This window comes from Syngnathoides biaculeatus, chromosome 3 (assembly GCF_019802595.1).
Source record: "Syngnathoides biaculeatus isolate LvHL_M chromosome 3, ASM1980259v1, whole genome shotgun sequence".
NCBI classification, from domain to species: domain Eukaryota; kingdom Metazoa; phylum Chordata; class Actinopteri; order Syngnathiformes; family Syngnathidae; genus Syngnathoides; species Syngnathoides biaculeatus.
Genome location: NC_084642.1, coordinates 16,600,281 through 17,176,996, shown reverse-complemented (window position 1 = coordinate 17,176,996; position 576,716 = coordinate 16,600,281). Strand labels below are relative to the sequence as shown.

Here is a 576,716-nt window from a genome sequence, read left to right as displayed (position 1 = left end):
ACACCCTGATGAACTGGTTGCTGTTGGGAGGCAAGAGGATGGGGGGAGGGGTCCATGGTTGGATGCTGCTAGGTTAATTAGTGGTAAGGGGTGTTTTGGAAAAAAAATGGGCCTAGAACTGGAGGATGTATCATGCTGATTGTATTTAAAAAGTACAGCTTTGCTGAAAACGACCCTAATTTTAGCATAGTTTTCACTGGCTTCTAAAACATCAATCTATAGATCATATCAATACATTAAACGTGATGAGCATTTAACATTCAATACATCGATCATTTGAAAAATATTATTTTCATTGAGAAAACTAGGGATGGGTGAGTACCAATACCAGCCACCATGCCTTATTTCAAGCCGATACCACCCACCGATAAAATCAGACTTCAATTAAGTCCACTAAGCCAGTCCCGGTTGTTGCTGACACACTGTGGTTTGACAAACTGGCAAATCATCATATGATATATTAGTCCTGAAGCGTGTATACTTGTACTGGTATTGGTCTAAAAAAGCGGTGTAGAAAATACCAAATGTGAACCCATGTAAATATATAGTTGCCCAATGTTATTATATATACCACAACAAATGGATAGTTTTGAAATCAGACGCCAGCAAAGAAAATTGATCAACTGTTATCCAATTTATTTTAAAAAGTGGATTGCTGACAAAGAAATGCTTACAATATCTGAACCTTGTGAAAAGAGAAGACAAACTGCAATTTTGATACTGTATATTAGCAAAAAATATTGACGCTGACACAAGTAATTTACTTTTGTGGGCCACAATAAATAATGCAGCAGAGTAGATCTGACCTCCGTGCAATGCCTTTGACATGAAACTAGCCTGTCTACACCAGCTTTCTGGTGAGTGGTCTTCGTGGATGTAACTTAATTTTCCCATATTTGATGTATTGTTGCCTTTATTCATCAAACTATTTGAGTGTGAACAGACAGCTACTAATAAGTAATCAATCACAAATTCCAGACAATAGAAAAATGAATCAATATGCCTATCCCTAGTTTGTTATATTGGTAGGCCAGCCAGGACATCAATCATGTTGTGAGCGCTTAGCTAAGTTTTGAAAAGAACAATTCAGAATTATGTAGAAACAATGTTATTAACATAAATGAGTTCTGATACCATGTACTCTTCTGTATCTTCTATACTGGGTATATCATACTCATCTTTGTCACCGGACACATTTTTGGTACAGTTTCCCTCAGAGGGCTGTCACGACCATGAAACCACACACATTTTTCATTGCCTGAGCATCGGATTACACAACAAAATGACGGATAACTCATTTTCAAATCAGAAGGCGAAAATCATAGTTTGCTCAACTATTATAAGTTACTGTAAAAAAAGAGGTTTGGTCACAAAAAATACTTGCAATAGCTCAACATTGTTATTTAATAAATATTTACAATGTGTAATATTGATACAGCATTTAGCAAGAATGATGGAAGTTGACATGAATAATTTATTTATACCGACCACAAAAAATGATGTGACTAGCCAGGCGCAGCAAGTTGGACATGTTTCCTATTTGGTTTAATCGCATCCACTTGATACTTGTTTCATCTTAGAGGTGTTGCTTGAGGATAAAAAATATTCAGCTAACGAAACTAGCTAGCTTCAAACAAAAAAGGTGGCGGGTGTACGCTGCAGCCATCTCATTTTCTGTGACACACTGAGCATTATCACATTGTCAGATTTACTTCAAAGTTCACATAAAACAAGAATAATAAGAGTGAATCAGGTCCATATACGGTTAGCTTTCCACTCCTTCCCAAAATATCCTTTAAAATAATGATTTTCAATGCCAAAAATCACTTTTTTTGCAGTTGAATTTGCTATGTAATAACAGCGAGATATATTTATCAAAACCTTGAATAATCACTAACGCAATGTAGATAACCTCAATGAAAACTAAGCCCATAAGAATCTGAAAAGCATTTGTGTCGACATCATCGCCTCTGAACCAAGGAGAGGTCGTTCCGCATTCTTTTCATCTTTGTCTCTTTCATTTTTGAAGTCAAATTTACGCTGGCACAACCACGAGTTCATCGGCAATGGGTCTCTTCATTCAATCAACAACACAGCTGAGAAAATTTGCAGAAACAGTTAGCGGTACTTAAACTGCATGAATGAGCCTTTCATAAGTAGCCGGGTGGTTCCTTCGAAACCGGGACCTGTGTAACGGGAACAAGCTCGGCTTTGCTGGCGTATGTTAAGAACTCTCACACTCCAATCCTGAAGGTGTACTGGACAGCGTGATGGGACGGTGGGGTGTATGTGTATTTTGGGGGGGGTTGGAAGCATGCAAAAAAGTGTCATGAGATTACATTTTCACATCCACACCCACCAATCACTGAATAGTTCATACAAATGATGCACGGGCCAGTGTGTGTATGTGTGCGCACATGTGTTATTGAAGAAATGTAGAAATTTAGAAATGTACCATGTCATTCGCCAGTGTCTGATCAATAGTCTTTTCCATATCCTAAATTGAACTTTCCTCGAAACGATTGTTTACAAATGTCTAATTACTACTTCAGCATGGGTTGTTAAAAATGTAATTACCACTAATAAGAGTATTTATAACACATTATTCCTTATTGTTATTCTAAGTTTTGATCTTTCACCCTCTCTCCAAACTTTACTGTTACCGAGCCCGGAGACATTCTCTGATAGGGTCATGTGATTAAGGGATCCTCCCCCGCTCAGTGGCTTGAAAGACTACCTTCAAAATGTTAATTGCATCCTGATTAGGATAGACAGTGGAAATTAAAAAAAAAAAAAAAAGGCAACCCCTAATAGCCAGAAAGTAACAAAAGGCATGAGGTGATTTCAAAACACAGCTGGGGGTTTTAAAACTGTTTTCCCCACCTCCTTCACTGTTTTATTTTAAACTCACCGAAACATTTGCTCTGATTGGTCGCCCTGTCCACAAAGACTTTCGCTGAGATGACGTTGCCAAACGGGAGGAACATTTGCATGAGCTCGGCATCACCGAATTCCTGGGGCAGGTGATAGATAAACAGGTTGCAGCCCTCTGGCCCTGGCAAGGGGGGGAGACACAGCAAATATGTCAGACATCGACATGACAGTTTCATAACTATATCCATCCATTTTCTATAGTGCTTATCCTCATTTGGGTCACACGTTAGCCAGAGCCTTTCCAAAGCTGACGTTGGAAGAGAGGCAAGCGATAGCTTGGACTGTGTCATGATCCTGGATTCCAGCCAGGGCTGGGCGTGGCCGTCTAATCGGAAGGGTCACACCTGCGCCTCATGACCTCCGATTAGACCCAGTACATATAGGACCCGGGGGACGACAGAGACTCTGCTAGATCGTTGCCTCTCATGCCTCGTTCCCGCACTACCGTACTCCTGACGTCTACCTCCCGTGTACCGACCAACGCCTGTCTCCCGACCTACCCCGTAAGCCTGCCGTTACTGATCTCGCTGCTTGTTTGGACTGACTCCCTGGTAACCGACATTGGAACGAATAAAGGCTTATTCCGCACTGCTTACCTCTCACCTGAGTCGTGCATTTGGGTCCACCCCCGAGTCTCGTCCGTGACAGACTGTTCGTCAGCCAATCACAGGGCACATACAGGCAAGCTCACATTCACGCTAGTGACAAATCATAAATGAACCAAATATGAATGAACGAATGATTGTTTGATATTGTCACCTGCAATTGGCTGGCAAACAGTTCAGTTTGCTTGTGAGGATGAGCGGTGTAGAAAATTGATGGATAGCTCTGCCTTGAGGATTTTTGCCATAGTGGATGTACTGTATCTAAATTCCCCATAGCTGATGTCATCTACTTTACCGTTCTTTGGACACCAAACTTTAGTCTACGACCAGACTTAGTCAACTGGTTCCAGCTGCAGCTCCGATTAAATTCTGGACAGGGACCTTCACGTGGACTCCCGCTGTGATAAACAAACTTTCTTTGACTTTGGAAGCACTTTTCATTTCACACCCCCTATATAGAATATTCATGCCCTTCTAAGCTGTCTCCTACATACAATCATGCAGATGAATAATTGAGATGGAGGAATTATGTCAAAAAGAGTAATGTAACATCAGTGTACATCCTTTGCTTTATTACATTTGATGCCAACGCTCGTGTGCGGGTGTGTACACGCGTTTGATTGCGTGTGCGTATGAACACTTCTAGTAATGGCGCTAAATGATTATGCATGCAGATAATTAATCTGATGAATATTTATAACCACTTAAATATATTGTAATAGACTGATTAAGCAGTCCGAGTGTGAATTAGTGCACTTTTTGAATAATGACGGAATAACTTTCGTCTCGCCACTAATGTTCTTTAAATGCGGGGACTTTTTGTCACTTTATTTTTTTCTCCTTCCTCCAAGATGGCTATGTATTTTCTTACCATCACTCCACCCCCTTCCTCTTTTCTGTTCCCATCGCTAATTCAAAGCAGCACAGCAACATTAGAATGGAACACAGCAATTATCACCTTTTATCTTGGGTGGGTGCGTTCGCCCTATCTTACCTTCCCGCTGTTGCTGGGGAATGATGGTGGGTTGCTGTGGGAATGCTTGGCTGATTGGCGCATAGGCGGCAGGGTAGGCTGCTGTTGCAAAAGGGGGGAGAAAGCAAGAAGAGTGGAAATAATCGTGTCTCCGGTTTCATTTTTGATGCAACAAATATGATGGATGGTACCTACAAGTTAAACACCCCAAAAGTTGTACACAATTCAGATGAAAAATGGGCCTCACACCTCCAACATTTATTGGATCACAACAAAATGCAAAACCTCATCTGGACCTCACAAGACCAACTGGAATTACAGCCAATATCAACAAATTAACTGACTTTTATTTTGTGTTGCTTTTTGTGCCACTTTTATTCTGAAATGGCTATTGACGTGAGAAAAGAAGAATATTTACCAGAGGTTACTTGAAGTTAGCAAAAAGTAAAGTGGTATTTGCGTTTTTCTAAAAGCTCACCTTTTCACATTTTTAATGAAGATGCCCCAAGACTCGAGATAATGGGAAAGTACTTCAATACAGAAAGTATTGTAGAAGTGATACAGTAATGCTATAAAATAATTTTGAAATTACTTTCACAGTTTCTCATTTAATTATGGCTTAAATTATCAGAAAAGGCAATCATAAACATTCGAGTGGCGGCAATTGCATTTTTTTTGCTGTTTGTCGTGGTTAACTTGTGCTCATGCAAACTCACGTGACTTAAAATTTTACTTAAAACATTGTCAGTACAGTTTTTGTGATGTGAAAATTGGGACTCTGAAACAAATTATTCAAAATACAATTGCTCACTTTGGGAAATTTTGAAAGTAGATCAAATCAAAGTTTGACCAACGTCACTGAATGGATTGCGGTCCCACTTGGAGGCACCACTGTTGTCCAAAGCGTCACACAATGAGTCAATAAGCGGCGGCTCACCCGAGCATGAAGTCTTAAATCTTGTTAATGAGAGTCGATGTCAGGCCGCAATTCAGAAGCTAATGTCATCTTTCGTGTAGACTATGACAAGTTCAGATCCTCAGCTCTTTTGTGTATTTTTGGAATTAAGACATTTTTTGTGTGTGGGCGTACTATCAAGTCAACTCAAAATCCTTTTGCAATCCTAATGTAAAGCAGCCTAATCCTGGTGGAAATTAGCCGGTTGTGCTTGCTATCTTCACTTGTCAGTGCCTACAAGTGTGACAAACAGACAGAGAGGGAAAGAGAAAGCGAGAGAGAGAAAGAGAGAGAGATAGAGAGAGAGGAAGGGTGGAGGTGCAGATGGAACGATTGAGCGACTTTAGCGGGAGGATGCAAAACAGACGGATCACCTGCGTAGTGTTGGACGCCGGCGTAAGCCTGCTGGAGAGGGTCGGTCACCGTCGGACTCTGTGCTGCAAGAGAGGTAGTGGGAAGGAAAAGGGGGGGAGGCAGAAAACAAAGAGAGGGTGGAGAGTGGTCAAGAGAGACCATGAGACACAAACAAAGATGTGACACAAGCGTCTCTTTCCAATCACCAGTACGGTATAGTGTGGTGTGGTATGCAATTGTATCCCCTTTACCAATTGTACTATAATGGTACCAAAATGGTTCAACAAGAAACTAATGATATATAATCCATTACTCACTGAAATATTGTTGAGTATGTAGAATTGGTGGTTGTGATTAATCTCATCAGAAGTGAAAATCAAGATTCAATGCCCTTTGGGATTCTTATTCAAGAATAATGAGCCAAACTGTACGAGTACTTTTTGCCTAAACAGTAAAAAGGTTTTAGTTCAAAATCCTGATTCTGGAGGGGTCTCCATGTGCTGTCTTTGGTTTTTCTGTCTCTCACAGACCAAAAACATGTATGATTAATATGTATTACAGTACTTTTTCAGTACACTGCTGTACTCTGTGTATGGCTAGTCTTATGACGGGTAGTTTGATTTTGCGGTACAAAGGGAGCTGTGATTGGCTGGCAACCAATTCGGTCTTTAGCCCGCATCTCACCCGAAGTTAGCTGGGATACCCGCACCAGCACACTCGCGACCTGATGAGGATAAGTGGAATGGAAAATGGATGGATGGTACAGAGGCGTACCAGGTATACAATCCAATGGTATACACGCATGGAGACAATGTGGAAACACCACACAGAAATGCTAAAAAATCAGGTGCCATAAGAATGGTCCAGTAGGCAACCATGCTGCGGATGAGTATGTCACAATAAAAACACTGGTAGAACACAGTGAAGATGCATTCTTTTCAATATAAGTCTAATTTAAATCTGGACTACATATTGTATAAGCCTACGACAAATTTTGAAAAGATCATTTCTGTAAGACCATGGACCAGTGTGTAGAATTAACAGTCATTGCATCATCTGCTAGCCTAGAATACGTCATACTTTATATTGCAGTTCTAAAAGGTCAGGTCATTGCATATCACTTGGGTAATTTCATCTGTATGTGAAACGTTTTGTTATTACAGAACAACCAGTATGGAAGGGATAATGTTTTAAACGTTTTACACGTTTGGCGTGGTTAACACAACCTAAACCACTCGAAAGACTGTGGAGAGAATTGTTGATGGTCAGGAGGCATCCTTCTCCACAGCTGTCCCTGACGCTGTCCAACTGTCTTGTGTCAACCATCGAGACCTTCAAGTTCTTGGGAATTACAGTCTCAGAGGACCTGAAGAGGGGGACGAACATAAACTCCACCCTCAAAAAGCCCAGCAAAGGATGTACTTCTTGTGGCTTCTGAGGAAGCACGGCCTGTCACAAGAGCTGCTGAGACAGTTCTACACAGTGGTTATCCAATCAGTACTGTGTTCCTCCATCACAGTCTGGTTTGGGGCTGCCACAAACAAGGACAAACTCAGACTGCAACAGACGATCAAAACTGCTGAACGGATTGTCAGCACCACGCTACCCACTATCGAGGATTTGTACGCAATGCGAACTAGGTCCAGAGCAGGCAGGATCCTTTCGGACCCTCCACATCCTGCCCAACAGCTCTTCCAGCTCCTTCTGTTGGGAAAGCGCTACAGATCAATGAGAATCAAAAGTAGCAGACATTTGAACAGTTCTTTTTCTGTGGCAGTTAAGTCATTAAATTCTTGATCAGCAAAATTACTATTTTTCTGCCTTGCTATCTTGCTATGTTACGACACTCACTCACATCCTGTTGGTCCAGTCAGTAATATATAAATATATATATATATATATATATATATATATATATTATATATATATATATATATATATATATATATCCATCAATCCATCCATTTTCTGTTGCCGCCTATCCTCACAAAGGTCGCGGGGAGTGCCGGAGTCTATCCCAGATGTCAACGGGGAGGAGGCAGGGTACATCCTGAACTGGTTGCCAGCCAATCGCAGGTAACATAGAGACAACCAGCCACACTCACAATCACACCTAGGGACTATTTAGAGTGTGCAATTAATGTTGCATGTTTTTGTAATGTGGGAGGAGACCGGAGTGCCCAGAGAAAACCCACGCAGGCACGGGGGAGAACACGCAAACTCCGCACAGGCGGATCTGAGATTGAACCCAGTACCTCAGAACTGTGAGACCAATGCTTTCCAGCTGCTCCACCGTGCCGCCCTTATTTATTTATTTATATTTTGGACACAGCACAATTTGTCATTTTAAACTGCTCCCTTTGCACAATTGACATTGTTAACACATTTGTCTATATAGATCTTACATCTTGCACGTCTTATAAGGAATAGCTCCTATAAACAGAAATGTCTCTTGTTCTTTGTTCTTGTTGCTATGTTGTTCCTTGTTCTTTGATCTGAATGTCGTACCAGGGCAGCACCGACTGGTGGAGAAAAAATCCTTGTGTTTTTACACACTTGGCCATTAAAGCTGATTCTGATTTTGTCACCCTTTAGTGGAATGTTTAGTAGTAGTTACACTGTTTCATCATATTCCGATGATGTCACTCTATTTAACTGTATATGTAGCTGAGGCGGTTATTGCCATACCCCCTACAAACCTTCATTTGAAAAGAGGTTAACTGTAGCGCTTTGAGTCACAGGCTGGCAAAACCTGACTGTGGCGAGCCATCAGGGTGCAAGATCGCACAGAGAGATGGCAGATATTTGGGTTGTCAACCCCCTCAGTTCTCCAGAATTGCCTGTTCGACCCAGATGTTTGCATTAAATATTAATAACCTGCCAAACAAACCACTTTGTAGTTCATTACAACTGCCTCTTCCTTTGCGTAATACACAAGCAAGGGTGCACGAGTCCTGTCACTTCTCCAGGAATCATTCCCAGACAGCATATCAAGGAGTTCAAGACAGGCTGACGCACGTCAAATTAACCAGATTGGATTGAAGGGTGAAATGATTGATTCATCATTATGTGGAGGTCGGCCGCTCAGAAATCTGCCAAAGACGTAGGCAACTGGCCCCGGAGCTTAAAAGGCGTCAAATCAGAAACACTACGTGTCATGGTAAATTTGAAAAAAAAAATTTTTTTTTTCCAATTGTAACATGCGACACTGATCATTGTGTCATGTGAAATGTTTTTCATCAGGTGAGGCTTTTCAACAACAAATGCTTACCACAAATCACTTCATCAACTCACCTGGGTATGGGTGAATGCCGTTGGTGTAAATGGGCTCCGACGTGGGCTGCCCGTTGGTTTGCGGCGCGAGGGCACTAAATCCATTGACCCCGATGGGGGTGGCGATGCTGGGGACGGCAGTTGCAGTGATGCCTGGGGGTGTGCTGGTGCCTGCAAATAGAAGTAGGCTTCCTAAATAAATGGAAAATGTGCTCATTTGTAGGCTGCAAGAAAAAAAAGAATTGTAATTTTCATTAAAAAAAAAAGAAGAAGGAAAGCACTTAAAATAGTGGACTCACAATTCAATTCAAAATAAAAGTTCCTGTTCTACCAGGGCACTTCAAGAAAAGTATCAGCCTCTGTATAGCATAGGACCCACTTAAAATGGTATGTCGTCACAATGAAAATGGTATATTTTTCCATAATTTAAAAGAAAACAGCTTTTGCCAAATCCATTTAACTGTAAGGTAATAATAACGTAAGTATTGGCTAGTGGTTATTTTTTGTTGTTGGTTTATCGAAAACGCAAAATAGCAGGAATGATTTTGGTTGTCTTGTTAGAGCAACGGTACCTAGTGCTGAAAGTAACAAGTACAGTGCAGACAAGCCTCAGTACAAGCACAAACATTCAATGCGGCCTGTGTTTAGGTCATATCAAATATTTTTAGAATACACCAGCGTATATCGACCCGCAAGACTCAATCGCATTGTGGCAGCAAAAATGTACTTGTATTTTCAATCATCTGCTCAAAACATTATCTATTATTGTCAGACCACACAAAAGTAGCAATGATCGCTTCTTGTCTTGACCATTGAGTCTCTGCCATCTATTAAAAAAAATCCCCGTGTCACACACCCAATCCATATTTTTTTTCAGTTTTTTTTTGTTTGTTTTTTTTTTTTTTGTGAAGTAATAATGCGGTATGAGGGCCAGCCATATATGCGGAGCCAGATAGCAAGAAGTCATGACCGGAGTATGAAGTTCCACGGCAGAAACAAAGCCTTTTACATTGTCCCAGACTCTGGCGCTGACATTGACATCCATCTAATTATCTGAATTAGTGAAGCCATAACAGTAATTATGGACATGGCAATACCATGGTTTGCCGAATTGGATCTGAAAGGCATGCGCAAATTAATGCTTGATGGTGGGAACTGTGATCTGTGAAGGAACTACTTGTTTTGAAGGGCAGTTATGTAATCAAATGGAAACACGCCACCATGTAACATATACGAGAGATATGTATATTGTAAATACACAGAGAATAAAAAGAAATAACTAAATGGACTAATCATCTCTCAACAACAATGTTATTTCTCTACTAATTGCAAAGCATAACTTTCTCTTAATCATATTTTACAGGCTTTTGACTGATTTTACATGCTAATTTACAATTAGCCAATGTATCACTTCGCTTTTGAATCTGCTTTAACTTCATAATTTTTCTCCAAAGTAATCTCATCAGAAAAATATAATACAGACAACTAGGATAATCATAGATTCCAATTCAAACAAATTGTAAATGGAAGCATGTTGGAACACATTAGATAAGCATTCAGTGATCCAAATATGAGTCTCACAAAGGAGATTTGTAGAACATATTTTGGATATAGACGTGCTGTCTTGTGTGACCTTGCTAGTGCCCTATTGTGCTGATGGATTTTTATTATTTTTCTAATCCAAGGCAAAGGACATTTGAAACATCTCGGATTACGTTTGAAAGGCATTACCTGGCATGTGTAGGGCTTGTGGATTACAAATGCTCTGTACAGCATCACGACACTTTATTTAATGTATTTGCAATGACCCTGCCTTTCAGGCCTCCTGCCTACTTAGTGTCGAGCCGTCAAAAAAATCAGTCATCACAACGGCCGAGAAAGTAGTTTAGATCGGGGTCCGGGATTATCGAGTGCGAATTGTCGCTCTTATATTTGCTAAACCAAGGACTCAGAATCCAAAGTCATCAGGATTGGCGGTGCTCCCAGGAAAAAAAACCTAACAACAACAACACACACCGTTACGGGGAGGAAGTGACACCAAGGCAGTGAGAGTTAATGAGAGCGCGAGGAAGAGTGTAATGTGTCTGCCATTGAATGTAGAGAGAATGTTGTAATGTCCTCCTGTCTTGACTTCCCTTCAATGCAGGCTTCTTTCAGCTCAGAAAGTGGCGTCTTTAAAAAATGTAACAAGGTCAAATGTAGAAAGACCTTGGATGAATTTATTTCAGATGCTTCTCATAATCCTGCAAGTAAAAAATCAATTTTTCTACAGCCCCTTGGAATTCATGAAAATGCTTGGATTTTTTAAAATAGCCCTTTCAAGGCTTGAAAAGTCTGATTAAAACATTTGCGAGTGGTTGGGAATCCAAAATTCATACTGAGTATAATATACTATAGATTTTTTAATATATTCTGATATAAGTCTTTGATTAGCCAGGCAGGAGAAATCTTTCTCAAAGTGAAGGCCAGCATTGTAAAACTTAAAGTTTTGCTCCTTGCCCGACAAAGGCTCAACAGTTTGATGTGCTGACAAGGTGATTATTGAGACAAATCAGTAACATGTGTGCATGTTATTGAAAAGGGCAGCGATAAACTGGGCATTACGTTTTACTACAGTTAGCTTTTGAGGTCAAGAGAAAAGTAAGGTCAACTGCATTGGAGAAAACAGTGAAGCACAGTTCTGCTAGCCATTTCTTAAACCTTACCTACTATACTATTATTTGGTGCCAATGATGTAAAGTTACGTTGTTGTTTCTTTTTAAATTGGTGGTAAAGGGCCTCGCGAAGCTCCTCAGTATGACAAACAGACATTAGGTAACAGGAGTGGCTTTAATCAGATCTTTTGCCGCACGTCGAGTATGCCCACTTCCCATTTCCATGTCCAAAAATGGATAAATACCGGCAGCTAACTGTACAACAGGGCATTTTTAAATTAAAAAAGATGCCAAAGTCCCATCGTCATCCTTGTCTGAAAAGAAAGGATGAGGCTACTTGAACACCTGAAGGCAAGGGCACAGTGACCGCCTGCGTGTAGACAATTCCCTGGAAACATCGACAGCCGATTTTGACTCAGACTTGGAGATAAGTGAGCTTGAACCGGATTCTTCAAGCCACTATTGTCCATCCGGATCATCTGAGAGTAGCATACCGTCATCCCCTGAGCTCCCAGAAAGTCGCGAAAAAGGTAAGAACTCGACTACCTCAAAGCTAACGACCATTGTCGGGAGTTATTATTGTTGCCATTTTAATCCTACAACGTGCAAAAATAAAAATGACTGTTTGTTCTTTAATAATATATACACATTTACAGATCATGCATCCGTGATGTGTGTCATGCATGTGTATATTTACCTTTCTTAATCCCAATTTAGTATTATAAATATTCAGTGGTTATTGAACATAATTCTACAAATTACAGGTGGTGCATGCAGCAACATTCCTAGACATGATAGCAGGAAAGGTGAAAAAAATGTTTTTCTCCACTTCTCACTACAGCGATGCTTCTTTTTATGAATTTATTATTTTTTTATCATTTACAGAAGGAGCATCAAGTAGCTGTATTAAGTGCGTTCACATTTACCTCACAAAAAAGGATGGTCAATGTGAACACACACACACACAAACTTAAAATTTTATGCAAAGCTCGTGAATAAGTGCATTGTTATTGTTGCAAAACTGTTGTTTTGCAATTCAAGTATGCTTTTTTGTGTTTTTTGTTGTTACAGTATATAGTGGAAAAGCATTGTATAGATATTTGAGGTATCAAAAGCAAAAAAAGCAAAGCGTTCTGGAAACAAGTATTTTCAAAAAACCTACCAATGTTCAACTGCTGCTTACTAATGTACTTTTCTTTTTCTGATGAAAGAAGAGGGGTTACATCTTTTTTCTGGTAGGTTCCATGTTTATATAGCTACAGAACTCAATTTTCTGTGGGCCTTCAAAATTCAGTCAAAAGTGGTCCAAAATGCCTGACACCCGGCTCTCCCAATTTGAGAAACACGGTTGGCATGAAATTAATTAAAAACAAGGTTATTTACCTCAATGGCTTTAACAATACATACAGTTGCAATTATGGATTCTCATCTGTCAAAATCATCATAACGTAGATTGACGAAGTTATAATCAGACAACAACTCATTAGTTCATTTGGAAAAACTATATAGAAGTTTTTCCAAGGGCTCCCGTGAGAAGTTTTGGAACAAGAAATCCGCCGTGTATACCTGAAGATGGTGTCATCGGGGTCGCCACCAGGCCGTTGACATTGAACGCTGCCATTTGCTGCATTTGCGCGGCAGCGATGGCCGCCATTGGGTTCAGGTAGGACCCTTGTGTCGCCGCCATCAGGGCTGCTTGCTGTTGCATCATCTGCTGTAGGATTAGAGACCAGCGGGCGGGGGAAGGAGGGGAAGGACGAAGAGGAGGGTGAAATAGCTGCGGGAGCAGAACGTGTTTACTCTCACATCTCTGTTTACTTGGCCCGTGCCTTGTTCTTGAACCGCATCGCCCCTCACCATCGCTTTCCAGCTACTACCAGTCCATAACACTCTTATGGCCTCATTGTACTGCCTCATGATCAGGACTATGTGCTGATGATTCAATATACAGCACATCTATAGGCACCGTGCACGCGCCGTTTGCGAGGGAGGGGTGGGGGTTTGTGGAATGCGTGAGTGGGCGATTCTCACCTGTCAGGATGAGTTGTTAGCTACTGTGTGAGTACAAAATCTCACAGACTTCTAACTCAGGCTGTGACTTTCATGTGTGAATATGAAACAGTGGTGATGGGGATGGTGGTGCCAGGGGGGAGGGCAGGAGGCTGGCAGGAATAGCGGGTGAGCTGATATTGGTGCTCGGTAATGACATGCACTTGAGTCTCGAGTGCAAGGTAAAATGTGCTGGTGGATAAATGAACAGAAGTAGTCTAAAATATGTTTCCCGTAAGTAGGAAGTAGATGCAATGCATGCACATGATAATAACGCTGAAGAAATTATTTGTTTTAAAAATACACAATATCAAGAAGTGGCCTACCATCCTCAAAAAGGTTGTATTACTGTATTGTGAGCCAAAACCTTAGGTACACACACATAATCTAATTACAGGGGGTCCTCATCTTATGAAGAAGTTCCAATCCTATGGTGTTGGCGTAGCCTACATTTGATTGTTTATTTTGAACTTACTAAATCAAAAAGTGGGAAATTTATGACAAACATTTCTTGTCCATGAATATAACACAATCAAAGGGAAACCAGTAAGTATGGCAGTAACTGAGCGCGACAATGTGTTCTTACACTGCTGCACAAACTACTTCATTGCTTCACGTCATAGTTAGAATAAATATTCACTGGGAAAAATACTTCTTTTGTCAGCAATATGAAACAATCAAACGACAACCAGCAAACGGTGCAGCTAACCGTCAGAATTTATTCTATGCTGCTGTACAAAATAATGCATCATGTGGCGTTCTTAACCTCAGAATAGACCGAGGACCCCCTGTATATGCAATACAAGAGCTGTACCAAATGGGCATAACCAAATAACTGATAAAGAATCCTCTGAATTATGTAGAATTGATTATTGATTAGTCATGTCTTGTAGTAACTAAAGCCAAATGGTATACATTGAAGGGGCACTGTTGATTCAGTCTCTCAAATGTTTTAGTGAGGATTTGCATAAAGGTGCAGATGCAATAATTTATGTTTTGAGTCACTGTGTTATCCGTGAAATTCCCGCACTCCAAGAATTTGCTCATCATTTGCTGGAAATCAGGAAGTAACCTGCTTCTTTCACTTTTGTCAATGATTTGCTCCATTTATACATTTTTTTTTTTTAAATCAAGGGTAGGCAAAGTATGGCAGCCCACGTATGCAACCCACCAAGCATTTAAATGATCAAGAATCCTGTTGTATATGTTACATTATTTTTAACCTCATTTTACTCTAATTGCTTAATTAAAATGCATTCTTTCATTATTTATTTATCTAATCAAATAATTGGTTAACTGATTTATTCTAAATGATAACATACTGTAAATATTAGCAAAATACATTTTAAATTAAGCTGTTGGTTACTTACAAGACAAATATTTCCAAACGATAAAATAAAAAACAATGAACTTTTCTATTTAAATAAATTACTCGACATATTCTACGCAGAGATCTCAAGTGTTTATGTTGTTATTATTTTGTTTTCTACTACATTGGAGAATGAAGAACCCCATCTGTTCATTTTAAAGATCTTATTAAACATATTACGACATATATATATATTTTTTTACAACCAGGTATTTAAAGTTGATGATGGCAGTGTTTGTTTATGCACATTATCCCATTCAGGGGCAGGTTGCCTTATTGAGATAAAAGTCTCGTAACAGGCCACAATCAAGGATATAATGTGTGAAAATCATGATGTCCCAAAAATGGGACGCTGCCCACGAATGGGTTATTAACCTACAAAGAGAGGGTGAAAATAGAAAAGAAATGTTTGTATGGTCACTACAGGAAACGTATGTGAAACATTTGGTAATGTATCTTGTATTCCATTAGACGTGTACCCAACGTTGTGGCCAGTATTACTCAAAGAAGTGTCTATTATTATATTCCTAGTGGGAAAGAGAAGTGAGGTCAAACCTTCAATGACAAGCGTTTTGTTTTCTGTTTTCAAGCTCACCGTCTCCTCCCCCGCCGGGCTGAGACTTACAGCGTGAGAGTAGGCGCCATAGGCCCCAAACTGGATGGTCATGGGACTGAAGATGCCGAGCTGACCCGCCATCTGGTGCATCCGGCGCAGGGTCCGCTCCTTGTCCGTGTCTGCAAATTTGACCACCAGGCTGGACGAGGCGCCCTATAGGTAAGTACACACGTTCGAATATGTTATGTGAGGTTTCACGTGGAGCAGAATGAATTACCTGCAGGAACCCGCCGATTTCCTCAGGCTTGTATTTTCAAGGTTTAAAACGTTGAAATTGTTTCTTCTTTCACAAGAAACGTAATTTTAATCCAAATACATTTAATGATTTCTTGTTAGTTAAATCTTTGGGTTTTTTTTTGTATTTCCATGCTTGTCATTTCCACATAATCTCCGCTGTTCGCTTGTGGTTTCTTTGGATTGGTACATGGATGTTTGGCTCGATTATGCGAGGTTGTACTAACCACTGATAACTAATGCGCTGAGAACATTTATTAAAAGATACACAGATGTGTGGGCGGCACGGTGGAGCAGCTGGAAAGCGTTGGCCTTACAGTTCTGAGGTCCTGGGTTCGATCCCGGACCCACCTGTGTGGAGTTTGCATGTTCTCCCCCTGCCTGCGTGGCTTTTCTCCGGGCACTCCGGTTTCCTCCCACATCCCAAAACATGCAACATTAATTGGACACTCTAAATTGCCCCAAGGTGTGATTGTGAGTGTGGCTGATTGTCTCTATGTGCCCTGTGATTGGGTGGCAACCAGTTGAGGGTGTAACCTGCCTCCTGCCCGTTGAAAGTTGGGATAGGCTCCAGCACTGCCCGCGACCCTCGTGAGGATCAAGCGGCGAAGAAAATGGATGGACAGATACATGTGTGTCCTCTGACTTTGTCTTTTTCAAATGTGCTTGAACTGAGAAATATGTAGTACTTTGGCACGGATTGGTGCAAATGAATCAGATTTTGTGTGTCAAGCTCATCCAGAAAAAATCCCAAAATTATCTAGCGTGAGTGTGCCCTTTGTCTCTTAATAGATTTTACTTCTCTTTGATCCCATCGGACCGACGTGAGCGAACATACTTGCTGTCCGTCAATACAAAGTGAAGAATTTGCTATGCCTTTTTTTCCATCGAATGTCTGGCCATCCATCGAGGAAATCAGTGGAACTGAATATGCATCCATTGTAAGTGCAGTCATTTATCTGTCATGAATGAAAGACAATGGTGATTGATGCATGCTTTTGCAATCTTTCAAACTCCAACAAAATTGTGATCCTAACCAGATCCCGCAGGAGTTCCAGTCTGGCGGTGCAGCTCTGCTGCATACAGTAGCGTGTAATTAGATCAGACCAGAGCCTTCTGCATATGACGGGCAAAAGTATTGACTAATGGATTTACCTTATGGCATACAGTATATACAGTAGTTCTGTATTGATGTCCACACTCTAGTGTTTGTATCCAATTAAATATTTTTAGAGACGGACACCAGAGTCAGTTCCTCTGTAACATCCAGGGCAGAGAATGTCCGCTGTGGCCGGGCTGCTGTTTAATTAAAAGAGTTTTATGCTTGGCAAGAGCACCAGGACGGTAGGACGCAGAACCCCAGGGGATCAGCTGAGATATGATTATAAAGATCATTAAAGCAAAGACATGACAAAATGAGATCAAAAACTTTGGATTCTGTCAGAAAATGTCTCAGGCTGACAGGGTCTGTACAAATTAGGGCTTTGGTCCAGATTTGTATTGTCTCCTGGAGTGTGGACGTTAAAAGTGAGAGCAAAGATACCAGTGCTGCCAGACACCTGTTTCTAACGCATGAATGAGTTGAAATTGAGAAAGCTACACCCAGATGCTCCCCATGTCAGATTGCATGAGCATGACTACCAGTTTTATCCCCGCGGAAAGGCACAGAAGCAATGATCCCTTTGCCCCCAACAACCAAACAATGCAACAGAGCAGTGACAGTCTGTTGCCTAATGACACAACCACAATCTTAAAGTACAGCAGTCATACTCTATCGTGACTGATTTGATTGTATCACACTGGGGGAACCCACAGGATACGCTGGATTCACAGTTGCCTGTCTACCACAGTTGGGATTACTGTTTGCAGTTCAGTTCAGTTCATTTAGATCACATTCTAAGTTGCTGTTAATAACAATACTTTCTCTCAACATGGCTTAAATAAAAGTCTATCTCTGAAATTTTAAAGAAAGTCACGGCATTTTCAGGTCGTTCATGGAACTTGACTGTTTTGTCAAAGACCTTTTTGAATGATCCCTGATGTACAGTGGCCTGTAAGTGGAAAGTGATATAGCAAACTGTGAATCACTTATATTTCCTAAAAAAAAATGACAAAAGCTGAAACACTTGAAAAAAGATGAAACAAATTAAAATTGAGAGAACCTGGTAAGAGAAGGTCCCATTTCACAGACATCCCGCCCTCTTTCTCTGCAAGACCCATCCCGCTTCAACGTGATTGGCTCCTGCATTGTGGGCAGGGTATGCAACGCAGATGTAACAAGATCTCCATCCCAAATAATATAAACCCTCCCACCGCCGAAGTTTGTTATGGTCAGGTTTTGGACTAGGGTTGGGGTTAAGGTTGTTTAGGGTGAGTTAAGGTTAGCATCGTAGTGGCTAAGGTTGGCGCAAACAGATGGGTAGAACTAACAGAATCGTTATATTTTCCATTTCTATTTTTGATTCCGCTGCACTTCCTGACCTTAGTCCATTTCTTTCTCAACTTTGGTGCCCATTTTAAGGCACCAGGAAATTTGGTTTAATGAGACTGATGAAGACCAAACATTGGCCTGCATTAATGCCAGGGAAGTATGCCCACCGTGGCACCGCCGCCGAGCATTTACCTCACACTCCCCCTGCATTTTCATATTCATTTAATACCTCGCAAAGGATGAGTTGTGACAATTGGAACAGTCAAACACTGAGGCGGCCTGTGCCGTCGTCTCAAAAATTGGGCCCCGGCTCCTTCAAGTCTAAATTTCACCTTCAATTGTGAAGAATCTGACGCATTCCGACGAGATGCGGGATTCATCTCATGGATCGACAGTTTCCATTAACAAAAAAGGGCCAGCGAAATACCGTAAGTCCGGGTAATGAAGGAACAGGTGGCGGCTGGCGGTGAGGAAAAAAAAATATATATATCCCAGACTGGATGCAGAAAATCCCAAGATGACAAACAAACAGAATAATAACCTCCTGCAGTACGAGTCTTCATACCTGGAGAGAAAATTAATTCACTGAATTTGATAAGGGCCAACGGGGAGCCATCACTTTTGACAGGTACAACGAAGGAATTTGCCATGGGTTCAAAAACTAATCTAATTTCTTAAACAACACACTTGACTTGTGAAAATCTCCCCATATTGGATTTTATATAGGCCGGGAAACAGGGCAATGGAACAATACGCAGTGGTAATTGAGGGATTAGAATTCGACTACGCCCGTGGAATGGCATTAGGCTTTATCGCTGCAGTCCTCGCGACTCAATTGTGTGTAAAATATGTGCAAACAAGTAAACAGCCTCATTTTCTACTATCTTGAGTAACATTATGTAATATTACAGCAAGTTGTTTCTCAGGAGGGATAATAAGCACAGGAATTATCAATAATAACAAAGTTTTTCCTCCCTGCGGTGCAAAATACTTTTGAAGGAAAAGCGAAAGTTTGATGACACGTTCAAATTCTCACGGCATTAATTGAGAGTGTGTAATGAATTATTTGAATATATGATAGCAAGTTCTTTGGTAAATGAGTGAACTCCCACTGGGCCGAATGTTGCAAGGCTGGTTAAACCACTTGGGAAGGTTGTCGCTCATTAGCAGTGCATGTTGCTGTCTAGGTTTGGCCTTTCTGTTCTATCCCCCAAAGACTGCAGCAGCTGCCGAGTAAAGCCGCATATGAAGCCCAGAAACACAAAAGAGTAGAAATACTGTTATTTAGACCTTTACACAAAACTACAAGATCTGTCATTTACCTGTGATTTCCTTGACAATATGCAAAGGTTGGCACAGCATATGAACACTTTCGATACAGGAATCATCCATCCTTCCATTTTCTTAGCCGCTTATCCTCACAAGGGTCGCAGGCCGTGCACCCTGGACTGGTTGCCAGCCAAATGCAGGGCGCATTGAGAGAAACAACACCACTCACAAGCACACCTAGGATCAGTTTAGAGCGTCCAATTAATGTTGCATGTTTTTGGGATGTGGGAGGAATCCGGATTGCCAGGAGAAAATCCACGCAGGCACAGGGAGAACATGCACACTCCACACAGGCGGGTCTGGGGTTGAATTCGGGACCTCAGAACTATGAGGTCAACGCTTTCCAGCTGATCCACCGTACCGCCATACAGGAATCATTGGAGGAATATATCTAGTAATCCTGAGAACCATGGTCTCTACAAATGCACTATTGGCTCAGTTGGAACTAGTTTTCTGTCTAAGGATGTCAACATGGTCCTGGCTGTGGGAAGTTGAGTGACAATTTCTAAAGTCAGAATTGGACTCAATACAACACAGGGCTGCAAGACCCTGACTATACTCCATCTCTAACAAAAACAATTACTCGTGAGTTATTTTCTTGTTTTAGTAACCATGGTCTATAGCAATTAATTTACTGTCCCACTCACTGCAAACGATACATCCTAGATCTGGTATGCTGCTCCAGTATCATTACAAGTAAATTCAATTTGATTCACTTGCCGTTTCAGACCACATGGTAATCCTGTAACTTTTACTAAAAATGAAACCTTTTCCAAAATCAACCTCCCCCATGCCATCTCTTTTCACCAAATCAAGAACATTAATCTTATCAGTAGCCCCCCCAACACACTCACTCGACATCCCCAATGAACTACTTACTCACTACAACAATAATCTCCATCTCCTCCACACACTTGCACTATTAAAAAACAGATTTGTATCTTTCCCCACCTCTGCACCCTGGTTCACGCCTGCACTGCAAAGGTCGTCAACCTCTAGAAAAAAAAAAGGAATTTACTACACAAAAGGACATTTAGAGTCATCATCTTCATCACCATGACAAAGACTGCTTAATTCAAGACAAATCTACAGACAACACACCCCTAATCTATCGATAGGAAGGTAACTCCAAAGCCCAATTGTCCCTGCTTGACATGTCACCGGACTCCATTTGCTCCCATCTGTATTCATCAGTTTTCTGTAATTCCCATACGTCATTTTTTTATGCAAAACTCAAAACAGACCCACCAGTAACTTCCTCCTTTCTTAGTCTTTCTTTTCCAATAATTTGCCGCATATGTTTGGAACTCACTTCCACCTAACCTTATTAACCCTCTTCAAATCCATACTTACGACACACCTATTCTAGACTGGCTATTCACTTTAACAATTCCCATATCATTTTTATTTAATTGACGTTTTATGTTCCCTTATTTTTATTGGGCTTCTTCATTATGTCTAACTATGTGTACCTATGACGTCGACGGTCACCTAATTATGTGAAAGTATCAAGCCTCAACTCTACTACTATGCCTCTGATGGCCAAAGGAGTTGGTGTAAAGTTGAGCTTCAATCTCACAGATGTCTGCAATCGTGATGCCTCTGGGCAGCATAAATAAACCAATATGACAATGGCCTGGAAACAGTTTTTCAGAACATTCAGAGAGTGGTTACACTGGGGAACAAAATTTGTGTTGAGTTAGGTCTGACAGCTGTTTTTAGCACATTTTTTGGCTGCAGAATCCAAACTGATGTCAGTTCTTCTCTCACGTCAAGTATTTGAACAAAGCGTGAGAGTAGCAAAACAAAGGAAATACCTAATTATGTGACTAAAACCCTAGGATGGAATAGTTACAAGCTTTGCAATTTTAATAAAACCTGCAAAAAAACAAAATAGAACTTACAATGGTATGTACATGGTTACAAGGTTAAGAGAAAAGCCAGCACAAATCCTTTTAATTCCTGCTGTGCTAGCTTTCTGTTTGCAGGTATTGATAATTGTGACCTATTGGGAGCTGCTCACACCTCTCAATTGTGACTGCACAAACAAGTTGCCAAATAGCTGGAGATGAGTCCAATCGTAATCAGATGGCAAGTCTTACTGCAGGCAATCATTGGGATTTTGCTAATCTGGAGCGTAAACTGTGGAGACAAAAACTGACGGACTTGAAAAAAACCTATCCAATTTTGAAATCAGGATGGCAATTTTAGTTTTAATCGACATAAAAATCCAACTCAGAAATTTTGTTTGGAATCATTCTCCAGTGAATCTTACCCATCTATTTTTCCAATTTGCTTGTCTTTAATAGGGTCTGTGGGTGAGTTGGGGCCTATTATAGCTAGTTTTGCGTGCGTAATCAGGTGTGACGAACATTACACAATTTCAATAAACTGGTCCATAAAAAAAAAAAAAATTACAAATAATGCATCTTTGTTCATCTATACATATACCAGTCACATATAGTGATTGGCAGAAAAATTGCATGCTTTTCTGGTGAAAGGTACAATTAACCTGTTAATCAATCATGGTTTTAAATACAGCACGTTTTGTGACATTTTTATGGCCGTTTGTCATGAAATGTTCTCATGTGAAATATATATACCTAGGCTCCATAAAGTTTGAGAAACACAAGAACCAGGCATGCTGACCATATTATCACGGTACTTTCTTTCTCCAACGCCCCCAATAAATAATGAATTTAACCCTTGGTGGAGTTTCCCCTCCCGATCACCGGATGAAATTTGTCCAAAGTACACAAGACAACACAGCTGCCAAGAAAATGGCCCATGAAACAATGTCTGGGATTGACTCCAATCACAATGTTGCTTCCGTGTAAAAGTGCGTGTTCGTGTTTCTCCATTTGGACTAAGGACATCCAAAACCTTATGCAGCATGTCACAGCTTGAGATTCCACAACACCTTGCCGCGGTGTTTGATCCACTACACGATACCATAACAATGTTCTCTGGCTCGGTCTTATCTCTCATTAATCCACAAGTAAACTATCACGCACACCTGTAAACTCTTGTCGCTGCCAACGCCGCTGAGTCTCCACGGGGCCTGTCAGCCGTGCAGTGACAGTCGACATGACAATGGTGACAATTTACTCGCTGCCTGTCTTACCCTTAGCACATTCTATTTTGAAGTTCCGCCACACGTGTCTCTTTAGCGCAACTCTACTGAGATTGTCTGTCTTTGGAGTTCAGGAAGCACGTGCAGTATGCAGAATATGGCAATGAAAACCTGAACATAATTTTGGCAGCGGTAGAACGTAACTAAGTACAAATACTCCATTATTAGAGTGATGTAGATTTTTTAAGTTATCAGTTCTTCACTTGAGTATTTATTGTTTTGGTGGCATTTTACCTTTACTACCTACATTTGAAGACAGACCCATGTTCTCCTCCCTACTTTGTCAGAATGGGCTTGTTACTTTTTTAAAACCTCCAGGGATGATGAGAACTTGTAAAAAAAGATCTTGGGGTCTTTAAAGGCGGGAAAAAAAGGAACATGAACCAGGGAGCATTAACTAGCACATTTGGAGAAGCAAGAGCTTCTGTATCCGAGGCCTACAACATACAAGAATGATAAGTGGCAAATGTTCAGAAAACACAATTTCTGGATTTGAAAAATTCTCAGAAAATAACAAATACTTTTTATATAGTGGTATTTGTTTTTTGTTAACATTAGCTAATTTAGCTAATTTTGTTTTGCTCATGTAGGACATAGCAATTCAGTCCTGATTGTGAGTCACTCTGAATTGAACTCGCAGCAAGGCTGTGTCCAGTGATTTGATTTTTCTTCTGAGTACAACCACGACGTACAGTACTAAAATAAGCAAATTAAACTATTTTGTGTGCAGGAAAGGTTTTTTTTTTCTTTTTGTACTAAAAATTAAAACAGGCAGTTTATATATTTGAAAATATGACTACAGGGAGTCCTCGGGTCAAAACGGTTTCGACCTAAGACATTTCAACTTTATAACGCCCGTCCCCCATCCGCCTTTTTATCTGGCTAATGCTTGTACATGTTTGATCACCAGGTGTATCTTCACATTTTTCGCCCTCCTTTTTAGACTTTATCGCCCAAAGGAGAAAGCTGTGTCTTTTAGCAATGCTTCTGCTGCCAAAAGAAAATCCATTACCATGGAAACGAAGCTCAAGATCATAAAAAGATTGGAGAAAGGAGAGACACCAACACCACCAAGGCTTCAGTCGGTCGATCGTGGTGACAATTATTAAAGACAAAGTCAATTTTTTAGCGCACGTGAAGGGTTCTGTTCCCATGTCGGATACAATGATCACAAAACGAGGTTCTTTGATACTTGTTGAGATGGAGAGGATTGAGGACCAGGTTCCTTCGCAAAAGCTAACCACATCCTCCCCATCTTGTTCTCCATCCACCTCTCAGCAGTAATGCTAAGTAAATCTTGTTTATTTCAATGTACAGTATTTGCTTTTTATAAAAAGTACTTTGATGTAAATTCTGGATTTAATGGTCGAATACAACTTCAGTCGAAATTCGAGTTAAGTCGCGACTGTAGGAACGGATCTCTGTCGTAGACCGAGGACTCCCTGTATTTACTTTTTTTTAACAACATTTTAGAGTTTGGATGTTTTAATTTACTTAAGGAATTGAAAGAGTACTTTTACAGGAGTATTTTCCATAGTATCTTTACATCTGTTTACAGTACCGGTACTTTCACATTGTGGGTACTTTTCTACCTACATCAACATCTTTCAGGCTGTATTGTTTTGGTGTGAGCATATTAAGAGATTTGTTCAGTTTTCATGCAAACCTCCCAGCTGGCAGCAAGACACCGAATCCTGCCTCCCCCTAGAAAGTTGTTGACGACATGTGGCAGCCATATCATCCAAATTAACGGCAGCACCCTTCAATAGTGTCGGGTGCTAATAGCCACCTTGCCCATTAATCCAGGAGGAGGTTGGATTTGGGGCAGGATAACAGGCGTAGGGATAGAGGCGAAAGTTTAGTACATTAAGAGTATTCGTCAACTTTTTGGATGGTTACTGGTGATCAGCCCAAGGTCTCTTTGGGCATTCATTTGTTGCTGTGGACAGTTCATCTGCAGCAGAGCTCAAAGCGGCTCAATTGCTCAAGATAATGTAACTGTTGCTAAGGCTGCAGATGAACGACGGAACGGTCACAAAGCCTGTAAGAAATAGGCCGTCCACTGATTTTGATCCTTCTGTTGGTAGTGGATGGCCAAGTAAGTTATACTAAATTCATGAAAAGTATCAACAAATGTGATGAGATGAGATGAGAAAAAAAATTGTCATGAGGAGCAACTATGTTAAATGTATCATTTAAGATTTTTCAGAAATATTAAAAAAAGTATTTGCTAAAACAGGACCACTAATGTTGCTACGTTTCATTTTTAGTACCAGAAAGCAATCTTTTCACACCCATCTGTGCGTATTATGCATGTAACATTAATCTTTTAAACTGTGTTTACAAGAATGTCTAAATGTGCTAATAACTGCCTCTGATGGATGCATTTTTTTCTCTCAAATTGAAGAAGAAAGATATATCAAAGTAAATAGACGATGTTAACACATTGTTGAAGATGTCAAAGGGTTGCAATGATACAGTATTTCCCATTAAAAACAACGCAATTGATAGGTTTACGGTTTACTTAGCCACTTGAGTTTGAGCAGCATGCACCAGTCCAACTCGGTTTAGGGCAAATATACCTCTATCATTCTCAAAATCGATTGGCTGGCAACCAGTTCGGGGTGCACCCCGGCTCCTGCCTGTTGATAGCTGGGATAGGCTCCAGCACTCCCTGTGACCCTTGTGAGCATAAGCGGTCAAGAAAATGGATGGATGGACATTGTCAAAAATCTAGGCCCAGGGGCCAGATGTGACCCGCCACATAATTTTACAACATAAGCATCTATGTCATGTGTTTTGCGAAAATTCAGTAATTCATTTTCCATACTTCTGTACCTCCAACGAAGATACTTTTTGACTGGCAAGCACGTGTGGCTCATATTGGTGAGGAGACGGGTTTAAATCCAGCCTTTGAATTTCTCCCCCTGGCTGCATGGGTTTTCCCCAGATACCCCCATCTCAAAAACATGCAAGGTAGGTTCATTGAAAAGTAAATTGCTCATAGGTGTGATTGGTTCTTTGTTTTTTTCAGTTCAGGGTGTACCCCGCCTCTCATACAGAGAGAATGGGGTCCACCCCATCCATGACCTCAGTAAAGATTAGCAGTTTGGAAGATGATTGAATGAATGAATGGTTACTTTCAACAGAATACACAATGAACCAAATTCAGTGGCAACAGAAGATTTTCATCAGACATCGGCAATATTGATCATCAGCAAATCAAAGCAATTGAAATCAGTATGATCATTATTTGATGCTTTTGTCGTCGGTTTTTAGATTTCCTCCACGTGGTTTACCTCAATATAAACGCCTCTGCAGGGAAATTGTGTAAAAAGTTCGACTTATTTCTCTCCTTCACTCCTTCGATGTAATGCAAAAATGGGGCTGCATCAAAAAGAAGTGTAAATCACATCGAGTTTCACGGCTGCCAGGAAGCATCCGTAAATATTTATCGCAGCACATCAGTGAAGTGTGTGAAGTGTGAGTGTTTCCCAGAGATTTTGTGGGTGTGGGTGTGTGTGTGTGTCCTGCCGTGCATCATTTCTTATACTGACACAGTGTTGTTTGAGCAAGTCGGAAGCATATCGGATTCATAATTAACTGCCGTTAGACGCCATCTTCCGGTTCTGGTGGCCCCATTTTCCAGTTCCCAAATAAACAGCAACCAGTGCAGCGCAGTGTATTTTGTTAAAGTTAACAAAATACAATATCAAACTTCACACTTCCTACTACAATGTATTTGCTGTTAAAACCTCAAAAAAAAAAAAAAAACACACCAAAAGGATATCTATTGTACTGGAATGCCCACTTCTACTGTTGTCTCTTTGCTTTATAATAACAGTGTAATATAGCTGCCAAAGATGGTGGCACACTGACAAACGGCACATCTGACACTATTATGAAGGCCTAATAGATTCATAACAGCCAGGCTAAAATATTGGAAAAATTGTTTAGTTAGGCTGCCTTCATAATCTGATGTTGTTTTGCAGATCCATCTTAACTCCGCAGAGTACTTGTCAGTGTTATTGACATACTTGTTAACTCTGCCGTCTAGTTGCTGCCTTGAAACCTCCCTTGATAAGAGTTTTAAATATTTCATGTACGCTGCCTTAAATTGGCTAAACTGAACCCATAATTCAGCTGTGATGGTCCTGTTGCGAGCCATTTCTCCATTCATGCTGCATCCTGTGTGAAGACTATTACCTTTCCGCATACTATATCTAAATGGATGGTGGGTTCTATTTATTGTTTATGGGTTTCTATAATGGGGTGTAGTTTGAGGTGTGATCTCGTGCTCTTGCAAGGTTACCTCAACTCAAGTGCAGATGCTGCATGGCTGAGGAATTATTGGAGGGGTTATACATCAGTGTAGTTTAGTATGTAATATGTATTATATCAGTCAGAACATACTTCAAAAGCAAGTTTTTTTTTCACCAGCTCATTCTGTATTTATAAAGGGTGTAATGATAATGATTATGATCCAGTTATGTACAGATCGTTGATTCCTCTTTCGGAGCGATGACATTCACCATGTGAGACTATTAAAGATGCTTTTAAAGGGGATGAAAGAAGCAGCTTTGATTGGACAGGATTGAAATTGGTTGTGGTGATGCCCAGACTATCACAGATATACAAGTCGGTCCACCAAGTTACCAAAATCAGGTTTAGCCTGCCTCCTCTCAGACTGGGACCATGTCTAAGTCAAGTGTTGGTAAATTTGTTCAAGCAGACAGATAGACGCTCTCTGCGAACATGTGGTGTGGAACAGGTGTATTTCATTCAGAAATAAATAAATCTGTGAAGAGCTGAAATCAAACCCACTGAACCATTGTAAAAATGTATTCATTGATTACATTATTATTACTATGCTCATTATTAAGCCATTTTTATTTTTCAAATCATCCTACTGGGCAGCAGGCAGCTTTATGGAAGTTTGGAGAACATGGACAGTTCTTGGGTTCCAATCACATGACGCCACCATTTCTACAGATATGCTCGGCATTGCAGATGACATCACCATGGCAACGTCCAAAGACCCATGTGTAAGCAGCGAGCGGCGGCTGTTTTCTGCCTACTTTAATTCACTCAATGATGTCGGCAAAGCTAGATATGTACAGAAGATCAAACTGTGAAGATATCGATCCTTATACTCTCCACAACGACATACTTTCAAAGGATCTGAAAGACTTCCCTGAAGTAGAATATCCGAAAACTAGAAATACACATGCTTATTGCTTAGAAAATGATCAGAACAGACTTTCAAATAACCATTTGCCTTGTGGATTCGAGCTTCATTCATATCTGCACATCATATATTTGCAAGCCACTTTTGTTGCCGTTTTTTCGATAACTCCATTGTATCTTCTCCTTCATGCAATCTAATCTTTGGAACACGGAAAATCGCTTCTCAATGTCTCTGTTTCCGCGATTTCCACATCCGTAGACGCAACAAAAATCTGGCATAATGACAATGTACAGCTGAGTGCTTGTCTGCAACAATAGCGGTCAAGTACCCGGATGAACAAGCGCGACGACACGTGTAAACTAGCCATTGATTGGGCATACAAGATTCATGAGGTCCGCGGACATATTTAAGTCACCTGCAGTCACCAGCTCATAATGTATTTAATCACGTTGTCTTTTGCCACACCGGCCAAGTAACAATGCCCGAGTCAGCACAGAGTGTTTCTCTTATAATTATACAATCTTGTTTGAGTGAGTTGCAAGCATATCGGATTCATAATTAACTGCCGTGAGATGGCAGCTTCTGGTTCTTAAAGGGAATGAATGAAAGAAGCCGCTTTGGTGGGTGGCAAATAATGTCGGCTGTGTTCATGCCCACGAGGCCCTGACAGTTACGTTTTTTTTATTACGGCGCCTGCATTCTTCTACGAAATTGCAAGCACCCTTGTCTAAACCGACTCCCCGTAGAATTACGCCAAGCTCAGCGCTGGGTTTGACCTAGTCATGAAAATAGAACCCACAGGTGTCATGGTTCTTCGCAACACACGCAAAGTAGTCTCTGAGTAACTCAGGGCACTGTGTCACTAACGTGTATTAAAATGATAAATAGTTTATAACCGTGTCATAAATTCACATTGAGAAAAGTCTCCTTGTGATAAGAGACAACTCAACATACCTGCATGTTCAATATTTTCTTGTGCCTCCCACACACACGACATTATCCCACTTTACACTTCGTAGATGAACAAGCCCTCGTGACAATTAAAGGGGAAATTCTACTAAAGGTTAAGCCGCATATTCAGTTCGGGGGCGGACTGACATGAACATCACTTGGCACTCAAGATTCCATAAACACAGCAGCCCTAAAAATGTGATATATTCCTATAATTTGAAGCAGTTAAGACTGAGGGTCATTTATGCATATTTTTTTTTAGATTGTTTGATTGTATTGCCTTTTGTGCAAGTTTTTGTGAGAGCGACCACAATATACATCCATACATTTCTCCCAATACGTCTCCTTCAACTTCCCTCCGATCAAAGTCTCTTCCTTGTCATTTGCATGAATTATGTAAGAACCATTTCACATTAGCCTCTGGGTCGTTCTTTGACCGCTGAATGAACCGTTACTCGTAAATAACATCCCGTATAAGACATTTGCAGCACAATGTCTCCCAGGGACACATTTAAGGATGCATGTGGTGTGTGCATAGTCATCATATCTTCTGTTAGACCCGAATAGAAAGCCCGATGTGTTTGCTGAGAAGCTAGATTGTATAGATGCAGAAAGAACAGATCGAGTATAAAAAAAAAAAAGAAAGGCGCAGTGCACTGTTAGAAGGGTAATGCTGACTTTCGGGATTTTTTGTCTGTGTGGTAACAGTTCAAAATGTCTGTGGATTGTATATTTTAGGTCCCTACACTAAAAGTATACAGCAGTCTCTGTCAACAATATTAACTTTAAACATAGGGAATCATTTCCTTATAGGTCTTTATCCTTCTGAGATTGCATTACCCTATTTTCAACAATCCAATTTTGATTGGATGGTGCTCATCACAGAAGAGATTAGCGTAGGTGTTTTAGTTTTGTCGGGACTGAACCACACTAACCTCAACAAGATACTTGTCCAGTTCACGAGGTGGTCAACCTTGTGAAGTTGCTATAATCTGTAAGACAATTGTGCCATGACCATGTAATTTATTTTAAGTTATTGTAAAATGAATTTTCTAGAGAAACAGACACATTTAAGTGCTAATTTTTTTTAATTTCTTTTTCATCTTTAACTACATCCCTCTGTTTTCACAAATCCAGAATTTCAGGCCTCTCAACGAAGAGATCGGTGTGATTATTTGAATGCCGCTATGGTTGCAATATTATCCAAACTGGAAAACGTTTTTTTTTTACAGAAATACCAAAGAACACTTCATCATTAGACCAAAATACTATTACTAAAATCAAACAATGTAGATTACACAACACGCCATCATTGTCTGATCAGGTTCCCACTCCGCTTTGCAATCAGTTTCGGGTAGTGCTTCACAAAAAAAATAAAAAAAATGTTTAGTATGTTTTAATGTAATGACGAAAGACGGCCTGGAATTATCCCAAAACTCTTGATTTATACTACTAGATTTTTCATTCACGTCCTCTCTGCTGGGCTGGGTCACTTTATGTCTGATGGATGCGACCACTACTTGCCAAGAGCAATTTTGTACGGCAAGCCACCAGGAGTGGCCCGCCGCCAAGGGGACTGACCCACCTCTAGTTCTCGATTTGTCTCCCTTCACAATCAAAGTGAACACACATACCACAATATTCCCTCAGGACTCATACCATAGCCGTCTGGAGGAAAGCTGAGCTGTGCTCACGATATAAACCACCCTAATAGCAGGTGAGAGTTTAATTCGGGCTACATTAAAGTTTTATATGTTTGGAACAGTCCTAGAGAGCGCCACATTGGCTCAAAAATGCTGTACTTTTTTGTTTGTTTTTCTCATTTTGATGATATTTTTTCCATCATAGATCAAATGTCATTTAAAAGACAGTAAGCTGATCTTGGTTTTGGGACCTGATTGTTCTGTTGAACAACGATTATGGTTGTGAAACTTATACAATTAACTTGTAAATTATTTGTATTGTGGCCAAATTTATTGATCCTTTGGCCAGAAAGGAAACAAGTCGTAAGACTATAATAATTTTCTTTTTCTTTTGTGATATCAATGAGTATTTGCCATTTCCATGTTTTTTTTGTTTTTTTTTTCAACAATTGATATCTTCAACTCATCTTTGGCTTTAATAATCTATAAATCAGAATTTTAGGAAACATTCTTATAAAGAATGATGCTAATTTCACAAAGTCACATTTTTTTTTTTATTTTGGTAAATTGTCTATTTTTGCCCACAGTGAGAGCTGCCAAGCAGACATGGGTATACTTATTGCTCTCTGGCTTGGCGCCTGTATATTGGAGCTCACCTTGGTGAACGAGGGAGTAGCCTCGGCACTGACTCTTGTTTGTGCCAATGCTCCAAAGAGTAGTTCAGAGTACCCACCCTTTTTGGAGTCTTTGTATGGTGTGCTGAAGAGTCCTCATGCGGAGGTCTTCATCATCTGCTGTAAGACTTCCATGCTCACGTGGGCAATGGCAGTCAGACCTGGAAGCGTATGATTTGGAAAAACGCTACCGCCATGATCAGAACTGGAATTCTGTAGTCATCATGACTTGTCCATAATGAACACCATGCTCAAGCATAAGGGTGGCCACACGTGCACCATGACAGCCTAGGCTACATTTCAATGAATGACTTAGTGGTCATGTCATCGGACTTGCGACCACATGTCTTGGGCACTTGGCTGAAAAGAAAGGCAGAGCTCTCAACTGAGTTTGAAGTCCCCGTCCCGCAGAACTATACACACGTCTTGGGGAAGGTGGGAGAAAATAAGTCTGAGTTGGGTTCCATGCCTCCATTGGGAGGAGGCTGAGATGTGGCTGTTGTGGTGGCAAGCAACGGAACAGGTGGTGGACATAGCGATAAGGACCCGCTCAAGCTGAAGAAGGAATCATATCTGGTCTTTTTGCCTTGTAGGATTCCTGAGGCAGCTGATGGGTCTCGGCTGGCCAAGCTGAGCACAGCTTTGGTGGTAGCTGAAGCAAAAACTCGGGCATGGGAGGGGTTCGGTGAGGCCATGGAGAAAGACTTGTGGACGGCTTCGAGGACATTCTGGTCTACTGTTCGGTGTCTCAGGAGGGGTAAGCAGTGTACCATCAACACTGTATCGTGGGGATGGGACACTGGTGACCTTGACTCTCGATGTTGTGAGACGATGGGAAGAATAGTAGGAAGACATGCTCAATTCCACCAACACATTTCCCTTGAGGAAGCAGAGTCTGTGATTTCCCAGACGGGCACTTCTATATCTGGGATTGAGGTAACCGAGTTGGCTAAACAGCTGTAAAATACCTGTACATGTAAACAAGAACCTTTCATTCAATTATTCATTTCCCATACCACTTATCCTCTCTTGGGTTGCAGATGTGCTGGAGCCTATTCCAGCTGACTCTGGGAGAGAGGCAATGTACACCCTGAACTGGTCACCAGCCAATTGCTGGTCACATATAAACAAACAATCATTCACACTCAAATTCTTACCCAAGGGTTTAGAGTCCTCAATTAACCTACCACGCATGTTTTTGGGATGTGGGAAGATACCGGAGTACTGATAGAAAACCAACACAGGCACGGGGAAAACAAACAAATTCCACATCGGCGAGGCTGCATTTGAACCTGGGAGCTGAGAACTGTGAGGCAGATGTGCTAACCAGTTGTTCATCATGCCGCCTAAATATGAACCTGATAGAGCAGGTCCAATTTGACGTTTAGATTCAGGACATCAGAAATGTCCCAATGCTAAAAAAAAAAGAAGTGTGGTTGACTAGTGTAATCTAATCAAATATACAACAGAATGACAATGATTTATAACATAGGATGTGTCTAAATTGAAAGAAAATGAATATTGCTGGATTTCCATCTATCTATTAACTGGGGGGTCTATCCTCACAAGGGTCGCTGGAATGCTGGAGCCTATACTGGCTACTGTTGGGCAGGAGGCGGGGTATACCCTGGAATGGTTGTCAGTCAATCGGGCACATGGGGACAAATAACCAGTCGTACTCACAGTCACACCCATGGGTGATTTAGAGCCTCCAATTAATTCATGTTTTTAGGATATGGGAGGAAATTGGAGTGTCCGGAGAAAACCCACACAGGCATGTGGACATTTTTTTAAATAAATGATAATTTTGTTATTTCTAACCAAAATTAGATTAAATTTTTTTTCCCCTCTGGAGGTGACCGAACCAACTTCATAAACGTGTTACTGTTTGTTGAAGTATTCAACCAGAATTGCAATATAGTCATATTAGTATGGGTCTGTAAAGAGACCCATGTTGTCGAGAATGGAGAAAAACAGGACATTCCTTGTCATCGAACCATTAAGGAATAAGCACCTATATTAATGCTAATGCTGTTGGGAGAGTGCATTACTTACAGGCATGGTCTGTCCACCGTGCAAGCTGTTGATGGCAGCCTGTGCTTCTGTGTGGCTGGAGAATTTGACAAAGGCACAGCCTGCAAACACACACACAAAGAAAGCCAAAACAACATCAGGCAGATGGCCTTGGATTTGTCAAGTAAAAAAATAAATAAAAATCACCAGTTATTGTCTTCATGTTATCTGATCTATAAATATATTCTGGTCACTTGTGTGTTGTGATTGTCACTAAAGGCATTAGCAGCGTGGAACATCCCGTCCCTCGCCCCAGCAGTGCTAATTCCACAGACTTGTTTGTGAATATTAATCTGTTTAATATTTACACATTGTGATTTGTGTGCAGTCACTCATAAAGGAGATTAGCACGACAATAGTGCGGTCTTATAATCGGCCTATCCGACGGAATCTGCGCTCGCTTCAAATTTAAGACGTTGGCGGTGGTGTAGGAGACAATCTGGGGAGGGATGTTTTTTTTTTTTTTTCGCCTCCAAGGACGGTGAAATCATCTTAAATCTGTTATGTGGTTAAGGCTCAGGAAGGAAGAGTCAACATGAGAAGTTGGCCAGAACACAAGAGAAGTAAACGTCAGCAGCAGCGTCGTGGAGATTTGCTGGATTAACGTTTCAAACGACATTAAAAGTGATTCAAGTGGATAATATTAATGCACGTCAGAAGTTTAGATTTGCTATCCACAAGATCAAGTGTTGCCAAAAGTTTTGTCGACTTTTAATCCTGCAATATTCCCATTGAGATCAATTGTATTTGGAATAGTTTGTCTGAGAGTCCAAACTGCCTCCAGTATAAAACTTTTATTAACCGTCCAGGCAATGTTCACGGAAGATGTACTAGGCACTCTTCATAATGGAAAACAGTTTTCAGTACTTTGTGTCTATCAAAAGTACCTGAAGGATCAGGATTTATTGCACAATTTACTTCTCACGTGACTGTACAGTAAACTGGATGCCGATCTTTGTACTACTGACCATGGTGATCTGTGATGGTGCAAAAAAAAAAAAAAAATCATGTAGGGAGATGATGTCAATATAAACATCCATCCATCCATTTTCTTAGCCGCTTATCCTCATAAGGGTCACGGGAGTACTGGAGCCTAACCCAGCTGTCAACAGTCAGGAGGCGGGGTACACCCTGAAGTGGTTGCCAGCCAATAGTAGGGCACATAGAGACAAACAGCCGCACTCCTAATCACACCTGCGGCAATTTAGAGTGTCCAATTAATGTTGCATGTTTTTGGAATGTGGGAGGAAACCAGAGAGGCCGGAGAAAATCTATGCAGGCACTGGGAGAACATGCAAACTCTGCACAGGCAGGGCCAGAATTTGAACGCCAGTCCTAAGAACTGTGAGGCCAATGCTTTACAGCTGCGCCACCGTGCCGCCCAATAAAAACATTTGTATTTTCATTTTACTTCTGGTCGTAGCATGTGATACACTACACTCTGTGTATGCCGTACATGGATACATCCCCAAATACTAATACCCACCCAGCCATCGGTCCGACAAATTAACGGAGCCTTGACGAATTCTCATCAAAAGCTAACGTTGTTAGAACACTCTAATCTGTGCGTTCAACAAAAATTAGTGCAGCTCCGCTTACCTTTTGGTTTTAACATTACAGACGGGACATTGCACCTATTTGGACGTTTCAGACACTTTACTACTTGAAAGTGTTCATTTGAAGAAGAAGATTTAGTTCCAGTTTTACGCCCATGACTTGGAAGGCAGATTTGTTGAAGCGTCACTGTTTTCAAGTGACAGTCAAGCCACGAAGTAAAAAACAAACCCCGAAAACTAAACCGGCCTGCACTTCATTTGGATGTATGGATTAGCGTTGCATGACACCAATATCAGCGTTAAGTGTGTCTTGTAAGAATTTTATCAAATCAACTCGAGTAAGAATGCAAATGAGAATGAGAACAGCGAGGTGCAACCTATCAAAATAAAAGCAGTAACAATACTTAAGCATCACTAAGTGAGGCATCACTTCTGCTCCTTCACCCACTCTCTCGCATTCTGTCCTGAACCACAGAAAGACACAACACTACACTACTAAAACATGGGGTGTGATAAAAAGGAAGTGAATGGTAGTTCATTTGGAAACTATATTGAATTAATCAGCTTTTACCATCATTGACTACTCTGTTCTATCCTATTTTTATCCTTGGCCTCAGGTCGCTCATGTTTTAACTTTAGAAGGCTATATAATTAACAACCTTACGGATTTATTCAGCTTCTTTTCATTAATTGAGCAACAGCAGTGTTAACGGAATTGGGCACACGCTTCTTGAGCCGAGCACCCTGGAGATGTCGGGATTCGGATTTGAAATCGTTTCGCCCTTAATCTGCTGGTAATTTTAAGCAGGTTTTGGCAGGGGCCCTTTGACTTTGACTGTATTTCGGGGGTATTTGCATTAATTGATTATCAGATCGACCTTGAGAGCATGCTTTATATTTGTGTACACACACACACAGAAAGCAAAAATCCTGTGCTGTTAATAACTAAATAGCTTGATAAATAGTCAATAATGGATGAGCGGTGTGCAAGTGGTTAGCACATCGGCCTCACAACTCTGAGGTTGGGATTTGGAATCTGGACTCCTTCCTGTTTGGAGTTCACATTGTTCAGGTCCTCCCACATTAAAAAAAAAAAAAAAAACATGCGCGGTAGGGTTGTTGAAGATTCCAAATTGTCCATAGGTGGGAATGTGTGAATGGGCGTGTGAATGGCTGGTTATCTATATGTAATGTATATATGTGTGTGGCTGCGTTTACAGTAGCTGTAATAGTGTATTCCCCCCTCTCGCCCAAAATCAACTTGGAGAGACTCCAGCTAACCTACAACCCAAATGAAGGTAAGTAGTGTAGAAAATGGATACAGAAATGACCAATAATGAAAATGGCTAGCTGTGACTATCAAAAAAGCCAAAATTAAAAAAAAAAGCGAAATCCAGTCACACTGCCTTGTACTGTATGTAACGTCAACACGACAGAAGCAAATGTTGCGAGATGTCAGCTCAGTGAGCATCTAAAGGGTTTACTGAGTCTTTTTCCTCTTTTTTATGCCCCCACAGAAGCAGAACAAAGATGAACAAAGGCAATGATAACCGTAAACCCTCAAATGCAATTTATGCCAATGTTGTCATCTCTGTCATAGCTGCTCAGAACAATATGCCTAAAGCGACAATGAACCCAAAAAAGAAGGAAAAAATACACGATATACACGAGCACACTTGCTTCACAGCGTAGAGATCCGGGTTTGAATCTTTGACAGAACATCCATGTGTGGCGTTTCGATGGTCTCCCCATGCCTAACTAACCAATATTTGGATTTGTGTTAACTGCGGGTGCTCAGTTTTCCTCCCGCGTTCCAAAAAAACATCTATGTAGGGTTAATCACAGACTTCAAATTATCCATTGGTGTGAATATGAGTATGAATAGTTGTTTGTATATGTCCTGTGACTGGTTGGTGGCCAGTCCAGAGTTTATCCCGCCTCTTCTCCAAAGTTGGCTGGGTTGGGCTGCAGGTCACCTGTGACCCTAATGAGAGTAAGGGCTCAAGAAAATGGATGAACAGATGAATAGATGGGTGGACAGATACAATTAAATATGAAGTAGGCCAACATCCCCAGAATATACTGCGATCAACTTTGGAGTCGGTTATTTTTCTGACTTTGTAGGTAACTTTTCAAATCAGAACACGAGGACTCTTGCACTCTTCCCAATCAATAGAAGACAAAATCCACTTTCACCTGAGGGTTTCCATCCACTACAAAAGCAGCGTAAACTGTTTGTGTGGAGACATTGAAGTGAGCTGTAAAAGGCCACATGTGTTTTGTTGTTGTGTCAAATGTCCTGAAAGCTGAATAGATCTACAGAGGGGAACTGCAAACGTCAAAGAACACTTTGATTGTGTCCCTCTTGCTTTTTACTTCACTTGAACAACCCTTGGGGGATTCGAGGCAGGAAGGGTCTTCATTTGTCTGACTGAAAAACGTCGGGGACTTGAAGTCTGCCTTTGAAAGAACAAATAAATTTGACCTTTTGAAGGAAAAAATTATGAAGTTCAATCTTTCTTTCGAGGAACCTTTGGTTTTGTAGAGCAAGGTAAAGTTTGGTTGTTTAGCCAAAAAGAGATCCACAATCCCAGTCAGGATCTGGAGCACACGGCCCAACTATTCTTTTTATTATTATTATTATTATTATTATTATTAGATTTGTCCAATAACACAATCCATGTTTGATCCCATTTTTTTGCCTTTTGACATAAAAAAGTGCTTAGTTGCGACTACTACAAATACATGAGCTTCTAACATTAGTTGCTCGCTCCTAAACTGCTGTATCCTGGTCACTTGTGATCAAAGGCTATTTTTATATATGTTTATCGTATTATGCTTAAGTGTTTTATGATTTATTAGCAGTTGATTACATTTTACATGTTTGACATTCAACCATCCTTTTTATTTGCTTCTACTCATCCGGTTCGTGGTCGAGGTGGAGCTTATCCCAGCTGACTTTGCGTTCGAGTCGGGAAACACCTTAGTCTGGTCGCAACCCAATTGTAGGGAACATAAAGACAAACAATCGTTCACATCTACAGTATATTCACACTTCTATATATGGATAGTCTAAAATGTAGGATGCAACAGGAGACTATGCAAACATCATCAGGGAGGGCTTAAAATGTGATTTTGGTCTGGACCCCTTTGAAGGCGGTGCAGATGTGCTGCCCTTCCTAAATCATATTTCTTCGTAAATCTAATTTGGCCCTCGTTGTACCAAAAAAGGTTCCCAACTCATGTTCTGAGGCTTCATTGTCATGTCAAACATCCACTCACTTTGACTTTTTTCGCAATGTGCAGCCCAGAAAGAAAGGCTAACGTGGTGCCAAAACATCTGCAATTAAATAGAAGTGCCGCAACCTTATGAATTATAGCACGTGTCTTGAGTTTTTTTTTTTTTTTTTTGCTTTGACATCTCCGAATGAGTCGGGGCGAAAGCGGCGAGGAGAGAGATTGTATTGCTTTCAAGTAAGGGGATCTCGCCGCATTGCCTTTTGAATTCCCCGGGTAGTAATATGTATGCATGAATTCCATCCGGCTGGATGGGTGACATTTATAACACAACTTAATTATAGAGCTAAAAGCCATCGCTCTATTATTCCTGACAACTCGGGGCTCTATTCAATTCTGGCAGCAAGCGCTGAAAGTAGTTTGGAGAAGCGATGTGGTGGGGAGGGTGTGAAACTTCTTGGCCTTTCTATTGGGTGGCGAGGGCGGCGCTGAAAGGCTTTCGAGTAGCACACATTTACATCAACATGGCAGTTGGGCCTGCATCGCGGAGTAGATAGCGCAGTCAATTTCAGGGTCAGCCTCATTTGAATTCCACAAGACTCATCTGGAGCCTGTTGCTGGGTAAAATAAATTGTGTTTATAATAACTGCATGGGACTGTTGTGCGGTAAGTAACACGATGGGACACAAGTTGATGTTTTGTCTTCAGCCTCAAAAGCTGCACACAGTATTTTCTGAAATGAGAATTCCTGTCAGAAATATGGATATTTGCAAATGCTATGTCTCCAAGTCACAATGCTTTTAAGGCAGTGTCACAAAATCAGGGGACACGCAAAGCCGAGAAACATAACTTCTGAATCTAAAGACGATATCCAGGACAGACCAAAGCTACTAAGAGGAAACACTGAGCTACGTCAAGAATTTCAGATTAGCTCCCTTAGCAGGAAGAAAAAGCTAATTTTCTTTTTGCTTATAAAAAGACTGATGTATGGTTCACAGTATTTTCTCAAGCCCTTGAAACTAATGTTGTATCCATTTGTACTTAGTTTTCACAGTGTTGAATAACTAGACATGGTGTCCGGTGATACCCATCAGAAAAAAAATCAAGCAGCCATCTGAAAATGTCTCGCCTGCTTAATGAGCTGAGAGACAGTGACAATATTAAAGTTGCGACTTTGCAGTGTAATTCAGTTTTTCCTTTATTAATGGTGTCGCTTTCTTGCCACTTTAGCCAGATTTTACTTTCCTAACTACTTTTGCACTTATCCAATGTGCCATCAGCTGTACTTTGCTATCATGCCATCAATAAGAAGCTGAAGAAAAAGCAAAATATACTTATCAAATTAGTGTATTGAGACTGTATTGACTGCACATTCCATTTTTCACAAATAAATACATTTTACAGAGTGGACAGGACAGAAACGATGCATGTAGCACCTTATTTTATCTTATCTTTCTGCCTTGTGCCATTTTAGGACACTCACTGACATCCTGTTGGTCCAGTCAGTATTAGTAAGATATATAAATATTTATATATATATATATATATATATATATATATATATATATATATATATATATATATATATATATATATATATATCCATCCATTTTTTTAACCGCTTATCCTCACAAGGGTCGCTGGAGTGCTGGAGCCTATACCCACTGTCAACGGGCAGGAGGTGGGGGTACACCCTGAACTGGTTGCCAGCCAATCGCAGGGCACATAGAGACAAACAGCCGCACTCACAATCACACCTAGGGGCAATTTAGAGTGTCCAATTAATGTTGCATATTTTTGGGATGTGGGAGGAAACCGGACTGCCCGGGGTAAAGCCACACAGGCACGGGGAGAACATGCAAACTCCACACAGGGAGGGCTGAGATTGGATCCTCAGAACTATGAGGCCAACGCTTTCCAGTTGCACACCCAACCCCCACCAACCCCCTCTACTTGTCATACTTTATTCTCTTAGCTATCACCGGTACCCTTGCGTGATGGCATCCCAAACTGAATTTTATTTTTTTTTAAATATTATCAAGCCATAATTTACTGAGCAGCCATCACATGTTGAACACTTTTGTTTGCATGCTACAGCTAAATTACAAAAAAGGACTTTGGAGGGATGTTTTCCCCAAAAATGCTCTTGTATGGCTTTGGGGAATTCGACATTTAGAGGATCCACTGTACGGCTGATATTCCTTTTTGTCGCAGTGAAGTGCGATGGAAGAAAAAAAGAAAGCCCAAGACGGAGGTGACGAGTGAGAAACGAATGTCACTAGAGGAAACATATGGCGCACATAGCGAGAGAGGAGGAGCGAAAGGAATGACGGTATAGCTCCTGTCGAACACGGCGGCGCCGGCCCGATTTCATTTTATGTGCTGTCAATCACCCCCGAGGCATCTGAGCAGACAGGAAGTAAGAAAGGGAGGGCGGGGGGGGGTAAAAAAAAGTGGAGGAGAGCGGTTTGGGAGGGGCTGGGAGTGGACGAATGTAGGGGCAACACAAGGGAGAAAAAAAATGTGGGATTAACAGTGAGAATATGTGATGTAGACGCTAAAACGATTGTGGTTCAATACGAGAGAGCCTTTCTCATTGATTTAACTAGAGGACGCATGCATTATCTCCCGCTGGTTTTCTGACACACATGTCCTCTTCAAGATGGACACCTCCCAATCAAACCCCTTCCACTGGTAGTTCAGTTATCTTTGGTGTGACAAGTTTTAAAGGGTTCCAAATACTTCATCTTTTGAGTTTTACCTAATTGACTATGGGGAAATTTAAGAATTGATTGTGAGTACAATTTCAGCTTGTAAATTTAGTTTTAATGGGGTGGGGTAACCATTCTGTCTGTTGAAAATGAAAATTAGCATTGAAATTCAAAAAACGTTCTCCATAACTCAACCAAACTCGGTTGCTGAATATATACGATCATAATATTGCAAAGGTTTTTCAATAGCTATTTCAAAATTGGTACTTTGAAGAGGTAGAAAATGCGTAGTCCGCATTAGGGTACCTGGCATATACTCTGGTCGGCATATTTAGGTAGCTCCAGGGCCACTGACCCCCTCATAAATCCTGAAAAAAATGTCATGTCACCAATATAGAAACAAGGGACGTAGGCTATGTTTTATTTATTTCATTTTCATTTAATTAATTTATCATATTCATTATACAGTGATTCCTCAAGGGGAAGTTCAATTTACATAATGCTGTGTGCATAATTAGTGTTGCACAGCACACAGAACCAAATCACAGTGTTAGTCTGTTTAGTTAAAAAAGGTAAATATTTTAAAACATTCAACACCCCTGATATTAAGACATGACGGTGTTTCCTGGTTTATTGAGCATCAGTGTGACTAAACTCCATCCCTAGCTATTTTTTGTGTTTTTTTTTAATATATAATCTGGACTGGAATTTTTGATAGACTCTGGTGAGGATAAGATGGCCATGCTGGGAACAAACACCCCTTGTTTGAGATAGCAGGTGTGAGAGGAGGGAGTTGAACTGGTACAGAAGAAGGAAGACATGACTATGAACAGAGTAGTGTGGAAAAAGATGGAAGTCTCGGGGCACCAAAACAACGAGGGTGCAAGGGGGGACTTGTGCTGCCTCAAGGACGGTCGAGCTGAAGCGGCTGAAATGAGGCTGGACACACAAAAGGAGTGACAAGAGACTGAGGGACTCTGCCTGTGTGTGTGTGTGTGTGTGTGTGTGTGTGTGTGTGTGCGTGTGTGCGTGTGTGTGCGCGTGTTTGTGTCCTGACCCTTACTGGCCCCATCAGGACCCCGCAGGACGGTGCACTCCTCGATCTGGCCGAAGGTCTCGAAGAGCCGCCGGACGTCATCCTCGCTCTGCTGCTTGCCGAGCATCCCCACAAACAGCTTCCTGTCTTCTGGATCGGAAGAGAGGGGGAAAAAAAAAAACAACAGCTGATGGTAGCATTCTGCTGAGCCAAGAGGGGCTAGTGCAACTCCACCCCTCTGCCTCCCCACTTCAGCTTTTTAGCGGAAATCAGCCATGCAAAGCCAACAGTGGTGCCATACTGGCAAACCTCTAAGCTAGTCGAGGCTATCACAGTCAAGTCCGATGTGCTGTGCAGGCAAAGCAAAGAAAGACACGGCGTCTGTTTCATATATCTGTTTGCAAACCAAACATTCCCTTACTCGCTGCGTTTACTTGTGTATTTATTTTTCACTAGTCCCCTAACTAGTCAGGACTGGTGGTAGCCAGAGATGGGCGAAATAAACTTATTTATTTAAATATTTGCCCACAATGAACAATCGTTGTTGTCTTTGGTTGCTATAGACAATGAGATAAAGTGGAACTACAAGCAGAGCCGCTAAGTAGTTTACTAACTAAAAGGCTGTCACAGAAATTGAAACAGGATGTCAAGAAAGAGAGGACAGGTTGTTCCAGGTCAATTCGGAGGCAAACAAAAACGTTTATTGGAAAATATTTTAATATTATCTCCAGGCGCTAAACTAGTCAGGACAGCTAGTGAGTGGCTAGAAATATGTATTATTCAGTAATTAATCAGTATTTGTCAAAAACTCTTTTAAATGTTTTATACACAAGGAATGTGGTAATGATGCATGAACTGACGTGAAGTTCACTACACAGCAGATACCAGCAGTCGGCCAAATTGGTTTGCCACCTAAACGAGCCGTCACTGAAATTAAGACAAGCTGTGTACTTTTACTTCACCAGTTGATAGTAGTAAGCAGCAATGGTTATAATGTATAGATTCATCAATATTTATTAGCGAGTTTCTGAAGAATGTTGTAGTTCATGTAGAATTTGATCACTACACAAGCAATTTATTGGCCTTGGTACCTATACGGGCTCTCATGGAAATTGAACCAGGAAGTCAAAATAGACATATTTTTTTGTAATTATCGAACTATCTTTAGTCTCATACGGCCATGAATTTGTCGGCAGTGGTAGTTTATAGTCCATCCATTTTGTTAGCCGCTTATCCTCACGAGGGTCACGGGAGTGCTGGAGCCTATCCCAACTGCTGGTTGCCAGCCAATCGAAGGGCGGTAGTTTATAGTGCTTGGGATGATTAAACGATTCATTAATATGTGTTCAGAATTATCTTTAAAATGTTATTAAAAGAGAAATACGTCTGATCGGGTTATCAGTACGTAAAGACATGAACTGGTGCTCGGAGAACGGTGGCCACTAGCGGACGACCCAATTTGTGGGCTCTCTCGGTGGGCTGATGCAGAAACAATGCAGGAAATCAAGAGAAAATTGAAGAAAGCTTGTTCCAAGGTATTTTTGAACCAAGGAATAAATATGCTTGTTGTTAAAATGTTGAAAAACCATCTATAGCTTTAATAATAATAGAAAAATGAATCGAATGAAGTTTCACAGGCTGGTAAAGTCAACACGTTTGCGTACATTCATTCAGTACAGTGGTCTATTTTTATCATATTTGGCAACTGTTGGGTTCAGCTCTGAGCTTCCTTTAACTCCTGCTTTTCATTTTTTTTCAAAATTTCTTGAAAAGGGCATTCATTGTAAATTTGGGAGAATCTGTTCAATGTTGTTATTTTGTAGAAGAGGTGCAGTCATCTAAAGCTAGTGTATGATAATCAACAATGACTCAATATTTGGCCTTCACTTTTCTACTGAATTGATTCATCTAATTCATTCTGAGTTGGTGTTCTGTTAGATCAATTGGAACGCTGACCATTTTCTTACTTTTTCTCGTCTCGCCAATAACCAAAGAGACATTATCTGTGAGGCATTCGCTGCGGAAGTCACTTTTTAAAGGTCTTTGCCTATCATCAGCGTGATAACGTCGAGATAAATCCCACGTTAAGATGTGGACTACTACTACTGTATATTTACACATTCAAAATGCTCATCTCTCTGATTGCAAAACTTTTTGGCAACGTGAAATAAGACGAGTCAAGTGGAGCACAAGAAATGATATAACACTGAGAATATTGGAATTTGTAGGGGGCTAAGCGGCGATAATGACTAAAGTTCTTGCATATTTTGGATAATTATGAGCAGCACCAAGTCTATCAAACTGCTTTGGAAACACATTTGTCACGAGCCACCCTGCAATACCATGGTTGGAACCTGAGTGTCGCCTTGTGCTATTTTGCCCTCTCTCTTTCTCTCTCTTTCCTACACCTTCCTCGGCGCCGTACCTGTCACCAATCAGCCCTCGTTACCACCGGCAGAAAAGCCTGCCAGATCCTGGAAACTCTCGCCAGAGTATTCCAGCAGTTCTACCATTCTCCACGTAAGATGCACTTTTCCTCATCTCCTTTCTGACCTCCGTGTCTGTCTTTGACCTCCGTGTTTCCTCCATGTTGATCGCCACGTGAATTCCTACTAACCCGCAAGCACACCTCAAGGATAATCGACGAACATACCCTTTTCAATAAACTGTTCTTCACAACCTTTCAGGCGCCGACTGCTCTTGGGTCCTGTCCCCATTCTGACGTGATGGCTTTCTCGGTCAATTTGCTTTTTGTAGGAATTTGAATCTTCGCAGGCACATTGATGCAGAATCTTTATCCTGTTCTCAGAAAGCAAACACTTTTTAAACTCCAATCCTTCTGGTTAATAATTGTGTTCTTTTCAAGTGCAAAAAAAAAAAAACAAACCCAAAACAAAACTCCACAATCATTTTCAAAAGTTGGAAACTTAATCTTCCCAATCTCTGCTCCTGCTATAGACAGAGAATTAATTTTCTTTTACATCTTTTAAATTATTCATCCCTAATTCACCCATTTGTTGTGATGTAAAATGGTTACAAGCAAGAGCCCGTCGCCGGCACTGATAGAAAGTGGCAGCGAGAGGAAGAGGACTTTATTGGCAATGACACTGTTGATCTTCCACATGAGTCATTTGACTGGTATGGAGCACCGAGGTGTGGTGGAGGTAGTGGAGAGGTGAGGATTGTGAGAGCATCACCCGGGCCTCGACAGATGTGACGCCTCCTGTACCTGCCGGGCCCCATTAGATGCATCTGGTCAAAAAATAAAGCACTTCGGGTCCTCTCCTTTTGCGCAGTGAAAATCGGATCCTGTTCCATCTCTGTAAAGTTCAAATGAGACACGTGCTACCTGCTTAGCTACACAAATGAGTATCGGCATAATCAATAAGCCTTGGATCTGCTGCTGCGGTAATCCTAGTGTCTCGCTGTTTTTTTTTTTTTTAAATATGGAATATGGTTCCATTGTTTGTTTTTCCGTGTGGGTATACCTATCTCAAAAACTATTAAATACCATATACTGTTTTTTTTTTTCCAAACATTGATTTTCATTTTCAAAAGCAGTAACGATGAAATAATATCTGTCCATCCATGTTCTACTTCTTATTCTGTTCACGGTCAGGAGAGAGTAGGAGCAGAACCCAGCTGACATCAATCCCCACACATTCATTTTTAATGTTTGATTCATATTTGATTCATTTTAAATATGTAATTTTTCAAATGTAGTCATTTTAATTAGTTTTATTTGCTCTAAATTTAAGAAATTACACACAAAGTTATTTATAGTTAATTGACAAATTACTGTATAATATTAATGTTTCAAGGCAGACATATTAACAAAATTATTTAATGTTTTAAAATTATATATATATATACCGTATATTGATAAATTACACACATTTATTTTAACTGTTAATGGCCAAAATGATTAGTTTCCCCATTGTCCTGTCAAAATATTTCAAAAAGGTATGAGTATTATTTTCAAAAACGTGTTTTTACATTAATAATTGTCCCATACAAAATGGTTTCTCTAACATATATATATATATATATATATATATATATATATATATATATATATACTGTATATTACAGTGAAGAAAATAAGTATTTGAACACCCTGCTATATTGCAAGTTCTCCTACTTAGAAATCATGGAGGGGCGTGAAATTTTCATCGTAAATGCATGTCCACTGTGAGAGAGATAATCTAAAAAGAAAAATCCAGAAAACACAATGTATGATTTTTTTTTTTTTCATTTATTTGTGTGATACAGCTGCAAATAGGTATTTGAACACCTGAGAAAACCAATGTCATTATTTGGTACAGTAGCCTTTGTTTGCAATTACAGAGGTTAAACGTTTCCTGTAATTGTTCACCAGGTTTGCACACACTGCAGGAGGGATTTTGGCCCACTCCTCCACACAGATCTTTTCTAGATCAGACAGGTTTCAGGGCTATCGCTGAGAAACACAGAGTTTCAGCTCCCTCCAAAGATTTTCTATTGAGTTTAGGTCTGGAGACTGGCCAGGCCATGCCAAAACCTTGATATGCTTCTTACAGAGCCACTCCTTGGTTTTCCTGGCTGTGTGTTTCAGGTCATTGTCATGTTGAAAGACACAGCCACGACCCATCTTAAATGCTCTGACTGAGGGAAAGAGGTTGTTCCCCAAAATCTCACAATACATGGCTGCAGTCATCCTCTCCTTAATACAGTGCAGTCGTCCTGTCCCATGTGAAGAAAAGCACCCCCAAAGCATAATGCTACCACCCCCATGCTTTACAGTAGGGATGGTGTTCTTGGGATGGAACTCATCATTTATCTTCTTAGAAACACAGGTGGTGGAATTATGACCAAAAAGTTCAATTTTGGTCTCATCTGACCGCAAAACTTTCTCCCATGACTCCTCTGTATCCAAATGGTCATTGGCAAACTTAAGACAAGCCTGACATGTGCTGGTTCAAGCAGGGGAACCTTCCGTGCCATGCATGATTTCAAACAATGACGTCTTAGTGTATTACCAACAGTCATCTACCAAAGGTCATTGACCAAGCCCTGTCACGTAGTCCTGGGCTGATTCCTCACCTTTCTAAGGATCACTGAGACCCCACGAGGTGATATCTTGCAAGGGGGCTTCACTCCAATTGAGATTTACCGTCATGTTTATTTTCTTCCATTTTCTAATGATTGCTCCAACAGTGCACCTTTTTTCACCAAGATGCTTGGCAATTTCTCTGTAGCCCTTTCCAGTGGTGCGGAGTTGTACAATTTTGTCACTGGTGTCTTTGGGCAGCTCTTTGGTCTCGGCCATGTTACAAGTTTGAGTCTTACTGACTGTATGGGGTGGACAGGTGTCTTTATGCAGCTAACGACCTCACACAGGTGGATCTGACTCAGGATAATACATGTAGTGAAGGTGGAGTTTTAAAGGCTGCCTCACTGGTCTTTGAGGGTCAGAATTCTCGCTGATAAACAGGTGTTCAAATATTTATTTGCATTTGTATCACACAAATAAATAATTAAAAAAATCAGACAGTGATTTTTGGATGTTTCTTTTTAGATTATCTCTCTCACAGTGGACATGCACCTACGATGAAAAATTAGAACCCGCCATGATTTCTAAGTAGGATAACTTGCAATATTGCTGGGTGTTCAAAAACTTATTTTCTTCACTGTAGCTAATTGTGCTCAAATTGTGTCATTGCTGGAAAAATTCTGTGTGGGGCACTTATAATGAAAATGACCCCCCCACCCCCCCCCACCCCTCCTGTTTTGTTACAATGCTGCGAATGTGCAGCACAGCTCAGAAATTTCTGAAAAAAGGCATCTTAAAAAATAATTAACTCGGTTGATTAATTTCACACACGAGGTTTGGGAAGGCACTCCAGAGAACTCTGTGTAATCTGTACAAGAAATTATAAATTAATTTGTTCATAATATGTTCCATTTAAATAGTGCTTGATCAAGGAAATGTAGTCAAATTCCTATCCCTGGACATCAGCTTCAACATATGTTGAGGTAAATGAGGCTGACCTCTGTTCAAGGAAGCAAAGAGGAAATATGAAGGAAGGCTACTAGCTGTCCGAAGCACATGTGACCTAATTTATCACGAAAGACCCTCTATCGTTCAGATTTCCACTGAGGGGTCCTCTGTTAAATGGGCAGAGTACAGTTTTACAGGCCCCCCTACTGTGTGGTAATGTTGTGGGACCAAAAAAAAAAAGAAGTCTCATCTTAGTCCTAGCCCGAGGAGATCTAATGGTGGCTTTACAAGGCTAATTAACAAGCCATGAGCGAGGTAATGAACTTTCCAAATGTGCTGGCAAACGCAAAAATAAATGACACCCCAGCGAAGGCATTAAAGGAAGTGTGAGTGTACTTCAGAGCCGTCCTCCGGGAGAGAAGAATGAATTTGGCTCTTGCTATCTTTTCATTGCCTGACCTGAGAGAGTCTCCGCCGGCCAGCCGCCTGCCCTGGCCCTCAGTATTGATTGCTATTAATTAGTGCTCTTTGCACCTGTCTCCGAAGCTGCTCGCACTGGAGTTTTACAAGTTCACCCCTCCGCACACATCTCCCATGGCCACTTGCGCGCTTTAAATTGGCGTTTTATGAATATGAATATCGTGTAATGCACCCTCTGCGTAAGGGGATGACACCGCGACTTTAAAGTGTACCGTAATCTATTAAAAGTGAAGAGGCAAGAAAAAAGAGAGAGCCCTTATGTGCAGTCGTATATTTGCATTAAGAGGCTTGAGGGCTTTCAAGTAACATATAGAATGATTTAAAAAAAAAAAAAAACTACAAGATAGCCCAACACTTTTCTGCCAATGCGCACAAGACCTTTGGAAACTACTTTTAAACTTTAACCCTTGTGAATGCAAACGATCACCTCTTTCTATAGACAAAATACATTGTACAGCAAAAAAAAACTTGGATGCCAAAACATATATCAGAAACAATTTCAAACTCAACTCATAACTTTACCTTAAAACACAAAAGTGCAAAAATTTTAGTGTCTGCATCGTTTCTGCAACCTAAATAATAACCAGACGGCTAACATTTGTTAGCTTTTGAAGTGTATTATCGATGTGTATCTCTTTTATTATTGATGTGTATCTCTTTATTGATGCGTATCTTTTGCTCACACATGCAAAATCATCAGTTAACCTTACCGGAGAGACCAGGGCATAGGAATGTGCCAGTTATTACCAGCTTAGTCATGATGATGAAGATAGTTTGTGACGCTCTTATTTTATGATGCGGTTCTCTTGTGATCCTCTTTGTGATGCTCCTTATTTGTGATGCTCTTTATTTTTCTTTCATACGTTTGTGATGCGGACCCTGCTGATAGTAGGGGAATGCTGTAAGTCCTATATATCTTTGCACTTCTGCTCTGCTACAGCCATTGTCTGTCACTCATTTGTGCCCAGAATATTCTGTAAGTAAAAGCTTCGAAGAAACTGTTCATCATCTCCAGCCTGTATTTGGACAACCAACATTCTCACTACCTGAAATTAAACGAACACGTGGGGAGGAAAAAAGCATCCTCCAACACTTTTCAATAGAAAAAGAAAAACAGACATACCCTGAAGACTCTACCTTCTTCTAACAGCCCACTTTTGAAACTCAAGATGTTAAACAGTCACAATATACCGCCTTAACGTGCTTCCATGTTAAAGAAAAAGTGTGTCATTGCCAACCTTTTATTGCTCCATGACTGTTCTTGCAATGTCTTCTGATGAATTCCTTGTGTGTTTTTCACATACTTAGCGACAAAGATGTTTCTGCTTTTGATTGTGTTGACACCAATTTCAACTTTTCTGTTATAGTATTCCATGCATGGAATACTCAAATAAGTTGGGTTTTCAGTGATTGGCTGAAGATAGATTATTAAATTACTCAATAGTAATCTGTGAATACGAACGACAAAGTTCACTTTATCAACAAACTGTTTTGGATTTTATTTCTCAACCACGGAGCACCTTATACAAATAAAAGTGGAGGAGAATGAAGAACAACTGTGATCTGAGAAGCGAGGGAGGGCAGGAAGAAAATGGAGGCAGAAAAATGGATAGTGTGGGGAATTGCAGTATCTAAATGTAGGGCACAGCAACAGATGTTTATTTTTGTCTAGCTGGGTACCTTCAAATGTTGCAATTGCGATGGTGAATCCGTGAGACCGATGAATGACAATCGGTCGTTCTTCATGAGGAGCCAACCATAAGACACCAACTGAACACAACAATCACAAATTTGGCAATGGAGGCAAGGACGAACTCCGTCTAAGGAAGAGACCTTGATTGGAATCCTGGCTCTGTGGGGTAAGTGCATCAAGGGGTAACAGTTAACATTAGAATGTCTTCTTTATTTTAATAATTTAGTTATTTGTGCTTGAGGTGTGTCCAAGCACCACATACACACAAATGCCAGATTGAGATGCTTTTGACGCGCAAAAGAAGCATAGTGGATGTGCTGCATTGGTAGAAGTATTTTGGAAATGGAGCTGCCGGGTAAGAGGCAAAGAGGAAGACCAAAGAGATTCGTGAATTGGATGCGTGAAGAATTCAAGAACTTTAATTCTCACACCAGCACGCATTTAAACATGATATGGCACGAAATCTGATACCCGATGTCCATGGTTAGCCCAAAAAGTTTCAAAACCTGTGAACTATAAATGTGATAATAAGACAAGATAAAACAAGGTAAAAAAAAAAAAAAAAAACTTGAATGTGTGGAAAGGTGCAAATACAGCAAGGATATGAATGCAATGAAAAGGAATTGCACATAATATTTACATGCCATTACTAGGCTCCTTTGTACTTGAAAAGAATATTGTTCATCAAGCAGGGATAATAAGGCATGGGGTTGTGAGCGGTCTGATGCCGGTTTCTGATAGGTTGGTGCTAAGAAGGCTCTCCAATGCACATCTGTAAGAGCTCCTCAAGACACTCCTCCCTAGTCCTGCACGTGGCAGCTTTCAGAGGAAGTAGAGAGCTTGGTGTGCATCCTTGAGGAGACAAAGTGTTTCGGCTCCAGGTGAGGTTCGTGGAAAGGTGGACAAGGAGGTACTTGTAGCTGGAGACCACTTCTACTTCTGCTCCTCAAATGTGGAGTAGGTTAGGGGCTGTCCGTGCCGCCAAAAAACCACCAGCATCTCCTTGGTCTTCTTCACAATGTTGCAAAGATTATCTTTGCACCAGTCTACTAGATATTCTACTCTATCTCTGCACTCGGAATCATCGTAGTTGGCGATGTGTCTCATTTCTGCTCTGTCATCTGCAAAATTAAGAGCCCTAGATTGTTCAGGTTTTTCCACCACGGTCTTTTGGATGATTGTCTTCAAGGTGGAAGAGCAATTCAGAGAGTTCGTGGTCACCAGGTTGGGGAGGGCTCTGTGGCCCACTGATGAGACCATCAGTGGAGCAGCTCCTCCTGTGGCTGTATTGCTGTCATTGATGGAGTTTTTGGTCAGTGCCACAATCAATTTCCCAAATCACTTCATGACTGGCTGACAGGCTTGTAGACAGCAGGTGTTCCACCAAAAGTTTGAGTGTACAGGAAGAGATGGATGAGGATGATTTATGATGGCAACCACAAAATAGGGCTAAGCCATAAAGGCAAGAGAAAAATACTGTACAGTTTGTACAATTATGGTTTAAGTCTTAATCATGGGGTATTTTGTTGAAAAAAATGTTATGAAACACCAGGAAACTACACTTTAAACCGATCTGTATTGGCCGGTAATTAGCATTTTATACCGATTGGCTGATCGGCTTTTATGTCATTATGTACCGATCTAATCAATGACATCATTGATCGGCTCCACAAAAGGCCTTTCCTCCGCTTCGCCATCATACACAGTACGCTGTTGAATCCCAAAGCCAGTTTATTATTGGCCTTGTCGTGCGACTTTTGACATCATTGACATCAAAGTCCCTGGGCTTTGTCAAATCAAATGTGACTGCATACACTTGTTACCACAGCCAAGACAACAACAATGGACCACGCATGTATTGTGCTGGTCAAAAAAGAAGAAAAATGTGTCACATAGTGGTCACCGGTTCTTGGGAGAAGACTTTTGTTCAAAGCTTGCTTGAGGTATGTTGACATACTTCTTACACGATACAGCACACAAGGAGCCAACAAAACGTTATGTAGCTCAGCACGCTAGTGCTAGCACTAACAATTATACCTAAACATGCTGACATTATGTTGAATCATGCTCTAAAATTTAAGTGTGTGTGAAGTAATTTAATCACAGTAAAGTGTTTTAATTACAGTAAGTTAGCACCCATTGTCTCTGTCGTGTAACGTTGGGTTGACCTGACTGATGAGAATACATGACCTGACGAGAGAATATTTTTATATAATTATGAGTAAACAATACAGAATTATATACAGTCAATGAACAAGTAATTTAAATAGACAATTTGCTTCATCTTGAGGTCGGAGCGATGATCAGTTCTTGTTTTCTTTACACTCACTCATCTGTGATTGCCCCCAAAAATCCCCATCATGTAAAGCCTCCTGGAAAATTATTAGAAACTGTGACAAAACATGCACATGGCGTCTCCCTCAAGCTACGGTACATACAAATTGAGATCAGAAAAGTTATCAGAACGCAACAGTCATCTGACAGTTGCTTGTCACCAAGCTCCCTTCCATTCCATCCCCGTGGTGTATTATAAAATAATAGATTTGTCACAGAAGCTATGCGCTGTCAAGATTGATGTTTCTCCCCAATAAAACATTCTACTTGCATAGTACCCTTCTCTTTATCCTTTATTGCAATCTTTCACTTTGTTCTCTCTCTCTAGACAAATAATTAGTTGCTACAAAACCCATTTTCAATGTTTTTCTACTTTGGTAATCATGTTTTTTTTTTTTTTATCAATTACTCCTTTGCCTTGGAAAATATCTTTTGTTTTCACCATTCTCTCCATCATGCCTGCTGGCTACTGTCGAGGAGGCTTGGTAGTAGCAAGTGTTCACAAAGCATGGACAGCTGCACCCGATAATAAAAGATGCCTACCAGGCCGCCGGGTGCATTTCAGATGCGGCGTAATGTTCCAGGCAGCACAACAGAGAAGTTGCACTTCTGATGGACTCATTTGCAGTGCACGATTTTAATTTATTTATTTATTTTCAGGGTGTGCCTGCGAGGCTCGCCACCAGAAGCACTCGCCCATGAAGGTGCTCAGAATGATTGTATAAAATGTTAAAAAGTCTTTTCAATATTGAGTTAGACTTTATTTCACATCATCTATTTGTTGTCCCAAGTGCGAGACAGCCACGGGAATAAGTGTGGAATTAAATGGCACTTCCTTTTTAGTCGAGCCTGTTTTATGGGGGATAATGAGCATTCCGTGCGCTTCTGCCTCACCAAGAAGACCGCTCTTGAATTTTTTTTTTCATGGATTCTTTTTCTTTTAATAAAACATCAAAATGTACCAAAATACCACTCTTACAACAAAGACCCCCATGAAGGCCATACAGTCCATATCTGAATTGTCAGCAAATTGGTCACATTCATACAATCAAACAACAACTCTTTCCATATAAGTTCTTTCCATTGTAATACATATAATAATACAGACACTAGTGCTCCTAATGGTCTACTTTTTTGTTTATTTAGATAAGACCTGGTTGAGTACAGTAAAGCCCCACCAGTGAAAAACTTACCTACAGTATTTGTGCTTAATTGCTCTTTCTGTAACACCCCAAGAGTCTACAAGATAGTGCCAAACAAAACCCAGGCTAATAGGTGGGTAGGCAGTGGTGTCCAGGAAGTATATAAGATGCGTTGGAAATTCTCAAATTTTTTTCTTGCGGGGTATCATAAGTTGTTGTTAATGTTTAAATTATTTTAAGGCAATTGTATTCAGGTATAGTTTTAGGGGGCATCAATTAAAGGAGGTTTTTTCGATACGCGTCATGGCTTCTTCCCTATTACAGATATGTTACAAAGCAATAGTGGTTACTGCATTGCATAAGATCCTTGTCCAATTTATATATATATATATTTTTTTTAATAGGAGGGAAAGGCCTGATAATCCTTCTAAGACGTTCCTCACAAAATATTCTGGGTCAAACAACCGTCATACATGATGCATAGCTCAAGACTTGAGCAAATCTCGTGGGACTTCAGCACTCAACACTAAAATTAAAACAAATTTGATGATGAAGATGGTGATATTGTTGTAGCATCCAATCTACTGAAAGATGACAAAAAAAAAGTCAGGATGAAGAGAACTTATTAACACTTGATGGTGTTTGGAAACTCTTTTTGAACGTAGTTTCTTTGCCAACTTGCATCGAGTTGAATGCACAGAAGACATTATGGTGTCTGTTTCAAGTGCAGTATTGAAATGAATTGCTTAATAATAGCATCCTGGACAATGCACTGGTATTTCACGCAGCTGGCATATGGGAATAATCGGACGAAAACAAACGTTTCAATTGTTAGTGTTCCAATACAACTATAGGCTTTGTACGTGCAAATGCATTAATACTTCTATACCGAAGGGAGCTTGAAACCATCTAGAGCATGCAAAAGAATCGGGAAACCTGTGCGGAATTGCCTGGTGCATTTTTAGTCCAAAAGCCCTCTCCCAAAGCCCAATAAATTATTGTTTAGCAAAACTTTAATCGATGTCCTGCAATCCTTGCTTTGTTCTCCCCATACGCAAAACTATCCACCACAGTTGAGTTTTACTGGGTGGTAGTTTCCGGGCACAGAGGGATATTTTGGCTTCATTTGCATGTAAAGTGGAACAGAGTCCTCTGACAACGTGAGGTGCCTCCAGACAGCCGCTCCCGTGTGGCCTGCCAGACTGCGCCAGCCAGCGGGCCCTCACTTATCCCATGCCTGCTGGGCTGGGCTATGACAGCACACTGCGCGACATCTTAAGGTCCTGTCAATCTCCAGACTGCCCCGACTGGGGTCACTCTTCTGAAGAACGGCTTGGCAAGGACAAACGTGAGCCGTGCGCAGAGACTCCCCTTAAGCTAGACAGACAAAAGACGTGGGCATATTAAAAAAGGCTCACACCCCCGGACCACTAGGAATAGGATTCAGGCGATGCTCTCGGCACTGTATAAGCATCCAATAAAGACAAAATATGGGGGTGCTAATAAACAAGGAGGACATCCATCCATCCATTTTCTATACCTGGGATTACGGGAGGGCCTGAAGGCTTTTCAAGTAATTTAAGGTGAATTCAAAGCAGTTCCATAGGAAACTAAGAAAAATATGCCCCATAAATGCATCGGGTGGAACAAAGGAGAATGAGAGAACAAAAATCCGATGTATACAGAATACTGTAAATACAGGGTGGAAACATTTTATCCAAGAGATTGTGGAGTATAAAATAAATAAGATTAGCTTCCAGCTATAAAATTGCAACAGGGTAAGCCAAAAGTTTAATGTTGGGTCAACCTACTCAACGAATGAATGCCTTGCGGTCGTTTGCCTCACCCATACCGTATCGACTTGGCACATTTGGAACCCCACTTGAGTGGGACTACAAATAATACGTCATCGTATCTGGTGGACAAGCACCCCGTTTCAACAGTGTAAATGTGCTACTAAGGGAAAGCCTTGTTGAGTTGATGACACGTTGGACTGATCCCCAGTCAATCATAAGACAATTGTGATTGACTCACTCACTGAGCTACTGAGTATGTGAACCACTTCAATACAATTCAATTTAAGTGCCACAATACCATACAAATGTGGCACACCGAGAAAAAAATTCCAAATTGATGGATATTTTTGAACCTCCACCAGACTCAACAAAGGTAGTAACTTTTGCCAGCTAACCCACCGTCAGTCTCATCATAGCCATCTCCAAACTGAAAATAGTGGTGATCGAAATGGGACCCCAGCTCAGAGATTGTGTTTAGATAATAGCTATCTCAAATCATAGATAATCTTGCTCCCATCTTTTTTCCCCTCAGACAAGGTCAGGGGGAGAAGATTCCTGGGCGAGGCAATGACAAGATAGGGAATGGGAGCGGCTCTCAGATGATTTACTACTGAGATTCACTCAGCTGCCTCTATCACTCTGTTAACTTTTTCATCCTGTTGCCATTGCCCCTTTTGCTCATCCCACCTTCTATCTCTTGAATTCCTTCACGCACCCGGCACACCTCGCTATCACTTGCTTCATCTTTCTCCTCACATCAGCGTACCAATAAGACAGCACAAGAAGAAAGCCAATATATAGATATATAGCCAATATATATATAGAAAGGGAGAGAGAGCGTAAAGAGGACTTGACATTTTCTCATTCTAGCCCATTTTGGAATAAAGCAAATCGCGGTGGGTTTTGAATGGAGATGCATAGCTTGGCCATCCATGGCCTGCCAATAGGGCAAGTGAGTTGAGGTTCCGTGATTCACTTGTCTGTATCAGACGGATAGATTAGGGCAGATAGAAAGAAAATTGGAAAAAAGAAGATATGGTGCTCGGCTTCCATGCTCCGTTCCATCTCAATAATCCATGGATGAAACTGAGAATTGAGTCATTAGTTTTGGCGAAGTTCAGTGGCGGGATATTTTGAAAGACCCAGTTATATTGTTTAAGGAAACAACATCTTCAAAAATTGTCAGCGCTTCCTAATACTTTCTACATTTGTTTTACAGTTGTAGAAGCATTTGTGCACTGGATTTGAATAAAAAATATTTTTTTTGTCTGCATCTACAAGGGGTTTATCCTGGTATTAAAGTAAAGGAGAGACTTTGTTGGTTACTACTGATGTGAAAAAAGTACTGTATATAAGCAGTATGTAATTGAACAATTGGCTTTTTTGGGGGTATAGCGATGACAACTTTTTCAGCCCGACTTATATAATACAAAATGGCCTATGAGAGACCATCAAGGAAAGTTGCAAGACATTAAGCAAATATTGGGAAAAGAAATCAGCATTTGAAGGAAACTTCCAACTGCAGGATGCAGTTTATGTGGTCTACGGATGCAAAAGTCAAGGCAAGCCTTGTTAAATTGGGTAGTCTGGTAGACTTGAGATGATCTCCTGGTCAACTCTTACTCATAGTCATGGTGCGCAGGGGCTACATTTAACCAGCTTTACTTATATTTTAACCTAAATCTTACAAAATTTAAAGCAAATGTTTGGGACAAAGTTGTGGTGTTATGGCTTTGATTTGGAGCTTCAAGAGGATATAATCTCTGGATAGTGACACAAATATCAGGTGGAATGGCTGGCAGGTTTTCATTTTCTGCACTCTGGCATTATTCACCTTGCGACATATCCCAAGGCATCTGACGTCTCCAAGGGAGAGCTTCCACAAAAGCAGTTTTCTGCACCCACCAAATGGTCGAACATCTTCTAATGCAAAATGCTTGAGGAACCCAAGACCTCTAAACAGCTTTCATTGTTGATGTCTTGCTCGCTATAATTGTGACTTCATACTGAAGGTGCAATAGTCTCAATTGACATGTGACAATTGATCTATTGGGTTCTATTGGGAATTATACGTGACTGGTCATTCCACAAAGGACTCCTATGCATCCTCCTCTCTCTCCATCAGCCCAGGTTGTCTATTTCCCCTTAACCGCACAGCTTCATAGTAAATCTCATTTCATTGTCAGCCGTGACTGTGGTTTACTTCCCTAGCCAGCGGCCGACTTCCTGTTGCCGTTAAGGCTCAATATCTCTGCTGGGGCCCGTCTGCTTGGTCTTATTTCAATCCGTGCTGTTACTGAGCCTGTCCTTCCATATAGAAACTTCATCGAACAGACGAGCAGCGGCTGTGCCAGTCTAAGAACTGTCTGTAATTCATTCACACTGCCTGTTCGTCTCCTTTCCCTTTCAGAGAAAGAGTGGTAGTAATTGATATTGGGATTCATCCATCCTCCCCTCTTAAGCCTAGAGATCTAATTTATCTTGGTGAGAATGCCAATTGGCTCCCACACAAGCCTTGTCGGTCAGACTTTGCCCGTTTTTAGATGTCCATTTATTAAAGTGCCAACATGACAAAAATAAGACCTACTTTGGGCATGTGTGCGCCAATGAAAATCAGCCATCCGATTCAGACCTGGAGCAGATAAATCACAAATGTAGCCCAATCTGATCCTATCCAAATCTCCTCGCAGATATTCAAGCAGATGCTAAGCGGTTCACTTATAGCCAATTCTACCCAGTGTGCACATGTTTAACTGACTTCATCTCCATTAACCTCCTGTGATGGAAATGATGCAGTCAGTCATGGTGTCTTGTCTTGAGAATCAGTGACAGACATTCTGCTTCATTTTAGAGGGAAGTTTATATATTTGCCTGGGGTGATTATTTAAAGGTTGAAGTGCACTCACAAGTGTAAAGGTAAGCAGCATCTGCAAATATTTGAGAGGGAGTTCTGAGTTTATGACAGTCCCAACATACAATGGTTTGAGGTTATGAAAGGTGCCCACGGGACTAGTTTGTGCAATGGCGTAAGAATATGTCTGTCATTGCACGGCACAAGAACACATGATCAGTTACTGCTCTATTGTTTTCCATTTAATTTATTTTTATGGACTAGAAATGCTTTACAGACAGATATGTACAGTATTTATGACTCGGGCAGCTGTAGCCCAATGGTTAATATCATTGCTTGCCACCATGGGGGACCTGGCTTCAAGACCCTGACTGGATCATACCCGGGACTCACGGCTGTGGTGTCCTTGAGCAAAACACTGATACTCCGAACCGCTCCCCGGGCACTTCAGCTGCCTCCTGCTCCAGTGTGTGTGCGTTGCATGGGTTTTCTCCAGGCACTCAGGTTTCATCCCACATCTCAAAAACATGCTTAAGCACCTCGGAGCACCAATGCACACTTGGAGATGTATTTAGACTAGTCTTCTGAAATCAATGACACTTTTTCTTTCAAAGCATGTGTATCCTTCTGAAAATTTACCATTGGAACCATACACAAGACACCACTCAAAACTGTCGGCAGGCCATTTGGAGATAGGTAGCCTCGCACAAAAGTTTGACCTATCAACACTTTTTTTTTTTTTTTCGGTGAACATATCCATCATAAAAAGGCCCACGGGGAAGTATCAAGGACTCATACATGAAATTAAAAGTAAATTTGCTTTTTTGTTTTGAAGCAGCGATTTTGTGTGAATATCGACACTGGTACAATCAGAAGCAGCTCTATGCAATAATCGCAACCTTTTATTTGCCTATAACAAGTTCAAGCTATTGCCATATACAGGAGTTGGGAGAGCCCGTTTATCGCTCCTTCCAGCTTTAAGTTTATTTGACCCTGGTGAACTGCAATGATAAAAATAAGCTTCAAAATTGCAATGTGAATATGATTTTTTTTTTGGAGCTAAAGTAAAGAAATGGTCTGCTCCTGTACACAATGGAACCTATTTTATTAAAAGGCTGTCCTCTTTTTTTTTTTTCTATTCAGTGATACAACTCATGGTCGTGCCTTCATATTGTCTCGCTCAGGGCTTCTTTCTTCAGGTTTTTTTTTGGGCTTCGCAGTGTGTGAATGCTTTTTCCCTGAAGTCTGACGGAGAAGGTTCATGGTATCTACTTATTGCTTGCCATCCTTTCGTCTTTCCGCCATGTTTCTACTGCTTGTCTTTGACCCGCTTGCAATGACTGTGAACCGCGACAGCCCCCTTTTGCTGGCACAGATGGGAAGTCAATAGAAGCAAGTGACCTATATTATGGGCCACACTACTAACTCCCAGTGTGTCTGAAGTGAGAGGAGAATATTAAGGATTGTGCTTGTACCAGTTGTGTATCGGTGTGTTTTTTTAAGGTTATTTACCTCCCCGTCCTTCGCTGTCTGCTGGCTTCACCTGGATGGGCCGATTCATCTGGAGAGAAAAATGAAGAAATGGTTAGCGAGAAACAATAGGGCTGACTTAATTCATCAAGAGGCTAAAGAAGATGTGAATGGTGCCTCCTGGTGTGTTATGAGTGCTTTGTTAGCTAAACACATAAATCCCAACAGGGGGTTTAATTATTCCAGGGCGTTGCCTCTCGAGATGCCCGAAACCCCTGCACAGTTCAGCAGAATTTGCACTTTTCAATGACGAAGCCACACTGAGTGTCAGATGTTTCCCAGAGATTAATGCCATTACATCAGCCACTCTGGCACCTTTCTGGCCTGGCCCTCATTCTTCCTGTCCCCTCCTGGCTCCAGACTCCCAGTCACCAGTTCATCCCTGACCCTCAGCAATCCCTTCTTTTCCCTGCCATCATCACTTCCTTCTTCCTGCCCTGAATCACTGCCAATATGCCACAACTCTGCTCAGCCCAGCCCCCATGGATACCTCAGAAAAGGTTAACTGTAAGTAATCAATAAACAACATTTGAAGATTAATTTTGTGGGGAAAATGTGGCCATGCAAAGACGAAAAACCCTTTTAACAACCCTCTCATTTGTTCTTGTGCTCATATCTGCTGTTTCATCTTGAGTCACTCCCAAGAGTTTGTATGTGGAAACAAACAAGCACTTAAGGTCTCCACTTTCCTCTCTGAGCTGGAGTTTTTCTTGCATCCTCCTTGTTTATCGAGGCTACATGCATCATATTTGTAGTTTTGTCACTTGTGGGCACGTCTAGCCAACTACATGTGAATGGCACAGGGCGCTGCCCGTTCAGATCACTCAGTTTAGGCAGCACCGTGGGTGTCGGGCCCCGGGGGCAGTGCACCACTTGACAGCGGTTGACATGAGCTGGGACCATAGAGCTAAATATAGAGCTCAGTCTGGTGGGCATTTATTGACAAGCACGGTGACACCCTGGGGATGCAATGTACTCGCCCAGCAATATACTGCGACACTTGAACAAAAGTGGATGGACATGGCTCATCAATGAAGGCGTAGAGGCTCTTGATAAACACCCATACATTTTTTCTCTGAGAAAACTTAATTCAAAGTTGATAAACAGCTTAGCCACTTGCTATGGACACATTTCCGTTTGGAAAAATAGCTACTTCAGGCTGGGTGCTAAAAGCTAATTCTAGAAATGAGTCCCAACTAGATGGCTGACCAAAACAATTCCTGCCACCTGATTGGTGAAACAGATTTGAAAATGAACCAGACCTGCAAGACATTATCTTATCCTGTTACTCTGCCATGGATGTGGATGCTGCAATATTCTTTTCCACAGTCTACAATTTGCTTCAGTGTTTACTTTTCTTCCTTCTCTCATCCTCCTCTGAAATAAAATATCTCACCGAGCAAGTACAGTAAATACATTGTTCTCCATTTTTGTTGTCTGTCAGTATGTCTCGAGTTCAATGATGTGATCAATACAGTGTGCTTCCCTACTTCAGATGTAGTAATATATGGAACTGGAGACTCCTAAAAATCTTTTAGTCAAAGTAGGAGCATAAAAATTTCCTTCAGTTGAGTAGCAACTCAACAACTTTCTTCCCATTGTGGTTTTGGATTCCAACTTCCTAAAAGTAGCAGTAATATAACATGGTAAGTCTAATATTAAATTCTAAAAAGTGTACACCTATATTTCACTTGCCAAACACATGTGCAGGCATGTTGGTGCATCAACTCTTACTCTCTCTCAATGTGTCCTGTGACTGAATGATGACCAGTTCAGTGTATTTTTGTTCTTTGTTAGTGTGTCTCGATCTGAGCATTTTTGCAGTCTTTGTAGAAAGGCTGGGCTAAGTATTATTTTTTCCTTATTTAAAACACCTGCATTCAAGGAGGGAGTATAGTTGAGCTTTTGCAGTCGTATTTAGTAAAAGGGCCATAACTAAGTATAGTTAGGAGGATCACAATCATCTTAATTTGAGCGGTATTCTATTCTTGGGGAGCAACGTCCCCCTTCAAGTAACAATATCATAACCATGATGAGATAAGTAACCATCCATATAGTCCTTGATAAAGTATATATACAGGCTAGAGTACGTGGAGGACATATCCAATACAGAAAACACACAATTAATACCTGGCTCATTCATAGTGTTGGTTTTAAACAGTATTCAATTGCAATAAAAGGTAGAAAGGTGAGCTTAACTGTGAATCCAAACAAGTTCAGCAGTAAGCACACAGAGGCTATTATTTATGCCTAAATGTTAGCTAGCGATATATCTGTCTTAGATAAAGGTCGTTGCTGTATCTAACAGCTATGCATCAGAACCTATATAGGTCAGTTGTAGCACTTTAAGTGTTAAGTGTACTTGTTTTAAAAATGCAAGTGTCATAGTTTGTCTCGCATAAGAGGTTAAGGAGAGCCTCAAGGCCCAAAGATCTCTCCGGCCGGTGATCAGTCAGGTTTGAGGATTTTTAAACAGCAGCAATTGGACAGGAGGCTCCATTAGTGGCCTTGAGTCCCACCGCCCAGCAAAAAGAGTCAAGAGACTTACCAAAACTACATTTGGCGTTGCTAGGCAATAGAGATGAGGCGCCCAGCAAGCCGACGATGCGAGCTGGCCCTCGGTCTGCCGGGAGTTTGCCGACCAATTGGCACTTCTTTCTTTTTTCCTTTTTTTTTCTTGGCTAGGTCCAAGGAGGTCACAGCGAGAGTGAGCAAGAAAGATTCTCTCAACTCCCTCACCTTTCAGCATGTCCTACTTTCCTTTTTACTGTCTCTGACCAGGACTTTTCAGAGCGAGTCTGCCGCTGCAACTTCTGGGACAACTATTGAGTTATTGCTTGGATGCACTTGCCCATGGCAGCAGCTAAATCCCCTAATATTGTTCTCTTGCGGAAAATGTTACTTGCAAACAACTTTCCACGGGAAAAGAAAACCCTCCTCCTACCACCCCATCCTCACTCACAGTAGCACAAAAAGTCTCGGGGCTCAATAACAGCAGGTGGCTTAGGTGACATTTTAATCCCTTATTACGGAGTGCAGGATTAGCCAACAGATCAAGGCAGAGTTAATTATATGAATTCATCAGAGGCTGGGCAAGAGGCAGCATACCTTCCCCTTGGGCCAAGGAACCACCAACCACCATCCCTTGCTCACACAAAACTGAAGACGAATCACATTTGCTCTATCCGGTGAAGCTGGGTAATAAGCATTTTGGTGTCGCAATCAGCCTGAGGCTGGAATTATACTACATGGTTCAAGTGACCCAATTCCGATTTTTGTGCCCCAATTCAGATATGGGTCATGGTAGTTGAAAAAGGGGGCTAAAGCATCCTATCCGATATGCTAAAAATCGGATGGTTGCCAACTACAGTGTAAACAGACAATGGGTGTCTACCTCGTCGATTTGAGCTTGACATTGAACGATTGATGAAGTAAGCGGAAACTACAACGATAGCACAGTCCAGTCTTTCGAAGCTTTTTTAGCGACACACACATTCAATATCCTGACAGAGTTTGTGCACACCCACTATCCCGTACAAAACCTTAAAAATATCCTAAAATACAGTCACAACGGCGTAATTTTTATAACATAGCTCGATGACACATAGCCCCTGGGATCACCATCACCCTTCACCCTGTTGTTTCGGAATCCCTGGCATATAACTAAAAATTTGCATTGTTTATTCCGTTTCTGGTAGCCAAGCACAAATTCACACCACTATTATCGTGTCACACATTCACATATTTTGGTGCATGGTCATAAAAGTATCTGGGATGGTCACTGGGATGGGCTTTCAATACAAAAGGCCCGCAGGCGATGAGTCTCAGGTCTTCAACTTCTGATACATTGTTGGAACCTAGCAAATTTGCGGGTTAGCTTAACCCCCCACTAGTATGTTTCACACAACTGTGAAAGGTCTTAAAAAACAACAGCAAAAAAAAAACAACAAGGTCAATCTTTGAGAAAGATGCATAGGTGGCCATTGTGAAAGTGAATAAAACACAGTACAGGGTTTGGTCCAAATTTGTACCCCTGGTTCCTACTTCGCAGTATTACCTTTCGCACAGCCTCCATTCTGTTTTCAAAGCTAGAAACTTTGAATATGGCTTTTGTCCACACACTCCATGTGTTTCTCCTTCACGGAATCCGGTAACACAGGAAAACTATCGAAAAGTGATTTAAAAAAAAAAAAATCTGACATCGGCACTAAATCAGATTTGTGCACTTCGCAGTGTACACCCAGCTCCAGTGGAACGATTTGTAGCATTTTCCCATCAGACTTTTGCAAAACAGCCTGACTCAACATCGCACCAAAGGAGTGCTGTTTATTCATCCAGCAGATGTCTGGCTGTAGGGGATTGAAGTCACCCCCATCCAACTCACTCCTGTGCATGTCGTGCTTTATATTTGCCTCTCTGTGCCCTTTTGGCCTCTAAAACCAATATACTTCCCTCCACATCCCCTTAATGGCTTGATCAATGCTGACAAATAGGCAGCTCATGCTGTCCTGCCTGGGAACTCACAGCTCTGCGTCTACGCTGACGCACTTAGAGAGCCCATCTCTCTTTTTCCTCATCCCTGCCATTTTGCCCACCTTTTTTTGATATATCCAACCCTCCTCGCCTCCCTCTACATTTCCCCTCCTTCATGCTCTATTTGCTTTATGTCTATACCTTGACTTTTTGTCTTTTTACCACTCTGTCGCAGTGAATCTATATTTTTCCATTATTTTGTGATGAATAAAAGTGTGCTTAAGACACTGAGGGTTGGAAAAGCAATAGTGTGGAAGAGGGGAGCTTGCTTCCATAGTTCCACGGAAGAACATTTACTGTGTGTGTGCGTGTGCGTGTGTGTGTGTGTGTGTGTGTGTGTGTGTGTGTGCACGCACACGCCATCTTAGTGTGTCTGATTGATAACAGTGCCACAGAGAGGGAGCGAGACAAGGTCAGTGCTGGCCTTTGACCACGCTTGACCATGCTTTGTCTAAAGGCATAGTCAAAGTAAACAAAGATGGATGATTTCTTTTTTTCATTTTTCCGGGCAGCCTGAAAACGTGAAACCTGTTAACTTAATGCCCAAGCTTTGTTGTTCTCAAACTTTTTATGTCCAAAAAGATACGTATTTCTCCAAGTAACTTCACAATGACAAAACACTAAAATGCTGTAGTATTGTAGGCCATAGTGTGTTTGTGTTTATCAAAAACCAAGCAGGGGTTTTTATTTAATTAAAGCTGTAAAAATACTGTAAATGACTAACATGATCATTGGTTTCACAATTAACACTGTTTTTAAAGGTAGGAAACTATCAGGGGAAAAAACAGTATGGGTACTTAAATAATGATTTGAAATATAATGTATGGACATAAAAGTTAAATTAAAAAAATTGTTCATATTTGAAAAGAAACAGTAAATATTGTACTTAAGTGTTCAATTACCACTGAACTGTTCAACCAGATTAGAAAATCTCTAATTGTGTTTTGCACTGTACCTTGTTCCACTGTTCATATTTTACTGCATATGGTCCCCTTGCAATTGATATCAAGTAACTAGTTTAGATTTTTCATTTTGTTTATTGTTTGGCCAAGTAAAAATAGAATCTGTGGATATTGGCACATCTGCTATTCTTAAAGAATAACGAACTGTCTGTTTTGGAGGGAATTGTTATATTAATCTTAAGGAGCTGTGATGAATCTTCTCAGCCAGTCACATTACTCATCTTAAGTTTGAAACAGCTGCGCCAATCACAGTGCCGCATGACAAATATATGGGATGGATAGTGAAGAAAAAGTACATCTTTAGATGGTGCCAATGGCAGGTAATGAGCCTCACTGCAATGTATTCATCAATCGAGGTGCTTAAAGTTATCAATAATACAAAGCCAGACTTATCTAATGATTAACAAAATGCAAATGTACAGTATTACTCTGAACAGTATAATTAGACAAAAAAAAAGTATCAGTTGCACTTTCCTGCAGCAGCTTGAAAAACAAAATAGGATGAAGAAATTGATTAAGACAAGGCAATTAGCTATTTTATTAATTGCCTTTAAAATTAAGTCCTAGCCCACTATTTAATGAAATGAACAACCCCCACCCCACCCATATTTTAACACAGTACTAAAAGCACGTCTGTCAAAATATCCCAAAGTTCAAGAATTATAGATGACTCTCCACACCCTATTTTTTGTCTTGCTGAACTGAAAGAGTTTTAAGGGAGCAATACATGGAGACGAGTCACTGGTCATTCCTTTTACAGATTTTTACATCAGGATGACCAAATGCCAACTCGGACTGGCTGCATGTTGAGCGACACGCCTTAAAAAAACTGTGAAGCACACCCAAGCCACCATAAAGACATCAAATATTGTATTTCCCCCAAGCGAAATGCACGTGACAATATGTGAAGTGGGTCACTGCATGTGACTCATGCAGCGGCCACAACACCCAAATAACACAAATAACCGCCTTCCCACCACCACCACCACCTGAGTGGCCACCGTGGAAACAACTTTACCAAGCAATCAGGAATGTGCCAGTTATCAGAAGCTAAAGCTGTTAATTAACACTAACCTGTGTATCCAACAAAATTCAGTACAGCTGCGCTCACGTTTTGGCTTTGACATAAAATTTTCTGAGTCAGGACATTTGGCAAATCATGGCCGTAGAAATGCAAAATGGTGTTTCACAGGCACGTTGCAAATAGGTGGCAAACAAAAGATTTACTTGGTGATCCTGTCCTGTTGGGCTTGATTGACAGCGACTGGGAAAACAAATACTGCTCCAACGCACTACCGCTGAGTATTGAAATGTCCAATAAAACTCTCTTTTGTGTCAATGTCCATGGAAAATTGAAAACCAGGGTGGTTGTATCTGTGCAATCCAACGGCCAGACAGGCAAACAAGCTATAGTGGGACAAAAAGCTACTTGATGAAGGAAACAAACAGACTTTTCATTTTATCACACATTTTTTTGAGCTATTCCCACTTATCCCTTTGATCCCTCTTATTTTAATTCCTGCTTCTCGGATGTGTTTTCGTTGAAGGTGCTGGTGCCATTTACAGCCTTCAACACTCATTAAAGCTCTTTAATGCTGAATGACTTTTCATAAAGAGCCAATGGCACTTGATGAGAAGGTGAATCCTCCTTACTACATGAAACAATTGCCCCATATTTTTGTTTGATTGATGGTAGGTTATGGTGATGGTTTTGAGAAATATTAATATCATCTGGCCAAATTCAGATAAAGGAAATAAGTATTTTATTATCCTAATAGCATAGCTACTGAAGTCATATTTGAATGTTTTTTTTTCAAGCACATAGGTATTTTTATTGATTTGGCACTGAATTAAACATGGCTTGGGTAATATGCTAACACTTGGTCGTATGGATATTGATGATGGCACAATAAAATGGCATAGGACAGATATTTTTAAAGAGTATTTCAAGGCACCCGTTTATATTTGGAAATATATTCGTATAATTTTAAATTTTTAAGTGAGGCAAGTTTATGAACGTTTTCAAAAATTGCGGTGAATCCAAAACAGGAATTGCTGAGCTCAGGCTAGAATACACACATTTTCTTAAAAATGGCTTTTTGAGTCAGTAAAATGTTTAGTGCTACTTTTGTACTGTATATGCTGTCCATTTTATAAAATAGTGGTACAAGTGGGTCTTGTAGGTGAAAGTGGGTCTTAAGTGGGTGAGTGTGACTTTCGCTCCAAAAGTAAATAGCGAATGTAGTGATTATATCTACAGTTGTCATTTTCAGCTAAAAGATACCCAGTCACCAAATCAAAATACTACATTTAACTTAAAATATAGCAAGGCCATTACCACTTCATGGCTTAACTTTAAGTGTTAATCTTTAAGTGAATCTTTAATCTTTAAGTATTGGTTTAAAATTCTTACTTCTAAAAGGTTACAGCAGATTTTTTTTTTTTTTTTTTTAAAGTGTGGTTTGTGAGCAGATCCAGGTTAAGTCCCTGGGGTTCTCGATGACAATGAATGAAAACTACTCTGAATTAGCATGAAAAAATAATGGGTAAATATATGCTACCCCCCCCACCACCAGCACCACACACACACACACACACACACACACACCACACACACACACACACAAATGCTCTAAGGATCTATTCTGATGTCATAGTTGTTCAAAATCCACCCTGGTTTAAAATACAATTATCTCCCTCAGGGACCATCTGCCTGACAGGTAAATTCCTAGACCGAGCAGAAGCCTGGCTGTACCAGCCCAAATTGCACCTTCTATCACCCATCACTCACACATCAGGACACCCTGCCCCTCATTCCGGCGTGAAAGAAGAAACAGGTCCAGCGCAGCGGTAACGTCGCTCTCTCTCAAATTGGAGCGTGTGTTCACCGCCGCATCCCCGCCAGGCCAGGAAGTCAGCAGAGTTTCAGTCGGCCGAGTTTCTTGGAGCAGACGGGGTTAGAATCCAAGTGATAGGAAACACACGAACGGGGCTCAGTTTGGAGTTGTGGGGAGAGGGAATGCGGTCTGACAGCTTCGCATAATGGTGGACAGCGGAGAAATATGGTCTATTCTTAGCTCTGAACCACTTCTTCTATGTAATGCTGTCTGTGATGGGTTCTATTTGTTAAAGCATCAGCACTTTAAAGTGACAGACGGGAATAATTTGACAGTTCGTCAGTCATCCTCGGTTTTCAGTGTGTAGTCTGCCCTGGACTGGTCACCAGTCAATGGCAGGGCGATGTTGAAGACCACATCAAGTGGGAATCCATTTCACACTGGCTGTGTGAAAGTCAGCTACAGCTACAACAGCAACACCGATGGTTACTTGGAGAGTGTACTTCCAGAGATGATTAAAAACACATTGTGGTTAATTTGAAATTTTTAAAGACATGATCAGAAGTTAGTGAATGTGCATGTTACGACATTATGTCTGAAATCAACTTTGTCTCATCACTTCAGTGCCACTGCCACCACCTTGACTGGTATATTAGCCCTACCATGTCCTGTCCTGTGCTATCCTATCCCAAACCATCTACCTGTAGCTCCGTTTAGATACATAACTGCGGATGGCCCGAATTCTGTCAATTGTGGCACTCCCCCCCACTCCCCTCACCGGTACGACTGGTTGGTTTACTGCTCGTTTCTTGTCCTATCCTGTATTAAAAAATTTGTAGGGATGGGCAGATTTTGCGTGGAATTGTTGAGCCATCATGTCTGGAAGCAATTGAAATTTTTACTCAATCTATTAAAAAGGGCAGCATGGTAGTTCAGCTGGTAAAGCGTTGGCCTCACAGTTCTGAGGTCCCGGACCCGCCTGTTCTCCCTGTGCCTGCGTGGGTTTCCTCCAGGCCCTCCGGTTCCCGTCGACATCCCAAAAACATGCAACAATAATTGGAGACTCTAAATTGCCACAAGGTGTGATTGTGAGTGCGGCTGTTTGTCACCATGTGCCCTGCGATTGGCTGGCAACCAGTTCAGGGTGTCCCCAGCCTCCTGCCCAGTGACAGCTGGGATAATAGGCTCCAGCACGCCCCGTGACCCTCATGAGGATAAGCAGCAAAGAAAATGGATGGATGGATATCTTAAAAAGATAAATACATTCATTCATATTTTTCACATTTTCTTTCTCCATAATTCCAGCAATACAATTGAATCATCCGTTTACTTTTCTTGGGGGTTAGGTTGTGACCAGTCTAGGGAGTGAGTGGGTTATCTTCACACCTAAGGACAATTTCACCTAACATGTATTGTAATGTCTGAGATTTGAAAGAGGAACGCCAGAACTGCAAACCTGATGAGCTAACCTCCAGGCCAACGTCCTTCCTAAAATCATCTACGGTAACACTTTTAAAAAAGAAAGTGAGTGATTTGTCGCTTACAAGGCAATACCAGCGATACCTCTCTCATCAAAGCCAGTGAGCGAGAGTGAAATTTTGACTGGAAGGTCAATTTTTTTTCTTTTTTGGGAGGCATGAGGGTTATCTCCGTATTCTCTTTCTCATTCCCTGTAATTGCCCACCAGGGAGGAGCGTTGACATTTATCTCTTTATATCGGTGTTGGTCCTCTGAGAAGCTCCGCCCGCTTTGGCACTGTCATCCTATCCAATTGGGTTTCCGGGACTGCAGTGCTAGCCTGCGCTCATAAAGCTCCTATCTTAGCTTAAATTTGGCTGGACTGGAGGCTGGGCACCCTGAGACAGAAAGCGAATGAGAAATTGAGCCGTCATGTTATCCTCTGCTCCATAAAGCCTCTTTTCTTTCTTGGACTGGAGATAGATTGCCGTGGATGTCCATGCAGCCAATGGCCAGGCTGCTGTATTACCTTTACTGCCCCATTTTTGCCTTACTATCTCCTCCCTCACTAGTGGAGGGGTGACGATTGGACACGGAGCGATAAGACTAACAAATTAGTCAAAGTGACAGAGAGTTTTATGAGGTCTGCTCTTGTGAGGCGACTGCTCTCCCTTCCCTGTCTCTTGCTCGTTCTCGTGGGGGACGCCAAACCAGGCCGCGTGCAGGAAGTATTCAGGGAAGGATGTAAAAAGCCACAACACTAAACACAAGGAAGTCAGATGAAAGATGGAAGATTAGAGAAAGAAATCACGGTTATGCGAAGCTTGGGGATCAGGGAACAATGGAAAAGTTTAACGTGTAAGTTCTCGTTTCGGTTTAGTGTTAGCATTTTGAAGTCAGATGAGGAGTAAATGAGTTTGCATAATAGTGGTGGGACCAAGTGCAAGGATATTATTTCTTGCGATGTATTCTGATAATGTTGCAAGGCAGTCAGTTGTTGAGAAAAATGGTATAAAATACACGAGACACTCTATGAGCACGGCATTTCATAAGCATGGGATGGGATTAGCTTGGACTTTGTCATAGCTTCAGTTTCATCAAATGGATAACCAAACATGTACTGTATGGGATTTTAGGGATTAGTTTACAAGAATACTGACATACATCACTGCATATGTACAGTATACTTTTCCATATTGTTATTCACTTGATTGTTTGATGTTTGTGGTCGAGACAAATTTGACATGCAAATATTGACTGTGATTACGACTTCACTGCCGGGTGAGTGATATATTGGGTACGGGCTACATCACCCTCAATGGAACATTTTGCAAACTTTTTTTTTCATAAATGTCTTCAAAATAGAGACACTGAGACTTGCTGTCATTTAATATGTAAGTTTGCAAAGTCACAAGAGCTGTGTGAACGTTTACAGACATTGCAAAATCCAGATTTGATGAGCTCAGTCCAAAAGACACTAGACACTCTAGTCCACTGTTACACATCCGATGTGAAAATGTGGCAAAAGGCAGTATGAATGGGAATGATGTTTGCCCAGTCATCTATTTGAGTTACTTGCTTTACACTGAGTCCTTTCAATTGTGCTCTTTTCAACATTTAATATGTTAACAAATCAGATCTTTGGGCCAAGAAATCAGATACAACATAATTTTGATTTCCAATAAAATCCCTCTGATTGTCCACATTAAATACTGCATTGCTGCTTTTAATGATTTTGACTTTATCAATTTGAGATTCCTCACCTGTTGAAAGCAAGCAGCCAAACAACTAATGAAATCGAGTTTTATAACCACATTAGTCCTTCAAAACATTCACTTTAGCCATTCACTGTCTAACTTTAGTCATTTTGACCATGGCAAAAGAACATCACAGTAGCTTTTGTGCACTTTTAAGAATAAATATGCTGCATATCCTCTATGGCTACAATTTTAAATTAATTTCCAAGTAATTACAAAATAATTTTTGAAATAGTATTCCAAATAATCCGTGTATCATAAAGATTTTCCTACTCCGGATTCATTACCGAGTAAAAGTCAAGTGTGGTTGCTGCTCCTACAGTACGAACTTTATATGAGATCTACATGCATACTAATAAAAGAGAAGATGAAATCAATAAACATCAATTTGAGTGAATACTTGCAGATTGCAGAAGGCTAGGTTAACAGACACAAACCGTGCACATAAACGCAAAGCCATAACAATAAGCAGCCACCTCTCCGGGTGCATCTATCACTCCACAAGGCCACAAGCGCACATATTTCTGAGGCGAGCTTTGCCGAACGATCGCAGCAGTTTAAAGAGAATGGAGAGAATAATAAATGTGAGGCAATGATGTATCATCCACCTGTCAGATGTACACGTAAGATTATACGTCCTGCTCTGTCCCCCTCAAATAGCTCAAAACTGAGTGATCATATCAGCCATATATGCGTCCGTGTTGATGTCGTAGAGACTCGTACGCCTCTTTTGGGAATTTAATTAGAAAAACAGATGTACTGTACTTCAATTCACATTAATACATCAAATATTTTATAGTCCAACAAGAGCGCTGACAATAACATTTAACATCCCTGTCAAACAGAACGCTTAACACTTGTGACCCATTTTCGAAAGGGGGGTTTACGGCAGGGCTGTTGCGTAGTACGGCATCTACTGTGTCTTAGCCCTTGTACATTCACTTAGAATGCTAAGTAGTTTGGGTGTTGCCAACAGTGCAAAAATTGGATCTGTCGGATTGGGGCAGTCATATAATATCTTAACAAATTAAGGAACAAAAACAAAGAAAATGTTGACTGGAAGAAAATGTACATGTGCATGAAAATGACCTGAGATGGCCCAAGCCAGATGGTATATGCTAATTCAAGCTGTACAAAGTCAACAGGTAACTCTTCAACATTGTTAACATCCATCTATCCAATTTCCAAGCCCCTTATCCTCACAAGGGCCATGGGAGTGCTGCAGTCTATCCCAGCTATCTTAAGAGGACAGCTAAATAAAAAATAGTAATAAAGACATTTAACATACATTGGATGAATTTTGCCTTCACACTCCAGCAGTTTTGAAAATGTCTTGCAGTTCTTCTTCAAGTCAGAGGTGTCGCTCCGGCTGTTATTGACTAGGACGACACAGGGTGGAGTTTCCACTGCAGATTTTGGTCATTTCTAGTAACCGTTTTCACTACGCAAAGGTGCTCTGTGGGGGAATGCTTCGATCATGTGATGTGAGGCTGGCGTTGTTGACCGCGGGAGTATAAAGTGGTCTTAAGAAGACGTGTTTACACACACAACATGAATGAGAAAGCGAGGCTATTTTATTTGAACCCCTATGGCTGGCCAGTTTCACTTTGCAGAATGAAGTTTGGTGCATCTATACTGAGTGAACACGTCAAAAATACACAGGAACATTTTAGGAAATTGGTTATTTTGGATTCAAGTGGTCATTTTAGGATAATTTTGCCAATTTCCAGGTGTCCTTCAAAAGCAAACTTGTCTGAAAGGTTTCGTCTGACTGAATTGAAACCATGTGCTGGGAAGATACGTTGCAATAAATAAAAAAAATGTAAACCTTTCATCATTGTACAAGGGGCGGAGCATGTCAGCTCAAATTTTTTGACTCCGTTCTAACAAGTTTACAGTTCAACCAAACTTCTTGTGTGTGTTGATCCCAGAAGAGGTTCATGGGTGCTTCCATCTGGCAGAAATGCACACATATACATTTGCTACCATTGTGCCGATTTCCTTCACACTGGTGTTCTCATATCAGTCTCTCCGACTGACGCAAATGCCAGTTTACCGTTTTTGGCAACGTTAAATAAATTTCAAGTGATTGAACTTTACTTCCATCCTCGGCCCACATACAATGAATGATAAAATGTATGTTCATGTCGTTCATTTATCTAACATATGTAGTTTAAATTTGGTGGCAATCAGACATCATATCTTGGACAAGTTCCTTTTTGAAGGACCTTAAATCCTCAAATGACTGCTAAAAAACAACATGGCAGACTTCCTGTATGTTTTTAGGCATTGATTTGTTCGACTCCTCAAAGACATTGATGTTCCTCAGTGAAAGTGGCTTCAAGGGAGGAATTTTCTTAAGATTGCAGAAGGAAGACTGGGCCAAATGTTTGGAATCAGGCTGTGACCACAACCAAACAGGAACATTTTTACCAAGTTGCAAATGCCTGCAAAATTTGTTTTGGGGTATGCTGAGACCCTTCCTTATAGAAAAAACACCCTTGCCATTCACACACTGTAGCTAATATCATGAAAATCATAAATACACACAAACACCAGCAAAGCCAGGCAAATGTGTCTCAAGACCAGACTCGGTGCAGACGGCTATTTTAGAAAATGATCACATCAATCGAAATGATAGATTAAGCAGCGGGGGCAATTGATAAAGTGCCACAATTATTTGGAAGATAAATGGCTGAATTTGCTTTTGAAATTGGACTGGATCTTGAGCGCAATGGAACAGAACTCATCATCATCAATGAGGCTGCTGTTAGATTGCTTTCTGTCACAGGCCAATACGGCCGATTGGATCCATCTGCCAAAGAGGATCAAATGGACCCATTCGCGCAACATCAGGGGCTGATGTATAGTGACCGCGTGTAGAACATATCACGCTGCAAATGAACCATACATCACTATGCGCGCTCTAGTGTGTGTGTGTGTTTAACAGTCGACTGTGTCTAACTATGTTCAGTAGGAATGATGAAGAGTATACAAACAGAACATGCAGACCAATGATGCAATGTTGTGTATAAAATGATTGTAACAACGGCTTATAGTTCAAATTAGCTGGACTACATTCGCTTATGTAATCACTCAAGGCCATTTTGTTTTCATGCACTGTGATGTCACTGCAGTTTTACTTTCTGGATTACTTCTTGTTGTTCTGTTTATTTCGAATGTGCAAGATGTGTTTTTCTTGAATAGCTGCAAGAGGGAGGACCACATTATTCTTAGCCATGTAAATTGTAAATTTGCATGTGCTATGAAATTTTTTTGACTCTGTATTTTTCTTAGCCGCCCAGCAGGTATTATTTGCCATGAAAAACTCACAAAAGTAGCAATTACATTAATACTTTGGATGGAAATTGTGCGTGCAGATATTCCTATGTGCCTTGGACATTTCAAATATTTTATTTTGAGTATTATTTCTAATTGCTGTACAGGGTGTACAGTATCTATATTCCACAAAGTGGTGTTTTTTTTATGACTAATAGGCAAGAAACGCAATCACATTAATTATATGACACATAGTGTGGAGTTTTTGACTCTGGGGATTATTTATAGACATTCTCAGGGATTCCATTAAGCATGTTGCCAGTTAATCAAAGTAAATGGCAAGAGGAAGAATTGCATTAATTACGGTATATGACACAGACGTAAATTGTGGGCCTGCACGTGTACACGAGTGCCTTGGACTTTGTTTTAGTTTGTGTGTTATTGCTAGCTGCTCTCTCTTTATTGTGTTGGGTGGCAGTTATCATAAATAACGAGCAAAAAAAAGTCATCAGATTAATTATATGACAAAGAAATAATGCATGTGCCTGTTCCTCCCATGGATATTTTTTGACTGTGTATTATTTTTCAATCATTCTTTTTATTCCAATTGTCCAAGGTGCCCATTATCATGAAAAACTGGTTTTATGGCATGTAGAATGACCACATTGTGGACCTTTGTGACTTTGTGGAATATTTCAAATTGTTTAACCTTGCCAGATGCCAGTTATGATTAGTACCTTGCAAAGAAAGCTTGCCGTGACATGTCTACATTTATTTATTGGAATATGCCCTGGGTCAATGCAAAAATTATCAACGGTCGCTCATGGCCCTCGGGCTCAACTTTGGACATCACTAATTCAAATGAACATTTGAAAATATTCAACTCTTAAAAACCTTGGCACATTGCATCACATTGCATAATTTATTTAGTTTATAAATCTGCTTGAGCCTTTTTAGACTGCATATTGATGAAGTGGCGAACACAGCCTGAATAGTCTGTGCACTTAAAAATGGCCCTCGACTGAACCAAAAGTGCATATCTGGCTGCATTGTTAACAGTAAAGGACCATTATTATGCCCATCTCTAAAATTATATTGTCTATGGTAAAACACACATGCACACTGTCATTGCTGTGGTGCAGAATGTCAAGGGGAAGCTCGGCGGGTCCCACACTGTCAGAGATACAAGACCACACGGTCCACCTGCTGTGACAGCTAATTAGGTCCGGGTCAAGATTGCAGGCTTGTCTTGGGCGTTGGCATAGCACGCGGTGGCAAGGCATCGCGGCTTAGCTAGCTTGTTGTCTATTGGCACGCTTAACCCCGGGACTACCCAGATGCCGTGGCGGCTCGCTCTGGTTTTCTTCAATAGAAGACCCCTTCTGTCATTAATTACGCTGGGGCGACTTCTATTAACACTTCATTCAGGCTAATCAACAAGCTGGGACATAAGCACTTGGAACAAGAGGCAGCAGTTTGTGTAGATTAACACTTTTTTTGAACATACCATAAATCCTCATACACTGCTCCTGAAATGTTAGGGATATTTAGCTTTTGATGATGAGTATCAAATGGATCATAACCTTTACAGGTGAACCTAATTGGACATTTTCAGAACTTTTGAATGCTTGTCCAACTGTTCCATGTTTCATTACTTTTTGCACGACATGAAATGACCAGTGATTTCCTGACTCAATAAGAATGGGTATTCACAGTATTCTCCATCATGACATTCACATTAACGTCACGAGATCCAGATGACGTCTTAAGGAAGCAAATGATCAACAGTAACTCCAAACAAGTTGTAGTGTCACCAAAAGGTTGCAAAAGAGATACAGAGACTTAAAGAGCAATACAAATGCACAGGAGTGGACGTTCTTGGAAATGTAATAGTTGACTGGAGTACTAAGAAACATTTTGAGCACAACATCATTAGTATTGCACAATTAAATTCGACTGAAATGCTGTTTATCTGGCTCCATATATACTGCTGTTTTGATTAGCAATTGGGTTCGTGCAGCCTGAGATTGGAGATTGGGTTTCTGTGTCTTTGAAATAAAATGTTGTATTTAACTTGTGGATTCCCCAAAAGACATTGTGACCTACTGTGCTTAAAAAAATGGTGCCTTAACTATAGCTCAGTTAATTCCCAGCGGACATGGACAACATAAATAGAAAACGTGCACTGAAGGGGGTGTGATATATTTTGGGCGAGGTGATGTGGAATGTGGATAAAACAGCATTCAGCTCTATCGCCTTGGTCGTGTTTCTTTGAACGTTTGTGACTCATAGTCACCGAAAGCAGTTTTTTAAACTGGGGGTTGATGAGAGGGAGCACTGCCCCTTGGTGGAACCCACAGTAGGCAGCTGAAAAAAAATATGCAATGCCCCGAGTGTCTTTAAGGTTCATCTCTGATTTAGCCTTGCAGGTGTGAGCACCCCGTGAGGTACACATCCCAGATTAGCTTCCGTTAATGTATACATAGCACTGTACATGCTCTGTCTGTACATTTATGCTAATATATGTAAGATAATTTTCCCTGTTAAACCTGTTCAATGCAGTACAACAACACCCCCCCGCCCCCCATAAGATTAAAAAGAAAAGGAACAGGAGTGGCGGCACGGTGGATCGGCTGTAAAGTGTAGTTCTGGAGGACCGGAGTTTAAATAACGGGCCCTGCTGTGTGGAGTTTGCATGTTCTCCCCGTGCCTGCGTGGGTTTACTCCGGTCTCCTCCCACATCCCGAAAACATCCATTCATTGGAGACTCTAAATTGTCCCAAGGTGTGACTGGAATAAGTATCCTACATGTAGTTTAGACTTTACACGTACCAAAAATTACACTATCAATTAATACTTATTCTCTAACATTACCCTTAAAAGTATATAACATATAGATGATTTGCTTTTGAAAAAATGCATTTAGTGTAACTTGCTTTAAGATTCTATCCTAAACCTATAGGTCCTCCTCATGTACATGTAGATGTATCACTTCAAGATACTTCTTTGGCACAGCTACTTTCCGACTTAGAGGGTTTTGGCGGCATCTTGTAGCATCATACAGGGTTTCAGAAAGAGAACAAACAATACTAACGGGTGAGTTAAGGACAGGTTCCCCAGAAAAGGTGAATTTGCGAATAATGAACCATCAAGATGTGGGGACTACGCCACATTTGAGAGTTAGTTGCAACCTTCGGTCTGAATGGCATTTAAATATTGGCATTTCATAACCCACAATGAAATTTTGCAGTAGACCAACATTATCATTGTTAAGAATGCCTACATTTTAGCCTTTATTCGGGTAACAATGTTTTTTCATTGAATGAATTGTCAGATGTTGGTAGAGGTCTGCACTAATTAAATTTATTCACGAGCTTTTTTGTACGTATATTATAAATATTTAAAAGATGACAGAACTTAGAGGTGCCTATTGATAAAAAAGTGTATTGAAATGAGTATCTCTATCCTGAATGTAATTACTAATAAGTAACTGTATTAATTAAATAAGTACAACTGGACTTCAGTGGCTTCATGAGTGATAATGACCTGGGGAATTCAGAATTTTCCCTGTATGAACAGTTTTGAAACTAAACATAATGTGCGAGAAAATATGGTCAACAAAGCGGCATTTCATTAGGCGCACGTGCACCATTTCGACTTGACTGCGAATGCACAATCCCGGCCAATTACAACATGCCAAAACTTGTGCTCAGGGCAGCCGGAGGCGCTCTCTGTTCTTTACTTATTAATCCCCATGCAGCCCCACACTGTATCGTGTCATGTTTGACTGTCCATGGTGAAAAATTCATGTCATCTTATCCGCTGTATTCCCTGATCTGACTGGCTTACCTTCCCTGTGTAACTGTTGCTGACCGGTACGCTGGATTTTCTCGTTGAGAGAAAATGTAATTTAGACAGCCATGCATGCACTGCTGCTCCCGGTGTGAAACAAGACTTGAGAGTTCTTGGGATAATGAAGCCGAGACGGTTCGTGTTTTATGGTGTCTGTGCGGATCTCCGATCATGTGGGCGCCTCTGAAATTTTGAGGGGGGCAATACAAGTCACCGGCCATCTAATGAGATCCAAGGAAAGTGTTGTGACAAGAAGTGCTGGCACTGTCAAAGATGAAAATGCAACGCCAATTTTTTTCAATTTAAGACCAAAGTTTTTATTGGAAATAGCATTTCCTTTTTATGTAGTTAAATAAAATGACCAAAATATAGAAGTGTAAAAAGAAGCTAACCAATGCTGTCAAAACCTCAAAAGAATAACGTGTATGGAAATGCTAGAGTTGTATAAAGTATGACCTCTTTCACGCACACAACTGTAATATAAAAGCATTTTCTTTTTACACTAAACCTAGCAAAGGTGCGACATTGTCGCAAATGTACATGTTTTTACAAAGCTACACAGAACCCCATAATCTGATTTTTGCATGACGTCGTCTGCAAATTCTGGTTTGATAGTACAACTACTCCTTCAGCACAAGAGAATGGCAGATATGAGTGGCAGGGGTTGAACTTTGCACTGTTGGAATAATGTTCCACACAGACTTTGTTCAGCTTCCGGCACTGTTCCCATACGACAATCGAAGGCAGAAAATTGCAGGGTCCACTTCCTCCCTTTAAATGTGTGTCGGTGCAAGATGTATAGAAAAGCGATGCTGAAAAGCTTGGGTAAAAAGCCTTCTCTTCTGTGTAAGGAGCTTTTTTTCTATGCCAACATTCTTTTTCCCCCCTCACACTCTATGTGAAGGGCACTTCTTCTTTGTGGCATAAGTGGCGCAAATAGTCAAAAAATTGAAAGAAGCATAAATTACACATACAATTCATTCGCATTGAATTGATGTGTCATTTCACGCATGACAGCGGTATGAAATCTAAAAGCTCATAAAACTTTTGAGCTGCCCCCCCCCAAAAAAAAACAAACATTTTGGTGGGATTCCATCATGAGACTTCCGAGCTTCCAGATTGGAAGGCAAGGGTGCCTAGTGACCTAGTGGTTAGCGCATTTGCCGTACAGTCAAAAAGTCCCATGTTCGAAGTCCCAGGTTTTGTCTGGATATCATGGTTACCCAAAGACATCTGGGATAGGTCCCAAGACACCCTCGACCCTCATGACAACATGTGCCATGGATGAAGGTTCCACAGTATTATACAGTATTTTGACTGTGTCAATCAAAACTGGATTGGATCTTATTAGGTTGTGTTAGTACACTAACATACTAACCTATGTTTGTTTTGTTTTATTTTGTTGGCTCATTTGTAAGCCGGAATACAAACAAACAAACAAGCAAACGCGTTCAATATCATGTAATTCATGTCAAGAGTGCTTGGGTATGAAAAGGGTTAACTGACTACTTCCTAGCTCTTATCGATGCTTGTAATTGGATAAGGAGAGCAAAAGTGAGCAATTGAGGAAAAGGGAACAAGGGGGAGAAAATGCATTTGCGTGTAGGGAGGGAGGGGGGTCCAAGTGGGCCTGCTAAACGAGTGGCTGCTCATGCAAATGAATGCTAATTTATGCATACATGGCAGCGGCGGCGCCCGAGGCGGCTTTGATTGGCAGTTGCGGGTCTGCGTGTGTGTGCTGCGGAGGGACGCTCGGCTGTGGAGTTTGGCACGGTTGCGCTCCCTTCAGCACTTTCAGACACCCATTCCTCAACACCATCCATGTCGTGCAAGCTGTGGATCCAGCAGAAGTAGCAGACATCTTGCCCGTCCAGCCGACTGCTTCTAGAAAGCAAGCAGTGGCGCGGCCCTTTTCCAAAAAAACACACACACACACAAAAAAAATCCACACATCCACTCAAAAGCTCCGCCGCTTCCAATTCCTCCTAGGCTGAAAGCAGCCGGGGGCATCGACATAAAATCAATCCTGCTCTTGCCTTGGTTCTACGCATGTACAGTGTGTGTGTGTGTGTGTGTGTTCGTATCATCCTGGGATTGTTTGTGTTGATTCATGGTGGGTGTTTGAGTGTCGGTACAAAGCAAACATCCATGCAATCCTACCACTTTTGCCACTATCGGTAAAGGTCACGACCTCCCATTACTAGAGGAAATGGGGAGAACAGGCCAAATGAACAGAACTTGCGCTATGGTACCATTTTAGTGTTTATGAAGTCCTCAGAGGTCCATTCTGAATGCATGAAAAAATATGATCCCGCGATGTTTATTATTGTATGAGTATGAACATTTCTGGGTTATTGTGTTTCCTCAAATAGAAGCTGTGACCCAATTACTTGCTGGGTATTGCACTTCGAGTGGTCATCTACTTACGATGACTAAACACCTCGCTCATAAAGACTCTTCATTCTTTCCATTTCATTTTACATTTTCTGAGTCACTTATCCTCATGAGGGTCGCAGGAGAACTCGGGCTCTGTTGAAAATAAATTAAGGCGTCCCTCCCTCAATCAATTTTTTCAACTTGTTTCAGAAACTTCAGTTTGCACAGATGGACGTTGCAGAAGAATGAATGATTGGTCCCATTTGAATTTGAATTCTTCAACGAAAACAGATACACCAATCAAAGATTTGGCATTGGCTTCTTTGTGGGATCCAACATTGCATACATTTGATATATTCAGATTATGGCCCATCCTCTCATCGACTCACTATGTCTTAATCTCCAAGTGTGTCGGCCATGCAAGGCAAATGAATACTTCCCTCAAATACATGCACCCCCCCCCCCACTCTCACCCCCTTCAGGAAATAAAACACGAACTTTAACCATCTCTATTCTCAGTTTAAAACTACTGAAGCCGTTCCAGCCAATTCGGATGTCCTTACTAACCAAAACAGCAGCACTCACCTAAGCATGTAAAAAGTTGGTCAGGTGAATGAAAGTATGGAATCTTTCCACATGACATAAGCCTTCACTTTGCAGTATTAAAGATGTTCTTGGGTTATCCGGCCACGACATCTTAAACACTGTTCCAGGTGACTCTTACACAAGGTCACGCCACAATATTATGACTTTTCAATGACCACAATTTGCAGAAATACAGTTTACTGTGTGTAAAAAAAAAAAAAAAAAAAGACAACATGGACAGCTTCCACATATTAGAATTGAAACATCTGAGCGCAAACGACTCGGCATCCAACTCCTTGGTGATGAGAAAAATTGCCCTGGGTTGCCGATGGATCACCAGGAGCTATGCTAGCTTTTTCCCGTGCCGCCTTCCCCCACTTTTAGTACTTTGTCCAAACATTGACATAATCTGCATAGTGAATTGCATTTCAAATGTTCTGAATATTTTGCAATAATGTAATAAAAGATGTACAGTATTATTCATCACGTCAGCCATGACAGATGGGTTTGAATGTGGCGTGTGGGGTGGATATTCATATTTCAAAACGTGCCAAGGGGAAGCGTCACCTCTCCGGCTACTTCGGCAAATGATTCCCAACCAGTGTGCCACAACACATTACGTTGGAAGAGATCATCGGGTGGAATGTGTCCAATTTTCAATTAACCGGTCTCAAAATTATTATTTATTTACGACAAATGAATTTTTGTTCATTTATTTATGCCGTTGAAAGTGACGTGCAGAAATATTCAATGCTCTTCCTCTACTATCACATATCATAATGATTTTTGTATTTATGCATGTGGTGGCATTTTTTGTTTGGTAGTATGAGGTTTTTCTCATGTAAAACGTTCGCCTTGGCTTGGTAAAGGCTGGAAAACGCAAGCTTGGAGGAGTGAAGACAAAACAGAAGGACACCAAGGGGGACTCGTTGTCATATTTTTGGCGTTTTTTTTTTTTTTTTTAAATAAAGAAAGCAGAATGGTGTTAATAAGCATACAGTTTCCATCTTCTGTACAACGAGAATCCATTTGTGCTCCCCAGGTGTGACAAACAAAAGGTTGAGCTCCAAACAGGCTTAAATGGTTTTGCTTTATTTCACATTGAGATTGGAAGGGCTGGGGAATGGAGGGGAGGGGCGGGGGTACCTGTGAAAACGCGATGCGCAGTCGATGCCAAGTGAATAATTTTGCTGCAGAGTGTATAATTGCAGACATGTTCTGCTTTGGCATGAGTGGAAAAAAAAAAGAAAAAAAAAAGAAGCTTTGGTGTTGTTAGTGAAGGGGGGGGGGTCATTTGAGTACAGGGACAAGACAAGCATGGCTGCACATTGGAGTGTAATGTTTATAGTGCACGTGCATGAGTGGAGTTGCACACTCATGTCGAGGAATAAAATAAATGCCGTCGCCAAAACCTCCCCACAACAGAATCCATCCAAAATGAACCATATTGGTAGCCAGCGTATTTTACTATTTCCATTTTCTTTTGCCTCCATCGGCCTGGAGGCCCGCGTGAATGAGTAATAGACAGAGTAATGGCTTCGTCCTCGCACAGATAAATTTGTTTTTCTTTCCCTATGCTTTGCAAATATGTAATAAATGTACAAGGAAGATGTAGAGCAGCTACCCTATTATGCCGGCATCCATGAATTTATGTTTACATTATCAACACGTCCCATTGTTCCACACACACAAATGGCCTTTCCTTGAGGTGAAATTTAAAGTTTTCAGGCACGCGAGACAGAAGACAGGACGTGACATTCTTGAGTTGGAAGAAGCAGAATTATTCATCCATACATTCTTGTCAATTGTAGGCGCGTATGCATCTCTTAAGAGTGGCAACCTCATCACATACAAAATTCTTATTGAGCTGAATTATTAGAATTTAGAATCATTAAACTTCACCGCAATGTCCCACTCATACTCTCCAACAAAAACTGAATTTCTTTGCAGTGTAGTGTCATTGATTCAGTTCGAATTTGGTAGCAATCACATGAAATTTTTCAGGCTCTTCGAGATATACAAAATAAGCTTGCGACCAGTTCAGGGTGTAGCCCGACTTTCACCCAAAGTTAGCTGGGATAGGCTCCAGCACTCCTGCTACCCTTGTGAGGGTAAATTGATTGGAAAATGGATTGGAAAATGGACCTGGACATCGACCTTAAAATTACCACCCCAAAAAAATGACCAACCGCCTGTGTGTTTTTACTTTTTTGTGGGTGTAATAAAACTAGACATGACAACAAAATGTATGTTTCAAATTGAAACGGGCTTTGATGGCTGGCTTTTCATAATTTTCCATGGCGTTCCACTGAGACAATTTTGAGGGGTTAACTGCCAACCAAACTTACATTTTTTGGTAAAATTTAAATGCCTGAAATTTTTGTTGATTAAGCAACATTTACTGCTGAATTCTCCCCACACTAAATGACCAAAAAGGTTTTTTTTTTTAATTGCTTTGCATTTAAATTTCAACTGCAATCCTACAAAATCTTTTCTTGACCTCTGAGATTGTCCAAAATAACCTTAAAATGGGGTCTTCAAACCAAAATGGCTGATTTCCCATTTCTATTAAGCCAGGTGATCTTCAGCCTTTTTCTTGTTTGTCTGTCATGATGGACATGCCTACAAACTTTCACTTAGCTCATTGAAACTAACTGATTTTGAAAAACATTCAAATGCAGTAAAAATAAGACTTTGTAATTCCACTGAGAATTTCTAGCAATTTCAAGTAACACTGAAATACGGTAAAATGAACTAATAGTAGCAGATATTTTGCATCTTTTCAGGACTGGTTCTTGTGACTTTTGTGGGTCTACCCAGGTTGGACTACCTGATTGGCATTCAAGGTATTGATTTCGATTTCCGCAGGTGTTATCGACCAGATACGAAATACATATCCTGAGATGTGAAAATGAAAATAGTTGATTCTTAAACATTTTCTCATTTTCTTTCATAACTACACTGTCCGAGTTTTTCTATTCTTTCCCCGCCCGCACTAGTGCAAACTTGTGACATTGTCAAAACCAACCATAATCATCAAGTGCCTTGTTTCACGGCTCTGACCGAGATCTGTTTTGAAAATGCCATATCCCGATGCATTGCGTTGAAAGCTGATGGTGTATCAAAGGGAGAGATTGAAGTGTTCTCTGGCGGGGGAATGTGCGGCGTTTGTCACGGTCCCACCTCGTCCACTCAGAGATGGAAGCCCGCCGAAGGCCTGCGGAAAGCCCTCCAGCCTCCATCATTTAATTTGACAAGGAGGCGTGAGGTGAGCTGGAAAGAGGAAGTGCATCGAGCTGCTCCAGCCATACGCCACGCAAGAGCTCGTTCGCCGCTCGAGGCTATTGACCACATCGTGTCAGCCTCCACGCTGCAAACGCCTCCCCGCACGGCACTTGAATTGCATCCGGGCTTCGGCTGGGGGGCGAGCAAATGGCCGGCGAGAAATCAATAAAAAGATACAAGGCTCGGCGGATGCAGGCAAGGATTCGCTTTTATTCAGGCTATTGACGAATACGGCAGGTACAAGGCGGAAAGTTCTTTAGCTCGCTGGGTTGTTTGTTGTTGACTGGACATGTACACAATGTCACAACGGGCCGCAGCACTTGAATGAAAGGTTACATCATTTCCAATGGTTAGCTCTGTAAATACCTTTTTTAGACATTTTTATTCTATTCATTTGAGATGGTAGAATAAAGTGAGGAAAGAGCTTTTTCCAATCATTTTTCCAATAGTATGATTGAATTCTCTTCATTATATTATTTTCTCCCATAAAATGATTTTTATGTGGCAATATTGCAATTTTCTTATCACATTTTTTAATTACTTTTTTCTCATATTAAAACATTTTTACTTTTCAAATCATTTTTTTGTAATTTTCCGTTGGTTCGTGACAATTTTTTTTCTTCCTAAAATGACCACTTAAGTCTTATGACATCAAATTTTATCCTCCTGAAATGATGGTTTATTTTAATAAGAAGAATTATATTTCCCCTCTTGTGATAGTACAACTTTATTTTCTTACGATTACATTTAACACCTAGTCAAAGTACAACTTGATGTCATAATATTTTGCAACCTGTACAAATGAGGTTTGAGAGGAGCAGTCAACATTTTGTGAGGAATTGGCCATGAAATATCATTTAGATTTAACTAAAGTAAGGAGAAATTGCAAGCATTTAATAAATGCGTTCATGGGTGATATTCAGTCGAAAGGGCAGTTTTTCGGAAGAGAGCATCTTTTTCTCGAAAGGAAGAACACAAAGCAGGCAAGGATGTATTTTCATGCCTCCCCTTCATTGCCGTGAAGTCATTGAATCACCTTCCAAGTTTGAGTGTCTTTTTTTAAGATGGCGCGAATGTTGCTGGATGGATGTATAAACGTAACATCCCATCACGCTTCACTGATCTGCTACTAAACGGATACGCACTAAGGAAAACATTGAACTTAGCTCAGTGGGATTTATTTTCATTTCCTTTATCAACGTCCTTATTCATCATTTCTTCCTCTAAAATGCACAGAATTAATACAAATCAGTGCTAATGGCAGCCAAGTATGTGAGTGGCCGACCCAGTGAAGTAACCGCAGGAGTGCAAGACACACGAAGTATACATTCCTACGGAACAAAACATGAGAGTACTTCATCCATTACAGTGAGTGACAAATGATGATGCTTTGTTACAAAAGAGGAAGACATTGATGGATTGGGGTATCGTCACCTCTGCCCTATGGAGGTTGGCAGTGATGTCATTGACGTTTGTTTTTGGGTGCTTCTTCACGACCCTCACAAAGTTTTAGCTGTCAACTGTTGTTCATACTCTCGCTTGACCTGTTCGACGTCTCTTGCTGAGTACACCAGTAGTTAGATTTTTTTCAGGACATTCCAAATTGCTGTATCGGCTATGCTCAGTGTTTGTGCAATAGCTCTGATCGATTTTCTATCTTCTCTCAGCTTCAAAACGGTTTGCTTTTCTCCCATGGACGGCTCTCTGGTCTTCATTTTTGATTAACAGCAAATCCAGTTTCCACAGGTGAAACCCAAAGCCAAAAACAAGCTCCATCTATTGTTTAGGCAATCAGTCTAAAAGGCAACTCCTGTGCAACTAGAAACACGCATGTTGCCATCATTTCTTTCCACTCAAAATGTGGATGGCTTTTAAAAAACAAAAAAAAGATCTGTCCTGAGTTGTTTGACACAATATGTAGATGTACTTACTACAAAATAAACGATGGAATTCCGAAATTTTGTCTCATATGTTTCATATTTTCGATCCCAAACCCAAATGTTTTCGGTATACTACAAAAACAAATTATCTTTGCCATTTCAATAGTTTGGGAGGGGACTATTTACTGAGGTAATCACTTTTTTTTTTTTTGTGGATTCGGATTTTTCCATCTTTGTCTATAAAAGACAAGTGCCGAAAAGGAAATGACAAACGAGGCAGCCGAGATGGGAATTCACAACGACAAAAGAGAACAAGAAACATGCCAAAGCGTGAGAGAAGTGACAAAAAGCAACAAGGAGAAAATGAGGTGACAGAGAAAAAAGGAGGAAGGGGAAGTGGGAGGGGGGCATCTGCCATCACAACGGAGAATGTCAAACTTCAAAACAAATACTGTGTGACAATTTCAGTACGATTGTTGTCTTGTCACATTCAGTCAGTTACAAGCATTAGATATATACTATAAACCCTGAAACCCTGAAGTCAAATTTCCTTGAAGAATTATATGGAAAAATATTCCTCAAAGTAACACAACTTTACCATCACAAGACCTTGCATTTTGGGGATTGAAAAAATTCAGACTTTGCATACAGTGAAAAAAATAAGTATTTGAACACCCTGCTATATTTTAAGTTCTCCTACTTAGAAATCATGGAGGGGTCTGAAATGTCCATCGTAGGTGCATGTCCACTGTAAGAGAGATAATCCGTGGTCATCCTCTCTTTAATACAGTGCAGTCGTCCTGTCCCATGTGCAGAAAAACACCCCCAAAGCATGATGGTACCACCCCCATGCTTCACAGTAGGGATGGTGTTCTTGAGATGGAACTCATCATTCGTCTTTCTCCAAACACGGTGAGAGGAATTCTGACCAAAAAGTTCAATTTTGGTGTCATCTGACCACAAAATTTTCTCCCATGACTCCTCTGTATCATCCAAAGGGTCATTGGCAAACTTAAGACGGGCCTTCAAATATGCTGGTTTAAGCAGAGGAACCTTCCGTGCCATGCATGATTTCAAACCATGATGTCTTAGTTTATTACCAACAGTCACCTTGGAAACTGTGGTTTCTTATGGCAGACTATGAGATCCATTATGCATACCACTTGTTGTCATTGGGGTCCAATCCTATCTGACTTTTAAACCAGAGACGGGGGTATACATGACTTGAACTGGTTACCACCCAATGCCAGGGCACATGTTGAGCATTCAAACTTACGTAAACCATTTGTACAATTTAGTCAGTACAGTTACGAGACAAAATCCTCCAATCACGGGTGAGGACCCCACACAAACATGCAAACTCCATTCAGAAAGTCCTGACCTGAGATCCGTACAAAAACCTCCAACTGAGGGAAACGTGCTAACCGTATTTCACCGTGGGCATCTTTTAGAAAATCACACACTATATTAATTACATATCATGCTTATTTGTGGTACATACACTTTTAATTCAAGTGTTACATTGACTGTTGTGAAGAAAAAAAAAATCGCAAACGCCACATTTCTTGCCTCACTGAGATAAAGGCTGTGACTTATTTATTCCTGCCTGTCACTTTGACTGCAACTTTTACCACAACAGGAACGCATGGGATGAAACACACACAAACTGCACAGCCTTTCCTTTCCTTTCTTTTTTTTGTTTTTTTTTTTAGCCAGACAATAACCCTGAGTCTATTGAAGAAAAGCGTTCCACTCTGCTAGATTACGGTCAGGGGTGATTAAGATCTTTTGCCTCACTAAAGCAGAGAAAGAGGAAGGGAGGGGAAAAAGAGGGACATGCTCTGGATAACGTGGAGGGGGGGAGAAAAAAAAACAGAAGACAGAGGAGATAAAGCAGATTGAAATCCTTCCATCAGTGCGACTCGTCGGGCGCGCATGAGCTCCGTCACGTGCTGCCTTTGAACGTCTCTTTCTGCATCTGGGCTTTTGTTACATGCTCCCAACTGAGTCTCCGTGTTTCTTTTTTGTCCAAGCTCACTGATCAGCAGAAAGAGAAATATCTCTTATGTGTCACGGGCTTGTCAGACACTTTCATGTTTTTTTTTTTTCTGCACAATATTCGTTTAAAGCTTAGTGTGTTGCTCAGCTCAACCTCATGTTTAACACAGTTTGCATGCTACTTTTGGTGTCTTGATGCTGCTGTTTTGGTGAGCAACAGAGTTCAAATAGGATTACCAAATAGATTGTCAAGTCAGTCTGTAAATAATGTGTCTGTGTTTTAGGGTAATTCACTTGTTCTTTGGCTTCCCCCCCCCCCCCCCCCCCCTTGTTGTAGCCACTGATGCAAATAGAGAAAACTGTGTTATGATAACATTTATGTCCTGGCTGCTAAGTCCAATATGGCGAAGGTGATAAATATTAAAGTACAAGAATGGAATATATATAACAATGAGAGCTGTGTTTAGTCATGTGAAGCGACTCTCCTCCCAAGAAGTCCCGCTGTTATCAAAGTTATGGCGGATAATTTTTCATTTCCTGAGGAGCTAAAGCATTCACTCTCCAATAATAATTACCGTTTTGCGCTTTTTTGATGTCACCGCTGATGAAAAAGAAAAAACACCATCATGATAACCATAAAACAGGAAATTAAACTTGCGCTTTAGTGCATCAATATCTTAATGAGTTACATATTCTATCAATACGACCCTTACATTGAAAAGTGCAGAATGTAAAAAAAAAAGAAATCAGACCTTTTCATTACCACAAATAAGACTCATAAGAACAAGTTGAGGAGAAAAAAAAAACCTGATTCCAAAATGGCAGTGACTTTTTTTCAAAGCAGTCGAGATTTTTTTCTCCACAGTTTACCTGCCAGATGACCAAAATTACACAAATTAGCTGTAATAAAACTTGCCAGCTGATTATGATTGGACTCATCTACAGCTACATGGCAAATTGGTTGTGCACGATTGAGGTGTGCACAGCTCTCAATAGGTCAGTAGTCTCAATGTCTGCAACCAAAAAGCTAGCATAGTGGGAATTAACCTTCTAATCATAGGCACACCTTTGTAAGTCATTGTTTCCTCAAGGTGTGAACATCCTTGTCCTTACTCAGAGCCCTTGACAAATAACACCAGACTCGGTGGCTCTCAACCTGCTTTTCAGCATTTTCTACACCTCCCGTCCTGTCTTGCCATATGATATCCTGCTTCAAGTCCTCCACCGTCGTTCCTGTCCCCAAGAAGCCACGGATTAAGGGATTTAATGAATACAGACCTGTGGTGCCGACGTCTGCAGTCATAAAAACTTTTGAGTGCCTGGTCCTGCTCCGTCTCAAATTAATCAACCCCCCCCCCCCCCGCTCCTACTTGCAATTCATCTACAGCGCCAAGAGGTCCGTCAATGATTCAGTCAACCTGGCATACCGCTCCATTGTGCAGCATCTGGACTCCCTGGGTACCTTTGCCAATGTCTTGTCAGTGGAATTCAGCTCTGGCATCAACTCCATCCTCCCAGCTCTACTCCACCATAAGCGCTCCCAGTTCATGCCAGACTCCCTCTGCTGGTGGATGACAGACTTCATGCAGCATGTGCAGACCATCAGCACCGGCTCCTATCAGCATTGTATACTTTCCCTTGGCTCTTCTCCCTTTTATACCAACTGCTGCACTTTCAGTCATCAAGCTGTGAAACTGATCAAGTTTGCAAACGACAATACCCTCGTCAGGCTTATATCGGATGGTGATGAGTTTGCCTCCAGGAGGGAGATGAACTGGCGGTGTCCTTGTGCAACCAACAATAATCTGGATCTTAACACACAGACAGAGAAAAGAGATATAGTTGTGAATGTACCTTTCACTGATGATGGTAGCAAACAGATTGTGATTCTGATTTATTACAGTATTCCTGCCACCCATGGAAAAATAGTGTATGGTCCTACTACTGCTGGGATCATCTTGAGCCATACACCCCTACGCCAGATAAATGGCAAATTTTGTAGCACAAGTGTATTGTTTCTGTTACTGAAAGGGTAAAAACTATGGAAACATTGCAGCACAGCTTGAAGTTCACATTTTTTTTTTCATTGTAACAGACTTCAATAGAATCAACAAAGCTAGTGGGACCTGCTCTCTTTTCTGTCTCTGTTGCAACCTGAACGACCATATGGCAAAGCTTTCACTTCATCCCTCACACTCTGCATCCTACCATTTTATTTCAACACTCTTCCAATGACAGCAGAGCGCACCATAGTATGGAGTTATAGGCTTAGCACTGAATGGTGGTCAGTGGGACACAAACTACCAGTAATAAGGATTCTTGACTGGGTTCATATAGAAATTGTCAGTTGCGATTAAACATCCTTGCTGTGTCAACAGGGCAGGGTCAGAGTTAGGTGTTCAGGAGGAGTGGCAGCTGCAAGGCCCATGAAGAATCTGCCCTTAGTGCCTGCACTGCGAGAGTCTGCGAGCTGCGCAATACTTTGTTACCTCCGCCAAGCACAAAAGCATTAATGCAAGACAATTTTCTATAACTACCCAAAACAAGTGACTAACATAAAATAATGTAGATGAATGGCACATCTATTAACAATATTACACGGCTGTGTTGAATATCTAGGTCACTGATCTTGTAGTGGTACACATGCCTGACTATGGTGCAGGCAGCGTGGAATCGATTGCCGCTCAGTGATGGTGTCGATATGTGCCCTGTGAATGAATGGCGACCAGTTCAGGGTGTAGTCCACATTTTGTCTGAAGTCAGCTGGGATAGGATCCAGCACTCCTGCAAAACCTATGACAATAAGTGGCTTGGAAAATGGATGGATGGGTGTTTAATGTGTAGGTTACAGTTTGAATACAGGTTTTCTAATATAGAAAGTGCTAACTTTAGACCATCTATACCAGTTTCAAAAACAGTTTCTTGCACTTGTTTCTTCCATCAGCTTGAATTGCCATCATCAAGTTCATACCCCAGCTACAAGAGCGTCTAAAACATTTGTACACCAGTTTCTTGCACTAGCTTCTGCCATCAATTACAAGTACCAGCTTCAACATCACGTCTTGCAGAAACTTTTACACCAGATAGAAATATAGTTTCTAAACCAACTTCTATCCATCCATCCATCCAGCCAGACTTTGGCTTACACTGCTTATCCTATTCAGGTTCACTGGGTGCTGTACTATCAAAGCTGATATGGGCAAAGGCAGACTACACCCTGAACTGGTCACCAGTCAGTCACAGAGCACATACAGAGACAGAAAACAACACATTCACATTCATCCAGTGATTGAGTGGAAACTGATCCCATGCTGTCTGGCCCGAAGTCAGACAAATCTACCAGTACACCATTAAAGCAAATCAAAGCACATTTATTTGTATGCCACATTTCATATACAAGGTAAGTCAATGCTCATTGCTCAAATGGTAAAAGGCAGTTTTAGTTTTGTTTAGTTTGATATGACTGTTGAAAGTCAGGTTGGAATCTATCAGAAAAAGGTTTCAGATTTGGTCTTTGCTTTTTAAATATAGCGAGTCCAGGTATTTATGAACAGCAATCCTATTTTCTTTATTGCCCAAAACAAGTCTCAGTTTTGTTGTGGTTTATCTATACATCCATCAATTTTCTTAGCTACTTATTCTCACAAAGTTCGTGGGAGTGCTGGGGCCTATTCTAGCTGTCATCGAGCAGGACGCAGGGTACACCCTGAACTGGTTGCCAGCCAATCGCAGGGCATATAAAGACAAACAGCCACACTCACAATTACACTTAGGGGCAACTTAAAGTGTCCAATTAAAGCTGCATGTTTTTTGGGATGTGGGAGGAGAGTGCCCGGAGAAAACCCCTGTAGGCACAGGGAGAACATGCAAACTCCAGACAGGGAGGGTTGGGATTGAAACCAGGTCCTCAGAATTGAGAGGCCAATGCTTTCCAGCTGTGCCACCATGCTGCCGGTTGTGGCTTAGTTGAAGGAAATTTTGACTCATCCAGTTATTTATCTTGCTATTAGTGACTAAACTTGCCTTTAGTACCAGCCTATTCGTCAGCTCATGCAACCACCTTTTATCCCATATTCTTTATCAACTACTAAAACAATTTTCACACCACCTTCTACAGCAGATGCTAGTCGTTGTGTCTAGCAACAATTCCTCGCAGCAACTTTTAGACTATGTACAAAATTAGTTTCCACACCAGTTTCTTACACCAATTTATAAATCAACCCATAGTACATGGTCCTACATTACTAACCCAACAAATAATAAACCAGTTTCCACACAAGCCTCGAGTAACAACTCCTACACCAGCTTTGGCACCAATTTCTAGAATCAGTTTCTTTCTCTTGCTTCTACACCAGCTTCTTGTACCGGCTATTTGCAGCAGTTGATTCAACAGCTTCTAGCATAAATTACTAGTACCAGTTAGCGCTCCACCAAATTTTAAAATGCTTCTACACATTCTTCTTAGACCACTTTCTAGCATCAGGCTCTATACCAAATTATACCATCGTCTTACAACATGAGCTTCTAACACCCTTAAGTACCAATTTCCAGTGCCAACTTTTAAACTATTTTCTCCACCAGCCTATAGCATCAGCTTCTATGTACTATAGAAGTTACTAATGGTTTCAAGCACCTATTTGTAGTACCTGTCTCTAGATCAGCTTTTACACCACTTTTTTTAAGAAAGATACTTTATACCAACTCCGACTGTATAACAGCTTCTATCATCAGTAATACTAGCATCGAGCACAATTTCTACACCAGCATGAATAAGTCAGTTCATTTCTGTCAATTGTAGTTGTTAACAGTTTAACAGAAGGTTCGGCTTTATTGAATGCCATTTTAACTTTATGCTTTTAAATAACTCAAGCTGACCCGACTTGCACATTAGTGCACATTTTTTCTTCATACAAAAAGATTACACAACTCTGCTCTTGGCAATAAATAGGAGAACACCTCTTTACTCTGTCAGTGAAATTAATTTCAACATTTGAATACCGTCGCTGATGCTTGGCCGAAACCTAGTGACTGTGCGATGATTTCCAATAAGAGTGACTGAGTGGTTTTCATCGAAATAAACATTTGCTTTGCATTGGCCTTACAGATGGACTACTTCAAGTTCTTTAGAAAGTCAATATAACAAGACAAGGCTTTTCACAGAACGTCGGTAGAACTGCTCCAGTACATAAATGCGGCGTCATACAGCAAACCCTTTTTTCTGTCCTCAGATTACGAGTTGATTCTGCTCCATTCAGAAGAGAAATAGTTTTTCCACACAAACAAAGAGAGAAAGCTGCACAGATGAAGGCAGCTGCTGTGAGATTTGTTATTAATGTTGGCGCCACGTCCAGCCATCACGGGCAGATGGCAGCTGTACAGAGTGCCCCTTTCGGGCAAAGCGCACCAAAATTGGGTGGACACAGTCTGGGCAACATTTGACTTTTATCTGCACACTAATGTTACTGGTATCCATACCACCCTCTTTGGTGAGCCTCATCAAGGCTCCCCCGCGTATACCCCAGAAACAGAATGCTGAAATGAAATGAAGGATGAAGAGGACACAGAAGGCGCATTAGCCCGGGTCAGATTAACCATTATTTGCCGCACGAACCTCCGCCATGTGAGGCCAAGGTCAGACAAGTGTACAGACACAGTTGGATGCAGGAGTCCAAGGCCTCCCAGCGGCAAATGGCCAGCCTTTGATCAGGCGTGTCGTATCTGTCACAAAGGTGACCCATAACATCAACGAGCCAGCGTCAACGGATGAATGTTTGCCACGAAGGATGGTCGACATTCAACACCAGCAAATGACAGCACATTCAAAGCTTTTGCTGCAAGGCTCAAATATGAAGCGTCACAAAATCTCCTGTTTTGATACCATTGTGACATTTCAGTGCAATTACCCAAGCTTACGACTCGGAGCCAGGCCTGTCTGGCAGGAAAAAATTCCAACCCCAATGTCAGCAATTACAGAACTAATCATCTTGCACTTATCAACTTAATGACGCTTTTCCACTGGACACGCCTTCGCTTTTCACTTTAACATACACCGGTACCTTGACTTAAGCATGTCCAAAGTCACAATTTATTCAAGTTAGTCATTGCTTGGTCCATTTATGTATTTTCTTTTCCACTTTGGATTGAGGGACAAATTTTGAGTCAGACTTTAGTTATGCCGCGGCTTGAAGTGGAAAATAACAATAATAATAATGCAGCTATTAAGGTAATGTAATGCTCTCGCATGTGGGATAGGAAAGCCACAGTTGACAATTTACTTTCAGTCATTTATTGAAATAGACAAACAAACAGAAATACAATATGACAACACTTTAATAAGCACTCGGGCCCTGATGCTCACAATTAGACTAACCTGCTCCCTCTCAGGTGTACTAATGAAGCCACACCCCTAAAACAAATGGGCCAATACTACAGGAAATACAATAATTACAGTTTACTTCAACCATTTTAATTCTGAACCCTTGAGGACCATCCAGGAAAACACTGAAGGAGAGATTGCCAGAAGTGGTTTGACATTTATCGCCCCCCCAAATATTTTTTGGATCATAGAGTTAATACCTTGTTGGTTTCTTTTGTCACCAATTGACATGATCTGTTCCTGGCATTGGTTTGATTTTAGATCACAATGCCCAGTTCTAGCTCTCTGTACATTTTCTTATGGCCAAAATGCTCAGCCCAGTTAAATGAGCTAGTTAAAGCTGTACTTGTTCCCTGCTGATTTAAAACGGGCATGCGCTTACTAACCAACAATAGAAGCTTCGCGAGACTTTCCTCAGAGTGTCTCTTTGGCTTTTTTTAGATATGGAAAGTCATGGTGACGCACTTAATTACAATTTTAATCCATCGGGAGATCATGAGATGCATAACACTATGCAATCATGCCCGGGGTACGGAGGTCACTTTATGAAGTGATAAAAGTGCTTGAAATCATGCTCCACTTTGCATTTTGGAATGAGTTTGTTTCCAAACACGAAAATAGATAATCCTATCCCATGTTTGATGTTGTAAACATGAGGGAACAAATTACCCACAACAGCGTGGGAGTGACAATCCTTGACTGACTACAGAAAAATGAAAGCACTACTTACTATTTGGGGATGGAAAATCCTTTGGCAAAAAAAAAAAAAAGTGTGACTCATATACATTTCTCCTCACATTGTTTCAGATCAGATTCAGTGACCCTGGGTTCAATGTATGGATGATAACTCCCGGAGTAGTTGGAATGAACACTTAACAAAGCTTACCGCAGGCTCAAAATCAGATTGAGAAGCAGTGGCCGATCCTGTATTAGAGTTCACCTGAGTGGCACTTTGTACAGGACAAAATAAGTGGGACAACTCCCAGCAGCCAAGGAAAGTACCAGCCAATAAATGATAAAAGGCAACTGGTCCCCACGCTGCCTTATTGAAGTTTACCTTGGACGTTACCTTTGTCCTCATTTGGCTTCTACATCGTGGGAACATTCCAACACTTCCTGACCCATCCTACTTGACACCCTGGATCTCAATGTTCTGAAACTAAACTGCAGGATATATATTAATTTATTCATAACTTGTGTTTATTGTTTAAAAAAAGGTGGCTACTCACAATTTTATCCCAGTCGTTCAAGATCATCCATATTAGGGCTCTTATCAGTAGTAATAATTATTATTATTTTCCAACCAAAAACATATCCATGTATTAAGGGGCCCAACAACAACAATAATCAATTTGAGCAGTCGACCTTCCTGAAGCTATTTGGCAGAGGTTGCGAAAACTATCTGGGTGGGTTCAAGTTACTATTCCAAAACTTTTTAGGGCTTATTTGTCGATAACTGATCCGAGACAGCTGAAGTAGTAGTGGGAGTACTAGTAATGGGCAAACTCATGGACTGGGTGGCAGATTGGGCCCGCCACATCATTTTATGTGCCTCACGAAAGTAAAATAATTCCGTCGACTTCATGTCTGTTGGTAAAACACCATAATTGCAGAAGGTCTTTGCTTTTAAATAACATTAAGATATTGCATGTGTTTTTTTTTTATTCCCTTTTGAAAATAAAATTAATAATAGCTGAACAAACATTTTCTTTACTGGATTCTGATTTGAAAATTAGGTATCTATCAATTTATTGTTTATGGTATATATAATAATTATAGGTGACGATATATGTATATGGGTTCAAAGTAGGGATGTTTGATAACTTTTTGTAGGCTGATATCAGTATGAGGATTCACTCTTGAGTATTCCATGATCCTGAGTAAATAGTACGATCACAAGTTGTTTTGTGACAGAATTTATTCAAGACAGGGACACATTATTCTGAATAGAGAACTTTGATGAATTGCCAATGTGTCAAACCGCAGTATAGCTTTCTCCATGTCAAATGATTTTGCCATAAATTATTCAGGACTGGCATTGTCACCCTTCGCATGTATTCGATAGCTTGAAAGAAGGCTGGTATCGATACCTGGTATTGGTACTCGCTCGTGCCTAGTTCATAAAGGCCCTCTGAGGGAAACCATAACAGAGTACCAAACAACATAACAGATACAGTACATCCCACAACAAAAGTAAGTTTGACACCCCTGAAAATGTCCAATCACACTCAAATTCCACTAAAAACAAGTATACACAAACGTGTTCGTTACATACGTGATGCAAGCGTGAATTTTTTTTCATTTCACCTGCCTAGTTCAATACCTTGCCATTTAATACACCGCCAAGTTAATCAAGGTTGCTTGAAACGGGAGAAATCACAGGCTCTTTAGCTGCCGATGTGCCTGGCGCGCCTCAAAGGCGCTCGCTTGATGGATCTCCTGTGTTCATTACGCAAAGACAGAGAGAGTTCTCTTTAATCACCCGGCGAGTCACTTATCATAGCGACAAAGCTTTCGCCGTTCACACGTGCAGGCAATTACACACCCCCGCATGCTGTAATAAATATTGAAACCAACTTTCTTTGGGACGCATGCATCGATGGCTCAAAGTACGCATGCGTTAAGTGTAGGTCATGGAGACAAGTTGCACCACACACAAAAGGGATACCAATGGTATTTTCATAGCGTACAAAATTTGGGAATTATGGCAAATATGGTTATTTAAATGATCTATTCCGAGCAATTGTGGGTTAAATATTGTTGAGTCTTTTATGGCAACTCATCCAATTCTTTAACTTTTATTGGGATTACAAATGCTCGTACTCTGTATGGCTCACAAGCCCCAGCCTACAGTCTGGGGCATGTGTCGCAACAGGGTTAGGGTTCGAGCTAGTTAAAATCAGGTATTAGGATTAGTCTAACCAGGTGTTTTTAACTATCCATCCACTTAGCCATCCATCCATGGTCACCAGCCACTTGCAGGTCACATATAAACCAACAATATTTCACACTCATATTCACACCTAGGGAGAATTTACTCTTCAATTAACTGCATTACGTGGGTCAAAATGTGTTGCATTCCAGCAAGCAATTAGCAAGACAATCTCAGCTGTCATTGGGCAGGAGGCAGGGTACACCCTGAACTGCCTATGTACCATATTTTCCGCACTATAAGGCGCGCCGCATTATAAAACGCACCTTCAATGAATGACCTATTTTCAAACTTTTTTCATATATAAGGCGCACTGCATTATAAGGCGTATAGAATAGACTCTACAGTAGAGGTTGGGGTTACGTTATGCATCCATTAGATGGAGCTGCACTAAAGCCTCAACATTGATCAATATATAAGGTGCACCGGATTATAAGGGGCACCGTCGGCTTTTGAGAAAATTAAAGGCTGTTTAGGTGTGGCTTGTAGTGCGGAAAATATGGTACTCACAAAGCACAGAGAGACAGACAGTTGTACTCACAATCACATCAAGGGGCAAATTAGAGTCTCCTATATATATATATATATATATATATATATATATATGTGTGTGTGTGTGTGTGTGTAAAGAAAGAGTGAGAGGATAGAGAGTCAGGTGAGAGTCTCCACCCATGCCCCCCCCCCTGACCACACATCTCTGAATAGAATACAGGGACTGTATGTGCTAATTAGAGTTGTTGTTTGTATATGCAATGGAATTTGCATTTTGCCAACATCCTCCGGGTACTGTGTTGCGGTGCATGCTTGTGTGGTTTCTGTATGGTGTCTTTATTTCATTTGTGTGTGTGTGTGTGTGTGTGTACTCCATCGTGTATGTGTAGCCCTAGCCACAGGTCACTAATGGACAACAGACTGGTAATATCCATGGCAGTTCAGGTTGTTCTGTAATCTCATCACGGTTAACTCGATAAGGTAAAGGTCGGCTTGGCCCCACGGTCGAGCGGTCCTGTCCCGGCTATCACCACCTGGGAGGCAGAGGGCTCCATGTAATGCAACCTCTCAGGGGTCTCAGATTGGAGGTCCACATTTCAGACAATTTCAGTGGAAAAAACACATCTGGGTGTGTCGCTATTTATTCAGCATGCTTTTTATAAAGCTGCTTCAAGTTAAAGCCGTGCACTTCCAAAGGCAAATCTGAGGTTGGGAACAAAATACTTCTCATTTGAAATAGAAATGATCTATTATAGGGCCTAACTGTTGCCTTCATAAAAAACAAAATAACATACATTCTTAACTTTAAATTATTTCAATGATGGACAACAGCGGCATATTGCAGCCTGTTGTGTCACAGAGATGCATCTTATACATTTCAATTTTTTTACATCATCACGAGTGTAAAAAGAAGTGAACCATTTTTTATACGAAAACATAAGCAACAAAACCATCATAACTTTGATGACAAAGGTGGTAATGTGAAGCTGAATCACTTCTTGGCTGTTATACAAGTGTAAAAAGAAGCCACATCCCATTGAGAGTAAAGCTCATGTGGTAAAGCTGTTTCATCTCTTAAAAGTCTAAAGATCGGACCATTATGGGAGACTGAAAAAAGCACTTCATGAGACCCAGTTTGATGAGCATAAAAAGATAAACACTGTTTTTTTGTTAACATGCACATTTGTGAGTGAGGGAGGGGCATGTCAAAGAGGTGAAAGGTGAAGGGAGCAGTCAAGTGAGATGACTTTAAAATCTTGCTAGCAGTTTGAAAACTGCTGACTTTACCTTAAAGTTTCATCCAAATGTAAAAAGAGAGAGTGATGAGGCATATGTTCATACGGTGGATCTGCTGGCTTTTCTTCCCTGTTCTTGTTTTTATATTCTTGTTCTAGTATGTATTGGGGGGAAAATACGTAAACCATTTACCCATCCAATATTTGAGTCGCTTATCCTCACAAGGGCCACGGGAGTGCTGAAGCCTTTCCCAGCTATCTACAAGTACGGGGCAGGGTACACCCCTGAACTGGTTTCTAGGCAATCTCGGGGCAAATGGAGACAGACAACAGACGCACTCACAATCACACCTAGGGGCAATTTAGAGTCTCCAATTAATGCAAGTTTTGGGGATGTGGGAGGAAATCGGATTACCAGGAGAAGACCCACATAAGCACGGGGAGACCATGCAAAATCCACACAGGCAGGGGCCAGAATTTTAACCCTAGTCCTCAGAACTGTAAGACAAATGCTCTAATCAGCACCACGCTGCTAAATTCTTTACATTTTATTCAATTTTCTCATTAAATTATATTTTATAATGTACAATAATCATGCTACGATGGTGCTAAAACATGACAAACATTTTGTCTTATTTTTAGTGATTTGTGTTTTGGGTTACAAGTGTGCTTAGGAAACAAGTTAAATTCATATTTCATACGCGGTACAATTGTCTTTGCACTTAATACTTATTAAACATCAATTACATGGACAAATGCACTTTTTTTGTCAAGGATGTTAGTACGAGTCTCACTAAAAGCATGAAAATGATCAAAGACGTCATTGTTGCTCTGCCAATCAACTTTCCTGTTTCGACAGTTACCGTCTCTTTGTACTCAGGAATGTTCAACTTTTAACCGAAAAATTACCTTTTCAGATTCTGCGTGGATTTAATGAATTCATTTGACACAATTTCTTACGGAATGGATTGTGATCCACTTTAGAGGCTCCACTGTCTCTCTTTACCAAGTATGAAGAGCAACTGGAGGACAATAGTCGCTGTAAAAATCTGTGTCTTTCTCCATATGGAGTAAGTCCAAGTATTAAGTGTTTTATATATACTGGAACAGGCTTGCTGTAAAAAAAAAAAGGGGGGAAAGGAGCTTGAAGGTTGACCCGGCACTCTCTGAGGAAAACGTCTTTAATCAGCCCCCGGGGGATAGGATCCTCTCTAGGCTCCGGCTGGGCTGGGAGCTGGCGGGCAGGAGGTGCACAGTGAAATCTGACAAACTCTCTTCCCAGGGATCAATAACCAGCTTCTTTTATTATTTTTTTTTTTTTAAAGGGTGACATGTTGAGAGGCAGACAAGGAATTCTACTCCTGAATTCCCTCAGAGAAGTGCTTTTTCCCCCTCTCCCCTGCTCTCCCCACTCCCTCTCGTTGTCTCTGAGGGGATTTTAGAATAGATGGGTGTGTGCTGTGTTGCTTTGGATTACATCAGCCTGCAGAGGGAGGGCCCCCTGAGTTCCAATATGTGTTCACATAATGTGTCATTGGTACTACTGCAATCAAGCCAGCATTCCCATTTAAAACCAAAGGACCTGATTACGCTGAGTGCACATTTGTGTTTTCTATTTGAAAAGTAAACCTTATTTCCTCAAACTGTGGCCTCCACGCTACTAGACGTCGAGTCTCAATTATTACCAGGTTTGTTGCCCATCTTTTCCACTGTAATTAACCGAGCAAACCGCTGGCTCCTTCAGAACATGCTCCTAACCAACAGTACTTCTTTGTCGACAACTAAAACAGCAGCACCTACACATCATGCATGTAAACATCTTATTAGATGAACTAAAGTGAATCTTTGTGGCTGTAAATAAATTAAATTCAAAGTACTGTATTTTCCATACTTGGAGGCACACCTAAAAGCCTTTAATTTTCAAAAGCCGATGGTGCGTTTTATAATCCGGTGCGCCTTATATATGTCTTTATATATGCGGAAAATATGGGAGTTCCAATAATATTAAATAGAAACACCCATTATACATGCCACATGTTTTATCTCAATGAGTTAATACTTGTCAGTAACAAAATACATAACATGCATATATTAAATTATTTATTTGTGAACCATGTACAGTATATCTTTGTTGTAGGCTTTTCACAAAGTTTTTTATTTGTATATATTCTTTAGTAAAGCGTCTTTGGGTTCTTTCAATGTGGCATTTGATGATGGTAACTTTACGGTGAAAGGTTTGTTTGCTGGTCTTCTTTACAATTTCGTCAGTATGATTTTCCAAATCCATAATGCAGAGCTGATTTTCACACATCTTTGTGGATACGTTTAGGCATTAATAAAATGCTGAAGTGATGTTAGAATAACTGGCCTTGGTACACGTTTTCTTCATTAATTTTCATCCGCACGTTTAATTGCTAACAGGCTGTGTAAAGCTTTCAATCTGCATTTGCTCTCACCAATTGTGCTGTGAATATGTAAACTGCAGCAAATTTAAAGGTCGGCTGTTTTTACATAACTTATTTTAATCAAACATGGGAAAAGGACCACACTGAAAACGTTGAATCCATTGCTGTAAAAGACCGGCCAAGGGAGAATTCGATATGGGCTGATTTATCAGCCACATCATTTCCTGCTTTCCCCAGTAGGCAAAGTGTAAAAAAAAAAAAAAAATCCTCACCAGTACCACTTGATCCGGGCCTCGCCTGTTCCTTTGCATAACTATCACCGCTATCCATCCTGTCTGACATCTGGCACCGGCTGACTGGGCACAGCTCAGGCCGGCTCGCCTGCGTTGCTGTAGGGGAGGTCAGCGACTGAGGGCTGAGTTTGGCGGCCGTCTGGGGAAAGTTGTTCTGCATACTGAGCAGCCTGATTAGGCTGATGTGCACAGAGGTGCTCCGGCCCCTGAGGGTCAGCGAGGAGACAGCCGTGACGGCACTCGGGCCTCCTTGCTCAGGTAATCAATGGCAACTCGCAGTCATTTTCTCTCTGTCTCCTCTAACATTAGCTCCAAATTAAGCAAAAAAAAAAAAAAAAAATTTAAAAATCTGACATTTTGAGTTATGGACTTCTGATGCCCCGACCAAGAAAGGTCCAATGACAATCTGAGTTCTTGCCTACAAAACGAGAGAATGCCACTCCCCCCAATTTTGATGAGATGCAGAAGTCGCCACACACAACGATGCTGGCATCCACAAATAAAAAAAAAAAAGATTTAAACGACATTATTTTTGCAAAACTGGCCGCCTTCCTGTCTGTAAATGATAGAAACAGCTATTGGGCGGGACAGGCCTTTATTTGTACATTTATAAAATACCAGACAATGTTACACATACTGTATTTCAATTCATTGAGTTTAAAATAACATAAAAAGATTGTTTTTGAGAAATGCCATAAAACAGTATGAAACTGAGGTAGCTTGGGCAGAATTAGTCTTGTATCACCCCAGACAAAATTGTCTACTCTATTTGAGGGGTGACAGGCACATCATATATCAACGGGAAGACAAATATTTGAGGAAATATTCTCAGTACATTAATGTACTTAATGTATGTTATCCTGGATATTCCCAATTAGCAGGCGTGAAGTGGGAATCTCACAATCGGATTGAAAAGCCCTCCCTCAAGCAAAGTTACAGTATTTAGTTACATAAGACAGCAGCACATTGACCAATTGGTCATGTAACAATAATTCCATTTCACTAATCAAGTACATTAGCAGCGTTTTTTTTTTTATATGTCCGACTGTAGGCCAGACCGCATGAGATCCAAAGTACAATGAAATGTCTTTTCCAGCGTTCCAAAATGCAGCATTAGACAACAATACTGCATACTATATGTGGAAAAAACGCATAACTTAAGACGAGAGTGTAAATGCACCTATTTGCACACTAATGAAAAGTGCAGTCTATCACAGACAGCAGCAGCCTAAGGAAAAACAGTCGACTCACCGCTGTCCTGCGTCTTATGAGGGAAAATGATAAAGATAACAAGCTCATGACAGCGCTTGCTCACATCAAGCTCTGCACAGCTGACTGCCTAAAGCAATCCATCCGACCGCTCCGCCTCCATGGGCCACGGCCGCCAATGCAACGGATAATTTGCGTAATGCCGCCGTTCCACCTTGCGCTCCCTCTCCATGTTACTGTCAACATCATTATCAACATCTGCGCAGCAAATGATTTGTATTCTTTTCCCCCAATTTTTCAAAATTGTAAATGAAGACCCTAAATTGTCCGTAGGTATGAATGTGAGTGCGAACTGTTTGTTTATATGTGACCCCCAACTGGCTGGGGACCACTTCAGGGTATAGGCCACCTCGTAGCTGCAGTTTATGTGGGATAGACTCCGGCACGCCTGAAACCCTCATGAGGATAAGTGGAACAGAAAATGGATGGATGGATGGATGGATGGATTTCAGGCAAATACAATAGATGGGCATCTGAAAAAAAAAAAACCACGAGGGTGATGCTCAACTAAATGTGAGCTATATTTTGTTTGAAAGGGGATGCTATTTGATACAACGCCATTATTGTATTTTATTGTAGCGGAAGGTGTACTCAGTGACATGAGAACCGGCCAATGTTATCGTTGTTACCATGCAGATATGATTATTTTTGCTGGAAAAATGAGTCAGAAAAAGACGCGATCAAGAGGCAGAGGGGTCGGTCGTCTACTGAAATGATAATGAAAGAATAATAATAAAAGTGTGGGATGGAATTACCCCAGTTATACCCACAATAGCTTTTCTCATTAGCCACTGGTGCTAATGTTGGCGTTTATGCTTGTGTTCTACACCAGCTCCCCCTAATTAGGCACAGGCCTTCTAAAAGTAAATGCTAAACTAAACATGGGTGCGAATGTTCAAGCGTGTCTGTTTATGTGCGGGAATAATGGCGGCGGGGGAAAGGAGGGTGCGGATTGAATAATTCAGTCCACTTGTGTTGACTTCACAGAGGTAGTAATGCCGAACGTGCAGTGTGTACTACGAAACTTGCTTGCCATTTGTTTTGTATGCCTAGCATTTAGGTGATAAATATGGCAACATGTTGATAGTATATATACAGTGTACAGACTAATTATTGTGTGAGGAACACAGGGGAGTTTTCCACCGGTGCAACAATGTGGAAATTCCACTGAAGTTGTTTTTGGGGGTATTTGAACAGCCATGAAGAATCCAGTTTCCTCAATATATAAAACATCAAGTAATGTTGTTGTAAAATTCACAAGAAAGGTCCTCCAGCACTTAAAAGGCAGTTGAGTATTGCAATTTCAGTGTAAAGGAGACAGATATCCATGGGATGGATTAATACGTGCCCAATGATTGGTGGGTAATCAATCCAGCGTAGTTTTCCTTTAACACCATTGTCAGCTCAGATTGAATCAAAATTTTACAGTCCTGAACAGGGGTGGTCAGTAGAAAATGGAGGAATGGACTCAGAAAGACCTGAGACCACAGTCTGAGACCTTGTCAAAAACTGATTGCCTGGCTGTAATATTCAGCCCAGGATTAAAATTTAATAGTGAATGTTTTTGTCTGTAATGAGATTGCTGATCAAGATTTTTTTATGACCCATTGTCTCTTTTAGGTCAAATTGAGAATTGTCTATTAGCAGGAATGTAAGTGTGAATATTTGTTTGTCTATATGTGCCCTGAGATAGACAGGTAACAAGTTCTGGGTGCACCCAAAGTAACAAGACAATGTAACATTCAATTCTATTGTTGAGTGTGGTCGAATATTGTTGACACACCACTTGGCAATCCTGGGACTGATGGCCAAGTGTTTTAGTCAAATGAACTGTGTTCAGACAGCGCTAACTATGCCACAGTGCTCTCCCAAATGAATTCTGGAGACTATTTTCCAGAAACAAATAATTTGAACCCTTACAAAAGTACTGTATTTTGAATTATGTAGCTCTCAAATCTAATCCAACATGAATGAAAATGGGGTTGAATGTTGACAGTTTTATGATATGAAGGTGATGGGGTTGAATATACAGTGGCTTAAAGCAATTTTCACAGCAAAGTGGCTGTTTAAGATGGTGGGGGTGGGGGATGGGGGGGGGCAACGGAAAGCATTGCTCATCTTGATAATTCCTTTCTGAGCCTTGTCACTCCAGTTTTGTGTTTTAAAGCAGCTCTCTAATCTCTTGACATTGACATTATTTTCTTATCCCGGCTTCATTTTTAATCTTGTCTCTTCACTTTGCATTGTACCAGGGGCTGCATTCATAAACATGACTCACATAGACTACGTTGTTTCTGCTTTGGGCATTTGTAACAAGTTGTGTCAACAACCTAATGCTATTGCTTCCTTTTGGTGTCAACAACATAATACTATTGCTTCCATTTGAGATTAAAATGATTCATTTTGGGACATGTTTCTAGAAGTGGGCAGTTAAAGTCTCAACCTTTCTTTCTTTATAAAAGTAAATAGTAGCTCCTACTCTCAATTGCTGTCCCCATTAACTCTGCCAGTGGAGCCAAAACATTATTTGACTTGATACCTCCAACAACTGAAAAGCCTGCGGAAACATCATAGCTGACTATCTTTGCTGGAGGGACTTCAAGGAAAGAGTACCAAATTTGACCCTACTTATTTCCTCTTATCCCCTTCTAAACTTGGCAGGGCTAAGTATTTTTTTTTTTTATTCCCAAAGGTCTACCATTTGCAGCTTTTGAACTTAAAGGGGTTATTTGTCAAAGCAAAAATGCATGTTTTTAAAAGACTAATAGTAAGTCTATCCATCCATTATATGGGCCACTTATCCTCACATGGGTCGTGGGAGTTCTTGAGCCTATCAAAGCTACCTTCGGGCAGGAGGGCGGGTTACGCCCTGAACGTCTTACTAGCCAATCGGAGGACACACATAAACAGCCATTCTCATGCACATCCACACCTACGGGCAATTTGGAGTCTTCAATTATTCTACCATGCGTGTTTTTGTGGGCGGAAACAAGTGTGTCTGGAGAAAACCCACAGAGGCACTGGGAGAAGATGCCAATTCCACACAGGCAGGGCTGGCATTTGAACCCTGGTGTGCGGAACTGTGAGGTAGACGTCGTCCACTGTCCCGCCAACTAAGTCCACCCATCCAAATATTTTTGTATAGGCTCGTAACAAGTCAATCACCGTGTTAGGGCTTGTTAATGTCATACTCAGTATTGCCAAACATGTATTAGTATATATGTATTAGTATATAAGTCCTGGTTGCTTAATTCACTGCTAGCTTTCCCAGTTAACATGGATATTTGACTTCTGAAGCCGTCAACGGGTGTGAATGTGTTAATGGGCTGCAATACCAGAACATTAACCAGCGACCAATGCGATGACATGAACAATTAGCTTCTCAAGGACACCCAAATGAGACATCAAGGAGACCCAAATGAGACAGGTCTGTCAGTCTGGCCATCCATCTGTCCATCACTTTCTTTTTTTTTTTTTTTTGTTGTGCTTATTCTGTTCTGGTCACAGATGAGCTGGAATAATTTCCCACTGACATCAGACTGGACCAAGGATTGCCAGTCAAAACCAAGGCGTACAGAGAAAGCTAATCATTTATACTTACAGGAACAAGACAGATGCCAGGATAGACCATGATGGAATAAGTCCTGTAACTTCACTGTTTGCTGTACCAGATATATACTGTACATCCGAGGAGAAAGGTCTTAAGAATGCTGGTCTTTGTGGTCTTGCTTTAAAGCCATGAGGCCAGGACATTAATCAGTGACTTTGGACTGGACGCCTTCAGTAGAAATGACTTGGAAACCAATGGGAAGACGGTGTGAAACAAGTGGCTTCATGGGGAGACCCAAATTGGACATGTAGTATTCCTACTAAGGCACTAGAACTATATAGGGCACTTTTGGGAAAATGATGCAACTCTCTGCCCCAGCACCCGATTAGCTCCAACTTCAGGAATCGCCTCTACGTGACATTGGAGATATTGAAGAAATCCTGGCAACAATGAGAGAACGTGGGTTCATTCCCACAAATACCAATTGAACTAGCCGCTATTCCTCTCGCTGCTCAACAACAACAACAGCACAACCTGATGAGCTGTCACATAGCGGAGGTCGCCCACAGAACTCCTGGATAAGACAGATGCTGTCGGGGGATGGCAGAGAGGGTGGATCCTGGAGTAAGTCAATTGAGCAAAGTGCTCCTTTGACACATGATTCTCAAATTAACGTGACGTAATCAGCTCTCTGGAAGATAACTAGTGGAATCCCTTTGCTACCCATGACCCTATCGCTAAAGTAAAATTTCAAATATTTCTTTCAATGTGCAAGGCAAAATCCTGAGGATTTTGAAAGATTCAAAACTTAAGATGCCAAAATACCCAAAGTCAAAGGAAACAAGTTACAATGTTCTAAACTTCAGTAACTATAGTTTTATGTCAAAGGATGATTTCCAATCAATACAAAATTGTACACTAATAAAGGCTTATCAAATTTCAGGTCAGTCTATTTTTTTCCCCAATTTCTTGTGGATGCTGAAGTATTTTCCTTAACTTTGTTTTAAATAGTTTAACGTGACAAAAATATATTTAAAAAAATAATAACGTGATGATTATTTTGTCAGCTTTTAGGTGTTTTGAAGGGACGACAAGACCATAAATACTGTTCCAATGATGTGGCAAATGCATGACTTTCTCGTCTTCCTAGCGAGCATGGGCTAACTAGAATTACACGTTGAAGATGAGACTTAGGAAGCACTTTTCTGCAAAAAAAAAAAAAAAAAAATGCTCTAATTTGCCGCTTCCCACCAATGTCTCCAGCATATCATAAAGCTGTCAACATCCCCTCCAATTTCCATTCTTATTAAATGCTGTTTTAGAGCTATTGGGATGGTATTTGTTGTCTGAGCAATGTCACCGGAGGACGACAAATCTTTGTTATGGTAATTACTGCTCAGTGAAATTATGCAAATGAAACAATTGAACGGGCCAAAGTTTCCACGAGCAATCCGCATGGGATGAAAAAAAAAAAAACGGAATAAAAAATGCACGCTGTATTTCATGGTCCGCAATCTGAGTTGAGAGAACCGGATAGGAATTCAAATTGAGGCAAACCCTCCCAAGGAAACAACATAACTGGATAGATAGACGATTGAGATGCTAACATTCTGATGTGTTGTGAAGTGTTTGTGAAACTGCTCAAAACAAACAGCCTTAATCTCCAGTCAAACTTTAGTTCGAACAATTTTACAAACCCTTCAGTTAATCACAACTCAGATAAACCATGCTTTTGTAGTGTATTACTCATCAGTCCGTGGAAAAAGTAGACGCAAATAATTTTCTGCATTCACTGCTGCTTTGGCCTTGCTTTCAGCCCAGCTTGCTTCATTTGTGCAGCTCAGAGTCACAGACCTCCAGACCTGAGGCAGTCAGCAAAAACATTCCTGGCAGGGAGTTTGCGGGTGTTCTCGCACAAAGAAAAGCCGGCTTTAGAAACAGCCTGGATCTTTCTGTGGAGATGTATGTCGGGCGTGGGCAGCGCTGAGGCCGTGCTGTTTCATTTGGCTCAAACTGGATATCCAATCAATATTCTGTCCCTACTGGCTAGCTACTTCAGCCTAGGCAGCTTTTAAAAGATGTCCTCAACACTCTGGTCGTTATTTATCCTGCTCTATTGCTGTCCTTTGGAGTGGCACAAAATTTGTTTTGTAAATTACTTCACAACTCAAGGCTGTTAGTGCTTGCCCTCCAACCAGGGAACTTTCATTGCAAATGAATGTGTGCTTAATGCAATCTTCTATGCTTCGTTTTTGGTTAGCCTGAAACTACATTATGGCTGCTGGGAAACTGAAAGTATTTAGTGCCCTCTTTACTTCTGCCCTCCAAATGTTTCGATAAAAATTAAACAAAATATAAACATCTGACAAACTTGATGGGCTTTTATTTTGTAGATTGTTTGACTCTTAGCATCACTGACAACACGCCTTGGTATTTTCTGTAGTACATTTTACAGTCGCCACCACCCAAATGAGCATAAACAGTACAGAAAATGCATGGATGGATTTACAGTGGGTGAAATAAGTATTTAATGCAGCAACGTTTTACTCACTAAATATATTTCCAAAGGTGCTATTGACCCACAACGTTCACCAGATGTTGTAAACAACCCAAGTAATCCATACATGCAAATACATTCGAACAAATAAACTCAGAACATGAGTAATGCATAAAAATATAAAATGACACAGGTAAAAAGTATTGAACACATGACAAAAGGGAGGTTTAAAGTTTGCTGAAATACATTTGCACATGCCACTAAAATACTGTTAGAATAGTCTGGCCGGAAGAGAGCAAAACTGAATCTTTTGCATGGGATAATGCACACCACATTTAAAGGAGAAAAGGCACCGTACCCATTCTGAATAACACCATACAAACTGTAAAGTTCAGAGGTGGGAACATGATGGTGTGGGGATGCTTTTCAGAAAATGGAACTGGTAAACTTCACATTATTGATGGAAAGATGAATGAGACAAATGTACCCAGACATTCTGGACAAAAATCTGCTGCCGTCTACGAGGATGCTGAAAATGAAATGAGGGTGGACATTTCATCAGGATAATGATCCAAAATCAAAGCAAATAGTAACTCCAATGTACAAAGGGACTCTGATATTATTTTTCATAGTCATTGGGGGAAAGTTTCAAACTTCCCAGTGTTTTAAAATGTGTGCTTTAAAAAAAAAAAACACTCGGACGAACTAGGAAAATGTGTTCTCTAAAAAAAATAGTCCACAACCACTTTCTATGTAGGACTGGGCTGGTCAAAAAGAATTTATGTCACACACAGAAACCACCTAAACATGAGTACCCAAACTTGGCCCACAGACATACTGAATTGTGAATGTTGTAGAATTGTGCACCTTCTGACAAAAAAAAAAAAAAGGTTGGGAATTGCAGCTCTAAAGGAACCCGGGGCCCTTTCACAACCCTGTCAGTGCTTGACGGCCCTTAATGATCAAGGTGACATATAGGGGAGCATCTGGCATATGACGAGGCGGTCAGGATCTCATTCCCTGACAGATTACAGTGTTGGACAAGCTGCCACTCGCAGCGGCATGGCCGTGATGGCTCTGATAATTGAAGTGCTCGAAGGTGGATGAGTTGGACGGATGAAGCCTGGCCAGCAGTCAGATCAATAGTGTAATCGTGAGCGCCATGTGGCAAAGCTTAAATGGGTCAGGGGGACTGGACCCAATGCGCATCGGTCCATAAAAGGTCAAAGGATTTATTGTGTCCGTATTGTCTTTTTTATATTAAATCTATTTTTCTCACTGGGAGTTGTTGCCGTAAACTCCTTGCCGGACAACTTGGTGAACAATAAAATAAATGGATTTAATGACAGCACTTTCAGCATTTCAGAAATGAGTGGTTAAACATTTTAGGTTTTTTTTTTTTTTACCCCCAAATCCTATGTCGACATAACCACACGTTTGCCTATCTCCTGTAAACTATTTAACATTCACTGTGTGGCGGAAAACCATTTTCATAATCATTAGTCGCACCCCCTCCTCAAGTCAATGGAGATGACTTTATCAGCAGTAGAACATACAGAAGGTTTGTTCATGGACTTAATTAAATAGGGATAGCTGTACTCTGGCATCATGCAAGGAAAGTCATTTCCCTACTGTTCAAATGTCATCAACAGACGCGATGACAAGCTCATCTTGGCCCCCTGTCAAACCTCCCTATGATGGCTTCTGTGCTGACCGGAGACAACAAACTCCAGTTGAGCATTTAAAAAGCTGGGTGTGATCTTTGTAATAAAGAGGAACCTAGCAACAAGAATTATCTTCTATTGGTAATTATGAGAGTTTAAACTTGGATTTTGTTTAATAGAGGCTGGTCAGACATTGTGATTAGCGCCGGGACTGAGAAGATTAGCTATGGTATTTGCAATATAGAGTTGTGCTCTCAAAGCTCCACAAGGGACCAAAAGACAGCTCATCATCGAAGCCAGGGCTCAGAACTGGAATGTGATCTTACCATCTTAGTATTACCTCCATCTCCATTAGGGATATGTTTAATGGTGTATGGGACGATTTATGTCTCGATGTGCTTGTGAAGGCAATGTTTAAGTGGAAGGAATAAATAATTTGCCTAAATCTTCGAGATCAACCCAACATGACAAACAGCTAGCAAACAGAGGATTCGGTCTTACATTTGTAACATAGCGTTCTGCTATGTAGCCATTAAGGGTTTTTACACTCTATTGCAGCAAAGTGATTTATAATTCTTTGTACAGGGAGTGGGTGCATTGAAGTGTGTGTGTGTGCGTATAGTTTTTCAATGTACCCTGAAAGGGCCCATATTGTTAAATAATTGTTTGTACTATATGCAAAATATTTGAGACTTCTGTCATCATGGTAACGAAAGCCACCCTAAGATGTCCCTGCAGTAGAAAGAGATTCGGGGTCGACAGTGGTTCAATGGCATGAGACAGAACAACCTGGCAAAAAATGTGTGGGTGTAGAGTATAATATAATTCTAGGAGCTATTTTTATAAAGGGATATCACAGAGATTATATAAAAACACCCAGGATCTGTTTTAAACTGAAATCAGTGCATTATATGACTCCTTGAACTAACACGAACCCATCTCTTCTTTAGACTTTGAGATACAGAGTTCACAAAAGTTCTGACGCTTTGAAGTTAAGAATAAGTCTTCACACGCCACAAGAAGGCATGCTCAGTTACCACAGTACTTATTGTATTTCATTGAATAGTTTTATATTCATTGCTAACAACTCTGTCATAAACCAAAGACCCCTAGTTTTTATGAAGAGGATGTTTCAGTGGAATGGTAGAGGGTTTAACTGAAGCTCATACTGATCAAAACAAACCCGTATGACAAGCGGCTAATAATAAAAGCATGGTGCGTTCAAGGGTTTCAACAGTGTAGCATGGAGCTAAGCGTGATGATAGGGAGTGACAAGGTCAGATGAAGATAAATGTCAGACTGAGATTGTGGTTGGACTATTCACACACATACGCATGCACACTCGCATGCACGCGCACTCACAATGAAGTATAGGTCTTGAGTGCCTGCGTAAGTCAGCAAGAAGAACTTATAGAGGGGAGCAATTTAAAAGTGGCCACAATAGACGGGGGACAACTTCTAAAGTCAGGAATGGTGCAATGGAGAGGGTGCAGAGTTAAAAGCAGCACGGGGTGTAAATAAATAAATAAATAAATAAATAAAGTGTGAAAAGAGAAATAGCCAATTAGCAGGAAGCCAGCAGGTGTGCTTTCCCTCTGGATGCCCCCGCCCCTCCTGTAGCGTAGCGTAGTGGAGTGTGTGTGTGTGTGTGTGTGTGTGTGTGTGTGAGAGAGAGAGAGAGAGAGAGAGAGAGAGAGAGAGAGAGAGAGCATACCCTTAAAGTGCAGGAAGTTGCCATAGCAACCGCCTGGCATGCTCTGTCTCCAGGGAAACGGAAATGTCACATCTTAAGAGGTCTCGTGGAAAGCAAGTGAGGGAAGGAGAGAAAAGACAGGTAAGTGCAGAGAAAAGCAAGTGCTTTCCCCGTCTTTGTCGCCATTGACTTTTTGTACTATCAATTCATCATCATCATCACTCCCCACATCCATCTATCCACTCACTCGCCCTTAACTTATTTACAGCCTGAAGAAATGACAGTGTAGACAGGAGGTAATAAAAAAAACCTGCTACCTTTAGTATGAAAGTGAAGCCTGAGCAAATCTTTTTATTTAATCAAATATTTACCGTCATAGGATGCTGCAGCGCCAGAGGGTGTGGCTGGGAAAAAAAACAAATAAATGAAAAAAAAAATGAGCCAGGGCCGCGTCGGCAGAGTGTGCGGCGACGCTTTAATGCCAGGCTACGGGTTTACCCCGCAAATCACACATTAGCCCGAGCCGATTCGCTGAAAGCCCATTAACCTGAATGGCCGCTGATTGCTTTGCTATTAACACAGCCTGACTCTTCTCCTTCAGGGCTGCAACCCGCTTGCATAGGTGCTTAAGTGGCCTTCAAGGGCTCGGCTTAATCAGCGTAAACAACTGTCGTCACTTTGCTTGACGCATGCCACCCTTTGCAGACGCACCTAAATGCCCTCCACCCATGACTATTTAAACGCAGTCACCTAATCGTGTCCATCTGGTGTGATTAATTGGTTGTGTGTTGCCTGTTGTGCTTCACGAAAGAAAGGTTAGAATTGCCTTAGAAAGTCATAAACAAAGAGGAAAGGTTAGTGTTAAGCCGGGGATACGTATGCCAACAATTCGATGAGGCCAGATTTGATCTTTTTCCGTCCCTTGTGATTAAAGCAAGCAAAGGCCCGATCGCCAGAAGTGGAGTAATTAATATCCTGAGCATTTATCCTATGGTGTGGTACTTTTATTGAAATTCGCGATCCCTGGGTTACTTGGACCAAAGCACGTCACATCCAGTGCATATTAGTAAGACACCTGGGAACTGATTTACATTGGGAAAATATGCATAATACATGTACCAAAAAAAGCATGGAGACATGCTTTGAATTAATACAAAGTCCCTAAGAGGAGTAAAATGTTGTCACTGACTGTGACTATCATGCACAGTGGATCCCATGCACAATTGTAGAGTGTAGAGTAACGAGTACCTTGTGTGAGGGGACATTGCCAGCATTTAGGATAACGTTTTTCACTACATTGGTGCCTTTCTTTTTTTTCTTTGAACTCAGTTCACAATATGTCAAATCCATTTTCTTCATTGAAATGAATTGAAATTCCTTTAATCTGTTCCAGGCTTTCCAAAAAACACCACCAGTTTTTTGTTACATTATTAATAAGAAAACATATTCAACTGCAGTGAATTAATAGCTACAGCTACAGCTAATACAAAAGAATGTAAGGGAAAAAAAAGTGTTTTTATAAAATGTGAGTAAGCCCAATGACCCCCCCCCCCCAAACACACACACAGACGCACACACACATTGTGCCTTTAAATGGTGGAGCCTAGTGAGTAACATCAGAGCTGGATTTAGTTGGGTTCGCCATTTAGCATGCTTTAAGTTGATGAATATCTTCTTCATGCTCTTACGAGTGTTTTCATGTTGTATTTGCTTGTTTGCTTATACGGCCCATCCAGTAAACATGCATTGGAGGCTGGCTCCCCTTTTCTCACTTTATACTTTCACAAAAGTACGTTACACATGTACCAACAATTGAACCAGATTTTGGAACTCTCCCCTTTGGAATCATCATCATTATCATCAAGAAAGTCCCAAATCCCAGTTGTCTCTAAAAGGTTTGCTTGAGCAATCCTGTGGTGTGGGTTAGATAAATATAATATTTCTTCCTATATATGCTCGGAACACAGACTTGGGGCAACAATCAAATGTTAAAGATGTTCTATATTTACGATTGCAAATGTGCGGGGTCGACATCGACTTAGGCTGATGTTTTTATTTGAAACGAGTAGCCAATCAGGAACTGATTTGAAGCTTGCATTGGTACTGGAGACATATAGTGGAGGAAATGAAAGGCTTAAGTGTTTGAATAACACATACCACAAGTCATGGAGAGTCCCGGGCTGCATTATGAAAGTATTACGTTAATGATTCTTCTTCTCGAAGATCAATCTTGAGAGTAATTTTTGGAGGAGACTCAAAATTGTCTATAGCAACTGGTATTTATACGTGGAGATCCATTGATCTCTCCGGTGTGCTCTATTGGTCATTTCAAGTACACTGTACACTAAGACTAACAATAACAGGTGATGATATTTTTACAGAATTATTGGTGGTCTCTATTTTATTTTTAAAAAATTAAATAACCATATGTGTACTCATCTTAAGTTGTCTGTGTGTACTGTATTTACGCTTGGACGGTCGGTTTTCTCGCAAAGGAGATGACCAGTTAAATGGAGCATTTCTCCAGTCGGCCGCCGCCAGCTTGACAGCGTCGGCTGGCCATGCTTAATTTATTTCCTCTTTTGTCGTTGTTGTCTCCGTCCCTCGCTTGATTAAACCAACCTCACGCCGCCATGCTCAACAAATAGCCTAATTGAGTACGACCTTGGCAAAATGATATAGCAGACCGATCCCCCGAAAACACCACCTGCGCCAGACGGCTGTCGCCTCAGCCCATCGCGCGGCGGGGTCCACCACGACACAAACAAGGGGATTCGCCTCCTCGGCCAAAGTCATTTGTTGCTCGACCTTTCCCACAAATCACCTCGATGACACGGCCTGGATGGATCACCGGAATGGGACGCATTTGTATCACTTAGACCTTTCATCAGACGTGAGTGGATACTCATCTATTATTCCCTCTTCCATTTGCAACTTTTGCGGTTTACAGAGAGGGCAAAAATCACGCCGACCAAACATACTTATATCCTTTGCCTCGTGCAAGCAGCTGCAGGAGGCTTATGCGGCCTGGAATTTCCATTTTGCTTTTTGATGGGATCTGGACTGAAGATAGGAGGTAGAGCAAGGTTGGGTGTTTGTGCTTAGTGTTGAAAAAGGTCACCCAGAGTAGTTCATGCCAACATGGGTATGTTTAAACATTTATCTTATTCTATGCATTTTTTGCCTTTCGTCCAAACAAAAATGCAGTGTTACTTTTTGACTTATCGTAGTGCATGAAGAACCCATCATGTTCTTGGAGACAAGATCAAAAGTGCAACGATCTTGAGATTACTTAACCAAATAATTTGAGGTAGTTATTTTTTTTTTAAAGTGTGTATTGAACTGGTAACCCTCCCCTTTAATTAGTATTGAAGAAGCATCTCTCAGTTTCAAAAAGGTCAGTGAACTCTGTTTTACATTAGATTATTTAAGGATTTACCAGAACTCCTGAAAAAGTTGCTAAAGGTTCTTCAAAGTGCAATAATTTTCAGAATACCCCCCCCAAAAAAAAAAAAATCCCCAACTATTTTTCACTCGCATTTCAAACGAAAAAAAAATTGAAACTTTCAGCATTTGGAGCATGTGCAAAATGGCCAACTTCCTGTTCAGTTTTGGGCATAAGTCCTTTCGGCTTCTTCCTGGATTCATTTCAGTGACCAAGGAAAAAGTGACCTGGGACCTACTTTTAGCCCACGTATGGGAAACCCTACTTTATGTCACTATAACACCACAGGTATTATCCTTATTTGACTTGATTCGTCATTTTTTTAAATGTTTTTCTTTTCATGAAATACTACAGGTTGGCCATAAATTCCACCTGTTGTTGTGGCTCTGAAATGACTGATTTCAAATGTTCTTTTTGACCTTGGATTTGAAAAATGCGATGATAGCCACTGCTGGGATCACTTTCCAGATATGGATGCTTGCTCTGGGATGGCTGCATACCTAATGAATCTAAGCTTTCAGCGAGTACACACACAAAAAAAAAAATAGTGCTGCCCTCCATTTACTTGTTTGTTCGGTGCAGCCTGCCTCCCTCCCTCGATGTCACTGAATGATGCGTCTGGCCACAGCTGGCGTATGTGACGCTCATGTGCTCCTCAAGAGGAATGTTTATCCTACAGGTAAACACCTGGAGGCTGAAAAATCACCCTCCAAAAGTGGAAGATGAGGGAGGCTGCGCTTGTAGCCGGGGACTGTTGACAAAGTGATCCTGCTGGCGAGGAACAGGTTCTATGTCCTGGTAGAAATATGCTCACGATAAGATGCATCTATTTTCTTTTTTATTTTTAAATTCCACATAGGTCAAGTTACAAATAGAAAGCCTAACAGCAGAATGCAGACCTCCACCAAGGTGGAAAGATTGTTGTCTGCATACCGACACAAAGTATTTTTGCTAGTTTAAAACAAATGTTTATCTTTTTAAAATTCATTCATGAAAGATTAATTTAATAGAGCCATTCAGCCAATTTTCAGGAGGAGTTTGTGAAGAAATAAAATAATGACAAAATGCCAAGAAGTGGGTAAAACCTGGAATACACTATCCAGATTATATTCTCACATTAAACCGCTCTTCACTAAAATGTAATTATAACTATAACGGCTGGCAGCAACAAACAAGGCGTTGCACCCATGTTGTCATTGCAAATCCTCAAAATGGCAATCCAACTTTCAACATGCTCTGCTCACATTAGAGAGCATCAGGAAAAAGTCTTGAAAATTTGTCAAACATTTTACCCCTATGTGCAGCAAAAGGCATTTTTGCTATATGTGACTCTTTCACACTCTTTCACACTGATTGATAGAAATCAGTTTTTATTTAATTATTGTCAGTTAAACATATAGATGAAAGCTGTACTTTCCTCCTTAAGAATCCCATATAAAACCACCTAAGAATAAGACGTCTTCAGAAACATGTTAGGCAAGAAGGGAGGATAATACCTGCATCCAAAATATAATGAGGATGCATGTATAGCTAAATATACATGCAGTTATGATAAGGGCCGATATTCAAGTTTCCCATCCTCCTTAAAATACTGCCCCTTGAACGTTTACGTGAAGTTCAGCACGTGTGCAATGGGGGGATAAAAAGATGAGAATGGAGACACACTATAGGCTAAAAGATACCGTTTACCTTTTTTTTATATACATGTATTTTACTGGATGAAAACTTCTTCTTCTTCTTCTTCTTTTCCTTTCGGCTTGTCCCGTTAGGGGTCGCCACAGCGTGTCATCTTTTGCCATCTTAGCCTATCTCCTGCATCTTCCTCTCTAACCCCAACTGCCCTCATGTCTTCCCTCACCACATCCATAAACCTTCTCTTTGGTCTTCCTCTCGCTCTTTTGCCTGGGAGCTCCATCCTCAGCATCCTTCTACCAATATACTCACTCTCTCGCCTCTGAACATGTCCAAACCATCTCAGTCTGCACTCTCTAACCTAGTCTCCAAAACATCCAGCTTTGGCTGTCCCTCGAATGAGCTCATTTCTAATCCTATCCAACCTGGTCACTCCGAGCGAGAACCTCAACTTCTTCATTTCTGCCACCTCCAGTTCAGCTTCCTGTTGTTTCTTCAGTGCCACCGTCTCTAATCCGTACATCATGGCCGGCCTCACCACTGTTTTGTCTGTTTTACTGGATGAAAACACGGAAACATATTATAGTGGTGGAAAAATCTGTTTCGTTGAAAAATAAAAACATTGCTGTGTTTCTAGGTCTTATCAGGGAATGGCTTGCAAGCATTGATTAAAAAACAGGTTCAACTGCAGTAAAAGTGCAATTGATTGAATATCTTCGGTGCATAATCTGTCCTTAAATGTGTGCGACGCCAAGTGAGCCCATGCTGCGATGACCTCCGATATAGACAAAGCGGGTTTCCGGATGTTTTTGGTAAACAAGCGAATATTCCTTGAGTACCCCTCGCAGTCTGGCCAGGAGGCTGGAAGAGGAGGTGCTGATAAAAGTGGGTCACGCTGCCAGTAGACCACCTGTCGTGATAGCAGAGAGCCTACCACGCTAAGGGGTGGGGTGCGGTGAATGGAGGACCTGCCCTTTCATTTTCAGATGACCTTTAAATAGAATACTCATACTCCAATGACCAGATGAAGACGTGAAGTCTTAGTTGTCTTATTGTCGTCACGGTTACGGTATTGTGGAACTTTCAGCAAAGTGTCCTGTTTCTTCTTAATCTTCTGTTGACTTGACAAGACTTGAAAACACACTTTAACAGAAGTCTAAAAATAGAGATGACTATCATTCCAATTTCAAGCGTCACCATGTGTCATAAGTTGTTTATTGTATGGAGAACATTTAGCAAATGTGCGACAATCAAAATAATTTCTGTCGTGTCGGCAGAATCAATACCAGGTTTCCCAAACACTGAGTCATTTTCCCTCAGAACATACAAACAATGAACACAATGCACACAGCAAGGCCAATATGATAAGGATCCAAAAACACAAAAATTCAAGATCAAAATTAAAATTAGATGAAATTTGTGTTGCTGGTTGGCAATCCCACTCTTCCCCTGGTACCCAGCTGACCAAATTAGTGGGTTCTCGTATAAATTACCGACCATTCATCCATTTTCTGAGCTGCTTATCCACACAAAGGTGAAGCCTATCCCAGCCGTCAATGGGCAGGAGGCGGAGTACACCCTGAACTGGTTGCCAGCCAATCATAGGGCACATAGAATCAAACAACCATTTGCCCACAAAATAACACCTATGGGCAATTTTGAGTCTCCAAATGATGCGTGTTTTTGGGATGTGGGAGGAAAGCAGAGTGCCCGGAGAAAACCCACGCAGGCAGAGGCAAAACATGTAAACTCAACACAGGTTGGGCCATGATTTGAACCCTGGTCCTCAGAACTATAAGGCTAACGCTCTAACCAGTTGCACCACTATGCCACTTTCAGATGACCAATTCACAAATGTGTTCAGGATCACGGGTGAGTTGTAGTCAATGCCAGCTAGAAAGTACACCCTGGATTTGTCACCAATCACAAAGCACTTACAATAAAAATAAAAATATAAGAAGAAGGAGCCATATTTCAAAGAGATGAATATAGAGATTACCAGTATTCTACAAGACTTTTAGCTCTATAAGCTTCTACGACAACAGTTATTCCCCAGCTCATATACTTTTTTCATTACCTTTAATCAGTTTATAATAGCAGCCGGCAGCCCACATTCGTCACATCCAATGCGACAGAACTTCATCACTACTGAACCCTAATCATGTATCCATTTCACCGTTTCACAATTTACATATGGCACATATCTCTAGACTTAATTTTAAAAAACATAATCTCGGCTCACATCTCTCCTCTGATGTTTGAAAATTCAATTATCCCTTTATCAAATTGGATTTCACTGTTATTATTGTTATTTTCGGGGCGCCTGGCCGTCAGATGATGAAATTGGTGCTGTTTAATTCCAACGGCTTTGATAAATGTGTTTGGTGTCATCACCATCGCGGTAGACACTCCAAAGGGCAAACGCGACGCTCGGGCAGCAGCAGGGATGACTTCTTTTTCTTTCTTTTTTTTTTTAGTTAATCTTGTTACAGCTGAGCTCCAAGGTTAAAGAAAGACATTTACACACGAGGAAACACATCGAGGACAAAAGTGGCATATGAAAAAAATATACGGCACCACAGGGAGGCCAGCTAACAGCCCAATGCAAACAGGATTGCTTGTGTTTACAGTTTAAAGACGCGGAGAGACTATAACTTTCCACAGGGAGCGTAATTAGCAGTGAAGCATCTAAATGTGAACAAAAAACTGAAAATCTTTCCAGAACAAAAGCATCCCATGTCTTTGTGTCTCACATTTTCTGATCTCGATCTCCTTACACAACCTTGTGTTTGTCTTCAACAAGAAGACGAAGAGAAGGGATTTCTCCCAGTTGGATAAAGTAGTTCTTCACAAGTTTGTTGAAGCTGAGTGTGGAGGTCTCTTGAGTTCTTGAGTCCACTCTGAATGACGCAGCTAAAGGCCTCAAGGGAGGCACGATTCGCTCAGCAAAGAAAGACTTCATCTCTTGTTCTTTTTCTTTGACGCTTCTGCTGTCATCTCTGAAGCAAATAAAGGGGAGAGGAGAAGAACCTTGTGCTTGGCATGTTAGTCGGAAAAGCTGTTAACACATCTTTTATTTTTGTCACCGTAGCATTCAGTACGCCCCACTTACGTAAATTCTGCCTCGTTTTAAAAAAATGTTTGCTATTTGGGCGCGACCATGGACTGCAAAGGTCCTCATGATATGGCTTGGATTCTTTATCAATGCTGTTCTTTTCTTGGGCAAATAAAATTTCTATTTTGAGGTGTTTTCCCCCAGAAAAAAAAAAAATTCAAAATTGAACAAAGTTTGGCAGGCATTTTTAGCTTACAGGAGTGACATGCAATAACTGGTTCTTTAAGACTCTTTTGGATTTTATTTTCCGCTTCCAAAGTGTTGAGGTGCCTCGTTAGGCTCACTTAGGGTCCTTAGAAGACAAAACTACGACTTGAGATTCCGTCCAATTGCTCCCAAATTTGAAATTATGTTCTCCAGACAACTGTACAATAATAGATCATGAGATTCATCCATCCATCCATTATCCAAGCCGTTTATCCTCACAGGTCACAGGAGAGCCAGAGCCTAACCCAGCTTGCTTCGGGCAAAAGGGGGACTGAACCCTGAACTGGTCGCCAGTCAGTTGCAGGGCAGATATCAACACCATCACTGAGCGGGAATTGATCCCACACTGCCCGCACCAAAGTCAGGCGTGTGTAGCACTATACCATCAATGAGCCTGTGTTCATGAGAACTAAATTATTATAAATATTTGAGTTCAAATCAGAATGTGACCACCATGTGGCGGCATAGTTTTCTGACTCGCCATAAGTTAAACTAATAATGAACGAATGGTGAAAGCTTGACCAAACATCTTGTGTGTGATGATGGTGAAACAGAGTTTAATTAAACCTTACTAAGCTAGCAACATAAAATTTGGTAGCTATTTTTATCAGAGGAAAACCTACAAAAAAAAAAACAGATGGGCCCATGCACGAGACACACAAGAAGTCATCCATTTTGCTTAGAGGCAACCATTCTAGGTTCAATATGGCCATTTCCAGTGTGTCTTTCAAACAGATTCCTACCAAACTACCAAACAAACTATATAAAAGTATTGTTTATGAATATTCACAGTTATTTTCAAATGATTTACAATTAAAACAAACCAATTTATCCATTTACGGCAAATACATAGACCCAAATAGAACACAGATAAATCATTAATACTGCAATCATTCCACTGTATTTTACTAGACAAAGAAGTCCCCCCCCCCCCTCCAAAAAAGAAAAGGCTGCGTTAAAACTGTTACCCATTTTTGTTTTGGAATTACACAAGTGAAGTGAATCATACTCAAATTGAATCACTCAACTGAGACATAAACATGCGCCGTGGCAATGAAACAAACGGGCGCCTGCTGCAAAATGGAAGCAGGGATCGAAAGGCGGTCCCCGAGCAGCTATTTGTGGACCAGCTGCAGCACAAAAGCTTAACTTGGAGAGTACAGTTTTCTATTAGAAGGCGTCTCTTGTTCGTCACGCTGGACCTTTTGTACCGAATGTGCACCGGCGTCGGCGCTTAAATAACTATCCCTTTGCATATTCAGGGACAAGAATGAATGAGCCACTATTGCGCATCGCTGCGTGCCAAACAGACAGTAAACATTGATCAGCGGCTTGCTGGCAGCTTGTGCCATCTCCCGAGACTCGGGGTGTTTATGGTATATGCACTCCAGCCTATACTGTATGTTTCCTTGGTGGGAAAGTGGTTAGGGGGCAGTGACTGGGGTCCGTGCCGTATGCTGCGCAGATGCCACCACTCTGCAGGCCTTCCTTTTATATCGTCCCCTCCATCCATCAACAAAGAGGAGGCTCTCGCAGTTTGTCCACCAACTTTATTTACATTCATGCTGGAAATATGAAAAAATATTCAAGTGCCTCCCCACAGAGAAAAACAAATCATATCCATGCTAATATTCTGCATCCTCTTTCTTCCCTCCCAGTGTCTCACATGAGAGATAGGAAGCGGGCCTAGAATTAATGACATTCCATTGGTGCTAATGTTTGCCGCGTTTCATTAACTGGTATATCTTTAATTTCCAATAAACACAGCAATTAGGGGGAGGCGTCCGCCGAGACGGGGCATTGGCAGGCTGCTCTGCCACGGTAACAGCTGTAACCAAATCGGCGCAGAGGTAACAGTAGTCGAGGAGAACTCTCAGCTTAACTGAATCCCGGCTCGCCATGGGGAGCGGCGCGATTCAATTATATGAAAATGAAGCTCGGCGCTTGTATCAGGCTCAGGGAAGAATGAGAGCACGGAAACAAAAGACAACCTCAGACAAAGACATTCAGGAACACTGTATAGATGGACAAATGCAAACGTCTAAATAAATTCATTTTTCTGTAGAATTTTTTTTTTTTGGAATTGCAGAATGATATTTGTTTGGAATATGCAATACATTACTCCCCACCAGAGTACATTGATATATTTTGTCAGCATGGTGGACTAGTGGTTAGCACATCTGCGTCACAATTCTGAGGTTGAGCTCCCGACTTAGATTGTGAGGCTTTTGAGTTATTCTTGTGTTTGTGTGAGTTCCTTTCACATTACAGTAAAATGCTTGTTCAATTAATGGCAAGCTTTTTTTGTGAATGTGAATGATTGTTTGTCATCATGCGGCCTGTCATCGCTGGCAACCAGTTCAGGGTGTGCTTTGGTTCTCAGCTTATACTCTCCAGCCGACTCATGAACCTAATGAAAGAATAATGTAATAGAAGATGGATCATCATTCACTAGTCTCTCGCTTATTTCTGTTTTATTATATTTTGGGGGTGTTTATTTATTTTCTGGAAAGCAGCTTTGAATATCATGAAAAGTGTGATATTACCCCATCTACATTTTTTTGAACATACTATATTAGTAAGTGTACTGAATATGGTAAGCCTTTTTAGTGGCCTCATCATCAAAAGTCATCCAGTTCGAAAGTCCTGCAGAGATGAGGTTTTGCACTTTGGCCACTGACATTGTTTGTACTCACTGGTCACGTAACCACTTATCATTGTGGTTGTTGCACTGCATCACTGAGGGCTCGTTGCATACATAAAATATTGGAAACAAATCACAGCATGACTATTTTTACAATAACAAGAATAATAATAGTCTGACAAAACAAACATGAGCATCAGTAGCTAAGCCAACTCAAAAAATGAGTAGGCTGACATGCAAAAACTAATAAAGTTTTGAAGAGGGGGAGGGGTTGTGTTATGATAAAGTGTCAAATCAGAAGAAAATAATTGCAAAGAAGGGAAAAAATATTTTACTGAGAAAAACAAGTTTATCAGAATAAAGTCAGATAATAAACATTGTTAATTTGGGAGGGAAAATGTCATGTCACACAAAAAACAAAACAAGTTGCAATAATCCATCCATCCATCTTGTTAACCGCTTGTCCTCACAACTGTCGCGGCAGTGCAGGAGCCTAACCCAGCTGTCATTGGGCAGGAGGCAGGGTAAACCCTGAACTGGTTTGCAGCCAATCACAGGGCAGATAGAGACCGACAACAGTCAAACTCACAATCACGACTAGGGGCAATTTTAGAGTGTCCAATTAATGTTGCATGTTTTTGGAATGTGGGAGGAAACCGGAGTGGCGGGAGAAAACCCATGCAGACACAGGGAGAACATGTAAACTCCACACAAGCTGGGATTGAACCCCAGAAACAGTATAAAATAAAAAAATGTAAAAAAAACAAACTAATAAATCAATTAAAATGATTTCAACTAGTTTGAGAGGTTATTTAAAGGGCCACTGTCATGAAATGCAGGATTTTTAGTATGTTATTAATGAAAAAAACTGCAGCCGACATGGACCCATGCGTTATTTCACCACAAAAGATGATTTTGACTTATACAGCTTTTTGTAACTCCCGCCATGAAAATCCTCTCGAGGGATTTGTTTTCAAGATGAAGCAGGAAGTGACGTACAGGAAAGGACCACCCTCAAGTGGAGTCGTTTGTTTCCATTAGTTTTACCTCCGGGGAGGGAGTTCGTTGTTCCTTTGTGTTAGCCAAAATGCCGGCCCGTTGCATTGCTGGACATTGCTTGAACACTCGGGAGAATGGATTTACCCTTCATAAGTTGACAGGAGACCCAGTTCGTCATGAAAAATAGATTACACAGGTGCAGAGGACAAGAGCTTCTTGGGTTCCAAATGACAGGTAGGTGTGTATACAGCTACTAAAAACAATAATCGTTTGGGGCAGACCATGTAATCAATCTCTCATAATGTAACAAAAGATCCGCGTACGTTTGACAGGCGTGCTAAATCTGTCAATGTGCGCGTCGGACAGCGTCGGGCTGCTGCGTCGCTTTGCCAGCGAAGGCTGGGCATCGGGTTCGCAGACGGCGGCGGCTCTGAACGACGCAGCCAACTATCCCTCACTCAGACGCGTGCGATGACAACGCAGTAAAGCTCTCCGGCTCGACGGTGTTGTTCATCGTGTACTGCGGCGGCTATGAACAACCCTCTAAAGCAGCCCGACTCGGCTCCGTGATAAGCCACCTCTGCACTGAAAATGAGCCACACCAGCCAGCTGCAATAAAACGTGATGGCTCATCTCCGCCGTGGAAGTGGTTCGGACGGGGAGGCGGTTTGGCCGTGATCGCGTATCATCTGAATATGGCTTGAAACAATAGTGTAATATTGGCCCGGTAACTTCACTCGGTTGTGTGATGTTCTTCTTTTCGAAAAGAGCTTCCATGTCAGAAGCGGCGTCTTCGTCTCCCATTTTTGGGTGCACCGCATGTTTTCATTGACAAATGTCCGGGTGATGTTACGGACAGAGGATGCAGCCAATATGGCGACCACTTGGATGTCGTAGAATGACACTTCTGCAACTTTGCACATGGATGGAGCGCTCTCCGCTCACATTTATTTTTTCGCATAGACATTGAAGTGAATAATGTTATGTATTTTTCATTACAATATCGATTTTAGAATGTTTATAGGGATGACACTTGACCTTTAAACAAATGTTTTGTGTAATTGCCATGGGTATTTTAATTTCTTATTTGAAAAGCACTAAAGTGCATATGATGTGGACTTATTTCACAAAGCATGGGCATGATGACAGATTTTTTTTTTTTACTACACCGTATGTATTTATCATCTTGTGAGGGTGTGCAAATTGATGTGACCACTGTGTTGAGAAAATAAAAAATAAACCAATGAAACAAACCGCCCCCCAAAAAATAAATAAATAAATAAATAAAAAATCACACTGACATAAATGAGGGGTTTTTTTTGGTTGAAGAAAAAACCCTGTCATGGGAGTGTCTCCCTTCATTTCCGCTTTCAAAGGACTGCTTTTCAAAGAGTGCTACGGAAGGGGGAGGCGCAAACATTACACTGAACATTCCCAATTTTTATTTTTTTTATTTTAAATTCAGCTCCGTTGGGAATTACACTTTGTTCTCTGTGAGCACAAAGGGCAGGAGAATGGATTAAATTCCACATTATAGTCAAAGGACGAGTGAGACTCGTGTACTGAGAGGCAATTTACCATCCTGACCTTTCTATCTGTAAAATGTTCACATTTTGTCAACACACACACACTCACTTTGGACTCTTTTCCAGATAAAGTACAGTAATCATGAAGATTTTTTGCCTTATTTTGTCCCTCTCAGTGTAAATTGATGAACAGATAAAGTGGAGCTTGAAGGGGAAGTAAAGTTGGGTGCTGGTGGAGGATGATGACGATGACAAAGACGAGAATTTCTACCTTAGAGCGCTACAGGCAGGTGACACTGCTACAAATGGATGTGATAACGGGACTGCTTATTTTATATTTCCTTTGCCTGCACACTCTGTCCAAGCACTCTAGGTTCTACTGTATTGGATTGTTTTTTATTAGGTTTAAGGACATGTAGTTGATCTCCAATTTGTTTGTATTTCAAAACCACGTTCCTATAAGAAATAATGAGACATGCATCTCTCAAAATGATACAGATGACAAATATCTACACAAATAGTCCAATTAATGCATGTTTTGGGGATGTGGGAGGAAACCAGAGTGTCCGGAGAAAACCCACGGAGGCACAGGAGAACATGCAACTCCACACAGGCAGGGCCAGGATTGAACCCGGTCCTCAGAACTGTGACGCCAACGCTTTACACCTGCTCCACCGTTCCACCCAGACAGCATGTACTGCATGAATATTTCTTTGATACCTTTTCCACGGAAATGTGCCGTCACTTGTTGCTGGGCAGAGTACATTTGTCACTCAATTAAATGCTTCCATAGAACTGTTTCATCGGAAATTTTACCATGAAAGCACACGGACAACTGAAAAGAACAAGTATTTTAAAACCAAAAAACTGCTTTCCATGAAATATGAAAAAATATATTTGGAAGGGTTACAACCTTTTTTTTCCTAGCAAAACTGTTGGTTTTGGTGAGAACTGCCATATTTAATAAAACAACCAGTGCAAGACTTTAACATTCTTAAAGATTTAAATCACGTGCATCTTGGCGAACATCCATCATTTCTGGGTCCTTGGCCAGTTCTGTAGTGCATCATGGAGAGCACCCACCCAAACAGCAGTCACTCAGATTAACGTGGAATCTGGCACACATTTACAGTAGTATTTTATCACAGGGCATAAGATAACCAAAAAAGAATCTATACAGTAAAAGTCTGACGGTGATAATTTGAGAGGATTTATGAAGATTCCATGTGTGGTACTAGAACGTATATGGCGTAGGGAATGTATAGGGTCACTACTACATTTTAATCGTATATCCTAGGTAGATTGGTGACAGTAAGTTCCAAAAACTATAATTTTTCTTTAAAAGGTGTGGGTGAAGCTCGGCAGCATGTTTTATAGCTCGGTATGAAACACAAATCTCTCAAAAGTTGCTTTCACAAGCTCCAAGCTTGACCCAAAAATTGGTATTATGTTGTTGCTGAGATAGCCTCAATTGAAAACAAGTTGCAGTCCCAAAAGATGAATTTGTACTGGATTGACACGATAAAACAAAGGTAGTACTTTTTTTAGGGGGGGGGGGGGGCAAACCAGGGATGGTAGAACAGCCTTATCTCTAACTTCGACCCCAAAAAACTGCCAAAAAACTTTTTGAGTGACTGCATTGTTCTCTTGACATTTCTGGACTTATTATTTAGACAGGACTGTGTTGTGTTAATCATTTTACTCATGGTTGAGCATTATTTTCTAACAGAACATAGGCTTTAGCTCTTCTATGAAAATTGGGGTTTTTACTTTAGGGTTGTACTTGCATAATTTAGGTTTTAGAAAATGTGTTTGGGCATCACAAGCTTAATATCATGATGTATTTTTCATCCCGCTGTTGCTCTGTCCACTTCACATGAGGTTAAGCCTCTCTCCAGTATACCAGATTAGGGGCTGTAGAAAGGGCATCGCTCACTGGTGGGCCCCCAGCAGCCAGGCCCCTCCTTCCACCTTCTCTCGGTGGGATCCATCCACATTATGGGAAACCCTCCTGTCCTTGCATGTGAGACCTGTAACGTCTGCCATCTATGTACCCGCAGACGAACCCTGACTCGTGAACCGGACTGTCATTCGGGAGTCATCGGTGGCCGCTTGCATTCCACTCATGAGAGAAATGAGAATTGACACCTTTTCCTATACTAACTTTGTTGACGTTCCTCAGTGAGAAAAACAAAACAAACCAAAAAAAAAAAAAAAAACAAATAAAGAAGCATGTTACCCAGAAAGCCAACCAAAGAAAACCAAAAAACCAAATGGCACCTCGTTCCCCTCCCGCTGGAGTTGATCTTTAGGTGAACATATGGCGGCAGGGTCGAGAAACTGCCACGTCTCGGCAGGCTGGATTAAGCACTGTCTAACAGGCTGCGAAGGAGCGGTGTCGGGCACATGATGTACGCACGCAGGAAAGCGAAAGCGCAGATGCTGCGGCGGGCAGGGAGGCTAGGTCCTCGTTAAGGATCTGCTTCATCGAAGAAACACCGCTGTGATGCGTGACTGTCCTCTAGATGAGCAGAAATGGATTATGATTGCTTTTGTGCCATGTTTCGGTGTGGTCTTTTTCCTCATTACAGATGAAGCAACTGTGCAACAGAACATAGCCATCTATCGATTCATCGTCAATATTGCTTATCCTGTTCAGGGTTGCTGCGAGATTGAATCGTTTCCAGCATACTTGCAGACTACACCCAAGACTAGTCGCCAGTCAACCAGAGGGAGCCATACAATAATGCATAACAACTTCAGTCTGAATGGGATCCGAACCCACTCTGAATGTCCATAAATCGCCCAAATAAAACAATGTAAATAACCTTTGTTCTCATTAGGGTCGTGGTTGAGCTCCAGCCTACCCATTCTGATTTGGGGTGAGAGGCACACCGAGACTCGGGTTGTGCATCAAGAATGGAGAACAGATAGAACCGAGACCAAGGTGCTGTTACAAAACTTTAATTTTGACTACCATAGCTATGCAGATGACACACAGTTATATTTAGCAGTATTTCCAGATGACTTCAGTTCAATTTAAGTTTTGTGTCACTGTTTAAAGCAGATAAATAACTGGATGAGCCAAAATTTTCTTCAACTAAATCTCAACAAAACTGAGACAATTGTTTTTGGCAATAAAGAAAAGAGAATTGCTGTTATTATACACCTGGACTCTCTAACTTTAAAAAACAAGTCCTCAACCTTGGTGGTCTGATTGATTCCGACCTGACTTTCAAAAATCATAACAAATCAATCATAAAAACTGCCATGTAATCGTTCTATCGATCGTTTCTAGAGTGAACTATTGTATGTGTCAAGCAGACCAGGAAAAGCTCATCCATGCTTTTATCTCAAGTAGACTTGAATACTGTAATGGTCTTCTGACTGGACTCCCAAAAAAATAGGATTGAACAGCTACAGCACATTGAGAATGCTGCAGTTCGCGTTCTGGCCAAAACAAAGCGGTCTGAGCCTATGACTCCAATCCTAAAGTCATTGCACTGGCTTCCAGTCAGCTTTAGAATAGATTTTAATGTTCTGCTGCTGGTCTATAAATCACTAAATGATTTAGGTCCTGAATACATGAAAGAAATGGTTACGGAATACAAACCCAGTTGAGCCCTGAGATCGACTGACTCAGGTCAAATAGTGGACTGGAGAGTTCAAAGCAAACATGGTGAAGCAGCATTTAGCTATTATGCAGCACACAAATGGAATAAGTTGCCAACAGAGGTGAGGTCAGCCCCAACTGTCAATATTTTTAAATCTAGGTTGAAAACTCTTTTTTTTTCTCATGCTTTTTAGAATATATGCACTTTTTGATCATATTCCTTGCACTGTGTGTGGTTTTACTTGTCTTTTTTTAATATTTTGTTTGTCATTTTTATTGTTTTTATGCCATTTTAAATGTTTTATCTTTGTGTTTTAAAATGCCTTTAATAACGTAAAGCACACTGAGTTACCTCGTGTATGAAATGCGCTATACAAATAAATTTGCTTTGCTTTGCTTACTCCTGGAATTGTTCAAATTAAAAAAATAATGCGTCCCAGTTTCAATCTGCAGACCATGGAAAATAAAGAAATGCCAAAACCAAAGAAGAATGTGCACGAGGACCTGCTTGTAACTTTAACCTCAAATTGATGAGCAGTCACCTCAGACAACAATTGGACTAAATATCACGCAAAGCGCTTTAAACGATGTGTAGAAGTCTGACGTGCTCGCTCCCACTCCAAGTCTCAGCCTACACCGCACGGAGCTTCAGTGAAGTCAAGTCTCAGTCAACTGAGTGAGTGAAGCAATAAAATTCACCTGTGCCAACATCAAGGCAACTAACAAGGTAAACGGTTGTACTTTTGCACTGATGGTTTACAGTGTTTATTTTCCAACATAAGAGCCAACGACGGAAAAAAAGATCAACATTATGCTAAAACTTCACCAAAGGTCAAATTAGCAAATTTAAATCACAATAAATTGGGAGAAATTTCACATAAACGTCCCACAGTATCACAAACACTAACCATGTAACTCATCAGTGGGTAGGCAAAAGAATTGTTTTATAGCATTTGGTTCCATTACTTTCATTTTCAAAATTCACCAAGTTATTTTCGTGCCAAAATGCTGACCTCCAGTGCTTAGCTTTCAAAATAAAAGGCCAAATGCTTAAAACAGGAAGTCACGTTAAACCCACATATAAAACATTTGATGTGATGAATATCATAACAATGCTTTATTTAAGATTCAGCCAAAACATTAATTATTTCATATTGAGCCAGTTGAGTTTGTTCCACACTTGTTGCCTTTTCGTTGTGTGTTAGACAATTGTGTTAGTCACTAGTCACCGTGTAGACAAGGACATTCCATAGCCTCCAAAATCTACTGAGGTGAGCACGCAGCTGAAAGAATGGTGTTGAATTGAACGCTTTTGGGGAAACTCTCCCATGTGGCATCATTACCTCTGCCAGAACGAGTTAGCCTTACTCAGTGCTGTTCAATGTTGATTAAGAAACCAACAGGGGGGGTTCGGGTCACTTTAGGCCTGCTGCCCACTGTGCAATGCGGGGGGGGCGGAGGGCCACTTTAGAACTGCTGCCCACTGTGCAATGCGGTGCAACCCCATTTGATGGGACCATCCCATAAAAATGAGTGCTGCTGACACCCCCCCCCCCCCCACACACACACACATTGAGAAATTGGATATATGGACACTATTAACAGTGAGCCTCTATAGGAGTTTGATGATCTATGTACAGTATATTACACATTATTAAATACATGAAAGCATAAAGCACGAATATGAAATTTGCAAACAAGGTTTCTCTGCTATGTCGTCCACTAGACTTACAAATCAAGCATGACTGATTCCACTCAATCACAATATAATACACTTCAACATCTCCAACAGTGTGAAAGTCAGTGAAAATTCTCCACAGATTTGTACGTAGGCCTGAAGTGATGTAAGGAAGCTCTTTTTCCTTTTTCTCTCCTCCACTGTAACAACCTCACTGAGTCTCCCCCCCCATCACTGCATATGCTTCCGCTTAAAGCTCCGCTGAGATTTATGCCATTGTCAGCTCACATGGGTGCAATCACAAATAAAGACCCCATAAACCCCTCTGATGTGTCCGCAGGTACGGCACTACTGCTGATGGTGGATCTACAGTATACCTTTGCAACTGTGGCATTGGAGTATTATTTTTGTCTGTATTGTCATTATTATTATTTTTATGCTTTTCTTATTGTTTTCCTGAGGTGTGTGTGTCGTGTATGGTGTGTTTAGTCTGCTTGAAATCAGTCCAAGTTAACTTCGAGTGCACTGGGTACACTCGCATTTAGTCAGCGCGGACGTGAATGATTAAGGGTTTTGCCGCATGAGTCTGCAAACCCTTTGAGGCGCAGCCCTCCCTTCAATTTTTTTGTTGGCTGTAATCATTTCCTTTTGAATAACACACATCATCTTACTGTTTTGTAGTTTTTTTTTTTGTTTTTTTTTTTTATCTGGCTGGACAAAAAATATTTCAATGTTTTTCTTGGTCCCAATGTTTGAATTTATTTATTTTCAGGATCACCTGAACATGGATGAAAAAGTTCAATTTTGATGCCAAACACACTCACTTTTCTATTTTTTATTCACAGTATTGCTGCTGCCCTTTTGAAAATATTAATTTGATATATGTTTGATTACTTGGCAATATTTGGGGGAAAGGAAAAAAATAAGTCCTCCAGATTTTTTTAATCTGTTTTAGAATGTATATATTATAACTTACAATTCTCCTAACGTTACAACTTTGTTCTAGAAATCTTAACATAAATGTAGCTGTTTTTGACTTTTAGCTTTGCCAAAATACTTATTTGTAGTCCATGATTCTTAGCAAATTTTGTTGAAATCTGATTAGATGGGGATACAATTTTCCATGCCAATAAATGCTTTGTTTTTTTAAGATTGCTGTGTTTTAAGTTGTAATTTCAATTTGGGCTACTGTCCTTTTTCAAGCAGATGAAATTAATTTCCTTCCTGAAAGCAAAATCTCACAGCTTTTACTGTTTTCTGGAGGGGTCCTTTGCTCTGGTTACATTAAGTATGTGTCACTTTGAATGTTGGGTATTGGTGGTTTTGGTCTCTATAAAAAGTGGCGTGAATATTATGTAAGTGTGTCTTTCAAGTCCAATTTATTTCAGGTTGAAGATTGAAAAGTTTGAAATGGATAAAAAAAGCAATATTCTGATAGTAGTTTGAGGTGGGGAAAGATACATTTTGTGTTAACAAATAATCATATTTGAAGAACCTCTTCAGGGTTACTGGCGGAAAAATGCCATGGTTGTCCCCAGATTTTTTCCCCTCCTGATAACGACTAGGCCAAGTTTAAATGATACAGTCCCAAAATGCCTAAAGGGTTGTTGAGGTTTTGCCCACCGCCCGCTTTGTCGCGTCAACGTAGAGGCAGCTCTCCCGCCTCGACCCCCTCCTCACCGCTCTGTCCGGTCTGCCCCTTCACCGATCTCACCACCGCTTACTCAGGCCAGACAATCTCTTATCCTGCCAACTTCGCTTCTGTGGAGTCACTGTCAGAGGCAACTGCGAGGGATGGGAGACAGGAAGTAGGCAATGGGGAAGAGTTAGACAGATGAGTGGGGTGAAGTAGGATGGGGAATATCTGAGACGGGGATGGGGACAAACACACACACACACACACACACACACCATCGTGACATAAACATCACTCCTATCGCATCTTGTGAGGCTGCCACTGGCACCCATCACACTCGCCCTACCTTCATCTCTCTTTCAGGTAATTCCCAGGATTGCATCAGCCTTACTCATATCACCCTCTTCTTGGCTCAGGCTCTCAAAGAAGGCGCTCAAAAGAATTCTGGACCCCCACCCTCCCCCCTCACCCCCGCCAGCTACCATCCCATCCTGAAAAAAGAAATAAACGGAAGAAGTAATGGGCAGAAAAATGATTTTAGGGCTCTTATGTAAAAAGCATGGTTCACTCCATCACTCAGGCAATATTCCCTCAATTATTACCACTCACAACCCTCCTCCCTTCGCCACTGGCTGAAGTTTTAATTCCCGGATTCCGATTGAAAAAAAATAGATAAATAATAAAGCCCTCCATACAATGTGGAAATAACTGCAGATTGTGGGCACCGCATGCATGAATTGTCTAATCACTGTTGATGGGGACCATATGATGTGGTAGCTGAAAATCAGAATAAGGGGGCTATTTCACAATGTACTAGACCACCATGACCAATTAATTTCAGAGACAATGCTCCATCAGGAAGTGCTTTATTGAGAATGCTTTCAATTTAAGAGAGCTTTTGATGTTTTACCATTTTGAACAGGAATCTGGAATTTCAAACTTAATTCAAGTTCATTAGTAAGCACTGCAAGTCACCCCCCCCACACACACACACACACACTCCCTCGCTCACCTCACCCCAGTATTAAAGCTTGTGGTCTAAAAACATGAATGTTAGCTTCACTGAAGACTTCAAATTGCAAGTCTTAATAGTTGTTTGGTGATCAGTGACTGGCCAGTGCAATTCATTATGTAGCCAACCTCTTGCTCAAAGGAACTTGGGATAAGCATCAGCTCATCCGGAACCCCAACGACAGCAAAGATTCTAAAAGAAAATGATAATAGATGGTAAATAGTAATTATGTAGATGCAGACAGCCTTGCTATTTGTATGCATATGCGAGGAAGCACAATGGCGACTTAAACATCCACACAAGGGAGGCAACACTCGGGACTAGAAATTCTTCTTTGACTCTGACGCTGACAGCAGGGAGGACTGAGGCTTCATCTCGGGTTGGGGGGCTGTCTCAGTTTAACCAGTGGCTGCCTGCTTTGTGGAAATGGGAAGAGACACAGAGGCCGGGATAGCGACGCGTGGGCAGCTCAGCCGGGATAGGCTTCATCATGACTCCCGCCGAGTCTCGCCCAGCAGGGAGCGTGATGGGCTTTGGGGGCTATGCAATGGAATGCGTTGGTCGGTACACAACAGAACACGCAGGGTGGGGTTCCGACTTTTTATTTGTGAACAGTATAAGAAAAACCCCACTGGTTGGTGCTCTGCATTACGCAGCCCAGTTCTGATGAAGTTATCTAAGGGAAATGATCCAAAGAATGCCGTGTGGGGAGGGAGAAGAAGAAGTGGTAAAGAAGGTCAACTAAAAGGCTACACAGCAGGAGAGTCAACCGAGAAGATAACATTTCGCTTGGTAACACGGTGGATAATTGGTGATAATGACAATGCCTAGGGCAATGGAGTGCAGCAGGCTGTCTATTTAAGTCCCTACACATTCATAGCAGCATCTAATAATACAATCCCTATTCATGTTCTGTACCAATTCTCCTTGTTATTGTCACAGGTGATCTAAAGGATCACATTCAGCAGATGAGCTGAGGTACACATATCTGCCTCACAGCTCAGAGATCATGGGTTAAAATCTTGGCTCTATCCTTCATATGTTTAGTTGTCTTTTTATTTTACCCGTGTTTCCTCTGCTAATCTGATTCTTTCCAAAATTCCAACAATCTGCATGTTAGGGGAATTGAAGACTACAATAAATGGTTGTAAATCTACGCTTTTCTATATGTGCCGTGCATTTGGCTGGCGTCCAGTCAAGGGTGTACTCGGCCTCTTGCCTGAAGTCAGCTGGGAGAAGGCACCCTTAGTCATTGATTTGATTTGACCTGAACATCAGGTTAGACTGTATCAGTACGCCAAGATACAATGTACAGCATTTGGTCTTTGGTTTTTAAAGAGAGTGACTCCAGGTCTTTACTAGAAGAAATCCTCCTTATTGCTTTATTTGTCCCAAAAAATTTAGTGGAGACTATTTAGCCATCATTTTGTTCCTCAAGATGAACCACACTTTTGTTCCGTATCAGGATATCGATCTAAAACATACGAGCAGGTCAACTTCTGAATGGCTTCAAAAATATATAGAAATTAACAACAACAACAAATGTTCTGAAGTGAGCATGACAAAATCCAGATTTGAGTCCACCTGAAATGCTGTGGCAGGACCATAAAAAGGAAATTCATGCTCGAAAACCCTCCGTTGCCAACCAAATATTAGGTTTAAAGGGCCTTTTCACTCGGGGCTTTGAATAAGAGCATTTCAAATCTGTACCTTGCAATAGGCTGGCGACCAGTCAAGAGTGTATCGCATATCTCCCCCAAAGTCAGATGACACATGCTCCAGTTGACACACAATGCTAATGAGGACAAGCACGTTAGAAAATGGCCGGATAAACCAAAAATACGATCTGAAGAAGCTGATCCTATCGTACGAACCCTTTGACGCCGGTGATATTTGCCTATGATATTGTTGTATTGGCCGATGCTACGCTGTCACGCGGCGAGTCATACGAGCAGCACAAGTTGCATGCTGGCCTCCCCAAACAGCAACAAGATGGATCATGTTGGTACAGCAGATGCAAATCAACCACTTTATTGATTTAGTGGCCTCCAGAGAGGAGTGCTGAGTGCTTTCTGCCTTTTCAGCTCCATGCTGTGACAACTCCGCTTCTATTACAATACACCCCTCGACTCGATATTTGGATTAGTCGCGGTCTATAAACAGCCTGTAAATGTTAGTTCCCCCCACACCCCAGTTTAAACATGTAGAAAGGTAAAAAAAAAAAAATAAATAAGAAAATCTGGCCTTTGAATAAAATCATCTTTGTTTCTATGTGACGGTACATGTTGTTGAAATGCATTCGAATAACACTAATTGTTTATGTGCAATCTTGTGCAATGGAGTGTTTGTAGCTCGGAAGCGCTCTAAAACCTTATTACTTCTGTTCACTGAATTTGTATGGAGGCCTGCAAGGAGACACACGAAGCTTGAAATTATTCAAACAGCCCGTCATCCAGCCTCAACCGCGGTAACTTAATCTTTATTTATGTATTTATTCGATCTCCAATGAGAGCGAATGCATTTAATGCTCTCGCCGCAGACATCATCCGTTGATACGTGGCATCACCAATAGAGAGAGTAAGAAAATGAGAATATTGGTGCAGTCCAATAAAAAAAAACTGTTGATACTTCAAAATAAACAAAAACGTAAATACAGTGTAAGATGATAAAATAATATTTATTGTACTATTGTACGAATGAAAACGAAACATTTTCTTTGAGAAACGACTTTTTATTTTAAGAGTAGGAAAAGAAATGAATTGAAATAATAACAGAGAACTTGGTCTTATCTATTGAGTTAGTCAAATTTTCAACAAAAAAAGTCACACGCACAGTAGTACCATTAGTAGAAATAGACATTTTGGAGGTTCCGTTAATAAACCACTACTTATCAAAGCAAAGCAAATGTACTCGTGTAGCGCATTTCATACACAGGCTAACTCATTCAGTAATATGAATAAAAACTTACAATTAAAACAATTTTAGTGCAAGTGGAAGTACTCTCAAACACATGAGTAAAATAGAGGATTTTTCAATCTGGATTAGAAAACACTCACACTTGGGGCAGACGTCACCACTTTTGGCAATTTATGCCATTTCAGTGAGGCATAGGAGCAGAACTTTAAAATATATTCTGAAGCTGACTGGAAGCCAATGTAAAGACTTTAAATAATACAAAAACCGTTACTTACGATTCCTCAAAATATTTGTGATTATGGAAGTTTTTAAATAAAATCATGTGAGGAATGGCTAATTTTCTCTGTGACTGTTCTGATCCCTCATTTCTATACCAATAACCAATTCAGCAAATCAGTGTTGAATTCAGCACATATCTGAACTGTCAAAACTTTTTTTTTTTTTTAAACAGCAGGAAGCTTCTCAAATTGCGACATTACTGACATTTTGCATACTTCTGTAAAAACAGATTTTCCATTTTCATTTTTGTGTTGAGTTAATTGAGAACTGCCACGTGTATCTTGAGGGGGTCCCTGTGTTTAATCCATCCAAAATGTTGTTGGCACTGTGGTTGTGTGTGTGTGTGGGGGGGGAGGGGGGGCTGGGGGGGGGCATTGTTGAGATCCTCCAATTCAACAACGGAGCCAACTAATGTTCACAAATACTAGGTTTTCGATTTTGGACCTTGTAAAGTCATGAATTGCCTCTGCAAGAATTATAATCCTCAAGCCATAAATAATCTGTCAATCACGGATGTATTCAAGGACGTGTATACGGTCTGAAAATTAATTGCATTTTTTGTTCATAAAAGGAGGAGACCCTTACCTTTGCTTTCTTGAAAATGTATTTAAATAACTTCTTTAGGAGGACAAATTCATTTTAATCCTATTTAAATAGACATTTGTAACATTTGATGAGGGACAGCATCAACCAACAATACAATATATTTATAATGTAATGACAAATAATGCTCGGTTTTTATCTTGTTTGGAAAACGTAGGGAATTTACAGGAATTAAATGGAAATTAGTAACACTGCAGTTTGATTTTACAAGGAACAATTTTTTAAAAAAAAGTTTTTTTTTTTATCTTATCTTGTCCTTTATTTGATTGTTGTTTATTTTTAGTTTCTGTGTCTGCTGATATTTTTAATTATTGCAACTATATTTTTATTAGTTGAAAATATAAAACATTCCCCGGGAACTCACTGGAATTAATGGGAAAAAAAGGTTCCTTTAAAAAAAAAAAAGTTGTATTAGTCTTTTACAAAGCAAAAGAAAATGATATATAAATGGGGCTAAAGCAGATGTATGCAAATTATATGGAATTACAAAATGTTTTTGTTGGATCCAAAATTCATCTTTTCTGTTTAAATAACTATCCCAGGAATAACATAATGAATGAATTTGTGCTGCATTGTATTTATTTTTATTATATTCTTGTTATTTTAATTTCCTCATGGTTGTTTTCCGTAATATATCCCAGAATTTCTCACTCCTTTGCAACCCTACTTTTTTTCTGACTGTATGAGAGGTCATAATTAAACAACATTTTTGAATGTTTACTATTGTGGTTGTATTTTACAATGGTGTAAAACTGCATGATCACATACTGAGAACTGTTCGGTATCCATATTTTGCTGAGGGTGAACTATGAAATGTGGCCAGAACAGTTATCAGTATGATGGAGTTGCAATAAAAACGATACTATACGTATAGAGTAATAACAATGAGTCTTTTTTTTTTTTTTTTTTTTAAAGGCAAACTTTTGATACTGCCCCTGTATGACATCTCATTCTTCACGTCGTGGCCGGCGAGTGTGTCAAAACCACCAGACTGGGCTCAAGCGCTCTATTATTAGAATACCAAACTATCAGCTAATTAATCAGCTGCTCAAGGAAATTAGATGATAATACGACCTTTGCTGGGCTTCCTGTGCAGAATGGATCGAAATAAGCGTCAGCCATTACGTACACACGCACACACAAACACTCATGGATGGAGAGATAAATGCAACAAAAAGGACTGATTATATTTTTTCCCCCTCATTCTATTTATTTTTTCCTCATTCCATCCCACGACCCAGACCAGTCCAGCCAGCACTGGATTCAAGAGTGAACGTGAGAACCCCTGGGAAATATTAGTAAATGTTGCATTCAATCTTCTCATGGGACAATTCTGAAGAAATGGCACTGCTAAAATGTACAATCAGAGCAAAGTTTTTATAAAAGTGAATATTTGCTGTCACCTTCAAATAAATAAATAAATAAATGAATAGGTGCGGCACGGTAGCTCAGCTGGTGAAGCTTTGGCCTCACAGTTCTGAGGTCATAGGGTTCAATCCTGGACCCGCCTTTGTGGAGCTTGCATGTTCTCCCCGTGCCTGCGTGGGTTTCCTCCGGGGGGTTCTGGTTTCCTCCCACATTCCAAGAACATGCAACATTAATTGGCGACTCTAAATAGCCCCGAGGTGTGATTGTGAGTGCAGCTGTTTGTCTCGATGTGCCCTGTGATTGGCTGGCAACCAGTTCTGCCCGTTGACAGCTGGGATAGGCTTCAGCACTCCCCACGACCCTTGTGAGGATAAGCTCGAGTAAAAAAATAAAAATAAATAAATAAATCTCCAAATTTTAGCCAGTTAGCCATTTTCTCTCCCTGGTGTGTTAGTGTTTGAAGGTCTTGGGTGTGAATGGGAAGGAAGAGTGTAAAACTACAAAATTTGTCCAAATATGTCCGTGTGTATTTGTCGACACAAAAAGAGAGCTGAAATTGAATGACAGCATTAAACAATGTATTCGGGTGGAGGCCTGGAGTTGCCATACATCCTCATTAGACCTCCTGTCTCCCGCCGGCCAGAATGGTCCCCTTTATCTCCAATACACTTATTTGGAACCCCCCCCCCACACACACACACATGCACACAAACGTACACACACATTTGGTCTGCCTTCCAGGAAGCCCAATAGAAGATGTTGTGTGAGACGTGTCATGTGACATTCTTGTCTCGTTTGATTGGTAAACTAGACTTAAACGTCCCAATCGCTAAAATTCAATTGATGCAAACAGTGCCCAATGCAGAAGTTGAAGTTGTGGTCTCATGGACAAACTAATTGATAATTAAGCAATAATTGATAAGTAATATTAGCGAGCGAAATTTAGATTATTGTATTGGAGTAATAGTAGCGTTACGACTAGGTGCCAGTGTTCAACGAGTACAAAAAAGCCAATGACAACACCCACGGCGACCGCGACCCCACCTAGGAAAAACTCATCGCATCTATAAGCTTCACGTAAATGGCCTATTTTGAAATCAAAATGGGGAATTTTGCCAAAAGGTTGCCGATTTGCATATGACGTCATCATGAAGAACCAAGGAAGATGTGTGGGCTGTTATCACGTGATTGCATACAAAGCACAAGTGGGACAAAATATTATTTTGATGTGTCATTTTCTGTGATGATACAGGGTTGACACATAAGCATCAAATTTTGATCATTTGGATTGTGCAATGCACAAATTATTTAATATGATATGAATGTCAGACTTTGCCACCATATTCTGTCCTCAACAACAACGACAAAAGAAATTGAATAATTACTCATTTATATTCCTCCATCGTGTCCACAATGTCTCAGAGCAACCAAATGGGTGCTGGTCCTTATAACCCCTCCACATCCAGACTGCGTATGAAAGGCGCTCGGCCTTGGCTGCAAACTATATTCCCCACAGACCCAACTAATTATATAAGAATGATAAAAAGTAAACGTTCCATATGTCTCCTTCAAAAGTGCAACAACCAACCAACCCTTAATGGAAAATAAGAATTTAATCTGCTGCAGGCCATCAGAACTGCCAGTTAATGTGTTGACATGTTTATTTATTTGTTTTTATGCTAACAAGACATTAAAAAAACAAAAAGACCAAAGGGAAAAAGTGCTCTGATTTTAATTTAGTAGGATTTTGCTCACTGAGTTTGTTTTGGAAGTCTACGAGATGACACTTAAAGCTTCAACATCTGCCCATTAGGGTAATCTCTATTTACTGTATGTAAGTATTCAATTGCACGTGAAAGAAACATTCATTTAAGTATTTCTCCAGAGAGAGACAAATGCATTAGCAAAATCATTAGCCTCTAATACTTTCCAGTGTGAATTAAAAACAGAGGGAAAGAACAAAGTTGGAAGCCCAGTCCAGCAAAAAAATTTGCAGGAAATCCATGCTATCCCAAAGCATTTTTTTTTGTTATGTTTCTAAATATTTTATCCCTCCATCCATTTTCTTAGCCGCTTATCCTCAGAAAGGTCGCAGGGAGTGCTGAAGCCTATCCCAGCTGTCAACAGTCAGGAGGCAGAGTACACACTGAACAGGTTGCCAGCCAATCGCAGGGCAGATCGAGACAAACAACCGCACTCACAATCACACCTTGGGGCAATTTAGAGTGTCCACTTAAAGTTGCATATTTTTGGAAGGTGTGAGGAAACCAGAGTGCCCGGAGGAAACCCACGCAGGCACGGTGAGAACATGCAAACTCCACACAATCAATCCACGGGCTCCCCGAGATTGATCCCGAGACCTCAGAAATGTGAGGCCAACGCTTTACCAGCTGAGCCACCGTGGCACTCTAAATGTTTTAATTTGGGCGAATTAATATATAATAACTAAAGAAGACAAAAGTGTCCATGTCCTCACTTTTGTACATTTTCTTTACAGCACACAAAAGCTTGAAGTGAAGCGCCTGCCGCTGTCCCAGCGCTCACGATGGGTTTCACGGCAGCGTCCCAGCCAGCCTTCGGGGCTCGTGACTTTTACGAGACAGTCGGAGGTCAGTAATGAATATACATGTGCGGTCTGCAGCGCAAGGGATGAGGTGGTGAGAAGTAGAGTGGAGGGGGAAGAAGAAGATGAATATTGAGTTACGTGCCGAGCGGCGTCAGGCTCCATCCCCGCTCGCCCAGTCGCATTGTCCTCCAATGTTAGACTCAGCCGGGCTTGTGAACATAAATATTTACACAGTTGTCATGAGCAGGATTTATAGGAGCAGCCCTGCTCTTCCCCAAAAGAGAAATACTACTTTCCCCTTTCGCACTATGCATCTTACCTCTTTGTTTTCTTGCAACTGCATGCCCAGTGGAAATATTGTCTCATTGTCTTGACACTTGTTGTCCCCTAACCCCGGGCTCGAAAATGAGATTTTATTATTTGCAACTGGTCAGTTGGCGAAGTGGAGCTAGCCCAATAAAAACTGTGCCCAAAAAGCTTATTGTTCTATACTTGATGTAATAACAGAGCCGCAGAAGTCCAAATCCACTTATTTCTCTTGACCACCTCTGGGATATTTTTTGTCAAATTCACTGCAAACCATTTCTCCTGATCCACAGATAGTTAGTTTTATACCAGAATAACAATAGCTGGTTATTTTTAATGATTCCTACTGTACAAAAGGCACCTGGCTGTGTATCATTTATTGGTTCAGAAGATGGGAACAATGGAAAATAGTGTTCTGCTTGTTTTGCCATGGAGCGTAAAAGGTCTTCTGACTGTCATACGATTGTTTTGGAAGATGTATATAATTGGCCCACGCTCGTCTCTCTTGCAATGGCGCCAATTGTCTGGATAGACATCGCCTCACTTTCTGGTAATGTTCCACCCTAGTAAACCTTTATAGTGAAACTGTATTTGATTAGTTCAGTCATATTCAATGCATAATGCTTTACTGTTACTGCTTCGTCCATCCGAAGAAATAACATCATGTCTTATGACCAGAGCGGGCCCACCAGCAATGGCCCATCCTTTCCAGTCTCTCATGACTCACCCCCCAACCGGAACTGTCGTATAATCTAGCAATGCCACATCTACTTTCTGGTGTCTCCCCTCCGATAGCTTGGCATGTAATTAACTCCTTGGCATGCACTATGGGCTGTCATTTGCATGGTAATAAATCTCAGCACTCCTTACTGTAGGTGGAGGAAATGCTGGGGGACCGTGTGTGTGCTTTGCTTCTGCAAACACGCCCGTCTCGCTTTGATCAACTTCCCTGTTGGGTCTGAAGCAGAGTAATAATCTTTTCAATGTGCTCTACCATATTGATTCAACACACACTCTGTTTTTTGACTGGTTGTGGCCATCCGAGCATTTTGGACAGGACGACTCCCTGTTGCTGTTGGGGCTTTTGTATTTTTCATGTATTTGTTCCTACAGGTCTTGTGCCATCCATTATGGAGTGATTTCCATTTGCCCACTTTATCAACGGAGAGGCTCATCTTTCCTGGAGATGTCTGGCTCTTGGCCAGAGTGCGTACAGTAGATCAGCCAAAGCCACAAAGCGCAAGTTCGACTTCATTGTGCATGTCTGTGTGTATGTGTGTGTATTTGTTGTAGCCCTGGGTTCACATGCAAGTAATAGGATGAAAGTTCAGGGGGTGGGGGGTGAGGTGATTATGTGTGTTTTCAAGATGGATGAACAGAGAGGAGATTGCGCCCCGTCCGTCGAGGTGCCGCGCTCCCTTTAGGTCTAATGAGCGCTACGCCGTGACCTCAGCCTCGCGGGTTCATGGGCTCGATTAGACATGGCCTCCTAGACGACTCCAGGGAGGCCAGGGTGGACCGGCAGCAGCCGTGGTTCCCTCCGCGGTCCTCCCGACCGGTTTCGCTCTCCCCTCCATTGTCCTAATGGCTCCTTATGAACTAAGCTCATTTGTCTCCATCACAAGCGACACACACACACACACACACACACACACACTCAGCACTCTAACAGTGATCCTGCCTTTGTTTGACTGTTATTTGTCTTTATTATTGTTTTTTTGTTGTTTTTTTTTTTTTGCCCAAAAGCTCCCGCATCTGATGGTTATATTTTTCTTTTAAAGCAACAGTAGGGAATGCCGCTGGGTAAACTGTAAATTACTTTTCTACCACTGTGGTATATACAATACACCTCAGGTGTAAATGGGTCAAGCCGAAAGGAAAAGAAGAAGAATTGACAACATGAAAAAGAAGCGAGGTTGGTAAGATATTGGCTATTGGACCCATTAGCTCTTAAACGATGCAAGGAAAAGATGCTTTATGATCTATTTATTAAATTCAGGAGCGCATCATATTTAACATGATATGAACAAAATCAAGTCCAATAAATATAACTTGGACATATAGCATACCATCACTAAAGTTGTGTGGGCAATTTGGCTCCCATGCTTTTGCATAGCTCTTTGGTGCTGTGTTTGATCTTGTGGCCACTGTAATTGTTTTTTATCCACCCCCCATTTGTTTTGTTTGTTTGTTTTCAGCCCAACAAATCTTAGTTCACATCCAGGGTGAGACTTCAATGAGAGACTGGTGTCGGAAGGGGAATTGTATGCAATGAGCTCAACTCTAATCCAAACTCTAGTTCTGCAAAAAACATGGCACGTGTGTCTGGAGGTTTGAAGCTTGAGAAATTTACCGACAACTCCGAGTTTAAATTATTTTATTTTTCAACCTATAGACTGAAATGCGCAGTTGGGTCGAGACAGGTGTACCCTGTGCCATTAAGTGAGATGGACGTGGCATTCCGAAGGTTTTTAACGTAATATACTCTGGCTGGGTGTACAAATGGATTGATTGAGTTCAGTTGCAAATGACTCCATGTGTTGTTGAAGCAAGTGATAGAGGCACTTGTATCAGGGCAGGAGGTGTGATGATTCATGCTATTAGTTTTTTTTTGGAGGCCTTTGCCACAACACCATGGTGTCAGAAGTAGGATAGAAGAAGTCACCTACAATGAGATTGATTGTACTGTGCTATCTGCTATTTATCAATATTTCTTCTGTTAGTTTTAAGCTCTGGCTAAAGCACAATGTGAGAGACCAACTCACTAGATAACTGTTTTTAATAATTTAATGATTTCCTATCCTGAAGAAGCACTGTCCACAATACTGAGCAGTAAACTTAGCAACGGTGCTAGCCAACAAAGGCAGCAGAATAGCTCATTTGATCCATGGTCTGAAGCAGAGTGCCATCAAAATCATTTTGAAGCCATCATTGTGAGGTCTGATTGATCAATATTGTTCCTTCATGTATGACACTTTGCTTTTTTTTTAAAAATATATATTCTACTGTCATATGTCCAAACTGACCCCCCGCCTGGCATACTTCCACATTTATTCAAATCTAATAAGGAATAATGGGGCTGAGGTTGAGTGATAATGATTAACTGCAACAGGATCCAGGATCTGGCACAACTCAAGATAAGGTAGCTTTCCGCTGAGACTTTGATTTATTTTGTTGAGGGGCATTGAATGTAGGCCATTCTCGGTGCCAAAGGGGCCACGAAGGTCACGTGTGGAAGACGCACAATCAGTTGAAGCACAGCCGCCCCCGTGTATTTTAATCTGCCTTTCTTTACTTTGATCCGGCTAACTTGGGTCAGAGCTCTCTCCAATCATCGGCGAGACGTTTTAAAGGGCTGCAATTAGAGGCCAAATAGCCGGCCATTTATCAAACTCCTTTCATGTCCACTATTCTGTTCTGTGAAGGCGGTCGATGGTCCGTGAGACTCAGCCCCACCTCGGCTTGCTGTAGTTCTCGACAGCAACACGGCCAAGAGAATTTGATCAGATAGGAGACTGAGTGAAGCCAGAAACTGCAGTAAAGCGGAGACTGTGGAGCATAGTAAACTATTATAAATGACTATTCATGGGGACAGCGACTGACACCAGCTGCAAATGGCAAAAAAAAAAACAAACAAAAAAAACCGTGTACTTAACGCCTCCAAAACTATAATACATAATTTATTACTACTACTATATGAATATGACTCAAAAACATTTAAAACTCCTTTTACATTCATCTTAAATCACTTTGCATCCCGTAAACAAACCAGTTAAATAATAAAACTTTCATCATTTGGATAAAGATTTTAAAATAGTTGAGATGTCTTAATAAAACATACATCCTTAACACCAATGCCTTCTTTGCAAAAGTTACAATATCGCTCTGATGACCATGGCGTTTTCTGACCCATCAACCATTGAATATTTGAACACAATGCTCTTACTTGCCAGTGGAAAAAAAAATGGTCAGCTAAAGTTAGTATCAGGCAATACACATCTACATCCCTACCAGCTATGAATGTACAGCCTTGGTTGGATAAAAACTACAATGTATCCAACCAGGAATTTCACACACATACATACATCTCGTGAAACATTTCTAATTTAGTGAGTCAAAATAAACATGGCTTTGGGGGAAAATGTGTTTGCTTGCATGAGAACTGGACTTAAATGGTGAATATGACATTGGAAATGTGCATTTTCTTCATATGTCTGTATTTAACAACACAGACGAGAACCTTAACTCTCCCTGATAAAGCCTACTGACCTTTCAATAACCAATGTTATATTTATAGTACAGACATGCAACCATTTGCACCCACAGTACATTCCCAAATGGTAAAATCAGCCTTGTTTTTCTACCCCCAACAAATACAGGTCTGTTTCCATGATGCATCCACACACACGGCGGGACTAAATAGAGTAGAAGCCCAGTTGAGCACAGCGGTGCGGGGCATGGGAGGAGTAGGATGAGGCGGCTGCAGGGACCCGACCACATAATCATCTCCCAGTGAGCCTACGTCCATGCCTCCAGCGTCCCTCCAGAACTACAGCGAGCCTCGGACAAGGGGTAGATAAAGACAAAGAGTGTTTACAGGAAGAAGAAGTTGAATTGGGCTGGTGAGAGGCCTATTTTGATGGGAGAAGAAAATTGGAAGAAGTGCGAGGGCAAGCTCGAGGGGGCCTCTGTGATCACAGGAGAGGGGAATGAGAGAGGGGGGAAAAAAGTGAACAGAGACATTAGGAATGACAGAGGAAGCCAAGAATTAGAGCTGACAGGAGGGCCTGCGCTGACAGGAAGAAGGAAGCAACAGGGTGAGAAGGGGGGGTGGTGGAGATGGTGGAGTGGGATGGTGGAGGAGGGGGCCTGTAGACAGAATTAGACGAGCGAGCGCATCTGTTTGCTACTCATGAGTGTGCAACGGCGTTGCCTAGGAAACGCCAGCCGCTTGGATTTTGAGCTGATTAGTGAGTGTTCTCCTCCTCGTTGCCGCCACTCAACAATCTGATGCACAATAGCACACGTGTACGTTAGCGTCTAGTAGCACGATGCATTCACTAGCCAAGAAATGTCTGCCTTAACATTTCAGTTAGGTACTTTCAGTGTGGATATATCTCGCTGTTTGTGTGAGTGTGGGTTAGTTGGGGTGCCTGGGGCAGGTGCTAATCTTGGCCCTTATCTTTGCCTGCATCTTTGCACTTTGTCTACCATTACTGTCAATCACAACAGATAAGGCCACCTGACCACCGGAGGGACAGTGGTACACAATTCTATATTGTACTGAACAAAGATTTTTAAAATGTCATCTTAGTAAAGGCAATTAGGAGCTATTCAAATGGCAATATTTGCAATTGCATCTTTTTGCAAACATTTTCAAAAGTTTTTTTCCATGTACCGTGAACACCAGCCTACTTGCGGCTTGATAGTCACAAATTAATCTCTTCATCAGGTTAGAATGTATCAGTTTGCGTGTAACGCCCCGAGATGCCACAACATTCTCCAAAAACACTGGTAAATAGGAACAGAGTAATTGATGTCAAAGATGATGGTGTCAAATCTACTCATGTTACAGAGGAACTAAACTTAGCCTGGGGTGTTAATGGTAAGTACGGAAGGTTTTCACCAAACTGAGAATTGGAATTTTCTATGGATTGCAAATGGGCTGTATACAAGTAGTTTCTAGGGTATTATAGTCTTAGAGTTCTTCAATTTGAGTATAGTTACACTTTAAAATATGAATTTAGGCAACCTTTTATTGGAGACAATAATCAATTACCTCTTGCGGCTGGGCACTGTCCCAATTCCTAAAAGTTGGTGGTTTCCAGGTCATTGCACGTTTCAACCAATCTTGTGTGCCTTCAGCTCAGAAAACTTCTAACTTCATGAGTGTATTATGCTTTTTTGCCTTTCTTTTGCTGTACTACAATAAGAGGGTACAGGCAATGCCAAAGAGGAAAATAAATGATAAATATACATCCCTCCAGCTGGTTTTTACAACGCTTAGTCTATCATGTCCAAGGTTATAGAGAGCTGGACCCCTTCCCAGCTGTTTTCGGGCATACAACAGACTACACCCTGGAATGGATACTGGAAATTTAACTGAAGGGAGTCCCTTGTTAACAATGGAGTTTTATTCCTACATTGGCAATACATCCCAAATGCAAAACTATCCTATGCTAATTGCTCGCAAAGTAGTAAAGTCATAGCTACACTAAAATATTCATATGTAAAAAATAGGTAATATCCATCCATTGATTCATTCTCAACACCACTTATCCTTTTCTGGGTTGCGTGGGGCGGGAAACATTGCACTCACGTTCAGACGCTGCCTGCATCAAAGTCAAGGGAGTGTAACACTCTAGTATTGACTGGCAAAAATTATAACATATTAAAACATTAGTATTGTAAGTATGCTGTTTAGGTCTGGGGTGGTCTAGAGGTTTGAAAGCCACAGGTCTCTGCACCAAATTATTTCCATGCCCACTCACACACCTACCCATTCCTCACCACATTAATCCCAACCGCAGGCATTTTTCTGTTATTGAGCTTTGCCGCGGGGGCGCCTGTACCCCAGGTACAGCAAATAATTTAAAAACACACACACACACACACACACAAACCATATAATCCCTTTTGGGCAGAATTAATATTTTCTTCTTTTTTTGAAGCAACACTGCTTTTATGTGGGGGCAGGAGTGCACTAGCTTCCTAATGCTGGAGTAATTGTAGATAATGGAGTTTTAAGGACAGCTGCCGATGCAGGTTTAAGTAGGATTTGAGTGGAGATTTATGGCGGAGGGAGAACGAGTGGTCGGGTGCAAAAGTTGGAGAGGTGTCGGTGCGAGCGAATGAGGAGGAAGTCAAGGAGGGTTTGTGGAGAAGGAGGGTTTTGCCGCGGCTTATCCTGGCGAAGGCGAGGAGCAGGTGAAACGGGGGGGGGGGGATTGGGGGACTAAACGGCTATGTCCTATTCCACAGCAAAAAAAAAAAAAAGAAACTCAAATAAAACTGGTCGGTAGTTTAGTGTGAAACGAGAGGACGTCTGGCTCCGGGAAGAAGGGGGGAGGTTACGGAGGGCACAAGTTGGATAACTAATTGGGGGGATATGAAATGAGGCTTGACTCAATCTACACCCTTGAATCAACTCTGCCCTGGAGCATGCATCAAATGGGCTCCCTGAGTGCGCACACACACCTTGATTACACCCTTTCGATGTTACGCTCTGACTCCTCGTTGGGGGAAACTTGACAGCAAAAAAGGCAGAACTCAAAAAGGGCAGTTGAGATATCGGTCAATTCTTAGCACGGGCACAAATGTAGGGAAGTAATATCATCTAAACGCATCGCCATGAAAGCGATTTGAGAGTCGGGGCGAGTGGGGGTACAGGGGGGGTCGGCTCGCTGTAAAAGCAGTCGTGTGTGGCTCCTCGGTTGCCGTGGCACTCACACTTTATGAGGTATGGAGGTGGCGTCTCCCCTTTTAACGATACAGTTTAAATGGAAAAGCAGGAGCTTCTGTCGGTACCAAGGACTCGATGTGCCCAACCCCTGCAACCTCCATCTGACTCATTTGAGGCAAAGGTAAAGAGTATTCTCTCAGATCTGGAAAGTTTCACTCAGACTTGAATAAAACATGAACGTAACCGCAATAACACGAGTATCAATCCATCTATCTGTTTTCTACCAAGTGTCCTGTTCTAGGGTCCTTAGAATTTAACCCTCCTGGCTTTGGCCAGAAGATAGAAGCTACCCTTTTGGCTGCCCGTCAATTACAGGGTACACGTCAAGACAGACAACCATTGGCAAGCATCACGTTTACTCCAATCTCCCAAAGTGAAGTGAAGCGTGTGCTGACTTTTAACATGAATTTGGATGTGATTGGGACAGATCAACATCCCCAATTATAAGAGGGTGTGCACGATTGTGTAACCATATATGTCTCATTTTTCATTTTTACTGCCATGCTCAAATATTTATTTTTTTGAATCTGTTGTTCAGGTTATAGCTCTCATCATTTATCTAGTTCTGGAATTTAAACTGGGGTGTGTAGATTTTTTCTAAGCACTGTATGTAGTATGAGCTTAGCTGTACGTGAAAACCAAGTAATGCAGTGAAGCCAAAGACTGCGCAGAATCCCTCTCACCTACTATTCGACATTCTAACAGGACAACATGTTGCACTAATAGAATATTGATCTGACAAACAGCATGTGAGCCCAAAACCTGCGCTCTTTGTGAACTTTGTTGCAGTCTACTTCCTTGTGAATGCGTGTATGAATGTGTGCGTGCGTGCGTGCGTGCGTGTATGTGTGTGAGTAGGAGGGGGGGATTATAGTGAGCCATTGACAGTGGTTTATGAAAAGGTAGTAAGGCAGATACTGACGCTTAATCCTGACCCACTCAGTCGGTGCCCTTCATGGGCCAACTGAAACATTTTGACTTGTCTTCATCTTTTCTATTTGCCTAAATTCATTTTTGCGTTGTGAAAAAAAAATAAAATAAAAAAATAACTACACCTCACTGATTCCATGAGGGGAATTAAGATGCTTTTTAAGCAGTGTTCCCAAAAGAATTTAATAGAAAATTGGACAAAAACAAATAATGTTCCTATAATGAGATTATATATTCTTGTGATATTTGCATGTCATCCATCCATCTTCTACCTCTTTGCCTGGTCGAGTCACTGGGGCAGTAACTTTAGCAGGGATGCCCAGACCTCCCTCTCCCAGCCACTTCATCAAGCTCTTCTGGGGTATCCCGAGGCATTCCGAGCCCAGCAGAGATGTAGTCTCTCTAGCGGGTCCTGGGTCATGCTTGCCCGGAATACCTTACCGGAGAGGCATCAGGGAGGCATCCAAATTAGATGCCCCAGCCATTTCAACTGGCTCCTCTCAATCCGGAGGGAGGCTACCCGCTCATCCACCGGGGTGAACCCCAGCATACAGGCCCTGAGGCAGGAAGCAATAAGTATATCTACACCTGCTCAGTGTCTCTCACCGTGGGTCCAAATTCTCTCAAGAGGACTGGTACCAGAGCCGAAATGGTGCATACAGGAGAGGCCGACTATATGGGCTACTTCCCTGCCAAAAGAGATGATATTCTATGACCCTAGAGCTTGTTTCTGTAGCTGGGGATCAGATCGCCAAGGTCTGACATTGCACCTGACCCTTATGCCCCCTCTCACAGGAGGTGAGCCCATGGGAAGGTGGACCCATGTTACCCTTTCGGGCTGTGCCCGGCTGAGCCCCATGGGTGCAGGCACGGCCACCAGGCGCTCACCTTCAAGCCCTACCACCAGGCCTGGCTCCAAAAGGGGGTCTTATGACCCCCATTCAGGGAAGGGAAACCGAGATCCAACATTTGCACTCGTCATAGGGGTTTTGGAGTCGCACTTTGGTCCCTCACCTTACCATGGGTGACCCTACCGAGGCCATGAAGCCCCAAACAACTTTGCTCCGAAGATCATCGGGACACACAAACCCCTCCACCATGATAAGATGACTGCTCGAGGAGGGGATATATATATATATATATATATATATATATATATATATATATATATATATATATATATACACACACGTGTGTGTGTGTATGTGTATGTGTGTGTGTGTGCATTTGTCCTCTTCAACACATTTTTGGAGAGTTTGTTTATCTTGCTGGAAGGTACATAAGGATTTAACTTATTTTTTAATCTGTTCAAAGCCACTAAATTTTGAGAGAAAAGTCAGCCTTTTATGTTTACTAAAATGTTCAACTCCTTGAATGCCATTGACTTCATCACCTTGCATTGTCTACAGATCGATAAAATATAAATTATCCATCCATCCATCTATCCATTTTCTGAGCCACTTATCCTCACAAGGGTTGTGGGAGTGGGGAGGCTATCCTAGCTATTATCGGGCAGGAGGCAGGGGGTACACTAAACTGGTTGCAGGGCACATGGAGACAGACAACAACACTATGACACCTAGGGGCAATTTAGAGTCTCCAATCTATGCATGTTTTTGGGATGTGGAAGGAAACTGGAGCGCCCAGAGAAAACCCACGCAGGCACAGGGAGAATATGGAAACTCGACACAGGCAAGGTCGAGAATACAACCCCAGTCCTCAGAACTGCGACGCCAACGATCTAACCAGATGTTTCACCGTGCTGCCCAAGATAAATTATAAAAGTATGAGAATCAGAACAAATTTTTTATTGATACTATACATTATCATTTTTAGATGCACAATAAAATGTAATATACTGTCTGTTACATATGAAAACTGCAACTGTTTGGAAATGAACCCACGTGAACACACTCACCGTGTGTGCTGTGTAATGTAGTGTACAGTGTGACTCATATGAGCCCACCATCAGCAGTTATTCCCAGTGCAATAAAACAGGCAGACTAACTAATGGAACCACCCACACACAAAGCATACTTTTTTTTTGTATTTCACATGCACCGCCTTCACCCGCAAACGCATACACGCACACACACACACACACGTGCATGCTTTGTCCCAGCCCACTCATTGCTCGTTAGCTGCTACGCGGCATGCTTTTTTTTTTTTTCTTCGTTTTGTTTTTCATGCTGTATCTTGCGGCCACTCGCCATGTGGCTGCACACACCAACTTCCCCGAACAAAATTCCTCCCAATTACTGTTTGACTTTTCCGCCATTTCTCCTTGTCAGCCCTCCTGTCTTTAATCAGCACGTAAACAAACAAGGCCATTGTCTTGGGTTGACTTTAGATGGGGGGCTAAGAGGAACGTTCATGTGGTTAATCCTCAGGACAAGCTACTGGAAGAGTTTGTCCTGGTGATGCTGGGCTCACAATTTTTTTTCATCTTTTCCTTCTCTCTCTCATTGTGACTCAGCAGTTTAACAACCACTCCAACTCTTCCCCCATGTTCTGTCCTGAACGAGAGCGTGGCTTTATTTTTGCCTTGGCAGAATCAAGAGGTTCGGGGTTTAAATATCAGTTTGCACATCCTCCCTGTGGTTGTATGGTTTTTCACAAGTACTTTGGCTTCCTCCCAAATTCCATAACCATGCATGTTAGGTTAATCAATGAAGAGAGGAATGTGAGTTTGCATTATTTGTTTTTAGATGCCCTGTGATTGACACGCCACTCATCTCAGGTGTACCCCCTGCCTCATGCCCCAAATCGGATGAGATTGGCTCCGACGCACCTGTCACCCAAAAGGAATAAAACTAGGCCTAGAAGAATGGATACTGCATTGTAGATTTTTGGACCTCTTCTGAGATTGTGAAGGAGTCATATTGAGGAAATTGCACAGATGGAGAAGCAAGGAACTGGAACCAAAGAGAATGGTGAAAAATAGTGGTGGTGAAAAAAGTGGGGGTGGTGGATTTGGATGGAATGGAAAGGTAAAAATGTCAAGAGAGTGAAGAAACCCAGTTGTTGTGAAAGTAAGGTAAAGAATAAAATGGAATAATGGATGGAAAAGGAAGCAAAACAAGGATATTGAATTGAGTTTAGACCAAATGGATACAGGGAAAAAATGGAATGCAGTGACATTGGAAAAAGGAAGAGAAACAAAGGGAGAGAAATGGACAAATGAATACGGTGGAGGTGAAAGAACAGAAAAAGAAAAGAAGAAATAATTTGCTAGGATGAGAAAGAAGGAGGGAATGCAGATGTGAAACAAAAATCAAGTAGATGGAAAAGAAATGTAATTGAAAGGGGAAAAAAAATTAACCTCATTGGATGGAAATAAGAAGGATTAAAATAATCATTGAATCATACTGAAAGTGGGAAAGAAGAAAACATTTTTTGTTTTGCCTTGTGAAATGATGGGACTCCATTATCCAATATCGAAATTCATTTTGGGAGAAAACCTCTGAATTTTCGGAACTCCAGTTTCCTTGCCAGCGTTGTATTGAGCAGAACAATGATGCAGGAGTTGTGCTCTCGGGAGGAAGTCATGTGACTCACCTCTGCCTTGAGGGCCTTGAAAGGGGCTTACTGTAGAAATGAAATATTATTACTATTAGTAGTAGTAATAATAATAATAATTGTAGTAGTAGTAGTAGTAGTCTGCCAGAAGTCAGCAATGATAGTCACAAATGGGATAAAGGATGAAGATGATGGCTGGCTATATGGATCTCCTGATCTCTCATCAATGGCTGCTTCTTTTCTATTCCGTGGTGTGCACTTCAAGCGGAAACACTGGCATTTCCAGCAGAAAAAACTCTAAAGTCTTTTTTTTTTTTTTTTAGGGGGAGGGGCAGTTTATTTCTTGTTAAACTGGCTGATCTTGCTGGAGCCCAGACTTGGATTTTTTAATTGGTTGAGGAAGTGGACTGTCCCAGCTGGCAGCCCGGTTTAGAAGCGGCGGCCCAGCCCAACTGTAAGTCAACTAAAACAACTTCCAAGCATTCCTTCTTGGAGGGATGACAGCACCAACACCCTCATTTCATTTCCTTGCTATTTGTCAGCTTTCTCCCTATTCTTTCTCTCTTACTCTCTTTGTGAAGCAGGGATGTTAACAATCACCCCCCTCCCTTACATTCAGCAGTTCTGCCTCATTACAGCTAAAGAAGCAGCTAAATTAGTGCAGGAGCGCGTGCACCTGTCAGTGACGGGAAGAGATGGCGGTGACGCGGGGAAAGGAAGGTAAAGGAAGCGCATACTTAAACACGCTTATTAACCAAACTCGGTCGACTTCTCATCTTCCAGCGTCTGCTTCATTATTAGCGGCGTTTCTACAGCAGAGGCAATATTTGCTGACCGATCAAAAGTGTCTGGCCCAGTTTTTTTTTTTTTTTTTATTATCTTGAAAGATTTATCTGATAATCCCTCCTTAATTTGTCCCTGTGGTCACTTCTGGGGTGGGGGTTGAGGTGGTGGGGGAGAGAAGGTCGGTTTCATAAGCGCAGGGTAAGAACTTGTCATAAATTAACCTCCTGCGACCCTGCTTCTGTATGCAGGGACATTACATGCGGGCTTTTCCATCTTCATAATCAGAATCCTTTTTAATACCGACACAGCAAAGCACAGAATTGGGATGACTACTGGATTTTTCTTTTTTTTTTAATGTGTATTATTGGCCTGTCTGGGGAAAAAAAGGAGCAATAGAAATTGTTGTATGGATGTTTACTATGATTTGAGGAAAGACTGCATCATTGCAGTTCTCTTAGCAACTAAGAAGCGGTATGGAAAATGAATGGATGGATGTTGATTATGTAAGGAAGTGGAACCCAAGACTATTAAACGAGATATTGCACAACGGACCAGTCACCAGTCAATCGCAGAGCCAGCACAATGTCATCACCTCAAGCATTTCTTATTTTTCTGGTGTTTCATTTTGGCAAAGTGGTTGTTTATGGTATCACGCATCACTGAAGGCTCGGTTTCAAGATTCAAAAACCGACTTTCAAAGACTCCATTGTCTCCTGCCGTGAAAACCAGTTGTGAAGAGAGGAGAGGTGGGAAGATTTGATTTTAGTCATTACTACTTCAAACACACACTACATTGTTTATTGACACACCCAAACCCCCACCTGATCCATGGCATGAACTGAGATTTATTTTGGAGAACCATTGATTTTTGATGAATACATTCATTGCATACTCGTCAGGTTTTACCAGGTTTTTTTTTGTCCGAGGGTGTAGAAACAGAGACGATGTCAGATTTTAAAAATTCAGTTCTTGTTTTTTTCCCCCCCACACGTTTAACCCAAAAGGATTTAGAGTATAGACTATCTCATTTTCAGCCCTGAGGTTTACAAAACCGCTGTGTCACCCTGTCCCTCCCCCCACCCCGGTTGACCATCAATTTGAGATTGTCACATTTACTGGCTGCTTTTTTCATTAAAACAATAAATAGATGAAAATTACAAAATTCCCACCCGTGTCCATCCACCTAACTGTCTGCTCGGATTACCGTTTAACACAAACCAAGGTTGAAAATCCCATCAGGTGGAACAAAAGTAATTCCTGCGCAATAAGGAGGACCAATGGCCGCATAACGGGGGACAATGCCATGTTCATTCCACGACTATTTGTCCATTCGCCCCCCGAAATAGGCATGGTGGCTCTGCACAACGCAGTGGGCAGAGTAAATACTTTCATCCCACTGGGATAAGAAAGACAATGGGGCCATTTTAATTTCTTCTCTAAAGCGGATAGTAGAAGGAAAATGATACAGACTTAATTGATGATTAGGAGTGCACAGGGATCATTTGGAGGGTTCTCGCATCCGGTTTCTCAGCAATTTTTTTTTTTTTTTTAGACTAGACTTTTTGTAGCATAATTGCCACTGCTCTGGGGGCTCTGTGGGTGGAATAATCTCACGCTAAGGACAAATTGATCAGCAGCAGACACAATTAGTCCCATAAAAGGATACATAAACGAACTGTGATGTCCAACTAAAGAGGAAAAATGAATCCACTGGAGCTCAGGGTAAAACCTACACCTGGAATCCCGTGGACAAAAACACTACATATGTTTCATTTTGCTTAAAATTGCATATAAAACAGCAGTTTTGACACAAAAATCTGGGAAATCTATGCATACCTCTCAATTTAGATAAAGCTGCTCCCATACCGCACCATGAATGACATCAAATGCTTTTGAAATTGAATTCTAACCTCTTAGTGACACTATTTAGGACCTGTAAAGCATTGGGCCAGGAAAACATCAATCAGTACATTCCTTATTTATCACCCCAGTTTTCCAGAAATCCAGTCTTCTTGCACAGTTTGTCGTGGCTGCCTTTACAGTAATTGCTCATTTAGTCATTGGGCACTCCAATCCTACCACCATTGTCCGTCTGCAGCTACAGTCAACATGTCAGTCATTATTGCAAAACTTCCGATTCATTGTGACATATTTCAGTGTTTGGGAATTTTATATTTATATATATAATTACATGACATTACACTTTGTACGTTTACAGTAGCACATACAACCTGGGAAGTATTTCTTACAATGAGTGGAAGGAACCTTATTTTGCCAAAATGAATCTCTTTCAATCTTTTTTTTTAAATATTCAGCAATTTATGAGAGCAATAGAATAAACTTTTCACATAGCATCCATGCTAGTATCTCTTCCGAAAGTGCACATGATTGTAGTAGTTGTGGGACAACATGCAATCTCCTCCTGACCCCATTTTCATATGATGCATACATGAGTCAATCTTTGGAATTTTCCATGTTGTGTGTGTGTGTGGGGGGGGGGGGGGCAACCTAGAATTTTTGGAACACATTTCCCCCAGCGGTGTGCTCATTTAGCGGCCTCATCATCAACAAAGTCGAGATGTGCTAGCTGCTTTTCCCCACCCCCCACACTCCTCATCCCAACAAAAAGACAATGGAACTTTACACATATGAGAACTCATCACATTACATAGACTGTGAAATCAGGAGTCGGTGTGGAAGGAAAAGCAGAGGAGATATTATGCATGATGGGAGGAGGAAGACAGACAAAGAGAAGCTGGTGTGTGTGTGTGTGTTTTTTTTCTTATCCTCCAACATTATAATTGGCTTTTGGGCTTCACTCGTGCCCAATTAGCATGCTTGTTACACGCAAACACTGGCAGCTAATTGGCCCGAGAGGAGAGAGTGGCGTGGCCCCCCGAGAGGAGAGTGCAGCATTCATTTGAAGATTAGCTCCTCCAATGTCACGAGGCAGTTTGGAAAACACTTGTAAGTAACGTTTCAGTGCGGCAACAAATGCAAATATTAGTTACACTTCCTGCCTTTATGGCCAGATGGCATTGTTACTGAGGGGATATCATTGTTGTCGAATATTTGGGCAATCAAGGAGGCACTTGGACTTACTTTGGGGGAAAATAATCTTCAAACACGCTGTCTTAAAAGCATTCTTCTTTATCAATCAAATACACCTGCAGATATGTATCCCCTTAAAATAGAATTTTCTGTGCTTGTTTTGTAGCTCATTAATAATAAGAAAAAAACAGCGAGAATATCCTTGTGTTTTCTTCAATACCAATAAAATATACATTTTTAGATGTACTTGGCAAAAATTGGTACGATAATCAATGTTTTTCCAAGTCGTTTGCAAAGCAAAACTGGTTCTGGATTATGTAAAGCTCCAGATGAGAATAAAACAGTAATGAGACATATTGATGTTATCATAACAAATCGACCAGTCTTGCTGCTATCATGAGTGACATGTGAGACTGCCCAGTGACTGTATGACCAAAAAAAAAAAAAAGATTGTTATAGAACGTTTGAGCAAGTATGTGGGCACCAGGACTGATTGGGGGAAAGTCAATTTTAAAGATGGCATGAACAGCGACTGAATGACAGACTATGATAGTTGTGTGTGAACGGATTTGGGCACGACAGCAGACTTCAGAGGACTTCAAAAGTGTACATGTGTTTTCATAAATTGTCAGTGATTGGCGCACCTGTAATGACTGACAAGCGAGACCATCCAATGACTACTCGAATAGTGACTGAAAAGTCAGTCAATGCAGACTAGGGCCGCACGATATTGGGGAATGGGAGGGGTGGGGAATGACATTGTGATTCACTCTAACCTTACCGTATATATTGGGATTTTGGGGGGAAAAAAAATACAGGATAACATACACGTAACATGAAAACCAACGCAAATGTATATTTTCCTTCTTGAGAGAGACTGCTCAGCACAAAAGTATAAAGAGTCCACCTGTATATAAATTCACTGTAGTATTGAGCAATAGTCCTTGACTTGATGGTAAAAATTGTCTTTTCATGCCCAGTTATACTGCAGATAGTCATTATTACATTCCTAACCCCATTATTTGCTCATAATCTATTATTTTAATGATATGTAGACATATGCATTCGTATTTTTTGCATACGTTTCGTATAGTATGCATTTCTGGTGTGTTATGTGACAGAAGAGTCTCTGCTAGGATGAAGAGCAAAGTTTATAAAACAGTGGTGATGCCAGCCATGATGTACGCTTTAGAGACGGTGGCACTGAAGAGACAACAGGAAGCAGAACTGGAGCTGGCAGAAATGAAGATGTTGAGGTTCTCGCGAGGAGTGAGCAAGTTGGATAGGATTAGAAATGAGCTCAGTAGAGGGACAGCCAAAGTTGGATGTTTTGGAGACAAGGTTCGAGTGAGCAGACTTTGATAGTTTGGACATGTCCAGAGGCAAGAGAGTGAGTATATTGGTAGAAGGGTGCTGAGGATGGAGCTGCCAAAGAGCGAGAGGAAGACCAAAGAAAAGGTTGATGGATGTTGTAAGGGAGGACATGAGGACAGTGGGTGTTAGATAGGAAGATGCACGAGATAGGCTTAAATGGAAAAAGATGACACGCTGTGGCGACCCCTTACGGGAGAAGCCGAAAGGAAAAGAAGATATGCATTCGTATTTCTATATTTGAGTGGAATAGTTGAAGCAAAATGCATTCTTGGATATACTTGAAGTTTGTCCCTTCAGTAATGCTGTGGTTCTCCCCACTCCTAAAGTGTAATCTGTTTTGAAATTCATTTGTTTGTCACATTCAGAAGAGCGATACCGTAAATGCAGGCGTGCAAGTTTTCCCTGTGTGCTCATTAATAGTTGTCATCCAAAAAATAAACATAATCTGTAACTCTGGACTTCTGTGTGTGTATCTTATTTGAAGGTTTATAATTTACCATAACCTCAGTACTAATCTTATTACCATGCCCAGCCAAGTCCTTCTGATGGTCACTTATTAATATTACAGCTTGTTGTTGTAGTTTACCAACAAACAAACGACAACAAAACAATATTGTGCAGGAACTTGCGTACATAGTGTTGATGATGCCCAAACGAGATATTGTGCTGCCCTAAATCAGTCCATACAAAAAGATGGGAAAAATGTATACTACGCCGTTTAATATGTGTACTATTTATTCAGTTCTGCTCATGATCTTTACATACAATTTATCAAGTAACCCTACTGAAGTTTTTTTAGGAGAACCAGCATCACTCCCTCTAATGCAATTCCCCCAAAAAGTGTGAGTAAAAAGTTATTTAATTAAATAAGCGACAGCAAATTAAGGAAAACCTCCCAGCCAGTGCAGCAGTGACGTAATAATCATATTTGAGCATATATACAGGCCACAGACACAAGGACAACACAGAACATCTTTATTAGCCCTCAGTGTGCAGCCTGGGTCCTCCATGAGATTGCAGGACTGACCCCTCACTGATGCACGGTACAGGTCTAATGTTTACCCAAAGCCGGAAGAGCAGGCTATTAACCTCTTCCGAGATAGAAGACAAACAAGAGCGTCCTGTCTTGAGGCCAATAAAGACAGAAACCATCACGACAATCATCTCATTACTAAGCCACATGGGGTGGCGGGATGGTGCAGCAGCGAGCCACTCCCCTCAGGGATGCTCTTCGGGTGCAAGTTGAAGTACCTCAGATACGCCAAAGGGTGCAAACATGATTAACCCAAAGGCTGAAGGTAGACGAACCACCCCCACCCACACCCCCAAGTCCCTCAAACACCTCTTGGCTCCCTTCTTTGCACACAATTCTCTTTGGTCCCCGACCTCATCCAGCCCCCTTGTGGTTTAAGATCCCTCAGCTATCATTAAAGCTCCAACTTGCCAGGAAGGCTAGAGTGAGGGGTTGGTGGTGGCAGTTGGGGAAGGAGGGCAAGGCGGGGGTTCTGGAGGGATGGGGGGCTCCTTTAGGACCCACGAGCGTAATTCAATCACACCTCGATAATTCCCCTGATGTGAGAGCCTATTCCCTACTCATACATATAACCTGCATGGAGGGCTTTCTCCTGGGACAGCTTTACGAGGCACCCCCCACCAGGCAGTTTTTTTTTTTTTTTTTAACCTGTGGCTTTTTCATCAGACACCCCTCGCTTGATTGGGACAAAAGTTTAGCATTTGACGAAGGTTAGATGGAAAGTGGAGGACAAAGAGAGAAAATAAATGAACAAAACAAAAACACCAGATGGTGATATACATGGTTAAAAGAATTGTTCATACTTACGGTTTGATTATATGTGATAATGAGAAAGGGATTCCTCAGGGCAATTAGTGTTTGCGGCTGCCATATTGTGAGAGGACGTGGGAAGGGACGGATGTTATGAAGCAGCGCTGAACAAATATCTTCATTCGCGTGATTTAGCGCAAAAAGATACCGCAAGGTGAGATGGACCATTCCCCACATACAGTACCTGTGTGTGTGAGACAGGCTGATGTCTATATAGGTCGCCATCCCAACCTGGCCAAGCAGGGATTGGGGGGAATTGGGTGGTGTCGAGGTTCAGGGACAATAAGGCAGGAGGATAAACTTACCCCTGGCAGAGTCTTCTGTTCATGGAGGGCGCTCTGGGCTTTCAGTGCTGACTCTCTGGCACAGTATGTAAGAAAGGCACATCCTGCAAATAGAAGAACGTTTCTAATTCAATGCATTCTAAATTTTGTACAAGTACTGTAGGAAAAAAGTAAAATTAGGTTGTACAGTAGCAGCAGAAATTCCATATGGATGCTATAAAATGTAATAGATAATAGAGGGCATACAGTAGTGTACATTTCAGCATATTAATGATAGAATTGAATTTGTCCCCATTAGGCTGTGAACAAAACCATAATCCCTGCTATCTCCATAGTGCAATTTCAATTGCATCCCCTTGTAGCATATATTGGCATTGGATAAAACATAATTTATGTAAGAAATACATTTCTTGAACATGAATGTCTCCGTTCACTTCCGGTTTAGTCCAGTAGACCGTTAACGTCAAATTAATTTTCTCTCGAAAAGGTCACCACATCTCTTTTTATATGTATAAAATGTAGTAAAAGGGACAAAAAAAAAAGATATCCCTCTCATAATCTGAAAGGTACATTTTATGAAATAAAAATGCTAGATTACAGAGGATACCTGATGAGACTCAAAACACAACAAAGAGTGGAATTTTATAGACTATTTAATGAAATCTACAAGGACTCAATAGGGAAACACATAGAGGGGCCTTAACACAGAAAGAAAATAACTAAGGGAAAACAACAAGGCCTGACATAGCCGAGTTTTGCTGGACTGAAAATGAGCTGGACCTGTGGCGTGAGTACAAAGTTTGAAATTTGTATGAATCTAATATTTTCCCCAAAAACTATAAGGCACTAATTTTGCACATTCCGGCAACGATTGCGGTGTCCCACTCACAACCGTAGATCCGTGGGTCTTGGCCGTGGTCTGACCCCAGTCTTCTCGGGAAAAATGGAAGCATTTTGGTTGAAGAAAAAGGATCCACAAGAAGAAAACTAAAACAGGTGGAAAAGGGGAAAAGAAGTCCAATCGGGTTGCGCTTGTAATTTTCCTGCCGAATGAACTTGTGGCAGCTTCAGCTTTGGCTCTCTGCTGCATGTGTGAGCAGTACCAGATGCGGGTAGTTGCTTTCTGAGGCTGTTAGGAAAAAAGCAATCGAAGCCACGTGGCCAGCTTTCTCGATCGAAAACGGTGCAGGCTTGGCTGATGTGAGTGTGGTTGCCCTTGGTGGGCTGGAGGACAACAGAAAAAGAGGAAGGTTACCTGAAGCCACCTTGTGGTTGGTGGAATTAGCCAGCCTGGACAGCAGAGAAGCAGGATACAAGAGGAGGGGGAAAAGAGAACGAGAGAAGAGGTGGGAACCAAAAGTTTAATACTCCGGGGCAGGTCTAAGGGACGTAGAGACTGGAGAAAGACTACACACATCAGCTTGAATTAAATCAATAATTGTAACCGATAAAATGGGTTTAAAAAAATCATATATTAACCCAAAACACTCCCGAATTTTTACTCTTACTCCTAGATCAAGGACATAGAATGATTGATTAAACTTTAGTCTTGGCAGATCAATTGCTTATTGTTCAATCCCGCTGTTTGTCTTCAATCAAGACAAAGAGCTCTTGAATCTCCAACTAGACTTGTAAGTTGATACAGACAATGTATACATTTAGAATACTCCTGCAGAGTTCGTGAAATATCACGAGGCCCCATAGCTCAGTGATTAGAGCACTGGTTTGGTAAACCAGGGGTCAAGAATTCATATCTCACTGGGGCCTCTACTTCCCAAGTGGGGTTATGTCAAAAGGGGCATCTGGTGTAAAAACTGTGCCAAACAAAACATGAGTGTTCATATGAGATGTCACACTGTGGCTACACCTAATGGGACAAGCCGAAAGAAACTTACTTTTAGTTCGTGAAATATATCACAACAGACCGCCAAAATGTACCACAAGTGTGCATGTACATAATGCACATGCAGTGAATTGTCTTTAAAGTCCACTAACTACTGAGGCTAAACTTAAATCCTCCCTGACATACAAATACCTTACAGTAGTCTCTTAGTCGAGATGTGACATGTTAACATACTTCCTTGACAACAATTCAAATTTAGACAAGGCTCTGATAACATCTTTCGGAATCTTGGGGTGTTTTTGATAAGTGGGAAGAAATCAGAGTACCGAGAGAAAAAACACGCAGGCAAGCCCAGATTTGAACCCGTGTTCCTCAGAACTGTGAGGCAGATGTGCCACGATGATTGTATATTAAACCATTCCACAATGTTCTTATTGAATAATAATATGATGAAAAAAATGTCCTTGTGGATTTTGTGTGATTGTAATGACTCATTTTACTCAAATCTCAAAGAAACAAATGACTTTGATGACTATAAATGCAGTAAATAAATCATGGCAATCTCCAGAGACCATGTAAATATAGTCATTCGTGGGTGTAAACAGTATATTTCATCAAAGTGTCTTCGATACGTTCTAGGTGCCTTGAGGCTGTGAGATTTCCATCCATCTCACCTTCAATTTTTCCCCGAAAAGTCAAATTCTTGGCCTAAGAGGAGTAATCGTTAAACTGACCTAGATTTGGTTCTTGAATGTGTTCAATTTGGTTAAGAAATGACTTCTGTACGGCAATGAATAATAATAAAAAGTGGTGAGTAGTCAAGCTCTAGCAAAAACATTTCTTAATGTACAGTAACTTTATGGATAAATTGTACTTCTTGAAGTGGTTTTAATGGAATGTAAGTTTTACTTTTGCCTGAGTGTTTCTTTGTGAAGAAGAAATGCTACTTTTATTGCTAAAGTGAGCTACAATTGACCTTTGTGGTATCATGTAAGGATGTACTGTATATCGGTGACTGAAACGCAAAACTCTGCAGGTTTCGCTGATCAGAAAATTTCACTTTGACATAGCAATCTCATCTATCCATCTTTTTTCTGAGCCGCTTATCCTCACAAGGGTTGCGGGAAGTGCTGGAGCCTATCCCAGCTCTCATTGGGAAGGAAGTGGGGTACACCCTGAACTGGATGCCAGCCAATCGCAGGGCACATAGAGACAAACAGCCGCACTCACAATCACACCCAGGGGCAATTTAGAGTGTCCAATTAATGTTGCATATTTTTGTGATCTGGGAGGAAACCGGAATGCCCGGAGAAAACCCACTCAGACACGGGGAGAACATGCAAACACCACACAGGAGGGGCTGGGATTTGAATCCTGGTCTTCAGAACTGTGAGGCCAACGCTCTACAGCTGCTCCACCGTGCCACCTAGCAATAGCATTTTACAGAAAACGTTTTGTTAAGAAAAAGTAAATGTTTTGATTTTCTGTTTTGTGTTTGTTTTTCCTCTATGTTCCCTTGGCTGGCAACCAGTTCAGGTTCTACCCCGCCTCCTGCCCGATGAGAGCTGCTGCGATAGGCTCCAGCACTCTCACGACCCTTGTGAGGATAAGCAGCTAAGATAATGGATGGCTGTGTGGCTATCACCTTGACAATGAGGATTCCGCAAGAAATCAAGTTGTTGCCTTTCACACAAAAATATACTGTATATCCACAGTATCTAGGTTTTCCATCTCATTCATCAGGTATCCCCCTTCACCAACCCAAATTACAAAAGTGAACTTATCTACCCTTCAAGCTTTCATCTAACACCTCAAATTTCATAACCTGTCCGGCACAAAAAAGGTCAATCTGTACTTAAAATGTCTCAGATATCTGCTGGTGAGACACAAGGCTCCTTTTTGACCCACTCATAATTTCATATAATAAGAGCTTTATTTATAACTCCCTACTGGGTCAAACCAAATCTTTGTAGTTACAACCACATGAGTCATTATAAAAAACAACCATGACATGAAAGTTGTATCATCTCTGGAGACTTCTCAGCAAAAAAAAGGAAAAAAAACAGGTTCCAGTAAACATGCACAGATAAACAAGGCGCTAACAAATGTGCGACAGCTTCTGTCAGGGAGTGTGTTGGGTGCACAGCTGACTGTGGGTGACCCCATTCAGCTCGAGGTTTTGCACCGTGCAGCATAATTTCCCATTACTACATGTCACAGCGGCTGCCAAGCATTCCCACGAGAGAAGGAGCGCAACACACACACGCGTAGCGATGATAACCTGTTCACAGCATATAGTTGCCCCCAAAACCGAGGGACTGGCACCCGGCCAATAGCGTTCCCTTTCACGACAACCTTCACCCGCTACCAGACACTTAGTCAGGAGGAAAAATCATCCCCAGAGACGCTGATGAAACACCATGGCATACAAGCAAAGCAGAAAAAGTTTGGGAGTCCCCCGGGGGTAGGGAAATGCTCCTCATCCTCCGCGATGTTACAAAACTGAGTCGAGGCCTCCGGATGAGGGGAAGCGGGCATGCCAGTGTGATTCGTGGCCGTCTTTGTGTCACATGTGCTGTGGTTTCACAAACACTTGCATTCATATGATGATTGGAAAAGCATGAGGGGAGCACGGCAAACCTTTGGAAATACCAGTGTGCCATGTCTATGAGGCATTTAACATGTGACAAAAATCGAAAGCCAAATGCCTCAAACATCTTCCAAAGCAATAGAATTCTTGTTTTGACAAAACTGATAGTGCCCCCAAAATTCTATTGGTTAGAGCTTCAGCCTCACAGTTCTGAGGACGCAGTCCTCAGTTTTAAGCTCAGTTTTAGTGGGACAATGAAACTTCATCATAAACACAACACATTTTGAAAAGGCTTGAGGAGCTTTGGGGTGGTGGGGGGGATTCGTCCCCACTAAAAAAAGCATAGTGACGCCACTGCCCTGCACTTCCACCCACATTCTAAAAACATGCAGGTTTGGTTGATTCAAGATGAGCATGAGTGCCGTTTATGTTTTATAAACCTGTGCTCAACTGGCGACAAGCCTACAGTCAACTCCGTCTTTCACCCAAAGTCAGCGTGGATTTGCTCCAATTCGCTTGAAACCCCAATGAGGACAATAGATAAGGTTCTTCAAGCTAATATGAGAGGGGGGGATAAAACAACAACTAAGAAATTAAAGTGTCACTAAATAGGCCCCCCAAAAATGGCATTTAAATTCGATACAGAACAGAAAAGAGTAATGTTACCAAGCCTGCCAAATTTGAATGAATAAAACAAATTGCAAGGCATATATAATCAGCTTTCAAAACTTGAATAATAAGGGCCACCTCTCAGCTCACAGATGCTGTGGGCGTGTCGAATGGCCGCGCCAAAAGGAGTCAAACATACTGAGGGGATGATAGCTTATGCGACCGCACATTCAAAGGTTCAAAATTGAATGGTTATTGTGGACTATAATCATAAAAGCAAGCACACAAGTCAACTTACCCTGGTTGTTGGTGACATGATGTCACCAACGAACGCGGCACCTGACGATAGCGAGATGGGAGGAGGAAGCCCAGGTAGTTAAGACAGTCAGCACTCCCCCAGTTACTAGTATCGAGTTACCATCGACACTACTGTGTGTTGTCATTGCTGAAAATTTACAAAACTATCCATTGCATCAACAAAGAGATAGTCATGCGCATATACCTTTAAAAATTAAATCTATCACATTTTTGTTTTTTTCAGTTTTTGGGAACTTGAAAAAAAAGCTGTAAAGTGAGCCATTCAGCAAAGATACATTTTTGGGGTTTTGCCATCACTAGCTTACTGAGCATACTGCAGTATTAAAATGAGGCTTCTTTTGGAAGCTAACCACAGCTAACTCACACTTGAGCAGTGTAGCCAAACAAACTAACTCACTTTGTCCTTATGTAGTGGGGGAGGGAACTAAGTATACGCCCCAGTCCTGTGACGTCACCGTTTTTTTTTTGCTCCACCCATAAAATCTGGAAATTTCAAACGGTGAAAACGATGCTTAAACTCTAGTTTACCAATCCAGCACTATATTATGCCTTTGCATGTGTTTTCAGTGCTTCAAACATATTTCATATATTTGAAAAGAAAATGTTAGGTCCCCTTAAAGATCACTTCCATTTGTCATCCATCCAATCATGAATTTTTCAAACTGCATATCCTCACCAGGGTCGCAGGTATGCTGGTACCAACTATCTTTGGGCGAGAAGTGGGGTACACCCTGAACTTGGCGCCAGCCAATTGCAGGGAACATGGAAACAGACAACAGTCGCACTCACAATCACACCTAGGGGCAATTTAGAGTCTCCAATTATTGCATGATTTTGGGATGTGGGAGGAAACTGGAGTGCCCGGAGAAAACACACGCAGGCTCGGGGAGAACATGCACACTCCACACAGGTGGGGCTGGGATTTGAACGCCGGTTCTCAGAACTGTGTGGACAACTGTCTACAGCTGGGCCACCATGCCGCTTATCCTCACATGGGTCACAGTAGAGCTCGAGCCTATCCCAGCAAGCTTCGGGCGAAAGGTGGGCCACACCCTGAACTGGCCACCAGTCAGTCGGAGGGCAGACATTGAGACCATCACTGAGCGGGAATCGAGCCCACGTTGCCCACACCAAAGTCACCCATGTGTACCACTACATCAACAGTCCTTCCATCTGTCATTTGTTTAAAAATTCAGAAATGGTCATTTAAAAGCCAAAGAATTTTTGCCCTTTTAAAATAGTCATTGAAAGTTCTAAAATGAATTGGTTCTACTGCTGAACTTAGTTTCTAGAAGTATCCTAAATCTGATGTGATTTAATAAAAACTCTGCAGGATTCTTTTGACTGACGATCAAATTCAAAGTCATTTGGAGCGTCATTAAAAATTCAAAGCATTCTTGATCTAATGTAGAATAGCAATTCCTAAACATTCCATCCACTACGCCACAAATGATTTTTGTAATCATCCTTTTAGCATGCATTGATTCATTCAAAATATATATTTTTATGAAGTGTCTTTCACGTTTCAGACCATCTGCAAGGCTGTAAGTGAGATTCATGTCTCATGTGTACTGTATTTCTGGTTCTGATATCTTAAGCCCAAAAGACTTTGTGATTGAGAGAGCTTGTTTTGGAGAGTGATGTGCTGGGGGGGGTTGAGGGGGGAGACATTTAAGCGGAATACAGCAGCTGGCGGCAGGTTGTCGCTGTCAGCGAAACACGTCCGACTTGAATAATGGGTCGGGATTGACGATGCCTTTGCAACAACGTGACACCGAGGGATGAATTCTAAGGGGCAAATATGTATCCTATAATGACAATATATTAGTTGTGAAAATGTCACATCCGGCTGTCTATGTTTCCTACTGAAGCTATTGAAGTTGCATTTGTGTTTTTGTCCTTACGTGTACTGAATCTCATTACGAGCCAATCAGATTCTTGTGCTGATAAATTATAAAAAAATAAAAATACTTGAAAGGAAAAAAAACTGGAACAAAAACACAGACTTCTTGCCTGACATTTTGCATGATAACATTTCAGGCCTCACCATTTAGATGAATGGAATTCTTACACAAAACAACAATCTCATAATGTTAGAAGGACAGAATTTGGAGCATTTACCTAAATTGCTATTGTTTTTAACCTTAGCAACCAGAAGCGTATTTTGAATCCAATATAAAATATCTATAGGGTTCTCACTCTGACTTATGATCATCAACATGTATTAAACAACAGGATCTTATATGTCAATTTGGCTACCTCAACAATATTGGCTCGGATGTCATCCAAAATATCCATCCAACCATTTTCTTTGCCACTTATCCTGACAAGGGTCACGGGGAGCGCTGGAGCTGTCAACAGGCAGGAGGCAGGGTACACCCTGAACTGGTTTCCAGCCAATGACAGTGCACATAGAGACAAAAAGCCACACTCACAATCACACCTAGTGGCAATTTTGAGTGTCCAATGTGGAAGGAAACCAGTGTGCCCAGAAGAAACCCATGCAGGCACGGGGAGAACATCCAAACTCCACACAGGCGGGTCCGGGATTGAATACGGGATCTCAGAACTGTGAGGCCAATGCTTTACCAACTGATCCACCGTGCCACCCTGTCAGCTAAAACATTTTGAGTAATTTAAAATTATGAATTGAGCCACTGAACAAGCACAATTTAAAAAAATGTTCACAATTTTATTTTCACCACTAAGTGCATAAATAATTAGAGAAACTGATCCGGTATTACAGTCAGGACTTATGCTGATCAATCAGTCCTTGCTCTCATTATCAAGATGGCTTTGTCCCTAAAAGCAGGCTTGACCACCTAGTAAAAACATCCCAGAAAGTACATTTTAAAGATTGGTAGAAAAGAAAACAGGAAGTAGTGGTTTGGCTTGGGTTTAGAGACTACTAGAAACACAACTACCAAACTCTGGCAAAGACCACAAATTCTATAAATATGAGCAAGCAATTCCTTTGTCATGGCAAATAAATGATCATCAAATTTCAGATGGCGCCCACATTCGGTGGTGAAGCAAAAAACAAAACCAAAAAAATAAACCCCCCCAAAAAACTAATTGAGTCTTTCTACAATACCTGCTTCTGATTGGGGCTTATTTGGGCTAATTCTGCTGTCCAGGGGTCTATTATTTTTGTATCCCTGCAGGGGCCGACCCAAGTGAGTTTTGGGTATTTCTCTTCAGGGCTGTAAGAATATATTTATTTTAATGAGGATGCACGCACTTTCAAAAATGAATGCAATTTTCAGGCATGGTGAATATTGTGGCGCACTTCAGCACAATGCTTTTAATTTATTTTTGTATTTATTTGACATCAATAACAACCAACATGTATTGTTCATCACTCCAGACTGAACATATCATTTAATTGTACAAGCAAATACGGAGTGGGGGTAGCTCTCTTTGCGACTAGATGCTGTAATAAGCAGTATTTCATATCAATATTTAAAATTTCCGAAGCAATTAGACTTCCAAGTTGGCCAAGTTAAATGGACAAAGGCTCGAAAATGAGGGATATGAAGTGTGGCGGTTGTTCAACAGAGGAAGTGGCGGTGTCCTGTGATGAGCAGGTTAAGTGGGGTGCGGACAATTTACTTTTCCATCATTCCAGTGAAAGTCTCGCATATTCTGTTTAAATGGAAAAGTAAAGTGGTTCCAACATGCTTTGATTACTTTCAAAACTTTCTTTCCTAACAGCTTGTTTTCAAAATTGTAGTTTGAGCTCACAATTGCGCCTATGCCGACAGGTAATTATGTTGTGTGTATATGTTTTTAATGACAGCAGCTGTCAGTAAGGTTTTGAACAGATTTGCATCCAGCTGTAATTGATTAGCGCTGAAGTGTATGTATGATTACCAATTTGTTCATCTTAGTGGAAATGATGATGTAAACAAATGCACTAGAAAGGATGTACGTGTATCATTACATTGTAAAACACCTTTTGTCCAAAAGTATGTATTAAGGATGACGTACATTAGAACCTGGATAAAAAGGACCCAATGTAATGGTTATTGAAGTTTGATTGAATCATGTGTCCAAAAATAGTTACAATTTGTCACTTCCAGAATTAGCCACAGTTGGTTACTGGCGTTATGGCTAAATGCAGGCAGACAATGGGACTGACATATTTCCGGGTCACATAGACAATATGACTACAGCCACTTCCAAAAGATTCCCATTCCTACATGTCGGCCATGTTGAATGTGATGCATTGATGTGGCAGACGTGATGGTTACAGGATAGCTATTTTCTATTGTACATTGAGCACTGTCGCCGCTGTACTGAGAGAGAAAGTGGCATCGTGGTGGTAATGTTAACTCTGTCGAGTCTGGACAATGCTGTTTTTGGGAATTTCCTATGGCTTTTTTCGTCAAGCTGTTCACCTATGGCAGCAGACTTGGAATTAGGAAGCACACAAATTTCTTGCAGCCTCCCCCATATGTAGATAGATTTTTTTTTCTCACCATGATAAACAAAGAAGGATTGGAACGAAAGCAAGTGTCTTTTGCAGGGTAAAGATGGAGGATATAAAACAATGAAAGCATTTTTACTGTCAAAAGCACCAAGCAATCAAGAATGTACTACTTGTCACAAGCTAACACTGTCAGATAATGCTCATCTGCGTATCCAACAAACCTCAGTGCATTTTTGCTTACTTTTGGCTATGAAGCAATAGCAGGTGGTGTCACACCCATGGAGTATTCTGCACGATAGTGCCTCTGCATGAAAGAGTTCCAGACAGTGTAGTCCACCAGCCCCTTCAGACCACACAGTAACTAATTTCTAGAGATGTCCCAATTTGGCATTTAATATCGGATAACAGTCGATATGAAGGGAGAAAAAAGATTATGTCAGAGTGTAACTAAAATCTTTGAATCAAGAATTATCACTAAGATAGCGAACTAAGTTGCTAACAAAGTATTAAGGAGTAAGAGTGGTGTTACCCAGTTTTTTTTTTCAAATACAGGTAAGTTTTTAACTTTTAAACATCTAAATGCAAAACGTTTTACATGACCAATGAGGCAAAGAAACAAAACCTGTCCTCTCCAATCACCAACGATGTCCGATACATTTACAAAGCATGCAAAACTCGGGGAAAAAGGCGCTTTTGACTATTGTCCAGTTTAAACACTTAATTGAGGAGCTTCAGCATCACTACGAAATTCCTACCTAACACTACATTCTCGATAAAACTATCATTTAGATCCATTAACAAATTAAAAAATGTATTGCTGCACTTGGAAAAAGCAAATGCTGTTCTGCACCAAATATCGACAGTAAAAAAAAAACTTAAGTGTACTTCAGTTGTATGAAATTATTTACAATGTTTTATAATTGATGTTTTATTTCACATTGTAATTGTTGAATATGTTTATATTTAAGGTAATCATGGTGGTTACTTTTTTTTACAGGCCTTTAGTGGCAAATACTCCCAAAAATGATAAAGGCATCAGAGAGCATCTTTAGTTGTCTTTGTTTTTAATATATGTACAGGAGATTACTAATTGTCGATATTGTTGTAAATTTTAGGCTCATTCCATCAGGTGTGTGTGTCAGTCCCGTGACTTGTTCAGCAGTTTTACAGAGATGGCCTTCTTGGTGTAACCCACATGATTTTTTTTTTAATCTGCGCTTGGGATCAGCAATGGCTGAAACCAGGGCCAAGAATCAGACCCACAATGGCTGCATCATTACACGACGAGTGGATGTTGGTACCTCAACTTCATACAGCATACTGTACATACTGTATTTTACGAAACCGGCACTGACTGAATCATGGCTGCTTGTGCTCTAGATTTTGGCGAGACAGTGACGCCTCGCCTGTTGAGTGTCTTCTCTACATCCTTTCGTCTAGAACAAGCCGTTCCGGGCATAATGCTAGCTGTTCGGTTCACACACAGTTCACTTGACTGCAACATACAGCGGTTGAAATAACTATTCAACACGTCACCATTTTTCTCACTGAATATATTTCCAAAGGTGCTATTTGCTTGAAAATTTCACCAGACGTTGGGATTATCCCAAGTAATACATATATACAAAGAAACGAAAACATCATTGACGTTAAGTTGTGTGTAATAGTGCGTTATGATGCAGGGACAAAGTATTTCGGCAATGGGGTTTTGTGTGTTGAGCGTGCATATAGGAGGTGGAGTACATTATTCAGTTTTCCTTAGTACTAATTGTAGGTCTTTTCGAAGCTAACTACAGGTCAACCTTGGCTCTCGGACAAGTCTTCTTTTTGTTTATATTATTATTCTGTGCATTCCTCTCTGAGAACTCTCGCGAGGAGCACCGATTAAGGTAAATTTATGATGGTATGATTGACTTTCCGTTTGTGTACTACGACGTACTACTGTGATCACCGGGACCTTCAGACGCTTACATATGCACGTGTCACCAATGCCATTGTTATGTTTTGCAACAATTAGTTTGCGATGGTTTTGAGATAGCTCTCTGCTCTTACCCAGCATGAGATGGGTCTTGACTCACACCTTGGCAATGAGGCCTTTTTCTAGGCTATCGATTTGGACTGAATCGGCTGATATTCACTGGGGCTGACAAAGGGATTTGATTTGATATTTGATTATTAATAGATTTTAGGTGGGTTTTTTTGGAACTTCCATGTCTTTTTGCAGCTCCCTTTATTCATGTCTTGAATCATTTTTCCCTGTATCGTTTAATATGATTATACACAACTCGATTTCTGAGCTTATATGTTCTACTTTCTTTGTACATATGGATTACTTGGGCCGTTCCCAATTCATATCAATAGCACCTTTGGAAATTATTTAGTAAGAAAACTGGTCATGTGTTAAATACTTGTTGCAATCGCTGTACATGTCCCGTCAATCATAATACTTCTTGATTTCCCAATGTCAAATCCCCAAACAAAAAGAAGTATGAACAAAACATTATGTGTCATATTTTTTTGAGAAAGGCAATATTTTATTAATGGGAGGCACAGGAACGTCTACAAGGGTTTTATTTCAGTTTCTTGTTCTATTTATAGCATGCACGGAGCCTCCTACGAGCGCACAATGGATGAGGATATTTAGTCTCTCTTTGTATCTGCTCCTCCGATGCTGTGCGGTGAGTCTCCTCTCAGCATCGCAGACGGATTGATAAATAACGCTACTCAAGCAAAGGATTTGCCCCCTGCCATCATTCAGCATGTCTGAGTGGCGCACACCGGCTCCATCACTGACACTAAGTGTTATGATAATGTAATGCCCGGCCAAAATGATGGATGTTAAACAGCGCAACCTGGGCTGACGAGCGCCATGCCCTCTAGTAGCGCGACGTCGACCCCTCCCTCAAACCCCCCACAACTATGAAATAGCTGCAGCGACCTGACAACAAAGACACACTCGTAGTGACTGACTTGAAACATCGTTTTAACGACTGCAGGTGAATAAATGTTGTGCATTTTGTAGACACACACTTTAGATAATAACCATTACATATAAAGCTGGAATTATTGATTGGTCGCGGTATATAAGGATGTGTTCATATTAATTTCATCCATACATCCATCATATAGTTTGGTCATATGGGAGACTTAATGGTATTTAAAGTAATCATTGTCATGGTTTTTTACTGTCCAGTACTTACTCTAATGGCCTCTCATGTGGGGAAGGAGAGCACAGGTGTTGATGTACTTTTCAGCCTTTTATTGAACAGTAAAATAAGCACACTCGCATAGGACCTGCTATCAGCCCCAGCTCACGCCCAAACACTCACATAAGGACTCAATGACATCAACCATAATCACAACAGACCCGTCTCTCAAAGGTACACGCATGTACACAGATACAATATGCAAAGTATTTTAGAAACATTTTGTGCTTTATTTATTTCTTTTTTTTTCGTGGTGAGTGAGGATATGGGCATGGGGGGGGGGGTAAATCTATTTGCACTGTGTTGAAAAACATGTTTAGCTCCATTTAAATGTGTTTTAAGTATATGGAGGTCGTAAAACCATGAAAAAACACATTTTAAAATGATTACTCTACTGTGAAGTTTTCGCCTTTTGTGGGTGAGCCTGGAATATATCGTTCATTATTTATGGTGATTTCCTGAATTTAGAAATACAGTTTGGACATTGTGTCATTTCAACAACAGGTTTTTGTTGAAAAAAAAATATGGATATTTCTAAGACACCCCCAAACTTTTTAATGGTAATGTAAATATACAACGAAAAGTCACTGATGGTGTAGTGGTAAACACGCCCGCCTTTGGTCCGGGCAGCATGGGATTGATTCCCGCTCAGTGATGGAGTCGATAGCTGCGCTGCGACTGGCGACCAGTTTCGGGCGTAGTCCGCCTTTCGCCCAAAGCGAGCTGGGATAGGCTCCAGCTTTCCAGCAACCCTTGTTAGGATAAGCGGCTTGGATAATGACATGACAAATATAAATATACAACAGTGTGTTTTCATGGAAAACAGGAAATTGCCTGGGTAGTGGTTTCAGTGGTTATGGTTATATGAGGTTGCCATTGTTGTTGCCCTGCAGGTGTGTTTCTATCCCACCAACTGGTTTTATGTTTTTAAAAGAAGTACATTATTATTATTATTATCCATCCATTTTCTTCACCGCTTATCCTCACGAGGGTCACGGGGAGGGCTGGAGCCTATCCCAGCTGTCAATGGGGAGGAAGCGGGGTAAACCCTGAACTGGTTGCCACATGGAGACAGACAACAGTCGCACTCACAGTCACACCTATGGGCAATTTAGAGTGTCCAATTAATGTTGCATGTTTTTGGAATGTGGGAGGAAACCGAAGTGCCCGGAGAAAACCCACGCAGGCACGAGGAAAACATGCAAACTCCACACAGCCGGGTTCGGGATTGAACCCGGGACCTCAGAACTGTGAGGCCAACACTTTACCAAGTTACCCACCGTGCCGCCAAATATCGTCATTGTCCAACCTGCTTATCCTCACAACGGTTGCGGGAAACCTGGAGCCTATCCCAGCTAGCTTGGGGCGAAAGGCAGGCTACACCCTGACCTGGTCGCCAGTCAGTCACAGGGCAAATATTGACATCATCACTGAGCGGGAATCGAGCCCACAGTGTTTTATTTGATGGTTTATAATTGAATCATTTTGAAAGTCCACTATGAATAAAGTTGATTTTGCTCCCGTCTAATTGTTTTACAATGCACCTTCTATGTCAGCTATGAGGTTATTACTTAGACAGGTGTAAGTATCATAATTGCTTCCATACAGCTATCCCGCAGTCCCGCCATATGGCTGACTCAGCGGTACAGCATGGGGACATATTAAGGTGGTGGCTGCACAGGTCCCAGAATTTTAGGTGGGGCAGCATTTCAAAAAAACATTTTTAAAAAACATCTAGTAGGTAATTTTAATTAAGTGGTTAGCTTTTTTTCTGAATTACAAATTTGCGAGAGTCACCACAACATTGGCCGTATCATCTCCACTGTCTTTCCATGTTGGCCATGGTTGTAGCTAACGATGTGCTACTCAAGGACTCTTAAATGGAAGAACAAGCTTCTCAAAAACAAGTCTCCACCATTTAGTCTGATCGTGGGAGGCACAGCTGCGTAGCCGTGGCATTCGAGGGCAGCGGTTGCCGGGGGCACCGCATTTTGGGTACTGCAATAGTTCAAAAGAAGAAAAAAATATGCAATGGTCATAAAAAGTACATACATTGATTTTTTTAAAGTATCTGAATTGTACAGTTGTTTAGAGTCTTGACAGCATTGACACCGATTACTTCAAGTGCCCTACTGTTTCCCTTTTAAGAGATTAAGACAGTCCTTCAATGAATGATAATGAAATTTCACAGACACGTACAAATGATATATTGATGCAAGAAATATGTCAAAGGCAAAAAAATTACTGTCTGTATAGGAGGCCCAGTGACATTGGACAGGGCAGCTTGGGTGGCAGACACCCAGGATTCAGAAATATGGACGGCACAACAGCCCAAAGAACAAATTTGAGTGAGGTCCTACAAGGTAAAAAAGAAACAAAAATAGAATAAAATAAAATACACTCCTGAGCACACATGCGAGGAGGCCCAGCAGTGTCACATGCGGCTGTCACAGGAGCCCAAAATGTAACACAGAGCACCACTGGCGAGACTTTGGGTGTATTGTTACTACACACGTTTTTTTTTTTTTTTTTTTTTTTTTTTTTTAATGCTTGTTCTACAAGAGGCATTGCTTTTACCCAATGAGACTTTTCGTCCGCCCCTGACCGGGCGCCCCACCCTTGGGGCGACAGCTGCTGATTCATTTCACCTACTTTGGTTTTCCTTTATGACACTAATCCCATTTCCTTGCATCCTCCTCGAGCGCGCACGGCCACAGGAACACGTGTTACATGGGCAAAAACTCATCCCTGTAATGCATGGGGGAAATCTCATTAAAAGTGCAGACAAAGTGACTTTGAATCGCACGCGGGACGGAGCGGCAGGAACCAATGTCCGCCTCGCAGCGGCCTCGCAGAGAGACGGGGGAGCTCCCACTCAGGTCCGGCAGTCTCCGGAACAGGATTATCCCTCTCTTTCCAAATCGGACCTTCGTCCTCCTCAGTGTTGACATTCAAGGATGTCCGAGGACGGGGCGTAAACAACGGCAACAGGGCGTGTGTTTTTTTTAATCGATCACGGAAGGAAAAGAAGTGGAGCGCAAGAGGAACAGGTGGCGCAGGAGGGGAGGGGGGCACTTTTCAAAGGCTGCTTGAGCTGAACTCATCTCAATGCAATCAATAAGATCATGAACTGCGGCCACCGACTGACATATCATACATAATTTGAGTGCCAGCACTGAGGGGAAAGATTGTGAATGTTAACGCCGATATTAATGTGGAAATGATTGACAGGTAGCCATTTTAGCCCAGTGAACCACATTGAGTACCTGAAATGGACGCCTCACAATAACATCATGTGATTTCTCATAGCCAATGAGCAAAGATAATTATTGATGGTCACAAATAACTTTATAAATAATGTATTACAGTATTTTGCCGAAATCATTCTGGATTTTTTTTTTTATCTCATTGTTGATCACTATATTGGCTCAAATCCGCATACAAATATATGTTAGACTTGTACCCAATTCAGCTCAGGCATTATAGGAACACCATATGTGAGCTCACATATCAGTAATAACAATAAGTTATAACACTTATATGTGAGTTGAAGTGCTAAATTTAAGTATAATCATGAGTGAGTGTTGATTACTTTTCATCACATTCTTGAAAATCCTCATCGCTGAATAGACACTTTCAAATAAGTCAGAATTATTCACTTGATATAGAAATAAAATTAAACATATGGGCTTGTTTGCCCCTCATTTATTACCCTCTACTCTACTTTTACAAGACGTACTTTTGCTTGCTTCTAACGTAATTCCATCTCCTTTTAATCTTATGAAGTATAAAGTTTTTACTATTATATATTTTCTTCTTCTTTCTTATTCTATATATTTTATTTCAATCAATTATTTATGGATGTGTATGAGCTGAAGAAGCCTGTTCATTGATTATTATTTGTAATTACTAACAGGTAGATATCTTAAGCTCTCTATAAAAACATATATTATTTGTATTTTTTTCAGTAAAACCCTGACACTATCAAGCAAGTGATGTCGAAAAAAGCGCCTCACTGCAATGCAGTAAAACCAAATAACAAAGAAATGTGATGATTCCAATGAAAAACTGCATATAAATTCAAATATTACGTAATGATTTAAAATTAATGCAAATATCATAAGAAAAATCATGAGTAATAATCTTGGAATGTACTCCAGTCATTTCTTGATGTCATAAAAATACCTGCTTCCCATTTATTGTGCCAGAGAACGCGGCTTGAAGGTATAGGAAAAGTGCAGAAAGCAATTAAAGTTCTGCCTAATGGACTTTGGAGTTAATGGCTCCCCGTGCCTTGAAAAAGTCTTGCACCCTCGCTTTTTGGTTATCATTAAGAAGTGATCGATCTCCGCGTAATCAGCGGCTTGTCGCTGTAATTACGAGGTGATTACTGATGTCTCAGTCGGGAGGGACGGCGAGGCGAGTGCGTCGCTGGCGTTTTTGCCGCTCTGCAGCCTGACTGCAAGTCCGCCCACGCGGCAACACGCTGATCAACAGTTCGGCTGCTGCCGTGTAAAATTCCTTGAGTAGTGGCCACCGCATCAATAGGAGATAAACAAATGCCACACCCCAAATAAATGCCCCCTTTTCTCCCATAAGCGTAATTATCTCAGTTTCACTGGAAAGAGTTAACTGCTGAGGTCATTTGAACTGAACTCTGGTGCCACTCAATAACAGCAGCGTTTGTAAATAATGTGGAATTAGTTGCCCGATGTTGAGATGGCATTTTTAAGTAAGCCATCAGATTGACGTGGTCACTCCATAATGTTGTGTGGGTCCATGTTTCGGTTCCAAGGAGCCGCCGGACTTCCTGGCCCTGCCGAATTCTCATCTTTACTGTCTTGACAACATTAAAAGTGATTTTTACGGCCGACGTGTGGTCACCCCACAATGTTGTGTGCAAAGGTTGACTTCTATAGCTCCACCCAGTCTGCCTCTTTCTCCACAGATAAATAAATGGTGCGTCTCCAATAGACGCCTCCGACATCCATCCAAAAACTTACATTTTGCTGACATGAGTTAGATTTTCTCAGTCAATTTACCTGTCAGTCACTTTTGGGAATTGACAAGCAGGCGTGCAGAGTAAAGCTAACTGACAATAAATTCTAACATGTTTCTGCATTAATGACTCACATTGACATAAGTGCGATATTCACATTAAGATTATTTAACTCTATATCATTGATTTATGCTGTACATGCCTTCTCCCCATGCAAAGGATTATCATTGTGTCTGTGTGTTGGGGTGAGTACAAAAAAGAAAGAAAGAAAGAAAAAAGAAAGAAAGAAAGAAAGAAGAAAGAAAGAAAGAAGAAAGAAAGAAAGAAAGAAAGAAAGAAGAAAGAAGAAAGAAAGAAAGAAAGAAAGAAGAAAGAAAGAAAGAAAAGACAACAGGTTGTGAGACCCCTCCGCTAAAAGTTCACCTACCTTCTATTGTTTTTTTGTTTTTTTTAAACTCATTGTGTCTGTGTGCCTGTGTCGGGGTATGTAAAAAAAAAGGTTGTGGGACATTTGCCGTGAAACTTTATCCACTATCTATTTTGTGATTCATCGTGTGTTCATGTGTGCTGCGAAGCGGGGTTCCGCCCCCTTACACGCGCCCGAGTCAATGTAAACACACGCACGCACACGCGCACACGCACACGCAAAAAGGCGTGTAGGGGCGTGCTCGCGCAATTAACACACGCCAAACCACATGCACGTGTTAAGTAGTTGGGTCCGACTCCGCTCACCACCGCCCAAATGAAAAAAAAACAACAACAAAACACAACAACAACAAAATGAGGGCACAGTTTTCCTTTTTGGACAGTTCCGTCAAAGATGACAAACAATTGAAAACGGCCAGAACCAACCTTTATGCATCCCGGTAAACCTGTCTTTCAACACCGTGAGTTCGTAAATCTTGCCGAATTCCTCAAAGAGCGGTTTGAGGTCCTTCTCCTCCAGATTCCGCGGGATCTGGCCGATGAAGAGCTTGATGGCGTCGTGGTCCTTCATGGGGATGGTGTTCTGACTACCGAGGCCGAGCCCGTTCATCCTGCCGCCGCTGTCCGTGGTGCTGAATCCATTCTCCCGCAGCACTCCGTTTGCACTGACTGTGGCCATCTTTCCTCAATGGGCCGCCGGCGGGGCTCGGCGCTCTCTCTCTCTCTCTCTCTCTCTCTCTCTCTCTCTCTCTCTCTCCTCTCTCTCTCTCTCCTCTCTCTCTCTCTCTCTCTCTCTCTCTCTCTCTCTCTCTCTCTCGCTCGCTCTCCCTCTCTTCTCTCTCTCTCTCTCTGTCTCCCTCTCTCTCTCTTTCTTACGTTCAAACTCCCCTCTCCTACACTCCCCCTCTCCTACTCCTCTTCCTCGTCGTTTTTCGTGACGTCACTTTTACAAACAGACGCGGCCACCCACCGTCTCATTTGCATACATGTAACAAGCGCACGCCTCCTTGAGTGAATAAGAGAGCGGGGAGGAGTGAGGGGGCGGGGTTTAGCACAGTCGTGCAAACTCCATGGCTTGTACATTGATTTTTAAATTTTGTATGGACTCTTTATATAAATCTCGAAAGGAAAAAAAAAGAGTATTCATTTTGTTTGTGCAATTAATGATAAAATAATAATAAAATACTTTTTAAAAGCTAATAATGATAATAAATACAATAAGAGTACAATAAAAAATGTTTGTGAAACATCGTTAGAAAAACGTTTTACTTAAAATATGATGTAAAAAATATAACAAAGTATATATGAGGCAGCCCGGTGGGGCAGCTGGTAAAGCGTTGGCCTCACAGTTCTGAGGACCCAGGTTCGATCCCAGCCCCGCCTGTGTGGAGTTTGCATGTTCTCCCCGTGCCTGTATGAGTTTTCTCTGGGCATTCTGGTTTCCTCCCACATCCCAAAAATATGCAACATTAATTTCTCTAAATTGCCCCTAGGTGTGATTGCAAGTCTAACTGTTGTCTGTCTCTATGTGCCCTGTGATTGGCTGGCAACCAGTTCAGGGTGTAACCTGAACCTCTTGTCCGATGATAGCAGGGATAGGCTCCAGCACTCCCGTAACCCGAGTGAGGATAAGCAGTTCAGAAATGGATGAATCTAGATATAGAGATCTTTTGTCTTCACTTGCAGCGGTCCAGCTAACCAACACTCCTCAGGTGATGAGCTGGATACATTTATTTAATAATTGATGTATTCATTTTGAAAGATATAGACACAAATGTGGATGGATATTTTTATTTATTGTTATTTATTTTTCAGATTCATAAAAGTGTCAACCTTGTAGAGTGTGGTTTAACTAAAGAAATCCAGACAGTTTGGTCAGTCAGTTGTTCAGTAATGGTCGATATTTTAGCATGTTAGCAAATCCGAGGCCCAATGAAAATATTTTCTGCAAAAGCCATAAAACAACCAAATAATATCTATCTGATATCATGTACTCCTTCCTAAACAGAAATGAAAATAAAGACAAAGGTCATGTGACACACCAACTCATGCGCTTCCACCCAAAGGGAGGAGACGGACATGTTTGGACCTCTTCAGGAGTCAAGGTCAGCTCATAAATAAAGTCCCTCAAGGTTTGGATATGAAGAGCAACAGATTTTCAGAGAAGCACTCCGGAATGCTACCACATAATATCCTGATGCCAACATGCATCTCACTGAACAGAGGAGAGCACTTCATACTATTATCCTGTAAAACAATATATCACTGCATCATATTATTAGTCACACAATGTGTCATTTACTTCCAATGGAGGGCACTTATGCATTTGCTTCCCACAAGCTTCTGTTGAAGATTACAATAGTCAAGTACAGAAGTGTCATGTCATGTCATTATCCAAGCTGCTTATCCTCACAAGGGGTTGCAGGAAACCTGGAGCTTATCTCAGCTAGCTTCGGGCGAAAGGTGGACTACATCCTGAACTGGTCGCCAGGGCAGATATCAACACCATGACTGAGCGGGAATCGATCCCACGCTGCCCACACCAAAGGCAGGTGTGTGTACTACTACATCAACAGTGACTCTAAGTACGGAAGTGTTATTGTTAAATTAAAATGCAATGGACTTTTTCCCCATTTTCATTCCTATGGCCATGCACTTGGGCAGCGAAATAGTTGAACCGAAATAATTGGACCCCTCAACTAACTGCTAGCAAATAAATGTTTTCTTTATTTTTTTTCAGGAAAAAAAAAAAGTGAATGGACATCGAAACATTATAATAAAAAATTATTCAAAAGATTTGTGGGTTTGATATGTTCTAATGATGGGTGATTATTTTTATGTCTATAGTGACAAAGGAATTAAATATCTAGCTTTGATATAGAGTTTGTAGATCTAATTCGACTTATAACTCAATGTGGTTTGTGATTCTATTCAAAACATTTCTTTAACTCTCAAAAAATCATTTTTGGCAGGCCTATCTTTCCATTGAAATCTAGAGAAACTGTATACAGTACTGATTGTCATTTGTGAGTAATGTAAACAAGCATGTGACCTGTCAGTGTCAGTGCACGAGTACTGCATGGAGAGGCTTCATAATGAGCACAGCCGGGATGTGGCGTCAATAACAGGGGAACGAGGCCCCCCACCCTGATACGAGTAATTAAGTTAGATGTGATGGCGTCACATCATGTATTGATAATTGATTGCATGTCACAATTCAATTAGGACTGCTGCTTATGAGGACTACATGCTAGTTTACACAGCGCTGACATGTGTGCTATTTGAATATCCTTGAGGATTTTTGTCCATTTACTTTGTGTCATTAAATGTGTTTTGTGTGTGTGTGTTTGTGTTTGTGTGTGTGTGTGTGTGTTATATTTTTATCATGTTGACATAGTTGAAAATCCATTTGTCATCATTTAGTAAATGACCCATTCAAAGTAACAAGTCAACATTAGGCATGTTATCTTAAGGAAAAAGAAAACATGGGATACATAGAATGTACCAATGTATCCTCAATAGCAACATGTATAAAAAGACAGAAAACATTTGTACTTTTACTCAAGGACAGTGGAAGCTTGACTTGTGTATTTACAGTATTTCCATATACAGTGAAAAGGATTTATATTACAGTAAGGTCCAAAATTATTGTTTTGTTGTTTGTTTGTTTTTTTTTTGTGGCCTAAAACATCCAGTATAGTGCAATTATTGTAAATAACTATTTTTAAAAAGCTTGACAATGAAAGTTTCACATTTTATCCAAACTTACCACGCCGGTGTGCTTGGTCATGGTGATGTTGTTGACATTCAGTACTGATGATAGGCGAGTCGCTTTCATGAGCCCCGAGGAATCATGTGCTCCCTAGTTCCAAATCCATTGCCAAAGATGAATGACTTGGCAAAAAATCTGCTAGTGTATCAAATATGTTCCAGACGCCACAGGCTTGTTTGTATTCCTCAGTTAACATCACTACCATGCCTCTCTATCTCTCTATCTCTCTCTCGCTCTCTCTCTCTCTCTCTCTCTCTCTCTCTCTCGCGCTCTCTCTCTCTCTCTCTCTCACTCTCTCTCTCAGTCTCTCTCTCTCTCTCTCTCTATCTCTCTCTCTCTCTGTGTCACTGTGCTATGACTCTATGTGCGATAGAAAATATCCATCATGAAATTGTCACCACATCAATGCCCCAGATTTAACATAGCCACAAAGTAGGCATAGGATGCATGTCTTTTGGAAAATGATCTATTTTTGTTTTTTTTTTTTGAAAATCTAGACCCCCGAAAAAAAAAAATCAATCACATTCTTTGCCTATAATTGCACCACAGTGTCATTCAACAACTTCGGCCAAATCTGGAACTAACAGACTTTGTTTACGGCACTTTAAGTTCCAAATAAAAGTTATTTTTGTACACACTCTTCAGTCCTAATGTACAGTTTTTATCTGTTTTCTGTTACATCGGGGTCTAGTTTATTGAGATTCCACTGTAATTCATTTGTCTCATTCAATAAATGGCAGAAAGCGCATCTGTGACTCTGGATCTCCTCTTTCTGTCTGTCACTCAACCAGCGGACTGTGTAAACCTCACTCTGAACTCAAATGTTTGTTCGCAACAATTTTCTAAATTTATCAAAGCTCATAACAAGAAAAAGTTATAAATAAAGCCACATCTAAATCAAGGTGACATTGTGAATTGAAACCTCAGAAGTTCAACAACCAAATATGCCTCTATAGTCTCACAAAACAGGATGCTTTGTGCTGCCATCGTGCATCATAAAACAGTCCCTGACGGACTGACATTACCATATGTTAAAAGGGTGGAAAATGTAAGCCTGAGCGTCTGTGTACACTTTTTGGTCATTGATTGAGCTATCTTTGATCATATCAAATTAGTAATTGAACATAATTTTGCAGGCAGGCTTGGCACCAGATCATGAACTCTCCTAGCTACAGTTGCGTGTCTATGTAGCAACACTTAGCCAGTTCTCGCCGCTGGGAAGCCGATAACTTGATAATAATGTGGGCCTAAGCAGAAACACGTGGTCAGCAATCAAGACTAGGGATGAACAATTTGGGAAAGTATTCTTTTTTTTTTTTTTCCCCAAATCTCAATTTTGATTTAGCATGCAATTTTTATGGTAAGGTTATCTTCATCATGATTCATTAAACACAAGAAATAAATTATTCTACAGTATGCCCGACACGAGATTGGATACAGTCGACCATAATCACTTCCTGCTCCGCAGTCCTAAGTGTTATGATGAATTGATATGAATAACATCTTTTAACTCTTGAATTTAAACAAAAAAAAAATCATTAAATTGAGTTCCTGATTTAACCCCATGCCTTGCCGAAGTGGAATACTGCACTGAATTCCACCAACTGACCGCCAGCATTTCAAAAGTAGGTGGCGGTAAAATGTTTTAATTAGGCGCCAAGCGGCATCGGTTCTTATCTTCTTCGACATGCCGCTCCCCACGGCAGGGAAAGCCTGTGAGCCGTCTGCTCCGTGAGCAGCGGCTGGACGGCGGCTCTCCTGAGTCGGCACTCGGTGACGAATTGAACCATTTTGTCAAGCAAAGGGGAAACTAAGCCACTAACACCGTTAACACACAGCAGAATGAGAGAGTTACCATTTATCAGGGAGGACTTTTCACACGAGCGATTTTGAAACAATGCCTTGGATAGCGTGGGCAACATTCGCTTCGCCGCATCCTGTTTCAATTCAGCATTAGCGAGGTGGCTAATGGGCAGCATGAACACTGCTACTAGCTGTTGTGCTCATGTCAAAGTGCAAAGCACTGCTATCTGATGACTGCTGAGGTTGAAAAAGCTTGCACGACACCTGCCGCTGTGTTGTATGATTTGAATCCATGGCACCCTGATTAATAAACAAAATATCAGCATATTCAGTGAGCAACTGAACATCATTTGGGTACGCTAGCTGATGTTCATGTGAGAGAGAGTGCAACAGTATATTACAGCAGTAAGATATAATAGCAACTTGAACAAAGGGGTGTGCAGAAACTCACAACCTGTTGTTTTTGTTTTGTTTTCCTGAAAAGTGGTCATTTTAGATGTGGGGCGATTCCATCTGACAACCAAAACATATAAATAAGTGCATTTCCATCCCCACACTGGTTATGCAGTGTATTTTGTCTCCACTTCTGCCACCGATGCCAAACCGAGATGGGAGGGTTCACTTTCATCAATGAAAAAGTGGCCTTCCAGAGGCAATTACTGTACATATGTACCAATTCCTCTGGAATGGATTGATGTGTTTGGAAATGAATTCCAGTTTTATCATCTGAGCAATAATAATAATGCAAATGTACATCCAATCAAGTGTTGGTTACACCCACCCGCCCGCCACTCCACACTCAGTTTGGTGTGTGGTAAGTAGCCTTTAGACTGTGCAACGAGAGGGAATACAAACTCTGGAACTCTTGCATGCCAATTTGAAGGGACCAGCTCTTCTTGCCTGCCGCCTCCGGGGAATCGACTTCATAAACCTTGAGACCACCAACAGGCCACCAGGCAGTCAATATCAGCCCGACGACCGTTTGGTCTCAAAACAGAGGAGCCGCTGCAGGAGCATTTAGATGTCACTGACTAGTTTTATGTGTTAAAAGAAAAATGCAAAAAAACTTGCATGTTTTTATGTCAGCTCTTGATGGAGAGCAATTTGTTTCAACTGCAGTTACCAAGCAAGAACTATATACTATAAACATCATTGAGTAAATATCAAATGATCAAAATATTAATATTTTGCTTGATTTGTGTCCATGTTTAAGTTAAGGAACTTCATGTCGTGCTTTGCTGCCATCTTGTGACTTCGATAGGCAGATTTAAAGCTATTTGGGAAGCGCCAATTGATGTTTGATTTTCTTATCCACATCAGGAATGGTTCTTCTATCCATGCATTTTATGAGCCGCTTATCCTCACAAGGGTCACAGGGGTGGTGGAGGTGTCATCAGGCAGGAGGTAGGTTACACCCTGGACTGTGTTAATTTTCTCTGCATTTTTGACTTTAGATATGCTCTATATGTTCCTCCAAAAACCACACCTGTGCTCTTTTTTTTTTAACATTTGTTGCCTTTTTTTACCTTTTCTTCATCCTGCGATACGATTTACCTTCACAGCTGGAAGACTTTGAAGCCTCAGGTTTGCTCATCAATTGCAGCAGGCACGTTAGTGTCATCTTTGCCGGAACACAAGCAAGCGTGTCTTCCTCATCTACTTGGCTTCTTCATGTGCCAGTTCTTCCCCTTTCAACCTCAAAAAGAGGATTCAGGACGCTTGTACGAATTTGACATGGAAAGAAAGGGAAATCCCACAAGGCGTCCGCTCACGAGAGGTGCGTTTCACTCAAATTAGCTCCGGATGAAAAACTTCCATTCGGCCTTTAGCGCCGAGCGTCACAGGCAAAAATCATTTCACCGGGAAAGCAAAACTCTGCTGTTCTTATTAATGGAATCACTCACAGCGCCGTCAAGGTGACTTATTGTAACGTCACAATATATGCCTTAAGTGTCACGCGCAATTCCTTTATACTGTGTTTTCATAACGCCGTTAAAGTGGAAATATGGAGTATGGAAGCCAGGTGTTGCGTTGTCATGCATGAACATTTTTCCAGTGGTCCTGGGTTCGAAAAGGGGGAGCAATAATTGATATTCACGGCGCATGCACTATGAGGCGTGAAAGTATTTTGAGTGTGTGTGTGTAGTACAAGTAGTAGTAATAGCAGTAGCAGAAGGGCCTGAAAATCTCCTTGCCTGAGGGAAGTGGGTACGCTCTCCATTGCACATGCGTGGCTAAATGCATAACTTCCATTTCCTCCTGAAAGAATTTCATAACACCTCATTTGTTCTTGGGGGGAGAAGTATGTTTTCTTAAATTAACATGAGTTTCATTGTTATGTGGATTTAAAAAAAAAAAAATCACCCTCATATTGAGGCTCTGTGTGGTGTGTTGTTCGCGTTCCGGTGAATAATGATGGACTCGTGATTGCAAGGTGGGTAATAAATGAAATGGGAAAAAGACCAAAACAAATGAGAGGTCAGCGGATCACAGTGAGGCGTGCTTTTCCTGGCTGCTAATGAATGCCCAAAATACAAATGCTCATTCCTCCTCACTGTTTGCACTTTAGCTATGCACAGACATGCACTCACTCATGTTTTATGCTGAATGTTAACGGCCCTCATCTACTACAATGTTTTCCCCTTTGGATGCATTGATCATTTGTAGGATTTCCTGATGAAGATTTCTGAGTTGAAGTTTTATTATGAGTGGAGTGAGACAAATTTAGCACTGTTGTACATGATTGTAATGGAGGCGGCATGATGACCTCGTGGCAGCTGCAGATGATTAATAGAGGCTGCAATAGTACCACCCCACCGCTCAGTTTAGTCGCCTTGAATAATACCAACATTATTTTAAAATATACAGTATAACGCGTTGGCCTCACTGTTCTGAGGTCCCAGGTTCAATCCCAGACTCGCCTGTGTGGAGTTTACATGTTCTCCCCGTGCCTGCACCGGTTTTCTCCGGGCACTCCTGATTCCTCCCACATTCCAAAAACATGCAACATTAATTGGATACTCTAAATTGTCTCTAGGTGTGATTGTGAGTGTGACTGTTGTCTGTCGCCATGTGCCCTGCGACTGGTTGGCCACCAGTTCAGGGTGTACCCACCCCATCCTGCCCGTTGCCAGCTGGAATAGGCTCCAGCACTCCCTGCGACCCTCGTGAGGACAGGCGATGAAGAAAATGGATAGATGGATGGATATATGAACAGTATATCTCTTTTTTAGATGAGGATACGTGTTGTATATTTAAAAATGACGACAATGCTTTTATTTAATCTCTCTGCATGTAGCACGGTACACAATAAGACATTAAAGGAAAGTACATCAGTTACGCACAAGCACATAATAGTAGTTTTGAAACGATGACGATGATGCATGGTGTCAACCAATGAAAACTTGTTGTACTCCCAGGGACAAGTTTAGCAGCTGGTATTGGTAATACAGTGTTTAAATAGTAAAGCAGTGGTAGATATGTGACAGGATGGCGAAACATCTACTCATGAGGTTCTGTACTGAGTACGTCACGGTCACGAGTAGAAGACATATGTAGTAAAACAAAATACAAAAAAAGAATGTTTGTGGATGCCACTCTGTATACGTACATGGCAACTATGGAAGGAGATTAGTGCCACCAGGATTTGCATTTGAAATGTAAAGTAAAATAGGATTTGAATTTGAAATGCAGTGAAATAGGATATGAATTTGAAATGCCACAGAAAACAGGATTTGAATTTGAAATGTAAAGTAATGACATTTTCAATAGTTGCTACAATTCGCTGTCTGAAATTAAACTGGCTACAATTCGCTGTCTAATATTCAACCGGCTACAATTCGCTGTCGAAAATTCACCATCTGGGGCCACCAGGCAGAACACCCAGCCAATTGCAGTTACGCTTTCTTCATCATGTGACGTCACATACTAAGAAAGCGTAACTGGATTGGCCGGGTGTTCGGTTCTGACCTGAAGTAACCCTGCCTGGTGGCAGAGAACGTGAATTTTAGACGGCGAATTGTAGCCGGTTGAATTTCAGACAGCGAATTTCAGACTAAGAATTGTAGCCAGTTGAATTATTAACATTGAAAAGTTCAAATTCAAGTCCTGTTTTCTGTGGCATTTCAAATTAAAATCCTATTTCAAATTACACTTCAAGTTCAAATCCTGGTGGCACTAATCTACTTCCATAGGCGACCTACTGTTGTCGTGGAAGCGAATGTCACGAATACGGTATCTTTACATCTTGTTACGGTCATTGAGGTCATCTTATTTCTTTTCCTTAACCTGGAAGGAACATCTACAATATCGCCGTTAAAACCGTAATGCTACCCGACAAAGAAAAACAGGCCATTGTGTTTTGTGTATGCTTTGTGTGTGTGTTTTGTTTTACAAGCTACCAAAACTCCTCCCAGTCTCCTTCCCTGGGGCTGTTGTTGCAAAACTGATGGCATTTTTCTGTCAACCTCAATTCCCCTGACATGGATTTGAAAAGTACCCACGGCTGCGTTATGAGCAGCATCTGTAACTTTTAGTGCGCACAACTTTTTCTTTAAACCTTTCTTGTTTCTTATACCCATACCGTGTTTTATAATAGCATTAAAAACAAAACTCACATAGGGAACATCTCAGCGGAATGCTGTGTAGTATATCAGGGGTGTATTAAATTGTTGCTGTGTCTATCAGAGATGCTCTTATTGAGCCTCACTTCGTGGCCTTTCTTTGATCTGGCACAATTTATCCTCCAAATGTTTCAAGCAAGCGCTCAAGTAAAAAAAAAAAAATGATCAAAGGAATCATGGAGATATTGCCATTTTCCATTTTAAAAAATTTGGTTGGGTGGTTTGGTTGGTTTTGAAGTGAACTTTTTCTGAGATTTTTCAAGTCAGATGGATATGTTTGCTCAGTCAAAATTTGGGGTTTCAAAGTACTATCTGCGTTGGGCCTAATTTCATACCAAAATATTTTCTTCTTTTTGGACAGGAAATTTGAGCTAAAACGACATGAGAAATTTTACATTGGGCTTGTTGGATTTTTGGGGGGCTGAAAAATATTTCACACATCAAAAAGGTTTTTAATCTGGACATTTAAGTAAGAATTGTTTGACTACTTTTTTTTAGTTAATGTTTTAAAATGAGGCTGGCAAGGTGGAAACCGTTCAGCATATCTGGCTCACACTTCCGAGGACCAGGATTCAAATCACGGTCTTGCCTGTGTGGAGTTAGTATGTTCTCCCTGTGCCTATGTGGGTTTTATCCATTTTATCCAGGACTGCCAATGTTGAAAGTCAACTGGTGGTACAGAACGGATTATGTTCGAGGTGTATGCCACCAGGTCATCGTTGCTATGTTTTCTACATTGCTTATGCTTGAATTTTGTTTTAAGTGGGGCTGTGGGGGAATGGGGGCAGGGGGGGGGGGGGGCATTGCAGAGGCAGTAGCCTGCACAGAGCTCTGTGTGTCAATGATTTGATTGATTTGTTTTGCTAAGTTTAGGCGCACATTTGGGCCAAGGCAGAGGCAACGATTAAATTAGCTTGCTACTTTATATCGTTTAATTTGATCTTTTACTGTTGTTTGTATATTCTCTTTGCCCTTGGTAGCTGGAATCCATCCAGGACAAACTGCAAACTGCCTTCACGAAGAAGCCCCCTCATCATATGTAATAAACACAACATGTTCCTCCAATAAGTCCGCAGAAAGATTAATGACGGTGACAAATCGTACTTGTAATCAAGGCCTTTATTTGAATATACAGACGCTTAGGACTTTAATTCTTTTGGTCGCCGGCCAAACTCTGAGAAACAACAGCTTGGAAAGGGAGCACTTGCCAAGAGCTGTCAGGCCAAGCACTCCTCAAATAAACACCCCACTGAGCTCGCCATTACCAACAATAACGTCAGCGCAATGTCACCCACATTCAGAGAGCATTCCAATAAAATGGCTGTTTCAATTTGCAGAGGCATCATTTAACATATGTTTGTTTTGTTTTTTTCAATTCATATGAAATTTGAGGTGAGCGATACGGAACGACGCCGCCGCAGTGTCCTTGGATTTCAAATGGGCTGCGATTTCTTTGAGCAGAGAAAGTGTCGGTTTTCTGTTCATAATAATCATGACACCATAATGAAATGCAGCGACTGAAAGGACCTCTCGAGGACCCTCGCCGATGCCTTTCCAATCGCAAAGTGTCACATTCGCTGGCTGCGCAGTTTTACGAGTACAAAGGTTTTCAGACCCGCAGGCTGCGAATAGAAATGGAGAGGGATTTGTCTTGGTGACATTGGCGCACAGACGTTGACAACTTACAAAGTTTTGTACACAGAGGAGGGGGCCGGGGGTCAACCACACAGTTGACGCGCCTGCATAAAAATGGAAAAACCACACACAGCCAGTGGACTTAAAGATGTCTTTTTAAACTTTTAATGGAGACTTCCATTCATCCAAATACTATACTGCTTATCCTCAATGGAGTTGAAGGTAACTTAAGACTATCCAACCTGACTTTTGGGAATAGGTGGGGTACTCCTGGACTGGTTGGCAGTCGTTACCCCCAAATATTTGCAACGATGCGATGGGCACACTTTTGTCCTCAAGGGACCACATTTGGTTTTTAAAATACAAAAGATTTCGATAGACTGATATGAAGATGTAAAAAATGATAATAATCAATGCTATTTTTAAAAAAATAATACAATATTTAATTAGACAATTATAATTTTTAAATTAATGAACATAGTTTATTTTACTATTTTTATCAATTAATCAAAAAACAATGTATTCAACCAATTGAGTAAAACATGAATTCATGGATCTTAAATTACCAATTTTTCTCAGTATTTAGTTTTCGTTTTTTAATTATTATTTTTACATTAGTGGTAATTTCCTCCTACAATCTCAAGACGTCCAAAGGATGAGTTTTGATGAGCAAAGCCAAAAGCTGCAGCACAGACTCAAACAACGTGCGCAGCACAGTGCTAAAAGCTAATGAAAAATAGATTTAGTGTGGAGCTCGTTGCTTTATTTAAGGCGCTGCGCAAGGGAAGCAGAGCAGCTTGTGAGCTGCTTGCTCAAGCGATGTGTCGCGTCAACGTTGGTGCGTCGACGCCGTGAGCTTCGGATGCCGCAGTGTTTGTCCCACCGAGGAAAAAATAGACTGTGGTGACAACTCTGTGGTGCCAGAAGGGCTCTCATTAACAGCATGTTTCTGCCATTGCCCGGGGGTGGGGGTGGAGGGGTGCACATCATGTCACCTGACACTTTGCAACAGTTTTAGACAAAAGAAGAGCGGAACATGAATGTTCCCTAAAATATAATGCAGAAAATCTTAAATGTGACAAATTGTCTAGTGAGACTTAAAATGATCTGAAGCCACTAAATGGGTTTGACTGCTGTCTGCTTAATCTTATGGAGATTAAATATGACCCGCTGGTGCACAATGTAGAATCCAGACTTTTGATCCGAGTGACGATTCAAATCGAGGTTTGGGAAAACCTGTTGAGAACATTTTTAACTTCAGAAAAAAAAAACATTTGACACTGGAGACATGGTGACACAGCTGGAAAGTGTTTGACTCACAGTTCTGAGGATCCTGGTTCAATCCCGGCCCGCTTGTGTGTAGTTTGCATGTTCATCCCGTGCCTGAATGGGTTTTCTCCAGGCACTCCGGTTTCCTCCCACATCCCAAAAACATGTGACATTAATTGGACACTCTAAATTGCCCGTAGGTTTGATTGTGAGTGCGGCTGTTTGTCTCTATGTGCCCTGCGATTAGCTGGCAACCAGTCCAGGTTGTACCCTGCCTCCTGCCCGCTGACAGCTGAGATTGGCTCCAGCACTCCCATGACCCTTGTGCGGATAAGCGACTCAGAAAATGGATTGGATAAAGTTAGGTGTTGATACTCTAACCACAACAAAGGGACACCCCCAAAAGATAACTAAGCAACTTCCTGCAGGGCCTTCAAATTTGCCACTTGCATATGACTACAAAAATGTCAGGAAGGGCATACTAGAGCTTCTTCTTCTTTTCCTTTCGGCTTGTTCCATTAGGGATCGCCACAGCGTGTCATCTTTTTCCACCTAAGCCTATCTCGTGCATCCTCCTCACAAACACTCACTGTCGTCATGTCCTCCCTCACAACATCCATCAACCTTTTCTTTGGTCTTCCTCTCGCTCTTTTGGCTGGCAGCTCCATCCTCAGCACCCTTCTACCAATATACTCACTCTCTCGCCTCTGAACATTTCCAAACCATCGAAGTCTGCTCTCTCTAACCTTGTCTCCAAAACATCCAACTTTGGCTGTCCCTTTAATGAGCTCATTTCTAATCCTATCCAACCTGGTCACTCCGAGCGAAAACCTCAACATCTTCATTTCTGCCACCTCCAGTTCTGCTTCCTGTTGTTTCTTCAGAGCCACCGTCTCTAATCTGTACATGATGACTGGCCTCACCACTGTTTTATAAACTTTCCCCTTCATCCCAGCAGATACTCTTCTGTCACATAGAACACCAGACACCTTCCGCCAACTGTCCCATCCCGATTGGGCCCGTTTCTTCACTTCCTTACCACACTCACCATTGCCACCCTCGCTTCACTCTTCCTCCTCCGTCGCTCTCATTCACACACATATACTCTGTTTTACTTCAGTTAATCTTCATTCCTCTCCTTTCCAGTGTGTGCCTCCATCTTTCTAATTGTTCCTCTGCCTGTTCCCTGCTTTCTCTCCAGATCACAATATCATCTGCGAACATCATGATCCAAGGGGATTCCAGTCTAACCTCGTCTGTCCCCCTATCCATTACTAGCGCAAATAGGAAGGGGCTCAGCGCGGAACCCTGATGCAGTCCCACCTCCACCTTAAATTCTTCAGACACACCTATGGCACATCTCACCACTGTTCTGCTGCCCTCATACATGTCCTGTACTATTCTAACGTATTTCTCAGCCACACCAGATTTGCGCATGCAATACCATAGTTCCTCTCTTGGGACTTTCCTCCAGTTCTGCTTCCTGTTGTTTCTTTAGTGCCGCTGTTCATCAGAGGCATCTCAAATGGTGGCAATTGTGTGCCGACCCCTATTTAACATATTTGAATGTGACTAAGCTACCGACCTGACCCAGAATAAGCCGAAGAAGATGGATAAACTTGGGTATTTTCTATTCACTGAAATATTGCTGTTTTGCCCGTCTGGTCAGACAAAATTCCCTTCCCAGTAGTGCACTAGCAAGCAATATCTCCTATGGACTTGAATGGCAGAAAGTGTTTGTTTTTGTCCTGAAAAGGATGTATTTCACACATACTTGTGGGTTGTCACAATTCAAGATGAATTCCTGTTCAACTGCACTAACACACACACACACATATATGGCCATAAAAAGCATTCATTTTCCATATTTCACTCTTTATGAAATTTTGATTTGACTTCTTTTCATGTCCTCCATGCCTGAAAAAAGGTGGCAAGCCAAAACATATAGTTTTATAATAGATCATTGAACTCCAATTGTGGCTGGAGTGTTGCTAAATTACAGTTATAATTCAGCAGCTCACACCTTGCTACGGCAGCAAATTACACTGCAATTGCTCCACTGGGTGTTTCATGAAGTGATGAGCTAATGTGTAACCCAAGGCGAAAGCAGAATTGGCAATAAGATTGACTAAAAGTGATGTTTTGGATATGCTACAATTAAAAGTGTTGTTGTTGTTGTGTTGAGGAGGCTGCAGGCTGCTGTTTTTTTTTTTTTGTTGTTTTTTTTTTTTTTGTATAAGAGCAGAGGCCAGCTTCCTAGAAGATAACACACTTTTCACGGCATTCTTAATCCCTCCAGGACGGCGCCTCTATTCTTTCTTCATTGTTTAGCATATTCATATACAATGCGAGTGCAATTAAAAGTAAAGCAAAAGGCTTGGACCAGAAACAAGTGGATCTATCTAATTTTCAGGAAGTAAGGAAAGTTAAAATGGGAAGTAGAAGTGGACGCTTTAGAGTTGAGGCCAGCGTGCGCCGCTAAATGCTTTCAGCACTCTGCCAAATGAAAACAGTAAGAGCGTCAAGGGAGCACATGCAGGACCTCGCCAAACTTTACTACTACTACTGAGAGTATACTGCTGTAAATATATACAGTGCATGGATACTTACACCAATCGGCAGACGTGGCACTTCCACATATTTTTTTATCGTTAGATAGATAGCTACAAACATTCCTGTACAGTATATGTCCCATTTAGCTTTATGATTTTCTTTTCGCCTGTTAGTGGTACACTTGCTTGACTTCGGTGCAGTTATCGTGGGTGGAGTTCTCGTTCTCGGTGGAGGTCGTCTGTTTCGATATGTGCTCTGAGATTAAAAGGAGAGTTTGCGGTTTAAAAAAAAAAAAAGGTAAAAAAATGTCCATATCAACCTGAGGGTAGTATATTGTAATGAATCAATATAAAATAATAATCATAGCTTTCTGGCCCCCCACCTTGTACCTTCAACACGATTTAGGAAACCACTGCACTCAAGGAAGAACAACCAATCAGAGATAGAAGGCGTGACTGGTGAGGTGTCAATCAATCATTTACCGTGCACTAAGTTTAGGCTTCAGGAGCTTTGCTGAAATGGACATCTAGTCCATGTGATTTGTTTGGGGTATTCATTTGTTGGCAGCCCACTCATTCCATTCCACTACGCCAGTTGCACGAGTATACCGTCGTTCTACTCTTTGAGTGTGTATCACATCTCGTGTGTAAAAAGAAGTTGAGTGTCCCCTCGCATTCCAAAACTAACTTTTAAAGCAAATAAAGACTCCATTACTTGTCTTCCCTCCCAAGCCGTGTACTAAATGATGCCAACGAGCAAATCGGATTGCATCCGTTGTTCCGCACCGACGGGTCATTTGCAACAATACCCAGATAAATCTGTGTTCTATTTTGGAGCCAGAGACGGTCTCAACCTGCACCCGGCCGCCTGCAGGCGCTCGGGCCCAGACACTGACTGGCCCTGCGTCTGGTCTGGTATGGTCAGAGTGGCTCCCTTCAAGTGTTCCTGCAAGTTAATAAATTCTGGCCCATCTGTTTCAATGCCGAGCCCCTTTTTCCATTACCAGATACCCCCACCCCCACCCCCTTCTCCCCTTTCTAATTAACATCCCCCTCTCCCTGCATCTCTTTGTGCCCAAACTCTGGAAAGAGCAGGTTTCAAGAGGGAAGGAAATGAGAGTGCGAGAGCAGAAGCTACGTTTGTTCATCGTGATGTTTCAAGGCAAAATAAACAGCGCAATAACGCAGTTACCCAAAGTGCATATTTTTGTCAACTGCAGCCGCGGTGTTATTAATAGCCGCATGAAGGCTACTTAACCATGCAATAAAGACAAGGGGCATTGAGTGCCACTGTTTCACCTCCTCTTTGGAGAGGAGTGCTAAATGCATGGTGAGGAATTTAATGAAAACCCCGCAGACAAATAATGTGGCAGCGCAAAGACGAGAAAACAATGGAAAGATCACGATATGGGAAACGTCCACATATACGGACTGTAACAAATAAGACAGTGTTCTATCGCATACATCGATCTGTCCATGAAAATAATGTGCAAATGTATCTTGTCATACCACACAAAATGTAAACATCTTTTTGTCCATTCACATACAAGTAGAATGTAAACATCTAACGTCCGTACAATACCATGCAATAACTGTCACACTCTCAAATGCTGTCAAGGAAATGTATTTTTATTTCTTCTATTTCTCATTTATTTCAATGCCTGGTACCACATGGTACCTGAAGAATAAAACTAACACGTCAAAATCTAAAATAATACTCTCTCCGTCTCTCTCTCTCTCGCTCTCTCATATATATATATATATATATATATAATATATATATATATATATATATATATATATATGACAATATATATATATGACAATCCTATTTGACAATGCTTATGTTTAATTGTAACCACTGATTTTTTTGGTCAGTATCAAGAAAGCCATGGAAAGTGAATACTTATCAGCTCTTTAAATAAAATAAAAAAAAAATAATAATAATGCACTTTTAGTTGTACCAGGGATCAAAAACGGACAAAATAAGAAAGGAACAAGGATGGAGTAATAACGTTTTTCTATGACTGTACACTCACTATATAAATCTTTGCACATCAATTCACATACACAAACAATATCGACATTATTGTTTGGGTTTACTTGCACACAACGTAAACGTATGTCCATTCATAAACACATTCACACACTCACGCACACACACATGCATACACACACTATGTAAACATACAAATTGTACAAATCAGGCTATTTATTTGCAAACTGTGTATGGACATGATGCAAATATCAGTCCATCAAATAATATACAGTGAATAAAATAAGTATTTGAACACCCTGCTATACTGCCACTTCTCCCACTTAGAAATCATGGAGGGGTCTGAAATTTTCACCATAGGTGCATGTCCACTGTGAGAGATAATTGAAAAAGAAAAATCCAGAAATCACAATGTATGATTTTTTTAACAATTTATTTATGTGATACAGCTGCAAATAAGCATTTGAACACCTGAGAATACCAATGTTAATATTTGGTACAGTAGCCTTTGGTCGCAATTGACCCCTCCGTACAGGGCACTTAACCACGCCTCCTGAAGTGACGTCACGCCACGTGCGCCTACATCAGACAAACAATTAGCAAAAAGGGCGGCGCATCAAGAAAAGAATAGAGCGAAACTGTCTGATTTACCGGCTGATTTCGCACTCGCATTCTTAGCTAACAGTGAAATATCGTTGAAAAGCAGACAACAGGGCTTCAAGTATTTAAGCGAGGGGTATTTCAATGGTATTTACATGCATATCGACAGAGAAACCATTGATATTAGCTCGAGATCTTTCCAGAGTCAGAGGAAGACCGAGAAGCCACATAATATAATATATTATAACCCAAAGACGAATTTGTCATTGACAGTTTCCTATTTTCGTGTTACATATCACACTTGTGTGCAGAATCTGTATATGTATCTGTATAGCCGTTTGTGAACCGCCGTATGAAGGAAAAGAAGAAGGCGAGGCTTGATTTACGAGTTGTTTCTCTCGTTTTCTTTGTGTAACGTCACGCGATCCCCTCAATAATTATTGTTGAATTAGTGCCGAACCTACTTAAGTCCCGACCGAGTACGACAATCACTACTTTAGTGTCCTCAAACATTCTTCCTTCAGTCTCGGTGTCTCGGTGCACGTCGAAGGCTTTTAGGACTCGCTAGTCCGGTTTAGCTTAGCTCGCTAGCCGCCAACAAAGAGACACGTTTGTGCAGTCAGGTCCTTGCAAAGTATCGCTCAACACAGATAAAGTGTGTCAATCATTCACATGTAGCTATGTTATGCAAGCGAAGAACTGCTAATTCATTTATATGAGACATGTATTGAAAATCAAATATACGGCTTACCTTCGTGCAAACATATCTGTTCCGGTTGATGGATTCAGTTCATCATGCGGTCTTCCACAAAGTTTGATCCATCGAAGACATTTTTCGTACTCGGACTTCTGTTACGGTTGATTTTAGATGGATTCAGTTGATGATGCGGTCTTCCACAAAGTCTGATCCATCGAAGACATTTTTCGTACTGGGTCTTCGGTTTTGGAAAGGGTACGAATTGAACTCCACCAACTAGCCTTTCAGGATACCTGTCATCACTATTATTAAGTCCGTGACTACACCTCTTAACCATATCTATTGTTAAAGAACCCAAATATGCGATAAAACGCCAACAAAAGCTATACTGGACCATCCAGCGTTGTCTGAGAAAACTGCGGGTCCAAAAATGGGCGTGGTTTATGCAGATCTCTGACCTCTGATTGGTCAGTGATGCGGATTGCGCAATTTCTACGGAGGGGTCAATTACGGAGGTCAAACGTTTCCTGTAGTTGTTCACTAGGTTTGCACACACTGCAGGAGGGATTCTGGCCCACTCCTCCACACAGATGTTCTCTCGATCAGACAGGTTTCTGGGCTATCGCTGAGAAACACCGAGTTTCAGCTCCCTTCAAAGATTTTCCATTTGGTTTAGGTCTGGAGACTGGATAGGCCATGCCAGAACCTTGATATTCTTCTTACGGAGCCACTCCTTGGTTTTCCTGGCTGTGTGCTTTGGGTCATTGTCATGTTGAAAGACCCACCCACGACTTATCTTCAATGCTCTGACTGAGGGAAAGAGGTTGTTCCCCAAAATCTCACAATACATGGCCGCGGTCATCCTCTCCTTAATACAGTGCAGTCGTCCTGTCCCATGTGCAGAAAAACACCCCCAAAGCATGATGCTACGACCCCCATGCTTCACAGTAGGGAAGGTGTTCTTGGGATGGACCTCATCATTCGTCTTCCTCCAAACACGGTTAGTGGAATTATGACCAAAACGTTCCATTTTGGTCTCATCTGACCACAAAACATTCTCCCATGACTCCTCTGTATCATCCAAATGGTCATTGGTAAACTTAAGACGGGCCTTGACATGTGCTGGTGTAAGCAGGGGAACCTTCTGTGCCATGCATGATTTCAAACCCCAGCTCTTTTCAGGTCATTGACCAAGTCCTGTTGTGTAGTCCTGGGGTGATTCCTCACCTTTCTAAGGATCATTGAGACCCCACGTGGTGATAACTTGCATGGTGCTCCACTCGGATTGAGATGTACTGTTATGTTTAGCTTCTTCCGTTTTCTAATGATTGCCCCAACAGTGGTCCTTTTTTCACCAAGCTTCTTGGCAATTACTCCGTAGCCCTTTCCAGCCGAGTGGAGTTGTACAATTTTGTCTTTGGTGCCTTTGGACAGCTCTTTGGTCTTGGCCATGTTAGAAGTTTGAGTCTTACTGATTGCATTGGGTCAACTGGTGTCTTTATGCAGCTAACGACCTCACACAGGTGCATCTGATACAGGATAATGCATGGAGTGGAAGTAGACTTTTAAAGGTGGACTAACAGGTCTTTGAGGGTCAGAATTCTAGCTGATAGACAGATGTTCAAATACTTATTTGCAGCTGTATCACACAAATAAATTGTTAAAATCATACATTGTGATTTCTGGATTTTTCTTTTTAGATTATCTCTCTCACAGTGGACATGCACCTACGATGAAAATTTCAGACCCCTCCATGATTTCTAAGTTGGAAAACTTGCAATATAGTAGGGTGTTCAAATACTTATTTTCTTCAATGTATATATTGTTGAATATCATTCTGTCAAATCATGTGAGCAATGTGACCCAGATTGCTGTCTCCAACTGTCTTTGTGCTCCACAAACGCTGTTGATGAAACTGTCTTAAGACTCGTTTCCCTTGTCATGTGACGACTACTTTTCCCTCTCAATCTAAATGAAAACATTCACCATCAACACCATTAGGGTGTCAGGACGCCCCCAACCAACCAAAATACCCCCACCCACCCCAACCCCCACCCCCACCCCCCCCAGTGCTGCCATTAGCTTGGGAAAATGGGGGCATAAATAGCCAGAAGAGACCGATGGCTCCTTGCAAGGTGAAGAGTCCTTATTGTGGAAGGAATGTGACTGATGTGTCTCCATCAAGTTGTAATGCTCTTGGTGGTGATGATGCCACTTTTTTTTTTTTTTTTTTTTTTTTTGTGATGCAGTTGACTATTCATGGAAGAGGTGACACCAGTTTTGGGAGATTAGATCCCTGCTGTTCCAGGGCACCCTCACAATCTCCGCTTGTAATTTCCAGGCTTCTACCTGGATGACAAACTTTATGTGGCTCTTTATAGTGGGGGGGCTGTCGGCTGTGCAACACCCTGTCCCACCTTGGGGGGGGACCTCCAAACCTATTCATAAAGTACAATAATGATGCATCGTTGTCAGTATTAAAACAAGGCTGCTTTCCCAAGATACAAGGCTTCTAGCCAATGGTGGCAATATTTCTGACACGTGTTGGAAGCATTTGCATGAAACCCATGCATATTACATCGCTCTGACCTGTTGGCTATCGCGGGAATTGTCATCATGGGTTGCAGGCAATAATAGTAAGTTACCGCTGCTTGTCAAAAGCCATCCTGCTTCGGCTATAATTTATGTGCATAGGACCATTACCTTGGGGCCCAGCGGGCATTTTGCGTCCTTCCGATTTTCAGCTCTAAGTCGTCAAGGAGCCCCCGCTGAGGAAGCGACCCAAGCCCCATGCCAAGAATGCCCTCCCCAAATTAATGTTTCATTTGCCTCCCACAAATTGATTCTGCAATGGCGGCGTCTTCCTGTAAGTGAAAGATGGATGAATGCAAGGAGAGTTTACACCTCATCTGGAAGGGCATGTCTCCCTCATTACCTTCCTTTCTCTTTTTTTTTTTTTTTTTTTTTTTACACATTTTTGGCTCTTCCTGGAGAAGTGAAAGCCACTAGCGGCGTCGAAACCCCTAGCGCCGCCCGTAGTAATCGTGGTGATGCAAAAAAGCCATACTTGTGTTGCACTCCTGTGACCCTTGTAAGGATAAGCTGCTTGGAAAGGGGATGGATGGAAGTTCAAATGATCGCATAAATATCACATGCAATTCAAGGCTAATTGTATTTATATTTCTGCTGCATTTACATCCTTGTTGGATTGGCATCTTTGCACACGCCTACATCTGTATTTTATTATGTATTTTATCTTTTTGATCTTATTCATCTTATTTTCAAAATCTATTTATATTTCTAAAGTCTCAAAATGTATTAGGCTAATCCGGAACCTCGGTTTCGTATTTCATGCCATACCATGTTGAAATGTGTTGGCATGACAAATAAATTCCTTGAATCTCTGAAGTTTATTACAACAGGACAGGCAGAATAGAAAATGGTTGCATGAATCCTTCAAATGGCATGTTTCATGTCATCTACTCTTTACTGCTCCACTTGTCCGACGTAAAGTGTTCACTGCTCACTTACAGTAATTGGAGGAATTCATCCCTTTTTCTTTGACTTTTTCCACCAGCGTTCGGTAGTGTGAGTCATATCACATGATTCAGATGGGCCGGGTATTATGCCCGGATTCCGTTCCTGACGCAACCCTTCCATTTCTGCGAAGGTTAAGCTCAAAGCTGAATTGCTTTCTCATGTCAGATCCTTTCTACTTTACATACAGGTCTGGGTGACATTGGGATTTTTTTTTTTTTTTTTGTAGTTCTGTGTGGTTCAACTATCAAAACATTCAGGGTCTGAGCAATCACTGTAATGAAAAGATTTCATGTTTCTAGGCTGTGCGTATTGTGTGAACCCATATTACTTTGCACTGGATAGCGGCATGAATATACAGACAGTCTCTCTCGAGTACATGACTGTTTTCCAATCCATTGCTCTTACATTCATCATTTGCAGCTAAGATAGGAGTAAAGGTACAACCTTTTCTTCTATTTCAAAACCTTTCATCAGGGGCCATGGTTCTCACTTGCATAATAAGTTTAGCTCACGTTCTGGACCAGATGCAATGCCTGATGCAACCCGTAAGATCTGTACTAGAGCTCTCCATTTGGCTGTAAAGGAGTATCAGTGCCCCAAAACAGCTGGTTTACAGAGAGGTTTTGGTTAGCAAGTTTATAAGGTTACTTTTGCTCTGAATCATTGTGGACCTCCAGAACCAAAAGAAGGATAGGAAAGGCAGGGGAGAAATGTTGTGGTAAAGCGGTATGAATGGCAAGCACTAGGGAGCATCAGAATTAGGTGACATGAAACAAGAGTCAAAGAGCTAAGCAGCAGGAGTAAAAACTGACAAATGCATCATGAGCGGGAGGGGAGGACATGGGGAATATGCGTTGTGGACAAGCCGCCGCAACCGCCTCTGTGTCACAGACAGGTCATTTGAGGGAAACAGAGGGTCACCGACAGGGCAGATGAATCAGGGCCATGGGCCCAGTAGGCAACATGAGGGACATCATGTTATCAAATGAGACACGGTCCACTGGTGCTGTCTAAACACAGTGCCGAGCTCACGATTTGCATCCTAATGATGTTTAGCATTCAAACTGCACATAGCCAAGAGTTTGTTTACCAGAAAGCCTAAGAAAAACCTTACATTTTCTTCTACAGACCTCTATTTTTACAAGGAGAGGACAGAATACTCCCTCAGGGTCGACTCTTGTTATGAAACAGGCATTCTCATCAAACATCTGTCCCAAATACAGTATATGGGTCCATTATCAGCCGTTGCATTCAAAGCAGAAGGCTGTAATCACCAATTGGATCCTTTACAAGCCACTCATTGGAATCCCTGTAGATTTATTTATCATTTAAATCCTACACGCTCATTTGAATGCATTACAAGGCGTTTGAATTTGTGAGAGATTTGTTACTTTTTTGGGTGGTTATCACTACCATTCTTCATAAGGTCATTGAAAAAAAATCCGTTCAAATATATTTGTGGCGGCACGGTGGAGCAGCTGGAAAGTGTTGGCCTCACCGTTCTGAGGTCCCGGGTTAAATCCCGGACCCGCCTGTGTGGAGTTTGCATGTTCACGCCGTGCCTGTGTGGGTTTTTTTCCAGGCACTCCAGTTTCCTCCCACATCCCGAAAACATGAAACATTAATTGGATTTGATTGTGAATGCAACTGTTGTCTGTCTCCATGTGCCTTCCATGTGCAACTTGAGGAGTTCAAGTATCTCAGGGACTTTTTCACGAATGAGGGAAGAATGGAGGCAGAGATCAACAGGCAGATCCGTGCAGACTCTGTATCAGTTTGTCGTGGCGAAGGAAGAGCGGAGGCAAAAGTCAAAGTTCTCTATGTACTGCTCGATATATGTCCCTACCCTCACCTATCCTCACAAGCTGGGGTTCGTGACAGAAAGAACAAGATCTCTGATATAAACAACCAAAATGTGATTATTCTACAGGATGTCTTGGGTCTCCCTTGGTAATGAGAGAAGCTCGATCATTTCAGTTCAGAGTTAGTTCGCTTCTGCTCCACATTGAGAGTAGCCAGATGAGGTGGCTCGGCATCTGGTCAGGATGCCCCCTGTATGGCTCCCAGGAGACGTGTTTCGTGCAGGTCCACCTGGGAGGAGCCCTTGGCAAGGACCCAGGAAGACGTTGGCGATACTTTGTCTCCCAGCTCGAAAAATGGGAATGTCTCCTTTAAAGTTCAGGTTATGATGAATATTTGCCATTGTGTCCTCAAATCAGCATTAGCGCGCTAGTTCAACTGTGTGGGAAGGTTATTTCTTTCAGTACTTAGTTTGTGCTCACACAAGAATGTTGTGCTGTATACAAAAACAATGTTTGATAATCATTTTTCATGCATCTATTACAAATAGAAACATATGGCAGTAATTACGAACTCTAAGAATGCCGCACGATGACAGTAAAGAAAGTCTTCGGCATGTCACTCCCCATTTGTCAACTCCACGGCCCCATGTTTGGAGAACTTGTCCCTACAATTATATTTCTACATTTTAATTGCGAACTTATAATATCAGAAACACGACATGCCGAGGGAATTTATGAAGCTACTGCCGTTGTGATAGCGGCGCCAGTAACGTAACAACAACCAAATAAACATACAAAGGATAGGCTTTGACGTGATTGGTGGCTTATTTTTATGAGCTTGTTTTGCGTTCACTTTTAAAGTCGTCCACTAAAACATTTGCAAGGATGACGGATTTGTAATTCTTCCAGAGTCAAATTTGTTTCTTAATAATGTGCATTAGAATACACACACAAAAAACATGATGCCATTCATCTTTAAGCTTCGCAATTACCATTAGCATCCGCGGCGGTACACCAATGAAAAAACACAATCATTACATCATTTACATGAATGCTCGTTCATCTGTCAACTGTCCTTCTCCAACTTCAGAATACTTTAATGGTGCCTTTTTTTCCCCAATTCCATTATTAACCACGCTCTGCAAAGTATTTATGCATGAGATGCCTTTACAAAGTATGGGCTCCTCAATTGTACTAAAATGGAAAACCATCACATACAGTCGACAGTACGATCGTGTCCAACTATGCCATTTTTAAGAATGCTACAGTGGGCTGTAATTGCCTGTTTTGGTTGTTGTTTTCAACCTTGGGTTTGCCATGAATGAGTCAGTAGTTTATGCACTATTGTTTATTGTCTATCATTTTTGTATGTAAGTGGGTCAACTAGCAGGAATATCCAACTAACAATTTGAAAAAAAAAAAAAGAAAAAAATCATGATTAAAAGCAGTTAAAAACAAATTGTGTGACAACCTTGAAGTTTTTTTTTTTTAAATACCTCAAGGATCAAGAATTAAGGGGCACAGAAGAGAGCAGCTTATAGCTGATGGTGGTCTATAGAAAAAGTGGGAGTGACCACGCAGTATTTTCCCTCATAGACACAACAAAGGTCATACTAGGTAGCCATATAGATTTATAATATTTATACATGGGTGACATGGTGGTTCAGCTGGGAGGTGTTGGTCCCAGGTTCAATCCCGGACCTGCCTGTATGGAGTTTGCTTGTTCTCCCCGTGCCTGCGTGGCTTTTCTCTAGGCACTCCGGTTTCCTCCCACATCCCAAAAACATGCGACATTAATTGGACACTCTAAATTGCCCGTAGGTTTGATTGTGAGTGCGGCTGTTTGTCTCTATGTGCCCTGCGATTAGCTGGCAACCAGTCCAGGTTGTACCCTGCCTCCTTCCCGCTGACAGCTGAGATAGGCTCCAGCACTCCCATGAGCCTCGTGAGGATAAGCAGTAAAGACAATTGATGGATGGATGGATGGATGGATGGATGGATGGATGGATGGATGGATGGATGGACATTAATTGGAGACTCTAAATTGGTGTGATTGTGACTGCGGCTGTTTGTCTTGATGTGCCCTGCAATGGACCTTTCTAACTGGCGATCTTAAGCTCCGTCCCTCCAAAAGCTTCCAAAATGGCAACTGAACAGAACAGGTTTGAAGTCAATTCTCTAACGCGTATTCCATATAATATTGCGATGTTTTTTGCCAAATGCGTCAGACGTGTCCAAAAGAGTTCTACAGTGAGGGCTGAACTATTTCACGCAAGAACATGTACATGGAATTAAGATTTTGGAAGGAGCATGACGCAATGTCAGAGTTACAGCAAAACCTTGGCGATCGATGCAAAAAACTTTCACGCCTAACAAACTTCATATTGAAATCCAACAGGATAAAATAGTGGAATCGTACTGCACATGTAAACCAGGGTGAGTACTTTTTACTTGAAAAGATCATAAGTAAAATCATTGTAGTCTCATTAACTTTTCCAAGCAAATTCTACAGACAACCAGCATTGCTTGTGGGACAATATGGCGAGAGGGGTTAAGACAATGCGGCTATTTGATTGTCTGTACGAGTGATTGACAGGTCGGAAAGGTCCATTTGCTGGCAACCAGTTCAGGATGTACCCTGCCTCCTTCACACACCCTTGTGAGGATAAGCGGCTAAGAAAATGGATGGATGGATGGATGGATATTTATACATAGATTTAAAATCGCATTTAGCAATTTGGCCTTGTAGCCGAGAGGGTCTACGTCCAAATATCTGCTCCTGTGTGGACTTTGCATCTTGTCCCAAGTCTTCGCTTTTCCCCCGGCACTCTGGCCTCATTTCAAAAATCTAAAAGTCAGGTTCATTGAAGAAAGTGTGTGAAGAGTTTTTTTTATTTTTTTGGTCAATATGTGCCCAATGACTGACTGGCGACCATTTCTTGGTGTACCATGCCTCTCATCTGATGTCAGCAGGGACCCGCTCCAGCTCACTCACTGGGGGAGGTCAGCTCCAGTTGCCGCCCTTGCAGAAAGTTTCTCAGTAAACTGTTTGTGTAATCCTGCGTGCTTACATACCAATTTACACACAGAGATCAAAACAATACCTTTAGTGTTCACACTTTCACGCTTGGCAGAGGTAATAGCAGATTTGCATACGATGCAAATGCTTTCTCCGGAGACTTGACTCTTATTTGAAAGATGGAAGCTGGAAAGCTGGCGAACATGTGGTGAGCGAGCAGCGATAAGCAAGCTACGAGCAGCGGAACCTCTCCGTCTTCCTTGTCTCTGGAGCCAGTATCCAAGAAAGACAGATGGATTTGCTTCTCCCTAGATATGTATTCCATCACACGCTGTGCACACACACTGCAATGCCCATTGCCCATGCATGCACGTACACACAAATGTACTGCTGTATATGTATATATGAGAGAGAGAGAGAGAGAGAAAAAAAGACAGAGAGAGCAAGAAAGAGAGAGAGAGAGAGAGAGAGAGAGAGGACAGGATTAACACACAACCAAAGACCCAAATATCTTGGAGAACACAGGCACAGTGACTTTGACAAACAAACAGACTCCAGCGGGCAGACACTCAAACACTCAGTGCTTGGGAGGCAGCTGCACAAATACGCCAACCCACATTCTTTGCTTCCGAGAAGCGCTCCAAACACAACAGCAAATATTTCCCCTGCTGTCATCTCCTCTATTTTCTCTCACTTACTGTATTTATCAGAAGTGTGCCCGGGAAATGGCGGGAGGGGTTTCACAGCGATTCACAGTGTGCGGCCCAGGGAGCGATTGCATCCTTCCAGGACCTGTTTGGTGATTGGTGGGGCTGAAAGTTGTGTAGCCCTTCTCCTCGGCTACCTTTCCCCTGAAGAAGATGAAATGTAAATTTAGCGACGCGGGCTCATTGGCGAGCAGTCTGGAGTTGTGTGATAGGACCTGACTGGAGGCACATTTGATTAAGCTTAATTCTGTCCTCATGTAGCCCGCTGTGGCAACATTCGTTAGAATAAGAGGCCCACAGTTAATGAAAAATTTGCACCACATGAGAGATGTTGAGCCAATTTTCTAGTATTAACTAATGTAGGAATATTTACAATGCAAGACTGTTGAAATAAGATGCCAATCCAGCAAGCTGTCATTTATTGCGGGGGTTATGTTCCAGACCACCCCCAAGACAGGCTAAATCTGTGATGTAGCAACCGTATATGTATCATTTTTATATACATTGTATGTATACAAATTTTCACGAACCATCGATGTGGGGCTGAACACAAATGCAGGACTCAGAGACGCGAGCATGATTCTACGCATGGTTTATTCAAGGAACAGGGTCATATACGGTGTAAGGACTCCGAGAGGTCAGAGGCACAAAATGCTAACCAAAGGCATGATCCAATACGTGAAGCGAGGTCTGATGACTAGGAGACAAACTAGGAAACATGAACTGGGACTTGAGTTTGATTAGGAAACAAACTAGGACAGGACTAAACTGTGGTGGCACAGAAACGCTGTGACGAGGATAGCTCAACGTACAACATTCTTAGTGGTGGAGATTCCTACTAACAGTGAATACAACTCACTAACTCAGGGCAACGAACTGGGAAATGCCAGTGACAAAACTTCAACTAAAACACTTGTTCTAATCACAGTGGCTCATGCAAAACAGCTGTGACCGTTGACAGGTGTTAGAGATGAGACCACCCAAAGCGGTGGCCTGGCCCTCTTGGTCGTGGTCCATTCTTGCTCATGACACAAATATATGAATATGAGGTTCAAGTACTGTTTTTGGTCCATTTGGTCACCATCTTCATGAGCAACAAGACTGGATTATCTGTGGTTTTCTATAACCAAATGTGTGTGACTTTGAAAGGGAGGGGCTGGTCTCTTGAGAGACATTGGACTTCGTAAATCATAACGTAAAACTGGCTGGCTGTTAACTGAATTACCATGAGCCACTTTGCGTGCTTAATGAGGACAGACCCACTGCATCCTAATCGATTCCATCATTGGGGGAAGGGCAGGCTACGCAGATGTAACATGTATCACATTTGGACAAAATAAAAGGAAAACGGTTTGTTATGGTAAGAGTTATGGTTAGGGTTGTGGCAGGAGGTGGTTAAGGATAGAATTAGGATTAGCGGGAACAATATTAATATCACTACAATTATTGTACGTCATCTTTTCCCATCTGGAATGAGTGGGGCAGGTGTGTCAGTCATTTTTGTCACAGGCCATATTGTAGTTAGGGTTTCCCTCAGAGAGCCCTAATGACTTGGAGGTCATAAAAATCTTTAATCACCTCATCATATTTACACATGAAATTTATAAACTAGTTGTGGAATCAGAAAGGGTAATGGGTTTTTCAACTATTGTTGTTTGGCAAAACAAAAACTTAGTGGGCCTCATAAAATCACGTGGCGGGCCGGATTTGACCCCCAGACCTTGAGTTTGACACCTGTGTGTAGGGCATGTGGACTGGAGCGGTGCATTTCCTAGAGCCAGTATTATTGGAGCATTAAGTGTCCTACCTGGAAACTATCCGGGAATCTTAAAAACACTTGGTGGACAGATGTGGCGAGTGATCGTTTGAAAATGTCTTCACTTAGATGGATATCATATCATTGTCTATAATATCATTTGAGGCAATTTGAGCAAATTTATTTCAAAGTGTGTAAAACTCCATCAATCAGTACTCAAGAGATAGCTCTCAGTTTCTAAAACGTTGGTGATGCCTGGCCAAGAGCATTTAGCTCAAGGAAAAAAATAAAAATAGATAGAGCTGTCATACTGTGAGCTAATAGTCATATTATGCCACTCTCAGTATACCTTTCTCCCTCTCAATGTCTTCCCCTGGCCTCGCATGTTCATATTTGCCACAGCTACAATGGAGACATACAAATGTACTGACACTATCAATTAATCACCCCGCCACTAATTACAATCCAATTAAACTGTTCCCACGTGACGTCCTGCAAGACAGCCAGCAATCTAACCCTTCGTGAGCCATCCATCCTCCATTCCATCCTTAATCACACAGAGTTGAAAGAAGACTCCAATTAATGGGGGCATTGGAGAGTTTATGGGAGGCCTCGACATGCCTGAAATATCGCCAGCCTTTGCAAATTCATGTATCCTGTATAACGTTCCAGTTCCACTAATCAATGCAAAATTCCACGAACACATCATGACAGCATGCAAAAAAACCACTCAAGGAGCCATGCCCTAATTTCAAAATGAATTCATTCAGTTTAATTTAGAGCAGCCATTTTTGGTCGTATTGTAGGGCTTGTAGTTTGACGATCTTCTCCGAGGCAATTTTGTCAAACGAGCCCTAAACAGGAACAGGTACCCAAAACAGATGGGTGACGCTAAACTGCCAAGTAGTTTTGGCCTCACCATGTCATGTGGGGAGTGCACGGCGTCCAAATTTGATGATAATTTGGAGGATTCACTACAAAAATTGGGGGGAGAGAGAGCCCAGTTACAGGGGAGGGGAAAAAAAAAAACCTCAATTAGTATTGAGATATTCTCAAAAGTTGGGCGATGCTAAACTGCAAAACGTGTTTGCCTCTGTCATGTATTGCTATACAGAATGTCATCATGGTTTTCATAATCCTTTTGAGTCTTCGCCATGAAAAATGGCCAGTTGAATACATTACAGCTTTAAATATTCTGACAGAATGTATGCTTGAAAAGTGTTTTTCCAAGCACGTATCTGTGTGAAAGTGTGCGCGTTGTAAGGGTTTGGAATACAAACCTCACAAAAGTGAAATCAGTAGCACTCCCTGAAATGATTAAAGAAAAATAAAACCTAGTCCCCATTTCCAGCATTTAACACAAAATTCAAAGGGTGTCAGTCATTTTGGTTTGAAAGACATTTTGGGTGACTTCCAAGGAAAGACAAACTCCTACTAGGCCATTCACACACATTGGCCGCAATCGAAAGGAGATAAACAAGTACCAGAAGGATGGGAGGCTCTACATGAAGTTTTATTACCTATGACACCCACTGAGGGTGGAACATGCACCGTCAGAATCTTGACTGTTTGCCATAACGAGTAAGCGCACTCATATCAATGAGAGCACGGAAATGGAAAAGGACCCCAAGTTTGACGAGTCATAGAATTAAATAATATAGCATTTAAAAAAAAAAAGGAACAGTAAACATGGATGCAAACAATGAGAAAGTGCAACCAAAAGCAACAACAACAAAAATTGCAGTGAGGAGAGATTCTCCAAACAAGAATAACTAAGGGTGCTCTGATTGACTGACCTGTAGCAAAATGAAGTGCATTCATAAATCCAATGCACGGATATAAGCAAACACCCCAGAAAACAACAGTAAAACTAAGATGCACACTCCAAATATAAACAGGCAGCATTCTGGAGAAAGAAAGCAACGACTCCTTCTTGCTGCTGCTGGGCTTTAAACCCTCCAGATTGCAATAGCTTGCAGGTGTGTCTCAGCCGGCTCCACCCCTCCAACCACCAAGGTAACTGAAACACAATGAAACTAAATGAACAGGAATGCAAATTTAAGAACATAACAGTTAATTGCAATTTTCATTTTTAATTCATATTTGTCTTATTCTCTTTTTATGGTTTGGAGCTATTATGTTCATGTTTCCCCACTCAAACATTGTTAAAAAGTAGATTGTGGGCATCATCCGTCTTTTGGGAAAAAAAATAGCCCTTTGTCTAAAACTCTAAACTCTTAAGATGAAGGCTAAGAAATATGTTTATGTGTGAGGAATGGCCATAATACTCAATTAGTCATTGAATGATGGTTAATAATTCTGTGGAATTGGCTGTTGATTAATTATGTCTTGAAGCAATTGAGGCAAAATGGAGCGCACAACTTTGCCGCAACGAGCAGATAGAACTATTGATTCAGTCTAGCTTGCTGTCCAAAGAAATCTTGAGTAACATACATCTACGCAGATTATTCTTGAAAAAAATATTGACTAAAAACACACTTTACAGTCATCAGGGACAAGCAATACACACATTTCACATACCCACACATACTTTACCCATGTGGCTAAAATGTGGACATAAAATAGAACAAACACCTACACATGCAGTGCGTGGATGTACACACAGATGAATGTACACTGGCACTATTAGCAGCCCTGGATTTACAGTCGCCCGTCAGCCTTCAGCTTTTAATGCCACGCGGGGCCTGTTTTACAGCTCTGCCCCAGGGCCTCCCGATCGGCTTTCAATTAGCAGGTGAGCTGCAGCCCGGTTCCCAATCAATAGCCCCGTACAGGCAGAATCCCTGTGCTCGGCGGGGGGCCCGGGGAGTTTGGAGGGAGGGTGAGCTCCTTGTTAGGGCGGTGGGATTGTTGTTCAACGTTGGAACCGTCTGTTCCATCTGTCCAACCATTTTCTATAGGGCTAATGCTAATTAAGGTCACAAATTAGCCCAGATGACTTTGGGCGTGGTGACACGGTGGACTAGCTGGTAAAGGGTTAGCCTTAAAGTTCTAAGGACCCTGGTTCAATCCCAGCCCCCCTGTGTGGGGTTTGCAGTTTCTCCCCGTGCCAGTGTGGGTTTCCTCCATGTCCCCAAAACATGCAAAATGAATTGGACACTCTAAATTGCCCCGAGGTGTGATTGTTAGTGTGACTATTTTTCTCTATGTGCCCTGCAATTCGCTGGCAACCACTTCAGGGTGTACCCCGCCTCCTGCCCATTGACAGCTGGGATAGGCTCCCCATGAACCTCATGAGGATAACCAGCAAAGAAAATGGATGGATGGACTTTGGGTAAGAGGTGCACCCTGGACTCGTTGCCAGCCAATTGTAGGCCACATACAGTACAAACAAGCAAAAACACCTATATTCATAACTTGGGACAAATTGGAGTTTTGAATTAACCTTAGCCATGTAAAGTACACACGGGAAAGCCCGATGTGTCAAGATTTGAACCCTGAACCACAAAAGTGCAAGGGAGACATGCTAACAACTAGACTACTGTGCCGTCTTCAGATATTGCCATCGAGAAAAAAAAATCTGTCTTAGCAGCTCTGCTCATTTGACACCTTCCAATAAATACAAGTATTAATAAGTACAATAGATGCAGTCACATTTGAGGAAATCCAATACTTTAAATGAGCAGATTCTTTGCATTACCACATTGGTTGTATTGCATTTCCTTTAGATGCTGTCGCAATGGTGCATTAGGGGCAGTGCCCTATCAGCAATTTTTTTTTCCTAAATTGCTGATCTGTTCTATTTAATACAGAGCCGTTATTTTATTGACAAATTCATGCAAACACTTGACTGGAAGTTATTAATGCCGTAATTTCCCTGTCTGCAGGCCTGTTATTGCTTTTTGTCCGAGCCACAAAACATCAGACCCTAGTTTGTCATTTTAAAATCCAAGTGGGTAAAATAATTGTTATATGACAATTTTTCATTTGGATTATGGGGTGGTTGATCTTGAGTCCTATGAACTCTGCCCAGCTATCAGTGAAAAGAAACAAAGAAAACATTTGATTGTGTTCACTCCAGTTGCTGAACTTTCAAGAACATGCAGCATTCATGTGATCCAATAAAGTATCTTATTCACAAATAGATAAGCAAATAATCAGAGCTGCAAATATATAACGTGTTCAACAAAAAAACAGCTAAACTAATTTAGTCTGAAAATAAGGACTGTTTTGTACTAATTGGGAATGAGCATGACCAATGCTGGGTTTCCATGACCAAAACATGTGACATTATTAACAAGACGTTTGATGATTAAATGTCGGTGTGGCTCATTATCCCAATATAGCTTAAAATCTGTTGCAAGGGGAGTTGTACTCATTAAAAGCTTTGTTTTGATTTTTACAATGAGAACTGTCAAATATAAAGATTTGATACGTGTACAAAGGTTTTTTTCCTCTGTAATTTTCTTTATTTTTGAAGAAAATATCAATTGATCCAAGAGGAACTTGAAAGTGAGCCGCATTAGATCGACTGCTCCAACATGTACCGTGACAGATAGAAAGATAATTGGATGAAATGATAACACTATTGTTGGCAGGTCCTCATCATTAAAACCCATCATGAGTCAACTTAAATTCTTCTATGTCCACATTCAAATCTTTTAAAATCTGGAAGTGGGGAATTATGTGTGTATTATGTGAGAACGGCGATCAATTGGCTCTTTGAGTTCCTGCTTGCGCAGATGTGGAATCCGCCATCAACATCGCTGCAACTCCTCAGAGGAAAACAAAATGAAGCGTTTCGGTTCTCGTCCACCCCGTCTGATATTGTCCGAATCGGATATAATTGCGCTTCGCTCCCATCCTCCAACACATGAAAAACAAACCTTCGATGGCAGCAGAGAGCGAGGACTCTGCCAAAGCAGGCAGCTTGCCTTCACTGTACAACAGAACACTTTTTCAAAAACATCCCTCTGCGGTGATTGTCAGAGGAATAACCAACATCAAGCCATTTTTTAAAATTTATTATTATTTTGTCATTATTTTATCTTCTGAAGGATTCCTTGTGAATCCCGCACACGGGAGATGAGTGTAAAAGAGAGGTCTGGGATGGCGGTTGAGGTGACACGGTGGTCTTTGAAGGCAACACAGCAGGGTGGCGTGGCCAGGTGGTGGGGGCTGGGTGAATAGATAACTAAGTCCCCTCCGTGTCGCACACGGGTTTTTATCAGATCGAAGAGTAAAATCTGTCTTTGAAGGCCTCCCGGCGGGGAAGCCTTTGGTTTGTGTAGTTTGCTCACATTTTTGTGTATACACAAGTATTGACACACAACTACAAAAATAAATCACTCAGTAAACCAATTAGGGGTTAGGCAGGAACCTTTCACTTCCTTCTGAATCTAATGCTACAGTAGTGAGTCTAAAATACTGCAAAAAAATAGCCAGCATTGAACACATCACTCAGAACTGACACGCTGAGCAATGACAGTAGTGGAGGAACCTGAACGTCTCCTATATTTACTTCTCAAAAGAAAGGGGATTGTTTTTATTTGATTTTAGACTAAGGGCAGTTGGAAAAAAGTTGACACTGGTGAATGTGACACCACAACATTTTTCACGTTTTTGTACTTAATATTTGTTGTATGAAAAAAATTGCTTCCCATATCACACAAATCGATGTTTTCAATGATGTGGAAACATCCACAGAAATCTGATTCCAACCCCATCAAACACCTGTGGGATGAAGTCCAACCGAACACAACCTCCCAAGGCACTTTCAAATTGTGTAAAAATATCCTTCCAGAATAGCGGACGTTTTTATATCCTGTCGGAGTAACGACCATTTGTAGTGTGTACTCGTATACAGTAGCTGGAGTGAAATAGCTCGGGTGAAAGGCAGACATGGCAGCGCTTCCCTTCCACACATCTCTGTTCAAAGGAGCCATCAAACTGTGGCAGAAATGTCAGCGCTGCAGGCGGGGGACCGGCCCCTGAATGTCAGCCCTTCTCAGGTCAACACTGCCAACGAGAGAGAGCCTGCCTCACAACGACAGTCAGAGAGAGAGAGAGAGAGAGAGAGAGAGAGAGAGAAAAGGGGAAAGAGTGGGATTAGATGAAGATAAAAGAAATAACATGACATTGATTGAAGAAGAACTTGATGGACGGATAAAGGCGATAAATGACTTGTACAGTACGGAATTATGAAGGGCAAATGAAAAGACTAAAAAGACTGCATTGACAAATGGGCACGGTGTTGACAAAGGTTTTGGGACATCTTGGTTACCCACCGACAAGAAGAAGTGGTCCTGTACTCATGCTGATTTTTTTTGATTATTTTCAGTCATTACATCTCTCATGTGCCTGTACATTCATTGTTTATATTCGCCTCTGTGGATTAATTCGAGTTGTTCTTTTTATTTCTATCGTCGTTGGCGGTCGCCATGAATAGGAGAAGCAATCGCATATCGTATAACACATACAGTATAGTTAGTGTGCATATTTAAATTTACATTAACTGTGGATTATTTTTAGTCTATTCCATTTCTTTCTGTCATGCAAGATGGCAGTTATCATTAAAAAATGGCAAGAGCGCTGTGTCTTTAATCATAATGAGGTTATCTTTTGACAAATAACATGCACATGATCAGGCAATGTGTGGACAGTTGTTTTTTTTTTTTAATTTTGTGTGGATTGTTTTTTAAAATGTATTTATTTTTGCTGTGCAAGGTGGCAGTTTTCATGATTACCAACCAAGAGGCACAATCGTACAAGTATAATCATATGACACAAAGACGTCACATATTCATGGGGCCTCCAGGCTATTTATTTATTTATTTACTTCTGGATTATTTAATTCTGTTCATTAAATTGTGCAAATTAACCTTATTGTGAATATCTTGTGAGATTATCCATCCATTCATTTTCTTTGTCGCTTATCCTCACGAGGGTCGCGGGGAGTGCTGGAATCTATCCCAGCTGTCAACCGGCGGGAGGCGTGGTACACCCTGAACCGGTTGCCAGCTAATCGCAGGGTACATCGAGACAAACACCCGCACTCGAAATCACACCTAGGGTGAATCTAGAGTGTCCAATTAATGTTGCATGATTTTGGGATGTGGGAGGAAACCGGAGTGCCCGGAGAAAACCCACGCAGGCAAAGGGAAAACATGCAAACTCCACACAGGCAGGTCTGGGATTGAACCCGGGACCTCAGAACTGTGAGACCAACGCTTTCCAGCTAATCACCGTGCCGCCTCAGGTGAGATTATTCATTTTATAACTATATGACACGATAATCACGGACGTGATCAAGGTTGTAATGGCCTCCTATTTCTTTTTTTTTTACTTTGTGGATTATTTCGAAGAAGCCTACTTTCTATTATTTAAGGTGGTGGTTATTGTGAATAATTAGCCAGGGGAGTGATGCCTTGGTCCATTTTTCTAAGTATTTTTTTTTGCATCTGTGGATTATTTTGGTTGATTTTTTTTTTTTTATTTCTGTCATACACGGCGGGAGTTATCATTAATAGACAAACATCGAATATATTCCAGTGAAATTTTTTCCCATCACCAACACACACAGAAAGAGTATTTTGGACATCTAGGAGCTCACAATCATGCTTCTAATTCATCCTGAATGTGTTTGACGGGCTTTAAAATTCAGGGCAAATTTTTCCACACCAAACTCATCCAAGCTATTGAGCTAAACCTTGATTGATGAATTAATAAATGATCTGGTACCGTGGTGTGGATTTTTTTTTTTTAGCGTACATGTACATGAATACAAATGCAGGGGCAAGAGATGATATGAGGTGCAAATGCACAGCGACAGGACAAACACACGCACGCACGCACACACACACGCACACACACGTACACACGGGCCATGAGGAGCCTGTCAGATTACAGCCGTGTAATTGAATGGTAAGGGAGCAGACAACACATCTCGCACAGTCGGACTCTTGAGGCGGCCGCCGCCATAACAGAGCTCAGGGGAAATTCGGGGTCCCACTTAACAGTGAATTGGATATGGGACATTGTGCGATGTGTGTGTGTGTGTGTGTGTGTGTGTGTGTGTGTGTGTGTGGTGTGTGTGTGTGTGTGTGTGTGTGTGTGTGTGTGTGTGTGTGTGTGCAAAATGCCAGGGAAAAAAAGGAGTGCTCTTGGCATGTGAAAATGGTCCCTAAAAATGTGGCGATTTGAGAAAGTGGCTGACAGTGAAACAAAAAAAAGCACAAAAAGAGGCATGTCACAAAAGAATGATAGAAATAAAAGATTGGCAGAAGAAGAGAGTGAGTGAGGGAGGGAGGGTTAGAGTGCATACAATAAGAGGCAGAGAAATGGAACACAGCAGATAGGGAAGCCTGATGGAGATGGAATAAAAAGGTAAAGGAAAAGGAGGAGGATGAGCAGGATGGACAAAGAGGTGGGAGATGAAGATGAAAAAGGAGCCGTGGTGACACCAATTAACATTCATAGTTGTGTGTGAACAAGGACCCCAATTTCAAACGCGAACTTGAAACCTTGAACCTGCTGGAAATCCTTCCCTTGGCTTCAAACACTAATTTAAAACCTTAAATCTTGTTTGGAACCCTAACCCAAACTTGGAACACTCACTTGAAAAGCTAATAGATTCTTGAATCCTCAATTTTAACCCGAACATTTGTTTACAACTCTGACTTGAAACATTTAATTTTGGTTGAAACCTTAACCTACGCGTGAAACCCTAAATTTAAACCCCAACCTCGATTTGAAACTAAATTTGAACCATAACTACATCTTAACACTCCAATTTGATCCCTGCCCATGATTTAAATTCCAACCTTCGGAACCTTAGCCATGGTATCCGTCCATCCATCCATTTTCTTTGCCGCTTATCTTCACAAGGGTCAAGGGAGTGCTGGAGCCTATCCCAGTTGTCAACGGGCAGAATGCGGGGTACACCCTGAACTGGTTGCCGGGCAATCGCAGGGCACATTGAGACAAACATCCGCACTAACAATCGCACCTAGGGACAATTTAGAGTGCTCAATTAATGTTGCATGTTTTTGTGATGTGGGGGGGAAACCGGAGTGCCCGGAGAAAACCCACTCGGGCATGGGTAAAACATGCAGAGTTCACACACGGAGGGCTGGGATTGAATCCGGGTCATGAGAACTGTGAGGCCAACGCTTTCCAGCTGCTCCACTGTGCCTGGCCCTTAGCCATGGTATGAAACCTAATTTGAAACTAACATTAGTGAAAACCCTAATTTGAAACCCGAAAGATGTCTTGAAAGACTCCTTTGAAATCGTAATCTTCAAACTAAAATTTAAAATCCCACTCTTGTTTTAAGGCTAACTTGAAACCCTGACCCTAGTTCGAAACCCTAACTTTAAATCCCAATCCTTTGTTGAAACCCTAATTCAATCCTTTGACCTTAGTTTGAATGTTTTGCTCTAATTTGGAACCCTAAATTTGGTTTACCTTAATCTAGGCTTGAAACCTAATATTGAAGCCTTAATCTTATATTAAGTTAAAACCCTAACTCTAACATACCACTCTGCCGCAGCCTTGAAACCCTAACATGATGTTGAAACGTCATCAAAATCTATGATCCTTGTTTGAACCCTAACCCAGGTTTGAAACAGTAACTAGAAACCCTGATGCTGGCTTCACTCGCTCAATTGAAACCTTCACCCAGGCCTGCAGACACTGCAAACGCCAGATCTCGTTCTACAGTGCCGATGCGACTATTTGTGGCATCTCAGTGTGAAAGAGGCTACTGTGACCTACCAATATGGCACCATAGCAACAATGGCCCACACCCCACCCTGTCAGCTTTAAGACAAGACAATAACACCGAAATACACTTCTGCCTCATAGCTGCAAAAAAAAAAAAAAAAAAAAAAAGTATCGGGAGGAATTAAAGTATGAAGTCTGCTGGGTATAAAGTTCCCCCTCAATATGATATGTGGGCACGTGGATGTCATCAAGCCTGTGGAGTGGAAATAATAAAGAATTAGGATTGTCTCCAAAGACGGGAGGAATTAATCCCAAAATGAATTACAACGGGAGGTAGCGATGAAGAGGAGGGGGCCCCCCAAAAAAAAATCAACATCAGCTATTTCCTTTTCCTCGGCTTGAAGCCAGATTGGGAGGGAGGGGGGCAGAAAGCGTGAATGCTGTAAAAATTATATTAATAACAAAAGCGAAAACAAGCACATAGGAATCAAAGTGGTACGGGGGTGGAGACAAAAAAAGAGAACTGAGGGAAGCTATTGTTGCTACCAGATTGCACCACAGTTTTGCCCCCCCCCTTCCTCTCCCACCGCCATCACGCTCTCTTTTGTTTTTTGACCAAGGGTTAGCCTTGCTAATTGCACGGGGAAATTATATAGTAGGGATATGGATCCTCTGTATAGGAAGTAAAGAGAAACAAAAAAGGCGGGAGAGATAATTAAGACTTAGGGGGTGAATGACAGTCACAAAGCCGTTTGTTTAAGACGGAACACCACGTCTCCTGTAACGCTCTGCGAAACAGTCGGGATCCGTGTCACAAAACATTACCCGCACAGCTGTTGGCTTCATGGCAAAAGCGTGTTGTTTTATGTTCTGACGCCCCCCCCACTGCATTGACCTCAGTCGCCTCACGTCACTTAAGAGGCATCTGAAAGAAGTCGGCACTTGTGTCTTTGTTTTGGAAAGAAAAAATAAATACAAATGGAAGATGTTGGTGGGGCATGAAGGAATGTGAGACGCACATGCATTTTTTCATCATATTGCTAGAATGAATGCTCATCCAAGAAAGATGTGCAGTGGTATAAGTATTTTGTGAAATTATGATAAAGGAGTTGTGAAATTACTACCAGCATATCTCGCAAGTTGTGTTTCTGCAAGATAAAACTCGGAAAGTTCAGAGGAAAAAAGGTACCTTACAACAAAAATCTTACAAGACAAATTTGATTTCTAATGTGAAAGGGGGCAGTGATCATCACTCACTGGATGACACCTAACTCGCACATGTGCCAGTAGATTAATTGTTTCTTTGTTTTTGCCACTGTGGAAGTAAGTAGGGTTTCAAAATGTTGGGATTTCTACGCAGGGTTTCAAAATCGAGTTAGGGTTTCAAAGTTGGGTTTCAAAATGGGGTGAGGGATTCAAGGTAGGGTTTCAAAACAGGATTACAGATTCAAAGTAGGGTTTCTAAATGGGGTTAGGGTTTCAAAGTCAGTTTCAAAACGTTGTTGGGGTTTCAAAATACGGTTAGGAATTACAACTAGGGTTTCAAAGTAGGCTAAGGTTTTCAAATTTAGGTTTGGGTTTCAAAACAGAGTGAGGGATTCAAAGTAGGGTTTCAAAACCAGATTAGTTTTCCAAAGTAGGGTTTAAAACGGGGTTGTCATTTCAAGGTGGGGTTCCAAAATGGGTTTTGGGTTTCAAAGTTGGCTTTTAAAACAGTGTTAAGAGAGACAAAGTAGGTTTCAAAAAAGGGTTACTGTTTCAAAGTAGGGTTTCAATTTAGGGTTGGGGTTCCAAAAGGGAGATAGGGTTTCAAAGTAGGGTTTATAACAGCGTGAGAATTTTGAAGTATCAGGGTGAGGGTTTCAGTCATTTTAACACGGTGTTTGAGTGGAGTAACTTGATTTGATCAAAAAAGGTCATAATGTCTAATCCATCTATCTAATATTTAGAGAAATCTAAATTTTACAAAAAAAATGTTTTTCAGGAAAAGGTCATCATGAAATTTTTTAAAATAAATATTTGTTTCCAGGGACACCTAACAGCACCCAAGCACGACTGTCCAATGGACCACTGAACACAGTGAGCGAGGCACTAGAAGAAGATACTAAAAACAATACTAAGGATTGTGAGACAAGTGAATCACTGCTCGTATATTGAAATAAAAAAAAAAATAGTAGCCATCTTCTGGATATAATGACAGAGTAGGTGTTGTGCATACAAATCAAGAGTAAAATAATAAAAAGCATTGAGGCTCAAAATCCCGAGCAGTGTTTTGAATCAGAGTTAGGGTTTACCAGAGCTCGGAGACGGACTACAAAGCAGGGAAATCGAATCCTGTTTTTTTTGCTTGGTACGCACCAACAAGCATTTTGTATGCTCAACCTCGTCCGTGTGCTACCGTGCTCGATAATCACCCGTAACTGCTGTTGTTGGTTGTGTAGCTCCTGTCAAGCATCTACTTGTTAAATCTCGTTTCCTGTTGCTCTACAGGGGGAGGCGGACCAGCAACCACAATGCCACACAGGTGTAGTCCTCATCTCCGCATTAATTGCCCCACACTATCTTCAGATTCCATTTATTGCACTGCAGGGGTCAGTCTCTGGAGGGGCCTGGCTCCAACCTGCAGACCTCCTACTGGGGCGCATCCTCAAGCTCAATAAAAGACCGCTTGATTAACACACACCCCCCCCTCCCCAGGGTAATTGCTCCTTTTGTGTGGGAATTGAAATGCGGCAATCCCTTCGATGGTCCGTGGGTCGTGTCCGCCGGGTTGCCAGAAACCTTGCTGACCCTACTGTTGCCACTCTTTTGATTCTGCCAAACAACCACAGCTTAGTCTGTGGTCTAGTCACCGAAAGAATACAAAGGAAATAAGGCAAATTTGAAACACCAGAGCTCCTCTTTGTGGCTGACTGTGAAATTACACTGAAAAAAAATATTACTCCAACAACCCTAATCAAAAAGGCCAAACCAAGAGGGACGGTGCTTCCCTTCAGAGGTCATAGTGACACATCATCTGCCTACTATACATCAATCATCAAACAATTTACAACAGTACAGGAGCCAATGCACATTACTTTAATTTAGAAGTTTCATTTGTTCTATGACCAGACCTAGAACACAATTTACTCCTGTATCAAATCAGTACTCCATTGAAATGACATTAATTTGTTCCGGGCACCCAATTAACACCATATTTTATCCATCTATCCATTCTCAGTACCACTTTTCGTATTCAGGGTCACAGAGGGTTGCAGCCTATCCCAGCTGACTTTGGGTGAAAGGCGAATTACACCCTGAATTGGTTGCCAGTCAGTTGCACATGTAGACATGGACAACCATCCGCACACACACACAATCACTGAATGCTAACTGACCCCAGGCTGACTGTATTCTGTAAAAAGCATAGTAACATATGCAACAATGTAAATATATAGAGCTGTTGAAGTGCTGCCTCCACCAGATAAAGTTTCAGTTTTTACCGGCATTTTTCCCCCCAGCGTGGATTCTGCTCATGGAATAGATGAAGTCTATTCTCCTAACTGCTTCCAACCTGCATGCAAGGGCTTGGATCCAACCCCGGTTAATTATGGCAACAAAATCGATACTCACCATAGGCACAGCAGTATTTGGGCCACAATGTGTAATGGCTCACTTTCATGAGACAGTGTTGGAATCAGAATCAGAATCAGCTTTATTGGCCAAGTGTGTAAAAACACACAAGGATATCCTCGCACGGGTCACGGGAGTGCTGGAGCCAATCCCAGCTATTGTCGGGCAGGAGGCGGGGTACAGAGGAAAAAGCAACCACACATCACATCTATGGTCAATTTTAAGTCTTAATTACCATAGCATACATGTTTTTTTTGGGATGTGGGAATAAAACTGGACCGTAAAACCACAAACCCTACTGAAAAACCACACTGTCACAGGGAGAACTTGCAGGCGAGGCCGGGATGTGAGTCCCGGTCCTCAGAACTGTGAAGCAGATGCTCTAACCAGTCATTCAATGTGCTGCTAAAAGACCAGTAGAAAAGAAGTTGTTATATTACTACAAGAATATCTTCATAAACTTACAAATATACAATTTTTAATACTGCTGAGGTGATGTTAATGATGTGAGGTCATTTATTTGGTTGCAAAGGACACATAGGACACATTTCACTTTCTATGATGGTGGAGCCCCCCCCTTGCTGAAAGATAGTTGATGAAAGTCACCGTGGTGTAGGGAGCGTTCTCAAAGAAGAGGGGAGAGTATATAAAACTGTGCAAAACCAGGATTTTATTATTTTTTGATCCCACTTTACATAACTGACTTTCACCTTCTTGAATACTTTCGACACTAAAAACAGGCGGTGAGAGAATAAACCTTCAGACTTGCACCTAAAAAGCCCCCCCAAAAAACAGGAGCCTCGTTCTTTTCTCATTATATATCATCCATATTTCCGGCCCATCACTGTACAGACATAAAGAATATTACAGGTTCCCAATGTACTTTTTTCCCCCTTTTCCTCCAGGACACAGAGGATACGTCATCTTAGGCAAGCGTACAATAAGTGCAATGTGTCATATGATGCAGAGAAAATACCAGCTCATACATACATGATTGATAAACCAGCTATACAAGGATTGGCTAATATGTGTATACAATGGATCCAATGCAAATTATTTTGTGGTATTATCTCTGAAGGTGTTATTGACAGGAAAAAGTGATGCCCATAAATGCAACATTATGCAAATCAAGGAAAATAAGTACATAAATCTAAAGTGCTGTCTGGTACATAATCTCGACCTTCATTCATTGGATTGCATGTAAAAACAATTGATATTTGTGGGGGGAGAATAGCCATATTACTACATGGTAATGTGGCTGCTCAAAAGAAATTTGTCAGTAGTTTTGTGTCACATGTGTAGTGTTTCGTATAATGACAGGAAACCTTTTCTGCCTTATAAAAATACAGTTGGACAATCGTGATGTGTGGAAAACAAAGAATTGTTTTTTACTCCAGTAGTTTGATTTCCCATAATGACAGGAAGGACATTTACCTGATAGAATGGTTAGCTGTTCATTAAAACAAAATATTAAAACTATCAATAAATATTCATATTGTCAAAGTGCCTTTAGTGGATAGTTCAAACCCACCCTTATTGAATTCTTGCAAATGAATTCTGTTGGCCAAGGACAAAATGACAGAGCTGTGTTAGACCATTAGCTATCAATTGTACAGACATAATTGATGCCATTACTCAAACAATACCCAATATTTTAAAAAAGTGCCACTTTTTCGCACAGGGGTGGGAAACCTACGAGCCCTGGACTGTGTATGAGAGCGATGTCGGCAATTTTTTTTTATAATATTTATTTGTTTTGCATTGTATTTTTAAGGCCGTTGAAGGACAGAGATAAACAGTCCCTGACCCCTAATATAAGGGGGTGAAGACAGAGTGCCTTTACATCCGTGAAAGAGGATCCACAAGTGGATGTAGCAATCACTGGAATATTTAATGAAAAAAAGCAAGAACATACATGAAGCGTAATGTAACTATGGAAAAGCCATGCCAGTGACAATTTCTTTTTCCATACATTACACATTTATGGTTGAAATTGTCCGCAGGAGAAGAAGTTAGTCCTACAAAAAGAATGCAATAATGTTTTCCCAAAACCTTGTTGCTTCAAGAACATTCAGCTGCTCTTATTTATTTTTTTTTTTTGTCCACCTGCTTTGTGCACCTCTGCCCAATGTGATGCATGGATCTAGTTTACATGTTGTGTGGCCCCGCTTGTAAAAAAGTCTCCTCACAACAACCTGGAGATGCAGATCTAGGTTCCGATCACGCGCATGATCTCCTTCTGTACTTTGGGCTCCTGCGTGTTGATGTTGGCGTCTCCCACTTGGCCATCCTCATACCTGCATTCACAAAAATAAGATTCCTATTCTACTCACTAAACTGTAAACATGTCCATCCATCATTTTTCTATTGCACTTGTGCTCATTAAGAGTCAGGGGTGAGCCGTCGTGCCCCTCAGCAGACTTTGGAACACCCTGGACTGCTTCCGGCCAAGTGAAGTTCACATATCGAAAAGAATTCAAACTTTCAAACTTATTAGACTTGAAAATTACATTTCAGATTGCAAACAATACCATCAGCATTTTTCCATCTTTTTATTGGCTGAGATCTGAATGAAGGCAAACACTGTAGAAAATGGATAAAGTGATTTAAAGCCAATACTCACACGAAAAAGAAGCGAGTACAAACATGATCCGACACAGGGCACACCCAAATGTTGCCATGCTTTTGCAGATCCTTGGAGGTGATCACTAAAACAAAAAAAAAGAAAGACAAGGACAAACAATGTGAGCTGGTGTGTGTTTTCATTACAGTCCAGTGTATTTCTCAATTGTTTTTACCTTCACAAAGTGCTATGCAATTCAGATTTCGACTTTGCAGAAACCTTGATTGGATTGGACGACTCTGCTTGAAACAACAAAACTGGAACATGAGGAATGTTTGTGTCATTCTGTTGAGCATTATTCCATCCCTTACCTGTGGTATGGTATTCATGCGGTTGTACCGCTGCACCAGCTCATCTTTGGTGGGCATGCGGTGCTGTCCCTTCCCCATTCCTGCACAGAGCGGAACACAAACAGCCCTCTATTCTAATATGATCTTTGAGTGACTGGCGGCCTCCAAAGTCTTCTTGAAAGAACATTTTACCCACAGAGCTTGGAGTTCGTATCGTGTTGTTAATGCTCAAAAACGTTCTTGATTATATAACTAAAGCTTACTTGTCAGTGCCTTTCTGGCTGCAAGAACAACCGTCTCAAAACATTGCTGTTTTTCAAAGAGCTTTTTAGTCACAACAAGAATCTGAATGATTTCAAATTATATCTGATCTATTAGGGAGCACGTTTTCCTCAAAAGTTGCGGGTGAGATGGACCCAGTCTAAGGGTACACCCTGGACTGGTCGCCACCCAGTCACAATGCAAATGTAGACAAAAAACACATTTATGCTTAAATTTCAATCTAGGGGCAATTTTCAATCTTCAGTGTATCTAACATGGATATTTTTTAAATGTGGGAGGAAGCCTGAGTGCCTGTAGGAAAAAACTAAGCTTGGAAACAACATGTAAATTTTAGAAATGAGCTCAGATTCAAACCCAGAACCTTGGGACTGTAAAAACATGCTAACGAAGAGACCATTATACTACTCATCCTTTAAATATCTGGCTAAGTAACAAATTGTACTTTACATGAACAGCTGTGTGTGAAGTAGTCAAGGGAGAAGAAGGTGAAAAAGAAGCTGCGAGCAACTCATTCCTACCTGAGTATCCAAAAGATATGCTGGAGATGGGGCTGAGATAGATGCCCTTTCCGTACGCGGCCCCATGCAGCTTGGTTTGAGAAGGGGGTGGGGGGCATTAGTGCAGCACAGAACAAAAATTTATTAAACCGAGACACCACAAAAAGCTATTTGTAAACAACAATGAGCTGTAAACATCCTGGTTTAAGGAGGCTGTGTAAAAGTGAAAACTAGCAGCTCCCAATGGAAAGCCAATAGGGAGAAGGCACTGAGGTAAATAATTCAGATGGAAGACCAGATTATAAAAGTGATTATGACGTGGCCAGCACTTGAGTGAGACAAGGCAGACCATGGATTTGTGCTACCAGAGCATAACGTTGATAACTGAAGTGGCATTATCAGAATCAGAAGCATCTTTTTTGGCTAAGTCTCTGGTAGCTGATGCCACACCAGTACTACCGCAAACTAGCTAACATTGTAATAAATACTGTATATATTTACGATATTATATGCGTCCAGGTGCCTGTTTTAATTTCAAACAACAGGAATAATCCAAATATTCAACATTACATATAGCCTACAGTTGGCCTGGGCTGATATTTCTCTTCATTTTAATTAAACAATCATATCCACTCTTAGCAAATTATTTTTTTTATTAAATGGTGGAATGACCCTACTGCAGCATATTGAGACCAGATTTAGGTATCTATAAATGGCTATTTCCATGACATCAAGTTTGCTGTGACATGGAAGACCATATCTGATTCCTGTGTTGGTAGATAACCAATATGTAAGTTTTGAGGTTGATATCCAATATGTAACTATTGGATTGATATCCACAGGAACAGCCTTGATTCCAATCTGGATATGGCCGATTCCACGTAACAATGGTGCATCTGCTAATAGTATCACTTGAGGGAGAAAAAAAACGTGTCACCTGAACCAAACGGTGTAAATACAGTCTTAGGTGAGACATTTGATGTGATGGTTTAGAGGCAAGAACATAGAAGAGAATGAGAAGGGGGAAGGAATAATGATCTTCAAGGTGGAGTTGAGACGCAGCAATTCGACATCTTAAATGTTTGAGAACAAGGAGGGCACAAATTAAAGACAGCAGAAGACATGAGCGATCATCAAGGTTTAAGAATAAACCGCATAATTTGAATTTTAAGAGAATTAAATCTATTTTCAGCACTTCTCTAAGCACTTGTGCAAATGAGGTGTTTGTGCAGGGTGTGGAATTCATCGCCTGTTAAATTGGATCACCAATGTCCTTGAAATCAGCTGGTTCGCAAAGTAAGCTGAAAAATGAGCATATGTAGCGAGTCATATGCAGATATCTGATCTGATAATGATGTTGGAAAATTTTATTTATACACCAACATTACACTCGCAGTATGTTTACTTTATATTTACCCTAAATTCAACTCCGAAAAGGTCTGGAGATGAAGGGCTGTCCTTATTGACACGCCTCTGCAACACCACATGACATTGGGGACAGTGCTTCTGGATTGGCAGCCTTGGGTAGTGGTCCCCCTTTTTAAAAAGGGGACCGGAGTTTATGTTTCATCTACAGGGAGATAAAACTCCTCAGCCCACCCGGTAAGGTCTAGTCAAGGGTGCTAGAGAGGAGGGTCCGTTGGGATGTCGGCTCTTAGGATTGAGGACCGTCTGTGAAAAAGTGGACCAGCTCTACAGGTATTGTGCAAGTTTGATCAGGTTAAATTAGGTTAGGTCAGCACCAGTGTCTGGTGTGATGATAAAAATACTTTTGCTTTCAAACAACACGGAGTGGGAGAAGTGAGTGCCACGATTCCTGATATCATGGAATGTTCTTGCACTGGTAATAGTTAACCCACCTGTTACAGGTCTGATACCACCTCCAAAGGTGTAATCTTGTCAGACCAACATTTTAACTTCCATGTCATATCTCTGACGTTAATACACAACAACTACACAGAAATAAGTCAGAGAAAATGCTTGCTCTTACAAGTGGTAAAAGGTGTTTATGTACAGTGGGGGGTGGGGACTATCAGGTTCTTGTCCCACCATAGTTCATGTTTACTCAGCATATTTGGTTTTAGTTACTTACCTCTCCCGATGGAAGCTCTTTGAGGAGAAATCTTTACTCACTGTGTCCAGTTATCCTTTGCATTCCGGAATATCAGACCTAGCCTACAATGTACTCTAAGTGGTTCACCCCAAGAAGACGCACAGACAGCCCCCTAGCCAGCATCATAGTGAATGCCACAGCCCCCACCCCCACCCCCCTCCTGTTTCACAGTGGCATTCACTGCTGACTGCATTAGCTGGGGGGAAATTCTGTTGGTACGCCCTGCTGGCTAAAAGGCAAACCGCAAAGCAGCCCAAAAGGGAAGCTGGCATCTATTAACTGCAAAAATGAATCAGCCGGACAGCCAGCCCGTTCTTTTGCAGAGCAGGCTGATGGTCCGAGAAGAGGAACTGCAAGGGTTTACGTACCTGCAGTTTGGTATAAGAGGCATTGACTAGTCCATTTCTCAGAACAGAGTGCCAGTTCTCTATATGGGAACCACTAGAGCAAGTGTAGGAGGAAATGAGAGAAAAGAGGCATGTGAATGATGTCCTGAATACTCGGTACAGTACAAAGAACACAATGTACACTGCAAAATCAATTTTGTTCAATGTCAATGTTAAGCGACTTATCAGCTCCCAGCCATGCCAATGTTTTGTTGGGAATCAAAATATGAAAAAGCTGTGTTGCATTAGTCTGTTGGATGTAATAGATTTCATTTTTCATCAGACTAAAACTCTCCTGTTTCAGGACATTTATTTAATTTTGTTAAGTTCCAAAATAATGACAGAATTTCTTTGGAAATGTTCTTCAAGGTCTAAAGTTCACATATAATTTCTTTGTGTCGAGTAGCATTTTCTTTGAACTGTATGTCTTGGGTCAAACATTTTGGCTTGGCAAGCTTCTGACAGTACTATAACAGGAATCCTCGCAGATACCACACAACAGGCAGAACTGATGTAACTTAGTCAGATTGGTCAGTTACCTTGCTCGCACACGCCTTTTCAGATCTGCCCACACATTTTCAACAGGTTTCAGATCAGGGTTTGGTGATGGCCACGCCAAAACTTTGTTATCTTCAAGACACTTTTCAAACATTTTGACGATATGGAAGACTCCTTTGTGCCCACTTTATAGCTTCCTCACTGATGTCTTGAGATGTTGACTTGATATCTCCATGTAATGTTCTTTTTTCATGATGCCATCAATTTTATGAAAAGCTCCAGTTCCTGCTATAGCAAAACAGCCCCACAATATGATGCTGCCACCTCCATCCTTCACAGCTGGTACGGTGTTCTCAGGTCTACAACCTTCCCCTTTTTTCTTCCAGATGTCACGTTAGTCATTACGGCCAAACAGCTCCACCTGAGTTTCATCAGACCACAGGACTTGTCTCCAGAAAGTAAGATCTTTGTCTTGGTATGTTTTTACAAACTGCAATCTGCTTTTTTTTTTTGTTGTTGGTTAAGCAGTAATAGCTTCATTCTTAATGAGTGGCCTTTCACCCCATGTTGATATAGTATTTGTTTCCCTGTGGATAATGACACTTGCTTACCAGTTTCATCCAACATCTTCACAAGGTCTTGAGTTTTGGTTCTGGGGTTGATTTGCCCATTTCAGACCAAAAAATGGTCATCTCTGGGACGCAGAGATCATTTCCTTCCTGAGCAGTGTGATGGCTGGACATTCCTATGATGTTTACACTCGAGTATAATTGTTTGAACAGATGAGTGTGGCACCATCAAGCATCTGAAAATTGCACCCAAGGATGAGCCAGACTTGTGGAACTCCCCGATTTTCTTCAGATTTCTTTTGATTTTCCCATGATTTCAAATAAGGAAGCAGAGTATTTGAGGTGTGGCCTTAAATACACACCTAGGTGTGCTTCCAAAGCCATAACCTCATCATCTGAGCTTTCCCATGCTCTTTACTTGACCTTGAAGAAAATAATATAACATTCACAAAGAAATTCTCTCTCATTATTTTGGCATTTAACAAAATTAAATAATTAATAATAGAGGTTTAGTCTGATTTCACTTCAGACAGTGAAACAAAAAATGAAATGTGTGTTTTTGCACAGTATGTGTAAACTTCTGGCTTTGACTGTATACAAAACACACTACATATACTGTGTATAGTGCATATGCTGATGAAGCAACATAGATATAAACTTCAGTGAGTTATCGAAGCCATAAAGAGAAAAAAATGTGATGCATTCTTTATTGTGGTTACATGTAATATTTTAAAGTGTTGACAATTTTGTTGAACAAAAATAGTTGAAAGGCACATTATTATGATTAGAAAAAAGTATTTGGGTAACATGACATGAGTAAAAAAAATCCATCTGGCCACTATTTGATGATTGCAAAGTGACAAGTAGCGACCAAAATTATGTACGTATATTCTTTGTGCTATTTTGGTGGTATTTAAAGTTTTCTGCTGTCTGTAATGGAAAGGAATGGTAATATGTTCACTGTTGTACAATTTTATACTTGTGGTCGTTTTTTCCCCTAATAACTAAATATGTAGTAATGAAATGCAGTAAGACAATTATTTTAAAAAAATAGACTAGTAATCTAACATTTGTGTTTACGGTGATACGCTGCAACAAGAGCTCAAATGTGCTCACATGAATAGTTTTATATTGAGGACCGTTAACTATACACTGTATTACAGTTACTGTATTTGGGCCATGCTATAGTCTAGCAAAGCTTCATATGCCTTTATCACAATCCTGATCTCACCATCATCTTTTTCTGGCTTCTCTACATCCCACATAAGCGCACCTGCTGAGTGGTGGCGTTTGTTATACCTCCATCTAAATCTGCTGGACTGTGGCCCAATGGCACATATTAATTGCTATGTTATGTAACATACAAAATGTACAAAGTCCCTTGTGATGAGACAAAAATTGCATGGATGCACAAAGTTTTCTTGCTAATGGGAGGCAGTAAAATGGACTCACTGGAAGGCGAAGGTACTGCCGTAAAGCTTTTTGGCAGTGCGGAAACGAGCCTCCTTGGCTGGAGGGCTGCTGAGCAGCAGGAACTGGTGGGAGGTGTGCATGAATTTCAGTTGCTATCACAATGTCATTGTAAGAGAGAAGAAAAGAAAGACAGAAAAGAGAATTGAACCCTCAAATTGCACACGGCAAAACTTGTTCGGTAATAGAGGAAGTGAGGGGCTTTTGATTTCCTACCCTACTAAGAGGCAACTTGACAATGTGAGATCTATTACTGGAAATAATCCTGCAAAATGACAGAAAACCAAACAAATGAATATAACAATACTATTAACAATCAAGGATTCCTTATCATAATCAATAATGTTATCACTGAAGTAAAATATCATTTTCTTGTGAAAACTACTTATGTCCATGTGAATGACTTTTTTAGCACTCCATGCACACAAAACAACTGTTTTTACCCGTTAAAGTACAACTTTGAAATTGATAGCAAAAAAAAAAAGAAGCTGCATAAAAATTGGGAAATCTCAGGGGGTCACTGTGCATATTGCCAGGTGATGTTGGCTCAGTGAGCATGTAATATAAGTGTATATTTATTTTTCATTGTCCTGTTGTGTTTTTGGGAGGTGTGATAACACCATAGTGGGATGGTTTTTTTCAGCTTGTCCCTTTCGGGGTCGCCACAGAGTGTCATCTCAGATGAACGCACATATATGTTTGGCACAATTTTTACGCCGGATGCACTTCCTGACGGAACCAGGGAGTGGAGGCGGCAGTGGGATACGAACCCACAACCCCTGGTTTACCAAACCCGTGCTCTAACCACTGAGCTACGGGGCCTCCTGATAACACCATAGTACAGGAAGGAATATATGACAACCATAGAACAGGAAACAGAACGATCTTGAATTTGAAATGCTACATGAGACAGGTACACACATCTATTTCCTGACTACATGGTACAGAGTGCAATATGGGTAATGTAGACTGTCTGATCTACAACCCCAATTCCAATGAAATTGAGATATTGTGTTAAACATAAATAAAAACAGAATACAATGATTTTCAATTTCCAAGAAGAATTTGAAATGTGGACTCGTTGGACCACAGAACACTTTTCCATTTTGCATCAGCCCATCTTTGATGAGCTCGTGCCCAGAGAAGCTGGGGTCATTTCTGGGTGTTGTTGATTAGTGGCTTTTGCTTTCCATAGTATAGTTTTAAGTTGTCGTTACAGCTGTAGTACCAAATTGTATTTACTGACATGGATTTTCTGAAGTGTTCCTGAGTCCATGGAGTGATATCCTTTACACATTGATGTTGGTTTTGATGCAGTGCCACCTGAGGTATTGAAGGCATTCAATGTTGGTTTTCAGCCTTGCCACTTACATGCAGTGATTTTTCCAGGATTCTCTGAAGCTTCTGGGGTTATTATGGACCGTAGATGATGAAATCCCTAAATTCCTTGCAATTGTACATTGAGGAACATTGTTCTTAAAATCAACTATTTTCTCACAAAGAGGTGAATCTTGCCTCATCTTTGCTTATGAATGACTGGGCAATTCAGGGACGCTAATTTAATCAGCAGTCATGACACAAATCTGTTTCCACTTAGCTTGTTCACCTGTGGGGTGTTCCAAACAGGTGTTTGATAAGCATTGCTCAACTTTCTCAGTGTTTTTTGACACCTGTCCTAGCCTTTTTGGAATGTGTTGCAGCCATAAAATTCTAAATGAATGATTATCAGTCTGAACATTAAATGTCTTTATAGTGTATTCAATTAAATATCTGTTGAACATGATGTGCAAATCATTTTATTCTGATTCCATTTATCTTTAACTCAATGTCCCAACTTCATTGGAATTGGGGTTGCACTTTATATTGTAAGTGCACTTTGTTTAGCATTGATGTGAAGAGGCTTGCCTCCCTGGTACACAGTAATTTTGATTTTATTCCATATTAGTTAGCTTTGATTCACAATTGTATTGCAGTTAATAGTTAAAATAGTACTTAACATAGTATGTACAGTTAATTAAGAAAAAAAGTAAGTGATGGGCAACTCTATAAGCCTGGAAAAGTTTGTCTTAATATTGTTGGAGGATTATGATTTTTCTCCATTAACTGCCAAAAGTGTCTCTCTATCACATATTGCCATGTTTAACTGTTCCTGTTGCCAAATCTGTCTAATTATATCTGTGTCGTGCTCGCATAGTGTTTCACTGTAAAAAAGAAAAAAAAAACATACAGGATCTTCAGCTTTCTATTCATTAATATCTCCATCTGGCATTTTACAGGAAAATTCAAAGCTTGTTAACATGCAAGGCAGAGCAAATGCTCCTGTTTAGAACATGTTTTCTCCACCCACCATTGTAGCAGGGGATGGGCCAAAGGATCGAGTTTGTCCATCTGCTTCTTGATCTCCAAATACGAGCCCTGGCAAAAACACACAAGCATGTGCTCCGTTCAATTTGCTTCCAAAACCAAATGTGAAAATTACATTTAAAATCTAAGGTTACATTTTAAATTTGATCTAAACACTACTTCCACAATGGGGACAACAGCAAAGACAAAATTGGGATACCGGCAGGTGGAGGACTTCAGTAAATACCGTATTTTTTGTATATTTTCCCTAGAGCCGCAATCTCCTCGTACCTGGGTCATTTCCCGTATGGACATGACACTGTCCAGTGCTTTCTGCAGCCTCTCATAATTCTTCTTCTGTGTTCATCGGTGGAGCCCAGCGGCAATTGCATGTAATGAGAGAGAGAGAAAGATAGAGAAGGAGAGAGAGAGAGAGAGAAAGATAGAGAGAGAGAGAGAGAGAGAGAGAGAGAGAGAGAGAGAGAGAGAGAAAAGAACATCCACACGTCTAAAATGAACTGTAAGGACAAGAAAAATTGGCCTCATTCACCAAAGATTCATGATGGAGTTGCTGTATCTTGTAGCATAATTGATAAATCACAATCTCATCCAACCATCAACAAAAATGTCAACAATTTTGAAGAATTATGTTGCATCTTTTGCTTCATTTTGAGTAAAAAAAAATGGCCTATGTTTTAAACACAAAGGAATATATATATATCCTTCGTAACTCATGGGATATAATTACAGTAACCTCTAGCTATTCGCGGGGGATAGGGACTGAGCCCGATCTCAAATTGCAAATTTCCATGTATAATTTATACCCCCCCACGTTATGTAAAGTTATGTAATTTGTAATGAGGAAAAATTGGACAATTGCCTCTGTCAACAGTTTAGACTTAATATATCGCACAAACTATTATCCTTAAACACTTTAATAGCATATCATACACTTGCAAACATCTTAAAACAATGTGGTCCTCTTAAAAATGCCATTACTGTTGTTGTCGCCATGTGACTGGTGACATTGTTTTCTGGTCCCACCTCCCCAACAGTATTTGATTTGACAAGATAAAGGTCAGTTAAGATAAAAGATGGGATACAATGGTCTCATTATATGTGTTGTATAATGTTGGATGGGGCTGACTGAGAGATGGCATGATTCTATGGCAGTTTGACATATTGTGAAAGCCCATACGTCTCTTGTAATCTGATCCAGACATTACTGGTGGTATATCCCCACGTTTTCAAAAATATTTGGTTTAAAAAGATGTTTTTTTCCTCATTACAATTATAATGGTGCTCAAGTCTTTGCAAATTTTTACTAGTTGCGGTTGGGCACAATCCTTTTTCCTCATGGATAGTGACCTTCTCACTGTATTCTAAACAGTTTTTTGGCATGAAAATTAAAAAAAAATGAAAAATTAAGGCTTCTTGCAAAATCATAGGAAACTGTGATTAGGTTGGGTTTTCTGCAGATAAAAGGGATTTAGTTCCCCCCCCAAAAAAAACTAAAACAAAACAAAACAAACAAAAAAGAAAATGACAATTGCCGACCCGTGAATGTGTGCGGGTCTCGTTTCTTTTTTTTTTAAGTTCAAAACTATCGCTAGCATTTTTATATATCGATGAACGAATTCCAAATAAGAACACAATGATAATCTGCCTAAGAATAGTTTAAGAACAAATTTGGTTTTCTAAAGGTGAATCGCTGAATTGCAATATTATGGTTACTGTTACCAAACTATCATTCATTATTGTATCTCATGTGACTGCAATTTCAATCCTTTTAGCAAGCCTACATTAATGAGGGTTTATTCGATAATTATCTATTGAAGAAACTTTACAAAATGATGAAGAGGTTCCAAATTTTTCTAACTCACTGATGTACAAATATTGCTATGTTGCATATTTCAACTCGGTTCATAATGAACAAAAAAGCCTTATTTCACTAGTTCTACATCATTCACAGAAATAATTTAAAATAAGATCCAAAAATTGTTGATGGTGAAATGTTGATTTTGTGGTTGAGTGTTAGAATTCCATTAATAGATGCCAAGCACAGAATTCCCAAAATTAAAAGACTGGACTATAAAAGAAGAGACCTTGAGAAAAACAAAAAAGAACTGGACAGGTGGAAGAGTAGAGAAATGCAAGGAATAGATAAGATCTTGGTTGGTGGAGAGCAAAAAGTCATGAACAAAATCGGGCAAAAGGAAGATCTCTCAGGGTAGGCCTGTCACGATAAATACTATATCGACTCATGGTTCAGGCCGGCATGTTTAACAACTGGTTAGCACCTTTTCCTCACAGTCCTAAATCCTGATGTTCTAATCTGGCATGTTTGCCTGCGGTCACCAGGTGAGCATCTCACTCAAACAGTCAAACGGCAAGTCGGACAGCCGAACTGCAAAGTGACCGGCTACTAAATAGCACACATTAACAGCTAGTGGGGCCTGGACCTCTGGTGGACTGGCTTTGGCTCCGTCCAATACCCGACAGTTTGCTCGATGCACCAAGTGTAAATCCACACAAAAGAGCCACTTTTGGAAAAGTTAACTATTTGTTATTTTTGCAAGTAAACAGGTCACTCGACTGCAGGGAAGTCATTTAAAACGTCAGTGGTGTTGTGTGTGTTTGTCATCACATACATTCACACACGCGGGAATGTTAACTCTTGACTAACCATACTAACCATAACCACAGTGGCCAGTTGTGACTTTTTTTTTTTTTTACTTTTTTGAGCCTCTCTTGTGTGTTAATGACGCTAAACCGCTATGTCAAATTTTTGTTTACCTGCAATTTTTGGAACAAAACCTGTGTTTTATTTGTATTTTTTATTTATTTTGTTATTGATTTCAGATATTTTCTTTATTGTTCTGCATTTCAATTCCAGTGTTCAATATTTTTTAGAATTAAGGGTTAATTGTTGTTAAGAAGGATCTTCTTGGATTGGTTTATCGTGATGGCTTTTGGGAAAAGCTATAATCCTAAAAAAATTTGCTATCGTGACAGTCCTAGCAAGGTGTTATTAAAGGGGAGCAGAGTGCATCAAAAGCCATTGCATTTCAAAGTTCTGAAAGCAGTGAGGAGGTTTCAAACCTGTCCCGACTGGACAGGAAGAACAAAAACAATACCTCCTACAAATGGTTGAGGCACACAGACGCCAGTGTCCCGGCACGGCAAGAGACCCGGTCCATAAAATGAGAACAATTGCAAATGTCATTTAATTATATGTTCATAGGAAATTATTATAGTATAATACATCATACACTCAATACAGTTTACAGAATACAGAATTAAGCATTCTTTACAGCACCACCAAAAAATAGTACTGTAACAAAATTTGATAAAACATGGTTTCTTTGGAACATTTCAGGAGGGTGGCCCCTAAAATATGCAAAACTGCACACCTTACCCCTTAATCAAGAAAGGTTATATTTCAGATTACCAGTTATATAGAAAGTGGCAGAGTGGACAATGTGATTACACATTTGCCTCAGAGTTCTGAGGTCCCAGATCAAGGGATACTGACCTTTGGGTTGAAGGCCAAAGTCTTGGGGTCATTGGGGTCCACAACGGAAGGGTAGGGCTCAAAGATGATGCTCTTGCGGGGAGACTCAAGCGCAGCTCGGCACATCGCCACAAGGAGATCTACGACCTGCAGAAAGGAAAGGTAAAACATGATTAATTATTTTTGCAGCGATTGCAGTCTTCCCGCAAATAGTGGCCAAAGGGTATTGATTGACTGAATTCAAATGGAGGAATGTGTACCAAGTAAAGAGGGCCTTTTTTGTGTTAAAATGTGTTGTTTTTACGATTTAATTAATTACAATTCAGAAAAAAAAATGTTGCAAAGCACCTCAGAACAAAAACATGGACATTTAATCATTGACTGCATCCCCTCATAATGTAAGATTGTCTTTAATTCTGAGTAATTCAGATGGTGTAGTAGTTCTGTCACTTGACTTCAAGCCAGGCCGTGTGGGCTCATTTGCTACTCAATGACTGTGTGAATGTAAGCGTAAATGGTTGTTTACGCGGCTTTGCAGGTAGTGGTGTTTTGGTTTAGCAACTCTGTTTGCAATGGGTTTCATATTGCCTCGGCAGTTTAACGTCCACTTCTGAATGATGAAGTGTATGGATGGACATTGCATGTGTGTATGTGCTTATCACCTCAGCACCGGTGGCCACTTCTTCTGCCGCTCCCGACATCACACCCAGCGTGTAGAAAGAGAATACGCACAGCTCCCTCGTGCACACAGCTGGCTACAAGCACGCGCACACAGGCACACACATAGAAACAAATAAATACAAATTATAATTATTTACACAGTTCATTCAGTTATAGTTGGGTGAATTCACACCAGGAAAGTCCTTTGGTCCACTTGTTTTGTTTGGACTAAAAGTGGAGTTTATTTTATTCTGTGCAGTTCACATTCATGTTGTATATTTTACAGTTGAACTCTAATTTGTAAACTTTGTCAAGCGTGTGACGATCGTTGCTCCATTGGACAGAAACAACGAGGGTGGGACAAAGCATTGGCTTCGAAGTGCAGGATGGATTTCTAGTCTGCAAATTTCTATTTAAAGCTGAAAACTAGGTATTTTGACACACAGTATCCGTCATTCCAGTGTTTGGCCTCCAGTTAATATCGCCTCACCTTACTAACAAAAAATAGCAGCTCATTCAACCAAAGTTTCATAGTGTTCTGAATACACTTTTAAATACACCATGTAAAACCCAACAAATTAATTAGACTACAATGGAACCTCAACTCTTGAACATGTGAAAGCTTGTAAAACTGGAATTTAACCAACAAGGAAGGAGAGTAAGGAAAGTATAGTAGTAAGGAAAAATATGTCTGTTATTTATATAAACATTTCCTTTACCAAGATCTCATTTCAGCCAGCTTCAAATGGTTGACTCTGTGTATGGATTTGCAATTTTTCCCTTTGGATTTTTGCGATACTTTGTAAAATACTAATTGCCGATAAGAGAAGAATATGCACCAGAGGTAACTCTCAAAGTCCGAGTACTTTTGTCTAGTACTGTATCAAAACTAATGTTCTCGTGCACAGGTGTCAAACTCAAGGCCAGGGGGCCAAATCTGACCCGTCACATGATTTTATGTGATCCGCATGTCAACTTCTATGATTCTTGTGAAAATCTGTACCAAGATTTTAAATTGCCGTATATTATAAATGATAACATTACGATACTACACACATTTTTGAAAACATTTAAAACATTTACCTTTGATGTCTGATTCCAAAACCAGTTCAGAAATTTTGTGTGTATATATGACCATGTGATTTTTATGGTTTCACAGTCATAACGACCCTCTGAGGAAAACCGTAAATACAATCCAGCCTGTGACAAAAAAATGAGTTTGACACCCTCCAGTGTCATTATAGGGATGTTGACAAGATATTGATGACATAGCAGTGCTGATCCTGCTAATTGATGTTTCACACATTGTTCTACTTCCTGCTTTTCCCCCATTCCTATTGATTTGGATTTTTTGGTCTTGAATTTTGGTACTGATCAACTTTTGTGTGCAAATGACCGGTTTTTACTTTTTTTTTTCTAGTGTTGTGTATTTGAGGCTATCTGCCTATGTAGTTTGACGAGGAGCACTCTGAAAGTGTAGATTAAGCTTCTCACGCTAGCTGCCATAACCTGTGTTCAAAAAGTAGTTTTCTGTGTGTTCAAGTAATCTACCATTAGTGGCTGATTTCATATTAGACTAGAATGAAAGTTTTCTGTGTTCAGGTTGTAAAATGTTTGTTGCTGATTTCATATTAGACCCTTTCACACCACTTGACAAAGATGCATGAATATGCCTCTCTTGATACCTTCAGCATGGATCCATTCTGAAAGACATGCTGCTCGTCGCAAACCACACAATACTCATTGAGCGTGGGTATCCTCTGCTCAGAGTACTTCATTATCTGCTCAGAGAAAACACACACATAGACACACAAATGCAAAAACAATTGTCCGTCTTAACACTCCCTAAATAAGTAATGAGATCTAGTGAGTTTACCTTGATGAACATCACATACTTACAGTATTTGTAAGTACAGTAAATTATAAACAGTTGGGATTTTGTGTTGCACCTGCACTAAGAAGCCATACTCCAGTGTGGGAATGTTCTTGCAATGTCCACCCGCCTGGGATGAGAAAAATAATTCAATCAGCTGCCTCGTGGTGATCTGTGCCGGGGCCCTGGCCGCTGGGACCGCCACAGTCTGATGAATCAAGTGAAGACAGAGAATTATGGGTAATGGCACAGCACATACATTAAAGAGAGCATAAAGCGTGGGTGGTGATTGACAGGAGGAGAGAACATCAACCAGTGGATTTGAACTAAATATACAAAGACACTGCACATCCTGTGCGAGCCTACTCTTGTTGACAGTGGCCTAAGTTAGTATTCAGGTGAGTCATTCACAAAAAACAAATACCACGCCTCCCTTTTGGCCACAAGGAACAAAAAGGGGTAATATTTATAAATAACCACTAGTTTACGCACCGAAAATTAACTCTCAAGACAATGCAAACTTGTTGCTAATAAAAAAAAGCAGCATCTCCATGCATACAGAGTCTACCATGAATAAGTGTGGTCCCCTAGCACTTATTATACACACATACAAATGGAAGCAAGGAGCCAGCTTCCATGCAAGAAGAGAAACAGGGTGTGTCCAGTGAATTATAATTCTTAATCTCTGGGGCATTTTAACAGAAACATCTCACAAACTAAGTACTGTATTTCCACGACTATAAGGTGCACATAAATGTCTTGAATTTTCTCTGAAATGGAAGGGGCACTGTACAATACGGAGTGCCTTATGTGTGCACCAAAGTCCAAAACCTGCAACTGACGGAGGATTTCCTGCCGACACGCTGCTTATATAGAGGAACAACAGAAACAGAGGGAAGTGTGGGAGTGGGAGAGGATGCTAAAGGCACGCCCACCAGAAGGTACATAATACTAGTATGTGTTTGTGGAAAACAACACTGTTTTGGCTAAGGACCCCCAAAAATGGCACCTTTAAGAGCTACCTTTACTGATCACAGTTTAAAGTACAAGCTATCATTTACACAGAAAAACATGGAAATTGAGCAGCCGAGAGAGAATTCAAGATCAGTGAATCCATGGTGCTAAAGTAGAGGAAGCGGGAAAACGAGCTTCTCCACGTCAAAAGGACGAAGCTGAGTTTCCGCGGAAACAAGGCGAGGTGGCCCGAGTTGGAAGAGCAACTCGAGCAATGGATTTATGATCAAAGAACAAACAACTGCCGTGAAAAAATAAGCGCACCAAATGAACTTGGAGCATGCTACAATAGTATAAAATGGTAACAATAAGCACCCCAGATATGGACACGTCCCCCAATTTGCAGTTGGGCTAAAAAATGAAAAAAAACATCACTCACTATGTGAGGAAATACAATCTGCAATCTGCTATCAAAAAGTATTTGGCAGCGTCAACATAAAAGAAAATTGATGAAGCTGTCTGCATAAAGAGTTTTGTCCATACAGTAGAGGGAAAGGTGAGAATAGCTGAGTGGTTTGTATGAGACACACTAACCTGGCTGTTTGGCGGATAGCTGAAGAGCTCCCCTTTTGGGTTCTTCATGGTACATGAGATGGAACGATTCATGAGGCGGGTCACGCGGAGCTCAGGGACACTCAGCTTCCCTTTCAGGACAGTGTCTTGGATCAAAGGGAAACTTGGAGACCTTCACAACAAGAGCAATCACAAAGGATGTGCAGCCATTCCTGTTTACTTGTAACAAGACAATGCTGTGTTTGTCATTACAAGGTCAGTCGGTGTCTTTTGAGTTAACTGAAGACCTTCCATAGAAACAAATCTTTCATTCATAACAGTAACTGCCCACATTACATTACAGAAAAAATGTAAAGGAGAGTCTGAAGTTTGTATTACAATATAATACAAAATATAAAACTGTTGACAGTACAACATACTGTATTACTGAACAGATTTTTTTGAAAAACAATCACCTCTGGCCACATCTAATGCCTCAAATTTCATCTTACTATTATTTTATAACTGGGCATGGTGTAGCAAGAATAGACAATCAGAGACTGAGACTGTATACACAGAAAATGGGACAGAATAGTCTGTAAATCATCTGCACAAGGACACACAGCCTCATGCTGGAACGTAGCAGCCTCACGCAAAAGGAGACGATTGTAGTTTCTTGGTCGTCTTATTTGACTAAGGTTAAGAATGACAGTTAAAAAGGAATTGGACAGCTGAGCTGTCATAGCTCTCTATTTCAAATCAAGGGCAAACATACAAATACAAATACATTTCATTGGTAACATTTTGTTTGGTACACGCATTTGTGAGCTGGGGATGTTATTTTGGGCAGAGACGCGAGGCAGCCAGGATTGGAAGTGAGTGAACTACTTTTCTATTTTTGTGATGCATTATTGTTACACAAAACACAGAGAAGCAGACTCAAAGAAAGCTTTTTCCCTAGAGCGATCAACTCCTTGAACTTAAGACCACTAAATATAAACAGTACTGTAATCGAAAATTATGCAACTGCACTTTCTTGTTTTCTTTTCTTAGTTCTCTAGCCAAAATGGAGTACAAATGGGTAATAAACTTACCAATGCCTGGACATGGGCAATAAAACTGAAAAATAAACTTTATTTATGTATTCATTTTATTATCTTTTAAAGATCTTTTAGCCTTAACTCTGGCTTGATTGTAAAAAAAATTTATCTGAGTTGAGCTCATATTTAAGAGGTTCTTCTATTTTACTTTATTTTATTTTATTGGTTCAAGCACCTTGTGGAGAAGTGCTCGTTACAGTATCTCGTTGTATGCACAACATTATAATGACAATAAAGACTTTTGATTTTATTTGATTCGCACCGCTCGTTGAGCTGTCATCTTATCATGGTTTTTGTGCCCTAAAGATTCTAGAAGCTAAGTTCACTGGTAATAGTTAGGTGGAAGTGTCACCCATGGCCAACGGGTAACAGGCGAGGGACCTTACAAAGCAAGACTATAAATCCCTATGCTGAGTAAAATTCATGGATTTAGGCTTGGATGTGGGGCTCTGAGGCAAGTGCCTGGTGGCTCTGCCTGCACCCATGGGGCTCGACCAGGCACTGCCCGAAAGGGTAACGGGGGACTCACCAAGGACTCACCACCAATGGGAAGGGCCATAGGGGTTGGGTGCAGTGTGAGCTGGGTGGTGGCCGAAGGCGGGGATCTTGGCGATCTGATCCCAGACTACAGAAACTGGCTCTAGGGATGTGGAATGTCACATTTCTGGCAAAGAAGGGTCCTGAACTGGTGAGCGAGGTTGAGAAGTTCCAACGATTATATACTCAGGCACGCACGGCTTGGGCTCTGGTACCAGTCCTCTTCAGAGGGATTGGACAATTTTCCACTCCAAAGTTGCCCATAGTAAGAGGAGTTGGACATGTGTGGGTATACTTATTGTCCCCCAGCTCAGCGCCTGTACGTTGGGGTCTAGTTGCCGAGTAAGGGAAGGATGGTAACCAGAGATCGACAGGCGGATCAGTGCAGCGTCTGCAGTAATGTCTGTTGTGGTGAAGAAGGAGCGAAGCAGAAAGGCAAAGCTCTCTATTGTTCTACCTATTAGTCTTTATTATGGTATGTTGTGGATAAAATTGGATCATGTATTTAAAAAGCAATTTTGATGGGTGAACATGCAGTGGATCATAATGACACGTAGATATTTTTTAGAATACCAATTTAACAAACGGAAGTGTTTGGCCTTGAAACAGAATAAAGTTATTTTCTTTGGGAAAATTGTAATTGAAATTTGATTTTCAGGAATTGTGTTCGATCTTTAAGCTTCCACAGTGATACGTACATCACTTTTACTATACTAGAATTGTAAACAGAAAAAAAATTGTCATGACTATTTATGACCATGTTAACATGCAGCCTTTTTTGCATTCAACATAAGAGAAATTTACTTGGGGATTGGAGAGAAGATGCTGAGGCCAGCGCGAAACTTTTTGATGGTTCCACCGGCTTTGAACCAGCTGTGCCTCTTCTCCTGCTGGGCCTTGAGGAACTCATTACTGAGATGCTTCCACTGCTGGGACGTGAAAGTGCTCAAAATCCTGTCAGTTATAATGAGAGGCGGGTGAGTTTTAGTACAAATGGCAGGAATGACAAATAGTATCCATGGTTACATTTCAATTTGTGCATAATTGACAAGGCAAACCCTTTCATTTGTGATCAGCATGTGCAAACACCAAATTAATGCATACTAAGTGCAGGGAACAGGAATAAACAGCATTAAGATGCATGTAAATGCAAGTTAGCTCACGAGTATAGTCTTCTTCTTCATTTCCTTTCGGCTTGTCCCGTTAGGGGTCGCCACAGCGTGTCATCTTTTTCCATCTGAGCCCATCTCCTGCATCTTCCTCTCTAACCCCAAATGCCCTCATGTCTTCCCTCACCACATCCATAAATCTTCTCTTTGGTCTTCCTCCCGCTCTTTTGCCTGTTCTGCTGCCATCATACATGTCCTGTACTATTTTAACATACTTCTCTGCCACACCAGACTTACACATGCAGTACCACAGTTCCTCTCTTGGTACTCTGTCATAGGCTTTCTCTAGATTCACAAAGACACAATGTAGCTCCTTCTGACCTTCGCTGTACTTTTCCACTAGCATCCTCAAGACAAATAATGCATCTGTGGTACTCTTTCTAGACATGAAACCATACTGTTGCTCGCAGATATTTACTTCTGTCCTGAGTCTAGCCTCCACTACTCTTTCCCATAACTTCATTGAGTGGCTGATCAACTTTATTCCTCTATAATTCCCACAGCTCTGAACATCCCCTTTGTTCTTAAAAAATGGGAACTAGAACACTTTCCCTCCATTCTTCAGGCATCTTTTCGCCCGCTAGTATTCTGTTGAATAAGTTGGTCAAAAACTAGTATAGTCTAAAAGAAGAATTCAAATCAGATAGTAAAGCAACCTTATTTTTTTAAAATCCATCTTGACGTTACTTCACTGTATATACCGGGTTTCTGTATTTCGAGAGCATTTTTTTTAATGTAACCCTAAATTACCACCATGCATATCAAAACAAAGTCGAAAATACAAAAATTGTTTTAAGTTATTTTTTCAATGTAATTTGGAGTTGCAGCTGAAAGAGACCTATTATAATGCTTAGTAATACCACTTATAGCAGTGTTTCTCAATCAGAGGTCCTTGGTAAAGTGTCTTGCCTCCATTTGCAATTTTCAAGTCAAGGGGTTTTCACGGTCAATCAAAAATGTGCCCTGGACTCTAAAGTGGTTGAGAGCCCGACTTATATAACTGCAAAGGAACAGCACTTGTTTTTTCTATCAAATGATTATGATGTTTAGGATAATTGGCTGTGAACATATTGCATGACATTCTCCCCATGTCAGTGTGGGTTTTCTGTGGATACCATGCCTTTCTCCCACACTCCAAAGACATGCATTTAAGTTTATTCGGGGACAATAAATTTTCCATAATGGTGCATCTGAGGGTGAATGTTTCTTTGCCTATACACTGTGCTCCAAATTTTTACAGATATGGTCCCCATCAATGCAAATGACAAACATGACCATTTCAAGTCAACAATCAAAATAAATAAAATGTTGTTGAACTGCTGCTGTTTGGATGTGAACTTCTTCCTACCCACATAGCTCTCACCCAAGTAGATATTTTGCTTGAGGATGCTTCAAAGATTCTCAACAGGGTTGAGATCAGGGAAGGATGGGGGCACACCATGAGTCTCTTTTCTTTAATTCACATAGCTGCCAATGATGCAGATGTTATTTCCTGCAATCCTGGATGGTCCAGGTGCATTTAGAAAATGATGGCCTCAATACCACAACAAGGCTTCGACATAAAATAGGAGGTGGCGGAAGTCATATTATGGGTTGAAATCAGGGGCAGAGAGTTGATAAGGCTCTTTAGGGTGTATGTACAATAGTATGAATAGGGCATTATATGTTCATATAGGTTCACAGTCGTAAAGGCCCTCCGAGGGAAACCATAACTACAATGCGGTCTGAAACATTTGCAAAACGCCATCTACAGTATTGCATGAATTCAAACCAAAATAGCACATTTGAAAATACATACAGTACGTATACATAGCTAAACTCACTTTCTGAGTTGCAAGCCAAGGCTGAATCCTTCTTTATTTGAGGGCTGGAACACATCAACTGTTGGCTCTGAGGGAAAATGACTGGCATTATCACACAAGGCAGTCATGCAAAAACTTCTCCTGCGCCTCCCCTCCTCGCTTGTGCTGCAGGCGTGCTACTCACCTCCCACGCTCACTGAGTGGCACAAATTGCTAAAAAGCGCCATCAACATCAACAACGACATCTCTACTCACCGGGCCCATCGAGGTACTGAGAAAGAGAAAAGCGGAGTCTCAGAATAATGGGCTCTGTTCTGATTACTTTCCAAGCTGTCGCAACCTCCTCCTAAGTCAGACACATACACATACACACGCACATATGCACAACGTTAGCCTTCTAATTCAGGTCGTTTCTCTTAAAATAAACACACTGGAATTGTGTTGGATGGATATGAACAAGAGGAACAATAGTAACAATACACAATTATTATCATGCAGACTCACATCGAGGAAGCCAATGTTAATATGAAGCTCGATGTCGACGTCATCAATGATGCCATACTCCCTGAGTAAAGACATTGGATAGATGTTTATTCAAACCCTGATTTTGACCTCTTCCAAAATCCGAAACTTGAGGTATTGTTTCGATTGAGATGTGGGAAAAGATTTGTTCCTGTTTGAATTAGACAAAAACTGCACAGTCGCAAGACATTTGATCATTCCCACTCAATGTGTTGTTCATGGTCAACCTTTGATTGTCTAGCAACCAGTCCATGCAGTCTTTATAATGCTGAACTTAGCTGACTTTCATGTAGCTTGTGTGGGATCATTGGCACTCAGTGGGTTATTTGTAGTCAACCTGTGATTGACACGTGATCAATCCATGTAGTCTTTGTAGTGACAGCTGACGTTCATGAAGCTTGTGTGGGATCATTCCTACTAAATCCTTTAATCATAGTCAACCTGTTCTTGACTGACAACCAGTTTACAGTGTAGTGGTTCACAGTCATCTTATGCGTGACTAGTGACTTTTTTTTTTTTTTTACTCTTTCACATACAGTATTGGCCTTTCATTCAACTAGTGTAAGAAGCATTTCCATTCAGTGCATTGTTTATAGTTACCTGGTGGTTAACTGGCAATCAGTCCAGGTTTTAGCTAATCCATGTAGTGGTTTATGTAATTGAATTTCCTCCATCTTTTGTCTTATCAATTCAACACTCAATTTGTTGTTGAATGTCAAAAATGTAGGTGGTATTTGACAAATTTTGTAGTCGTCCAGGTGTATGGATGTGTGTGTGCGTATGTGTGCATGTGTGTGGGTGTGTGTGTGCATACGTCTGTGTGTGCGTTTTGAAAGTATATGTACCTAACGGCGATAGCACTGTCGGTGTAGATGTCTTTTACTGCCTCAATATCTGCATCAAGCTGAGGATGACGGTACAGATCAGCTGCACAGCTCCCCTGTTACACAAACATATTTTGCCATTAAACATGCAAAACAGACAACAGGAACTATATATCATGAAATCAATACCAGATACTAATTTTTGGTTATGAAAAAAATATGTTTTCTCATGTATAATGTACTGCCATGTGTAATACGCAAAACAAAGTTGACCTCAAAATTCTGGAAAACCCTTCTACCTATGTATAATGCATTTTTACAATGCATGATTTTGCTTCTACCCACTGTACCATCTGTATTTTAGTTCTACCAAGTAATTATTCTGAAGCTAACCACTTTATTTGAACAAGAATACTTTCTTTTTATGTACTTGCTCTGAATTTTTTATTTACTTGCTCTTACTTTGATTACTTTTATGGTGTATGTGAGAAAACCCACAGCTGTGGTATATTTTTGATTACTCGGGCAGAATTTGTAAGGTGGGTACAATTCTTTAAAGAAAGAGCGAAGCAAGTAAGAATGCAAAGCTTCTTTCACTAGCAATGTCTTTGGAGGAAAAAGAACACCAGGAGGAAGAGCACGTCCGAGAAGTAATGCACCATGTGACACCCACTGCAGACCCTACACCATTAAAACCCCACTGATGACGGTCCGACGGTAACAAACGATAAGTAACAACCAAGTAACGCCAGAGTAACGACTGACTAACGATGGCCCATGCAACGCTCGGCGATCGTTAGTAAAACATTCCACAAACGTTCTGCAGCGTTTAAAATTAAACGTTGATGAACGCTGGTCTCGGTGAGAACTTTTGTGCATGTTCAAAACTTTTTTTCCCGGAAAGGCGTTCTGACGATTCCCAGCGATCGTTGACGTTCACTAGCATTCAAACAACGCTCTTCTGGCGCTATCCCGGCGACCATGGGCGACTACCAACGTTTCCTCAAACACTATAGAACGCTGACCAGAACGTCATGGTGTGACGGGACCTTTAGCAATGGCCAAATCCATACTCATCCATCAGAATCAGAGATTAAGAAGCGTGATTCGTCACTCCAGAGAACAAATCTCCACTGCTTTAGAGTCCAGTGACATCTTGCTTTATCACTTTATCCAACGCTTTGCATTGTACTTGGCGATGAATGGCTTGGATGCGGCTGCTCTCATTCCATGAACCTATCTGTGCATTGTTGTTGAGCTAATTTTCAGAACACATGAAGTTGGGAGGGCTGTAGTGACTGACTCTGCAGAAAGTTGCCGACCCCTTCGCACTATGCGCCTAAGGATCAACTGCTCCCTAGTTCTTTAGTTTACGTGGCTGATTTGCTGTCCTTCCCAAACACTTCACATTCTTGGAATGGAGCTAACAGTCAAATGGAGTATTTAGGAGCAAGGAAATTCACAACTGGACAGCACAACTGGCGTCCAATCACAGTTCCATACTGGAATTCACTCAGGTCCTGAAAGTGACCCATTTCTCAAGAAACGTTTGTTAACAAAAAATAAAAAAATGCACGCCTATGTGCTTTGATTTTTTATTTCATGACATGTGGCCATGAAAGTGACTGGAACACCTGATCCCCATTATTTGGATGACTGATAAAATGCTTTTGACAATATAGTCTAGATTGCGATGTTGAAAAATACAAAACATACATGCAACATGAAAACCAGCACACATTTCTTTGTCTGAAAAAAGTATGGTCAGTAAAGTACCCCCCAAAAATCCTAATGTTAGTACTAGATTGCCAAATCCAATGTCAAAATATAATATGCAATGGTCTTTTTCTACTTTTAGCTTTGTTGTTATAGTGAACGTTTTTCCTTTGCTCATTTTGTGTCAGCAAAAGCCCTATTGTAGGGATGTTTCTAAAGGACTGATCAATTATCCTGAGACATGGGGTGTGTTTAGTGCTTTTCCCCCTCCGTGATTTGGTAAAAGATCAGTCAGGCCACCAATCTCAAATGTCAAAGATGACAAATCCTGTGTGGTCAACACCAAGTTGGGCCCAGCCCCAGACTTCATGACTGCGATTGTGAAACTGGAACTACATCAGGTAGCAACATGAAGTTCACACTGTTACTGCACACAAATAAAAGGAAACATGGATTGTGTCAAATGTTTGTATCCTCTATCTCACAAAACAAAAAATTTTAAAAAAAGAGTAGAGTTTGCGAGATAAGTTAGCCTAGCTTCCATTTTTTTTTTATTCTTCTACTGGTGTTTTTTTCTTCTACATTATTTTTTTCTGGCAGTTTGGATCCCCTTTGGATCATTGACATCCGGTTTGGTGGAGGGGGACACACAATTGTTGGTGGAGATATGGTTAAGGTTCCATCAGAAAGATTCTGGGACTCGTGGGTTCACATAAAATATATTTCACACCCAAAGTGTGACTTTTCCCTTTCAATCTGGGCCAGACGATCAACGAGCATGTCTATAAAGAGATTCTGTGGAGTAGGCTTGGTTAGGTGCGTGAGAAGAGACTTTTTGGCAGAACAACTTGTAGCTGCTTCACCATGACAACACCTTGTCTGTGTGTGGTGTGCGGTGTTGTTAATCTCGAATAAACCACACATAGAGAAGTGAGGTATTTTTTCCACCACCGTGGGCAGTCCCTCACCTTTTAAAAATGAGTTAAGATGTTACAAATACTACACATCTTTCATGCCGCTGATGACTTTAACTGTAATATCTCAACTGTACTGACAGCTACTGAAATGATAACCAACAGTGCAACTAACATAGCAGCAGTCTTGTCACAACTGGAGAAATAAACGTCATTCACCTTGATGAAAAGAAGTTTACTTATATCTTCATTTAACAAAACACTGATGAGAAACGACTTTATGATCCAATTATGATCCATATAATCACCTTCCTACCTTGTTTTATTTTTTTTACTGCTTCCTTACAAGTACAGTTCAGTCTATCAACTTCTAATTTTATCTCATAGCATTCGTGCAACAAACTCCTTCATAAAACATGTCAAGATTAATGATGTCCCAACGCCAACAGAGAGGTAATGACTGAACTTCCACCTCCATACCTGGATGCCATACAGGAATTGCTCTGGCTCGTTCTCCCCATCCGACTCCTCGTCGGTCCAACACTGGCCTTTGATGTCCTGTGAGCATTGTAAAAAAACATTGTTGTTCGAGCTGAATAGAAACTGCAACAATCCCTTCCTATCGGGACTTTCATGTCTGTTCAAATGGTTCAAAAACAGAGCTTTATATAGCATCTCCAAAAAACAGATAAACATTTCATTTCATGAAGTGGTTAAAAATAACCACCCTTTTTTGTTATTGGCATCAAAGCAAATTCCCCATCGGCCCAATGGAATACATAGCATTTATTTGACGTACTCGTGATCTGACTCATAGAATAAGTGTATTGGGCTAAGCAGGGAATTCTATCAAATGACGCTGACTGGCTTACCATATGTTTTGCTTTTCTCAGGACTCAATCAGACAGGTTGAGGCCACATGCCAAACATCACAGCTGGGGAGGAAGGAAGCCAGTGCGTCTTGCACACCTTCATATGACAGACAGACAGACACAGGACAAATCCATAAAAAGGTGGCCATGGAGAAAGAAAGAGGCCACCTCGTGTAATTAGACACTTTGTTGCAAACACTCCTCTTTAAACCGTCGACACTTCACCTTTTTGCTGTCTCCTAGCAACAGCCATCTCTGCCTCCTTTTCAGAGTGGCATTAATCACTGTGGAGAGAGAGTGTGTGGGAGAGCGGTGCTGGATGTGCAGTACACGGATTGTCTTTGTGTTCTGTCTTTTCCTTGAGAGAAGAAAAATAGCTTTTTTTTCATGGTGGCTAACCATTTTATGGAATCGTTGCAAAAAATAGTATTTCTGCTGATGTCAGCCATAGACTGACATTTTCTGATTTGCTGCCATGGTGAAGTGGATTTTTTTAAGGTCACATTTAGGAAGGAGTTTCATAAAGAAGCATAATCATCGAACCATTTGTTGCAAAGGATTTGGTGGATTGCATGGAATTGATTGTTGAGTAATCATCTCCAGCAAGCAATGACGTTAAAACTTGGCTGCAACCAGGAGAGGTCATTGTTTATTCACCATAGTTAATCTAACAAGAATTAAGACTGCTCAAGTAAATATTCTCCCATTCATAAATTATAAATACTTGAGAAATAGGCTTTTCTTTTTTTTTTACATTTCCCTGTGGAAATGTAATCAAGCGTACTTCAAGAAACATCAGTTAACCAGATAATAAACAGCAGTCACAGAAATGTTTTGCTTTTTCTCAACAAGCGAAGGACTTGAGACAGGAAGAATACACACTGAGAGTTACATACAGTGTCAGTGCCATGTCAAGATCATATGAGCTACCGTTCAGAAATGTTAGCTATGAACTTCTGTTTTGCAAGCAGTCGCCTGGCTCGGCTCTACGCAGTCTCACTTCTTATAAAAGGTTTTGTTTTTATTGCTGATGTGTGAATTTTACACATCATTGATGTTCTTACTATATTTGTCTGACAGTCTTTTGAGAAAGTAAAATGAATGCAAACTCTCCTCATTTGCCTTTAAAGTTAAAAAGGTGGTTTGACATTTACGTATTTATCTTTTGTAGATTTCGTCATTGTTTAAATAGTTAACTTTTCTTTTTACAGTTGTAATTTACAGGGGATCCTCCATTACTACAGAATATAGCCAACAAACACTTCACCAGGAGTAAGAACAGCAGTAACTGAGTGTGCCTTCTTTTGCTGTGTGACCATGTATTCCTGCCCCTCTGCGCAAATTAATTCCTTGCATGCCCTTCTTCAAAACGCCACGTCCATATTTTATTTCCTTTATCTCTGAAAGTCAGAACAAATCAGCTGTCAACCAGTTAAATGTTCTGCTGCAACTGTTTTAAAAAAAAAAAAACAGCAGCCCATGTCATTTTGGTTCATTGAGTTCAACAATGAACGTTAGTGAAATGTTGTCTTGTCAACGGCTTGGGCACGGCTGAATGTGTCACGCAAAGGCCATTTATATACTTAACAAACCAAAACACGAAGCACTGATGTGTTGCACACAACAAAAAGCTGCACAGCATTGAATTATGGTGGAGAATGCTAATACGAAGCCCAAATGAGGAAGCCAATACAAAGATTCCTCATGTTGTCTTTTTGCTCTGCGTCACTTTAAAGATCTTCTTCCTCAGAACAATTTGGTACTTTGTCATGTCCTGAGTATGAAAATACCTCTCCCAGATGCACACAGCATCCTGACGTGCAACACCCCCCCCCCCCCCCATCACGATCGCCATCCTTATATAGGCTTTGTGGTGCCACATACCAATAGAGCATAATCAGCCTAATTTCTCCTCCTGATGATTATTTAGCACAAAATATATTCATGCGGATTTCCCCCTCCCCCCCACCTCTATATGCGTCTACCACCGCCACCGTCCATATTTACCTTCACAGATGATGGAGACTCGAGATGCTGTCCTTGCCTCAGCTTCTTCCTGCCTGTCGCCTGCAAGCACAGACAACTCTAACCTCATCAAAAATAATTCCGCAATTTGAGCCAGTGTGTTTGTCAACTGCAGCTCTGGTAGCGCCGACTGCCGTCTAGTGTATTTTGCCTGACAACACTGAAGGGGTTGGAGCATGCTCAGTGAGAGCAGACAGACAAGTCATGTGACCCACAGCTGACTGCACTGCTGCTGCTGGGCTGGGAGGATAATGAAAAAAGGGGGAAGATGCACGAAGGAGGCTTGTGCGCATGTCATTAGTCACTGTCTGCTGATGAGTAATCATGTTGATACTGTTGAATGCATCCATGTCCGCTACAAAAAAATATTACTGTATTAGCTTTCCACATATTCAATACTCTTAAGATTCAATGGCAAGTCTGCATTGGTGAACCCCAAAAGATGGCCTTGTTTACTACTTAACACCGAATGTAAAAAATGGATTGATGGCAATCATCTTTTTATTACGTTGTATTTATTACAAAGTAGTGATAGAGATGCCATTCTTATACATATTTCTAATATTACACACAGCAATGAAAAAGGAATAGTGATTTTACTTTCTACTTCCCAATACGTATTGTATGCAGGATTGCAGCTTCAAATGGTTTCTAAAAAGTATGAAATTTGTCTAATACAGAGCAGGGATATAAATTATTTATTTTCTTTTCAATACATGTTCATATTGTATTTCATATGTTCTTTTCAATAAAATGTAACTGCCTCTCAATCTGTTCTGTTGCACCTAATATAACATCTGTTGGATTGAGATTCGCAGTGAAATTTCACCTTGTAAGAGTTCCTTCCGGAGGTACAGTAGATGTTGTTGGCACAATTTGCTCTATGACAAAAAGGATGTAAAACTGAAATGGGTCAGTGACATGACATCCATATTTTGTGTCTGAGTCTTTTTTTCAATAAATTATAATAATAATCTATTCATGAAATCTATTGTTTTATTCTTTAAAATCTATTTATTTCAATACGATTTTCAGTATATTCAAACAATGACATTATTTTATGCTCTTTATGCACCCCCATGATGTCAGGTGATTCAATAGTCTGAACCGCCTGTTCACAGGTGTTCATGAGCATTCCAGAACTTTCCTCAACTATGTCTTGGACGACATCCCAACTTCATTGGCATTGTGTTTGTAACAAATCAGAATCAGCTGGTTGTCAACAAAATTAATGTATTAATATAAAAAAACAAATGCATTTATTATCTAAAGGGCAACAGAATACACATGGTAAAAGTCTATATGAAAGGGAAAGCTTCTACATCAGGAACATTAAATAAACGTGCAGAATATAGTGTCAATTAATGATGAACAAGTTAGATACTTGTATTGCCATGTGCAGGCTTGGAACAAAATGACTGATGTTAATGAAAAAAATAAACACCAATCTTCTCAATAACTGTTAATTTTCTGTTATAAGCCCCGGTTGACATTGTAACCCAATAATGGACATATGGCCTCTGGTGGCCATATTGGAGCACTTTACATTTTACCTTTCCTGACCGTTAGAGGGCATACCCATCTTTATACGTATTGTACTTTCTCATGTAAACCAGAAGATTGTTAACAGTGACAAAAAAGGAAAGGATTCTTCTTGCTTTTTTTTTTTGGGGGGGGGGGTGAATATCCCCACGTCATCTAGAACGTTCTCTACGGGGAAAAAAATCTGTTGCTGTGATATACGTGGGTGGCATTTCTCCATAGCTTCCCAAGAGTTACACAGGCTCAACAGAACAATAACACAGAGATGCCACGGTTTTAGTGTCTTTCCAATGCCTTTCTTATATGATACAGAGCAATGGTAAAGATAGTGCTGCTTTACTTTTTTCCTACCGTGTATTTTATATTTGATATATAGCAGTGGCATAAAACATTGCAGTTTGATTTCCATACTACCCGCAGTGAACCCAATGAACTCTCAGTATTCACAAGGGTTGAGGACACAGCCCTGACGGGAATAATGAAAATCTCCGCGTAGTTGGGAAGGATGTGATGGCCTCGAAGCCACAAGATGGCGGCAAAGCATACAGTATCATAACAACAAAGTTGCGTGATGATACTTTGTATTCTTATCCTCTGTCACAACACAGACAAATAGTTATCTGCGAAACAAACAAAAAAATGCATCGTTCTTGACCCCATGTAACGTAAACCACAATACATATTCATCATTTAAATGATTCAATGATACTTTGCGTTCACTAGCATCGTAAACCAAATACGGCAACACGCATGGGCAAAAAAAGAAAAATAGGTGCACGACAAAAGAGAGTCTTTTAACTCACCTTATGGCATTCAGATACAAAAAAATTGAATGTTGAGGATTAAAGGCACTCGACGACATCTGTTTAGGTGTTTCGGAGAAAACCAAAACCCAACTTTTACTTTCACTCTGGTTCACTGCTCAAGCTGCATTCAAGGCCACTAACAAAACGGGATATCTCACAAGCAGACCGAGAAAAAAAATTAAATCTAACAATAACAGCAAGGTGGCGCCAAAGTAACACTATTTTATTAGCTTTCACCTGAGCATACATACAACAGGCGAGTTTTTAGAGGACATTTTTTATGTGAGAATAGGTACATTTGCAGAAACTCACTTTATTTTAGTTGATACAGAGCAGTGTTACAGCTGTTTTTCTTCTACAGTAATATTTACAGTATCTCTACAGTAATACGTACAGTATTTCCAAATCAATACAGAGCAGTGGCACAGATGTAATGCAGATGTGATGCAGTGATGCAGATGCTGCTATATTTGTTATTTGTGTGTGGAATAGAATCTAATTTCAGTACACAGAATGACCAGAATTGTTGGAAATAACTTTTAATATCACTTGTGAAAGTTTCCTGTTGACAAGCAGGTGAGTAACCAAGCCCTTAACTTTACACTGATATTCATAACAATTCAATTCAAAGCCCAGGTATCGAACATTCAACTTTAAAGTCCAGATATAAAGATTTTTGAGGTGGGGAAAGCCTCCAAATCTCGTAATGTTACGTAATCCAGAGAAAGGTTAACCCTCGGGAAACGCAGACATGGTTGTTGTTGTTTTCCATTGTTCAGATAGGAAGATGGGAAAACTCACACTTTGTTGTCATTGCAGCAAAATCCCTGACACTCTGCACCCTTTGAAAAAGATTTGCTGGCCTGCCAGGATGTGACAGGCTAATGCCCAGATTTGGGAGTGGCTGCTTGGCTGTGAAAAACTTTGACATTCTTCCAAATACCTAGGTGACGGTGCTGTTTTAAATCTGGATTTTATTGTGTATAAATCTGTTGGTCCCTGGAAGTCATTTTTCTCCCCAAACAAAAAAACAAATACCATTGAATTAATGATCATCATTAAACAAATCAAGGATACATAGCCACTCTGTGCAGTTTACACAAAATGGTGACGAGCCTTTTGGGATAATCTGCTTTTACCCTGGTTATCTCATGGTGTCTATTTGAGACTGATCTCAAGACAAAATGGGATTAAGCATGGCAACTGTCTGCAGTTTGAAGGAGAAAGTGAAAGACACACATACTTATGTTGTGTAGAATAGCTTTTTCAGACACATGAGAAAATATCCACTTCTGGGACGCCATACTGAAATGTTCACCTCTCAATGTACATATGAATGGCTTTGGGTGGAGCAAACTCCTGGCTGCACCATTTTGTAGTTATTTATTATTATTATTATTATTTTTTTTTGTCATGACTAGGGAGTTAACAAAAGATCATTTATATGATGGTTTTAATTTCACCTGTTTTGTGGAAAAGTACTCCGGAGACCCAACTATTTCAACGAATTCATTTAACAAAAAGTAAACTTTACATAATATGTCTCCTTTAAATTCACATCATGTGTACATTTGTGGAAATATGAGTTTCCCTTGTCATCAATAATCTAACCATGATAACACTGCATTGCACAGCGAAGTGAACGGTGGGCGTTTAGTTATTATAATATAGTACGTACAGTACTAGATGACGATACACCCTCCCTATGTAAACATGTCCGATCAGGTTACGTTTAAACTAATATGTCGTAAAATTTTAATAATGTACCGGGGGTTCTAATTGTGCTTTTTGCTATTTGCGGGTCTGCGATTGACTGGCAACCGCTTCGGGGTGTATCCCGCCTCCGGCGCCCGCGACCCTTGTGAGGATAAGCGGCTTGGAAAATGAATGAATGATTCAGTAAGTACTGTCAAAAGAAATGCCGTGCCCATCACAATTTTTAACAGGGAAGTAACCCTGGCGTGCCGAGTTTCGGAAAACTTTGTCTCGATTTGCTGTCGCGCGTCACGTGTTGAGGCTTGCTGATAAATTCTCGCGTTCTTATTGGCTGACCGCTTCGCGTCTACATCCCAGCTCTATTTCCAATGTATCCATCCGCAATCACGAGCTAACCAGTGTATCTCCTAATTTCATGGCGTTTAATTTACGAAAAATAAACATAACCAAGGGCACGCATACCTAGGAGTTAAAAAATAGCGTGAATGTGTCGGGACAGAATTGTAATCGTGTTTATTTACATGCGAGCGTAACGAGTGTGGTGGCTGCCGCGGAGGCATACAGCTCAGCATCATGACAAAGTAGTTCGGGGGAGTAAGGAGAGTAGGGATCACCTTGAGCTGCTTGTCTCTGCTCAGGCTGTTCCATCCGTGCGTGCGGCCTGCAACTAGGGAAGGTGGGTTGGTCGAACCTCTCGGTCGTTTTCTCATATAATTTTGGGTTTGTTTGGTTTTGTATTGTCGCCTCTGCCACTTTATCGCCCATATTGTGTACTTCCGAAAACGCAGTCGCATTTTTTTTTTTTTTTTTTGCTCATCATGACCCGTTTGAAAGGCGTTCATTAATAGTTGTCTCTAATGTCTTGCTAACAACTGCACGTACATTGTCATTGGTTTCAAATGGATGTATGTACTGTAGTTTTCTTTTCAACAATCTTGCAACGCAGTCTCCCGGTAACCTCGCCGTTGGCGGGCGGATACGCCCGAATGTTTTGGAAAAACTCTTTTTATACTTTTTCATCATAGAAAAGGTAGATCAGTTGTTAAAATGCACTTTGAGAATCAATAGTAATCGATGGCGACGCATGCAGTCGTCGCCCCGTTAACTGGGTTCCTGATGCTTCCTGTTGTGGGCGTGGCCTCGGCGTCTCCCGGCCGTCGATTGGTCGGTTTGCTCTCCATCGCTGCGACGTGAGAAAATATGACGCAGTGATGCGAACGTGACTTTTGACGCCTCGTTTACGCCACAGTCACGTTCCTCCGGCCCCGCTGTTGTCCAGACAACTATTTGTTGAAGAGTTGCCTTCCTTCCATTGTTAGCAATTATCGCTGTTTTGTTGAAAATGTCTTCAGAGGAATGTCAATGTGTTGATGAGGAATGTGCTTGTGTTGAGGACAGTCCATGTGTTGAAGAGCACGCTTCTCCCATGTAAGGTCTCTTTCAATTAACTAGCTTTTACGCTATAAATACCAGTATATTAAGTCGAGTACAAAGATCTGGTAGAAAACCACCCAGATTAATTGACCCTTTCTTGTTAACAAATAGTCAATCAAAATGCAAACATTCAGGTGCTTAATTTACAGGAACAAATAGGATTACATTAATCTTTTCTTTGTGTATTTAGGAATGTTAATTATTTGAAGGTCTATAAAGATAAAAGTTCAGCTGCATTTTTTTTAAAGAAAATTCCACAATGACAGGCATTTGTCATGTTTCTGCAATGTGTTTCAAAAAATTTCCCCAAGGACAACTATTCAAAACATTTTTTTATACTATCTCAGCATTAAACTACTGTACATGAAGTACTGGGGCACTTGCTGATAATTCTATTTTTATAGTAATGCTCTATGTAGATTATACCAATATTTTTATAAGTAAATGCAATGTTCATAACTTTACGGGCATGCTACCCTGAGAACGCCCAATCTCAGAAGCTAAGCGGGTTTGGCCCTGGTTAGTACTTGGATGGGAGACTGCCTGGGAATACCGGGTGCTGTAAGCTTCTCTCCCTGGCGCAAATGCAGAGGGGTTGCGGCAGGAAGGGGCATCTGGCGTAAAATTCTCCCAAACAAATATGCGTTCATCTAAGATGACGCACTGTGGTGACCCCTAACGGGACAAGGCGAAAAGAAAAAAAGAAACATATTATTATATCTATTGCATTACAGGGAGTCCTTGGTCTACAACAGATCCATTCCTACAGTAGCGACTTAACTCGAATTTCGACTTAAGTCGGATTCCACCATTAAAGTAATAATACTTTGTATAAAAACAAATACATTGAAATAAACAACATGTACTTAGCATTACTGCTGAGAGGTGGATGGAGAAGAAGAAGGGGAGGCTGTGCTTAGCTATTGCGAAGGAACCTGGTCCTCAATCCTCTCCATCTCGACAAGTATCAAAGAACCTTGTTTTTGTGATCAGTGTACCCGACGCAGGAACGGAACCCTTCACATGCACTAAAATACGGGCTTTTTCTTTAATAATTGGCACCACGGTCGACTGACTGAATCCTTGGTAGTGTTGGTGTCTCTCCTTTCTCCAATGTTTTTATGTTCTTGAGCTTCCTTTCCATGGTAATGAAATTTCTTTTGGCTGCAAAAGCATTGCTAAAAGACACAACTTTTTTCTTTGGGGCGCCAATGTCTAAAATGAAGGGCAAAAAATGCAAATATACACCCGACGCACAAACACGGACAAGCATTAGCCAGACAAAATGGCAGACGGGGGACTGGCGCTGCAAAGTTGAAACATCTTAGATTGATGGTGTCTTAACCCAAGGACTCCCTGTATTTTATTATCCTGTAAATTGTATTCATTTAAAATAAAAAGAATGTATATTGAGCTCCGGGTCAGAAATTGAGATTTAAATCATGACTTTGGAAGTTTGGGGTATCATTATGGTACTAATACGGACGCATTTAGGAGGGTAATCACTTAGTCTTCGGGTAAATAGATTTGTTCATCCTGGGAGGGAAATAAAATTATTCATTACGTTCCCAAAAGTTGGTTATGGGCTTTTTGGAGGTTTTTGACACATTTTGATGGAAGTATTGTATTTGCTTAGATTCTGAACAATGTGCGAGCCAGACGTTTTTGTGTTGCTGGAATAATGACCACAACTGTGTTACCATAAGTTCGTAAAAGCTAAATTGGAAGAATGATAGCGTTACTTTTTCCTGCATAAATTGGTGGCAAGTAATATATTGTTTTGCAAGTTAATTAATTTTGTGAAGGAGATTCATCACTGTTTTTAGGTTAATGCAAATAATGTTAGCACGTAGTATGACCTTATTGCGTTTAGGGTGGTGAAGCATTTTTGTGGCTTTGGTTTCAATGTTGATGGTGTTTAGTCGATTAAATCATTTGTTACACTTGGTCATTTATGAATGGAGGAAAAAAATAATTCCGAGAAATATCCATGATATCACCAAAACGTTGCTTTACAAGTGAGGCTGTCCTTTGTGTTTGGTTTATTTTGCATAAACACTTTGTGATGCTTATACTAGTTTTTTTTTCTTTTTTTTGTTGTTTTTGTTTTAAGGCAACTGGATGTCTGAATTCTATTTTCACAAATAATAGCACTAGAGAGTAAGTTCTGTTTAATGCCTAATTAGTATTTAAAGCATATGCTTTCAAATAGAGTATGCAGGTCTATAATCTATTTTTAGGTTAGCTTAAGCACTTGTCAGCTGAAATCATCATTTCAGTTTTGTAATTACATGAGAACGATATGAGTACAGACCTCTTCCGCATAGAGTCCAAGATCCAACAATGTTACTTTGAAACAGCACCAAATTATAGTTAGGGTTAAACTCTTCTTTGATTATGTTTAGTTATAAAATGTGTCTATATTAACTGAGAAATAAAGGAAATATCGCAATGTTATTGTCACCCAAACTTTGGGAAATTCCTGGAGTTTTCCCTTTTGTGTTTTTCCCTGGCCCATTCCTTCTCCAACTGCTCCAAAGATTTATGGAAGTTGTTTTGATTGATAGCATGTTATCATTACGACAGTGATCAAATAATATTTCCTGCGAAACCTCAAGGCAATGCTGCTACAGCATTTTCTGGTTCTTGGCTTCCCTCACCTTGATGTGTGTTGTACACATCACACTTGTTCATTTGCAGTTCTGTCCAACAGTTCAGATGACGAGCTCTGGTCTGGGACACTTCCAAATGTACACAATTACTAGTGGAGACTAAACCAGTTTTGCACAAACTGAACCACATGAATCCTTGATTGGTGTCATTAACCTGGCGCACCCATAACACAGTGCATGAACAAAAGGTTTGTACTGTCATTGTTGTGCTTGTGTAACTTAAGGGTAAAACCTGTCACTTTGACAACAGCTCACTTTGGAGTCTGCAAACTTGGCCTGACATTTGGGAATGAAAACATGGATTGATGACAAAAGCTAGCAACCTCATCCAGCGGGGCACTGGTTGTCAGTGGCTCGTGATTTTCGACCAAAATTCTTCGCCAAGAACACCAAAAATAGTCATCCACGTTTTACCGAAACTTACACAAACTTTGACACTCTCCATCTTTTTTTTTTTCTTCACCGACGGTACATGACTCAAAATGTGGCCATCTTTGTATCTTTGGAGAATATCACTGTGATTTCAGTACACTGGTAATATTATTGTATATAAGTACAGTGTGCATTGTGTAGTGTATTCAGGGCGCTTGTTATGAACTCTGAGATGTGTCTATGCTTGACAATTAACTTTTTCGTGCCATTAACAGGCAGATACTGCATGCACAAATGGTATTGCAATAGTCTCGGAAGTGGTGTAGGAGGAAAGGATTCGCCAATGGACTTTGTCATGTATTTACAGTAACTCGCCGCAACACAAGAATGTCACAAATTTACGACTTCAAGTCGGGCACAACTCATGCCAACCGTGTCTTTCTAGACTGACTTTCCCTTGTGCCTACATCATACTAATTACACAAATTACAGATACAGTATCAAACTAGGAGGGCCGGCAGTGAATACTTTAAGCAGGATCACAGGGGCCACAACATCCTCAAGCATTTTTTTTGTTCATTACTCGAAAGATTCAAGCAACTTCAGCATTTATTGTAGAATAACAATACATTGACGTCTCAGATCAATCCCATTTGTACTTATATGTAGTAATAATAAAAAGGCATTTTATTTTTATTACAGTACATATGTTGTATGTATGATATTAAATAATGTCATTGTCTCGTAGAATTTTAATTATTTTATATAGAAGGGGATTCTATTAGATGACCACTTTGATAGAAAGTACAATTATATCCGATGCCCGTAAGTAGGTTGTGTCCACTTCAACTTTTCATCAGTTTTGGTGCCCTTGGACTAAAAATGGTAGAAGACCCCTAATATAAACCATTAAAAGAAATGTCATTACAGGCTTTCAGAAGCAGCGAGTTGTCATTTATCTCTATCGATGGCAAAAAAAGAGTTAGCGTGGATCCCCACTGAAAAAGCAAAAGGTTTTGAAAATAAATATCATGGTAGCGTTACCATTTTCACAAAAATGCTGAACATGGTAATTTAATGATTTGTGGGGTCTTTACACTTCTGGAGACTGTGAAACTCCCCCTTGCAGAGACATTCACCAATCCAGCTCTAGAATGCAAATGAATGGTACTTGTGCACAGCCACCACTGGCTAACCATTTACTGTACATTTTGCACTTAGATTATCTTTATTTCACAAGCGACCAGTTCCGCACAATTGGCCAGTCCCAAAAAAAACATACGCCAAATGACTGGCCACTCATCCTGAGTATTGAATTTCTAAACACCCGGCGTATGGTATTATTAGCACTAGCCTCTCTTTAGGTCAGGGGTGTTATATGACAAAGGCTAGTTCTGACATTGTAATTACTGTAATCTCATGGCGTCATGTCACTGCGAGTGGTCGGTCAACGCAGGCACTTTCTTTGCCCTTCACCTTTATCACCAAAGGGATTTACTGTTGAGATCCTAAAGGTGTTGCCATTGTGCACGAGTGCTTCGGTTGGAAGTTACGTCAGGCCTGCTGCTCCTGCTAGGTGTCGTGAGCTATCGCAGGGTGTTGGTGGCTACAACAGACTGGGGTTCCTCCGACGGTCAGTGGTGGTAGTGTGCCTCTTTCTCCCCAAGAGGACCAGGATGATCTACTGGGGGTATGTAGTGTGTGAAACAAGTTTGTGGCGTGGATGACAAAACCATCTTGGATATGTTGAGTCACCATCCTAAATGTCACAACACCCAGGTTGTAATACACCTGCATATGATTGTATGTGAGTAGTTACAAAACCATCTTGGATATGTTGAGTCACCATCCTAAATGTCACAACACCCAGGCTGTAATACTCCTGCATATGATTGTATGTGAGTAGTTATCAGAAAAGTAATAAAGGACGTGTCTAGAAAGATAAAAGTTTTTGACTGAGAGCATTTTAAAGAATGAGAGTATGGGACTACCTGGAGCCAGATAGTAAGGGATTAGATGGGATTATTAGCAATCAGATCTTAAATTAGCCTTGCATCTGTGTCAGGGTGACTCCTTACTGCTTTTGAAGGATACTCAGTCAACTTTGTTAGGGACTGATATCCGATACATGTTTCCCAGGCAGAACCATCCATGTCATTTATGTAAGGTTTTGTTATTCCCTCAACACCAGAGGGGTGGCCAGCAAGGTTGAATGGATTTAAAGAAAAAAAAAAATGCCATCGCAGAAAATGAATGCCCATTTGTTTCTACTTTTTTTTTTTTTTCCATTTATACCACAAACTTCACGGTACCTTGCTGCTGTGAGAGCAGCTGAAGGGAAAATGGACCTGATCATCAATTTGGTCTCCGATTGAGCGCAGGCCACTATTAGAAGAAATGCAACATGTAGTACTATCATCCACTGATATTTGCAGTGTTTTTATACAGTGACATCAAATTATTAGGGATTCAGGCTACAACTTGTTTTGTAATTTACAATGAAATCACTGCCTCGCAAACAGCACTTTTAGTTTTGTGGTGTTGAATGTCGTTTGAATGTTGTGAACACCAATTATTAGCCTCCAGTACCAGTTTTATGTGAACCAATGGTGGTTTTTCAGTGTCCATAAATCGACACTAAAACAAGTGAGGAAAAATGGTCGTTACGGTGGCACCCTGTGACTCAGCGCAGTCCGCTATCTTCCTCTTCTATGGCTTGCTGTTGCTGCAGTACAGGACGATGTGACTGCAAGCACGTACAGCTCTCCTTAGCCACTAACTGGTCTGCTGCATTCATGCCTCTGTTACATCATCAGTGAGCAGGCACTATGCAGGCTGACAGTAGAAGGCTGGAACCCCCACTATGCTCCATTTTAATTAGATGTCGACATGAAAGTAGTTCTTTTCTGTTCTATCATAAGTTTATGCAATCTGTCTTTGAAGCAATGATGCACTCTGCTCGTATTTCTTGCCTTTTTAGTGTTTTTTAAAACCCATTGTGTCATTGGGTTCATGATGAATAGTTGCCATTGGCAACCCAGTGGGGACGGCTGGTAGAGAACTGAGTGTGCACATGCAGTCTGGTCTACAGTGAATGTTGAAAGTGCACATCTTGCAAAATACTATTTTTTTTTCTGATGAAAATGAGACGTTGCTAAAGCATTGACTCCCTGGGGTCTTTTCAGAGTGGGACGTCCCCGGGACACCTCACCGGGGAAGCATCCGGGAGGCATCCGAATCAGTTGCCCCAGCCACCTCATCTTGGTTACTCTCACTGTGGAGGAGCAGCAGCTCTTCTCTGAGCCTCTCCCAGATGACTGAGCTTCTCAATCTCCAGTGTCCGGGCTCTCTAAGGGAGACTCTGTGCAGAGGAAACTCATTTTAGTCGCTTGTATCCGGGATCTTTTTCTTTCAGTCATGACCCTCAACTCATGACCATAGGTGAGGGTAGGAATGTAGATCGACCGGTAAATTGAGAGCTTTGCCTTTCAATTTAGTTCCTTTTTTACCACAATGAAGCAAGACAAAGTCCGAATCATTGGAGGCAATCACCAGTATGCCTATCAATCTCCCGCTCCATTCTTCCCTCCCCAGTAGGAGCGCTCTCCAACACCCAGGCCTAGCCACCAGGTGCTCGGCTTCAAGCCTCACTTCCAGGCCTGGCTCTGGAGGAAGGGCCGTTGACCCACGTCCGGGCAAGGGTAACCTCAATCCAATTTTTGTATTTGACCATGGGTGTTACCCAGAATTTTTTTGCACTGTGTGACCATACCAGAAGAATAAAGCCCAAGATAACTTAGCTCCTTGGATCATTGAGACACACAAACCCCTCCACCATGATAGGATAACAGCTCAAAGAGAGGTTTCTTGTTCTGTGTATTTTTTTCTTTTTTTCTTTATTTTTAAATTCTTGGTATAAAATGGATTATTACCTTGTGTATGAAATGTGGTATGTAAATTTGCTTTGCTAGATTTCATTTTTTTCAGCAAGTTGTGCTTTTGCCACATATGAAACCTGATTGTAAGGCTGAGTAAGATGGCCAGGTATACCAATATCAGGTATACCAATAGCTAGAAACAAAACAAGTAAGTCAAACCATTGTTGTTGTAATTCTGTTCTTTAGGTCTTCTCAAGACTCCAAAATAATCGCCATGCCTCAGCCAAAGATTGTCGACATGGGCTCTGCCTTCATCCAGACGCAGCAGCTCAACGCTGCTATGGCTGACACCTTTCTGGAACACATGTGCCTGCTGGACATTGACTCAGAACCCACCACCGCACGCAACACTGGCATCATCTGCACCATTGGTGTGTCAATAAAACGGTTGTTTTCTGTCATGTCAAGTTGCAGGCAGGTTAGAGTGATAGTATATTATACAGTAGACAAAACTTGCATTTAGCTGTCTAAAATCAAATGATGGAATTCTTCAGGAACAATGAAAGCTCTGGTGTCTTCCTGTCATCCATCTATTTCTTACTGCTTACTCAGGTTCACAGTTGAACTAGAGACTTTCCTGCCTTGACTAGGCAAGTGGTGAAGTTCACCTCTGACTGGTCTTAATTCCCACTTGTAGACAATTTTCAGTTTTCAATTCACCCTAATTTCTCATGTATAATACTTACCCCCAAAGTTGACCTCAAAATTCTGGAAAAGCCTTCTACCCATGCATAATGTGTTTTTACAGTACAGGGTTTTCCTTCTAATACGATCAAAACAAAAGTGAAAGTGTTGGAAAAAAAGGATGAAGATCAAGCGAGGGCAATTGACAAGGATGCTGGATTCAAAAACTGTTTCAGACGGGCATGGCTTGAAAAAAGTGTAACTGTGCAAATAGGACCGAAAACTGTATCAACATGTCTAATCGAACACATACAAAAAGTGGACATTCCCGGCAAAGTGCTGTGCACTCTGTGTTCCGATAGGAGCATAAAATATCCAGGAGGAAACTCCACACCCTCAGAAATGGATTAATGGATAATTCATATTTTTAAAAGAGAACTTTTTTCACCGTTTTTTCAGGTCCAGCCTCTCGCTCTGTGGACATGCTGAAGGAGATGATCAAGTCCGGAATGAACATTGCACGGTTGAACTTCTCCCATGGCACACATGAGGTGAACTGTTTCATAACTTCCGCTTTGGCGTAGTTGAAACCAGCCGGGGTGAGCCTAACTGCCACCAATAGCCAGTCACGTTCAACGTGTGCAGATCAGTCCTTATCGCATTTATGTGCGCTGCTCCTTTCTTGCAATCTATGCTTTTTGCAGCTTTGCAAACATTGCACACAACTATGAATACAATTCCCTCCAATAAACTGGCATGTATTCATGATGGACTTCAGTACGGTAACTTTATACATGATTAGGCAAGCCATTTTACCAACTTTCTGGAACTTGATAACCATATTCAAGTGGATATGATTCATCTGAATATAGATTATTAAAGGTAATACCAAGGGCAGACATACATACTAGTATTTGCTTATCGTGAAACAAAATGCTCATTCACGATCATCAAGGGTTTCAAGGAACGCTGGGAGATTGACAGACAAATTAATGATTTGCAAAATGTTTTCAGTGTATAGACTAATTGCCCTGGAATTAGCTGGATTAGTCTCAGCATTACTGTTGTACATGAAACATAAGTGGATCAGTGGTCTGCTGGTGGGGCATTTTCCTAACGTAGATTTTAGTTACTGTATGCTGTCTTTTATAAATATATTTATATATTTTTGTGGTATGCTCTGCTGACTCGTAGGTGATACAGAGGAAAGTTGTTCTAGCTTAGGTGAAAAACATTGCTCGTCCTTACAGTTGTCATCCGAATTGATATTAAGAGCTTATTAAAAAAAACTTTCACCTGATTGACCGCAACATCTTCACTTAATCGTTCCTAGTTGGAGTGCCCAGTGTCATTGGCGTGGTAGAAAGAAGTTGATTACTGCATTGTGGCAATTATTACTCATGCTCTATATATTTCTATTGACCTAGTTGGTCTGGTTGATATTTCATAATGTAACTTTTATTCTCCATAGTACCATGCTGAAACCATCAAGAATGTGCGCGAGGCATGTGAGAGCTTCGAACCAGGTAGCATCCAATATCGGCCTATCGGTATTGCCCTGGACACCAAGGGCCCAGAGATCAGAACCGGCCTCATTCAGGGAGTAAGTTCAGCATTCCCGTTCTCCCATGTTAGTTGGCAACTTGATTCGGAAACAACAGTAGCATGATGGACCCTTTGTTGTTTGACAGAGCGGTACAGCTGAAGTGGAGCTGAAGAAAGGCAAGATGATCAAGATCACCTTGGATGACAGCTACCAGGAGAAATGCAGTGATGAGATCTTGTGGCTTGATTACAAGAACATCACCAAAGTTGTAGAACCTGGCAGCAATATCTACATTGATGATGGACTCATATCGCTGCAGGTCAAGGAGATCGGTAAGCTATGTTCATATTATAATGAAAATCTCCCAAAAGAAACTATTTATGGCAATATCCACACATTTAATCCTCCAAACACCCCCCCCCCCCCCCCACTGTCCGAAGTCAAATCAAACTAAACCTCTCCTTTTTCATCAAACTAAACCTCTCCTGTTTCAGGTCAGCCATAAATGCCACAATAATTAGAGAATTTCGCAGAGTTTTTTTATTATTTTCTTCAAGGGCAGACGTTTACATACATTTCCTTCATATCAAGTTACATTTCCTTTCAACTGCATGACTTGGGTCAAACATTTTGGGTAACCTTCCACAAGTTTCTGACAGTACTCTGGTGGAATCCTGTCCCAATCTTCCTGACAGAACTCGTGTAACAGAGTCAGGTGTGTCGGTAGCCTTGCTCACACATGCCTTTTCAGATATGCTCACAAATTTTAGATGGGATTCAAATCAGTGCTTTGTGGTGGCCACTACAAGAAATTGGCTTTGCTATCCTAAAGGCACTTTTTAACCATTTTGGCAGCATGATTAGGATAATTATCCAGGAAAACAAGGAAGGATATAAATGTAAAATTTTGACCTTCAAGAAAATATATAAAATTCTCTCATAAATTTTCTCTGTCATTATTGTGGCATTTAACAAAATTAAATAATGTGTGTGATCTTGACTAACGTGAAACAGAAGAGGTTTAGTCTGATTTGCACAGTGTATGTAGACCTCTGGCTTCAACGGTAGCTGATTATCTTAACCAGTGTATAATAAACCAGAATGCATGCAATCAATTGAAGAGGGAGGGTTATAAAACAAAACTCAAACAATTAATTTCAGGCCAAACAATAAATTTGATGCCATATGGTACTGATCTGATGTGTTCCTGAGAGGCAAGTCTCTTCACATGAAAAGTGGACATACACTACAATCTGTTATGCAGGGCCCCAGCCTCAGAGCATGCAAACTTCACATCGGTGGGGCCAAGATTTGAAGAAAGGAAGAAGAAGATGATCCAGGAGGGGAGAGTCCTCACTTGGAGCAGAGCTGGGGTGGGGGTGGGGTTGGAAGGTGCAGAGCAATAAGTCAACCCATGTAGCAGAAGAAATTAGTCACAAAGTGGAATGGAAGTGGCCAAACCAGACTGATTGGGGGGTGAGAACCAGAAGGATCACACCTCTAACCCAAGCCCAAGAGTGGAAGCATTTTATCATACCCCTACATGTGTGCAGTCTTGTTCTATGTGTGGTATGAACCAAAAATCAGTATAACAGAATGGAAGTTGAATTTCCCTTTGTGAGATTGTATTTTCTGTCATAAAAAAAATGACCGACAGTGTCTATGACAACTTGTTGGATAATGTCGTTCATGTCTTGACCCAGGGTCTGATTTCCTGATGTGTGAGATTGAGAACGGTGGCACCCTGGGCAGCAAGAAGGGCGTCAACTTGCCCGGCGCCGCCGTCGACCTGCCTGCTGTCTCAGAGAAAGACATCCAGGACCTGACGTTTGGAGTGGAGCAGGGCGTTGACATGGTGTTCGCCTCCTTCATCCGCAAAGCCGCGGACGTCCATGCCGTCAGGGCTGTGCTGGGCGAGAAAGGGAAGAACATAAAGATCATCAGCAAGCTGGAGAACCACGAAGGCGTGCGTAGGTGTGTGTCTAACAAGTTGAGTCATGTGTGTGTTGTTTTCCTCGGGAGCTTTAGGAAAGGGGATAACAGATGTGTCATCTGATGAGCTACAGAATGTGCTCATTGTGAAGAACAACTGATGTGAACATGTTGCACCCTGGTGGCGTCATGGAGACACTACACCCAAAAAGTAAACTACGCCACCTCCTGACAGCCTTTGCTCACTGATATTTTTTGTCTTTCTAAGGTTCGATGAGATCATGGAAGCCAGCGATGGCATCATGGTTGCCCGTGGTGACCTTGGTATTGAGATCCCCACCGAAAAAGTCTTCGTAGCCCAAAAGATGATGATTGGCCGATGCAACAGAGCAGGAAAACCTATCACTTGTGCCACTCAGGTCAGACATTTGAATGCTTTTGGACTTTGCTGTAACATATGTGTGTCTTTATGTGTACAGCTTTTATACCATTCCTTACGTGAAGACATTTATTTATTTTTGTCTTAAACTTGTCGGATGGTCTGTCTTAAGATGCTGGAGAGCATGATCAAGAAGCCGCGACCCACCCGTGCTGAAGGCAGCGACGTTGCCAACGCCGTGCTGGACGGGGCGGACTGCATCATGCTGAGCGGCGAGACAGCAAAGGGAGACTACCCTCTGGAGGCCGTCCGCACACAGCACATGGTCAGTTCACATGAAAGAGAGACTTTGCAATAACTTTTCTTTCGCAATGTTCAATTAACACCTTTGACTAATTCTTATCTGTCGCTTGTTTTTTTTCATTTTTTTTTTTTAAATAAGAAATTGAATGTCAGTTGTAGGGACAGACAAAATATTAATTACAGCATTATACATTTAGATCAATCCCCAGGTAGCCATGATTTGGCCTTTTTATATATGGTGGATTTGAAGCATTCATCATTATCGAAGTATAGACCTTCATCTTTTAGTCATTAAGTTTCACAAAAGTTAAGCACTTACAATTTCAGAATTGCACTCATTTAATCCAGCGTGCCTCCATTTTGAGTGAGTCAAGTGAAAATCCTGTACTTCCTAGAATAGAAGTCCTTACAAAAAATGCAAACTGGAAATGGAAATGGAGGCAATGTAGTTGTAGTGCCTCATTTTTGAGTCCACTTGAACCTGAGTTTTCCCTTTTTTTTTTTTTTGTAGGGTTTGAAGAGTATTTCCCGACTACAGTGACAGTCAGACTAAAACTTAGCTTGCAAGTGTGTAATTTTCATGTGAAATTTATTAAAATTCATACAGGGCAGCATAGTTGACTTCTGGTTCCAACATCTTTCTCACAGTTCCTGTGGTTCTGGGTTGGATTCTTGGCTGTGGCCTTTCTATGTGACATTCCCATGTTCTTCCTGCGCTTTCATGGGTTTACTCTTTGTACTGCAGCTTCCTCCCACATTCCAAAAACATGCATGTTAGTTTCATGAAAATTGTTGCTTGTTTCTCTTATGTGTGCCTTGAAATCGACTGCTGAGCTGTGCAGCATGTACACTAAATTGACTGGGATAGCGTCAAGCTCATCCACAACCTTAGTGAAGATAAGACACAAGGAAAATTGATTGTTGAGAGGAGCATTCTTCTGTAGACTCTTAAAAGCAAATTGGATAGGCCATAGGTACTTGCACCCTTAGCTGGTCACTGCTGCAAAATAATTTTCTTAAAAATATGGCGACTACATTCATATGTTTATCGATGATCATATCAAACGTTCCAATTTTTATTGTTGTTCTGCAAATCAGAGGCCACTTTTTAGCCATGCATCATATTTTATTCAGATGTTGTGTAATGGAGCATTTTCTATTCCACTTCAATATCACCAAAAAAATATATGGTCCTTATAATTATGCTCCATTTTTTTATGTGCCGTCTATTGCCCAATAGCTCACAATACCTCAATCTGAATTCATAAACTGAAACAACATGAAACTCTTTAACCTGCCTTATAAGATGTCTTTTCCTGCCTTTTTATTAATCTTTCACACTACTTCCTGTGTGTGTGTGTTTGTGTGTGCATATACTGTTGCTTTATCTTCCTACATTCCTAGATCCTGTTATAATTAATCAAAGGGTTTTTAATTATTTGTATTAATAATTGTGTCCCGTGTCTCTCCTCCCTCAATGCACACTCATTCCCTTTTTGTAATTCCTCGATCTTCCATCATCCTGCCTTTGTGTGGTGGCGGTTTGCCTTTTGCTTGTCGCATCCTGCCCTCGCTCGCTTGCCAGATTGCTCGCGAAGCCGAGGCCGCCATGTTTCACCGTCAGGTGTTCGAGGACCTGCGTCGATCCACACCGCACTGCAAAGACCCCGCCGAGGCCATCGCCATTGGCGCTGTTGAGGCCTCCTTTAAGAGCTTGGCCTCAGCCATCATTGTGCTCACGGGCTCTGGAAGGTAGGATGGGTGTTCTCGTTGTTGCGGCACTCATGTCAGCTGTGACAGGAAGAGTAGGGCCAGACAGGGACGGATGGAAACCTGGGAGGGGCTGGTGTGATCACCTTCATTAATCTGCTGGTTGTTTCTCCTTGTTAATATACATGTTCATCATTATATCACACATGCAGTTGAAGCCAGAATTTTACATACACTGTAGAAAATTTGTGATTGAATTGTGGTTTCTATCACAGTCCATAATTTTACATTTCAGGAAATTCGCTTTAAATAATTAGCAATGCATTGACCCAAACACATCCTGTAATGATCGTGCAACCAAGCCAGTAATTTTTACAACGGCAACTATTTAAACAGATTAAAATTGATATATCAACCAGGAGAATTATTGGAGATATTTAAAGCCTTTCCCAGATGTGTGAATGATGTGGTATGTGTGATAGAAAGTAACCCCCACTCCTTCCCCAATTGGTTCCCCTGGGGCTTGCGTAGATAGCGCGTGAGGCCGAGGCAGCCACTTTCCACAGGAAGCTGTTTGAAGAGCTGAGGCGACACTCCCATCTGACCAGAGACCCCTCTGAGGCAGTGGCTGTTGGAGCCGTGGAGTCGTCGTTCAAGTGCTATGCTAGCGCCATTATTGTGCTCACCAAGACCGGCAGGTAAGACACGGGGATATTCCCACTTGACACGGGTAAGTAATGAGACCCGCGCCACCGCCCTCTCCTGACTGTCTCTTCTGGACACAAGCTAATTTGAAGCCTATACAGGGGGTCCTTGGTTTGCAGTCTCATGTTGCAGACGTAACCCAAATTTGCACTTAACTTTGAAGATGCCTTTTGCATGTCAGAAACCTATGCCACCGCTTCACTGAGATCATAATAATAAATATTTGTATTGAAATGTCAGTTTTGGCTATAAATTGAGTCCATTCTTATGGCACCTGAGAATGTATTAGCCACTACCCAATTTAGCCACTTGTGCACTGTTTTTGACCTCCAAACCAAACGTATCATAAACCTACGACCCCCTGTATTGTGAAAACACTGGAAACACCTTTCAAGACCTTGAAGAAACTCTGCACAGATCGGTGTGAACAGCATTAACAGGGTTTTCACTTGGTCAGGTGTTCCAAATTGTCCATTTTGTGTGCGCATGTGTGTATGTGAATGAATGTTTTTGGAGTCCAATGTGATTTAGGAGAGAGAAGACAGTCAAAAATTCACTTTTGTATTGTTCAAGAAAGTTTTAAAAAAAAATTTTTCTTTTTTTTTTTGGGTGAGTTTACTTTTTTAACATTTGTGACCTAATGCACTCCTTGAGTTCTATAATGCCCTTTTTCCACTACACAGTTCCCAGTCTACAACAGGTGTCTCCTCATATTGACCATAGTGCCTTGTCTGCTTAACCTCCGTGTGGGTGTTGTAAGCCACTGTTGGTCACTAATTGGACAACTACATTTGCAATAAATTGGATCATATAAGATGGTTAACCCAAAAATAATAAATATGATCAGTTTGTGTGCCTCAGTTCTTCATGATGCATTATTATACCAAAAAATAGCGGGAGAGAATGAAATATGATATGCTGCACTCTCCGCTTTGTTGGGCTCAATCTCCACTTGAGTAAAATTTATCTTCCCGCCATTACCAAGAAGGAAATCCAGGACAATTTTGTTAACGTTCAAGTGATGAGTTGGTGGAGGATTGTCTTTCCCAGTTTCATTTATTAAAGTGGAAAACCAAAGCAGATAAAGTGCTGTACAATGGGAAAGTGGCATTTTAAAAAATATATATACTTACTATTAACAGTATTAACAATTTTTTACCTCACAGTATTAATAATTTATGAGTTATGCTAAGCTACTTGGTTTTATTTTATTTTTTTTTTTGTAGGTCTGCTCACCTTATCTCGAGGTACAGGCCCCGTGCTCCCATCCTGGCGGTGACTCGTAATGCCCAGACTGCCCGCCAAGCTCACCTGTACCGTGGGATCTTTCCAGTCCTCTACACCACTCCTGCCCACGACGTGTGGGCTGAGGATGTTGACATGCGTGTCAACTTCGCAATGGATATGGGTACAGTTTTGCTTCTCTCTATTCTTTTTTAGATTCATTTTATATCAACTCTGCAAAAGTAGAACAGAAAGTAGATGATTATTCTTTGAGAGAAACATCTCCACATTTTAAATATACAAGCTGTTAGAAGCAAACAAAAAAACATGGATGTGAGGACATTGACATAAAACTCTGAAAACCAGGTAAAAGCCGGCTCAGACTGCCCGCCGTTGAAGTGTGCTTGGGCAAGACCCGGCATTGTAAATGAGACACTGTTCTGCTTTACCTGGTTAAACAAAGGAATAATAAAATAGACTTATTTTTGTTAATTAACAGTATTCGTGTCATGTTGCATTATGGACTGTACATACTAATTTGGTAAGTATGAGCCCAAGAGCTTTGACCACTTACCAAAAAAACCTGTATCAAGCTCATTGAAAGCTTTGGATCATGCCGCCATGACACAACATAGGTGGGAACTACTACCTAATCATGTTTGCTTTTGTCTCTTAACATAGTGTTCACACACATAACTTTATATTTAATTGTTTTGCATTATAAAATGAATATTTTAGATCGAGTCCCTTCCAAAACTATTGGAAAGGTAAATTCCTTTTTTTTTTTTGTACACTGAAGACATTTGGGGTTCAAATCAAAACGTGAAGGAGACAAAAGTTCTGAATTCCATCTTTTATTTCATGGTATTTGAATCTTGATGTGTTAACTCAGGACAGAAAACCTTTTTTTTGAAGGCACCCACTTTTCAAGTGAGCAAAAGTATTAGAATATGTGACTGTTTATAGTTGCTCAGGTGTTCGCTTTTAGATTGAAAAAGATGAGCGATACCTGTTATTTACCTCACGTTTGAGAGAAAAAACGAGGAAAGAAAATTATGTACCTCACTGTTGGTATGCTGTACTTTGGATGCAACTCAGCATTATTTCCTCTCCAAGCACATGTTCATTTTTTACCAAAAGTCCTATGTTGGTTACATCTGATACAGCATTCCCCCAATCCTCTGGATCATCTGAATTCTCTCTAGCAAACTTTGGACAGGCCTTGACATGTACTCACCTAAGCAGTGGGACATGTCTGGCACTGCGGCATTTGAGTCCCTGGCAGTGTACCGTGTTAATACGTTGGTTCCAGCTCTCTTCAGGTCATTTACTAGGTCTGCCCGTGTGGTTCTGGGATTTTTTTTTGCTCACCATTTTTATGATCATTTTGACCCCACAGGGTGAGCTCTTGCATGGAGCCCCAGTTTGAGGGAGATTGTCAGTGGTCTTGTATATCTTCCGTTTTCTAAGAATTAATTTCTTCACACCAAGCTACGAACTTGATGCCGATTCAGTTGTCCCAGTCTGGTGCATGTCTAGAGTTTTGTTTCTAATGTCCTTTGACAGCTCTTTGGTCTCGCCCATAGTGCAGTTTGAAGTGTGACAGTGAGGTTGTGCTCAAGTGCCTTATATACTAATAACCAGTTCAAATAGGTTCCATTAATACATGTAACTAAGTGGAGGACTGAGGACCCTCTTGAAGAAATTAAAGGTCTGTGAGAGCCAGAAACGTTGCCTGTTTGTAGCTGACCAAATACTTTTCCACTAAATCTGGATGTGAATTCTTTAAAAATCTGACATTGATTTTATGTCCCCAGCTTCCCCCCCATTCATGTTTTTTCTCATAGGCGAGGTATACCAATGATGAAAATTACAGGCTTATGTAATCATTTTAAGCGGGAGAACTTGCACAGTCATTGGCTGACTGACTGACTTTTTTTTTTTTTTTTTTTTTTTTTTTTTTTACCCCGCTGTGCGTCACACTGATGTTTGGCAAACACATTTCCCAAGACTGGTTGCAGAGCTGTGGAAATTTTCCACTAAATTCCCATGCAAAGTTCACTTGGGGACATCCATGCAAAATAGTACAATTAAAAAGCAATACGTTTAGACTTATTTTAGATGTACTTTTAAATAGAAGATTATCAAATCTTGAATACTTTTTAGAAACAATCCAGCCTTTTATTGTAGAACAAAATCATGAATGTTTTCACCATCTTAAAAATACCAACAAAAATCCATTCAAAATCAAAAGATCCCATCTTCCTTTAAAAAAAAAAAGAGGCAAAATACTAGAACTCAGCCTGTGCATTGTGCATGTGATGGAAGAATGTAAAGTGCATGTAGGGGGGGTGGTCTCAATAAGCCTGGAATGTGATTTGTACATTTATTTGAGGACCAGCATACACACACACACACACAAAGTTCTTGTACTTAGTACTGAAGACTACACTAAAGGGTAGTTAAGTCAAGCTGATTCAATTGTTCAAATGCAGTACTCAAGTGTAACAGCTCGTGGTGCAAGCGCATTGCTTTAAAACTCTGCCACTGGTGTACGTAAGAAATTTCAGATGTATCAGCAAAGTTGCAAAGTCAGTTGGCTAAATTATATTGTTTTTGTGTGTGTTTGTAACATACAGGCAAGGTGAGAGGATTCTTTAAGGAGGGTGACGTTGTTATCGTCCTGACGGGCTGGCGTCCAGGTTCTGGTTTCACCAACACCATGCGTGTGGTTCTGGTTCCCTAAGCGGCCAAAACATGGGTCCACTCCACATCTGCCTATTCTCTGTATAACACTCCACCATTCATTTCCACTGCTCCTATGGGAGCTCGTAGAACATCATCCGCAATCACACAAAATGATAATCAGCGACCCAGCAGCCACAACAACCATTACTAGTGAGGTTTTTGGTGGTTGACTTCCTGTGTCCATTCCTTTCATGTTTAAGTTTCATTCAATGAAACAAGTCTTCGGGGACCCAATCAGATTGACAGGCATTGACCAGAAGCTGCTGTATGTCTTCAAACCCCCCTCCTCCACACACACACACACACAAACCACTCCCAAAAATCTGGTGCATGCGTGTTTCCGCCCATTGGGGTGGAGCCGCATGAACACAAAACAGACCCCTGTAACATTTTTATTTTTGTGTGTGTATGAATTGTCTTCTGTGCTTTCAGTGTATGCTGCACTCCTAATCTTTCTCTCAACCGTTTTAGTCTATTATACTTGACTATTGTGATTAATTAGTGTTTTGTCCAGGACATTCCAATCTATTTTGTCTCATTAGATAATATGGATGTCCCCCATCAAATTTGGTGACTGTATTATGTTACGTAGATGTCGTATATAATTTCCTGTGTAGTTGATTATATATTGAAGTTGGCACTTAGGAGTCTCACAAAAAAAAAAAAACATATATATATATATATATATATATATATATTGGCACTTTGAGGGGTGGGGGGGTTGTGGGTAATAAAAGTTAGAATTTCCCTTTTTTTTTTTTTTTTAAGTCACTGTCTGACATGCTTTTGATTGTCACTAGAGGTATGAGAAGGTGAAGAGGTCATCCGTTAGCTGGTTTTCGTCACCAGATTGAAATTCATCAATAAAAAGTGCAAGTACCGAAACTTCATTTTTGTCAGTGCTTTATTTGCAGATGAATTTTTGTATTTTCAAAATAGCCAAGGAAGACCATCGTAACAAGGGTAAATGTCATCTTGAAAGTAAGATACTTACCCCCCACCCCACCATCACCACAAAAATAAAGCTTTCCAAATTAAAGAAAATTCAGTCATACACCACCCCGACTTGTTTAAGAATTTCTTCTTTGATTTCCGCCAGCAGCAGAGACTCGGCATGAGACATAATTGGACTTTCCTTCATTCCTGGAGTGGACAAAAAGTTTGTAATTATTTTGAAAGGCATCATTGACCGACAAGGTGAACAGGCTTGACTCATGCTCATGCAGCTATTGTTGTTTAAAGGGGATTGAGTTTTGGTAAAATTCCAGGCAAGAGTTCAGATTTGGACTCTGCATGAGAATTAAATTAAGTTTTTGTGACTAATACTTGAATCAATTGACATATAATCCAAACACTGCTAAAAATGTATGTAAAAATTCAGTTTATATATAATTTTCATACAGAATTCACTTTGAACTATTTCTGCAACTCTATCTGCTGTACTACCTTTGAGCAAACACTGTCGGACCTCCTCCGCCTCATAGCGCAACCCCGTGCTGTGAACGAAGTTGAGTGGCAAGTGAGGCTCCGGGAGAGGGTACTTGGTCTCCTTCCCATTTACCACCATGACCTCGGGGCACCACATATGTGATGGTAACTGAAGCAACAACAGACACGGCGAATTAAATTGTAAAATTCCATACTTGGTGGGTGATGACGAGTGTCTCTTTGCGTGAACATTCATTGGCAACACGAATGGTGAATGCAAGTTGAAGCAAGTGCAGGAATTTTAACCTACCCGGATCATACCCTTGGTGCCCACCACGATGGCATCATTGTAGAGCTGCAGCCCTGAAGAGCTGGTGAACACCGCCATCCTGTTGTTGGAAAACCTCAGCGTCACCACCAAGGTCTCATCCACTCCTGGAAACAAATCTTTAAAAAAAAAAATCTCCACAGGACCTTGTCTTTGTTTCTCATTACCAGTATCCAGGATGACTCCCTCGGTTTTGATGCTCTCTGGCCTCTCTCCGCCGTACACCATGATGGAGAACTGCAGCGGGTAAAGGCCGATATCCAGCAATGCTCCTCCGCCGAGCTCTTTTAGCTCCAGTCTCGGGAGAGGCAGCACGGACAGGCCGAACTCGGACCGGACCATCCTCACGTCACCGATCTCGCCCTGGGCAAGCAGCCGCCGAATCTCTCTGTAGGCCGGGTAGAATCGGCTCCAAATAGCCTGGAAAAGACAAAAAGAAAATATTGCCCGGATTCAGTCAGTAGAGGTTAAGACATTTTTATTGAACAGAATTTTCAAGGACAGTACGGCTCTAGAGTTGAGGGTGGTGTTGGGGGGCGGGGGGGGGGGTGTTAAAGATCGCATCACATGAAACAAATCTAAAACTGGACTGTGCACTAGTACACAAAGTGAGGTCCACCAAGAAATGGATCACTGGTCTGCACAGAGTCCTCAACTCAACCTGATAAAAACACATTTTGGATTAATTAAAGTGCAGACTGAGAGCCAAAAAAATGACAGAGAACTGCATCTTATTCAATTAAAGCTGTCATGGTGGTAAAGGGACCGACGCCATGAAAAAAGTGGGGCGAAGGTCTTTCTTGCAGCGTCATTGTTGGTTTTACTCGTGCTGCTTCCACGTGATGGCAGAGAAAAAGCATAGAGCCAGAAACTGTCACTTCTCCTCACATGCTTTTTTCTCTCTCTCCATGGTTCTGTCCTAGTAAGATCAGCAGTGACAAATAAGAGGAAAAATTCTGCCTTTGGAGGTAGTATCAAAGTCATCAGACATGTAGTTGCTATGGGAATGCCGTAATTTATTCTGTCATTACAATTGTAAGTCAGCCAGTATGGCCGGCGTCACATAAAACAATTGAATTCCGGTGGTCCCACTGCCGACCCGCTCTCTTAATTACTGTACCTCCATGAGGAAGACGTTGTTCTTCTTGGCACAGGCCAGGATCTCCTTCACCTCCTTGGGTGTCATGGCCAGTGACTTCTCACACAGGACGGGCTTCTTGGCATTGAGGTAGAGCAAACAGGAGCTCAGGTGGTTGGTCTGGATGGTGCCGATGTACACCACATCTGCACAGACACGTGACTCATAAGAAAGTAGAGAAGCGAAACTGGGGTATCTAGGGCATTACATCAACACGGACCGATGTTGGGATCTTTGGCCAACTCCTCGTAGCTGCCGTACGCTCGAGGGATGTTGTGCGTTTTGCCAAACTTCTTGGCGTCCTCTAAGTTGCGCGCAGCCACTGCCACAGCCTGTCAGTGCAAGTACAATTGCTCTTTAAATTCATTCATCTATTTCCCGTCAGGTATCATATTATCATTACAGTCAAGATTAACTGGACCCAGCCAAGAATAACACTGAACAGCGGTATGAACCTGGATCTTTTCGACTGTGAGGCAGGCGTGCTTGCGCTGCTCCCTTTCAAGTATGTTAGGTCGGTGAGTTCATTGTCTGTTCTATATGATGTGTTCTTCATGTGTTAGAATCCAATACAGGGCATCCAGTCCTGCACTTTTTGATAACATAATGAATAGTTTTCTTTACTAACTTTCATGCTCTGACATTTAACTCTCATTTTAGGTCACATAGCTACCAGCTAGTTCGCTTCTTCAACAATAATGAACTAATGAATCTGTCTTACACGTTTCTCAATTTTCTCAAATACATCTCAGAAACTTTTAAGTGCAAACTACATTAGCATTTATTATCAATTTATTTTCATGTTTTTTTGTTTCTATAATTTATTTCAATTCCAGTAACATTTGATGTACGTCAGGTTTAACATACATTTTGTGCTAGCTCAATTGTCTAAAAGTATAAATATAAGTATTTTTAGTATTTAATATTTATTAATATTAAAGTAATCACTAATTATATTAATTTATTAATATTTATGCATTTATTCTAATAAATATACATATAAATAGTATATGTCTAAAACCAGCATTGGTGATGACCAATACATAAGTAAAAATGTGTTTCATTATTTGGGTAAATACACCAGTATGAAGAAGCTCATAGTTTTAATAATAAATTATTTTTATTGTCATCCATACGTTTTTATTGTTTCACAAAAAAAAAGAAAATATACAGTAGTTTCAGTACAGATATGTCAAACTGTAATAAGATTACTTACATTCCTTGAATGAGTTTAGTAGTACAGAGCCCACTGAAATTGTAAGAATCCACATTAAGGCACTTCATGATGGTGGATCTTAACACATTTCATTTAACATACCCATCATCCATCTAAACAATACTGTTTGCCTTCACTGGCCTCACGGGTGTGCTGGACACGACTCCAGCTGACTTCGGGTGAGTGGCGGGGTACACCCTGAAGTGGTCACCAGCCAATCACTGTGCCATATATCAAGTAAATGAAATGTGCCACCCAAAAAAAAAAAATCTAACTTAAGTGATATGAACATCTATCCATCCATCATCCGAGCCACTTATCCTCACAAGGGTCGCAGGAGTGCTGGCGCCTATCCCAGCTATCATCGGACAGTATCAGAAGGGTACACCCTGAACTGGGTGCCCAGCCAATCGCAGGGCACGTTGATGTGAACATAATCCATGCTGAATACCAAAGCATTATGTTGAATTTTTTATTTCGAGGATATTGGCTTGCCGCCGCAACATTGCACATTTCAGCCTATGAACACGCAAAGTTTCACTCGCGCTAAAAATACATTTATGGTCTTTAAGCGAGTGAGACAGAACGAGTGCCACGCTGCCCCCTAGTCTTAATAATGAAGTATTAAGAAAAAAAAGTACTTTTGATGACAGCTACAGGATAATTTCTAACATGCCTATTAGGATGAAAAAGCCCAATTTTTGCGCTGGGTATTCTCACAAATGGGAGTCACAGACACACCCTCCGTTTTATTCTCCACTATGTTCACTCTTTTTTAGCAACCAACTTCCTTAAGTCTTAATCTTTTTATGATTGATTAAATGTCATAAAGTAAAATATACTGTGTATATTACTGTTCAGAATGTCCATATGTGATGTTGGCAACTCTTTACTAGGCAATAGTCCGGTGGTCCAATTGGGTTTGAGAGGGTTGCACAATGTGCGGCAAGACAAGTATGTAGTAAAGGCACACAGAGCGTGTAAACTTCCTCTTGGTGTTGCACAAAAAAAAAAAAAAAACAGCAGCAGTAGAACTGAGCAAATATGCAGAACTGAAAAATGTGTCTGAGCATCTCTCTGTGGTGCTGATACCTGGTGGTCTTCAGGTGGAAGTGTTTTCAGGGCCACCATGAAGTCGTGGCTGATCTTGCCAGCGCTGCAGATTCCCCACCTGGTTGCCATCGCGAGTGTCTGTTTGTGTTCCCGGATCCGAGATCAACGGATTACAAGTCTGACAGCAAAGTAAAAAGTCAGACTGGTGAGTGAGAGCACACAGTGGCGGTTCGAGGGGAAGGGAGGGGAAGGGAGGGGAAGGGGCGGGGCGTGTTTGTCCATATTTTAAAGTGTGCCCCTGTGGCAAAAAACAACTTGGCACAGTCCGGGCTGCCCAATTTAATGGATCCAAGAGTATTGTTTTGCCCATTATTGAGTCAGGCAACAGGAAATTCTAGCTTGCTATGAATACAAATGTATTTAATGTGATTTTCTAAGATGGAAGTGGAAATGGAAGTGTCAAATGTCAGGTTCCTTATGAATTTATATTCTTCTTGTACTTGAATGGATGATTAACAGTGCACTCATTGCGATGCCAAGAACACACATTTCATGTGAATTTTAAAGAAGCAGGAACAACCGGTTTCTACAGGGTAGAACAAACAAACCAAAAAAATAAATAGCAATGTCTGTCCAAAGAAGGATGCTTTGCTTACAGCTAATTTTCATGCACAAATGATGGCATTACAAAAAAAAAAAGCAGTTAAGTGTGGGAAAAGTAGCAACGAGCCACAATATTTTCATTCTCATTCATTCATATTAAATTGTACTTGTATAAGATGGCTGTTTAAAACAGCCAAGTACACAAACCTCTTTTGAAAAAGCTTTATTTCGTAATGCTTTTTGAAATGTCTTTCCTTTTTGTATTGTCTTTCTTGCACAAATAATTGCCAAATTGCATTGATGATTACAAAATGTGTATTTGACCCGCAACGGCAGATTGGCGAGAAGGAAAAATTACTTTTTCTCTTTTTAAATCTGTTGCTCTTGTTGGACTCTCACTTTGAGTCTTGGGTGTAGATCACGCCCACTTGCCTACGCACCTCGTCCTCCACTTCGGCCAGAAGAAGGGAGTCAGCGTGGGACATCACCGAACTCTCCTTCAGCCCTGTGGCGAGGGAAAGACCTCATCATTGTTCACAATTGCTTGTGAGAACCCCAAAATGGCCGCACCCACCAAGATGTGCAACCTCATTGTTGCCAGTGGGAACTCAAGAAAAGTACTTTTATGTACCTAATGTCAACCTTAAAATCAAACTAATGTACACATTAATAAATGTGACAGATTTTGCTGGTAAGCATTATGAGCACAAATGCTACAACAGCGTTGCGTTCTACCGAAAGCACAAGTTGAGATGAGCTTTTAGTCAAAAGGACAGAGGTACAGCATGAACGGCTGCCAAAGTTTGTCACGACACCTTTGAGCAAACACTGTCGCACTGCCTCCGCTTCATAGCGCAATCCCGTACTGTTGAGGAAGTTGAGGGGCAAGTAGGGTTCCGGTACAGGATACTGGCTCTCCTTCCCGTTGACGACCAGGGAGGTGGGGCACCACATGTGAGCGGGGATCTGTGTGACAAGGAGTTGTCATTCTCATAGGTGCTTGAATTCTCTATGTGTTGAAATGCGCTGCGATGTGTCATGAATTCTTGTCATTCCAGTTGGTAACAGTGTCACAGTTGCTAAATGGAGCGTCTGAAGTGCACAAGTTTCAACAAGCGTAGTCCGTGCAACCTTGATTTTCCCCTTGGTGCCTACGATGACCGCGTCGTTGTCGAGCTCCAGTCCCGAGGAGCTGGTGATCACGGCCATGCGGCCTTTGGAGAACTTGAGAGTGATCGCCACTGTCTCGTCCACTCCTGGGAAACACACAGACCCACAACCTGCAATTCGGAGACACCTCAGAAGACCTCGTTTCAGCCAGCATCAACAGTTTTTGTCTTGCCTTTTCCTTTGTGATGAGCACCACTAAAGTGACTGCTTAGTAAACATTCAGATGGGACGTATGAAGAAGAAATTGCTGACCTGTTTGCAATTTGGTAATTACAAATGAACTGTTCGCTGTTTTTCCGTTTGTAGAACCGATCCTGTTATTTAGGGTTTATGTTTCAAAGTCAATTTTTTAGGATTTCCAAAAGTCGGGTTTCAAGACAAGTTTAGTACTACGAAATGCCGTAATGCTAAATATCAATGGGATACAAACCCGCGTGTGCAGAGAGGAGCAGTTCATTGCCTTAAATTTCCACAAAATACCCTCAAATTGTGTTCAATAACCTTTATATGCCACAAGGTGGTGCCAAAGCACTGTCTGATACCTCAAACAGCACACGACACCAAAAGTTTTGTTCTAGTGCCAAGGAACTACAAATGTTACTGATACACACATCAGCGGACTATAAAAGATTTGAGAAAAAGATGCTAGACTGAAGCGATGAATATTACAGCCTACTTGTTGATGCCTCATAAATGTTCAATGGGCTGGACTGAAGAACCAGAGAGGGCCGTATGTCGCCTGCGGGCCCTACTTTTCTCATTGCTGCCATATGCTACAGTAGACATAAGAAAAGAAGATAGGGCATGTAAATAATAACTTCATAGTCCATACCAGTTTCTGTACAGACGCCCATGGCCTTGATGCTTTGGGGCTTCTCTCCACCATACACCATGATGGCGAACTGCAGCGGGTAGATGCCGAGATCCAGCGTGGTTCCCGCACCCAGCTCCTTGTCCACTGATCTCGGCACATTCATGAGGGGCCAGCCGAACTCGGCCCTCACCATTTTCACCTCACCCACTTCTCCCTGAACCAGCAGCCGCCGGATCTCCACCGAGGCCGGGAAGAATCGACTCCACACAGCCTTGAACAGACAAGTAATTGGTTCAATGAGCAAACCACAAAACGCTTACTGGTGGATTCTTTGGGTTGAAACAATAATGCAAAAGTAATGTCATAGTGAATCACAGATTTTCACCATTTGTGATCACAAACAGTGGGGCTCCACTGAATCGTGACACCATTACGCTGCTATTTTTTGTACATTGTGTATGACTGTGCAGCCACCTCCATGAGAAAGACATCATTCCTCTTGGCCGACCCCAGGATCTCCTTCACCTCCTTGGCGTTCATGGCCAGAGGCTTCTCACATAAAATATTTTTTTGGGCATCCATGAAGAGCAAGCAGGTTTTCAGGTGGCAGGGGTGGATCACACCGATGTACACGACATCTAAAAGCCCACACACAGATCCATCAATTATTTATTTTTTGGAGACGATAAGGCAACAGTCCATGTTTGAGCCACAGGCCCTGTGACGTATACCGACCAATGTTTGGATCTTGGGCCAGTTCCTCGTAGCTGCCGTATCGTGCAGGGATGCTGTGCTTTTTGCCAAACTCCTCCGCGTGCTCCAAGTTTCGAGCAGCCACTGCCACAACCTGTTAAAACATAATTTTCATCCGTCTGTTTTCTTAGCCGCTTATCCTCACAAGGGTCGCGGGAGTGCTGGAGCCTATCCCAGCTGTCAACGGGCAGGAGGCGGGGTAGACCCTGAACTGGTTGCCAACCAATCGCAGGGCACATAGAGACAAACAGCCGCAGTCACAATCACACCTAGGGGCAATTTAGTCTCCAATTAATGTTAAATGTTTTTGGATTGTGGGAGGAAACCGGAGTGCCCGGAGAAAACCCACGCAGGCACGGGGAGAACATGTAAACTCCACACAGGCGGTACCGGGATTCAAGCCGGGACCTCAGAACTGTGAGGCCAACACTTTCCAGCTGTGCCACCGTGCCGCAAAACATAATTTAAAGAAGTGATTTCAAATCATGGATATGAGTGCGACTGGTTCTTAGTCCACTTGATGCCCTGCACTTGCCTCTCGCCCAAAGTTAGCTGAAATAAACTCTAGCCCACCCAATGACCTAAATGAGAATATTGTTAGATTACTATTATTATTATAACAATATTATTATTATCATTAGTAATTCATGATGCTCTGCTTTCTTTGATGGGCAAAATACAAAACCTCCCATCTGCAAGATTTTCTGACTGGTGGAATTCACCGTGACAAAAATAATTGTTTTTTCTTCCTCAAAAAAGTACTTCTGATCTTTAAACAAGACTGAACAATAACAAAGATTAAATCCCATGACCGATGCCATCATGTAGCTAATAAGTAGTGCTGCATGCAGGGTTGACATATTTCCTCATTGTGAGAGATAAATATATTATAGACCTTCGTCCATGTAAATCCATTACTCACATATGAAAACTTGAATTTAATTGAATAAATATTTCAAAACTAAATACATTCACCAATAAACTTAAAATGTTAACATCCTGTATATTTTATGTTACATATACTGATAATCAGAGGCAATGGTATGAAAAACGAGGGAACAACTCAAAAACAATCCCCTCACGTCATTAACTTGTTTACGCATACATAGGAAGTCCACTAAACTGTTTTTTTCCGGTTTTGGCCACGTGACGTCATGCAAACAGTGGATTGGCCTATCTCCCGTGACACCCGCTTCCCCCTCCCTCCTACGAAATGATCATAAGACACCTGGCGAACACTTTATTTGACGACAAAAACTGGTTCCAACAACAATACTGCAACATTACGAGAGCAGCACCAACATTTGATTCGTTGATGTGCAGTTTGGAGAATAAATAACTTGCTTGGAAGCAAGCGAAAACGGCAAATATAAATACGTGGCTGTGCTTTGACCTTTGGACTGGTCAGTCGATCCTCTGCAAACTTTTTGCGGAATCATGGAGCAATAAAATGATAGCGGGGGGTCGTTGGCTGTTTATGCACAGTTACCTGGTGGTGTTCAGGCGGTAGCGACTTTAGGGCGACCGTGAAGTCGTGACTGATCTTCCCCGCGCTGCAGATCCCCCACCTGGTTGCCATGTTGGAGGACAAGCTGGAGTGCATCCGGTTGCAGTTGCAGCATGACGCCGAGAGATGGAGACACAACTGACTTATTGCAGGAGAGTACAGGGTACTATACTTTGCTTTATGCAGAATATGTTGTAATTTTTGTTGTTGTTTTTGTTCATTTGAACCGCGGCTGTACTACAAAAATAATAACATCCATGTGCGATTATTTAAAATATTGTCACTCTTCTATCATTATTTTTTTCTTGATTACACTGCAGTTTCTTTCGGCTTGTCCCTTTCGAGGTCGCCACAGCGTGTCATCTCAGATGAACGCACATATTTGTTTGGCACAATTTTTACGCCGGATGCCCTTCCTCATCAAAGATTTTTTTTTAAAGCTTGATTTGGGATCATTGTAATATGGTGAATCCAAATAGCGCATTGAATTTTCTCAATCAGGTCAACTTTTTAAACTATGGCCACGTGTATTTTGTTTGGTGTTTGCCAGATCTGCCTTTGCCCTATGTCACATCTCAATGTTCAGTGCACCCATTTTGGCACTTTTTAAGAAGTCCACAACCATGTGTTCCTTTCCTCGATGCTGTACTTCCTCATCACATCTTCATCACCCCAGTTTCCTTCAGCAACTTGTCCATTACAATCTGCACCGATCACGACTCTCTCGCTGTCTGGGATGCTCAGAACTACATCGTCTTGATACTTCCAGAATATCTCTTTCACCTCTAGGTCACATCTTACCTGTGGGGCATAACCGCTACTCATATTATATATAACCCCCTCAATTTCAAGTTTCTGCCTCATCATTGGATCTGATATTCTTTTCACCTCCAAGACATTCTTAGCCAGCTCTTCCTTTAAAGGTCTAATCCAGAGGAAATTTATTTTATTTGTCCATCATACAAATGTAGCTAAAATTTCATTAAAAATATTTTTAAAATTCTCAATACAACAGAAATTAAATAAATTAGCGTCAAAGTCAGTCTCAAAATTTTGCTCGAATTGTCACTTTGATTCGGCAAATTCCGTATCTCCCTGGAATGTGACGTCACGCCAAGACAACATTTAGCCAGAGAGTGAAAAAGCCAGCAAAGATTGTGGAGGAAGTGTGTTGTATACGGCTGTTCTGGGTCAAACGCTGACAGAGTCAGCTTACATGAATGGCTGAAAGACGAACATATAGGCAGGTTATGGACTAGGCTTGTGAAGACAAAGCGGGCGCATTGGACTTACAGATCAAAGTGGACAGTAATATGTTCAAAGCATTTTATGGAGGCTTGCTTTGAAAACGCAGTACAGCGTTCACTTGGCTTCGGTAGCAAGTAAGTACATACATGTTCAGTTGTTTAGTATTGACAAGTATCTACCTCATTTTAAATGTAAGTACAATACCGATACATATATATATATATATATGTCAGCTAATATCCGTATGCATGTGATGTTTAGGAATTGATGAAATTTGGACACTGTATAAAGTTAGTGTACTGTTGACGCTGAGGTCTTGCTAAAATTTGAATACGGCGGTGTGTGCTCTCAAGTGTTAGGTGCATTGTTTAAAATACGGGCTAAATCTTTAAACGCAGAACAATACCAAAGGTTTCAATTTTTGGTTTGTGCCGACTCAGTTGGTAGTACAACGACAACAAAAACAAATGACTCACTGTTGTGTGCAAGCAGCATAAGACGTTTAAACTTGTTTGAATGAGATTATTTCGTCCACAAGGTGTTTGTAGATTTCTTGAGGCACCTACCGGTCTGTGTTTTGGGTGCGAAGTTCCACGTCAACTTCATCAGGAATCCGAATCCTGTCCTTGTGTTGCATACGTCAACTGAGGTTCGAACATATATGGTTGAATTACACCTGCATGGGATGTTTTTCGAACACGGGAAGAATAAGAAAATTCCTTCTCCTTAGTTCCTATCTCTTCCACAGAGCATTCCATAAAAACTTCATTACTGCTGTCTATCTCCTCGAGATCCCACTCGTAGCGTGTATGATTGTCTGTGTAGGACGCCATTGTGTTTACTGGGGTTGTCTTGGCGTGACGTCACACGGAAGCAGCTTCAACAGAGCCTCGGTTTGAAACTGACATCGGAGCCATTCGGATTACAAATAAAATGTGCACTTTGGCGCTAATTTATTTTATTTCTGTTGTGTTGAGAATTTTTCAAATATTTTTCAAATGAAATTTTAGCTCCATTTGTATGATAGACAAATAAAATACATTTCCTCTCGATTAGACCTTTAAAATAATCCTTACTCCATTTCTCTTCCCATCTACTCCGTAGTAAAATAATTTAAACCCTTCCCTTAAACATCTCGCCTTACTGCCTTTACACTTGCTTTCTTGGATGCACAATACACAAAACATTTGACCATAAATTATTAAAAATACCTAGTATATAATTTATAACTAAATATAGATTGCCTTCACTGCTGTTAAAAATGTTTTTGATTTGTCATACATTATAGAATATAAAAGAAACAAATATAGTGACAATAACATTTTGTCATGCTAATAAAGGGTCTGATGATCACAGATGATTTAAAAACATACACAGTAAGTTAAAGAAACCACATTGTTGTCAATGTGCACATGCTGATTTCCAGAAACGACGGCACATTTGCACATTTAATATAACAGTCAAGCCCCCGAAAAGAAAAGAGAAATGGTGTTTTTGCACTTGAGATGCAAAGACCCTTCCCCCTCTGTCGTTTGGGTTTTAGCGGGGTCAAGTCAAGTGAAGAAGACCGGGCCTCCGAGCGCCTTTGTCAGCTGTCCTAGCTGGAGATGACACCCACCTGCTTCCCGATTTTGTTCATGATCTCTGTAAGTAAGATGGAGTCGGCCGGAGGCATCCGTGGGCTCTCCATTAAGACCTGATGAAGAGAAGGTGTAATATCCTGGATGACTGAAGGGCATGTGTGTTTTTAAACAAAACTCTGCTCAATTTAAATCCATCACAATTTATTAAAAAAAAAAAATACTTTTAAGCAGACACTGTCATACTGCCTCTACTTTCCTCTACATCTTTGCAGCATGTCAACCATGTTTTTTTTAAGTTATCGACAAAATCAACAGTGAAATTTGATCAATTTGTGTTAAAACGTCTTAGCTTTTTACTTTGAACAACTAAGAAATGAATGGTGCACTTTAATTTAGTTACTGTCGTGCTCACCAACATGCGCACCCATGAAGCTTAAGTACTAAATGTGTAATACAGTATCTCCTGAAGTAAACGAATCAAGTGAAAAAACCTTTTCAGACATAAATCCATGGCTTTTACCTCCTTTTGATTTAGCTGACCTCAGAGCCTTTCGAAAGGTAATCTGGAAGTAAAACGCGTGTGAAGCAAAGATATTGACTGTTCCAGTCGCTAGCAACTGAATCTGGGGCAAATGAGTTAGGACGATGAAAAAGTTTAATTTTTCATCGGCCCGTGTTGTCTGTCAACGCAGTCGTCAAGAGATCAAAGAGGTGTTTTGGCTTTATGTATTATACTGTGGATATAAAGCCCACATGCCATCTGTACATCATTTTCTTTTGAGTAGCGTTGGTCGTCCCATGTCAGTCACTCATACTTGCTGAGCGCGATGGCGCTCACTCGCAAATCTGCACAGTCGAGCGCGAAAAATCACGTGCGTAAAATTTGTTGCGAGTAGAAAAAATAGATATTGAAAGACGTCGCTTATTTTGTGTAGTCTTGACATTAATTTACGTGTTTATTTCATAAACATTAAAAAAACAACCCTGGTCCTAAACAATCAGGATTGACCCGGTAACAGGAAATGCAACTTAACCGTACTGAGCATTTTCTGAGCTGCTTCATGTACTCCGAGCGCATGTACATTGAAAGTCATCAACTTAAAGGGCTCCTGTCATGAAATGGATGATTTTTAGCATGTTATTAATGAAAAAATGTCAGCCAAAATGGGCCCATGCATTTTTTCACCACAAAACATGATTTTGATGTATACAGCTTTTTGTAACCCCCGCCATGAAAATCCTCTCGAGGGATTTGTTTTCGAGAAGAAGCAGGAAGTTACTTAAAGGACAGCGGCGCCCCCAAGTGGACTCGTTTGTTTCCATTAGTTTTACCTCCGGGAAGGTAGCTCGTTGTTCCTTCGTGTTAGCCTGTTGCTTGAACAGTCGAGAGAATGGATTTACCCTTCATAAGTTTGCAAGAGATCCGGTTCATTGTGAAAAATGGATTGCACGGGTGCAGAGGACGAGAGCTTCGTGGGTTCCAAATAACAGGTAGACAGTAATGCGCCCCGGCTCGACGGTTTTCAACAAGTACTGTGGCGGCTTTGAACATCCCCCTAACAGCATCACGGCTCAGCTCCATTATATGCCACCAACGCGACGAAAATCAGCCACACCGGCAGAGGCGCTGCGTTCGGCGGTCACTGGCTTTGCGAAGGCTGCGCGTCGGGCTTTGCGGACGGGGGCGGCTCTGAAGAACCAAGCCGAGAATGCCTCACTCAGCCGGGTGTGCATAGTAAAGGGCCCCGGCTCGACTGTGTTGTTCATCGCGTACTGCGGCGTCTATGAACACCCCCCTAAAGCAGGACGGCTCGTCTCTGTCATAAGCCACACCGGCCGGCTCATCCGCGATGGCTCATCTCTGCCGTGGAAGTGGATCAGACGGGGATGCGGTTTGGCCGTGATCGCATATCATCTGAGTATGGCTCGAAACAATAGTGTAATATTGACCCGAGGGCGCAAAACAATAGTGTAATATTGCCCCGGTAACTTTACTTGGTTGTGTGGTGTTCTCCTTTTCGAAAAGAGCTTCCATCTCAGAAGGGGTGTGTTTGTCTCCCATAGTTAGGGTGCACCGCGTGTTTTCATTGGCGAGTGTCTGGGTGACGTCACGGACGGAGGATGCAGCCAATATGGCGACCACTTGGATGTCGTAGCATGACACTTCTGCAACTTTGCGCATGGATGACGCGCTCTCCGCTCACACTTGTTTTTTCCTATAGACATTGAAGTGAATAATGTGATATGTATTTTTCATTACAATATTTATTTTAGAATGTTTATAGGGATGACACTTGGGCTTTAATGATCCATGTCAAAGGAAATTCAGTTACACCAAGGGTTCTCAATGCGTCGATCGCGAGGCAGTTTTGGATGATCGGCATGCCCACCCAAAAAAAGACGTTAGACTATCATCCAACTTGTCGCTTGATTCAGGTGTGGCCAGTACGCCGAGCGCACGCAAATAAAGGCGCGTTCTAGCAAGCCGCCTCCTATTTACGCCAGTCGCGGCGATGTGCGCAATCCCTGCCTGAACTGGTTGGCAACCAATCACAGGCCACATGGAGATAGACAACAGTGCCACTCACAATCACACCTGGGGGCAATTTAGAGTCTCCGGTTAATGCATATTTTTAGGGATCTGGGAGAAAACAGGAGTGGCGGGAGAAACCCCACGCAGGCACGGGGAGAACATGCCAAATCCACATAGGCGGGCCTGGATTTGAACCCAGGTTCTCAAAACTGTCAGGCCAACGCTGTACAGCTGCTTCACCGTGCCGCCCGATAGAAACATTTGTAATGTCAATGTTTTTCTCCATCCCTGTTTTGTTTGTGATGGAATGTTTCAGTCGCGCTTTAAATCTATGAAAAAAGACATAATTTGGCCAGTGATTGGCACATTTGAAGGGCTTTTGACAAACAGGCTGGAGCATCAGGTTCCTAGTCTTTCCTGTTTTGGTTTTCTTACTCATCTTTGTGTAGTTGTTGTTGATCCTCTTGCTAAGTCACTGGCACACAGTCCGCCTCTTTTCATTTGTCCTTCTGGTTATTTTCATTTTCCACAAAGTCCTTTTGTCACTGCTCTTTTTGTCATTTGCATTCTCACACTTGCACGCGACATTTGTTTGGTAAATTCTGTGAAACCTGCTTAGTTCGTTTGTGGTGTTTGCTCCGGGGATCAACTAATTGCGTGTCTCCGCCGTTGCTACCAAACGGCGAACTACTGTATTTGTAGAACGGGCCCCCCGGGCGACTGATATGATTCTTGGGTGCTCTCTGGTGCCTGTGGGAATCACGTTGCGACGCATGTTCAATAAGAGATGCTCAGACTGAAGATGTGAGAACCCGTGTTGCAGCCTTCGACTTGCTTTTGACATTCCGGCTTGTCAATTTGATCTGATTTCTGGTATGTATGAATAGTCACGTCTTACTTGAATTGACTCCTTGGTGCCACTGATGACAGCATCGTTTGGAAGACGGACAGCGATGGCGTGAGTGCATGTAGCCATCCTCTTGCAGGAGAACTTTACCGCCACCACCGCAAACTCCTTCAGTCCGTCTAAGGAACAGCAAATCTAAAATCTAATACTATGGATTTCGTTACCATTTGGTTCGTGGAACAGTGAGCAAACGTATCATTTAGGTGAATGGAGAACAGATGAGAGGGGGAATCTGATTTCACACCTTCATCATTAGGAGATGATTAAATGGTGCAACACGACTGTTGGTGATAAGGAAATCCCAGTTATAATGTGACAGTTTTTCATGGAAGGTTATCTGCCTGCAAGACGAGCAGGTCCACATTGCCTGTCAGTCTCGCCGTATTACTGTGCTTCCCGGGGGAGGGATTTGGATTAGTCTGACATTTCAAAAGATAACTTTGGGCTTTTCCACGTGAAGAATTCCTCCCCTGGTGTGTTTAATTTTTCATGTATTATTTGGGGGATGGAGGGGGTTGCAATTCAGCAGTAGTTGGACAAATACTTCCTTATTGTACTTGAGAAAAATTGTACAGGTAACTGTACTTGTGACATTTTACAACAGGATACTTGATACTTTGCACTCTTTGTCCAAATACAGTCAAAAGCAAATGCGTTGGAGACGTGCTCTGTGAAGTGGCCAAACTAGAATGGAAATGTTTGACCACAATCATTACAACGTTACATTTGGAGGGAAAAGAAGAAAACCCACAGGGATGAGAACACCATCCAAACTGTGAAATACATGGGTGGCAGCATCATTTTTCGTTGTTTCATTGTTTTTTTTCTTTTTTTTTTTTTTTTTGTTTTTTTTACTTGTGTACTTCACAAAATAGGAAAGAACATGATTTGGAAATATTCAAGTAATGTCTCAAGGCATCACCCAGGACTATAAAATTTGACCACAAATGAGTCTTCCAAATGGACCATGACATGAAGCGTATTGTCAAACTGGTTAAAAAGCTGGTTCAAGGTGATAAACTCAATGTTTATGAGTGGCCACCACAAGGCCTTGACCTCAACCCTACTGAAAATATATGGGAAGACCTAACCAGGCAGGTACGAGGAAAGTGGCCTACAAACCTGGCTCAGTGAACCCATTTCTGTTAGGAGAAATGGGCCAAAAATCCTCCAAATTGTTGCAAGACATTTGTGGAAGGATATCCAAAACATTTGACCTAAATTATACAATTCAAATATAATGGTATGTACCAAACACTAATGAAACATATGCAAGCCTATGACTTTGAAGAATGGAATGAAATGAAACGGAAAAATCTCTCATTCATTATTCTCGCGTACAGCAAATAGAAATAATTTTGGTCATCCAAAAAAACCTAAAAGAGGAAATGTTGAGCCAGATTTCATGTTGGCATTGACTAGAGGAGGTAAATTGTCTGTTTATGTAGTGTATGTTAACGTTATGGTTTAACTGTATGCTTGTTACTTTTTTCAACCCCCGTAGTCGATGACAATATAAAAAACGTGAAAAAGTAATCAGCCAGCGTTTAAAAGGTGAGTGAACGGTGTTTGACGACATTTTACTAACCCCCTTTCCTTTCGAGCCTGACCGAAGCTGCGCCCCTCACAGATGTGCGTGACTGCAATTCTTACACAATGCCATTCATAATAACATGGAATTATTAATGTGCACAGCTGTGAAAAGTAGTCAGAGAACACTTTGCATCCTCAACAAAACAGCGGCATTAACAATACAGTACTAAACTAGCTTTAGCAATGTAAACAGGCCAAAATTAGCTAGATTTGGCTGCTATGACTTATTTGTAACAGATGCTTATTACGCATACCACTAAGCATTGGTTTGTTGTTGTATATTTTTAAATGGACACTCAATTAAAGATTAAAAAGAGACGACAAATGCACCTCTAAGGCAGAACTGTTGTTATTTTTGTGTTGCTTCTACTTCGGCTTCCTGATGTTCGTTTGCTCTGCTCCTGTTTGCTAATCTCATCTAAAAATGGCCACTTGTTGACCGGCCACGAATGTGCATGCAAGTGCACAGCAAGGGACTGACACCTCATCGGTCATGCTGCCGTTCGTCACTGATAAGTTAGCCTTCCTTAGACACAGTAGTTCCTTGAAAAAAAAAAAAAAAAAACCAAACAAACTGGAAACTCCTGTTTAAATCTTAAGTAGATACAAAACTGGGACACCAGTAACATAGATGAACGGATAAGCAAGATATTTCCTTTTTCTTCATGCACTCTCTTATGGGAATTGTTTACCAATGATAACGTCTTTTTTTTTTCTACACAAGTATCACTCTTGTATTTTGTGTGTGAAAACTTTTCCCACCTCTCCAATTCCTGAGGAAGTTTGCTAAGCATAGCTCAGTATAAGCAGCTTGTCATCACTGATCCATGGCGGGTGGTTAATGATACTAATCCCAAATTGCTGAGTCACACCCGAGTCAAGCGACACCCCCGTGGCCCGGACGGACTCCGGCCTCTCGCCGTCGAATGCCGTCAAAACAAACTGCGCGCAGTACACGCCTATGTCCAGCAGGGCTCCCTCTCCGCTGAACGTGGGGTGTCGAGATGGGGGGGAGTCGAAGTAGGACTCGAACTGTTTGGCCTCCCACGGCCCCTTCGCGCCGCCGCCGTCCGGACCTCGGCATATGTGTGGAAACAGCAGGACCAGATGGCCTGAGAGGAGACAGGCTACTTTCATGATTAGCACTGCTCCTCGTTTTCTCTGACACCTTTGACGCAACACCCTATTTCCCTTGCATACTTGTGACATGAGCACCTCCTGTACATTTACACGTCTGTGTGAAACTGCGTGGACACATGCAGAGATTTACAGGACCTGTACGCACTCACTGGACACTTCAGTCAATTGGGCTAGGGTAAAGGTAGGGAAGGTTCATGTGTTGAGGTGTAGGGTTGAAAAATCCAAAGAATTTTCAAAGTTAGAAACTTTCCATGGGAAATGACAGTAATTTATAGGAATATATTTACTAAATTTAAGGTGATAATATGTTAATATTTGGTACAGTAGCCTTATATAGTTGGGGAAAATACAAATACTCAAATCAGATGTTTGGTAAATTTTTTTCATTGTGGAGGAAGCCAAAATTTGAAGTAGTGGAGTATGAATTTTGTATTATGATTAGAATCAGATTAGAAGTCCAAACAGAAGGACATTTTATATTGACATCAACATCTTAGCCGGAATGAACAAGATGAATATGAATGGAATTTTATTCATTTTTGCAGCGGTGGATTATTCCTTTTGGTAAACTGATCAGAAGTAAATTACCGTGATTTAAATCGTTAATAGGAATAGTGCAGGCCTAACCTCTGGCTGCATTTGCTCTGTCTTGATGTAAGTGCCCGGTCATCGTTTTCACACCTAAATATGGTGACTTCCAACAAGAGATGTTTTGAAATACACGTAGAACTTCTTTTTATGAGGCATAAATCCTATGTTAATTAAACGACTGACTATTTTGATGAATGATATGACATTTACATTGATGTGCTCATGTCACATGGCTGTTCCGTTTTTAAGGATTAAATGTAGTGCACATGTACTGTATACAGTGAAGAAAGGAAGTATTTAAACACCCTGCTATATTGCAAGTTCTCCCACTTGGAAATCATGGAGAGGTCTGAAATTTTCATCATAGGCGCAAGTCCACTGTGAAAGACATAATCTAAAAAGAAAAATCCAGAAATCACAATGTATGATTTTTTTTAATGATTTATTTGTGTGATACAGCTGCAAATAACTATTTGAACACCTGAGAAAACCAATGTTAATATTTGGTACAGTAGCCTTTGTTTGCAATTACAGAGCTCAAACATTTCCTGTAGTTGTTCACCAGGTTTGCACACACTGCAGGAGGAATTTTGGCCCACTCCTCCACACAGATCTCTAGATCAGACAGGTTTTTGGCCTGTCGCTGAGAAACACGGAGTTTCAACTCCCTCCAAAGATTTTCTATTGGGTTTAGGTCTGGAGACTGGCTAGGCCATGCCAGAACCTTAATATGCTTCTTACGGAGCCACTCCTTGGTTTTCCTGGCTGTGCGTTCATTGTCATGTTAGAAGACCAACCACGACACATCTTCAATGCTCTGACTGAGGGAAAGAGGTTGTTCCCCCAAATCTCACAATACATGGCCGCGGTCATCTTCTCCTTAATACAGTGCAGTCGTCCTGTCCCATGTGCAGAAAAACACCCCCAAAGCATGATGGTACCCATGCTTCACAGTAGGGATGGTGTTCTTGGGATGGAACTCATCATTCGTCTTCCTCCAAACACGGTGAGAGGAATTATGACCAAAAAGTTCAATTTTAGTGTCATCTGACCCAAAAAATTTCTCCCATGACTCCTCTGTATCATCCAAAGGGTCATTGGCAAACTTAAGACGGGGCTTGACACGTGCTGGTATAAGCAGGGGAACTTTCTGTGCCATGCATGATTTCATACCATGATGTCTTGGTGTATTACCAATAGTCACCTTGGAATTGGTGGTCCCAGCTCTTTTCAGCAGACCTTTTTTCGCAAAGCTGCTTGCCAATTTCTCCGTAGCCCTTTCCAGCCATGTGGAGTTGTACAATTTTGTCTCTGGTGTCTTTGGACAGCTCTTTGGTCTTGGCCATGTTACAAGTTTGAGTCTTAGTGATTTTACGGGGTGGACAGGTGTCTTTATGCAGCTAACGACCTCACACAGGTGCATCGGATTCAGGATAATACTGTACATGGAGTGGAGGTGGACTTTTAAAGGCGGACTAACAGGTCTCTGAGGGTCAGAATTCTAGCTGATAGACAGGTGTTCAAATACTTATTTGAAGCTCTATCACAAAAAAATAATTGTTAAAAAAATCATACATTGTAATTTCTGGATTTTTCCTTTGAGATAATCTCTCTCACAGTGGACATGCACCTATGATGAAAATTTCACACCCCTCCAGGATTTCTGAGTGGGAGAATTTGTAAAATAGCAGGGTGTTCAAATACTTATTTTCTTCACTGTACATCAGATCACAATAGATCATATCCCATGTAAATATATCCCAGCTTCACTCGGATCGATTTCAGTAGGAATGACAGAAAAAGTCTGCATATAGATCTGGCTTTTCCCACATTGCAGAACACCAACTATTGGATCCACGGGGCTGTTACCAACGCTGGTCTGACCTGCTTGATCTAAACCGTTTGCGAAAACATAGTCCGTTATGTTGACTTGAGAATTTTATGAAGTTTGTACGCTTAACACAAAGGACAATCCTAAATATGGTGACACAGTACATGACATGTAAGGCCACTAAAGTGGCTCAATGAGTGAAAACATTACTGGGGACCAATCGATAATGTTGTTATCGCATGAACCCTCAGCCTTACCTCCATCAAGAAAACGTTGTTTCTCTTGGGAGCGTCCACGGGGTCTTTGACCGTAGTTCATAGTGTAGGGTTTCTCACGTAGCATGTTCTTGGAAGCGTTGAATAAAATAAAGCCCCACTCGCTAGGGTTTTTGTGTGAAGCACTCCCACATACGCAATGTCATTATTAATGGGTCTATATGGGAATTCAATTTTAAACTGGTGTTTTTGCATAGCATTTGTATTTCAAAGAATGAAAAAAAAAAACATAAACAATTTTTGATTGTCCATTTGACTTATTTTGAGAAAAACATACCGAGCAGAACGCCAGTTCAGGGTGTACTCTGCCTCTCGCCCAAAATCAGCTGGGATAGGCTTCATCTCATGCCCCACCCTTATGTCTTTTGTGACAAGAACAAATTTTGTTCCATGTTCAGAAATATTTATTTCGAGATTAAACTATATTTCCAAAATTCTGAAATTTCCATGGAAAGTTTCTTGAAGGTGAATCACAAATAGCCTCTTGCAGCTCTCGCCCACATTTGCAACAGCTAGTGTCCACCTTAAGGACGCGGTGCCACTTGGCAAAACCTTGGGCCCGCTCCAAACTCCTCGATGCGACGGCTCTTATCTCGACAAACAATCTGCTGGGCAATGTGAGAGGCGATGTAACGAGCTTCTTGTTTTCCCAAACCTGATGAACTTGAGGAGAAAAAGTCTTCGTAGCCAAGAGCTGTGACTGATCTTCCCGGCGCCAGAGAGCCCGCATCACGTCGCTATCCTGGAGGCTGCTGTAGTCTTGCTACTGTCGAGGTGTTGTGTGACCTTGGCAAGAATAGCTGCAGAGGCTCGGGGCCGGCTGCTTTTAAATGCTGCAGAGGTCATGCTTGTGTCACCTTCCTTACCAAAACACATGTCGGTGGGTTACGGTTTTATTGCTGACACTGGTCTTTTTCCATCAGATGGTTTGTACCCAACAATCTGTAACAGGCGACACACTAGTGAGGTTGGGTGGTGGGGGGAGCAACTGCACAGTTTAATGTAGCACAAAGCCAGCACAGGTCAATTCAAGGTTCTGTATGAAAACAGAAGCAAATGATTACACTGTTGTACGCCTCGTATCACCTGCGGCCGGGCAGCGTTAGTAAAGTTGAGGCAGGATGACGATGAAAAACGAAAACCATCAACTGAGCTCAGTTGCCCTTGAGCTAAATATTGCCTTCTTTTATAGTAAACATGCTACCGCGTGTGGTCAGGAGGGGGCACTGTGTTGTCAGCTGACTTTTAGGCGCTCCCTGGCTGAGGAGTAGATGAGAGGAAACGATTAAATAGCATGGGGAAAGTTCAGATTTCAGAAGATATAAACAAATATGGGCAAAATTATATCAAATGTACTGGGATTTATGTCAGTTTTGGATGAAAGGAAATTTTTTTTCCTGAAATGTTGACCTTCATGTTAATCTATCCTCAAATTACATCCCAAGATTTGATGAAAGACACAAAAAGAACATGGCAAAAAATTCCCTCATGTGGATAAGCGACTTGTAAAATACAATGTAAGGCATGTGTTTGCTTAATTTTAAATATATTTAACAATGTAATTTATAATCCAACAGTATTTTATGCAATAACACAAACCTTGTAAATCATTTAAAAAACTGTATATTTTGTGGTCATTTTTAAATGTGAAGGAAAACCTTTTAAATAAAAGACCTTCATAATCATTCATGTTCAAATTTCGTCCCAGGATTTGATGGTTATAGGGTTGGTAAATAAATAAATAAATAAATAAATAAATAAATAAATAAATAAAAATCACGTGAACTAAATTTGAGTTTTATGAAAATACATTTTACAATTGATTTTCCTAAACTGTATTTGTTTGGACATTTGTAAGTTTTAGCAAGATGCACATGCAAAAAATATATAAAGAAAATCCTCAAAATCTTTTTAAAGAATTGATATTTTGGAGGACTTTTCAATGTAAAGCAAAACTTTGAAGAATTTTCTTTATTCATCATAGTGTCAATTTCTTTATGAATTCTTTCCGACTATGTCTTGAGCGGGTTACTTTTCTGGACACAACTCTGCAGACAGAAGATAATGTAGTATAGCAGCTTCATTATTTTTCATTATTATTATTATTCTTTTTTTTTTTTTTTTAACAATGACTGTACTTGTTGGTTCTTTTTTGTGTTTCACACACAAAATGAATCCTAGCATCTCAGTGCTGCCATTGTCATAACAACAAGGTACCAGCTGGGCAATTTGTATTCAAATTTCTGAGGTTCTGGCCTCATATTCCTATCTCGTTACCATGGCAATGCCCCAAAACCTTTCAGGGGTGATCTGAACTCCGCTGTGTCGTTGACCCAGATGGCGCCGGAGCCTGTACGCAAAGAGTGACGGCTCGACCAATCGGAAGATGCTGCTCTCAAGACGAACATGTAGTAGTGCAATGAATGCATGAACAATGACTGAAAAGAGGAAGTTAAGGGACACAACATGTCAGTGGTGGGGTAAAACGAGAGAACATGCCCACTGTGGATAAGAAATGGGAAAAAGAATTCCTGAGTACAAGTAAAAAAGATATCCAACACTGCAACCTGATTTCAAATTGGTCCAAAGCGACCAATCAGTCAATCAACACGCTCAGGTGGAAGCGGGAGACCCCCACAGAGACCCCGACTTGAAATTCTCTCACAAATTGCCGACTGTTTTTTCTGGAGTTGACACTCATCCGATAAACACGAGTACAAAGGGAGCGGATGATGATTTTCACCAGATTTATGCTTAGGCCTCAGAAACGTGACGTGCGGAAGAAAGTCTCATTAATTCAGCAAGGCCGGGACGACGGCCTGCCGTGATGTCACATTGTTTTTATTTATTTATTGTGAATTCATGCATCAAGTCAGCAGGGATGCATCTGGATGACATCTGACGCCCCAACATGGCCGAACTCAGCAGATTGTCTTTAAAGAAACAGCAGAGAAGAATGGGACGTCGAATCAACCAACTTCAAATTCAACACTTTTCTGTCTTCGGAACAGTAACATTTCATTTTATAAGGACTCACATGGTGTACTCTGCTTTCTGCTTTCTGCTCTATGTCTAATTCTGATTTGTGAAGATATCACATTAATGATCGCCGACGACCCTCAAGGAAACACTGCTTTAAAGATATCAGCTTTTACTGATTACATGTTTTGTTCCTGAATAGGGAGAACTGCAGGGGCGGATCTATTCTTATCGGATACAGGGCTTCGGGCCACCCCAAAATACCATTTTAAATGCACTTTAGATACACCTGTCCACAAAACCACCAAAATTGTCCAGCCCACCTCCTCACAGAGTAGGCAGATGATATATGAGCTCCATAGACGTGGGCTAAATCTCACATATTTCAAATTATTATAATAAAGTGAACAACATTTCTCATGTATAATGCACATTTTATCCACAAACATGTGGTCAAAATGTGCATTCTACATATATATAGTGGGACAGAGATTTTTTTTTTAAACATATAAATGTATTAACTGGACACTGAGGTGTGATCGTGAGTGCAGGTGTTTGTCTCTATGTGCCCTGCGATTGGCTGGTAACCAGCTCAAAGTGTACCCTGCCTCCTGCCTGTTGGCAGGTGGGATAGGCTGCAGCACTGCCGCAACCCTCGTGAGGATAAGCAGCTAAGAAAATGGATGGATGGATATCACAAATGCATGCCACCATTCTAGAGGTTACAAAAATACACACTCTACACTGTATACCTTCACACCAATATGGCTCTGCCACCTAGAGATTATGAGAATGGCGCAGTCTACCATTTCATTCCAATATGATCAGGGTACGTATGACTGCATATATGTACAGTTGCGCTCATAAATAAATAAACCATGGCAGAATTTGTGAAATACTGTTTATTTTTTAAATGTGACTGATGGCTGTACAACAACTGTCATTGGTTTCCTTATGGTTATGTAACATTGAGTGAAAATACTCTTCTAAAATGCTTGACAATACATTTTGAATCATATTAAAATAAAATCTAAATGTGCCACCTGGTCCTTCATGTTTTCTTTACAGAATTGTAATTATATTAAAAATTCGCCCCAAAAGGTAGAATAACATACATTTTGAAAAGCAAAAAAATACAAACCTGGAAAACCTTGAAAATAATCTGAATCAAGAGAAAGAAAATTTCATCCATCCACGGTACTATATTTTTCTCTCTTTAAGAGAAATAACACATTTTTCTTCCTGATAAAAAATGTGGCCTCCATTATAAATTTGGTTCAAGTGGCCAATTAAAATTCCTTGATTTACTGTTTTTGGACGATGCAGAGGTTTAAATTCCCCCTGTAATCACACAAAAACATGGACCGATACATCACAAAACATTCTTTATCCAAGGACTCTGAACTATTAAGCAGAAAGTATTATTAAGATGCTGCTCTCCTTGTCCTTGGCTATGTTATATGAAAATCCATGATGTACGGATGGAACCGCAAGGTCAAGGAGGCTTATTGATGTTTTTTTGGCACACTTCCTTTGAATGGGATTGGACGCAGATAGTAGCAGATGCATTGTGGTTAAGATAGTTACCATTTAACAGCTCTGTATTTCATCAGCATACTTGATGTTAATGGGAAATAAAAAGGACCGGAGAGAGGCGGCCTAATCCCGCTTTGATTAATGCCGACGTGTGGCGGGTTCTTCCCTGCTTCTTCCCGGCTGTCATGAGAGGCACACTGGGTATTTTATGTTTTTGGTGGGTGGGGGTCAGATGTATTTCAGCAGCAATGCAAGCAACCCCTTCATCTCAAGGTCACTGCAGGAGAAGGGTGACAGGCCTCGACGGGGATGAGTCCAGGGAGTCTGTCATTTATTTCCAACGTGATAGCGTGTTGTGCCGGTCTTTTTTTTTTTTTTCCATTTGTAAAAGTGTGATTGGGGTAGAGCAAGCCTTTTGAGCTGCCCACTATTGTGGTGGCAGTGGCCCCTTTGAGAGTCACTATCTCTGTCTGCAGCACACACACACTGGGAGGCTGATCTGGGGAGCAAGAGCAGGCTGGACTGCAGCTGACTTAGCTGCAGCCCTTCATCTGAGCTTGCCCGTGCTGATGATGGGGAGAGTGAAAGGAGGGGGATGCTACACAGAGCCCTTACAGCGAGTTATCGCTCGTCATTCTCTCTTTCCGTGTTCCTCCAAATCCAAGCTGCCCACAGAATGACGAGTCCAAGCAGTGATGTCCCCACGAGCCCCCAGAAATGGATGCTCAAATGAAACTCATGCAGTGGCTTGCAAGAGAACTGAAACACAAACACAAGCAGCTGTTCGATCTTGCATCTTGCAATGCATCTCACCTAAAATTAGCTGGGATAGGTTTCTAGCTTACTTGCATCTCTAATGCAGAAAAGTATGATTAAAAAAATGAAAAAAAAAACAATGAATGAATGAATTGATTTGGCACGGTGATAGAGAGAGTGGTGAGTATGTCAGAGCCTCAGAGTCAAGAGGTCTCAAATCTGAATCTTGGCTCTGCGCTTACGTACAGTATGTAACGCCTCAAACACCCATAATCAATTTTGACGCTCATCTCCGTTTTAGGGAAAAGGCAATTGTGCAAAAAATGCTAAAACGTCTGATGGGTGGGCAAGTGCATTCAAAAGTTAGATCAGGTTGAATTAATTTCACCTGGAAAATTTAGAGTGCTTTTCGACTTTATCCTGGAATTTTTCCCGAAATGCTAATGAATAGTGTATATCTCCTTTAAGAAAACCCTTTGTGTTTACGGGTTGCCTGGCGGCCAGACGATGTTGCCGTAAAATGATACAATTAAGTGGCAAACAGTTAACATTCTTATCTCTAAGCAGCTGTCAGACAGCCTCATCTTTACATCTGCGACTGAAAAAAAGCTCCTTTTTGGTCTGATGCAACACTTGCAACGTCTCGCTGGGGCGACCCGTAATTTGTATTCATAAAAACTAATGATTTGTTGCTTTCGCCGGCCGCCAAAATACAACGAGAATGCATTTATTAATGAGCGTTTTTATGATGGCAAATGCACTGAGACGTATTTCCACGACGTCTCGATCTAACAGCATGAATGCGGCTTTTAATGAACAACAAATAAAGCCTTGTGTGCCAGTTTATTACCTTTTGAGTGCTTAAGAAGTTATCACATCCATCAGTGCGGTTGGAGTGAGACTCCATTAACTGCAGCATGAATCTGAACGCTTGCTTTGGGATGGCGCCACCCTGTTATTATTTGATACGGAGTCCATCTTGGAGCCAGTGTTGACATGAAAGGGAAGATAACGATTGCGCTTGCTGAGGATGATAGGATCCATTGCGGTCTAAGGAGGGTCCTCAATGTGAAAGATCACCTTCAAATGTGTTCCCAGAAGAAGCAGTATTAGGGTTAGATCAACATTGTGGATTAGTGGATTAGGGTTAGTGGTCGAGGGTTTAAGGCCCGGAAGAATGGTAGCTGAGTGGTGGGCACACCTGCTTCACATTTCTGAGGTGGGCTTTCAAATCTGATATTTGTTTTTCTTTGTTGTGCAGGTTCCATGTTTTTGCTCTGCTCGCGTGTTGGTTTCACACAGTAAAAAAAATCGCAGAACCACTGGATTTGCACAAGTCTTTCAGATCGTCGACAGTGACGTTTAAAAATGGGTGTGCAACAGTGCACAAGCTGGATTGTTAATGTAGCTGCATATAAAATGTAATAGTTTATGTCATTCCTTGACTATTTTTATTCAAACACAAATTTTGTCCGTTTATTTTGGGCGGTATTTACTATTGAAATAACATAATTACACTGGTTCATGGTTACCACTCATTTAAAGTCTATCATAATTAGCACATTATTTTCTCAAATGCATTTTCCCACATCATGAAAAAATGTTTTAATGGTTCTACACTTTTTTTTTGCATTCCACGTAAAACAAAAGCAACATAACAGTAAATATTTATGTCACTCCAAATATGTGGCATGTGCAAACGAGTGGTGAGGGTCTGAGAAGCACACTAATGATCGGAGTTGTGAAGAATAACAGTATTGATCATACTTGATTTTAATTCAATTCTTGAAACTTAAAGGGTTAAGTCGACATGTGATGGTAGTAATAATTCAAAAATGGAGAGGTTTGATTAACATACATCAATGATCTGACAAATGTTTACTTGCTGTTGTCAGCCTTCATCTTAATGTACTAATGTGTGGGTTAGCGGGTAGTATTAGGAGGTCGGGTTTGAGGTTATGAGTTACATTTAGGGTCAAGACAGCATAAAATGTTTTGCGTTAGGATTTCGGGGATATGGCTGAGGGTAAGGCTAACAGTAGTTAATGTTTTCCCAACAAACAACAAGCAATACTCTCCGTACTGTTACAGTGAAGAAAATAAGTATTTGAACACCCTGCTATATTGCAGGTTCTCCCACTTAGAAATCATGGAGGGATCTGAAATTTTCATCGTAGGTGCATGTCCACTGTGAGAGAGATAATCTAAAAACAAAAATCCAGAAATCACAATGTATGATTGAGGATTAAATGTAGTGCACATGTACTGTATACAGTGAAGAAAGGAAGTATTTAAACACCCTGCTATATTGCAAGTTCTCCCACTTGGAAATCATGGAGAGGTCTGAAATTTTCATCATAGGCGCAAGTCCACTGTGAAAGAGATAATCTAAAAAGAAAAATCCAGAAATCACAATGTATGATTTTTTTTAACAATTTACTTGTGTGATACAGCTGCAAATAAGTATTTCAACACCTGAGAAAACCAATGTTATTATTTGCTCCAGTAGCCTTTGTTTGCGATTAAAGCGGTCAAACGTTTCCTGTAGTTGTTCACCAGGTTTGCACAGACTCCAGGAGGGATTTTAACCCAGTCCTCCACACAGATCTTCTCTAGATCAGAGAGGTTTCTGGGCCGTCACTGAGAAACACGGAGTTTCAGGTCCCTCCAAAGATTTTCGATTGGGTTTAGGTCTGGAGACTGGCTAAACCATGCCAGAACCTTGATATGCTTCTTATGGAGCCACTCCTTGGTTTTCCTGGCTGTGTGTTTCGGGTCATTGTGATGTTAAAAGACCCAGCCACGGCCCATCTTCAATGCTCTGACTGAGGGAAAGAGGTTGTTTCCCAAAATCTCACAATACATGGCCGCGGTCATCCTCTTCTTAATACAGTGCAGTCGTCCTGTCCCATGTGCAGAAAAACACCCCCAAAGCATGATGCTACGACCCCCATGCTTCACAGTAGGGATGGTGTTCTTGAGATGGAACTCATCATTCGTCTTCCTCCAAACACAGTTAGCGAAATTATGAACAAAATGTTCCATTTTGGTCTCATCCGACCCCAAAACCTTCTCCCATGACTCCTCTGTATCATCCAAATGGTCATTGGCAATCCTAAGACGGCGCTGGACATGTGCTGGTTTACGCAGGGAACCTTCCGTGCCATGCATGATTTCTAACCATGACGTCTTTGTGTATTACCAACAGTCACCATGGAAACGGTGGTCCCAGCTCTTTCCAGGTCATTGAGCAAGTCCTGTCGTGTAGTCCTGGCCTGATTCTTCACCTTTCTAAGGACCATGGAGACCCCACAAGGTGATATCTTGCATGGGGCTCCACTCCGATTGAGATTGACTGGCATGTTTAGCTTCTTCCATTTTCTAATGTTTGCTCCAACAGTGGACCTTTTTTTCAAGAAGCAATTTCTTGAAATCCTTTCCAGCCACGTGGAGTTGTACAATTTTGTCTCTGGTGTCTTTGGACAGCTCTTTGGTCTTGGCCATGTTACAAGTTTGAGTCTTAGTGATTTCATGGGGTGGACAGGTGTTTTTATGCAGCTGACGACCTCACACAGGTGGATCTGATTCAGGATAATACATGGAGTGGAGGTGGACTTTTAAAGGCGGACTAACAGGTCTCTGAGGGTCAGAATTCTAGCTGATAGGCAGGTGTTCAAATACTTATTTGAAGCTCTATCACAAAAAAATAATCGTTAAAAAAATCATACATTGTGATTTCTGGATTTTTCCTTTGAGATAATCTCTCTCACAGTGGACATGCACCTATGATGAAAATTTCACACCCCTCCAGGAATTCTAAGTGGGAGAACTTGCAATATAGCAGTTGTGTTCAATATATACATACAGTTCACTTATTTTCTTCACTGTACATTCACAACATTATTCAACAATTATTAAAGAACAATTCCTCACTACCTCGTCCAGTCACACAAGCTGGCGCCATTAAGCAAACAACACAGTCGGCTGCCTCTCCCCATGTTTAATTGCCTGATAGGGTTTGTGATATTTTTATCAGCCATCCGCGTGGCAAAGAGTGACTGATTGTAGCTTTTGTGTGCGTGTGCGTGTGCGTGTGTGTGCGTGTGTGTCCTTATGTGTCACGCCTCAGTTTGCCTCTGACGGAAAAGCTGGCTGTTTGCTGGAGGAAAGCCGGCGCTTCTGTGCACCTGCATATCCAACTGCGTGACCCGGCCTCTCAGCCGTGATATCACTCAGAACATCCGCAGCAAACTGCATCCTTTATCATCCTTCATCATCATCATCATCATCATCATCATCATTGTTATTATGCAATTGGCGATGAATCATAACATCAGCAATTAGCTAAATTTCACAGAGGAAATAACAGACGATAGTGCTGAAGTGATATACAACAACATTCATATGCCACTGCATACCATACCATACCATACCATACCATACATACTTGTGGAGCCATCCTTTTTTGACAAAATCCATGCTAAAGTGCCCTTAACAGTAAGTGCACAGATAGCAGAATGACGAGCTTTTTAATCACCGCAGTGACCACAAACCCAGAGGTAGAGGGGCCTGGCTTAGAGACCCCAGACTGCGTCCTCATGGGAAGGCAAGTTGATGGATTTGAGTCCAGAGTCGAGGACTGTAGCACCCCATCCCCACTACACACAGTGTTGAGAGTGCACTGCTTCCTCTTCCTGATATGTCAGATGATGGATTAGAATTTCCTCAATGCCATCTGGAAAACATTCTCCATGGCCTCAGCAAACTCCTCCCCAATAGGACTTATTTTTCAGTTCGATGGCATCCCTTCCCACTGTGGTCACCCAACAGGTTTGGGGTGTTGCTGCCACGACAAGCACTGACCACCGTATGGCCACAACTCTGATTGATTGCCTCACCAATGGAGGTGTGTTACACGGTCCCCCACTTACTCAGGGACATAGTTGAAGTTTTGCCAAAGGTTAGAGTTGAAACTCCTTCTGACGGGGGATTTTGACAGACATTAATTTGCTTATTTGAACAGAAAACAGTCAGGACCCCAATGTATAGGGACCAAGGACAAGTAAAGGATCGGATTACAAATTTTCCTGCCTTTGGCCACTGCCCAGCTCACACTGCACCCAAGGCCATGGGATTGGGTAACCACATTACCCTTTTGGCTCGTGCTCCACCAATCCCCATGGGTGCAGGCTGGACAACCAGGCGCTTGCCTTTGAGTCAGTATTTTCCATCAAATCATCTGGGTATTTGGAGCCCTAGTTTATCTGGTCCCTCACCTAGGACCTCTTTGCCATGGGTGACCTTACCAGGGTCATAAAGTCCCACATAACTTAGCTCGAGAACCATTGAGACACACAAAATCCCTCGACCACAAAAAGATGAGTCAAAGAGGGAGAAACAACAACATAATTGGAATTAAACACATTTACAAAATTCAGCAAGCCATACAGTGAAGTTGACGCTAGTCATCTTCATATGTCCAGTGGCTTTAGTAAGTGGGTCGTGCACAGAGTATCATTCAAGCCAGGACTGCCACTGTTTTTAGGTGAGGCAAACATGCAACAAGACTGTATAACTGGAATGATGTAGCAATGGAAAGCAGAAATGTCAGTGGTGGAGCCAGCAAAACAAAAAATAATGCTTCATGGATCTGCTGACCAAGTTAAACCACCAACCATCAATTCACTCATTTTCCACTTTTATTTTTTGGCGGGTGGGATTAAGAAGTGGAGTTCACCTCGCCAGGATTTCTCTCCAAATGGAATCATGTTTTATGTGGTGGGAGGAGGTAGCGGGGGATTATCAAATTCGTTCGGCAACTCCTTCTGCACAGACTAAGACGTTTCATTGCAGAAACTCTGCCTACTGATTGGACACAGCCGGTTAGTCACACTATCTCATAAAGCAAACAGCGGCGCTCTTAAAATAGGTTGGTGTAAGGCACTGAACTTTGGAATAAGTAAATTTTACTATCTACTTGATGGTTTATGGTCAATCTAACTGTATATTTTTTGCTGTATTTTCCAATATGTGCCCAAAATGCTCAGTCACTGCAGGAATAATCAAAATTACAATGCAGTATTAATTAAGATTACTATTCTTCTGGTCCTTTAGTCCACTTTGTACAACAAAAAAAGGTTTTATGGAGCACCATGGAACATAGCTCATTTTCAGATAATTTTAGAAATATTAAAGACATGGCCCACTGAATTTCCTTTAGAAAATGAATTAATTTGACCAATATAGGTATTTGAATTATTGGCAGTTTGTCAATACTTTTCAATATTCAGTATTTTTTTAAATACTCCCTCCTTTACTATTTTTTATTTTTGTTAATTATTTTGAGAAGAGTCACTGATGGTGTAGTGGTACACACGCCTGACTTTGGTGCAGGCAGCGTGGGCTTGATTCGCACTCAGTGATGGTAACGATATCTGCCCTGGGACTGAATGGCGACCAGTTCAATGTGTAGTCCTCCTTTCGCCCGAAGCTTGCTGGGATAGGCTGCGGCTCTCCCGTGACCCTTGTGACGACAAGCGGCTTGGATAATGGATGGATGGATGGATGGATAATTATTTTATGTTTACTGAAAATGGAGATGGACAGAAGAGTTTTTTTGTGGCGAGACCGAGGGACAGAAGGGAAATGGAATGCAAAGCACAGCAGAACGATAGTTCAGTCTACAGTCCAGTGAACTAGATGTTTGACTTCAACTAATATTACAAAAGTCAAATCGCTTAGACTTCCAATTTGTTGACTGTCGAGTGACCGTGGCTCGTTGTTATAACTGCACCCATCTTCAGTTAACTGTGGGGGAACAGGAAGTATCGGGTAGAGCAAATAATAAACACAACAAAGGTTGCTGACTCTTCTAATCACCAGGAGAAAAAGGAAAGCCTATTTAAACCATCTTCTTGTGACACATCCAGTCATGAAATATTCATACGACAACGGCCGTCTTTTAATCCCAGCGGCTGCGCCAAGATTAGAAGAGGAAGTTGAACGAGATGTTGGCAAACAAGGAACCTCCTCTCCCTGTTTGAGTCCCTGTAACACTCTTTAGGAGCGCTCTAAATTTTTAGGACTTTTTAATCACGGCCGACATTGTTTTCCCAAGTACCGAAATCAGTCGAAGTGTGCATATACAGCACAACCATCAGAGGGCTAACCACATCGCATAGCGCTTAGCAGAACTGATTCGAGTCTACCTTTGGGTGACAGGTTGGTTCACCTTGAACTGGTTCCCAACCAATTGCTGGTCACATATAGACAAAAAATAAAAAAGCATTCATACTCACATTCACATCAATGGACAAATTCTTGTCTTGTCTTTAATTAATCTACCATGAATGATTTGGGGGTGCTGTAGAAAAGAGAAAAGCCACAAATCACTGAGAGAATATGCAAAACCCCACAGGGAGGCCATAGCCCGGAATTGCACCCAAGACCACTGTACTATAAGACGTTGGCACCAGCCGGACATGTGCCGCTGTACAGCAGGTAGAAGTCCTTTTAACCAAATGATTTTTATAAAGCTAAAATTAAATTTTAATTCTTATCCATTAAGTCTGGCATAAAATGTAGTTTTTGTGGTGTGCTGTTAGTTTAAACTTTCAAATAATTTTTTTAATTGTATAAAGTAGCCCAGTTTAACGTAAAATTGATTTCTTTGGTCAAGCTCAAATGGTCAATTAATGTAAACTGCTATATTTTATATTTTACTTTTTGTCTTAGGAAGTTTAAAAAAATGATTTGAAACTATTTATGGATTGTCAGATTGAATACATACAGGTACATATATCCAAATTGATCCATCCATTTTCTTTGCCGCTTATCCTCACGAGGGTTGCGGGGAGTGCTGGAGCCTATCCCAGCTGTCAATGGGCAGGAGACGGGGGACACCCTGAACTTGTTTCCAGCCAATTGCAGGGCACATGGAGACAAACAGCGGCACTCACAATCACACCTAGGGGCAATTTAGAGTATTCAATTAATCTTACATAATTTTGGGATGTGGGAGGAAACCAGTGTGCCCAGAGAAAACCCACGCAGGCATAGGGAGAACATGCAAACTCCACACAGAAACGACCGGGATTGAACGCGGGTCCTCAGAACTGTGAGGCCACCGCTTTACCAGCTAATTCACATCATAATTAAATATCGTGATGTATACAATGCTCTACATACTAAAAGAATGGGAAAAAATACCATGAATTGAAATAAAAGTCCAGCATTGAATAACTCCCCTTTTTATTGCCATCTATTCATTGATGTAATTTAGTAAAATAGTTTTATTTTGGATTCATTTATTACTATTTTATATTTTTTGTTCTGTTTTGAACAAAAATGAATTTATTTAGAAAATGACATACTTACATTTCCAAGCTTAAAAAGCTCTACTTGATCATTTTTTCAACCTGCGTGTCCCACTTGGTACCCGATTCAAAGACATATTATTTTGGATTCATTTCATAGATGATTGTGTGGAAGGAATTTAATTGCAATGATTTTAATAGGTAAACAACCTCCAAGGATTAACATCAATGAGCTATTAAAGTAGGGAACATATATTAAAGACATATTATTAACATATTATTACAAGAATGGCGTGGATTAGCTCCGCTTAAAAAGAAAAAAACTCCATCTCCACTGGCTTCCCACCTGTTGCAAAGACGTTCATTTGCAGGTGAGACGAAGCGTGGAGGTCAGCAGAACCAGCGTGACATTGGCTGCTTGACAAAATTGCTCCCCCAACTCCAAGTCCTTCCTTCCGAGAGTCATTCTGTACACTGGGCGGCCACACGAGTCCACCGCGACACTTCATTGTTATCTTAATTAAGCAAAATGAGACAAGCCAGTACATATGCTGGTGTCATTTCAAGCTATCCGAGGTGCGCAATTTATGATGAATCCGCTGGATGTCACGTGGAGTGGTCGCTTGAGGGTTTTCCACCAATATAAAAGAAGACGGAATGGAAGAAAAATAATTTATAAACTTTATCACTTTGTTATTGACAACATGCTCTGCCAACATTAGACGATGTAGACACAAAAACTGGACGATTTATTTTCTAGGAAACCGAGGAATTGAGGAACATCTAGTTTTCGCCTTGGGACCTTGAGGATTTTATTTTTTTTGTGTGTGTGTGTACAGCCTGTCATGACAGATATGGCCACCAAATTTCATGATGGCAGATGAAGGTGCCTCGGAATAATTGTTTTTAAATTTTTCATCCATCCATCCATTTTCTTTGCCGCTTATCCTCACGAGGGTCATGGGGAGTGCTGGAGCATATCCCAGCTGTCAACAGGCAGGAGCCAGGGTACACCCTGAACTGGTTGCCAGCCAATCGCGGGGCACATAGAGACAAACAGCCCCACTCACAGTCACACCTAGGGGCAATTCAGAGTGTCCACTTAATGTTGCATGTTTTTTGAGACGTGGGAGGAGTCCCCGGAGAAAACCCACGCAGGCACGGGGAAAACACGCAAATTCCACACAGGCGGGGTTGGGATTGAACCCGGGTGCTCAGAACTGTGAGGCCAACGCCTTTACCAGCTGATCCACCATGCTGTCTTAAGTTTTTCAGAGTCCTCAAAACGGTCATCAGATTTTGATGGCAGCCCACATGGAGATAGGAAAAAAAGCTCTGCAATTTCGGGTCACCTGTCGGTCTAGAATACCCGTTTCCGATTGGGGCCCTTTTTGACGAATTCCCTAGTTGTACTTTGACAAAGTATGAGCCCTGGAACTTGCACAAAATTCAGTTTGGCTTTATTATTTATTATTATTTATTATATTATATAAATATTATATTATATTTTTCATTATTTATTTTAACTTTATGCTCCAATTATGTTGATGCCAGAGCAAAATGTTAGACTTATCTAACTTTAGTAGAATCCTCGCAATGATCATCAAACTTTGATTTCATGCTCCGCCCACATTTGATAGTATGAGCAAAAAATAAAGCTTAGCAATTTAGCGTCACCCATCTGTCACCAACTGGAAGAATTTAGACGAAGTCTGAAAATGGCCACTTCAGAACAAAATGTAAAACTTCAGTTTTAAGGCATGAATCCTTGAGAATTTTTTTTTTTGCGGTTCTTGTGGTTCGCCGTAGATCGGTGAAGCTGGTGTCTGGGATTGATTTTATTTTCACATTGTCCCTCTTAGGCAATTATGACACTCCACTATGCAGCCTGTAAAAGATTTATAACCATTTGCTGTCATGTTTTAAACCCACATAATTAACAAGAGACGGTCACACTGGACAGCCTGTTTTTCCTCCCTGCAGTTCAAAGGATGCACATGGCTGCAAAGTGCTCAAGGGCACAGACTAATATGCTAAATAGGGAGTGGAGAAGGGTGATAGATTAGGGGGAGCTTCTGCTCTACATAGTTTACCATGTGACTGATGCCATATAGTGTCGGAAGGGACCACCAGAAAGAAGTGAGGTCTTCTCCTTCCCCTCCGAATTCACTGGACGGATGGGGAAAAGTCACATGTTGTGGAGAAACCATACGTGCAAAATCAAAAAACTGCTGATTTACAGGTCTCTCCTTTCACATACACTATGTACACGACGTAATATTTCTGTCTATTCACATTATTGTAATTCATGACTAAAATAACAGACATTTGCTGCTAATGTGTATAATTTACATTTTATAATTTACATTTTTTGGGCTGGACTTCATTCTAAAAAAAGTAAAAATTTGTACTAATATGTAAAAACTATTAAGTGGATTCTTAGAGGTAGGTTGAATAAGTCAGTGAGATAATATAGTGACATTGGTGTGTAAAATGAATGTTGACAATGTTACCAACACTGCAATATGGTCAAAGCATGTCGATTGTGGGAAATTCGATCATTAATGAATTAATCAAGATATCATTTGTGTTCAAAAAACATTGGCCATGAGAATTTACTGGACTGCTTTAAACCTTACCTTAAAGCGCTCTCCCCAACACTCAGCCATGAATAAGCTTGATTACTTTACCTCTAAGTAGGGCACATATGGCACATCCCTGAGCACGGAAGGATGGCGGTGAGGACCGGGACTTTTTTTGGGGGAGGACTAGGGGGCTTGGACAGAACATGAGCCAGAAAGGGCACATCAGGTTGGCAACCTGTGGTCATCTTTCTGATGTTATTCATGCTTTCATCAACTGAATCCTACGAGACACACAGGCCCATGCATATTTCGAGTTACGCGTGTCGAGGGGTCTTGTGCATGTGGCGGTAGATCTTTCTCATCCATGCCGGGGCCAACGTTTTAACGGTCCTTTTGCCGTGCTCGCAGTGCGTCATCATTATTGACATCATGTGAAAAGATGCAGTCTTTCTTCACACAAAGTTACTTCAACACACGAGTACTTCTCGCAGAACTTGAATTGAACAAACCTTTTATTGACAGTTTCACACTTTACAGAATTTTCCTCCTCCTGGCCATTGTGCAGTTGTAAATATTGAATTTAACGCTTGTCCTGTCCCTTCTGGTTTGGAAAGTGTACATCTCTTAATGTCATGCTTTAATGGAACGATAAAAGAGGTTCCTGAAAGGATTTATGTGCTTTATTTTCACTGCCCGTGATTCTTGATTCTTCTCCTTGTGTGGTGGTGGTAGTTGCTTGCCAGCTGTCCCAGTTGGAATGACTCCATCAACCACTGCTGGCCTGACAGAGGTGGTTTGCACATGGGATTTAGCACTTAATGACTCCCCTCCAGCAATACCTCCAGCTAGACCGACTCCATCCACAAATGTCGCTCCGACAAATGTGGTTTGCAGTTCTGACTGAGGACTGAATGACTCCCCAGCAGCAATACTGTACTTCCATTTGGACCGACTCAGCTGTCAAATGTCGCCTGAACAGTTTGGGTTCGCATCTCAGACAGCATCCACCACAGTCCAGTTTTCTGAATCACTATCAGTAAACGTTTTCTGTGAAAACATTTATAAGTACAGCTAATTAATGTAAAACTAAAATTAAAATAAAATGACCCACCATCAGGAGGTATTTCAATTTGCTCCAAGTTCTGGCCTTGAAACCCAGCGACTTTTTCTTCTTCGAGTACCATCAAAACTCAGGACTCAATAGAATTCACCATGGATTTAGGCAATGCCCAAGGAAATTTTGCCAGCAGGTCCATACCAGTCATGTTTAACATCATTGACAAAGTAGCCATGTACTTATGACGTTTGGTGTAGGAAACTTTGAATGGGCGCCCAGTGAGTCAAAACCCTGGACCTGAGTCATTGCTCCTGGTCTTACAAAGAGTTAATGGTTGTCTTCAAGAACACATGACTGTCTCTACCCAGAGAGAAACAGTAATGCATTCATCATTGTGGGTGTCAGGAGGATTGGGACGCCATGGTTCCCATGAGTGATAGTTCTTGAGTATAGTTCGGGACATTTCACAGAAACTACCAGGTGTTCCTCAGGGATTGGAGCCAAAATCAATTTATTCCAAATTTCCTGATGAACTTCATGAAAGTTGTTCACGATGGAATCCTGAGCTTTTTCAAGGTGTTCTTGATTTAACAAGGGCATATCCAATTTTTGTGGTTGGCAGCGACATAACGAACTGTCCTGTTTCTGTGTCACACATGCTTGTCCTCACAGCCTTCACCATCTCCACTGCACTTTTGGGGGTTTGTGAAGTCTTGGATTCTTTACGATGAAGTATCCTCGTGTAGCTATCGATATGAAAAATGGATGGATGACTGGACTTTCCTTTCATTCGAAACCACCTTCCTCAATTTGCCTCCAAATGCAAATTTACTGGGTACAGTTCTTACCTGGCTTTTCGAATACTGAGGCCATGACTTCAGGCATGCTGCCACAAAACACAAGGCCTCCACAATATATGATGTGCCTCAAGTCACTTCCCTTCAGCAAATGTGGAAACGGAACTAGTTCACTCTCACATTGCTCCATGACACAGGAACTGAGCGGAAAAATTGTCCCTGTAGTGAATGTGTTTGAGCTGCTTTTTACATTCTGATGACCAGTTGCAAAAGCTTAAGGCGCTGGCCACATCACATTGAATTCTCTTGGCAGATTCTAGATCAGGGGTGCTCAATGCGTCGATCGCGATCGGCAAGCAGTTTCAGTTGATCGGGACTGCGTGCCAAGAAAAAAAAAAAAAAGACAACAGCCAAATTTTTTTCAACTTGAGCTCACCACGCATGTGCAAACAACAACGGTACAGGAAAACACGCTGTCAGTCAGTTCCCCCCCTATTTTAATCGCTCGCTTAAGATATCTTAACAAACATGAGTATGGCTGCTGCAGTAAATAACACAAAACGTATCACTTTCATATGGAATGGGAGGCGGACATTTTTGTTCCACGATCTCATTTTCGAAGTGCGTTTGCCTCATCTGTCAGTGTAGTGAAATGTGGAACGGCATCTTCGAACTGTTTATGGAAAATACAACACCGACATTCTGCCGAAAAGCAAGCTGAGAATGAGAAAAGTGAACAAACTAAAATCCCAACTGGCCGCACAGCAGTCACATTTCACACAATATAGTTCAAGAGCGAAAGCCGCCATCATCATTTCTGGATTTGTCACATCACGCATAAAAGAGGCATAGCTGACTCGTCGTTCCGATCTTTTAAAAATGAGGCGGAAATATTATCTTCAATAAAATCTCTGCAGCTGTGAAGGAGTACAGTTACACGGCGCTGTGAAGCCATGGCTGATGTGTGGATGGACATCGGAGATTGTGTTCTCACAGCGGTTGGACGAATCCACTGACGTTAGTGACACAGCCCAGGTGTGCATTTTCAATCGTATGGTGTTTAGTGATCGTCAACGTGAACTTAGATAGTTACAAAAATGTTTAAAGTTAATTGTGTTGTGTAATATTGGATCATGTGGTTATGCAAGGCACACAAACATACATTTACACATAAAGAATCCTCAATATACTTTAAAATAAATGTGTTTTGCATTTTTGTCATGGGTAGATGTTTGTGACTTGGTCATTCTATTTCATCATTGGTCACTTGAAAAAAAAAACAAAACAAAACGTTGATTGCAAGATGCTGGGTGCTTGAGAAGTAGATCTTGGGGTAAAAAAAGTCTGGGCACCCCTGTTCTAGATGGTAACCCATCTTTGCAAAGGGTTTGAGTAATACAAGGAGTGATGACTAACGGTGCATTGTTTTTTCTGATTTTTGGGCAGACGAACAATTACATGAGGATTAGAATCTCGAGAGTAAGCATCTTTGATCTGAAACGGGAAAATGAATTATTTAACCTCAGAAAGCCTGTATGAGTTTCAAATATGACAAAAAATATGTCTTTACTCGCAAACGTAAGATAAAAAACATCTGTAAAATGAGATGGGAAATGGCTGCTCCAGCGGCTTTGAACATTTTGAACACTTTAGACAGACAGATGTTCATGTTATGTGCTTAAATTATGTGAAGATCCAGCAGTGCATTCACATATACGCGACATTTAAACATCAGTTCATCCATTCACGCACATAATGTAAAGGTGTCTGTCCATTCACATGTTTAAATTGTGCATGTGACAGACATCTTTTCTTATGTGTAAATTAGGTGTATGTAATGAGTGAGTCGGCAATCGGCTCTATGATTATATAAATACATCATACACACATATACACACTCGAACATGAAAACTTTCCCCCATGCGCATCAGAGGCGGAGGTATTGCAATGTTGGCATTTGGACAATATTTGCGAACAAACTGGCAGATGTCAAAAGGCTTTGACGACAGGATTTTAGATGGGGTGAAAAAAGCAGCACTAATACGGATGGGCTGTAGTTACTGTGTGTCGCTGAGTGCTCTGCCCGAACGCTGCCAAAAAACACGACTCTCCCTTGCCACAGGCATGAAACCAGAAAGATAAAGCAAATGAAACAGGTCACAGAATGAAGACAAGTTGCAAATATAGACCCACCAAAAATCAGATATTATTGCATTTTTACAGTGAGTTGCAGTTCTCGACCATCTTTGTAGCACTCTAAAATGCACTCAAACGTCCAATTTAAAGCACTTAAATTCAAGTGCGCTCTTGTTTAAGTGGCTGTGTGTTAAGTATGGCTAGCGTTGAATAACCAGGAGCAGAACAAAAATTTTGGGCATGAGCACTTACAACGCTTTAACCTAAAAGGAGGATTAATTACTGTTGAGTTTGACCCAAGGAAAACTAGAACAGATTATCTCCTCATGCTGCACAAGAGTGCATTAGAGCCTGATGGACACCTCTGTGGTGAGGAAGTCATACGGGAAGTGCAAGGGCCTGTCTGATTGGAGCTCCATCAGGACATACCGATTTTTACATTTATTATTCCATCCATCCATTTTCTTTGTCACTTATCCTCACTAGAGTGATGAGAGTGCTAGAGCCTATACCAGCTGTCAACGGTCAGGAGGAAGGGTACACCCTGAACTGGTTGCCAGCTAATCACAGGGCACATGGAGACAAACAACTGTCACATTCACAATCACAGCTAGGGGCAATTTAGAGTGTCCAATTCTCCGGGCATTCCGGTTTCCTCCCACATCCCAAAAACATTGAACATTAATTGGACACTCTAAATTTCCCTTAGGTGTGATTGTGAGTGCGACTGTCTCTATGTGACCTGCGATTGGCTGGCAACCAGTTCAGGGTCTACCCCGCCTCCTGCTCGTTGACAGCTGGGATAGGCTCAAGCACCCCCCACTACTCTTGTAAGGATAAGCGGCAAAGAACATGGATGGATGGATGTTTAAATTATGCATGCATGTCAAAGGACAGACATTAGTCAAACAGTAACAGCATGAACAGCCTCAACTGAAGCCTCTGGACAGCTAAGAAATTTGTCTCTAACTATGTCCTGGAGGATCCTACCATGTGCTTCCACTGTGTCCGTTGCATGGTGAACAGTCGCCTTGAGTCATGAGAGCTGGGCAACTCTCGGCAGGAGGGCATCAGAGGAAGAGAATAATGTGTAATAACAATAGACAGTCTAAAACAAAGCCCTTCACTTTCAATGACTTGCACTCGGAGACAGGAAGGTTACCTCAAAGGGGAATTTTAATGAAGCAGATGGCTGAGTGCTCACAGGGGCACACACACACACTGTCCTGGTTCTTCTTCATCTTCGTCTTCTTCTTTTGTTTGTTATATGTTTTTTTTTCATTTATTTTATGTTATAATACTATAAATACATTTGTTCTTCCAGCAATTTTAGGGGGAAAAAAATTACACAAAAATATTATAGGACTCTTAAAATGGCTGGTGGATTTGAGTCAAGACCGGAGAGGGGAATCTGGAACAAATTTTTCTAAAAGAAATTAATCTCATTGAGAGGTTTTGTGGTGAAAGTCCCTAAACACGACGCTTGATTTGTCAAAAACAAAACTATTATTACAGTATGGAAGACCGTCAGTGTACCTAATAAAGTGACCCACAAGTGTGCACAACGTAAAAAGAACAGCATGTGGAGGAGCGGAGGGTGAGTGAATAAGAACAACAACAAAGATACACTAGAAGCAATTGTTTGTGTTTCATTTTATTCTATACCTTCTGCTTTCATCCAGCACGTGTGCTTATCGACAATGCATTTGTGGATCCCACTTCTCTCACCAAATACACACTCACCCATTCACACATACCAGCGTTACGTGTCTCTTATTGCTTTAACCCGTGTTAAAAGCAGAAAATAATTAGCTTTAATAACCCCTTTGACCGTGACTAAAACCATTCAAGATTCCGCTCTCCCTCGTGTGTCCTTGAATGCATCATATACACGCAGGCTGAATCTCCCAAGGAGAAAGAAAGTCTTATACGCATGTTATGACAAAATAATGGACATGTCAAGAGCTATACATGTGGTGACATCAGTTATTAGAGTCTAAAACAAATACGGAAATATACAGTAAGTAGGTCCGAGGGGAATACACAGCTTGGTAAGTAAGTACATTTCAAAGAATGCCGCTCACCACAGGTTATAATACATTGTTAATTCAAGAACATGTCACCTTACAAAAAAGAGGTCCTGTTTTGTATTCTTTCAAGTTAACAAATTTAAATGTGCATGTCTTTTTCTTCACATATATTTTTTGTAACGAACAGACAGTTGAAAGAAATAACGCGGCATCATGTTGACAAGTGAACCGCGATCCTGACAGCTGAATATCATTTTCTTAGAATCATTTGCTACGTGCTATTCTTAAACTGGGTCATATGCAGGTTACACTGCCTTACATTGCACACACACACGCAACACACGCAAACACACATGCACATATACGTTGCACACTTTGCGGTCAGCGTGACATTACCGTCGTGTCATTCCATCTCACTAGAGCGGCAAAAGAGGATGGTCATATTAGACGCGACGCTAAGCAAAAGGCTGCGGCAACTGCAGCTTTACTCTTGAGACTCTTTTGTGATTAAGGGCAATAGAAATAAACTTGACTTGACACGACCTGGAATTTTGCTAATAACCATCAGTTCTTTAACTTGTCAACTCACTTTCACTGATGTATGTACTATATGTCTAATCTCATTGTGTTCAATTCATCTGTCCAAACTAAACACCACACCTGGACTAGTAGACTTCAGGCCAATCAGTTCAACAAAAACATCACGAGGTTCCCCTGAATGTTCATGATTCCCAAGCAGTATTTGCAGTCATGACAGTGAGGTGACCATACAGCTGAACCTCAACAGAACGGACTAATAGGGGCGGTGGGCTGTCCAATATTGGCTATTGTTTGTTATTTAGAAGCACTATTTTTAGACAACCCTCATTATTGTAGTCTACACGATTGTTTTGTAGGATTTTTTTTCGTTTGTTTCTTAAAATGCCCATTACAGTACAAAGGTACTGTAAATAAAATGTTTTAAAAAAGCTTGAAAATGTCTTAAAGGTTCACATTTCATCGAAACTTACTACACCAGTGCGCTTGGTCATGCTGACATTGTTGATGTATATTACTCATCATAGGAGAATCACTTTCATTAGCTGTGAGGAATTCCTAGGTCCAAATCTGTTGCCAAAGGTGGACAACATTCCCTCACAAAAACTGTTACTGTATCAAAAATATCATGTTCCAGACTCCAAAGTCTTTTGTATTCCTCACAGTTAACAATGGTGCCATACCCCTCTCTCTTACTGCGTGGTGGGGCACAATATACTATAAATAAAACCATCATGACATGGCCGGTCTGTCAATGGCCCACATTCAACATGGTGCCCACGTAGGCACGGGAGACACATCTTTTGGAAATGGATCTATTTTTTGTATATATGTGACCCAGAAATACGCCAGTCCCATTCACTGTCTAGATTGGGCCATAAAGTCAATAATAAACTGCGGCCAATTCCAGTGTGACGGTCTGAGCGCTTCCGGTGCTGAAAGGTCTCCTTGTGATTAATGGGCATGCGCGTATATTTTGTAAGCTTCCCGCCAGTCTGAAACATCCCCATCCATGCTTCAACATGTGCTATTCGACAACTTGTCGCCGAGTGTTCATGTTTGCTACGGACGTCTCAGAAAGATGAACACAGCGAACGTACATATATGTGTATATATCTTTTTTAGCAACTTTTGTTTTAAGGTTAGGTTAGGGTTAGGATATAACATATGTTAGCTCCCTCTATGTAGAAGAAGGGGAACTTTGAGACCGGGGGATTTCCCAGTCAGCATCTGCTACGTACCCAGAGTTCCCCTGTTAGTAACGCATGCGCATTAATCACAAGGAAACTTTTCAGCATGGGGGAGCGCTCAGACCGTCGCACCGGAACTAACAGACTTTGTCAATGGCAATTGAAGCGACAAATAGAAACTGCAGTATTTTTGGACACAATGTTCAGTCCGGATGGTCTGTACGGTCCAATATCTGTTGTATTGACCTCCGTTTTATTGAGGTTCCGCTGTATCCACTCTGGAGGGAGTTTCAGTCTCCAGAAGTTTCCAAGAACACTATAATAAGTCCCTGTATTTTTCACTAGTTGCTAAATATCTCAAATTAACCAAGAGGCCATCGCTGAGTTGCTTTCGCATGATTGCAGCAGCCTAGCTCATCCCACATTGGTCATGTTAACAAAAGAGACTGCCGCCTACAAACTGAGCATTCCAAGTGAATATTAAGTCTGTGGTAATTCTTTGTCCTTTGTGTAAATTGATGAAAAAAATGTCAGAAACCTTTTAACAGATCTGGAAACCATTTTAAATATGACCATTTGTCATAATCCAATAGGTCTCCTTTTAGGATTGTCCTACTTAAGTACTACATATATAAATAGGAAGTTCAATTAAAATAGAATGGGGTGGAACATGGTGGTCGAGCACGAACTTGATTGATCAATTAAGAGGTGTATCCCAAGACTTCTACCATATTTCCAAACGCTTCATTTCCTCTAGCTCAAAATGCAGGTTCAATTTTGCTCCTCTAAATCCACCATCGCACTAAACGATTGCATTATTGTGCATCGCTGATTCATCAACCAATAGTCACAGGCCAGTTGGGCAGCACAAAAGGGAAGCGGGAGGTAAAGATTAGGTGAGGAAATTCGAGGTGCAGCAAACACAACGTTCACCATGTGGAGAAGGAGGATAAGCCAGCTCCCTGGTGACTTCACATCTAAACAAGTGAGTGCCAAACACATTTTTAGTTTTGGGCCGAGTTCACACTGCCAGCTATAATACAAGTGAGAAGAACTGGCTGAAAGTGACATTCATTTCAAGAAACTCATTTTTTTTTTGTGAATACAGACTGCTGTATAAATAGCCCAAGGCCGGTAGTAACATGGAAGCCCATTTAATGTTCTCCCATTTTTATATAGCAGATGTTGTAAAACGGTCAACAGGAGTCACAAAGAACATGATTAGAAGTTATTGTTAATGTTCACATTCAGCGAAGTTGGACAGAGGGCTCAGTGGCATGGTAACACCCCCCCCCACCCCCCACGGTGAGTTCCTATAGTGCTTGTGTTTATTAGACAAACTGGAGCTGACTCAAGATTGGTCGCTCACCTTGACTAATGGCAGGGCACATGGAGAGAAAAAACCCTCACAATCACATTTAGACAATGGAAAATTTAAAGTAGGGGTGTTCAAATTTTTCACGGGGGATTCCCCCCCCCCCGACAGGGTAATCCCAATGCATTTAATTATCATTTAATACATCCCTAAATTCCATTAGAATTTGCTTGATTTACAAATGTGTATATTTTACCAGTAATAAATAATTGGTTATATATTATATTTTCAGCACAATGGTTATGTAAATATCCATCCATCCATTTTCTCCACCGCTTATCCTCACAAGGGTCACAGGGAGTGCTGGAGCCTATCCCAGCTTTCAAGGGGCAGGAGGCAGGGTACACCCTGAACTGGTACCCAGCCAATCGCAGGCCACATGGAGACAAACAGCCGCACTCACAATCACACCTGGGGGCAATTTTGAGTGTCCAATTAATGTTGCATGTTTTTGGGATGTGGGAGAAAACCGGAGGGCCTGGAGGAAACCCACGCAGGTACGAGGAGAACATGCAAACTCCACACAGGCGGATCTGGGATTGAACCCGGGACCTCAGAACTGTGAGACCAATGCTTTACCAGCTGATCCACTGTGCTGCCCGGTTATGTAAATATAGCAGAAAACTAAATCAACTGAAGACTCATAATTTTGTGAATGTGAATGACAATGGTTTTATACAGTATTTGCACCCTCTGATTGGCTGGCGACTAGACTGTGGTGAACCCTGACTCTTGCCTAAAATCAGCTGATAGGCTCCAGCTCACCTGTGACCCTAGTGAGGATAAGCAGCATAGAAAATGGAATAGAATGAATTGCAGAACTTCATGAGAGAAAGCTACCCTTACTTTGCTGATTCTTTTGAGCTCATGTTTGCCCATGGATGTGTTCTAAAAATCTAATGTAGCCCTTGAGCATAAAACTTTGCCCAGCCCACTAAAGTGTACCAAAATCGGACAATATACTGTACATTCTTGTCCACACAGGACAGACTTCAAAACAAGATTTATCGGAGCTTTTGGACACAACACTTTCAACTCCTGCGATCCTTCCACTGGCATTCATAGCTTTTTTGTTGTTGTTGTGTTCCTGTGCTGCCCTCAAACTGCTGTGTTCCTGTGACGGGTGACAGCCAGATCTCATGAAAACTTTTCGCTGCTCGAGAAAGTGAGTCAGCCTCTTTATTTCATTCGCTTTTCTCAAAAGCCTTGCCCTGTAATTCCCAGCTGATGTACCCATACGAGTACATTACGCAAATAGCCTTGGAGGATGGAAATAGCAAATCCCCTCCTTCAAGTAGAAACATTGCTGTCAGGTGAAAATCTTGTTCCTCCAGTTTTGGTTATTTTCATGGTTTTTACTCAGAAAGATGGATTACGCTGTTTTCTGCCAGTTGAGAAATGTTCTTGACCGGGAGGATTATTATGAAACCAACCTCCCCCCCGCCACCCTCCACACTTTTTATTTCCATTACATAAATGCAAAGCCACATGGTCATCAATCAAAGTAGCGGCTTATCTTTATCAACAAATTCCATGCTTTTAAACGAGATTTTACAAAGATGGTGTCATCTCTCGTAAGAAGTTACAACGGAGAGGACTGTGACGAATCAATCCTGGGCTTGTGTTGATCTCCCTTAAAGATCAGAGCGACGCTTCTGGCGCTCCTCTCCTTAAAAAAAATACAAATACGGTCTACACTAGTATCGACTAGCTCACATTCCCTCACAAGCTTCCACACCACAGCAGTTACAGAATGACCTCCAGTGACGAGTCACCGATCAGCGTGAGGAGCCAGCAGTACACAGCCCTCCTTTGTCTTCCCTCACGACTTCCACGTCAAGACCTCTCTGAGGTCGTACTGTGATGTGGGAGGCACTTTTCCTCCCTCCCGACTCTTCTCGCGGCAATAGTAATCGATTCAACTGAAGTCGAAACTATTTTTAGCCTTCACTCCATCCTCAGTCATGCCACCTCCGGGGCTCGGTCCCCGCAACCTTTGGTCTTCTGGATGGTGGCAAAGTCGACTCTCGACACGACTTTCCACACACAGCTATGAGTCACACTAGCGCTGTAGCAGGGTAATTTTTTTTTTTTTTTTGGGGGGGGGGGTTTGAGCCACGAGAAGAGGAAAGATAATAATCATGTATGATGTAATGCCGTAAGAATAAACTAACACGGTGCAATCATATTGACGTGCAAGTGTCGGTTTAACTTTTTAATGGAATATCAAACACCCTGGATGTTGTACATGTTACAATTCAAGCAACATTTTAAGGGTAGAATGCAGCTCTAAAATTGTGGAAAAACTATGGCTATATTTATGATTTCAGCTTTGTGTTGGTTTGAGTTGTCATTGGCTAAGATGTTATAGTTTGTTGGCGATGTTTCAGTTGGCTCTAATGAAAAGCTAAACTTACTGAATACAAACTTAATTAATGTTTGGACACCATGGAACCAATGGTATGCAATATTTGCGGTAACTCAGGAACTGAACATCCGAAAGATCGTAATATTCAAACTACTGATGTTGCATTTTACTAAAAAGAAAACATGCAAGTTGTTGTCAATTCTTCCATCCAGTTTCTATCGTACTCATTCTCATTATATTAACATTTGTGCTGGAGGCTACCACCGAAGATTTTGGGCCTAGTGGCAGAGTTCTACCTGGACTAGTTGCCCGACAATTGCAAACATTACGTATATAAACAATTAGTCTTATTTAACACAGTATTTAACTTGACACATAGTCACATCTTTTAACATGTAGGTTATATAGCAACAAAGTGTTATGATATCTATATATCGATATCGTATTTACTCACTTGTATAGTATGCAATCTTTTAGATATGGAACAGCCAAAACTTCGCTCTTTGCAACATTCATTTCTCCAAAAGTATTGATTACACACTTTATTACCGAGAAACTATTAGTGGTATATTTGATAAAATATCTTTTTATTTTCGTTTTTCTTCTTTATTTGACAATCTTCTATTTATTGAAGAATTTACTGGGAGCACTTTGCCATAGCTGTATTTTTTCCCTCTTTGCACAAAAGATCAGCAGTTTTACGTGTTTCCATTTTGTTCGGTTACTGTACCGAATGTGTTCCTTAAAACCAAAATACATACCAAACAGGGTTAGCCCGTTACACCCCCAGGTACTTGTTGTGTTCGTTTGGATGAATTTAGAAACACATTGGAAATCAAATTCCTGCTTGCTCGCCCCAAATCAAATCTTAAGGGCATTTAAGAAGCATCCTGCTTTTTGACCAGCATGTGTGCAAATAAAGCGCTTGTCACGTCCTGCGTGTTTGCTGCACCTCATTAAAGGAATATGTAGGGAAGCATTAATGAGGGGAGTTGCTCACCGAGTGCCTCCGTTTGTGTGTGCGTGTGACTCCATGTTATCCTGGGAGGGTCAAGGGATTACAAACTTGTCTTGTTAAATTAGGCTGCCGTGACTGAGTTGGTGGGGACTCAGCTGTGGAAGTGGAACCTGCCTGAATGTGAGCCCATCACTGATGAGCTGCGGACCGGCTAGTTGAAGCACGACATTTTCATCTGTTCTGGACGATGGTGATGCTACTGCCCTCAGATCTTTAGATTTAGTGTATCAGGTTCATCTCTGGTGCAAGCCACACTATTCCGCATTACTTTATCTATCAGTTAGTTGCTTGGCACGCTCTTCCTCTGCTGTAAGATACACTGGATAAAAGATCTTTCTGGTTAACAGCCCTCTTATGTCACTTGCACGCTCTATTGGCTTGTTGGTACCTGTCAAACCCATTCAAAGGAGTTGAACCCCAAAAGCCCACCTTACCCGTTTTAAATATTTTCCTGCAATTGTTTCAGCTAATGCATTAATACGTTTATTTATCTTTCTTTTCACTCTCACATCACTGTAAATAAGGGCGACTTCAATGGCCCAGAAATTTAAGTAAAGGTGATTGCTAGATCAATTGATTGATCGCTATCCTTGTCTGTCCACCCATTCATTTCTGTCTAAAGTGGAATACGCCATTAGATCAAATTGTCAAATCATCAAACTCAGTCAAGCCCCGACCCTCAGATGCATCGACAACATTGTCCTGAGTGATTATTGTGTGGTGTTGGGTGAGTTCAGACTGATATTTTCCTCTCTGATCTTTTACCTGTTCAAAACATCTGATTGGATGATATGCGTTGTGTGCTGGGTAGGTCTTCTTGAGTATACCACACACTATAAGAGCAATAAAACCACACTATGGGTGTTTTCTCCCCCATTCTTTGTAGAGTCTCACATTTTTAAAACCAGCGATCAAAAATATGCGGTGGGGTGCAAATGCTGATGAATTCTGATTTTCATGCACAAACATGTAAAAGAAATTAGAGCAGCCGCTTGGATTGGTGGCAAATGAAATTGGCTGTAAACAGAACCACAGGGGCACAGCCCACCTATTCTCAGATGCGCCTGGGTGCGCTGGTCTACGGAATTACCAAGACCGGTCGAATTACCCCCTGGTGCGCAGTTCCTCTTTCTGCTGTCCCGTATTTATTTTGGCCACAAAAATAAAGTCCTCGGTTTCAACTAGCTTACTGGCTGAAGAAGGCCAACATGACAGCGAGCCGATGGTAATTTGAGCTACATCTTTTCTGTGGTGTAACTCATCCAGGAAGCTCCTCAATGGAATCCTGGCATGAAATAACAGGAGTTCAGAACATTCAGACAGATTCTCCCATCTAATGCCAACATTGTAAAAAATTAAAAATCCATGGAGAAAAACAGCTTTAGTTAAATGGATTTCCTTGCACCCAAATGGTCTCACCAGTACCAATATTATTAAACACCTGCTCTCAGCTACATGTGAAGTTTTGCATTATATCATTGGGGAAGATGCTACTTGTACTTGCCAAGTCTTGTACCCAGATCATTTTAGGGATGTAATAATAATAAATAAGTCCCCCCAAAGGCCACATTAGCAATAGAAATGGCTGCTGATGAAAACATGTCCAAGATATTGAACTCGATTGCCATTTTGAAGTGACAGAACAGTCTTTTTTTGGTGCTACAGTACTTTTTTTTTTTTTTTTGTAACCGCCAAAAATTGTACATACATTCAACATCTTATAGAGATGTACCCATGTTGATACGATAGCAGCCATAGAAGAATAGTCAATGCGCAAATTAAACGGTCTAATTGTTTGCTTCAATTTTCAGTGCAGAAAATCTAATTTGTATCTATTAATATAACGGTCCTTGTGTTAAACCACAAGACACACAAGTTGCAGTGAACCCACTAAATGTGAATCAAAGGTAGATTAAAAGCTGGGAAGTCTGGTTTGTTTTCAATTTAGTCTGGTGGATGAACTGCAGTTTGTGTGTCACACCAATAACTTCAATGATTCAGAATCAACACAGACAACCTCTGGTTAATGGAAGTCCTAGTTTTTTAATGTGGAAAAAAAGGCAACATCTTGCCTTGCATCCGTCTGTTCTTCTGAGTTGCACGCTTGTGCTACATGAACAAACGCACACATTCAGAAAGAACGAAACGACATGGGCGTCCGACACGTTTAGCGGCATGAGTTTGGAAGACAAAGTGAGTTTGTTGGGACACATAACTTGCAGTAATCTCCACGTCGAGATCTAGGCGAGCTCACTTGTGCCCCTTTTCGCCCTGCTTTCAAAAACATTATTATTTGTTATTGTTATTACAATAAAGTGATATAAAATAAGAAGTTGAGGGAGAGATACACCTTACTGGAAGTCTTTTTTGGTTTCCTAAAATCTTTTTGTCATCAGGTTTCAAAAGATATACACAGATAGACATGATAAGTAAGCAGTCTATACATTTAAGAATCAACAATATGCGATCCCATATGACCTATTGTATTAGCAAAAATGTAGATTACTTTAGTTGAGATACACAAAAAGCCTTTGATGCAGGTATTAGTGCATAGATGCCTGCTGACAAAATGAGTATTTGTGTACTGCACTCTCCTCTCCCTTGAAGAAATGCCAGTCCTTTAAATAGTGATCATTTTCACACCCTCCTTAAATAAAGTATCACTTAAATATATCTCTATCTATGTACATGAAGTATAAATAAGAAGAGGACAGAGCATAAACAGTTACGTGGTAAAGTGTCTATTAAATCACAGCAAATCCAAGGTCAAATGAAAGGCGGAACACAGTGAAATCTGATAAAAGAAATTTAAAGGAATCCCACACGTGACATAGTTTGTGTGTATATCACAATCCGGAGTAGCACAGGAGGGTGTGATCAATCCTCACAAATTGGAGGGAAGCTTTGAGCGGACAGCTTGAGTTTCTGGATCTGATGAATAGGGTGAAGAGCCCCTCCGGAGCGACGGGGACGGCGAGGCTCCGGGTGAATGAGTCTGTTGGGGGTGGCCTGGAGAATGGTGGATTGGAGGAGTAATATGACCGGAAACTGAGCTACAGGCTTTGGGTTTTAGAGTGGGTGAAGAAAAGGGTGAGGAATAATAACCCATTTCCACCGCGGAACCAACAGTTTGGTGGCCTAACGCCTGGGCAACCTCCTGGCGAAGAGATGGGTGCGAGCTAGATAACAGCTTTAGATCCTCAGAAAAGCGACCAGACTGAGACTCTCTTGATGCAGTGTGTGTATGGACTGATGGATTTGAAGGTAGAGAGGATTGAGGCATGAGGAGAAAACTGTGGGATCCTGTGGAACTGGGCGGGTCGTTGAAGTGAAAAGTCCTGCTTTGAACAGGGCTTTGAATAGTTGGGCTTGGTGCCACCGGAGTAAGGCATGGGGAGGCGTTGGCTGAGCCATATTGGGCGAGCGAAGCCAAGGCAGACCTCTCCAAAGAAATCTGATGTGGAAGGATTCCAGACTGAAGACCTGTCAGACTAAAATGCCCAAGGGATGATGGTGAGCCCACAGTGGGATGTGTACCATTTTTCCCTTTACTTGAAGATGGGGAGCCATGCAGAGGTGAGTGGAAGAGGTTCAGGCCACTTGTAGTCCTGCCTCCTCCAGTAAATTGCTGCAAAGGGGTCACTTGAGGAGGCTTGGGGTGTGGATGACTGTAAAGAAGCTGTCCTGGCATGGGGCTAGAACAGCCAGTAGATATTGGGCTCTGACAATGTGAAGAAGATGTAAGTCCTTCTGCAGTACCACTAGAGGTACCCCCTGAAGGGCCACTTGGTGTATGGCCCCCTACTGTGCCCTCTATTGACCTGGTTTTATGTGCTGCAATCCCCCCTGCCCCTGGCACACTTGAACCTACCCCGATATAGCTAGCAGTATTTCCACTGGAAGCCTTTCCCAGAGATCCTCCTCCAGGATTTGCTATCGGAGAATCACTACAAACTCCGATGAGGGGACCCACGGTTACTCCTCCAGTCAATCCTGCAGAAATCTTTGATCCAATAGAGGGGCGCCCTAACGATCCACTGTTGGTCACTGCTACAAGTAATTTTTCAGAAGGCACACCAACTGACCCTCGGGATGTCCTCCCCAATGATCCTCCAGCAGTTGTCGAGACAAGTAACTCCCCAGAGGTCTCTCCCACTGACTCAACAGAAGCCATTCCTAATGATCCTGCTGTAGTGGTTGACAGCATTAATTCTCCAGAGTTCCCTTCCAATGAACCATGAGAAGACCTCCCGAATGAACCACCAGTGGTCATCCCTATGTGTAATTCTCCTGAAGCCCTTCCTGTTGATGCAAGTGAGACACTTCCCAAAGATTTTGTGGCTGAATCTGCTACTGATGCACAGCCAATACCACAAGAGACCACTGCTGCTGATCTTCCACAAGCACCACCCTCAGATCCTTCAGAAACCCCTACCAATGATTCCCCTGAGATACCACCCACCAATCCACTAGAAGCTGCCCCCAACCTAAAGTGTTTCAGTGAGCCCACTTCCATTGCTGCAGTCATAAAGTCCTCGCTGGCCCATCCACCATCACCTCCGGTCGCCCCTTCCAAAGACCCCCCTACTGCTCCCCCCGAAGGCCAGTCTGTTGCACCGCCACAGGCACCGACTGCGCTTCCGCTTAAACCCGACCCTGTGCTCTCTCCTGTTGATACTTGGTGGAAGAAATTGGACAAAGGTGGGGTGGTGGATCGAAAAGGCTGCTGATGTTGTGGTTGTGAGTGCAGCTGAGCCAGACTTGATGATGGCGAAGAAGACGATGTGTATGGTCTGCGAGGAAGTGCCGAGGACCCGCTCCCATTAAACCCTGACTTGGTCTCATTTAGTCTACGGTGACTACCTGAACCCTGTTGACTCACGCTAGTAGTTTCTGAACCTGATGCCACATGCTGAGCCTGAAAAGAGGTCAGTAAGGACATGTCCACCCCGGTACGTCTTTTCAAAGGTGTGCTAGCAGGAGAATCCCCAGCAGAACCAGGAGCTGGTGATGATGGACCAAAAATGTGGAACTTCTTTTGCCGACTGGGGGGATCCTTCAGGGACCCCAGCATTGAAACCGGAGGCCTGAAGAGAGTCGGCGGGAGGTGGGGATGGTGTGTGAGAGCGATGGCCACAGAGGTGGTGGCTGCCGCCGCCTGGAGAGGCGCCTGAATTAATGGGGCCCAGATGACAGGCGTGGGAGAAGGTGGCGTCTGGGGAGGGGCGTTCTGCAGAAGGTGGGCACAATGGGCCATGTCCCTGTCGTGCTGAACAATTTGTTGGATGATTTCATTTTCCTGGTAGTTGAGGACACCCGAACTGAGGTCGTGCTGCACTTTATGCTGCAGGATGGAGTTTTTCTTGCCTAGGAAAGTACACAGAGAAACGGACACACAGACAATGACGGGGAGAGGGGGAAGAAAGGAAAGAACAAAAAAAATAATGAGCGCATATTGGCAGTCGATAGTACTCAGCTGACATCTTGGTGTGCTTTAGCGACAACCTTATTCAACAATATCCCTCGCCTCTAGAAACTACTGCAGAAAGCAACATATACAGAGGAATCACAGCAAAATGCTCAAGAAAGAGATGGAACAATGAGATTGCTGAATGCAGGCTGGGGTGGTTGGAAGACAAACGGAGTGGCGACATAGAGAAACAGCAATAAAAGACAGGTAGGAAACAACTACCCAGAGACATGCGCTCTGCAAGCGTGACAGCCTCAAGGTGGAGGGGGTAGGCCTGCGGGATTCCATAGTAACGTAGGGACAAAATACAAACAGAGCCTTTATGCAATTTGAGTCATATTCCAAGGGGTGGGCCTTTGGATTAAAATAACATGAAGTTAAAAACAAAAATCTGTAAATTGCCATCTTGAATTGTGAATGGATTAATCAAAATGTGAAATTCCCATCAGAAATACATTTATTTAATCTATTGCTCTAGTCATGTAACCATTTTGCCAAGACCTGAATTAATAATCGTATTTGATAAAGTTATTCACTTTGATATGTATTAGTTTTTGTTTTGATTTGTTGGTACCTTCACTGTGGTTTGACCCATCAGGTCATTGATGCCGGCATGACGGGTTACTGAATGAATGAATTAATGAATGAATGAATTTGTCACAGCAAGCGTAAACTAGAGTAAATAATGCTGTAAGTACAGAAATAAATGGGTTCACAAATAAAAACAATAATTCAAATAATATTATATATCATGAGGGGATAATTCAGTAAGTTAAAGGAAATAAATCCAATTCTCAGCTATTAAAATCAATTCATTAACATGATAATATGTTCATTATTATGCCATTAAATTCATTTCATTTAGTCTGACAAATAAACTTGAAGCAAATTACAGTAAATCAACACACCGATTATTGGGAAGTTTTTAATAGATAATTTATTTTCTTAAAAATGATGGAAACTATTTAACGATGGCTTCTATATCTTTAAACACCCCAAAAAGATCCAAACATTTAGGAAAAATACAATGCAACAACTGAGCTAATATTCATTATTTTATACTAAGATTTACATGATGATTTGAGGGTTAAAAGTAGTTTTGCTACTTTACAGTTGTCACTCTGATCTTTTATTTTTATTTAGAATGTGTTTTGGCTTGCTGAATCTACTTTCTAAGTCTAGTCTGTCAAGGGTAGACAAGGTCAAAGAGACCAGTTGAGTCCACGTCCCTCAGAAAGTGCACAAACTCCGACCTCTAAATCCATTAGGCACCGTCGAGCGGTGACAGGGTCAATTCGCCAGCCTGCCATTCTCAATTCCAGCCCGCGTAACCCTGAGCTATTCCAGACGCAATTAGGCGCAGATCAATCCATCTGTTGTTATGACTGGTGGCTGTCTGCGGCCGAGGTGCTTCCTCCGAAGACGACCCTCCATCCACCTGCTCGCTAATCGCTGGCAAAAACCTCTAATCAGATTGTGCAAGTCCATCAACGGAGTCATTAATTTGTGCGTCAGTGCTATATGCCCGTACCGCAGTGACTTGATCAATGGGGAGGGGGACGTACGAGCAGGAAAAAGGGCTGAACACAGGAGACCACGTCGAAGATCACTATCAGCACACTGTATATTTTCAAAGCAGCCGTTTGCTACAGAGTCCCCCCCCCAACAAGCAAAGTCTCTATCCTCCACGCTAAACATAGCTGAGGATAAAACAGAGGAGGCGAGCAATGGCTGAGCGATGATACGGGCGTGCCTCTCATTGTGAATATTTTATTTGCACAGGGCTTTGAGAGCGTTTGAGAAGACTGATGGATATGCGGAGAATATCAATTGTCTGCATTGGGGATCAAACAAGGAATTTGGGATCTGCATCAATTAAGCGGCTTTGACCAACCGTTTTTTGACGTCTCGGCCAAGAAGTGAAATAGGGCGTTGGCTTTAAAATTTTCACAAGAGCGGGCGAAAGGGTGAAATAATCGTATGGGAAGGTCTCAAGTAAATCAGAATTACATGCTCATCTGTGAGCAGACACATCCTCAAGGCCAAGGTAAACACTTTTCTTTTTTGGGGGGGGTAAAATGATTTGATTTCTTTCTTAACCTGTTCACCACCCTCTAACTAAATTAACACGTTAATTGTGATCATATGTAGGCGCGATCGTCACCGACAAAAGGTAATATATAATGTACACACGAAAATATATTATTATACTATTTATTGTGTTAAACGAGTGTTTACAAACCTTTCCTAAGACAAGGCAAAAATTTGGATATTTTTATATTTTAAACTTGACACCACTGATCATAAAGGAGACATATGGAAGTAAATATGTGCCACCAGGATTTTAATTTGAAATGCCACAGAAAACAGGATTTGAATCTGAAATGTGAAGTGATCACAGTTTCAATACTTGTAGTTCAGTGTAACATTTCAATGTTAACAATTCAACTGGCTACAATTCGCTGTCTGAAATTCAAGCGGCTACAATTCGTTGTCTAAATTTCACCATCTGTGCCACCAGGCAGGGTTACTTCAGGTCTGAATCAAACAGCCAGCCAATCGCCAGTTACGCTTTCTTAGTCATGTGACGTCACGTAGCCGGTTGAATTTCGGACAGCGAATTGTAGCCAGTTGAATTGTTAACATTAAAAAGTTACACTGGAATACAACTATTGAAAATGTGATCAATTTACATTTCAAATTCAATCTTGTTTTCTGTGGCATTTCAAATTTAAATCCTGGTGGCACATATTTACTTCCATAGAGACAGACTTTCCAGCACCGTGAACCTGTTTTTTTTAAATTATACTTTATGCCTTCCTCCTCGTTGTTTTACATTTATCTAATTAATCCATTCGGATTCATGGTTGCTCATTCTGAGGTTTTGATTCGAGCATTTTCGTTTGATCTGGGCTTTCAAACCTGTTGTCATCGGAATAAAAAGGCACACGTGAACCAGGCTAATGTTCTGCATCACTTGAGTGCGACAGTGTTTTGCTGGTATGATTATCATACCTTTTACTGTATATCAGACGGTTTCTGTTGGCTGTAGCTTGGTGGACCACAAGATTAGTCCGTCATAACATTTAAAAACAAAGATGTTTTTGTTGTTGAGAAGAATAGGTTTATGTTTTTGAGATTACGTCCCTATATTTATCTTTTTAGAGAATAAAGCTTTTTTTAGAATTATAAGTGAACAATGGTAAGAATAAAGTCTTTTTTTAAATCACAAAGTTGACTTTATTTTTTAAATCATATTATGAGTTTATGTTGAAAAAATCTGTGATCTGACAGAAGAGTGTCTGCTAGGATGAAGGGCAAAGTTTACAAAACAGTGGTGAGGCCGGCCATGATGTACGGATTAGAGACGGTGGCACTGAAGAAACAACAGGAATCTGAACTGGAGGTGGCAGAAATGAAGATGTTGAGGTTCTCGCTCGGAGTGACCAGGTTGCATAGGATTAGAAATGAGGTCATTAGAGGGACAGCCAAAGCTGGATGTTTTGGAGACAAGATTCGAGAGAGCAGACTTCGATGGTTTGGACATGTTCAGAGGCGAGAGAGTGAGTATATTGGTAGAAGGGTGCTGAGGATGGAGCTGCCAGGTAAAAGAGCGAGAGGAAGACCAAAGAGAAGGTTTATGGATGTGGTGAGGGAAGACATGAGGGCAGTTGGGGTTAGAGAGGAAGATGCAGGAGATAGGCTAAGATGGCAAAAGATGACACGCTGTGGCGACCCCTAACGGGACAAGCCGAAAGGAAAAGAAGAAGAAGTTGAAAAAATCTGATTTTATTCTTGCTAGTTTGCAATTTTTTAACCTGACAAAAATATGTAATTATTTTAAAAACTACAACTTCATTTTCTTGAAAGATACATCATTCTCATAACATTTCCATTTTTTTTTTTTAAATATGATACTTCTGATTCCCTACGGTATTAAGTTGCACACCAGGTAATTTTGTTTATTTGCTATTTGGATCACGAGGAGGTCCTTGGAAACAATTCTCCCTTGACCCCAAAAACTGATGGAACAAGCGTTGTAATTACACCCTTGAGTAGAAATCCAGGCCAGATAAGGATTTACTGATTCTATACTGTACCGCGGGTTTGGGTCAGGTCAGTGGAAATGTGGTGTAACAGATACATCCTTACCAATCCTGTCCAGTCTGTCCAGGGCAACCGTCTCAAAGGCCCGTCGCATCATAGGATATTCTTCTAGGACCTCGTTGAAGTTATCCACCGACAGTGAGTACAGACGACAGTACGTGTCGGCTCGCACGCTGGCTGTCCGTCTGCCGCGGGTCAGCAAGCAAATTTCTGCAATGAAGCAGAAAAACAAAATCCTGACATAATTCAAGTCATTTGTATCTCATCAGCGGCTGCAAACGCCCACAGAGTGACGCAGCCAATCATGATAGAACTGGACAATTGTGAAAATAATAGTCGGCGACTCACACGCGCACACAACCAACTAGCTACAATGGAAAAAAAATGCAACCTCTTTTGTTCATATCGGGGAAAAAACATTTTGAGTCACCATATACAGGATACTATTTTATTTTTATTGAACTGCAAAACACAAGATGTGGTTGTCAAGGGAGCTGCAGACTGCGCAGACCGCTGCAGCTAAAATAATAAAACAAAGAGTGCAAATGGCAAGAAATAGAAGAGAGAATGGGAATGACGCAAAGTCTGACGAGCGAGCTCCGGCGGCAGAGGCCGTTAGCCGAAACTCGCGCCCGGAGGTCCGGGGGCCTTTGTTGCCGAGCGTCGGCTAACGGCCTCCGCAGCCGGAGCTCTCTCGTCAGAGTCCACGTCATTCTTTTCCGAAGAACCATCGCGGCTGCCGGCCTTTGTTTACGCACTTACATCCCGCTCGTAGGCTTCCGAGTGGTCAGACTCCGATGTCATTCCACCCGAAGAACCATCCGAATATTCAACATTATTTAAAGCCACAGGTTCACATCTGAATGGAAGTATTCCTCCGTCTTCCCGATCAACCGATACTGCTATTTCTTCATCAAATGAGGATAAATCCGAGAAATCAGCGCTAGGTATAAATGGTGTCCCGTGTAATCGAGCCTTTTGTGCAGCACGTTGCACGTCACATCCGCACACATAAGTCATGTGAGTCTCGAAAATGGCAGTGGCCCTGAAAATTCGTAATTGTCGATAAAAAGCTTCTCAAAACACTATTAAATGAGAGAGGATTTAACATCACATTGTGAAAATAGGGTAGATATTGCATGACCTCTTGATACACTGTTCATGCAAAGCACAGGATTTCCCCTTTAAGAGGCCCTTTGGAATGACCACTCATTTTTTTTTCACTTGTGTAATTCAGTGACATACTGGAGACTCGCCACACTTCACTTTTCAAGGACAGGTTAAGTTCAAACATGAGAATATGAAGACTGTATATCCCATATCCCCCTGTATATACCCATCCATAATTTCAATTGAACACGTTACAATGACAAGATATTTACTGTTTAAAATGATGAATGTAGGAGTCAATGATGGTGTCGTGGTACTTGCCTGATTTTGGCGCAGGCAGCCAATGATTCATTTGGTCTTGCCAAGCCTCATCAAGAAACTAACAGTCCATTAAGAGGTTTGTTCTATGCTCGTGAGATTGGGCCTCTGCCTGTACGGCGTCCAGTTGCGTGTTTGCACGCATGTGGGTGTGTTTGCTGGCGTCTGCGCAGAATGAGTATGCATGCATGCATAATAGCGCCGCCGTGTGTTTTATTCATGGGAGCTTTTCAGTATAAGTGGCGGTGATAACAGAGGCTACACATATATTCTATATATATGCATATGCGGATATGAATGGACCTACGAGACTGGCGCTAATGCTAACTTTTCGGGTTATTTCTTTCCACGGCGTGCGTGTGTTTATGTCCATTTCATCCAATAGCTCAGTGGTGTTCATCTCCCTTCTCGCTATCCCGCTCTCAGTTTCTCAGAAAGCCATTTCCCATTTATCCTCTTCGGATTCCGCATGTTGGCAAACAGACATGGATCCTCGGTGCGCACGAGGCCACGTCTCCTTTAATCAATGAAAGCATTTGTAGCGCCGGCTGTTGTTTACGTTTTGCTGCAAGGGTACGATGGCGCCGCGTGAGAACGTAAGCTCGAGGTGAAGCGCAATGACGACGTTGCGTTAAAGGCTGGTAACAATCACGGCCCATTACATCAACGCTCCTCACCGCCATGACCCAGTTTGCAAGGAAGAGGGCCGGGGGCTTCGGACTTTAACTTTCTCGCCTGCACCGCTTCAAATCCAAAGTAATGTGACAGATATTTATAGTGGTCAGCACGTCTACCTCACAGTCCTGAGCTTTCTTTTTTTTTTGTAATTCTGTATTCTACCTGACAAACAGTTCATCGCAAGACACATCATAAAACAATGGGATGAACAAAAGTCGAATAAAACATAAGAATGTAAAAAACAGATACAAGTGCCTTGCGACAGACTGGTGTCCAGTACAGCGTGTAGTCTGCCATTCACCTGAAGTTAGCTGGGTTAACCTCCAGCACTCCCTTGTGGGGATAAGCAGCTGAGAAAATTGATGGATGGACAGATGATTGGTTCTATGTGGCCAGGTGAACTGACAACTGCATTTTTTTTCCAATTTAAAATGTGGTGTGTTGGTTTTATACATATGAGCCCACATTTCCACACAATATATTATAAAGGGGCGGCACCATGGATCAGCTGGTAAAGGGTTGGCCTCACAGTTCAGTTATCCACATTCACAGTTATCCTTAAATTATGATCTTTACAGTTTGTAGATGTTTTATGATGTGAGCATCAGATTATTTTTTTTATCCATTATTTACTATGGGAAAAAAAGAAATGTTAACGGATCAAAACTTGATCAGCAAAGCAAAATGTTGTTTGTTTGCACAGATGTCTCTTGATTTTATTTCATTATTATTATTATTATTATTTTTACATCGGTGCTGACTTTGATAGATAGGCAAGACAGAAGCCATTTGATTGAAGGAATAACCAGTCCTGATACACCCCACCTCTGGGATGGGCTGCAGCTCACCTAATACCCAAATAAGGGCAAGTTATAGAAAATGAATGGATGATGTAGCACAACGAACAAAGTCTCTGGTACATCGTCATCATCGCGTATAGAGCTGCAACTTAAATTCTGATGGAGTGCAAAATGTTTGTGAAACGTGCGTGTGATGGAAAGTGAAGGCAGAATGTGAGTGAGGAACATGAAGTGCATATGAAAAGATGGCTGAGCAGAGCATGGCCAAGTGGAGAAGACAGCTGTGAATAGGCAAGTATAAAAATACCCTTCTCGTGCATGTGTGTGGGTGCGTTTGTGTGTTGCGTGCACTGTAAGTGGTTGCTTGCGGGGCCAGCCCTGGCTGCAGCCGCGCCGACAGCGGCAGCGCTCCGGTAATCCCCTCTGGAGAGGAACACCGCGACGCTGTATTAAATCCTCTTGTCCTGTGGCTTTCTGGATGAAGCCGGCCACGGCCAAGATGAGCTGCGAGGGTTGCAGGCAGTCAGCCCTCTGGCCTCGCGGACGTGTCTTCGCACACAAGTCGAGCTCGCACACTTAGCGTGGACATACGAGGGAGGGGGGATGGGGGGGGGCAGGGAATAATTATTTGGAAGTTGGGTTTGGACTCGTGGCAAACCTGCGCAAGGCGAAACAATGCGATGCCTGCGAGCAGGGATAATGTCCAGAAACAAGAGTCTTAAACAACAAAAACTGCAAAGTCTGACAACATTTAACATGCGATGAATGAAAAACAGTTACAGTAGAAACTTTTACCAGCATCAGAGTGTCCTCCAATGTTTCAAGTAGGTAGGTAGGTAGGTAGGGAGCGAGTGAGGGAGGGAGGGCGAATGGTTAAAAAAATGGATCACACACACTGTAAATACCCATCAATAACAGTGCAGACAATAAAACTAAGAGGAATTAGGAGTGACTGACAGATGATACAATCTAATTCAAACAGTTAAAGATCATAATGGGAATTTGATAATTCAAGTTCATCCATCCTCACAAAGGGTCACAGGAGTGCTGGAGCCTATCCCAGCGGTCATTGGGCATGTGGCGGGGAACACCCTGAACTAGTTCCCAGCCAATCGCAGTAAATTTTTGCTATTTCTGAAAATGTTGCTGTAAGGGAGCCGTTCTGAATTCTACCCAAGTGCAACAACGTAACATTGCTAATTTACGTACCGTATTTTCCGAACTATAAGGGGCACCTTAAAGCTTTTAATTTTCTCAAAAGCTGACAGTGCGCCTTATAATCAGGTGCGCCGTATATATGGATCGATATTGAGCCTTTAGCGAAGCCTCTACTGTAGCGTCTATTCTATGTGCCTTACAATCCTGTGCACCTTATATATGAAAACGTTTTAAAATAGGTCAGTCGTTAAAGGTGTGCCTTATAATGTGGTGCACCATGTAGTGCAGAAAACACGGTACAAACACATTTTCGGGTGTCAAATATTTTTCATTCATTAGATTAGGAGGCATTAATTGGAGACTCAAAAGATGTAATTGTGAGTATGACTGTCTGTCTCCATGTGCCCTGTGATTGGCTGGCAACCAGTTCAGCGTGTGCCCCGCCTCCTGCCAGATGGCAGCTGGGATTGGCTCCAGCACTCTCATGACCCTCGTGAGGATGAGTGGCTCAGAAAATGGATGGACGGATTAAGAGAGTCATAAAAAAGCAAAACATTACCAGACTCTTCACCTCTCGGTGGCTTGTGTGGATGTTTTCACGAGTTACAATCAGTCGATTTATGAATGAATCTACTCCCACTGCTTACTCACACACTGAGTTGTGACTCATCGCGACGCTCCCAAAATAGCGACAAGGCCCAATTCAATGGTGCAGCTTGCGTTTTTCCTGTTGTCCTATCAAACCCAAGTCGTCTTCTCCTTTTTCTGTTCTCTTCTAAAACGACCCATTTCTGTGAAGACCGGAGCAACAATGAGATGAATCGTAATCAGCTCCCGACCGTCATTTGGGGCTGCGACAGCTCCAATGAACGCCACACCAGTCGCAATACAAGATAACCGGCTGTAGATTAAACATCTCATTACACGTGATATCGTCCAATGTAAAGCGGCGTTTAGAAACAGGCAAAAAAAAAAAAAAGAATGGGAGAAATTCTCTGCAGATGAGGGGGGGGGGGATTAATGTGGCTGCGCAATGAATTTTCACATCGTGTCTGTCTGCTGGTGTATCTGGCCCGAAGAAGATATTCGCTTGACAGCGTGTTTGGCGAGAGGCCAATCTTTTTCTTCCACACTTGCGAGACAAAGCATTCATCAAAATTGAATGACACCAAGGAAAATTGGATCTTGTGTGACCAGAAAAAAAAAAGAGAGAGAGAGAGAGAGGCTGAGACAGAAAGTTCTCTGACCTTGGTGAGAGAACACCAAGGTCAATGCTACTTATAAGTCTCTGCTCTACTGCTAGCATGTACACGAGGATGACAGGTGGGGGCGATGTATGGTTAGAAAAGACCCGTAACTATTCGTATAGTGACCATGGTGTACATTTACACTTTAAAGGAGGAAGGCCGTTGTTTTTGGGAATGTTTGTATACTAAATGAATGAAAGTAAAATGATAATGGAGTTTAGAGGCCAAGCCCTGCCATGAATAGCGAAATGTCCGCTAATTGCTATGAGGAGGACTACAACAAGTTGGACAAAAAACAATTTTGCCCTGAGCACAAAAACTGTGCATAGATGACTTTTTGAACAAAAAATAGCAATATATGCTTCCTGCACTAAGCCAAAATACTGAAGTACAAATATGTGTTGAATTAACTGTACATTGTAGTGAAGGGCAGTGCTATGGGGTAGTGGCTCATATAGCTTCCTAACACTTTTGAAGCTAATTGAGGCACGGCAGCGTCTTAGGGTACAATCATCACAAAGATAACGAAACATTGAAAAAAATTATATACAAAACATAGGCTTAAGTCAGAAAATAGAAATTCAAAAGTCATATGTAGTTACGTTGTTCTACTGTCTGATAGCGAGGTGTTTGTTAGCCAACTTATATTACCAAATATGCTTCCCTTCCCAGTAGAAGCAGACTTGTATCTTTAACAACCTTGCCCCCATTTACACATCCAGTTTATTGCAGCTGAACCAGCCATCCATCCATTTTCTCCAGCATTTAGGTCACAGGTGAGCTGGACCTGGTCCCAACTGACACGCTGGCTGTCATTCAAAGAGGGCAACAGCCACTATGGACAAACAACACTCTCTCTGTCCTTGTTTATTGACTTTTTTTCTTGACTCCGTCCGCTCTGGAGGCCCAGGGAAAAAGCTGCACAAAAGTCGGTCAATAAAGCTGTCTCTTAAAGACCTCATGCATTCCGCCACACAGGCTGAACAGATTCGTGACACCTGTTGGACTCGTACAATTGTAATCTTATCCTATATAGGATATTTATATTTTTTGATGCAAGAAAGTGGACATCCGCACACAAAGTCTTAAAAATTGCCATTACCAGCTGATTGTTCTTTTCTCTTTGAAGGCTCACTTTTCGATATATCCTCTAAAGAAATGCACCATTTTGAGAGAAAAGCAAACACTGGCCTTTGAATGTGCCACTTTTTTTTCCTCCCATGCACATGGCCGTGCATTCGATTGCCTGGTGCTCCGCAGCCATCTTCTGTGCTCACCAGCGTGCATGGATGTGAATTAATGAGGGAGTGCATGCGCGTGGGCCTGCTTGGACTGTGATAAAGTGGCAGCTCTGCTCTGGTCTGGCAGCGCTCACCTGGGCTCCAACTCTCATCTGCCTCTGACGCGTTGAACGCCCCCCAACCCTCACCACCATCACCCAACCGACCCCTGAACCAGACCACTGGACACCCTTTCAAAAACATAAAAAAAACAAGCATACCGGTTTTCCTGATTTCCACTAATTAAAGGGTGGCCAGATCTGTTTGCTGTATGTGGCCGCACAAAAACCTTCCTTTCTGTGCATAGTATATTTTGTCTTCATTTAAGCCGCTGCCTGTTTTATCTTATTGTTCTGTCTACGGCAGTCCAACTTGTAATCATTCTATGCAGCTACAAGGCTGACCAATAAAGAGCGTGGATCTCCACTTCATGTTTTTAAAAAATGTTCCACTTGGTTTTAAATGTAAGTTTATTTAAGCAGTTTAAAAAATATAAAATAATAATACTACTAATAATAATTGAATTGGCGGCACGGTTGTTCAGTTGGTGAAAGCGTTGACCTCACAGTTCTGAGGACTTCTAGAGCATGAACCAGTTTTGTTCATTTTAAAACTTTGTTTCTTCTGGGGAAAATTGATTCACGCGTTTTGAAGTCCATAGGTTTTAATAGTTTTGAAAATGAAACTACATTATTTTTGCATAGGAGGAAGATCGTATTCGCTGATTGGTTGGCCTGTCACATTTAGAATCATCGAACAAAGGGCTCCAAAAGGAACATTCAAGGACGACAACATGTCTATGACCTTATAAAATCAATATGATTAGCAATATACGGTTACTTCTCTGTTGTGGAAACAAAGCTAAGCCACTGTGCGAGAAAACACAAAACCTGGGGCACCGACGAATAACAGGACCCACTCTGAAGCCGATGAGTCAAAATTTGAAATATCTGGCTCCAGCAGAAGGCACTTTGCTTGCCGGAGGGCTGGAGAGCTACAAACAAGAGGTCGAGGCCGAGCATGGCGGATGTTTTGGCAGGTCTGAGGCAGCTCTGATACCTAAAAAAAAGAAGAAAAAGAAGGGGAGCTCGAGCAGTGCGAGCACATCAAACAATAGCAGCAGGGTAGTGTTTGATCAATTCAGTTTGCAGGCCAAACATAAAGATGGAGTTAGACAGAAGTGCCTGCAAGGGGAACAGAAGTCAAGGAGGCCAGCAGCAGATGGTTTGGCCACCAGTAGGAACTGACCCCAACTTTATTGTGTCATTTTTGGATCACATGATAAGACCCCAAGACTACCAGGGGGTAGATCAACGACCAGTCATGAAAAAGTATCATTTTGCAGTCACCACTCTATGTTGGATATCTTTAGTGAATAACAATACTTGTAAATTCCAATTTAAAAAAAGGTAATTGTACCTCAACATTTCCATTCCCGATAACCGATAATGGACAATATGCGCGCTGGCCAAACAATGATGATAGTAATAACAGTCTGCTCCAAGAATGGCTTTCTGCAATGATTCAGAGGATTCAATGACCGCAATTAACATCTTAATGTATGAAATACTGTCGTATGATCCTCCCCACATATCAATGGTGTTTATGTATCTGTTTGCCTACACCTGAACTGATTTCTACATTGATTAAAACGGTTGGATGCCCACTGTTGAGATACGCACGCATGTACGAATACCCCACGTGTCTGTCTGCCCACGTGTTTACCAATCAGATTCATCAAAATCACAGGATCTGCTGTGCCAAAACACAAGCATGGTATGAGAAAGAGTAAGTTTAGACAGACTTTGCAAACCTGTTGAACAACTACAGGAAACGTTTGACCTCTGTAATTGCAAATAAAGGCTACTGTACCAAATATTACCATTGGTTTTCTCAGGTGTTCAAATACTTATTTGCACCTGTATCACACAAATAAATCATTACAAAATCATACATTGTGATTTCTGGATTTTTCTTTTTAGATCCTCTCTCACAGCGGACATGCACCGACGATGAAAATTTCAGACCCCTCCATGATTTCTAATTGGGAGAAGTTGCAATATACCAGGGAGTTCAAATACTTATTTTTTCACTGTAGCAACAGAGTTCAAATGTGCTCAGAAATATTACATTTCTCTGTATGATCAATTGTGTCTACAGACTGAACTAACTACAATAACTACGTTTCCCCCCCATTCTAAGGGAAGCATTTATTTTCATAAAAGAAGTAAAGAACAAATAAGTCAGATAGCTTCCCGGAACATAATCATGGATCATGGACATTGCACCATGACTACATGTCAGTCTACACATCTACCGGAAAGCTGATGGAGATCAAAGATGCTGAATGATAGCATCTTTGAGCTGAAATTATTCCAGCTACGACCTGTTTTCCAAAATTCTCTGGTTAGCTGACTAATCAATATTCATAAGAACGTATGGGGTGTATCATAGTACAACTGACAATTGATTAAAAGTGTTCCAAGTCATTTTTGAATCGTGAAAGTCAGACAGTGATTGTTTTATGCATCCACTACTTACTTTTGGCCACTTACTTTTGGACAGCCTGCAATATGAGAAGAAGGTATTAAAAAATTTGACAACTCCTTTATCGGAGTCTATAAGATTGTGCAGGTGTACCACGTTAAGTTGACGTTGCTGTAGAGTAAATCACGCAAAGGTCTCAGCTAGGGGAAGATTACTCCTGGCTTGACTGACTTACTGGAGGAGGGTGGCCATTTGTCAGCCCGTGAATGCCGCTCGGCGCTCTGGGATTGAAGGCCTATTAGTTTCCTACCCCCAAACATCAGAAGGGATTGCATCGCAGAGAACTCGTCACCGCGAGTAAAATCGAAAAAGATGAAACAGTTGTGCCGTAAGCTTATTCTTCATCACAACTATCTATGTAGTGACTTCATTTCCCCACGAAATTCCACTACATAAAATTAACTTTTGACAATTTGCGTAGACTGTTTACACGAACACTTTGAATCGCAGAGAGTGGCAATTTCTTTCTCTTTTTGATTGGTAGTGGCCCCTGGAATGTTTTTTTCAATAAGCCCATGAAGCAATTTTTGATTCACTATCTAAAGGTAGAGTTTGAGTACACCTACAAAAAAAAATAAAAAAAACCTCAACAAATCATGCTCCACATGACGTTTCATTGCCATTTTGTTTTGAAGTGACAATTTCGGACGGTGACTAAATTTGAACCACAGATGGAACAAAGATAAACGTTGCTCAGTTGGGATCTTTTCTACATTTCAAGAGAATCTTTCTTAATTTACATCTGGTCGGGGGTTCTCTCGAAAATGTAGCTTGGTACAGACTCCTTTTTTTCTTTTGTTTTAATCCAGTGCACAAATAAGTTTCACTTATCAACGTGAAATATGGTAGGCACATCTATCATTTGTAGATACACATACAAACCCTCTCAAGAACTCGTGTGAAAAGCATGGAAAAGGGAGGAATTCTGCCATTGTGGTTGAGAGGAGCCATATTCCAAGGGTCTCCCATAGATGGACAGATCGGTCAGTTTTTTTTCCAAAAGAAAAATTGTTTTTACATCATGATATGGCAACTTCAATTTGAAATAATTGTTGACAAAAGATTGGAGTTTGGTGTTCCTCAAGGAAATGTTTTGTCTTCATTTTCAATTCACAATATAGGCGGAAGGTGTCCCAATACTCTAGTCCATCCATCCATCCGCCCATTTTCTGAGCTGCTTATCCTCACGAGGGTTGCGGGAGCTCTGGAGTCTATCCCAGCTGTCATCGGGCAAGAGGCAGGATACACCCTGAACTGGTTCCCAGCCAATCGCAGGGCATTTTGGACCATACATTGCATATTGCTTATTAACTAAATTATTTTGCATAATAACACCCCAAAATCAATCAAAAAAGGCCAATCAGATTTTCTTAGCGGTATTACTCAAGGAAATGTCAGGTCACGTTGATTTGCATAGCCTTTGATCACAGGTCTTTTCCACAATTTTGGGGTATGAATTTCCTCAGGGAAAGGTTTTAAGGCCAGTCATTTTTCATTTATAATATGGAGTGGCGGCATCCCCGTACTTTTATTCCTACCTTGCGCAAAGTACGGGCAGTTTTGTGCCATGACATTTCAACATCAATCCACATTAACCACACATCAACTGTCTCCCATACTTTTGGTGCCTTCACTTCAAGTTGTACTGCCCGTATTGTAGCCCAGAACGTCAGGGTCCTCTACAGTCTTTGAGGTGCAATCAAAGGCAGCTACTTGAGAAGCACATAACATAAGGTCAATGGGACCCCCCCCCACCCAAGGTCAATGGGACCCCCCCCCACCCACCACCACCACCAACAACAACAACCAACACAGCCAACAAAGGATAAAGTATAACGTCACACAATATACAAAGTCCTCGGGCTGGCCGCCGAGACAGGCAGCAACGGAGATGCTGTTCAGATAAGTGTTCCAATACTGAGAGCAGGGAAGAGGATGAGGGGAGGGGGATGCGGGGTCATGTTGTCTTTCTGAGCCCAGAGCAACATCCAGAGAGCAGGCTTGGCAGTGTTTCATGTGTCCCTCGGCATTAGCGCTGCAGTCACATTACATTTCCCCCTCTCGGCGGGATCACTGGGTGCCCAAGCCGACGCTCCTGTCCAGGACACGTCGCGTCCACTTTAAACATTAGGGCTCTCCGGCTCAAGCTCATGCAGCAGCGAACAAAGTGGAGCAGACTGCTGAGTACATAATTGCGTAAATAATTCAGGGTCTCAATGAATGAATGAGTTACTGTAAGATGGCTTCGCCGACTTGCCGACTGATGTGTATACACGCACGGTATTCTCTGTAGTATAAACCAAACGGCTGATTGAAGCTCATTTTGCTGGACAAAAATAAAAACTAAAGAATGAAGCGCCACCGTATCCAGCACACACAGTATAGCGAACAGTGGACCCCTTAGGTCGAACACAATTTCGAATCCAATTTGTTGACATTTGAAAACTATTTCTTCCCACAGGATATAATAGAAATACCAATTATTTATTCTTTTTCAGAATATGTTCGTTCCTTGATTTAAGGGTAGCCATTCCTACACAAGGATCACACAATTTCTTTTGTTTGTTTGGTGTCGTGAGACAAAGTTGGAGTTATGCATGGATTACGCAGAATTGTACAAATGAGACTATTATATCCATCCAATTTCTTTGCCGCTTATCCTCACGAGGGTCACGAGGCATGGTGGAGCCTATCCCAGCTGTCAACGGGCAGGAGACAGGGTACACCCTGAACTGGTTGCCAGCCAATCGGAGGGCACATCGAGTCAAACAGCCGCGTTCACAAACACACGTAGGGGCAATTTCGAGTGTCCAATAAATGTTGCATATTTTAATTATGTGGGAGGAAACTGGAGTGCCCGGAGGAAACCCAGGTAGGCACGGGGAGAACATGCAAACTCCACACAGGCGGGTCCGGGTTCCAACCAGGGACCTCAGAACTGTGAGGCCAACGCTTTACCAGCTCACCGAGGCTACTATAGTGCTAATTAAAAAAGGGATATTCAATCATTTCAATGAACATGCTTTTTTCTCCAGTGGGAATTAAAGAAAGTGCTTCGAAAAACATATTTGTGTTGTCTTATGAAAAAAGAAAGAACTAGCTCCCAAAACCACTTTTACTACACAAAACATGAAGCCCAGTGAACATGTCTATCATGAGCAGACCAAAAAAAGAGTCTCAAGTAGCCATGATCAAAAATGTTTCATCCATTTTGCTTTGAAGTGGTTCGATTGGCCATTTCTCTTTGTGACTTTGTCCAAATGCCAAAAACGTAAACCACATGTTCTACACAGAACGGTAATGATCAACCACTTTTCATTGCGTGTTGGTGGAGAACGGCACCAAAGTTTGACGCCATAAAAACTCTTAATTACTCGGCTTTTCAAGGTCAGAGCTTGACTGAAGTCTTGTTTTATAAATTTCCTGCCCTGAAGAGGTTCAAGACTAATGGAACAGAGGTTAGGTCAGGTTATGGAAATAGAGAAATGAGAATGTGGGCAAATTTAGTGGACGTGGGATAGCATCATAAGGGGGAGACTGAGGCAAATCTGTCCATCCATTTTCTGAGCCTCCTATCCTCACAAGGGTGATGGGAGTGCTAGAGCATACCCCTGCTGTCATCGGGGTTAGGCTTAACAGGTTAAAGGAGAACATGCAAACTCTATACAGGAGGAGCTAGGGGTTAGATTTGAACCTCGGTCCTCAGAAATGTAAGGCCAACACTTGAACCAGTTGCTCCACTGTTCCACCTGAGGCAAATAAATCAATCAATCGATAAATGACTTGGGCCATTATTTTAGGAAGGCGATGATAAGACAGTGTACACTTTGTCGCTGATCCAAATCTGAATTGCTCATCTTGGCGGAACGGAGGTCTGCTCTCTTCCCAAATGTCATTTTAGTTACCGTCCAGCTCCCACTCACTCAGAGAGTGACAGTCACGGCAAAATCTGTGTGCCACATACTCCCCGTCCAGATCCTGCCAATTAATTTCATGAATGACTAACCCGTGTTTGGTAACAAACTCCCAGTGGCTTAGGGCTTACCTCAGAAGCCCCCCCCCCCACCCCCATCCCTCATAGCCCCCCTCACTGGAGCGGCATTGCCAGAAATAGACACACAATGTGGGAGTCAAAAGCATAAAAGTGTGGGGGAGGGATGATTGCAGATCCAAAACTTCAGATGAGAACAAACCAAGAAAGTTTGTGATGAAGAGCCACGGAACATTTTCACCTTTTTAGTATTTTGTGTGTATTATACAGTAAATAATGGAGTTAAACTAATGTTGAAAAGTGTTTGGGGTACACTCACATCTATAAATCACCCGGCCAGATTGTTAAACTCGTATTCTCCCTCCCAGCAAAATCGCAATTGTCAAATCATTGGGACCCACTACATTCCAGTTGTCTTGAAAATGAAATACAGTAGGTCCACACCAGTCAAATACAAATGTTAATGCCAAAATAAATCATATGATATACTACCATCTCTTCAAATGCATTGTCCACATTTCAAAATTTAAGCATGACTTCAATCCCAGCTATATTCGGAAGGGAGGCCAGTGAGGATAAGCGGCTCAGAATATAGACGGACAGATGGACTTCGCTTCAAGTTTTGGACAATAACAAAGACTTCACTACTGCTAAGCAGTATCCCATTGTCATTGGCATAAAGTAAATAAAAATAATGACAGTAAATACTGTTACTTAGTGAACACACTTAGATTATTATCATGAGAATAGTCAGATTATGTTTGCCACAAGAATTTTTCACTTTGGGGGTTTTGTCGACAAATGTAAACATTGGATGGGAACAGGAGTTTCTGTCATGTACTGTATGATTTGAAGATTTTTCACAGAAACCACTAAAGCCTTTTAAGTGTTTGAGTCTGAGTATTGAGTATTGGGAGGTAGGCTTGCTGGGTGGGGAGTAGAGTCCAGGGCTGAGATTAAAACCCCGGTCCACAGAACTATGAAGCCATTGCTCTAATCATCCATCCATCCATCCATCCATCCATCCATCCATTATCTACCGCTTTTCTGAGTCGGGTCGCGGGGGAAGTAGCTTCAGCAGGAATACCCAGACTTCCCTTTCCCCAGCCACTTCTTCCAGCTCTTCCGTAGGGATCCCGAGGTGTTCCCAACCCAGCCGAGAGACTAGTCTTTCCAGCGTGTCCTTGGTCGTCCTCGCGGCCTCTTCCCGGTGGGACATGCCCGGAACACCTCACCAGGGAGGCGTCCAGAAAGCATCAAAATCAGATGCCCCATCTACCTCATCTGGCTCCTCTCAATGCAGAGGAATAGCGGCTCGACACTGAGCCCCTCCCGGATGACCGAGTTTCTCACCCTATCTCTAAGGGAGAGCCCGGTCATCTTGCGGAGGAAACTCATTTCTGCCACTTGTATCCGGGATCTTGTCACTTGTTCTTCATTCTTGTTCCTGATTCCAGGTGGCACCATATTGCCGCTAACAGGTCATTCTTGGTGTTACAGCAGATTTCTGGTTTGGGGCAGGATATGAATGATCGGCGGAGATATTAGATCATGATATGTGATGTGTACTGCGTTTGGAAAACACCACAAACTATTAAGAGTAGTAAGAACACACGTCACGTGCAGGATCTGTCACATTTTAAAAATCGATATAGATGTTAAAACCTACTATACGCCGCTTCCCCCACTTTAGACGTTGATTGTACCGTAAATGCTCATTCTGGAACACAAACGGGTGCATTGCCGGGATTAATGTTTGCGGAAACTATGACGGCGCAACACAGCCTGGACTTTGAACTATAGCTCTGCCGAGGACGCAGCGAAGGGAGAGAACATTTTTTTTTGGCCTCACAAAGAGGCATGGCCATGTTTACTGGGAATGTTCATTAGCTTTTTTCTGCATGTGCAGGGAAAGAAAGCGAGAGAGAGAGAGAGAGAGAGAGAGAGAGAGAGAGAGAGAGAGAGAGGAGAGAGAGAGAGAGATTGTCTGCCATCTTTTCATTATTTCTCTGGAACCCCCCAGCGAGAGGGCACACAAACGAACTTGAGCAGCCAAGGCGTAATTAAACTTCCGCAAGCCGGGTCGTGAACGCTGTTACAAACGCCTCGCTGCCATTTCACATTACTTAACAGCACCGTCTAAATGATACACCACCTCCGGGAAAATGCATCGATGTTTGGTGGAGGCAAGATGGCGGCGGGGTTGTCTGACGCTCAAACCGAAGCAAGGCTTTTGTGTAAAACGACCTAGGCCAACTTACATTGCAACTTTTGGGGGCGTGACCCCTTTATGGAGATGAAATTTTGAGCATGCCCCCTCCCCAGCAGGTCATGGGTGGGGGTGCTGACAATTTTGAAGGGGTGGTAGTGGGTGGGGGGTGTTTCAGCCCCTTGCTTGCAAATATTATTCCTTGGGAATAAAAAACACATACAACAGCTGGGTGTAACTTAACAATTAAAAGTTTTCTTGATAGTTGATGGTTGCCGCCCATTCATAACGCCACCACCCCACACCCCACCCCGCCCAGTTTGAAAACCGCTGCTGTACTGTACACTCACAAACTGTGGTGGCTGTGTGTGAAGGGAATTGAGTGTAAGGCCACTACAAATCCAGTAGTGGTGCTGTTTTCACTCTTTTTCCCAAACCGATTTTATAATTGATACAGAGCAGCTATCCATCCATCCATTTTTGTAGCCGCTTATCCTCACAATGGTCACAGGGAGTGCTGGAGCCTATCCCAGCTGTCAAGGGGCGGGAGGCGGGGTATACCCTGAACTGGTTGCCAGGTAATCGGAGGGCACATAGAGACAAACATCCGCATTCACAATCTCACCTTGGGGCAATTTAGAGTGTCCAGTTAATGTTGCATGTTGTTGGGATGTGGGAGGAAACCGGAGTGCCCAGAAAAAAACCCACGCAGGCACGGGGAGAACATGCAAACTCCACACAGGCGGGGCCGGGATTAAACCTGGGACCTCAGAAATGTGAGGCCAACCCTTTCCAGCTGACCCACCGTGCGGCACCAGAGCAGCTATTAAATTGGAAATTAATTCCCATCGTGATTTTTATGTAGTAATTTCTTCGTTCTTTCCTATTCCTGGTGACTTGTTGCCTTTCGAGTAGGCTAGTGGGAAGGATGACCCGAGTAGACCCAATGACCAAATTTTACAATGTCTTTGGTTTCCCAAAAACTAACCCAAGTGAGGATGAGTGGTTCAGAAAATCACCACAGGTCTGCAAAGGTGCGACCGTGAAATAAAATAAAGTAAAATAAAGCAAAAGAGACGACTATATGGAACAAGATAATTGAACTAATTTTTCAGTATGTGTTGCTCGCAAACAGATGGAATACGACTGTTACAATTACCTGTTTATTTTCAAGCGACGTTATACATGCTGTTGATTGTGAAATAACAATTTCAGTGCACCGGTTATCGACATCTGTGATACTGATGTCTTCATACTGCTCATTGGAGACCGCAGTCTTGTTCCGCTGTCTGTTCTATTAACAGCTTCACACAATATGTGCAAACAGAGGGAAAACAGACTCCACATCTCATGTATGCGTGCTGTGTACCAATGTAAAGAGAGCTCATGCATATTTTCACGAGAATAGAATGATGTAGTTGTTTAGGATTGTACAAAATTACAATCTTTATTTCCTATTTTATGTGTTACACGCAACACTTTCTTACAGTTATAGTTGGTATTAAAGTACGATGTAAATAAAGTTCATTGACTACAGAAGAATTCTGACTCAAATTTTCTCAGAATTACCTCACAAAACCACAGGAAAAGGTAACAGATTTTATATTTAATACAGAGGAGGGATTAAATTACAACATTAAGCATTACATTGATCACATATAATTATTTCATTAGTCTGTCAGTCTCACCGGGAATATGAACATAGAATTTCTTGATTCTTTAAAAAAAAAAACAAGATCTGTAGGTCCCTGCCAATTTTTCTTATCCCATTTTTCGTTATTATGGATACTAGCCTAGCAACAAGTGCCCTTGGAAATGTGTGACGTGACCCTGAACAAGAATCCAATCTATGTTTTTCCATCTCCTCTCAAGGTCCAATAAATGGTGGTGTTTATCTCTCTTATCATGTTTCAATATTTAATAAAACGCAGTGATGCAATGCCAACATTAATCCTTATTGTGCTTTTTATGCAGTAATTTCCTGTGATGTCTGTCTGACTTCTGTTGAGTGTTTTTGGTATTGGTTACTGTGACTTTCTATAAGAGCTATAAAAATAAATTGGACCTGAAGTGAAATTCAAATTTGTATTCCTGTTCCTGCCAACTCATTGCTATTGGGCACGATTCAACGTAGTTTTTTTAGTTATGAAAAAAAGAGAAGCAGAAATATTTTGATCATGTTCCAGAAAATAAGAAATAAAATAATTTAATTTGGCCATACACTTGTGTTTGTGTCACAAGAATTTCCCAAAGCAACAAATACCCATGGTCAGTATTCCAATTTACTGCATGTTGCTCCAACATGGCGGTTTGTCGTGTGTGGATGACTTGGTTATGGGCTCTCTACTATTGTATTTTTGTGTTTTACATTCGCCTTTGGAGACATTTAACTCATGCCAACTAATATCTAGCAAATGTCGCAAACTAAATTGGACAGACACAAGATGTAACTAAGTAACAGCAAAGTAAGGATTAATGTTCCACGTGAATCGCGACACTCTATTAAATCTAAAAACCTGTAAGTATTTCATCCATCCATAAATCTTCTACCACTTATCCCAGGTCAGGTTGCAGGGGCAGTAGCTTTAACATGGATGCCCAAACTTACCTTTGCCCTCCGACTTCATCAAGCTCTTTCGGGGGATCCCAAGGCGTTCCCAGCCCAGCCGAAAGACCTACAGTCTCTCCAGCGTGTCCTGGGTCGTCGCCGGGATCTCCCTCTGGTAACAGGTGCTCGGAACACCTCACCAGGGAAGTGTCTGGAAGGCATCCGAATGCCCCATCCACCTCATCTGGCTCCTCTCAATGCACTGGAGAGTGGATCTACTCTGAGCCCCTCCCGGATGACCAAGCTTCTCACTCTATCTCTAAGGGACTCATTTCGATTGCTTGTATCCACGATCCTATTCTTTCAGATTCACAGATTGTGACCATAGGGGAGGGTAGGAATGTAGATGGACTGGTAAATAGAGACCTTCGCAATTCGTCTTTGCACCTTCTTCACCAGACCACAGAGACACACAGACCGATACAAAGTCCGCATTGCTGCAGACGCTACACCAATCTGTCTGTCGATTTCCGGTTCCATTCTTCCCTCAATCGTGAACAAGACCCCGAGATATTTGAAATCCTCCACTTGGGAAAGGAGCGGACTCCACCCTTTTCCGACTGAGGACCACGGTCTATGATTTTGAGGTGCTGATTCTCATTCCAGCCGCTCCTGTGAGAGTTGAAAATCCTGTTTTGATGAAACTAACATAACTACATCATCTGCAAAAAGCAGGGATGTAAAACTGAGGCCATCAAACCGGATCCCCTCCACACCTTGACTCTGCCTAGAAATTCTGTCCATTAAAGTTATGAACAGAATCTGTGACAAAGGGCAGGCTTGGCGTAGTCCAACTCTATCTGGAAACGAGTCCCACTCACTGGTGGCAATGCAGACCAAACACCGGACAGAACAGCCCATATCAGGGGCTTCGGTAGCCCATAGTCAGCAAGCACACGCCAGTATTCAAAAAGCAGCCTGCTTACCGCCAAAGTAAGAGCCGTCCGACAGCTTGGTCTCTTTACTGCCTTTGGTGAGCACGCTGACCACCCCGTGCTGGATGAAATACATCTTTTTGCCAATGGTGCCTTCCCTGATGATGTAGTCCCCTGGCTGGAACACCTCAAATTTGAGCTTGGTGAGCATGGAGGTCACAAAATTAGGGTCGGCGTTAGCAAACAGCGGCATGGAGGCCACCAGTTTCCGACAGTTAAAGTTGATGATTTCCTGCGAGACAGAGAAAACAACGATGTTTGACAAAACGCAACGGCCCGACACAACTCCACATGAGAAAGGATGTGTGAGGGAACAATGACATTTGCTTCTCTTTTCCTGAGATCCTCCATCACTGCTGGTGTAAAGGTAAAATGTCAGCAAATGTGAAGTGAACCACGGGGAATGCCAAGCGGCAAGCGGGCTTATTTTCAGTATGCTGGGCGCGCGCCATTATCCACGCACCCGGAAAACGCCAGATCCCATACCTCTCGGAGTGGCTCGTTCAGCTCCCCTAAGATGCTCTCCTCGTCGAACATCTTGCCCTGGTAGCGGTGCTCGTAATAGTCGTGGATCCTCTGCCTCATATCTGCTGGCAGCTTGTGGAAGGACATGTACTGCTCCACTTGCTTGTACTGTGGAGACACCCAACAAGACAACATTCAGGCCGCTGAAAGGGCATCAATACACAGCCCTCAGACCCCAGTAGTGGGTGGTGTTCCGTATTTTTTGTGGTTCTTATGGTGGGTGGGGTTCAATGTGCAATAATTGTTAATATAATATAACTTTAAATATGTTGTTGTGGTTGGTATGGTGGTGAGGTTCAAAATGTTGTAATGGCCACTGCAGTGAGTGGAGTTCAACATACAGAATAGTAGTAGTTAATATAGCGAATGCAGCGGGGGTCTCATGTTGTATTGTGAGTAAATGTGGTGGTTCAATATGTAGTAGTGGGTAATGAGGTCCATTATGCAAAAGTGATTCATATTGTAGAATACAGTATATTACTGTAATTCCCAGGCTGAAGAGCGCACCTGGTTGTAAGCCTCGGTACACAGAAAGAGTTTAACGCTAGCGTACCGCTAGCATTACCGCGGGGCTAGCATGAACCCAGTGCTAGCATTAGCGTGGCGCTAGCGTTAAACTCTTTCTGTGTACCGAGGCTTATAACCAGGTGGGCTAACGCTAGCGCCGCACTAACGCTAGCCCCGCATCACCGCATAAACTGCAGGGTTGAAAGGATGTGAAAAAAGTCACAGTTTGTAGGCCGAAAATTATGGTCGTGTTTAATATAGCGGTGGGATTGAGAATGTTGTAGTAGTTGTGATACCGCGTGGAGTACAAAAAGTGGTAGTGGTTTATATCATAATGGGGTTCACCATGTTATAATGGGAGGAGTTCAAAATGTAGTAGTGGTTGTTTTTGTAGTTGGAGTTCACTTTGTGGTAGGAGGTCTGATACTTTAGTAACAGGGTTCAACATGTTGTAGTGGTTGTTACAATTGGTGGACTTCGGTGACGGTTAAGAAAAATAAAAAAGAAAAAAGAAAAATTAGACAACAGGAAGATGAAAAAGGGAGGTTTGTTCGACATGGTTTGTTGTTCGTTACTTCCTGCCTGTTTCCGGGATCTGCTAGCAACTTCAGAATAAGATTTACATTTGACTGTGAGCGTATCTGGTTCATCAGCAGCAATTGTTCTGGATGCTTAGCAGTGGTGCTCCACGGAGGCTAGGAAGCCGGGTTTCCATTCTCAACACCCCCGTTTACCCGGCCACGTGTTTGAACAAAAGAAAGGGGAGGGGCGGCGGCAGTGCCGAGCCGTGCCGAGGTCATCCTGAGCCAGTGTGAGGGAGCCAGGCACTCGAGAGAAAAAAAACTAAAAGAGCCAGAAGAGGCTGGAGTCAAAGTTTAAATAGCCTAGAAGCGTGTCCAAGAAGATGGAGAGGAGGTGGAAACTGGAGAAGACGACGCCCATAGACTTGAATTGAAGTGAAAATATTGGTTCGGGTTTTGTACACACTGTATTTGTCATCCGCCAGGCTCTCCACTTTTCCCAGGACTCCTCGCATATGCCGAATGTATCTAATTTATTTTGTATGATGTCAGACACAGAATGCAAATGCAAACGCAAGTGTGATGTAACTCTTGGACAAATAAATGTACAAGGGACCTGGTAAATGAGCTACTCCGTGGATATGATCGATGAATGGGTTGTGTCACGGAGGTAATTTACTTTAGTGATGTGACGATGAAAGGAAAATCACAAGGCACCGGGGAAAAACAATCGCACGCATCCGATTGGCTGCCGGAGTACGGCGGGGTCTTTGTGGCGCTGTGAGCCTTCAAAGGCGGAGGGTATTATATATTTCATTCGCATTTATGAAAATATATTGTCAGCATCTAAGAAATCCATTTACTGCTGACTTTCATCATACGACACAGGACAATGTCCACGTGCTTTTCCCATTCAAATCCCTCGGAGTGCACGGCACTGGCCTTGACAGATGTAAAGAAAGTGACCTACGAGCTGAGTAGATGATTTCCTGCTTGACAGGAAATGAGCTTATTGCCGCGCAGCTACCACACGGCCCTCGCTGCTCTGACGCTCCGCTTGGAAAGATCCACAGATGGGAAAGGAACGTTCCCCATGCGCCCTTACGATAAGGACCCAGTATTTGGTATGCACTGCTTAATGTAACATTTCAAACTTTTATACAGAGCAAACACAATATTTGACATTAAAATAGTGGATTTTGAGCCCCATTTTACCTCTGGCTCCCCCCGTTAAAATAAGAGTGTAGCATAAGACATTACTTGTACCGTAATTTCCGGCCTACAAGCCGCGACTTTTTTCACACGCTTTCAACCCTGCGGTTGATGCGGTGATGCGGCGCTAGCGCTAGCGTTAGGACACCTGGTTATAAGCCTCGGTACACCGAAATAGTTTAACGCTAGTGCTGTTAGCGCAGCACTAGTGTTGGACTCTTTCTGACAGCACTAGTGTTAAACTCTTTCTGTGTACCGAGGCTTATACCCAGGTGCGCTCTGTAGGCCGGGAATTACGGTATTACAGCACAGGAAAGAATAATGTACTGTAGGACCAAATAGAGAATTGTCATTTAGTTGTGGTATACTTTTGATTAAAGTACTGTAGAATATGGCATATAATTATATATAGACAGTTTTTGTATGATATGATTTACAATATTGAGTTAGAGTATAGTGATGAATACAGTAGTGTAGTGTGTATGCTATCGAGAAGAGTAGCGTCATCTTGTATTAATCAATCAAACCTTTATCTACTGCACTTTTCATACTCAAAAACCCCAAAAAATTGCATCATACTCACAAAAAGATGAAATAGACAATGCTCCCTGTAATATGTCACCACCGTAGTGTCTAAATTATGATTAGTATGGGATCACTGTCATATGAGTGTTGAATAATATGGCATTGAATCGAATTGCATTATTTCAATTATAATAATTATTCAATTGCAGTATTGTACTGTAGTATGGTATGTATAGTAGAGCGTTTTGTAGTATGCTGTGGTAGGAGAGAGCACAGATTAGTGAAGCAAAATACTGTACATAGTAATGAAGAATAACATTGTGTTGTGTACAAATAAGTAGTATGGCATGAGTGATAATAGACCACTGTGGTGTAGTATTATATACAGTAGCATTGTGGCACACAAAAATAATAGTTTTGACGTTGTTTACTGTAGTAATATACAGTATATAAATAACAGCAACCCTAAATGATTTAACACACATTTAGTTTGCCATTTGGACTCCTGATACTCCTCTTGCATACAGTATCTTTTCCTTTCTTTTCTTCCCCCAATTCCCTTCTGTCACATGCAGTTTTCCATGCACATGCTAATGTTGTTGTTTTTTTTTTGTGTGTGTGTCGTTGTTGTTGACCAAGTGAGATGTGAATAATTAATTCCCTAAAAGAGATGTCAGCCACTTGATTATAATTTCTAAACATTTACTTCCCCCCACTGATCTGTCACCTTCTTGGTAACCTTGCGTGGCGCTCGGTCAAAAGTCAGAAGCAAAAGCAAAGGCCTCATTAAAATATTGTCACGTGGCTTTGTTTTGTTTTCCGACTGACGTACTTGCAGGCAATGCTGTATATGCAGTACTCTGTACTATGTTATGTGGGCTGCCTTTTTTCAATACTGCACCGTGAAAGTACCGTGAATTTTTTCACACGCTTTCAACGCTGCGGTTTATGCAGTGATGCAGCTAATTTGTGCATTTTTTCTAACGGCCGGAGGGGGGCACTCGAGCGGAAAAGTAAGATTGAGACCAGTGGAATGTATGTGCCGAGGAAGTGACTTTTACCGGCCCTGTTAGCGCTGCGCTTACGCTAGTGCTGTAGCACTGTGCTAGTGTCTTGCTGCTGTGTTACTGGCGAGTCTCAATGATATTTACCCGTAAGTTTTATTTTAACCGGCCTAATTAGCATTAGCACTGGCAGGCCGCTTAAAACTTAAACTCTGTCTGTGTACCGTCTTTGTAAATATCTCGTATTTCAATGTGGGTGTCAATGTGGGTATTTGCGGCTTTTACACGGCTGTGGCGTATGTATGTACCAAATGGTATTTCCTTTACAAATGTACTTGGTGAGACTTGTAACCAGGTGCAGTCTGTAGGCCGGGAATTACGTGAAGTAACATCTGGGCCACAGGTGTCAAACTCAAGGCCCAGGTGGCATAGCACATCATTTAGTATGTCCCACGAAAACAAATCATGTGCTTCAACTTACATGATTCTTGTAAATAATCGAGATGAAATTTTTAAATCGTCAAGTGATAAATAGTAATGTAGTAATATCAAATTACTCAGCATGTTTTTCTTTCCAAACCAATTTTATACTAACTTGCACAATAGTTTAACAAACTCTTCTCCTTGAATTGTAATTTCAAAGCTAGTTAGCCGTCAGTTTTTGAGTGTATATGTGATGAGGGAACAAAACATTTACAGACACTTTCCCAAAAAATGTAATACCATAAAAAGTTTAGTTATTTTCAGAATTCCTTTCAAAACATTAAATGTTTTTATTTTATACATTCAGGGCCCACAATTTCAAGTATTTCTTTTAATGTTTACATAAATTGTGCTTCCACCAGAAAACCCATGAAATCAAGAATTCAAAAAATTTGAATACTGTGCCCACCATTTACTTCTCAGTTTTTATAGAATTTTTTGGGGAGAAATTAGGGTCACATCCAATCAATCTAAATATGGTACCATCAAAACGATTTTAAATACCGTATTTGGTTGGGAATTCCTTTTCTTTAATCACTGCCTCAATGCGCAGTGGCATTGAAACCTGTGGAATTGCACAAGAGTTATGGAAACCTTGGAAATCCTTTATGCTTGCTATCAGTTCTTCTTCGTTTGTTGGTCTGATGCCCCTCATTTTATCCATCCAGTCATTTTCTGAGCCATTTATCTTCACAAGGGTTGCAGGTGTATTCTCAGCTATCATCGGGCAGGAGACGGGGTACATCCTGAACTGGTTGCCAGCCAATCACAGGGCACATGGAGACAGACAACAGTCGCACTCACAATCAGACCTAAGGGCAACTTAGAGTCTCCAGTTAATGTTTTTGGGATGTAAGAGGGAAGTGGAGTGCACACAGGCGGGGCCAGAAATTGAACCTCAGTCCTCAGAACATTCTAACCAGTTGGTCCACCGTTCATTTTCCTCTTGATAACACCCCATAGATTCTCCATGGGGTTTGGATCAGGCGAGTTGGCTGGCCAGTCAAGCAGTGTGATGACATGGATGTCAAACGAAGTTTTGGTGCTTCTGACAGGATAAACACGGGGAAGGCAGGTCCTGCTGGAAGATGAAAACTGCATCTCCATACAGATCCTCAGCAGAGGAAATCATGAAGCCCTCCAAATCATTCTAGTAGAATGTTGTGGTGACCTTCAATTTCAGAAAACAGAGTTTACCTACACCTGCACTGGACATTGCATTCCAAATCATGACTAATGGAGGATATTTCACACTTGGACCTCAAGTATCAGGAGGTCTGTTCTTCACCTGTCTTCCTCCAAACCCTTGGACCTTGGTTACTGAATGAAAGAGGACCTTGGACCACAGACCGGTGAGATGCTTCCTACGTTGGCTCAGGCTCGGAAGCAGCTTGACTCAAGGAACCCAACGGTGGACCCCCATCTCCTGGATGTGCCTGAATGTGTCATGGGTGTGTCTTTCCTTGACCCGGCCCACCTGCTTGTCGTCTCGGTAACTATGGCACGGGTGCGATCTGGTCCTTGCCAGATCATTGTGCTCCTATGTCACATTCCTGCAATTCTATGTCCTTGTCTCTGATCCTCAGTGTAGTGAACCTTGCTTTGTTATTGACGCTGCCTTTACGCCTCGTGATTCCGACACTGTTGCCAGTTTGGACTGCCTACCTGTGTACCGACCTTGGAGCTTACACGTTACTCGAACAGTACCTGATCCTGTGAGTCATGCATTTAGGGTTCAGCCTAGTGTTCTGGTCATGACAGAATGTGGTGTTTTTTGAAGTTGTGACTCCCGCCTCATTCCACCAGATACTTGAATCTTCTCTGTTTGATAATCCATTGAAGCCAGTAGTCATCTCTTTTTCTGGTGCATGTTCTCCTTCCACATCTTGTCCTTCCACCAGACATTGCATTGACACATGTATGCTTGGACACAGCACTCTGTGTACTGACAGCCTCCTTAGCTATGAGCTTTTGTGGCTTAACGCATTCTAAGGCGCGTATCAATGATGGTCTTCTGGCGAGTTGTCAAGTCTGCAGTTTTCCCCAAATTGAACCCAACTGAGACAACTCAAACAAATGATCTTCACAGTATTCAAGTTTTTTTTCAATTACTGATTTTTCTGGTTTTTATGAACAGGAAACCCAAATTATGTAAACATGAGTAAATGCTTGAAATAATTTAAATTGGTGGCACAGAATCTATAATCTATAAAAGCTTAACATTTTGAATGGAATCATGTAAATAAGTAACTTTCTCCATGATTTTCTGTTTTTTTTTTTTTTTAAAGAATCTGTATGCGATCATAACAGTTCAATAACGGAAACCATGACTATATAATTGTTTTCAACAGAAGGAAAAAAAAGAATAATACATACTTTAGACAAATGAAGGTGTATGTGCATATATATAGTTCTTAACTTTATTTTTGTATATTTATTTGGCAGAAATAATAATAACCTAACAATAGTGCTTGAGAGATGAAAACAGATGAATACAAGCTTCAAAAGTTTTGGAATGAATGTGCAGACCCTGGGGGTACATTAACAAGCCTAGGACGGGGATATAATACCGCCTGGCAGACTGAAGTATGAAAATGTGCGAAATTACCACCTTCAGTCAGGTCTGGACTAATGAGAAGTGAGCGGCTTTTACTGTAAGGCAGAATTCGACTTAAGCGCTTCAACTTGTTGACAGCTATGTCCTCAGGTTGATTTTATCCTCTGTGGATTACAGACATGCATTTTCAGCCAAAGACAGACATCATTTTCTTAAAGGGATCTTTTCAATCCAGAAAATTGATTCTTTTGTTTGTTTCCAGTAGTTCCCATCATCCAAAACTGCCATGTTGCATAAAACAGTACAAACCCTCTACAATAGGCAAGAAAGCGTATTTAGTAACTTAAGTATTGCAACAAGTATTACTCTTGATCATGTAAATGCTTGGTGGGCTATATGAAAGACCAGAGCAGGCTCCATACAAAAAAACAACCCATCACCACCGTGTTCAAGAGCCTGTTGAGCCACAAATGCTCAGCTTGAGGTCTCCTATTATCTATCCCCCAAAGAGGCACGTTTAATTGCAAAGTGTTAATTAGAGATTTAAATGGGAGGGGCAAGCGTGTCCAATTTCTCGTGAAGCCCCTTGGGATGGACATGCCTCAACACGCCACTCAATGGATGGAGACGTTCTTGGACAGCTAGTTAAATCCAGCACCATCCAACACTAGCTCACCACATCCCACGTGAAAGCTCTAATGTTAAACGTTCAAATATGACAGCCCGTCCACGAGTAAACAACACATACAGGAGGCAAATTTTCTCCACTCTCTGCAAGCGCCTCCACAAGCCGAGCGGCCACCTCATCCCGATCCCATGTTCCCTTTTTACATAGATTAAGATCAGCAGCAGTTTATCGGCGAGTCAGAACGGCAGGCGCACCCTGGATGCGCCGTCATGTGTGCAGCAATAAGGTACCACCAATCTGCACACATGGAATTCTCTTTTTGGGATCTTCGTTCTCAACATGACCGATACAATTCAGTCCATTTGCCAAGCTACACCTCCCAAAAATAATTGTCCAAGCAGAGCACAAGACAGAGGTCTCACAACAAGGGTAATTGCTAGTTACTGGGGTTAGCTTGTATACATACGTAGGTCAATGTCAATCTGGCACATTACGGTTGATGATGTGGCAGAAGTGGTGATGCTTGTATGAAAAAAATGCTAAGGCGTGACCTATTGCACTGACGAATGGAAATAAATACATTTGTTCCAACACTGACTAACTCCTCCAATACCCATAAAACACCCATAGGTGACCGTACCGTATATCTCTTCAAACATCTTTCTGTTACTTCTCAGTTATGTCCTTTCAGAGGTGAGTAGTTTTACTTTATTCTATTGTACAGGCTGGTTTTGTCTATTTTGCTGTCTATTTACAAAGTACACACAGTTCAGGATTGGCAAGCGGCGTGTATTTTGAGCTGCGTAAAAAAAATGAACCTAATAAAGCTATTTTTCACCACAGTGGGGGCCACACTTCAGCCCCCGCCCCCGCCCTTTTCGTAGTGTTTCGTGTGATTGCTGGGCTCTCTTACTTTGTGGAACAGTTAACAGGCTGCCTGATTCCTATTTAAGAGCCCATTTAAGCCGGCTTGCTCTCTTCTGACGGCGCGGGCATTTATCTCCCGGTGCCATATTGTAATAGAATTCTATTCAGAAAAGATTATACCGTCGCTTTCTGATGATAATTTTCACCATCTTTGAGAGCAAAGCGTCTTTCGCCCCATCTCCTGCTCTTTCTCATGTGAACGCAGTGAGGTTCCTTCTTAGACATTTTGTTTTTGTTCAAGTGTCCTAGACTCGAGAAGGTGAAACTTAACAACCCAACTCCAATGAAGTTGGGACGTTGTGTTCAACATAAATAAAAACACAACACAATGACTTGCAAATCAGGCTCAACCTACTGTATATTTATTTAACTATGCAACAAAGACAAGATATCAAATGTTCAAAATAATCAACTTTATTATTTTTTTAGTAAATAACATTTAACTAAAAAATGTTTACAACACGTTCCAAAAAAAAAAAAAAAAAGCTGGTACAATGTTATGTTTATCACTCACTGTGTTGGATCACCTTTTCTTTTCAACATTCAATAAACTTGGAGAACTGACGAAACAAATTTTTTTAGGCTTTTTAGGTGAACTTGTGGAGCTCCACGACTCCTTCTCTGATTTCCAGGCTGATTTCTTTTGATTTTCCCATGATTTCAAACAAAGAAGGAGAATGTTTGAGGTGTGGCCTTAAAAAAATCTCCAGGTGTGCCATCAATTGACCCCTCCGTGGATATTGCGCAATCCGCGTCACTGACCAATCAGAGGCCAGAGATCTGCATAAACCAAAGCCCGTTTTTGCTCCCGCCATTTTCTCAGACAACATTGCATGGTCCAGTATAGGTTTTGTTTGCGTTTTATCGCATATTTGGGTTATTTAACAAAAAATAAGGTTAAGAAGTGTAGTCACGGACTTTGTAATAGTGACGACAGGTATCCTGAAAGGCTAGTTGGTGGAGTTCGATTTGTACCCTTTCCAAAACCGAAGACCCAGTACGAAAAATGCCTTCGATGAATCAAACTTTGTGGAAGACCGCATCATCAACTAAATCCATCTAATATCAACCGGAACAGATGTTTGCACGAAGGTATGCCCTGTATTTGATTTTCAATACATGTCTCATATAAATGAATTTGAAGTTCTTCGCTCGCATAACACTGCTGCGTGTGAACGATTGACACACTTATTCTTTGTTGAGCGATATTTAGCGATGATCGGACTGCACAAACATATTGATTTCTTGCTGGCTCGCGGCCGAAGCTTAACCAGACTGTGTTTGCACGAAGGTATGCCCTAAATTTGATTTTTAATACACGTCTCGTATAAATGAATGAGACGTTCTTCGCTAGCATAACACCGCTATGTGTGATCGATTGACACACTTATTCTTTGTTGAGCGATATTTAGCGATGATCAGACTGCACAAATGTGTCGCTTTCTTGCTGGCTGGCGGCCGAAGCTTAACCAGACTGTGTTTGCACGAAGATATGCCCTATATTTGATTTTTAATACACGTCTCGTATAAATGAATGAGACGTTCTTCGCTAGCATAGCATTGCTACATGTGAATGATTGAATGAAATCAGAAGCATGGCGTCTCTCTCAGTTAAGAATGTATTGTATTTAGAATCTATAACATATTGTTGATTTGAATGAAATCAGAAGCATGGCGTCTGTCTCAGTTAAGAATGTATTGTATTGTATTTGCCATTTTTACGAATTGTTTGTCTTACGTCAGCACACGTGGCGTGACGTTACTTCAGGAGGCGTGGTTAAGTGCCCTGTACGGAGGCGTCAATTAACTCATGTTTTCAATGAAAATACAGGAGCTTCCAAAGCCATGACCTCATCGTGTGGGCTTGCCCGTGTTCTTTAAAGACATAGTACCGTATTTTCCACACAATAAGGTGCACTTAAGAGCCTTTAATTTTCTCAAAAGCTGACAGTGCGCCTTATAATCAGGTGCACCGTATATATGGACGAATATTGAGCCTTTAGCGCAGCCCATCGAATGGATGCGACACGTAACCCCAACCTCTACTGTAGCGTCTTTTCTATGTGTCTTATAATTCGGTGCGCCTTTTCTATGAAAAAAAAGTTTTAAAATGGACCAGTCATTGAAGGTGCCCCTTATAATGTGGTGCACCTTATAGCGCGGAAAGTTTGGTACTTTTTGTGTACGTCAACTTTTGACCTCAAAGAAAATAATTTTCGATCTCAATTTTGTGGCATTTAACAAAATCAAATAATATTGGTGATCCTGACTGAGGTGAAACAGGAGAGGTTTAATCTTATTTCACTTTTAAAATGTGACAAAAAGTGTTTTTGAACAGTAACAATAACTTCAAGCTTCAACTGTTAATGTGAAATTTAGGATGAGCCAAATATATTTTTTAACACACCACCAAGATAGTTTTGGATCTTTTTGACACATGAAGGCAAACAAGAGGCCATCAGAATATATAAATGAAATAGAACGTCTGCAACATGAACGAAGAATGCTCTGAGTCAGCAAGTCATCAAAATGAAAAGATAATCCCTCGCATTCCCACCGTAAGGAAATTCGCAGTGATGACGCAGCAACGGCACCGACTGGGGGCTTCAGTATCGACCCTGCGATCTTCCAATTACCGGCCACTGGAACCTCTCATCCACCGCGGGACATAAAACACGCAAAAATCCTTTCACTTCACAAATGATTTCAACATCTTGGCATAAAACATCGATCGTTAATCTTCATTACTGCAAACCCAAAGCCAACAGGGAGTCAATAACTTCATCACTATCTGATAAGATGCAATAAAATAAACGCAGACAAATCCTATGCACACAAATGTAAAAATGCACTCTCAGTATGAGAAGTGAAGTTGTACTGTATTCCAAACTATAATCAGAATAAATGTTGAATTGATAGCGCTGTCACAGTGACAATCAGGACTGAGCATCTTGTGAAGAAATTACTATTCATACAGCTCTTGTATTGGATCTCATTATACTATGCAGGTTAAGATGGAAAACATATTTGATAGTTGCAAGAAAAAAAAATAAAGAGGGATTTTAATAGCAAATGCTAAAATAGGTGGCTATTACATGTCTAGTACCCATCCATCAAACACTCATTGCTTAGGTAGTAGAGTGGGTGAATAGGGACAACATATCCATCCATCCATTTTCTGAGCTGCTTATCCTCACAACGGCCCCAAGAGTGCTGGAGCTAATCCCAGCTGGGCAGGAGGCAGTGTACACCCAGAACTTATTGAGAGCCAATCGCAGGGCACATAGACAGTCGCACTCACAATCACACCTAGGGGCAATTTAGAGTGTCCAATTAATGTTGCATGTTTTTGGGATGTGGGAAGAAACCGGAGTGCCCGGAGGAAACCCACGCAGGCACATGGAGACCATTTAAACTCCACACAGGCAGGGCTGGGATTTGAAACCCGGTCCTCGGAAGTATGAGGCATGATGTGATGATGATTTTGTCATTATAATTTTCTTATTAATGATTTGGTAATGGTAAATGCATGGATTCCATTGTAATGAAGTATAAATAATTTTAATTCATACCTTTTTTCAAATACAAAATTCTTTCGTATTCCAGCGATACTAGCAAAGACTCCATTGTAGTGGATGGCGGAAAGCGCATTATCATTGATGCGTGTGAAAAAGATAAACAGGAAAAGACCCTGAGTTAAATTTTAATTGCGTAGTGCAGATATAACCTGTTTGCAGCCTATCAGAGTGCAAGGATGTTTTCAAGTGAGGAGGAAGGGGATTCCTGAAGATCACTATGGAGAGGGTGAATCCCCCCAAAATTAAAAATGCATCTTTGGGAGTTTGATAGAATCTGTAGGATGAGAGCTGTTTATGAACAATACTAAGAATTCATTTGCAATACTCATTTAGATACCTCAGGGTTTTTTTGTTTGTTGTTTTTGTATAACAGAAACATAGCATTTGAACATGGGTTTATCGACTTTTTGTGTCCACTGAACCTTTAATTTACTCACGGACTTTCGCTATTATTGGCAGACGTTCTTCTCTAAGACCCATGAATAGCAACACTTGACTGTATAATGGTATCAGTGTCAATTTTGGAGCCACTTTCTTCTCAATGGATAGATCGGTAACTATCAAAAGACTGTAAACTTTTGGGTTTACAGAGGATGGTGTAAATTGACAATACAATTCATATTAAAGTTGTTTAATTTAGAGTATTTATTTTTCTGTGTTTCTATCACAATTAATACTAAAATTCTATGGATACCTCCTCAAAATGATAACTCACTACCTCTGATCGAAACAATACCTTGGAGTTTGGCGTTACTCAGCCTGGGCGTGGAGGTGAAGCATTTAACACATCCACTCGGAGCTACCTCAAAGTCCCATTACATCATCTAAGCTCTTGCACTCCCTCTCATCCACCCTCTTTGAATTTAAGCGCTGACTCCCAAGCGCAACATCCGACGGAGGTCACCCTCCCCCTCTTGTCTCCCGCACGCCACAGACGCTGAGAAATGTGGCAGGCCGGTAACTTGGCTCATTATCGCCCACGCCGGGCGCCTGTGGAAGGCAGCCTCAATGAGCCAGCTGTCGGGGCTTCCCCCCATCACCCCCATCCCCCCTGAAGTGGGAATGCTGGGCTTCCTTGCTGCATGAGCTCGCCCACATGGAAAGATCACGGCTGCTTAGCAGAGTATCTTTCTCGTGATACACAGCCCCGTTTTAGTCCACTGTGGACAAAACTGGATGGTGATGAGAATGCGGGGAAATATGTTAGAATAGTACAGGACATGTATGATGGCAGTAGAACAATGGTGAGGTGTGCCATAGGTGTGACAGAAGAATTTAAGGTGGAGTTGGGACTGCATCAGCGATGAGCTCTGAGCCCCTTCCTGTTTGCAGTGGTAATGGATAGGCTGACAGATGAGGTTAGACTGGAATCCCCTTGGACCATGATGTTCGCAGATGATATTGTGATATGCAGTGAAAGCAGGAAGCATGCAGAGGAACAATTAGAAAGATGGAGGCACTCACTGCAAAGCAGAGGAATGAATACTAGCCAAAGTAAAACAGAATATATGTGTGTGAATGAGAGGAGTGGAGGGGGAAGAGTGAGGCTCCAGGGAGAAGAGATAGCAAGGGTGGATGACTTAAAATATTTAGGTTAAAAAATCCAGAGCTATGGTGAGTGTGGTAAGGAAGTGAAGAAACGGGTCCAAGCGCGGTGGAACAGTTGACGGAAGGTGTCTGGTGTTCAATGTGACAGAAGAGTCTCCTCTAGGATGAAGGGAAAAGTCTATAAAACAGTGGAGGAGGCCAGCCATGATGTATGGATTACAGATGATGGCACTGAAGAAACAACAGGAAGCAGAACTGGAGGTAGCAGAAATGAAGATGCTGAGGTTCTCGGTCGGAGTGAGCAGGTTGAATAAGATTAGAAATGAGCTCATTAGAGGGACAGCCAAAGTTGGATGTTTTGGAAACAAGGTTAGAGAGAGCAGACTTTGATGGTTTGGACATGTTCAGAGGCGAGAGAGTGACTATGTTGGTAGAAGGGTGCTGAGGATGGAGCTGCCAGCCAAAAGAGCGAGAGGAAGACCAAAGAAAAGGTTGATGGATGTTGTGAGGGAGGACATGAGGAGAGTACGTGTTAGAGAAGAAGATGCATGAGATAGGCTTAGATGGAAAAAGATGAGACGCTGTGGCGACCCCTGACGGGACAAGTCGAAAGGAAAAGAAGAAAAAGAAGAAGATGAGAACGCGGGGGCAGGCGGGGTAAATGTGACAAGCCATGATTGCCATTGATGCCCGTTAACATTTTTAGGCAAAACAATTGCCCACAGTCTGATGTGAAACCGATTCGTCTATCGTCAAACAGGGACGCAACTAAAGATTCTAGTTCATATTAAGGCTTATCAAAACTTGCGACATGGTCTGTTGTGAGATGGGATGCCTGAATATTCGCCGGCATCGCAAACTGGTTGCCTACAACTCTTCTCAAGCCAATCTGTGCTTAATTAACTTAAATTGTCCACTGCGGTATCCCTGTTTATTATGCTTAATAAGAAATGTGTGCGTGTGTGTGTGTGTGTGTGTGTGAGAAAGAGAGAGAGAGAAACAGAGCACACAGTGCAGTGTGTATGTAAATAACGCTTTTGTATCACATAGTAAAAGGGGTGGATTAGTCAATTAGTTGTTGTGCTAATTAAAAAAACAATATATATATATAAAACCTTTTTACGCTACAATATGTGCCCCCCGACCTCTATCAATCTACAAACTCCTCATCTTCCTGCACTGACACTTACTCTGGAGCCTGACACAGAGAGGGAGCATTGTTTGAGTCTTTCGGAGCCACAAATGTGGTTCAAAGCTGCTTGGCGTCCACATCTCATCGGTTAAAAGGTTTAACAGAACATAAGAAATGTGAACGGCGCCGTCAGAACTGGACGCGCTGCGAGGGATGTGTACTGGCATCCGTGGTAAACGGCGGGCCGAAACCTTACTGTGTCTTAGCGGCCTCAAGACTGAGCCCCCCCCCCCACTACCCATCACAGTATCTGTAAAATAAATAGTAAAATCCCACGCCGGGCAAACAGCAAATGTGGCCATAGTGTAAATGTAGCTTTACATCCTGATTGTCCCAATGGTACTTGACATGATTGCCTCAGCACACAAGTGGACTTTAAAAAAATTCCTCGATCCCACTTCATACCCTGTACAATTTCATGGACTAGGTAGATATGGGGCACTCCACAAACTGTAAACTGTGAAGATTTGTGAGTAATCGACACCCCTACACAGACTCACCTTCTCCTGGTATTGCCGCCGTGACGAGTCCAGCGACTGGATGAGAGCAGTGGCGTGGCCCACAAACATGGCGTAGCACGTGGCGCCCACAATCATACTGAGGATGGTCAGCCATACGTCGGTCATGCCCACCGGTGGGTACATGCCGTAGCCGATGCACAGCATGTGGCTCATGGCTTTAAACAGCGCGTAGGAGTACTGCTGTCCCCACGTGTCGTTCTGCAGGAGGGCGAAACAAAACAGAAGATGAAATCTGACATCTTGCTAATCCAGTCGGCAGCACATTCAAATGTTAGCTCGCCTCCTTAAAAGACGCAAAGAAATGGCAGATGTCCACTTGAAGCGGTTGGCAGGGCACAACATCTCAGTATGCAAACACGCCGAGCAGACATTCTGGGCCCGAAAATTGAGGCCCAATGCACTGGCGGATGTTGCGTGACACTCACAGGAGAGGCTGGCTTGCGTGGTGGAAAAGTAGGTCAACCATTTAGGAAAGATGCAATTTCTCACCCGTTTTTCCCATTTGTAGATAAAGGGCCCCCACCCTTCTTTTCTTCTTCACCCCCTCCTTAGATCCTTGTGGTAGTTCATGACCAATCAATAGAAGTCTCTCCTGGGGGTTGACATGTCTAAATTGCTTTCAAACTTATTTCCACAGTGTGGGGAAAAAAGAGAGCGATAGCAATTTTAGTAGCACCACTCTTGGAAAGGTAGGAAGCGATGACCTGGACCAGTAATGGGGGCAGCTACCATAAAAGAGGCTAAAAAATGGTGTTGTAAAGGGGACATAGTATGGCAGTGTCACTTTTTAATTGCTCGTATCCACATAGTTGGAGTCTCTGGAGTGCCTGACCAGCTGTCAAAGTGTGAAATTTTTGTTCATGCAAAGATCTGCCTTGCGACGGTCGGACTGTCTGGAACCATTTTCATGTCAAAGCGAAAGCTATGCAGTGCTGCCTTGCCGTTTGATGCACAGATTAGCGTCAGCTTTTCAAAAGCGACACAAAAAAACAAGAACATTTTACATGAAAGCACTAAGTCCATAGTCAGAGGCAAAAGCTAAGCAGAGTTGCTGTTTTGTTGCATGCACAGATTAGCATCAGTTTCAGATGAACACACTAAATAAAGTTACATGGTGGCAAAAACTAGCAAAGTTTTATCGACCGTATCGTTAAATTATTAACTCAAAGTTCAAAGTGAAATGCTTCAAAAGTGGTTCAATTCACAGTTCAAATAAAAAAAAGAGATATTAGCAAAGCTGATGAGACAGCACCTCAGTGGAAATCAAAAGGTTTAACGCCATGTGTGTTTTGATTTTGTTATTTGTTGTTGTTTTGTTTGTCACCGCCACCACATAAAGATTCCATTGATGACAAGGGGAAAAATGTGATGATAACCTATCCACCATTCCTTTTCTATAGCAACTGTCCCCTTTTAGGTTGTGTTTAAACACAGCTGACTTTGCCCAAAAGGTGGTGTACACCCGTCACTGGCCCCAAAAATATGAACATTCGTATTTATGAACAATATAGTATCCTCGGTGAACACATGCTGCCTGTTTTTGTAATGTGGCAGGAAGGAAAAGTAGTAGCGATAAACCCACGTTAACATACTTATTCTGTTGGGTCACAGGGGCACTAGCTTTGTTTTGTTGTTTTTCTTGGAGGCACTATGTAAACATTTACAGTACAGGGTGGAAACCCTGAGACCAGGGATGCCCAAACCTTTTCTTCCAAGGGACACATACACAAAAGGAGAAGGAGGAAAAGGCAAATTTAACAACAGTAGAGTCTATTATTATTATTATTATCGACTTCAGAACTACCTTTGATACCATTGATCACAACATACCATCAGGTTTCTTTGAACCGTGTGTTGGTATTAAAGGCTCAGCACTTTCTTGGTTTAGCTCTTATCTCTCAGGGAGGAAGCACCGTGTAATCAATGGTAATGTGACCTCTGATTATTATACTGTCACTTCTGGAGTCCCGCAGGAATCGGTAAAATTGGCCCTCTTTTTTTCTATATTTATATGCTAATGTTTGGTGATATCGTATGCAAATTTGAGATTAGTTTTCACTGTTCTACTAACAAAACTCCACGTCATTTACAATTCAGTACAGTAATCTACACGAATACCGTAATATGGAGTTGAGGGATATCCTGTAACTGTTTGCTTCTTAACCCTGATAAAACTGGGTTGTTGAATATTGGCCCTGCTAGACACATGCCCTTGTTTAAGGACACCACTCAAAGGTTTGGCAAAAGTACCATGACCTAAAAAAAAAAAATAATAATAAAATCTCAGTGTTGCACAGTATTTGACTCAATTTTCTTCTTTCTAATACACATTCAGAATATTACCAAAGCAGAGAGGGAGAGCGCTAGATAAGAATGACTGAATCTGAGGATGTTGCTATATAGTTTCTACACTGACCAACTGGGACAAGATCGTATGATGACCATTTTCCTCAAAGGGGTTGCTCTAGAGGGTTCTACTCCGACTGACTGGGCCAGCTCTGAGGCAGAACCACTTTCCTCAGGCAGATATATGTCCGGACTCTTCTGCAGCCATAATTAACTTGGTACAGCATTGTACAACTATATATGTTGCCCAGACGACATCCATTGCAGTGTAGTCATGCCGAAAGCGGTATGCCTCCATCTGTGCACCCTTCTCAAGGGGGACGTTTAGGACAGGGGATGTCGTCGGTCTCTGTCATCTACGCGCCTGCGAAGCCCTTTGAGACTCTGTGAATAAGGGCTACAAATACAAAAAAAAACTTGACATGACTTTGAGATTATTCGGGTTGAATGTATAAAGAAAACTAAAATGAATCAATCAAGCAATATATTCACATCAAACCTGTTTGGATAATAAGGGAAGTCATTTAATAATTTAAGATATTTGAAGATTTTTGTTTGGGCGACAGTCCTGTATCTCACTGGTTTAGAAACCCCCCTGCAGACAAAGGTCAACATTCATACGCTCAGAAACCAGACAAGAGCAATCTGTCATAAATTGACCATTTTTAATGTACAGTTTCTTTCGGCCTGTCCCTTTCGGGGTCGCCACAGCGTGTTATCTCAGATGAACGCATATATTTTTTGGCACAATTTTTATGCCGGATGCCCTTCCTGTTAAAAAAAAATCAGACCATGACTTTTTTTTCTAAAAATGGGTTACTTTTTGTCACCAGTGTTATAAGGATAAATTTGAAGACTTCCATTTAATTATCAATCCATACATTTTCTTCACCGCTTATCCTCACAAGGGTCACAGGTGTGCTGGAGCTTAGCCCAGCTGTCAACGGGCAGCAGGTAGGGTACACCCTCAACTGGTAGCCATCCAAACACAGGGCACATAGCAACAAACAACTATTCGCACTCATGATCACACCCAGGGGCAATTTAGAGTGTCCAATTAATGTTGCATGTTTTTGGAATGTGGGAGGAAACCGGAGTGCCCGGAGGAAACCCATGCAGGCACGGGGACAACATGCAAACTCCACACAGGCGAGTTCGGGATTGAACCCAGGACCTCAGAACTGTGAGGCCAAAGCTTTACCAGCTGAACCTCCATGCCGCCCCATTTAAATATAAGTATTTTATTTTGTCTTTGCATATATCAAAAACGTTCTTCAGTATATAAAACTAGTACATTAGTAGTAGTCGGAGTCCCAAACAACAACATCGCCTCTCCCCACCCATAGGATGCGGGTTTCACAAACCCCTCCCTCACCTTTTTATTCAACTATCACACTCATTGTTTAACAAGCATTGCGGGGCATGTCAAATGTTATTTTTTGTATAGGAGATGCAGAAGGATGGACAAATGAACAAAGTCCACAAATGGCCTCCGGGGGGTAGTTTGGAAATAGACTAATGTCTTGTTTTGCCTTGTACTAATGTCTTCTTAAAGAGCTAATCAGTGTCAGGAGTCAGCCAACTAGGAGTCCAATCAATGTGTTAGTTAAAGCTTCCCCTCCCTATAAAAACTCACGCCAGCCTTGATTTTTCTATTCTGGAGAAGGATTGCCCAATGTGAACCATATCTCACTTGAAAGAGCTCTCAGATGCCCTGCAATTAGAACATGTTAACTTGCATGAAACTGGATAGGGTCACAAAGTTATCTCTAAATGTGTCTGATGGTAAAACGGATTGACTACCAACTGTGGAAGTTTATCACTGTTTCCACTCTCCCGAGGAGTGGTCGACCTGTGAAAATGACTGCAAAAGTATGGCACATAAGGCTCGGTGAGATGACGAAAAATCCAGTTTAAGACTTTCGGAAATCTCTGGCATATGCTAACATCTCTCTTGACAAATCTATGACAAGTAAAAGATTAAAGAATACTTGTCATTGGAGGATCCCGCAGATGATGCCACTGCTGTCCTAAAAAAAAAAAGCATTGCAAAAGATTTAAAGTTTTGAAAAGAGTATGTGGATGTTTCAGATTTCTACAGGGCAAATTATGGTGGGAAAGGTACAGGACACCACTACCAGAACCTCGTCCAAATTATGAAGTACGGTGGACGGCATTATGGTTTGAGGCTGCTTTGCTACAATAGGGACTGGATGCATTGTTATCATCAGTGGAAAAAACTCATACCAATGTTTATCAAGCCATTTTACAGGAGAACTTGACATAAACTTAAGAGGCAATGGTTGATGCAATAGAACAGCGATCCAAAGGACAGGAGTGATTTTGAAACCATTTACTTGCTAACGACTTAAAGATAGATGTTTCCGTGGTGAATCAGTCAGTCACATAAGACATACGAGGAATATAGTTGATCTATTTTCATATTTTGTAAATTTGAATGGTCCAAATTTCCTTCTGACTATTGAGTAAGTCTGAAGGTTCGGGGTAGCAGCGCTGTTAAGAAATGATGACATGTGCTGTCCTTCTTCACCCTTGAGGAATTTTGATCAGTCAGATATTTTATGAAGACACATCAAAACGTGAAGAAGTGCCATCATTTTTCGACTTTACTTACTCAGGGCTGAAGTCACCGTCAGTTGATGTAAAACCCCAGGTAATCGGGGAACTGCTGTAGACTGGAATGGATGAAGCGGAAGATTTATTTGTTATTGTTATATCACTCTGAGAACCATTCTTCTAGTTAATGTAATTAATTAGACAGCATTTAGTGCGTGAAACAAAACAAAGAGAGGCCGGATGAGAGGCTTCATGTTTCCATCTCGCAGGATTTAGAGTGCGTCTTTTTTGTTACCCTGCTCAGGGACATCCGAATGAAAGCGGATGTCTACCATTTTGTCTCTCTCATGTTGCCAAATGAGGTTAAAAAATACTGGAAGTGTTCGAAAAACCTACTGCTGTAATACAGTGCAGATATCATGAACATAATATGGGTATGATCAACCCATTTACTTGTTCTTTTACTCATTAAAAGGTCAACTGGAGGCTTAGAGGTGTGTGATACCCTGGACTGGTCCCCGGTTAATCGCAGACATACAACACTTTCAAACCAATTTAGAGTTTTTAGTGACCCACACATCCATGATTTTTTGCAATGTGGGAGGAAGTCAAATGTCCGAACAGACAGGTAAGTATATCACAGAATAGAATTAGCTAAACCGTGAACATCTCAGGGGACAGCGGTTCCAACATCTGTCGTTTCTCTTGATGGAAGGCGGAGGCGTACGGAGGAAGCGAGCGCTCAGCATGTCAGCGAGGCACCGAGGCATGATGGACCAAATACATCATACCTTGAGCGATGTAACTACTCATGTGACATCTGTTCTGGCACGCGCAGCTGACTGCGAGCCGTATATTCTGCTCGGAGTGGGCTCTTGCCATAATGTCTGCGGAGTGCCATTCCCTTCAGCCACTTTTGACAGCGTCAAATGCTAACAAGGGCAGTCACAGAGGGCCGACCTCAGCCAAGGCCCATCTCTTTGACAGACGCAAAATCTATGCGTTTTTGGCTACAATCAGTTGGATATTAACTTAAGCCACACCTTTAAAAAAAAAAATAAATAAATGAATATTTTCTTGCGCTAGCATGACCGTGTACTACATCTGTCTCACAGTTCTGAGGTTCTGAATTGGAATTACTTGCATATTCACCCTGTGCTTGCGTGAATTTCCTCCAGGTGGCCCACACCATCATCCACCCACTCCACAAAAACATACATATTAAGCTAATTGGAAGCACTAAATTATTTTGAGGTGAGATTGTGAATAAGATGGAAAAGTTAGACAATCATATACCGTATTGAAATTATGTACATACTTATGTAACTTTAATTGTCATACTGTGTGTGACTCAATAATGACTAATACTGACTGATAACTGATGAGACTGTCGAGTATGTTTGTGGTGGTTTTGGGGGGTTGGGGCATAGTTTGTTTCATTAAATCAGAGGATAATGACTTATATAAGACCATCTTACTGCAAAAATAGAAAACAATAGTTATCCAATAGACTAGAGCGTTGGGCCTCAACTGTAGTGACCCATTTTCCTATTGTCGCCAAGTCTTGACGCGTTTTTACAGAAATTAGGAATGATTTAGCCATTGATTTTTGGATTTTTAGTTTTGAGTCCTGACCCACTTGTGGATAATCAATGAACTTGAACACAGTCCATGTTTAGTGAAGAATATACCGGTGCAGTAGTTGGTTGGGACATAATGGAGGGCCTCAGAAAAGTATTAAAGTGTTGCCTCAGTTATCGACCACAATCTTTTCCAGAAAACGGTTCGAGAAGGGATTTGTTCAAAAACAGAATCGATGTTTCCCAATACAATGAATGGAAAAAGAAATAATGCGTTCCAAGCCTAAAAATTTTTTTTTTAATCATTTTTAAAGCATTTGCTGATAATAAACCGCATAGTAGAAATACATGTAGAGTTTAAATACTTTATATAAGAAAACAATGTAAGAAATACATTTGTTTTTGCTTAAAATGTATGCTTTAGTAGTAGCGTACGGTAGGCTGGTAGTGCATTGCTGTATCTTTAGCGACTCGCCCCGAGCCTTGTAAAATTTTTCTTTTTTATTAACGAAAGTGCAGAATAACTTTAAATAAGAAACTTTCCTTCTTTGTAGCCATGATTGGTGGTTAATACGGTAGTCCTTGATAAGAAGAAAAACAACAGTCAGTACCGGGACACGTCTGGGTACAGAGGCTGGATTACACAGAATAACTAAAGTGCACTGTTTACATCACGCGCATTATGTCATTTCCAGTTTTTTTTTTCGGGGTGCATTCGAATTGACAATTAAAAAAATGTGTCGTGGGTGGGTCAACTGGATGCTTCGCACGCGATGCTATTTCCGGGTTTCTTTGGGGGGCGTTTGAATAGACAATAACAAAATGCGTCATGGTTGGGATGAAAAAGGTTACACCGTGCGCGATGTTATTTCTGGGTTTTTTGGAGGGGCGTTCGAAAAAACAATGACAAAACGCGTCGTGGGTCAGCTGGTCTGGCTGCGCAAAATATGTTATTTTGGGGTTTTGTCGGCGGCGTTCAAGTACTGATTTTCGTTCAAAAACAGAAGCAAAAAAAGAAATCTCGAAATTTTCATTTGAAAACCGATTTGTTCAAAAATGGTGTTTTTAAACAACCGAGGCGTTACTGTATTTGAATAAATTGCTTTTGCTGGATGGTTATTGTTCCTTCCTGCAAGAGGATTAATAATCTTTAAGATCATCCATGTCTGCGCGATATTATTTAAGTTATTTGAACCGTAACAGAATCTGTTTGTATGTGCTCTGTGACTGGCTGATAACAAGTCCAGTCAGGCTCCAGCTCACCCACAAAATAGATGGATGGATGTACTGGAATTCTCAAACAACGTAATACTTCATTTGAGGATGAAGGATTGAGGTCAAAATTTAGAAAAAACAAAAAAAAACATTTTACTCTCAAAATAATGATGACTACCACAAGAAAAGTGCAATATGCTCAGAAAGTGTATGGAGACGCAGAGGCAATGTTGGAAAACAACATAAGAAACAAATAAATGGTAAAAAAAAATGAAAATAAAGTGATTCAAATATCTGTTGAGCGATCAAATTCTGTCGCCAAACCCCTGGAAACATGAAAACATGACTGCCTTGGTTGAGGTAATGAAAATATTTCTCAGCAATTTTGCACAAAGCCTGCTTTTAACACAATTTTAGCCAAATGCAATCACTTTCAAGTGAGCGCCCGCTGGGTCGAAACCAATAAGCCTATTCAATCTGCTTCGCCTTCATTCCAGCACACACGGTCACCTTTTTTTTTTCTTTAGATTTCCCAGCGATGAGTAAGACAAGGCACACAATGGCACCAGCGGAGCCCTATCGACGTCGACCTCCGCACGTGAATTGACAAGCCATCAGTTTAGTAAGCACTCTCCTCAGCGACATTCCATAGAGGTTAAATGTACGTTTGATTTATTGGGATGTACCACTGAAGGGGAGGGGGTGTGCCTCGCTGATCATTCTCGAGGCCTCGCAAAAGCAGCCTATAAATTACAGCGGTCACACTGTCACAAGCTAAGGTAACAATGAGGCCACCGGCTACACAGCTGATTTGGTCACACAAGGGTTGTGACATACTCGGCGCTTTTGTGAGGAGAGGAACCATGTTGGATCCTATTGTGAGGTCTGCTGTGACAATGCGGTAAAATGAACACTTAAGAAGGAACATGTTGATGCCCGTATTCCCTAGATGAGCATCGTCTCCATTACCATCAAATGCCTCCCGCGGTTTGTGAAGGACACAAATTCTCATAATAATAATAATAATAATGATAAGAGTCGTGAGTAGGGAATGCAATATTCCCAGAAATTGTGTGGGAATAAAGAGGAAAGGTTTTAGCGATTCAGACTCCAAAACTAATAAACAGCAAAGGTGGAGACCTCGAGACTTATGACTTGACTTGAATCAGAGTGTTTTCTATGGTAAATAGATGGATGGATAACAATAATACCGTATTTTCCGCACTATAAGGTGCACCTTAAAGCCTTTAATTTTGTGAAAAGCCGACGGTGCGCCTTATATATGGATCAATATCTAATGGATGCATGACGTAACCGAGCCTCTACTCTAGCGTCTATTCTATGCACCTTATAATGCAGTGCATTTTATAATCCGGTGCATCTTATATATGAAAAAAGTCTTAAAATGGGCCATTCATTGAAGGTGCGCCTTATAATGCAGTGCGTCTTATAGTGCGGAAAATATGGTAGTAATAATAATAATAATAAGAGGAAAATGTTATATATAGCACTGCACAGACGCTAAAGTGATTAGATGCAGCCACATTTACTGTACCTGACAAATCAATTTAATTTGGGCTTTAAGATGGCAGATATGAAAGACAATGTCTCCCAGGATGCTAAAGGGGTTTTGTAGACTAATTACAGAGGTGGATGGACAAGATAAGTCAGAGTATCGTCTGATTGGATCGAGCAGAAAACGTGGGGGGGGTTGTCCTCCCCAATCCCCCCACCTCCACCCCGAGGCAGGAAAGATACTTACCACCATTTTATTTTTGGACACCCAGCAATCAGCAGGGAAGTCCTGCAGCATCGGCACCAAGAACTGCAGGCAGCCATCCCAGTGGCAAAGGAGCAGCATCATGCCGATAAGGTTGACGATCCTTACCATGGCGCTGGCCAGGTCGTAGGTCATGTGGAAGATCTGCAAGGTGGAAAGCAGGAAATGGGTAGTAACTAAAACCCCAGAATGACACTGGATTGCGAAGCACGTCGCATTTCACTACAATGAGACAGGGGTGACTCTTTGAGAAGTACTCGTGGCGGCGCAGGGGCATTCATTTTGTTATGGCGCAGCAGGATTGAATGTAAATTCAGTAACTTGCATCGTCAGATGGAATGCAGGAATTAATTATAAGTATTTACATTTCAATTTCAATGGAGCAAAATAAACTCAAAAACGTCTGACATGCACGTAAATCTCCAGTCGCACTCCAATCTAATGTCGTGCCAACTATGAACATTGGCAACAAGCTTAAATGAAACATCCATCCATCCATTTCTGTGGAGTTGTGATGGATCTTATGCAGCTATCTCTGGGCGAGGTGTGGGGTACACCCTGAACTGGTTGCCACCCAATCACAGGAGACATAAACAACCCCTCACCTAGAACCAATTTAGAGTCTCAGTTAACCTAGCATGCATGTTTTGAACATGCAAACTCCACAGAGGCTGGATTTGAACTTGGGTCTCCAGAAGTGTGAGGCATACGTGCTAACCAGTTGGTCAAGGCCCCGTGCTTAATCCAATATCATTTATAATTCATGACTACTTCCAAATCTAAATATTCAACCACTTTCAGGCCATGACGCTTTACAGTATATACAGAGTCACACAGCTACAATATTTCTGATATCCCTCAGAAGAAAAGTTCTGGGCTTCGGTCTTTAAAGGATATTTGCATTTGTAGTCCAGTGTGTCATTCCCATTCCACAATTTTTTCTCGTTTTTTTTCTTGCTGCAATTATACCCATTGTGGGACTGAAAAATATTATCTTATTGTATGTTCATTAAAGGCGGCACATTGGATCAGCTGGTAAAAGCGTTGGCCTCACAGTTCTGAGGTCCCGGGTTCAATCCCTGACCCGCCTGTGTGGAGTTTGTGTGTTCTCGTCGGTTTTCTCCGGCCCCTCCGGTTTCCTCCCACATGCAACATTAATTGGACACACTAAATTGTCCATAGGTGTGATTGTGAGTGTGGCTGTTTGTCGCAATGTTCCCTGTGATTGGCTGGATACCATTTCAGGGTGTACACTGCCTCCTGCCCATTGACAGCTGGGATAGGCTTCAGAACTCCACACAAAGTTAGTTCCCGAGGACCAAGTTATTTTAGATTTTTTTTTAAACCAAAATGAAGGAATATTTTCCTCACCACTGCATCATCTGATGAAACAGGACATCAAAGCTTTTTTTCTGTAAAGCTGGCTGATTCTCTAAGTAAAACAATCATTCAAAAGCAAAAATAAACAGGCCTGTACAAGCATAGTTCCCCTCGTTATCGAAGAAGTAACGGTGGCTCATGTTAGTAAAACAATGTTCGCATGTTGAGCTAACAACAGCAGAAAACCTCATAAAATGCTACGAACAGCTGGCATGCTAGCAGCTGTTGTTCATGTTGACGGCGAGCCGTGCCCAGCAAGGTCCGCAGTGACGTACGCCACCAATCAAACAAAAACTTCATAAAGGCAAACACCTGTGTTATGTCAACTTCCAAAAATGTTTTTTTAAAGGTGAGTAATGAAATCAACCCAAGAAAAAAAAAAAAAATCATATATATACTGTACATGGAATGAAATAATTTACATGAGGTGCCTGATATCTACAAGGAGCCATTGCAGCAACTGATTTCACCAAAACAAGCCTATAGTCATTTATTTAACCTCACTATTTCACTCATTATTGTCTACAGAAAAAAATGACTTTGAATATAAGCATCAATTGTGCCCCAGGCTTGATTGTGAGCCAACCGCGTACGTTCAGTAGAATACACAAATCAGACCTGCTTCTTGCGCTTATGTCACAGCTCAAGGAGAGTTCCAATTGAAATGTGGGCAGGTCAAGAACAGATGCAAATCATCAGAAAATAAACCTAAAATAAAAAGTGCTTATTGGGGGGGTTAGGAGACTTTCAGCTGTTTTTAACTCCAGAACTATGGACTAAGCGCCAGTGTTCACTGCATTAAAGGGTTAGTTTAACTTGCTTTAAATGTGGGAACCATATTTAAAAAGCGACAATATTGAGAATATAAAATCATAAAATCACTAACATTTTATTCAATCCCATGAAATTCTTCAAACTCTATTCTATTCTAGTGACTGGTCAACCTGTGTTTGCGGGATGTAGCTCGGTGAAAGGTAAATTGCATTATGCCCTGTACTGCCTTGCAAAGTTCTTTTGGGTCAGGCCACAGAGGAGCAGGTGCATGCCAACGTTCCGAGAAGCCTTCTCAGGGGGGGCGCTCCCCTGCTGCCACGTCAGGGACTTGGCTGAATCACTCCTATCATCAACCACTCAGCCAAATACAATAATGGCGAGCCAGGGCGGCGGTAACGGCACTCCAGGGCCGCGAGCGTTTCACGGGCAGGGTTTGTTAATCCTAATGATAAATATACTCGCAAGGCGCTGCAGGACCGGTGTGGATTTTAATGGCCGCGGCCGTTCGAAAGCCTCTTAATCCCACAGAAGAGCGCTGCTAACTGCTCCATACCTGATCAAAATCCACTCAGGGCCTTTTAAGGGCTTGCGAATGAGACCTCGTAGTACATCTTTGCTGTAAGGAAGGAATGATGACTTCAAGCATTTCATCTGTTCAGTTCTCTCCCATAAATATAGAACGTGTCAACCTTTCATCACTGTTGTTGATTGCAATGTTTTCAAATGTCCGCAGTTGGAAATGATATATACTGTCGTATATATTGTACTTGACAAGACAGTTTTTTTTAAAGGTGATTGCTGTTGTATTGTGAGTGGAAGCCGGCGTACTCGAGGAAAATCCTAACACACTTTGTTGATATAGTCAGCCAGAGCTGCTAGCAATGCAACGTTATCTATGTCCTTTCACCGTCATTCCTGTCATTTCGTGGTGAAAAAAGCCTTTTTAAAAAAAAAAAAAAAGAACGTTCAAGCAACACTGTTTTTCCTCATATTTTTGAGATTATATGGTGAAAGCTGTGCAGTCGTTGTCACACTCTTGGAGTAATTTTAGCGGGTCGTCCACTCCTGGGATGGTTTGCCACTATTCCCAATTTTCTCCATTTGTAGATAATGGCTCTGACAATGGTTCGCTGGAGCCCCAAAGCCTTTGAAATAGCTTTGTAACCTTTTCCCGATTGACGGATTTCAATCACTTTTTTTCATAACCACGTATGACTCCGAAACAGGCTGGGGGCGTCCTGTGGAAGAACTGCCCGAGGCCAGTGGGTTCCCGTTGGAGATTAGCTCATGTCAACCCAATCAAAGAGGAGGGCGTGTATGGAGCTGTGACATATTTTTCTTGTTGCTCCCATTTTATGCTGTTAAATTTTTTATTTACTGTTATTGATAAATGACTAATTTAACTATTAATTCACTATTTACAAATATTTTACAATTCTTGAGAAATACAGTAATGTAACGCTGTAAAGTCACCTTAAATGTGTATATAACCTTGAAAACGTTTTGGTTGGAACAAAGTTAATATTAAAATGCCACCAAAGATAAGTACCATAATTCCTGGCCTACAGAGTGCACCTGGTTATAAGCCTCACCCAGTAGATTTGTAAAAAAAAATACCATTTGGTACATACCTAGGCCGCAGTTGTGTAAAAGCCACAAGTGCCACGTTGAAACCCACATTAAAACACAAGATATTTACAAAGATAGATGCTACACAGAGAGTTTAACGCTAGCTCCGCCGCGCTAACAGGGCCAGTTAAAAAAAAAAACATACTGGTAAAAATCACTGAGACACGGCAGTAACACGCTAGCGCAGTGCTAACAGGGCCGGACCGGTAAAAGTCACTTCCTCTGCACATATATTCCACCGGTCTCACTCTTACCGCTTACCGCTCAAGTGCCCCCTTGCGGCCGTTAGAAAAAAATGCACAAATTAGCCGCATCACCGCATAAACCGCAGGGTTAAAAACGTGAAAAAAGTTAAGGCTTATTGGTCGAAAATTACCGTATATGCAATGGTTAAAAAAAAGAGGAAAAATAAGAATATAGAAACATACTGTTACAATTTATTATTGTTATTGTTATTATTTGTTACAATTTATAATTGCCCTTACACATCCCTTTGTCATTATTTGTCATTGAGGTTAGTGTTTTAGTTTTAGAGTTATGTTTTATTGTCAAATTACCAGAAAAACGAAATTGAAAGAATCATGTGCAAAATTTAAATAATTTTTTTCTCATTAAAGTTGATGGTGAAATTTGCAGTTTTCAAACAGCTTGAAAGATTTTGAAGATAGCCTCTGTTCACCCCCCCCCCTCACATCTCTGACCAAAGGGAACTTGCACGACAGCTTTCAAAAGATCATTTTCAGAATCCGATCACACCAAAGTCATTTTCTTTAACTACAAACTCACTTTGAAGACTGGCTTCCATGGTAAATGTGATTAATCTATTTTTTTACACTTGTTTGATTGTCTCAAATGTCAAAAGGTAACTTGAATCTGCAAGCCGCCTGTTGAGTTAAAAATACTTCTAGGATGTTGGAACCCGGAAGAGATTTAGTGGAATTCCATTGTTTAATATGTAGGAAAATGTTCTGTTTCAAAGTATAGTATTGATAAGATGTGGTCACAAGTTGGTCATGAGTTGATTTATTTTCATTTGTTTTAAATTATAGTTATAATGTAATAATCACGGCGGTGTTTTCATAATATGTGCAATATCCTTTCATATTGCCTGTAATGGATTTAAATGATGTTTACTGGAACTCTGGGGTGGAAATCAACTCACTAATTTAATAAAGCGCTGCTGTTGACTTCTCCGCTTGTTGATTTCATACTTGTGCGTGTTTATTTGCTTGCGTGTTCAGAACGAGGCTGCCAGTGTTGCGCTTACGTTGGAGACGACGCAAAAGGAGGCGCTTTCAAATCACATCATTGTAACGCCATCACGTAGGAGGGCCCGGGAAAGTGTGCCAGGGTGCGAATCAAGCATCAGGCAGCTTTACTCAAGAGTGGATGACAAAAACACAAATAACACGGCGCTCCCCGCCAACCGCATTTCCTTTCTACTGATGTTCTGCCCTCAGCACTATTGTTTGTTTTCCTTTTATTAAGTGCGTAATCTTCCTTTAAATGCGGTGAAGAAGAAAAAAAAATTAGCTGCACGATGTTGCAGGATGTCCAATTTCCTGTCACTGCTGAAATGGCATTTTGTAACGTTAAAAGTGTTCCATTCACTCTGTGGCAATTGAATAAATCATGAGGTACCCCCCCCCCCACGTTTTCCTGTCGCATCACTGCCTTGATATATTTTTCATTTGCAAAATCCTTTTCTAAATAGGAAATGACTGCTTCTAAGTTAAGTTGAAGTAAATTTAACCAAATAGCAATTCGTGGCTCATCAAGGCCTTAAAGCTGGTGGTGTCCAAAGTCTGGCACAGGGGATATTTGTGGCCAAGAGCTTGTTTCATTCCGATCTGTGGACAATTTAGAATCTAACTCACTGAATACTCGATGCATCTTATTGGAATGTAGCAGGAAAGCAGAGTATCAGAATGTACAAACGTGACAAAAAGGGCCTGAGCCGCTATTTGAAACCTGAAACTTTTACTCGCCAAAACACAAAGCTCAGAGGGAGCCAGCTTTTCTTCAAACATTATTTGCAGTAGGATAGCACGTACTTGCCAATATTTTATTAATTTAGCACTTTTAATGAACAAAAGGTGATGACTATCTAGACGCCACTGTCTAAAGGATGGACACACACAATCACATGAACCCACCCATAAACACACACGCAAGAGGAGTGTACTGTTAACACTGTGAAATGTGCTTTTTATGCCCGTTGTTTTAATGTCTGACATCAACTGTTATGTTATTTGTGTCCTCAAGCTGTCTCCACAAAGAATTAGCATGTACAAAGTTCAATAAAAGCAGGGCATCTTACTCATTGGGAATAATTTCACAATGCTCTTTTTCTTAAAGTGAGGTTATCATTACAGCCACTTTTTCTTACTGTACATGTACGGTGTGTGCGGGGTGAGCAGTGGCTCATTAACATGAGACAGAACCCCCTCCCAAAACCAAATGATTTTGAGCAGGGTGTTACACGTAGATTTTACAGACGTTGTAATTCTTTGTCCTTTGTCTAGTTCAGCCAAAGCATGTTGAAGACATGATATGACAACACCTTGGAATTGTATTACTAAATGTCTCCTTTAATGTGATTATAATACGCCTTCTTAAACTTTTTGCCCGTTAACTGTGTCATTTCAAAGTAGGACAACCTCCTCCTTCATTATCTGCTGCCACAGCCCGTTTGAGTCATTGCAGTCCAACAATATCTCAGCTTTACTCTCATTGTCGATGTGCCCCGTGCCACCGAAGAATAAAGCAGAGAGACCTGTCGGGGTAATGCCATGCAAATCTCCAGTTTGCAACCCCAAACTCCTCGTGTCACCACGGCAAGGTGATTGCTCTACCTCCCATCCTGGCTGTAATCTATTCAAATCCACCTGTGCAGGAGCAGGAACAGGACTTAAGTCCCTCATTCTTGTTGCCGAGATTGGTTCTTGTTAAAGATCATTAATGTAACACAAAGGAATGAGATTGGTTCTGCTCTTGATTCACCCTCAAGCCCCTGCTTGTAAAAAAAAAAAAAAAAAAAAGGGTGGGTGGGGGGTGGGGGTGATTTAAAACCCGAGCGTGTGCTGCAACATGCACATGTACAGCAACATGCATACACAAACACAAAGAACAAAAAAAAATAGAGCCAGCATGAAGGATGATGGATTGCTAAGCACTTTGTTTTAATTGATCGGGACAGCGAGTGAGGATGGCAGCATGGAGCACGCAAACAAGGAGAGCTGTGATTGATGAAGGCGCAATGCTTTATCACAAGGTGCTCGCTGCTCATTAGGGAATGTCCAGATGAGAGGCCCTTCTGATGCCTCCCAGTCTTGTCCTAATCAAAACGAGCCAGCTGAACTGGAAAGGGAAACCAGTGTCGCCATTTTGTAACTGAAAGGCTGTCCTATGTATAACTAAATAGTGTGCGACAGGCCATGCATGTGAACTGACCATACATTGAGAACATCAAGTATTTTCATGCTGATGTCTATTCTACGTTCATCACATCATCATATGATAGTCATTGATTCTGAAAGCCATCATGGTTGCCTTTAGTTTGTGGGATGACTTTAAAGGGTTTGTTTACCACAGATGCATTATTTGTCATAAGGATGCTCGTGGAAAAGTACAGAGAAGGTCAGAAGGAGCTACATTTCTAGAGAAAGCCTATGACAGAGTACCGAGAGAGGAACTGTGGTACTGCATGCGTAGGTCTGGTGTGGCGGAGAAATAGTTCAAATAGTACAGGACATGTATGATGACAGCAGAACCATGGTGAGGTGTGCCGTAGGTGTGACAGAAGAATTTAAGAAGGAGGTGGGACTGCATCAAGTATCAGCTCTGAGCCCCTTCCTGTTTGCAGTGGTAATGGATAGGCTGACAGATGAGGTTAGACTGGAATCCCCTTGGACCATGATGTTCGCAGATGATATTGTGATATGCACTGAAAGCAGGGAGCAGGTGGAGGAACCATTAGAAAGATGGAGGCATGCTCTGGAAACCAGAGGGATGAAGATTAGCTGAAGTAAAATGCGTGAATGAGAGGGGCGGTGGGGGAAGAGTGAAGCTCCAGGGAGAAGTGATAGCAATGGTGGACGACTTCAAATTCTTGGGGTCAACAATCCAGAGCAATGGTGAGTGTGGTAAGGAAGTGAAGAAACGAGTCCAAGCAGGTTGGAACAGCTGGCGTAATGTGTCTGGTGACTTATGTGACAGAAGAGTCTCTGCTAGGATAAAGGGAAAAGTTTATAAAACAGTCGTGAAGCCAGGATGTACGGATTAGAGACGTTGGCACTGAAGATATAACAGGAAGCAGAACTGGAGGTGGCAGAAATGAAGATGTTGGGGTTCTCGTTTGGAGTGACCGGGTTGGATATGATTAGAAATGAGCTCATTAGAGGGACAGCCAAAGTTGGATGTTTTGGAGACAAGGTTAGAAAGACCAGACTTTGATGGTTTGGACATGTCCAGAGGCAAGAAAGTGAGTATATTGGTAGAAGGGTGCTGAGGATGGAGCTGCCAGCCAAAAGAGTGAGATTAAGACCAAAGAAAAGGTTGATGGATGTTGTGAGGGAGGACATGAGGGCAGTTGGGGTTAGAGAGGAAAATGCAGGAGATGGGCTAAGATGGGAAAAGAGGACGCGCTGTGGTGACCCCTAACGGGACAAGTCGAAAGGAAAAGAAGAAGAAGTTGCAATTTGTTTATTCTTTTTATTATTATGAGGTGTCAGAGAAACTCCTTTGTTCAATTTTCACTCAGCCCTCAACAGCCGAGTTTTTTTTTCATGTCCAAAGTGATCTGACAGAAATTGTGGGAAAATTCAGGTTTTTCATGCATGAGTTTTGTGACCTTGAACTTTGACCCATACACGAGTGCTTCGACTTTTACCAATTTCTGAGAGCAAAGAGTCTACCTGGTGAATATCAAATGGTTTGATGCTTGTTCACAAAGCAACATATTGCTTATGAATACATTTGGTACTGTTGCAGCTACAAATTCAAGTCAAGTCAGGTTTATTTGTCCCTTAATCACAGAATTTGGTCATTTTTTTCAAGTTGTCAAACACTAATGTTACAACTTTCACAGCATTGTTATGTGTCATATTCGCTTGAACTAATAGATTTTATTAACTTCTTTCAATCATTTGAACCAGCTGCAATAGAAATTGAGAACAGTGAAGAAAACACTTAAATCCCAATTTTCTCAAATAACTGACCATGCTGTGTTTTTTTTATTAAACGTAATGCGTAACAATAATCACCTCTCCCTGTAGTGAACTCGCTTTTTTTCCCATCCAAAATGAAAATGAGCCAATGGGAATCACCACAGCTCATTTACTGTTGCTAAACAAAACAGCAGCATCTACAGATGCACGGGTCAGCTCTATCAGATAATTAAAGTGCTGAAGTCTTACTTTTCCCTTTGAGTATTAAAGGTCATCTTACAGTACCACATGCAAAAACATCGTCATTATCAACAATTTGTCATTTTGTATAACGGTTTCTCCACACGTTTGGCTGTGTCCACGTTTACATTTTATATTATATATGTATATGAAACTTGAATATTTGGAATCTACAGGAAATGGGCTGCACGGCATAAATTAATAATAATTAATAATACAAATTAATAAGGCAAGCTATAAGAACCGAAATGTCTTGGGTATTATTCACACCCATGTATGATACGCACCCTCAAAAATGACTTCAAAATTCTGGAAAACCCTTCTACCTATATATAACCCATTTTCACAATGGACGATTTTGTGTCTACTCATATGATCAAAAGGATGCAGTTTCTGTATAGGTTTTTTCAAATAATTATTCTGAAGTTGAGCACTTTATTTGAACATGTTTTTTTTTTTTTTTTACTCACTTACTCTTTAAAATTCACTGACCTACTTTTATTTCATGAAAGAGAAAACACAATTTTGCTCATGTGTTTGAATACCCAGGCAGAATTTTTAAGATAGGTGTGAGTCTTTAAAGAAAACGTGAAATGCCAGGTGAACCACGTCAGTTGTATTGAAAGACAATAATATTTCACAAAATCTTTCAGGGTACACCTATCATGTTGGAATGAAAGTTTAAGCACACCTTTTTCATGTCCTCTAGTTGGCGATGGCATGCTGGAATGAAACTGTACATCTTTTTCATAACCTCGAGATGGTGGCATAAATTTATGGAATGTAAAAGTTCATTTTCCATTTTCCTCTTAATCTAAATTAAATTGAATAAAGGTAACACACGTTATGTGTCATGTTCTCCCATTACCTCAAGTAATAGGTTCGTTGAACAGAAACCAGTGCAAGAGTTCCTATTAATTACAACAACTTCAATCAACAATGTTGTGCTGTATTTAGATAATGTGCTTTTCTTTGTTTCTATACCAATCTGTCAAACATAGCTTCAGGTCAAACTAGTTTGTGGTGCAAAAAAAACTTGCAGACGACCCATCTACTCAACATTAACGTCCCTCTCAGTCCATCACAAACCCAAAAGAGGCCAAGAACATTCTGTAGGTGACTATAAGTGCCAAACAAAATACAATACACTTGATGAGGTTGTGATGTCTGAGCAAGGTGATGATACAAAGGCCACAGGGGGCAGGATTTGGGGCAGCTGTCCAGTTTGAGCAAAACAGATGGCAAAAGAAGAGTGTGATTCAAGTGAGAGATATGTTGTAGTAGATTCGGCCCGGATCCTGTCATCGGGCTAGCGTGGGGCTAAATTGAATTCTCAGTGCTAATGGGAACAGAACAATGGCCCTCATATTGTTTCCTTATGGCCTTCGCAATGATACAATCTCAGCTTGTGTTGTGAGCAGGAGGGAACCTTTTTGTCATTTTAAGGGCTTTCAGTCCAAATTAAATCCCATAAGGGCCACACTATATTCATAAAAATACATGATCGAAATATCTAGCAAATCTTTAGTTATTATCTGAATCTATCTTTTGTAGTTAAGCAAGTATTGTCCCAGAAAAGCATTCATAAAATGGTTAAGTATAGTAATAGTAATTAAGTAAAGTAATAGTAATTATTGGAGCACTAACGGGTGACCTCTATTCCTGAGTCAGTCACATTATTAGATGCATTTAATAAAAAGCCAAAGGAACTAATTTAGTTCATTGTTTTTTGTATTTTGTGTTTCAATAATTTTTGATATTTAGAAAAATAATTCTAAACTATTTTTGAAATGTGTTCATCGGATTAATATATTATTATTTTTTAAACAATTTGATCACTAACAGACAACAAATCCACTTAATGCTGGCCAAAACATAATCATTTTCCTATTTTCAAAATATATATTTTTTTTGTACCCTTCCTCATTGACAGCTGGGATAAGCTTCAGCACGCCCATGACCCTTGTGACAATAAGCAGCTAAGAAAATGGATCGCTGATTATTTAAATATAACAGTGCAAGGAAAAATATACTAATTGAAATACTTTCTCAGCTATTGTAATCTTTTCATATTTAAATGATTTTAAATGTAATTCATTTTTTATCAGTGCCGACGTGTTTGTGAAGTTGAATGTGTCGAGCATGTGATAATTACCCCATGCTGCATCTCCACCCCTCTTTGATTGACACACAAATTTAGTGTGATGAGTAATGAGCTTTATCAATTAAATCAATCCATGTGCGCCTCCGAGTTCATTTCTAATTAGCTAACACGATGGCCGACCCACGGGAATCCCGGTGTGTCTTTCCCACACACACGCACACACACACGCGCACAACCGCACGCATGCACACACACACACACACACACAAAAAGGCCTTCACCAAAATGTCACGTGCATGCATGCTGTCCTACTGGATGAAGCGCATGTGGTGAATGAGAAGTGGGCCTGGGAGTGGACCACAGGGAACACCCTTCCATCATCTGTCTAAACAGGCCTGCAGGGCTCGAATCACCATACGTAAAAAGAAGGGGGGAAAAAAGAAAAACAAAACACTCCTCTTGCCGGGATGTGCCTTTCGCTTTGTGCCGGATCACACATTTATGTGTAATAGTCTTTAAAAATCTCAATCCACTTGGGTGGGTATTCATACAGCAATGGGGTCGATTCACAGTTTTGGGGACCTGTCAGTGTCGCTGGCAAGCTTCATTGTGTGCCCCATAATGGCTCATTAAATCTTTTCTTGCAGCCTCTCTTATCTCTCAAAGAGCACTCCTTGACCGAGGAGACGGGTCAGCGAGTACAGCCTGATGAGTTGATTTACCTTCTTCAAATAACTTTGTGTGGATTTAATGAGTGAGATGCGCTCGTTGCAATTTCGGGAACCTGGGGATGGGTGGTATGGGGGGATTGGCCGTGACTGTCGAAGCGCCCGAACATGAAAAAGCAGATCTGTTTTCCTCCAATTAATAACCACAACTTAAATCAAATGCATGCCTACATTAGTCAACAATTGAAAAAAATAAGCGCCTCCTTTCCAATCAATATCGTGCCACAATTTGTTGCTGAGTACGTCTTCCACTGGAATACATAAATGTCTTCACTCAAATAGACATCTTGCCTCAATTTGTTCTCAATTAAATTAACTCTATATACCACTCCTCAAAAAGTTCAAGTCACCCGCAGAAGAAATTAATGCCTCTCTTCAAAAAGAAGCCACGCCTAAAAAAAATCACCAGTAAAAAAAAAAAAAAATACTGTACCTTTCTTCAAATTCACACCATTCCTTACGGAGCCCCTAAAGGGACATTGAAAAAAAAAACTGGTTTAAAGTAATTTACTCGCTTCAATGAGTAAGCGTCGAAAAACGGTTACCTATGGGTAGTAGCTTATTTACCTGCTAGCGGTAGCTTGCTGCGTTCAAGCAGCCTCTAAACTACAACTTGTTTTGAGCACATCAGCTGAGAGAATGGTAACAGAAGAAGACTTGGTTTCTTTCTTCAAAACAAGGAATATACCTGACTTTGTCATCGATCAACTCAAAGAAGATAAGGTGAGTATAACTGTAAATGTTTATCACACAAATATAGCAATATAGGCTTCCTTTCCGCTTGCTCGCCTAAAATGATTGACATTTGTAACCCACATCTTTCTTAACTTACTTATTCATTACAATGAGAAACTTTCTCATTACAATGAGAAACCAGTTAGTTTTGTTTTTTTTTCCCTTTAGGGGCTCCGTAATTCCTCAATCATTGATGGAAGAAATTAATGCCCTAAAGAGGTGCTGTCTCAATGCGTCCACTTGAAGAAATGTTTCATATTAAATAAATGGCCTAGTTGCCGGTTGCAGGAATAAACGCTCACTCGTCAAATAGACGCCGTGCCTCAAATTGTCACCAAAAAAAAAGTCCATCTTCAAATACATACCCTGCCTCAATTATACATTAGGAGAAGAACTAACTAACTAAATTAAATGCTCAGTGATGGCATAATATTTTATTAAACTGTTGATAACACATATTACAGTCCTAAATAAATATTTAACACTGTTTGACTTAAACATTTTTTGCATTAAATATTTCTGCATAAAACGCATAGTGCAGTTTATCCTCTACATTACACATCATTGGCCAAGAATTGTAAAGCAACATCTGGCTCATCTCCAATCTGAAAAATATCCATCATAGCTACCTTTGGTGACTTGGTCCAGTTCTGGTGCCTCCTGAATTCATGAACAGTGATCCTATTTTGCTCCCAAAGCATGTCATCCTCCGTGCCATCCATAACGTTTGTGGGGAAACATTTTTTGAATCCCAAAAGTTTTGGTTCCGCAGAGCAACCTCTTACCCACCTGACGCCATAGCTGTACTATGGCGTCAGGTGGCTATCAAAACAACATGAGTTCAAACTATGTAGAAATGTGGGTGATGGGCACATTTAAAAACAAAAAAAGCAACCATTTCAATTGTGTGTGCTCTCCCGTTTTTTTTTTTTCTTTTCCCCAATATGCCCATGACGCTCGTATTACGTAGCTTGAGCTCACGTTGTTTTGATACCCACCTGAAGCCATTGTGGCGAGCTATCGTTGTTTTGGACTGCGGAGCGACTTCCAGCATGGCGGTGTCATCGGCACGAGTGATGACATTCTTTTTAAAAGCAGCATCACAACTATATGTTGTATTTGACATTTTTTGTCTTGGATTAAGTTAAAACAAACTCACGGGCAGTCATTTCTGATCTTTGGTGCAGTAGCAACAAACATGCTACGCAAACGATCGTAAAATGCAAGGCTACCCCCAAGGACGAGGTCAGAGTTCAGGTTACCATAATATAAATGTGTAACATAAGACATCGAATATCTTATAAATATGTATATGTTTTTCACCACTCTATGTACCTGCATACAACTATACAATGTGGTTGTATTTTTTATTTTTCATCCATACCCAAGTATAACGCGCTCTATTAACTTTTTGAAAATATTTTGGGAAAAATGTACTCATTATTTTCGAGAAATTAGAGTAACTCATGCAGTGTTTTTTGATAAAGACAATCGGAGCCATCAACATTTTTTTTATCCAGCCAAACACTCTACACTATCCACTTAAATATTCTCTTTGTTGTTTGAAGACTGCGTTTTTCAGCAAAAGCTTTGGCACGCTCTTCTCAGGAGCATTTCCTAAAACATTTTCTGGGTTGACCACGCGAAACAGTTCCACAGAAGAAGGCATCAAGCACACCGAGAGGTCGCCCTCGGAGCTCTGTCATTAGCGTGCCGGCCAGAATCTGATTTAACGGGATGACTAATCGCATCCAAGTCACCGGTTCATCAACAGGAGACAACGCCGATGAGGAGAATATCCGGTCACAGTCTTATTTTTATCCCAGAGACAACTGACAAGAGGAAGTTGCCACATGTGTCTACACAAGTGTAGTCATGACTTTGAGCCACTTTTGAGAACACATTTTTGATTATTGGGTCGGCCCGGTCAAGCCTGTGCTCACAGTCTCATGAGTGTGAGGAGGAAGGTAAAAGTGTGAGAGAGGAGCATCGGAAAGTGTCAGTGCCAGACGTTAATCCCCCACCAAACGACTGTCCATGCAACATCGGCAACAGTCAAATAAGTAAGCAAGTGTTTATGACAGTTCAATATATATAATAACAGAATGTTGAGATTGGGTGAAACTGACGTGATTGGAGATCATTTATAATGGCTCTACTTAAGCACAAAAGGGGATTAATGGGATGGTGATGGCTGACATAACAGCGCAGGGTCTCGGTAACATGTTCCAAAATGCATTTCTGCATTGTAATTTATTTTTGCTACACTGTAGGAAAATAATTTTGGTGCCCAATCGTTAATACTTATTACCGACTTCGGCGTGAAAAGCGGCAGCCAGTTGGGTTTGACTGATCTAAAATGATTAACATGTTTATGGGTGTGTGTATCGACATCCATGTGTTTACATCATGTTTCTACACATGACTGGACTGAAAGTTGTTTATATTATGCGTGTAAGGACAAACCAAGGTTCACATTTCAGTGTGACTGTATGTGAAAGGACATATTTATATTGACATGATGTGATTATGCGATTATGGACAATTTTTCAGTTATGTGTGCATGTGAATTGATTGACATGTTCACTGTACATTATGTGCAAATCAGAATGCACAGACATTTATTTAAATTGCGTTTTGGTGATATTTTGGACATTTTTAACACTGTGTACAAGATGTCACTACAGATGGATTTTTACATTATACATGTCATCTCTGCTAATTTGGGGAAAGATGTCTGTATTCCAAAACTGTCTAATTTTATACCACCACCTCTATGTGGCTGGATTTTGCAGTCATCGTCTTTCCACACGAACTGATGTTAGTGCAGACTCACAATAATTGTGACAAATGAGTCCCTAAATGTCCAAAGTTTAGGTTTCATTCCACCCTTAAATAGCATATTTTGCTTTGTTACTATGTTAAAGTAATATTTTCTGAACTCGAATAATCAGAGAGATGATTAGTAGAATAATCGATTATAAAAATTCTAAAGTCCTAATGGGAAGTCTTTCTCATCAGAGGGTGCAAAATGTTAATAAGAGTGCAAGGTCATAAAGCTTTGAAGTATATACACTATAAAATGTGTATATGGTACCTACTTCAAGGATTTTTGTCTTTTGTGCTGTATTCTGGAGAATGAGGGACCACTGCATACACAGATTTATTTTCTGGTACTCAATTTCAGGTTTGTTTGCCTCTTCCACTAACACTTCCGCGTCCATCACTTCATTCATTCCAAAACTTCATTTTGTGCAAGCCACGCACTCCCAAATTTTCCATGGTGAAGTCTATGGATTCCTAAAGCACAAAAGCCTCTTTCAAATGCAGCAATCTACACCACTTTTACACCATTTGCCAACACCAAGTGAAATCTGTGAGTGAGTGAGTGAGTGAGTGAGTGAGTGAGTGAGTGAGTGAGTGAGTGAGTGAGTGAGTGAGTGAGTGAGTGAGTGAGTGAGTGAGTGAACACACAATTAACTCCTGCTATTTACTAAAAGAGTGCAATCTTCATAAATCTCTCTCTACAAGCTTACCATTAGCATGTATAATCAGTGCAATTTAGCATATGCTATTAGAGATGTTTGTAAATCAGGCCTTATGTGTGAATGAGAAATGACCAACTAATCGTCACACTACACGGTGTTCCAGATCTGGTGTCACAAAATACGTATGCTTCAAATCCAAACTACAAACTCCAAGTTTTCCCCAAGGAAGTAATCGTCCTGGAGCCTAGAACACCTAATTAGCCTTCTCTGTCATGCTTCCATGCAATCCTGTAAGGATTCTTCCATAATTCTACACACTAGTTTCATTACGGCCATCGTGATATTGGCCACATCATCAAAAGAAAAATGATTGAGAGCCCGGTCAGGTGAATAGCAATGTTTCTCCAGCATGGTGATGTTTTTCTTGGCTAGGCGAGTTTAGATTTTTGGGTTGTTGGGAGCAAATAGGAGCTGTCCTGGCACAAGTCTCACTTCTTATTGCACACTGAATGAAGCCAACAATGCAGGGTACTTTTGCACACAGAGTGGTGGATTGTCCGGTCCTCATTCAATAGGACAACTTGTAATTTGGGTTCATCCATCCATCCATCCATCCATCCATCCATCCATCCATCCATCCATCCATCCATCCATTTTGCAAGCAGGTTGTCCTCACAAGGGTCACGGGAGTGCTGGAGCCTATCTCAGCTAACTTTGGGCGAGAGGCAGACTAGACCCTGAACTGGTCGCCAGTCAGTTGCAGAGAACATATAGACAAACTTTCTGAGAGGGAACTGAACTCGCGCTGCCTGTACCAAAGTCAGGTGAGTGTGGCCTTGACGTTTGGGTTTCAAATATATCTTTTGTGAAATAAACCCTGGAACTTATCTGACATTCCTTGTATGTATGTATGTGTATGGACAGTCAGTTGTTAACAGTATGTCTTTATATAACTTCAAAACCTCATACATCTGTACCTCTGTTAAACTAGGATCCACTTTATCTATCTTTATTAGTTTTTGTTTAGTTAAATGAAAAAACATCAAGTAAAATATAACTTGCATTCAGCTGACATATACCTGAAAATGGTCAAAACATAATTCGCAACGGTGGGTCTTCATGAATGATGACAATAGATGGCAGTCATTTATTCATTAAATTAATATTTGTGACAAAATTTTACAGTACATAACACTGATGTCATCATTATCGGATCTGAAATGGTTATTAATTAAAAGTAGCAATATGGTCCACTTCTGGCACATCATTGTGAATGCAATTCCGTCATATCTCCCATCATATTCTGAAGATTTACTGCAGTTTGACTCTCAAATTTGAGAAAACGTTCCAACAATTACAATCTGATTTTATACAATCAAGATTTTGTCCCTTAAAACACAAAGACGCTCCACTGTGTGTGAAGATAAATCGTCGCCTCTCTTTATCTCCTGGCATGGCCGGCTGAAGCACTTTGGGGGTCAAGTAGAATGCACAAGGATACTTCAACTCTTTTGTGATGATGTGCCAACATGTCTGCGCTTTAGGCTGCAAATACAGTACGCCCGTTTTAAGACATATAACACGCATGTGGGGTGGAGGAGGCCCGAGAAGAAAATCGCCTGTGCTCGCATGTGTTGAATTTAAAAAGGATACTTACACGTCAGTAGAATTTGTCGTATTTTCTGATGCGATTATGCATCAAGCTAACATAGTCTAAATCGTCTAAATCTAAAGCTCATAGTCTAAATCTTGACTCACTGTTCCTTCTTTTTCGAACAACACAAACAGACTCAAATGCGTCTTTATCAAACGTGTCATGCATCATGACCTCAATAAAAGCTTGCGCTTATGTAAAGAGATACACATATGTTTGTATTATGTTTGTATTTGAACCCGGCAGTGCTGTGGTATCACAGTTCTGCCTCCCATTTCTAAGGTTTGGAGTTTGAATCTCAGCTTCGTCTTCTATGTGGAGTTTGCATGTCCCCCCCTTGCTTGCGTGGTACTTCTGTAGGTATTCCGACCTCCTCGCACCTTCCTAAAACGTGCATGTAAGTGTGAATATGAGTGTGAATGAACGTCTGTCCATACTGTATGTGCTTGGCTGGGATAGGCTCCAATAAGGCTGGGATAGGCTAAATAAATGGATGTATGGATGGATCCAATAGACACATATTTGTTTGGATATTGCGTGTTGATGAATATATAATATATATCGTTACATTATGTGTGTAAATGGCCAGGCAGCTCTTTACAGGATCTCGGACAGACGTATGTTGTGTGTTGATGTATGCGTTTTGCAAGTACAGTGATGCCTCGGCTCTCGACCACAATCCCTTCCAGAAAACAGTTTGAGAAGTGATTTGTTTCAAAACTGAATTGATGTTTCCCATTACAATGAATGGAAAAAGAAATAATGCATTCCAAGCCTAAAAAATTTAGCTTTTTCAAAGCATTTTTTTTAGCTTTTATTCATAATAAACTACATCGTAGAAATACATGTACAGTTTAAATACTTTATATAATAAAATAATTTAAAAAATATATTTATTTTTTGCTTAAAATGTATGCTTCAGTAGTAGAGTACGCTAGGCTGAGAGTGCATTGCTGTATCTGTTGCGACTCGGCCCCCAGCCTTGTCGACTTTTTTTTTTTTATTAACAAAAGTGCAGAATAACTTTAAACAACCAACTTGCCATCTTTGGAGACATGATTGGGAGTTAATGCGGTAGTCCTCGATAAGAGGAAAAACAACAGTCACTACCTTGACACGTCTGTGTACAGAGGCTGCGTTTATACAGAATAATAAAAGTGAGTAGGTTGCGCCACGCGCTATATGTCATTTCCGTTTTTTTTTTTTTTTTTTTTTTTTTTTTTCAGTGGCGTACGAATTGACAATAAAATGCAGCCCTATGGGGGGCACAAACCAGTGCAATCTGTAGGCCGGTCCCAAGCCCGGATAAATGCAGAGGGTTGCGTCAGGAAGGGCATCCGGCGTAAAAACTGTGCCAAACAAATATGAGCGTTCATCTAAAGAATCCCATACCGGATCGGTCGTGGCCCGGGTTAACAACGCCCGCCCCCGGCACTGCTAACCTGCAGGGCGTCGGTGGAAATTCAGCTACTGTGGGTCGAAGACAAAGAAGAGGAGGAAACCGGATCCAGCGTCAGAAGAAAAAGAGGAATGCACAGAGCCTACAACTGAGTGTAGGGACTTTGAATGTTGGGACTATGACAGGAAAAGCTCAGGAGTTGGTTGACATGATGATTAGGAGAAAGGTTGATATTCTGTGCATCCAAGAGAGCAGGTGGAAAGGTAGTAAGGCTAGAAGTTTGGGAGCAGGGTTTAAATTATTCTACCACGGAGTAGATGGGAAGAGAAATGGAGTAGGGGTTATTTTAAAGGAAGAGCTGGCTAAGAATGTCTTGGAGGTGAAAAGAGTATCAGATCGAGTGATGAGACTAAAATTTGAAATTGAGGGTGTTATGTACAATGTGGTTAGCGGCTATGCACCACAGGTAGGATGTGACCTAGAGTTGAAAGAGAAATTCTGGAAGGAATAGATGAAGTAGTTCTGAGCATCCCAGACAGCGAGAGAGTTGTGATTGGTGCAGATTGTAATGGACATATTGGTAAAGGAAACAGGGGCGATGAAGAAGTGATGGGTAAGTACGGCATCCAGGAAAGGAACTTTGAAGGGCAGATGGTGGTGGACTTTGCAAAAAGGATGGAGATGGCTGTAGTGAACACTTATTTCCAGAAGAGGGAGGAGCATATAGTGACCTACAAGAGCGGAGGTAGAACCACGCAGGTAGATTATATTTTGTGCAGACGATGTAATCTGAAGGAGGTTACTGACTGTAAAGTAGTGGTAGGGGAGAGTGTAGCTCGACAGCATAGGATGGTAGTATGTAGGATGATTCTGGTGGTGGGTAGGAAGATTAAGAAGACAAAGGTAGAGCAGAGAACCATGTGGTGGAAGCTGAGAAAGGAAGAATGTTGTGCGGCCTTCCGGAAAGAGGTGAGACAGGCTCTCGGTGGACAACCGAAGCTCCCGGAAGACTGGACGACGACAGCCAAGGTGATCAGAGAGACAGGCAGGAGAGTACTTGGTGTGTCATCTGGTAGGAAAGGGGAGAAGGAGACTTGGTGGTGGAACCCCAAAATACAGGGAGTCATACAAGGAAAGAGATTAGCGAAGAAGAAGTGGGATACTGAGAGGACTGAGGAGAGGCGAAAGGAGTACATCGAGATGCGACGTAGGGCAAAGGTAGAGGTGGCAAAGGCTAAACAAGAGGCATATGAAGACATGTACACCAGGTTGGACACGAAAGAAGGAGAAAAGGATCTCTACAGGTTGGCCAGACAGAGGGATAGAGATGGGAAGGATGTGCAGAAGGTTAGGGTGATTAAGGATAGAGATGGAAATGTGTTGACTGGTGCCGGTAGTGTGCTAAATAGATGGAAAGAATACTTTGAGAAGTGATGAATGAAGAAAATGACAGAGAAGGAAGAGTTGAAGAGGCAAGAGTGAAGGACCAGGAAGTGGAAATGATTACTAAGGGGGAAGTCAGAAAGGCATTACAAAGGATGAAAAATGGGAAGGCAGTTGGTCCTGATGACATACCGGTAGAGGTATGGAAGCAATTTGGAGAGATGGCTGTGGAGTTTTTGACCAACTTATTCAACAGAATACTAGCGGGCGAAAAGATGCCTGAGGAATGGAGGAAAAGTGTTCTAGTTCCCATTTTTAAGACCAAAGGGGATGTTCAGAGCTGTGGGAACTATAGAGGAATAAAGTTGATGAGCCACACAATGAAGTTATGGGAAAGAGTAGTGGAGGCTAGACTCAGGACAGAAGTAAGTATCTGCGAGCAACAGTATGGTTTCATGCCTAGAAAGAGTACCACAGATGCATTATTTGCCTTGAGGATGCTCGTGGAAAAGTACAGAGAAGGTCAGAAGGAGCTACATTGTGTCTTTGTGGATCTAGAGAAAGCCTATGACAGAGTACCAAGAGAGGAACTGTGGTACTGCATGCGTAAGTCTGGTGTGGCAGAGAAGTATGTTAAAATAGTACAGGACATGTATGATGGCAGCAGAACAATGGTGAGGTGTGCCTTAGGTGTGACAGAGGAATTTAAGGTGGAGGTGGGACTGCATCAGGGATCAGCTCTGAGCCCCTTCCTGTTTGCAGTGGTAATGGATAGGCTGACAGATGAGGTTAGACTGGAACCCCCTTGGACCATGATGTTCGCAGATGATATTGTCATATGCAGTGAAAGCAGGGAGCATGCAGAGGAACAATTGGAAAGATGGAGACATGCACTGGAAAGGAGAGGAATGAAGATTAGCAGAAGTAAAACAGAATATAAGTGCGTGAATGAGAAAAGTAGAGGGGGAAGAGTGAGGCTACAGGGAGAAGAGATAGCGAGGGTGGACGACTTCAAATACTCGGGGTCAACAATACAGAGCAATGGAGAGTGTGGTCAGGAAGTGAAGAAACGGGTCCAAGCAGGTTGGAACAGCTAGCGAAAGGTGTCTGGTGTGTTATGTGACAGAAGAGTCTCTGCTAGGATGAAGGGCAAAGTTTACAAAACAGTGGTGAGGCCGGCCATGATGTACGGATTAGAGACGGTGGCACTGAAGAAACAACAGGAAGCTGAACTGGAGGTGGCAGAAATGAAGATGTTGAGGTTCTCGCTCGGAGTGACCAGGTTGGATAGGATTAGAAATGAGCTCATTCGAGGGACAGCCAAAGCTGGATGTTTTGGAGACAAGATTCGAGAGAGCAGACTTCGATGGTTTGGACATGTTCAGAGGCAAAAAAGTGAGTATATTGGTAGAAGGGTGCTGAGGATGGAGCTCCCAGGCAAAAGAGCGAGAGGAAGACCAAAGAGAAGGTTTATGGATGTGGTGAGGGAAGACATGAGGGCAGTTGGGGTTAGAGAGGAAGATGCAGGAGATAGGCTAAGATGGCAAAAGATGACACGCTGTGGCGACCCCTAACGGGACAAGCCGAAAGGAAAAGAAGAAGAAGTACGAATTGACAATAACAAAACGTGTCGTGAGTGGGTCAACTGCTTGCACTGCGTGCAATGATATTTCCGGGTTTTTAATGCGGGTGTTCGAATTAACAATAACAAAGTGCGACATCGGTGGGTCAGCTCCGGGGATGTAGTAATTCACAACAAATCGGTCATGGTAAGATGGTCTGGCCGCACGCAATATATATTTCCTAGTTTTTTCGGCGCGTGGGAATTCACAACAAAGCGGGTCTCGGGGGAGCGGGTCAGGCTGCGCGCAATATGTTATTTCCGGGTTGTGTTGGGGGCGTTCAAGTACCGAGTCTCGTTCGAAAACAGCAAAAAAAATCTCAAAATTTTCGTTAGAAAACCGATTTCTTTGAAAACGGGGATGTCCAAGAACCGAGACTTTACTGTATGTGAACGAACATACTGTTTACATTTTGGATGCATTTGAAAAATGATGTTTTCCTTTTGTGTGTGAATCCACAGAAATGTTTACATTTTTGCCATGTGTGGTTTGTTAAAAAAGAGAAAAAAAAAAGACTTCCACAAACATCCAAAGGTACAAGCATAAAAACCCCGGCAGACTTAATCCTTTGATGCTGGCTGAAATGAGGTCTCGTGAGGTGCACTGAAAGTTCTCGTCTGATGTCCAAAATCACCACATTACTCATAATCGGCGCTCTTTAGCTGCACTTGGGCTGAGCAAAGGCAGCCTGGCCACTATTAATAGACCAAACAAAATTGCCCCATGTTTTGTCAGCTCATTTAAGCAGTTATTTAAATCTTTTATGTACTGGTCTTTACTCCCCCAGCTACCCCCCCCCCAAAAAAAAGAAATATGTTGCTCATATTTGACATAAAACCTCAAACTGAGCTCTCGTTTGTTTTCTCGTTTGTCCATGGTAGTATAACTTGCACATTTTCACACTGTAAGATCTATTTGCCTTTTTTTTGAATTCCTAAACAAAAAGGGGAAACAGAAAGCTATTTTCATGTTTAAATGTGCTCCCTGCAGTGTTAAGTGATGCAGTGTGTAGCGTTCAGCTCTGCTCTGCTCAAGTCAAACACTTCGTGCAAGAAGTGTCCTTTGCGTGACTCCTTAGTGGGGAGAAAATTTAACTGAAACAATAAAAAAAAAAAAGGATGAATCTCCCGCACCGCTATTCATAGCGTAGCATGCATGCTGAAATCCAGTTTTATTCTGTGTGTGTTTTCTGTGTGTACGTGTGTGTGTGTGTGTGTGTGTGTGTGTGTGTGTGTTGTGTGTGTGTGTGTGTGTGTGTGTGTGTGTGTGTGTGAGGGGGGGGGGTCGTTTGTGCCTGCACGCTTGTGTGCATCACTTCTGGCATGTCATACAAGTCGATGTCATTTAAGTGAGAGATGCTGGATGAGATTTACTCCTTTTATGAGAGCTAAATATTGCAGAGTGTGTCGAATCGCAAAGGATCCTCACTCAGTGCTGTGAAAATGACCTTTTTTCGTGTACGTCTGGATACACTTCTCTATGTAGAGGGAACACATACAGTACATGGAAATCTTCTAAGCAGTAAATGAACAGACCAAAGAAAAGGTTGATGAATGTTGTGAGGGAGGACATGAGGACAGTGGGTGTTAGAGAGGAGGATGCACAAGATAGGCTTAATGGATAAAGATGACACACTGTGGCGACCCCTAACGGGACAAGCCGAAAGAAAAAGAAGAAGATATTGCATATGTACTGTATATGAATATGTTGTAAGAATGACAACAAGTGGAATAGTCATGTTGCGGCACCTCTCCTCCCCTGACCTCAACCCTAGTGAGAACTTTTGGTGCATCCTCAAAACAGCAACCCTGGAAGACTAGTCTGACATTTTGCAATGAAATTAAAGAAAAAAAGCTCACATTGTACATATTGGATTTATTGCGGAAAGGTGGCTGTGAGAGCGTTTGTTGAGAGAGTCCCTGAAGTTGTCAAAATGACCAATGGAAATTTGTGGAGTTTTTGACTGACCTCTTCCATGATACCCCCCCCCCCCAAAAAAAAAAGAATCTTGCTTTCATTTTAACAGAAATATTTAAGCATGACAATGAACCACCACGAAGAATTGGAAGCAAATACTCTCCAGAAACTCAGACAAACTGCTCTCATATAGGGATCATGAGACTTCCTAATGCTGAAAATTCACTAAATTGCTATTTTCACTTCTTTCCAAATGTCTTGAAACTATGTTGGGCATGATAATTTGGAACAGTGCATTTTGAGATTTTTTTTTCAATTTTCTAAGAAATACTGTAGTCACTGGTTTGTCCTGAAATACATGTATTTGAATTATATTCTCATGGTTTATGACTTTAAATGATGCAAATAGTCATGTGAATTAACTATTTGGGTAAATCTGAGAAAAATATCACACAAACGATCAAGAAAGAGGGTTCAAATCCCTGATTCACCTTACAAGGATATACAGCAATAACATCATAATGTCATTCAGACAAGATAAGTGTGGGCAAATGATATCAAGATGAGGAAAAATGATCACAACCAAAGGGACTGGACTAACCACAGATGTCCAGGACAGCTACAAATGACTTGGAACTCCACAGACAAATGACAACCACAAGGACACAGGTTGAAGGGCAGCCACAGCGAAATACGTCAAGAAGGTGAGGCAGATCCAGGACAGCAAGAATAAGATACCCATGCGCTGCCAGTAATCAGATATCCCACAGGCATAATACCTTGGCCACTGGCAGAGATGAAAGACACTGATATCAAGACAAGAAAACTCTTTAAAAAGCACAGAGGGTCCCCCTCCAAGTCCAGAAAATAATGGACAAAAAAACAAACAGAAAGAGGAGTTGGGCTGGGAGTGTTGAGGACTAGCAAGTATCACTGGTACAATCCAGGAGGGATACAACAAGCCTCCAAAAATGCATCAAAATGATGGCACCAAGGGACGGGTTGCAAAGTTAGTGTCTCGGTCAACAGAAGGAGCCAGATGTCGTGTTGCATGTACCACACAAAAAGCAGTGCCAAGTGGCTGGCATTGATAAAATGTACCAGTTTCTGGAAAAGGCCAGACTGAAAGACACTATTGAGACAGTAATCATGGAAGTAAAAGAACAAGCCTTAAACGCAAGATCAATTGAGATCGGACAGGATCCCGCATACAGGCTGTGCAAAGAAAGCCCAGAGACAATGGGGCACATCACAGAAGGATAGCTAGCTACCTAGCTAGATAGATAGATAGATAGATAGATAGATAGATAGATAGATAGATAGATAGATAGATAGATAGATAGATAGATAGATAGATAGATAGATAGATAGATAGATAGATAGATAGATAGATAGATAGATAGATAGATAGATCAGAAAAGTGAGAGGTGCAGTGGCCTGAAAGGATCCAAAAGACCAGCAGAATCCAAGAAATGTCACCTAAAAGTCTAATTGGGAACACAAATCAAAGACTCTTCATTTGACTTCCATTATAACTCAAAAATCGACATTCAAAGGGTGAGACAGGGGTGTCATATGAAGTGTTCCCCCTCCCCTGCGAAATATTCAAATGGGCTGGGAAACGTCGGGGAAAAGTCAAAGAGTCAGTCAGGTGGTGACAAGTTATTCTGCTGTGCGACACATGACATTTGTGCGAGGTTGCATCTGGAGTTGGCTGGCATAGCGGCAAAGCTGGCATTTTACTCTGTTTGCCTAACTGGCGTTCATCAGCGAGCCCCGCTGCACTCGCATGCCACCCACCATCACATGAAACATGCAAATGGCAGCTGGGCGTGCAATGTTGTGCTGACTCTTTTTGTGCTTATTGTTGACCACAAGTTTGTCCATATGGTGTTTACAAATTATTGTCTTCTTTGAATCGTTTTGGTTGTACAGGAATCAACGTCTTTCAATTACTGCATTTGAATGGTCACCCAGCAGTTTTAGTGAATAGACGGACAGGTATTCATGCATTTTTGTGAACAAGCGGGCATGTTATGCATTCATGTTCCAGTACAGGTAGATTTTTACACTATTTTTGTACAGACCATAATCTCCCATGTGCATAAATCAGAAAACTTAACTGTTATTTATGCACACTGATGCCAGCTATACACCCATGCGAGAGTAAGCCTAAAATGTGCCTTCCCCTGTGGACTTAAACAATTTGGCTCTTCCGCGCTCCAAAGGTTGCAGTGAGTCTAGCGCCCATTGAAAGTAAAACATCATATTGTATGTTTTGATTCCGTTAATTGTCCACCAAATGCACGGTGATGGCTGACTCATGTAGATGATGATGCTGTGATACATCTGCCCCATAATGCTCACCTACTGTACAATTTCCGAGTAACCAAGAGCCATAATGTGCCCCTAGCACTTTATGCCAAGAGCCAGACATTGACATTTTATATCATATTAATTAGTGAAAAAATATGAGCACCAGCTGACTTCACCCCTGTGAGTATGAGGAGCTTTTTTATAATTCGAACATGCTGCTGGCAGCTAGGAATTTTTTTTCTTTGAAGGCACAGGGCTCCCACTATTACGACAATTACAGTCATCATAATAGCACAATAGTGGGTTACATATTTAATCATTTGTTTTTCTTTGCTCCTATGTCAATTATGTTGGCTAAAGTGACCCTGCTGGTCTGTGGCGAAAGGAAGATTGCAGGGCACTGCTAATCTATAAAATGGCAGGCATGCCCCCTATAAACCTTTATTCAGTCATTAGCAAGAATTCTGATGTAATCATTTTTTTATTGCATTTAATGAATACATAATAAGAAAAACACACGTGCTCTCCTCAAAGTTTAAAGTGTTATATTACGCACGTACCGAATACTAACGATCGCTTCGCCTCGTGTCCCTCACGTGAGTATAATCATGTGACACATTTGGACACCTTGAATGTGCATGTACGGAAGCGTACTGCTGTCACATTTTTCAGGCTAATTTTTGCTGTTTTCCAGGCTAATATTTCCTTGCGTTTAGTTTTTCGGGCTAATTTTTTCCCCTCTGTTTTTTGAGCAAATTTTTTTCCTAGTTATCGGGATACATCGAACTCACCCGAGAACCTGTGAATGACAAGTGACTCCTGACGAATTTCTTCCAGCTTCAACAGACGCATTTACCTTAGCGGTCCAATTCAGGTAAGCCACACGATTATTAACACTTTATGGTACTCCATATTATGGAAGCGTGTTGCTATCACACACACACAAAAAAAGAAAAAAATTGCCCGAAAAACATGATTTTTTTTTTTTTTTTGTGACTGCAATACGCTTCCATACACATGATGAGTCCGATGGGAACTTAGCATTAGACGTTGCAGCGCACCTCACACTGGCGACGACTGAATGTATTTAAACTAAAGTGTGCTATATTCCCCAAATGCATTTCTATGCATTTCTATGACATAGGCAAGTCTTGGGAAATCTCCATGCTCCGTGATTTACAGCCAGACTCATACTTCTATGAATCGCCCATGTTTGGTGATTGATTACTCACAGAGGGTGTGTCAGAATTTTGGGCAGTGGAGTGTGCGTAGCTGAAAGGGGGGTAAACTGTGTATAAAAAAAGACTGACGCATGTGTAACCAGGAGAATATGGCCCAATGTGTATACAGAGATCCATGATTATGGACGAATGTTAATAGATACGCACGTGTTTACACATTTTGCATGTAAGAATGGTCAGAGAGATGTTTACATGATTCGTTTGTGTAAATTGACAGGCGCGTCTACATTCTGTGTTGTATGATTGGGCACACGTCCATTTTTGGACCACGAGAGGAAGATGGAGTACCTCCAGAAAACCAACACAAGCATGAGAAGAGGATCCAAACCCTACACAGCAGAGAATCCAGAACCTATCGTCTGTGAAGCAGATGTGTGAACGATCAGTCTACTGTGCTGCCCGTGAGGTATTGAACTTTATTTAATTATCTATTCAGCCCGTTTCCTTCCTGTTCCCTCCTCCTTAATCATACACTTGCCTCGGTGCTCAGGCTTAACACGCAACAGCTCTTTCCGGCTGAGTGCCGACCCCCGTCAAGCGAAGGTCGGACTGAATATCCCGTGATGCCTCTGTCCTGGGCTCCTGGAAGTGGTGGAGGGCATCCTTGGGGGGGAAGAAGAGGAATTCTCCTCCCAGTGATTCATTTGAACTTTTCCTCTCTTTTAAATGGCATCACAGGGACTGGTGTCACCAAAAACTGTTTTCCACATAAAGTGGAGGCTGGATGGATGGATGTTTAATAACAGGAAAGCTGTAATAGGACAAGTGATGGGCAGGTCTGGCGAAAAGGTGCTTTGATTAGCAATCAGGCCCTATTCAGTGTTTTTCGACCACCATAAATGTAGGTGAAGGTGTCTAATTGTATGTTTTGATTGTGCAAACAGGACAATTGGTGACCCTGTCTTTGTTGTTCAGATGTTGATGAATTCTGGTTCTGTTTGCATTGGAATAATTGTGCTTGAATAGACAGGGTGATGCATATGCGGATGGACAAACAGACATTTATGTGAAGATGAATAGTTTATGTGCTATCGTGTCCTGGGGGCAGGTTAGACCCAGAGCAAATCTATGAGTGGGAAGGCTGCGTCACTGTGGGTGTATTTTCAGTCAATTTCTTTCACTGCCAATTAAAGCGTCTCCTCCCATTCCCTTTAAATGTGGTGTATCTGACAGTCTCAACGAAAACATCTCTGTGTGAAATGTACAATACATTATCGCAGCGATCTGTGTGCGAGTGGAGCATCGCCACTGGTGTAGCTGGTGGGGCTACAGACAATGTGAGCTGGTACACAGACTGAGCTGCTGATAAACGCTAGCATCTTGAGAGTTCAGCATGTCTGCCCACGTCTTGATCAAATTCAACAAATCACAGTTAAAGTGGTCTGAGCAGGCAGAAATTCAAGCCAACTTTCTACCACCAAATTGTCACACCACTAGGCGCATCTCCAACCATCTCCACAGAACCGGAATGCCCAAATTGGCGAACATGCGCAGCCTTGCGCTTGAATGAAAATCCAAGTCCGCCAGCATTTCCGCCCTGCCTCAGATAGGCTATCTACAAAAATAAAGCCCGATATGTGTATGTGAATGAACTGAGTAATTGTTATGTGTCTTCGAATAGTTGGACAGACATTTTCATTTTCTTTTCATGCGAATGGGCTGACAGATGTTTACATTACTCTTTGTGTATATGTAAATGGGAAGAAGGATGCTGCAATGTTTAAAAAAAAAAAAAAGACAGAGATCCATGCAGTTTAGTTGACGGGATTTTTTTTTAAACTGAATTAATTACAATTGCAATCACGCTTGTATCTCGGAAAAGCCTCTACATGCTTTCCCGTCCCACTGCTATCTCGATGGGCGTACAGAGAGAAATGCCAATCAACGGTGCTGTTTAATCAATTCACTGGTGACTTATGTGGTAAAAAAAAAAAAAAAAAAAGAGCCTCTTCCTTCTGTGTCCATAATTACAAGGCTGCCTCCCTCCCAAGGGACATATACAATGTTGTACAAACATACCTGCAGTAGGATGCAAACAGTGTTTGGATTTTAACATCCATCTATTCTCTGAGCCGCTTATGCTCACAAGGGTCGCAGGAGTGCTGGAGCCTATCCCAGCTATCATTGGGAAGGAGGCGGGGTACACCCTGAACTGGTAGCCAGCTAATCACAGTGCACATAGAGACATACAACAGTTGCACTCACAATTCCACTTATAGGGGCAATTTAGAATTTCCAATAAATACAAGTTTTGGGGATGTGGGAGGAAACAGGAGTGCCCAGAGAAAACCCACACAGACACGAGGAGAACATGCAAATTCCAGACAGGCGGGGCCAGGATTTGAACCCCGGTCCTCAGGGACTGTGAGCCCAATGCTCTAACAAGTTGCACCACTCTCCCGCCCGGCTTAATACAGTGTGAATAAAGTAATTGCTTTAAACTAGTCTTTGCCAGTAATTCTTTGTGTTGCCATGAGGAACACAGTATTTCTCCCTAGAGATTGAATAGAGATCTATTCAGCATTGAGTGCCATTTCCATCCATCCATCCATTCATTTTCTTAGCCGCTTATCCTCACGAGGGTCGCGGGGGCACTGGAGCCTATCCCAGCTGTCAACGGGCAGGAGGCAGGGTACACCCAGAACTGGTTGCCAGCCAATCACAGGGCACATAGAGACAAACAGCCACACTCACAATCATACCTACGGGCATTTTAGAGTGCCCAGTTAATGTTGCATGTTTTTGGAATATGGGAGGAAACCCACCCAGCCACGGAGAGAACATGCAACCTCCACACAGGCGGGTCTGGTATCGAACTCGGGACCACAGAACAGTGAGGCCAACGCTTTCCAGCTGACCCACCGTGCCGCCATTGAGTGCCGTTCTACATATATGATACAGTTTTATGTAAAATACCCCAAATTTGTAACTAATGTCCTATGGGAATCTTGTTAGATTAATTACCTGTATTCAGTAAAACCCAATGGTTTGGACCTGTGTTCTACAGGTATAGTAATCAATTCCCGAAATTAAAAATAATGATAAACTCCCACCCTCACCCACAGTCGACAGCATGTAACAACAATTGCTGTTGGTCCTTTTTTACCTCTTCCCATTGGTGGATGTACCGAATCAGTCTGGAGAGGCGTAGGAGTCGAAGCAAGCTCAGGATCTTGGTGAAGCGGACAATTCGCAAGGCGCGTGCTGTCTTGTAGAAGTCAGAGTCAATGCGTGTCTCCACGATGAGGAAAATGTAGTCCACTGGAATGGAAGAGATGAAGTCGACCACGAACCAGCTGCGAAGATACTTGATCTTGATCTGTTGCGGGTCCAGGATTATCTCCGTGTTGTCCTCCTTGACAATGCCCGTCCGGAAGTTAAGCACGAGGTCCAAGAGGAAGAAGGTGTCGGACACCACGTTGAAGACGATCCAGGGTGGTGTGTGCTCATCTTTGAAGAAGGTGATGCCTACTGGGATGATGATAAGGTTGCCCACCATCAAGAGGAGCATAGTCAAGTCCCAGTAAAACCTGGTCAGGAAGACAAACAAACAACAAAAATGTAAGTAATTGGGCAATTTTTAGAGTCTCCAATGTCATGTGATCCCAGTTTTAGTCAGAATGAGCACTGGATTGGTTGCCGATATCCCTGAACAGTACTTTCAGGTGAAAAGTGTTTCAATGCCATCTGCATGACAGCTAACTATTGAACCCCTACTTGAGCACTCATCCACTCAGTCTTTTTCTAGACTTGCTGAATATGGGCAAAAAGACATACTTCGCCTTGCTCACCCATCAATTACATGGCAATCCTTAATGGGGTACATTTTGGACCTTGATCAAACATCAAAAACACCTATTTGGACCACTATTTGGATACCATACATCAATCAATCCACCAATTCCCTATTCTGGGTCACTGGAAAGCAGGAACCTACTCAGAGTGAAAGGCAGAGTACATCTTGAATTGGTCACCAGTCAATCATAGGGCAATTCTGAATGGATCATGCAGTGGAAATCAGTCCAACAGCAGCTGCACAAAAGCCAACCACTTCTTTCCCTGTTTTTCTGTTCAATATTGCATGGTGCTGGAACCAATCCCAGCTGCTGTGACCATCCATATACTCTCAGTGCGAAAGACAGACATAGATTGGTTGTCAGACAATCACATGATCTGGATAGACTGTCAACATTCTTACATAGAAGGTATAAATTAGGTATCAATTCTATGCCACCTACATGAGAGTCAGCTTCGTGAACCACTATTACTACCAGCGCAGCAGTCCTTAGATGCACTCCCATTTTATGATGTTCAGGCAGTGTTAATGAAGTAATATTTTCTTTACTTTACCTAGAACGGAACATGATTCACATTTTCAACAAGTTGAGGTTTATACTAAATAAGCCTCTGTTCCAACACCAGAAGGTAAGTATTTCCAGTTTTAACAATAATGCTGGACCAAAATTGCTTTTTTTATGATCATACTCTCACCAATATCCACAGTCACAATACTGCACATTTGGACAGTATACTTGACACCAGCGTGTATTAAAGGCTCTTGAAGCATCCCAATTACAACCCAATTGTGGCTTTTATTAGCCTCTCTACATGACAATGAAGCCAGCAGTGGATAAGTATGGATTAATTGTAGCTCATTGGATGTAAACACAAATGCATATTCCACCCATGTGCTCCTTTGCGCTCATGACAACCACACAACTTGAAAGCTATTTGCTATTTGGCCAGTTTATCTGGACTAGAAGGTCAGCGAGGGTTAACTGCTAATTAAGATGCAACCCTGTGAACTTATCCATCTTTTGAGCATGAGGATTTGGATATAAATTGTACTCTCCTGCCTGCTCAGTAATTGAATCCAGATTGGCTCTTTTGTGTTAAGAGTGATATATCCCAGATACTTCCAAGGATGCACTTTGCGGAAAGGTGGAGGGGGTTCTTGCATTGTCCACCAGGCCAACACACATGATTTACCCGCCTTTAACCAGCCCATAAAGGTCTGTCGCTTGGCCAAAGCAATTTCAAGACAGGAAGCCTCCATACATATCCTGTAGGTACATAACAAGGGTAAGGGGGCTCCATTCCTCTGCAGGCTAGCAAGACTACAGCAATTAATTACAGGTCTTTCACTTGCCACTGATGACTATTGATTCCGCGGTTGATTCATGCTGTGTTGAAATAAATGTCAAAGGGAACCGCAGAACACTCCTGATGCAGGGCCACCATTCACAAGGGGGATAACAAATGAAACCAAAAAAAAAAGTCATCAAATGTAAAATTACCCTCACATACTTTGGCTTGACAGCAATTGATCAGTTCTGTCACTCGCCGGTCAGTCCACGTCTTAAAAATTATATGCCGTAGGTCACTAAATATTAATTGACTTGCATCTTATCTAGGACTAGAACTAGGACTGGAATACTACTGCCAAGGTATTCAGAGAGGCAGGCAGGAGAGTACTTTGGGTGTCTTCCGGTAGGAAAGGGGAGAAGGACACTTGGTGGTGGAGCCCAAAAATACAGGAAGTCATCCAAGGAAAGAGATTGGCGAAGAAGAAGTGGGACACCGAGAGGACTGAGGAGATGCGTAAGGAATACATTGAGATGCGCCATAGGGCAAAGGTAGAGGTGGTGAAGGCTAAACAAGAGGCATATGATGACATGTCCACCAGATTGGATACGAAAGAAGGAGAAAAGGATCTCTACAGGTTGGCCAGACATAGGGATAGAGACGGGAAGGGTGTGCAGCAAGTAAGGGTGATTAAGGATAGCAATGGAAATATGTTGACTGGCGCCAGTAGTGTGCTAAGTAGATGGAAAGAGTACTTTCAGAATTTAATGAATGAAGGGAATGGGAGAGAAGGTAGAGTTGAAGAGGCAAGTGTGAATGACCGGGAAGAGGCATTGATTACTCAGGGAGGAGTTACAAAGGCACTGAACAGAATGAAAAATGGAAAGACAGTTGATCCCGATGACATCCCAGTGGAGGTATGGAAGCAATTTGGAGAGGTGGATGGAGCTGCCAGGCAAAAGAGTGAGAGGAAGACCAAAGAGAAGGTTGTTGGATGTTGTGAGGAAGGACATGAGGACAGTGGGTTTTTGAGAGGAGGATGCACAAGATAGGGTTAGACGGAAAAAGATGATACGTTCTGGCGACCCCTAATCGGGACAAGCCGAAAGGAAAAGAAGAAGAAGAAGATCTTATCTAGGAGTACTAATTCATTGGTCAGCCTACCCATCTATTAGTACATACTGTATCAGTGATTGATTGGTAATCATGACCAATTAATGTATTTCTACAACACATTTAAAGGATCCAAAGGATCCCACAAGCATTTTTTTATTGTGTTCCTCACTGGTCATCACTAAATCTACATATCAATCATTCCACATATCACCAGTATATGATGAATCACCCACTTAAAAAATGTGCAGCTTTTCCACTTGCTTAAATTGAAATTGTGTTCATTTCTGTATGAATATGAGTTTGCATTATGAAAGTTCTCTTTACTTGCGCAACAGTGATAACCAAGAGAAGAAAGTTCTGTCGAAACTAGACATACTGTTTGTCCAAACATTCAGAATAACAGGTGAATGTTCCCTTCCTCTAAGGAAAAAAACAGATGCATACAAAGCTGCACAGGGATCACATTTTACAAGAGAACCCAAGTCCTTTTGTACATAAACACAAGGGAGAAAGCAGTCACAGTAATTGGAATTCTTCAAAGTAAAAGGGTATCTGGCGTTTCAGCTTGTTGTCAAGTGGCGTTATATTTAGACAGACCTCGCCACCGCTGAGTTGGCTCACACTGTGACGGGAAGCCCCCAGAGAACAAGAAAATCTTCAAAAGAGGAAATACTTACACAGGTAATGACATTTGTACTTGTGGCGCATGTACTGTAAGGCGTGAATATGTATTAGACGTACACAGTGGTACAGTACATATGAGTGGGCTTGGTCTACAGCAATGGCTCTTATGATTGGCTTTATCTTAGGCCGTTTGTTTTCTATTTGGATTAATTCTGATCTCATTTGCTAACCTACTACTAGTTGACTTTGTTAATCAGTCTTCACTGGTCCGACTACATGTCAATGACTCCATGTTTACCACTGATTGACTGACAATGACTCGCAATTGTTTGATTCCATAACTGAAAGTTGATGACACCACATTGTTTAAGCCTACTTGTCACTAATTACACATCTTGTATGGCAGTAGTTGGTTGATTAGGTCACACTTCAACGGTCAGTGTACAGGTCAATGATTACAATTGTCAATATTGTCAGTCACACACCATTGATCAGTCTACAGTACCTGTTAATAATTACACGTAATGGTCAGGTGCTGGTTGATTGTATCACTCACACGTAATTGGTCAGTCTACATTTGGTCATTACTCACAGAACGAGTGATTGGTTGATTGCTGTCATTGAATTGTCATTGGTCAGTCTGTAGGTGACTCGTAGTGATAACTGACAAGAGCAAATGTTTTAATGTTACGGCTAAACATTAAACGGAAAAGCATCCTGTGAAAGTCAGCCGCTTTGATGTCTTAAGTTCAGGTACACAGTTCAAATGGTGCTAGTCCTTTCTGTTGATTTTTAACATTTTTATTTTGTAGTGTTTGCCAGCCTCCGCCCGTAATGCTATTTCTGTTGAAACACCAAACCGAAGTACCCATTAATACATACTTACAGGACATATTAATGATTGTTTCCTTGATATAGATCTTTTACAACACTTTGAAAGACTTGGTGTCCCTTACAATGATCGCACATAGGAAGGTGTCCTTCCATGGTATCGCTTAGGTCTACGTGTGTGTGTGCATTTGTTTGTGTACGCAGGATTGCATGTGTAAACACTCATGACTTTTTTTGCTTGTCGTTGCCTCCTAATGGAGGTCACACCACCTAAACTTAGCCCAGATCCATTTACTGTTTTATTATGCACCGGGACTCTCGACATAGAAGATTGTTCTATAAATACAAACGTGGGACATTTGAAAGGCATTAAATCCCTGAGAGAGGTGTGGTGTGCCACCCCCCCCCCCACACACACACACACACAAAAAGTAAAATGCATTTTTTAATCATGTGTGTCGACTCTGGAACTATGAGGAGACATTGTGTGAGAGCATCTATCCATAATGTAACAGCTAAATTGTATTAAAAATAAAAATATTTCCCATCAGGTGATGCACTCTTAGTTAAATTCTCTGGTTTGATTAATTTCCTTCAGTAAAATTATCTATTTTTTATGCTAATTTTAAAGATTTTATTATAATATTATAGAACGATATGGATGTGAAAGACAAATATAATATTACAACATTTTATTATTTTATCAAAAAACAAGTCAATTAAACATTTGGTACGAAATAAACATGAATATTTGTTTGGGTATTGCAGGACATGGTAAATGATACTTAACAGAAAAAAATAAATACAACTGTTAGAAATATAATACACATGGAAACAGGAGTGTGGGAAAAAAATGTTGAATTATTAACCCTTAACCTTTAGATTTGTTGAAAACTGCATCCAACAAAACACAGTACACCAGATGGAGTACTCGAATAAAAAAGTATTGATAACAAATAGATAATGATGAAAACGGGACCAGCATGTGTATTTTTCTTTGATACATATTTGATGCCTATTAAATGGTTTCCTCATTGCTATACTGCATGTACTGTAATGCCAGGAAAAAAAGTACAACATGACTATGAAATAAAATAGATGTGGAAGAATATCCTATTTTGTTTTTGCTTTTTTGCATTTGACTGATATTGAGATTTAAAAATGCAGGAGATGTTGTAGGAATTCCCCAAATAGGAGTATGAAACCCAGATTATTATTATTTTACTCATTAAGGAAAACAAGTGTTGTCCTGAATATGAATAGCTGAAGAATCAGGAAACTCACTTTTTCCCCTTTGACTTTCAAGTCCTTTGAACACATAATCCAAAGATGGTCACATGCTGTATTTCTATCACAACAGGACGCCCCCACTACCCAAAAAAAGGAAAAAAACCTCTGGACAGTTTGCCACTTTTAAGGTGAGATGAAACACCCTATCACGCAGCCAGTGGTCGACACTATGGGACAATTAAACCTGGGACACGGGCTCGAGCAGATGACGGGTCCGTCTTGCTCCCACCTGGCTTGTTACAGTACAGGAAGGTCAGAGCAGCGATGAAGGACTCCCTGACATTTTTCACTCCTCTGGAGAGACGAGCTAACGGGCGGTCCGGGCTCTCCGGCGGAAACGTCGCTGTGAGAGTGCCGCGGACGGCACGATAAGCCTCTCTCCTTCTCCTCACCCTGCCAGCCACTCTTACCTGAGAGGCCTGGCACAAAGAGTGCGAAATGGATGCACAATTTAGCTTTGGGGTAAAACTATATTTAAATGGAGGCACAGCGGGACACATGCATGGTCTCTGTAGACCACTGAAGTACACGGGATACATACAGCATCAGGACATACTGCATAGTCTACATAGCATTCATTACACATTGTATGAAGAATTGCTTTGATTGCATCACTTGCTAATCACTGGTCAGTCCTTAAATTACTAGTAATATGTAGTCCCAGCGATTGGCTGAGCAAGTCACTGTTAAATCCACGTCAATCACAACGCATGTGACCTGTGATTGGCTGATCATGAAAAATGGGTATGAGCTTATATCAACAAAATACTGTATCTCTTGTCTCAAGGTCATTATAGCATATTATAGTCAAACAACCTGGTGCGCTCACGAGGTTGGAACTTGTCTTTTTTTCAATTGGAGAGCTGAAATTATTGCACTCATCTGATGTTGCATGTTTTGTAATAAAAAAAACTATTAAAAGTTATTTTTGAATTTTTTCTTAAATACCAAACGGGTTGCATGTCTTGAGATCTTTTTAGGTTTTCACTAATGTGATGAATATCTCATTGTGAACTCGTTGCTGATGATGCCACAGATGTTGTTTTTTTTTTAAGTACAACACTATGTTTTATTGTTATGTAATCGTAGAGGGAATATTTAGTAGATAAGATTTGCACAATTTAGCAACACAAAGACACACATCCTCAATCTGGGCCAACAACAGCAGTGGGTTCTGCCTAATATAGATTTGCACTGATTGGTAAGACAGCAGTTACAATCCTTTTTGAGGTAGGGGCAAATAATTCATCACTCTCTTTCCACTTAGACAGTGTTGTGTCATGTTGTATATGAAGGGGTTAAAGCAGGCAGGAAGGCATTTTTCACGATACAGGCTTTTATATGCAAATACAAACAGCAACGACCTTCCAGTTGGCAACACTCGAGCGCCAATTAAACTTCCTATAGGCAGTAAAGTCAGGCCTTTAAAACACACACACACACACACACACACACACCACACACACACACACACACACTCGTACACTAACACGGTTGCATCACAATGTGGGTTGAAAGCTCTGTCTTCTTTCCCTTTCACTGGTTCTCTCTTACTTAACGAAGCTGCACATCGACAACCAGAAGACTATTTCAATCAACCAGGTCACGGTAATTTGCAAAGGTCGAATCAGGACAACGGAACTGTTCTCGTTTGTTAAAGGCATTTAACCTTATGGATTTGTTTTGATTCGACCTTTGCAAATGAAGGTAACAGACTCACTTCCATTCAGCAAATTCACCTGTTGCTGCGAGATGCTCTGCTCCCTCCTCAAACCAAAAACACGTGATTGGCGACTAGCTGATGTCCAGTTCTAAACGCGGTTGTGGACTTGTATCCTCCAACTGTTCTTACAACACTACAACCCACTGAATGAATATTGACATCGGTGGTGAAACAGCCATTCGTCCACTTCCACGAGCTCCACAGGAAAACTGTCTGCTCTGCAAATGTGGGTGAAAGTGATTTGGCTTTGCATAATGAATGATTAATTTGTTTGCTTGGAATGTGTGTGTGTTTGCCGACATTTTTCCTCTCAAGAGCAGCTTTGCTCGTTGCGCTGTGTGACATCCTAGCAAATGTAGCTCCATGTTATGTTTGCCATTGACAAGCAAAACAGCTAAGTGGGTTATATCTTCTTCAGCGGGGGGGAGAGAAATCTGTCAATTGCAAATGTATTGTAATTTAGTTTGTATTTTGAACGATCCCTAGTCTTCTGTACAACTTTGGTATTACAGTTAGGTGAAGAAACCCTTGGAGAGTTATATAGTTTCGAGGATTTTGCATTAAATGGATTTGAAGTGAGGCATTAAAGCGATTTCATGCTGAGTATTTTAACACCATAACATTTAACAAAGTAGTATTACTCTAAAATGAAAGGTTAAATTTAAGGGATGATCACGCATGGTTCACATGAGCATTAACAAGAATCTCCTCAGTAACGTTGCCCCAAGGTGTCAGTCAGATTAGTTTTACATCACCTTTAATGGCAGCCAAACTATGTTTTGTTTGCCTTTGCTACTGGACATAAGAATAATTACATTAAAATTAAGGGTCACTTGTCAGCAGAGTTTAATTAATGTTGCTGTTATGGTAGAATCAGTTTTTAGCCCACCATTCTAATGTCATTTTATGTTTCTGTGTCTTTGGCCAAAGCAGAACTGTCCTGGAAGCATATAAAATTAACAGCCACTGCAGGTTAAAAGGTTTCTGTGTGGAGTTTGCATGTTATCCCCGTGCCTGCGTACGTTTTCTCCGGGCCCTCTGGTTACCTTCCACATCCCAAAAGCATTCATTGACGACTTTAAATTGCCCATTGGTGTGATTGTGAGTGGGAATGCTTGTTTGTTTCTCTGTGCCCTGTGATTGGCTGGCAACCAATTCAGCGTGTACCCTACCTCCTGGCCGAAGATAGTTGGGATGGGCTCCAGTACCCCCGCGACCCTTGTGAAGATAAGCAGCTCCGAAAATGGATGGATGGATGGATGGATGATTTGAAATCAGGTCCTCAGAACTGTGAGGCAGATGTGCAATAAAATAATTTGCAACTGTAAGGCTAATTGAGGTAACCTTACACCTAATTCACTATTTTATTAATGTATTTAAAATGCATTATGTATGCATTATGAAGAAGCATTTACTACTTTATTTTATGATCTAATCGCTCCTGGTATCAAAGTGTTTTAGAATAGTAATTTATAATTAAATACATACAATTAATAATGACAAAAAACTGAATAATTACTTCATTTTTTTGTTAAAGATTTATTAAAAGTAGAATTTTGCCATTGTAATGGCTCTTTGGAACCTCTGGGAGTTTAGGCTTGTCTAATTTTGTAAAGACCACTTTGAGGTGTTTTTCAAGCCAAGCAGAGATTTTGGGATAAAGTGAAACCGTATGTATTAGAGCGTCCTCCATTTTCCCCTTGCCATTTACAGTACAAATCCATCAAAATAGCACTCAGAAATCACTCCGTCAGCCTCACTTCCATTGGACGAGCCTTTTGAGGTCACCACATCAACGTTCCAGAAAAGAACATTCTCTATCCGATGACGCCACGCCGAGCTTCAGGCGCCGACTGCATTGACGCAACGCTCAGCGTCATGTCAAAACACACTAACGCACCCTCAGTACACACACAACGAATGGGATAGGTGAGGGAATCGCACAGCCTGCCAAGTGCAGCGTGAAAGGCCGTAAATCGTAAAAAAAACTCACAATTCATTTTGGTAAACACTGCCTCCACCATGTTTGACAAATAATGTAGTCTATGCTTTCGAGTGATGAGGTATTTTTATCCTTGTCAGGAAAAAAAAAACATATGCTTGAGTTAATGTTGGAAGATAGAACTCCTTATCATTGAATTAATTGAAAGTAATGAAGCAATGCTCTATTGGGTTTAGATCAGGTGACCGAACAAATTTCCACTTCTTTGCCTTCAAAAAGTATATTTGGGTTTATTAACTAACCATCTTACCTGCTCAGCTGCGTTTGAAAGAGACATTATAGCCAATTTAGACGTTCAAATCCTTTTTATGCCTGTGGTTCTATATATCTCTGATATATCAGTTTATCGATGGCTCATTTAAATAATTACGTTGATACCTTCACTTTTCTTGTCGCTAAGTGAAATAATAAACCAACGCTCTATTGGCGTTGGAAATGGTGATCGATCAGGTCACTGATCAACCTAGTCTTGAGGATTTTTTTGTTTATAATTATTAAATATTTTTTCAATTTCTTTGTGTTTCAATGTTTTTAACCATGTCAATCATATTGAGTTACCTTGTGTATGAAATGCACTATACTGTATAAACAAATTTGGTTTGATTTGCATTAACCATACCATATATTATAAAGCCCTAAACACCATACAACTCTTTTTTTTTTTTTTTAAATTGCCTCTACAATATTTGGCCACATATGTGGTGTGCTTAGTATTGTGAGCATTTTCTTTCCTTCTTTAGAAAGAATATGTAAGAAGCAAGCAAAACAATGAAATGAGTGGGGTGCAAATATTTGATCTACTTTTAGCGTTATGATAAATTGCTGACATATTGTAGTATTACAATGGTTAATTGCTGTTAAGGTTACATAAAACGGACAGAGCAGCAGCCCCATTAAATCGGCTGCCATGTTTGAAAGAATGAATTAGCAGGAATGAATAAAATGAGCTATGCAGGGTTCTTGTGAGCAGAGCAAGGGAGGGGGAATAAAAATCACTTCACTTTTCTACCCACTAACTTCTCGCCGTGGGCAGAGTAACTCTATCAAAAAGCTGTCACACTTAAATAGGAGAACATCTGTAACAACGGCAACGAAACGCTGCCCATAAAAGAACACAGTGTTTGGCAAACACAGTGAGGTTTAAGCATCACGTAAGGAAAAGAATGCAGGTTAAAAGGGTTAATCCTATTTTTGTTATCACCCGCTCCAATGAACTGTCATAACGCCGGTGTCTCTTTCCGAAGCACCGCCAGCAGACACACTGCGAGCACATCACCGACACTGGGGCTGTGCCGTTGCAAGTGGCTATATTTAGGTGAGGCGCACTGTTTTATCATGCCAACGCTAAGAAGATTTCATCAGAAGTTGAGGCAAATCTCCCCAACCTGAGGCTGCCGGGGGTGGGGAGACTGGGATTTGCGAAAAACCCGCAGGGGGACAAGGAAAAGTAAAACGAGCGTTATCCAATGCTGCTGAAATAACTCCATCAATAAGTCGTTTCCTGGGACACAATAGATTTTTGTTGTTGTTGTTTCCTTTTGTCTTGAGATATTTCCACAAGCATCAATGAAGTCTAGAGTCCAAACTTTTATAGGTAAAGTGCAATACATCCAGACGATTGAGCAGTTTTTCACCAAATTCCACCACTCTCGATTATCAAAGTAAGCGAAGGCCCAAAAATCGGATGTTCCTGAAAGATGATCCTAAGTGATTATCGTATGATGAAGGGGTGCATTAAGAGTGACCAATCTGGTCAGGCCCAACTATTAGAATTCTTAAACTTGTTCGTGATTTAAGATCACAAATAATTTGTACGTGTGGTAAACACTGATAACATAACGATCGTGTGTTGAGTGTTGTTAAAAGAATTTGCATTTGCAATATTGTGAACAGAGAACTCAACAGTTATCCCAGTTTCTTCTATTTCTTTTTATTTTTTTTCTTAGGTCTATTAAACTAGAAAGCCAAGCCTCCTTCGTGTGCTGGCCTATGCCAAGGTGGAAAGGATGTACTCTGAATATTAACAATAAGGTTTCCTGTAAAGAGGAGTATAAAAATAACAACAATAATGAGCTCTACAAGTCTCATTATGTTGTATATGCATGTGTGCGGTTGTGAAACGAGCAAAAAGCAATTCACTCAAAACGCAAACAGTACCACAAATGAAAGGCAACGCACAGTTGGTGGTTTTTGCAATCCCAATCAACAATCGCTTAATGGAGAGTACTGTAGATCGGGGACTGTATTGACTTTGGGTTTGGGGGAGTTTGTTCCTGATATGTACCTAAAAAAAAGGTTTTCCCACATTATTTACACAGTTGATAAGTGCTGAATAGTGTGCCGGCGTGAGAATATGATACGTCATTTGCATTAAAAGTACATACGCAGCCTATCAGCTTTCAAAGGAATGAAAGGTGTACTGGTTACATAATCCTGTTAAGAATTCTGTAGTAATCAGACAACAGGTAAAAACAATACCCCTTGCCGTTGTGCTTGGCAGCGGTAACAGATTACACCAAAGACAAAGCTATAAGTATTTCCCAATAGATTGTATACTCTGTATACAAAATAAAATACTTGGGAAGGAAAGATTCCATTCATTCAGTTAGCATGGATATTTTTCTCACTGTAACTTGGAATTGTGAGAACATCCCAACTCATTGACTATCTCCATCACCATTGGAAGTGGTGCAGTGTTTTTCCAGGGCCGCACACGAAGGGCACAAGGGCTGTCCAGTCGCTGCCATCAGCATGCACTTATCCCACTTGTGTGTGCCAGTATCTGCTCCGCGGTTTTTGCGGTCTGTCACGGGGCCAGTAATTGTGTCTGTCTTTTATCACTGTGCCTTGTTATCTCCAAGAAGGTCCTTAGGGTTAAGTCACAAGGTTCACGAGCAGCCGGCGACGAGTGCAGAGGAGGAAACACACACGAGCCAGGCCTAAAAACAAATACCGCCACTGTACTTGAGTGCGCCACAGTTGGCCAAGGGTGGAGGGGATTGAGCGACATGTTTTGTCTCAACACTAATGGCGTGCTAAGATAATGTAGTGTGTGGAACAGACGGAAGCTGATCGAACTCTACACGTCACCTTGCACCCTTGTTCTGGACTGTGCCATTATCTTGAGCGCACCAGTCACCGTAATCAGCAAATGGAGAGGCCACGATCAAAGCTTTTCTTGTCTGACTCGAAAATGGTGATCAGAGGCCAAAGTGCAAGAGGAAGAGTAGGTGGACCCGAACAAAATTAGCCCGCTGGCAAACTATTAAGCCTGGTGACCAGTAATGACTGAAGGAGGGTAAATAAGGGGCAATCCAGGTCAAAATATTATGTCTTGTTTGGAGATCATCCATCCATCAATGTTCTTGTCCTCTTTAGCCCTGCGGGATGATCTGAAGCCTTTCCCAGCTGACTCTGGACAAGAGCCCGGATGCCATCCAATCCAAGGTTTGTGTAGTGACTGCAAAGCATACCTTCTTCTGCAAGTCAAATAATATCGGGAAAAAAATAACACACAAAATGCGGTAAATGTACTAAGATGACAATGGAGTTCCACCGGACATGCTCCAAACAACGATAATGATGATGGTGAAGAAAAGTCTAGCGTCCACCCACACAGAAAAAAAATGACAACAAAAAACCCGCAGTCTAATGCTGCTGCATGTGTGTGGTAACGCAGCCCATTTGTTCGAGACCAGCAGACAGTCAGCATGTGGCCAAGTCAAACACAATTGATCCTACAAAGTACCTCCTGGGGGTCACACACACACACACATAGGCTACATTCACACTACAGGGCGTGATGCCCAATTCTGATTTTTTGTTAAAGTCAATCGCTTTATATAGTCGTTCGGAACAAAAGAAAACAAATGCCCCTTTGACTGTGGACAAAACACATCGGTGAATTCACAAACATGCACACAGAACACTAACTAACTAACTAACTAACCAACTGAGAGAAATCCAAGCCGTACCATATCTCCAATTATGAGCATTTGTTTGAATGTCCTTCTCATCCAGACAGATTACTTTGCTGCAACGCTTTTTCGGGTAAAACCTGAACGTGTTGAGGTGTGGAGCTGTCGTCGACAATTAATTTTTGCACAGTAACAGACTTTGTGACCTACAGGTAACTGATTTGAGTTTTGGACACATTCTGCTAATTGCCTCTGAGCTTTAACAAACCTTTTCCTTTCACAGCGGTGACTTACTTTTAAATTTTAAGTGCTTTTTAATGCAGTGTTCCACAGGTGCAGACAGCCCCCTGGAGCGACATATCACATCTTGACCATTTCTCATCTGGTCTGATGGGAGGTAGTTGGTGCTGGTGGTGGTGGCGGGGAAGGGGAATCAATTTCTGAGAGACAAGGGGTGTGAGTATGCACCTGGGACTCAGGCTCAGGCTGAAAAGGTTAACTTATATGTGTGAGGTATAGTAGAGGCTGAGATGTGCACATGTGCATGAAGAGGTCAACAGCAAGGAAAGACGCCATTTAGTTACACTGCTAAACAAACTACATATTAAAACACATGGACGATTGACAATCGGGGAAAATGGATTGGGTTGATTTTGAAGACTAAATATTATACACTGGGCGGCAATGTGACTCAGCTGCAAATCGTTGGCCTCATAGTTCGGAGGTCCCGGGTTCAATCCCGGCAACGCCTGTGTGTGCATGTTCTCCCCGTGTCTGCATGGGTTTTCTCTGGGCATTCCGGTTTCCTCCCACATCCCAAAAACAAGCAACTTTGATTGGGCATGTCTCGATGTGCCCTGCGATTGGCTGGCAACAAGTTCAGGGTGTACCCCGCTTCCTGCCTGTTGACAGCTGGGATAGGTTTCAGCACTCCCCGTGACCTTTGTGAGCATAAGCGTCGAACAAAAAGGATGGATGGATATTATATACTGACAATCCAGGCCAGTAACCGACTGTTGTTAAAAGTACTGTACTTTATTTAGTGGTATGTTGAATAATAGAATAGAGAAGACATTTATTTTAGTGAGTGAGTGAGTGAGTGAGTGAGTGAGTGAGAGTGAGTGAGTGAGTGAGTGGTGAGTGAGTGAGTGAGTGAGTGAGTGAGTGATGAGTGAGTGAGTGAGTGAGTGAGTGAGTGATGAGTGAGTGAGTGAGTTCAACCGCCGAGGTAAATGACAAACCCACAACACTGCGTTGTATTAGCGTGAAATGAAGTCAAACACTCTTACAAAGTAAAACAGATTCATGCATGCGCTCAAAGCACATAGTTCTGTTCTTTTTACATTAACATCCATCCATCCATTTTCTGAGCCGCTTATCCTCACGACGGTCGCGGGAGTGCTGGAGCCGATCCCAGCTGTCAACGGGGAGGAGGAAGGGTACACCCTGAAATGGTTGCCAGCAAATCGCAGGGCACATGGGGACAGACAACAGTCGCATTCACAATCACATCTAGGAGTCTATCTATAGTCTATATATTAAATATTTGTTGATTGAATTTGATGAATGAATTTTTCTATTTTTCTCCAAAATTGTGTCAAACAAGACATATTTTTTTCTATTCATGTACAGTATCTTGTATCTGTAAACAATACTCACATTTTTCACATGTATTTTATCAAATGAATTGTTTAATTATAATCACCTTCATTTCAAATACTACCTTTAAATGGAAATTAATTATTTCAAAATAGACTACTACTAACTAACACTATGCGCTAACCAGTCATCACCGCACCACCACACAACATGTCACGGAAGGATGATAGACATCAATCGACTCCAACAACGGCGTTGAGCAAAATTAAAGTGATGGTAAATTGTGCTCAAAGTGTTGACCGTCCCAACTGTCCAGCGTATTTGGAGGAGGGCAGAGGGGGTGTGAGGGTTGGGGAATAACATAACTGTGGTGTTGAAGGTGTTAATAGTGGTTTTGGCAGGCAAGTGTGGCTGCATATCCACCTGGGGAGATAATAAATTGATGTGGCAGCACAGGAGATGGCAGAGGGGGAAGGACACACAACATTACATTTGTTAGGAAAGCCAAATACAGAACATGGAGGACAGCAGCTGGCTTTCCCATTTTCAAAATGTATATAATGTCCAATCAATCAATATAATCTCGCCTCCAGATTACAGTCACAAGGTTAAACTCTCCAAATACGTGACGTCAGGATTGAGACGTAGGGGTGGGGGGATTTTGACTGTCTGACATCCAAAATGAAAAATATATGTAATTATGATTTTTTTTTTGTAGTTGTTCAGGTTTCCCACCTCTTCTTATAATCGAGGGAGCTCTCACGGCAGCGTTCAATCATTCCGCCGCCGTGACAGGCAACCTTCTTCTACCCTGTGGCCAAACACACTCTTCCCCCGTGCCTCTGCATGGGCTTCCTCCATTAAATAATTGCGCCGTAATAATCTCTTGGCTCAATATTTGTGGATGAGAACGGGCAGCCTCTTTTGACTAGCCCACTTTCAGGCCCGGGCCAGAACCCTCTGTAATCCCTGTGTTTAACTGTCGCAAAATTAAAGGGTGGTGGGTGGGGAGGGGAGAGATATTCAATGTAAACAGTGCAAAGAGGGACAAATTGGAGCTGTCATACGCCTGTCCAGATTAGCATGACAAAAGATTGCGCTATTAAGGAAAAAAGATGATATGCCGGATATTGATGTTTTCTAAAAGTGTAAAGAAATGGATACTTTACTTTCAGTTCCTCGCCTGTTTGCGCTGCTGCCGTTTCTTTGAACTCGAGCCTTTAGGTGTTGATATTTTTCAATGTGTTTATTGTATTTTCACTGCTGTTTTTTAATTTTGTTTTTCAAAGTTAACAGTGATGTTCACCTAGGGGCAAAAATCCAAAAATGTAGTTGATTTCTTGAGCACATATTCCTGTTCACATGTCCCATATTATACCAAAGCAACGTTTCCAGTATTTGGGATGTAATATTGGCTCAATGAAGGTGAAATATGATTTCAAATTGTCCAATCTTCCCTAAATTAAAGACGGTTTTATGCGAAGAGGCCTGAAATCATCTCATTTGAATTTCTCAAGCTTATCTACTTCACAAGGGAAGATATCTGCCTACCTCTCCGCTGCCGAACCAGCACAGCCAAAATAACTGTGCACTCACAAAAAGTGATAGTTGGGTCTTCTACCCAGAATGCTTGATTGATTTGGGTTATTTTGTACTCTGTTTATCCATCCAGCCATTTTCTTAGCTGCTTATCCTCACAAGGGTTGCGGCCAGTGCTAGAGCCTATCCCAGCTGCCAACGGACAGGAGGCGGGGTACACCCTGAACTTTTATCTCAGGTAAAAAGCCAAAAAAACAAGGTCAATGAAGGGAGGAATTTTGGAATGTGTTAAATTAATTGACTTTATAGATGATGATAAATGGAGAAAGTTGTTTCGTTTCCGTTTCTTGACAAAACGTGAACTGTATCACAATAATTTGCATTTTGTATATATACCTATAAATTTAAACCCAATTAGATCCTGAAATTTACCTAGTCATATGATCCAAAGGGGTAAAAAAAAAAAAAAAATTAAACATCATGAAAATAAATTAAGATGAATCACTTTGATGAATACACCTGTTCCTATGTACTACATTTAGAATAGGTTAAGAATAAAACTTTTGCACCGCAGCAAAACAATATGTCAAGACAAAGAAGTCGGTACACTCAGTTACCAACAAACATTTCATTTGTTTTTCATTTGAGTAACATTAAATTATTTAAAGTTTTATCATACAAGCATTTATTAAAATGATGACTACACTACAAAATTAGCACAATATGATAAACTTTAATAGAGTATTGATTACGTTACAGCTGCAGGAATGGAACTTTTTAATAAACCTAGAACACCTGGTACTTGGTATCGGATAGCTCCTGGAGTATCCCAGTAACTAGTGCATCCAGAGATTTTGCCAGGCAGGAGCTTTTCCAGTCTAACCTTTAACCTTTTGTGTAAAGTGACCTCTGGCCCACCACACAAGGAGAAACCCACCATATCCACAAGGTTGGATGTACTTCCATCTCATTTTTCAATACACCCAACAATGCCACGCTCGCCAGCCTCCCACAAGACCCAAACAAATCAATGGTAAAACACACCCTCAAATCAGCTATAATCAACCCTGGGCATAAATGATAGCTATTGCATCTGATGTGCGTGCCCATAACAACAGGCGCGCACACACACACACACACACACACACACACACACCGGTTGTCTTGTACCTTTGAGAAAGCAGCTACCCAATTCTTCAGGGTGCTGGGATATAGGGAATGAACTTCATCTAATCAAGAAAAAAGGGAGTGCGTTGAGCTACTGCACTCACAATTTAGCCTTTAATTACTCGTTATGACAGTTCAAGAAACCGTGTTACTCATCTGATAAATTGTTACAAGTCAACAGAGTCTGGAAATAAAAACAAGTCGCAGTAGTTAGAGTTCATGAATTTAGTTGTGTCTTTTTCTACAGCACATTCTGTGCATAACTACATGATCATCACATTAATCTGTTACATTTTTAGGAGATTATTCAGAAAATATTTTGGATCCAGGGATTAATAGTATTTAAAAAAAAAAAAAAAAAAAAAAAGAATGGTTGCAATTGGCTGGTGATCAGTCCGGCGTTTAGCTGGCCTCTTGCCCAAAGTCAGCTGGATAGGCTGCAGCGAACCCCGAGCCTAATAAGGACCAGCACCACAGAATATAAATGGACGGAAAATATGGGGGAGCACTGAGAAAATTTTTAATTCTAAATTTGCTACAGTGAAATTTATAATTCTGGTTGACTTATTGCCACTTTTTTTATATTGTACTGAGCAGCCAGGACAAAATTCATTGAGCCGTTATCACTACATTAAAATGAATTCAAATAGTTGTGTGCTCTGGTGGTGATGTCACAAATAAAAAGACAAATGAAAGCGTTTATGCATTACATAATCACTGATCTGATGTCTCACGTCTTGTGTTCGACCTCTCAAATTTTTGTGGGAAATTGCACTTTTTGGATTGAATTCCTAACAAATTTTAGGAAGCTCAAATCCAAGCGGGAAACACTTTGGTTGCCATCCTGCCTTGACTTTCGATTTTCTGTTCTCTGTCTGCCATCCCAATGCCTGCATGGGCTTCCTTGAAATATGAGACATAATAATAATAATAATTAATAATAAAATAAATAAGACAAATGAATATACATATATTGGGGATAAGACAAATACATCATATATGTTATCATTAATACCTATAATTACTACAATTTATTGTATTATTTATTGGAAAATATTTAGAATGTATTTTTATGAATATTTCTTAGTAATAATAATAATAATAATACAGCATCTGAGTCTATGTTCATAATCATAACTGTCTTGTGTGCAATCACTGTAACCATTGTGTGGTACCATCACAAAGAAAGAGCAAAAATGCAAATGATGCTCACCAAATGTCTAACCAGATATGTTGGAGTCTGATTTCATGCATAAAAATGTGTGTACAAGCCATTCTTCCACTACTAGTAGTCCTACAGTCTAACATTGTCGACCAGCGTGAGCTCACGCGTGACGGCCATTTGACAGAGCTTTTCGGTGTGTTTTTTCTCTAAAAAAAATTCTCAAAAAAAAATTGATCAAATTCCACATTGTACAAATGCACCATTCCCTTTTCGAGGTTTCACTATACAATTACAAGTGACAAAATGTTTTCCCCGCTCAGACAATGAGATCTCCATCTTTGCCAGATGAAAACTAGATGATGTTTGTCTCTTTGCCCAGAGAAATATCCGGATGAATCCTGTGAATGTAACAGCAGCACTGTGTACCGAGCTCCAGACGACGTAGCGCAATATTAGAATGCAGCCCTCTGATCGCCGAGTGCCTTTTAATTATCTGGTGATTCAGAGCCTAGAGGACACATCTGTTGGAGAGTCTTTCACGTTTCAGAGAAAGGAAATTGTCACACATTATAACTTTTTACCTCCCCTCCCATTTGCATGAAAGGTTCTATTAAGCCCCCCCACCTCTCTCCTGTTGCAATACTATCAGAGACGGGGGGGGGGGGGGTTGTCCTGCAGTTTCACTCAATCAGTCAAATCCCTTTGCAACAGTCGTCAGCCGAATCCCACCTTCCTCTCTGCAAAGTCTTCTTTTCCTCAGCAGCCTTTTATTCCGCCTGCACACTCTTTTCTGGAAGACACTTACATTGACAGGAGTGAACCAATTCTTTTCAACCACATGGTTTCTCTTTTTTTTAATCTATATCGGAGGGACTACTGTAAAATGTGTGTGCTGGTGGTCATCGATAGTGCATATTTGCCATTTAAAGTTATCCAAAATTGATGAGACTTACTAACGACATCCATCCTTTTTTTTCTTTTACAGTTCTTGTCTTCATTAGGGTTGTGGGTGGAATGGAGTCTACACCCTGAACATGCTTACCAACCACATATAGAGTAACAAACCCTCACACAGACACACAATTTTTAGAGGCTTGACATAGCCGAGAATGTATTTTTGGGGAATGTGGGGCAAGTCCACACTAGAGGGTCCGAGCTGAGATTCCAACCAAAAATATTAGAAGGCAGACGTGCTAACCCCTGTCACTGTAGCCTGAGTCATCAGTCATTTATTTTAATTGATAGTATCTGTGGAGGTACGGTGAACAGTACATATGGCACGCAGTTCTGGCAATCAGGGTTTAAATCCCGGGCCTGCATATGTAGCGTATGCATGTTCTTCCCATGCAATGACATTTTTTCTCCAGGTACTCTGGTTTCCTCCCTTATGAACCTTATGAAGATAACTGATACAGAAAATAGATGGAAGGATGGATGGGTAGTATATGCCATACTCGTGCTCCCAGCTTCTACTTTACATTGTATTGTATAATTTTAAGGTATCAACTAGAAATGCTGCATGGATGCTTTTGATATGGAAGAGATTAAAAGCCGAAACAACAATGTCTTGAAATATATTCAAGATGAACTAGAACCAGGGATAGGCCGCACCCATTCGCCGGCCTGCCGCAAGGCACATATACGTAGACAAACAACCCCTCACACATATATTACTGTTTACATTAGTCTGGCATGGACTGTGGGAGATATTGTAGCTAGACAGCCACACAAGCACAGGAGGCAGATGAAAACTCCACATAGGAAGGTTGGGGAATGACCACCAAAGCAGAAATGCTCAGCACAAATCCGCCATTCTGATGAAATACAATTGATACAAGCCATTCAAGGATTGGGGATGTATTTCAAAATTTGTTTGACTGTAATTGATGTCCAGAACATGTGTGTATGGCAGATGGGTCTCATCAGGTTAGCTCATCATAGGTGCAGTTTTGGTTTTATCATTCCAGTATGGTTAAGGCTATTTTCATCAGGGGAAATGGGGGTCAAACCCACAAACCTTGGGCTGCAAGACACCCGACAGAGGTGGACACTCACTGGGATGATATGCTCTGGGTTTGAAGTGAGAGGAGTCACGCAATTATGAGTAGAGTATGGAAAACAAAGGAAGGCCTCACCCGAGATTTTCACCATCAGCCTCACAATGGTCCTACTGACATCCAAACCACTAGTTCACTCTTTACTAACTACAATGGGACCAAATCACGCAAGCGATAACAGCAGAGGAATCTGGATTAAAGTAACACTTGGCCTTTTACACAGTACCCGTCAAGTCAACTAATATCTTATTTTTACACACGTGACAGTTAAGAATGTTACAACGTTTAAAAAATGCACATATATGGGTTTAAAAATCAAATCAGTTCACATTTCAACAAATCAAAGTCCAAACAGCATTTTGGAGCCTCAAAGATTCCACTGTATTAAATGTCAATATTTATAACTAAGGAATATAACACTGATGGGTTTTAGCAGGGCTTATGCGGAGCTGCAGAGGGACAGAAACGGCAGCTCCAATCAGCAGCATATTTATCGTCCATGTGGACTTAAAAAGCTTCCACATTTAAAAGAATCATGTTTCGGGTTGGTGGGGGGGTTGCTAAGTGTCAGTAGGTCGCTGACCACATCTCCTCACTTGGAAGATGCTCACTCAGAAGGGAAGGCGGACGCTGGGCTTTGGATGTGGAAAATGAGGCTGTAGATTGGATTATGATGCCATTTTTAATCCGTCTTTTTCTCTGGCTGGATACCGCTCCTCCCCGCTTCTTAGTGTTACACAATACTTGACAAGGGAAGATTTCTGCCGAATTCTGGCACAGTGACGACTACGTGATTCCTTGTGACATTCTAATTTGAGCTTATAGTGCTAAGGCTTTGATGCAGACATCGCAATAAAACTTTTAGTCACGACGACCCTTCTCTTCTGCGGCCCCAATAAAAAGGTCCCACTCAGATCACAGTGGAGTTTAATTAGACTCATCTTGTCCCGTGCTCATCCTGATTTTGGAGAATGTAGGTGTCCAAAGTTTCCCCCTCAGCGCATTAAAACTCAAATACATTCTGAAAGTTGTCTCAACATGCAATGTCATCTCTCTGGCATGGCACGCTATTCCCCCTCATGTCTTAGTTTGCCATTACAGTATTTCTGATTTTTTTTTCCCACTTTAATGCTGAGGAACGACTAATGGCAGACTTCCTTAGAGAGGTAGCTTGGTAATGCTCTATTATAGTTTAATTTACTGGTGAAATGGTGCATTAAAAGTGGTGTGTCTCGTCTTGGCACTGTTAGCAGGAGAAAAACATGCAATGATCTACACTCCAACGGACGGAGACACGTGATACATTTTCAGCTCTCGAGGTTCAAGGTGCTTTTATTGTCACTTCTTCATTATGCATAACACATACAGAGGCAAATGCAGCCCTATGGGGGGCAGAAAACAGTGCAATCTGTATGCCGGTCCCAAGCCCGGATAAATGCAGAAGGTTGTGTCAGGAAGGGCATCCGGCGTAAAAACTGTGCCATACAAATAGCGGATATCTAAAGAATCCCATACCGGATCGGTCGTGGCCTGGGTTAACAACGCCCGCCCCCGGCACTGCTAACCTGCAGGGCGTCGATGGAAATTCAGCTACTGTGGGTCGAAGACAAAGAAGAGGAGGAAACCGGATCCGTCAGAAGAAAATGAGGAATGCACAGAGCCTACAACTGAGTGTTGGGACTTTGAATGTTGGGACTGTGACAGGAAAAGCTCAGGAGTTGGTTCACATGATAATTAGGAGAAAGGTTGATATACTGTGCATCCAAGAGAGCAGGTGGAAAAGTAGTTAGTTTAGGAGCAGGGTTTAAATTATTCTACCATGGAGTAGATGGGAAGAGAAATGGAGTTGGGTTAATTTTAAAGGAAGAGCTGGCTAAGAATGTCTTGGAAGTGAAAAGAGTATCAGATCGAGTGATGAGACTAAAATTTGAAATTGAGAGTGTTATGTATAATGTGGTTGCCCCGGAGCTCAGTGGTTAGAGCACTGGTTTGGTAAACCAGTGGTTGGGGGTCGTATCCCACTGGGGCCTCCACTCCCTAAGAAGGGTTGCGTCAGGAAGGGCATCCGGCGTAAAAACTGTGCCAAACATATATGTGCGTTCATCTGAGATGACACGCTGTGGCGACCCCGAAAGGGACAAGCTGAAAGAAACATATATGTATAATGTGGTTAGCGGCTATGCCCCACAGGTAGGATGTGACCTACAGGTGAAAGAGAAATTCTGGAAGGAACAAGATGAAGTAGTTCTGAGCATCCCAGACAGCGAGAGAGTTGTGATTGGTGCAGATTGTAATGGACATATTGGTAAAGTAAACAGGGGCGATGAAGAAGTGATGGGTAAGTACGGGATCCAGGAAAGGAACTTTGAGGGACAGATGGTGGTGGACTTTGCAAAAAGGATGGAGATGGCTGTAGTGAACACTTATTTCCAGAACAGGGAGGAACATATAGTGACCTACAAGAGCGGAGGTAGAAGCACGCAGGTGGATTATATTTTGTGCAGACGATGTAATCTGAAGGAGATGACTGACTGTAAAGTAGTGGTAGGGGAGAGAGTAGCTTGACAGCATAGGATGGTAGTGTGTAGGATGACTCTGGTGGTGGGTAGGAAGATTAAGAAGACAAAGGTAGAGCAGAGAACCATGTGGTGGAAGCTGAGAAAGGAAGAATGTTGTCCACCCTTTCGGAAAGAGGTGAGACAGGCTCTCGATGGACAGCAGAAGCTCCCGGAAGACTGGACTACGACAGCCAAGGTAATCAGAGAGACAGGCAGGAGAGTACTTGGTGTGTCATTTGGTAGGAAAGGGGATAAGGAGACTTGGTGGTGGAACCCCAAAATACAGGAAGTCATCCAAGGAAAGCGAAGAAGAAGTGGGACACGGAGAGGACTGAGGAAAGGCAGAAGGAATACATTGAGATGCAATGTAGGGCAAAGGTAGAGGTGGGGAAGGCTAAACAAGAGGCATATGACGACATGTCCACCAGGTTGGACACGAAAGAAGGAGAAAAGGATCTCTACAGGTTGGCCAGACATAGGGATAGAGACGGGAAGGGTGTGCAGCAAGTAAGGGTGATTAAGGATAGAGATGGAAATGTGTTGACTGGTGCCAGTAGTGTGCTAAATAGATGGAAAGAATACTTTGGGAAGTTGATGAATGAAGAAAATGAGAGAGAAGGAAGAGTTGAAGAGGCAAGAGTGAAGGACCAGGAAGTGGCAATGATTACTAAGGGGGAAGTCAGAAAGGCACTACAAAGGATGAAAAATGGAAAGGCAGTTGGCCCTGATGACATACCGGTAGAGGTATGGAAGCAATTTGGAGAGATGGCTGTGGAGTTTTTGACCAACTTATTCAACAGAATACTAGCGGGCGAAAAGATGCCTGAAGAATGGAGGAAAAGTGTTCTAGTTCCCATTTTTAAGAACAAAGGGGATGTTCAGAGCTGTGGGAACTATAGAGGAATAAAGTTGATGAGCCACACAATGAAGTTATGGGAAAGAGTAGTGGAGGCTAGACTCAGGACAGAATTAAGTATCTGCGACCAACAGTATGGTTTCATGCCTAGAAAGAGTACCACAGATGCATTATTTGTCTTGGGGATGCTCGTGGAAAAGTACAGAGAAGGTCAGAAGGAGCTACATTGTGTCTTTGTGGATCTAGAGAAAGCCTATGACAGAGTACCAAGAGAGGAACTGTGGTACTGCATGTGTAAGTCTGGTGTGGCAGAGAAGTATGTTAAAATAGTACAGGACATGTATGATGGCAGCAGAACAGGCAAAAGAGCGAGAGGAAGACCAAAGAGAAGATTTATGGATGTGGTGAGGGAAGACATGAGGGCAGTTGGGGTTAGAGAGGAAGATGCAGGAGATGGGCTCAGATGGAAAAAGATGACACGCTGTGGCGACCCCTAACGTGACAAGCCGATAGGAAAAGAAGAAGAAGACGATACAGAGGAATGAAATTACAGTACTCAAGGGCCCGCTACCAAAGACATCCATCCGTCCATTTTCCGAGCCGCTTACAAATAATAACATCAATATAAAAAGCAAAACAAAGCTATGGTATATGTACTGTAAAATGTATACATTGAATCTCAGGTGACGTGTGCAACATCAACAAGGTCGGAGAATCAAGGCAAATAAGATCCATCCATCCATTTTCTGAGGCGCTTATCCTCATAAGGGTCACAGGTGTGCTGGAGCCTATCCCAGCTTTCAACGGTCAGCAGGCAGGGTACACCCTGAACTGGTAGCCATCCAAACACAGGGCACATAGCAACAAACAGCTATTCGCGCTCATGATCACACCTAGGAGAAATTTAGTGTCCAATTACCGGTAACGCATGTGTTTGGGGTGTGGGAGGAAATAGGTGTGCCCGGAGAAAACCCACGCAGGCACGGGGAGAACATGCAAACTCCACACAAGCGGGGATTGAACCCGGGACCTCAGAACTGTGAGGCCAACCCTTCAGCTGCCCCACCTTGCTGCCAGGCAAATATATATATATATATATATATATAATATATATATATATATATATATATATATATGTGTGTGTGTGTGTGTGTGTGTGTGTGTGTGTGTGGTGGGAGGACAAATAATTTATAAATTATATGATAAAACCACAGTCCTGCAAAAGCGTCCAGAGCGATCACAGGACTGGAACAGATCATTTCTTCTTCCATTATTTTCAGAATGGAAAAAACAGTTTCTAACTGCAATGATACCTTGACACATGCCACGAGAGACCCAAATACAGGTTTTTCGAGCTGTGAGGTATCTCTTAATCAATTTCTTTTTTCATTTCTGTTGCGACTTCCAAGTAAGGTACAATGATAAATCGCTTATCAAATTAATCAATAACTATTTTGATAATCGATTCCTGTATCACAAGGCCTCACCCCAAAAGGCACACGTACAACAGGAAAGCTGTGCTTTGGTTGGCTTGTCCCAACATACAGTAATTAAACTTTATGAAAACGGTTTACAATATTTCTTGAAATTCTATCTTATAATGTTTCTCATAAAAATCATTTTTAAAAATGGGTGGTTTTTCGGGGTCTGGCAGCAATTTCTAGCATTTGATCTCATTGGACCAAGGCATATTGAGTACTGTATATCCATTTACGAGCTTAATCATGTAACAAATTGAACTCAAAAGTCAAGTTACTATTGAAAACAAATACACCGTATCGGTTAATGATTATGTAATCATTATGTTGTCTGTACCATCTATCAATCCACCCATCCATCCATCCATCCATCCATCCATCAATTCTCAGAATCGATTATCCTCAGGTGACTTTATGTGAGAGGTGGTGAGTACACCCCGAACTGCTCGACAGCCAAACACAGAGCCCCGTATCCTCCATCTGACCCCAATCAAGTTTGTTCACCTTTTTTTTTCTTTTCTTTTTGGGGGGGTAGGATCGACTCACTTGGTGCGATTTAATCTCAACATCTTGCTGAGCGAGTCACACGTGCATCATCTGCATGCAGCGAGAGCAGCGCCACAGCCTATTTCTGCATCCCCGCTCAAAAAGACATTTCAAAACCGAGGGCCAGAGCCAAACCTCTGACCTTTCAGTATGAGGACGCTCTCCCCGAGCCCTAAATCACCCTCTCTGGTGACATTTAACACAGTGAGTAAGAGAGCAAGAGAGGTGCGGAGAGCAAAGGGGTCAAACAGTGAGAAAAAAGAACAACCAAAATGGCCATCTGTGTAATTTTGACCGGTTCAAACTCCAGTGCAACCCCACGATTCGATTCGGTTAATAATCTATGCTCTCTCGAGTGAATACAATTGCCGACAAATATTCCACAGTATCATTAATTGGACACTCTAAATTGCCCCAAGCTGTGATTGTGAGTGCAGCTGTTTGTCTCCATGCGCCCTGCGATTGCCTGGCAACCACTTCAGGGTGTACCCTGCCTCCTGCCCGTTGACAGCTGAGCTAGGCTCCAGCACTCTCCGTGACCCTTGTGAGAATAAGCGGCAAAGAAATGGATGAATATTCCACAATATATGACCTGCTTAAAGACAAATATTTATGTATCTATAAAAATACAGTGGAGTAAAATGTTAAAGCTAAGATAAAAAATGTACCATCGTATAGTATTTGTACGTATCGTACAAATGTGATGTAGATGGAAAAAAATTACCCTTGCAGTGCAGTACAGTGGAAAACAATTATCGTTTGACTTCACAGCGAGGGAGTTATGTCCATGGTGACAAGGTACCTGGGGGAGGCGGCGTTGGTGGGAAACGCCTGTGCTTGGTAGGCCGAGGTGGCGTAGAATGACGAGCCCTTCCGTGTTTGCTGAGTGCAATCCGCTGGATCGACGGAGCGACATCACGGACCAGCGGTGGTTAATAGGCTTAGAAATGTGCCGCTGAGCTGTTGTCATCGATTCTAATGGTTTTTATGCCATGTTTGGAAAAACAGTGGTGGGCCAAAATAACTGCAGCCAACATGGTCAACGCCATCATATCAATGCACTCCTACTCACTGTCAATAACTACAAATCTAAGACAGCTGCTCATAGATCTGTAATTGGACGACTGAGTGTGTGGGAGTTTAGTTGAGAGGGCAAACGTTTTTTTTGTTTTGTTTTGTTTTGTTTTTGCATTTCCAGCTCACAGTAACCTTTTGTTATCTCACCATCTGCCTTCCACCATTGAGGATTGGTTTAGTGGAGAACTAGTTTGATTATTTGTTAGCTTGTTTGCAGCTTATACTGATAATTTGTTTTCTCAGTTAAAAACATGCTACAATATCCATCCGTCCATTTTCTTTCGCGCTTATCCTCACAAGGGTCACAGCTATCCCAGTTGTTAACGGGCAGGAGACGGGGTACACCCCGAAATGGTTGCCAGCCAATCGCAGGGCACATAGAGACAAACAGCCGCACTCACAATGTGTCCAATTAATGTTGCACGTTTTTGGCATGTGGGAGGAAACCGAAGTGCCCGGAGAAAACTCACGCAGGGACGGGGAGAACATGCAAACTTCACACAGGGAGGGCCTGGATCGAACCTGGGACCTCAAAACTGTGAGGCCAACATTTTCCAGCTGTGCCACATCTTCATTTTTTTTTTTTGTCCAATTGTTGAATAACTCATTCACACCTTTCCCATACTGTTCCCACATAGCTGGAATTATAGAATCATATTTCTTAATTATTAATTAATAATTGTATTATATCTGCGGCATTGACGGGTTAGAGCGTCTGCCTCACAGTTCTGAGGTCCCAGCCCTGCCTGTGTGCCGTTTGCATTTTCTCCCTGTGCCTACAGGAGTTTCTCCGGGCACTTCAGATTCCTCCCACATCCAATAACATGTGTGGTAGGTTGATTAAAGACTCTACATTGCCCTTGGGCATGAACGTGAGTGCGAATAGTTGTTTGTTTCTATGCCCCCGACGATTGGGTAGAAATCAGTTCGGGGTGTACCCCACGTCCACTCCCTGCGACCATTGTGGGGCAGAAAATGGATGGATCATCATATTATATTAAAGAATTATTATAATTCAAAGGGACTTGTTGCAACCAAATGATAGCGTTTGCTATGCATTTTCTTGGGCTTCCATTGTAAAGGGTCATAAAACAAGACCTTTTGATAAAAATGCTTTTTTTTTTTTTTTTAATGACCCTCTACAACCCTGTAGGTAATGGTTATTGGTCTGTATGTGTCACTTCTATAGATGGATTGGACTGGCAAGATGTCCAGTGTGTGTCCCACCTCTTTCCCTAATGACAACAGGGATGCGCTCCACCCACCACCACCACCACTCTGTGACCCTGCGCATGGATCAGCCATGCCACTAACAGATTGCTGGAGTTCACACTCTCTAGTCACCTGTCCCACATTTAGTCCAATTGCTAAACCATTTTCTTTTTTTCACTGACAAGAGACGTAACAGTTATGTCAAAAATAAAGCCATTTATGATGGAGCATTATGGTAAAAAATTTACCTCATTCATTGGGGAGATGAAAGTGTTTTATTACTTGCATACTTTTTTGAGGGAGACAAATCTAATAAAAAGTCCAAACTTTCAAACACAAGAAACCTTTTTCCTTCAAGTTGAAAAGTCTGCAACAAACAGTTCAGTTGCCTTTATTTAACTATTGCGAATTATCGTATACGCCACTGTTCGACATTTCTGTATATTCTGGAAATATTTGCATACAATCGTGTAAAATTCTGTCAAGAGATGGCCATTACTGTAAAAATAATGGTGCAAAAACACAGAAACATACTGTATATCAATTTGAAATTTCGCCTCGAGATTAATTTAATGCTTGAACACACTCTGCTACATGGACCACGTCCGATCTATCCACAATCTCTAACCGGGCCTTGCGAGTGTTTGTTTGTCTCTGATGAGACAGTTCTGCACAGCGGTCCTCGAATCAGTACCGTGTACATCCATCACAGTCTGGTTTGGAGGTGCTGCAAAAAAGGACAAACTCCGACTGCAACGGACAATGAAAACTGCAGAAAAGACAGTCGGTACACCTCTACCCACCCTGGGGGACATGCATACTGCCAGAACTAAGACAAAATCCTCTCGGACCCTCCACGTCCTGGTTGTGATCTCTTCTAGCTCTTTCCCTCGATTAATATGCACTAACAAGCAATGTAAACTAAAACCATCAGACATTTTAATCTTCCCTCTTGCAATTAACTTCTTAAACAATTACAAGTACTGTATTTTCCGCACTATAAGGCGTCCCTAAAAGCCTTTAATTTTCTCAAAAGCCGACGGTGCGCCTTATAATCCAGAGCGCCTCATATATGGATCAATATTGAGCCTTTGGTGCAGCTCCATCTAATGGATGCATAACGTAATCCCAGCCTCTACTGTAGCATCTACTCTATGCGCTTTATAATCCAGTATGCATTATAATGCGGTGCGCCTTATAGTGCGGAAAATATGTTACGCTTTTATTTTTACACTTTTATTATTATATTATATTATTTATTTGTGTAGGGAGGCCCTGTAGCTCAGTGGTTAGAGCACTGGTTTGGGAAACCAGGGGTTGTGGGTTCGTATCCCACTGGGGCCTCCACTCCCTGAGAAGGGTTGCGTCAGGAAGGACATCCAGTGTAAAAAAAAAAAAAAAAAAAAAAAATTGTGCCAACATATAGACCCAAAAGGACAAGCCGAAAGAACCTTACTATTTGTTATTATGTTATCATAATTATAGTGTTTGTGAAATTGTCCGGAAAAAAAATTGTACCATTATTGCTAGTTTGATGGTAGCCGTGTATTGCTCAGTGACTATTCTCGCAATGTCTTTATGTCTAAAATGTCTCAATTGTGGGACTGGAGCGGCTCCAACTACCGGAGACAAATTCCTCGTGTGGTTTTGACATACTTGCCAAAATAAAGATGATTCTGATTCTGATCATATTTCACAATAAATTACTGTCCTGAGAATATCATTGTGAAATTAGTGTACACTATTTTATCAATGTGTCATTTGAATGTAAAGTACTATTTCAAGAACTGTTTTGTGAAATCACCGGTTTATTGTTTTTCACAATAAAATGCAGTATTGTGTTTGACTATTTTCTGTGAGAAAACAAAATAGTGGAGGCTCTGAATGCTAGAATCAGCTTTGAACACAACAGAACTTTGGAGCTAGCTACATGGTGCAGTGGAACATGACGTTGCACTGTTGCCGTACTCACGACGTTAATCCTTAATTTTCATGAGTCATAAGGATTAATGTAACATGCAGGGGCGCCGTCAGAGGCTAGTCAAGGATGGGCACGACCACCCGTGTGAATCTGTTGGCCACCCCACTCACTAGTCCGTCACAAAGATCTTAGCATCAGTTACAGTTCATTAAATAGCCGAAAGGTCACACCCCTATCGCCGAGTGGTTACGGACAACCTGTCATCCATCCACGAATACCGTCGGAAATGCCCACCCGAACATTTCTGGAGGCGGCCCTGATAACGCGACGTGTCTTTAAGTTACCCAAGGTTCGTTGCATGTGTGTCTTTTTAAAAATTGCATGATATTTATGTTCCATTTTTTCATCAAAACCTGAATGCGGGTTGTGTGCGATAGTGTACATCCTGGCCAATTCTGATGTGTGCTCACTGTGTTACCTAGTGACTTACCAGCTGCATTAGGTACTACTGTGTATTTTCTTGTGCTTGCTCAAATAGGCCAACTTCTTCCGCAAACAAAAATTATTTACTTGTGTGTCTCTTCACCACTACAATGAATAAAACCATTATGTTAAAAAAAAAAAAATCACCAACTCTGTTTATATTGTGTGACGTCAACCAAATTCCCATGATACAGTGGAAACTATAATTACAGTCAAATTTGATGAGAGTATTTTACTGTATGGTATTTGCTAATGTCAGATTCGGATTATCCGCAGGACTAATCGGCAGAAATGTCCTGACCGACTCTCCAGTTAAAAGGTTAAGCTACCCCTTTACCCCAGCCGACTTTAACGCCGTGCGTGCAGGGGGACGGGAGGTTCTTAAGTCGGTGTTGAGATGAATTCGCCTTGGTGAACTAACTGCCTTTAGTTTTGCAGAGCCAATCCGGTCTGCCCTCACTTATCAGTCCTTATAGAGTAACCATACAGAGAAAAAGAGTGACAAAGTGATCGCCTTTGTTTGGCTAAACTTTCTTACTTCCGGAAATGTCTATGTGTACCATTCCAGTAATGCATGCCCATAATTCACATTTTCTACTGTAACAGACGTATCATTTATACAAGAAAGAATGATGAGTCAAATATTTTGTGTAGAAATACTGAACACTAGCAATGCGGCACCGTTGCAGAAAAGCAGTGTTGTATTTGCGTCTATTACAGTATATACACATGGTGTGCATCGAATGCTTCTGTGGGAAGAAGCTTATTGCAGAGGTGTAGAAACAGTAGCCAATTGCTGCTTTTGCAAGGTCTCGCATGTTTCAGGTCAGTGACCCAAACCAAGATACTGCACAATACTTCGAATCATAGGTGAGGAGTAACATTTTACATTTACTCAATGAGATCTACTCAAAAAGCGTTTTGGATAAATTGGACTTTGCAAAGTAGTTTTAATACTGCAAACAGCACTTTTACTCAAGCACCAGCACGTTACTCGTGTTTAACTTTCATGTACTGTATCTGAGTGTTTATCTGGCACTGTCTGGCTAAACGTGAATATGTTAACCAATTTCTAATTTGAGAAAACACCTCACAGTTAATTGCAGATGTTTTTTTTTTTGTTGCTTTAGCTGTACATGTTGGCCTACATTAGTGCTACTTTATTGCAAATAACTGTAAAACGTGCATCTTTTGGGATATTTGCTCTACTTGCTCACACTGTACACACCCACACAACACACAGCAATATCAGAATTCACATTTTATACTTATCACAGATTTAAAAAATATGAAGTTACTCGCTATTTAGCACTTGCGATTCTTTTTCACTGTGTACTTTTTACTCCTACGTAATTTTTGGGAGGACTACTTTTTACTTGCATTTGAGTCACTTTTTTTTGTCAAGTAACAGTACTCTTACTTGAGTATAATATCTGGTTATCCTACTTGGAATGATTCACTGAGGATGTACGAAGTGGTGCATGACCTCAGAACTCCATCCATACTGTCACTTTTGTATTGTATAAACTTTTTAAAGTATTTTCTTACAGTAACTTACTGCCAACACATTCAGTAAATTGATGACAGTAAGACAGCTGGAAAGTAACGGTAACAAGATAGCAACTCAGCTTCCAGTATTTTCCAGGACAATTTATTAAAGTGATACGAAATGGATCCTATGAAAGGATTCTACACAGCCAATTGCGTGCTAATAAGACAACATTCAGTGTGAAAGGTGAGAGATGTGCAAGAATCACAATGTAGCTCCACTGAATAGCAGCACCAGTGAACTAAATCTGACACGAGCTGTAATTAAATATTTCCCTCCTTAATTACCGAGCTACAGGAAACGAGCTCGTGGAAAGAAGACGAAGGGAGAGAGAAAAAAACATTTTCATTGCTCTATACCACACTATAGATTTTTTTTTATTTCACTGTCACATCACTGATGTATTTGCCAATAAATAAGCATGTACAGTATCTGACTGGTGCCTAAATGAGTCGGATGATGTTCAAATGCATAGCGCATTACAAAAGCAGAACAATCTCAAATAATAGAGATCTTTAATGGCACTCTCTCCAAGCTGTTCAGAGGCTCCACGTGGCCGTGAATCAAGATGCATATGCCCAAACCAAACTTAACCGCACTAAGGCATCATCGGGATAGTAAAAGAAAACTGCTGCTATTTATCCTAATACAATGTGCTTTAAAAAAATCAAATGTGAAGTGAATTGGCTCTGAATGGAATGTGCTGGCCTCGTCGCAAGCCCAAATGTAAGAATTTTTCAGAACAGTCAGGTAGAAATGAATAATCAGCTTCTCGTCGCACATATATGGCTAAAATCCCCGTTTGGTAAAGTCTGTGTTCTCAGTAATTTGCACCATAATCTAAGCATCTTCTCTCCATCTGTGCTTCTTTATCAAGAAGAGACTTACTAGACAATATTCTTTTTATTCGCCGGACTTCTTTATACTTCGTTTCATACACTCGCTCAGAAAGCTGGTTGTTGGATATTTAGGGTACTCTGCACCCAAAACAGGTTTAATGTTTTTAAATTTAAAATGAAAGACATGGAAGCATTGGCAATACACAGAATGTCGATGTTTCAGCTTGGCGGCTTGAGCAATTGATTCCTGTTAGATATGACTCATAGATGGTTTAATCTAAAATGCTTTCTTTGTAAATTGTTCTTCACATCTATTTGTGTTTCTGAAACTTTGTGTGCACTGCATTAAGCCATGTTGGAAAACCTTGTGCAAATGGGGAAATAGACGGTATGCACCGCAAGACCATTTCCTGACACTTTCTTAACAAAAAAAAAACCTCAGAAGAACTGCTATAAAAAAAACATCTATGCATCGATTTTCTTTACCGATTAAAATGACTGGTTGCAGGTGAGATAGATATCCCAGCTGACTTTGAGCGAGAGGTGTACTATACCTTGACAGGTTGCCAGCCATTTGCAGGGTACATGCAGATAAATGATAAAAGTATTCACACTCACATTCACCTACGAATAATTTTGTGTTCAATTAATTTAATTTCTTTTTCGAATGTAGGAGAGGAAGCTGGAGCACTCGGGGTAAACCCACGGAAGCAAATGGACAGCATACAAACTCCTCACAAGAAGGCTGCTACCCACCAACCTCAGAAGTTTGATGTGATGCTGTACCACTGCTAGAAAAATAAAACTGACATTATATAGGCTACTATAGACAGACACACACACACACACATTTTACATAAATATGGCAGCATGGTGGCCCAGCTGAAGAGCATTGGCCTCACAGTTCTGAGGACTGGGATTCAAATCCTGGCCCTGTGTGGAGTTTGCATGTTCTCACTATGACTGTGTGGATATTCTCCAAGCACACTGTTTTCCTCCCACGTCCCTAAAGACATGCATTAATTGGAGACTCTGAATTCTCCCTAGGTGTGATTCTGAGTGCGACTATTGTCTGTCTCCATGTGCCCTGCGATTGGCTGGAAACCGGGTGTTTCAGGGTGTACCCCGCCTCCTGCTCAGATTGGCTCCAGCACTCCTGGCAGCCTCGTGAGGATAAGCAGCTCAAAAAACCCCAACTATATATATATATATATATATATATATATATATATATATATATATATATATATATATATATATTTATATATGACTAGTGAATAAAAAATGGCCACTGTTCGGAAAAAGGTTTGTATGATCTAAAGGCATCAAAAGAGCAAGGCTACACGCTGTGCATTCTGTTTACCTGAAATCGCTGTAGGGGTGAATAATCCAAAAGCCGGCAGATTTGACCCGCTCCTGCTCCCGCTCCACCGCTTTCTCGCTTCCAAACATCCTCAGGGAGAACTTGTTGACCCCAGGCTGGAGCATGGCTCCGAACTGTCGGTGCATGAAGCCGGCCTGGTACAAGCGCTCATCGTCAGGCAGGATCTGATCCATTCCATCCAACTTTATGAAGCCGGTCGGGTCGTCTGGTTGGGACTCCCGCGGAGGTGCGCCGTCGTCGCCGCCTGTGGAAGCGCCACCTCCGCCGGCCCCTTGCGCACCTTGCTCCGTGGCGCCCTCACCGATCGCTCCCGGCGGGCTCTCTTCGCTCGGGGTGACGTCCCCCTCGGTGATGAGGCGCCTCTCCTCTGTCGAGTCGGAGTCGTGCACATGGCGGCTGGTAATGGACGAGAGGCTACCCCGGAACCTCCGGCAGTCTCCGTTGGAGCTGGTCTTCATCGGTCTCCCAATGTCGGTCTCCATGATGAGCGACTCGCCGCTCTTGGTCTCCCCGATACCTCTGCAGCTTCCACCGGAGGTGGGCGACGGCAACGGCTTCATCCGGATGCTCTTCCTCCGCGTGTCCGTGTCTGCGTCTTCTCCATCGCCCATGATGGACGGTTTGTGTCCAATGTGCTGGGGCAAACTGTAGAGCCGTTTACGCATGGACGAATGCAACCTGTCCATTATGACACGGAGTGAAAACGGAATGAATCCAGATTTGGTGGGCAAAGCGAGCGCAGTCCCGGGTGGTGCTTCTGATCTGCTTGTGAGCGATCCCTGAAAGCTTGCAACGCATGACACACTCGCCTCGCCGCTTCTGAGGATGCTGACGGAGGTGGCACTTAATGTAATAAACTGCACATTTTTTGGCCCCCCTTTAAATGACGATTCGACTACCTGGCAGATCGCGTGCGTCCTCTTCACGCACAGCCTGGGCGGTTCGCTCGGCCACCGCGCACATCTTTGCGCCTCTCGGCTTGCATGGCGCGCAAAAGTGGCGAGGTGGGGGCCGGGGGTGGTGGTGGGGGGGATGGGGGTAGTGTAACTGTCTGAAAGTCACCTTTGCCTGTCATGCGAGGGACGCGGAGGAGGAGGTGGGACGGTGGGCTGCGGGGGTCAGTAGCAGGCTCCCTTCTCTCGCCGAGGCGTCGTCGAGGCGACGATCACGATGGGAAACACGCACGCGGCGTTCCACGGGGCTCACGCGCTGACATCACTCTCATCCATCCGGCCCGAACGACCAGGCGCGTTGAGGCGAACGCGTGTGAATATGCATGATCGGGTTGGGTTGCCATAGGAGCGAGGGGGGCTAAGCTCAGCCCACCTGGTTTAAAGGGGAATTGCGCTTCCCATTCTTAAAACGCGAGGAGATGGTATAGGCCACAGGTAGTTCGTTGTTCGAACCCTGGGTGGGAAGGAAACCACGCGATTCGCGTGTGAAAGCGGGCTGATAATGGCGCCGGAGTCTTGATTGTGTAATTGAGAGTAATTGCTATAATTGCGTGCAATTATGGAGCCGTCATTCGGGATTTAACTGATTACAACCAGGTCAAGGTTATAATGGAAATACAGCGGGATGTATAGGGATGGGATACCTTCCCGAGGAGGGGCACAATTAGAGTCCGCGAGTTGATTCCCCCAAATCATTTACAAGTTAATTCATTCTTTAACACTTTAACCTTACAAAAGCAGTGCTTCCCAAACATTAAACTCAGGTGCATACAGTGTTTTAAACTGGGGAAATCTCACAGTACAACACATTACCAAAACTCAGAGGTAGTATGTAAGTATATTTCACAAAGAAAATGTAAAATCTATACACTTTAAATTATTCCAGCGCTCGCCGACCTGAAATCGAACGTGATTTTATGACATTGTGCAAGATTATATACAATTAGAGGCACATTTTCCTAAAAAAGAAAAGCCTTTTTATGCCACGATTTTATGTCCCTTGTCACTATTAAATATCAGCAACTTCTGTATAAAAACAAAACTAAAAATCCTACTATGGCTGTAATAAAGTATAAAAATGAATTTTACATATTAGCTCAACTCATGTAAGCAAAGTGTGAATATATCTAAGCACGGTAAAAGCATACGTTTGAACTCAATCAAAACAACTTTAATAACGCGTTTTATTGTGTGTTTAGTCTATGCTGGACCTCGAGTCTATAAATATAAATCAACAGTAAAATGTATGGTTCTGTAAAAACTGTCCCACGAACGTGCCTTTTTTTTTTTAAATCAAAACTTTATTCACACCGACACAGACATACTACGCACGTCCACTACGCACACTTGTTAGTCAAGCCGCATACTTTTCACTTTTTGTTAACTGTAGCAAACTGAATCCAGTATTTGGAATAATAACGTTACAAAGTTTATTCAAATGGCCACCAGTGGGACGTGGAAGTTGAGACGTTATGGAAGACTTATTCCAGCCTCCGGTAAAATCGCTGAGAGAGAATCCTGGAAGGTAAATATATATGCTATGTATGCTATCAATGCTAATTAATATACCTACTATACTGCTTTGCTAGCGTGAGTTTTAGATACGAGTTACTCCTAGTTTTGTTTGCTTATGATAATATGCTTATACATTATTTTTCCACTTATAATAATTATAAAACCATATATTTACTAAATAATGGCTAAGCTAGCACAAAACATAGTTTGCAGATCATGGTCAAGTGGTGTGATGTGGTTTAATTCGGCACTTAAACATGCTTTGAAAAAACTAATTAAGAGTGGAGAATTAATAACCACTCCATAAATTGTTAAAATTTATAATATGAATTTGAAAAAAAATATCTTCTTATCTGGTATTTATGAGGGAGGTTTGTCAACTATAATTTGAGGAAATATTGTCAGAGAATAGTAAAGTGTGTACTTTTTCAATAGAGAAATTTATAAGTGATTAAAACAGGACGTTTTCTACAGCGCTGTGAAAACATATGTACCCCATGTCAAATTATTTATTTGCAGTTTCGCCAATTTAATATTTAAATTCCTCAAACAATTCTAATTGTGATCTGCAGTGAAAGCAGGGAGCATACGGAAGAACAATTAGAAAGATGGAAGTACGCACAAGAAAGGAGAGGAATGAAGACTAGCCGAAGTAAAACAGAATATATGTGCGTGAATGAGAGGGGCGGCAGAAGAAGAGTGAAGCTCCAGGGAGAAAAAATAGCGAGGGTGGATGACTTCAAATACTTGGGGTCAACAATACAGCGCAATGGAGAGTGTGGTAAAGAAGTGAAGAAACGGGTCCAAGCGGAATGGAACAGTTGGCGGAAGGTGTCTGGTGTTCTATGTGACACAAGAGTCTCCACCAGGATGAAGGGCAAAGTTTATAAAACAGCGGTGAGGCCAGCCATGGTGTACGGATTAGAGACGGTGGCACTGAAGAAACAACAGGAAGCAGAGCTGGAGGTAGCAGAAATGAAGATGTTGAGGTTCTCGCTCGGAGTGACCAGGTTTGATAGGATTAGAAATGAGCTCATTAGAGGGACAGCCAAAGTTGGATGTTTTGGAGACAAGGTTAGAGAGAGCAGACTTCGATGGTTTGGAAATGTTCAGAGGCGAGAGAGTGATTATATTGGTAGAAGGGTGCTGAGGATGGAGCTGCCAGGCAAAAGAGCGAGTGGAAGACCAAAGAAAATGTTGATGGATGTTGTGAGCGAGGACATGAGGACAGTACGTGTTAGAGAAGAAGATGCAAGAGATAGGCTTAGATGGAAAAAGATGACGCGCTGTGGCAACCTCTAAAGCGACAAGCCGAAAGAAAAAGAAGAAGAAACAATTGCAAATATCGGACCATGATAACCCAAGTAAACATGGAATGCAGATCTTTTTTTTAACATTTGGGGGGAAAAAATATATTCAAAAATACCTGACCCTGTGTGAAAAAGCAATTGCCCTGAAAGCAGCAACAGATGAAATTAAGTGTTTTGTATACCCGCCAATCAGTGTTTCACAGCACTGTAGACATATTTTGGCACACTCTTCCTTGCAGTTAATTCAGCAAGAGTCGAGGGTTTTTGAGCTCGAACATCTTATTTTGGGTCATGCCACAGCGGTTCAATGGGATTGAAGTCCTTACTCTGACTGGGCCATTCCAAAACTTTCATTTATTTTTTTCTCAAGCCATTCAGAAGCTGACTTGATATTTTGGATGGTTGTCAAGACTTTTGATTTACATGAAAGATGATTTTATATTCAAATAGATATGGATTTAAACTGCATGCCATTTAAAAGGTTACATCAATACTTATTCATAAATAAATTTATAAATCAGTGTATGACTACATGAGTAATCGCCCAACAAATTAATTGGCTGAATGAATACTGACAGTTTTGTCACATATGACGTAATGTGTCCATTAAATATAGCGTATATGCTGCCTCGTCTCATAAGATTTTTTATCCTCTCGTAGCTGTCACAGGAACAATGACAATCGCTGTGTTTTTACTCAACTTCTTGGCAAGCTACCACAGGGTGTCAGCGAGGCCAAAATGCATCATAATGGCGGGACCTGAAAAAAATGAGACAGTGGATACTCGTCCAATTATTTACTGACATGATCCCCCCGCTGTGGGAGGCAAAGTATCAACATGCTGACATGTGTATGAGATGATGTTGGCCTCAATTACCTGTGATTACACTTAAACTCTGATTTTTATAGATTTTTGCAACAAATCTTCCCCTCAAGAAATAATACAAATAATTATCAGTGTGAAAGTAAGTTAACCGCTGATCATATTAAGAGATTAAAACACTTAGATGCTGTCTTCAAGGAAATACTGTTGCCAGATGTGTTTATAAAAGTGTCTCTAAAAGATCACTGACATTCGGCAAAATAAGGTTGTTGTGACTCTCCTGTGTAATCAATAAAACATAATACATCCTGTGGTGACCGTGTCCTGCCTTTAAATGATATAAAATTGCAAACATACCTGGAACTGAACTGGAAACTGTTACATATTGTTTGCTCAAAAGTAAGTGCAGTAAAAATAACGCATTTTCCCTCATATGAGAAATATTTGTGATTAATAATTGAGATTACATTTTTTGATCAAAAGAGTTGTGATTATTAGGGAAAGTGTTACATCACAAGCTAATGGGGATGCTGGCATCAGCTGCTCCTTGTGACAGTCATTAATATTTTCTCCTAAATACGCCTACAACACCAAAATCAGTCAATATCTAAAATGATTTAGTATATGATCGCTGGTACTAAATTGAAATCATCCAGGAATTTTGCATGCATAACTACAATGTTGCTGCCGAGCTCACTAAACCAGCAAGCTTTAAACAACAAACAAAAATGGCGTGTGCTGGAAGTAGCATGTCTCTTAATGTTTCTCCTCTAGAGCTACAAAGATACTATACGCCTCCTTCTGACCTTGTCTGTGCTTTTTCAACACCCTCAGAGCTAAAACAGAGGACCCCGCATACTCGCACTTCGGCTCCTGCGGATTCACCTATTCAGATTTTTTCTCTTTAATTTTTTTTAATCAACATCCTCACCACCATAGTAATGTTACATATCAACATCCAATTGCCATTTTGCAATGCTCTGCTCGACCACTAGTTTGTCGTCTCCTTCAGAGGAAATCATAAGCAAAAGATGTGGTCTACCTTCGTCTGCTTTTGCTCTTTTAGGTTGGCTTCTGAAAAAAAGGGTTCGCTACATTTTCATACATTTGACTATGTCAAATGTATGGAAATGTAGTTATGCCCCAGGGCAAAACTTGGAGCGTAATCTTTGAAACGCATGAAACGTAACACCCTTGATTTCAATCTTAAGACACATCACCTGATCTGACACTTTTCACCTCATTGACATTCTAAAGCAGGGGTCGGGAACCTTTTCGATTGAGAGAGCCATAAAGGCCAAATATTTTAAATTGTAATTTCAAAAGAGCCATACAGTATTTTAAAAACCAAGCACAGGTGTATTTGCACATTTATGTTAGACGAAAATTTTAGAGTCTCAGAATTATTTTAAATATTGTTACGCTGTTGCTAACCAATGATGACAAAAGGACGTCTTACCATTAATGCGACTTCTGGTGCTGCACTGTTTTACTTTTGGCTTTAGATTAAGCTTCATGCAGGCATTGAGACTTCCACTCGTTAATTGTGAACGTAATTCAATTTGATTTGCTATCATGCTGGTACGATGGTAAACGATTCTTGCCGACAAAGCCATATCTTTTATCCATTTGATTATCTTGTCTTTATTCGATGTTGTCAAAATGTTTATTGGCAGCATCAAGTACGAATGCTTTGGCATGCCCCCCATCTTTGAATTTAGACACACAGCAGAACCCTCTCTCTCCACGAAGGCTGTCCATTTTTGTTGAAAACCTCGGTAGTCCTCGTCTTTTTTTTTTTTTTTTTTGAGTGACCTTTGTCAAAAGCATTTCCATAATTAGTTGTACCGTCACGATCGGCGTTCGTCGACCCTTCTGCGCCTGTGCACATTGACTGCCACATTAAACTACGGCAACTCCACTAGGACTAACTGCCTGTGCGTCATTTGCGTTCCCTACCACACTAAACTACGGCAATCCCACTAGCACCAACGGTCTCTACCCGCACGACAGAAATCACATGTACAGTATGTCGTTACGAGGGCTCTGCGAGCCATATGCAACTACCAAAAACGCCAAGTATAGCTCGCGAGCCATAGGTTCCCGACCCCTATTCTAAAGCAAACTCTTCAATCAAGATAATCTCCAATCCATTTCTCTGTTCTATCAATGCCATGGTAAAATAATTCAAACCCTGTTCCCAAGTTTATGGCCTGATTGAATTTCAACCTTCTCTCCTGGACACACAATGTTATACGTTTTTCCTAATTGTGTCAACCAACTCCTTAGCTTTTTCTGTGAACATTTCAAGATTCAAAGTCTACTTTTAGTTTGACTTTCAGCCTATAGACATGCTCCTTCCCTTTGTCTTCGAGCCATACTAACTGAAATTCCACCACAACCCTCTAGGTTTATCGCACAGGTGGCAGTTTTTAACCCGAACAACCACCAATCTTTTATGAAAGGCTTAGCATGAACGTTGATTAATGTTTATAAAAATGTTATGCCAAATTCGCTTAATGATGAAATCCTCTGCAGGTATCAGGGCTTACCTACGGTTTGCACTGGCCTGTCCCCTTGTAGACCTGCATTATTTTTATAGAAGTGATTAAAGAGGAAATTTTTCATTACATGTCCCCTTTAAAACTGCATCTTCTTAAACCTCACTAGATATTTGAAGCAAAGAAGAATGAGCCTGAAATTATTGGAATGATCTTGGACTCTGGATATTTCATGGTCTTGCAGGGACAGGAATGCTTGGTAAGTTTCTATGTTGTTGCTGTTACTTTACACGCTTGTGCATAAGTGTTGTTTTTGTCAAAGATGACATTGACGAAATTATTTTGTTGTGGGTCCTTATTTCATGACTATAATGTGATGGCGAAGAGCAAAGCATGCCTTTTTGAAGACAAAACCTGATGACGAGACGTGTGAGTTTTGCCAACAGGAAAGGGACGGGAACAAAGACGAGAATGGATGAAAATGTTTGTGGATTTCTGTCTGAAGTTCAAAATGCAGGCTCAACTTGCCTGTTGTTTAAACGGTAATACAAATGTCCCGACTTTAGCTAGTAGGAAACCATTATCAAGAGGGGGTGGATGGCAATGCGTGAATAAGCCAAAGTATAAATCCCACACGCATGGAACAAAGCAGTACCATATAAAAGTGTTAATTTATTTATTTATCTTTGCTATATTCACATTGCACATCCCATTATTTGGATGACAATATTTTTTTTTATATATCGTGCAACATTTTGTAGTAACCTTAAAGTTTTCCCTCATAATTCCAGGTGTGAAGCTTTGTTGTGCAAAAGTAATTACTTTTTGTGTGTGTAACTGTTGTGTATTGAACATGCATGGATTTTTTTCGTAAACAGTAACGCGTTGTCATACTGAGCTATGTCTGAGTAACTTTCTGAAACACGGAAGGAAATGTACATACAATAGGATTTTAGAACAGTTGATGCTTTCCACACAACAAACCAAAAACAACAAAATAAACAAACTCATCTGTATAGATACATACTGCAATTGTGACTGTTGCCACAGAAACAAAGATCAGAACGCTTAACTACAGGACAGGTGCTACTAGTACCTATTACCCACTATTAAGGTAAATTACTTCATTAGCAACACACATTGTGTAATACTTGAAATAATATTGTTTTAGTCTGACTTACCTTATTTTAACCAGTAAGGTCATCTTGAAGGTGTGCGAGCGGTAATCTGTCATTAGTGGTGTCCGCAGTTCACAGGTTCTCGCATTAGTTTGATGTCTCTAGATAAAAAAAAAAAATAGTCAGAAAATAGATGGAAAACAAAAAACTGTCAGAAAAACAGGAGGGGGGATTACTCAGAAAAACAGAAAAAAATATTCCAAAAAACAAAGCCCTCGAAAAATGACTCCAAAAAAGGGATTTTTTTAATGCAATACGCTTTCATAGCCAACCACATGAGGGAGCTCTAATAACTATTGTTTGGGGAGTTCAAAATGGTGATATCGTAATAAGCCCTCAATGTAACTAACAAGCATGTGAAATGGTTTTGTTTGTACTCCTATTATGTAATCACCTTGTGCAAACCGACATACATTTTCAGACCACTTGCTTGTTATGCCACCAATAACACATTTCACTAAAGAAGGTTATAATCACTTTCGGGCTTTGTTTGTTTGGTTTGTTAAATTGTTTTAAGATTGGAGCGGTGTCAGGAGGGACGAGAGAGTCTTAAATCCCTCCTGCAACCTGCGGGAGAACTCCCAGAGCCAGTTAGCAGTGATGAGGAAAAAAAAACGGGATGAAAGTTTCCGACCACTCATCACTTCTTTGGTCACTAATCTCGGTCTCCTGAATAGGTCGACATCACCATACTAAAATTGATGCTTTAGATATGGTGCAATGCAGCAACTAATTCCAATGTTCGACATGCGCACTTGGACTCTGGACCGTCTTCGTTCATCCAGCTCCTTCCACATACCTCCACTCGCTGCTCTGTAATTCATAAAATAAATTATGGCTTAACTGCAGCTGCAAATGTCATGCTCCCAATGCTGGCAATTTATAGTGTGTCACACTTGTTATTATACTGTAGACTCCCTGCATTATAGATTGCAACATTTAATAACAGTGCCAGTGATGCCGGTTTCCAAATGAGGAGCCCATAGATATGCGAGTTAATCATCTGCAACTAAATTACAGCAAGAGCATACAATAATATCAATATTATAGTTTGTCATTAATGGTGACTATTTTTGGTATCAATGTATTTGTTAACAATTATGATTTTCATTTATTTCGGTCCAAGTAGACGTGGGCCGAATGCAGCCCTATGGGGGCACAAACCAGTGCAATCTGTAGGCCGGTCCCAAGCCCGGATAAATGCAGAGGGTTGCGTCAGGAAGGGCATCCGGCGTAAAAACTGTGCCAAACAAATATGAGCGTTCATCTAAAGAATCCCATACCGGATCGGTCGTTGCCCGGGTTAACAACGCCCGCCCCCGGCACTGCTAACCTACAGGGCGTCGGTGGAAATTCAGCTACTGTGGGTCGAAGACAAAGAAGAGGAGGAAACCGGATCCAGCGTCAGAAGAAAAAGAGGAATGCACAGAGCCTACAACTGAATGTAGGGACTTTGAATGTTGGGACTATGACAGGAAAAGCACAGGAGTTGGTTGACATGATGATTAGGAGAAAGGTTGATATTCTGTGCATCCAAGAGAGCAGGTGGAAAGGTAGTAAGGCTAGAAGTTTGGGAGCAGGGTTTAAATTATTCTACCACGGAGTAGTAGATGGGAAGAGAAATGGAGTAGGGGTTATTTTAAAGGAAGAGCTGGCTAAGAATGTCTTGGAGGTAAAAAGAGTATCAGATCGAGTGATGAGACTAAAATTTGAAATTGAGGGTGTTATGTATAATGTGGTTAGCGGCTATGCACCACAGGTAGGATGTGACCTAGAGTTGAAAGAGAAATTCTGGAAGGAACTAGATGAAGTAGTTCTGAGCATCCCAGACAGCGAGAGAGTTGTGATTGGTGCAGATTGTAATGGACATATTGGTAAAGGAAACAGGGGCGATGAAGAAGTGATGGGTAAGTACGGCATCCAGGAAAGGAACTTTGAAGGGCAGATGGTGGTGGACTTTGCAAAAAGGATGGAGATGGCTGTAGTGAACACTTATTTCCAGAAGAGGGAGGAACATATAGTGACCTACAAGAACGGAGGTAGAACCACGCAGGTAGATTATATTTTGTGCAGACGATGTAATCTGAAGGAGGTTACTGACTGTAAAGTAGTGGTAGGGGAGAGTGTAGCTCGACAGCATAGGATGGTAGTATGTAGGATGATTCTGGTGGTGGGTAGGAAGATTAAGAAGACAAAGGTAGAGCAGAGAACCATGTGGGGAAGTGAGAAAGAGAAAGGAAGAATGTCGTGCGGCCTTCCGGAAAGAGGTGAGACAGGCTCTCGATGGACAACCGAAGCTCCCGGAAGACTGGACGACGACAGCCAAGGTGATCAGAGAGACAGGCAGGGAGAGTACTTGGTGTGTCATCTGGTAGGAAAGGGGAGAAGGAGACTTGGTGGTGGAACCCCAAAATACAGGGAGTCATACAAGGAAAGAGATTAGCGAAAAAGAAGTGGGATACTGAGAGGACTGAGGAGAGGCGAAAGAGAGTACATCGAGATGCGACGTAGGGCAAAGGTAGAGGTGGCAAAGGCTAAACAAGAGGCATATGAAGACATGTACACCAGGTTGGACACGAAAGAAGGAGAAAAGGATCTCTACAGGTTGGCCAGACAGAGGGATAGAGATGGGAAGGATGTGCAGCAGGTAAGGGTGATTAAGGATAGAGATGGAAATGTGTTGACTGGTGCCGGTAGTGTACTAAATAGATGGAAAGAATACTTTGAGAAGTTGATGAATGAAGAAAATGAGAGAGAAGGAAGAGTTGAAGAGGCAAGAGTGAAGGACCAGGAAGTGGAAATGATTACTAAGGGGGAAGTCAGAAAGGCACTACAAAGGATGAAAAATGGAAAGGCAGTTGGTCCTGATGACATACCGGTAGAGGTATGGAAGCAATTTGGAGAGATGAGAGATGGCTGTGGAGTTTTTGACCAACTTATTCAACAGAATACTAGCGGGCGAAAAGATGCCTGAAGAATGGAGGAAAAGTGTTCTAGTTCCCATTTTTAAGAACAAAGGGGATGTTCAGAGCTGTGGGAACTATAGAGGAATAAAGTTGATGAGCCACACAATGAAGTTATGGGAAAGAGTAGTGGAGGCTAGACTCAGGACAGAAGTAAGTATCTGCGAGCAACAGTATGGTTTCATGCCTAGAAAGAGTACCACAGATGCATTATTTGCCTTGAGGATGCTCGTGGAAAAGTACAGAGAAGGTCAGAAGGAGCTACATTGTGTCTTTGTGGATCTCGAGAAAGCCTATGACAGAGTACCAAGAGAGGAACTGTGGTACTGCATGCGTAAGTCTGGTGTGGCAGAGAAGTATGTTAAAATAGTACAGGACATGTATGATGGCAGCAGAACAATGGTGAGGTGTGCCTTAGGTGTGACAGAGGAATTTAAGGTTGAGGTGGGACTGCATCAGGGATCAGCTCTGAGCCCCTTCCTGTTTGCAGTGGTAATGGATAGGCTGACAGATGAGGTTAGACTGGAATCCCCTTGGACCATGATGTTCGCAGATGATATTGTCATATGCAGTGAAAGCAGGGAGCACGCAGAGGAACAATTGGAAAGATGGAGACATGCACTGGAAAGGAGAGGAATGAAGATTAGCCGAAGTAAAACAGAATATATGTGCGGTGAATGAGAAAAGTAGAGGGGGAAGAGTGAGGCTACAGGGAGAAGAGATAGCGAGGGTGGACGACTTCAAATACTTGGGGTCAACAATACAGAGCAATGGAGAGTGTGGTCAGGAAGTGAAGAAACGGGTCCAAGCAGGTTGGAACAGCTGGCGAAAGGTGTCTGGTTGTGTATGTGACAGAAGAGTGTCTGCTAGGATGAAGGGCAAAGTTTACAAAACAGTGGTGAGGCCGGCCATGATGTACGGATTAGAGACGGTGGCACTGAAGAAACAACAGGAAGCTGAACTGGAGGTGGCAGAAATGAAGATGTTGAGGTTCTCACTCGGAGTGACCAGGTTGGATAGGATTAGAAATGAGCTCATTCGAGGGACGGCCAAAGCTGGATGTTTTGGAGACAAGATTCGAGAGAGCAGACTTCGATGGTTTGGACATGTTCAGAGGCGAGAGAGTGAGTATATTGGTAGAAGGATGCTGAGGATGGAGCTCCCAGGCAAAAGGGCGAGAGGAAGACCAAAGAGAAGGTTTATGGATGTGGTGAGGGAAGACATGAGGGCAGTTGGGGTTCGAGAGGAAGATGCAGGAGATAGGCTAAGATGGCAAAAGATGACACGCTGTGGCGACCCCTAACGGGACAAGCCGAAAGGAAAAGAAGAAGAAGAAGAAGAAGAAGTAGACGTGGGCCGATCAGATTGTGATGGTATGATAACCTTGAGCAAAAATGTTGTAGTATCACAGTTAGGGATGGGAATCAAGAATTGGTTCCTGTCGAGAACCAGTTGCAATGTTAACAACTCCTTGAAATTTTTCACAAAATTTCCAAATGTTTCCCTTTTATCGATCCTAGTAGGCGAGAATGATATAATCCACACTTTGTACCACCTACGGAATGTGTGGACTATGTGCAAGGCTTATAAGATAGTCGGACAACAAGTGGAAATAATTGGCTATATTGTTAAACATTTTGCTATATCTGCTAATGATACGCTACTAAAGATGACACCACTTTAACTATTGATCACTGTCTTTACAAAATAACACATTGACCATACATTTTTACATGATATAGTCATTTAACGATATCAGTAAATACTGGCAAGCAACAAATCTAAATAGTTTGGGCTGTTACACTAAAATCGTCCCTACCAGGAACTGCAACCAGATGTTTTCATTGGCCTGTTAGAGGCAGTTCGGCACGATGCATGGATGGAGGTATAGCTTGACTGTAAGGTAAAAATGAGTAGAAGAAGAAAATCATCCAAGAACCTTTGAAAATAAAACTCAGATTAGCAAGAATATTTGTATGTCTGAGAGCGTTATTATATTATATCTACCTATATGTTTTACTATGGAATTGTTAGTGAATATTCTAGGCTTTACACCATCAGGATTATTGGGGCCAATTACCGATCAACGAGTTTCAAAAAACGATAACCAATCACCGATCCGATCACAAGATGGAGCAATGTCTATTTAAATGACTTGTTCATTTTCCTGTATATAGTGTACTTGTTTACTGTGTACTGAGTATTCTCTATCATATCAAGCAAAAGGTTATAAATTAATTTGTAACCTAATTAATGACTATAACTTTTTTTCTAGCATTCTGAGTCTAACGTTCAGACCTCAGAGGTTCCGCTCTAAGTCTTTGAGCATTGTGTTTCGGTTTTCAAAATAGCTTATTGCCTTGTACACAGCAAACAAAATCATCAATGTCTTGAGTCACAGATATTGTGTGTGCGCTAGTCAACCAGATATTCAAGTTACACTGCTATATATTTTGGCCAGGATGATAGCGGGCTCTGTTATAGACTGGTGCTGTAAGGGTTCAGGAAAGTTTGAAACAGCATCATCTTAGGAGGGCCTACAGGCCACACGATAAGGCTACGTGGGAAAAGATGCTGTGAAATGGAATTCTCTGTATTTGAAAGAATACTGTGACATTAGTTAAGGCCTTCAGAGGCCGGATGTAGACATGTCGTGAGCAGAATAAAATCAAAGCGGTGGAACTTTACAAAAGGGAAAAAGTTTACTTCTTACTGAGCATAAGGATTCATTGATTAAATGGTCATTACAAATTTGTGGATCTTACTTGATAAATGGTGTCCTAACGCGTCTATCCATCTACAGTATTTTGATATTGGGCAAGATGTGGGTGGACATCACCCAAATGTAGAGCACACAGACAAAACAAAGATTCATACAAAAATTCCCTTGTATGGATATTTGTGATGAATAAATTAACCTAAGATTATTGTTTTGGAATGCAGGAATAATGGAACATGCAAACTCCACCTCAGATGTGATTTTTCCGTTTATAGGCAGAATTCAGACTTTTTAAATTGCATAGATTAAAAAATGTATTTTTTTCCATTTTTCTGCAATATTTTGACCGTAACCCGTGCCAGAATCCATGCTCGTTCATTTACCAATCCGACTTTTGCAAGCGTGGTGGAAAATTTGACAGGCGTCTGTTGATTGAATGAAAATGCTCGTTGTATATGAGGCAGTTTATGGGGCCAAGTGAACACAATGGCGGTGGTCAAGAGGAAAGACACCTCTTGAGTGAAAGAAATTGATAGATATGTCCAAAATATGTTCTGATGGGATTGGATTGAACAAGAAATCACAACAATTGAACAATGTATTTTGAAAATTTTCTTTTTATGAACTGTACAAACAATATTGAAAGAACCGTCGGCTGGGTGTCTTGCACACTGTGCGATTCAAGATGAGACATGCACATGCACTGCTTTTTTCTTGCTACCCGATGAGTGCTGACTGACTTTTTGAACCTTAAAATTACAATGAATAGGTTCGTTCAACTGGTGCTTCTTGTGTCAGATTCGGGACATACCCGGCTGTGTGTCCTCCCAGAATTTTCTTTTTAGGGTTGCACAGTGCCAACACTGCAATATATACAGTAAGTGGCTGCATAGATTCGAGAAGAAACATTACTTTGCTTATTTATAGCCCAAGGGAATTGCTGAAATATACTTATCTTTGCCATATTCTCTGCATGTTTACAATCAGCGGCGCAAATTTCACCGCCGGCCCGAGGGTTGACGGCGGACTTGTGATACGGTATATAACCTGACGTTGGATTTAATGCTTACAACTCCTCTGGGAATGCTATTTTGGTATCGCTGTGAACAGGAAAGTAGCTTAACCACGGAAAAGCTATTTGATGTTAAAATAGTGACAGAGGAGTGGAGAAATGTGGTTAAACTAGTTGTTTCACTAGTATCAACCATTGCTGTGTTGGTTGCGAACATACCGTTATTTACGGAGCACAGCGTGAGACATCTTGCACTTGTTTTAAGAGATGAAAACCATCAAGCTTCAGGCAACCGATTCCGAGCCTCATGCTATCTGGTCCACAGCCCTACAAGGGTTAGACAATCGATGTATATGTAAGCGTTCCTGGTGGATTTGTATTGATAACGAAGTCTGCTACAGATGCAGTCAGGTCAATTGCCTTTACAAAGAGCCTTTTGGTCACATCACTTTATTGTTCGCAACCCAAGAGAACATGCAGTTTGTAGTCACAGCTAGTTAAATAGATAAATACAGCAACTCGTCAGGGAATCATTGTTCAGATCAGCACCATTGATGTCATGCGATTGGATGGTGATAAATCCATCATTCGCTCAAAACCAGTTCACTATTGATTCTAAAGAGGGCAAACTCTATAGAAAATGGAATAAGCTGGCATCAATATATTAGTTCAGAACATTAAATAAAAACATTTATTAATCGATCGTTCATTTTTCCCATAGCTCCTTAAGGAAAATTTTGTCAAATGCCAGTGTCTGTCTCTGTGTATAGTTGCCCTTTCAATTTTGTACTCAACAGTTTTGAATGAGTTTGGTTCACTACAAATTGTTGACATTTTCTTCTAAGGCAAAATATTCCATCATCCATCCATTTTCTATCCATTTTTCTTCTGTCCAGGTGACCTGGACCCTATAAGATGAGATTCAAATCCAAACCTTAGATCTGTGCGGCAGAGGTGCTTGTGCTCATCACGAGGCCCACATCGGTGCCCACAGTGTATTGTCCTTCAAAATAAATGTACCTGCAAAAATAAACGACGCTAAAATGTCTTCAAAAGTAACTGAGAAAATAGAGACCCCTGCTGACGGACTTAAGTAACAGTAATTACTTGGTCAGAACACGTAAATGAAACAGTGTCATGACATTATGTTTGTTTTCTTCAGTTGAATATGAATTTTCCACATGTAATGTTACAGGAGACGATTCCATTGATTGGTGCCGGCGACGTTCTCAAAATCCACCAGAAATCAGAAAACCTGCTGCTTCGCAATACTGTAAAGGTAAACTAATTTGACTGTGGCTTCCGTCAAGTTATTGACCATGACATTTTTGGGGTTCTGATGTTTTCAAAAAAAACGAGTGAAACATCCTTGTTTGCCTTTTAATGAGATGCTGATTTCAAAAAGGCGACAAACAAATAACAAAGAGATTATTCACGTCTCGGCTGGGAGTGACAGCAGCGAGATTGAACGTGTGTCCTCAGGGATCAGGCCGCGTGATCAGGATGCAGTTTGACGGCAGGAACAAGGCGCAGGCCATCAAAGAGTGCTCGAGTGCCGCAGAACGACTCAGGGAGTATCTGCCTGTCAACATTGTTGATGATGATGCTCTGCCACCAAATAATCAGCCCCCCACTGACGTCCCTGCACCGGCGACACAGGTGACCCATTTTTCAATTTATTTGATTTAAAATTAAATCTAATTTTGGGAGTAATTGTACGGTGATACTGCTAATACTGGACACAATCAGTTCCATGTGATTTGGTTAACTTTCAGAACAAAACTTCAAATTGAGCTCAATTACAATGGCAGGAAAAAGTATGGTGAACCCTTTAGAATTTCTTGCATTTCTGGATAAATTCAAGACTTGAAAGATGTTTTTTGGACCAATGATCAAGTGGGATGTGGAAAATATCTCTGTAACGCCACAGTGTAAAAATAACACTAGTGTGTGCCACAGTTATACAGTACTTTACATACATTACCAAAGAACAAGCAAATCTGATTAACAATTGTGATCTTATGATGTCTACTATATATGTAACAGTTTGGTTTTTATTGCAATAATAATTTCACATTACAATAATTACCGTGATATTAATACAGTATTATTTGCGCAGCAATAATATATGCTCACATGAACAAAACAATTGGGAAATGATCTGTTCAATAATTGTTTTTTACTTACCTTACTTTAGATTTTTTTTATTTGCAACATTAAATATTGTATACTGCCTAGTAACAGTGATATCTTTGCTTGAGTACACAAATTAAAGTGGCCATACAATAAACACAGGAGCACTCTTTAAGGCATAAGAAGCCTTAGTTTAGGGAGCACCGTGGGCAACTGGTTAGCACGTATTCTTCATAGCTCTGAGGATCGTTTTTCAAATCTCACTCTGCCTGTGTAGAGCTTGCTTCTTCTCCGTGGGTTTACTTCGGGTACTCTGGTTGCCTCCCACATCCCAACAAAATGTATGGTAGGTGGACTCTAAATTGTCCATAGGTGTGAATCCGAGGGCGAAGCCGGTATGAAGCATTGTGAAGTGAGGGTCCACTAGCAGCTGATTCAAGCTTGTGAGTCAGTGTCAGCTGGGACTTATTAGGCTTTCGCGAACAACATGGGAGTTATGGTCAATCAATTGCGACGCTTTGCTCAGACCGCAATAGCAGCCATGCTCTTGCCTTGGGAGAGACTCAGGGTTTCTGCATCTCTCCCAATGCGGGATTTTTGGACATGTGGGCAAGTCAGCCAATCAAGTGTATTGTGTTGTGACCTACCCATGCAGTCACATGGGCTACACGTCCAATAAGGTGCGTTTATATTCTCGTACCCATGTACTCTGGCTCTAGCAGCCTGGCAAAGCGGTGTTGCTGCGTATAGCATATAAGTCTGTATCACAAAATTTTAAATACAATGGCTCATTATTTCATATCGAGACAGTACCACAAAGATTCTGAGGTACTTTTAATTTAAAGAAAATTTCTGAAAATTTTGAAGCGGGTGGGATGGGCCCATCCATTATCTAAGCCGTTCATTCTTACAAGGGTCGTGGGAGTGCTGGAGTCTATCGCAGCTAACTTCGGGCAGGAGGCACAACGTGAACTGGTTGGCAGTCGCAGAGAATTGTAAACCGGCATTGTGCTGAAAAGTCGCGTCCACCAGTTTGAAAGCTACTCATTAAGGCATACACTTCTAATCAGGCATCCACATGACTAATGGATGGTAATTTCAACAATAATAATGTAATGTCATGACACTGAGACACATGCTAATGCAAAAAGATATTTGGATGCCAACATTGTTTTTACCGCTTTTAGTGAGTCTGCTTGCTTCTCGGAAACTTGGTATCCATCCATCCATCCATTTACTACCGCTTATCTGAGGTTCTGTCGTGGGGGCGGTAATCCAAGCAGGGAAGCCCGGACTTCCCTCTCCAAAGTCACGTCTTCCATCTCTTCCAAAGGGATCCCAAAGCGTTCCCAAGCAAGGCAAGAGACCTAGTCTCTACTGCATGTCCTGAGGTGTCCTTGGGGTCTCCTCTCGGTGGGACATGACCAGAACACCTCATCAGCGAGGCGTCCAGGAGGCATCCTAAACAGATTCCCGAACCACCTCATCGGGCTCCTCCCAATACAGAGCACCAGCGGCTCTACTCTGAGACTCTCCCGGAAGACCGAGCTTCTCACTCTATCTCTAAGGGAGAGCCCGGACACCCTGCGGAGGAAACTCTTTTTGGATGCTTGTATCCAGGATCTTGTTCTTTCGGTCATGACCCACAGCTCATGACCATATGTGAGGGTAGGAATGTATCTTGACCAGTAAAAAGAGAGCTTCGTCTTTCAGCTCAGCTTCTTCTTCACCACAACAGACCGATACATAGTACACATTACTGCAGATACTAATCTGCAGATATGCCTGTCAATCTCTAGTTCCGTCCTTCCCTCACTTCTGAACAAGACCCCAACATATTTGACCTCCTCCACTTGGGCAGGATCTCATCCCTGACCTGGAGAGTGCTTTGCACCCTTTTCCGACTGAGGACCATGGTCTCAGATTTAGAGGTGCAAATCTGATGACGATCAAAAAGTTGATCATCAAATGGTGACCTAGGGTGTCTTGGTGCCAAGTGCACATGTGGACACCCTTATGCTTGAACATGGTGTTCATCATGGGCAATCCATAGTGAGCACAGGTGTCCAATAACAGAACACCACTCGGGTTCTGACCGGGGAAATGTTGGGGGGGTGGGCATACCTCACAATCACACCCTTCCAGGTCTCCGTGTCACGTGAGCATTGAAGTCCCTGAGCAGAACAACGGAGTCCACAGTGGAAATGCTTTCCAGCACCCCTTAGGAAGGATTCCAAAAATGGTGGGGTGGGTACTCTGAACAACTGTTTGGTGCGTAGGCACAAACTACAGTCAGCACCTATCCCCCCCCCACCCAAAGACGGAGTGAGCCTACCTCATCTCATCCTCTACCTTCTATCTCATCTACCAGGGTTAACCCCGATGTAGAGGCGCCGAGCCGGGCAGCAGTAAGTATACCCACACCTGCTCAGCGCCTCTCACCGTATGCAACTCTAGAGTGGGAGAGAGTCTAAAACTTCCCAAGAGGACTGGTACCAGAGTCCAGGCCACGTGTGTAGTTGTGAGCCTGACTATATCCAGTTGGAATTTCTCAACCTCATAGACCAGCTCGGGCTTCTTCTTTGTCAGAGGGGTGAGATTCCACATCCCCTAGAGCCAGATTCTGTAGCCTGGGATCATATCCCCAAGGTCCACCGCAGTGCACCCTTATGGCCCCTCACACAGGTGATAAGCTCATTGGAAGAGGGATCCATCTTACCTTTTCAGGTTGTGCCTGAGTGCAGGTCCAGCCAACAGGCGCTCGCCTTCAAGTCCAAGCTTCAAACCTGGCTTCATAGTGGGGCCCGGACCCGCATCCAGCAAAGGAAACCTACATCCAATAATTTTATTCATCATAGGGGTCTTAAAGCGATGCTTTCTCTGGACCCTCACCGAGGATCTGTTTGACATGGTTGACGCGGTCATGGGTGTGAAGGTCCAAACAACTGAGCTCCTAGGATCATCAAGACACACAAACCCCTCCACCACCACAATAAGGTGACGGCTCATGGAGAGAGGAAACTGTGTATGGTGGCTATTTTTCTTTTCTTCACCCCAGGAAAATATCTATTCTGTGACGATTGAATTTTCAACTAATTTTAATAATGTAATAATTTTTTGAAAAGTAAATTACTGAAGGAAAACTGCATATTACCATGTCGTGATTCTGAGACAATTATGTGACAGTTGATTAATCAGGATTGAGTCAACTAGGGCAGGTTCATAGACTGGGACACTAGATGGTGCTATTTACAATACTGTCATCTTTAGAGGTCACATTGCAACAGCACCAGCTTGGGGTACTTTGAGGCACTAATGCAGCATGTTGTTGACTCACTCAGTCTATCGGCCACGCTGTATACGCTATATATTAAAATGACCTCATTACTAATATTGACCTCCCCAAGCTGACATGAGGGGATGAGACATAAAGGTGTGCCCCCTGCCAACAGGGTGGAATGTGACCTTTTGGTGAACAAACACACCAAAAGAGTTCCAAGTGAAGGTGAAAGAACTTTGAAGAGGGGAGGGAAGGGCGGGATACTTTTCTATTAGTCATGACACCAATTGATTGAACGCTCTGCGGCGTCGTGCTGAATCTGGTCACATCTTTCTCATTTTGTTTTGTGTGGAAAGACGTGTCCACAGCAGGGTGAGGCAGCCGAAGCCGAACCGGAGGTTGTCCAGGGATCGCTGTCTATAAAGCGCCTTGCCCAGGTATTTGACAAGTTATCCTCAGCAAACTATTTGCCAACTAATAGCTTTTTTCCTTACAAAAATCAGGCTAGGGATTTTAATGGTTTTTTTCCCCTTTGTACACAGAAAAAGCAAATGGCAATGACATAATTCAAAAGTTTTGATCTTTATTTGATAGCAAGCTGCCTTTGAAATGTTTTTGCCCCCAGCATTCACGAATCGACTTCAGCAGAAAATTTGAAATACATGTAATGTTAAAATAAGTTCATTTTCTCAAAATATGTACAGTATGGAAACTTGAACCTTAATTAGTTCAGATGTTGCCTGCTCTTTTCATGTTATTTTCTCATGTAATGTTGTACAAGTGAGGCAAGACCTTGCCTGTGGTGTATTTTCAGCTTCAGCATTTAGATCTAATACTTGGTGAAGTGTGAATTACTAACCTGAGATATACAGTATTTAGCACCTGAGCACTAATTGAAAATGATTGTATTTTAGGGGTCTTAAACCAAAAAAATAATGAGAAAACTTTAAACATGAAGGCTTTGACAACTGTTTGTCAGCCAATGAACCGATTCCATTGAGAGAATCCCCTCAAATGGGCTCCACTACACTGTGACCCTTCTTTTGCCGACACCATCTCATGTAGGGAAAGGATGGTGTCAGAACTTTGATGAGCATTTGGTGGATTCTACTCGATAACGGGGCTTTGATGACCTGTTATGGCGACTGATACGAGCTATTGAATTTCAACAGAACCTCTTGGGAGAGAAGCCTCTGATGCTGCCCGGGTTTTACCGTCACGCGTCTTCAGAACCTGAAGACCTCGACACCTTCGTGCGCGTTTGTCTGCTGGATCCCAGCTTCCCTGCTTTGGTGGAGCAGGTGGAGGTCGAGCTGAGGAAAATACTTGAAGAATGAATCATCATTGACAAGTGAAGGCAGAGAAGAGGTCAAGGCAGCGCTGCGCTTTTGTGTTTGCTGTTTTTCCCACGCCGTTCGCTACGTAGGTGTTCGCTCGCTTTGCGCTGCCGTCGACATTGTTGTGGTCGCGCATTAGTACTTAGCGCATTTCAGATTGTTGATGAACACAGCTTTAACAAAATTTAAGTTCATTTTTGACATTTTTTTTTTTATTCAGAAAAAAATATTGGTCTTATTCATGTTTAATCGTGGCTATATACTCTGGTCCCTCTGTTCTCACATCAACGCAGGCCCGTTTTCCACCGTAACACACATCAGTACATTGTATTGAAAGGAGGAGTCATGCAGCTACAGCAGTAAATGTCGCTATGCCAGCTTCCAGGGGGTCCCATGATATTAAAGCTCGACTGGTTAAAACAAACTGCCCTCCATTTAATCTATTCATGAATATATTTTTGCATAGGATTATAGCCATGCTATACAGTCAAAAAATACAAGATAAAAATTATTAAATTAGGAAATGTTAAAAAAAATATTTTTTTTTTTACAGATTTTCCTATTGTTTAAACACTCATACTGCAACATATACAAGACAATCTATAGTTACTCTCAAAAGGAAATCAAAGTAATACATATACCATTGATATTTAGTTAGTTAAACACAGATTATTCATGATCTGTTTTCACTCGCCATTTACATTTTGAATACTGCCAGTCGCTGAAGCCCTTGCTTCACGAGAAAAGTTCAATTGAAAATGGACTCGTCGTCACAAAATCAAACATCGATTGACCATGATATACTGTACAAATGTTCAAGAGGAATATATATATATTTGTGTGTGTGTGTGTGTGTGTGTGTGTGTGTGTGTATATATATATATATATATATATATATATATATATATATATATATATACACATATATATACACACACACACATATATACAGATCACGATGACCATAAAAAAAACATTTTGGGATGCAAAACAAAAGCCACACAAGGGATAACAACAGAAGATGACTTTTCTGAGTACCCTATTGCGTAATTATTTTGCATGCATTTACATGATATGTCATACAAAAAAGGAGTGGGGGTGGGGTGGGCAAATCATTTAAGGAGACATCAACATCATATCGGGGGAAAAAAAAGTGTACACCTCTGCGGTCATATGTAGTCACCATTCGTCATCCTGACATCTCCAAGCGACAAGGCGTGCTTTCAGACTCCCAACTCCGCTTGCCTTTTGTTGCCAGTGTTATGCTGATATTGTTTCTTGTAAAAACAGACAAGATATGCTTTTATTCTTTTTTTTTTCTTCCTCAAGATAGCCTGCAACTCAGATGCCACTGTGTAGCTCCCCCCCGAAAAAACTGCAGTTTTACCATCTCATCTGTGAAGAGAAAATAAAGAGAAGGCATGACCACAGATAATCCTCAGCAGCGTGTTCTATATTTAGCACGCACGCGGCATCACTCTCCACGGTGTCTTACTGGAGTCAATTACTTACTTTGTGTTCCTTTGGCGGACGTTTTTGTCTTTGTGGTTGTTTGTGGAAATGGTTTTCCTATGAAAGAAGTACGTGGGGTTTAGATAACATGAACGTAAAAGTAGGTGAAATCAAAATGGGAATTTCCACAAATAGTGGCCCAGTGTTGCACACGAGAAGGCATGAAAAAAAAAGTGCATTTTTTTAAAATGAGTTTAATCTCGGTCACAAAATGCATTGAGATTCCATACTGAGTGACTTTATGTGCTTCAGTGATGCTGATAGGACTAGTAAAAGCATTCAAATGGGAGTCAGTTAACCTTTTCTATTTGTAAACTATGAATTGGGTAACTGGAATTTCCAGGCCTACAAGCCGCGACTTTTTTCACACGCTTTCAACCCTGCGGTTTATGCGGCTAATTTGTGCATTTTTTCTAACGGCCGCAAGGGGGCATTCGAGCGGTAAAGGTAATAATGAGACCGGTGGAATATATGTGCCAAGGAAGTGACTTTTACCGGCCCTTGTTAGTGCTGCGCTAGCATTAGCACTGTGCTAACGTGTTACTGGCATGTCTCAGTGATATCTACCGGTAAGTTTTAGTTTAACGGCCCTGTTCGTGCTAGGGTTAGCGCTAAACTCTTTCTTTGTCAGTATCTCGTGTTTCAATGTGGGCATTTGCGGCTTTTACACAGCTGCGGCGTATGTATGTACCGAATTGTATTTCCTTTTCAAATGTACTCGGTGAGGCTTGTAACCAGGTGCGCGCTGTAGGCCGGGCATTACGGTAATTACTACTTCATGTCGGGAAGAAGGAGGTGTCGATCCGAAAGTGGAGCAAGATACATAAGACTAATGGAGAGATGCATCAAGGACACAAGTAGCAAGGCAGACGGGGCAGTGCCCTGGAATAAAAATATTGTGGTCCAAGCATGTGAGGTTAGGTCCCATTGGCTAAAATGTCCTCTCCATTGGTTAATACTGGTTTTGAATGTGGATTAGTGTGGACTCCACACTAATTCACTGATTACATGCTCTTGTGCTGCCGTTTAAATCTGCAACAAAGGCGGAGAGGCGTCCATATGAAGGAAGTAGTTTAAAGTAAACTAAAAAGGACTATTATGGAGAAATGCTGGAAAGAGTCAAGAAATCAGGCAGAATGGCCAGATTCCGCAACAGGATCATGAATGCACACAACATTATCGAGCGACCACGTTAGCTAAAATATAATTGGCTCAGCGTCAGGTTCACTTAAACATAAGATCATGGTTAATGTTAGTTCTTGAACCTGATTGGAACGTGGGATAAAACAGCACACTTTAAGGAATTCGAGAGACTGTTTATGTGTTTTGGTTAGCAAGAGAGTTCAAATGGGCTCGGAAGTTCACTTTTTGTCCGCATTTGAACCACAGTGTCTTTGAACTGAATCCATTTATTCGTTAATGTCTTCTTGATGGTAAAGAGGTGGTGGGGTCTCTGAAGGCGGATTTAAAACAAAATACAAAGAAATGGAGCAGATTTGCAGGAATTAAGGCAGACTAGGCAGCCCCTGGAATGTTAACATAGATGTACAACTTTGCGGAGCAACCTCATCTAGAGTATCATATTTTAATGTAACCTAAATAATATTGTATTAAATACTGCACAGGGAATTGTTTTCCCCCTCCACAAGAAGGATCCACACTCAAACCCTGCTGAGAGGGACTTTGGTGCAGTGGTTTTGGTTAGCAACAGTGTTCAAGTGGGCTCAGCAGTCGTCCGCATGTAAACCATATTTAATTACAATTACTAATACTTTTTTCTTTTTGAAGGGGAGGAAGGAAGGGCATCGTTCTGAAGGAGGCGTTTTACTTGTTTGGTGTATGACGCTTCACGGTAATCAGGCCATAGCATCTATTTGGGGAAATACTGTGAGTGTGTAGAGCTGCTAACTTACATCGGTCCAACTGGCTCATCATCTATGAAGTGGAGAAGGGGCGATGAAAAACAAACAGAAGGCAAAATGTGAGAAAAGGGTCATCAAAGAATGAATGTATGCCAAATCTAGTACATCAACTTTGCACAGCTAGCTATTTCACAAAGGCATAAAAAAATGGGGGTGGGTAGGATAGGGTTAGAGACCCTCCAAAGTTGCTCAATATAGCTCAGCGAATCATTCAAGCTGAACATTTGCGAAGGGAACAGATTGCTTTGAATGGTGCTGTGACACAACCGCGCACTCGTGGGAAGATCTGAAATCACACAAGTCAGTGGCGTCCAATTAAAAGGACGCGTTTTGAAAGTGAAGCTTCTTGGAACGCTGCAAGACGACGTCAGCGTGCTAAAACAGCCACGAGTGACATATCATTTGAATAGTGGAATTTGACAACACTGTGTCGGACCCTTAAAAGCCACCACAAATCTAATTTTAACTCTGTTCATTTTCAGACTGAGCATTCATGTCGGAGGCTTATAAACGACTCATTTGAAACCACCTTTTAATTACACGCTGCAAGATCACAGTTTTTGTTTTTTTTTTTTTTTAGAAGACGCTAATAAAACAATGCAAGGATCTGAATCTTTTTTTTTTTTTTAGCCACATAGTGAGAATCTCTGCATTTACTGCTGATTTGTAATTCATTCCTATTATTAATGTAAATAAGAATACTCATACATTCATATATTGAGAAACATCATAAAAAAGACAACTAATACAAAAGCCACATTTCCACCAATGGTACAATTCAAATAGGAATATGTACTTTCCTATTAAATAAGTGCCTATTGTTATTTGTTCTTGTTTGTTTGTTTGTTCTTCTTCTCAGTACTTGGCCATTAAATCTGATTCTGATTTTGATGACTGCAACTTCATTTTCTCAGTTTCAAGTAATTTCTTGATTGAACAGATTTGAACCCTCAGGACATCAGGAGGTGTGTGCAATGAAAATGAAATTGTATTTGGGAACTAAAAAAAAATAATAAAACCATAATTAAAAAAAAATCATTGCATGTTTACTTGTATTACCTTTTTAACGTATTTACATTTGATTGACCATCTTAAACATTAAAGCGACGAAACAGAAAATATAATAAATACTTTTTTTCACAGCAGAGTATTTACTGCTTAAATGACTAATGTTGCTTATTGAATTATAATAACACTAAACAATGTTTTATTTTTTTGGGGGGTGATACTTGTGATGTCACTGAGCATGAAGTCCAAATCTCAGTCCCAAACTGGAAAAAATATAACTTCAGGACGTGAGCACTTTTTCTCATCACATGTAACAACTGCTGCATCACATGTATTGTTATTGTTATATTTGAAACCACTAATATAGGTTACGGAATTATGATAACTATAAATAATACCATAGATTTTTTTTTTTTTTTTTGTGATTCGCTGCATTGCAATGTTACTGAGCTACTTCTCAGTTCCCATATTGCTGAATTGATGACTTATTTTTTGCCTAGTCAATTGAGGACATTTTGTCAAATTTGTACCAAAAATGAAGCGTATAACTTGGTGGAGACAAGGCTTGAAAAAACGGGTTATCGTTTCATTTGGTGCCATTGGAAGTGCTCGTCGATGTTCGCCGTACAGATGCAAACGTGTCAACGGGTGACTGGGCAGCCGCATGCAGTTGCAACGTGGCAGATCACCAGCGTTTCAGCAGCATTCCGTGGCATTAAAACCAAGACAAATATTGTTAGTCATCAAAGATGGCACGGCGATGGATTGCGGCAGGACGTCTTTGTGCATATGCCACCATTTTCTCACCTCCGATGCATAAGCCACACAAGCTGTGTTTACTAGACTGCCTCTGCAAGCACATGACAAATAACAGATTTTTACTGCGTGACGACGGGGAGAACAACGTCATCACTTTTGTTTGCATTGCACGCTATGCCACAAAGGATGCTATAATTTATATTTTTATTTTCAAAAGTCATCACACAGTAAAAATTTCAAGCAACTAAATTTGAAACACAGAATAGATAAGGGAGCCTCTGCCTCAGAGTCGTCAACGGTGGAGCTTGAAAATTGTTCAAATACAGCTGGGGGGGGGGGGGGGCAAAACCGGCAGGAATCTGGGATGCTAAAAGGAGATTTTAGTGAGGCTGTGCCTTGTGAGTCGAGAGTCCTCACCGCTGATTTGAATGGCGCAAACACAGCAAATATAATCCACCTTAATCGCTTCATTTTTCCAGTGGATGAAACAAACTGGAGGCCATGCACACACACACGCTTGGGCTGTGTAGGCAGCAATACACGTAGATATTTGATTTTGCTGAAGCCTTTTATGATTACTTTGTTGACGATCGCAGAAGGTTGTGGGCTGCAATACTCATGGATGAAATTTGGGCGGCGCAGTGGAGCAGCTGTAAAGCGTTGGCCTCACAGTTCTGAGGACCCGGGTTCGATCCCGGAACTACCTGCGTGGGTTATCTCCAGGCACTCCTGTTTCCTCCCACATCCCAAAAACATACAACATTAATTGGACACTCTAAATTGCCCCTAGGTGTGATTGTGAGTGCGGCTGTTTGTCTCCATGTGCCCTGCGATTGGTCGGCAACCAGTTCAGGGTGTACCCCGTTGACAGCTGGGATAGGCTCCAGCACTCCCACGACCCTTGTGAGGATAAGCGGCTAAGAAAATGGATGGATGGATAGATAACATTTTATTTGGATGACAATGATTGGGGTTTTAAACTTGTAAAGTTCTTTGGCTGAAGAGTTGAAGAATTTAAGGCCACCACTTGAATAAAAAAAGTCAAAAGGTCTTGTTGAAAATATTTTCTTGAAAATATGTACAGTGGAACCTTCGAGGCCAGACGCAATCCGTTTTCGGAAGCTGCGGCGGACCTCCATTTTGATTCGATTTCAAAATGTTTCCGATCACTAATGGAAATGTTATCTTGAGTCAAAGCGTGACTATTTGATTATTTAAAACATGATTATTAAGCATAAAAACACAACTTTAAGTATAACCTAAAAGCACAACCAGGAAAATAAATTAGTAACAAGTAGAAAATTTAGATAAAGAAAAAATAGCAATAAAAAAGCTGAATGAAAATAAACACCTGCTGTTCCTGCAGTCTGCACTTTTGCCTCTAAGGGGCAGTGCCGTGCACACAGAGGTAAAAAGATTGATCAACTTTATTTTAACTTTTGGTTTTTTTTTTTTACTATATTAGGAGGAATATACTGTATCAGTGCAAGTATTGTTATACAGTATTACATTTCTGTATGTGGTACTATAGCATTTGTGGTTGAGTATTCGTTATTTGAAGGGAAATGAAACGTTTTAATTTTTTGACAGTTTTAGGGCTTGGAGGTGCTTATCTTAAAACAAATACAGCATACTCTGGAATTCCTGCGAAATACAAAATATGGGCCGCATGAATATAAAAGGGCAACACGATAACCGAGTGGTTAGCACATCTGCTTCACAGTTCTGAAGAACCGGGTTCAAATCAAGCCTAGTGGAGTTTGCTTGTTCTCCCTGTGCTTGTGTGGGTTTCCTGCGAGTACTCCAATTTACTCTCACTTACAAAAACATGCTACAAATACCCTAACCCAATGTAAATCCAAGACCCTAAATTGTCCATAGGTGTGAATGTGAGAGCGAATAGTTGTTTTATTATACAGTTATGTGCCCCGCGATTGAGTGCTGACCAGTTCTGGCGTACCCCCGCAGGTGAGTTCAGGGCATTGTTACGATGCAGGACGTTGCATACACATGGCGTGCTATTTGGCACAATGGTCGCTTTTCTGATCATGAGAAGCCAAAATTGAAATTATTGTTAGATTTTGACGAGTTGGTCAACTCTACCATGTTCTTAATATTAAGTAAGTAGCATTTTAACATTTACAACAACCACATCCAACACAAATGGGTTTCATGGGAATCTGATATTGGTGCTGGTTCTGCCCCTTCCCAAATTTCATCTTAACTTCCCCACAAAAGAAAAAGTTGAATTCTCTAAGACAAACAAACAAAACACGACGAGGCACACGATGAAGCTGAAATTTGAAAAGCTATACGTGACTTTAAAGTTTGAGACTTAAAAAAAAAAAAAAAACTACTGTAATTTCAAGCCTATAAGCCGCGACTTTTTCCACACGCTTTAAACCCTGCGTCTTATGCGGTGATGCGGCTAATTTGTGCATTTCTTTTTCCTAACGGCCGCAAGGGGGCCCTCAAGCTGAAAAGGTAAGAGTGAGATAACTGGAATATATGTGCCGAGGAAGTGACTTATACCGGCCCTGTTAGCCCTGCGCTCGCGTTAGCGCTGTGCTAGCGTGTTGCTGCCGCTGCTGTTTTTTTTTTTTTTTTTTTTTTTACCGGGATGGTTTTTTTTTTTTTTGTGTTGTTGCTATGTTAACCTAAGCTAAGGTATTAAAACTCTTTCTGTGTACCGTCTTTCTTTGTAAATATCTTGTGCTTAAATGTGGGTTTCAATGTGGGCACTTGCAGCTTTGACACACATGCGGTTTATGTATGTACCAAATGATATTTCCTTTACAAATGTACTGGGTGAGGTCAGAAATTACGGTAATTAAAGAAGAGGCAAAAGACATTCTGAGTAAATCTTCGGATTCATGCATGACTTTTCAACTTAAATTATTTAGGTATTGTATGACAACTCACAAGCTTTCAACTTTAGAGGTTCCACTGTAGTATTTTTTTTCTCCCCTCCCAAAAAATATTTGCATATGCCAATTGTGACTAAATATGCTAAGTATGCTACCAAACCTGAACTGAAACGCATGTGAATACCATCATAGAGATATGTCATCCCCTTTGTCATTTTGGAGCTGATAGAAATATAAAGCCTGACTTTGAGTGCATGGACTGAAATTGGAAAGGAGAAAAGTCTAAAGAAGATATTTCTTATTTAGTTACACATTTGCCTGGGTAAATCATCTCTGTTTGCTTTAAAACAACAAAAGCAAGATGTACCCTGAAGCTTTGTTTGGGCTGTGTGAGTGTTTGGTTGCCCCGCTGTGATCTAAAATGACAGCGTAGCATGTCGCAGTTCCCATTTAGTATACGGGCGGATGATGACTTTTGAAGACGATAAAGTTGCACGAGTAAAGGTTAGATGTAACCTTTGTCGACTCGGGAATGCCTTTGGGCTTTCAAGACATTTTCAAGCGGTCACATCTTCCTCGGGATTGGGGCTCCACGGCGAGCATAATTGGAAAGGCCCAATGTGGTTTAATACATTGAGAAACATTATTTGAATTTCAAATACGTTCTCCCATTTTTTTTTCTTCAGCTTCTCTCGGTATTTTTAAAAAAAAAAATTACATTTCATTTCGATAAATAAGACGCGGCGTTCGGTCTCAGCGTGCAAAATGGTCGCCTGAAGCTTTCTGCTGCAGGGGGAGAGCGTGTTCATACAAAGTTGTTTTCGCAGGCTTTTGTTTACCTGCCTGTTTACAGTGCGGCCACCCACACTCGAAACCCAGTTTGTGCGATGCAGTTACGCAGAAGGCTCCAAAAATTATTGCGGGGTGGGGAGGAGGGGTGCATGCAAAGCACTCACATAACCTAATATTACATTGTTTGAGGAGAACTGAATCTCTGGCAGTAGCTCAAATATTTAACAAACAGTACACTAAAGTGCCAAATTCACACTTAAGTTTTTGGGGGGCAGTGGACAGTAGGCTTGTTAAAAATAACTGATTAAAAAAAAAAAAAACATCTTTAGGACCATGCAGAATATCTCACTTACCACCCATTTAGAATATGGCGCCATTTGGAAAGAAGGAGGAGGGAAGAATAGCAACCAATTCAGTAGAGAAACCAATTCATTTACACATCATATTTCATATTATCAACACCATCGTTGCATCCTGCTGTCAGTCAAAGGAACAACTGCTCCTCAGAAGCTTCGTTCAACTGTTTACCTCGTGTGACTCGATAAAGGTCATATTTTCATGCATCTGTCACGGGGATTACGAGAGGCAATACACTTCCTGCTGACTTTCGACGCATCGTCGCGAGGTCAGTCAGTTGACCACAATGGATACGTAAGTACCGACGGTTGCTACAAATTGCAACACTTCCTTTCCTTACGATTTAAGACTTAATTTTCAAAAGCCTCCACAAGATTGTTCTGAGAAACCATCGAGCGGGCTGGGGTGTGTTTACAGTGAAGAAAAGAAAAAAACTCCCCAATCTGCTCAGTAAAAAGTCTGGGCCAGTAATCGTAAATATGAAATGTCAAATTGTGATATGTGCAGTCAATGTGAAGTGCTCGCATTTTAAAAGACGATAAAAATCGGAACGTGTGTACCCTGCTCGTATTTGCATTTGGGTTGTGACGAAATTCGCTATTTGCAGCTGCACCCACAAAGACGAGTATTTGGTCGTTGTTGTGTCAACATTGTGTACCTCAGTCAACAATGACTTTTTTTTTAAGTAAGATGTTTTAGCAGCTTAGTTCACTGTTTTCGACAACTACCTGGAAAAATTAACACGAGCGACAATTTTTTTTTTTTTTTTTTTTTTACCCAATTGTTCTTGTAAAACAATCTTTTAACTCAACAGAATTTAATATAAAATAAAAACAGTAGGGAACTGATAAACTAGATGATTGAATTTGTTTAAATTGTGGGCCCTGACTCTATCCTCAATGAAAGTAGAACTTTTTGAATAGAATTATGGACATAAATCAACTTTTCCATTCCCAGCCCTATTTCAAACTGGACATTCCTTTGATGTTTGTCTTTGTTATTGTAAACACACACCAAAAAAAAAAAAAAGGCAAATCCAGTCAACATTTATCTGACAGTCGCAAACAGTTTGGATTCTCTTACCATCAATGATGTCATCTGGCCGCTTGCGTTTCTCATACACGACGATGATGACTACGAGGATGATGATTTCTGCGAGCACTCCCAGGAAGGGCCAGAGTGGCGCCAGATGGCTTCTCACCCGCAGAATCGTGATTTCGGCGGTGGTTCCGATAGCGTTGGTCGCGTTGCACTCGTAGTTCCCTGGATCTGTATTTATATCCAAGTTGAGGATGTTCAGCTCCGTGTAGTTGTCTTGACTGGTTATGAAGAAGCGGCCGGTGGAGTTATCAATGTCCTGAAATGGTTGAAGGGTTTCATTGATGTCAAAAATACATTATGTTGAAGTTTATTTGGTAATATCAATCCGATTATCTTACTGTGGCGGAAGTCCCTTCCAGTTTACGCCATGTCCAGGTGGGATGTGGATACCCAACTGACTTGCAGTAAAGCATTGCGTTTTCCCCCTCGTTTTTATTTTCACTTCGTTTGTGGCCAGTGATGACAGGTTTTGCTACGATCACAAAAAGAAATAGGTTGTTCACTAGCGTAAACTGAAGACAACGTGACAGAAGAAGAAGAGCAAAGTATATAGTAGTACAATGTGTAGATGAGTGTCCTGGTAATCCAAAAAGTTTCAAAATACATTGTAGGTAGCATGCAAATTGCTGTCTGATCATGAACTTTGAATTATATTACCGCAGAACATTCAGTCAGACACTTGAAAAATGGATATAATTGATTTTCCTTGGGGAAAAATCAAGCTTTACCAGTCATGTTTGTGTCTTGTTCCATCTTTTACCTAGCACATGCTAACATAAATAGCAAGTTGCTAATAGCATAGTGGCTAATGACGAGCATGGAAATGAGAAGAGAAACCTTTTCTACTAGAATTTGTACTCTACTGAAAACTTGACTTCCTAATTCTCAACCACCCATGTTAACGTCGAATGCATTGACGGATGAAGGAAGCACGAAACTCAAACTAGTTCATTCCTGGAATATCCATCAAGTACCAAGAGTGAGGGTATGAGACTGCAAACAGCTTGCGAGACTTTTCTAATTCTTCTCAACGACTCCTTCAAACCATGACAAGATTTAATTTCATTTTAGTTTTATTTTACAGTGTGTATCGCAAAATAATGAAAATATTGTATTGAAAATCACCGGCAGAGTTAATGTAGGGTTCATTCATGTTACTGTTCTATTCTGGAACAAATTAATGTATTTTATACTGCGGATTTTTATTTATTCATTTGTAAACCGACCAGCGTCACAGAACAGTTTGTGTTTGACTTGTATTTCAACTCTATAATGTCTTTCTAAAGAAAGAAAAAAAAAACAGTTTGCTAGATCGATCCAAAATGGTATTTAACACGACTATTCCATCCATTTTCGAAAGAACATGTCGTGTTAGTGTTGTGGGTGAGTTGGAACCAATTCCATCTGACAGGCGAGAGGCAGGCTACACCCTGGAATAGTTCACCAGCTGATTGCATGCGGTTTAACACAATTTTATACTCAGTTAACCTTTTTATTTTTATTAGAAAATTGAAAAGACATTTGGCCAAATGAGATTTGCCCACACAGATGGTTTTAAACCAGTATAATCTCCAGTCTCGGTGAACCCCTGTGACCAAATCCCTGCAATGAGTAAAATCACAGTGCAAGATGGAGATAAAAAGAAAACACATCAAATCATATTGAGGTCACGAGAGGCAGGGACTCGTGACGTATTAGTGCCTTCAGATGTTCCATTTCAAAATCTCCAAATTGTATTCCCCAAAACAGAATGTAATTCCAAAGGAACTAAATACATTGGCTTTGATTAAGTAACTGAGGACTGAGTCTCTGAGGTCAAGCTCCAAGTCACAACAATCTTCTGCCTTTTTGCCTGGTGAGAGCAGAACCACTCTGCTGCCAGTCCACCAAAATTGCAATAATTCCGTCAATGTAATTGAGCGGGATAAGACTCCAAGCGATATATATATATATATTTTTTTTTTTTTTCAGTTGCACACGGATAATGGAGCGAGAGGGGGGTCTAAGCTCTTTGCTGACATCACCCCCACTCTAATTATGGAGCCCACGTGCTTCCCTGAGCAGAGGAGTGGCCAAGCTCATTTACGCCTTATCCCTGCCCTGTATTATGTCAACGAATGACAGTGCAGGGACAACTGTTGGAAGTGGCGCCAAACCAGCAGAAACCTCAATTTCACACTCCTGTGATTATTAAACTGTTTGTGCGAGGTGGACAAAGACCGTGGACGTTTGAGGGGGGCCGAGGTCATAGCTGTCAGAGAGGAGGATGCGCATTAGGACATCATCGGATGACTGAGAGACAGTTAAATTAAATCCTCAGTTGGCAGCTTTCAATCTGATTTGCTTGTGATGATTGGCAGGACTGGCCAAAAGTCTTAGGCCACCACGAGCTTGATTTTTTTTCAATGACCTTGATCACAGCAGACTAATAGTATAAACATGTTCTTCTGTGTATGGTATGAATGGAATTGTTTATCTCCCTGAATCATAACAGCATCCTCTTTGACTGTCTGTTTTCCTCCATGAAACAAGCAAGCAGTATCTTACTAACTAGATAAACCAAAAAAAATGTGCTGCATATGGTAGAATACGATGTTAGCATTTTAGCATTTGGTCCAGTCTCAGTAGCTTTCTGCCTCCCTCCAGGGAATGAAAAATGTTAATTGACTATAACGTGTTTTTGTACAAAGGTATAGCACAACAAATGTTAGTAACTTAGACTTGTGTTCATTGGAGAGATAAGGACATGTCCATTGTGGGACACCTTATCCCAAAAGCGGTACGGAAAATCTAAATGGTCCATTAGTTATGCACAAAATATTGCCATGACCTGTTACTAGAAATATCCAGATTCCTGAATTATAACGGTGAACTCTCTAACCATTTTTCATTTTGCTTATCCTTACTTCGGTCATGGGCATGCTAGAGCCTATCCCAGGTATCTTTGGGCAATAGGCGAGATACACCCTGAACAGGGCGCCAGCAAATCGCAGGGCACATATAAACAAACATTTACACTCATATTCAGACCTATGGGTGATTTTATGATTTTACCCATAAAGTCTTCAATTAACCTTCCATGCATATTTTTGTTATGTGGGAGGAAACCAGAGTACCCAGAAAAAAACACAAAGGAGAACATGTGAACTCCCTACAGGTAAGGCCAGATTTGGACCCTGGTCCTCAGAATTGAAGATGTACTAACCAGTCGTCCACCGATCATGCACTCTGTCTGTTAGCATTACTTCATGAACTAGAATGTAGCCTACTACATAACGAACCAGATGGACCAAAAAATGGAAAACTACAGCGATGCTAAACTGGGTATGTTCACATACCAAATGTTAGCATTTTAGCCTTTCATGTCATCTAATTAGCCTCCTGAAAGATTGACTCTAAGGAATGAAGTCAAGTCTTGAACGACTGTAGCACTATTTGACTCAGTTTCTTGTTATATTAGCATGTATTAATATTTTACCCATGGAAATAAATGATAGGATGGGAACGACACCCTTTTTCAGCTGTGTGCCGATGATGACGCAACGCTAGTGGGTGCAAAGTGTCAATCCATTCCATGTGTATAGACGGCAAGAAGAAGAGAAAAAAAAAACAAGGATGCCTCCACATTAACCAGCATATAAACACAATGCCTTACAATTAGAACAAGGCAATTAGAAATAACATTTGAAAAGTAAAAATATTTTTGGGCTCTTTTCTTCAAATGTGCTGAATTATGCTCGGTTGCTATGTATGCTTGGATATTGCAAAAGAAATTAGTCAGCTATGACTTATTTTCAATGCCCACCAATTAGCTTTGATGGAAATGTTGCCCCCGCTAATGTGGCTGTTACATAGGCATGGTGCTCAGCCGGCTCGCTGGCATATCTAGTCTTCTCTTCATATCTGTGATTTTCCCCATCTCAGTTGACTTTACACCTGTCCACTTTGGCACATGATATTAAAAAAAAAATACACGGGCCACGAGTAGGAGACACAGGTTGTTATCTGCTAGCTGTTAGCATTGGTAGACGAGCAAAGATTTTTTTTTTTTTTTTTTTTTACATGTTGACAGTTGATTTAGTGGAGGTCTGTGTTTAACATTTCTGTATTTTATTAGCATGGCACTGCTAACACAACAACTATGACTTTAGCATTGTTTATGTAATCTGAATTTAAAAATGTTGGAATGTTCCATGAATAAATGTCATTTTCTGAGTAGGTCTGAGCTTTTTGAGGTACCGAATGTGTAGCAGCGGTGAGCTTAGTATCACAGACAATAAACTCCTGTCCTGCCACAGAGATGGCTGGGATAGGATTGACAGCCTTAATCCTACAACATCACAGAAGCCTCCATCTGTTGCCTCTAGAGCTGAGTCCTGCAAGGATGAGTGTGCCAAGGACATTGCAGGCGAGGGATCTCAGCAATTGGCTGCCAAGAAGCGCAGTGCAAAGCTGGCTAGCATAACAGCGGGCTCGCTACCTAGGTCACAAAAGATTGTAAATTCCTCAATCAAAGTAAAAACTGCATTTTGGGAACGTGAAAAATAATGTGATCCAGCTAGCCGTCGCTCTAACTACTGTTTGTCTGAGGACAAAGTCAGGCACTCTGTGCCCAGTTAAAAGGCCGACTTGCACTCCGGACACACACACGCACAGGAATTCTCAGCCACAGGCCTGCGGCCGTGGTGACGGCCACAACACTTCACTTTGAATGGACACGAGTCCCGTCAGCTTGAGAGCCAAGAAAAAGCAGAATACACACACATGCTCATCACCCGTGTTATGCAATCAGGCAGGGCTCTAAGACAACCGTGGAATAAGAGGCAGGGCATGCTCAGTATGCAGCCTAGCCATGCCACAGCAAATTGGCTTATACAGTGTATGTAACACACGCAGCTTCTCTTGAACAGGGTCTTCACTTGCCTTTTTTTCAGGGAAGATTGATTCCTTATTCAAGGCGACGGCTTGAGCTGTTAGCTTGTGTGGAACAGCACATGAGTTAGCTCGGTTGGTTTGGTTTTCTCGCCATTATCGAAGCTGTTTGCATACGCTGTCAATCAGTCCTTAGTTAACCTACTGTATCTTCTTAAACGCAAAATCGCACGAGAGTTACTGTTTTGACACGTGATCCTGGAAATACCCTGCAGAAGAACTCTGTGTTTGCATGTGTGCTCAACAATTGCAGTCGCCTGTCCATTTCGTTAAGGTCGTCATCTGAGCGAAAGCCAAGAATGACAACAGCCTTGGGAGGGCTTCCTGTCATAACCACTGCACAGCATGAGTTAAAACATCTTTGTCAACAAGGAGTCACTTCATACAGCCATGGGTTGTTAACTTTTATAGGACATCTTTATCCCGCCATTGCGAGTAGGAAACCAGCGATGGCCTGTCTATCATCCAACCGTCCAATGTCCTATACCGTTGTCCTCATTTGTGTAGACTTTAGGCAAGAGGTGGGGTGTACCGTGGACTGGTCGCCTGTCACTCACAGGGCAGTGAGGGCATGTTCAAATCCCCTTCAGGAAATTTGGCTGTTTTTCAATAGTGGGAGAAGGGCAACCAAGGTTGGAAGATAATATCAATATCACAATGTATCATATTATCCCTTGCAGTACAATATTAATACACAAAAAGGTGCGTACATACTGTACAAGGTTTCAAGGTCATGAACGGTGCGCAATAAACTAGATTGAACGGTGTAAGAATACATCATCATGACGCACAATAAGGCAAGTCCATTTACCACAGTAATCAGTGTGTTTCATTTGATTGATACAAACTCTTATCATAATTATGACCACTGCGTAAGCCTAGCATAAGTTTACGATAGACAGAACTTTCTGACTTACGAACAAATTCGAGTTATGTCACTGAGCGATGCACTTTCCATCCATGTAACTGTCAACACTATGTTGGCATGACCATTGAAGGGCTTATTTTTTACCGTTTTAAACAATTGTCTGTTCCTGGCACTACGTATTTCTATACTAAACAAACTTGTTCACAAATACTTTCTATAAGTTGTATTTCCTTTAGTTGCCTAGATGTCGTGATGTATTTGCATTTAACGGTGTTAAACAATACAGAAACACAATGGTAGCATCCCGACTGTTACTAACCCATCTTACCCACATAGGTAGGAAATTACTGAATTAATTTTGTTAGGGTATTCCATGTCAGTTCCATTTATACACCACAGCGACACAGTTGCACAGGTATCGGGACTGACAGACATTTTGTGTCATTCATATTCCAAAAGTTCGATTGCACAACATAAGAATCTTACCTTTTACTTCAATTGTAGCATTTGCATTTGGAGCCATTTTAAATGTGTATACACACATATATTCGCCAGAATCATCTGCCCGTGGTTTACCAATTCTGAAACAAAACAGAATACATTACTGCCTTATCTTAAACCGACTAGTTCAAACACATGAAGTAAAATACTCCTGATTAGGTTCGGACTACAGCAGCTAGAACCCGGAGGAACAGAGAGCCTGTAATGAACAAAGTGTTGACATGGCGCTGCATATTACAGAGCATGATTCTGCAGGGAAGGGAACCATGGGCATATTAACCGTAATCTTCTGAGTATCACTGATGCAATGTGACAAGGAAGTGACCAATTGGTCTTATCTTGTGGGTAGGGAGTCTGCAGTGTGTCTACAAGGGCGACAGTGGTTCCGTGCTCCACTGATGATCCTTTGTGACAGTGCAAAGTTACAACAAGTTAGTACTGAAGGCCAGAGTTAATAATTTTTATTATAGATTCAATTCGACATCACACCTATTGTTTTGATTTTACATACAAGCCAATTGTCAGAGAGAAATTTTCAGACGGTCATTTTGAATCAGTTGGCCTACTCCCAGAAGTCCAATCAATGTGCTGCCTTGGTCTTGACAAAGTCAGATACATTTTGAACCTTTAATTCATTTCAGTTTTTTCTGCACTGCCATCCTCAAAGCCTTACCTGTAAGAAGTGATATTCTGCTCGGTCCGCGTGTTGGCAATCTCTCGTCCATTCTTCATCCAGAAGCTCTCTGTGTGGCGGGTGTGGGCAGTGGTGAGATTGCAACGTAGAGTAACTGGTGCACCAGGGGAGTCCGCCGGCAGGATAACCTGATCAGAGGCATTGATCTTTGGTTCTGCAAGACAGAGGCCTCAGTGTACTTGTTGTACTTCTTCAATATTCAGCAGCTCCATGTAAGGCTGTATGCTGGTAGAATGAGATATCTGTGGATGGCTGTCTGTGGTGTCAATTCCACATATCAAACAATTTTGAGAAACAGTCGCTATATAGTTTAATAGCAGAATGATTTCAGTCATTCATTTAGAAAGGATGGGGGGGAGATCGTGACACACTATCACTATTTGTAGATACAGGACTGTACTCTCAAAAAGTGCTAGTCCACCCCTTCCTATGCTAACAGCTGTCTTTTGGTCATTGGTAAAACAATAAATGGTGACACAAATAAGGGATGGTGGCCCAAAGAAGAACACAATGTATTCAACACAATGTATTCCAATTGAATCACAATGGCATCAACACAACCGCCCATAGCCTGCAATCAACATGACATAATAGAAATTGCCCATCTGCGTCCTATTTGAACTAGTAGCTAACCTAACTGAAGCTATTTAACGACGATATGAACAAACTATGATGAACGAATGCTTTTACTTTATCTACTATGTGGAACAATTCATTTTACTTCATTTCATTTATTGTCATTTTGATTGTATATTTAGCAGAAAAGAAAGTTTAGATGTTTATTTTAGTGACTTGATAAGCTCACCAGTGTAATTTTTCAACTGTAAAAGAAGTGACCACTGCAGTGATTATTGATTGTTAAGCCTGTGCATTTTTACAGAAAAGGTGTGTGTGTGGGGGGGGGGGAGGCTTGAAACTAATTTAAACTCCAAGAGGAGGCCACTGTAAAAAAAAAAAAAAAAGTTTGGGAACCACTGCCATCGTCGATGTCATGTAGTTGTTCTTGAGATGGCAAACTATTGAACAAATGGAAAGCTGTCATGAACTGAGTACGCCCGATAACGATAAATTGAATGTCTAGAACACAGACATGTTTTTTAACAGCTCTGCATTACACATTACTTTGTGGAACTGTCGCTATATATTTTATGATACTGTAAGTTAAAATTGGTTTCCAAATTCTCAGTGGAAAGTCAGCTCGAGACTAGATGTAACATCAAACACCACGGAGATTCTCACATTCCTGATGTGCCGCACGACTTTGCCCTCTAAATGACAGAGCTCGCTGGTCACTAGATGATTCATTTCTCAAGGACGTTGAGGGCAGAGCATCCTCTACGCTGATTTGAGTGGGAGGCTTGCTTCCAGGGCAGACTAACCTCAATGGCACATGGAACCCCCGAAGTGGAGGGAACAGAGGGCCTGAGAGTGGCTTCCGCGAGGCCATGAGCCAGCAGGCAAAAGATGACTAGCTTGTGACTTCTATTAGCATTCTTCCAGCACTGCTGTATGCGCACTAGCTACAGGGAAATCAGTCCCCTTCCCCCTTCAGTCCTTCCCCCACTAAACCGGTTCTATTAATAGCGTGTTCAAGACATGCATACAGACACAACATGAGGTACATAAATTAACATTTAGCCTACTCGGCAGAGGGGTCCACAGGCAATTCACACAGAAGGTTGTTATAAGGACAGCCTGTCAATCTCAAATGCTGAAGACTTCATATGGAGGTCTAAATAGACACGGATGACAGATTCCCTCATATCCCTCCATGTAACACTATTTTGCATTACTTTATTGCATAAAACAAAACCTAAATTATCAATTTTCTTGACTGCTTGTCCTTATTAGGATTGCTGTTGAGGTGGAGCCTATCCCAGCTGAGTGGGTGAGAGGCGGGGTCCACCCTGGACTGTCCGATAGCTAATCGCAGGGCGTATGTAGACAATCAACAATTTAACACCTCAGGGCAATTTAGAAAACTCCTCTTCTGACATACAGTACATTCGAATAAAGAGCAACAAATTGAAATCATCCTGATGGCAGGATCAGCAAGCAGTCATATGGTTGCAAGCGCATTTCACGGAAAACATGGGACGAGTATCACACGCGACACCTTGGAAAAACTGGATCAAGCAGGATGTGGTCTTAAACATACAGACAGCATATTATAGAAGCAATAGAGCATATTATAGAACTAAAAAAGCCCTGTAAAGGTCACTGGAACGGGGGGGCTGGTAGGGGGGGGGGGGGGAGTAAGACATCAAAGGATGCGACATTGCTATGAATGCTTTGCTGCCCCAAGCTGAGCAGCAGGTTCAATTCAAATGGGCCAACAATACAAAGCTTGATGAATTGTGCTTTGCAAAGAAAGTCTCGGGGGGACTGTCATGGTGCCGGCAGCTGTGAACGCAAGGGTGCCGGCGTGGAGGGGCGCCTCAAGCTCCCTTCTAAATGCTAGCAAATGTCAAGATATGGACCAGGCAGAATCATGCGGTTTTCCATATTTAAATTCGGAAGATGAGCAATCCAATCAGCGCAAAGCTCATCTATGTGATGTGATCATGAGAAATGCCATCATTTAGAATGCCAGGTGTAAACGACCTGCTACAATACATTGAAAAAGGGCATTTTGGGCATTTCCAAACAAAACGTTCCTGCAAACCCGATGAAAGTACATAAAAGATAAAGAAATGGGAGAAAACAATGATTGAATAGGACCTTGAAACTAAAAACACACTGGAGGTCAGAGCCAGCATTGTGGAACAGATTATTGGGGCATTTAAAAGTACCATTGTAGTTATTTGTATTTCGGTGGTTGAGGGAGGAGGGGGAGGGAGTGAAGGAGATAGTAGACAGGTCTTTCTTCGTTGCAAAATTGGATTGTTGTAAAATTTTGAATCATTCAGCCAGTACAGCGCTGGGTCCAGCCATGATGACGTAAACAGAGAGAACAAAAGCTTCTTGGGGGTAAACATTTTTTTTATACATGGCCTCATGCCAAATGGACACAAGCTTAAATAACATCCGGGGGGGTACTGTACCGTATATCTGCGACTGTGCACCTGCAGATATGTGAACATGGTCTGTACAAGCATCAATACCTAGCGTTGGTGTATGACAATGTGATATTGGTATTTTGTCTCAGCTGTAATTAACAACCGTGCATTGTGCACCTTGGATTCAATTGTAAATGTGGAGAACAACTCTGAAGTGACAAGAGAATAAGTGTATATTTTCAGACGGTGGGATGATAAACTTCCCCTTGATTATGTGATGTCTATATAGACGTCCACATTTGTCAGAAGGATCTGACACCTCCAGCCTCACCGGGAGAAGCCCAAGATGACTAACAATATTTCACTCTCTCTGTGCTTCAGTAAACCGAGCGGCCGAGTATGCAGAGATTAGAAAGGGCCACTCGCCATTCGGTTTGTTTGACTGTTGGTGTGCATGGAGCAGACGGTTTAAGGGCCTATCTTGTCATTACTCATTCGCAGTCACACACTTATTGGCTGAGAAGGTTACACGATGCTCAGACAAGTCCAGGGAGTCCGTTTCGTGGAAATAAAATGTTTCATCCGAAGGGAAAATGAGATACCTGATGGGGTCTGATCCTTTTATTGGATCGCCACTAAATTAGAGAGCAAAAATATAGTTTTCTAGAGACTGAACGCCAATGTGCACTCTTACATTCCAATTTACACTTGAGTGAATGCACAACCCGCAGATTTTTCAGCATTGAATTTTAAATAAACATGGCTTTTATTAAACAGTTTTATCAGGATAAACAGAAATATTTTCATTGCTAAAACTGTCATATGTTTAATGTTTGGAAATGTTTGACCATAATGTCCTCCCAAATGAAGACAAATCCCTTCATATCCTTACAACTTGTTCCTCTCAGCTACCATTAATAGGTTGAATATAGTGGAGTAAAAATTCATATATTATATCGATGTGTCAATTTATATTTCTACGACATGACTGGATCGATCCGTGCTCAGAATCAGTTTTAATGGCCGACTGTGTAAAAATACACAAGGATTTTTTCTCCAGGAGTCAGTGCTGCCGTGGTACGACATTCAGAACAAAGAACAAGGAACAAAAGACATTTCTGTTTCTAGGAACTGTTCCTTATAAGACGTGGAAGATGTAAAATCTTGTTCATTTTGAACAGGCTCGGCAAGTTAGCCTTCTGCATGTAAATATAGCTGTATGGATTCCAATTATTTTAAAAGGTAATGAATGATATGGATAATAGCGGATAGCCTCTATTTAAGTACAGCGGGCTTAAAAGGGAGGTGTGTATGTGTTCAATTTGCAACACAAAAGTTTCTAATTCCTTTCGCTGTGGTTGATTTTTCAGTTCACACTGTCAAGTTACTTTTTTAGTAGTCTTTCTTTTCCACACCCCACATCTCGTCACTCTTTTCTGTAGTGTCCCTAGAGGTTGGACGAGACACCCCAGTATCTGTCTGCATTGTTTTTTATGCACTTTTGAAGTTTTACACACCAGTCTGCTAGTTGGCAGATGAGGAGGAGGCTGACGAGAATGTTTCAGGCTTATGTTTGTCCTAGAAAGAGCAGGTTTGTTCATTTATTTAGCTCTTTATATATTATTAACACTCTTCCAAAAGAGGTTCCTTGTGAAAACCTCAAAATGCTTCGTTTCTAGGTGTAAGTATTTGATTGAGATCAGGGATTCTCAAACTTTGGGTCCAGCGAGGGACTCCTTAAAGCAAAAACATCTTTCCAACGACCCCCTTATAATTCTAACACCAAATAAATGTTTATTTTCTCAGGAAAAACTGGCTCAACAAGTAAAATCATAGCTCAAATAATATAAATAATGAGTTGCAAAGACAAGTTTCATTGCAAAGCAATACAATCAATTCATCTTTTCTGTACTGAATGTGTTTTCTACACAAAAAGACACAAAAGGGAAGTCCATCAGGAAAATCTTTATATGTAAGGACCATAAATAGATTCAATCAAATTCCCATATAGTAAACCAGACAACTCTAAAAAAAATTATACCTGTGCGGTTGAGTATCCAGGTATTTATTTCACAGTCACAGTTTTTGGGGGCTAAAAAGTTACTGAATCAATTTCCACTCAGTGAATCGGTTTGGACTGTATCATTCTTTCCATGATCAGTGCCCTCCAGTCCATTTGTTGGAGCTTGGGTGGTGGTTTGCGCTCGTCTCGCCCTCTCTTCCTCCCCCATCCTCCTCTCTTGTCACATTAATCAAGCAGCGTGCCCCTGTCATCAATCAACCCTCATCATCACCTGCATAAAACTCTGCCAGATCCCGGAAACTGTCACCATAGTATGAACATTCTCTTGCAGTACAACGGCTCTCCAGCGTACAAGTAAACGACGCCATTCCTTGCTATTTTCCTGACCTCCATGTTGCTCCTTGTCCTCAGCGCTCCCTCCATGTCCCTTGTCGAGTTGATTTCTTCCACCATGCTATCATGCCAGCACGCCTGCCATACATTCCCTGCCTCAATGACCCCTACCCCCCGATCCTCCAGCATATCTCTAGAACCATCTCCATTCTCTTGTTCAATAAACCTTTGAACCACAACCTCTCAGGCTCCGCCTGCTTCTGTGTCCAGTCCAAATCAACTCGTGACAGAATACTCTGGCCGCCAATGGACCCAGCAACTCCCGGAGGTGTTAAAACAAGCACTCACCTTCCAAGGCGCCCACATAGGGAGACAAGACAAGGCTCTACAAGAAATCGTGGAACCATTTCACTCCCTCACGCAACAAGTCTCTCTCCTGTCATAAAAAATGTGCAACCTGACCACTCTTCCGTAAGTATTCCTTCCGAGCCCGCAGCCTCCAAGGCCCCCTGCGTCCTGTACAAGGAGCCTCATGTTCCTCCATCTACTCTGGGAATTCAGGTGCATACGGAGACATTATCCTAAACTGCTCTCTGGTCTTCAATTTCCAACCACTAAGCTATTCCACCAAATAACTAAAAGTTGCTTTCATTACCAATGTTCTCTGCGAAAAAGCAGCTAAATGGGCAACAGCTTTTTGGCAACTCTTACGTTTCTTGCATCGTGGTGAGCCAAAGCACTATCTTCCCTAGCTCTCCCTCCCATATGAGCATTCCGGCTCTCGTTCTGGGCTCCGCTCACAGCCCACCCATGAATCGTCATTGATTGTGTTGCCGACGATAGCTTTCTTCCTGAAAGATTAGAACATCTGATCTCAACTCCATCTCCAACCACTCCTGTCTCCCAAGAAAGTCACAGCATGGGTGGGCAAATCATAAGCCCCGTCACTCACCGAAATATTCCATCCACCTTCTTTACTTCTGGAAATCACCGTGATGACATTTTTCTTTCCTTCCCATGAGACCCCATTAGTCCTTGGAATTCCCTGGTTAAAAAAAAATCATAAGCTCGCCATAGACTGGATGCACTCGTCAATCACTGGATGGAGCCCTCACTGCCATTCAACCTGCCTGCTCTCTGTCGTACAATCCTCCCATAAACTACCACCAACTGTCATACCCATTGACCTCACCCGGGCACCTGAAGAGTATCATGATCTCTTCACAGTGTTAACTGACTATTTATCTACCCACACTCCCCCAACCTCACCCCCTCACCCTTATGACTGCACAATAAATCTTCTGCCAGGAGCACTACTTCCCTCCAGCTGTCTCTTCAACCGCTTCCGCCCTGAGAAAAAGGAGACAGAGGACTATATTCGTGATTCTCCGGATTCTGGACTCATTCGCCCTTCCTTGTCTCCAGTATGGGCCATTTTTTTTCTCCATCAAGAAGAAAGATACCACTTTCAGCCCCGGCACAGACTATCATGGACTCAATGACATCACCATAAAAATAAATCACCACTACACCTCATCAGTCCATCCTTTGAGCCTCTCTGCAATGCGCAGATATTCACCAAATTTGACCTATCAAATACCTCATCTGTATGTGAGAGTGGGACAATGTAAAACTGAGTTCAATAACCCACTTGGACGCTTTGAATACTTGGTCATGCCGTTGAGATTAACGAACAGTAAAAACGGTTTTCGTTTTATTTACTTGGAGGACATCCTCATTTCATCACCATCCCCCAAAGAAGACAGCAGTCATGTTCGTCAAGTCCTCCAAACATGAAACACGAAAAATGTGAATTCTACCTTTCCTCTGTACACTTCCTACACTACACAATTGCCAGAGGACAATCGCAACCAGACCCTGCCAAAATCTAAGCAATCATTAACTGTCCCGATCCCACCACCCGCAAAGAACTATAATGTCGCTTTTGATTCACCATTTCCTACCGCTCCTACATCTGCAATTACAGCAAGGTCGCAATTCCTCTCACTATCCTTACATACACCAGCTTCCCTTATCAGTGGATCCCAGCAGCATCTCAAGCTTTTGACCTACTCAAGACCCTTTTGACCAGTGCTCCCATGCTACGTAACCCTGACCCCTCCCTCCAGTTTGTGGTGAAGGTTGACACCTCGGACACTGAGGAAGCGAGGTCGTTCTTTCCCAGTGCAACCCCTCTTTTCAAATCCTCCATTCCTGTTCTTTATATTCCTGTTGTCTATTCACTGGTGAAGGGAATTACAATATTGTCAACCGAGAGGTGGTGGCCATCATCTGGGCACTAGAGGAATTGAGACACTGGTTGGTGGGGACAGATTTACCGTTGATCATCTGGACTGACCAAAAGAATCGTGTCCACCTTTGTTGTAATGTTCACCCAGATCCCAAGACTGGACCTCCGAACCATCTGTTCATATAGGATTCTGCACGCCTAATGTCCTTCAGTGGGCCCACAACTCTGAGCTCACCTGTCATCCCGGCACCACCCTAACCATTTAGTTCATCCTCCAGCACTTCTGGTTGCCCAGGCTGGTTAAAGACACCTGGGAATTCATCCAAGGGTACTGCGTCTGATCCTGAGGGAAGTCTTCACACCTACCCCCAGCTGGTCTGCTGTGCCCCTTGCCCATCCCAAGCCACCCTTTATTGAACATCACTCTGGACCAAGCCTCACAAATTTTCTGAACTTCATGTTTCTCCTTGTCCCTCGCCAAGTTGACTTCTTCCACTAAGGGCACAAGCCAGCTGTGTGTTCTCGCCACCGCCTGCCACACTTCCCTGCCTTGATGACCCACCACCACATCTCAAGGACCATCTCCATTCCCTTTTTCAATAAACCTTTCATCACTACCTCTCAACTTCTACCTGTTTCTGGGTCCAGTCTTAATAAACTAATGACAATTCTTAATGAACCAATATCGTCCACAAAGCTTCTAGTCAAAGTATTGTATTGATATTTGACGTGAGAATCAGCAGCATACATAGTTTAATGGTAATATCTTATTTTAACCTGTATCCATAGATCAATACACTTTTATTTTCACCCAACTACTATCATTTATCATTATGATGTTATGATATTTGTAAAAACAACTATTAATTCTTATAGAGATAATTTTCAAAGTGAATGAATGAGGGAGGTATGGTCTAAGGAAGATTAATGTGGTTTAAGGACAACTGTTACGGCCAATGGCGGTTGTCAGCAGATGGTTTACGTAAACAAAGTAAGGGCTATAGGCTCTTTTCTTGACTGTGTTGGAATATTCCAAACAAAGCAAATGGAGAGGTGTGGATTGAGGAGCTTGTCCATGTTTGAAAGACAGTTTGAGCAGCCAATGGAAGTCTGTCGTTTGTTGGTAACTGCTTGATTTGTGTTGAGTGTTCAAAACATTGTGAATGGAGAGGTGAGGTCTGAAGTGAATTTTTTTTTTTTTTTTTTTTTTTTAAGAGAACAGTTATGCTGGCCATTTTTGTCAGCATTGAGTTTGTTAAAACTGAGTAAATTGGTCACTGATGGTGCAGTGTAGTGGTACACTTTCCTGACTTTTGTGCAGGCAGCATGGGTTCTGTTCCCACTCAGTGATGGTGTGAATGTGAGTGTGAGGGTTTACAGGATGGAGTGGTTAGGAGGGAGGATTACAGTATCATTCATCAACTGAAGGACATAGACTACTCACTCTGTAGCACCGAAATGGTGGCCTGGGCTCGAATCCAGGTGATGGCGGGGTTTTGTCGCAGGTCATTCCGCCTGGGGTCATTGCTTGCCCGGCACTCGTAGGTCCCAGAGTCTTCCAGTGTGAGGCGTGTGATACCCAACACACTGACAGCATTGGCCCCGTACGCCGTGTTGATGGACACTCTGCGCTTGCGGGCCCCGTCCCACAGCTGCTTGAAGGAGTCTGCTCGGTTGATCTCGGAATACCACCACTGGATCTCCGGGGTGGGATTACCGAGTACTTCGCAGTACAGCTCAAAGGTGTCTCCCGTAAGCTTGGTCTCAGACATCGGCACCTTCACGAAGCCAGCTGGAAAGAAAGCGTAGATGAGGTTTAGAGCAGTAGGTAAGGTGAGAGAATACCAAATGACAGACAAAAAAATTCAATGTGATTAGAGTACAACTTGTAAAAAAACAGGTATCAGGCAAAAGTAATGAAGAAATCCAAATAATTCGAAAGTCTTAAAAGAAATCAAAATACCTGAAAAATTGTTCCCCAATTCTTCAGTCTGGCTCTGACTCTAACCAGCGATTTACGAGAATCTTTACAACAAATTTGTGATGATGTTTGCTAGAAAATTGTGAAGCGTACATGTAACTTGGGACTTTAAAAATGAGACTTTTGTACAATGACAATAAAAAGGGTCATAAACCTTTGTGCATGGTGCAGTTGAGAATAATAATGTATGAAAAATAAAATCCTCATTATTGCTTTGACTGTATTTCCATCTATCCCGCCATCCATTTTTGTATCGTGTTTGTCTTCATTAGGGTTGTGGGGAACTGGATTGTAATTTCAGGCAACTTCGGGTGAAAACCAGGCCACACCTTGGACTGGTTATCAACTATTTGCTATCGGGAAGCGCTGATATTTCCTTACACACAAAATCCACCAGGGCCACTAGACATTCTGCTGCAGATCAAAAAAGAAGAAAAAAAAACCCTAACAAAAAAAAAAAAGAATTCTAGGCTGTTCCACAAAAAGGAAATGTCTTCATTTTACAAATGCAAACACACTACATGATCTATTCACACACGTTTAAGTTCATTGTCTTATTTTAGGTTTATATTTCTTTCTTTGGACGACTTGGTGGGTTGTGGTTTTGACATCTGCACATAATCCTGAGAGTTGGATTTTCATCTGGGTATCAGTCTTCAGTTTGGACTTTTCATGTTCTCCATGCACATGCATGGGTTTCCGCCCACATTCCAGAAATGTGCGTTTTAGGGTAAAAAAAAAAAAAAAAAAGGTGTGAATGCTTGTTTGTTTATGTGCCTTGTGATTGGGTGGCGACCAGTCCATGGTGTTCCTTGTTTCTCACCCAAAATCAGCTGGGCTCCAACTCGAACATTTTACAAACTGAATGGAGGAATTTGCTTTGTTTGACTTGAGTTGCAATGGTGGTCACAATACACTAACGGTCATGCATGTAATGCAGATATTATCTTAAAACTGTTGACAGTAAATATAAGCTGGAGGGGGGAAAAATAGGAACACAACTGAGTTTAATCAGTTCCGTCAGGTTCCCTAAAGACTTCATCATCAGAGGCCCTTGTCAAGTAGACGTACACTTGTCAACAATCAACCTGACTCTTTGGCACGTTGCCACAGCAATCAGCGGCGCCACTTTTACATGACCTCAATAAAAGGAAAACTTCTGGAAAGTTAACTTTCTTGGTGCTGGGAGTGAACATTTATATAAGTTCTTTGATGTACAGTACTGCTAACACATCCTTGAAGAGTTGCCTTGTGGGAAGATTCAACTACATTTTGTTGATCTTGGTGATTATTATTTGTCAGTATTAATTGAATGCATTGGTGACATCTCTGGGCAGTGGTTAGCGCATCTGGCTCACAGTTTGGGTTCAAATCTAGACTCCAACCACCTCGTGTGGAGTTGACATGTTATCCCATGCCTGAATGCAGAATTTTCTCAGCTCATGTTTCAATGCCAGTGTTCAAGCGAGCAGAATAATGCTTCCTGGATCGCAAAGTGTTTTATCGGTATGGCTGATGTCATGTTGTCTTTGAGTTGAGACTGAATCAAGTATGTGCCGTCAAATTAACATTTCTCTGCCAGCTGCAAAACAAATGTATTCCAGTGAGACATTAAAAGGTATTTAAATACATAAGCCAGCCTGCACAGTTACATTACAAATCAGGTGCCGATTAGCAGCACTTCACAGAAAATGCCACACATTGGTTGTGGGGGAACGGAGTAAAATTAATCTCCTTTAATCCTGAGCAGATATTGCTGTGACAGCAGAAACGAGGTCAACCGACTGGATGAGCTGGACATGTTTCGTTTTTTTTTGTTTTTTTTTTTAAATCTATTTGAAGAAAACACGGAAAACCTTCCCCATATACCACTGAATAACTGACACATTGGAATACCATCAGATTGTAGTATTCCACTGGGAACCCCCTCCCCCGTCTAGCGGAAACACTGCGGTATCGTTAATAAAGTGGGATCCCGTCAGTGTGATTGGGCGAGCTGCACGTATGGGAGTGTGTATTTGGGCTTCCGTCATGCTCCCGTTCCACATCAGTAGTCAGCCCAACAACACACTGACAGCCCTAATGAACCTCATCTAATGACAAATCACCTGGACCGCAGATACTTTTCTCAACCTTCCCGAAGCCTGTCAGCTGTAAACAAAAGAAAGAAAATAAGAAAATGACCTTAACGTTGTCCTCGATCGCGAAAGGAAATTGGAACAAAGAAACTGTTTAACTGCTGTTTTTTGTTTTGTTTTGTTTGGATCTGTCTGGGCAGGGAGTAAACTGGAGGGAGAGTCACAATAAAACAAATTAGTATAAGATTCTTCATCATTTTTATTAGGCCAGACAGTGTTTTGTTTTTTTTTTTTTTTTTTAGGTTTTTCCTATAATCCCCAAAATTATGCAAAGGATAAAGTGTCAGACTTGAAATTTGGTTGTTGGCTACCTTGAAATGACTTTGTACCTCAAGAATCTCCAATGCTTGTGTCCAAGAAGACATAAGGAGCCATTTGGGGGATCTTTTTGGCCCTTTTCAGAAGTCCCATTACCACATAAATGTTGTGCAATTGCTATTAAAAATAAATACCAGACAGATTGATTGAAACTTGATGAAGGACCATAAAACGTAGACCACTAATAACTCAATTCCACGAGATCAGATTAAAAACCCTTCCTCCCACTCCCATTTATGTACTTGCTAATGATCACTAGTCCACAGTGCTGCCCGCCTTTGATTTTGATATTTCATTTATTTATTTAGTTTTACGGTCATTTGGCTCCGGTTGATTTGAAAATGGATTCTCCCCCAAACTTGTGATCACTGTCTTCTGGCTAGTTGACTCGAACAGAATGTCAAAACTCCTGCCAAAAAAAAAAAACTCACAGAAAATCACATACTTAACAATACATGAATTTTTAACTTGGTAACCATAGTAACAGTTCTGTTCCCTAAAACATGCTCATGACTCACATCCAGATGGAAATGAATTGGATTGAATAGAGGCAGGAATTGTGAGGAAAATTTAGCTTGAATAAAAAAACAAAACAAAACAAAACTAAGTGTCTCAGAATATTCGGCGCTTACGATGTGAGTTTTTATGTGCAATGCCTCCAGTTATGCGGAGTAATTAGCATTTGTTTTTTTTCTCTGCAAACATCTGCCTCCATCGCGCTCACACCATCATTCCAGAGGGTGATACTGAGTCCAATACGCCCACACTCACGCAAGCGGAATTTCAAAACGACACATTTGCTGTGACATTCTTTACTACCGTTGTATGCGTGAGCGGCGTCGAGCAACTCGATTTGTGGCAAAGGTAGCCATGGACGCTTAGAGAGCATAATAATAACAAAAAGGCATCCATAAAAAGCCACTTGAATGCATTTCAAGGTAACGGCCCAAAGAAGAAAATAGCCCAGCGTAATTTGCATTCATCAGAGGAGAATTAACACAGAGAACAAAACGACAAGATAACGTTCAACAAATGAGCAAGTGCAATTGCTGCGCAGTTCCAGCGAGGTGCTGAAACAGAGCAGATGGTGCCGATTCATTTCAAAATAAAACTGGAAAAAGAATGTGGCGAGTAACTTCTAAATCTTCTCTGTTCCTTTGGTCAAAACGTTCCGTTAATACCAAAGAAGTTACAATCTGAAAATAATAAAGTAAAATAAATCACACATTTTTTTTTCGTTGTATGCCAAATAGCAACATAAATTTAACATCATTTTCTGGATTATTTAAATGTGACACATTTGAATAAATACGCTGTAACTCAAGATTTTTTAACCTATATTTTGTAAATTTTACTTTAGATGAGACAAAAACTGGTCTTGTAATCAATTAAGTAAAAACATATGTAATGTACTATTTGTATTGGAGGCTCAGTGATGGTGTAGCGGTACCGACTTTGGTGCTGACAGCGTGGGATCGATTCCCGCACAATGATGGTGCTGATATGTGCCCAGCAACTGACTGGCGACCAGTTAAGGGTGTAGTCTGCCTTTCGCCCAATGTTAGCCGGGATACGCACAAGCTCAGCTGTCACCCTTGTGAGGATAAGCAGCTTGGACAAGGAATGGACTATTTGTACTGTGGTGTATTGTTGGGCTAAATTTCACGCAGCTCTTAACGGGCTCATTCCCCAATCAATACGTCCATGACTGGCGACCAGTCCGTTGTGGGAAATGTATTATTTTCAACTTCATGGTTCCAGTAGCTGACTTTCCTGTTTGTGTGGCCTCTATTCCCACTTGTTTTTTGTTTTTTTTTTTTAAACACTATATTTATTATTTATATCATTATAAAAAACTATACTTACTATAGTTATACTATACTATCGTTGTTCACATAGCTGACTTTGTGTGAGTGCGATTGCAGTCTCACTCCATTCAAAGTGGTCCTCCTGCAATTGACTGGCGACCAGTCCACCACGCAACATACACTAAACATAATTGCTTTACATGTGTGACAATATACAGATTTTTCACTAAGGTGGTACACACTGCGGTCTTTCGTTCATTGTGTTCAGGGGTGGATGACCACTCCCGTATACAGTCACCCTCTACTGATCAGTGACCAGTTGCGGGTATGATATTGCCAAACTCTTTCAACTGTGGCAAAAATAAAGGGATTGGCAGTCCGGTGATTCACAAAGGTGACTTTCATGAAGCTTGGCCATCTTTATTCCCGCTGAATAAAAGGTCAACTCTTGATTGACTGGCAAATGCTCCAGGGTGAAATACGCCAAATCTACGTTTCCTATTTAGGACTATTACTTCGTCGTTTGTCCATCATAAGGTTTTACTCAGTATAATTCACATATCTTATGTAAGGTACAGGGAGTTTATGCAGAGTAGTGCAATGAGAAAGAGCCCGATTGCTCGGCAGCAGTGGCAGCGCAAAAAAAAAAAAAAAGAAGAAGTTGTTTAAGCATTAAAGCGTTACTCCACCAATGTCGGTATAAAAGAGAGCTCCCCTGAGAGGTAACATCAAGCCGCACACAAGCGCCGTGCAGCCTGAGAGTGAGTCAGCTGCCTGCCTACAACCTGGATCCCCATCTGCACTCCCACAAGGCAGACAGAGAGAGCAGTGAGTAGGAAAAAACCCCAAGGACCGCTGAACTGGTCACACGCAAGAAGGCAGCATGTGTGCCAGCGCGTGCGCCGGATCTGTAGTAGTCGCATCTGCACTGTACCTGCATTGTGCTGTGACACATTTGGCGTTTTAACCAGAAACGAGAGCCGCGGCTCTTCCGACTGATTTGATTCTGGGACAATTTTTCGCTCATCGTGCAGTAGTAACGTGATATTTTATGTGTACCGCAGATGCCAAACTCAAGGATCGTGGACCACGTCCAGCCCACCACTCAATATCAAAATGTCAAATCAGCATATATAATAATTTAGCATTTTGAGATATTGCAAGCATCTTTTCACAGTGGATGAAACGGTACTTGAATAAACTATATTCTTTGACTTTTGATTCCAAAAGCACTCCGTCAATTTGTTGTGCTTATGTAACACGGTGATGAGGTGAGGAAACCTGGATTGTATGCGGTTTCACAGTCAGTGGGCGACTGGTTAGAGCATCTGCCTCACATTTCTGAGGACCAGGGTTCAAAACCCGGCACTGCCTGCGAGGAGTTTGCATGTTCTCCCCGTGCCTGTGTGGGTTTTCTCCAGGTTCTCCGGTTTCCTCCCACATCCAACAAAAAATGCGTGGTAGGCTGATTAAAGACTACATTGTCCTTAGGCAGAGTGAATATTTGTGCCCTGCAATTGGCTAGAAACCAGTTCAGGGTGTCCCCCCGCCTCCTGCCTGAAGATAGCTGAGCGAGGCTCCAGCAAGCCCATGACCCTTGTGAGGATATCCGGCTCAGAGGATGGATGCATGGATGGTTTCACAGTCATAAAGGCCCTCTGGGGGAAACTATAACTGCAATCTTACTTAATTCTTGTCACTTTCCATACATCATTTTGACACCCCTGATACAATATTTTACTGAAACAATATTATCCAGGTGCTAGGCCAACAATACTTTTACCGTGCAGCAATATGAGCATGGTTTATATAGTGTAGCTGTCGTGGCCCATTCATAATCATGTATTGATGAACTACAACTGGTTCATTGTGGTTTATATAACCTGACTTTCATGAAGTTCATATATTATATTGTGTCACCACCCAGGCATATGCTGTAATCTCCCTCATCACAGCATCTTTACTGTTATTTTTTTAACCAATTTCACGTTTCCTTTGACAGCACTCGTGTTTTTACACATGAGATGACCATCAACAACGCGACGGTTTCCTTTGTCTGAACGAACGCACTGCGGATAAGGTGCTATGGTAAACTGATGCAACTTGCATCACCCGAGCAGCTGTTATGAATCGGTTGCAGCTCACACAGTTTCACTTTGAAACCACAGTCATCTACTTTTAGCGTAGTATACCTGCTTGCAGGTAATGTTTTTGCAGTGTCAGGATTACAACATGCCTCACGTGAGTGTGTCATGACACTGTTACTGTTCATAGTGCCCAATGGAGTGGCTCATTAGTTACATGACTGTCAATTGTTCCCTTTTATATTCAGCACAAGTGCGCCTCTGCCCATTTCACGGAAGCTCAAATAATACACATTCATAGCCATTCAACCTCCGAACATCAATATTACTTTAGATTTAATAGTTCCTTGTCAAATAAATGTCAATCAAGGACTGTGTTTCACTTTCAGTTGAGCTCGTCAACTGTCGCCACAGTCAGGTTACACTGGTAGTCATAACAATGTACTGGGACAGGCAGGCGAGTGCTAATTAGGATAACCTTTTTTTCCCCTCTTATTATTGTTGACTTGGCAATATTGCAGTGAGCGGCTGTATCTGATCTTTTTGGTCATTATGCTACCTACAGTAACTGTCGGAATAAGTAGCTACCGTATATTCAGTTTTATAGTCGTCACCACCTTTTTCACCGTTGTTGGAAACCGTTCTGTGGTACGGTCCAAAAAAGCTTCCTGAAAAGCTGAAGATGGAATGCACACTGGAGGAAGATCAAAGGAGTTGATGGATGTAGTGAGGGAAGACATGAGGGGAAAGGACAAGCCAAAAGGAAAAGAAGAAGACTGTCTCCTGGATGGACTCAGATGGATGGAACTGGAAAAATCTCATCACTTCCCACGCTTATGGACGACAACTTTATTTCAACAGTGGGCACCCAAACGTCTTAATCATTGTCCAAATCAATTTGTTGAGACCAAGAAGTCCGACCACTTATTGTTGGTGGGACTCCCACGTCTGCTTTGTGTTCACAGGTGCCAGAAATGCCCCCGCGTTTGCAGCTAGTCTGCTGTTACTTAGCCTAGTGGCTTCCTAGCCGCACTCATCATCTGCTATGCTGGGCTGGAGAAAGTTTCTCCAGCTCAATCTGCCTCTGTGCCCTTCTCCAGCGAGGGGTCTTTTTCGGCTTCCATTGTTGCGCTTCCATGTTATCCATGCAGCTCATTTAAGAATTACGCTAAACGGAAGCCTCCGGCGGAGAGCTCTTTGTTTTTATTTAAACAAATTATGGAAATTTCAGTGACGCTACAATGCACACATGTGCATATATGATGAGCACTAAGTAAAAATGGCGGCATCCGTATGCAGTGCTGGAGGGCTTGTCAGAATATAGTAATAATTATTTTATTCATCCATCCATTTTCTGAGCCACTTATCCTCATAAGGGTCCTGGGAATGCTGGAGCCTATCCCAGCTGTCAACGGGCAGAAGGCGGGGTACACCCTGAACTGGTTGCCACACAATCGCAGGTCACATGGAAACAGACAACAGTCGCACTCACAATCACACCTAGGGGCAATTTAGAGTCTCCAATGAATACATGTTTTTGGGATGTGGGAGGAAACCGCAGAGACCAGACAAAACCCACGCAGACACGGGGAAAACATACAACCTCCTCTAGTTGTCTGAACTATGAGGCCAACGCTCTAACCAGTTGCTCCACTGTGCTGCCTAAAAAGTATTCTAGTTTTCCATTATTTAACTTGTTTTGATTCAAATGTGAAAATTGTCATTTGGGGTTGATTCCGAACAATCATTTGACGACTTCTGCTGCACAGCACTGTAGATTAATGAGTTTCATTAGCACATTCTGGATTTAAATGTTCTCATTCTCCAGTCACCTACAGATCACTGAGTCCTCTTCCACAAAGATGAAGTCACCATGCCGGAATTTTTGCACCGCTTTTAAAGGGAATTCAATCATCAGATTTGACTGGACAGGATTAAAGTTGGCTGTAGTGATGGCCACAGCAGCATAGATGTCCCATTTTAAATGAACTGCGGTTATGCGGGTCCAAGGTTCCAAAACAGGGTCTACCTCAAATCCTGGCTGAGTGGGCAGACAAATACACGAGCTAAGCCGGCATGTGGGTCAGCAGTATTTGTCACCAGCTCGTATTGTATGCATTTAATCACTGCGCCCTGCAGTGTAGCCTTTTTATACCAATCTTTGTTCATTGTGGTGCTGATTAGTCACATTCAGAAAATACTGTAGGTGCTCACATGGCTTGCAGAAGAAAAAAAGGTAAGTTAAGCAATCGCGAAGAAACACGATACTGTAGAAGTGTCGAGACTGGAGCCAACATGATTCTCAACCTTTGTCACCAGGTCATACACTCAGTACGTGCTTAGCCTCATGTATGATACAGAGGAATTGACCAGCAAATGACTTCATCAACTGCGAAGGAAATGTAACCCGACAGACAAATAATACTTTTGTTCTCTAAATTTTGACCAATACAGTAAATCCTCGCCAAATCACGAATCGTCATACGCCAACTCACCTGGCTATTTTTCTGTTAATGCCCAGTCAAGATACTCATTGAAAACACACCGAGTATTCACACCTATGCACATATTTTTATTCTCTTTCTGTAACACCGTACGATGGCACCCAAACAGCCCTCTCCTTAGGCCCCATGCTAGCGAAGGAATAGCGAGCGTGGGCCATCGCCTGATAGTCGGGCGCCTTGACAGCGTGATGGAAGAATCCGCTAGCGGTTCAACAGGCAGGGGAGGCTTCATGTGGGCTTGATGCCGGTTTCACGTGTGTGACCTTTGAACATTTTACATCACATTAGTGGTTGATTGCATTTTCAAGTGAGATGCATGCTTTTTAGTTAATATTGAAAGGGTTATTCTTTTTTTTAGTGGATAAAAAATATATATATATTTTGGTAATCAGCCCTCCACTGAGTGACTCTTTAACATTTACTAAATATAATCATTTCATTAAAAAAAAAAAAAAAAAACATCTTGGTTTTCCAGAAAAGGCCCCTCTGGCAGCTACTTCTGTTTGACCCAGTTTTGTATCCATAATTACGTGACACTGATGCATTTCTTCCGATTGTCTCCCTCTACGCAGAAGATCCAATTGTGAGAGCACAATTGTTTGTTACGTTGACAGTGGTGGCGCCGCAGCAGAGAGATTTTCACTCGTGACATAGATAAGCTCAAAAAATTGGAACGGCCTGATTTCAGTTCTCTCGGCAGAAAAACTTCTGCAACTCAGGAATGTATGGGTGATTTTAATTCATATGACTCATTTACTGATGCATCGTAGAGCCAATATGACATCCCAAATACCTTGTTGCTTTGGTTTTTGGCTAGTTTTTTTTTTTTTAATCATTGCTAATTTTACACAGTTATGTGGCCGTGTCTGCCTGTTTTGTGTTTTTGCACTCAGTGCTGGTCCATATCAGATTTCACACTGAACAAGAACGAGTCGGTCGAAGCGCTGGCTCGAGGCCCGCGGTATATTTTCCAGATTCACAAATGGGCCTTTTGTCCAGAGCACGGACAGGAAACACGATAATGGACAAGTTGCTCCTTCAACTCATATCTCTATTGATTGGCTCGGATGTAGCTTTATAATGCTATTCTTAAAAAGGCAAAACCCGACTCACTTGATTGCAATGCTTGGTGGAAATAAAGAGGAACAAAAGGGGGGGGCACTTATTGGCAAAATACTACTTATTATTCTTCAGTGCTTAGTGCACGCAACAATATCAAGAACCGCAGTTGACAGTCACTGCTTTATAGATTTCTGCAATGGAGCCTTCAAGGACAAACGCCAAATGCCCCCCCCCCAAAAAAAAAAAAAACATTTCTATTAGAAATAGTTAAAGTAATTATACATTTATTAGCCGTACAGAGGGGCTTTTAAGTAACATTTTAACATTTGTAAACATCCTACAAGTCTGAAAAGAAGTTAACTGCTGTTCACATAAGTGACGGGCATAATAGTCGATTAGTTAATCATTACAAATTGGGTGGATTGTGTGGAACTGATTGTTTATTAATTATGTCTTTGAGCAATTGTGGCAATATGGAGTACACTGGTGATTAAATGACAACTTCTGTAGTGTGGAAGACTAAGATGTAATACTGTATATGCTAAATTGAACTTCATCCAGACTTCAATAATTGTGCAACTCCTCAAGACAATGATAGATTGAGAAGCACATTTGATACAGTGTCATGAATAACTATTTGTACCCCTCTTTTTTGGGGGGCATTGTTCCCTATTCAGATTTGTTTTCTGTGGAAACTGAACAATGCCATGTATTCATATATTCTGTTCCCTTCTGTATGTCAGGGAGGAGCTCGGTTCAGACTGGGTTTTGGGAAGTTCTTCACAAGACCTTTTGTGACACACTTTTCACAATCAAATGATCTTAAAGCAATTTTTTTAAGGTTGATATTGCAAGTTGAGTTTGAAACGAGTGATATTAGAGTAGTGCTTGGAGATACGAGAGACCCGACGGGTGGTTTTCGAATTACGGACCATTATCCGGATGATTTTTTTGGGTTGGCTTTGACTTCCAAATACTAACTGGAGATGTGAGAATCGTATAGTGACCGTGAACTCATTGAGAATCACTTTACAATAACCGTAATCAAAACAAAGAGTCTTCGAGCTGTTAATGCAACCCATAGTTCAAGTTGACCTTCACACTAAACATAAAAGAAAGAGAATTACACATTGTGTATTGTTAGAACTAAATCATTTTCCTCATGGGATGTAAGCTAAGTTAATTCTGGTACCCTTGTACTTCTTCTTCTTTTCAATAAGTTCAATTTTACTTTGGGATATTTTTAGAAGCATTTTTTGTTTGTTTGTTTATTGGCTGGGATACATTAAAATAGCATTTCAACTCATTTCAATGGGAAAAGGCAATTTGAGAGGCACGACGGGCATTATCCTGAGTTGAATTCAATTGGTATCTGAAGGTAACACTGCAGTGATTTATGTCCATTTACATATACTAGATAAACATTTTTGTGGGTGCTGTTATTTATGCATGCATTCCAGTTTTTCTCATGCTCGATCCCCATCTTTTACGTTGACTCTATTACGTGTGTAATTTAGGATTAGCAGCAAGATGTATGCTCATTTTCTTTTCTTATTTTTCCTTTTATTTTATTATTATTTTGGGTGGGGGTTCTCTATTTGCATGCTTTCACAGCCTTCGTGGCTGGCAGTGGCATCACAGGCGGCTGCAGCTGTGCGCAAGGAGGCCATCCATTAAGCGTTAATGGATTCACTTTCACAAAAGGACCTTAAACCCACGCTGCCGCGTCGTGGCGGTAAAAATAGAAACAGGGTAGAATGGCCGGGTTGAGGGCACTTGGGTTGGGAGGGAGGTGGGGAGAACGCTATTTGCACTCATATCTGTCGCAGGAACTCGGCCGCCTACTTTTCCCCAGATGAACGTGAGGAGGAAAAGAACCACGGATTCCCCGTGCGCTTCACTCCCCCCACCCGCCCCCCTATACTCTTCTTATGCACTTATAATTATTAGACTCCGTGCGTCACAACCTGAAGGCAGTAATATCACGGGAAAATGTAATATTACATCAGGAGCAGCGCTTGGTCTCTAATCTGGACCGTGTCAGAGAATTTAACTGCAAACATGGAAAAAAAACAAAAAACAGCAGACCATTGAATGAATTTACTTAAAATAACCCCCCCCCCACCCACCCAACACGGACACATATTTCTTTGGCCACTATCATAACCAGTGGCCAACCCCCTCGTCAAATACAGTATGTCCTGAACAACAGTAGCAGGATTATGGGAGATAAGATTTTCCACATAGCCAAGATGAGAAAATGTCTCACGTCACCGCACAGAACCAAGAAAAACAGAATGAACACAATATCTTGGGATGCCTTTTGGTCAGGATGTTGTTTTGATTTGTGCATATTTGTTCCACAATCACCTCGTTTACACTTTTAATGTTATCATACTATTATGGTTCAATTTAAAACGCCTTTACACCAGGACAGTCCAAGTTTGCGTCAATCCTTCTCATATCGTCGCATGTTGGGTGCCTGACGATATCCCGACAGAAAGGAAGAGGTGAGATTTTTAGCATGAAATTTATGGACGGACAGTAATTCCCTCCCCTGCGCTTTTTTGGTTTGTTTGTTTTTACCTCATCACTCCATGAGTGATTGTTTAAGGGACAAAAGTTGGAGCTACACAAGAAATGAAGGGCTCTACACAACAGCCGTCTCAAAATCAAAATTTGCAATAATGGAACGGCGTTCTCTCCCAAGTATGTTTTTGGAGCCTAAAATATTTGAAATGGTGTCTCAAAGTGGGAGTTGGCGATAAAGCTAGTCCATAAAGTTAAATATCTGAAAACTGGTCTCACGGTCGAAGTCAGTGATGACGTCGCAAAATGATAACATTACCCTCAATGTTACGTTTCCGTGACTACAGTATTAAATGGAAAACATCCGGAAACGTGTCTCAAAGTCAATGACAGCAAGAGTTAAACAGAATAATATTGGTAAAAATTCCCATTTTGTGAACACCACCACAGCGGTTTTGCAGACTAAAGGTGTAAAATATTTCAAATTACACAGTCAAAGGGAGGAAATTAGCCTAAACAGCAAAACAAAAGCAATACTACTCACAAATTGACATGACGTAATTTTTGAATAAAGTGGCAAAAATTAAATTTCTCTCAGTCAGATTTAGTAAAACAAAAAAAAATGGGGGGGGGGGGAAATCAGCATTACTGTTGTCAAACAACGGCACTTTTGCAAAATCAGAACCCCAATATTTGAAAAAGGAAGTCGCCGAGTCGACTTTGAATGAGCTTCAGGTATGTTCCCGCTTTAATGAAAAAAAAAAGAAATGGCAGACGCACTATCCGACTATTTTGAATGGGGCAAACAAATACCAAATGACAACACTCACAATGAGCATGGCATAGATGCTAACACTGACTGTGGCCCTTAACGTCACTGATTAGAAAAACAACAACACATAAATGTACAAATTTGTCATAAGATAGGGAGAGACCCCTGCCGCGATGAATAATTGACGGCCCACTAAAGGGCTTTGTAATTGCCAATAGATGTCACGAGTCATTGGTATTACATTTGGACTTATTTACCGTATTCACAATGTGCTGTAACAATACAAAAAAGAATCAGCAAAGCATCAGAACCATGCAGAGAATCATGACTCCATGTTCCTCAAACACCTGTCCTCAGAAGTTAAATTATTCAACACAAACAAACCACCTTCACACAAAGTTCAACAAAATTAGCTTTGATAGCTCGCTAACGCTAACTAACACTGTGTCACACACGTGGAAACAAATACTATATGTCCATTAGTACTTTAAACAAGTAATTCAATTTCTCTTATTGGACATAAATATAATCATAAATGTTGGCAAAGAAGATTGGTTGAGTGGTTATTTACATTCACTGTGAGGGAAGCAAAATATTAACTTCAGTTTCACCGTGACTTTGCAGAAGATGGATTCCGGGACGACCAACCAAGTCAAACATAGATTTAAAAAAAAAAAAAAAAAAAAAACGGCATAATCTATTTGTCCTAAAAACAACGGCACCAATGTAAAAATAAAAAAGCCAGTAGGTGAGTTTTTCAGGAAAGAATGCAGGATAGGTTTCAAAAAATAACAAAAATGCAAATAGGTGAATGCACCAATGCCAGTCCGTAAATAAATTGAAGTTAATTATATTTCTATTAGTTGTTTTGTTTTATTTTTTCCAATGTGTAAGATTTATTTTTAACAATGCAGTGAAATTTCCTTTTCTTTCAACATGTAACCAAATATAAATTGCTATGGTTTTTGGCGTCCTGGAACAGATTAATGGCATTTCAATTAATTTCCATTTGGAAGATTTATTTCATGTACGAGGAAGATGAGTTACGAGCTCAGTCACTGAGTGAATGAAACTCCTAAATCAAGGCAATACTATTAATAACTTCAACGCAACACTAACGAAGTTGGGTCTGAAAGGAGGACCCCGTATTATTTCAAGCAGTAGTAGTCAGCAACAAAACTGGTCTTTAGGCTCGTCGGGATGTTTGGGTTGAAAAACAAAGCTCAGTGGGAACTATTAAGAGAAAGCCCAGCAAATACCAAAGACCATCTGATGTGGATAAAGGCAGTTTAGTCACGCCAGCAAGAAACTGCTTCAAGAAAAGTCATAAAAGTCATTTCTCGGCACAGACTCAACTGAAGCCTGCTCTGGATCTTAGGGTGGAAGTGCAGTGCAGCGGAGTGGAGTACAAATCCTCTTAAAGTCACTTTACCCACGCTATTATTCTAGTATGTTTGCATCAGTCACGCCACGGGTCACATCTGCTCCCCCCACCAGCCCACCACCTCCACCCCCTACTTCTCTTTCTACTTACCGTTTTGAGCCGTCACCAAGGGCGGCATCAAGTTGCCCAGAAGGACCAGGAGCAGCATCATTGCACCAGGACGCATCCCGTCGTAGTCTCGCTCGGACACCCCCCCCCCCACCCCCCCAAAGAAAAAAATGCAAAGGGGACTGGCCGGGGGAAATGGGTGATCTTGTGTCGATCACAAGCTACTAATGATAATAATAATGATGGTGGTGGTGGTGGTGGTGGTGGCGCAGGTGAAGAGACGCGCGCAGCATGGCAGCAGATTCCTCGATTTGATGTCAAAAGAGAGAGCGAGAGAGTGGGAAAGCGAGATAGGGGGAGGGAGAGGAAGGGAGAGAAAAAAAATATCAGCCGATGGGTGGTTCCCTCGGAGGGGGAAAAATGGGGGCGATGGGTCGTGTGGAAGCGGCCGGCGGCTCTCGGCGGCGGAGAAGCCTCGTTGGATTGCAGTGGGGGGGGGTGGGGGGTGGGGGGTGCGATGAACAGAAGGGAGGGAGGCTGGCAAAGAGATTGCACGGCGTCGTTTGGAGGATTCAGAGATGCGTACGCCGACGCGCCTTGGCTCCGACCCCGACCCCCTTGAAAACGGCGCCTAATTACGTACGGTCACGACGAATCCGAGAAAAAGTGCGTGCTTTATTTTCCTCTTCCTCCGTCATCTTCCTGTTATATTTGGGAGGAAGTGCGCTCCTGCGACCACGTGACTTCCTCTACTTCGCTCTCGTGCAATATTAATGCTGCAATTCGGTCGACAGAGACGATGAGGATGATGATGACGGTGAGGATGATGATGATGATGATGATAGCCTTCAGCAAGGCGCTCGCTCCTTTTTTAATAGGCTGCCTTAATATTAATAATTCTATGAGATAGAAACGCGAAGTTATGTAAAAATACACATAGATATTAATTAATGTGCTCATGCCATCGCCAAAGGTCTTCTTTCATGGCTCCGCGTGCGAGCATATCCCCTTGAAAAGTTAAACATGGCCTCCGTCCTGCTTAATCCCCTCTCGTCGGTGGCCTCGTTCAATTTGCGCTGCTGCAAGTGCGACCCCACGCGGGCAAATTTAAAAAGGAAGGGGCCACAGTAAGGACGTCAGGAGAGTGGGATTGGAGGGAAAACGGGATTTGGGACTGTGCGTGAAGAAATGCAGTGCATGTAGGTAGGGAGGGGGGAAAAAACTAAACTTTCCCGAACTAAAACGTGTTTCAGTTCAATATGTCACAGCATCTATGCTTAATTCCACCCCCCCCCCCAAAAAAAATAGCCCTTGCTACATATACAAAAAAAAAAAAAACTGTCCAAGTGAGTGCAAATTGTAATACTGTTGAAAAAATAAAATAGCAAAAGTAAACATGAGAATGATGTTTATGCCTCCAATCTTGCCACGTCATTTAGTTCTGTGCAATCTTCCATCTGGACTGTTGTTACTAACAAATGGACAATAAAGGCAGCTACTGTGGCTAAAGGAGAGACTGTTTAATTAATTAACGGACTCGAATTCTAGAAGTGGTAGAAAAAGAATTGTGTGTGTAAATGAAAAAGCTTGCTTAATGTTGGGGAGCCTGGTCTACAATAAAGTGAGGTTAGGCTTGGTCATGGAACAAATTGAAGTTGGAAGTCAAAGTCTAAACCTGGAGAAAACCACAATTAAGGGCCCTCGCACCCCAGGCCCATGTTGGGGTACTGGCACATTCCGGATCCATGAAAAAGAAGTACACAGGACGCTTTTGAGATTATAGTCATCATTTTCATTTACGTTCCGCTTCACAACGTGTGCAGCAGAACCCAACAAGGCGGCCGACAGCATGTCGCCACGGCATGAGACAGTATGAAAAGGTTTCAATAACTTTTCACCTCCAATATGTCAAGATAAGAGACGAAATTCGAAGTCCATCTGATAAAATCTGTTGGAGGAGTTTGCACAAAAATGGCAGCTGTGCAGGGGGAGATGGTGCAGATACTTCTCAAGCACGGGAGTGGCCAGTATTGGTCAAGAAGAAATGTGCAAATGGTGGAAAGTAGCGAGACTTTTACCTTGACTGCACAAATATGTACGGTATAATTGGGGTGACAGATATGTGACAACAATCTCAAAAGAAAATTGGCAGCATGTTACAATAGTTAATGACAAGAGGAAGAATCGATTGGGACGTGTGCTGGTTTTAGTTTGCCTTGTTCAATAGCACCTACCTGAGAGAAATGGTTGGAAAAGACGGTGGCCACGATGTGGAGGGTCCAAGAGGTCTCGATGGTTGACACAGGGGAGTTGGACACCGTGAGGGGCAGCTGTGGCGAAGGATCATCTCTACAGTCTTGAGTCGTGTCAGCTGCACCACAGCTCCAGCCGCTCCACTTCCTGTCAATACGCAGACTGGTTAGTATTATTGAGAAGGTCAATAAATGTGGTGTCATCTCCAAACTTCGGAGTTTGACAGCCAGCGGCATTGAGATGCAGTCATTAGTGTATTGAGAGAAGAGGAGCAGGGAGAGGACACATCCTTGGGGCGCCCCAGTACTGTTGTGTTTCTGGTTGAGGTTGTGTCTCCCAGCCTCACCTGCTGTGTCCTGCCCATCAGGAAACTGGAAATCAGTGCAAGAGTGCAACCCATCGTTTAACTCGCTAGCACCCTCAGTGTTGTCTTAGATTTATTTTGCTTATGCTCATTTATTTTGATAAAGTTAAGAAATAGAATTAAGAAGAAGAGTTCAAAGAGTGTTGCGAAATACTCTTCTTCACCGCCACCATTGGCCAGAAGCACGTCTTTATGCGCGTTCTTCTTCGTTGGTTGTTATGACTTGCTCTTCAACTTGGGGTCGGTGGAGTGTTGGTATCGAAACGATTCTGGGAGAGCCGTAACATTCGTCCTGGTTCCAATTGCTTCTCGATGCCCAACCCTTGTAACCACGACCAAGTAGCTTCAAGATGGTTTGATCTTTAAACTTGATAATTGAGGTAGGGTTGGGAAAATGAGGCGACAAATAATGTTGACTCAGTTCTCAGTGGGCAGGCATTAAGAGTTACCAAGGAGCAGTTAAGCTGCATTTTCAAATAGTCCTTGACTGTTTGGTGGTATTTTTGCAGGTATCTCTTCTTGGTGTTTTGTTTATTTTCTTCTGGAAATAAGACAAGTTGCTGCTCTGTGCCCAATAATTCGATCTGGGGCTAGAATGGATCATTGTAATTATACTTTGTATTTTCAAGCCGACCATGAGTCAACTGCAACCTCCATTACTTGAAGAGATTTCGCGCAATACTCAAACATGCGATCTCCCCAGCCCCGTTGTCTTTGTGCTCCGCCGCGCAGCCCTCCCTCCAGTTTGTTTAAAAAGTAACCCCACCTGAAACCTTGGCCCGGCCAATGAGCTGCGGAGATATCAGCGCCTCCTTTGTTCGAAACCAATCAGAGTGGAAGTGCGGCATGTTGCCTGAGGGGGAGAACTTCGGGCTGCCTGCATTAATTACGCATCACTTAGCCGTTGCCAATGTGTTCACGACGCGGGATCCTCTTTGGGGCTTTTTACGGCGACTCTCCTCATTTCTTGGCCCCGTCTAGTATGGAAAGTCGACAACAATGGCTTACCAGGCTGAAAGATGAACTTAGCAACAGTCCGCTGGTTTCCAACGTGGCGTTCGGCTTCATTCTCATGGGACTGGAGAAGCTGGTGGAGATGGAGTTCGAGTGTCCATGCAACCCAACGTGGAACGGCTTGTTTTCGTCCGCCTTCTTCGTCATCCCGGCCGTCATGGCCTTCACTTTGATGCTCATCATCCAGGGGTGCCGCTGCGACATGTGGTGCCATCGGAGCGTGTCGCTCTCCAGCGTGGTGCCAGCCGTCGTCTGGCTTATCTTGCTCTTCCTGGACGGACAGTACTTCGCCTGTGCTATGACAGACTGGGAGGGTAGGTTTGTGCTGGTGGACAGGGCGGCTCCGCAGAAGTGGTGCGAACCAATAAGTGACGGAATTGTCCGCCAACAAGAGCTCATGCTACGCTCGCAGCAGCTCTTTGTTTTCTCTCAGGTAAGTGGACCTCCTCTCTATTTGTGGCCGCCAAACAACATTGTTGAGTTTAAGTGTTAAGTCTGCAGACCTTGAAATTTTAACTGCATTCCATGAGTGTTTCCTCTGAGAAATCCCTCCTCTTGTAAGGAGAGCCCATAGCAGGGGTCACTTGCACATCTGTGAAGGTACCAATAATGCTGAAAGGTACATACAGGTTTAGGAGCAACATATGCTGCCATCCAAGCAATGTCATTTTAAGGGACATCCTTGCAAGACATTGTCAAGTCATATTCTGTATGTATTACAATAGCACATCTTCGTATTTAAAGAGTGTGAGTACTAGACTGCCTAGCCAACATTCCAGATCCTGTCTCCCATTAAAAATATCTGTCGTATTTTGAAGGCAAATTACAACAATGGAGACTCCAGACTGTTGAGCAACTAAAGTTGTACATCAAGTAAGAATGGTAACACATTCCATCTACAAAGCTTCAACAATTAATGTTCTCATTTTCCAGAATCTTATTGAGAGTTATTAAAAGGAAAGGAGACTAAATACAGTGGTAAACATGCACCTATCTTAGCTTTTTTTTTTTTTAACATGTTGCAGGCATCAAATTTAAAATGAGTGAATATTTGCAAAAACACCAATACAATTTATCAGTTTTAACGTGAAATGTTTTGTCTGTGTAGTGTATTCAATCAAATATAGGATAAACAAGGATTTTCAAACCAGATATTTTATGTTTAGCATAAGTGGATAAGCCGCTACACTGTTAATCAGAAGACCTTGCATTCCTTGTGTTTGCTCTGTCCAATCTTTTCTCTTTATTGCAAGGAATGCACTCGTGTTGAGTCTCAGTGTTTATCACAGTTATGTAGAAAATATTTCCACAAGACCGTGAGTGCCCAGTCAGTCTGCCCTCTCATATTGCAGGTTCTAGGCATCGTCCTGCTCATTGTCATCTGCGTGGGTCTCATCGTGTATGTGATCAGACAAAGTTGCCAACAAGAAGTGGAGGAGCTACAAGATGCCGACGTCGCCGAGCTCACAGTCCTGAGGATGAGCTCTTTGCGGACCAGGACATCTTGAGACGCTTTCCCCAGGATGCCAAAGATACTGAAAATGCTGCGGCCACGTTCAGCGGACTGAGACCGCTTGAAGAAGCAAACCTTAGTTGCCTTGCAAGGGAACCGTGGTGTGGTGTGGTTTTGTGCATCTAATGGGAACATGTCATGGACCAAAAACATGGAGCAATGACAGAGAAAATGGAAATATTTAGGAGAAAATATGAGGAGGAAAAAAAAAAATCTCAATTCTCTCTCCTTGGATGATGTTAAAAAAGAAAGAAAAACAAGTACTCTACGGGACAAATTCTAAATGTCACTTTCCACAGGGGTATATTCTGTTAAAGAAATTAAGTCTTTTCTTATTGTTTTGTAATAAAAGAAGTTATTTTTGTACGACAGAGAATTTGTGTTTATAGTGTCTAGTATGAGGGCGGCAACATTCTCATGCAAAAATAGCAATTTCAACTTAAAAGAGGAGATATTAGGTCAGTGACAAGTTTTTTTTTTAATATATTTTCTAGTAATCCCCCTACTGTTTATAATTGATGTTTACACAGGAAAAATACAAATGAATACTTCCTTTCCTGTTTACTGAAAGGAAATATCACTTAATACTGGGGTGACAAAGGATCGTTTTTATTTATTTTTGCACTCTAAATTTACGCTTAACTGGGGAAATACATAGAACAACTTTAGAAATCTTTAATTCTGGAGTGTGTGCGTGCGCGAGTCTGCAGTGTGGTTTATACATGTATAATTGATTTATGACTGCATTTATTTATTAAGCAACACATTTTCTACACCCCCTATTCTCATGAGGGTTGGAGGTGAGTTGTACCCTATTCTAGCTGGTCAATTTTTCAATTTGGTCAATTTTTGCCAACTACCCGTCACAGTTTTCTTTTTTGCTTTGTTGCTGTTCATTTGCTTATTCATTGCTCCATTTATTTTATATTGTACTCCAGTACGCCATCTCCAATTTCTGTTTCAGGAAAACACACAAATTCTATTGCAGTAAAAAAAAATAAAAAATAAAAAAAATCACCCAGTCATTAAAAATTAAAATTAACAATTAAAAAAATAATACTTTTTTGGCCCCTTCAGTGAATTCCAAAAATTTACTTCATCATATATTGCTCCTTTGGGAGATAAAAGTCCCTTATATTATTTTAGTCATTATGACAACATGATGTTTTGTAGACTTTATTAACATTGTATTAAACTAAATATAAAAATTGAAATGATTAAAGAAGTACACTGTATGTAGGAGACAGAAGAAAGATCTAATTTCAATGAAATTGGAGGATCTTTGAGCCATTCATTCATTCCAATGAACAAAATGACACACTCATATCCATTAAATAAAAAAAAATATTAAAATACAAAAATAAGAAGAAATACAAGGATAGACTACATGTATTTGATATGCCTTTTAGTTTTTATTTTGCACATTATAAAAGAGGCAATAGTCGAAGGCAATTGATCTCCAGTATCTGAATTAACTTACTATTAAAAATGTAATGAAAAAAATCTATTAAGATACGTATTAAACGCGCCTGTCAATCTTAGAAATGAAATAAATGTATGAATCATGTCCTGACAGAGTATTTTAACAATTTGGCCTTGGCAGAGGTCTCTACTGTCTAACATTATAGTTTTTAATGCATGATCTTGTTATTGTGTAATATTATGTTGGATGATAACATAATACTTTTGCACCTTCCCATAGTTTGACTTTCTCTACACAGTATTTGGATAGATGTAACGTGCATTTCCTTGGTCGTCATTGGCATAAGGTGGCAAGTCCAGTCAAGTCATGTGGCAGGCTAATGTTCCCAATTTTCAGACTTATGCCTAAAACTACACTCGAACTACGTGACTTGACGAATTTTATTTGTTTGTATTACAAAATAGGAAATTTTTTTTATGGAGTTCACACAAACCTAGCACCCCACTACAATATTGCAAATGTGGCATACAGAGACTACCACATGCAAATTTCATGAGGAACTTCCTGAAGGTCATTCCATTTGGATTCAAGAATTAGACTTTTGATAAAATCCAAATGTTTGCAACTACCATTAAAAAAAAAAACAACTAAAACATCTAACGTCATCGTCACTATACAACCTGCAAAGACAGATAAGTGACATGAACTTTATATTCAAATCATACATGACCAAACATTCACCAAACTTTTATGTCGGTTATGCATTTAACTGAGTACAATCAGGTAATAGACCCTAAAGAGACTGGTTTGCACCATTTAAAAAAGAAGTGATTGTGAAATGTGTTGGGAACAGAATTTATTGTCTATTGTTCTTTGTTCTTGGTAGTTTGTATGTTCTTCTTCTCCATACTCAACATGAATATCGTACTAGGGCGGCATCGACTTCTCGAGGCAAATTCCTTGTGTTCTTACATACTTGGCCATTACGGCTGATCCTGATTCTGATACCTGTGCAAATTTTAGTCAGAGTACCATAAACTGGATCACGCTAAAAGTACAAAGATGATTTCTGCAAGACTGTAGATTCATCAAACAGAAAATTTTGTCTTATGATAAGGTCAAATGCCTGTATTTTCTGCATCTCACGTTTCAAGTGACTTTTATATTACTTTAATCGTGCTTATGTTTTCCTTTGAAGCACATTTTGGAGCAAAAACAGCAAACAAGGGCGCTAAGAGTACTGAGAATAAGCAGCACCACAGCAGCTAAGCAGAGGAGCACATCCAACGAATGGTAAGTGTACCAGGGCAGTTTGTAGGACTCGGTCCTCAGGTGAGCTGTGCCTTTGTGTCTCATGACCATCTCAATCCAGAAGAGGGCGCTGTCGAGCGGAGGGATGGGCTGATCTCGGTGGAGCCTAGAGAGCCTCTGCATGTTGTTTTTGTAGGACGGATTCGTCAGGACTTCCTGTATGCCCTGGAAGAAAATATGTTGATCCATGGTGAATATATCCACGACTTTCCCTGCTCCTCTCACTTGGATCCGTAAAAGATTATCTCGCTGGTCAAAAATGAGCGGTAGTCCGAGGATCGGAACTCCGTGGTAAATTGCTTCCTGGACACCATTTGTCCCACCGTGAGCCACGAAGAGTTTAATCTTGGGATGTCCGAGCAAGTCGTTCTGTGGCATCCAGTCCACCAGGAGAGTGTTGTTGCCCAGAGTGGAAGGTTTAGCGCCTTTATACCGCCAGATGACCTTCTGCGGAAGCTTGCCAAAAGCGGCTGCGATCTCATCGGCTAAGTCGTCAGGAAGTTCCCCGATTAGAGTCCCCAGAGACATGAGGATGACTCCGTGCGCTCCAGAACTCTGAACAAACTCCTCCAGGTTTTCCGGTAGAGGCTTGGCAGGTTTACACTGGAATCCCCCCATGTAGATGACGTTGGGCATGGTGGGGCGTGGAAACTCAAAGACAAAGTCCACCCTCATAAGCCACAGGTCTGCTGCTTGGAAGAGTGCACTATAGTCTTCATCAGGGCCTAAATATTTTTTAATTATGCCCTCATAATGTGGTTTTATATACCTTGAGATTTGATATTCCGCAAAGATAAACACCAAAACATTCAGAACTCTTTCAAAAAATCTCATTTTTTGAGAAAATTCTGTTCCCGTCATGGGCACATATGACAGAGGGGATGGTGCGATTGCTAAATGGCCCTCGCCGTGACTGGTCCATCTTGCGTTGAAAACCAGAGGTAACTTCAGGTAATGGCCAAAAATAATGCCGGCTGGCACTCCTGGGTCTGTCAGAACAAGGTCATACTTGGCGCTTTTCAGAGACTCCACCAAGGTTTTATTCTCAAAAACCCACTCCAGCAATTTGGCAGTTTTTTCATGCATTACCGAGGCTTTTTCACCTTGCTCCATTTCCAATTTAAAACGTGTCCAAGCGGACTTCCCTTCTCGCTGGATTTTCAGCAACTGCTGCACAAACATCACAATGAAATCTTTGTTGAAGCCCGACTCCACGTCAAGTGTGATGGAGGTGTAGAGTGGGGACTTTTCCTTGATGTACCAGCTGTCGTCTGTTCGCACCACATCAACTTGGTGGCCTCTGGAGTGGAGTCCCTCGATAATAACTTTCATGTTCACCCAGTGGCTCCCATCCACTGGAAAAACAAGCACCTTGCCTCCGTATGTCGCAGTCACGCAGAGAGCGGAAAACAAGAGGCAGACCCGGGACCAAAGCATCTTCACTCTACAATAAGGAAGACAGATGTTCCTTTAAAAGTACCCTCATGTGGTATTCGAATCACACACAGAAGATCTCACCTATGTTCAGAAATGTCTTATGTTCCGCTCACTTGTGGAGACGTCCTCAAGACTGCGGGGGGTGATCAGGAGCAACAATTCCAAGACCCGTGAGACCAAAGTATAACTTGTGCTGTCACAAGGACCATGCGTTGGTGACATTTCTAGACAAGGTAACAACCAATTTACTTGGAGGTTGCTTGTGCAGGCTTACATACAGAATATGACAAAATAGTTTACACTTTTAACGTATGGACTGCTAGCCAAGTGACCCTATTTTAATCGGGATTTCAGTTTCAGGTTCTCACAATTATAAAAACATTCTAATTAAAGAAACCAGTTGGGTTTCATTGCGAATTCCTGGCAGCCCAGCTCATCTCAAGGAGACGGCTCCGCAATCAGGTGAGACTTGAGTCACTACCAGGTCGCCAACTAGTCTCCAGTGAGATATGGGTCTTGGAAAGATCTCACAGCACACCCAAAAAATAATGGTAAAATAAAAGTACCACAAAAAGTGTATACACCGTACTCTGTACTGAAATAATAATCTTGTGCATCTCATTTTACGCAACTTAACACAAAGACAAACCTATAGGCATCATTAAGTTCTACCTTCTGTAATCTAGTGGACGATCATTTAATTAGTTTGGCTGTCACTATATGGTGTTAGTATATTGTAGATAGACGACAGAAGATATACAGTATTATTATTTGTAGGAACTACATCATTTTTGTACCAGTTAAGTGAAATGTTCCACTTCAATCCTACCTGCATAATCATTTGGAACACAATGTACACTTGAATGCACCCAGACAATTAAAGTAAAACCAACATAATATTGAGTATTACTCACACATATCCGACTTGCATATGTGCACCACTTCACGATTCAGCATACAAAAATTCAGTATTACCTCATTTGAGATCCAATGGTGTTTGTTTGTGAAGAGATGACCTTCAACTAAAGAGAGCGTGGATTTGTCGTTGCGGCTCCAGTCCAGGAAGTACTTTGACATTGTAGTTTTATGGTCTTACATACTCAAGTAGCGATAAGGAAAGTTCAAAGGGGAAAGCTTTCTTGTGAAGTTGAACTGCAGCGTATTCCATATCGTGCAGTGAACCGTTTACATACTGTATGTGGCGAGAAAAGCAATCAGATTGTGACATGAAAGGATGCTATCAATGGAGGTTTCTGCATAGCATTCTAGGCGATTTGAAACAACGTACACATTCTTAACCCCAACGGCTACATGCCGACTACAGTATTTGTGTCCATCTCACTTCAGCACACCTACAGATCAAGTGACCACTTCTAAGCGATTAAAAGAGATAATGAATGAATGAATGGATGGGTATTTTGTAAAATGGGCACTTGGGGGCAGGACTGACCACCAGCTTTACTGGGACACTTCTCTATTTGCAAGAGAAATGGTGAGAAAGGGAGAGACGAGATTCACGTTTTTTTAATTAAAAAAAATGATCAAAATACGGCTATGTGTTATAATTTTGTACATTGTGAATCAGCACTACCCTTATGACTATTTTAACCGACAGATACTAATTAACTACACCCTACATTGATTAACACACTAATTATTAGGCCTTTGTAGCATTGTTAAAACAACAAATCACATAGCAGCCAAAAATATCAGAATTGCCTTTATTTGGCAAGAATGTCATAAACATACAAAGATTTTTTTTTCCTGGTAATTGGAGCTGCAACATACCTGATGACACCAGACAATTGATACATAAAGACATTGCAGTAAGAGTTATGCAGCAATAAAGGCTGCTAGTAATCTGGCAATGATAAAAAAAAAGATGGCAGCATGCTGCAGTTGAATTTTAAGTTGGCTGTTTAAGAAATGGTTTGCATTGTTTGGTAGTGCCTAGCTGAAGGAAGAAGCTGGAAGAGTTGGTGGCCAGGATGTGGAGGGTCTGAGAGGTTTTTGTTTGCTGTTGTCTTAGTTCGGGTAGCGTGCAAGTCCACGGGAGTTGCTAATCATTCAACAGTTTTGATTTTCCATTGCAGTTTCTGCTTTTATTGTGGCAACCCTAAAACAGACTGTGATGGAGGTATACAGTACTGATTCGATTACTGCATTGTAGAACTGTCTCAGCAGCTTTTGTGGCAGGCTGTGTTTCTAAGGAAGTAGGAAGTACAGGGTGACCCAAAAAGATGCGTACCCATATTTTATTTGATAAAAAATCCATTTTTTAACAAAAGTCTTTTCTGTTGCAGGACGTGAAAGGTGAACCTATGGATGATCATTTGCAGCTATAGTTGCCCCGAAAATGTCTTGGACAAATCAGCAGAAGATATTCTCCCTGGAGACCTATTTTGGGACAAAATCATACCAGAGTGTACAGATTCAGTTTCGAAAGCGTTTCCATTGTCGCAACTTTCCATCAAAATCAACGATTGTTCGTTGCGAAAGACTAGTGTATAAAAGTGATTCAAAACTTGTATTGTACCAGACGAGTACAGGTTTGCTTGCAACGAAATGGTGGACATTTGGAACAGATCTTGGGAAAGCCATAAATTGACTAAAAATTGAGAGAAATAGCTGAAACTCTGGTGAATGGTCTTCCATAAACTGAATAATGCGTGGTTGTAATTTGAAATAAATAGCTTTCTAATCAAAGCCACAATTGAAATTTTCATGGGTACGTATCTTTTTGGGTCACCCTGTACTTCCTCTGCTAGGTCTTTTTAAGGATGGAATTGATGTCGGTCTCCCACTTCAGGTCCTGCCAGACAAATTCCCAGGAACTTGAATGCAGACACAGGGCAGTTGGACAGCGTGAGGGGCAGCTGTGCTGAAGGATGCCTCCTGAAGTTCACAATCATCTCTACAGTTTTTAGTTCAGTGAGCATGCTTGGTCAGATTGACATTGTTTTATGTAATTTAACTACATTACTCAATCACATTACATACTATAACGCTGAATTAAAAAAATTTTTTTCGGGGGCCACATGGATCAGACTAATATACACATTATCCCCAGTACTGTAGGGGCCTTCACTTATTTGTAAGATTTTGACCGGTGAGCAGTTGGGTACTCCTTGCCCCCCACAAAATGTAAGCTGGGACAGACTTTGGTGAACCCACAACCTAAAATAGGACGAGGCACCTCAGAAGACGTTTGGGTATATCAAACCAGAAGCTGGTGTTTGTCCAATGGCATGATAGGCAGATCTATTGAGCCTCGAGAGACTTGTCTAAGACTACATTGTACTGTACTGTTTTTCTTCTTGGAGGGATCTGTGAGGACTTCCTGCATGTTGCTTTGAAACATATTTCTGTCTAGTTGTAGAAATATACAAGAGTTTTTACAACACCCTTTTCCTTTGAGCTTCTACAGAATTTGACGTGAAGGAAGACAATGGAAAATTCCGGGAAATGGGACCGCTAATGTTTTCCCTCAGAGTACAGATTCTCTTTCAAACCCACACTGTGGAGGCTCTGGAATAAAAACCCTTTGATCTGTACCGAACAAACAAATACAATTGCCCCTGATTAATTATATGTTATTTGAGCTAGCAAAAGCAGTCAAAACTCCCAAGAGCAGCAGTAAATAAGCCTTCCTGTGATGTTGAATGAAATTCAATAAAAAACTGTCTGTGAGGAGCCACAATAGTCTCAGCAACATTTTATGGACTTGACACTGGACTCACTCCACAAGGAACAACATCATTTCTTTCAGTGGGTGCATTCAGCCACAATGTCCATACTTGGTTTTTAATTCTCATAAAATGTTCGCCTCTAATTAAAGGCAATATTTGTCCATTTGAGGGTTTCACTCTCTGCATGGCACGCCTACCTCACATTAGATGAGGTACTAGGTTCAGATCTCAGCTGCAGCCTCCCTGTGTGGAATTTGCGTGTTCTGTCTGTGCTTGTGTGGGCTTTCTTTGGGTACTCTGGCTTTCTCCCACATACCAAAAATCTGAGGTTCACCGAAGACTAAATCAGGGGTGTCAAACTGCCTGATTTAATATTAAGTGGGCTAAATCAGTTCTTTAGTAGCCAAGCTCCAGAGGACAATGCTAATGCAGCTCTAGTGTCAATTGGACAAGTTGATCCTGTTGAGAGAGCGTGAGGGCAGTATAGCTGTAACTGCACAATAAAGCTGCCGATTGGAGGGGGTAGGGTGGGGTAAAAAAGATAATCTCAGTGTTCAATTTACACTCTAACACGCAAGGACAAGTCAGGAAGAAGTCACCACTCCACCTAAACTCAAATCCCCCAACTGGGACTATCTGATCTCACAACAGTTAACTGACATATTGCACAGTAAGTAGTAAAAGGACCAAAAAGGTTCACCAGGAAGAGATTCACCTCCCAAGCACCTTCCTAATGATGGATGGGTCGCGGGTGTGCCTATCCCAGCTGACTTTGAGTGAAAGGCAGTGTACACCCTGGACTTTGCTCCAAACAGTTGCAAGACACTAATGTTTTTGGGAATGTGAGAGGAAACCAGTGTACCCAGGAGAAAACCCACACAAGCCTCAGGAGCACATGTACCCCAAAACAATCTGGAGCCCAGATTCTAACTCCCACCGTAAGAACTGTGAGGTGCTTACAATTTTGGACACAGCCACTCAAAGTGAAGTGAACACACAACTTATTTTGTACATTTTATTTTATTCAGTTAACTTTTTATACTTGTTTGACAGTTGTAAATGGTACATTTTGACTTGAAGCATTGTACAGTTAATACCAATTGGGATTAGCCACATTTTATTAGTATGCAAACAGTTTCACTTGTATTCGTCCATTTATATTATTTCCTAAGGGATTCATAATTTCAATAACACAGAGGCTATTTATTTAATCAACAAGCGATCCAATTTTTTTTTCAAAATATGAAAACCAGTGTATTTGTAGTGTTCTGCTACAAGCACAACAGTGGTCTAACAACAGACATGCAAACACCAAAGACAGGAAAAAGGTGACCCCCCCAAAAAAAATGTTTAAATAATATCCCATGATAATAGCTTAAACAGTAAATAAGTCACAAGCTATAATCACAAAAAAGTTCATCAACATCAGTCCAAACGCAAATAAAAATACAAGCAGATGAATTCATTTTGCAAAAAAATAAAAAATCCCTCTCATGTGAGGATGCCGGCATGTCTGTGAGGTTTTCCAATGCATAGAAGTTAGGGGTGGAAAGGTTCATAAAAGCCAGAGTTCAGTTCGTATTTCGATTTTGAGCTTACCGTTTTCGGCTCTTGTGAAAATCCATTTTGGCAAAAGCATCTTCTTTTCACCGCTGACTGCTTTTTGGTCCTTTGTCCGCCATTGCTGGTTTGTGGCATGTCTGTTTTGTCAAACAATTGTGACGTTCGTCACTTTTTTGATGACGTAAAGGTCAGATGCGGGCCCTCGCGTCAAATACGCATCTGATTGACATCCACACATAAATTAGGCCTGGGTCAGATATAAAACAAAAAATCTGCCCTGCACTGTTCACATTGATGTAAAAAAATCAGGGATGTCACATCCATTTTCTGAGCTGCTTATCCTCAGAAGAATCGCGGGAGTGCCGGAGCCTATCCCAGCTATCATCGGGTAGAACTTGTTGCCACCCAATCGCAGGGCACATAAAGACAAACAATAGTCTCACTCACAATCACACCTAGGGGCAATTTAGAGTCCACAATTGAGCAAAAAACCTGAATGACGCACAGTATGAACACATAAAATGACGTGTTCAATATTTCATGTCCAATATTTCATGTCCAATATGCCTAGAAGAGTGATTATGTGAGAAAAAAAAAGGTGTAGCGCATACATACAAACTGAACAAGACACGTTAATCAAACCTAAATAGTAGAACCGAAGAGTTTTGATAATTTAAAAAAAATTAAACTCCACAAATAACAATGAATGTGTTCCTACTAGCCATCGTTTTTTCCAGACATCATCTTTTGTAATATACACAAAATATATATTCTTTAAATTGTTTTTAGCTTTGTTTTAATTTGGCTTTACACAATCGATATTCTTCCTTGCTGATCACCAATCAGCAACTTTAAAAAAAACAAGACAACAATGATAACCAATCACTGTTCCAATCAGAAATTAGATGTTATATGTCTATTTGAATGAGTTTTTCCATTTACTGGATAGACTTGTGAACTGCATGAAAATGATATCTTCAAAAGTATTGATTATCTAATCAAGCAATTCCCAACACTGCACTGGGCTTTATGGTCAACCTTCAGGTGTGGCATGACAAACGATCAAATGTTGCTTTGCTGCAAGAACAATGATTCATATACAAGAAATAATGTCTTTGAACGAACAAATGAAAAAAATGGACGGGCTTCGATGGCAGAACGTACACACAGTACATTTCAAACATCTACTCACGCTTGACTTTAGTCCGCCATAAAACAGAGCACAAACATCTGATCCCAATAACAACTGTTAAAATCAAAGCCAGCACAGCTCCAGCCAGGAACAGATACACGTCCACAGAGTAGTAGGTGTACCAGGGCAATTTGTAGGACTCGGTCTGCAGGTGTGCCGCGCCTTTGTGCCGTATGACAAACCCGATCCAGAAGAGGGCATTGTCGAGAGGTGGCATGGGCAGATCTCTGTGCAGCCTGGACAACCTCTGCATGTTGTTCCTGTACACAGGATTGACAAGAACTTCTTGTATAGCCTTTAGGAAGTTGTCATCTTTGTCCACCAAGGCCAAAGTTACCACCACAGCCGCCCCTCTCTCAGTTAGTCGCAGCAGGTTGTCATGCTGATCGAAAAAGAGGGGGATGCCCACCACGGGAACTCCGTGGTAAATCGCTTCTTGGACACCATTTGTCCCACCGTGAGCCACGAAGAGTTTCATCTTGGGATGCCCGAGCAGGTCGTTCTGTGGCACCCAGTCCACCAGCAGAGTGTTGTTGCCCAGTGTGGAAGGTTTAGCACCTTTATACCTCCAAATGACCTTCTGGGGGAGCTTAGCGAAAGCTGCCGCAATCTTGTCGGCCAAATCGGCAGAGAGTTTGCTCACAAATGTTCCTAGGGACATGAAAATGACTCCATGCTCTCCAGAACTCTCGACAAACTCCTCCAGTTGGTCCGGTAGAGGCTTGGCAGGTTTACATTGGAAGCCTCCCATGTAGATGACGTTGGGCATGGTGGGGCGAGGAAACTCAAAGACAAAGTCCGCCCTCATGAGCCAAATGTCAGCGGAAAGAAGCAGATGATGCATGTTGGTATCAGGACCAAGATATTTGTCGCATACTTTCTGGTATATGTTGTTGATGACCAGGTTATGTTGCACGTAGCCGATTAGAAACACAATCATGTTTTTGAATCTTTGAAAAAATGTCATTTTGTTGCTATTACCCGTTCCTGTGATGGGAATGTAAGAAAGGGGTGATGGCGCGATGGCCATGTGGCCCTCAGTGGTGATTACCCAGCGGACGTTGTACACCAGAGGGAGGTTCAGATATTTGGCCACGATGATGCCACTACCCCAGCAGGGGTCAGTGAGAACCAGGTCAAACTTGCTGTCCTTCAGTCTCCTCGTTAAGTCTTGGTTATCGAGAATCGCTGTGGCAAATTCAGCCACCGTCTTGTGGGCTTCCAAGAATATCCCAACCATTCCTACACTCATGTGGAGAAACGACACCAGGGGCTGCGAGCCCCTTTCATTCTCGATGGCCTCATCAATCAGGCCGGTGATGAAGTCTTTGTCCAAGCTCCTTTCCACGGGCACAGTGATGGTGTCGTAGTAGGAGGCGTCTTCCTTAACGTACCACGCCTTGCTGGGTCGTACGATGGTCAGGTTGTGCCCGTGCGAGTGCAACTCTCGCATGAGGATGTTCATGTTCACCCAGTGGCTGCCCTCGCCTGGAAAAACTAGGATGTTCCCTCCCTGACAGGCATGTGGAAGGAAGATCAAGAGCAGCGAGGCAATGGAGCAACATGGCAGCATCATCTGGAATCAAACAGCGAAACAACCTAAGAGTGAATCCCAGATCATTACGTTCTGTCAATCAATCAGACAATCAATCGTGGGTCAATTTGCATTTTTGCAAGTTGGTGATCAGTCCCCAACTCCCACATTGGCAAAGCTTCAAAGTTGTGAAAAAGTATTTGCAGTTTCCATCCTGAAATTTTCAAGATTGAGGTACTCCCAGTCAGCCATGTTGTCATGATGAAGCAGCCACAAGCTGTTTTATCACAACTCTTAAATGCCACAGGATCTCTTTGTACACATGACGGTTGATCATTTGGCACACACTGAAGGGGAAGATTCATAGTTTGAATTCGCAATACTGAACAGCGTCTTTCGTGACACACCGTTCATGTCGGTCATCATGTAAAGTACCAGTGATTTGGCTTCTTGTGACCCCTACTCCACATCACATTGGCCCATCTGCGCACTGCATCATATAAATAATCTACATTTTAATTTCCTTTTTTTTTTCTAGATACAGAACTCATGATCCGGCAAGCGGGAGGGGGCGGGGGTGGGGGGGTGTACCTCGTTATCAGCTCTAAATGTTCTTGCACACCACAAATAGGAGCCAGCTCACACACCGGCAGGCTTGCAATATAAATATATAGTCCCTTGGATAAACTAAAATGATTGGAAAACTAAAATTAAGATTGTGTGTATTTTTAAGAAGATTTATTAGGCAGCTCTCAAAATTCTTTGGTGCAAACAAATTGCTTATATAAAAAATTATTTCATACATTATATGTTGTTATAACTTTGACGGTTTGGATTTTAGCTCCCGGGTGCTCATTTCGTTCAATAACTGGCCACAGGTCAATATGTAGATTGGCATATCTGCTCTATGTAATTATTTACTCTCGCACCATAAACAAATTAAATTATTTCCCACTTGAATCCAAAGTACAATAATGAACTTTACAGATTGCGGCTCGTGCCGTATTTATTGGGTCGCAGACATTCGAAACACGAAAGTCACATGATAAAATAACAACTTAAACGAGGCTTTTGTCCTGACGTGCACTTGATTTGTGTCTTGCAGATTTAACCAAACGTCCGTGAAGGAATTGTGGGTGTTCAAACTGCTAACCGGTGCACATTAAAACTCACCCGCGTGGACGTGCACCGCATGAAATCATCGCAAAGCCTACACGTCATGTTTGTGAAAATGTTGCGCACTTACGGTGAAATCCAGTCGTCTTTTTTCGTTCACATAGCGCGGACACTACACCGTCGAGGCTGGTTGCTGTTTTGGATTGCCTTCAATGGCGCCGAGTGTGGCGTTCAGGGGCGATTCACGTGGGTGGGAGAGGACGCACCACGAATCCGGGTGGCGAACGTGTGCGAAGAGTTCAGGGCAGGAAAGCGCGTGTGTGTGTCTACGTACTTAATCATTTACACGTCCAGTTCTTTGCGATTACTCCAACCAAGTGGCCAATTCTTGTATTGTTTCCCCCATCCATTTGCCTTTCTATCCATCTGTCTTTACATTCCGGTTTCGCTCAAAAAGAAAAGTCTGTAAACCCACTTATTAACCTAATTTCTTCCTATAAATTTGTAATTAGGTAAATTTTTCCGTCCTGAATAATGTTTACCTGTAAAATTTCCAATATGTTTACAAACGCACCTCTGTGCACATTACATAAGTGTAATATGAAGGTGTGTATATGTTCTAACTGGGATGGGTCTATTTTCTGAAGGGGAACAGTCCGACGCAGGGTGAAGCTGTTTTTTTTTTTTCCTTTTTAATCCATCAAAGAAACAGTATCTAGAAGCTTTTATTAATTTCCAGTAATTGACGTCTTTTTTTTAAATTGTAGTTATGGAGTCTTCTGTGGTTGACACCATGTTGATTGTTGCCAATATTATTTGGCTTATGGCCTTATTTGGAATCAAATACTTTGCAAATCCCATAACTGTGATTTGTTGAGCATTATGAGGCATAATTTGGCATTTGGAGCGATTCAAAGATGTATTGATGATGTATTGTTTGGTTTTTAAATACATCCATCCATTTTCTTTTGCAGCTTATCCTCACGAGGGTCATGGGAAGTGCTGGAGCCTATCCCAGCTGTCAACGGGCTGGAGGAGGGGTACACCCTGAACCGGTTGCCAGCCAGTCCCAGAGCACAAAGAGACAAACAGCCGCACTCACAATCACAATTTAGAGTGTCCAAGTAATGTTGCATGTTTTTGGGATGTGGAAGGAAACCGGAGTGCCCGGAGAAAACCCACGCAGGCACGGGGAGAATATGCAAACTCCCCACAGGCGGGGCCAGGATCGCTTTACCAGCTGCCCCACCGTGCCGTCCTTTTTAAATACATTAAACGTGTTTAAGGGCAAGTGCAATGAAAACATGTGAAGACTTAAAACAATGGAATCCTGAATTGACGAGATATAGCGTGAAACTTTTTTTCACCGTATACATTTTGTGGATCTTTTTGTGGTTGCACTGCTGGTCACCAGGGGACAAACGGCATGAGTTGCTCCACCCCCAGTAAATAACACGCACCGTGAAAGGCTATTCCCAGAATTGCAAGTCACTCAGTAATAATCAGCTGGTTCATTTCTATCCCACTAGTCAAGTTGTGCCTGAGACCCCCAAAATTGTGAAATGTGATATTCGTGCTCGTGTCTCTGTTGTGGTGACCCCTGCGCAGCTCTGGACAGGACCCAACAGCGAGTTGAATGACTTGACTGAAGTGCTTTGCTACTAGCGGCTAGGCAAGGCACTAGTGGCTTCATGCTCCCCATAACAGAGGCACTTAAGGCCATTTGAACCGTTTATTATATATGCAAGCCTCTGAAACTAAGGCGCAAAGGAGCCTGCTTGATTGTGTCCAGGTCATCCAAAATGCAAGTGCTCACTCTGAGTTGTTGTGTGTTGGTCTCCCTGCATATTAGAGACACAAGAAAGTTAACTGTTTGTTAACCAACAGTGATACACGTTATTCAGCCAGTATCTTAAACACATAGCATACCAGCGAAATTACTTGATTGGGAGATAAAGGGATGTCTTAAGTGCGTTCCGCAGACACACCCGCATTCTTCTCGAGCCCGAGGGAGAGCCTCAATTTTCATGATTTCTCAGCCTTTAAAAACATGGTAATTAAAAAAAATACCTGTATATATCCATCCATTTTCTGAGCTGCTTATCCTCACAAGGGCCACAGGAGCCTATTCCAGCTACAAGTGGGGTGTGGGAGGAAACCGGAGTACCCAGAGAAAACCCGCACAGGCACAGGGAGAACATGCAAACTCCATACAGGCGGGGCCGGGATTTGAACCATGCCCCTCTAAACTGCGAAGCACACGCTCTCACCAGTTGCTCCATCGCGCCACCTTTAAAAACGTATAATATATAAAAGATAGGCTCCAACACTCCTGTGACCCTTGTGAGGATAAGGGGCTCATGTAAATGTATGGATCGTTATTATTATTATGATGATTTTTTTATATATTCGTTTTAAAAACAATTCTGTGCTGTGCCAAATTTACAAAACATTTTTTGGGTCTCCTGCTGCATCTTTCACCACAAAGCATGTCTGCTATGTAAACAAAAAAGTAATACAAATAAAGCATTTGGAACAGAATCCATTCATTATTGTCAAAAGAACAAAACAAATGCAACCAACTGTACAGTGTGATATCCATCCATTTTCTTTGCTGCTTATCCTCACAAGGGTCACGGGTAGTGCTCAAGCCTATGCCAACTGTCAACGGGCAGGAGGTGGTGTACACCCTGAACTGGTCGCCAGCCAGTGGCAGGGCACATGGAGACAAACAGCCACAGTCACAATCCCACCTAGGGGCAATTTAGAGTCTCCAATTAATGTTGCATGTTTTTGGGATGTGGGAGGAAACCAGAGTGCCCGAAGAAAACCCACGCAGGAACGGGGAGAATATGCAAACTCCACAAAGGGGGGGCCGGAATTGAACCCGGGTTCTCACAACTCTTTGGTACAGAATAATGTATATAATTATGGGTGATTGCTGTTTATCCTTAACAATTATTGATTTGGCCACAGGCAATGTGCTTCATGAATGGGGGCAACTTGTTATTGCCGTTCTTTTGTCATTCTGTTCGATTGGGTTGCGAAGTTACCTCAAGAACTGCAAGGACCCAAATACTGTAGGGGGGGGGGGGGGGTTTAAGATGGGTGGTGCTTCCTACAGGCAAGGGGAGGAGGGAGGAAGAAGAGAGAGGCAGCGAGGAATTGCTTGCTTCTCTGTTCCCTGACATCACTCGCAGACAGGTATGCATCCACGTTGCTTTTATTGCCCCATTGTGCTGTTTTTATGCTCTTTTTTTTTTTTTTTTAACTGACGCGCATCTCAGCCCTTATCGCAGCTCGTGTCATCCATGACACAGATGCCCGAGCGCCGCCCCTGAGAGGATGCCGAGAGCAGGGGGGGCAGCCGCCTCCTCTTTCGCGCTGCTGCTGCTGTTGCATATGCTGCTGCCGCGCTGTTGCCACCTGTGTCACTCGCTGCGTAAGTTGCCCGCCGACGCTGCAAAAACATCTCGTAAATACTCAGAAATTTGGGAGCTGAACAGTATCAGGGCACAGAGAGAACACCCACGCTACTCGATGGGAACAAGGACCGAGTCCTGTCATGAACACGCTCCAAAGGGCAAGTAATTGACGACCACCCTTTAACATGTTTACAATTGCCTATATTGATCATAAATATACCACAAACTATGATCCCTAAACACTTTAAGATAATTTTATAGAGCTTACATCACCCTTGGAAAAAAACTGGCTTCCAGATGATTGGAGATGATTGGATTAAAAAAAAAAAGAATGCACCAGAGAAGCATGTGTGCACGTGTGCATGCGGTATTCAAATTTTTGCAATTCCTCATTCTGTGGGATTTATGAGCTGGAAGCCCAAACTATGTAAAAATAAATAAACACTTGAAATTGTTGAAACGGTTAGCCATGAATCTTTAATCTATGAAAGTTTAATTTTTAAATGGAATTATAGAGATAAACTTTTCTTTTTTTTTTTTTTTTTTGGGGGGGGGGTCTGAAGTGCATTTGTGAAAGACCGAATTTGTCTTTAGTCTTATCCACGTGTTCCATGTTGTCTGTGTCCCACACCGCTGACATGTTTTTTTTTTAATAATTTTAATGACAGTCGGATATTTACAGTACTAATAAGTAAATTTGGGCACAGGATGGATGAGTGTGAGGGAAACTCTTACAGTTGCCTGCCTCACAAACAGTACAACCGCTTGCACCACTTGGAAATGAATGATTTGATTGGCTAAGGAATGACAATGCACATGACTGGTCTGTTTAACTTTATCCATGTCATGAATTCAGAACAAGTTTTTTTAATTAATTCATTTATTTATCAACTATTAGGCTGGTAGTTGCAGTGTATCGCCCTTAGTTGGATTGCAGAGAGAACAGCGGCTGCTGCCTCCTTCATCGATTTGAGATTCTCAGCCAGGCGCAACAAACCTCATTGGAGGACCTTGAAAAGATGACGAATGCACGAATAACAGTCTCACTAATTAGGAGATTGCTTGTCTGACGCTGCGGTGTGAGATCCGCTGCCTATAAATTGTGAAAGACAACATTCGTCATCCTGAGCGGGATCGATAGCTTGTGTCTGTGTGTGTTGTTTTTGTTTGTTTTTTACCACCTATACTAGACAGTGACAGTTAGCCTCCTCTCAGACAACATGAATCTCATTTTATTTAAATAAATGTGAAGTTCCAAGACAGATAATTTCTTCTGATGTCCACTAACACGAAAATATGCTTAGTTTCGCAGGTTCAACATGTTTATCTTTGTTTTCTGAAGCAATGTCTCTCCAAAAGTGTTGCATTTTAGTGTGATTCCAGTGCTTACATTGAACCAGTCAGAGACTGTAAAAACGACGGGTCAATAATTTTTTCGTTGATGCCATGTACACGTGTACTAAATCTGCCGCACACTGCCTTGTGCTGATAGTTTGCTCGGGCAGAATCTTGAACTCCAGTTAACAACAACATTTAAATAGAAGGAAGTGGACCCTGAAGACAAGTTAAGGGTAAAAATACAGTTGATAAAAGTGGTATCTCATACGAGGACGGATGCCCATTAGTGGTCGCGGTAAATCGCCACATGCTCGGTTCTTACTGGGTTGTCAGGGAAGTTGATCACCTTTCTTATATGTATATTTAATTGACTAAACATTCAAAAAAAGACATCAAACCGGTAACATTTTGTGTTTGACAGTGCACCATAGTGGATAAGCCATATACCTGTAGCTGTCCTGGATGCACATTCGTGAGCTAGGGGGGTTCTTTGGGTGGGGGAACGAGGAGGTCGGGGTGGGACAAGGATTGAAGTGAGACTACATTTTGAAAATGCGGTACTCTACCTTTAATTGAAGACCCTACATTTTGTGACTGTAAATGCATGATTTGTATTGTTGTTGATTTTCTATTTATATGTGTCCTGTGTTTGCTCCACTCCTTGCTCCACCCCACCCATGAGCCTAATGAGGTGCTTCTGAAAATGGATGGACAGATAATGACCGACATATTCGATGCTGTTAATTGCTCTCATTATTCTCAGGTGTTCCTAAACTTTCCTCCTATGCAAAAGCCGAAGACGAGCTGTTCAAATACCTCTTTGGGAGCTACCAGAAATGGGTACGCCCGGTTGAATATCTGAACCAGACCATACGCGTCAAGTTTGGACTAGCCATCTCCCAGCTAGTTGACGTGGTGCGGTTCAAGATGCATTTGTTTTATCTTAATATCTTGAAATTCAATAACTATGATATTAAGAATTAGGCTTCTGCTGTGTTTTCACCACCCAGGATGAGAAGAACCAGCTGATGACCACCAATGTGTGGATGAAACAGGCAAGTGAAACAACATGGCGGGTGATCTGATCTGAACACTTTATATAGGAAAAAAAAAAAAAATGTCTGTCGGTAATTTTTAAAATCTTCCAAGATTTGATCACCCCAGTCTTCATTTTGCACGTAATGCCGCTGATTGGGGCTGCGCAGTGAACGACTGGTTACCACATCTGCCTCACAGTCCTGAGGACCGGGGTTCAAATCCCGGCCCCACCTGTGTGTAGTTTGCATGTTCACCCCATGCCTGCGTGAGTTTCCTCCAGCCATTTTGGTTACCTCCCACATCACGAAAAGATGTGCTGGGTTAATTGACTTGAACTCTAAATTTGCCCGTAGCTGTGAGATTGAGTGCGTTTGTGTGCCCTGTGATTGGCTGTCCAACCATCTGTGGCCAACCACGCTTCCCTCATCATGACTCGTGGCATCACTCTGACGGTTTCGATCAGTATGAGCTGCTCTTGGCACTTTGCCATTTCCTGCCCCCACAAGCCTCCTCCGCGTTCATATTCTCCTCCTGTCGGATTCATTCACGGTCTTCTGTGTCACGCGTCATATGACCAATCGCCACAGACATGAACAGACACCCCCTCCAATGTAATGAATTTTTTTTGTCCACCAGCGAAGATGGATAATCATATCTGATTTTACAAGCTGTTTTTTTCCATATCATAGTTGCCTTTACTAACACAACATTGTCCTGTCATGTTTTTTTTAACCTTTCAGATTTAGCTAAACTCATGTCTGTCATGCAGGAGTGGACCGACATGAAGCTAAGATGGGACCCTGATGACTACCTGGGCATCACGACTGTACGAGTGCCATCTGACAGGCTGTGGCTCCCTGATGTAGTGCTGTATGATAAGTGGGTAACACGATCGATCGAACGTGATCAATCAAACTGTGCAGGGGGTGGACTGGCAATCAAGCACACTGGGCTTAGTGGGCCAGCACCTCCTTTGAGGTGAATTGTGCTGCTGCTTTTTTGTTTTGGTTTAGTTTTTCACACCTTATTACTGAAAGAGAGCAGCCCACATTTACATAATTTAAATTATATTGGGGGCAGGTTGAAGATGAAAATGTGAGGGACAACTTTTGCAAATGATCACTTTGCGTTTTGTTGAACAGTTCGGATGGTCGTTTTGAGGGCACCGTCACCAAGGCGGTGGTCAAGTACGACGGAACCGTATCTTGGACACCCCCTGCCAACTACAAGTCCGCCTGCACCATCGACGTCACCTTCTTCCCATTTGACCTGCAGAACTGCTCCATGAAATTTGGCTCGTGGACTTACGACGGCTCCCAGGTGGTTAAAGTTGACCGCGTTCTGCTTTTGAATCGTGAAAAACGCAATTGACACCCCTCCCAAAAAAGGCTTGTGATTGCCAATATTAACACTTCAATCATAAAATATTGCACCCCAAAACATGTTGATATCATTTCAAAGAAATTTTACAACATTGCCCTCACAAAAATAAGTCCCACACAGATTGTTTGATTTGGAAAAAAAAAAATTCCATCGCAAGCGCATGAAGGCTGGGAGCCATTGTCACCATTTTATATCTTGGAAAATAGCAACTGTCAATCAATGGTAAGACCTTCATCTTTTATCTTTTTTAGGCAATTTAATCTCCACTCAGCAAGAGCAATGATATACACTTGAGGCAAAGAATAAAACATGAATGTAAAGGATGTTGCCAGACAGTCGCAGGGCACATGGAGACAAACAGCCGCACTCACAATCACACCTAGGGACAATTTAGAGTGTCCAATTAATGTTGCATGTTTTGGAATGGGGGAGAAAATTATGGGATTGAACCGAGGATCTCAGAACTGTGAGGCCAACGCTTTATCATCTGAGCTACCGTGCCGCCACCTATACTGACAACCCAAACTAAACGTAGCTTTACACCTACTACCCACTTACTAAGATCTTAGACTCTGGGGCAAAATCCTAACATCGTGGCACCAATTACAACTTTCCTATTAGCCTGGACTTCGACGCCATCTCATTTCTGACATTTCGGAATAAATTGGTGATGACATGTAGTTTGAGATTCAAACCAATCACAAGAATACAAATAGTTTGATTAAACTACTACCACACAAATAAATATACACTCTGTTTTCATATTTTCATAGAGCATGACATAAACATTCACAGCACAGGAATGAGCCCCTGGATGGAGAGGCAGAGGTAGAGTTAATTTCTTATAAAGGGACGTACCAGCTGCATGACATCCAAGTGGTCTTTCTTTGACAGGTCGATGTCCTTCTGGAGGACTTCCATGTGGACAGGCAGGACTATTTTGACAACGGCGAGTGGGAAATTGTGAAGGCCACAGGCAGCCGTGGTTTGAGAGTGGACGGCAGCGCTTCATACCCCACCATCACCTACTTCTTCATCATCCGCCGGCTGCCTCTCTTCTACACCCTCTTCCTGATCATCCCCTGTATTGGCCTCTCCTTCCTCACCATCCTGGTCTTCTACCTGCCCTCTAACTGCGGCGAGAAAATCTCCCTCTGCACCTCAGTGCTGGTGTCGCTAACTGTCTTCCTGCTGGTCATTGAGGAGATCATCCCGTCCTCGTCTAAAGCAATCCCGCTCATCGGCGAGTACCTGGTCTTCACGATGATCTTCGTCACGCTCTCCATCGTCATCACCGTCTTCGCCATCAACGTCCACCACCGCTCGTCTTCGACGCATCACAGCATGGCGCCGTGGGTCCGCAGAATTTTCCTGCATCGGCTGCCCAAACTACTGTGCATGCGCAGCCATGTGGACCGCTTCAGCACGGGAGGAGCGGTGCCCTCAGGGCATGTCCTGGGATTGGGAAAGATGAAGGACCCTATCGTTGAGTTCAGCCTCTCACAGACCAGACACAACATCCAAGCTGCACTGGATTCTATCCGCTACATAACCATGCATGTGGTGAAAGAAAATGAGCTCAGGGAGGTGAGTCTTTCAGTTGATATACAGTACCTCCATTTTTCATATCAGTAAAGCAGATAATACACAAACATATTTTTTCAAATATGAGAGAACCTACACGACACCGAAAAAAATGGTGGCGTAAGGCGTTCCTACTGCTCTTGTTTTTGTGCAGTGCGCAAATCCCCGCTAATCACAGGGGATGCAGATTACATCAGCACTATAGTGTAAGAGTGTCAAAAAAAAAGAAAAAAGTGAAGTAATTTACGCCCCCGCTAAAACATTTAGAAAATGATTTCATTTTTTTAAAAATGGTCTGGAAGTGCGACTGTAGTCACGGACGGTGTTGCGAATGGTTACTGTGTGAGCCTCACAGTTCTAAGGGCCGGGGTTCATGTGGGGTTTATGGAGTTTGCATGTTCTCCCCATGCCTGTGTGGGTTTTCTCCAGGCACTCCGGTTTCCTCGCTCATCCTGAAAACATTCATTGGACTCTTTAAATTGCCCATAGGTGTGATTGTGAGTGCAAATGGTTGTTTGTTTTGATATGCCTTGCGATTGGCTGGCACCCAGTTCATGGTTTACCCCGCCTCCTGCCTGCTGATAGCTGATAATAGGCCTAGTTAATATTCCATTTGAAAGCTATGATGCTATAAATACATAAATCAGATTTTAAATCTGCATAATTTCCTTGATTGGTGATAATTCTATGCATGTTGTGATCCTTCCCTGATTGGTTTTATTTCATATGTAAGATAGAAACAAAATGTGTAATATAAGGTATTTTCATTTATGGATTCGCCAAGAATCTTACGCATTGCACTCTCAGTGCATCATTCAGAAGCCATTGTTAATCATTGCCATGATGTCCAAGTGCAATGTACACATTGTGCATAGCTGGCATAGAGTACACAGGTCAATGCTCCGCTCTTTAATGGTGAGGGAACAATCCGTCCGAATATGTACAACAAAGGCTGTGACAGATTTGCCAGCTTAATGTCAAATGTCATCTGGCATTAATAAGATCCACGCGAATGTCAGATGGAAAATGGACTTTTCTTCTGCTGCGCCATAGATTCATTAGTGGTCAGAGCCACTACACATCAGTGTTTAAGACAGCAGATACCCACCTCCAGCTACCCTTTAGTATTTGGATTCATTACTCCCTGCTCTGAATAAACAGGGCAGTTTGGATGACACGAGTGGCTACCTACTGTCATTAGTATTCAGACAGCATAAGCATAAGGAGGCAGCAAGGGGTGCTTAAGCAAGCCAAAGAGGAACCACAACACATTGCCTTGAAAAATGACCCAATTGGCGTTATCGACCCAGGTTTCCACAAGTTAGAGTTTCGCCTGATGGACTACAACAATGGATCTTCGGTGGCAAAGGCAGATTGGATGTAAAGTGTCCCCCAAAGCACAGAATCAAGGGGCTTTGCGATGGGGACTTCTGTCTCCACTTCTCGCTGGTCCAGGTGCGGATCTTTTTGCCAGATTCCAAATACTGTGATGTTGTAGCATGGACACATAGAGACTTTTTGTCAGTCATTTCAGATGTGACATTCTTATCATATCTGCAGAAAGCACACAATTTTTCTCTCTCCTTGCAGTGGTTGGCTGGCACTCACTGCTCACAGTCTGCCTCCAGAGTTCTGGGTCTTCGTGCAGCATTCATTAAAAGAGTCCTGCAAGAAACTAAGAAAATGAATCAGAGGAGGAGTAGGCAAGACAAGAAGAAGCTGTGGGCCCGAGGGAAGGGAAAATCTGATTGCATAACCAGGATTGTGCAATTGTGCAACTTAAACTTAACGTGCCATAGCATGCAGTATCTCATACTCATCTCAGAAGTTGGGCGAGAGTCAGACTTTGCCATACGCTGGCCGCCAGTCAACCATAGGACACATATTCGGGAGATGAACAGGCATTCAAGCTCACATTCCCCTCAATAGACATTTTAGTATCTTCATGCATGTTTGTAGAATGTGGGAGGAATCTGGACTACCTGGGGAAAACCTACGCAAGCAACAAAACAAAACTGTTAATTGTCTTTACATCTTACTATTTTTTTTGCACCAGGTGGTTCAGGACTGGAAGTTTGTTGCCCAGGTTCTGGATCGAATGTTCCTTTGGGTGTTCCTGCTGGTGTCTGTCCTGGGCTCAGCTCTTCTCTTCATCCCGGTTATCTACAAATGGGCCTGCATTATTGTCCCCAAACATATCGGCGGTACCTTCTGAAGACTAGATGGCATGAAAGGGAGACAGTGGCGTCAAGAGTTGATCACACTTTGTATCCTGTATTTGGTCGACAGATGAACTATATATTTAAAAAAGTGGAAAACAATGTGCAGTAAAAGTTAAGTTAAAAAAAATGTGATTCCTCTACATCCTTCCCAGAATGAACATAACTACAGGTCAATACAAAACTTATTATACAGTCCCTCATTACTTTTTATAATCCCCTTTTACCATGATGTTCGGAGATGATATTGTGATCTCCAGTGAAAGCAGCGAGCAGGCGGAGGAACGATTAGAAAGATGGAGGTATGCACTGGAAAGGAGAGGAAGGAAGGATTACCCGAAGTAAATCAGAATATATTTGTGTGAATGAGAGGGGCGGAGGGGGAAGAGTGAAGCCCTAGGGAGAAGAGATACCGAGGGTGGATGACTTCAAATACTTGGGGTCAACAATACAGAGTAATGGAGTGTGTGGTAAGGGAGTGAAGAAACGGGTACAAGTGGGGTGGAACAATTGGCGGAAGGTGTCTGGTGTTCAACGCGACAGAAGAGTCGCCGCTAGGATGAAGGGCAAAGTTTATAAAACAGTGGTGAGGCCGGCCATGATGTACGGATTAGAGACGGTGGCACTGAGGAGACAACAGGAAGCAGAACTGGAGGTAGCAGAAATGAAGATGCTGAGGTTCTCGCTTGGAGCGAACAGGTTGGATAAGATATGAAATTAGCTCATTAGAGGGACAGCCAATGTTGGATGTTTTGGAGACAAGGTTAGAGAGAGCAGACTTCGATGGTTTGGACAAGTTCATAGGCGAGAGAGTGAAAATATTGGTAGAAGGGTGCTCAGGATGGAGCTGCCAGGCAAAAGAGCGAGAGGAAAACCTAAGTTAAGGTTGATGGATGTTGTGAGGGAGGACATGAAGACTGTGGGTGTTAGAGAGGAGGATGCACGAGATAGGTTTAGTTGGAAAAGATGGCACATTGTGGCGACCCCTAACAGGACAACCGAAAAGAAAAAGATTATCCATTCCCTCATTAAATGAGAAATATTGTTCATTTTTTCCCCCAAACTGGAAAACAGCTCCTAGTTGTCAGAGATGTACTTTTCATTTGAAGTACTCCAAAAATCAACAATTGTGGCACACTTAAGGCACCCAGCCCTGTTTCATGCAAGTGAGTTTTCCCTCACCACGTATCTTATACTGCTAGGCCATTGGTTGATAGTGACAGAAGTTCCGCCAGCTATCCTTCCTGTCCATCTTACCAACAAATCTACTGTATGTATAACAGTTGGCTGGATCTTGCCAGGGTGCAAGCCTAAATTGTGTATTCGTGCGTGTGTGTGTGTGTGTGGGGGGGGGGGGGGATCATTTTAACCCATGGAGGCAGACGTCTACTGTGTAAAGTAAGTATATGGTGCTTGGGGGCATTATTAGGAATCCTACTTGTGTTCTAGCCAGGACATGTCCCTGCTGCAACACCGTATAATAATTAGTGAACGCCTTGTTCAGCATACGGCCATGATGCCCTGAGAACGCCCGATCTTGTCAGATCTCAGAAGCTAAGCAGGTTTGGCCCTGGTTAGTACTTGGATGGGAATACCGGGTGCTGTAAACTTATCTTCCCGGCTAAATGCGCAGGGGTTGCATCAGGAAGGGCATAAGGCGTAAAACTGTGCCAAACAAAATATGCGTTCATCTAAGATGACACGCTGTGGCGACCCTTAATGCGACAAGCCGAAAGGAAAAGGAGAAGAATTGAACACCTTGCTCACAGATACCTTTTCAGAACTTGGAAACTAACTCACATGGGTCGTGAGAAGGTACTCTACAAACATAAGTATATGTATATAAGTAATCCATGTATGTATTTTCCATAATATGTTCCCTATAAAATGTGTTTACAGTATGTCAAAAGTATGACAAATGATTGACACCTCATCAGTCATGCCTTTTCTCTCTGTGTGGTTGTTTCTCCTTGGACGCCTTTTTTTTAAATATAATTAATTAGCTACTATATTCTACCATCAGGTTTATACCGACTGCTTTGACAAAAAGTGATTTGTTTGAAAATAACAAACACCAGTTTAAGATTAAAGAGTAACTGGTAAACCCGAGCACATTTTAGTGGACTTTGTACTTTTTCTGTTACCACTGGAATCATTCTGCTCTGTACCACACAAGCTCTGTCTTATGCTGTGCATGCATGCACGGACCTGCACCTGACCGATGAGCTGAAAGAACATGTTACTGAAGCGTCTGTGTGAAGAGACAGGATAGACATCAACACAGGTGGTCAGTGGAAGTGCATTTTAATCAGAGCACCAAGGTATAGTACTGGATGACACACTTGAATGAGCCGTTGAATAAAATACTGAATTAGACACAGTAGAACAATCCTGAATCCTGAAATTGCAAGATCACTTTGCTATAAATTTGTGGAAAGTATTTGTATGGGCCTTTAGATTTTTCCTGATCTTTGTAATTTAAGGGAAATACATTTGGAAGGAGCTCTCTAGTAAGGCAGCTCAGGGTTTGCATGCTTGCGTCACAATTCATTGGTTCAACGTTCAGATTTTGGCTCTGGCCTGTCTTGTGGAGTTAGTTCGTGTGTGGGTTTTCCCTGGGTACTCCAGCTTCCATCCACATTCCTAAATCGTACATGTTACGTTCATTACAGATTCTAAATTGATGGTAAATGGCTGATGACCAGTCATTGTGTATGAGCCCTCTCACTCAAAGGCAGCTAGGTTAGGCTCCAGATGATCTGACGTGGTCTGGTCCAACATTTTTCACCATTAAAATTGATCGGCAGTTGGGGGTTATCGAGTCTCCCCTTCTGTCTTTGGTGGCCGTGGCCACCCTGTGTGAGTTAACTTTCAGGATATCTGTGGCGACTGAAAACTTGTTAATTCTGGTGTCATCATCTTTATACATTTCATGGTTGATTAAAAAAAAAAAAAAAAAAAAAAAACTAGCATCATTTCAATATGGGCCATGATGAAAACAAGTTCAAAATCCCTGGCTCAGAGTCTTCAATGAATTTAAGACATGTGGGAGGATGCTGGAGTACCCGGAGAAATACCCACAGAGCCAGAATTCCAGCCCTGACCCTCTGGACTGTGAGCCAAACGTGCTAACCAGCCATTTCTTCTCAGGAAAACAGCAAATTCCACTCGGGCTCCAAGTACAATGAAACGGCAAGTGAAAACAGATGTGAATCTGTCTGAAACACATCAACAAAGATTCCAGAGGAGGGGGGAAAAAAAAGAGTTAATGTTATAAATCTGCTCAGTGATTCTCACCAGAGAAATACAATACTGTACGATCTCAATTGCTACATATGTATAAGATGTGTTCAGAGGTCAGATACTTGAAAATAAAAGTGAAATATGTGTTGTACACTCGACTAAGCTTCTGTTGTTTATTTCTTCAGGTTAAAGATGCCCATTTATGGATTTTCACTTATCCTCCTGGTATCCTTTTTGTTTTTGTCATCATGGAGAGTTTGTTACGGTGGCAAGGTTCTCATCATACCCTTCGAGGGCAGCCACTGGGTCAACATGGAAACTTTGGTCAAAGCACTCCATGCTCACGGACACAACATAGACGTGATTCGGACCAACAAGAGCTGGTACATCAAAGACGACGTGCCACACTACAAAACCATCACAGTATCCGTCAACAAAGTGTTTGACTCGGCCTTCGTCAACCCACTGCTGGAGGGTATGTTCGCTCTGGAGAGGCAGCAAAGCTCGTTGATGACTTTTCTGGGTCTGCAGCTTCAAATGTTCGAAGCTATGTCCGGTATGACAAAAATCATGTGCAAATTAACCACTGAGATATTACGAGATGACGATTTAATGGCTCGTCTGAAGGAGCGTCAGTATGACCTGGTCCTCACTGACCCTGCGCTGGGCACGGGTGTCATCTTGGCTCATGCCCTACAGGTCCCCCTAGTCTATAACGTACGCTGGATGGCAAGTAAGGAGGGGCATCTGGTCCTGGCACCTTCTCCTTTGTCTTATATTCCCATGACCGGGTCCGGACTGCCCGATAAGATGACTTTCCTTCAACGAATCAAGAATCTTGTGTACTTTGCCTTTGGGGAATTTCAGTATAGATTTTTAGTTGCACCCCAATATCAAGCTGTTTGTGAGCAGTTCTTTGGCCCAGAGGTGAGGTATGATGAACTTGTACATAGAGCAGACCTATGGCTCATGAGAGCAGACTTTGTCTTTGAGTTTCCTCGGCCTACCATGCCCAACATTATCTACATGGGAGGCTTCCAATGCAAGCCTGCAGAACCTCTACCTGACCACTTGGAGAAGTTTGTGCAGAGTTCTGGAGAACACGGAGTCGTCATCATGGCTTTGGGGACGATGGTGAGCCAACTCCCAACAGATATAGCTGACGAGATCGCAGCTGCTTTTGCCAAGCTCCCCCAGAAGGTCATCTGGAGCTACAAAGGTGCGAAACCTGCCACTCTGGGCAACAACACTTTCCTGGTGGACTGGATGCCACAGAAAGACCTCCTCGGACATCCGAAGGTGAAGCTCATTGTGGCTCATGGCGGGACAAACAGCGTCCAGGAAGCGATTTACCACGGTGTCCCGGTGGTAGGCATCCCCCTGTTTTTTGACCAGCATGACAACCTACGCCGTCTCACAGAGAGAGGTGCAGCTGTGGTGGTCACGTTATCCTCAGTGGACAAAGACAACAACTTCCTGAAGGCCCTATGGGAAGTTCTTACCAATCCGACCTATCAAAACAACATGCAGAGGCTCTCTAGGCTCCACCGAGATCAGCCCATCCCGCCGCTCGACAGCGCCCTCTTCTGGATTGAGTTTGTCATGAGGCACAAAGGCGCGGCTCACTTGAAGGCCGAGTCCTACAAGCTGCCCTGGTACGCCTACTACTCTGTGGACATCCTCTTTACATTCTGTACAACAGTGGCAGTGATAATGTTGCTCCCTGTTGTGTTCTTCAGGATGCGTGTCTTGAAAACATTTAGAAAATGAGATACTTCTTCAACCACATTGTGAGGAATCACACTTTGGAATTTTTTTTCTCCTAATTGTTGATGATAATTGCATCTAAAAGTGTCTTTGACCAGCCACCACTATAAAATTGCTTGTAATACGGCACCTCTGTGTGAGCTCGAGATTCTTCATAACATGTCCCGAGAAATTAAAGCTTTTTAAGGGTTTACTCAACCACAGGCCTATACTGAAAGTACATTAAGAAACAAGCCAGGAGTTTGGTTCCACATTAAAATTTTACAGTATATCTACTGTTTATAATTTACAAAAAATGTAATCAAATTTACTCATTATGAAATGACCAAAAAATAAGAACAAAAGCAAAACTATTCTACTAATGTTTGAGGAGAAAAATGGCTAAATACAAGTAAATACTGTATTATAGTACTCTATAATGTAAATTTTTGATGGGCTGAATCAAAAGAGAAAAAAATAGAGGCCGGCGGCACAGTGGGGCAGCTGGTAAAGCCTTGGCCTCACAGTTCTGAGTTCCCGGGTTCAATCCCGGACCCGCCTGTGTGGAGTTTGCATGTTCTCCCCGTGCCTGCGTGTATTTGCTCTGGCCACACCGGTTTCCTCCCACATTCCAAAAACATGCAACATTAATTGGACACTCTAAATTGCCCCTAGGTGTGGTTGTGAGTGCGGCTGTTTGTCTTGATGTGCTCTGCGATCGGCTGGAAACCAGTTCAGTGTGTACACCGCCTCCTGCCCGTTAACAGCTGGGATAGGCTCCAGCACTCCCCGCGACCCTCATGAGGATAAGCGGTGAAGAAAATGGATGGATGGAAAAAATAGAGGGCATCATGGATTAACAGTCATGACATTGCTGAGTTCACGTTTCCGAATGGAGGCGCAATGAACTAGTTTGCCCAGCAGGCATGGTCCTGTCTGGGTCACGTGCCATAAGACGGCACGTTCAGTTACAGCCATACCTACTGTTTCTCCATTTGCAAATATTCTAATTATGAATTTACAGCACCAATGTGGTAAGTTAGCGATGGGCTACTGCACATTACAATTTATGTAAATTTGGGGTACCTCAGGCTGCATGGTGGAATTGGTGGTTAGAGCATCTGCCTCAGGTTCCGAGGTCCAGGGTTCAAATCCTGGGCCCGCTTGTGTAGAGTTTGCATGTTTTCGCTGTGCCTGCATAGGTTTTCTCTGGACGCTCCGGTTTCCTCTCATACCCCCAAAACATACATTAATTGGAGACCCTAAATTGCCCTGAGGTGTCATTGTGAGTGCAAATTCTTTGTTTATATGTGCCCTGTGATTGGCTAGAAACCGGTTCAGGATGTACCCTGCCTCCTGGCTGAGACAGCTGGGATAGGTTCCAGCACTCCCGTGACCCTTGTGAGAATGAGTGGCTCAGATGGATGGATGGATGGATGGATGGGGTACCTCACCGCCGTAGAAAGCAATCGCCCCACCCCAATATTGCAGTTTTTCCATCACGGACAGGGAATTAAGGAGAAAGTGAGACTACTTCAATGTGCCTATTGCAACCATCCATCCAGCCAAACCGAAGTGACCGGAGAAAACCCACTCAGTTATGGGGAGAAGATACTAACGCCATACAGGCTGAGTTGGGATTTTAACCCCGGTCCTCAGAACTGTGAGGCAGACACTAGTTGTCCACTGAGCTGCATTTGTTAAAACATGACCACTAATATTTGTATTTTATGTGTAATTTGTATTTTATTTTGTGACCCCCAAAACGCTGTGACTCTTGAGTCACCCGCCACAGCCAGTACCCTTTAAAATGGGCTCATGCATTCAGCCTACATTTTAAGTGCACCCATTTAGCCTTTTTGGCCATCATTTTGTTCCCAACTTACAGTAATTCCCGGCCAAGAGAGTGCACCTGGTTATAAACCTCACCCAGTACATTTATAAAGGAAATACTATTTGGTACATATATAGGCGGGAGCTGTGTAAAAGCCGCAAGTGGCCACATTGAAACCCACATTGAAACATGAGATATTTACAAAGAAAGACGGTACGCAGAGTTTAACACTAGCGCCACTGCCGTGCTAACACGGCCGGTTAAAAACAACATTCTGGTAAAAGTCACTGAGACACAGCAGTAACACACTAGCGCAGAGCTAACAGGGCCAGACCGGTAAAAGTTACTTCCTCGGCACATATATTCCACCATCTCTTACCATTTCCGCTTGAGTTCCCCTTGCGGCCGTTGGAAGAAAATGCACAAAATAGCCACATCACCGCATAAACCTCAGGGTTGAAAGCGTGTGAAATAAGTCGCGGCTTATGTAAATTAGGGTAGTCAAGATGTGTGTGTGGGGGGGGGGGGGCTTTATTAGCACTGTATTCATGTCGTCATACTCCCACCTGATAAGGTTTTCCAAGGTCACATCATAGAGACTTGCTGTACATCAATTATTGTCTGTTTTGTTTTGTTTTGTTTTGTTTTTTGCTCTGGGTAAACTTTATTGAAATGCAAATTCCCATCATCCTCCCCTGCTGGCATGCATTTTATTTTCCTGAAAAGACAAAAGTGTGTATGTATCAATCTGGATTTTTTTATTTTTTTTTCAAATGAGAAACTACAACATGCCATCAGCATTACACCCATGAGAACTAAATGCCAAAATGAAATCTTTCATCTGCACCTTGTGTCAGATTTTGACAATTAGGTGCAGACTACATGATGCGAAAAAAGAAAATTTTTAGGTCAGGAAGTGAGCCTCCCATGAGGAAGCATGGAGGCTCTTTGTCACGGAGTCTCATTATTGATTGTCTATTGAGCTGACATTGCTCCGAGGGGGGGACTCAGATGATATGGCGCAGAGTGATAAATGGAGTTTTACTGGCCTCTTTTAAAACAGACCCTCACCCCCAAAGGCATCCCACAGCTGATTTATTCACCACTATATAGAGGAAGTCAACCTAGGGTGGAATCAGTGTTTACTGTCATTATTTATCATTATTGGAGCATCATTTTTGATCCATTTAAGATGCCCCATAGGCCGAATGGTGATCTATGGTGATCTAGTTCTGAGGTTTGAATCTTAGCTCAGGCCCTCATGTGCATGGTTCCAAAATTCCTGTTGCATGCACTATAGGTCTTAAATTGTCTCAAGTTGTCTTTATGTGTTCGCTTGTTAATATGGATACATCGACTGCTCTTACTCAAATTCAGCTGGGATAGGCTTCAACTGAATGGAGATGCACCCTTTTGTAATGTCACTGTCACAGGCTATTGGTTGCAGTAGCACAGTATCACCATACGATGTCGCTACATGATCATAATGTTGTTTTTTCCCAAGTTGCCGCTCAATTTTGTCGAGCTCAGCAGACCAATTTTGAGGCTCTACGGTTTGTGGAATGACTGACGGTGAGATGTCTTTCAATACATCCCAAAAACAAAATATGCAATCATATTTCTTCCCCGAGCAGAAGGGGCTGAAGGAAAAGGCCAGCGGTTCCAAGAATGCACACCAGGATGAAAACCCACAGGAAGATGCGATCGATCACCATGGCGACATATTTCCAATCATCCTGCACCTGCAAGAGGAGCAAGAACACAAACAAGTGAATGAACAAAAGATTAAAAACAGCAAAGAAAAGATTCTACTGCCACCCAGTGAGGAATATTGAACACTCAAATTCCATGAATGTCACCCAGGTCATGAGTTTGAAACCTGTGTTATTGACTGACTGTGACATTTTTGTTTAGTGGTGTGCCATGAATTTTTTTTAATGTAAAATATGTGCCTTACGATTGTCAACTATGACAATTGAAAAAAAAATCCCTCTCACCACAAACACCACACCACGAGATAATCATACACGATCATATAGTGTACCCCGCTTTAGCCTTATCAGGCTTATGAAAATTTTCCCATTCCAGCTGAAATAAAACAGTATGCTGGGTATTTCTTGCCTGTAAAACAGACAAAATGGTTGTTCTGTCAGCACTTTGGAGCCGGTCATTCATTTACAAGTGGGCCTCATGGTTGAGGTTTCTAAATTATTGTTGTCATTGTTCTAAACACTTGTATAAGTTCCATGAAAACCCGAACATGTGCAGTTACTATGTTGGAAACCATCCATTTCTTTCAGGTTACTCGCTTTGGATAAGCTTTCGGAGACATCTGGGTATCAAGCTTTTGTAGACATTGGGCCAGTGTTGGACCATGTGAAGCCCCCGTTAGTGAGCCCTCACCTCCTTTGCCTCATTCTGCATTCTCATATTTTCTGCGATGTATTTGACGCTCTCGATGGCCTCCCTGACCTCAGGGGAGAACGGCAGCAGAGACAGGACTCCCGCATCCAAAGACTCTGAGCTGGAGCACTGACTCCCCGCTCCGGGCACGCCGGCTCCAGTCAGGACCCCTAGGCTGCCTAAGCCACTACCACTGCCTCCAGAGTCCACCGGCAGTTTACCGGACCTCTGGTGCCAACAGCTGTCGCAGCGTCCCTCACAGCACAGTGAGCCCAATTCGCCGCGTTTGGTCGATTTGTTTGTGTTCAAGTTGTTGAGATTGGAGAGCTCCGTGTTATTTGGGAGCCTCTGGCGGTTGGTCAGGCTGGACACCACGCTGGAGGCCAGAGCCTGAGGCTTGTGGTGGGAGCCCGATGCACTACCGCCACACGGTCTCTGGTAGATCATCTCAATGGTCTCCCTCGTCTTCTCTAGATCCCTCTCCGGTCGGGTCATGAACATGACTTTGGGCAGCAGCCCCAGGAAGACGCCTCGCACCCACTGCGGCATGGTGTGCGTTTTGGGTGTGCGGTAGTGGACGTTCAGCACGAACACGGTGATGACGATGGAAAGGGTGACGAAAATCATGGTGAAAAGGAGGTATTCGCCGATCAACGGGATGACCAGCGAGGTGGAGGGGATTGTCTCGGTGATGACCAGGAGGAATACGGTCAGGGAGAGCAGCACAGAGATGCACAGCGTGACCTTCTCGCCGCAGTCGGACGGCAGGTAGAAGACGAGCACTGTGAGGAAGGAGATGAGCAGGCAGGGGATGATCATGTTGATGGTGTAGAAGAGGGGCAGGCGGCGGATGTACAGCGAGTACGTGATGTCTGTGTAGATCTCCTCGCAGCAGTTGTACTTGATGTCGTGCTTGTAGCCGGGGGCGTCAATGATCATCCACTCGCCGCTCTCCCAGAAGTCCTTGAGGTTGATGGTGGAGCCGATCAGCACCAGGTCGATTTTGGCCTTGTCGTACGTCCAGGAGCCGAACTTCATGGTGCAGTTCTGGTAGTCGAAGGGGAAGTAGGTGACGTCGATCTTGCACGAGCTCTTGAAGATGGCGGGAGGGATCCACGTGACCTCGCCATTGTACCGCAGCAGAGCCTTCGTCTTGTCGTCAACCTGGAAGTCTCCGACTGCACTGTGGAGAGAAACAGAGCTGGGATGGAGGAATAAAATTTTATTTTTCACATTCCGTCCTTTTTTAAAGAAACTGAACCAACCAGAATACAAAAATTAATGGATGGATTTGTATACATTCAAAACACACTTGGCTTGAGATGAACTCATTAGATAATTTCAATTCAGATTGTTTCAAAGTTTGCTTATCATGCCCTAAGAGAAGTCTGGGATTACTTTTTTTTTCGTGTTCTTGTTGTTTTAGGCCTTATCACACCTGATAAAGACAAGACCTGGAACCAGGATTTTAACATAAAGGACCACTATCTGGAGTACTTCATAGGGCCCCTGCAAATAGTGAAATTCACATACTTCTACTAAAAAAAAAAAAAAAAAAAAGGTTTCATTATAACGTACAAATTTCAGAAGAAAAAGTTTTTGCATAATTCTGTTGATAAAGAGCAAACAAAAAGTAATCATCACACAACCACAATATGTATAGATAGATATATAGATATAGATTGTTACATATCCCTCCCTTAAAAAGAAATCACTCACTTATTGTACAGCACAATGTCCGGCTTCCATATCCTGTTGGACGGCACCCGAATAAACTCAACGCCTCCGAAATCTTTTGGATCCCACTTGAGCTTGTAGTCATTCCAGATCTAAAAAAAATCGATCATGACCACTACGTTCAGTACCAGTAAAAGACAGCCCATTTTTTCCCGACCGAAATAAAACAATACTGTGCATGAATAATAATGTCAAGGTGTAACATGAGGACTCCTTCTACAGTGCAAATTTCATGTAAATTTACCTTCCGAGCGAGAGACAAATCAACCCCATTTGGTGCCTCGGTGCTCGATAGAAAAACAAGGATTTTAGTGCCTGGCACAAGATAGTTCATCCAAGAAGAGGTCATGAATCGCACCATATAACCCAAGATGCAACAACATACTGTCCACAGTAATTCACACACTTTGATTTTAAAGTCATCCACTCCCTGTCACCATGTAGAATAAGAATAAAAGTTATTCAGTTAAAACATAGGAGGAAATAAAATGTGCTTTATTAGCCTTTTTGTGGCAGCGGTTCTCTCAAGACGCTTAAAATGACAGTAGAGAACCAAGTAGTGGAGCTGTAAAACTTGCACTTAATTAAGTGTCGGGTGTGTGTGTGTGGGTGGGGTCGTCCCTGTGTATGACTCAAGATACATCATTAGGTACACCTATACAATTATTAGAGCGCTGTATCCAAAAGTTTTTTATATATATAAAGATACAGTGGAAACTCTATGACCTAAATATATTTATTTACCATCCCTGCTCTAATTTTAAGTGACCTCCAAAATTTTGCTCATAAGAAAAAAAATTGGCGGGAATTAATTGGAATCAAATCATTTTGAAAAATGTTTTCCAAAGAAATGAGTGAAGAAAACACCTTCTGGAAAAAAATAAGGAAAAAAAATAACCCTGAGAAATCATTTTAAAAAGATTCAGAAATTAAACATTGTAAATGAAAACAATAACCACAAGAAACAAAATAAGGACATACTGGAAAAACAAGGCATTTTGGATTTTACATAAAAAATCATGGAAAAAAATGTATTTAGATTTTTTCATAGGTAGTAAATAAATAAATAAATAAATGGATACATAGATAAATAAATGAAATAATTGGAAAAAACAAATGTAATGAAAATTAACACATTATCATTATTGGTTGTGTATTCATAGAAGGAAAGATACATTGATACTTTTTATCAGGAAAAAAAAGATACTTTGTGATATAAAAAAGTAAAAATACATGAATAAAAATGGTGTGTAATTTAATTTGGTTTTCCCCACCTGTCCTGCTCGACTGCTTGGTTATTTAAACTGTATTTAGTTTTGTAAACCTTTTTATGCCACAATAGTTTCTGTGCAACAAGTCGGTTTTCAAGACCGCCTCTGAATTTTTTGGGATCATGATGACTATGGACTGGTTGGTCAGAAAGAGGTTTGACCAGGGAAGGACAGAGACGAAGGCCAGGACGGAGAGAAAAGTTTAAGCACGTTGCTGTAAAAACAAACAAGACAAAAACCTATCACACTACAAGATTAAATTATAATTTTTTCCAGGACAGTAGTGCTAAACCTTGTGAGTTGAGAACACGACCGCATAAGACAACAGTTTTAAATCCGCAGTTTGTTTCCTGAAATGTGCAAGTGACTCGACACTGTTACTCATGCACAATAAAGGTCAGGACTGTCCCGGAGTTGCTGATGAGGGCGAAGGATATATACCTCCACCCGGCCAACATGGAAGGGCAAGCCCGGAGTGCCTATGCATTTAAAGGACATTCAGCACTCTTAAAGGCAAAGGATCCATACAGGCCCACCTTTGCATCAAGGTCCAATTGGGGTGGTGAACTTACGTGTCTCAGCCACAGGTTGGTCTCCATGATCTGGTTGACTTCATCCTGACAACAGAGCAGAAGAGAGCATTTTGGGACACACTACACTTGAATATTTTAGTAGCAGAAACAGATGGAATGCTGTCACGGGCCGTCGTCCAAGTTGACGGCTGCGTGCTTCCAGCATCCCAGCTAGTACAGGTGGATAACTAGGTGGAGATGATTTGTGTGTCGGGGGAGGAGCTAAGTTTAGCCTGGGTTGTTATACAATACCAATCACATGCATTAGTACCTTGTAATAATCTGCAATTTGCCGACGGCCCACGTCATTAGAAATAAACAAAAGATGACATTGCGTGACATGAAGAAAATAATAAAAGTACAAATGGGAAATTACTGTGCAGTACTTCATATAACTGTACATTTGTTCCTGATGCTGTCGGGCCAAAAATTTTCATCCACATTGAAGTGGATATAATTTCTTCCCTACAGATGTGCTACTCAAAAAAACTAAATGATCGTCGCTTAATCGAATGCTTCACGTATTTCTCTTTGTTGGAGAAAGTCTGGATTCAACAGGGGAGGGGGGGACATTCTAATGGAAATGCATCGAAATATGTTTGACAGATTATGACAATTTGTCACTGATGATGTTGTGGTATATTTGCCTGACTTCAGTGCGGACACCGTGGATTTGTACTCAGTGAATGGGAGTCTGGTTGTCCGTCTTTATGTGTGCCCTGAGACTGACCGGCGACCACTTTTGGGTGTAGTCTGCTTTTCACTCTAAATCGGACGGGACAGGCAGCAGGATAAGCGGTTTAGAGAACAGATGGATTGATTATGACATCTTCTTCAACCATTTTTGCAGGTACAGACATGGGCAATGAATAAATGCTTTACTGTTGTTGGAGGTGAAACAATTCAACAGAGATCAACTGTAATAGCTTATTATCATGGTGGCATCTGCTCATCTCAAATGCCAGGGACCAACTGGAATTGGTAGAAAAGGACTTTTTGGGGATTTCCAGAGTGAATTAGCTCACAAAACTGATAAAAGGACATAAAAGATGGATGGATGGGGACCTTTAGGAGTGTAGTCTTAAAATAGCCTTTGAATAAACTGAATGAACACAATTAGTAAGAAACTTTCCTCACTTTGAGTTTCAGTCACAGACAATTTATTCGTGGGGCCTGAGTTGGAATTTTAAAACACATTACATTAGCTAAATAGGCTTTTTGGATGTCTGCAGAAAGTAAAGTGTGTGTGTGTGTGGGGGGGGGGGGGGGGAATCAACACAAAATAATTGCCCAAACAAAAAGTGTCCAGTTGGCTCAATTCAACATTTGCATATTACCATGATCTTGATGAGAATCTGCATGGACAGAAAGAAAGAACAAATTTTTTTCCATGACCAAAAAAAAAAAAAATTTTGTATTATTACTATTGTGAGGAAAATGACTTGGGCAATTATGCTACCAGGCTAACGATTCCGGACAGACCACCCACAATGCTGCCTCTCTCAGAACGATACAAACTCCATCCAAAACCAAAATTGTCACATAGCTTGGTTGCATGGTTGACCATCAGGTCACAACTTCATGCTCATGAAACGGAGTGATGAACGTTTGAAAGTGCCGCTTTGTAAATCACCGCCACATATGCAGTACATGTACTGTTTTGACAGCCAAACTACTCACGACTTTGACCAGCTGGGACATGGACACTTCAAACTGCACAATGACCGGCTCGGACACGTTCTCCACCGGTCGGATGTACTGGTTGTAATTGGAGAAGATGACGGAGAAGAGCTTGTGCTCGCCCTCGGAACATGCACCTCCTGATGTTGCAGGACAGACAGACGGAATGACTCACAATCGGACAGACAAAAAGACACCCGGACAGACAGATAGACAGATATTCTGTACATTTACATGCACGCATACAATCCATGCATCTTTAAAACTTTTTAAAATTCTATTTTAAAAAAATTATGAATGACCTTAACCCTAGAAAATAAAAGGAACAGGGTGTAGGAGTAGGTTTTAAAGATTAGATCGTATGGATAACATTTTTAAACATAAAAACTGAGTACATCACAAATGTGACGCAGATGTGTTAACCAGTCATGCACCTTGTGTGTGTGTGTGTGCGTAAATGAATTAACTATATAAAATAAATCAATGAAAAGTCAGAGTACAAACTGAGGTTATATACCGCATACCATAAAATTTTGTGGGGTCAGGATTTTTTTTCTCCAAAAGTAAAGACAAAAAAAAAAAAACATTTTATTGAAATACTTTTGTGGATACATTCATTCATCCCATCACTCCTTTTTATGGATTTATTGTCCTATATTTCTGCGAGGCAATCTACAAATTGTACTGCTTTTTTATATTTAGGGTTAGAAATGCATCTGTAAACTCAGGAAAACTAACCAAGCAACCAACGTCAGTGAATGTTGCAGGGTTCAAACCAGCAGTTCAAAAGCAGCACCCGACTTTTTATGTTTACGTCACAGAACGTGAGAAATCGAACTCACCCTGCAGATGCAACAGAAAGAAGGAGCAGATACACGTAAAAAGGAGGCAAAAAGTGCTTTTCATTCTCCTGGCTGCTGGACGAAGGCTGCAGTGGATTCTAGCTCGGAGAAGGTGAAGAATAGGAAGAGTGAATGGATGCCAAGAGGGAAGGAGAGCGAGTGGGAGAGAGGGAGGCAGGCTGAGCCAGCCTCAGGGGGGGGGGGTGATCGCCACGGCAACCTATGGAAAGCTGATGTGACACAAAGCGAGACTGACCCTAGTTTATATTATTATACACAAGTTGTCCAGATAAGTATATGACTTTTTATACATAAGAATTAAAATGGACTTCGCACAATCCAGTTGAAGGAATTCAGCCTTCACCTGCAAACCTTCTTCTGAAAACCACAGCCACTAAAGCAAAATGCTCTTATACATAGTTGCATTTTTTAAATTAATTTAGCATTTTTGTTCATCATCTGCAGTGTGCATGGGGGGGAAAAAGGTAATTTGACTTTACATAAATCTAAGATGTAGATCAGTTGCACAACATTAAAATGTGGTAAACCTACTAACTCGTACATTATTTGAATTTTTTACAACGAGAATACAATTAAGTGAGTTTGCAATATTTTAATCATGTGCAACCAGAAATGAAGTACTTTAAGTACTTATTTTCCTTGGGATAAGCTACATGAATCCTATTTTTTTGGTATTTGAGGTAAGGTGTTTGTCTGCCTGCACTATGGACACAATGCATAACTATTTCATGAAATACATGTTGTTTATTTGAGTGTAGGACACTGTGAAATACATACATATATATACAGGAATATAGTGCACAAGTACACTAGAAAAAAAATGAAAACCACACCCTGTCTCATCTTATCAGGGGAAAAGAGAAGGCCTCTTTTTGGGAGATATGCATTCATTTGGAGCATCTACAGTTGTCAGAGTGAAGATTCCCCCCCCCCCCAAAAAAAAAAAAAACCAAAAAAAAATTCAGGCTACACTAACCAAAAAGAATGTCAACATAATAGCCAATAGAAGTTACCAGCTTAATAAGATAAAGACACCGGAAGGAATGTTAGGTTTCAATTGACCCTGTCAGAGTGTTGTGAGGATTCATTTAAAAATATGACCATTATTGTGGTTTTCACCATCTTTTTTCCCCTGAATAAACGTTCCACTTTTCCTCCTGCCAGAATGATTTTCCATGTTGTCCTTCAGTCAGACAAACGAGCGTTGACTCAGAAATATTTAGAGGCGTCTGCTGACATAAAATTGGGAAGTGCCATGTGGGAGGTCTGCCCCTAATGCCGGAGCCTTTCGGAAATATTGCCCCACCATATAAATGTTTTGTGAGTTTATGCGTCTTTCTCTTTGCTAAGGCCTCATCTACATAATGGGTCATTGTCACCATCCCATCCGTCACAGTCTAATAAAGCGTATAATCAAATGTTTCTCATCCCAGTGGTTAATGACACCAAACTTGCTGACATCTGAGTTTACCGACACATCCCGTTTGATAAAGCGTCCAGCAGGTAGGAGGAGCAAAGTGATCTGCGGTTGTGTTGAAAAAATTTGGGGAATTAAAAGTTAATTTTTAAAAAAATAGATGGGAAGGCAGTTAACATGGAGGCTGATTGTGCTCTTGTGATGAGGTCTTGGCAAAGTGGGGGGCAGTCTGCAGAATCACCAGAATGAGCACAGTCAGCACCATTTGCAGAGCAGTGAATGTGTGTGTGCGTGTTCTATTTGAACAACTAGACTGTAGCACACCAATGTGTTAAAAGATCCCTTCTGATTAGGGTGTGTGTGTGTGTGTGTGTGTTTCTTTTGGCTTGTCCATTTCGGGGTCGCCACAGCGTGTCATCTCAGACGAACGCACATATGTTTGGCACAATTTTTACGCCGGATGCCCTTCCTGACGCAACCCTTCTCAGGGAGTGGAGGCCCCAGTGGGATATGAACCCACAACCCCTGGTTTTCCAAACCAGTGCTCTAACCACTGAGCTATGGGGCCTCCCCCTTCTGATTAGGGTAACCGCGACAAACTGATTTTTATCAGTTAATGTTAGGTTATTGCTTGGGATGATTTTTAACAACCAGTTCAAATGTGGGTTTGAGCCACGGGCTGTTTTTGATATGAAGAAGTGACTGAAAATGCAGCATTTTTAAGACTTTATTTACAATATCTTACCCAACTCAAAGAGACAAGATTTTGTACATGAACTCACGTAATATAGCTGTTCATTCTGTATACTTGTTATCCTGTTGAGTGCCAGACTGGCATGGGGACTTACAACCATTCTACCTTACTTAGTCCAGTAGTCTTGAAATCCATTTTCACAAGGTACGATGCAACAAAATCATCATTTAAATGGGCACTGAATAGTTTGCGTTTTAACCAAACTACTGTGGATGGCAACAAAGCTATGAAGGACGCTTTGCGAGGGATTAATTTAGGGCTAAACCAGTTTGCTGCCGTGCAGAAATTCCACTTCGTTTTGTACCATTGTAAAGCGGAGGTGAGTCTTGGAATGCAAAAAGAGTGGCCTTTGAAGAAATACTGCCAAGAAATGGAAAATTTTTTTTCTTTTTGAGGAGGAGTGGAATAGGGGTAGCTCCTCTCACATTGTGCTTTCACGCTGAACCCTACAGAATTGGACCGGCAAATACAAATTACAGGTTTTAAAACAACTTCATTCTTCGTTTGTTAACATGCTTAGTGGTCATACAAGTGTAAAAAGAAGTTAACCGCAGTTTTATTTAAAAACCAGAATAAAGACTACCAAACACTCAATCTTTGTAATAAGCAATGATGTTCATGTCAATGTGAGTCTGCTTACTTTACATACAATACCTTGTGATGCACTGCAAACTATTTGGGGGAGACACTGGTGAGGCCAGACCCCAAATGGTAAAAATGTGAGGATCATTTTTTCTAATCCCCCCAAAATTGTTGAAAAAGCAGGGATGAACCATTTTGTGTTCATTTGGGTTTCGCTGCTCTCAAAAAAAGAGAAAAATCCATTCTACAGTATTCTGCATACCCTGTGGCTGCTCCTTTTTTGGAGTGTTGCAAAAATAAAACAATGGAAAAGTGAAAAAAAAGCAAATCACACACAAGCTAAACATTAACCCATGTTTTTATGAACATTTGCAATGTCTTTTTCCCCTTACAAAATACTTGAAAAAACATTTTCTGGCTGATCAAATGCGAGGCTTCTCAGAGGTGGGCTGCTGTTGTTGGTGAACCACCTGACTTTGGAAGACGGGTTGTAGGAACAGGCCCAGTGTGCCCACCACGCACACAATGACGAAAATCCACAGGAACATGCGATCCACAACCATGGCCACGTACTTCCAGTCTTCAATCACCTGCAAATACAAACAGGTTGAGTGTTTTTTCTTCTACTTCTTCTTTTTTTAAGCTCTCGCGATCAACCGCAAGGCCATGCCGAATTGTGGATCTGTAAGTCTTTTGTGCTGGAACAGTTCTCCTATGCAACAGTGGACTTTGAAATACTCCCTTGCTTATTTTTTTTTATTTATTATTATTTTATGTTTATTGAAAAGGGATTCAGACAGAAGAGGGTTTTCGGGGACAGACAGAGGGACAGGACAGACAAGGAAAATAGGAGTGTGAACCACAGCAGAACAATACTTCTACAGTGTAGATATTTGACCACGAGCTATGCTACAAAAGTCAAACTGTGTTCTTATTTGTGGAGAGATGGGAAATCCGGCTAGGACATGCAACAACAAACCAACAGGATTTCAGAGAGGATAGAAAAGGGCAGTACAGGACAGCATACTGAAAATGAGCAAGGCAGTGCTCCTGATGAGTGATACGGTGGGATGCTTCTATCGTATCTCTACACCTGTAAGAACTAGACTTTACACCAATATGATCGGCTGGATCGGTATTTTCAGATAATTAGCATTTTATGATGATTGGGTTTCATGTGTCAGCACATTGGCTCAGCTGTAAAGCATTGGCCTCACAGTTCTGAGGTCCCGGGTTCGATCCTGGACCCGCCTGTGTGAATTTTTCATGTTCTCCCCGTGTCTGTGTGGGTTTCCTCCAGGCACTCCGATTTCCTCCCAGATCCCAAAAACATGCAACATTAATTGGACACTCTAAATTGCCCCATCAGTGTGATTGTGAGTGTGGCTGTTTGTCTCCATGTGCCCTGCGATTGCCTGGCAACCAGTTCAGGGTGCACCCCAACTCCTGCCCGTTGACAGCTGGGATAGGCTCCAGCACTCCCGTGACCCTTGTGAGGATAAGCAGCAAAGAAAATGGATGGATGGAAAATGAATAATTATTATATAATTATTATTAATGGTCCCACCACACGCATTTAAAGGATATAGCATGTCTATGTAACTTATTAGTGAATGAGCACCATGTCAAATGCATGTTAGTCAAATGAGTTGCTGAGCCGGTATGATGAGGATGGGTGGGCCCAGCCCCCACCACCTGCATGGGGATGGGCATTGCAGGCCATCCCAGCGGGGGACCCAGCCAGGGTGACATTACCCATTCACCAGGACGCAAGGCAGGACCCCCAGCCCAACCAAAGATCCATGACAAGTCCTAAAAGGAGGGGCAAGGGTATTGGACCACCACCCCCAACATCCAATCCTCCTCACTCCCCACCTAATGCGCCCCACCACTGCTGCCACACTTGGCACTCCCGAAGAGCATGGGGGCCTCAAACACCAACAGGCATGAGGGCCTCGACCACATTACATTCCAGCCGCAATTTTTTCTGTAGAACAAACAACAAGCACTGAAAAACTGACCAATTAACACCTCTTCGTATTCAAATTTGTGCTCTTTCAGGAACTCTCAAAGATACCACACTTAAGCCACACTCTTTCTACGTCTCCACCTTAATGGTGGAATAGCCAGCTGATACCGGTCGTCAGTTACACATTCTAAATTTGCCATGCTATGTTATGGGACGCTACTGCACGTTACACGATGATACGTTGTGCCACGCCATGCGACAATAATGCCACACTATGATTCAAATCATCAGACCCTGATCAAATTTGCGGGTCCTGTCATGTAATCACGGCGTTGAATCATATTGAACTACGCTATGCTCTCCACAGTTCATAAGTGTACCACTGTGACTGGCACTCCAACAAAGCACTATTGAACTTCGGAATGACTCAGGTTGAACATTTCAACATGCAATCACTAAAAGCAATATACGTACACTTTGATCCTCATCATCCGCCATCATGTGCTCCGCAACAAAGCGCACTCCGTTTACTGCCTCCTTGACATCGGCAGGTAAGTCTGAATTGCTTCTAAGATGGCGGTCCTGCGTGCAGGTAAAATCCCGGGGAAGGCAGTCTGTGGATCGCAAATCGCCAGTCCTGTTGGGGTGGATTAAACTCAAAGGAGGGCGTGTACCTTTATCTCCTTCTGTGGAGAAAGCAGAGTCTGAAGGCAACAAGGAAGAAGACATCTTGGGCAAACTAGTTTTCGATGCGACTGGGTAATCCAAGCCCAGAATTGTCCTCCCTGATCGGACACAACGCAGCTGTCGCATCTTCTGATGTGCAGAGTTATCATGAGGGCGTCTCATGAACAGCAAGGCTGGCAGTTTGACCAGAAAGATGATCTTGACCCAGGGTGGCATGTTGTGCGTGCTGGGGGAGCGGTGATGAACGTTGAGCACGCACACACTGGTGATGATGGAGAAGGTCACCAGCACCATGGTAAACATCAGGTACTTGCCAATCAGCGGCACATCCAGGGAAGTCGGGGGGACGATCTTAGAGATCAGGAGCAGGAAGACAGTCAGGGCCAACAGGACCGAAATGCATAGGGTCATCTTTTCACCACAATCTGAGGGCAGGTAGAAAACCAAAATGGCGAGTGAGGTAATCAGCACACAGGGAATGATGAGATTGATGGTGTAGAAAAGGGGCTTCCTCTTGATGATAAAGTCATATGTGAGGTCCACATAGGTTGGATCCAGGGGGTTGACAGTCCGCCGGCCAGGTAGTGCCAGGATGTCCCACTCGCCACTGGGAGTAAAATCGTCAATGCTGGCGCCCTCCGTTTTCAAGATCAGGTCAATCTCGGTGTGGTCGTAGGTCCATGAGCGGAACTTGAGTGTGCAGTTTTGCTGGTCGAAGGGGAAATGCTTGACTTCAATCTTGCAGGCACTCTTATAGATGGCAGGGGGAAGCCAGTTAATGCTGCCGTTGGCGAGCACGATAACGTTGGTGAAGACCGTTACCTCGTAGGTCCCATCGGCACTATGGGAAAACAAAAGAAATTATCAAATCCAGATCTGATGTCAGGTAAGGCTGACAATTAAACTCATGTTTTGGGGTGATAGAACCTTGGGCTTGACCGGGAACAACTGGATGTTTAGTATTTTGCTAACAAATACTCATCTTTTTCTTTGACAGAAAACAACTCTGTCATCTCACCTCACCTCAGAGGGGAAAAATATCTCCTTGAAGTGGTACTAACTTGTTATAGAGGACGATATCAGGCAGCCAAATATTTCTGGAGGGGATACGGAGCTTGTCGATTCCTTCGTACTTGGCAGGATCCCACGATAACCTGTAATCCACCCAGTGCTGCGAGGGATAAGGAGAGTAAGTCTGATCTTCCAATTGATAAACCTTATTATCAGTGAATAACAATACTATACAGAAGCAGTAGGCTAGTCTTGAAACGGTAGGAATAGACATGCATTAAGGTAAAGGTTGTTAATTTTATTTACCTGAGTGAGCCAGACATTGGTGGTCATGAACTGTTCCCTTTCATTCTTGAAATGATAACAGAAGAAATAAACATAAAGGTGTAAAGAGTTTCAATGTATTTAGACAATTTTAACCAATACTACGTACGACGCTTATGAGCTGTGCCAGAGACACTTGAAGCTTCACGGTGACCCTCTCAGACAGATTGACCGCAGGGCGGATGAGCGGATTGTAGCGGTTTTCCCCGAGCAACCAGTTAATAAGGCGCTCCTCAGAGTCGGCACCACCGCAGCCTGGATAAACAGTATGCTTTAAAGACACTGTACACACAGGTGGTCAAAAAATAGCTCATCAGTAGTGTTCAATTATATCGGAAACACACTGAAATGACAAAAGTAAAATTAGAGAAAAAAAAGTGATAGATACAAGAATAACGTCATGTTAACCATTTTCTATAGCACTGTTCTTCATAAAGTGTTGCAGAGGATCCCAACTGACTTTCCACAGTAAAATTATAGTTCTGTATTCCAAGAAAATTGAGATGCAACAAGACTAAAATTGTAATACTAATGATTTTTCTTCCTGTATGGCAATAACCGATGGGGTCCCTCAGGAGTCAGTTCTTGGACCCCTACAGTTCAGCATGTATATGCTACCCTTGGGTCCAATTCTTTAGAACGTAAATCATATCATACCGTTGTACGGTTACAGCAATGTCTCCAGATGACTACTGTTTAATTGAGGAGTTGCGTTACTGTCTAAAACAGATAAGTAACTGGGTAATTCAAAATGTTCTTCAATTAAACTACTGAACAACAAACTGTTTTTGCAGTAAAATAAAAGAGGAAAGAGGATACTTGAGATGGCAGCATGGACCAGGTTCTCCTGGTCTGTTTGACATATGCAAGCCTTCACTCTGGATAAGAGTCATCCCGAGAGACTGTTAGATACAAGTGTGTGTAATCTGCACAGCTATGATGGTCAAAATTGGAGTTCTGAAGAATTTGACCTAAGGGCAGCAATATTTGAGTGTTTTCATCACAGTTTTCTCACAAAGTAAACCTATTTCATATTAGCTATCGCACTGACAAACTCTCTAATTGGAGTAGAACTGCTACTGTGGAGAAATTGAGACAGTCATCAACTGTGACCTTTCAGATTGAAAATATGGCTTGATGCCCCAATGACCACAGTGTTGTTCCACTTCCAAACTTTATAATGGTTTTCTTGTTTTTGTGAAATCACACTGTAAGTGATTAGCGGGCCAAACACCGCCGTCTGTCTAATGGCTCCATCCACTGGAGCCCATCTGAGCATTCTGTGTTCCGGCTGGGATGCCCTACATGATTGTGCGCCCCCCAAAGGGCACCCCCGCTGCTTTGGTTAGCAGATGGCATGTTTTCAAAGCTCTTGGAGGTCACAATCAAACAAGGCAACAGCCAAACCTGCCTCAACTTTCAATTTGAGCAATTCTGTGTATTATTGGTGTATTGTTTTTATGTGTAGAAGCGTTGATTGAAGGTGTGGTCAGGCATGGTTAATACCATGTTAGGTTGCACCTGTCTACAGCAGTTTACTTCAGCTGTGGTTGTTTACGGCTGTTTTTTTTTTTAAGTTTTTCATCACGTGTTCGCTCACATAGAGTTAAGAACAGTGATTCCAGTGACATTATTGTCAAATCATAATGTGAGCTGTTCAAAATGATCCCAAATCACTTAATTGGGCTGAAAATGATTTCATTATTTAATTATTTACTACAAACAATGTATCTTTATTCATCTATGTAATGCCTTTAAATGCTTTTTAACGAGATGGCAGAAGACGCCCGTACATGGGTATATCCACTTTTATGATGTTTTTGTTTGGTGGTGCGTTTTGAGATTTTGACTCAATCAAGTTTGGAAAACATTCCAATAGAACGCAATTTAAGTCTACTGAGCTGATATTTCCATACATCATTTTGTGTAAAATTACTGAATGGCGTAATATATAATCGACTTATTGACTAATAATGCAGTTATTTCAGTTGTTCCAATGATATATTTATATATAATCATATGCCTTACCGTGTATTAACATGAGCAAAGAAGCGACGATAACGATAGTGGATGTCATTTTCCCGGCACCATGTGGTCAGCGGGACGAAGCAGACGGTGATGCCTCAGACCAGCGCTCCTTTGGCCGGGAATGCCGCAGCTGGCGCGCCCCGGTGGAGAGCCAGCATGGAGCTGCTGTCGTTAAACAAAGTCAACGGGCCCCCCAAAAAAGTGTTACAAGTCTCTCCGCTGTGATGTTAACTGCTGCATAAAGCACAAAACACAAGAGGTACGAGGTGTTTACTTGAGTGGGTGCTCGTTCATCACTCCATCCAGCAGGGGGAGGCTCAGACGACGTGTCCGCTCTTGAGTCGTCTCGGGCGGCTAGTGAGCCCCCAGGACCTGCACAGCTCAATTTAGACTGGAGCTCTCATGTCAAGTACACCGAGTGCACATTCGGAGCATTTCGAAGTGAAACTTCTTCATGCATGCTTACACTCCCCAGTCAAAGACGCGCGTCTCCTTGCTAAGGTGCAATTTGTTCTAATCATCCATGTCTGGGGTGGGGGGGAGGAATCAAAACATTCTTTTTAGTATTTTTTTGGAAAAGTTACCACTAGCTTTGTTGTTATGAAGCCAATTTGTCAACACAAACTACTACCGTTCAATGCACGCACCTATGTTATTTATTTGTACTTTATGTTCAGTAACAGCCAGGATAGCATGCACTGCATAATGGTATGTTTTAATTTTTATTAATTTTATTTAGCACTATAAGGCATTTGAGAACTGATTCTCACTTGCAAAGCAGACCAGAGTGTCTGAATAAAACATAAATGTAAAGGAACCACAAATAAATTTGACAAAAGAACAAAACAAATATGCAACCAACTGTACAGTGTGATATCCATCCATTTTCTTAGCCGCTTATCCTCACAAGGTTCGCAGGGAGTGCTGGAGCCTATCCCAGCTGTCAACGGGCAGGAGGCGGGGTACTCCCTGAACTGGTTGCCAGCCAATCGCAGGGCACATTGAGACAAACAGACAAACATCACACCGAGGGACAATTAAGAGTGTAACCCGGGACCTCAGAACTGTAAGGCCAACGCTTTACCAGCTGCCCCGTGCTGCCTGCCTATTTTATCTCATATTTAATTTTATTTTATAACTACTGTTTATATATTGTTTTTATAATTTCTATCTAACTTACTTTATTTCTATATTCTTGAATAATTTATAATTTTTCGTTGTTTTCTTACCTTCTTTTTGTCAATATTTTTGTATTGTAGCCTTTTTTTTACTTTAACTTTGTCTTTATTTTTTATTTTACTCATGCTATATTTTCAATGTTTTGTATTCTTCATTTGTGTATTTGTGAAGTATTTCCTTTCCATTTTCATTCTTCTTTTATTTAATTTTATTGTTCATTTTATCTTTGAGGGGGCTCAGCGCACTTCTGCCTCGCAGTTCTTATGGTCGTGGTTTGAATCTGGACAGCTGCCTCTCTGTATGGAATTTGCTTCCCCTTGTGCTTGCGTGGGGTCTCTTTTGGAAATCTGGCTTCCTCCCAGATTCCAAAAAACTCCAGGTTTGGTTCATTAAGGCTAAATAACACATAAATGTGAATGTGAGTGGAAATGTTCGTTCGTCTACAGTATGCTGCGATTGGCTGGCGACCAGTCCAGGGTGTATCCTTCCTCCCACCAGAAGTCAGCTGGAATAAACTCCATCTCAACCTACGATATGTAAGGGTAAGCGGAATAAGGATAAGTGGTATAGAAATTAAATTGATATTATTTCACACTGTATGATCAATTCTGTGACTCACAGGCGCAGTCCACTTTCATTTTTAATGAGACACATAATGTCATACCATAACACAAATTCTACTCCCCATGTCCCACATAATTTTATCACTTGCTGACTAAAGTTTGACTTTATTGACTGTTGACAAGATATCAAATCATTGATGGGACAGATTTACAGTCACTATGTTGCTAAAAGTTTAATTACAATTGCCAGTAAAGTCAAGGTATCAAATCTCTGAAAGGCCGCTGTCATAACCATGAAATATATTTCATAAATCAATTCAAACCTTTGCATATTAAATTGATCAAGGTGTGGTGAGACCTCTCAATATGAGCCAATGACCATATAAAGCTACACAATGTATTAGCTGTCCGCACTACTTACCCTGCAGTACATTTATATTCAGCAGATGCAACAATTTTACCATGTACACAAGTCAATGAAATGTGTATGAAATGACTTTTTTTATTTTTTCGCTTCAACATACAGTATTCCGAATATTTCAGATTTAGTTAACATCCATCAAACAAGAATGGAATAAAAGTCACACACAGGGTAACCGCAAGTGTAAAAATAAGATGACCACAGTTAATATAAATACATCAAAAAGAATAAAACACTGTAATGTAGCGACCTTATGGCATAATTAATATGTCAATTTGTAACCCATTTTAACTCAGTTTTAAAAGAGGTTAATCACTGTCAAACACAACAAAACTGTATTCTTTAAATTGATAGCAAGTGGCTCCACGTACAGTGATAAAAGAAAAGTCAGACAAAAAGAATATTTATTCTTTGTTGCTCACTAAACAGAGCATCTGTGACGCACACACTGACCTTTCACAAGATTTGGTGATGTATTTCTTTCATTATGTAATGGTGATTTTTGAATTAATTTTAGTTACTTCCCACATTGCATGGTAGGTTAAATGAAGACTAAATTATCCACAGCTGTGAAGAGGATAACCAGTTCAGAACATGGATGGATGGATTTGAAAAATATAAATACAGTCTCTCACCAGTCTCTTTATTTTATCATTTTTATTTGCTCATTTTTAATTCACGCATCTTGAACTTTGACTGTAAATGCAATGAGAACGTTGGCCATTCCACTTTTGTATTCAGATCTTCTTATTCCATTCTTTTGGAAGAAGTCTGACAACAACAAAAAAAAGCCAAAGAAAATCAAACGAGAAAAAGTACAAATTAATCTTTATGTGCTGACTAAACTCAGGTCTCATCATTTTAAACTCAGATTAAAAAAATAATAACAAAGAGTGACAAGTCTACAGGTACTCACGTAAGTGTGACGGAAGTGGAACCACAGAAGTGCTGCCCTCGCACTACCACCTCCCCCTCCCACCACCACCATTACCACCGGCACCAGCGTACATATATCACCCAGGCAGTTCATTACTTGGAGTGCTCCTCACAGTCTCACCCTCACACCAAGTTAGCAACTTCTCCCGCCAATCGGCTTGTCTGATTGATTCACGAATTACAACCTATTTTTACCCGTGGGAAATCATGGAAATATCATTTAGGCCCATTTGTCACCAACATATATATTTTAGTAACGTTCTTAACTGATCTTCTTCTTCTTTTCCTTTCGGCTTGTCCCGTTAGGGGTCGCCACAGCGTGTCATCTTTTGCCATCTTAGCCTATCTCCTGCATCTTCCTCTCTAACCCCAACTGCCCTCATGTCTTCCCTCCCCACATCCATAAACCTTCTCTTTGGTCTTCCTCTCACTCTTTTACCTGGCAGCTCCATCCTCAGCACCCTTCTACCAATATACTCACTTTTTTGCCTCTGAACATGTCCAAACCATCGAAGTCTGGTCTTTCTAACCTTGTCTCCAAAACATCCAACTTTGGCTGTCCCTCTAATGAGCTCATTTCTAATCCTATCCAACCTGGTCACTCCGAGCGAGAACCTCAACATCTTCATTTCTGCCACCTCCAGTTCTGCTTCCTGTTGTTTCTTCAGTGCCACCGTCTCTAATCCGTACATCATGGCCGGCCTCACCACTGTTTTGTAAACTTTGCCCTTCATCCTAGCAGAGACTCTTCTGTCACATAACACACCAGACACCTTTTGCCAGCTGTTCCAACCTGCTTGGACCCGTTTCTTCACTTCCTTACCACACTCACCATTGCTCTGGATTGTTGACCCTAAATATTTGAAGTTGTCCACCCTCGCTATCTCTTCTCCCTGTAGCCACACTCTTCCCCCTCCACTTTTCTCATTCACGCACATATATTCTGTTTTACTTTGGCTAATCTTCATTCCTCTCCTTTCCAGTGCATGTCTCCATCTTTCTAATTGTTCCTCTGCATGCTCCCTGCTTTCACTGCAAATCACAATATCATCTGCGAACATCATGGTCCAAGGGGATTCCAGTCTAACCTCATCTGTCAGCCTATCCATTACCACTGCAAACAGGAAGGGGCTCAGAGCTGATCCCTGATGCAGTCCCACCTCCACTTTAAATTCCTCTGTCACACCTAAGGCACACCTCACCATTGTTCTGCTGCCATCATACATGTCCTGTACTATTTTAACATACTTCTCTGCCACACCAGACCTACGCATGCAGTACCACAGTTCCTCTCTTGGTACTCTGTCATAGGCTTTCTCTAGATCCACAAAGACACAATGTAGCTCCTTCTGACCTTCTCTGTACTTTTCCACGAGCATCCTCAAGGCAAATAATGCATCTGTGGTACTCTTTCTAGGCATGAAACCATACTGTTGCTTGCAGATACTTACTTCTGTCCTGAGTCTAGCCTCCACTACTCTTTCCCATAACTTCATTGTGTGGCTCATCAACTTTATTCCTCTATAGTTCCCACAGCTCTGAACATCCCCTTTGTTCTTAAAAATGGGAACTAGAACACTTTTCCTCCATTCCTCAGGCATCTTTTCGCCCGCTAGTATTCTGTTGAATAAGTTGGTCAAAAACTCCACAGCCATCTCTCCAAATTGCTTCCATACCTCTACCGGTATGTCATCAGGGCCAACTGCCTTTCCATTTTTCATCCTTTGTAGTGCCTTTCTGACTTCCCCCTGAGAAATCATTGCCACTTCCTGGTCCTTCACACTTGCCTCTTCAACTCTTCTCTCTCATTTTCTTCATTCATCAACTTCTCAAAGTATTCTTTCCATCTATTTAGCTCACTACTGGCACCAGTCAACACATTTCCATCTCTATCCTTAATCACCCTTACTTGCTGCACACCCTTCCCGTCTCTATCCCTCTGTCTGGCCAACCTGTAGAGATCCTTTTCTCCTTCTTTCGTATCCAACCTGGTGGACATGTCGTCATATGCCTCTTGTTTAGCCTTCCCCCCCTTTACCTTTGCCCTACATTGCATCAATGTATTCCTTCTGCCTTTCCTCAGTCCTCTCCATGTCCCACTTCTTCTTCGCTTTCCTTGGATGACTTCCTGTATTTTAGGGTTCCACCACCAAGTCTCCTTATCCCCTTTCCTACCAGAAGACACACCAAGTACTCTCCTGCCTGTCTCTCTAATTACCTTGGCTGTCGTAGTCCAGTCTTCCGGGAGCTTCTGCTTTCCATCAAGAGCCTGTCTCATCTCTTTCCGAAAGGCTGGACAACATTCTTCCTTTCTCAGCTTCCACCACATGGTTCTCTGATCTACCTTTGTCTTCTTAATCTTCCTACCCACCACCAGAGTCATCCTACACACTACCATCCTATGCTGTCAAGCTACACTCTCCCCTACCACTACTTTACAGTCAGTAACCTCCTTCAGATTACATCGTCTGCACAAAATATAATCCACCTGCATGCTTCTACCTCCGCTCTTGTAGGTCACTATATGTTCCTCCCTCTTCTGGAAATAAGTGTTCACTACAGCCATCTCCATCCTTTTTGCAAAGTCCACCACCATCTGTCCCTCAAAGTTCCTTTCCTGGATGCCGTACTTACCCATCACTTCTTCATCGCCCCTGTTTCCTTTACCAATATGTCCATTACAATCTGCACCAATTACAACTCTCTCGCTGTCTGGGATGTTCAGAACTACTTCATCTAGTTCCTTCCAGAATTTCTCTTTCAACTCTAGGTCCCATCTTACCTGTGGGGCATAGCCGCTAACCACATTATACATAACACCCTCAATTTCAAATTTTAGTCTCATCACTCGATCTGATACTCTTTTCACCTCCAAGACATTCTTCACCAGCTCTTCCTTTAAAATAACCCCTACCCCATTTCTCTTCCCATCTACTCCGTGGTAGAATAATTTAAACCCTGCTCCTAAACTTCTAGCTTTATTACCTTTCCACCTGCTCTCTTGGATGCACAGAATATCAACCTTTCTCCTAATCATCATGTCAACCAACTCCTGAGCTTTTCCTGTCATAGTCCCAACATTCAAAGTCCCTACACTCAGTTGTAGGCTCTGTGCATTCCTCTTTTTCTTCTGACGATGGATCCGGTTTCCTCCTTTTCTTTGTCTTCGACCCACAGTAGCGGAATTTCCACCAACGCTCTGCAAGTTTGCAGTGCCGGGGGCGGGCGTTGTTAACCCGGGCCACGACCGATCCGGTATGGGATTCTTTAGACGAACGCTCATATTTGTTTGGCACAGTTTTTACGCCGGATGCCCTTCCTGACGCAACCCTCTGCATTTATCCGGGCTTGGGACCGGCCTACAGATTGCACTGGTTTGTGCCCCCACAGGGCTGCATTAACGTTCTTAACTGATAACAGATTAATAAAGCTGACTTTTGAGTTCGGGTTTTGGCCCAGGCCTACCTGTGTGGTGCTTGCACGTTTTCCCCAAGTCTCCAAGTTAAGGAGATTTGTGGCGTTAAAGGTGGAGTTTTCAGTATGAGAACTGTTAGCGAGATTTAAATCCAGCCCCAGGAGTCTCTGACCAAAGCCAAGCCCCTCATCAACGTGCACGAGATGAGGACTGCCCATAACGTGCACTGTAACATGTAGCATGACTTATTCATAATGGAGTATTACTATCACAGTAAATGTCGCTTTTGAGTGAGGGTGATATTCTTTTACTCATGAATTCCCATCACTTTGAACAAATGCCAAACAAGAACAATTTAATAATTCAAAAACAAATCAGCATACTGTAGCATCATTATTTTCAGTCTACCGAATGGCAAAAAATGACTCACTGTTCCAATATCTTTGGAGGGGAGTGTAGATGCAAAAGGAGCTAAATAATTTGTTCAGGTAATGGGAAAACTGTTTTAGTGTTATATGACACATTTATAAATCAATGAAAAAAAACAGTGTGAAGCATACAATTTTAAAGTATCATAAAACCGTAAACATAAAGCAGGTTTGTAGCGAACATGTGTTTCTCTGTGCAAAATCATGTATTTTTTATAAGCCATCATGTAATAGATAAATGGACTGCACTCAGCCGATGTAATCAGATGAAGGTTATCTCATGGAGCCTCTGAGTTCCGAGGGATCTGTTGTTGCTCATGCGACTTAACCAAGTCAACTGGCTCCCTAATCACATTCAAAGCAAAGTCTATTTACTTTCTTGTGGCTGGAGGCATCACGAGGCTGCCGTTAGAGTCCCATAAATGACCGCAGCACTCCCCTAATGCCAAAAACAGTTTACAGATCTGGAGGGATGGAAGGGGTGGCTACAGGGGTTGACAATGGGGGAATAAGAACTGTCAGAAAACAATTAGCTAAGAGGATGCGTGCCATGTTAATCAAAGATGGTGAACTCCGACAATGCAATGGACGTGTAGATGTGTGCTAACACATCCACAGCAGTTGAGGTGATGACTAAAATCTTGAGCGAGCAGGTTAGTGTACAATTGTGAGGTGTGTAGCCAGGGCAATTATTGGGATTATCTAGGATAGTTTGGATGACTCAAGAGTCTTCTTTTGTAAATTCTCGTCACAATAACAATGGGATGTGAGCGATCTAATAAGCAGGCCTCTCTATTTGGAACTTAACCTAGTCCTTGGGGAGCTTGCAAGTGGAGAGACTACCGAATGAGAAAAGTTGGAGACATATGGCGGGTGTGCTGGGAAGCAGTGTGTGGGTGATGAACATTTTCCACTAGTGGCTGAGATCACAACGGACGGCGCAAGAAGAAAAGGGAAAAAAAAGCTCTCAAGGGGAGCGACTCACCATCTGGATTGTCGGGAGCGGTGACATATCCAATTTGGCTCTACCTGTGCGTGGACGACTTGCTAACCTCTTTCTCACCGGGACATCTTGCATGATGAGATCAAGTCACGCTCTTGCAGACTTGTCAAATTAGCCTGAAGGAGCAGAACAGAATCTGCCAGCTTTTTTACAATTAGATTCTGGAAAGTATCTGCATTAAAGCTGTAACACCCATGTGTTTATGTGCATATAACCCTGAAAAAAAATGGGATTTGGGGTCACAGGTTTGCTGGCACCTATCTCAAATGACTCTGGGCGAGAGGCAGGGTGCACCCTGAACTGGTGGCCAGCCAACTAGAGGGCACATAAACAATTAACCAATCACACTCACATTCACACCTACGGACAATTTTCTTTAATCAATGTCCCATGCATGTTATTGGAATGTGGGAAGAAACCAGAGTACCTGGAGAAAATCCACAGGGTCTGGATTTTAACCCAGGACATCAAAGGAGGGAGTGAGGCAGATGTCCTCACGAGCCGTTCACCATCCCGCCCAGCAAGAAAGTGCTGACTCTAATATCTAATAGGTTCTGTGAAATGGCTTCATCAGAGCTGCAGCAGAAGACCTGCCATTTATTTCCATTTCATATAGAACCAGGCACATCTTTGTACAAAAGAGCAAACTTCAGTCAGACAATTAGATGATCTAGGCGCTGGCATTGGTTTGATGTATAAAACCCAGTGGTACCTTGACTTGCAAGTTTAATTCCTTATGTGACCAAGTTCATAACTCACCACCACAAAGCGGCAGGATTTGTTTCAGATGTTTGGGTTTTTTTTCAGGACCTTAAATCAATTAGTTAATAACCGCGCAAAGATTCGTTGTCTGTTGTCTGTCTGTGCCATGCAATGTAGACATGAGATCATCAATCCGCAATATCTGATCATACTTGACACCAGTAACCAAACCTGCTTGAGGATATTTACTTCCAGCTAATTGATGGATGGCCACATTTCCCTGTGACAAATACAAAATCTCATCCAATTTGTCACGCTTCATCCCCGTCACATCGCTTTTGGTTGTTTGCTGATTATTTCGACCCTAACGTCATTTTTAGGGTTGGACCAGCCTGCCATCAGTCGCTTTGCCATCTGGACCCTTACGTTTTAACCAGGGCCTCGGGGGACCCAATTTAGGATTGGGAGGCGTCTGGCCATTCCCAATTCTCCCCCTTAGCGCTTTCAAATGAAGGGCTACTACTAGGGTTTACTATTATAAATTGCTTTTGTTTAAATTGTAAATATGTCTATTTATGTAGTTTCGAAAGCTGACTGCTATTTTAAAATTGATTATGTTTCTTACCAAGGGAGAGACTGCATACATTTTTATATTTAATTTTCTATGAACACATTTTTATCGAAGGAACATATTTTGACAAACTGATTTTATCCCCTAAAGTCATCCAATAAATAACACAAAGAGAACTCATCACAGAATGCAAACATTTGTAAACATACACAAAAAAGAAACAAACTAGGAAATAACTATTGTCAATATGTCACTCTTCACAATGATTATCAGTTTGTGTTATAATTTGCAACATTGAGGTAAAACAGAAACACACAATTATCAAAGGACACACTTATTTACAATCAATAAGATAAAGTTATTGACATTTGGAACAATTTCCATAATGTGATGGTGGATGCACCTGAAGATAGCTGGGGAAGGCTCCAGGACGCCTGTGACCCTAATGAGGATAAGGCGTACAGAAAACGACAGATGGTAATGGTGTGATTATTTGCTTTTATTTTTTGCAGATATTTCTCCCTGAACAATTTTAAACATCCATCCATCATCTGATCCGCTTATCCTCACTAGGGTCATGGGCGTGCTGGAGCTGATCCAAGCTACTGTATCTTTGGCTGAGAGGCAGGGTACACCCTGAACTGGTCACCAGCCAATAACAGGGAAAATATAAACAACCATTTACAGTCACATTCATACCTACGAGCAATTTAGAGTCTTCAATAAACCTCCCATGCATATTTTTGTACCCTGAGAAAACCCACGCAGACAGGGGAGAACATGCACACTCCATACAGGCAAGACCAGGATTTGAACCCTTTCCCTCATAACTATGAGGTGAATGTTCCAACCGGTCAGTCACCGTCTTGCAAATTTTAAATATTCATGTTGGAAATGTATCAAAAGAATCAACATACATAAAGTTCTGCACATATGAAACAGAAGTCACAGCACACTAAGAACACAAATAACAAATTAAACATTAAGCTAACGGCTTCACAATGATAAAGGACTGCATTGCAAGTAATTACAGGCTCCAGATCAACTACAGTATATGGACAACTAATGTCACAGTATACTCAGAAGTGACATTACTAGGCACGCTACATTAGCGGCATCACTTCTGAATGTGACTGAACAGTCTAATAATTCTTTCTCATCAGTCATAAAATGCAGTATATTGTAGTGAGGCCCATTTAATGTGAATTTGTCATCGTAGTCTGACGGTAGGCTTTAGTTGTGCAAGCCCACCATTAACGAGACGCTGACCAACAATTCCCAAAACATGAATGATATTTACGTTAATAAAAATATGACCCTGTTATACTTTGAATATCATCAACTATGATCCCTTGTCCCTTCCACTGTTTTGTAAGCCTGTCACTGGGGTGCAGTCCCATACCCCTTGCTTTCAAGTGAGCTCCCTGAAATACAAGAGCTAAGACAAAGTGGAAAGAATCAGGAATAGCCCTAGCTTGAACTTGTCCACACATTATTCATTGAGACTCTGTTTGCAGCACCTATTTCCAACCCGCCTCATCACCACAGGTACACACAAGCGTGCCTGTTTCTAGAAAACCTCGCCAAATTATTGCAGTTACCTCCAATGGTACCCTGGATCATTTGCATCCGGTAAGCTATTCTATTCCTTGTTCCTCTAACTGACTCCTTGTTTTCAGTGCCCTCCTGTGTTCTTGAGCCCTGTCCCTCTTGCCACCATGCTAGCTCGCCTGCCCTCTCCACTGCCTGCCACCTGCCCGCCCCACTGCCTGCCAACACATCCAGGACCACTTCCATTACCGTATCTCAATAAACTGTTCGTAACATTCCATCTGCCTCCGTCCGCTCTTGGGTCCAGTTAATCGCCATACGTGACAGCGATTTCATGAAGATGAGATACACAACTGTTTCAGAAACTTACCAGATCAACCTTCTACATGGGATAAAATAAGAATGTCTGTAGATTTGGTGATGCAACATGTGGCTAATCAGTCGAGAATTTCTTTTACATAATAGTTCACTGGGAAATGTTCCAAGAATCAGGCCTTTTTTTTTGTCAATAAAATTGAAGGTGAATTAATGTATCTTCTTTATGAGCTGATGTTTACTTAAAGCTATGAGGAATTTCCATTCATCCATTTTCTATACCACTTATCCACACTAGGGTAGCTGGTGTGCTGGAGCCTATGCCAGCTATCTTTGGGCCAGAGGGCGGGTACAGCCTGAACTGGTCGCCAGCCATTCGCAGCCCACATAGAAACAAGCAACTATTCATATTCACACCTTTTGGCAATTTAGAGTCATCAATTATCCCACAATGCATGTTTTCGGGATGTGGGAGGAAATTGGACCACACAGGCACGGGCAGAACATGCAAACTTCACTCAGGCGGGGCTGGGATTTGAACCTCAGTTCTCAGAACTGTGGGGCTGCCACTCTAACCAGTCGCCTATCGTGCCAGCCTATTAAAGTTAGTTGAAGTTAATATTTTAATGTGTTATTAAAAGATCTTTTTTCCAGTCGTATGACAGAATTCTTTCATAACCTAGGCAATATTGTCTTTAATACATGATGGCAACCAGTTTTACCCTTTCTATTTACATTTTTCCTCAATCTGTTTTCTATAGCACTTATACTTATTAGGGTCACTGGTGAAATGGGGCCTATCACATCTGACTTTGGGTGATGGATAGGATACACCTTGGATTGGTGGCCAGTGAAGTTCAGTACATGCATCGATTATTACTTAAGGGTGGAACATTTCTCATCAAATATGAACAGAAGTGCCTTTGGTTTACTTTAGCATTAGTATTCGATTAGTATTTGCAATAACTCCAATGCATGTAATTTGATTACTATTGTTTTAGTGCAGGTAAAACATCCTCCTCCACCTGACACTCCTCATCTCCAACCCTTGTCGAATGCAGACCTATCGTGCTGATTTCCATGCCCAACACTGATAAGCATTGATTGGATCTGCACAGCGCCGACCAACCCCCCTCAAAACCTCAAGAGGGTTGCCGTGTAAATCACACTCCGTCATTTAAACCTGCCCGGCACTGACGTCATAGACGATTACTGTTGTGCAGAGCTCTGGATATAACTGAATTTCAGTGGCTACAATCGGATTTTGACAAACTTTTATCCTAAACTAATGTCATCATCACATGTTCTGTTTGCCAGTGACAAGTAATGTACACCCTCACCCCCTTCTTCATGTACCGTAAAGAAACTGCAGATTTCATTTGGGGGGGTCACGTTAATTGCAACTTTTGCGCTTTCCCGGTCTCGAGTTAGAGCATCGGTCGTCTTCTACTCACATAATGTGACGCAACACGTTTTTCCTGTTTTGAAGTGACACGCTGACAACAACATCTATTAATTGGCTAATCTGTCTTCTCTGGGGACTTTTCATTAGTGGCACAAGTGAGACAAGTTACCCCGCCGGCTGATTACTGCCGCATTTCAAATACCACAGCATGCGATTAATTTACTGGGGCCAAGATGCTGCCTGATATTACTTGGCTGCTTTAGCCAGTGCACACTACACCCGCTGATTTAACGCTCAAAACGTTGCTCACCATTAGAAGTTCACAATAATTGATTTGTTAATCACAACAGGAAGCTTGTAAGTGACTCTGAAGTGTATTTTTTAAAAATCTGTTTATCTAAAATAATTGGTCAGCATGTCTGTCTCACAGTTCTGAGATATGTGTGGAATTTACATGCCCTCTCTGTGTCTCTGTGTA

General features: G+C 41.6%; 14 protein-coding genes, 2 long non-coding RNA genes and 2 other non-coding genes across 41 annotated transcripts in view; 7 read left to right on the top strand and 11 right to left on the bottom strand.

Annotated features, from left to right (window-relative positions):
- The window catches only part of celf6 (CUGBP Elav-like family member 6), a 194,949-nt gene extending 14,061 nt beyond the window's left edge, over window positions 1-180,888 (bottom strand). Inside the window, exons 1-11 of one of the 3 annotated variants that reach the window (XM_061814633.1) lie at window positions 180,636-180,888; window positions 161,808-161,890; window positions 59,767-59,815; window positions 42,000-42,128; window positions 33,421-33,500; window positions 15,762-15,935; window positions 13,315-13,462; window positions 9,116-9,265; window positions 5,842-5,904; window positions 4,534-4,614; window positions 2,912-3,055 (exon numbers count right to left, since the gene is read on the bottom strand). In XM_061814633.1, the coding sequence (XP_061670617.1) occupies window positions 2,912-3,055; window positions 4,534-4,614; window positions 5,842-5,904; window positions 9,116-9,265; window positions 13,315-13,462; window positions 15,762-15,935; window positions 33,421-33,500; window positions 42,000-42,128; window positions 59,767-59,815; window positions 161,808-161,890; window positions 180,636-180,888 (1,354 nt within the window). The remainder of the gene's footprint in view (window positions 1-2,911; window positions 3,056-4,533; window positions 4,615-5,841; window positions 5,905-9,115; window positions 9,266-13,314; window positions 13,463-15,761; window positions 15,936-33,420; window positions 33,501-41,999; window positions 42,129-59,766; window positions 59,816-161,807; window positions 161,891-180,635) is intronic. The other 2 variants (XM_061814635.1, XM_061814634.1) reach the window with 2 other exon arrangements.
- A 26,492-nt stretch (window positions 180,889-207,380) lies between these two features.
- Window positions 207,381-255,868, bottom strand: LOC133498141 (protein mono-ADP-ribosyltransferase PARP6). Of its 12 annotated transcripts, none has more exons than XR_009794212.1 (28): window positions 255,726-255,868; window positions 253,363-253,422; window positions 251,356-251,452; window positions 250,964-251,041; window positions 247,875-247,969; window positions 247,012-247,072; window positions 246,763-246,853; window positions 246,529-246,595; window positions 244,341-244,490; window positions 241,942-242,092; window positions 240,470-240,601; window positions 240,206-240,301; window positions 238,523-238,615; window positions 237,881-238,007; window positions 234,638-234,705; window positions 234,351-234,418; window positions 232,220-232,268; window positions 231,986-232,098; window positions 229,449-229,521; window positions 226,989-227,058; window positions 226,210-226,289; window positions 226,074-226,155; window positions 225,899-225,983; window positions 225,471-225,572; window positions 211,776-211,999; window positions 208,215-208,367; window positions 207,602-207,906; window positions 207,381-207,519 (listed from the first exon to the last, which is right to left on the bottom strand). XR_009794212.1 is itself a non-coding variant. In XM_061814627.1 (25 exons), the coding sequence occupies exons 3-24, from the start codon at window positions 251,356-251,358 to the stop codon at window positions 225,485-225,487; spliced, it is 1,920 nt and encodes a 639-aa protein (XP_061670611.1). In that variant the 5' UTR covers window positions 251,359-251,452; window positions 253,363-253,422; window positions 255,726-255,868; the 3' UTR covers window positions 215,027-215,976; window positions 225,471-225,484. The 12 variants fall into 12 exon arrangements, 9 of the variants coding, with proteins under 9 accessions (XP_061670611.1, XP_061670608.1, XP_061670610.1 ...); XR_009794213.1 differs by having other exon boundaries at window positions 207,602-207,903; XM_061814627.1 differs by lacking the exons at window positions 207,381-207,519; window positions 207,602-207,906; window positions 208,215-208,367; window positions 211,776-211,999 and adding an exon at window positions 215,027-215,976.
- A 2,107-nt stretch (window positions 255,869-257,975) lies between these two features.
- Window positions 257,976-277,696, top strand: pkma (pyruvate kinase M1/2a). Of its 3 annotated transcripts, none has more exons than XM_061814618.1 (11): window positions 257,976-258,120; window positions 266,047-266,231; window positions 266,944-267,035; window positions 267,956-268,087; window positions 268,176-268,362; window positions 269,734-270,004; window positions 270,231-270,381; window positions 270,514-270,666; window positions 272,886-273,052; window positions 274,286-274,467; window positions 276,923-277,694. In XM_061814618.1, the coding sequence occupies exons 2-11, from the start codon at window positions 266,075-266,077 to the stop codon at window positions 277,027-277,029; spliced, it is 1,599 nt and encodes a 532-aa protein (XP_061670602.1). In that variant the 5' UTR covers window positions 257,976-258,120; window positions 266,047-266,074; the 3' UTR covers window positions 277,030-277,694. The 3 variants fall into 3 exon arrangements, with proteins under 3 accessions (XP_061670602.1, XP_061670601.1, XP_061670600.1); XM_061814617.1 differs by lacking the exons at window positions 257,976-258,120; window positions 272,886-273,052 and adding exons at window positions 258,695-258,872; window positions 272,230-272,396 and having other exon boundaries at window positions 276,923-277,696; XM_061814616.1 differs by lacking the exon at window positions 257,976-258,120 and adding an exon at window positions 258,696-258,872 and having other exon boundaries at window positions 276,923-277,695.
- Window positions 277,697-277,778: 82 nt separating this feature from the next.
- Window positions 277,779-282,371, bottom strand: LOC133498139 (trans-1,2-dihydrobenzene-1,2-diol dehydrogenase-like). Its single transcript, XM_061814620.1, has 7 exons — window positions 282,234-282,371; window positions 280,146-280,257; window positions 279,908-280,071; window positions 278,955-279,207; window positions 278,770-278,894; window positions 278,478-278,628; window positions 277,779-278,174 (listed from the first exon to the last, which is right to left on the bottom strand). The coding sequence occupies exons 1-7, from the start codon at window positions 282,321-282,323 to the stop codon at window positions 278,077-278,079; spliced, it is 993 nt and encodes a 330-aa protein (XP_061670604.1). The 5' UTR covers window positions 282,324-282,371; the 3' UTR covers window positions 277,779-278,076.
- On the bottom strand, window positions 282,241-287,155 carry LOC133498138 (trans-1,2-dihydrobenzene-1,2-diol dehydrogenase-like). The gene is made up of 8 exons (XM_061814619.1): window positions 287,024-287,155; window positions 285,517-285,628; window positions 285,256-285,419; window positions 284,800-285,052; window positions 283,929-284,053; window positions 283,613-283,763; window positions 283,197-283,302; window positions 282,241-282,372 (listed from the first exon to the last, which is right to left on the bottom strand). Exons 1-8 carry the CDS (start codon window positions 287,135-287,137, stop codon window positions 282,357-282,359), a joined length of 1,041 nt encoding a protein of 346 aa, XP_061670603.1. The 5' UTR covers window positions 287,138-287,155; the 3' UTR covers window positions 282,241-282,356.
- LOC133498140 (uncharacterized) lies at window positions 286,696-290,390 on the top strand. Its single transcript, XR_009794211.1, has 3 exons — window positions 286,696-286,937; window positions 287,020-287,204; window positions 289,833-290,390. It is a non-coding gene; the product is annotated as an uncharacterized LOC133498140 (long non-coding RNA).
- A 39,321-nt stretch (window positions 290,391-329,711) lies between these two features.
- Window positions 329,712-447,934, bottom strand: hcn4 (hyperpolarization activated cyclic nucleotide-gated potassium channel 4). Its single transcript, XM_061815179.1, has 8 exons — window positions 446,881-447,934; window positions 411,990-412,413; window positions 381,088-381,249; window positions 371,587-371,805; window positions 356,366-356,512; window positions 355,871-356,111; window positions 337,044-337,208; window positions 329,712-332,788 (listed from the first exon to the last, which is right to left on the bottom strand). The coding sequence occupies exons 1-8, from the start codon at window positions 447,585-447,587 to the stop codon at window positions 330,306-330,308; spliced, it is 4,548 nt and encodes a 1,515-aa protein (XP_061671163.1). The 5' UTR covers window positions 447,588-447,934; the 3' UTR covers window positions 329,712-330,305.
- On the top strand, window positions 408,245-410,768 carry LOC133498409 (uncharacterized). Its single transcript, XR_009794309.1, has 3 exons — window positions 408,245-408,516; window positions 409,101-409,289; window positions 409,374-410,768. It is a non-coding gene; the product is annotated as an uncharacterized LOC133498409 (long non-coding RNA).
- On the top strand, window positions 441,997-442,069 carry trnap-ggg (transfer RNA proline (anticodon GGG)). Its single transcript has one exon. It is a non-coding gene; the product is annotated as a tRNA-Pro (tRNA).
- Window positions 447,935-449,152: 1,218 nt separating the features above from the next.
- On the top strand, window positions 449,153-470,062 carry rec114 (REC114 meiotic recombination protein). Its single transcript, XM_061814615.1, has 6 exons — window positions 449,153-449,379; window positions 454,173-454,262; window positions 463,071-463,154; window positions 463,358-463,534; window positions 467,645-467,725; window positions 468,461-470,062. The coding sequence occupies exons 1-6, from the start codon at window positions 449,293-449,295 to the stop codon at window positions 468,623-468,625; spliced, it is 684 nt and encodes a 227-aa protein (XP_061670599.1). The 5' UTR covers window positions 449,153-449,292; the 3' UTR covers window positions 468,626-470,062.
- On the bottom strand, window positions 469,927-510,734 carry nptnb (neuroplastin b). 2 transcript variants are annotated; one of them, XM_061814609.1, is made up of 9 exons: window positions 510,275-510,727; window positions 494,989-495,336; window positions 485,918-486,092; window positions 485,230-485,324; window positions 479,282-479,415; window positions 478,926-479,199; window positions 472,051-472,072; window positions 470,138-470,194; window positions 469,927-470,020 (listed from the first exon to the last, which is right to left on the bottom strand). In XM_061814609.1, the coding sequence occupies exons 1-9, from the start codon at window positions 510,348-510,350 to the stop codon at window positions 470,017-470,019; spliced, it is 1,185 nt and encodes a 394-aa protein (XP_061670593.1). In that variant the 5' UTR covers window positions 510,351-510,727; the 3' UTR covers window positions 469,927-470,016. The 2 variants fall into 2 exon arrangements, with proteins under 2 accessions (XP_061670593.1, XP_061670592.1); XM_061814608.1 differs by lacking the exon at window positions 472,051-472,072 and having other exon boundaries at window positions 510,275-510,734.
- Window positions 495,200-528,911, bottom strand: LOC133498130 (UDP-glucuronosyltransferase 2C1-like). 4 transcript variants are annotated; one of them, XR_009794209.1, is made up of 5 exons: window positions 528,772-528,911; window positions 525,992-527,567; window positions 524,836-524,936; window positions 519,629-519,771; window positions 519,418-519,554 (listed from the first exon to the last, which is right to left on the bottom strand). XR_009794209.1 is itself a non-coding variant. In XM_061814602.1 (4 exons), the coding sequence occupies exons 2-4, from the start codon at window positions 527,565-527,567 to the stop codon at window positions 495,309-495,311; spliced, it is 1,770 nt and encodes a 589-aa protein (XP_061670586.1). In that variant the 5' UTR covers window positions 528,772-528,911; the 3' UTR covers window positions 495,200-495,308. The 4 variants fall into 4 exon arrangements, 3 of the variants coding, with proteins under 3 accessions (XP_061670586.1, XP_061670587.1, XP_061670588.1); XM_061814602.1 differs by lacking the exons at window positions 519,418-519,554; window positions 519,629-519,771; window positions 524,836-524,936 and adding exons at window positions 495,200-495,336; window positions 512,467-512,632; XM_061814603.1 differs by lacking the exons at window positions 519,418-519,554; window positions 519,629-519,771; window positions 524,836-524,936 and adding exons at window positions 504,446-504,640; window positions 512,467-512,632.
- On the bottom strand, window positions 517,558-519,547 carry LOC133498132 (UDP-glucuronosyltransferase 2A2-like). The gene has a single exon (XM_061814607.1). It carries the CDS (start codon window positions 519,545-519,547, stop codon window positions 517,970-517,972), a length of 1,578 nt encoding a protein of 525 aa, XP_061670591.1. The 3' UTR covers window positions 517,558-517,969.
- A 5,264-nt stretch (window positions 528,912-534,175) lies between the features above and the next one.
- chrna5 (cholinergic receptor, nicotinic, alpha 5) lies at window positions 534,176-541,368 on the top strand. Of its 4 annotated transcripts, none has more exons than XM_061814613.1 (6): window positions 534,176-534,319; window positions 534,415-534,459; window positions 535,212-535,321; window positions 535,585-535,762; window positions 536,720-537,412; window positions 539,466-541,367. In XM_061814613.1, the coding sequence occupies exons 2-6, from the start codon at window positions 534,433-534,435 to the stop codon at window positions 539,622-539,624; spliced, it is 1,167 nt and encodes a 388-aa protein (XP_061670597.1). In that variant the 5' UTR covers window positions 534,176-534,319; window positions 534,415-534,432; the 3' UTR covers window positions 539,625-541,367. The 4 variants fall into 4 exon arrangements, with proteins under 4 accessions (XP_061670597.1, XP_061670594.1, XP_061670595.1 ...); XM_061814610.1 differs by having other exon boundaries at window positions 534,191-534,244; window positions 539,466-541,368; XM_061814612.1 differs by having other exon boundaries at window positions 534,235-534,319; window positions 535,183-535,321; window positions 539,466-541,368.
- Window positions 541,369-541,825: 457 nt separating this feature from the next.
- Window positions 541,826-544,730, top strand: LOC133498131 (UDP-glucuronosyltransferase 2C1-like). Its single transcript, XM_061814606.1, has 2 exons — window positions 541,826-541,949; window positions 543,057-544,730. Exon 2 carries the CDS (start codon window positions 543,064-543,066, stop codon window positions 544,639-544,641), a length of 1,578 nt encoding a protein of 525 aa, XP_061670590.1. The 5' UTR covers window positions 541,826-541,949; window positions 543,057-543,063; the 3' UTR covers window positions 544,642-544,730.
- A 3,334-nt stretch (window positions 544,731-548,064) lies between these two features.
- Window positions 548,065-555,020, bottom strand: chrna3 (cholinergic receptor, nicotinic, alpha 3). The gene is made up of 6 exons (XM_061813784.1): window positions 554,957-555,020; window positions 554,115-554,254; window positions 552,435-552,479; window positions 550,574-550,683; window positions 548,855-550,037; window positions 548,065-548,193 (listed from the first exon to the last, which is right to left on the bottom strand). The coding sequence occupies exons 1-6, from the start codon at window positions 555,018-555,020 to the stop codon at window positions 548,065-548,067; spliced, it is 1,671 nt and encodes a 556-aa protein (XP_061669768.1).
- Window positions 555,021-556,889: 1,869 nt separating this feature from the next.
- On the bottom strand, window positions 556,890-556,962 carry trnas-gga (transfer RNA serine (anticodon GGA)). Its single transcript has one exon. It is a non-coding gene; the product is annotated as a tRNA-Ser (tRNA).
- An 872-nt stretch (window positions 556,963-557,834) lies between these two features.
- chrnb4 (cholinergic receptor, nicotinic, beta 4 (neuronal)) lies at window positions 557,835-564,095 on the bottom strand. Of its 2 annotated transcripts, XM_061813759.1 has the most exons (8): window positions 564,024-564,095; window positions 563,750-563,914; window positions 561,831-561,976; window positions 561,704-561,748; window positions 561,448-561,557; window positions 560,374-561,227; window positions 560,174-560,313; window positions 557,835-558,320 (listed from the first exon to the last, which is right to left on the bottom strand). In XM_061813759.1, exons 2-8 carry the CDS (start codon window positions 563,796-563,798, stop codon window positions 558,153-558,155), a joined length of 1,512 nt encoding a protein of 503 aa, XP_061669743.1. In that variant the 5' UTR covers window positions 563,799-563,914; window positions 564,024-564,095; the 3' UTR covers window positions 557,835-558,152. The 2 variants fall into 2 exon arrangements, with proteins under 2 accessions (XP_061669743.1, XP_061669742.1); XM_061813758.1 differs by having other exon boundaries at window positions 560,174-561,227; window positions 563,750-563,911; window positions 564,024-564,093.
- Window positions 564,096-576,716: the final 12,621 nt, after the last annotated feature.

Excerpts from the sequence above, each read along its gene's own strand:
- pkma (XM_061814617.1), top strand. The coding sequence starts at position 258,787 with ATGTCTTCAGAGGAATGTCAATGTGTTGATGAGGAATGTGCTTGTGTT. Across the intron at positions 258,873-266,046 it reads GAAGAGCACGCTTCTCCCAT|GTCTTCTCAAGACTCCAAAA; the intron begins GTAAGGTCTCTT and ends TCTGTTCTTTAG. Across the intron at positions 267,036-267,955 it reads TCTCCCATGGCACACATGAG|TACCATGCTGAAACCATCAA; the intron begins GTGAACTGTTTC and ends TATTCTCCATAG.
- chrna5 (XM_061814610.1), top strand. The coding sequence starts at position 534,433 with ATGACCACCAATGTGTGGATGAAACAG. Across the intron at positions 534,460-535,211 it reads CCAATGTGTGGATGAAACAG|GAGTGGACCGACATGAAGCT; the intron begins GCAAGTGAAACA and ends TCTGTCATGCAG. Across the intron at positions 535,322-535,584 it reads GATGTAGTGCTGTATGATAA|TTCGGATGGTCGTTTTGAGG; the intron begins GTGGGTAACACG and ends TTTGTTGAACAG.
- chrnb4 (XM_061813758.1), bottom strand. The coding sequence starts at position 563,798 with ATGACATCCACTATCGTTATCGTCGCTTCTTTGCTCATGTTAATACAC. Across the intron at positions 561,749-561,830 it reads TGGCACAGCTCATAAGCGTC|AATGAAAGGGAACAGTTCAT; the intron begins GTACGTAGTATT and ends TATCATTTCAAG. Across the intron at positions 561,228-561,447 it reads GATATCGTCCTCTATAACAA|TGCCGATGGGACCTACGAGG; the intron begins GTTAGTACCACT and ends GTTTTCCCATAG.
- LOC133498131 (XM_061814606.1), top strand. The coding sequence starts at position 543,064 with ATGCCCATTTATGGATTTTCACTTATCCTCCTGGTATCCTTTTTGTTT.
- LOC133498130 (XM_061814602.1), bottom strand. The coding sequence starts at position 527,567 with ATGATGCTGCCATGTTGCTCCATTGCCTCGCTGCTCTTGATCTTCCTT. Across the intron at positions 512,633-525,991 it reads ATGGCGGACTAAAGTCAAGC|GAAGTGGAGCGGCTGGAGCT; the intron begins GTGAGTAGATGT and ends GCGTATTGACAG. Across the intron at positions 495,337-512,466 it reads TTTCCAACCATTTCTCTCAG|CTGGCTTCGTGAAGGTGCCG; the intron begins GTAGGTGCTATT and ends CTTTCTTTCCAG.
- LOC133498139 (XM_061814620.1), bottom strand. The coding sequence starts at position 282,323 with ATGGCAACCAGGTGGGGAATCTGCAGCGCTGGCAAGATCAGCCACGAC. Across the intron at positions 280,072-280,145 it reads GGCCAAAGATCCCAACATCG|ATGTGGTGTACATCGGCACC; the intron begins GTCCGTGTTGAT and ends GTGTCTGTGCAG. Across the intron at positions 278,175-278,477 it reads CCGACAGTGTTTGCTCAAAG|GAATGAAGGAAAGTCCAATT; the intron begins GTAGTACAGCAG and ends TGTCCACTCCAG.
- nptnb (XM_061814608.1), bottom strand. The coding sequence starts at position 510,350 with ATGCGTCCTGGTGCAATGATGCTGCTCCTGGTCCTTCTGGGCAACTTG. Across the intron at positions 495,337-510,274 it reads CTTGGTGACGGCTCAAAACG|CTGGCTTCGTGAAGGTGCCG; the intron begins GTAAGTAGAAAG and ends CTTTCTTTCCAG. Across the intron at positions 479,200-479,281 it reads TGGAAGGGACTTCCGCCACA|GACATTGATAACTCCACCGG; the intron begins GTAAGATAATCG and ends CAACCATTTCAG.
- hcn4 (XM_061815179.1), bottom strand. The coding sequence starts at position 447,587 with ATGGACAGGTTGCATTCGTCCATGCGTAAACGGCTCTACAGTTTGCCC. Across the intron at positions 371,806-381,087 it reads TGTCCAAAAATAAAATGGTG|AACGACACGTGGGGACAGCA; the intron begins GTAAGTATCTTT and ends GCCCTCCTGCAG. Across the intron at positions 337,209-355,870 it reads GGACGGCTCTTACTTTGGCG|AAATTTGCTTGCTGACCCGC; the intron begins GTAAGCAGGCTG and ends GCTTCATTGCAG.
- LOC133498141 (XM_061814627.1), bottom strand. Across the intron at positions 227,059-229,448 it reads CCTCTTATACCAAACTGCAG|CTGCATGGGGCCGCGTACGG; the intron begins GTACGTAAACCC and ends TCTCAAACCAAG. Across the intron at positions 225,984-226,073 it reads TTGCATAGCACTTTGTGAAG|TGATCACCTCCAAGGATCTG; the intron begins GTAAAAACAATT and ends TTTTTGTTTTAG.
- LOC133498132 (XM_061814607.1), bottom strand. The coding sequence starts at position 519,547 with ATGCTTTGGTCCCGGGTCTGCCTCTTGTTTTCCGCTCTCTGCGTGACT.
- rec114 (XM_061814615.1), top strand. The coding sequence starts at position 449,293 with ATGGCCACCAGTGGGACGTGGAAGTTGAGACGTTATGGAAGACTTATT. Across the intron at positions 454,263-463,070 it reads TGCAGGGACAGGAATGCTTG|GAGACGATTCCATTGATTGG; the intron begins GTAAGTTTCTAT and ends GTAATGTTACAG. Across the intron at positions 463,535-467,644 it reads TCCCTGCACCGGCGACACAG|ACGTGTCCACAGCAGGGTGA; the intron begins GTGACCCATTTT and ends TTGTGTGGAAAG.
- LOC133498138 (XM_061814619.1), bottom strand. The coding sequence starts at position 287,137 with ATGCACTCCAGCTTGTCCTCCAACATGGCAACCAGGTGGGGGATCTGC. Across the intron at positions 285,629-287,023 it reads TACCGCCTGAACACCACCAG|GTTGTGGCAGTGGCTGCTCG; the intron begins GTAACTGTGCAT and ends ATGTTTTAACAG. Across the intron at positions 285,053-285,255 it reads ATGATGTCTTTCTCATGGAG|GCTGTGTGGAGTCGATTCTT; the intron begins GTGGCTGCACAG and ends TGTCTGTTCAAG.
- chrna3 (XM_061813784.1), bottom strand. The coding sequence starts at position 555,020 with ATGAAAAGCACTTTTTGCCTCCTTTTTACGTGTATCTGCTCCTTCTTT. Across the intron at positions 554,255-554,956 it reads CTTTCTGTTGCATCTGCAGG|GAGGTGCATGTTCCGAGGGC; the intron begins GTGAGTTCGATT and ends CTGCAACATCAG. Across the intron at positions 550,038-550,573 it reads GACATTGTGCTGTACAATAA|TGCAGTCGGAGACTTCCAGG; the intron begins GTGAGTGATTTC and ends TTCTCTCCACAG.